The following is a 469,550-nucleotide window of genomic DNA, read 5'->3' as shown; positions in this document are numbered from 1 at the left end:
TTTATGGTCCTGTCCTGCCTGGCCCCCCTCTGGTCCTCCAAGAGTCCCATGGCCTCACTCCACGCTGGTCCTGCATTCTTCCTCTGATAACTACGTCCATTCCTCCCTATGATAACTAAGTCCATTTTCCCCAAGAAAAAAAGAATCTTCCCTCTTTTCTAATGAAGTAAAAAAGCTTGAGAGTTGAAAAAAGTCCATATAGTATAACCTCACCTGTGATTCCTTGTGCTACAGCTCTGGTTATATGAGCTTGGCTTCCTTCCAAGTTGCCTTTAAGACTGTAGCTTTCCTTTGTTTAAATCAAAAAGTATTGCTTGAATGTAAAGGAGAAATTAAGGTAGTTATATGAGCTTTGCTTCTTTTCAATCTGCCTTTATGACTGTAGCTTTCCTTTGTTTAAATCAAAAAGTATTGCTTGAATGTAAAGGAGAAATTAAGGTAGTTATATGAGCTTTGCTTCTTTTCAATCTGCCTTTATGACTGTAGCTTTCCTTTGTTATTTCTTTGATCAAAGCAAAGACTATTACTTCAAAGTAAAATGAGCCGGATGTGAAATTGTTCGGTGGGAAACGTGTTTCTGCCATTTAGTTCCGCAGTAAATTGGTATCAGATAAGATATTTAAATACATTTTCAATAATTAAATTGAACTGCATATTAAAATAGATCTGAATTAATTTTAATCTGGATCAAATCCTTAATATTGCAATATTTACCATATGTCAGTCTAATAATGACATGTTAGCTAAATAATGTACATTAAGGAACATTGATACAAATTTAAAATGCACACAAGTTAGCTGTAAGGGTCATTTTCATCAACAGTCCCTTTGCCAGATGTTAATTGACATCCTGCAGTAGCAAAAATCCTGTGCAAGAGTACATTATCTGCATTTGCATCACACTTGAAAAATCCCTGTTGGTCAAGGTCTACTTTAAGGCAACTTCAACCATGTCATCTTAATTTGAACTGTAAAAATGTTTATTTCATTGTACATATTTATTTATATGGTAATTTCTTGTGTTTGTATTGATTATACTTGTAACCTTTTTTAAGTGTGCATTTCACTATACCCTATTTGCTGCTGTACCACAATTAATAAATTCCCCCATGATACAAGGACTTATTTTGTCAATTAGTGTTTAATCAAATTATTAATCCAGACATGTTGGGGGACCCTCACATTCCAATTGTACCCAAAATCATAATGTCATTATGATGTCCTTATCGTTATCACCTTCTATGCAGTTTTTTTGGTGGCACTTTAATTCTTCAACATGTCATGTTGCCAAAAGTCAGGCTAATCATATCAATCCTTTTATGGCTATTGTGGTTTTAAAAAAAAAGGGACAACAGAAGATATTTATGTAATCTTTTATTCACAGTTGTCAGTCATTGTGCTTCTTAAGAAATTTGCAATCATGTACAGTAAAATGATTTTAAAAAAGCACTTCTACCCATGGTAAAATCTGTCATCTCGGGTTCTCACGTTTAAATTCAAACAAGTATTTATGTAAAAAGATTCCAAATTAAATTGTGAACAGGGACATAGTAAAACTTTATTTGTCATTTACACTCCAATTTAAAAAAGGTTTCAAAATCAAATACTCAACAATTTACTCCAAGATTGATATAACAGTGTTTTTATTACTACCCTGATATAGTCCTGTCTCACTTTTCGGCGAATGTCTTCTCGTTACCGACCAAAACTTGTGGTTTGCAATTTAAAATAGGACTGGCTGCCATTTTATTTATTTATTTTCCCCCCTGCACCCTTTTGCACAGCATTCTCAAAAGCAAGACACCGCAGGGAATTGAACCCTGTCCTGACAGAGTCAGGAGTGCCACCACCGGGGTCTTTTGCTTTTTGTTGTTGCTGTAATAAGGGCAAAAGCAAAACCTGGAGGAACAAAACCAAGACTTTGTTCCCCCAGGAAAAGAAAACCCCTCAGCACCTGGCTGCTATATTATTCTGTCACCACATGGGGATTTCTCTTGGTCACGAGGCTGAAACTAGAAGAAAGAGACAACTGGTTTCCCCAATCCCCAGCATTCCCCACAATGACACTGAATTGGCATGACTGATTCAAAGATATCCTTTTATCCATATTAGCAAAGCCACGATACCAGCAACCTTGATTATATACAAAGCTGTTTTTCCATGTGAAATTCAGCAGGATTCAGGGATCAAGCGATCTGGTAAGGCTTTCTTGCCAAGTTTAACGCTGTAACGGAAAGAAGATAGACATTGTAAGTCTCCCCACCCCCTCCCACATGAACCCCACACTGAAATTCCAATGAGACAAATATAATCAGTGTAATTTTTCGTTTACCGCCAATGGCGTAGCACCCTTTACCACAGCTATCGTCCCTCCACGATGCACAATTCTTCAAAGCAATAAAGACCCTAGACGCTGGCTGTACCAACACATCCCATGACTCCCTGCAGAGGGGTAAGTCACCTGGCTCAGTCGCAAGTTAAGCTGAACAAGAAATCTGAAAAGAGAGAAAAGTGTTGCCCCCCCCCCCCCCAAGAAAAACCCTTGACTGAACACTACTGCAGTGTTTGACAACGACTTCATGAACATTACAAATAAAATGTTATGCAGAGCTGATGTGCATGCAACATGTTGAGTTACACATTTAAGCCATGGTGTGTTAAAGAAAAATCAAGGGAACCGAAATTACTTAACTTAGCACCCATGAGTCTGAAGTGATGCAGTATTAGCGAGACAAGCTTGCAGCTCTTGATCTTAATGTGACTGGATTCTCAGTGTTCCATCACAGGTTAGGCCATCCCAGATGACATACAAAGACAATTTGGGCAATTAAACCTGAGAAACCAAAGGGAAAAGAAAAAGGCACACACACAGACAGAGAGCGGGGCTTCTGCGAAGGACGTCAGGGATTCAGATTTAAGCTCAAGCGCACAGGGGGTTGGTACTTCATTCAGGGGCCACACTCATATTCGCTGACAGCTTCCACAGATGGTTTTGCATTCAGAGGCAGGCGAGATCGAGTGGACAGACGAAAATGATCTGAAACAAAGAGTGATCTACACAACACACCCACCACACAATACTCAAAGATTTGAGGTCAACTCATCTTTTGGTTTAAGATGCAAAGCAGTAGGGCCCTGTGGCCAAAGAGGAATGCTAGTAAAGCATTATTGTTACTAATGATTTGAGGTTAACATAAAGCCAGTTCCAAGATGTAATTCATCAACTACAACATTGCAGAAGTTCATTTTGAAAAGTTAAGCCAGCATCTTACTACATGCTCCAGGTTAGATGACTTCACTCGTGCTTGAACCAGTCTTGCACTCTTATTTCTGTGAAGAGAAGTGCAGGGATACACCCAACCAAAACCAATAGCAATATAAATTGCTGCAACACATTTGCACTGCATTTCAGACCAAATCAAAGCTGTACAATGCACAGCTTTCCTCAGCTACTGAGTTTTTTTTTTTTTTTTTACTTCACGCAGTTGCGCGATTTCAGAACTTCATATGAGAAACCTACCACTTGCACAGTTGCACAAGGGCTAGCAGCTGAGGGCTAATCACTTCAATCTATTGATCAAAAAGCAACCTGACTCCCATTGATCACACTGCATGTTGGTTGAGATGATTCCTGTGTTGTCTTAGGTAGACTGCATTCTTCCTGCGGACTGTTCTGCAAGATCAAACAAGAGGCAGACAAGAAAAACCCCCGTGCCCCCCAAGATAATCGTAGAACTGACCATTGTTATCCTTACCCAAATGCTTTACTGCAGATAATGTCAGAATCAATGAAGGTCCATCAAATCTTCCAGTTATCACAAGAAAGCACAGCAGTGCTATGTCTACAGTCAAGTATAGCAAGTTGCTTTCATTCCAAGAACAATGAGGGCAGTTGAGCCCATTAAAGATAAGTGATCCCCGCTAGGGTTGAGAATTTTTTTGCTTTCCAACATCAATATTTGATGGATTCCACTTATCTGCCTTCAATTTCCACTTTGAAAAGGATGTCATACGAGCCCAGGTCACATCCGTGCTCTACAAAGATCCAAGCTTTAGTCATACCTGAAAAAGCACAAGAAAAGCTCCCCCACACAAGCCCCCAAAAAGAACAAATGCATACCAAAACTGTATTCAATCACAACAAGCTATGCATTTATTATGCAATAAGAAAATCCTTTACAGATAGTTCACTCATTGTATTGTCAATACAGTAAGTATAGTAACTAATTGCAAAGGAATTGCAATGGAGGCATCTAGCCAGACAATGAATGTTAAGAGAAATGTGAATACATTTAGTGACCTTACGTGATACTTGATGTGCAAGGGAACTTGTACAAACAATGAGTTAGGAGAGTTCCTGGTGATCTTGGGTATTGGAAAGCGCACAGGACACAGCACACTGAAAAATGCAAAGGAAAAAGCCTCTCCCCATAATACCCTTCCCCAAATACAAGCAGTACAACACTACAAGACAATCACTGGTATTACAGTAAGTAAGTACAACTGCCTTCAGAGGAACAACTGTTTGACTATTAATACAATTCAAAGTGGAAACCTTTTTCCAGAAGAAGCTTTTAAATACCACAGGCCTGAACGCGAAGGATTCCTCCCTTATGAACCGTAGATGGAGACTTGAATGTAGATTTTTGAAGGGTGGGCCACCTAACTTAATCTGCAAGAGTCACAAATACACAGTCCCCTCCCAACCCAACAAAGCAACTTGAAGCCTGTACAGAATTACAATGACTTCTAGTAAAGAGACTTGTTACCACACTCCCTGGGAAAACAGAACGTCTTGCTACATCTGGAGACTAGTTCTGAAGCTGCTATCCTGCGAAGCAAAGTGTCCATCTTGTTGGGTGCACCTGGAAGTTTCCTATTCAAGCCCTTTGCCGGTAGCATGGAGCTGTGAAGTCTAGGGAGAGACTGATTAAGGACCCACACCCCACCCCCCCCATTACAAAGCAAAGCATGTGCATGATACCCCATTTATAACACTTTCCAGATAATGAGGAATAAAGAATCTAAAGGATTTATTGAAAAATACCAGATACCTTCCTACATTTCTGTAAACTGCAGGAGATGCACATGATCCCGATCCAAAGCACTATAGAAAATAAGATGAGCTCAACTTGTAGCAAGCGGATAGCGAGGGGGAATTCTTTCGATGATCAGCTTTAGGGGGCCGGGCCTGTGAAAAGAAGAACTCGAAACACGTTTTAAATACCCCCCCCTCTCCCCTTAACCCAATAACTATAATGGAAAAACCCTTCCAATGAAAAATTACTGTTTTCTACACAGCATAGGCAATTATGAGTTAATGTACAGGATAGTTACACCCACATGTACATTTCATGCATTAACTCACTGCTGGGTTAAGAGGTAGATGTAGCTGATCTGTACCAATGAGGCGCTGAAGAACTGAAGGGTTGTGGTATACACGCAATCGGCTGCACAGGAGACAATCCACTCTCACACTCCAATGCTGAAACTTCTCTCAGGAAGACCTATCGAACAACACGAGACCGCTTCCCTCTCCAGCTGGGGGAACTACTTCTGATCGCAGGGGGTTGAGAAGTCCAAAAAGATGTTCCTCTCGCCAGCACACTACCAAGGCATTCATCACAGCAGACACCACCACACTCATGTCAGCGCACAACAGGAGGGGTGACCACGGTACAAAACGACTTACACGGATTGCCTGAAAAGAGGAAGAGAGAGCTGTGCGAGAAATTGTGTTCTACAACAGCAGTTCTAAAAGTAATTGAAAATCTAAATGTCTGAGAATGTTAGAGAGATACCTCTACCCATTATACAAACCACCGCCTTGCTTTAAACGTGTGAAGCTAGAGGACTTGTGCGCCCTGTCCCACCCTCTCATCTCTGGCTCGCTTGCTCTGGAACTGCTGCTTCAGTGATGGTCACTCTGTGCTGCTACTCTGCCCTGTGCCTCTGGCTCCCTCTGGTGTACACTCGACGACAGCTGCTGCTGCTGCTTCCTGTTCTCTTGGACCCATCTGCTCCTCCCTCCATGCTTTATGGTCTTCCCTTGCCCCATGGTCCTGTCCTGCCTGGCTCCACTCTGGTCCTCCCTTGCCCCATGGTCCTGTCCTGCCTGGCTCCACTCTGGTCCTCCCCGAGTCCCATGGCCTCGCTCCACGCTGGTCCTGCGATCTTCCTCTAATAACTAAGTCCATTCCCCCCTGTGATAACTCAGTCCATTTTCCCCACAAAAAAAAAAAAAAAATCTTCTGTCCTCTCTAATCAATTCACGTTTGAGAACTTAAAAAAACGTCCATATAAAATAACCTCAGCTTGTGATTCCTTTTGCTACAGCTCTGGAGCTTTGCTTCTTTTCAAGCTGCCTTTCAGACTGTAGCTTTCCTTTGTCATTTCTTCAATCAATGCAAAGACTATTACTTGAAAACTAAACATTTATAAGCAAGATTGTAATGCTAATTTACTTGAGTAGAACTGTAAGAAATACAAAAAAAAATGCATCTCAAGTTGCCTGCTGAAACTGGTATTGACTGACGAGTTTAAGAGGGCCTAGTGTAACAAGTGTATACCTAGAAATGGATTTTCTTAACTGCATCTGTGGTATCTCGACTTGATTTTTGTTTAGAGTCGCAAGTCATCTCTCATAATTTACTCTGTTATGTAGCGTTTCAAAAGAATAAAAGATAACTGAATTGAAAAACAACTACATTAATAATCTTCATTTGTAGCTTGAAGCTATCTGAATTAACCCGGAACGTTTGAGTTCTTTTCTGCCATTACTTGATTTCAGTAATATTTATCGCATGTTGTATTCTGCGCGATAGCTATTTATGACAAAACCACTCTTCTCTGACTAGCAACCTCACTTCTAAGCTGTTAAACCTTATACGATCTGTTGGCGAAAATCAAATAAATACTTGCGGTTATTTGATGTAGCCTTGCAGCCATCGTTAGTCTCGTGGGCTGGAAAATTCCTTCTCAGCCTTTCCATCTTTGTCTACTTTACGTGATAAGAGGGGAAAACACGTAACACTCGGCCACGTAAGCGAGTTATTCAAATCGTCCAATAGCCAACAGGCTCCTACGTCACGGCTCCCATCTTGAGCCAACTGCCGTTCCGACCGTTACGAACGTCGACCTGGCGTTTAGTTATCAACATTATGTATAAACCCGTTCAGTTAGCGCCTGACAAATCCTATGTTTGGTTTATATTATGGCCATTGCCAAGACCTCGATGTTAAAGTCAAACACGTTACTCTATGTTAAGCTCACTTAGCCTGGCGTTAGCTAGATAGCTACGCAGTGTCGACAAAAGAAACGAAGGTTTGGTTTTGGTAACGGCTTTCACTGACATATGCCCACTAAAACATATCAATTACATAAAAAGCCTGACGACAAAGCGTCATACTGAGAAAAACATTTAATGGTAGAATGCTAATCTTGATATTGAAGCTATGTTTCCCCTCAAAGCGGGGCCTGGCACTCGGTTACTGCTGTCAGTAAATAGGTTTTTAAAAAACGATACTAATATAAAGTTAGGTAGAGCACATCGGCTCATCTTTGTGAGTATCGATGGTTTTAAAGTTTTAAAAAGGAAAGAAAAAAAAGACAAATACGGTTTGACCTGCGCCGCGCGTCGGATCTCTCTGAAAAGTGTCGTGGCAGTGTGAGCTACAGCAGCGTCACTGGCGGTATTTATACTGTTTGGGTGATTCGGTCGCGACAAGCCTCTCTGCTTTCTCCGCCGAGAAAGTAGTCACACTTTTATGTGACGAACCACACCGACACGTCTCGACTGGAGTTTTAAACAGACAACAGGGGTGCGGATGTGGCTTTGATTGTTGGATTAATCAAACGCGAGCTACTGAAAAACGAAACATTAAAGTAACTTCATATAAAACCGAGAAAATGGTGAAAACAGGTGACGTCACAGCGGACCGATCTTTGCTTGTGTGTAACAAGGCCCCACAAACCGGATCAAACTGGAATACAGTTGAATCACCGGATCTACTTCCCCTTTACTGCAGTGATATGCGGTTTGTGATAGACTAACAATAGAAAACAGCCAAGTCATCTCCCTTCATGTGGATGTTTGAACTGCTCTTTGATCTATCCAGGAACACAGATAGATAAACACGTCCTAAATGTCACTAAATAACACATTCTCTCTCTTTTGGTTTGGCAGTCACTGTAAAAAATGCTCTGCGGTGTCATGGCACAGTTTACAGGCCTTTGTGGTGTTACTGAACAAACTCCAATGCCCCATTCAACATGGGCTGATGGTCAGAAAGAGTTGAAGAGTGACTGAAGTGGAAATATCCAGAAACATCTAGAGCCAGGCTGCTGTGGCAGTGGAAAATTACCAGTTCTAAAAAGTCAGGAGTGAGAGATACTTTTTTTACACCACCAGGGGACGCAAATACTTGTCACGTCTTTTGAAACATGGAACCTGCCCATCCCTGGTGTTTCCATGTGCAGAACTGAATTTCATCATTGATCACAGTGGCTCGGACATGTCTGGGCAACCGCCTTTATGTAACTACTCTCATGCCATTGATCAGCAGCACCCCGGTGTGGATGAGTTTCAGCCCCTCCCGGGTTCCACAAATTGATCTCTTTTGTGCTTGTTTGGCAGGATATAGTCAGGGCCACAAACAAGGCCTCTCCTTTCATGTGATAATCATCACGCCACACATGGGCCTTTCACCTGATCAAGACCACTGCGCTAGACTTGCTAATCAAAGTCACACTGAATAACTCAAACAGAATCAGCTTTATTTAGTGCAACCTAACATATTAAAGGAGAGAATGTCAAAATATTAAAATGGAAAAACAGAATGATGTATGTAATTACAAAGGCCTTGGATGAATGACCACAGGAAACCTTATAAAATCAATGGGGCAGCTGTGGGCAGTTCAATATGCTTTGGCTCATGCTTTTGTATAATATTAACAATACTGACAAAAACAAAGTAAAAGAAAAGTCACACAAGTTTATAGGATATAAAGATGCAGTTGAAGCATGAGGCAGCACAAACACATGAGCAAACATCCCTTTTGCAGTAACCATGGGTTAAATGAAGCCTGTTATAGATCCTGTCCGCGGGGCTCGTTTCGATTGTGTCCTCTATGGGGACAAATGACCCGCTTTTTCAGCTGGTTCAGTGAGCACCCAGCTGTTACATCAGGCATGATGCAAAACCAAACCACCATCCAAGAGTTCATACATCCTCTGGTCATGAGTCGTGATTCCATTATTCTACAGCCAGACGCTGAGGGAGACAAACTCATTCAGAGGTATATGCAGTCCTGCAGCTGGATTCTTTACTGAAACACTTGTGGATTTATCTGCAGTAGAGACTTGCAAAAACTTTGAAGGCTTATCAACTAGCCTGGGACATTTTATATTGTTGTGGCCAGTATGACTGTAAACAGCAGTAGATAATTGTCAGGTCTGAAGTGATGGTCTTTGCAGCAGACAAAAATTTTATCAGAAAAAAATAATAGACTTCTGAGAAGAGGAAACAGCAGATTATTTAGACGGACCTCGATCATTGACGCTTGTATAGTAAAACCAACCAGTACGGCGTCGACAACCTAGCACCAGAAAGGAGACAGTGATGGACAAGTTTTTTAAGCCTGTTCACAACCCCTCTGACCCGGATGAGATCCAGCTACGGAGGCACCACCACCATCATCATCATCATTTTCCCCATCACCAAGACCCTCAGTCTCACAGGTAGGTTGGTTCATTAAATCCATGTAGGAGGTGATGTTTCACCCCTGTCTGTTTGTTTGTTTGCTGGTTAGTTGTATAGTTTGTTTGTTGTATACAACACTAATTAACTACTGGACAGATTACCACAAAAAAAATGACCACAAAACCTGATGGAAGGCATTGTCGTGGGTCAGGGAAAACCCCATTACATTTTTTGCGCAGATCCTGGATTTGGGATCTTTTTTCATCCTTTCCTTTTTGTGACCTTCTTTAACATTGTGAGATAGGGCATTTTTTAACTCTATTTTAGTTTACAGTTTTCCCCAGGAAATAATTCATAGACTTTGATAAAAGAAAAATCTGGCATATTTAAGGGACTGATTTCTATGAGTCTGTGCAGTGTAGTGCTTTTAACTTAAATTTAAGGGGACTGTTGTCAGCGCTATTATATTAAATTGTAATAAAATTTTAGCTTGAAAAGTTATTTATATTTGCCATCGTAATGAAGAGATTGTGAATTAATACATTGGTGTTTTATAATTGATCCTTCAAATAAACAGTGTACTGATTGGTGCAGTTGCATTATTGACTTTGTTCATTTTTTTTCCATTGCTGTAGGTACACAATGTTTGATGACTCAGACAGAAAAACAGATGAAAGCCACGGTCACCCCCATCACCATCATGGTCACTATCTCCATCACAGCCCGCATTACGATGCCCGCCATCGCCACCAAACACAGCGACTTCCCCTGAGCGAAGAGGATGAGATACTTTACAACCACCACACCCCTGTGACCCTCTCCAGGGCCTCATCCTCTTCCCTTTCTTCATCCTCTTCCTCCTCCTCTTCCTCCTGGTTCACAGAGGCGAGCACAAATGATCCCTTCTCTCTCCGTCATGCTGTGCGACCACAGCACTCCTTGTCCTGCTCTAACATCTTAGATGTGCGCAGAGGGTTTCAGGAAGACGACAGCAGTGAGCCCATCGTATTTGCCTCAATCAGACATGAGAAACAAGGAAGTGTTTGTGATGAGATACACGGAAGCTCACAGCAGAGAGGAAAGCATGGTTTTTCTTCTCTTGACCGAGGTCACAGCAGGAGTGAAGAGGGCCTTCTGCAGTGTAACGAAAGTGTTGTTGCAGGAGAACAATCCAGGGCATCACACATTAACTATGGGCCTCTGTATAAGACAGCCAGTTTGAACCGAAGTCTGGCTTTTAGTGAGGAGGACATTCTGCTTGGGGTCTCCAGGGGCCCAAAGAGAGCAGTTTCCTCCAGCCAGCTACCCAACAAAGGCATCCTCAAGAACAAGAAGCCTAACACTGACATTCGCAAGGCAAAGTCCATGGAGGTGCTGTCACCAAGAGTTTCCAAAGGACAAGATGCGACTGGACAAAAAGGTAAAGGGGTGACTCAAACTGAGATACAGCAAGCCAGGTCAAATTTTGTGCAAGGAAAGCTACAATTCTCAGCCTTTCTAGACGAGATTACAAAACAGGTTATAAGTCCATCAGATCTCACCAACTTGGGCGTGAACAAAAATAAATCTCCTGGGAAGACGGCTGCTTCAGCCCCCCAGACACCTCCTCCAGTCAAACCCCAGATCCCACCCAAGAAGCACAGAGAAAGCTCTGGAGAGGAGAGGGAGCAGCATCCCAAACAGCATAACAGACAGGAGAAGGCAGCTCGTAGCAGCTCCCGGAAATACTCAGACTGCTCTAATCCTGACAAGCTGATCTCATATGCAGCTAGGAACCATCACGGCAGCCCCCCGCCTCATCACCCCCGTCAATCTGCCAGCCACAATACTCACCACGGAAACATCCGTAAAGACAGGAGGCCGTCACCCACCGGAGGCTCTGTGTCAAGAGACAGATATGGCAGATGTGGCCCTCACTTTACTGATGGCACCAGCACCAGCCCTGAACCCAGCCAACCCAAACAACATCACCACCGTAAACAGCAGCCCACTGTCTCCCACTGTCCACAAACCCAGCAATTCCACCATAACCAGCCTCTGCAGGTACACCCAGACTCTGGTCACCAGGGACCCACCAGCTCACCTCCATCCTCGGCCCAGGTTGTAGGTGCAGGCCTAGGATCTGAGTCTTCATCTTCAAAATCAGATTCATCCAGGGCCAGAGACACAGCCTCCACAGTTACCAGTCACAGTTCAGAGAAGAGTGGCCAGCACCATTCGCAATATGTGGGGCACTCCAAACAACACAGGGTGAGTTTACTTTGATAGTGTGTTTGCTCTTTTTAATAATGTACAACACAGTGAGACAGGAAACAAAGGAGTTAAGAGGAGCTTCACAGTTTCACATCATTTGTTCAAGATTCAGTAACTTTATTGTCAGTGTACAAGCTCAATGAAATTATGAAAGGGTCCTTTCCAATCAAATTGTGCCTGCAATAAAGATTTACAAATGAAACAATACAAATATTCAGAAATAAGCAACTATACAATAAAATGGGAATATAAGCAGGACAAGAATAAAAAAAGTTAAACAATGCCAATAAAGTGACTGTTATAAGTATGATAAATAACATTAATAATATAAATATTGCACAGTGTATTTAAGTGGTATGTTAAATATGGTAGTTATTGCACTGTTTTAACATGATGAATATGATCATTAAGTATTGCCCATGATATATATGATAATATTGCACTGAGGAGATTTTATTCAAGAGAAAGCAAAGCCTCAGCATTAAAACACAAGTGGCCTTCAAATGGGGAATCTGTGAAAAAAAATATTTATGGTTATTTAATAATCAAGAGCACACTATCTAAAAACTAGCTTCAACACGAACTCTCCAGAATACCTATATTCTATACACACAGTATATATTGTATTTTGCTTTTATCATGAGTTACGTTCTTGAAAAATAAATCTGTTATACTGCATGAGTCTTGAGTCTAACTGTGAAATGATTCAGCTCCTGATGGCAAAGTGCTGCATTGAAGAGACAGTGTCGGTGTAGAAAGAACAGGACAAGCATAACAAGTGGAGGGCAGCTCTCCTGTTGCAGAGGCAGTGCAGCTGAGTCACAGGCTGTCTCAAACTACGCATTGCAAGCTGAGTCATTCTCCAGCAATGCAGCACATCCTGTACTTATAAGGGAAACTCGACTTGAAACTACCTGATACATCAATAATGACAATGATCATGATCATCATCATGATCATCATCATCATCATCATCATCATCATCATCATCATCATCATCATCATCACCATCATAATAATAAGACACAGGGTTGAAACATAGACAAAGCAAACACTGTCCTGCCCTTAGCTACTGCATGTGTGTAGCATGTTTACCAACACACCTCTTACATCCACTGAGACATGAAGTCACTAGCAGGCAGCACCAAGCAAAAATGCTTGTATCACGTTACTCTTATGCAACAATCCGCTTGGGCCTATCCAGCTATGTTGCCTACTAATAAACACACAACATTACATAACATGGCCTTTTTCCATGTTGCCGCTCTGCAGGGATGTGCCCCCCCCCACACACACATGCATATACATGATCTCACATACACAAAGCAGAAAATTCTGTGTACACTTTCCCTTCACAGAACTGATTGATTCTAACTCACTCCATTTCCGGGCTCAGGATAACTGAGGCCATAGCTCGATAAAAATCCATCAGTCAGTAGTCATGTAGTCAGTAGTGGAGTGGCAACCCACTGTGGGTGTAGTCAGATTGTTTGTACAATGCATACAACCTGACACTTAACAACAATCTGTGTGTTAAACAAGTAAGTAGATAGACAGATAAATGTTATGTATGTATTATTACTGTTTATCATTCTTTACATATCTGTGCCTTTTCACATAAAGGAATCAGTCCTGAACTATAATTTTACATATACTCTAGACATAGCTGTGCTGTACTTGGGCACTGACTTGTTTTTCATTGTGTTGGATTTCGTCCAGCTCGTTGGAATTCAAGTGAAACCATGACAACCAAGCCGGTTGCCCAGGGATTTTTCACATTCGTATTAATTTAGTAAAGAACAAGTTTTCTCCCATTTTACTCAACAGAGCCCACAAACTGTTTAAGTACAAACAATCTCACTGTAGGAAAATTCAGCTACACTTTGTTTTATATCGGACTAAATGCCTCTTGTATCTTATGAGGAACATTCACTTTTGTTTCTTCTTTTTCCAGGACACAATGTGTGATGCTGACCATCTCCAGTAAGTGTCTCTAATACTCATTGTCACATTTCACATGTGAGCACGGCCTTTCATACATTTCTCTCTATCTCTCTCGTGGTGGGTCAGTGGTTATTGATCTTATTTTAATGAGCACCCTCTCATCCTCCACTCCTGTTTCCACAGGGAGAGGTGAAGAGTTATGAAACTTATACACAACTTATTTATAAGTTTTATATTTATACTCTATCTTGTTAGGTAGGAAGAAATTAACAAAAACACCTAACCAAATGCTTAAACTTCTTATTTTTCATACCAAAATATTATTTGTTGTGTGGCATAAATGCACATGCCTCTCAAAGAATTTCCACCCAATTATTCCTCCATTATCACACATTATATTTTCAATACTATTATTAATATTATATTGTAATTTTAGTTTATATGCTTAAGTTCTGATTATCAGCCTTCTATCTAAAATTGTGCAGAGAGTCAAATTTTTTCACGAGGCACTTATATTGTTTGTGTAGAAATACAGTTTGATATCAACATTGCATAAAACATGGCACATACAAGGTACATCTCTTACCAAGGCCCAACCATCCCCTCATGAGACCACATTTAAATTCACTAGATCCATTATCCCGCTCCTTGGTGGAGGTCATAACACCATGCATGATCAGTAGATCTCTAAAATGGAGGTACATGGGAGAAGGCCTCATTGGTTTCACACCAACCATATATTTATGTTCTGTTCTGTTCTGCAACTATCAGTGTGAATGCAAAAAGGTGACGTCATTCTCCCGTCCTCCCTCTGCGTTCAGGGCTCTGCAGGAGGAGAATGCAGATCTTCACCAGAACTTGCTGCAGACAGTGGTTTGCATCGAGAGCCTGGAGGCGGAGCTGCAGAGGACCAGGGACGAGCTCAGTCACGTCAAGGAGAAATATAAAAGGTTTGGATTCTTGAACAGAGCTAATTTCAACAGCCACGATGAGTTAACAGCACTTTTACCCAATGACATACATGGGCAGGGAAACATCTCTTCCACTTGTAGCATGATGCAATGCAGTATATAAGGGTAACATGCCTCTATATGAGAGGGTATTGCTGTGATGTGTGACCACATATTGATCCTAGAGCCACTAGTAATCATTAAAAACAACCTATGGCTTTACATAACAGTTCTTATAGATTAATTGAACAGTGGACCATAATGGATGAGCAGCATAGACCATGTTTCCCCCTGTACATTTCTATCGCTGTTTTGATTTGGCAGTGTGCTTCCACAAGCAACACACACATATGGACATGAAGCATCTGTCCTTTCCCTTTATGCTTGCCAGTGACAGCTGTGTTGTGGCCTGGGTCCTGTCAGGCCTGTATTACATACCACACACTGTGCAACGGACTGGAGCAACTGGAGTGAAAGCTGTCTCAAACTGGGCTACAGTTTCCAAACTGTCAGTTGTTGCATATTCATCAGGGGAGTTTGTGGTGGACACTTGCCCTCTCTGAAAACCCCCATATCCCCCCTATCTTTATTACTATCATATGATAAGGTAGGGGATATGGAGTGAAAGGTATAGAAATAAGAAATTCTATGAAATCTTGTTAAAATTATCCAACAGGTTTCGTATCTTCCCTCTTGTGTTCTTTCAGCCTTCTGGAGACCCATTCAGGGACCAAACAGGCCAATAACCTGCTGGGTGAACACCTCCACATAGCGGTGAGAGAGCTGTATAGAGATAAGGATGGGTGGGATGCATTTACAACCCACAAGCTGTTTTCATGCAAATGTCATTTTACTCCCTGTCTTGTTACGTGCAGTCAGAGAGCCTGAGCAGTGAGAGGAAGTATCTGCTGAACCGCGTGTCCCAGCTGAGCTCCGAGTTGGAGGACACCCACAGGACCATTGCTGCACTGGAAAACATCAATGTGAGCATGGTGCCATCTAATGGACACCCATACACACTTCAACACATAGTGGATGTTTTTTACTGAATATGATAATAGGGTGGATTGGTTTTTAATTCTGTCTTGGAAGGGTCAATTCAGAATAAAAAATGTAGTATCACGAAACCACATCACCCACATCATGTTCCTAGTTTCAAACACAAAGGTATTTTTAGCAATTGCACATGCTCAGTATTACTGCTCTTATCTCAGTTTGATTCTCATCACACCAGAGTTACGATAATAAAGTAATAGACACCATGAAATCAATGTTCTGCACCCACAACTCTGGGAAAAGCATGATGAGATGATGCGTGACGAAGTACAATGGCACTAAATAGAGCGCATACCCCCACCAAGGCCCAACAAGCTCCCTAAATTCAATCAGGCTGCACAAAATTGTACACAATCATAGATACTAGTCCCCTAAATATGTCAGATTTTTTTCCTTACAAAGATACGTGCATTATTTTTTGAGAAATTAATGAAAGTTTTGAAAAGGTTCGTATCTTGAAATGCTTATTTTTTGTTGCAGACATACTGCTCTGATTCCTGCATATAATCAGTATGCACTATGTGGTTGGGACATGACAAGGCAATAGCTCAGTCTAAAATATATTTTATCAATGATACATCTGTGAGTCCAATGTTGAAATAGAACTTGTCTTCCTCCCCTAAAATTACAGTTTAATTAAAACATGTATTTCAAAAGAGTTGAGTTATTACAAGTGTATGATGTTTGGTGTAAACCCATTATGGTAAACCTTCAGGAGTGCTCAGACCATTCTATATTTTTTGCATGGATTGAATACAGAGTTATTGTTCGTGTTGGCTTGTCTACCTCAGGTGCCGTGCTTGATAAAGGATTTACTGGAGAAGCACTTTAACTCGTCTGAGGCCATCCAGAAGTTCCTGACAGCTTCAGCTCCAATCAGCCACCACGCCACCTCCCTGCCAGGAGATGGCCAATCACACGCTCCTAAAATGGAGGAGGCTGCACTTGATCGGTTGACAAAGTCAGAGGCAGGTCCGCAGAGGGTCACTGCTTTCGTGCCTTTTAAACAGGGGACGCCAACAACAGCAACTGAAGCCTGTCTCTCAAATCAACATGAGTTGAGCCACAGCCCACCTATCTCTGTAGCTGACATCAGCAGTGCTATATATAAGAAAATGGCAGCCAGTTATGCAGCCAGACCCCAACCTCTCTATTCCCAAAGCCAAAAGCAGCCTCCTCTGGGCACTGACCACATCGACACCCCTTTAGCCCCTCAGCAGGCCCATGTGGGGGGCGACAGCTGGGGTGGAAAGGGAGGGATAGAGGTAACGCTTTTGGAGCAGGACCTTGTGGATGTGACCTCCCTGTCAGCCCAGCAGATCCTGGATGAGTTCATGCAGCAGCTGCAGGCCCATAAGGAGGTGGGCGGAGGGACGGAGCCACAGGTCAGGCAGGAGTGGGTGGGAGGAGTGGAGCAAACAGGCAAAGTGGTGGAGTGAAATTTTATCTCAACAACAGGGCAGGATGAACGTACATTCTCACCTTATTGTATATAAATATATATTCATTTATATATGCCACTGATGTTTTAGTTTCTCCAAAATGATGAGGCTCACAGAATTGTCTGTTTGTTATTATTCTTATTTTAGCTTGTACTTCATTAATATAAATCCATAGATGGAAAATTACGTTTTTTGCATTATGTTTAAAAATAAGAATTAGAGTTATGACACAAGATATAATAGACTGGTACTTGAAATAAAAGGTAAAACGTCTACTGTTACAGGAGCTGCATGAATAAAACAGACAATGGTACAATTAAATGATAAAGTATTTTAAAAAGAAGGTGAAACTGCAATAATAGAATATATTCTATCATACAAAGCAATTTCAAATAGGATTTAAACGTGATATTTGCCATAATGTGTCATTTACTGTTTGTTCCCTTGTCATTTTCTCCCAAATGAACTGACAGCATGTAATTCACATTCAGTAAATACTTTGTGACATAAGCTACAGAACCAATAGTGAGTATCATCATGTGTTTGATATTTGTAGTGTAAAGAGATAAAGAGTTAATGTATTGAAACGTAGGAGCCCATGAGAAAATCTGTTAATTGTGTACATACAATGTGAATAACAGATCCAAGGTCAGCTCGCAGTATTCTGTTAACAACCTCTTGTCAGTTTTTTAAATGATTTTATGATAGAAAGCTGTGCTATCAATCCAATGGATGACTGGTGAACAAAGACAGGTTGAGCCAGTGTGCAGAGACTCACTTAGTCTCTTTTCAAACACTTCAATCTTTTCACAAAGAAATAATTTGTTGTGTGTTTCCTCACAATTGATCATTTCTAAGATTTGTGAAGAACAACTTTTGAACTTTACACAGCAGACTGGTAACAGACCGAAGAAAACTGCCCTCAAACAGTTAGGAAGTTATTCTATAACTCTAGATGTAACTGTTTGTTTTAATTTCCTTGGTGCATGAGCATATATATACATGTCTTTATATAAAAATGTTCAGTTAGGATATAAAAGTTGTAATTCTGAATATGTGTTGTGACAAAGTAGATAAGATAACATATTGATGTTGATATAATCTGTATAGACCTTCATTAATCGAATATGTAACTGTGCCCTTTCAGCTGTTCACCAATAAAAATAGTCACATTAAATTCATCAACACCTCAGATTTTCAGTATTTGTTATTTCTGTGTCTGGGGAATACTCCTCCCTTAAACAAACACCATCGACAAACGTCTCCAGTTTACCACTGACTGGACAAAAACACTGATGTCTGTTCTCAGTGTGCAAGAATAGAATGTTTTGGGGTGTCAGTATATTGATACTAAATGTCATAGCAATGTGGCTGATTATTGATAATATAATAAGATAATATTGGTGAATGGATTGACATTTCCCTCACAGCCACTAGAGGGACAAGCACATTTCCTCATTATGCCACTATGATCAAATTTCACATATGTACATGTGACTGATGTTGGTGTGGTAACTGAATAATAATAGATCATTTCTTGAGTGACATGTTGAGTGTTTGTCTTTTTTTCTCTGATTGGTGCGCTGTAAGAACTGGTACGCTGAGACTGGCTTCAACCAAGCTACAGCTCTGACTCGAACTGTCATAATGATTTATAATAATCCAATTGATCCATTCCCACCCCCACCTCTCCCAATCACACTCTATTCATAATCCCAAATGAGCATAACTCTACCCTCCATCGTCTTACTTTCACTTTACATGAACCAGCCTCAGTCTGACCGTCCTCCACAAATTCCCTCAGATCATTCTTGGGATAATATTCACTTAAAGTGGGCTGCATTAAAGGAGCAGTACGCAGTGTAGTCAATAAATAAATCATATAGCAGGGATACTTGAAAGCCATCATTGTATTGCCACCACGCAACGTAACACACAGTTTTTAAAATTTTGATGTTGTTGGTTTCGAGTAAATTAAGTGATTAGTTAATTGCCCAAAACTGGAGTAAATTGTGAGCTTAGTTTTCGCAGGGACTGCAACTGTAGTGTATTAAGTAAAGGCTGATATTTATATCCACCAAAGAGCTCATGATTTTATCTGTTCTTGTGCTGGTAATTAGCAGGATTACACAAAAACTACTTGTTTTAATTTCCATTAAACCTGGCGCGAGGACCCGTTATGGGTCAGGGAAGAAGCCAATAAATGGTTGCTGGAGATCTACACCTACAATAGTAGTTTTGATTGAGGTTGCCAAGAAATGCCCACATCTGTTCTGGGGTATTGGGGCCACATATGCAACTTTACAAGTGGGCTCACTTCCATTTTGTCCAGGGGACTGTTGGGCCTTAGCGGAAGGTATGTGCTCTACTGCATGGCCCTCTAGTTCTGGTCTGTTTACATCTTCCTCCTACAACTACCAACTATATTTCTCTTCTCATACAAATATAGTGATCGTGACATTAAACTAGTTTTGCACTCTCAGATATGATATTCAGCCTCAGTTTGCAGTCACGATTCTGTATTTTCTGTGTCCCTCGACAGTGCTGCAGGCTGCTGATTGGCTCCAAGTGAGTCCACCTTTCATAATAATCCATCAGGCCTTCCATAGCTGACTACTTGTCTATCAGAATAAGTTTGCTGATCAGACACTGGCCTACTTTCCCATTGGCCCCTGGACTTTAATAGGATCTCACGTACTCCGCTGGGGAGATTACGGCTCCAAACTCTCACATTTGGCCAGTCTCTGCGTCCTCCGACCATGGCTACAGCGGTTTAGGGGGGCACCGCACTCGCACAGACCCAGAGGGGCGCCACCAAAAGACAAGGTCATTTCAGGAGGAAGAAATCATTGGTTTCAGCTTGAAAGGGGGGGGGGCTACGGCAGAGTGACCGGTCAACTTGAGGAGAAAACTTGTTATCTCATGGAAAAGGAATATCTCTTTCTCCAAATTTTTTAATTAAACAATTTCTCACATTTCTCACAAGTTTCTACAAGACTGCATTGGATTAAACAAATCTTTTTGTAACAATTTTAGCATCCTGGTGAAATTTTTGGGATTATCCTCTGAGGTCGACTGTGCCCTTTACCATCAAAGGGATCTACCTGCTTATCCTCTCCACCTGGAACAACTTAGATGAGCTCAACCTGCTAATAACTCACCAAAGAACAAGTTCGAGGCTTGAATCGACGACTGCAGCAGCACTGAATCCACCTTTTGGACTGTTTAGTTTTCTACATGCAGCTTGCCACCTCTGGAATGCCAAAATATTTGACCAGAATTCGCTGATTCTCATCTCCCCTGCTCTCTTGCTCTCACTCTCTCACTCCTGTCATTGTATTGATTGGTGTGTGGTACTGGACCCTTGAAGATGTTGTTGAAGATGAAGTTCACCCAGCAGAGGCGGGTGCGTCTTGCACAGGGCCTCTGGCTGCTGTCATGGATGGCAGTGATGTGCGGCGCCTTCATCTTCTGTCTAGGGGTTTACCTTAAGACAGAGCTGCTACGCAGGGCCGAGGTAGAGAGGAGGAAGAACACACACACTCACACACAGTCATTCACTAATCAGAAGGTCGGCTCTTTCAGTCAGCTTGTCGAAGTGTCCTTGGGCGAGACACTGAAGCCCATAATGGCTGTGCCAGCAGCGTGTGTATGGGATGTATGATAGAGGAGCACTACATACAGGAGCCGTGAATGTGTGTGTGTGTGTGTGTGTGTGTGTGTGTGTGACTGTGAGAGCATTAGGTGGTTGATAAGACTAGAAAAGTGTGACATAAATGCAGACCATTCACCAGTGCAGTTCATATATTGCAATGTCAACATTTAGACTAAAGGACAAAAAGTTCGAGGGGCTGAAGTCTGAAAAACTGACATGATCTCAGTCAAAGTTACACAAACAGTGCTATATGTGCTCAGGGCTTCGCGTTTGCTTGTGGTTGTTTACCGAGTCTGTCGTGTTGTTGCTTATCAGTGATATTTATTTGAAATTAGCTGAACAGTTTAATCCACAAATACAAACGACAGCGCTCAAAACACTGGTGTAAACATGTACTCTGGAACACTCTGATACAATGAATGAATGTTAACCCATGAGGGTGGAGGATGCAGCAACAGGTGAAGGTCATGACCTCTACAAATTACTCACTGGGATTCATAGATCAGTGATTGATCAGGTGGAAGCATTGATATCCATTGAGCTGCAGTGGAAAGCTGCAGGGCTTGAATGCATGCTTTCAGATATTCATTGATCTACAAAGAGAGACTGTGATTCTCTAGTCTCTAAGTTGTATAGCAAAGTGGAATTGATTGAAAAACTTTACAAGAAACTCTTTTATTCTATTGACAATGGTGTCAGGAAACAAAGGATCTTGTGGAATGATTCAAAAGAGTATAACGTAATTTGTTATTTAAATATGTCATCTCAAATATATCACCTCATTCAGAAAGTTTGTTTAGCACCAGATGACAGATGTATGTATATGATCACATGTGGCTGCACTGATGTTAATTTGATTTTAGTCAGTTGCAGCGGATCTGGGATGAGTTTTTTTCAATGGTAATTGCCGAACAATGGGACAAATTAAAACAGATTTTCAAACACTCGGCGAGTAATAAACTCAGGCCTCAATCGACTTTCCTTGTAACCAGGACAAAGAATTAAATTTGCCATCTTATTACCATCCAGCATATCAGCAGCTGCCTGAATCTTTCAGCGGCCAAGGTACATTTTTTTATAGCACAGATAAGCCTAATTGAATGCAGGATTATTACCTGCTTAAGTGGGCAGAGGAAATGACAGTGTGACCTGGGTTTGGCTGCAGCTCTTACACATTTATATTTGACTGTGCTCTTCCTCTCTTGAGGTAATGGACAACACGGAGATCCATGTGGTGCCCAACATCCTCATGATGGTGGGCCTGGCCTCCATCGGCACCAACTGGCTCGCAAGCCGCGTGTGTCAGGACTCCTTGGATGCGAGCCGCTTCCCCCGCTGGAAGGTTCTCCTGCTGGCTTGGTTTGCTATGGCGGCGCTGCTCTGTTATATGCTCATTGCTGTTGTGGTGCTCAGCTACGCCCTGCAGGGAAGCCTGGAGGAGTCCCTGAAGGTAGGGGTCACTGGGTAATGATTGGGGGATGACTGGGGGTCAGCAGGCAGAATATGCGTCAGCATGGCCTTGTGGTTAAAAAGAGATAGAGAAAGTCTTATATCACAATGGTGTAGCTGTAAAATGTATGGTGTTAAGATCTCTCAGAGGAGGGCTACTACTACTACTACTACTACAAATAATAAAAAAATATTTCAAAACCAATACATATCACAAAAATGATGTGCAAATTGGCCTCATAGAGGAGTGCTGTCCCATATTTCTGAAAATTGAGCAATGGGCAACAAGAATGATAAGGGATAGATGGATTAAAACAGCTGCATTTTTGACAATAGGCACATGTACAGCATTCTCGAGGTACAAACAAAAAAAATAAAATAATACCCCCTTCTTTCTCTCTCACTTTTCTTTCCACTGTCAGGTTGGCCTCAGGAATGGAATTCGTTTCTACAAGGACACGGACGTGCCGGGCCGCTGTTTCCAGAAAGAGACCATTGATCGTCTGCAGATGGAGTTTCGCTGCTGCGGAAACAACAATTTTAAGGATTGGTTCGAGGTTCAGTGGGTCAGCAACCGATACCTAGACTTCACCTCCAAAGATGTCAAGGAGTGAGTGAATCACAGTACAGCAATCTGAAAATAATGAGGCACAGGGAGGTGAGATGGTGAAGTATAAAGAGAGGGAAATAGCTGATAAGGGATATAAGGATAATGGAGAGGAAATGGAGGTCTAGATGAGTGACAGATAAGTAGATTTTAACTCTAAAAAAAGTCCAAGAATACGATATAATGGAAAGATGAAGAGATGCTGGGAGAAAAAGAATGATGTGAGGACAGAGGAGGAGTGAATTAAAAATAGATCTAGCCTTTAGTTTCGAAACGAGCAGCAGAAGTGGATGGAAAGGTTGGTGGTGAGGCGAGCAGAGAAAGGCTGATCAAAGATTAAATAAAAAAAGTATGTGTAAACAGAACAGACATGATGACACCTGTACAGAGGTACTGCTCATTTCTCCCTTATGTGGTGTGTTCTTTGAGTGAGAGTGAGACATTTAACTTGACTGACATTTTCTCTAGCTACTATTACATCAATTCACTGTCTTGTCCTTCTTTCCGTCCTCTCACGTTCCTCCTCTGTCTCCAGTCGTATCCGGAGTAATGTGGATGGCCGTTACCTGTTGGATGGCGTTCCCTTCAGCTGCTGTAACCCGGCGTCCCCTCGCCCCTGCATGCGGTACCACCTGACTGACAACAGCGCCCACTACAGATACGAGTACCAAGCCGAGGAGCTCAACCTGTACAGCCGTGGCTGTAGGCAAGCTCTGATTGACTACTACATGGGCTTATTGAATTCAACTGGTCCTGGTGTGATTTCCGTCATCTTAATACAGGTGGGGAACCAAAGCAGTGCTTCACTTAGTCTGTAACACACAGACACTTGTCTAAACGTAACCATCACAACTAATTGCCTAACCCTAACCTAAGTTTGAGTTTGTGAGGACCAGCCAAAATTTCCTCACAAAGTCAAAATGTCCTCACAATGATGGTATTGAACCTAAATCACCCCCCATAACTATAGATAGAAATACAAACACACAAACACCAAATGTCCAAAAAAGTGTTGATGATAATGATAAAACATTTTCCTTGATCTGCCCACCCCTCTAAAACTCAATGGGTTCATCCCTTGGTGTTAATAATATGGTGCCTGTGGAAACAGATTTAGATCCCTAAAAAATGAGCTCACCACACCACACACAAAGACTTCTACTGACACACACACTTACATGATGACTGACACAAAAAAACCTGTAAAACCAAACTGACAAACATTGATTTCAAACATTGGACGCCAGAATATCAAAATCTTATTCATTTCAAATAACCAACACACAACCTCAGAACCCAAACCCCAAATGCAGAGCACAGACTCACAAACAGTCAATCCACCAGATGCTCAAACGTGTGTTAAACAAAGCATCATTCTAATCGATGACGCTATGTTTTTAAATGCAGCAGCTCAGTTTTGTGTTTATTCAAAGGCAGATGAATGACACGTGAGCAGATAAAAAGGCCAGATGAGGAGATGCACCTGTTTCATTTTCAACTCCAAACCCTGCTTTGAATCATGTTACAAAAGTTCAAACTGAAGCACGAAGAGAAAACATTAAATTAAATGTGTAAAATGTGTGGTAGAGTACTAACTTTGTCACAATGAACATTTATTAAAGTAAAGTTAGAACTGGTACATCATTATAAATATTTTATTTGAAATTTGCTTTTTTTGTTTGTTTGGTTAACATAATATGATACCATTTATATAAGCATACATCAACATCATTTATATCTTCTTTAGACCTAGACTTCAGACTTATAAATGTACCCACAACACTTAAACTTAACATTAAACTTTAATATGTTAATAGAATAATGGCCTTCCCTATTTTAACATTTGATTTCTTAAATTAATAATTAATCCACAGGGTGAAATCAAATATATAGTATTAATGGTCCAAAAAACTCAGAGCTCTACCAAGAATAATGAATGAAAATACATGATCTCCCCCCTTTTCAGTTCCAAAAGTCATTATTCCATCAAAGTGTGAACATTCTTTGCACTCCTACCCACACATGGTCATTATTAATGATTGTTGTAATGATCATGTTGATTCCTCCATGGTCAAACATGGAAGTTGTACTAACACATGCTGAATAAAAACACTCAGATTGGATTAAAACTTTATGTCTTCATAAGTGAGTAAAGAAGTGCAGAGAGTAAAAAAGAGGAAAGCATGTACAGGGAAAGTCAGACTAAAAATGTGTGCATCTCAGATGAATGGCAGTAGGAATGAATGAGTTTTGGAATGTTTGTGACAAGAAAGGAGCAAGAATTGTTCCATAACCTGATGGAAAAAGTTCTTGTTTACCATTTTGCCTTTTGATTTGGTGACAAATTCTGCCTGCTGACACAAATATTAGATGCAGCCTCTTCATTGCCTCTCTCTGTCTGTGTCAGATGTCAGTGCTGCTGAGCCTGCGGTACCTGCAGACGGCTGTGGAAGGGGCCATGGCTCTGGAGGACCCAGAGGGCGACAGTGAGGGTTATCTCCTGGAGAAGGGAGTGAAAGAAACCATTGAGGATGTCAAAGTCAAGGTCCTCACCATGCTTAAGTTTGGGCAGGTTGACCCCAGCGCCGACGAAGAGACCCCTGTGGATATGGAGAAGTCGGCCTCCCCTACTCCTGCCAGCTAGAGAGAGGGAGAAAAACAAACATCAAATAAGAGTTGAGGAGGAAAGGATGCCAGGGTGTGGGTGGGGGGTGTCTGAGGCTCTTGGTGAGTGTGAGTTTGGCTGGTGGCGGGTAGAACACCTGTTGGGTTTTGACACTTTAGACTTGATTTATGCTCCACTGATGCAGCAGCCGCAGCTCCCTCACACATGGCCAAGACAAGGCGACACATGGGGAATCTTATCAGGCCCTGCACAGACACCACAACAAACACCTCCTCTGTGCAGGAATTCATGAATGTGTAACCACCAGAGAACCTGCTCAGGAGATGTATAGTACTTTTTGTCGTAAACTAGAAGAGAGTACAGATGCAGCGTACACAAAGAGACACATACTTTAAATGTTTTTGACTTAAATTTGGCTAAGTCACAATCCTGTGATGCTAACGTTGATACCATGTGCAATGTATTATTCATTTCACAGCTGTAGAGTTTGTACTAAACTGCAATAAAATGCTTAGAAACCTTAAAATGTCAACGCATCTGAATGATACATTAAAGGTAGAAGTTTTTAACTGCTTTGTAGTGTCGTCTTCCTTTTGTACATGTAACCTCATAGAGGGTTGTATAAACAGACAACGGGTTATCTGAGTTTAACAAGGAGAGATGGATTAAGTGTGTGTTGTGTGTGCTGCATATGTGTATGTGAGTGAGGTGCCCTATATGAAGCTGTCATCTTGTCTATTCTAGCAGCTCTGAAACAATCTGATAATCCCGGTGTAGTTAATCCCAGAACTGCTGCACAAGCGGTATCAGCACACATTGACAGCACGCAGGAACACACTCCATCACAGACAGACAGCAGCAGCATGCACACACACAATGAAAGTGGTTTTATAAAGCAAAACAGTTGTTAAATGCTTTTTATATGCAAAGAATATACCGTGGTGATCTGTCCTGCAGATACAGGCATGTCCGATGTGTGCTCATTCTTTTTAAATAAAACTCTATCACAGAATGAGGTCACTGAATGTTTTATTCTACTCACAAAAAGCAGGTACATTTCTTTGGCAGAAACATTCTTCAAAAACACAAGCAGATGATGAAGCAGTGTCATTGAAAGTTTGACCTTTAGATATAATTCAGTTGTCGTTTCTTCTTCAATGGTTACACCAGATTAACCTTATATACTGATATATAAAAATGAATTGATTAGTATGCAAGCAACATTGGCAAGCGTTTTTCATTGTGAATTCTTGCAAATTTAAGATTCCCTGTATTTAAATGAAATACTTGATGTTTACACAAACAAGAGCCTACTGTTGTACACACATAGAACATGGAAATCAATCTATACATCTAGATACTCAGAGTTTTATATGGCAACAAATCTTGATTGCAAATAAGATCAGTCAGTGCAAAAGAAAAAAAAAAGTATTGTTCTGCTGGTACAGAGCCAGTGTCTTAAAACAGTGTTCTCTGTGCAGGAAGTGCCGTGCATAAATAAAAACAGGGCTGCTGCTTGGTTACACGTCCCCCAGTGACTGTGATGGAAATAGTGATGAAATCCACAAACTGAGCAGATGGGGACTTTGATTGTGAACCATTAGGGGGCGCTATTGCACTGGGCTAGAAGAAGTCTTGACTTCTAAGGACTTGGGAGGAACAAGGTAACCACAACAGCTCTGACAACTTGTTGGTGGTGAACTGAAAGCCTGGTACAGGATCTATCTATCTATCTATCTATCTATCTATCTATCTATCTATCTATCTATCTATCTATCTATCTATCTATCTATCTATTAATTTACCCATTATATAATAGCCCTTTTTAGTTGTATAGTATCTGGGAAAGTTGTTGCTTTGTAGGTTATTTGGCTACAACAATAACTATAACTATTTTTAGCTAGTTACAACTTGTAGTAGTATTACTACTTGTACTAGTTACTTGTATACTTGTATACACATACACATAAAATATAGAATACATTTAAAATTCTATTTTTGTAATATATATATATATACATTTACATATATTATGGTAAACAATGTTATATTTAAAGCACATATAGCCCATGTATTTACCTTTATAAATATAGTTATTATAAATATAGAGTATTCTCAGTCATATAGATTCAGTTGAGGTTGGCTCTGTGTTGTTATGCCTTTGAGTGGAGGGCAAATCTGTCAGGTTCAAAAAACACCCTCAACATGTGAGTTGTGACAGTTCCGGTGTGATTTTGGTTTTGCAATGAAACAGAGAGAGGAAGAGACAGAGAGGTGGAGGAAGGGAAGGGCCACATGAAATGTCAGAGTACTTCACTTGAGGCGCGATGGCTTCTGTCTCTCTTTCTCTGTTTCATTCATTACTCGCGCTGTCTGTAATGTTTTTGAATTAGATATATTCTGTAGTGTTTCACTGCTCTTCTCACACAACAATGGACGCGGAGATTACGGAGATAATAGAGGAATTCATGGAAAGTGCGTTGGCGCAATGGGTACGTCATTTATCATTTATCACTGTCAGCTGGAGGAAAGGTCATCGTTTCTATTGGTGAAGAGAGGAGGATAATAAAACAGTGAAGCACTTTTACAGTGGCTATTTGTGGAGTAAATCCTAAATTATTTTGAGTCACAGATACTCATGACTCGGTGTGTTTAACAGCAGCCTTCTATTCTTCCAGATAAATGTATAAATATGAGTTAAATAAACAGCAGAAAATAGCCTAGTTACAGTGTTTTTACTTTTGAGCACAACAAAACTAACTGCACTTCTGCTTTTGGCAGCTTCCTTTGCCTCTTAATAACCAGTTTTTTTCTGCTCCTAGCCATGATACTTCCTTGTATCTGGTGCACATTCTTTTTCGACATACAAAGTTATCCACTGTGTGTTCAAGAGAATTTATAGTCCCTCTGAAATCAGCTGAGGGGTTGTTGCATGTATAGTGAATCTTCAGCTGGGTTTTCCACATGGGGAACCAATCGGCCCAGGGGGATTTCTTCCCCTGCTGCACAATGAACAGTATTTATGTAGTGTGATACCCTGCGTAACCTCGTAAAGATACTCTTTTTTTATGGTGGGCCTCTTTCAAAGCGGAGGTCAGAGGTCAGGTTCAACGGAATGGCCTGCATCTGGCAGAGGGACAGCATTTGCTCAAGGGCACTTCAGCTTATACACTGAGTGTTTCCTCCTCTGCTTCACATACAGTATGTTGAAGGACATCCTCTGCTTCCCTGTCGCACAGGGTCACTATGCCTCAGCTCATCAGCTGAAACAACCCAAGCTTGTGTTTACCCAAAATGCAGTTTTTAGAAGGTGCAGGTGGGAATAAACCTCATTATATTACAGTTTGCATTGGCACAGCTCTTTTTTAGCAAAGAGAGAAAGACCTTGGCTACAGTCCTGCTTGGCTGCCTGTCACTGTGAAGTGTTTCCCAGTGGGAGAGCACAGCTCCCACCTGTATAGACAGGTGCACCGACTCAAGTGGCTTCCTGTGTGAAAATGTTTATGCCTCTCCATCTCTTTCTCTCTCTCTGCAGTCTGCACTTATTTTTTCCTCCTGTCTGTGTCCACCTCCTGGTCCACTCTCATGGCTATCTCCTCACATTCAACATAACCCTCCCCCCGTCTCTCACAGGTTCAGCTGTTCGAGAAGATGGTTGAAAGGGAGGACGGCATCCTCTACAGCCTGGAAGTGAACTCAATTTCCCAGAGTACCCGAGATCGCTACCTCAGGCTGACCAATGGGATTTTTCTCAATGAGGTCATGAGGGTCATGTAAGATTGATTTAAATTGTCTTGCCATACATTTTTTATTGTCTCGCTGCACGACACTTGCTGGAGGTAACGACCATGGAGACATTGATGATGGGGACATTTTCCTGTGAGACACTAATGTTAGAAGAGCATTTAAATTTTTAATGACAATTAAGCCTTAAGTGCTCATTTTGAACCATTTGTGTGGAAATTCATGTTAAGAAATCTTTAAAAAAGCTACTATAACCTTAAGCAAAAAATTGGTCATGGCTTTTATTAATATATTAAAAACAGGAAAACAAGTCATTTATAATTTAACTTCAAAGCAATTTCTAGAGTGACAAACAAAAAAGTGACATAAAACATTTTAAAAGCATTAAATAATAAAATGAGACAGACAACAAAGAAGTAAACGTGACTAGTTTCTAAACATGTTAGTGTTATGGTCTTAATGCGTGTCCTCCTCAAGATGAACTGTGATCTCTGTGCTGATCCATTCCTTCCTTCACACTTAACCTTGTGTAGTTCATCATTTCATGGCCAAAAACTACTGACATCACCATGATGTTAATTGCTAAAGTTAGCATGCTAACACACTACACCATGGACTGTATATAAAATGGACATAGCGTCTCAAATTCCTCCCGTTGTACAAAAAATTGGACAAACATATTTGGGCGACGACATTTTTCAATTTGGAGCTAGACATTAAAGTTTTGTGTTTGTTAATGTTGATTGAGGAGCTGAAGTATCGACCAATCATGAGTCAGGCTCAGCTGTTGATTATGTTGTTTCACCCCGTTTTTATAGCATCAAATAATTAAAACCAAACTCATGAGAAATATGAGCACCTGCACAAACATCAGTGTGATAAGAACGACCCTAAACTGATAGAAACGATCTTTGAGCAAAAACAGTATTTGTGAACATTGACTTTTTAATTTGGCCCATTTACCCTCCACTAACATGGAGAAGGTGGGGTGAATTAAAAAATACACTGCAGCCAGCCACCAGGGGGCGAGCAAGATGATTTGGTCTCACTTTTGAGAAGATGGCTTGTTGTAAACTAAGATGGTGAACGTAGTAAACATTAAACCTCATTAGCATTAGCTTGTTAGCGTTGAATGTAAGCATGCTAATGCTCAGTCCAGCCTGACAGAGTTGTTAGCATGGTTGTACACACTCAGCCTATTTCTTGCACAAATTTGACAGAACCTTGATCACGTATCTGTTTTTATACTCATATTGTTCGGCAGCCAGTGTAAAACGAAGGCATAAATGTGTGACCCACTCGCATTTGCCACAAATTTCCAGTGAATCATGGAATGAGGGTCTGCATAAGTGCCACCCAGTTAGTCGACTCTGCTGAATTTGTTATCTCCAAGTTCAAATTTCAGCAGAATAAAACCTTTTCTCTCTGAGCTGCCGAGGCCAGATCCTCGTCAGTATTTGCCGAACAGCTGATTAATTTTGCCTGACCTCAGCCACACCATTCAACAAATAATTGCATGAGGATTCTCACTGCCTGCTTCTCAGTCTCATTAAAATTTTATTCACTCTCTGCTTAAATGCACTGTTGCATAAGGATTTCTCATCTGGAGAGATGTGGAGCGGGGCTGTTTGATCAAGCTGCAGTAAATACACCGCCTTGTCTTTTCTGTGTTCATCCCAGAGACCCAAACCCCAAAATGGAGCAGCTTTACGACAGTGGGAGAGATGACCACATGCTGAGAGTGCAGAACTTTTCTATTTTAAATCGACACCTCAGAGCCTTCTACCAGGTAGGGGAGGGTCACGGGAGGGACAAGAGTGAGGTCGAGGAGTTAGATCAGATCATCAGGAGGGAAATCAGGAGAGATGTGCTAAGAATCAACAGAACAGGCTCAGGATCCTCAAATGGGGGACACCCATTGAATGTACAAGTTTAAGCATTGCAGGGTATTTTGACTCTGAAATGCAATTTGTAAGAGTTGGCAATGGAAGTAATGACAAATTTTCCTTCTTCTACTAACTGCATCTTTCTACTGCACTAACTGCACTTTAAAAACAATATTTTATGATTTTAATGTCTCAAGTAGGCCTACATTCAACATTTAAAGGTTCAGTTTGTAAAATTTAGGGGAAAGGGATTTTTGGCAGAAGTTGAATATAAAATAATCCTAGTGATGTTTTCACTGGTCAATTTCATCTAAATTGTCATCCAAACTCGACACACTAAAACATTTTGAGTTTTTATGACAACTGAAGTTCCGACAGGTTCTATTTCATGTTGGGAAGGGGAGGGGGAAATAAGGAGTATTTAGCTGCATTATGCAACTTCACATCTAGATATCACTTAATTCTACATACTGAACCTTTAATTTAAATCAAGTACCGATGACTCGACATGTTCTGATTCCATTTTTCCCTTCCTGATTCCGAATCCACCACCTGGAATTTGCATAACGGAGCACCGATCCAATACCAGTGCATTTACAAAATCAAAACAAAAAGCAACTTATATAAGGTATTCTAATGCTTGTATACTACTAACCTGCAAATTGAGGATATTCCTCTTAGCCTCTATGAATGAATTGTTGTCCAGATGTGCTTGGTTTGTTGGGTGAATGCAAGATCATTCAAATGCATTGTTTGTTTTTACTGTGACAGGGCCTACAAATATTGTTGATCAACAGATATTTACTGAGACAGCATGAATTGTTCAATGCATGACGTCCACCATATTGGACACTTTGTTAATTTCAACTTGCTGCTGGTGGAAAATATTTAGATGTTACTTGTTATCACCATTTTCACCTGCTGGAGTCTTTCTCTGACAGACTTTGGCAAATATTTCTGACATGCTCAGATGTTTGGATGTTTTTTTTAGCAGCACCCCTTTGCAACTAGGTGGCTGCTTATTCTGTTTTCAAGGATTGTCCACTCTAGTGACTGATATATAGTGAGACCATCAAACCCAGGCATATACAGGACAATGTCTTTTGAGTAGTTGCCTGTGGTTGTGACATCTATGCAGAAATTGGTCCATACGGTCCCATTTTGTGTTTCTGGCAGACCAAACAGCAAGGCAGGTTTGGTTTGTGGAAAACAAAAATCAGGAGATGAGATAAGCCAACAAAACTGAGTAAAACCCAGGGATGTTAGTGGATGAACTGACAGAGGAGAATGAGGAGCAAGATAACTGAACTCAGCTGTGACACATTAGAGCAGGTTTTATCATAATAAAAACCATATGAGCAACATTTCAGTTGTTAATGTGCCTGAGCACAAGCCACAACGTGTCATTTTACATTTAATTTTCAGAAAACAAGTTATTTAATTGGCTGCCAACTCTAACTTGTATTTATTCTACAGAAATGAGAGTGATATTAATCATCTCTTTTAACTCTCTGCAAGAAAGAAACTGAGTATTTTCAGAAGTTTCTATTCCTTGGAGTGTTTTTTATTGGAGCTATATCTCAGTGTAAGTAAAACCTCAACAAAGCTTAAACAGGATATTTTGATACCATGTCAAACTCCTCTGACCTCCATTGATAACTTCTCAGAGAAGTAATACTGAGGCAAACCTGTTACATGGGGATAGGGACTACACAATCGTTTAGAAATGGTCTGACTCTGGAATGAGCTCCATCTGATCTGTTTTACAGAGACATTTTTAAAAGGCCTATTCACTTTATGAAGCGTTTCTCCCTGAAGTTCTCCAAAAACACCAGTGTAATAGCTTTTTTTGTGGCTGTACTGAAACGACTCCTAGTTTATTATAAATAGACAGGTGCTGTTGCTGAAAAATCCCTCTCAAACATAACTCAGGGCCACACCAAATGGCAGGGGAGAGGGGGTGATCGGAGGAAGGCTGGAGAGGCAGTTGTGTAGCTGTGAGGCAGTAAAAACACAGGACAAGATGAAGCTCTGTGATTTGTCTCAGCGGTCAAATATTGTGCCAAAGAAAATTGTATAAAGTTTGAAGGGAGTGGAGTGGGTGACAGAGCCCTTGCACGAAAGACAAGATGAAACACTCAATATTTCCATCCACAGTAGACGTGTCCCTACTTATTAACAGGCAAATGTAGTGGGGGAGAGTGGCCAGCTGAATCTTTTATGGTTAGGGGGGCGTGCTGAGGAAGGAAAGAGAATAAAAAAATATATCAAACATACTCTCAGTATCATGCTTTTAAATGTGCGTTGTAGGGGCCTTTGGCATTTGAGGAAATGACACAATTCTTTTACCCAGAGGAGGAGAGGCCTCTCTTCTCCGCAAAGAACGCCTCCTCGAGCACCGGTCGAGGGGAGTGAACGTGCGCTGCTTAGGTCATCACACAACACAAGTCTACAAGGTTTCACTTCCCTGTACTTGACGCACTGACATGAGTTGAAAGCTCGAAGTAACAAAAGACACGCGAGAAGCTCATATCAGGATAGTGATTCAGTAGAATTTCACCTGTAAGTTCCATTGTTCCTGTGGACGGTTATTTCCACACTGGCCGTGTTTTTACTTCTCCCTTGTTTGTTTTAATGCGGTTTTCATGCTGTGTATACCGTATGTGTGGTAGAGTGTGGTGTGCAGCTTCGCACGGCTCGATTTTCTCTGCTGTGACTTCAGCTTCTCTAATGCACTGACTGAGCAATTTGTGTCCATCAAATTTAATATATCTGAGTTAAAATGCCTCCATACTGCTCCTGTGGTGTCATCCAAGTGTCCAGAAGCGCAGACATTCAAATTAAACTCGAAACTAGACAATTTACACCATGTTTTCTACCTAAATGTCCACTGTGAACTCAAACACTTCACCCACCCCTCCATCGGCATAGTGGTAAGTAGATCATAAGTGAATTAAAATTTTTGGTTGAACTATCCCTTTAACATAGAAAAAACTAAAGATGAAATTTGTTTTACTTATGTGTAAAAAAAAAAAAGGAGAAGTGAGTCTAGCCTTGTGATCATTTCGTTATGATAAAGATGACAGCAGGAGCCAAATAACAAAATCCTCTGGAGCCCCAGTGGAGCCCCAACATATGAAACTATAATGGCTCTCAGTAGAACATATGCCTCCACCGAGCCCTAACAGTCACACTTTAAATGACACTTAAGTGACCTTGATTGGGATTTTTTAATCAAGATCCATGAATGATTCTCTGAGAAATCAATGAAAATGTCGTCTGGTAGTTTGCGTAATCCTGCAAACTAACAGACAAACAAACAGACAAAAATATACCAATATACCGAAATTCATATGATCACAATGTCAGAGATTGACTGTGGAGGCCTGCACATGTTAGGGACTATTTCCACAGATTGTATATAATTATAGCTGGACTGGATGATATGGCCAAAATTAAATCTGTTGATATCAATAGTTATCATGATAAATGTTTATTTCTTTATGTTCTAAAACTTTAGACTAAATATGTTTGAATGAAAGAATGAAAAAACTTAGATAAACAACAAAATATTTTACAAATCTGAGGTGGATAAGTTATAAATAATGTATTACACCTCCTCACTGGGCTTACTCAATGCATAAGCAATATAAATATTTAAACATATGTTGTTATATTGCTATTAAATAAAGTTATATGGTGATAATTATTGATATTATTTTATAGCACAGCACTAATTACAACATTAAATATTATAAATGTTACACATACTCCTGCTTTATAATTGACATTTTTACAAGAGGGCCCACAGAAGAACTGGAAATCAAAACAGGAGTTATGGATGAAGATTATGGTATAGATGGATTTTAACTCCCTTCATCACTTCAGCCAGCAAGTTGATCAAAAATCTTTAGTTACAACAGCAGATTATTTTCATTGAAAGATTCACTGAGAGACGTTATCAAGGAAACCTTATTCATTGTTTTTATCTTGATGTGGTTGGAAAATAACCTGCAACATGTGTTACTCATTTCATAAATCTCTTACCTAAGCAGGGCATAATATTTTACAAAATGATAATATATAAAATGTCGTGAAGGAGGGATTTAAGATAATACACCCCAGTGTGTTTCTTGGCTGTGTGATGCTTAAGAGGGAACTCTTCATTAACATGCCAACAACAAGAAGCCGCTTCTATTCAATTTCCAGTCTGGTTAACCTCCAGCTGAAGTCTGTGTTTGGCTTCATGAACCAAACGACAATGACCGACACGGCGCCGCAGTGGCTGATGCCCCACATGCCCTGAAGGGGCAGAAACTTCAGGTCGACTGCACATGCCTCTGATGCCAAGCTTGCACAACATGGAGCTGCTGAAGGGAGTGACTGTCTCTCGGTACAATGCTTTTCTCACTGTATGGTTAACAAATTACATATAGCAAGCAGAGCGATAGGGAGCTGTAATCGTAACTTGCCTCTGTGCTGTTGTGATTGGAGAGATGATTCATGGGAAAGATGGGAACAGGCTCTGAAAGCAGCTGGGAAAAGATCGAGCCAACGTCAGCGTGTGGCGGGTCGACAGAAACCTTTGTTCTGATCTTTTCTGAGTTAAAGACCAGTTCGATAAAGGAGTAAAGTAACAGTCTCATGACCATTGGTGCTACACAAGATACCAATGTAAGAGGACCAAAGCACTGCAGGCCCCCCACAAATTATTTTGTTGCAAGAAAACAAAACAGGATGGGGGATGTCTGAGGCACCATTAAAAATCTGCCAAGAGATCTGTCCAAGATCTGAAAGCAGAAATTACAGCTTTGTGAAACAAGCTGACCACATTGTCACAGTAAAACATGTTATAAATTCTGTCTAGCTCAGGACAAGAAAACATCCACATTCAAAAGCTTTTCTTTCCCGGTCCAGAGAAAAGACTCAAAGATTTGCTCATTGCTATTTAACTGAGGGGGCGTGTGTCTACTTGTTTTTGAGATTCTGGTACATATACAAAAATGCCCTGTCAAATGTAAATTTTGCTCAAAAAAGCAAGTATGGCTGCCAGTGCAATAAATTAATTTCACTTGATAACATGTCCAACAATTGCAATCATATTGAACTGCTGCAATAATTGTCTTTTTGGTTTTATTAATAGCGATCTATCAATTTATGTGTTGTATTATTCATTTATATTCACTTTGGATATAATCTCTGTCTTAGACAATTTAGCCTGTTTCATTTTAATAAATTGTGAGTGGGTGTTTGTGGTCTATTATTAGGGTGTGAGTGGGTGTATAGCTTCTGTTCCGATGAAGCTGATTATGATGCTAATTACAGAAATGAGAATATATTGATTATATTCCAATATTTATAGACCTGTCTCAAGTTAAAATCAGCCAATAATAATGCTCATGATAATGTACCAGTCATGACCTTGTAAGTAGCTTGTTTGCAGTAGTTGTCTTTGGTTTGTTGTTAGTAAACGGTTCAGGTTGGGTTTGACGTCTCTTGTGATCTTTGTGACTCTGCACGTTGTTAATGTGCCGTGTCTGCATCACCCACATTACCCTGATCTTTAAAGCACAAGGGCAACAATGGAAAAGCTGCATTGATTTAATCATTATTCATTCATCAGATCAGCTTCTATGTTTCTATTACCTTGAGATAATCCTGAGATTAAGCGACATTGAAATATATTTAACCTGATCAGTGCAAAGCCACCCTGATTCTAAAGAGCAGAAACAACATACTCTTATCGGATATCAGCTGTTTGTTTGCACCACAAACTGCAGCCGACTGGTGGAACGTTTTGTTGTTTATTCAGTCACACTGTGGGCAGACCTGCTGAACACGAACAGTTTTTATTTTTTCACTTAACTCATCACATTTATTCTTTTCTTCAGGAAGACCTACAACAGTTGATACTGATGTCCCTCCCGAATGTCGCCATCCTGGGGCAGGACCCCCTAACAGGTACAAGATAGCAACAAAATCCTATCAGCGCCATGTCTGTCAGCAGTGAGAAAGTAATTATACTTTATATACGAGTCCATATCTCAGCTATCTGTGAAACACATTAAGGGGATAATCATAGGAAGGGTGGTGGTGGGGGCTGAGGATGATGGCGATGATAATGATGATGACAGTTATTTCTGTGTCCTCAGAGGCAGCGGTAGAAGAACTCAGGCGACTTCTGCTCCTGTTATTGGGTTGTTCCGTGCAGGTGATCACACACTCACATGATCATCACACCTTTTTAAAAGTCGATAATGACGCCAGTGTTATTCTGCTGAGCCTTTGGAAAACCACTGTTTATATTTGTGTTCAGTATTTGACATCTTTAGCCAGTAGCCTACTAGTGGTCAGTCTGTCGACCCTGGGGCCTGATCCTCTGCCCCTGAGTAAAATAATTACTGGATGGATTATCTTGAAATCTGACACAGAAGTTTTTGGTCCCCAAATAGTAAATAATAATGACTCAACTGATGCCCACACTTTTTGGTAAGGCCCAGATTTGTACATGTCCAATGTTTCATGGCAGGATACCCCATCTTTCAAATGAATCCCATGGCAAAACTGAACTTGATAGTATTTAAAAAACAGAAACCAGGGGAAAGGTAAAGGGTCTGTATCTATGTAGCACATTTCTAGTCTTGATAACCACTCAAAGTGCTTCACATTACAGTTTTGCCATTCACCCAATCAAACACACATTCATATGCGCAGAACTTTCTCTGCCAACACAGCCATCAGTGGCAAGTTGGGAGTCTGTGTCTTGCCCAAGGACACTTCAGCATGTGGGATGGGGACACTGGGATCAACCCTGTGAATAGTGGATAAGGAACTATAGCTCCTGAACCCCTGCTGACCGATTGGCTTGTTGAACGTGGGCAGAAAGACAATCAGTCAACTATAGTGCTGTAGGATTTTGAAGTTTGGGAAAGCTGAAGTGATGGAGACAAACACATTATGTTTATTCAGTATCGAGGAAAAACCTTCAACATGAGCACATTGTTCTAAGAGCCTCATTGAATCAGCTGTGATGTTGTAAGAGGGGATTGAATATTTTTCATTGGTACTGTACATATTGAATATTACCACTGATAATGTATTTTCAAGGGGTACAGCATAGACAATCTTTAAACTAAATTAGATGAATTACATAAAAATGTGTTTAATTAGCAAATATTTGATTAGCTGATAATTGAACAGCTGCAATTAATGATTATTTTATTTTTGATTACTCCCTTGATTGTATTCTTGATTGGTCAATGACTTGTTTAGAATGTCAGAAATCGTAACAACAAATGCCCATCATCACTTTTGAGATACAGTTTAAAAATGGACCAGCAGCCCAAACCCAAAGAAATTCAGTTTACAATCCTATTATAAATCAGAGAAAAGCTCCTCAATGTTTGACAGCTTTGATTGAAATCACAGAAATGTTGAAATGTATATATTTTGATCTACACACACACCCTCTGTGTCCGCAGTGTGAGAATAAGGAGACATTCATTCAGCAGATTCAGTCTCTGGACATAGAGACTCAGGCGGCCATTGCCAGCTGTATTCAGCAGGTACGTTCATTTCAGATGTATAAGACATTCACCTGCTGATCATCAGGATGAGGAGATACTGTCCAGAGGAGACACTTCTAAAATGATTTTTATTCATAAATATGATTTAGTAAAGAATTGCATCACGGTCTGGCCTGAAGGCTGACAGTGTGGAACTATTAACTCTTCTGCTCTGGGTAAGTGTGAGCTGCCTGTCACTGTGCTGGCTCCCTCTTTAAGACCTCTGGCTGCCACTTGTGACTGCAGAATGGCTCCTGCACCACTCTTTACCTCCACCATTTATTTTCTGTCATTCACAGCTGTCCTCTCCAATAAGGCATGAATGCCAAATTGCGCTCCTTTAAAAATACCCCCTGTGGATAATTTCCAGTTTTACAAAAAGAGTAGGTTGCATACCAGTGTGTCTGAATTACAGTAACAGCATGTTTCCACCATCGTTTTCTTTGCCAGCCTCATAAATCACCGAAGTGAGAGGTGTCCTTCCTGCGAAGGTGGATTCATCCCCTGCTTGCTGTTCACATGCCTTCCACCTGAGGACATTTTAAACCTGTTTACATGATTATTAGTATTGCATTCATTAGTCAGGCATTTTTGGACACACTTCACAGATAGAAATATGAAGATGTTTTTTTTCCAATTGCACACAGATGCATTTCTGCTTAGTATTCACACAACCTTCATACCACCTGGATAATTTGTCTCAAGATCAGCCATTCTGTGTCAAGTTTTCCCAGACGCACATTGATCTTATCGCAAACACGAGACCCTGTCCTTGCTGCAGGTGACTCAGGATCCACGCATGGTGCTGCCGCTGCAGTGGGAGGAGCTGGTGGAGGTGGAAGGTGCAGACTTACAGCCGGTGTTCAGCTCCATGGCCAAACAGATTCAAAGCCTGATGGCACAGAGAGACACTCACCTGGAGGTATGCATGTCCACACTCAAAGGAAATTTTGACATTTTGGAAGATATACTATTTCCTCTCTTGTCCACAGATAGATTCATACCCGTCTCATGTCTGCATGGTAAATGTGAGGGTGCAGCCAGAAGCCAGTTAGCTTAGGTCAGCTTAGCATAACGACTGGAAAAAAGGGGAATTAGCTGTGTGGGCTCTGTCGAAAGGTATCAAGATGCGCTGCTAAAAGTATTTTAATCCCCGCCCAGGGATGGAGTAGATTAGTCAAAGTTGGTGATGCTGAGAAAAAGGCTATATAATAAATCATATTAAACAGAGTGAATCAGCACAACATATTTAATTTTTCCTTTATTTACTTAATTATTTTACTTTAAAACATACTGCAAACTTAAACACCATCTTGCTGAATGTCAAATATTCATACCATACCAATATTGATTTATCATAATTAGCAACTGACGAAATACAGCCCAGTTATACATTTATGACTCAGATATGCTTCTGTAGAAAAGCCTGTAAAATCACAACATTTCAATTTTATACTTAGTTGTGTTTGAAGTAATTGAACAAGACATTATGAACTAATTAGCGAGAGGCTTTTGAAGGGCTGATTGGTAGATTTTTTCCCCCTTGAAAAGAGCCCGGCTTGCACTTACCAATAGACTGTAATTAAGGATGAACGACACGTCTCCACATCCTCCCACCATCTACAAATGAAACCAACGTACCCCAGATACGAATGTCGCCATCTTGTGCATTTAGAGCCAGAGTCTATGGAATAGCGTTTAGGGGATGGCAGGGTAGTGAGGTCCTGTTGATACAAGCACTCGACTAGTTAGTTAGTCTGAGCTGTCAATCGTTTCATGTATTTGTATAAAATCAAATAACTGATTAAGACTAAACTTACTGGAAGAATGCACATTTGAACGTACAACAGTGTGATACGAACTACCCTAAGTTTTTAGTTTAGTTCATGTCTCATCAATTAACTTATACTGCAGACAGCCACCAGGTGGTGATCAAGACTCTTGACTCTTGCTTAAGGTTTGAGGAACCGTCATTTCATCCATTTTTATAAACTAGGATCTTCAGCCATGTATCCAGTCCTCATGGTAAGCTAAGCTAACTATCTACAGATGGTAGCTTCATGTTTACCATATAGAGACATGAGAGTGATATAGATCTTTTAATCTAAATACAAGTTAATTCCAATAATGTCAAACAATCCTTTAATATTATGTATCACATAATTTATAGACAATGTGAGAGAACCACTAGAACAGACGCCAGACACGCTGTGATGATATCTGACATAGTCATAAAATCATTTCAAAATAAATCTTGTGGGGCTTTGTGGTGAAAGATGAAAACACATTATATAAGAACAATATCTCCCGGTGTTTCCTCTCTACCTCTGCAGAAAAATATCAAATAAAAACAAAAGACCAAATCCTAAAAATATGCTTGATGTTTATCCTCTGAGACCTGTACGATGATTTCATCCACACCAGCATGATAATGAGAACATTTCTTTTTATGAAGTAATAAATTTGGATTAACTGAAAATTAAAGCATGCATAAGTAACTACAGCACTTTTCATTGTGCCATATATTTGATCAACATTTTATTCCTTATCCCACTCGGATCGCAATAATTCTGACGTTATTGTTATAATTGTATTCAAGATGAGTGGGCGGTGGGAGAGATTAAAATTCAGTATACTGTGGAATATTAAGATGAAAATTAAAATGCAGTGGACTGAGGTGCTCTCCTGCACTGTCAAAAAAATTATATTGCAACAAAAGACTGAGATATATTATGTACTAAGAGCAAGATCATTTTTGCTCTGAGACGCAGACCATAATAATTACTCAATATATGATGTTTTAGTTTGAAGTTTGACTGGGATCTGTTTCTAGTTTTTGTATAAAAAACATTTTTAAAGGGTTTATTTCAGTGTTGACCAGTTAATAAGACAATTTTTGGTAACACTTTATATTAGGGAACACACAAAGTGAACATATCCAAGCACTTGATTGTAATTCATGTACAACTTCCTTACTTACCATCAATAAGCAGTAATTAGGAGGTTATTAAGGGAAAACTGTTAATCAACGGAATAGTTGCAGAATAAGGTCATTAAGAATAAGGCATTAATACATGCTTTATAATGACTAATAAAGAGCCAATATGCCTCTAATATCCATGCTAATAAGAAACTAGTTAATGGTTGATATGTGTTCCCTAATATAAAGTGTTACCCAATTTTTATTTTATGGATACTTATTTATGGATTACTTATGAGAAAAGGTAACAAACTGACTCAAATAAGGTCTCCTTGTTGTTTGTTATTTGAACTGTGTAACCACATGAAAATGGAATTTGATTTTCTTCTGCTGTAATGTCATATAAAATCTCAAATAGACCACAGAGGGACAATGACAATAAAATATTTATTTGAAATTCATTTTGAACAGGCATCATCACTTGCATTTAACATTATGAGTATAACCCTTCCAATAACCTTTTCATCATTCCTGTGAGTCTTTCTTATTTTTTTTTGCATGTCTCCTTCTGTCTCCAAATCTTTTCCTCCAACCTCTTTGTTCTCTGCCTCATCTATCGACCCATCTCCGACTCCCTCACTCTCCCAGAGGATAGCGGAGCTTTGTCGGGAGCGGGAGGCCCAGGCTGACTCAACCACGGTGCCCCTGGGTGGTCAAAGCGACGAGCCACCCCACGGTCTGGCACTCCAGCTGGCAGATAGCAAGGCCAAACTCCGCCGCCTTAAACAACAACTGTGAGTGAGCGTGTGTGTGTGTGTGTGTGTGTGTGTTTTTACTTGTACTTATACATTTATGGGTAACATTTTGAGCATAGACCTTGATTTTTTTTCTGGACCTTTAGGGTTAGAATTAGGTTTAGGTCAGGATTAAGCATATCGTTGGGTTGGTTTAGGTACGGGTAAGGGGCTGGCAAATGCATTATGCAGTGTCCTCACTAAGATAGAAGTTCAAGAATGTGTGTGTGTGTGAGATGGAAACTCAAGAGAGCCTTTAGAAAAGTTGTGATAAAGGTCAACATAAAAAATTAGCAAATGATTAAGTCACACTTAACAATACACAAAACTGTGAGTTGTTACTCCACAGGGAACAAATCAGGGGCTAACTGCTCTAATCCAATTCCCACAATGGATTCAATGTAGACTATATCATAATGTCACTGTTGGCCAATTATAATTTTGGACATGTTTTTTGCAAATATAACCTGTCATAATATAATGTTATTTACAAGTAAAGATATCACAGACAAGTCTCAATGAAGAAAACCGCAATCAGGAAAATGCTATTAAGAACATTTTGTTTGTGTTGTCCCTCTGCTTTCTTGTGAACTCGATAGCTCAAGAACGCCTTCTTCAAATTTGGTACAAACCTCACAAACCTTATTTGGCCTTGAGAATGGTTTATCTGAATAATGCATCAAGAGAATTATTTCAAATAGGGTTCACAGACTCATGGATGAACTGATACGATTTTGGTGGTCAAGGTCACGGTGGCCTCACAAAACATGTTTTCAGCCTCTGGAGCATATCTCAGGTTTGACTTGAGGGGGTTTCTTCAATTTTGACCAGTTGTCAATTGAACTCAAAGATGAAGTGATTAGATCTCAGAGGTTAAAGTTCATGGTGACATCATATGAATCTAGAAAAGACATATGTAGTCTGAGGCAGTCCATAGCGACTTGGCTTGGGAACCGGAGGGTGGCCGGTTCAAGTCCAGCATGGACGGAAGTTAGAGAGGTGCCAGGTCACCTCCTGGGCACTGCCGAGGTGCCCTTGAGCAAGGCACCGAACCCCCGAATTGCTCCCCGGGCACCTTCATGGCTGCCCACTGTTCTGTGTGTGGTCACTGTGTGGATTGTGTTCCGTGTGTTCCATGTGTGCTCTGTCACAGGGATGGGTTAAATACCTAGGTCAAATTTCCCCATGTTTGCATGCTGCATGCTGTGTGGGACCATAAAGAGGAATCTTAATCTTGAGATTGCATTGGTTGGTACAGCCATACAACCACAGAGCAACAACTCTAGTTGAGTAATGATGGTTTTATGTTTGACTATTTCCAGGGAAGACAAAGGGGATCAGATATTGGATTATAAGCAGGAGATCCAAACCACGGAGGAGCAGCTGAAGAAACTTCAGAAAGAGGTACAGACAGTCTGCAGTGAACCTGACCCAGCTTAGCCCGACTTGTACTGCCAAATCGGAGATATTATGTTTCTGTTTTTAACAAGCTTTGGACGGACACACAGGAAGAATTTATCACACATAAAACTTAACTAATATGGCAATGGCTATAATTCACTGTATTTTAGGCTCAAAAAGGACAAAGCACAGCCAACGGCACAGAGCACAGCTGTCTTTTTATATCCAGTAAGTTGATTCCTCTTAGGTCATGTATTTAGCAGCAATTACACTGCAGCCAACTACAGTGTTGTCCAGAGGAACACTGCTGTTCAGCTTCTGTCCCAGCTGAACCTGACAGGTTGAGAAATATTCAGAACAAAACTAGATGCATGATCCTGGGTCATATAAGGTCACGATGTTCCTTCCCCAAATCATTTAATTGTATTATTCCAGTAGAAGTAATATTACTAACAATCTAAGGTTTTGTACTTGCAGCATTATTTCATACTACAACATTTGGGCTACTGTAAAAAACATGTTGACCTCTGTAGAGAGGGTAAAGAAAACAACTATTGGTACAATTTAGATGAAACACACTAGTGAAAATATCACTAGGATTATTTTATATCCAATTTCTGCCAATAGATTCCTTTCACATAAATCTCCCTTTTCAGACTGAACCTTTGAATTACTTCCTCATTTTTTTCATCACTATGTTATTATTTCCTTAATCTAAACCTGGCCCAGGTTTTTTATCTCCTTATCTTTTTGTGAGGATATTTCATTGCTTCTAAGCACACACACACACACACACACACACACACACACACACACACACACACACACACTATTCCTTCTCTCTGTATCAGACTTTGTCAACATTTGTTCTGCTGCATATCCCATATCTGTATACAACCTTTTTTGACCTCATTCCCACTGGTGTTTGAATATGTGTGTACGTGTGTGTGCATTTTTGTTTGTGTGTGTGTGTCTGCAGAACCGCACTCTACAGGGTGAGGTGAGGGGCATGCGTGCACTGCGGGATGAGCTGGACTGCGCCAGAGAGCGAGCTACACGGGCCGAGCATCTCCAGACTGAGCTTCAAAGTTGTAAACACAGATTGCGTAGCCTGGACCTCACGCGCACTCAGCTGAAGGTACACACACACACATACTCGAACCCTTTTGAATAAGCATTGAACAAGCAGCGCATCTACCTCTACACCATGAAATACATACAAAATTGTTGTGTCAGTACGTTACATATAGACATCAGCATGAAACATATTCACATTTTATATTTTATATTGCCATTTTATACATATACACACAAAAAGCGGCCAAGACAAAGAGAGTTCCTCATAGAAACATTACCAGTGAAGGTCGTATAAAAAAGATCCCCCTTTGAAAGTGATCCCTGAGTAGCTTTTTTTTTTTAAAAGATGTACTCTCAGAAGCCATTTATTCCATCTGTGAGCTTTTCAATCAGGAGTGAGTATGAACAAAGTCAGAGAACGAGGTTCTATTGTATGATGTCATCGGGATTTACAGCTCGGAGCTGCTTCATTGACAGAGAACAGGAGTATGGCTTCAGTTATTGGAACTTTTATACCCAAATGAGATTTATTCTGTGGTAGTAGAACTGTTCTGAGGCGGCAAATGTGCTCATATCCTTGTAAAACACCTCAGTGACCTCACTGTCACCTTCTTTTTTGGATTTATTCTGCGTCCCTGTGACAGCCCAAATTAAATGGTGGGATCAATTTTTCTTGTGTTTGGATTCATAATTAATTTTGACACTGTGAAGTTTAGCAGAAGAGCGGACATTAAATGTTTATATGCATTCCACTGCTGGAAAACTCAAGATTCTAACAGTTCAGATCTTATTTTCACAGTTTCAGGCCTTGATAATGGAGCATGCACCAAGTAAAGTGTTGACAAACTCAGTGACATCTCTAATAATAAGTCACAGGGAAGAATCACAAATGTTCAGATCTTTAAAGGCTCGTTTTGATTTCCCCTCAAAAATCGAGTGGTTCATATCATCATGTTGCCTTGTTTAGCATCTGTTTGTCTGAACAATTGTGTATATTACCCTGTCACACATTATTTTAGTGGTAGAGTTTATAGATCTCAGTAATTACTCTGCGGAGGCTGCTACCACACCCAACCGACACAAAGTCGATAAGAAGAGAATTACACTTTAAACACAGTTTAACATGCACTGATGATAACTGTTATAATTCTGAGCCCAATTTGTTGCCGGGAGCTCTAATTTTTCTTCTTTCTGAAGAATTATGGAGTGATATTTTCTTTCAAGAGGAGGAGATTCTTCCACCTCCTGTGAAAACTGGCTCAAAAGATAAGAATGAAAAGCAGCTACAAGTAATGCCAGGCTTTTGTTGCTGGATACATTTGAATTTTAACCTTGTTTGAGGAATGTAAGCAGGCTTTTCTCAAACAGGTTTTCATTTCACAAACTCTGAATTCTCATGGTGTCAGTATTTAATTGTGACAAACAGCTGGATAAGAACTTTAATATCATGAAAAGATTAATAAGATTTTATCACATTACATAATAAGCATAGAACAATTTTCTATCTTCTACAGACACACACATATTATCTTCCATACTGGGGGACCTTGATGCACCATTCCCTTCCATTCCTTATCACCCCCTGTCTGTATCTTGATCATAACTATCCTAATTGAGGTTAAAGCCTATGCAGGACTATAGGCCTATATTACTGCTCTCAACATGTATAACTATAGAAGAAATTACTGGCCAAATTCTTTACAATGTAAGAATAACTGTGGCAGTTATAGATGTCGGTAAATTAGACGACGTGGTTGCAATGTAAATTACAATTACAATTTCACAACATATCATCTTGTGTGCTGTTGCAGACAAGTGTGGGACAAAGACCAAAAAGCTTTGATGAGCAACAATGAAAAATTAGAGCCAGACCAAGGTTTTGGTTGATCAATAAAAATTGGTATTGGCATTTATGTTTACCAATATGAAACCTTTATTATACATAATAAACAATGTAGAAAGGCTTTCTCATAAGAATTTTAAGAATTTTTATATTTTACACAAAATATTGTGTTTATTTCTTTGATTAAAGTTCTATATATTTGGTTGAATTTATATTTTCTTTTTATGTATAGTTTATAATAAAGTTTATAGGTAAACTGAAAATGTTCAAACCTCAATTACATTTCTTTGTCATGTGGGTTAATTATGTATATAAACATCGGTCGATGTATCATATCTGACATATTTTACTCCCTAATATCAGGGTTGGCATTGACTTCGCAAAATCCATATCCGTTGGGTTCTAGAAATAATGTGTACAAATATTTGTTCTGAATGTCCACTTAATGTCCAGTTGACGTAATGATGACTCCACTTTATCAATCAGAATTCCATGTTTTCCCATCCTGTCTGCAGGAGCAGCAGCAGCTGTGTGCGGCGCTACAGGAGACCAAAGCTCTCCTAGAAGAACAGCTGACGGGCGCTCGGGCACGTTGCTCTTCGTTAAGGGAGCTGGAGAGGGACAATCTTCTGTTGCGAAATAAAATCATGGATCTGGAAGCGGTGGGTGGAGCCATGATGTTTAACTTTGTGTTTGTGATCATACAGTTTTATACTCACTAACTTTTTTTAAATTGTAGAGTATGTTTGTATGTGCACTTGTTGGACATAGTAGTGTATGTGATGGTTCTCTATGTACATACGTGTGTGTTGTAGTTTAATATGTAAGGAAATAACCAGTCTTTCTTAAAAACCTTGTATGTCATAAATGTAGCAAATATCTCTGTATGTTGTGTGTGTGTGTGTGTGTGTAGGAGCGGGACACTGAGAGGCAGCGAGTTGACGAGCTGCTGGAGATGAACATGAGCCTTGAGGCAGACCTGAGGCACAGCAGCAGTGACGGAGGTGGCAGCGTTCATGCTCCAGTCGCTGCGATTCACCAAAGTTTCCACCAATCAGATCTGGAGTCTGACGAGGAGCTGAGCGAACTGATTGGTCAGCGCAGTTGCCTCTTTGCACCTTGTCATTTAAGACATTTTATTTAACTGATTAGAGGAAATATGTTGAAGGGAATACTGGCCCACAGGTTATCAATCAGCAATAATCAAGTTCAATCTCTTTTCCTGCGTTTTATTTTTATGCCTCTCCTCTTTTTTATGCTTTATTCTTTATTTATCCCTTCCTTTGTCTCAGATCAGAAGCCATTGAGCGTGGAGGTTGGTGAGGCCTCAACGCTGATGCTACTGGGAGCAGAGCAGGAGAACGCAGAGCTAAAGAGACGACTGGAGGAGCTTCAGGCCCAGCAAGAGGTTAGAGCATCAAAGGTTACAACTCTTAGAATAATATATAACAGTTTACCTCTCCCCTGCTACAGATCTGAGGTCAAAGCATAGATTGGGTCAAAGCAGATTATAATCAAAATAAAGATAATTAAAGATCATTGGAGGGATCAGTGGTTAGAGGGAGGAGACAGAAGAGAGATGATAGAGCTTTAGAAGCACATGTCCAACTCCATAATATGTGAAGCAGAGCGTTTACTGTGTTTGCCCTTATGTTTTATAATTGATATGATCATCAGAAAGAAGTACGTTGGTGTGTTTAATGAAAACACTTGTAGACTTAGCATCTCTAAGTGTCTGAGCTGTTAAAGATTCAAGTGAATCTGGATAAACAGGAAGCAACAGTTGGAGGAATTAACTGATCTACTGTCGCTGCAGGCGGATTCTCCAGATACAAAGGATGAGCTGGCTTGTCTGGAGATGGAGCATCAGAGCACACTCACAGAGGTGAGCAGAGAGACACCTGAGGGTTACTCTAGGTTGTTACAGACCCAAATTCAATATAATGGAATTGTGTTTTTTAATAATGTCTATATTTGTCTAACAGTGCAATTTCTTACGTATAGAAGTAATATAATGCAATAGTATTGTCTAAACATGTATAAATTAAAACTTATAATATTAATAACACGTTTTATGTATAGGCGCCTTTCACATCACTCAAGGTTACTCAGGGCAGAGATTAAAACAGAATTATGTTATTATTTATTGATTGGTATTTGCCTGATCAGTTAGTCAAAAGAAACTTAATTATTTTTATAAATTCTTTTTTGTAAATTCAGATCATTGGAACTGAACATTTGTGGGAATATTTTAACTCAATAAGAAAGTAGCATACACCACATTGTGCTACAATACCTGTAACGAACCATTGTCGATATATTGATATTATTAAGATGAAATGATTACGCATAAAATTTGCAATCAATATGCCCCATACACGTCTAACAATATGATAAAAAATAGCACAGAACTTGCTGTTTGAATTACCGGCTGATAATCTAAAGCGCTGCCAATGAACATGAACAACAGCTGCTTATCAATCATCGATCAACTTGTATCAAATCCACAGATCAATTAAAACACAGATAGGTTTGCAATGGTTTATCTCTTCACATGTAGAAATGCTCTATATATGATGTATTTGAGAGTGTATAAGCATATTCTCTGAATCTTACAATTATCTGTGATAGCTGTGACCTCATGTTCTTTTAATTCTCAGTTGCCTCTGTTTATATATGTAGAGCAGTTGGTATTCATCCTCCTTCCATCCTTTCTTACTTCTTTCATGCTTCTTTGAATCGATCCTGGTTGCATTTTAAGAAAGAAAAAGAGGTGAGGTCAGTCTTTTTGCTGACAATGCATTCAAGTTAATTCGTGTTCGATACATGGAGGCACCAAAAGAAAAGAAAGCGAACAAAGACGAAGCAAAAATGCAGGAAATTCAAAGCTCTGAAAAGCACAGACATTTCTCTCCCATTATACTTTTCAGTTCCAAAACTTGAAGAATGAAAATGCCACATTGAAGCAGCACCTAGAACAGCTTGTTACCAAACTGCAACACCAAGAAGACCAGATGAAGGAAAAAGAAATGAAGAAGCCTTGCAGACAGGAGGAGGAGAGGAGAGATAGGGGAGTCCAGGGCTCTGAATCCTGCCGGGGAGAGGGGGAAGGAGGGGTAAAGATGATGGAGGGGAGGGAGAGACGAGGGGAAACCATTGGGACCCAGAGGGAAGCAGGCGTGGGTGAGGAGGTTCTCTGCATTATAGGGGGAACAGGTGAACCATGTGATGAGGAGATTGAGCTCAAAAGGAGGGGAGAGGCAGAGGGAGGGCAGAAAGAAAGGGAGAGACAGGAGAGAGAAAGTGGACTAAAGAAAGAGCAGCTTGAAGTAAAAACAACCTCAGAGGTCCAGAAGCATCCAAAAGGTATAAAAGATAACGCCGACAGCACAGCTGCAGAGCAGACTGTGTGCTGCTTGCCTGCTGCTGATGTGGAGCTTCTGACAACCCAACTCCTGGAGGCCCAGGAGGAGGCTGACAGACAGGCAAGTGTGTCCCAGGATCTGTACTCAAAGCTGGGACAGCAGAGCAAGAAAGCCTGGGAGGCTGAGCAGAGGCTGGTGGTCTTAGAGGCTGAGCTGCAGCGCCTGAAGAAAACCGCTGGAAGTCTAGGAGAAGCTCGCAGGCAGATAGAGGTATGTATGTATGTATGTATGTATGTATGTATGTATGGATGGGTGGGTGGGTGGACTGATATAATATTTAGTGTAACAAGAAATATCCACCATTACTTTGAGTATCCAAGAAGTGGTTATCCTCTGTATCAATAAGTTTAACAACATATTCTTAATATAATTTAAAAACATAGTCTATATTGAAACAGCTTTGGAAGCAGTTTTGAACCAATATGAGAAATATACTGAGGAAGATGCTCTCCACAGAGAATGTAATTTTGGTACAATAATAATTATATATATATATAATACAATTGTACTTACTTGAGGTATTTATCCAAACACTTTTTTCTAAGGTGCTTCAGTCGGACGGTCTGACCATGGAGGAGGAGCTGTGCCGCCTGCGGAGCCAAGCAGAGCTTCACAGTATGCAGACCACAGTCATCGCCACCCTGGAGGGTGAGCGGGCTGCACTGGAGAGAGACAAGGAAGCGTTACGCAGCACGGTGGACGCCATGCGCACCGCCCAACGCAAGGTTGGCGAGCACACAAACACACATACTTGACATTTTTATGACTACAGTGGAGGTTACTTAATTTCAGCGAAAGTGGACAGAGGATACAAAAGAGAAAATACACATATAAATGTAACAAAATCCTCCATTCAATAATGACTGGATTACATTAAATGGATGACATTACATAGAGATCCTACTTGCCAAATATATTGATCTGAAAACTAATCATTAAACAGAGACATTCTTCAGCTGGAGGTGAACTTGACTTGATTCAAGCTGTAAAACAACATGTCTTCATATAACCAGTATTGAGAAAGTTTTGAAGCTGAGATTCACATATTGACAAAAATCTCATTGACACTCAGACCAATGATCACAGGCTGAAGATGTAATACGACTTATTCAGTGCAGTTCCCAGATGAAAGTTCAGTGAAAACCAAACTGAATCTCTTTTTTCAGACTCTCCACTGCAGGTTGTGAGTCTGTAAATACTGTGTTTAATGTGCTAAGTGCAGCGAGTAATCGGAAAAATTACAAGCTGGGTAAAAGAGCAGAGCTAAGTTAGCATTTAATAATTACTATGAAACAATTACATTTCTCCCATTCACAGAGATGTTGTAATATTCCACTGCATTACCAACCATTTTTATGTCCATCAAGGCGGCTATTTTTTCACCTGTGTCTGTTAGTGGTTTGTTGGGTTATTTATTTGTAGGATTAAGCAAAAACTAAATGGATTTCCATCAAACCTGATGAAGGATAGGGCCTGGGTCTAGGAAGAACCCATTCAATATTGTAGTGGATGTGAATTAACTGGCAGATCCAGTATTTCCTTTTTCACTTTTGATCGTGTTTTATGGACACAGACGGAGGGTTGATTACCTGGCTGAGGGAGCCTGTTGTGAGCTTAGAACACTGATGATGTGTTTTGTGCAGGTTTGAAGAACTAAAAGAGCCAATTTCCTTTTTTATTTTACATTTATACTTTAAGAACTAGATGACCATGTAGGATTGTTCAGATGTAGTGGATGTGTGAGCTCGACTGAGTGCCATTCTAGTTTTATAAAGAGAGAACATGGGTATCATATCTACACTGAATATCTACTAACCCAAACATTACTGTACATATATTTTCAATACACTTATGATCCATCCATTATCTATACCAGTTGCTGGATGGTCAATCCCAATTGACTTTGGGCGAGACAGGCAACCATGTGCAGGAACAACATACAAGAACCATTCACGTCTACATCACCCTCATTCCCGTGTTCATGTGTTTGGACTATGGGATGAAGCAAGAGAAAAACCATGTCCATGTAATTAGAATGGTAGTTTTAGTTCTTTTTGATATTTAGCATTTTAGTTCTGACTTTTAGAGGTATCACATGACATTTTAGGGATAATTTATGCACTTATTGTTTGTATCCCTGTTGTTCTGTTCACTTTGTGTTTGTGTTTCCTGTTCCTGTCAGATCAGTTGTCTTTACACAGTGTCAAATAATAATAAAAAAATAATACCCCTTACCAAGCACTTGGAAACAGTGATGAGAAAAAACTTCCATTTAACAGGATGTAACCTCGGGGGGGTGGGAGGTTATGGTGTACAGGACTCAGACTCCGGACAAGGCAGATGCAGGATAGAAGAGTGAATAAATAAAAAGGCTTACAGTCTCTGGTGAGCGGGCAGGTAGGCAGACGGACAGAAATTCCAAATAACAAACAAAGAACAAAGTAGAGACATGAGGGATAACCGGGGGGGTAAAACAGAAGACCTAAACTTGAGCGGTTGGAAAAACAGAAGAGAAACACAGCTGAACAAAACAGAAGCAGGAGGCTTGACTGACTGAGACAAACTAGAGCACAAGCTAAACCTGGGACATGAACAGACAAACTGGGAGCAGAGAGACTAAACACACAGGGGACAAACCAGGGATAATTGGACACTCAAAAATAATTCACTTCAATGAAACTTCACAGTTATGTTGAATCGCTTAGTGAACTGGTTCCTTTGATATTAGGGGTTTAATTAACTTTTCTGTATGTGTGCACGCACCACTAGGCAATGCATTGCAGTGCTCCTCACAGAGCAGGAGGGTCAGAGGGGGACAGAATAATAATATTCACAGATATTTTCATACATTTAGTATATCTCAGTTGGTCGGAACATGTGAATAGTGACTCAGTGGTTGTCGGTTCAAGACAAAGTGAGAGTCCATCTTGCCTCTAAAAGGCTGGATTTTCAAAATAAAAGCCCCTTGATAGTTACAGGATGTTACCAGGAAACCAGAAAGGAGGCTGGATTTTCAAAATAAAAGCCTGCAGGTAGTTACAGGATGTTACCAGGAAGCATGAATAGGTTCTTTTTTTTAAAATGCAAAGACAGTAAGAGGACAGAAACCTAATGCACTGCACAGGGTGCAGCAATCAGTGAGTGAGTTTCCATGGCAACGTGATACACACTCAGAGCCGGATGGATACAGCTGAAATGATTAAAATAACAACTGTCACAGCTATTTACCAACTTTTTGGTCTAGTTTAGTAGGTAGTTCACATGTACAATGATTCAATGATTGTGGGATCAAAACCGACTCAGAAACACACTGGGTCCTCTCTCTCTCTCCCTCTGTCTCTCTCTCTCTATGTCTCTTTTCTCTCTCTCTAACCTGGATCATGATGAAGTGGTAGAGCTTGATTGACATGCGAGAGGTTAAATAAAAGCCTCTCTCTCTCTGTCTGTCTGTCTGTCTCTCACTCTGTCTCTCTCCTTTACTCTCTTTCTCAATTTCTCGAAAAAGCACAGTCTCTCTCGCACTCTCTCTCTTAAACCAGCCAGTCTGTCTCTCTCTGTCTCAAACTGAAACAGTCTCTGGACCCGGCAGCAAGCACTAGGCACACATTAAAAATTACTCTGGAGGAATTTTCTTGTTTATTTCTGTAGTCCCATGGCAATAAGTTTGACTCGGCCAAAGCAGGTTGTGTTTCTGGGGTAAAAATTCAAATATACATCATTTAGGTAGTAAAATGGTGCCTTTTGATATACAATATTTTTTATTTTCAAACTCAAATTATTTTTTTTATATTTTGTAATTATCTTTCTGTATTTGGATAAATAAATGAACTTTAATGATTCTGTTATAATGATTCCAACTTTTGTCTGCCAAATATTTCCTCTTCCTTTCTGACCTAATTATTTCACAGCAAGAGATTCTCATCTAACCAAACACAATATATGTAGATGAAAAACTGTGGAATACTGTGTCAACTATAAAACAACAAACCACTCTCTCAATATTATAGCAGAGGAAATACTCTGCTATCAATTCGGTGTTGGAATAATATAACCCATTTGTTTATCAGCACCCAATTAAAATGTTACATTTCATAAAACAAAGCAATTTATTATTATATTTAACGTTGACTTCAATTTCTGAGCACAGAACAAGAATTACAGTCTGAATTCATTATAACACTGTGTGTTAAATGAAACATGACTCTACCTCTTTTTTCAGCTGTAGTGATGAATTAAACCCAAATAGAAAATGAAAAATCATCTCACATCATCCACTGAATTACAACCAAACACAACCTTTGTGTTGATTTGCTAATATTAAAATATTAGAATAGAAAATGTGTTTTTCAATATATTTTGATAGCATTTGTGGGGAATTCTTCAGGTCTTCTTTTATATACAGTTTAATTTCATGATTGTGGCCTTAATTATTGATCCTATTTTTAGCTGTGTCACTTATTGTTAAAATTGTATTTATTTTAATTTTATATTAAACTAAAATCTTCTTGGAACATCTGTTAGTTTTTGTGTTATTGTAAATACCATCATGTCCATCATATTATGTCTGTTTGTTTGTGTTGTTTGTCTCATCCATTTTCCCTCTTTAACCAGAGTGACCAGTTGGAGCTCACCACCCAGACTCTCAAAACAGAGCTGGAACGCCAGGGACGCAGTTTAGAGACTTCTCGCCGTCGGGAGGAGGAGCTGGAGGCAGAGCTGCGGGAGGCCACCCTGGAGGCTGAATCGCTGGCCAGGGCACGAGACCAGGCGCTGCTGGAGGCCTCGCGGCTGGAGCAGGAGAAGGAGGTGTGTCAGTTGGAGCTGGATGGCCAGCGGAAGGAGGGGAGGCAGAGAGAGAGGGAGGCAGCAAGACTGAGGCAGCAGCTGGAGAGTACGACCCTGGCCCTGGAGCACAGCAACCAGAGAGCGAGGGCTCTGGATGCAGAGCACAGGTGCAAACACACTTTCCTATAGACACACTTAACCCTGATCAAGAGCTGAGGCACGCACTTAACTCTACAAGGCTTCTGACAGAGCTACTGGCTGCACCGTGCATTTACCTATAATGTCAACTCTTTCTTCACTTGACCCTCTGTCTGGCCTGTGTTGCCTCTGGTGTGTGTGTTTCTGTTCGCAGACATGTGTGTCAGCAGCTGTCTGAGTCCATGGAGCTCTGCACTCGGTTGCAAGACCTGGAGAAAGACCTGAGCACTCGATTAACCAGCATGGAGGAGGGTAAACAGCAGCTGCAGGAGCAATACACAGACGCTCAGGCAAAGATTAGCTCACTGTCCCAGGTGTGTGTGTGGTTGTGCATGTGTGTATCTGTGTTGTGTGGTACTATAGTCACTGACAGTAATCACTGCTGCAGGACTGTAATGGAGGCTAAACTCAGTGTCTACCTTTATCCAGACAGCAGGAATTACTTCTTTAAACTGAGAAACTGAGATTTTTTTTATGACATAAATTCATAGTAATAGAAGTCCGTTATATATGGTATCTATCTCTGCACTGTGCATTTTTCCTTGTTATGTTTTTTTTCTGTATCATAAGGTCTATAGGTCACACAAGCTGCACATCAATTCAGTCTGTTCATACTGAAAAGGCAATAAACGTCTGCATTCAAAGAAAAAGTGCAGTTTGCATAACACAGTTTCTGGATTTTCACCGTTCATTATCACACAATGCAATGCAGTGTGTGATGAAGGTGGAAAAACTTAAAACATCCACAGGAACCCAACATTATAACTAAGATCACACCCTGTTAAGCACACAGTGCACAGTGTTGATTACCACTAGCTAAGGTGTCACGAAGTGTGAATCTTCTGCTCTGTGTTGTACAATCAAAATCTTTCTTATAACAATCCCGAAATGCAATGCTTCATTCTTTAAACGTGCAACAATGACCGTTCTGCTGCTCTATAGCTGCCAGCAATGACACTAAATGATGATGATAAACTTGAGTCATTCAATCAAAACAAACAACAAACTATTATGTCTCTGTTCTTCTTTAATTGGCTGCAGCCAAAGTCACAGTCTGATTGATGGCTGTCAAGCCAGTAAATCAATTCATGGCTGTGCAGATTAATTTCTGGTCAGTGAACATTACTGCATGTAATTAGTATGCAGCATGGAGCTCAGTCATAAATTAAATGATAATATGAACATTGGTCCATTTTAAAACTTAAAAACAAGCACAATTCTATGAAAACATGTTTTCTTAGATTTTGGTCGTCTTTTAAATGAGTCAGTTAAGTAGATTTTCATCGGCAGTGGTGAAGAAGACAACAACTCCCATCATTCCATTCTGCTTCATGATGTCATGAAACAAGGTCTTTTGTATGATTTGATGGAGAAACCCATAGCAGCAATATGTAATAAGTTACATATTGTACTTTTAATATTCTGCCTCATATGTTTTGTTATTTATCCTTCTCTGTCCATAAAGAAGAGTTTAGAACCACAACCTTCACTCAGGAGCAAAAATCAGTCTTTAAACTACAAAGAAATAATAATGTGACATTTATCGTGATTTATCACCCAGATTTGTGTTTTTCTATTTTCCACAGATTCTAAACTTTGAACAACGTATTGTGTCATATTTCTCTCTCTTACCAGGACCTTTCCAATGAGCACGCACATTTTCAGGAACTGTCCACTGAAGTTGATCGTCTGAGCCAGAAACTACAAAAAACCGAAGCTGAACAAAAGGCGGCTACGGAATCTCTCAGCCAATCACAGACGAGAATAGAGTCGCTCTCCCGGTGCCTTAAGGAGAGCGAGTCTCTTCTCCAGGTGGAAAAGCAAAGAAGAAGTATGGATGTGGACACTACGTTTAATTCAAATGCAGACTCGTCAAACAAGACCCACCTTTGTCAGACACTCGCCCAGGAGACGTCAGCTCTGGATCAATCCCATGGAGCCAGCAAAGGTCATGACCTTTCTGTGACTCATGATTCTGCCACAGGAGAAACAGAGCGGCAGCTGAGTGAGAGGTTGACAGAGCTGGAAAAAGAGGTGTGTATCTGCGATTGAATGTAAGTCTGTGAGTAAGATTTGTGTGCTGGTGTCGGACTTTGAATCAAATTTACAGGCTGTCAATGTGGATCAGTCCAACTGCTGCGCATGGAAAATGATCTATATTATGTTGAAATTCTTGCTCTGGGGATGTTTGATGACTATCAGCTCAAAGTACACTCCCACAAGTGCAGCACTTTATTTCCAAAGCTACTGCTTTATCTCTGCTCATCAGTTTTTATAATGTCACATCGGCTACGGTTAATCTTCCTTATCTCCGCTCCTGCTCTCTTGCTTCTACTCTCTTACTATGTCTTTCTTTCTTTCTCCTTCACAGACACACACACACACACACACACACACACACACACACACACACACAAACATCTAGCCATAACATCCATTGCCAAGGTCAGGAATTTCATTCAATGCTTTGCTCATCTGGTATTATGCTGCATTAAATTAGTCAGGATTTAAAGGTTTACATCAGGACATATGATGCAAAGCTGTCACCTTGAGGGTTCAATTCCTGGCTCCACCCACAACAAAGTGTAGGTACACATGTCTATATAGGAATGCTCAAAGTGCCACTGCAACAACTATGAATTAATTTTTTTCAGATATGTTTTCTTACTTTTCACCAGTATTGACAGGATAGTAAGCATGAAATTGGGGGAAACACACCAGCAGCATCTGGTTGACCTTCCTCTGCTTGTTGCCCCTCTTTGTTTGTCTCCTCGTCTCTTGTAGTAGCTGTACGGTTGGGAGTGAGTCTTCATGTTTAGCAAGGCATGTGCAATGTTGCCAGACTTTCAAGCCTTTTGTCTGTGAAAAAAAAAGTTCAGTGGACATTTCACATGGCGCAGTTGCCCTATAAGATTGCATTGTAGCCACTGGATCCACTGGACCAATTCCCAAATACTATTCGTTTACACACCCACATTTAAAATCATATAGGACCCAGAAAAATGACAGAATTCCCCTTTGATGGTGACAACAGGACTTTTTGTGTGGCATCACAAGCTAAATATCTCAAACTACTGGTTTAATCCTCAACAAAGTAGAGTCATTTATAATGCAGAACAATAAATGTAAAATCTTAAACTCTGTAATAGTTAATAAATGTAGCTTCCAGATGAAAGCAGCAGAATTAAAGTACAATATTTCCCTCTAAAACGCAGCATCAAATGGAAATAAAAATGAAACTAAAAAGAGAGTAAAACTTTGATCACTAAATAAAAGTAGAGATCCCCTGTGAAGCTGCATGATTGGGCCAGGTGCTGGTGGAAAATATGACAAACTCCAAAGTGAATAAAGAGCTATGACACACATAGCTGAGCTGCAGACTCTGGGGACAATGGATGCATGAAGCGTGTTGTCGCTCTGCCAGTACTAAAAATATTCACATTAATTGTGCTGTGTGCTGTGCTGCAAGTTCACTCCGAGTTTGGATAAACAGCAGGTTCCATACCTTCAGCAAGTTTACAAAATTCAACTTCCAATCTGTCTCATCTCATGTTTTGCTTTTTATTGAATTGAGTCTTCTATTTATTAATGTCTGTTTGCGTCTATTGTTATTATAGCTTTTAAAATCAATTTTATATATATAATGTAATTGTCAGCATTTTATTTGTTTTGTCTTATGTTTGGCTCGTCAGTTACTTGTGAAGCACTTTGATCTGCACTAACCTGCATGAAAGGTGCTGTAGAAACGAAATTTGATTGATTGATTATAGCTGTGAGCCCTGTGTGTTACGCCAAAGGTAGCAGAGCCTTATACACAGCTGCTGTTGAACATGGCTGTGAACAAAAGGGATTTTTCTCTCCCACAGAAAGCAGTGGCGCTTGCAGGACAGGAGGCCTTGATGTCGCGTCTGTCCCAGTCCCAGGAGACATGTGAGCACCTTAAGGAGCAGCTGGAGGCTCTGCACCGGCACTCGCTCAGCCTGCAGGAGTCCTGCACCCGACTGCAGACACTCAACACCCAGCTGCAGGTTAGACAGACAGATACTCTCTGTCTGATTATGTCTGAACTTGGAAACAGAACATATTGAAATTTTTACCCACATTATTTTTGTCTAAATTGAAGCACAGCTACTTTTTGTGTTAAATTTAGACTGTTGAAGGATTGGAGAGGCAACATTTATAATGTAATTATAATGTATGCAATGTAAAGAGGCATTTGAAGACAGCAGCAAGTTAGCTTAGCATAAAGACTGGTAACAGGGAGAAACCATAAACTGCATATAAAGATGGACAATGCATCTCTACTTCCACCCACTATCCAGAAATGAAGCCAAAATATCTCAGACCCAAACACTGACATCTTGTTATTTGCAGTCGGAGTCTGCATTTTAGCAATCTGTGTACAGTGCTGCAGTAGCGATGTCTCGCTGATTCACTCGCTGCACCAATAATGAGTCAGTCTCTCTGACATTTCACCCCAAGCATCAAATAACAAAAACTTATGGGGAAGATTTAGATAAGTGTAATAACAACTCACTTAAACGAAAGAAACAATCTGTGAGAAAGATTTAATTGATGTGTACTTTAACTTTATAGTTTGGTCTATGTCCCATCCATTAACATGGAGAAGGCAGAGTTTATGAACTATATTACAGCCAGATACCAGGTGGCTATCGAGAAGCTTTGGCTTCACTTTTGGGGAGTGGTTGTGTCGTCCATCTTTATATGCAGTCTAAAGAAGAAAGAGGTTTGCCCCAAAGGAAATAAAAGCCAATTACTAACACCCGGAAAATGTAATGTATATAACAGTGGGTAATAGAAGGTCAATTAACCTAAAGTTAAACATCTATGGGTTGTTGACTTTCTGTTAAGCCTTTAATTGTCACAACTACAGACATGCTTTCTCTGTTTTGTACTACATACAAAAAAACCTAGATGGACCAAGCATCAGTGAGCTCCCAGCATTCAGCTTTGCTTGCATGCTGCAGTGAGGGCGAGGCCCGGAGTGCGACCCTGGAGGCCGAGTCTAAGGTGTGGGCGCGTGAGCGGGAGGAGATGGTGGCGAGGATGGAGGCTCTGAGGCGGGACCATGAGCGGATGACGGCGCTGCAGCAGCGGCAGGAGGTGGAGCTGGAGGAGCTGCTGGACAAGCACTCTCAACTGAGGAGCAATAACCGCAACCTAGAGGCCCAGCACAGGGAGCTGGAGGCCAGGTACAAACACACACTGGCTGCATTAAATTAGACTCTTGTGAAACACATTCAATTCTCACTGCAGCAGAGATTTGAGTATTATTTGTGAGGAACCGAGACCAGAGAAACACAAAGGAGCAACACACAAATCCACTGACACAAAAAACCCTAAAATATACAGAGTCTCTTTCTTTCATAAAGTCATGTTTTTTTGTTGGGGGTGAATGTTGTCTTTACAATCCCTAGGAACAAGGAATTCTTGGACGGTAAAACCCAGATGGAGGAGAGAGAGCGGGAGATGAAGATGGAGCGAGAGAAGATGGAGGCAGAGGCCCAGAGGAGACTGGAGGGAAAACGAGAGCTGGAAAGGCTGAGAGAAGACAACGTGAGGTAAGGAATTCAGTCGCTCCTGCATCATATTCATGAGATCGGATCATTCTTTCTTGCCACTCACTCTCACTCTCACGTTCATTTGAATACAGGGAACAGCAGCATTAACCCGTCTACTATATATGAATTATGATAAGCAACACAGGCATCGGTTTGAATGCAAATATACAGATAGGAATATAGAGAGGCTTTCGATGCTGAGGATCCACAGTGAACAAAACAAACAAAACAGAGACAGAGGAGCCACAATTAAAAGCAAAACTAAAATTACCACACTGCAGTTGTATGATTCTGCCAACCCATGCAGTTTCTGTGTACATATTGCTACATACTTTTTTTCGTATAAAGGTCCCTTGACCTTTAACCACTACACACCAAAATCGAATCAGTTCATCTTTGAGTTCAAGTGAAGCTTTGTACCAAATGTGAAATGATTCCTTGATGGTGTTCCAGAGATATCTCATTCACAAGGTCACTGTGACCTTGAACTTTGGCCTTTGACCACCAAAATCTAATCACTTCATCCTTGAGTAGAAGTGAATATTTGTACCAAATTTGATGACCTTCCATCAAGGCATTGAGATATGGCGTTCATGTATGTACAGACAGAAGTGCAGACAACTAAAAACAAAAAGCAAATTCTTTCTCCATCCTCTGGCTGTCGCTGGCGTGGAGGCATAAAAAAGGTTTTTAGGAATAATTTTCTAAAATATTCTATTGCACAACACTGAAGACCTCTGTATACCACACATTCATTTCAGATGAGTGAATATTGTTGTATTGTATATATGGTAATAAACATTTTCTATTTAAGTATCAGACGTGAAAACAGTTACAAGTGCTTCTGATTTACATTTCATCTGCCTCAGGAAGGAGAGAGCAAAAATGCTAAAGTTGCTAAAGCTAAAATTGAGAGAGAATATTGCACCTACACTCATTAGGCATCCAATAACATGTCTCCAACTGAATGACATTCTTGCTTCTTCTCTCCTGGAAGAGTAAATGTGCATCTGATTGTTGAGAACATTATAGATTCATTTATGTCAGTGTAATGTTTAGTTGTTGTTTCTGCTGCCTTCAAGTGGACAGAGATTGACAAAACAACCCAACAACAAATAGTTCTAGCCTCTCTTATGTGAATAATCTGCTTTATAACAAGACTTTTGAAGACATCACCCATTTTATTGACCATACTCTTTAAAACAACATTATCTAACTGTTATTGAGCAGCAGCGCCCTCTGCAGCCACATGTGGAGATTGATTCTGTTGAGCTCTATGTCCGTTAAAAGTGTTTAAAACACAATCCACATTGGAAAACAAAATTAATTACTTAATATTAATTAATTTCCCCTACAGTGATCATGAAGAGTCTCATCCCATTACAAAATAAAACTAGGTGATTACTTACCTTTACCATGTCACTGTTTTGTCAGCACGGATTGATGCTCCACAATGTGTTCAATTATTTTGTCTGAAATGATGTCAAATGTATCTGTTGGTTTTTAGCAGGTCGTCCAGTTATCAGATTGTCGATGGTTCGATCCCTGGCTCCTCCATTATGCTTTTGAAGTGTCCTTGGGCAAGACACTGTAACCAAACTCCCCCTCAGTGTGCTGTATGAATGTGTTACAGGTTGAACGTGACTCATCGCATGAAGCTACTTGAAATTCCGTTAGCATAACAGTGACAGTGGTAATTGAAAGTCCACTGTGTGTGGGTGTTGCAGGCTGCAGGCCCACCAGAAGGAGTGGCTGGCAATGCAGGTGGAGCTGTTGGCTCAGGGCTCAGTGCTGAGAGTGGAGCTGAGCACCTCCCAGCTGGAGCGGACTCGACTGGAGGGTGAGCTCAGCGCCCTCAGGGAAACCAACCAGAGCCTGGACCTCAGCAACGCCCGCCTCACCAGCCAGTACCAGGTATTAACCAGACACAGACACAGACACAGACACACAGACACAGACACACACACACACACACACACACACACACACACACACACACACACACACACACACACACACACACACACACACACACACACACACACACACACAGGAACGCCATTACACACCTGCAGATACACACCAGTGTTTTGCATTCATGCTGCACATTGACTATTTACATGCAAAAAAGGGATTTATTACTTCACAGTGGAAACATTCACATACATTAACATCTTGAAACAATTTATTTTAAGTGTTATTGGGCAGTTCGATTCTTTATTAGGATTTCATTGCAGTTTTTACAGACAGTATTTTACATAGATAAAATACATCACATCATCAGTGGGGAACAGAGACTGATTTCAAACATTTCATACAAACCCAATTTCAGCTCGACATATCAGAAAAAATGATGTATTGGTCCAAACAGAAAATGAATACCAAGTAGCTAATAAGGAGCAGGGACGTCTTTTGCCTTCAGAGTAGAATCTACTCATCCATGTAATGCTGTCAAACAAGCACTGAATATTGAAAACATCTTTTAAGGAAACTCACCGGAGTGTTTGAGGGATGAAACAGTTAGAGAGTGACTTCCAGTAAAAGGGTTCAAGAAGTCAAGCAGCAGATGTTTTGTTCTGCTGCTTCATCCAGCTGCCTGTGAAACCACTGCTGCTGTTAAATGCTGGTGAAGGACGTTTGGACTGTTGACGTGTGTAGAAATTGATTATATGTAAGAAAAGGCAGAGGCACAAAATGATCCCACAATTCAAGGCACAAACCAAACAGACTCTTTGTATGCTTCCAAGCCAGTGGCTGTTTCCTCAAATTTGGTACAAACATTTAGTCGACTCAAGGATGAACTGAATAGATTGGTGACCTCACAAAACCCTTATTTGCTTTTTGAATATGTCATCATAAGAACACCTCAGGAGGATCCTTTCAAATTCTGCAACACCTGGAACCAAAGATCACCGGATCAGATTTCAGTGGTCAAAGGTCAAAGGTCAGATGTATGTAGACTGAAATTGCACTGGTTGTTAGAGGCATCAACCACAGGATGGTAATTTTAGTTTGTTTGGATTTTTTGGATTACTGTCACTTGGTGGAAACAACACAACTTTAATTTAGGACAATACCAACCCATCCATCCACCCACCCATCCATCCATCTATCTGTCCATCCGTCCATCCATCCACCGTCCATCCATCCATCCATCTGTCCACTCACCTATCCATCCATCTATCCATCTGTCTGTCCACCCATCTGTCCATCCAGCCATCCACCCCTCCACCCACCCATTCATCCATATATACATCGGTCTGTCCACTCGTCTGTCCATCCATCCACCCCTCCATCCATCGATCCATCCATCCTTACACTCCAGCATGGAGTCAATCCCAGCTGACATTGGGCGAGAGGCGGGCTACATGCTGAACATCGCAGGGCCAACATAGAGAGACAAACATTAACACCTGCGACAAGTTACAGTCTTCAGTTAACCTAAACCCAGTTTGCATGTCTTTGGAGTGTGGGAGGAAGCCACAGTGCTCAGAGAAAACCCAAACAGACACAGGGAGAGCAGTGAAACTCCCCCAGGAATCGGACTAAGAACCGTCTTATTGCGATGCACCCCCTGTACCACCGTGCTGCCCACAATACTGACCTAAGGGAATTGTTATTCTTCTACTTTCTTTCTTTCCAAGAATTACATAAGAATTGATACCACACTCATGTCTGTATGGTAAATATGTACCGTAGCAGGTGAGCCAAAGGTAACAAAGTCCACCCACCTGCACCTCCACAGCTCATTATCATGTTATCATTGTGTTATTTGGCTCGGAGCAGTTGTGTGAGAACCAGAAGAGACCCCATCAAGTTACTGCACCTGGCCAAGAAATAGCTCAGCTCATAATTCACCAGAAAACCACAACTACTCATTTTTACACTCATGGATTAAACAAATACAAAATGTTAAATTGTGAACTTCTAGTAGGTGGATTTCCTTACCTTCAAACAGAGTCAGGTTAATTGTGTCGCCCTGATCCCTGAGCTAAGCTAACAAGCTGCTGCCTGTAGCTTCAAATTTACTGTGCAGAGGGGGGGGTATTAGTTTTCATCTCATCCAACTGGAAGCAGATTAATGCAGGAAAAATAAGAAGCACATAGAAACAGATTCCCCTGTTAAGATGGTTTAATCATTTTTTTAAATATAATTTTAGTTTCTTTAAACAATTAAATGTACACTAGTGGAATTAATATATGCAATCTCAGTCCTGCTATTGCTTGGTATTAGGTTGAAACAAAATTGTATGATATCACCCAGCACTAACTAAAAATATTTAAGTATCAGCATCCCTGTGTGTTTCAATGGAAGATTTAGTGTTGGTAGTTTATTTTGGGCCCTGAAAATCAGACAGCTTGGACTGTAATTATACTGTTTGCAGGGGGGACATGTAGAAGTAGAAAGGTGGCAATTAAAAAGAAAAAGATCAACATGGAGTGTGTGTAAGATCACAATTAACCTCTTGAAGCTGCTGACAGACAGACTCGACCGGACTGAGTGTTGGAAAAATATTTGGAAACAGATTCACAAATGAAGATGTGGCCGTACTTTCGAGGGGGAGTTTAATAATAATCCTCAGATTTCAGAGGCTTGTGCTTTTAAGGAATTCTTGGGGTGTTTTCTAAGCTCAAACATCCCTAAAGATGAGAAAGGATTAAAGAGCATCTTTTACTTTTCCCTCTGATTATACTGTACATACCTTCAGTAAAAGTACAAATAAATAGGCAAAAATATACTCAAGTGAGGTAAAAGTACCACTTTTCGTCTTGAGTGAAAGTAAATACTTGCTTTTAAAGATACGTAAAGTCTTAAAAGTAATGCAACTGTTTACTACATCACTATGGCTGACTGTTGGCAGTGGCCTCTTCCAAATCCATTTCAAGTGTTTCTTCTTCATCAGTGATGCTGCTGCTGCAGGAGGCGGGTTCTAATCTTCTTGGATCAGTGGACCAATTCCTCACTTGTTATTGGTTACTTACTAAAAAACGTGAAGAAAAACATGTGACACAATGCATTGTAAAGATGTAGAGGAGTAGAAAGTATTTCTATATATTTTCTGATTAATGTAATGGCATAAAAGGGAAAAGTATCTGAAATTAGAACTACTGAAGTAAAGTACACATGAACAGTATTGAAGTAAATGTACTTTGTAGCATTTCACCACCGGTGAGCACGCCGCTCCTTGTTTTTGTCAGTTTTGACCAATGCTCCCATTGATACAGATGACATCTAGTGAGTCTTTGTTCCTGTTTCTGTGGCTTTGACAGTAACATGAGAGTCACACTTCTAACTGCTTCTCTGTTAGCGATGATTCACTAGAGAGTTAGAGAGATCCTTGTTCTTCCACTGTTTTTTCTATGTCATTTTTCACATTCTTCTCTTGTCTGCTTTGCTTTCTGTCAATGTAGGTGTGTACTAGCGAACACAGAAACACACACTATCTTGAGGATTCATTCATGATTTGATTTGGTTTTCCATGTGCAGCTGTTGACCCAGCTGAAGGGGAACATGGAGGAGGAGAACCGACAGTTAGCAGAGCAGAACCAGGGTCTGCTGAAGGAGAACCGGGCCTTACTGGAGCAGAGCCTGGAGCGTCGTGACCAGCACTATTGCCAGCAGAAGGAGTACCAGTCAGTACACACACACACACACACACACACACACACACACACACACACACACACACACACACTAGATGATTCTGTTTCGCTGAGAATTTCTGCTGTGAAAATTGCAGCAGATTGAAGAGGGAATCGCTTTTACAACAAAGTATCTGAAATGTGTTGCTTAAATTGTAGCAACATGGAGGAGCATTTCATGTAGCTGTGTTAGAGAAATCTCATTTTTTTACCATTTGAAACTCAGTAGAACATTGTCTGAGCTCCTGTTATGTTCATAAAATCACACTTATGTAAAGACAATTTCACAGTACAACAGCACTCAGCAGCCGTGCTTTTAAATGACTAATAGCAGCTAATAGCAGATTAATCCAGAACTAGAGGTGAATGTGCAGAGCTGCTTCCTCCTTTCAAATCTTATGAGTCAGATGTCACACAAATTAAATCTTTTCATTTTTGGAAAGAACATTTTTTGTCTTCACTCAAATGTCACAATAATATTCCATATTTCAGTGTTTAAAGACAAAGTTTGGTTCTGCACATTAAGGGGTCTGTAGCCTCCCACACCAGAAACACTAATAAAATCCAAGTGCTATCTAAATCTAAAATACCACCGAATTGTTCAGACCTACAAAATCAAGGTTCATTTTCAGTCTATATCAGCACACCAGTATAAAAAAGACAGAAGATACACAGGGTTACACAAAATGTATAAACTAATGTATATGGTTAGAGGTTTTCATGTGGTAATGGTGCACTCCTATGAAATATCATGATATCCTGAGACTGGTTGACGATTGGTCAAGTGCATGTATCAGTGGGATCTCGCAAAAATGGCCCCATCCCATGACTGCGACTGTGCTGACTCCAAATGCACACGATGGCAGTGTTTGTATCCAGGATATTTTCGCTTCCTTCGTGCATAGCTTGAGGAAGTGGAGACACGTTGTCCCATCTTCATATACAGTCTATTTTTTATAGCTTGCTGTGTGGCCCCCTGGTGGCCAGAACAATGGGTGCAAACGCAAGATGCAACTTGTTTTTACGTACTTTTGCCAAGAGCTAGAATGGAGCATTTCAAAGAGGTGAAAAGAGGTACTGCAGTAATTGGGAAATAATGCATATTTTTAGTACTACAGTATGCGCACAAATACAGTTATTAACCTGTACATGGCCAAAATCTTTGTATTCAGAGTCAGGAGAAAAATCCAGCAATGGTAAACAGGTTTAATGCATTGTTTGAAGAGCTTTTAACAAAACCTTACCAGATTCTCTGATCAGTAATTTTCTTCTGAAATTTCTGATAAGGTATTATTAAACCAACACCTGAAGTCCAGGAAGAATAGCATACAGTTCATTTAAGAGCACATTATTCGAACTGGAGTGTTCATTCCTGCAGTTCAACATATTTGAGTAGGAAATGCATGTCTCTGTCCTGAGCCAATAAACTGCAGTGTGGTTCATTAGGTGTGAGGATGTTAACCAAACCAGTCCAAATAGGATGTGGGGGTTAGAAGGGGGCAGATGTTATTATCTCAAAGCCAGCTTGCTGAGAAAAACAGGAATTGAAAATTAAGCGAAGGTGAATCATAGACTGAACAGAGGCTGATGTTCAGCTTCTTTTTGTGTTTGGCATTGGAATCATGGAAAGATAAGATTGCAGTTGCAGTGTAATGACGGTGTTACTTATGAATCCATGTGATGCTTAATTAGATGTAAATAAATACAATACAATCAATCAAATATTACATGTCCTGCATGATTCAGATTAGAAGTAGAATGACCACCATGCAGCTGTATGCCTTTGACAAAGTTTCTGCCTACATACATTTTTTTCGAGACTCATGTCTGAGTGACATTTGACTTCCAAAATCTAATCAGCTCATCCTTGTCTTCAACTAAATGTTAAACCCAAGTTTGAAAAAAATCCCCCAAGGCTTTCTCGAGATATTGTGTTCACAGTAATGGGATGGATAGACAGACAACATGAACACTGCACTGGTGCAGAAGTATAAAGGTATATGTGTAGTTGTATGTACATTTCAGATAAGATGCCTCACAAACATTACACTTTCATCAGGTGAGGCACATCACAGGCATCGTGGCTCCTTTGCATCTGTGCAGTTTCTTGTATTTTTACGTCTCTGCTTCAGTGACAGCTGTGGCCTGAGGCATTATGTTTAGTGGTTGTCCATCCGTCCACCCCACTCTTGAACATTGAACATTATACATCAGGAACTCCTCGGCCGAATTTCTTCAAATTTGGCACAAATGTTCTTCGACTTGAGGTTAAACTAATTAGATTTTGTTGTGCCAAAGGTCAGAGTCATTAAGACTCCCAAAGACACCAATTACATTATATAGTTATACTTGAATACTTTCACCACGTATTTGAGTCAGGACAGCAAGAAGGTAATTTTAGTTTTTGTCTGTTGAAATATTTATTCATTTGGTGCAATAGACTTTGGAAGAATTGTTGTGAATCCAGTGAGCAAACATGTGGCGGCATCATAAGTTTTCATATAATGAATCAAACCTGCCTTCAAGGGCGCTTGATTAAATTCTGATGTCATTCTTATTTCATAAAAATGATACTGATCTCCTACAATCTGATCACTTGGTTTAGTTGATGTTGATACCTAAAAGGAGGATTTTAAAGAGGCGATACTGCACAGATCTGAGCACAGAAATAACCAGAGCTGATAGTATTGAATTAGAAAACATGTTATAAGATGGATTTGCCATTTCCTAAATGTGAAAACAAGGCCCACAGCAGTGACTGCAGCTCTGTGAGGCTGGAGTGTGGAAGTTTGAGCTGAATGCTAAAGTCAGCATGCTAATATACTAATGCTAAAGAGGTATTTTTTTTACCATGTTCACAAAGTACAGCTGAGCCTGCTGATAAGCTCTTAAGTATAAAATCGACAATTTTCAAGGCAAATTATGTTAATGAGACATTTTATTGAAAACCTCACAGTGGCGCTAGAGGAAACTTTCCTGATTTTAGAGCCTCTTATCTTTGGTATTAACAACAAATAACAGTTAATCTAAACTGCACCAAATGATACATGTGTGTTATTAAAAAAAAAACATGTGCTAGGACGACAGTTTCCTTTCAAGATAAGCCAATTTGCACAACCAGACTTTGCATCTATTTTCTCTTCTACAAAAGCATTTTCTTGAAATCTATCCAATAGTTGAGAAGTTCAAGTCTGGACCAAAGTCTTGGACGGATCCAACATTGCCATCCTTAAAACCAGGCTGTTAGCGTGGCTCAAAATGTACCAAGACCTTGATATTAACCGAAACATTTTATTTTCTATTCGTGACCTTTGCTTTGCCGATGATACATCCCTGATCTTTTCTACCCACAACGTTTCAGTAACCAACGGTCAGCTTGACAGTCACAGACTTTGTGTGCTGAACCTGCAGACGATTTCTCATCAGTGTCTTGCTCCACTTTTATCTATACCACAGATGGAACTCTGAACCCTTGTATGACCATTAACATCCACATGCAGCCTCTTTTCTGATCTGATCATAGGATCCAGATCAAACAGCACAGCAGGCTCTATTTCACAGCAGCCAGTTTATAGGCATGGACTAAATCACACACCATCAGCCATGTTAAACACTGAATCTACTCACACTGATAATAAATGCATGAAATGAATCAAACAGACTGTCCTACAAATTTTTTTTCTTTATGCTCGTCTCAGCTGATTTATTCTGATGCTTCACATGTTTTCCCTCAGGGAGAAGTTGAGCGAGCTCCGTCGGGAGAAGCAGAAGCTGGTGGAGAAGATTATGGATCAGTACAGAGTCCTTGAGCCAAGCATGCATCCTCCAACCACTAAGGCCAAGTACTGTATAAGTATTTTATATATATCTATATCTATATACAGTATATATAGAGAGAGCGAGACAGAGAGAGAGAGAGGATCAGAGAGAGCAGAGAGAGTTTAATCCAACTTCAGTCAAGTTAAAAATCCAGCTGATGACTGACGTATATCCCTGAAGTGAGAACTATACCATAGCTGTTGTCAGTGAATAAGCTCTTTACAACTACTGTACCTCATTTTCTCAACAGAAACACACAGTTAGCGTAGTGGTGGAACATTTAGCAGCTACGGTTAATGGCTGGATATTATCCTCAGGTGTTGATAGTGACCAAAAACTGAGCAAAAAGTCAATATGTGACATACATTCATCAGATGGACACAAACCTCTGCTGGATAAATAAACTAAAAGGCGTCATATGTCAATGTTATTTGCTGCTACCAAGTGGCCAGAAAATGAGTTATAATAATAAAAAAAACAAAAAACAATTCAAGTGAAAGAGGGATAATGATGGTGGAATTTAGTTTTTTACATCATTTGCACTTTTGTGAGGTTTATCTATCTCTTGTAATTTAAGTATTATCGCATAATTTAAGTGGAATTTAATTTGGATATTTCTGTCAAAGAGGAGGTAATTGAACTCAGGCATTCCTAATATTACTATGTACACTCTATAGGGATGGGTATTAATCCAGGAACACTCCTCTGAGTCTTGAAACAACAACAGATACTAAAAAATGATGGTATTTTACACTTTTGTCATTGTGATGACAATTGGCAAGCACTGACATAACTGCACTCAAAAAAACAATATTGATATTTCAGCCCTCAGTTTAACATTTGATTTTTCTCCTGAATCTTTTGTTGGGCTGGAACAAGTATCTCTGCAGGTAGCTATACAAAAATAATTAAATGATGATTAAATAATTTTCCATTCAAATGAATTCTATTGTTTCCAGACTGTGAATGAAAGCTGTTATTTTTTGTTATTTTTCATTTTGGTTTTGTCAACCTACCTTGTAATCTAAATGTGTTCAGGTTCAAGTCATAGTTTCTTAGGGCCTTAAACTCAGGTCATTTGACAACATACAAGAATTTGATGTTTGATTAAATTCAATTCAATCTTACTGTGAGGACAGTCTCTTTCTATTCCTCTACAATGAGTCTAGTAGTGCTCTATAATAGGAGGAGGATTTATCTCTGCTCTCACAAAGATGTTCGTCAGAATAAGAATGTCAGAATAAGAAAGTAAAATGGTGAGCTGAGGTTACAGCCTTTGTGTGTTCTGAGTACAGCGCTCTCGGTTCACTCAGTGGAAGCTTGTCTGTGTCTCATTTGACAGTTGACAAGTATTTTGTGCCATAAATGTTACATGTAGTGATTAGTATTGTTGTGAACAAATTGTTCAGCTGTCACGAAAGTGCATTCTGTCCTTGGTGCTACCATTTAATATGGTAATGACTTTTTAATTATATCATTTACAAATTGATTTCCTTGATGCCATGTTTAATGTGCTTTGTTTAGCATGATAAATGACAGTTGGTAACTTAAAGTGAATTTCTGTATCAAGCAACAAACTCTGCATGATGCCCAATTTATCACTGTGAACAAGATGCAACTAGTGACACTTGGTATCCTCCTCTTGCTTCCTGAAAACCAGGGGGGGCGCGCGCGGGCACACACACACACACACACACACACACACACACACACACACACACACACACACACACACACACACACACACACACACACACACACACACACACACACACACAATCACAGACTTTCTTAGTTTACCTCATCCCTCTTTGCAAATGGTCCCTGTCCTCTGTGTCCTCATAGGAAATCTAACTGGATTGCAGACAGGATGAAGAAGCTAATCAAACCGCGTGCAGGAGGAAGAGAGGGACGTGCCCTCTTCACCGCCTTGGGCAGCGTGGAAAACCTGGCCGACAACACTGAATTTACATCAGACACACACACACCTCAGTCTGGTGAGACCACACATAAATACCAACCCTCTTTCTCTCTCTCACACACAAACACAAGCCCATTGGTTTTCACAAAGATATGCTCTCATCCTCAACCCATCACACAAGGCTACAGGCATGCATACAAATCATCTCATGACTACAAAGTGTGGTCGGCATTGACACCACACTCTTCCCCTCAGATCTTCCCCCGTAGAGCGCCAAGACTCACTGAGGCTGGCGTTCTCTGCTAACCACATGTTGAACGGAGAAAACTCGAGCCACAGACACAGAGAGGGAAAAAAAGGAAAACCCTCTGCAGATGTTTTCGAAGCCCTAACCTGCTTATCAACATGCTTATCTCTCTTTTTGACACACTGTTAGTGCCCATTTAAATGTTATTCTTCCCCCTCTTTTCATTGGTCCCCTCCTCCTCCCTGCTGGCTCTCTGTTCCTTGAGGTCTCAAAATTGTCTCTCAAGTGAATGAAGCTGAAAATCGCCACAAAATGTATTTGAACCGTTGTATTTGAAAGATGATGAGGAAACACGACAAGTACGAGTTAAAGAATTCAAATTCTAGTTTAACTGCGCTGAATAAACAAGAGAATTTAAGATTTTTTTTTAAACAGAGAGAGAAATAGTTTGAGCCCTAAACAATTCCAACGAAAAATCCACTCCTCTCTATTCACTATGTTGTGGTGACCATTCACATAGCACCTGCATTTAACCCTGAAACTAACCTGCTCTATAGCCTGTCAAAGTGACATTAACCACTGGTCTCAGGGCAGTTTTTATGCTCCAGCTGGTCGAGATTTAAATATCAGTTGCCAGTCCAAATTTGAAGGAACATTAAAAACGGACGCATTTTAAACAGTATTTTTGCAATTCACATTATTTTTCAGTATCATCTCTATTATTATCACAATTTTTTTTGTCAAATATAATTCTACATTCAAATGTAATACTCTGTCAGAGAAAAAGATGAGCTCCTGCACACGGTCAGTAGATTTATTGAAAAGCAACAATAAAGCCAATGAACTTATTCAAAAGATGCTGTTATATGAGTTTTAAAATGTTGCTTTTTTTCACTCTTTTCTTTGTTCTCATGTGTTCTTTCTTGTGCATCGACCAAATGTGCATTAGACATTATTTTTCTTAATTTGCCATTGAGGCAAAGGGAATTTAACTTAGTTTGCTACATAACATTTTGCACAGTTATGGATTTCAGAACAAATTCCACGGTTACTATTTACAATTAAAAGGATGAACACTTATGTGCTTAACTACACTACATGAATGCGGGTTGCGGACCATGAACTTTCACTTGTTTATATACTTGCAGTATAAAAGGTTTTAAAAAAGGTGCTTGACAATTCTTCTGGTTAATCCATACACTCACAGACGCGGCTGCTTGGCCATCAGCAGTGGTTGTCAGGATTACAATGTGCTGCTCAAGGACATTTGACATGTGGTCAGGAGGAGCCAGGATTCAAATTACTAACCCTGTGATTAATGGAAGATGAGCTCCACCACCTGAGTCACAGTTACACACATTTACTTGATTCATTTCTGCACCTGCCACCATCAGAGTCACTGAAACTGAAAGAAAAGTTCTTATGTACTTATTTTCTGCTAAAAGGCACAGATGATTAGCTAAGGTCAAAATGTCGACGTATAGATTTTAACCTTTAGTGTTAGATCACTACCTCAGTACAACCATGGGATTTAAGTGATAATAACCATTTGTGAACCCCTGACTTCCTTTCAAACTGTTTCCAGATCCCCGCAGTGCTCCAGTCTCTCCCTCTCCCTTGAGAAAAGCTCCATCCGAGACAGAACCAGACATTTCAGTCCCCGGGACTCCAGCCTCGCGCTTAGGCTCTGGGGGCCGTCGTAAACTGGGATCTCGTCATGGCTGGGGGCTGGGCTTGGTCCGAGGAGGCTCTGGAGTTTCCCAATCGTTCAGTCCTGGTGACAACAAGACACATCCCCGCCAGCGGCTACGCTCCAGCCAGAACACGTCCACCATCCTCTGGGAAAAAGAGAGGGGCGAAACAAGTGCACCTCAGACAGCAGATGCAAGGTTGACCAATCAGGAGAGTGTCGAGGAGAACGAAGGGAAAGGTAAGCAAGAGAAAGTACAGCGATGACTAGGGATTTTATGTCTGTGCACTTAAGAGATGTCTGAGCAGATTTTCACTTGTCTGATTGTTTATCGCATTAAATGACAGGGTATAAAGTGATATAGTGCCTTTTGATACTGTGGGTTTAATTTATCTTTTTTTTCTGTAATTCCATGGCATTAACTTTGACTTGGACAAATTGAGATTATTTTCTGTTTTAAGAAAATAAGGAGTTTTTCAAGGAACATAAAAATGTTAATCAGGTAGTGACGTGATAACATTTGATATTTTTATTTTAGTTTAATTCTATTTAGTAAATCAATTCTGATTTGTGTGTGTGTGTGTGTGTGTGTGTGTGTGTGTTCTTTATCACTGAGAGAAATGTTACCACTTCATGTAACTGTGATAGCACCAAATGTCATCTCATGAAGACTCTCATTTAAAGAGAGTCACTCACAATACAGATTATACTTTTTTAATTAAAACGTGCGTGTGCATATTACTCTGTGATCCTCTCTGCCTTCCAGACAATCAACAGTCCAGTGACAACATGGCGACAGCCTGAGAAGGACCTGCAGTCGAGCCTCCACTAAAAAGACAAATGTTTTATATTGTGCTTCAAGAAAACGGTTTTGATACAGCTCTTTGTATGTCTGACTAGTTTAGGTATAAGATCCTTGTAGTATTTTGGAATATTTTTGAATGAATAAATAATTTACCAGGGTTGCTGAGTTGGGAATGAATTAACCACCTGTCTATAGTGTGAAGCTTTAAATCTGACAATAAATCATTATTCAAACTTTAGAATAATATCAGAAATAATAGAGAAACTGAGCGTGTTATTTTTACAATCTGTATATATCTTTAACCGGCTCATTTATATTAAACTCACTAAGTTCCTACTTGTTTGGTCTTAACACACATTTACTCATATATTTCATGAAAACATTTCTTTTGACATAAAACTTAATAAAGGGTAATTTTAGCCCAAATCATAACCTTTCTCTTTGTATCTAAATCTAACTGTAACGCAACACTCAAGGTGTCACATTAGAAAACACTGTATTTAGTTTAATTTCAAGGCTTGTTGGTAACATCTTCAGAATAATTAAGGACACACTGAGCACCATCCAACCATCTCTGCTAATAATAGTTATTCAGCTAATTCTAACTTTCGTCATGAATCTACAGCAGCCAGTCGACCCAGTGTTAATCATCCACATACTATATGCTCTAGTAGCATCTCTGTATCAAAAGATACTTGGAACTTGACAAACACGCTGCTTATTATCTTAATCCTCAAATGAAACATGAAACATCAACTGAAAAAACTTTCTACAGTTATTTGTTGATGTTTTCAGCTCTTCAGCCTTATCCTTTGTCAGTTTAGTGCTGTATATATACATTGTGTAAATACGAAGATGAAAATATCCAGAGTGTGTAAAGAAACAATTAAAGACACTCAGAGAAGAAATCAGGATTATCAAAGTAAAGTTTAAAGTATTCTACAATATGGGAAAAGGGCTTTCTTGGTTTGAATCTCACATCACACTTTTCAAATGTGTCATGCAAATATACATACAGTATATCTTCTCAATGGGATGGGGAAGGTTTGGTGTTAAATCCCTTTTCCATTGTACATTTTTTCCTTATGTCCAGTAATCCACTTGCATGGCGTCTCACAGTCTTGGCATGAGTCTCTGCTGGTTTGTCAGGGATGAAGGATCATCACCTTCAACAGGACCTTCAACCTGGACCCTTCATCCTTCACACAAACCATGCACGCAAAAATGAAAAAAAAAGAAAGCAAATATCTGATCTTGAAAAAAGCTCCAGAATGTGATGCCACATCTGGTTTAGGATCTCCCAAAAAGGCCATGTCACTGCGCTGCTCATCAACTTCCACAGATTAGCCATGTCCAGGTGCAAACAGTTCTCAAGAGTATTATCTTGCATTGTCAATCCTTCCACACAAGGCAATCACAGTCCAGACTGTGCATGCTTGTGGCTCTCTGATGGTGGAACGAGCCACGAAATGCTATCAGAGCAGGTTCGTCCTTTTCTAACATCAAAAACCTCCTGAAGACTCATCTTTTCTAAGGGGACCTCCTCATCTAACACATCTAACACCCTGCTACAACCACCACTTTGCACTTTCTGTTTACCTGATCCTCTACACTTAGTCTTATTGAACAAATGTAGCACGTTGTTCTTTCTCCATCTCCCTCACTGTACTGAAGCTTCACTGTTGTCTCTCAATCATAAGTTGCTTTACATTAAAGTGTCTCTCAGATGAGTAAATCTAAATGTAGTTCAGCAGTGGATGAAATAAACGAGTGGGGCAGAGCAGGTAGAAGAAAAGCCCTCATATGCTGACTTTACTTCAAATTCAGTGCTAGAAGCGTCTCATCTCGTCTTTCATAAACCTTCATAGGATTAACTATGAAATGTTCAGTGTTCCTGCTGTTTCCTCTGATCACCTCTTCCTCCAGTTGGCTCATTCAAAGTAAAAAAGTATGACTTTTAAGTTCTGATCACATACTTTGCGAGACATGCTTCAAGGTAAAAAGGAGATGCTTTTAGGTACCAGGTACTCATGTTGAATATTAGCTCTGAAACAAGGTCAACCAAAAGCATATCTCTGGAATCAACATATCAGACAAATGTGCCACAGAAATTGATTTGAGATTAATATTAAAGTAAAGAATTGAGACTAAATTATAAATAAACCTGCAATCGATTTTTGAGGCATCTCTTTGAAGGTCGCATTTATGCAGTGAGCCGCATAAATACGTACCTAATAATAAACCCCCAGATCTGATCAGTGAACAATGGGATGAGAGAAACTCGACCATCTGGCTCAAATATGGTTAAAAAATCCATTTCATTTTAGGATTCCAGAGTAAATCGAGTATTGATCTAATGGAAAAATGAAATGCGCTTTAATGAGAATCCTCCCTAACTCCTATCGCTGTTGCACCAAATGGTGTCATTGTGGAGCTGGCCAGGCCTCTGTCAACAGACAGACGGACAGATGGATGAAGAGAAGACTATTAGCGTGAAGCTGTCTGAATAAGCAGGCCTGAGAGATCATCGTGAAGCTGAAAGGGTCCACTTATAAGACAGGCAGCTTCCAAAGAGCCTCTGCTTCGGAGTAGGATGAGGACATGTCAGCGTTTCTGGTCAGGGTTGTGTTTTCTGAGTGCGCGTGCTGCAGAAGATGACACTAAGGATAATGGCAGGCTGTAGCTCTTTCTCTCCAGCCAGCCCTCTCCAAACACACATCCCAAATTACGCAAATGACAAATGGACCGCTAATACAATTCATGAATTATGTAGTTGTCATGGTGACATTAATCAAAAAGCAGGCCCCTCTCTCGGCTCCGAACATTGTGTTTGTGGAATTGAGATGCACAATGAGGGCTGCACACCGAGCCGCCTGAGTGAGCGCAGGGCAAAGCGATAGCAAGATATTGGTTCTGCCAGTCACTCAGTGGTTTATTATGAGTGCAATGCAACAATCACATGCCCTCAGGCACACAGAGAGACAGTGCCTACAGACAGACAATGAAGGGTAAAGCTTTAAATTCTCAGCGGAGGAGCCTTGCGGTTGTCCACACAGTGAATGCATTCATGAGCTCATTTTCTCCATTTATGAACCTCTGCACATAATCAAGGAATTCTTAAAGAGGAACACTTGAAAAGAAGAATGAATAAAAAAAGCACTAATGTGATTCATTTCCTAAATGACCCTTGTTTATTCAGCACGATCTCCGGCTGCGTTCTGAAGGAGGGCAATGTCCCCGCGAGCATACGAAGCAGCAGTAACATAAAATCAGTCCCAAAAAAAGCCTTGAAGGGATCAGCAAAGTAGTGAGAGAAAAGTATTGGTTCAAAGTGAGTGATTAAATGTCATCTCCACTCCTGATTCCAGAAGCGATGAATGATGGATGGCTGCCTCATCTGACATCACGCTTGGATCTCCAGAGTCTGCTCAGCTGCATAGTTATTGAGCACCTGAGGGGCATCGAACTATCTACGAAAAACACTTTTTAATCTTATGTTTTAGCCTTCGTCCCCTTGTAAAGCTCCTTTTCTTCTCTCTCTTCCTGTTTCTCAGTGAACGTTTGTCCCTTTGTTTTTCCATCCAAGCAGATGCTCTCCACCTCTTTGGCCTTGTATATCTTTCTTCATCAGCCGCACCCCCCCCTGCCCGTTTACCTCCATTCCTTGCCTGAGCCATCAAATTTTAATGACTGTCTTACTAAAGAGCCTCCAGCGACCAAAAACCTCACTTAAACCACTTAGCGGGCTAACTGAACAGGTTGGGCATCCGAAATATGAAGACGACGTGCACTCGATTTTTGTTCTGGTGACTGCATCTGTGCAAATATCAAGTGAATCCAAATCAGGCTGTTTTCAACTCCTACTGGCTCGTCTCTGCAGTCTGGCTGATTTAGAATCAGCGCACGCCACGAAATTTCACTTTGGTTTGATAAAAAGTTGTAATTCATTGATTGTTGTTGAGCATTTCCCCCCGCAGAGGCCCCTCGGTGGGGCAGGCACAGAGACTAGAGAGCGGCGAGGTGATCTTTGATCGAGAAGTGGTCGTGTAATTCAATTAATTATATTTTGCTCTGGGCAACAGAATCAGTGAGGGGATCACTGAGAGGGAACACAATACAAGTAGGTGGAAAAATAACAAGTGGAGTGTGTGTGTGTGTGTATGTGTCTGCATGTGTGTGTGTCTGACCCTGCAACCTCGCCTCCTCACAAAACTGTCAAATTCTCTGTGCTTTCAGCGAGCTTTTACTCAATGAGGTTAGCCCAAAGGTGAGTGTGTTCATCTATAACTTCCCCCCCAGCCTCCATCCATCTCTCCCTTCTCTCCTCTGTTTCATCATCCTCTTCTTTCTCTCTCTCTCTCTCTCTGCTTCGTTCAGGATCGCTCCTCTCATAACAGTTTGTCCCTGCAGCTCCCGTCGTGCCTCCTCCTCCCTCCTCCTCCCTCATGCACTCCCTTTCTCTCCCCCAGTGTATTAAGGGGCTTTGACGCTCTCAGTAAAAGCTGATTTATTCTCTGGGTGGTATCGATCGGTTTCTGCATTAAAGATCATAATTCATTACCCCAGCCCCTTTTAATACATTAAACACTCAAAATAAAAATAAAATAACCCCCCACCCCGCCCACCCAGACTCTCTGTGTCCTGAGGGTGCGGGAAAACACTCTTGTCGAGACGCCCGGCCTGTCGCCCTGCGCCCCAGAGCTCCCTCCACCTGTGTCTGTGTGAGTGTGTGTGTGACTGACTCAGACAGAGATACAGCAACACACTCCTCTCTGTATTCACACACTCACACAGTCTGATACAGGGGAGACACATCGCATACAGACACACAACGAGGAATCACAATTCAATAGATGAACAATAAATAGTCTGAGGCAACAAGTATTAAGAAAACAAGTCGCCTTAGTGACCTATGAGGACGAGAATAAAAAACCCTGTGGATAAATAATCCTGAAAACTTTGATTAGCTCCCGACTGTTAGTAAGTAAAAGCAGCAGCAGCAGCAGGTTGAGACAAAGCTACTGGATAAATCAACATGAAATGTGAGACAGACATTCATGGTCCCCTGAGGATGAACTGTAAGAACCTTCATGATCCCTAAGGTGCCATCAAGTTCAAAATTCAAATGGAATGGATGGATGTTCCTTCCTTCCTGTTTGTTTGTTCCTCCCTCCCATGTTCCTTGATCTTTAGTTTGCTCCATCCTTCCTTCCTCCCTTCCTTTTTCCTTTCTCCTTTGTCCCACCACCCCGCCTTCCTTCCTTCCATCCAGATCAAGTTAAGGATTTGTGTGTTGCCTACATCCTCCCCTCTGTTAGTCAATACAGATCTCCTCTGTGGGATAGTAAGGATTTAAGAGGCACCATGTGTCCCCTATTGATTTTACCCAAAAAGGCTGCACCAATTCCCTGCTCAAAACAAGGCTGCCCTTCCCCGTCACCTCGACAGATTGATTTTGTATCTCAGCCGTGAGGACTTGAGGGGCAATCCCTCTGATTCTGCCTCCTCGCACTGTCACTCTGACGGACAATTTCCCTCTTCATCCCTACCGCACCCCGTCTCTCCTCTTTCTCCTTCCATTAAAGGACTCTTCTACCTCTACACTCTAACTTCTCTCTGTCCAGCCTCCCCCCTCCACCCCCCCTCCTCTGCCTCTCTTTCGCTCTGACAGGCTTTCAGACAGTAAATCAGAGACATTGATCCAGCGCAGAGCCCAAGTGTCCTGGATTCTGCTAAAGAGCCATTTTCATTTCACAAGCAGTTTACTGGCCTCGCTGCCCCCCCACCCGTAAACATCACCCTCCTCCCTCTTCTCTCGCTCTCTCCGTCATGGCCTCATCCATACACATCACCCGACTTACCTAACTGCCAGATCCTCATCTCCTCTGAGTGCCGCCCGCTATTTTCTTCCCACTTTTTGCTGCCGACACTCGATTATCTTTCGCAGAGAATTTGAAAGGCTTGCAACATTTCACTAATACACACTGATTGCGCACACATGCCTGCAAACTGCACCTACACTCTACCACAACCATTACAATGTATTTACATATAAATGTGACATGGCAGTGGTAGCACGGCCGCTGTGTTAAATAAGCCTGTGAGAGATTTCAAACTTAAGCCACTGTTTCTCTTTGTGTTGGTTGCATCTTGACATAAAAATAGACTTATTGTGCTGCTCATAAAACTCCTATCCCACTTTATAGTTCATGACATTCAGCTTAACGTGAGCTACCTTTGTTTGCCCTAATCCACATTTTACAATGTGATTTAATGCATTTTAAATAACAAACATGTGGCTGGTACAACACCTTATAAAGCAGTTGATTCAAAACCTCATTTTCATTATCCATCTTAACTGAGTGAGAACATGAAGGAGTTACTTTATATGAATGACTTCCATGTTCTGTTGCTGTCTGTAAGAATGGAAGGGATCAGGAATGTTGGTTAAAGTTAATTTCTTTTAAATAGAGGTTTGCTCACATTATTCCTAGATGTTATATTTGTAGTTCAATTAGGCTGAATGATTTTCTTCTGTTTGCAGTGAATTGTTACAATTAAACAAACTAGCTCCTTTGAATAAGCTGAATTGATTGTATTAGTGTAACAATGGATTTTGTGTAGCTGGGCAGAAACTGTGGGAGGTTCTGTTTTTCCTTTTCACCGAGTAGGAAACATTGTAGCAGTGTGAACTGTCCTCATGATGGTGACTTGGGATAAAAACTACAAATCTTACACGTGGTTAGAATATTACAACATGAATGAGGAATATATGTGTGTTCACTGCTGTGATGAGAAACTGTACAGTTTAGTTGCTGCTGACATTTATTCTTAAGTGGCAGCCACACAGCAAAGTGATATTTGCGTGTCCATGTTGTGTTATTGAAGAGGGACAACATAGATGTCAGAGCTAACAAGGTTCCTGACAGTCACTCAACAAACTCATCATCTCAATAGCTTGGCCTGTTCGCTAACAGACAGTAAGTTCTCACTTTTTATTGAAAAAGAAAATCTACTCATCTTCATAACCACTGCTCTGCTGTGAAAGAGCTTTTACTCCAACAGAGGGGGTTAAATAAAAGTGAATGGTGTAAGTGAGTTGACAGGATTAAGCAAAAACTACTGATTTTCATGATATTTTGTGGGGGGGTGGGGTACAACCCAAAGAATATTGCATTACATTTTCTGGATCATGGAGCGGATCCAAGAATTGTTTTTCACTTTCTTAAACATTGCGAGATAGGACTTGACAATATTTATAAAAATTAATGGAGCTTTAACAGGTTTGGGCATATAAAGGGAGTGTTTGTAATTTGCTGCAGATCCCAAAAAAGACTAGTAAATAGTAAATTTATTTTAAAAAATTAAGGGGACTGTTCTACAATCCACTGTGGAATTATCAAAGTCAACTTTAATGTCAATTCTGCCAAATGTGCAGGACATAGAGGGAATTGAAATACCATTTCTCTCTGAATCCCTGGTGCAAACATATAGGTAGAGTGAAAAGAAACTATAAGTTTATATAAGTATGCAACATATTAAGTATTCTAAACATAGTACACATTACAACATAGTAGGGTAATGCAGGCATGAGGGTGTATAGGATGAGAGTAGTGCAAAGGAAATAGTGTAAAAATGGAATTATCAGCAGTAAACAGAAAAGAAAGAGAAAGGAACAAAAACACATCATCAACACTGTTTCATTTAAAGTAAAAATCTCACTGCGGACACTTAATCAAATGAAAATGTAAACACAGCAAACGTAGACAGTGATTTCAGCTCTTAAGAGGACAAGCTGTGCCAAAACATTGATCTTTAAAATAAAAAGGCTGCATCTGAATTATTATTATTATGTGCAGCTCTCCGCTCTTTTATTTTCGCCCCTAAATTTTGTCCAACGACAAGAGATGAGAGAGTGACAATCCTCCAACACTAAGTGATTACAACTGCTGCTGTCAGGTAGCACCACATTTTCATTATGAAGAAAAACCCACATATAGAAATCTTTATTTATCCAGCACATGCACTCAGAGAGATATGTGTCACGTTATGTGATGCACATCACAAAACCTGCATATAAACAAATTGGCTTATCACACTGTGATTAACTGCACTTTCCAGGCTTTTACAACAACACAACCGGAGACAGAATAATGAACCACACATCTGGAGGGCTTAGCACAATAAACCTGCTTTTGCAATTTTAATAAAGAGTTAAAATTGCAAAAGCAGAAAATCTCCCTCATTTTATATGTAGGAGCATCTTAGCCACACCAGAAAATTACAGGATGTGAATAAGAGCCACTTAGAATAAAATGCCAAATAAAGTAAAGTAAAGGACAGACTTACAAAGTTTATTCCACATCTTCCCTGCAGGAAGAAACTCAAGCAGAACAACAACAATTATGTTTAAGTGCCAAGAAAACGTTGACAACGCAGTAACCTGTTAAACTGCAGAGAACAAAGTCAGCAACATCAACCTGAAATAAATTGTTCATCAAACACCAGAGAGTTCACCCCCTTCACATGCTGTTAACTGAACAAGCAGCTGACATTTTTCAACACACACTTCTACCCTGTCCCTCACAAACACTTCCACAGCCGTTTGCACACAGCATTTTTTGCCATCGACGGTATTATGAGGTGCACACACACATTCCCTCGAACGCACACGGGTGTGTTGGCGGGCTGTGAGCGGCGAGTAATTTCCAGGGCCAACAGGATTATCAGTGTATGTTCAGGAAGATGGCAGGGAATCAGCCTTCAAGTTAACTAAACCGTTAGCGTAATTGGTCTTCATCTGTCATCTCAAACAGAGCTGTGGACTGTTTTAGAGAGGAGGAAAGAGGGAGGGAGGGAGGGAGAGATTACTGATGGGACAGTGATGAAAACTGGTCGGAGGATAATGAGTCTCGTTGTCTTTTCATCCTCTCATCCTCTGTCTCTCTCCCCCCATCTCTCTCATTATTCAGAGTGAATCGTCAGAGTAGCTTCACAGTCTGCTGCTTATTAAAAAACCCACAGTGCCTTTAGATGAGTTCATCAGGCTCCCCATCCCTCTTTTTCCCTCCATCCCTTCATCCTCCCGCCAGCTCTGCATCCTCTCATCCCCACCTTTTCTCTCCTCTTCCCCTCTCTCAGTTTGAACATCCTACCTCTCTCTCTGTATCCCTCTCTCTTCCATCTGTTTATTTTTTTCCACTGTTCCTGTCATGTAAAAAAGCAAGAAATAGACATGAGGAGTGGGAGGAGGAAGAGGAGGAGGAAGAGGGGGAGGGAGAAGAAAACAGACATGGAGAGAATCAAAGAGCTCAGGAGAGGAAAAGACAATCCCCTTTGTGACAGATGAAGCTTTTATACAAAAAAGGAGGCTTCTCCCAATTTCCTGTTGATATTCTTTGTAGTTTGTTTTCCCCCCCGACCACCCCTCTCCTTCCTGCGGCCTAGCTCTCCACCTCCCTCCTCCCTGTGCGTCTGCGCCACCGTGGCAGATTGTTTGGAATCAATAAAGATGGCTGTTGGCAGATGAAAGTCATGGGGCGGGAAGGTGGCTCGCTAAACACTCATTTCGCTTCACACAAATCACCGCCTGCATCCCGCCGACATGTGACGGCTACATCCTGCAACAAACAATTAAAAAGTCATACAGATGCGCTGTGGGGAGAAGCATGATAGCGGCTGCATAAACACACATATGGTGTGTTGTGACAAGCAGAAAGGCAGCCGGAGTGGATGGGATTTGGACAGCATGCAGACAATAAGGATATAGAGGAGGAAAAAAGAGGGAGAAGGGGGAGGATTGATGGCGGTTGTTAAAAATGAACAGGTGCTGCAGTCATCCCAAAAATAAAGTGAAGCTATCAAAGTGAAAGACTGTAAAATGATATTCCTGCAGGAGAAGTGTTCAGATCCTTAACTCAAGTGATAGTAGTACCACTAATACTATTATCTGCATTCACATTATTACTTAATATCAGTCAATTATATTTAGAGGATATAAACAGTAACAGTGCATCAAACGACAATGTGAAAACCTGGGACACACTTTAGAATTATCGCCTCAATCTGCAGCTCACCTCGGCTTTACAGAGAATTATAGTGAGTTTTTCATTTCATCCTGTCCAATTACAAATTCACCGTGTGGCCTCACGTCATTATTTACTCAATATACTCTACACAGGCAGCTGTTTTTAGCGAGAACACTTGAACAAACGTGCTGTAAACAACCTGCTCAGGACCAAACAGCAGACAGACAGTGACCAGCTGGTGAACATAGTGGAGCATTTAGCAGCTAAAGAGCCGGAGATCTCCCTGAAGGCTACGGACCAAAATCAAAAGCTAATACAGAGAGAGGACTGGACTGTTAGAGCTGTTAGATGTAATCATAAGCAGCAAACTGCAAGTCTGCCACAACAACTTAAATCAGAGAGACTTGGCATTAAGAGATTAGGAACCTTTCTTTCTGCATTTAAAAACAAGCATACATATAAATGGTAAAAGAATACATAATATAAATATATATAATATATAACATAATATAAAAGTATATTTGTCACCAAAGTATAGACCTAAATAGACCCAGTCTTACTGATGCTAACACTGGGTATTATTTGCAGAAGCATATGTTTTGTGTGTAAAATCTCAATCTTCAAAGTAAATAGTACCTATAGTGGTCAGGTAGATACAATCCTCCAAATTATAAGTAGAAGTATAAGAGAAGCATAAAATAGAAATAAAATTGTACTGAATTATAATCAGTCCTGGATTAAATGTGCTTTTTCACCCCTGCTGACAGAAAATCACAGTCTTTCTTTCCCCTTCACATACAGACATGAAGAAACAAGGAAGGAAATCTTCATGTGAAGTTTTCCCTTGTGACGTTCAGCTCAGTGATTCATACATCATGCATCTCGAGAAATAATCAATTCTCACACACCAGAAGCCAGTGGAATTCATTTTAATAAGCTTTTGTCAGATGCACTCACAGTGAAATCCCAATATTCAAAAAGCAAACATGGCATAGGACTCAGCTTGTAAACCTGCTGCAAAGCAACTGGTCACAGAGAATAAGGGTCAAGTTAAGAGTTCAGCTGAGGGAACACAGTCCCACTCATCAGCATCATTTCAAACCTCTCATTTCGACACTACCTGAAGCATTAGTGGAAAAAAACTGAATCAACATCTGCAGAGAGGCTGATGTGCACTTAACACGGTGACATTAAGCTTCAAAATCAACAATCAACCATTTAGCAGTTGTCTTCCAGCTGAGGAAGGTCTTGAAATGCGTCAACAGCGAGGAAGAGGAATCTGGATGTCGAGCGTAGCGGTGTGTATCCACGGCAACAAAATCTGACAAATCCACTCTCAGAGTTTACTCTTGACAGAGGCTTCTGTGGGAGCTGAGAGAGAGAGAGAGGATGAAAAGTAAAAAACAAGGGGAGAGAGCATTTCACCTTGGTTAATAACAGTCTGGCTACTGGAGCACCTGGTTGCTTCAGAGGGATCTGTTAGTGAGGAATAGTCACCCCCAGTCCAATATGGCTGAAGACACTTTTCAAAACATGCAAAAACACGCACGCACACACACACACATCAATCCGTCAGCCAGTGTAGTGTAGTGCCAGGTGTTGGAGACACAGAAGGTTTATAGCGGCGACTTGGAGGCCCGCCTGCAGCAGCTCTGTCACACAGACAGACAGTTCCGGTCCATCTACCAGCCAAGCACCGCTACTGCTCACTCACTGCTGCTACAAAATCTGCTGCACGTCCATTAGACGAGAAAGACACCGTGAGCTAGCATCGACTTTTGGTTTTTAAAGTGACACACCTGCTTCTGTGGAAAACAATCTCTTATTAGTCAAATAACCCAGTGCAGAGATTAAAAGTGCTGATTCATGCTTGCACATGACACTTTGTAAGAAAACTGACCAACCACCTCTAACGCTGGGTGGTTCATTGTTATTTATGACATAAAATAACTTCACAAACTGAGCATGAAATCAAGCTAATGTTATGCATGAGCCTGAACAGCAGCATTAGTTGAATATTATAGCTTTGAGAAACAAGCTGTAAACACAAACTGATTTATTATGACCTCATAAAGTCATTGTGGCAAACATGGAAGAAAACAACATCAACTCTTCTTTAGAATCTGGTTTTCAAGTGTAATTCTCACTTTGTTTCTCAACAAACTCATGAGAGAAATATCACTTAAGCTGAAACATCAGCAAGTTGCCAACTTTGCCTCAGCTTTTTTCCATTTAGTTCCACTGCTACAGTGGATTTATCAGTGGGTTTTTTTCTTTGTCTAGTCAGTATGCAGACCACAGTGTACGACTTAATATCAGGGCCACTTAAATGGAAAAAAAAAATGATATTTTAAGAATAAAGTCGCACCAAGGCCCAACAGTCCACTTCAGTTCAATCAAGCTGCACCAAATTTCTCACACTGATAGACATCACTTCCCTTGAAGTGTCTGATAATTATCCGGGAGACTGGAGGAAATGTAAAAGAAAGTGAAAAGTTAGGATTGCACAAAAATGTTATCTCTTTTTTCCTGACCCATACCACATCCTTCCACCAAGTTTTATGGTAATCCATTCATAACCTGCTTGGCTTAGGTAATAAGATCTTTATATTACGAGAATAAAGTCATAAAAGTTTGAGAATAATATCATAATATCAGAAATAAGTGTGTCATTTTACAGGGGGGAAGTCTTAAGTTAAAATGAGGAATGTTGAGCATCTTGTTGAATAATACTTTCTTATCATTTCACAATTAACACTTCATCTGTTGGCTCATCAGCACCAAAACATGTGAAGGAAGAACACACAGACCTGGAGGAGCTGCCTCTTTAGTGGAGATTGTGTGGTGATGGTCGACAGCGAGGCTATCGGCTGGATTCAGAGGGAGGAACTCCAGCGAGCACAGGTTCTCGCTGCTGCTTATGTCGTAAATATTGTTTATAAGAAATTTTCTGATTAAATCACAATATCATTATTGTAATATCATGTACACGCATGTAAATCATTGCATCTCTAAGTGATGAAGATCTTAACGTTTGTCTAACTTCTGGCATTCTGTTTTTTTCACCTCTCAGTGAGATCATATTTTGGGGACTGGATCGATGGCAGACTTTTTAAACTACATCCTTCAGACAATCACACATTTTACATTACATTGAAACTATCTCTTCTTTGAAGCTAAATAAAAATCTTTACTTGTATGTGAATGTTAATTTACTTTTCCAAACACTGAGGTTCTGTGTAAAACAGTTTGTTGCAAACTGTTGAACTCAGACTCACAGTTGCACATTCTACTGTGTGTTACTGTGGGTTGGTGCTTTCTCTTCATCCTTGTTTCATTGTAATCAACAAAACCCGTCCCATTAATCTCCCTACATACTGTATTTAAATTATAAGGGCATCACAGTTTGAGATGCTGTTAGTGTTAGCGACTGATCTTGCCTGAGGCCTGCATTGAAATAAGACAGAATTCCTTCCTAAATCCCCAAAAAGATAAAAATATCAAGACTCGTACCCCAGTGAGTTTAAAGCTCATGCGAGAGATACGGCTTCAAAGTTGTTTGGATTCTGCTCTTATTTTTAACATGAAGCTCCTCTTCTCTGTCTCACTCTTCTCCAACTCCTCGTCTGTTTCATGTAAGTGAAATATTTTTGATTCTCAGTTTATGGTTTGTTTTTGTCTTATATGTTTTACCGTGTGAAACTGTCTGCTGCTGCTGCTTTATACTGCTTCTTTATATATGTATCTGTTGAGCAGCATGCATATTAATTTTGTTCTGAGTGATATATTCTAGCCCTGGGGGCATCTCTCTGTTGTATTGACTTTACTGCCACTGAGCCCATGAAATTTCTCCTTCCATTTAAAATTAAACACCACGCTCCTTCCTTTGGTTTCCGGCTCAACCCTGCTTCACTGTGATCACTTCTGTTGTTGTTGTTGTTGTTGTCGTCAGTAGAGCGAATTAAGGTTTGTCTGTTTTCATCTTTGTTCAAAATATTTTTTTCTCATTTCATGAATGTATTATTTAATGCTGGAGACTGGAGTTACTAAAACTAAGCCTGATCATTGTAACCAGGAGGCGATTTGATCATTTTTACCAAGGTGGGGAATGGTGTGTGTGTGTGTGTAAAATAATAATGCAGGGATGGAATTTCGAATTTCAGATGACTAACTTTTGGAGCTGATCTGGGACAACACTCCTGCAGGAGAGAACTGAATGCTTGTTGCATGAACGTGCACAGTGAAAGTGGTATTTACTTAGTTTATGCTAAATCCTGTCTGCCTGCCGAAGATGGTAAAATCTTTTTAACGACCAACGACACAGGTAGAAATTCTACCAGCGCTGCTGATGGTCAATTAAAAATCAAAAATACCATCCCCTGGTTGTTTAAGGGGATGGTATTTTTGGTTGAGGACGGGGAGGCATCATACAAATTGCTCGATGGTTGCATGGTACAGTCATTAGAACTGACAGAGGCAGGTGGTAAAGGCACTTATTCTAGTCTAAATGAAATGTAATTTTCTGATCAAATGAGATGCAGCCACACAAAACTAAGCATTTGTCAGATTTCTCCTCAGCAGCTTTCTGAACATTTATTTCTGCAGCAGCAGATGAAAAGCAGTTCTATGAAAGCAGAAAGCTGCTTGAGATGCCATCTCTCAAACTGTTCTGAGGCGAGAGGTGAGTTTGATTTATAGCAGTGGTAAAGCGAGACATTAGAGGTTATGGTCTGCAGTTGTAATACCAATGCTTAATTTGAATAATTGAGTGAATGACTGATCAGGCTCAGGAGCCCAGACTGCTTAGCATTATAACACTATCAATCACCAATGTAATCAAAACAAATGGGTGAAGTCATCATGTCACAGCTCAAGCCAACATTAAAATTTACGTATTTACCAAACTTCATTTAACCACACAGATCAATCTGCAATGATGGCACACTACTTTCACTTTAGTCCATTTTGAGAAGTAGGTGAGACAAGACGCACAGATGGAGCCAAGACGCTGTGAGGCTTTACATTTTGGCTGTCACTTATTTTCCCAATTTAAACCAGAAACTTTTCAACCTCAGAGGAAAAAGATTTGAAAATTTTCATCCACAGCAGAAGTTTGTGAACTAGCTTGAGGCCAATGGTGTCCATTTAGAATGCACAGAATGCAAAAAAGGTTTTTAATTTTTTTTCCCCCATAATGTTTCAGAGTTTCTCTCTGTGACGCCTTTATATTTCACACAGGAGTTAAGCTGTCCATCTACTATCAGACTAAATGTAGTTATTTCTCTCAATCAATCAATCAATCAATCAATCAATCAATCAGTTACCTGAACAATAAGCTGCTGCCCTTGGTCAGGCTGAAGGGTGGACACAGAAACGAAAGCAAAACACAGATGACTGGTCAGAATCAATTTTTCAACTTGAAAATAAAGCAAACGGCTGATGCTTAATAAAAGGTCCAGACAGAGTCATTCAGAGTCATTTTCAGACATGAAAATGCAGCAGAAGATTGTCTGACACATTCACAACAGCAGGGAAATGTGGCGTCTGAGTAGAAAATGCAGGAGGCAGGACATGATGTGGGAATTCAGCCGTGGAAATCACATGTTCTTGTTTACCGGTAAAAGCTCTCGAATCATGTGGTCGTTCCAAGTTGACACCTTTGCTGTCATCTTCTATGTGTATGGCACCTCCTCTGCATCCTGAGATATTTGTATTTTTCCAGTTTTACGTTCGCTGTGCATTAGAAACGCCATCAACACACCTACTCACTCGCTGTGGATTTTCTGTATATTTTCCTGCTGTATTCTCACATGGGCTCATGCAAACATTTAATAGGGTGCTGGTAGGAAAAGTCTGCGGTAACAGACGGCCCATCGATCATTTCAGGAAAATGTCCACACTTCAGTGCATGTCTGAAAACGTACAGTTTACAGTAAAGAATAGTTCAGTGTCTTGGGAAACATTTTTCTTGCCTTAGTCCCGAGAGTGAGGTGATAAGGAAAACAGCTGAGTGTGGTGACTGTGTGCAGATTCCCTCAGTTTGCTCCACGCAGTTTTTACATTTTTCCCATCAGGTGTCTGATATACTGATAAAATCCAGCTGTAATGTCATTTACACTGAGCCACATATGTTCAGTATACACTGATGAGCCAAAACATTAAGACCACCTGCCTAATATGCTGCTGGTCCTCTATGTGCTGCCAGAACAGCTTCGACCTGCCAAGGCATGGACTCAGCTACACCTCTGAAGGTTGAAGGTGCTGTGTTGTATCTGGCATGAGGATGTTAGCAACTACATCCTACAAGTCCTGTAATATGTGAGGTGTCAGAGTCGCTCAGGTCTTTACACCTGCCCATCTCTTCTGCATCCAACACAGACTGTAAGAACTGATCATTCACTTACAGTCTAATATTTCCCAGACTATGCAACGTTGTTACAAGATACCCACCGTTATTTACTTCATCTGAGAGTGAGGGCCATACACTTACAAGGATAGACAACACATTTCCTCCAACTATCCAGAAATGAAGCCAAAATATGCCTGATACAAATGCTGCCATCTTGCAACAATGATATCAGAGCGAGGGATGGAGCCACAGAATAGAGGTCCTGCTGACTCAGCTGCCAGTCATGTTTCACTCCTTACTAATTAAACCCAAACTTACCAGAAAAATGAGCCCTGGATGACCAAGATAGTTTTGGTTCACTTTTGTTGAGCCCCCACGTCATCCACCTTAATATACAGTGTCTGGGGCGAGACTTCTTCTTTTTGGCTCATCTGTGTACATCTCTCTTTTTGCCAGACCACAAATCTGATTGCATCCATGTTGGTTTACAAAGGCTACATGTAAATCAGAGTTGGTCCCACTGGTAACAAAAGTTATTTAATGAGTAGTAAAAGGTGCAGACAGATTTTTTAATCTAGACTATCAATATACTGCACCCAGCTCTTAACTGAACTGACATGAGTTTGCTTACATATAATATGATAATAATAACAAATAAATGTTTAGATCACAAACAGACGACTGTATATAATGAATATTTTATCATTATTATTTAATTTTTTTAAGTCCCTTCAGCTGCATGTGGATATACTTTTTTTGCACACCCTAATTGGGAATTCCTGTAAATGTCAGAGAAGACGGGTAAGAAATAATACATTTTAGTGGTGCAATAACTCAAAAAAGATAGAAATAGATTTGTAGATTATTTCCTGTATGTCTCTGAATGAAACATTCCACAGCATAATTTACATGAGCTAGTGTGTGTGGCGCAGATTTACATTTGTCATCGTGTGTTAACTCACAAGAACAAATGTTTGACTCAAAGACATATTAATCACTGCAATCTGTGCTCTGAAGAATTAAACTGACTGAATGAACAAATAAATAATAAAATATAATAATTCATGATTGAAGTAATGAGGCCGTTTCTCAGATTGTCAGCTAAGGGAGAGACCATTCCAGTAAACAGCAAATATGCATCACATGTACTGTATGTCAATGTTGTATCTCTAAATCACGTGTGTGTGCATTTGTGTATTTGTGTATATATTTGTACATATGTGTATTATATTTGGTAAGACCTTGTACCCTTTGTGCATGTTTGTGAATGGGTCTCTATAAGTGTGTGCAGTGAAATTGAGCTGGGCTTGGCTGAGCTGTTCTCACTGTATATGGGTGTGTGTGTGTGTGTGTGTGTGTGTATTTGTGTGTGTATCCCATAGTGCATGTGTGCGAGAGAGAGAAAGAAAACTCACCAGCAGGGAAGTAGAGCGGGAGGTTCTTCAGATACAGCTCCTTATCCGTCGGCAAAAACACACAGAAGATGACTCTGTCCAGCTGAACACAGACACACACATACGCACAAACACACACACACAGAGTGACACTTTACTACAAGGAAACAACAATGTAAAAGTGACATTGTGTGGCAGTGATACCAGGACGATGCAGCTAATGCATCAGTCCATTGCTCCCCTATTAGCTCCCTATTATAATCATGCAACAAGACAGTGTTTACTACACTGAGCGCTGGGGACAGAGAGCTGTAGGGTGTATTTGTGTGTGAGGGTGAGAGAAAGAGAGGTGGGGGTGGACAAAATGAATAAGAGATTAGAGAAAGGAAGGAGTTCAGTGTAGATCTATAAGTACTTGCACTGTATTAGAGTGTGTGTCAATGGATGTGTGTCATGCCATTTGTGTGCATTTGGCACAAGGTCCTCAATCTATTTCATTAGTGTGTGAGAAACAAACAGGAGTTGACTCAATCCAGAGCCATGGCATCAAACCCTGTCCACCACTGTGAACACACACGCTCACACGCACGCTCACACGCACGCTCACACGCACACTCGCACGCTCACACGCACAAACACACACACTTGACACTGGTCGAGTGAGTGCAGCTACTTTATGACAATAAACAATCTTTATGCTCTTGTGTTCTTTAGATCCTGGCTCTCTAGTCTATAATATTTACATTATGCTCTGTATATGTGGACATTCAGTACAGTACATAACAATATATGTCAGATGATTAAAGCTACAGCAGCTACAGTAAAATAATGCATCCAGGGACATAAGCTCCAACATGTTCTCTTATTTCTCAGACTCTGACAAACATTATTACCACCATGATGTCTCTACAAAGATTTTCCGTTCTGGGCAAGGTAGTACAATTTATAACCAGGCTGTTTCTATTACTTTCTGCCTGGCGTGGGAGTTAAGGTCTCATTGCTTTCAAAGACATTTCAGCAGCCTGCTTGCCCGCAGCCCGGGTTTTTCAGTCCCAGCTTGTTGCACAATTACGATCACTTGCCAGGATTTGAAGGGAGGCTAAAAGGGAAGATATGGAAATGTGCAGTAAGTAACTGCATCCCCTCGGCTATGGTTTGGAATTTCTAACCCCCACAGCAACTTGCCCCCATTTGTGCCATTTTGCAGCCTTCCTCATTCAAATTAAGGGAAATGCTTATGAGGGAAGATGCAAAATGGCCCCCAGAAAATGGCAGCAGCAGGGAGCTCATTTTGACACTGTTGCAACATGGACCCTGGAGATGGTAAATCTAGTAACAACCTCAAGTGAATGTAATGTGCTCCCCCACGACTGGCTGTCTTTACGTGAATGCACAGAGGCTGTAAATATTCCTGTCTCTTACAGAAATTACTGACCAAGAGTTTTGGAGGTAGTGCCAAATTTTTGTGATGTATGTTTAATGCAACAGTGTGTTCATTACAGAGCTGAAGAAGCTTGCATGAACACCTCATAGACTCCATATAAAGATGGACGACAGAACATCTCTCCAAAAGTGAAGCCAAAACATCTTAATTGCCCCCTGGTGGCTGGTGGCAGTAGAGGTCATAAACCAGGCCTCATCCATGTTGGTGGAGGGGACATGGACCAAACACTCATGTGTGTTTCTTGTTTATCTATCCGATAAGTTGGGTTTCAATTAGTTATTTGATGCTATAAAGAGAGGTGAGACTGACTCCTGATTGGTCGAGCGTAGGTATCGGCATGACCTCGCTACTACAGGGTCATCCCTGATCACTACAATGCAGACACTGGCTCCAAATGAAGTCATTGCCACAAGGTGGCAGCATTCAAATGAAGGTTATTTGGCTCCACTTCTGGATAGTGGGATGAAGTAGAGAAGCGTTGTTCATCATTATATACGGTTTATAGTACAGCTACGGTACAAACTGAGCATTGGGATTTTATTTAATGTGAAACTGTTTTCTAAAATCTCAAACATCCTATTTCTGGTCAACTCTGACTCCAATATGAAAAATATACCTTTGAATCTCTTGGAGCTGTCTTGGTTATTACTTTCTTGCAGCCTTTTGTAACAGCCTTGTTTGTGTTTTATGAATAAATGATTGTGTTTTTATTCCACTTGATGGAGCTTGTTGGCACATTGCCCCTCCTTCAGTCCATTTTGTGCCTTAGTGTTTCTGCCATTTTCAATTTCATTTTCTACATTACAGCTCTCCAAGCCAGAGCGAGCCCAACAAAACACATTGTTAAAAAAATTGTAAAACTGAAGCAGTTCAATTCAAGTGCAAACGCAATTTCCTCTGGTGAACAGTCTTATTATATATGCATGCAAATGAAGTAGGTCTCACAATCTCATTTGTTTACAATAAAACTTTTTCCCCAATAAAGAAAACACACAGTGGAGCTATTTCTGAGCCGAACGTAAATAAACGTCTCGTTGATTTGGCATTCTTGTCTTATTTTCAGTCGTTTAAGGCTTGTTGACTGTTGTACTCTATGGTAAATTATGTAATGTTTAATGTTCGTTTATTGAGCTCAGAGATTGCATCAGTCAACTGGCATCGCTGCAGAAGCTCTGGAGACGCCAGCGTTAACAATAACATCGTCAACACCCTCTCTGGTGATAGAGCCCGGTGCTTACAGAGAGAGAGAAAGATTGAAAAGAGCAGTGGGAGGAGACCTCAGACGAGAGGGAGGAGAGTTTAGAGCATGTAAACGACTGATTGGAAACTTTCTTCTTTGTTCCAATCTCCCATCAGCCCCCTCCTTCCCCTCTGTCCCTCCCCTCCAGTCATCTATTCCATCATTTTGTCTTTTCTTTGCTCGCCGTTTCTCCAGAGAGAAAGTGTGTGCGTGTGTGTGTGTGTTTGTCCCGCAAGGAGCTAATTAAAACGCAGACTTTGCCATGAGCATGAGAGACAGAACTTGGGAGTGTGTGTTTAAATGTATGTTTAGGTGTGTCTGTGTGTGTCACTGCATCTCTCAATTCATCCTTCTCCTTGCCCTCACCAGAAAACAAAAACAACAGCTGTGAAAAGAAAAATACCTGGAGGAAATGGTAGGGAAAATTTACCAATCATGCAGACACAAGCACACAGACGCGCACACACACACGTGTACGCACCTTGTCATGATGTGCATCCAGGTACTCCCTCACAGTTGCTAACGCCTCGTGCACAGCCTGTTCGGGTGGATATCCTACAGGGACACACACACAACATCAAAATATACACACGATGGAACAGATGCAGTGACAGATCCGTCTGTTTGCATTCGGTCTTATGCACTGTTTTCTTTTTCCATACAGGTCTCAGTTCTTCCTTTCATTATTCTAACACTTGTGTTTTCTCGCTTCCTTTCATCTCAACTTGCCTATTCGGGCAAGATGCAGACATAACACACTTGTTGGTTACGAGCAGACAGATGGAGAAAAACTACAGTGTTTCCTCATTAATTCACTCAGCTGAGGAGACCTTTCGCTGCTAGAAAATGATCCCTACTGTTGGAAAAGCAACACAACACAAAGGCAGAGAAAATTCATCATCTGGTGCAAAGTGTTCGGCCTTAACAAACACGCTGGGGGATTATACAGTAATTATTCCATACATCAAAACAGAGGGTTCAACATCAGAACACAGAGGAATACACAGGGGTGAGAACTTGCACTGAACAGTGTATCGTTTATGTGTAAACACATGTACTTTTCACGCTACACGAGATTTGGGAAGGTTGATGCAGAAAAAAGTTTGTCTTTCTGTGATTTATATTTCAACCAATAAAGTTTGCTTGAACAATAAGTACTAGAATTTGTGAATTTTTCCACTAACTACATTCATTGACTTTCAACAACAGCAACAACATCAACTCTTCATAAGAACATAATAAGGAAATGTTCTAAAGAAATGAATTTGTAAACTTGATAAATTCCAATATTGTGTAATGCATCATCATATTTCATTTTGTTTTACTACAATATCCACAACTGGCTGCTAAAGTAAGTTGTGTGGTTTTTATGTTCAGTTAGTTCAAATCACCTGCTAGTTAAGGAAAGATCATGGTCTTCTTTTAATATTAAAAAGTCAACAGTGACTCCAGGCATGAGACAGGACATATTTACTTTTTAAATATTTGATCAAAACCATGATCTTTACTCAGTTTTAACCAAACAGTTTTAATGATCCATGTGTAACACAACTGCAAATTGTACTCACACCATCCACACTGATCATCTACAATGACATGAACACATTTTTTCTAGTTTGGTATCAAAACATATTTGCAATTGGATCTGGAACCTTTAAATTATTATTTTTTTATTTTCCAAGGGTTGTCATTAATGCTCACAGAACAAGATTAATGAATCTGTGATGTAGCACACACGGACATTGTAAATTAACATTAGATAATTGGTAACAATTGGTACAACCAGGTCAGATGGTTTCCAGGCTCAAACTTATAAATATCAAAATAAAAGTTTCTACTGAAAGTAGTCAGAAATTAAATCCGTACCAATACACATTAACTGTTTAGTTGAGTAAATTAAATTAAGTGACCTCATATAATTCCCATCCAATGTCTGCCCACTAAACTATAACAAGGTCTAATAAGCTGGAAGGAATGTAATTGCCTCTGTGGCTGTAAATCCTTAACTTGAACTTTTCTTATTGTTCTAGACATTGGATGGATGACTGGATGTCTGTGAAGTGGGAAATGCTGGTGAAATATTTTTTCTCTCGTAACGTTTAAATTTGTTCAAAACACATTTGGGTTTTCAGTGATTCAAATCCAATTTAAATACAACAGGTCGTCTGTAGCATTATTCAAAAACTACCACTGCGACTGGCTGGAAGCCTTTTTGGCACCACAGATTCCTTTTTTCTCAATTTCATCACATCCCAAAGCAGGTGAAACTGTGATGAGCACAGCTGCAGACACATTCTGTATAACTTACATCTGATGCAGAAAGCTGCCGCTCATATTTTAACCAACACCAAGCTTGGGGCCCATAACTTAATTCATTAGTTGCCAGTTAAATTTAGAATTGATTCTAAGATTCTTTGAATAACTTTTGAAGATCAGCCAGTTCAGGCCCCCTGTTATTTTATAGAGCTCTTAGCTCCTGATATGCTTCAAGCCGTAATTTAAGATCGTCCAACCAACACTTGCTTGTAGGTCCTAAATCAAAGCTGTAACTAAAGGTGACCATAATGTCGCCATCAGGACCTGAGGCTCTGAAACTCTGGAGAAGATTTCCTGACTTAGCCTGCTTTAAAAATCATTGTTCAAAACATATTTTTATAGGAAAGCCTTTCAATACATGATTTTTAACTGGTCTTAACGGATGTTGTTTGTTTTAACATTTTATTTTTATGTTATTTTTCTTATTTTTGTTTTGTCTTGTTCCGTTAGGTGGTGTAGTCACATGAGCTTTGTTAAGTAGTTTTTATTGATTTTAAATGAGATAACCTTTTGTTACGCTCTAATTTTTCTTACCGCAACAAAACACTCCAGAGGAAAGAAAGAGAAATTCACAGTTACAACAGGAAGACATAGGAAACTCACTGAGTCGATAACAACTTTGGCCTTTTCCTGTTTCAAGCTGTGGAAGAGTGTGTCGTCAACAGGCCCACCCTGGGGAGTGCTTAAGCATCATTCTTAATTCTCTCTCCTGCCAGTGTGAAGGGGGATTACAGTCAATCTGACACTATCTCTGGTCTAATCTATCTTAATCTGCCAGTCTTAATCCAGGGCCTTAATCAGAGAACCACCTCTGGGCTGCAGGAGATAACGTGACAAGTAGCACCGGGCGGCTCAGCACTCTGGCTAAACAGAAACACTGATACTGGAAAGAAGCACTCAACGGAAAACACAGCCAGTGTGAACAGCGCATAAACACAGACACACAGATATACTGTTGTTTGACCAAAATTGATTTTCTGTGTCACACAAAAAACTCAAGTTTGAGTTTAAAGCCCTGAGTGACCAATAAGCACACACTCATACACACTAGATGAAAATGTCATTTATTGCATTGCATTTGTTCTGGTCTGAGGATGAGACACACATTTAAACATGCATGCACGCACAAACACACACACACACACACACACACACACACACACACACACACACACTGACCGTAGATTCCAGTGGAGATGCAGGGGAAGGCCTGCAGAGAAAAGATGGCAAACAAAGTGGTTAGAGTCTGTTGCTGATTACATAACCGCCCTCCCTCCCTCCCTCCCTCACTCCCTCCCTCACTCACACACACACACACACACACACACACACACAGCCATACACACATACACACACACATACACACCCATACACACATACACACACACCCACCCACCAAGAGAGAGAGAGAGAGAGAGAGAGAGAGAGAAATCACACTGCTGGATCTTTGATGATGTCCTGACTGACATCTTCTGATTTTCACATGAACTTAGAGTCCAAATTGTTGGTTATCCTGTTCCCATGCTGACTAACATAGAGGAAACAATCACTTATTGACTGTATGTTAGTATATTTTAGTAACAAATAGGTCAAGCTGTAATCTTTACGTTTATATCTATGCTATTTCTTCCACCAAGAAAGTTGTATTTTCACCTATTTTTTCCATTTGTCTGTCAGGAACTACTGACAGGATTTCCATGAAATGTGGCACATGGGTTAAGAAACAACCCATTACATTTTAATGTGGACCTGGACAAAAGGATGCATCAAGGATTTTTCTTCAACATTAGATTTCAGAAGTAACAGGTGAGTGTGTTTTCAAAATAACAGTGTCTTTAGTTCCAGTTGTTTTTGTTACTATCGGCAGAGTCAGCAGGAACAACAGTACATATAGAAATAACTTTCTCAAAGAGCATAAGGGGATTATCTAGAAGAAAAAATGAATCTATCCTTTAGTCTGAAGCAGCAGCAGGAGTGATGTTCAGTTTGCATTAGCAGTAACTTAAGACCCCTCTGATACTGTCCAGGGGAGCCATCAGGAGATTAGGAGGTTTGGATCAATTACATAAAATTCCAAACAGTAACACTTAAGTACAGACATGAATGGTTTCCTGTGAATCCCGTGTGTGTGGTGGTAATTTAAACCCTGCTCAGGAAAGACAGTACAACAGTAACAATAAAAACAACCAAATAGAGAGGCAGTTACAGAATGTAAACAGACACAACGGATTAACAGCATCAACATGAGCATTTGAATAATATAAATCTAACAACTGTAACTTTAAGTCATTGAAATCCATATCAGGCAGGTTCATGCCACATCCCTGGCAAAGAGTTGAGTCATGCAACCAGGAGTCTTCAAAATAAATCAAGTCTGGCAGATTCTCAACCTGCTGTCAAACATGGGAGGATGTGAGCAGATGCCAGGATGCTCTCTGTGTTTCAAGAACTGTTCTTTTGACCAGAATGTGAAGCTGGCATGTCAGGGTGAGAGCAGATATGACTCACAAGTTCTTCAATAAGAGAAGGTAAACTTAGAAATCGATAGAGGTGAACCAGTAACAAAAGGCTTGAGGGGGTTATTATAAAAAAACAAACACAACAGTGTTGCTGGGTTAAATAAGGGAAAATATATCAAGATGTTTGGCTGACGTGTCTGTTTGCCTTCAGCACAATGAATGTCTTATTTCTCCTGTTATTTAATAATGTACAATATAAATAAATCCGATATGAGCCGACTTTATTTGCTCGTACGGTTGCAGTTTTGATTTTAATCGACAGTAACATCTGTTTCTAAAATCTTGTGCAGTGCTCATTCCTGCCAGTTTGGAATGGGCTGTTGCTTGGTCTGTGGTGCTGCTGGTTCCAGCTCTCTTTCTAAAACTGTAAAAATGACCTGCAGTAATTGAGCTGCAACAAGTCTCTGCAGAACCATTAAGCTTCTCCACCGCTGCAGCACAAAGAGCTGTTCAGCGGCAAAGTTCAGTGAAACTCGATCTGTGAGCAGAACCCCGAACTGGGGTTACCCATTGTCGTGATCGCGCCTGTTGTCGTGAACTGATCGACGTCACAGCTGCTGCTGCTACATAGCGCTGGGTGGCTGTTTGCTTAAAGTTAATTAATATTGAACATAATCACATTTTTAAAGCAGGCCCTTAACAATACACATGCCAAGTGTGAAGCTGATGAGACAAATGGTTCTTGAGATATGTATTTCACATACATACATATATACAGACAGACAGAATTATTGGAATAATCTGGAAATATTAGATAGATAGAGCAATGATGATATCACAGTATTGTCAGCATGCCTCTTGATACATTGTTCCAAAATCTATAATATTATAAGAAGGCAAAAATTAGGAATGTACAAGAACTTTACGTTAACTTGTTGCAAAAATACTAATTGTTTGCAATTAGTAAACATTAAATTTTGCTTTGAATTCTGCTGTTGATGTGAGAACATTGAATTATTCATTCTCTCTCTTCCCACATACTGTATTAGTCCTTTCTTCTTCCACACCCCTGAAGTTATTTTCGCGTTGCTATAGTGTTTGTCTTTGACTTTAACACTCTGCTGTGAAACCTCATGCGTGATGCGTTTCATAAAACTTCAGACGAGTTAACACAGTTTGTGTGTAGTTAGAAAAATCTTGACTCTTCCTTCTCAGCTCTCAGATTTCTGTTAAAACTGTAGGATCTTGTCACACTGTCCTTGTCCCCTGTCTTCACCAGTGTCCGTCCTTCTCTTTTTAAAGTAATCTCTCAGGTTTCTGCTCTCACTCATTGTCACTCTGTCATCCCTTCATCTCATCCTGCCTTTCTTACCAAAGAACGTGCACCATTTTCAGTGGCTGTTTCCAGGCTGTTCTTGTAGCATGACCTCAGAGCTTTCCTCTCCTCCTCTCCAACTCCTCCTTGAGCAATCGGCCCCACAGTGTGGATCACATCTGCAGAGAGAGAGAGAGATGATAAATTAAGTGAAATATACTGTAACCTGAGTTTATACAGTCAGTCAAGCATTTATTCAGTATTTGTTACAGCAACCTTGTTAATTGTTGTCCCCCCTTTTAATTAACTAGTACAACTAAACATAGCTCATACCTCCGCCAAGGCCAAACACTTCATGAATGTCTAGTTCATAGTAGCCAGATAATCTCTCTCATATTCAGGTTCAACATTTTAATTTGGGTTCTTACTTTAAAGGTTTACATGTTAACATTTACATCACTTTCTTCATATTGTTCTTGATTGTTGCAGCTCCTCTATTTAGCCTCTGTCCTTTGCTTGGACTGCATTCTTTGATTCTTTCAGACCTTTAACATATAGAAAAAACCTATAACAAACAAGAGGAAACAACTGAAATAATGTCCCCTTAATTCATATCTGCAGTGAAATCTAATAGGCTATGTCCTTTCACCGAGTCTGTTGAAAATTAGTTTTGTGGTTTTTAAAAAAAATACATTTTAACCCTGAACCCAATAGAGTGCATCAATAGATGACGCTTGCCTACCATGTTTTAAATCTCCTGAAAGCTTTGCAGACAGGTCACCTTCTCATGAACATCACATGTTCTTTGCCCGAAAAATCACAAGTGCACAAGGTTTCATAAAGAATTTAGGCTCCTGCACTTTTGTACACTTATGTTGCCATTTTTGCTTTTACTCCACAAACATGTTTTTAGGTTAATAAAAGAATAACTTTCTTTCAGAAATTTGATTCATTACTTTGTAGAAGCCTCTTTCACAGCAGTTACAGCTCAGATTCGTCTTGGTTAAGTCTCAAGAAGCTTTGCACACCTGGATTTGTACAGTTTATCCCATTGTTCCTGCCAAATCCTCTCAAGCTCTGTTAGATTGAATAGTGAGTGCCTGAGCTGCCATGCCAGGACTCTTCACAGTTAGGTTATGAGGTTTAAGTCTTGAGCTCTCTTGACCTCTCAAGAACAGTCAGAGATTTGTCCAGAAGCCAATCCGGCATTGTCTTGGCCGTATGCTTTGTGTTATTGTTGTGTTGCAAAGCGTGAGCCATCACTCCAGTCTCAGGTCAACTCTGTGGGAGAGTTTCTTTAAAGATCTCTGAGTGCATTCATACTTCCATAAATTTGGACATCTTCCCCTTGTCTGTGCCACTGAGAAGCACGATGCTGCCACCTCTATCCTGCAGAGTAGGGTGATATAAGCCAGGTGATGAGCAGACTCTGATGTTCGCCAGACAGACTGCTTGGATTTCCAGATGGTCGTCTTTCTAACAGGTTCTCGGTTATTCAGTTTGGCTGTAAGCCTGACTCTAGAATGAGTCCTGTTGCTTCCAAACTTCTTCCATTTCACAAATATAAAGGCCACTGTGCTCTTGGGAACACTCAAAGCTTTTTATATCATGGCTCTGATCAATGCCTCACCACAACTTCAACATTGAGGTCTGAAGAAAGTTTCTTGGACTCGATGGAGAGTTTTCTTTTCTGACATGCAGTTTGAATTGTGAGACCCTATACACAGATTTGTGCCTTTCTAAAAAGAAAGGTCTGATAAATTCAATTTAGCACAGATGGACTTGGACCAGGTTGTAGATACACCTCAGAGTGGTTTAAGGAAACTCAATGCTTGATCACAATTTAAAGTGCCACAAGAAACAACCTGGATCCTTTACTCAATAAGAGATTTCAGTGTTGGAAGTATGTTAATAGTCAAAAATGGGCCCCTCACAGGACAATGACTTTGCATGTTCTCTCTGTGTCTGCGTGTAATTTCTCTGGGTACTTTTTCTTTATACCTTCTCCCACTGTACAAAGACACAGATTGGGGCTAAGTTAATTGAAGACTCTAAATTGACTGTATGTGAGAACGTGTGTGAAAACTGCCAAAACATTGGTATGGTTTATTAGGTTGTGTAAGGGGACACAGTAGGGGATAGACTTGACATCAATGCAACTCATCTGGTGGGAGTAGAGGAATTCTTCATTCACTGGTATTAATAAATGTCTCATTTTAACAGCACGTGTACTGCAGACATAAATGCACCACTGCACTGGTTGGAATACTGTGTGCCAATAATATTTTTCAAATCTATATCTGGGAATAAACCCTGAATGTCTGGGGTGTTTGTCATTAATTATAAAGTTAACTGTCCAAAAAAGTAGATTTGTGTCCAAATTGGGAAATCTGCTGGTTTGTTTGGAGCTGTGAGCCAATTAGCCTTATGACCTCCGGCTTGGCTGCCAGAGAATGTATCAGGACACCAAAGACGCTCTCTCGACTTGCTCTTTAAAAAAGAATCTCACAGAAATGCTTTAAGAGTGTGTCTATTACTGCACAAAATGAAAGAGTTTTCTTTGTGTCTCTCAGCAGCTTTACAGCTAAGATGTCTCTCAAGGTTACTAATTGCTTTGTGCATTATTATATTATCTATGTCTTTCTGTCAGCACATGAAACATTAATTTCTACTGTGCATCTTTGTTAAGTCAATAACTATTTTCTGTCTGAAAACAGTCGGACTAACTGAATAAATAAAGTATAAATGAACTTAGTGCATTAAACTGGAGGCAGAGAGGGAGAGAAAGAGGGGGACAGAAAACCTAACAAAGAGAAAGTGAGTGTGGACGTTTTAGCTGCAGTCGAGAGGGGGTTTAACCAACCTCTTCACGAATAAGCCAACACCACCACACATTCTGATGAAGCTCTGCGTGTTGCTCTCAGCGTGAATCCCAACGGTGTGATAAAAACCTAGCTGGACCACTGCCTCAAAACACACAGAAAAATTCCACCAAAACATTTAATCTTGTATTGAGACTTTTCTTTCCAACAGGATCTCAAGGTGTGAACCTTTTCTTGGTTTAAGAGTCAGATTTGCGAAGCTTCTGGACTGAGAGGTTTTTGACTGACAAATAATCTCACTGAAGTCTGGAAATTTTCTGAATTTTTCGAGAGGGGCTGTGTGTGAGAACACAAATGTTCAAGTCTGTTGCTTCAAACATTTCTGGACTATTCTCTGCCACCCCTCTTGTAAAATGTCTGGGAAACGTCTTAGTGAGCCCATGAATTTCCAGTAAAGTCATGGCTGCTTTGATGAACTTTCAAACATGCAACGGACAAGAAACTGGAAGAATTCAAATATCTCAGGGAAGGGCTTTCTCTGTCTGACCTCCAATGAAAATCCTAAAATGAACAGAATCAGAGTTAGGGCATACCATCCTGGGCAAGATTTCTCTTTCACAATTCAAAACAATATGAGTCTCATTATTGATTGTATTAAGATGAACTTTAAATAAGCAGCCCGTCCCTCCATCTCTCTCTCTCTCACACTCACACACGTGCACATTCGCACACACAATTAATAAGCTGCAGATTGCACAGCAGAAGGTGGCCAGAGGAAGTTCTTTAATCCACCCCTTGGAGGATCGGAGACCATTAGGCAGAAAGATTTAACTCAGATTTTGAGACTTTTTCAAACACAATCTGGTGATCCTGTTCACAATTCATGACAAAACCATGAAACCTGCTCACGCGTCCAGTAGACGTCCCAAAACCCTTTACAGGCTTGTTTGTTGAAGCTGTAGCCACTGACAAGGAAATCCTGTCGCCTAACCACAATCAATGGAAGATATTTGGTTAGCGTTGCAAGATCTGCTCATTACGCCCAGCCAGTGAACCAGAGCTCCTGCTGCCAGAAAACTGTTGTACTGTGTTTTTTTCTGTATAACAAAGTGTTTGAGATACAAAGCTGGAAGAGAGGGAACTCTTGGGGAAAAAAGGAAACATGGTTTCAGCTTCAATCAAAATAAAAATTGTTATTAAATCTCCTTAAAGATGAATGTGGTAAGAAATATTCTGATAATGTTTTATAATGTTTAACACATCACTTTCTTTGATACATTTTTTTAAAAACTTATTCACACAATGACAAACAATAACCTGAGTTAGCAATACAATTCAGCACTCAATAAAATGTTTTATTCAATTCAAATGGATTTTCATGCCTATAAAAATGACAAATAAGTGTTGGGGCTCTTTTATGATTGTTTATCTTGGGTATATGTTTGGATCCACTCTACAAACTGAAAAAACAGTACAGCCTCAATTGACACCAATCACAAAGGGCAACTTGCTCAAAAATTATCCAGAGACTGAAATGCAAGAACAAGCAGGGAATCTGATTTTAATACAACAGTTATCACCCTACACACCAGTCGGCAGGTAGTGAACAGTGGAAGATTTTTTTTCTCTAAAACATCTGCATGCTATTGTTGAAGACAACAACGATGAGAGCTGTGAGAGTGAGCTGGACAATAAAATACAGTTATTATTATAAAATGCAATGGTGATGGACTGTATTTATACAGTGATTTTCCCTTCCTATCCTCCACTCAAAGACCTTTACAGTACAAGTCACCTTCCCCCATGCACACACACATTCATACAACAGCACTCTATCCTATCACACAGCATTCATACACTGTCAGCAGGTTCACTATCTCACTAAGCAACACTTCAAGAGCAGGTGATCAAACCATCGACATTCTGGGTACTGGACCAGCCACAGCCACCCAGATTAATTTATCAAAAACCAAATGATGTGATGCTTCAGCATCAAACTAAGCTTAAAAAGTGAAGGGATGAAAGTCTGCGCCACCAACCGGTAAGAGAAAGTTCTCTGAACCTTTGAATAATCTGACAATCCATCTTCAAGATGCTCGCTGATGAAGGAGAGTGCAGTCCCTGAGAAATCACTTAGTCTGAGAGCATTAACCCACAAAGAAAGAAAAGTCAGGGTTCTAATCAAAGCCTGCAAATTGACAAGGCTATTAAACAATAATATTCTCCTATTGCATAGATCATCAAATGTTTATTCTAAATCATTTCTTTCATATCCCATGAAACAGGAGCAGGATCCACAAAAAGAGCAGAACATGTCCAACTTTGTGATTGGTTTAGACTATTCCCTGGGTCCTCCAAGTGAATTGTTAATATTAATTGTACATTCAAGTATTTTTCTAGATTGTGTGGGAAGTTTGACATGAATTATATGTCTGCTTCCTAGAAGTGTTTTGGGAACAAATAACACATATCTTTGATCGACTTCTCTCCAGAAATGTTTGCTCTTGAATGATGATTCCAGGCAGAATCACATAAATGTGTGAGCTGCTTGAGTCAAAATGATCAACAAAACATTTAGTTTTTTTTCAATCTCAAAAGACCAATAAAATCAGCTATTTTAGATGCTGGAGGCTGTTGTTTTTTAAGACAATTTATCAAAACACTTGCAGAAACTATGAATTTTGTTAGTTTTTAATGACAGCTTGCTCAGGATGATTAAGCAATAAGATCATTTTATTCGGCTGAAAGGATAAAGTATAACACATGTTTACTTCATGAACATTTGATTTCTTTTGACGATTTTTCTTGAGATTTTTTTATTATTAAAATCTTTTGATGCAAAAATCAATCTGAATCTTCAACACAAACACTGGTCAAAAACAAAACAACTTCATACCACCTTAAAATACCCTGAATCTGAATTCTGAAGCTGCTGAGAGAGCCTGAGGAAACCCTCTATTAGGCTGCCAATCAGGAAAAAAACAAGGGGTTTAAAACTGCAAATTTAAGAGCCTCCATGGGACTGGCTATAGAATGAATCACTATTGTGATTCATCACTTGGTGAGCAGCAACATTTTTATTTATAGTGTCTGAGGATGCTGCAGATGACTCTTTAAATAGCAGCGGAGGCAGATTAGAAGATGTGAATTAGTTAAAACACGGAGCAGATAAAACACTTGCGGACACATGAGCTTAATTACTGTAGTCAAATGTGCAGTCAAGCATGGAAGGACATTAAGGAAAGGACAGCATGAATGGAGCACATTGTGGTCATAGTATTACAGCTCGGCACATATTTGCTGTCCACTTGTTTGTGTGTGAGTTGTGTGATCATTTACTTTGTTGTGTATGTGTGTGTGTGTGTTAACTCTACACCAATAACTCCAGTAAAGTCGAGTAGCCCAAAGCGAGTGTGTGCTCTCCGGTCAGCCGTGCCAACGCATCCGCGGTGCACTCAGCGGTGGCCGGGTTCACAACTCAGTCATGTGTGTGTGTACGTGTGCATGTGTTTGTGTGGGTGCACAGTGCTGTGTGTCTTGTGCTGGTTCGGTTCAACAGTGGGTCACTTGGTGGTCATTCATCTACATGTCATCTGCTAAATGTCACTGCCACACACACACACACACACACACACACACACACACACACACACACACACACAAATATATACATGGTTTCTGGTAAAATTGAATTGTAATCTATAATTGCCATGGTGATTTGTCCTCATTGCTGAACCAGTCATCTGTTTTTCTGCCCTCGGTTTTCTGTTTACCAGGGCCATTTCCTCTTTTCCATGTTCTCTCCATTTTTCCTCATCTCCTCTCCCCTCCATCCCTCCATATCTTCCTTTCTCTCACTCCATCTTTGGCTCACTCTCTCTGTTCGTAATCACTCTCTTCCCTCCCTCCCTCCATCACCATTACCTCATCCAGCCATCCCACCTCTCCTCCCGCCCCCATTACCCTCTCCTCCACTTTGTTTCCGTCCCTTCTTTCATTCGCTTATTCCTCCTTCTCCTTCTTTTTTCCCTTTTCTATTTGTCCCTCTCTCTTCTACTTTGTCCCTCTCATCCCTCCATTATCTGTGCACCCCTGCATTGTTGTCTCTCTCTCCCTCCTTTCCTCCCTTCCCCCTAATAGATATTTCCCTCACCCTCCTCCTCCTCCTCTCTCTCTCTCCGTCACCTGAGGTAGACAGTTCTGTCAGGAGTCGGACCTTATTTACCGCGTCTCTTTGCTCCTGTTTACATTATCGATCGGCAGGGTTGCTTTAGTTCCACCATACATCAACACCCCCTCCTCCGCTCCACCCCAATGTTACGGTTGCTGGCTCATATTACCCTGACACACAGAGGGGTGGGGTGGGGTTTTCGATTGGGAGATGGAAAGCTAGCGGAGCATGTTGGGATGTATGAGGGATTTATGTGTGAAGGTGGATGTTGTGGTTAATGTGCTATGGAGCCTGTGTGAGCAGCAGTATTAAAGGGTGAGAACAGATTCTGAACATGTGTGTGAAACTGAGTATGAATGTGTGTTTTTTCACTGCCAGACGTGACAACCTAACAGGCAGTGGGGCTCTGGCACCGTGTAGTTCCTACAACATGATCACCCTGTGTGGTCGCATGAGGCGGTTATGAAATGACGGATCCTCTCTTTGAATATTTAAATGTACATATAGTTTAAACTACATGGTCAAATTGTGTGGACACTCATGACATTTTACCTTTATGTGAATATAGAACATTTTCCAATGGATGTCAGTGGATGTTTCATTACATCTCAAAGCAGTTTTAATGACGTTGAGGTCAGGGCTCTAAACAGACATACATTTCTCCAAACTCAGAACATGCTTTTCTGTGGAGAAGGCTTTTTGTATAGGGTTTGGTTCTTCTAGCTTTTCTTTTTGTTGAAGGAGCCAATCTGTTTCATCTGTGTCTTGCACAAATTGATGCTGAGACCTGATCCCTGTAATAGATTGTATCAGTCTCTTTTTGTGCATGCTTTGTTAGTTGGGACGAAAGGGTGGCAAGGCTCTGCTACCCTCACCTCTGAGTAAGTGTGCTATGCTTTTGGGACATGATCCAATCAATGGTGAGAAGAACCTAGTCTCACTCCAGACTCAAGGAACTCAGAGAACGTTTTACAAAACATAAGCTTGGATGATAGCTACAAACTTCAGTGAAATCCTTCAAGCGCTAAGCCTTAACTAGAACAGGTTGAACACAATGCAGTTGACCGCATACTTTTGTCCTCATAGTCTACATGTGTGCGGATGTGTACATATACATTTCCGGATACGTACCTAAAGGTAAAGGGTCCTCAAATAGAATGAAATAAAATTGTGCACCGTTTACATATAGATGACACTTACAGATGTTAATACATATGATAATAAATACCTTTTCTCTTCAACAGGCTTTATCCTACATATCATTTCAGAAATCTGCTTTTTTGTCCTTCATTTATGCCAATGACCCCTCATCTGTTTGTTGCTGAGGATCCTGGGCACTGCTGTGTCCTCTGTGTAGTTTTTTACGAGTGGTTCACGAGATCTCAACCCAAACCCTCCATTTATTTTAAACTGGACTTTTGTGATATCGCAGTTAGCACTCGTCAGTCCAACTTGCACTTCTCAGAATGCTCGTCAACAAATCCACCAAGTTTGAAGTAGACCAAATGAAGCAAATGATGGACAGAAAGACAGATTATTGAGGCCCAACTTTTTGAAACCATCTAAATAAAATTTGTTGGACATGCATGCACCGATCAAATTGCATCTACCTCATCATAGCAGGTGTCCAGAAATCACTGTGGTGGCCTTTTCCTGTGTTTTTCAGTCCCTGCCTGTTTGTTGATTAATGAGGCAGAAACTTAACAGACCAGCTCGTTCATGCTGATATTGCACAAGCATTTTTTTTTTCCAACAAGCAGTTTTCGACCCAACAGCAGCTATCATTGATGCACACGGTGCAAAAATGTGGATGTAATGGCCAAATTTTATCATCCTGCTGGAGGTTAAATATTTTCAAATTGTCATTTTATTAACATGTGCACATGTTGAGTGCCTAAGCCATTAGTGTAAGGTATGCAGAGAGGACATTTCAAACTGCCTGCAGATGAACATTAGTGTGCAGTATGAATTAATGGCTGTTATTACCCTGTGACTGTGCATTTCAGTGAGGCAGTGTCTTTGCTTCTGTGGGGCTGAAAAGGTCGAACATCCACACAGAGGAGGGAATCATGACCTATTGTTGAACAGATGTGAGGCCTTTGGTTTTTGCCCTGCAGACTGTTTTTCCAAAACCTCTGAATAACAAGCTTCAGTGAATCATAATAGGAAATTCTATGTAATGAACTGACTGTGGCCAAATGTCACATAATCTATCTATGCAGCTCTCTCTCTGGATGTCTGATTGTTTATTCCGGCCTCTTTTGTTTTGCTTACAGGCTTGCTTAAAGCAGCAGATCTTTCAAGCTCAAACCAAGTTTGGATGAATTCTGCCCTTTCTTTCAATTTAGAAAGCACTTAGCACAGCTACTTGCACAATCAACATCGACATGTCTGTGTGTCAGTTATGGGTATGTGTCCTGTGTAAAGTTCTGCAGCTCAGTTTGATAATTTTTGTAATGTTTTTATCATATTATTATACTTTTAGTATAATATTTGACACTTAAAATGCCAGTTCCCTAGTAAAACCTCTAGAAAATGTCAGAGTGGGCTCATGTGAGAGTACAGCGGGAAAATGTCAGGAGAATTAACAGTGAGTGAGTGGGCGTGTTGATGGCGTTTACTACACTAAACTGACATAAAATAAAAAAAATAATAAAAAAACTCAGTAAATATCTCAGTGTTGAGGAATTTTTGACCATCCTCACACGTGCCTGTATATTCTACTATATATTATGAATATAATGTACATTACACATTATATCTGTACACCATTATGAGAATAGTGCCTGTCTCATTCCACAGATCCTTCCTTCTAGCAGTGCACAAGGTCAGGTTATAGATAAAGGACCAACCAACAGTTCATTGTAGTGTTTACTCTTAGGGACTTTCATATCTGACTCAGATGCCCCAGACAGAGAGGCACCAACTTCTACTCTTTTTGCATATTTCACCAGTGGCAAGACGTAAGGACACAATGTGATTTAGGAATGCATATTTAGACTTAACTATCCAACAGGATGCAAACATCTACATGTAACATATAGAGTGACTTGTCCCCAGTGAATTAGATCAAACATTTATTTGTATGTACAGCAAAAGAAAAACGTTATATCTCCAAAGTATCCACAGTGGCCAGAGAAATGTAGTAGAGTAAAGATGTGATCGAGAACATGAAGTACAAAGTAACAACACTGAACTAATTTGTTCTTTAAACAATGAGACTGTCTAGTTCCATCAGTCTCATCTAGTATATTTTTTATGGCAGTTGTTCTCACTTAAGCTGTTTTCAGATGTGAATGCAGCAGGAGTCACATTCACAGCAACAGAAACATTTCCAAAAGATTCAGGTGAGAGAGCATGAAGGAGGCAGGACAAATATTCCAGTGCAGGGATCAGGTTTCTATCACACTGACACCGGTGTCGGCCAAAAGCTCTTGAATCTGGTTGTCTTTCCAAGTTCACATATTTGTTGGCAACTTCTACATGTATGACACCTAAAGATATTTATAGTGTACTATCTCATTTTCTAAAATGTTCCAGCTGTACTCTGGGGCTCACTTGGACATTTTACAAGGGGCCTGGCAGGAAAAGATCCAGAACATGTCTGGATCAAAAGACTGAGACATTAGTGTTCTCACCTACAACCCCTCTGGACAATTACAGGGACATCTAAAGAGTGCAGTTCAGCCTCCTCACAAACTGCTTTGGTTTTACTCATCAGATAGATTAGAGTCACATCACTGTGTAAAAGAACACAGATCAGTCTGATTAAACTCCTATCATGGCACTTTTATACAGCTCTGGATACTCTGATCTACTGATCATTGTTGTCCAATATTTGTAGTCTGATCAGTGCTCTAAAAAGGCCTTTCAGATGATACAAAACTTGCAAGAGCAGCCAAATTTAATCTGAGGTGAGAAAATTCCATACATTCCTCTTCCTATGTGTGTGTGTTTGAGAGAGGAAGCAGCTGTGTTACTCTCAGGACGAATTAAAGAGCTGGCAAGAAAGCAAATGACTATTGAAAATGTTCCAATTCAGAATTGATAAATTGAAACGTTGATATTTTTTGACAACTCCAGTGGCTCCAGAGTTCGTATTGCATGCATATATGACTCTGGCCTAAATGATTGGTAAATGGAGCTATTGCTTAAAGGTAATGTTGGTAAGTTATTTCTGAAACACTTTTTTTTTAATCTTAATTGGTAAAATACTTTCCCCATCCTGATTAATACACAATAACTTAAATCATCTGAATAGAAAAAGAGAAAAGCTATTGTCTGTTTACATTTTGAGTACAGGTATGCTATGAAGCCAGGTTCATAACTAATCAAAACAAAAGTTTAGCATGACCTATAAAATGCATTAAGAGTATTGTGAGAAAATATAATACATTATATTTCTCACTTTTTCTTTGCAATTCGAAATCTTTAAAAATGCTTAAACTAACTGACTTGAACTACCCCCCCCCCCCCCCCCCCCCCCCCCCCCCACGATAGAGCCTGCTAGAATAAATTATACAGTTTAACATGTCAGGTCCCCATCACAGGTGTGTCTTTCTTGTATGTGTGAGCGTGTGTGTGTGTTCTCTCAGAAGTGGGCGTTACACTGGCATGACCCTAAAGGGAACTTGACAGAATGCCATCCGGTGACACACCACCCAGTCTTTTCTTTTTCGTTTTTGCCATTCCAGCTTTTTTTTTCTGCTTATTGTCAACACTCCTCTTTTTTTGACTCAGTTTTTTTGGCCCCCTTCCTCCCTTTCTTTCCTCTCTCTCACCATTCTTACCTGGGAGGCCACGAGTCGGTGCCCCTGCTTTTCAAACTCGACAGCCCACCGTCCGTCCACCCATCCTCTCCCCTCCCCTTTCTCTGTTTCTTCTCATACCTCCATCTGTTCCTCCTTTTTCTTTATCTGCCTTTAAAGCAGGAGGCAGGAAAAAGGCTAGCTGCTCCTTTGTGTGCCGGGCCTCAGTTTATGCTCAGCCAAGCGGACACAGCTCTTAAATCCAGGGCCCAGGCTTTGGCACAAAAGGAGTGCTCGGGTCTTGTAAAGGGCTCTATGGCTCTCCCTATCTTTCCACCTTTCTCTGAAAAAGACAGAGGGAAAGTTATTCTAAACAGAAGGACAACAGTGGACGGAGACAGGAGGAGCGAGATGCTGAAGCTAAAAAGAGCAGACATTATTCTCTGCATCCAAGAGCAGCAGCACCGAAGTCGTTCTGTACTCGCTCTCGCTCCGGCTCTCCAACTCTTTTTCCCTGAGCCAAGCAACACTGGAGCTTTTTTTATTTGATCCCTTTTTTCTCCTTCAAGGCAAATGAATTAACTGAATGAATTAACACCAGGGCTGCTGCTGCTATGATCATCATCATCATCACCACCACGCTCCTCCTCATCAGCAGCAGCAGCTTTGATGAAGCTTTTTAACACCTAGTAGGATCACACTGCTGACGCCGAGGTAAAGACGTCGACAACCTTGTAAAAAATTTTAAAAAATAAAACACTTCTCCAACTCACAAGGTATCACAGTCTGAGTGCTACAGTCTTTAGCCCAAAGCCTTGTCAAGTCTCTTGGCACTACTAAAGAAACCTTACTGCTGATGATGGTAGGAACACGGGGGGAGGACGTGAGATCCTGAGGGGGGGGGGTGATACTAGTGATGGAGAAAGCAGAAACCAAATGTGGGAGTGAGGAACGAGGGACAAAAAAGAGAGAGGGTGAAGATACATAGGGTGAACAGGCGGCTGAGGGGAACAGGAAGAAATGAGGTGTTTAAGTTGCTGATCGCGACAGGCAGAAACAACACGTCTTCAAAGAAAGAGAAACAGAAAGGAGCGAGCGTCAGGGTGGCAGGCGGAGCAGGGAGACGGAGGTCTTGGAGGAGAGAAAAGGGGGGAGTGCAGTGAGGATTTTAATTAGTGGTAATTGGCCACCGAGGGAACTGAAACTGAGAGATGGGAGGCAGGGAGGGGAGAGAGGGGAGAGAGGGGAGAGAGGGGAGAGCATAGCAGACAGTTTTTGACAAGAGTGATATCTCTCTTGCTTTGTACCGCTCATTTTTTTTTCTACACAGGCCTTTCCAGCCCCATCTTGTTTTCCCTCCATCTTTTTGTACCTCAGACTGAGCTACTCCCACTCCCTGCCAGTTTGCCCCTAAATACAGTAGACTGCAAATACACTATACGGTATTTGACAAGCAAGACGATATAAACATGCAATTGAGCTGTAAAGGTGTGGAATTTGTATCTGTTGCAACTTTACAGCAGGGATTAGCTCACTGTTTCGGTTTTTCCAGACAAAATTTTACCGTTTTGGTTCATCCTCACTGCATCAAACAGCAGATGAACAGTTTGTGACTGGGGAACGCAGGTTGCTTCACTACGTGGGTTGCCTCTGCTGAAATGTGTCCCCTTTGTGTTGACTGTACTGAAATGACTGTGAAAACTAATTTCCCTCAGGGGACAATAAAGTCCAAAGTCTTAAGTAGTGGAGGGTTTAAAGTGTTATGACTCCTGAGCTGTTTTCAGACATGAACTCCAGAGGATGTCCTCACAATGGGGTCTGGACTTTTAGGAACGTAGCAGGAGATTCTCTTTCTATTTAGGAGCGTTCAGATCAGGTTAACAGCACTGGCGTCGGCCCGAATCACCAAAAACTCTCAAATGTGTGTTGTGTGTTGAAACATCATCAACATGCCCACTCGCTCGCGGTGATTCCTGCGGAGAATCTCCTGCCGTATTGCTCACACTGACATTATCCAAAGCTTTTACTTGAGGGTCCGCAGGAAAAGCATGTCCAAAGACACTGACAGAGACATTTGCATTCTCACATTCAGGAGATTTCAGTGCATGTCTCAGAGCAGGAAAAGAGAATGAATGTGTTGCTCTGTGTCTGCTGTGTAAATAATGGGGCTGCTGTTTTCTAGTAAGTTTGAAAATAACAACAAGGAAGGTGATAATATGTCCCAGTTCACAGTTTGTTAACAGTTGCAGTTACAAGTTCTTGAACTCGGCTAAAGTCTGTGACTGTGCTGAAAATGGGTCGACAGCAAACAAATGTGAGCAGTCAGACAATTATTCGTCTCACACACGCTGGAGGTTTTAGCCAATTGATCCAGCCCTTTATATGCGGGCAAAACTAAAAGTAAACACTTCCCTGATACGATCATTGAACACTCGCAGCAACAAAAGAGGTGTGAGGGTGCAACTACTGTAAGTGTGCTGTGCTGTAAAGGATGTTTGCAGACAGTAATAGTTGTACTCTACCACAGATCCAAATAGGTCAATGCACCTTTAAACAAAATAAGTGCAGCTCCCAGACAATAATATATCCATATTATATCCATGGGAAACTATTACAATGTAACAATACACTGCCTGTTGAACTGTAAGACTTGCTTTTTTGCTTTTATGTTTGTGTAAAGTTGTGATGAATTCAGAAATCAGCTGATCTCTACAAGAAGAGCAGAAGGTCTTTGCACATCACATGTATTTTTTAAATCACGTTGTTAATTGGAGTTTTTAATATTTTTCAAATCTGTGTCCAGTCAATCCAATATTTCACGTCAATGATGGAATTTCACTGAGCAATATTGACACTTTATTTTTCTGGACCCAGGTTGTTTCACTTCTGACATGTACACATGGATATGATGTGGCCGACTTGAAGCTAGATTCAAGCAGCAGTTTACCCAACTCCTGTCCAAGAAAATGAATGAACCACATGTGAATAGCTCGGACTGTTGACAAACAAAGCAGAACCTCTTCAAATTAAATTCTAAAGAAAAAAACCCATGTTCTTGGTGCCAGTTGTTCTTCAAACTGTCCAACAGACATCATGAAATAGGTCCTGAAGTGGCTGAGGTGCAGTTTAAGCTCCTGAACCAGTGAAACTCAGAGTTCTCCTCTCCTTCATCAATAACCCTGATATTTCATATTTCTTTTCTCTCACTTAGTTAAAGGAGCACCTGGTCATCAACGATGTCATCAAAGCAGAGTGCGCCCTTTAACATACGTGAATAGTGACTGAGTTCTGACCTCATGTTGTCAATCTCTCTCACCCTCTGTAGTCTCACCGCCGGCTCCTTCCCTCCCCAGTGTGTCACAATGTCATATCCTGGTGGGTATGGCAGGGGAGCCAGGGGTGACTGGAGAACAGGTTTGCTGTGTTTATCGGTACACAGGTGAGCTCTGGGGCGCTGAGTCGTCTGGACAACACACTCTGCCTGCGTTCCCTTGTCTGACAACCGCAAAACACACACAAACACACACCCCGACATGTGCACATGGATGTTACTGCACGCACGTGCCTCACAAGCGAACAACACACTAATCTTATGCACACGCAAACAGACGGCTCCTAATCAGAGCCTCATTTACAACAGCTCATATGCTCCAAAGCTGACAGATTGCTGATTTAACTGCCTTTAAGTTTCAGTTAATATGTGAATTTATGCAGGGCCTGCTTGAAAATTTCCAGCTGTCATTTGCCAACATCCCAAATTGCATGTGACTCTTTGCTAAACAGCAGCAGTAGTGTGCCATGTGCTCTGCGTGTTGCTAGGTTACGGTACTGGAATGCTGCTGGCTAAGTGGCTGCGGGATCATCGATGGACACTCTGCATGAAGGACTGACAGCAGGTCCTCTGGACCATTTGGCAACTTGTGAGTCAGACTCTCTTGAAATCTCACATCTGGTGGCGAGCCCATACAAATCAAGATCAAAGTGCTGGCTTAGAGAGTGGACCTGTCTGTCAACCTCTCAGCCTTGCTCCTGTCGACTTCCATTTTCATATGTCGACTTATCCAAATGTTTCCACACAGTCCTCCTCTTGCTTTGCTATCTCTCCTTTGCGTTCCCCTCTGTTATTGCTGTCTCGCCTCCCCGTCCCTCCTGCTGAGAGGTAATCAAGTCCTGTTGCGAGTGTTTAAGCACTGGAGCAGATGCATGTGGAATTATTATTGGGACTAAATATTTTGTCTGGGGAGAAGAGAACCAGTCTCCTATCCTCATGCTGGGTAATGACAACGCACACGTGAATGTGTGGACTCAGGCATAAACAGACACGGTTTGTCAGTCAGTGAGTCACAATGACACTCAGTCAAACAGATATCATGCTGACAGATACTTACAGGTAAGAGAGTGATAGGACCTGACAGGCACCATGAACTGTGTGCACTGATACACTCAGTGCAACACAGACACAGGTAAACACAGTAACCCTCAGAACAGTACAGTATGCATGTGCACAGTATCAAACACACACAACATGCACACATAAGGACACACATAGTGACAAGCAGCAGCATCCACTCACACACAAACATTACAGCAGAGATCATCCAAGTTAAACAACTGGACCAACAAAGGAGAGCAGACAACGTGAGAACTCATCTCCTTCTTATTCCCTCCTCTCATCAGCTCCCGTCGCATCCGTCCCCTCCCCCACGCAGCGTCGTTTTTATTTTCATTCTTTTCTACCACTCTCCCACTCCTTCCTTATCTATCTCTTCTACTCCTTCTCTCCATTCTGCCTTGAGCTTGTCTTTGTTATCGACTCTCCCTCCATTTTTCTCCTCTGTTCCTCTGTGAACTTAAACTCTCCACGGAAACATAAGCTGATATCATACACACTCAGTTAGCCCTTAAATTTCTGTCACATACGAACGCACACCTGGGTGGTCATTATAATGTTCGAAGCTACTACATTACAAAGAAAACAGTTTATGCATATATATTCTTATAAAGTATAAATTGCTGCGCACCAACTGTCATATTTTTGTGAATATATGGAACTCTGTGATGAGAGACTTTGCAAGTTTGTAAGAAACTACAGGCGTCTCGATAATGTGACTTCCCCTGGTCACAGGGACAGTTTACAACATGGCCACTTTTGACTTCGTCGTTCATTGTCATAACCTCCTCCTCTATCTTGGAGGATATGTCTGTTGTCAGAATCTCTGCACTGCCGATGAAATGAATGCAGAGTACGGACAGAAGGCTCGATCCGTTTTTGTATCTAAGGTTGAGCATTAATGAGCCATTCGTGTCCAGTCTGTAAATTGTCCTCGGAAAGAAGCAGAACAGCTGTGAAAACATTCCTGTTTTTTAGACATTTTGAAGATGAGCAAAATAGGATAACATATCTGTACATGCATGAGTTATGGAACTTACCCAATGACCTCACCCTTTATGTCCTCAGGCATTTCAGAAATATAAAGAAACTGTCTGTACTTTTAATTTCATAGTTTCAGAGTTTAGTTTAATTGGATTCATGGTCAGGAGTTTTGACCTAATGTCTGTTTTGACCTCTCAGAAACACAATGTACTTAGTGCTGCTCAGTTCCACTCATTAATGGCTATCTTGAGTACTGATAACCTCACCCTAACCTTACTCCCACCCTCCATCCAAAATCACATGTTGTGTTACAGATGTCAGGAAAGCTGGAGCAACTTTTTTTTTTTTTTTTAAGTAAAACACCTAGAAAACCTTTTTCTGTCATGTTGAATCTTATGCTGCCAAGGAGTGCCACTTAATAATTGAGTGCCATTTACTTTGCTATAAATGGAAAGCAGTAACTGATAAAATGATGGATACCTAAATGGGTTCCTGCTGGTTGAGAGAGTTTGGGCTGAAAAGGAAAAACCTTATTGCAAAAATAAAATGCGTCATTCATGAGGCTGTTTATCTTAGATTTACCCTTCTTGAGAAACTCAACTGTGCAGCTTGCTCTTTTCCAGTGAAACACTCATCGCTGTGACACTTCCCCCACACATTCACACCTGGAAACAGTCCAGCACAACCACAGGGAGCAGTCTCGCTGGAGATGCTGGAAGTTCTGCAAACACATACACTTTATACTCACACTTTGCTGGCAGGCCATAGCCACAGGTGATCTTGGCCTCTCCAGTCTCACAGCCATGGAGGGAAGCACACTCCTTCTTCAGCAGAGGACCTGCAGCACGGTGGATCGCTCCGTCCACTGCAGAAGAGACGACATGAGATTCAGAGAGTTGGCCTACTTATGTGAATCTCCTGCATGCTGACTACTTAGAGGGAGTCAAATGTTGTTTGAAGTCAAGCGCACATATTTATAGGTGTCAAAGATTAGTGTTGGAAGACCCAGATAATGACTCAGTAATAGTGCTGAACGTTTGAATTTCCTGTCTTCGGCAGGTTGCAAACTTTTCCTAAATCCTGTTTTTTCCCCTTTTTCTTCCAGAGCTTCTTCTCTCTGTACGTCACTCAATTTAATGGATTTTAAGGCCACTGCAGTAGTTAATTGCTCGATTTAATGTATTAAGGACTCGGCTGACTCTGGCTTTTTGGTCAATTAGTCTTTATTAATTACATTTTCATAAATCTACATAGTATTCAGAAATGTGTATCCATCTTTGATTCGCACCACATCTAAAGACTGTGACTATGTTCATTTCCAGAAGGGCAGTGATGCAGGGAAAAGCAATTTTACAGCTGTGCCAATTACAGTTTCAGTCAGAATCTTTGCACCCCTCCAAGTTCAACACATTTCCTCAAAGTTAATATTTATGCAATCTTAATTTCAACAGCTTTATTACTATGACTCTCAGCACTTGGGCCAAAGAAAGCAGCTTTTCAAATAAACTCAGTTCGAGACAAAAAGAAAGATGTAAGACCAACTGCAACAAATAAACAACAAAATAATTTGTCCACACTGAATGAGTGATGAAAATATGTTCATGTTTTTCACAGAAGACAGTTTTTCCACTTAAATACGATGGAAAAAATTAAAGGCCTCCACCAAGGAGGTTTGTTTGTTTGAAAGCAAGATGACAAAAAAACAACTGAATGCATTTCCACATAATTTGGTAAATTGATGTGGTTTTGGTCAGGGAAGAACCCATGACATTTTGGTGTGGATCCAGTTCAGCGGCCAGATCCAGGATTTTTTTTCCTCTTCATCTTCATACTTTACAGATGTTAATGAAAAAATCTCACGCATTAAGGAGACTGAATTCTATGAGTGTGTGAATTATTGGGCATTGGCAGAGGTATGCGATCTGAGTGCTATAGTTTATCATGAAGTGATTAAAAATTACAAAGAATTAAAACAACACAACAGCCTTTTCGTTTAAATTCTATAAATCAATGTTTTGGTCAATCTAAAAAAAACTGTTCATCAATAAAACTGTAGAATTGTATTTTATGAAAAGACTAACAGGCAGCCAACGAGGAGTTTTAAGGTTCATGGTCCTCGCCCCTAAACAAAGCACTGGGTGGTTGTGTTTTTGATGATAGTTTGTACACCTACTGCTGCCTCTGACTACCTCCCTCCAACTTTAATGCTGTTTATAATTGTAGCGCTCCCTATATTTGCAAAAAAAAAATTTCCTCTTAGCATAATCTGACAACATTAGTTTTCCCTTTGACGTACAATTTAGAACACAATATGAGTAACTGCTTGAGAATGATAGTTTTTTTCTGGTTATCACTCAGCACTTGCCCAAGGTTCAGGAAAGATCATCCTCTTGGTTTAATAATCAAAATGTCTACACTGTTTTGAAGCACAGAAGAGGATTGATATTTTCACTTAATTAGCATCTCGTCAAAATCACAATCTTTCCCAACGACAGCACTTTAAGCAATTAATGAAACCTGACACAGGACTTGGAATGGGAACATCATGCTCTGGTGTCCTGGTGGTACGCCCACTGTTGTACCTGACCGCCTCCCTATGACAGATTTATAACTGTAGTGCTTCCTTCATTTGAAAATAACATTGCCACTAAACACTTATGTATCCATCCAAATGTCATTGTGAAAACAAATTAGCGTGCACTGCAGTATAAATGCCATTTCCAGAAGAGAGGGTTGACAGACTGTATAGATTTGAATATCCTGGCTCAACACTGCTTTTGTTTTAAAAGATAACTGAGGTCTAATGTTAGAGTCTGGCATGAACAATTCATAATTAACCCAGAATAAAACACATCTATCAGGAATGAGTTTGTCACTGCACTGTGGGACTTGTCAGCACTTGGTGAAAATAGTACAATAACACCCATCCATATGTCACAGCTCAGCGTGTCGGCCTGTGGCTCTGATCTGTGTTTGCATACAGACCAGCTGTTGCAGCGGTGCGTTTCAGGTTCAGACAGGGCTCTGGTGTTATTGTGTAAAGTTGGCATATCACATGCCGTGCTGAGCTGTAGTGTGCCATGTCATGCTGTGCCATGTTGAACTGGGTTGCACTGTGAGCTAAGTACGAGAATGAGGATGTGAAAAGCAAGCAATGTACACAAGCTGCTTCCTCAGCCTGCACAGAAACAGAAGCTCCGACACAGAACTCTATGTGTCCATTTCTGTAGTTGCGGGGACACATTTTAGTTCTAAAGCATCATAGTAAAGGTCACTGGACCTAACACATTCAAAAGAGGTTTTTGAGATTCAAGACTTGATTTTAAGGTTTCAAGTCTTATACCCCATTTACATCTGTAATGCATTTTTGGTGATCAGGCTGCAATTAGATATCACTTGACCACATGAAAGTATGGGTGTAATTGCACCAATGAGGCATTGAGGAACAAGATGGATGGAAATAATCATTGCAAACAACTGTTACAAACCAATGAGGTAGCAGCAGCTAGGCAGCCGTTAGCCAATTACATCAGTCTTCTCAACTTAATCAAGACACAGTGTGAAGTCGAGACTCATTGAAAAAGCAAACACAATAAAATACTGTCACTGATGGCTATCATCTTCTATTCTGGTTGTTTTATTTGTTGTTGTAACATGAGCTGTACAGATCGCTGTTGCATCTCAATGTGGACACTGGAGACACATATTAGTATTAGGTGTAAATGTAATCAGGTTAAAATCAAATCTAGATGCAATCTGGATACAAAATGCATTTCAATACCAGATGTTAATGGAGTCTGAAGGCAGATAAGGCTCAGGCATCAAAAACAGAAACGAAAAACTGAGCTGAAACATAAACCAACAATATATGTTGTTTTGTTTCTCGCTTCATGAATGTGTATGTGTGTGCAAGGTGTGTTTGTGCATGTGTGTTTATAATGGTGAGAAGAGTCAAAGTATTAATGTGTGGACAGCACAGCCTTGAGCTACAGCAATGCTTTTTGACCCAAGAGTCCCACACAAACAGACCAGCTAATGTGTGCTTGCAAATACAGCTGCAATACAAACATAATGATGCTTCCAAATGTACACAACCGCACACATTATAAGTGTGTGTTCATGTACAGCAAATTCAACAAAATATCCAGATTAAGTAACATGTGTCCAAGGAAAGAAAAAGCTTGTGACTATAAACATGTCTAACATCTAATCTCTGGATGTTAACATAAACCTCAGAAACCACATCAATGCTTTGTTGGTGCAGACGTCCCCTTTGTGAGGCATCACTGGGGGCAGCTAGAGGGAAGGCTTGGAGCTGTACCGACCACCCCAAGATAGTAGCAAGTTTGGCCTATCAGTGTCTTTGACTGATCCCTGAATACACCTACTGGATACAGACCCAGGAACCTGGATAAGAGCCTATGTATTTCTTAACAGAGAAATTACCAAAAACTAAAATTTAACAAAGAAATGCTAAACAACAACATAAACCTGTTCGGCATTCATGTTCCTTACACAGATAAGGTGATGACAGTCTACTGAGAATTTTTAGGTAAGTACTTTCCCTGCTGTGTGCACAAACCCCTGGGGGAGGTGGTCAGATTCTTTTTTTGCTTCGGGTTTCGTGTCCATGGTACTCGAAGTATGAGGAAGGACCATAGACTACAAATAAAGAAGGAAGACATTAACGTTCACCAAAAGTGATGCCAAAGCATTTCGCCCCCTGGTAGTTTGCTGCAGTACAGAGCATCTGCCACCTCCATGTTAGTGGATAGGAGGTAGACCAAAGTCAAAGTTCATGTCAAATAAAATTTCCTCAATGATGCTTTCCGTCATTTTTAGCAAAACCATGCAGCTTGATTGGCATTTGCCAGAGAACACCAGAATTGGCAGGTCCGCCATTTGCGCCCTGTTCTCTTTACAGATGAGAGCTGGTTCACACTGAGCACATGTGACAGGCGTGAAAGAGTCTGGTGAACATCAAGCTGCCTGTAACATCATCTAGCATGACTGGTTTGGCGTTGAGTCAGTGATGGTCTGGGGAGGCATATCCTTGGAGGGTCACACAGACCTCTGTGTTATAGCCAACGGTACCTTGACTGCTGTTAAGTACTGGGATGAAATCCTCAGAGATTGTCAGACCTTACACTAGTGCAGTGGACCCTGGATTCCTCCTGGTGGCCACAGTGTGTAGGCAGTTCCTTTATGAGGAAGGCATTGATGCCATTGACTGGCCCTCACGTTCCCCTGAACTAATTTCAATTGAGCACCTATGGGACATTATGTATCTTGCATCCAACGCCGCCAAGTACGGCCACAGACTGTGCAGGAGCTCACTGCTGTGATACAGGTCTGGGAGGAGATCCCGATATCTGCCGACTCATCAGGAGCATGCCCAGATGTTGTTGGGTGTGCATACAGGCACGTGGGGGCCATACACAGTGCTGAGTAGCATTATGAGTCACGTTGGATCACATTATGATTTCAGTTTTTTTCTTTGATTTTCGATATGATTTTCAATTCAGCCATCAATGGGTTAACAATTTTGATTTCCATTGAATGTTGTTACATCATTTTATTCTGATTTAATTGTTCCCTTAATTTTTTTGAGCAGTATATATTCTATAGGAAGGACGGATGTTGGTGGGCCTGCTTAACTATGCCAAACTGCATTTGTTATCACCATGTCAAATGTTGTTGGAGAAACCTGGAATCAACAAAGCGGTGACTTCAGTGTCCCTGTTTTGAACAATTCCAGACTGCAGCTCACACATCCTGTCCTTTTAGCTGCAAATAATGTCATTTGGACGACACACTTCACCGCGTTCGCTTTCACATGAACCACGCTTTGTGCATTCAGATGAAGAAGGCTTTGATGTTCTCATGTTTAAGTTAGATTGCTCCTTGTCAAATGGAGATTAGGATAGCAGAGACAGAATGGAGCGCTCCCTCTCTCTCTTTGGACACAGCCTAAACCTTCTGAGCAGGGCTAATAAATATCCATGTATCTATTCAGTCTCTCGGTGACTCCCACCTCTCTAACGTAGAGTTGTGCCTCTATCTACATTCACTAAAGACAGACTGTGTTAGCTTTCTTTCAGACTGTGGTAACTTCTGACTCTGTGGGAGCCGGTGTAATAGCTCAGCATGAGCACCACACGCTACTGAGTAGATTCAGACACTATTCTGTCACTTCAATGCAGTCCGAAATATGAAGGGGGAATTCATGAGCCGAGGGGAGTGCGAGTGAAAGATGTGTTTGAAGGAAAGCTTCTTCAGCGCCGACACATGTGCGGGTGTATTAGTGCTTAAGGACAGCAAGTGACTGAGGGTATAAATATATAAATATGATCTGTTACAGAACAATATTAGGAGTCCATCCGCTCACAATGCGAAGGGCAAAATGAATGAATTAAAACTGCACCATTAAATATTTATCTTTCTGTAATACATTTTTTAAAAAGGGAAAAGTAAAGATTTCTCTGCATTGATTGTCACACATACTGTTGGTGCCCGTTTTGTAGATGGAGACGCTACTTAGTCTATTTTGATTTTCCTGTAATATGCAACTGGTTCAGTTCGGGTAAATGTTTCATGTGATGTGCTTGTGTCTTGTCTTTTAACCCAAACTACCGAAATGGCTCTACAGATGGCAAAATTGGTCGGAAGCGTGGTCATCCCTCAGAATGAATTGCCATAATTTTGGCAGTGCCGTCTTCACACGAAAATAAAATTTCCACTCTTTCCATCAGCTGTCATTGTGTTAAGACCTTTGTTATAATTCTAACATGTAAAACTTAGACGGTGAACATTACAAACATTATAATCATGTTGATGATGATGTAAGCATATCAAAAGGCAGTGACCTGGGTCTGAAGTGACTCCGTCTTGTCACTACCTAAAAAGAAATAATTTCCATGATTTAATACAATACTTAATGTATCCTTCATTCAGAGTGGGAAGCCCTCACCAAATTGGCATCACTGCAGTGTCAAAGGATACTTGTTGTTCATACTCCATTGACTTTGTCTCATGCTAACTGCTCCACAATCAGCCATAATTGGCTGCACCTAATGACACCAACGCACATTAACAGATTATAATGAATTAGTCATGAACATTTATACAGCTAAAAATATTTTAATAAGTGTCAAACACTGATTAACATATTTTTAAAAACAGCGTTCATTATATAGCCTTCATTACCATTCGAAATAATATGTTGGGACTGACATATAAAAACATAATGGAGAGAAAGAGAGACACAGACTGAGGGGATTGAAGAAGAGAAGAGAGGGAGGGAGACAAAAGGGGATGAGGTGAATGTTAAGCAGGGGTTCAGGGAGGAGAAAGGATAAAAAGGATGCAGTGGACGGATGAGTGCAGGAAAGGGAGTAGAAATTAGTGTTTTGGCCTCTTTAGGCCAGTCACCAGCCAGTCTAAGCAGGCAGCTGACCAGTTTAGGTGTTATCATGACTCCCTCACAGGCTCTATATTGACCGACTCTGGGGGAAAGCAGGAGGGAGGGAGCCAGAGAAGTGGGGGGACTGGGAGGTGATAATTGGCGATATGCTTACCTGGCGAGGAGCCTGCAACCCCCAGCAGGCCACACAAACACACAATGACGCACACACCTGCCTGCAATCTTATATGCCAGGACAAGCTTTAACTCCCACAAACCCCCACCTACACTGCACAGACAAACACACACACACACACACACACACACACACACAGACACACACAGGTAGATTGACATTAGAGTAAAACCAATCCGGAGGTCTCTCCTATGGAATACTAATATGGCTGCCCTTGCCAGCTGACCTCTTATAGGCCAAACAGGCTGTCCGTCAAACTAATGGGGCGGAACGCTGGCATATTGCTTTCCCACAATCCCTCAGCAGAGCTAGGACACTCATTTACTTCAGTCAGCTTGTTGCCAAGGCAACATTTAGGATGGGTCTGGTGGTGGATGCACTCACACACATGCACACTGCTTCACACTCAGTTTTATATGCAGACACACCTGTATGCACAGACATAACACGTATGCACACAGACATGCAGCAAACTGTTAAATCCTACAACTATCAACTTATCCACAAACACACATTGTCAACAGTGTGAAACAGGTGAATTTATGTATGCTGCTGAGACACTGACAGTATTGCTGTGTATGGAAGGTACACTAAGTGCTCTTTGCTGCTCCTCTCATCTCCGAGCCCCAAAACCAATCTTCTGCTCTCTCCCTTCATTCACAATACATGCTCCATTGTTCATTTGTTTTGAAAGGCAAGTAGACAAGCCTATCCTGCGCCTGTATTTTTCTCCTCATCCAGACAAGGAGAGAGCAGAGAGAGAGAGAGAGAGAGAGAGGTGCAGACACACGGGGACAACAGCCGAGAGAGTGCAGGGCATCAAACCCCATCCTTGCTCTGGAGGATTGATTATAGATGTCAGCACACACAAATTCATCCTGGCTTTTTCAGCTCTGCAAGAAATCCAGTGCGGGAGGATTTTGTTCTTTTTTTATCCCCCATCCAAAAAAAAAAAAGAAGTGGATGAAATTTTAATTGGGATTGTGCTCATCTATTGTGTGCTGGATATGGATGTCTTGCGACACCTAAACCAATCAAATGCCTGCAGTGTTTTCATGGCTGGTTCACATCCTGTGCACTCTGTCCCCACAGACCCCCGAGCACAGTCTCTGATACCAGCTGCCTGTTCCTCTCTGTTTGCAACCGTGTGGCTACGTTTGATCGTGAACTTGTTATTATTCAATTGCAGCACTTCGCAGCAGGTGAGGGCTTTGAATAGATGATTCCATTTGCTGCAAATATGACTCGAGATGTGATGCTGAAAAGACATTTGACTTTTTAATCTTAATCAGAATACAAAACCTGCGTGCCAGATATTAGCATTAAAACAGTTATTGTCTGCTTTATTCTTTCCTAAATCAACTAAATCATCAACCATACAACTGTCACAGTATTACCCCAAAACCTCAAGCTGTGTCTCATGTCAGTGGAGATTGTACTGCAAACTTAGCTGCAGTCACCAATGTAACAGATAATGCATGAGCACAAACACAAGCATGACAGAGCCTGATCATGAATAATACACTTGTCTAGACAGGTGCAATACAATTCAATGGGTAAAATCCAACACTGAACAACAAATAAAAATGGTTTGGATATCTATAAGACAACACTCTTGTTAATCCCTTGCATTATGTATAAATCCAACTTGAACTCTTACATTTATTCAAACTTTCCCTGAGAAATGGGAAAACAGATTTATCATAGATACAGAATTTGCTAAAATAGGAACATGAGACTCTGATAAGCAAAAGTCTAAGGATTGCTGTCTTGTAGTGGATTCAGAAGACAAGTAGATGTTTCTAAACAACTTTTCTGTACAGGACAAAAAGGTTAAATACTTGCGGTTGTGGGTGGACTTAAATGTACCAGCATTTCACAGTGGATGAAAAAAAAAGTCCTATTTACTGATGAATCCAAGTTTTCGTTAAGTAACGTGAGGGTGTATGTAAGGAGACGAATAAAGTCTGGAGGGGTTTTGTTGGACAACTGCACTGAACTGAGTCCACCCTGACCGAGGAGAAATTGTGCTCTAATCTTCAGAGATATCCTGGTTTGTAATTGTGTTGAGGAGGATTCAAACTAAAGCTGGATAATAACCATGAACGCAGCTCAGAGCTTCACAAGAACCACTTGAAGACCAGTGAAGACAGATGGGTCCATACACTTATTTGTTGCGTTTAGACATGCACTGAACTCTAAACAGTCTGCTGAAATTATCCAGAGGGGCTGTGTGAGATTGTCTGTGTCTGTTGCCACGGAGAATTTACAGCCCCCTAGAAAATTATCCGGGGTTTGTCAGATTAAGCCCAAGTGAGAAATGGCAGGATAATGTCCGCAGAATTCATAGCAAGCAAATACAAATATCTCGGCCGTACACGTAGAAGATGGCACAGAGGAAGTCAATTTTGAAAGACCATGAGATTCAAGAGCTTTTGGTGATAAGACCTGAATGCTCCAGACATTTTACTGTGGATGTGAACAAATCTGACTCTGACATTCTCCTGCTGCATTATTGATATTTGAATGGCAAAGTCCGGAGTATATGCATACCCAATCATCTGGAGTTCAAGTCTGTAAAAGGCTATAGTACAGTCTTTTCAGACAAGAACTCTAGATGACCGAGGTGAGGCGACTGGAGACTTTACTCCAGTCGCCTCACCTCGATCCCATTGGAAATATATGGAGGCGGCTAAAGACTGAGAAAGACATGAATTCTGTGACATCACAAGCTCTTTGGTACATTGTCAAATCATGGTGGGATAACAGGGGTCAGAGAGTCCATGCCAGATAATGTGCGTGCTATCATTGAAGCAAAAGGAGGACAAACCACACACTTTGATATTCTGAAATTCAAATAAAGACTCAACATTTGCAATGAAATCATTTGTATTAGGTTTGAAACCAATACAAAATAGAAACATGTGTTTAAGTGGTCTCAAGTTCATATAGCTGTCTGCCTGACTAGAACGGACTGTCTCACTGACCCCCAATCATCATCATGGGCTTGCGTTCCCATTTGGAAAATCAATCATAGCAGTGAAACATTGAAATGGCAGATAAGCTCTGGAATAAATGAGCAACTGCAGCCAGTGGACATAAAAAAACGTTAATTTCCTGCCCTTGAGTTCGCTGTTGATGCGCTGCCTGAGCCTGGTCCTCCTCTAGTTTGAAGTGAGAAAACAATGTCGGCAGGTGAGCGTTTGATCTCACTGAATGACATTTACCCAGGTACCCTTGAGACTGAGTAGTAAAGCACTGTAAAGACCTTTTGTTGCCTCTTGTCTGATGAAAAAACACACTGAATGAACACTTGGTTATTCAACACACTCTGATGTATTGCACTGATTTTTGTGTGCGTTTTCCCCCACTTAACGCTCTAAGACCTTCAGTGCAGTTTCTTTCTTTTTCTTCTTCTTGCTCTCACCATCATCTCCCTCTCATCTCTCTTGTTTATTCTATTCTTCTCCCTATCTCTACGCTTACGTCTCTCTCTAATTAACACCTACTGCAGGCTCTGCCTTAGCAAACCCCTGAGGACAGAGCTGGAAAGAGACACAGAGAGTAAATACATGAAGAGACAGATGAGAGGAGTCAACTGCGCAAGAGAGAAATATGCAGAGGGTGACAGAGAAATAAAAGAGATGAAAAAAAACAAACAGATGCAGATGGTGGTTGGTCGACAGGTAGCCTCCTGCAGTCATTTAGTGGACATTTTTAAAATGAAAACAGATGTTGATTTAACGCAATAAAATAAATGAAAAAAAGAATTAAAATAGCAAAACCAATGCAAACAACATAATGTTTGTGTGTGTGTTATTGCTCTAGTGTTGTTATTGTACATAGACACACACAGTCTGATGACACACATTCACAGCCTCTCTAGAAACCATCTGTCTTTGTAGAACCATCAGAGACTTCAGGACAACATCAAACGATGCTGCAGATCTCGAGGTGCTTCACTACATAAACACTGTATGTGTGTGTGTGTGTGTGTGTGTGTGTGTGTGTGTGTGTGTGTGTGCGTGTGTGTCTGACTCTGAGTATGAGGCCACAGGACACAAGGGTGTGCAGTCCATTTTTATGGCTTAAGGCTCAGCTGGTGTATATCAGTGGATAAGGGTGGAGCTCGAGTAAATGTGTGTGCGTGCGTGTGTGTGTGTGTGTGTGTGTGTGTGTGTGTGTGTGTGTGTGTGTGTGTGTGGATGCCAAGGACTTGATTGCTTCAACATAACACTTGATACAAGCAAATATAATGCTATGAATTGACATATGGATGCACACACATATACATACAAGCACACAGACAGTGGAAGGTTAAAAATGGCAGTGCAAATGTGATGGTCTGAAAGAGGAAAGCTGTTTGTTCAAATGAAGAGAAAGAAAACAACCACAGGCAAATACACCAGCACCGAGATTTGCAACCATCAACCATGTGTGTGTGTGTGTGTGTGCATGTGTGTGTGTATGTATGTTTGAGCAAATGTGGCTGCTGCATTAGTAGTACAGATTTATTACAAGTATCGATTAACCACGGACGTCCAACATCACACGCACGAGGCAAAGCACTGAGTCAACAATACACTGAAAAATGACTGTTTATATCCACAGCACTCCGCGCCCATAAATTATGAACTATCGACTTTGCACCTGCTCGTATACACACACACACACACACACACACACACACACACACACACGGCCAGACAGACACACTGTGCAGCATGCAAACGCACTTTGAACACCTGCCACAACAAAGAGCTACCTGCTACCGAACACAAAGAATAAACAGACAGACACACAATATGTACAAACACACACACACCCTTTGGCTAGCACATTGCACTGCATCATCTGATTAAAAGAAGTACGACATTTCCAATTATTTAGTGCCCAGACTGGAGTATTTGCACCACAAAGCTGCAAAAACAGCTGAGGCCTACGAGTGTCTTGGCAGGCACAGGCGCACACAACAAATGGACCAGGCAGGTTGAGACTTACCTCCACCTCCGCCTAGAAGAGTCTTGTTGGCTGAAAGAAAAAAAAGACACAGGAAATATATTAATGATAAAAACATTTCAAAAATATTTTACACTTCATTTCAATAGACAGACAAATCATTCAAACAATGAATCATCTTGTGGATGGCCAAAGCATTAGTTGCTCAGTCGACCTAAATGTGGCTTTACAGAAGCTCTGACACTCTCTGGTTCTAGTATTTTACATTCATTAAGATGAGAAACATATGGTTTCAATTTCAATCAAATTAATTTAATATATTTTAAATTAATTCAATAAATGGTAAAAATTAATCAATAGGGAAAAACACAAAATGTTATGCTAATATTAGTAAGGTTTTATTGTTTTTAATTCTTCTTCTGCAACAGAATATATCTTTGTCGCTCCATTAAATCTGTTTAAAACCTAATTCATTCATTAACTAATCAGCTGATCATCAGAAAATTAACTGGCAATTATTTTGCTAATCAACAATTCATTTTGTTTATCAAGCAAAGAATGCATCTGGATTTTCTACTTTCATATTTTATCATTGTTAATTTTATATATTTGAGGTTTTCAACATTTGATATTGAGATCATTTTTGAGGACGTTTTTTAAATTAATTATTCATCAAGAGATTCATTGATAATGAATAGAATCATTCATTAAAGGATGTGTAACAAACCACAGCTGAATTCACTTTGGTAGTTTTACTTGCTTGCAACAGAGGATTTCCACTTCTGTTTTTCATGGTCGCACTTGACCTTAGTGTTAAAATCATTACTGTATTTATTAGATGAACATTTCCTAATTTGCACTGTGTGCCTGTGTGTGTGTTTGCTGGTCTGAAAATAACTTTTAGCTTTTGCTCCACGTTTGTCCTTCACAACATCATTTTGTTTTTGGCGTCAGCGTTTCTCATTGAAAGCTGCTCTCAGTCCAAGTCCTCGGGACTCGCGCCACCGCTGGTTTCGCCAACCAGCAAGTAAATTGCATTCACCTGACATGGCAGGTGTAACTCAGTCCCTGTCAGATGGACAGAATGGAAACCAGTTGGCTTCAGGTCCCTTCACTGGGGACTGATAAGAGCCGCGCAATAGGAATAAAAAGCCTCACTGGCGGCAAAGCTAATGAATATACTCATGCTTATACTACAGTCCAAAGGAAAATGAACAATTGAGTGATAAGAAAGTGACAAGGGCAATATGGTTCAATTCGTCTTTTAATTATTAAAAAAGTCAATCATACAGGAATTTTCCACCTGGATAACAAGCAGGTGATTGAACCTTATGTACAAAAACAATATAATGAGATCTTTTTCCAGTCAAAGAAATATTGAATTAATTCTGCTAGCCTGGCTACTGTGCGCCAGATCATTATACATTCCCAGTTTGAATCAAGCCACAGCACATGTTTAAAGAGTGTAAATTGCTGGCTGGGTGACAAGGCTTGCTGCGGCTGACATATGCGATATCCGAGAGTTGTTCCTCTCCCGCATATCCATAAACACAGCAGAGTCTGCAGCGCTAGCCCAAGGACACCGCTGTGCGTTCAGAAAACTGAAACCTGACGACAGAGTCATAAAAAAAATCCTGTTTTTTTATTCTTTCTCTGCACGTGAATCTGATATTTAGTTTGCTGTGACCGTGTTCTGCAAGGGACCGTTACAGTGTTGAGTCAGAACTCACAGGGGACGTCTCTCATATTCATTTAGCTTTTTTCAGTGGGAAATTTGCCAAATGGGAACATGCTCACATAATGTATCAGCCAAGTTCTTTTTAAAAAGAAGAGAGAGAGTGTAAATCCCATAGCTGCCTCTCTCTCTCAAGAATCCTCACTCTTCAACATTTTCACAATCCCCCATCGCCTCATTATTGGTGAATCTCACTTAATTTCAGCCTTTAAACACACTATACTTCTCCATATATGTGTGAACCACAGTTTCATTAACATCTCCCAATGTGAATATCTCCACTCTTTCAGTTTGAAAATGTGCAGCTCAGTACGGCGTGAATTTATTTAATGTGACAGTGTGAGACTGTACCATGTGCACAGCTTGTTTAAGAGCTGATAGATCTTATGATGAACTGAAATAAAATTCATTCAAGTGTAAAAGAGCAGACAAATAAAATGTCTCCATTACAGTAAGGTTCCCATTCACCCATTTGCTGATGAGCTGCAGGCTGTACATAGACTAATATCAGACGCTGGGCCCTTTTAATACTGGTCCACGCTGACTACCGAGCCCCAGGCCATGTGAAATACATCTAGAACCTGAGTGATGAAAGCTTTTCTTATTAAGAAAAGACACTGCACTGAAACCACGCTTTATTACAATGTGATCGGTGGAGTGAACCAGTGAGGTCGCCTGATACACCAGGACTGAGCTGCAGCTACAGACATCACATCAGCTGTGTTTCAATTCAGGGGGCTGCATCCCTCTGAGGCTGCATGTGAAGACCGATTGCATCGCAGCGGCAGGAATAGACTGTGCCATTTCAAAGGATCCTTCAAATGCACCTGGCAAATGCGTCCTTCCAAATGAAGGCTCCAACAGGTGGATCCTTACCGGCCCAATATATGACTAATTGTGCTTTATGGACAAACCTTTTTCAAATATTTGAGTTTCACTTCTACTCAACCGGAGAGCAAACAGTACATATGTAAAAAAAAACAAAACAAGGGGTGTTAAAACTTTCTTAACAGCAATAAGGGATGAGCTGGTGACGCCAATCACAAATCTCATTTCAGTTCAGGCAAGAACCTGAACCCCTGACAGCTGTGCTGGCAGTGTTTAAATGGTGTGTGATAGAAAAGCTGCTGTGTGTAACAATGCTGTATGAATATGTGTGTGAATGGGTGGATGCATCATGTACTGTAAAGTGCTTTGAGTGGACTAGAAAAGCTCTATATGAATACAGTGCATTTGCCATATTGTTCACTTTTTATTCGTGATAGATTCTCTGGACTATCCATGGCACTAACTATATCAGAACAAAGCAGACTTACATCAGGCGACCCCCTTTTTGCCTTTTCTGCAAATAATGTTAAACTACCAGGAATGAAACCTGAGACTGCCTTTAGGATTTGCAGCCATCTCTTTTAGAGAGGCTTTTAGTGAGAAAAAAGAAGTTTTGTTGACAGTAACATAACATCCATCAGCAGAAAGGCAAAGAATAATTTACTGGAATTAATTGTAGTGTGAAAAAATTAAACACAGAAACAGAGCATTAGAGGGGTAACTGCTTTTGTTCTAACTGATTTACTGTTGTGCTGGTAGCATAGTTAATAAACTACAAACAAAGGCAATACTTAGTTTTATTTTACTGTATATCTGCATTAATGGAGAAATATGTGTTTTTCAGGGTTAATATGATTCATTGAGTTTATAGAGTAGGATGTATTACATTGTGCTTAACTACATGACTATTTGGCCATTTAGGCTAGTGTTACTGGGATTTATAAAATTGAGATGTGAAAAAAAATCTAATTTTAAATATTCCCATTTCACATTATTTGCATTTTGCTGTTAGTTAGCAGGATTACGCAAAAACTACTGGCCAGATTACCATTCTGTAACTTGGTGGAAGGATTTGGTACCAGTGATGAAAGAACCCGTTCAACATTATTTAACATTGAGAGATGTTTTTGAAGTTGATTTCTCAGAGAATAATTCATTAATCTCAATTTAAAAACAACAGGCATGTTTAGGGGACTGACATTTGTGTTGGGTCACACAGACAATGAAAATGATTAAAGAATGAAAACTTTTTTTTTAAATTTAATAACGGAGCCATTTAATTATTGACATTGTGTATTTGTCAACAACGTCAGGTAAGTAAACTTTGTAGTGGAATAATTTGACTGATGTGTTATGAAACTAGCGACTGTCTCACTCTAAAAGGCTGTCAACAACTATCTGGACCATGTGGATAAATCCTGCCCATATATTAAAAACCCCACTAAGGCTTTACCTTTACTGCAGTTCACTGCCTGATGCTTATACTGTTGTTTATCTATTTATGATGTTTAATGCATTTCAGGTCTTATCTTGTGATGCAGAGTTTTTTTTCTTTTCTTTTTGCTTTCCTTCTACCTGCCCTGTCTACATCTATGCCAGTTGATTTCCCAAAATGTCATCTCAATAAAACCCGGAGAACACACTCAGAGTTATAGTGAATTTCTCCAGTGAAGAAAAAAAGGGCTCTCGTGTTACTCATAACGCAACATGTTTTATAGCTGCATCACCCTCTGGATTTTCAATGTTGCCATCAGTGTAGAAATTTGTATCTCTGGCTCCTCAGCAATGGATTCCCCCATTAAAACTGATGAGCGCCTGCTTCAAAATGGTGTGTAAAAAGAAGCCCCTCTCTTTCCTTCTGAGAGACATTTAAGACAGTTAATCTTTTTTCTACAATCACTTCTCCATTGTAGCTGCTGGAAATGCCCCAGTGAGAGATGGCAATTTCTGTGTTTGGAAAGTTATAATCAGAAACAAGTAAAATATAATTCCAAATAATAACAAAACTGCCCCAGAATTGCAGCGTTTATGATTATGCAGCATATTATGTATGAATTTGCATGAGCTGAACATTTCCACACTCATCTATCTACTAATACCAGAAATCTCTGTCTGTCTGTGTATCTGTCTGAATGTGGAGGGCATATCTCGAGAACCATTTGTCTGATTTGGCTTCACACTTGGTATGTGTATTGTTAAAAGCCCAAGGAAGTGCAGTGTCGAATTTGGTGCAATTTGGACATGAAACTTTCACTATTAATAGCCTTTGAATAGACAGGTGACTATATCGCTCTGTAACAGAGGCAGTGAGGACTCATCAACTTAAGGGATGTCAATCACAACAGCAAAGACAAGGTTCTGTGTACTGAGTCAAGCTTCCATGAACTTTGAATAAACAGATGAAGAGCTCTTTGTGCAGCAGCAGTGGTGAGTGGTCTCTGCAGTCCTGCAGCTGGTCTTTACTTTTACATGGCTCAGTTAGGTCACATTTAAAGTTTCAAAAAGAAAGCTGCAACCAGCATCATGACATGTTTAGATATGGGAGCGTAAGAGTTTACCCAATTAGACAAATATGATATGAATAAGAGCAACATCCAGAACATGTCAGGCTATACCGTAAGGGCCTTTGTATGTAAAAACGCATTGCTTGTTGTATTATCTAAGTGGCTATTCAGATTGAAATCAGCTCTACACAAAATAAATTATAATAATTGAATTTCTGTATTGGCTTTGATGCTTCAGGTAATGGTGAGAAGTTCAGTAAAGATGAAAGTGATGTTAATGATTTTAAGAGTGTATCATTGCCAAAACACGAGCCATGATTTAAAATATTACAAGAAAAGGTTTCAATGTGACAACTATGTAAAAAGTAAATACAACTCATCCACCAGAAAGGTGTAGATTTACTTGATCAAGCCAAGCAGCACCTTTTTAGTATAAAGTTGAAAAGTTGAGTGAGATTCAAATGTTTTACCAGGGCCCTCTGATGTGTATTTTGACTTTTTATTTTAGTCCATGTCCCATCCACTAACGTGGAGGAGGTAGGGTTTATAACCTGTACTGCAGATAGTCTCCAGAGGGGCAATCAAGACACTTTGGCTTTACTTTTGGGAGCCTTCATGTCATCAGTTTTTATGGGCTCAACATGGTCAACATGACACCGCTGTGTCCTCACGCCTTTCTGACTTCAGCTTCAGGGGCCTGTGTCTAACACCCTCATCGTGTTTACAGCCGAGGATACACCAGAAAAACCTTTGAAGAGACACTGTCTCACAACACCTGTATCCCCACTTGTACAACCTAATGAATCACGACACAGACATGCAGCAGACACTTTGTTCTTCGAGACAGAGGAGAGAGGCAGTGCCATCCAGCCAGGAGGAGGCTATGAAAGCCAGCTAAATTCCCTACCTTTGTGTGTGGAGCCTCTAAACAGGTGTAAACACCTCCACCTTCAGACGAGGTCAGACAACACGTGTTCCATCCTGGTTTGTTTCTAGGATACTAAACAAACCAATGCTTTTCTCTATTTTTCTGCTGTGCGACAATTACTGATGAGCATATAATCACATACTGCGGCTGCCATGGGGAAAAGTTATATTCGCACAAGCTATTTTCATTTATTTGGCTTTTCAGAAGAGGAGAGTCAAGATCAAATTAAAGTTGTGGCAAGGAGTGTAACAAGGAATTAACTTTGATATTATTCTAAAGTCCTGTTGCTAGTCATCTTAAATCATGGGATTGCATGATTATCAAGATGGTCTCATGTATGGTGCAATCAACATGTACCCATGTAACAACTCTCTTCGAGACTGCAAGCCCGGTGGGGAAACAAAGGCATCAAAGCAACCAAAATACTCATGTGGATGCACAATCACGCAGTCGCAGAGATGTAGACACACACACACATATACACAAAAACATACAAGTGTATGCATAAGCACACACACACAAGCACACAGGAGGGTGTCCGAACAGATACAGCTACACCATGGCAGCAGCAGGCTCACGTACACACTCATACAAATGCAGAAAGAGGCGTTTTGGTGTTTGGGTAACCATGGCAACAGAACGGCCCAAAGGTTTGTTACTGAAACCTAGTTAATTAGAGAGAGAGAAAGAGAGAGAGAGAGTCATGTCAATACTCAAGGGAAGTTGTTTCACCATCTGTTAAAACCCATATGTATCCTCTACCCGGTCAAGTGTGAAGGGAGTGTAACTGCGGGTGTGTGTTTGACGCGTGCGCACGTGCACTGGCCACAGTTGCTGTAGAGGCAAAAACAAACACACACACTCTCCCAAGGCGCTCAATACACAGAAGCTAACAGTTTCTTTTTTCTTATTGGTATTAGATGACTAATTGTTATAGCTAATACCGAAAAGCTAAATAAAGCCAGCTAGCATCTGCCGCCGAGACACACCAATTATCAGAGTGGAGCAGGGATCAGGGTGATAAGTTATACAACTACACACACAGAGTGAGAGTGGGGGGAAGGAGGGAGGGACGGAGGGTAAGTTGACAGGGAGGAAGTGGAGGAGGAGGAGAGTGCTAGGTGTCGGGGGACAAGGGAAGGGCTCGGGGAGAGAGAGGGACACCAAGGGAGGGAGGGAGGGAGGGGTGACAGAGAGTGAGTGAGAGAGACAGAGACGGAGTGAAAAGAGAGTTGAGGCAGGAGAAGGGAGACGCAGGACTAAATTTGCCGGGAACATAAAACAACAAGATGGAGTGTACTACTACTTTCTTGGGAGGTAAGTAATCATACTGAGGGGGGAGAGAGACACATGGAGAGACAGAGGGGGGAGGGGGGGGGGGGGGGGGGGTTGGATAGATTGATGCATCAGTGAAGGACAAGAGCTAAAAGCTTAAAACCTGGCCAAACAGAGGAGCAGGAGGAAGAAGAAGTTGGCTGTGATAGAGAGATTACCAAGAGGGCGAAAGCACTCATCTGCTCAAGATGATAAGATAAAGGTGTGTGTCTGTGTATTATAAATAATAAGGAAAGGAGTGGTGATGATGAACAGGAGCAAATCTCCTTTATGTGAAGCTCTGACTTAAAACAGTCTTGTGTGTTTGCTTTCTGTGGCCCTCCATCTTATTTTTCTTACACTCCACTCTCTCTCCCTCTTATTCCCCAGGCCCCAGTGCAACCTGTTTGTGTATTCCTCCCTCTCCTGCCTCCCTCTACACCCCTCTCTCTCTATCTCTGCCCACTGGTGCTAACCACCATTACACCTCTTTCAGTCTTTTAATTTCTTGCTATGATTTAGTTGGTCCACTTGAGAATGCCAATCAATTTGCTGGTGTCCTCAAGGAAAAGGAGACAAGGCTGCACTGATACGGTGCATGCAGGATGAGTGCAGGCACAGTTCTGCACCTTTATCTGAGATCAAATTAGAAGATTGGAGGAATAAGTGGATTTTTTTTCAGCAGAGGAAGGTTGAGGGATTAAAAGAAGAAAGTGAACATACAACAGAGAAGAAAAATACCAAGAGAAATGCGTTTGCTTTCAATAGCAAACCCTCCTGTTGCCGATCAGGTTTGTAATGATGGGGGATTCACTAATGGCTGCCCCACCCTGAAGTAAATACACAGTGTAGCTGGGCAAGTGCAGTGCTGCATAATTAATCGATGATTGTACAAAAATATATACTAGCCTGTTTTCATTTTGAAAAGAAATCAGTCTTATTGTAGTTCCTTTCTTTTGAAGCTCACTTTGAACGTGTTTTTTAAGCTTCTTGTATTCTTATTCACACCTTGATATAAAGGACCTGGATTTCACCTCATGGTTAGATGCAGTGAACAGTGTTTCATCTTTTTAACACAAACAAATCATCATATTCAAATTTTTTATGACGCTGCCCTCCACAAATCTACAGTTGACAAAAAACGCTGCAGGAAAAGTTTGTATTTGCTTGTTTGAAGTAAATTTATAAAGAGACATGAGCTAAAGTTAGCTAGTTACTGATTTATTTTTACCACGTGTAGTAAAAGCAATTTCATATTCTTTTTATTGAAGATTGCATTGTATAAAAGGCCATTTACATTTAGTGATGCAAAAGTGATTTGTGCACAGTATCAATTAAGATTTTTGGTTTTGATTACTGGTTCGTTTTTGAGTTGGTGAGAACATGCAAATAATTTAACAACATAAATATTTAGTCTTTGCTGATTTGCGATTGGCATTTAACATTATTTTCAACATTTTTCAATTAAAAATTTGACATTTTAATTTAATGAACAGTTGTACCCCGAGCTCTAAAGTTGGTTGTCAATATATTTACAGTTTCCTGTTTTTGTTCCAGCATTTTCTTTAATTCCTCTACTATAGGTTGTTTATCAGCTTGACTCCTAATGTGTCCTAATATGAGTCACTTCCAGATGTTTGACAACACTGACTAATCTTCATTATATAATCCTACAAATAAAAAGGAGGTAACTCATTTCATTCAGCGATTCTCAAAGATATAAAGATCCTTCTGCCGCTCTGTGGTGTTTAAAGGTGGAGTCTTTGCATCCATGTCATCCATAAAGCTCTGCCCCTCTACCTGTGAACAAAGGCCTGGGAGATCTTTTAAAGACATTAAATTATATGATTAAAGTAGTATGTGATTCTGTGTGATCCTAATCCTAATATTCCAGAACAGTTTGTCTTTGCTTTCACAAGCATAGACATAAAAGACACTTAAGAATATGACCAACATGCAGAGCACTGAGCATGATGACAGATTGGAGATAAACGTTTGATTTTGCCTTCTCTGGTCCAATTAGAGGTTAACATCTAGTCAGTGTTTGATGAAGAATTTAACTGTGTTAAACTTACAAATATCAGTGCATAACATCTACAGTTTAACAGAGTGAATCAAATAACTGAACCTTATGTCCAATCATGAGTAAATCTCATCAATATCAAAATCATATTTGATCAGTTGTGCCCTTCAGAGTCAAATGGTTCTGCCTACAACAGTTCTATTCTCACTCTCATTAGTTCATCAGCCATTAAACTATTGTCTTTTTGGTTGTTGTTTATACGAATGGGTTTTTTGGAATTTAAAGGGGTTGTGCAGCTTACATAGTTTAACCTACTTTTACTCAAGACGATAATTGCCTGTACAGGGCAATTAAACTGATACCATGTGGGACAAGTAGACTACAAATTACAGTAATTTACTGCATGTGTACTAATAGTTCCTGCAGGACTATGGCTGCTATTTTTTATGGAAAAAAACTGTAAAGCAATATTTATAAAAACTTATACCCCATACCCCATTCAAACTCATCCTGCTTCTGCATGATGAGCAACAACAATATGCAAACAGCAGCACTATCAATAAATTTAAAGGCATGTATCTCTGGAGAGATGAATAAAAACTTCCTCGATATGACCATAACAAATACTGACTATTTATTAGTATTTGCATTATGAATATGATTTGCATTATACTGTATTATTCAGGTGTTCACTTTAGTGTGTCCACCCTCATTACCCATTACAAAATAAAACTGGTCACATAGCACATTAATATGTAAGGGGTTTCTATAAACATTTTTAGAAGCTGAAGGGTAAATTTTACCTAAGGGCATCGTATCAGTGTCCATACACATGAATGTCAACTTAGTAACAATAAACTGCAGTACAGACATGCAAGATACTATATGTTTGTGTTTATTTAGAAACAGTGTTTGCTCACAGCGTACTTTTATTTTGAACTATAGAATTTCAGCCTTATATCTTGATCACAAGTCAATCTTTACGTTTGTTCGAGTGTTTGTTCATGTTATGTGCTGCTGTAAAAATGATTCCAGCTCATCATTCAGTTTTTAAATTCTCAATACTGATGTCAGTGCTTGCTGTTGGGAGTAATACAGTCTCTTTTTAAATGTGACAGTTTGACTTTGGGATTCACTTGAATTGAATTAGACTAAATCTTGGGAAGCGATCTCTGGCAGAGCGCCAGAGGGTGCTGGTGGTGCAGCTGCACCCGCACCCAGGGCCCCAAGTGGCCCACACCGGGGCTACAGATGCTCTGTGTGCTGATGAGCAGTGCACATAAAGTTGTGTATGAGTGGGTGTTTGGACAGGGTTGGGGTTTTGTCGGCATTTTGTAGGTCTGCAATGTTCTCCCAGCGAAAGCTTAATATTGCTGTGTATGCTATGCAGCAGCCAGAGGGCTAATCGTGGTCAGTCTTTTGTGACAGAACAGCTCAAAGGTAGTAAATGCTAATTAATTGTGAGGTTTGCCTTCAAGGCAAATAAAAGTTATTGGTCACAAAGTCTGAATTAAAACACACAATAACAATTAAACCAGTGTCATTAGCTAAGAACACACTCTCAGGAACCTTAGCCTTCAGTGTCACACTGGTCTGTGTGCTTTAAACTCAGAAGTCAGAACCAGGCTTACTCTTTACATTACTGTCACATGTGAGAATCTTTTTTTTTTTAAAACCTTTTCTAGTGAAAACACTGACCTTTCCAGTAGAAAACATGGGAACCAAAGCCTGGTCCTAAATGGTTTGGGTAAGTTCGGATAGGGTAAGGGACAAGGAAATGCATTATGCCAATAAGTGTCCTCAGAAGCACAAGAATGTAAGTGTGTGTGCGTGTGTGTGCGTCCTTGTACAGATTTCTATATGAGAACCATTTTGAGGCTACGGAGTGAGGACATTTTGGAAAAGTCTTCACTTTTTGACCCACCATCAAAAGGTTGTTCCAGGGTTAAGATTTAGTTTTTGGGTTTGAGAGAGAATGACATTTAGGTTAGAGTGAGGATAAGGGTTAATAGACATTTAGATAATTCCAAGGGCCCATCACAGACAGTGGCCCTCAGAGAACACTATTGATAATATAATTCAAATGATATTTTCATCTATTAGCAGGTTATCATTTTTTGGTAAAATCATTAGGAAAGCCTTTCTATTTCACCCCTCTCTATGTGCATTGCATGGTTCAGTCTTGCTAACTTTCCAGTAGGTGCTATAGGCAGAACAGAAAGTGAACTGTCAGGCCTTGGACACAGTGGCTGCGGGTGCGCCGCAGGAAGGCTGCGTGTTTTCGAGCTCTGGGTATTTTTCTTCTTTTGTCTTCACAATACATTTTGTGTCATCAGTGAATATTTCAGAATAAAAGCTGAAATGAATCAATGGATTTGGGGAACAGAAAGGCTGGAGAGCTTTTATTTTGAAACAGGTAAAGGGAGTGTTGCAAACATTTGTGTTTGGCTTTGAAAATGTACATCATTAGCACAACAGCTGGGAGAAAAAAGTTAGGAGCTGAAAATGTGAGCAATGTAATTTAACTGATCTTTAAAAGATAATAATAATGACAAAATAACACCCCATCAAAATTTGGATGCCTTAACTACCATTTTCTAATTTGTATGCATCCATCTCCAGGCAGCATGTTATGTCTCATTAGTTCATGAAAAAAAACAGTTTTATATACACTGTCCATTTCTCTTGCACAACAAAGTCCATAAATCAAATGTATGGAGTGGTTGTCTATCATTTGGGGCTGTTGAAGAGCTTTAAGGGGTCCAGTATTATATTCTTTCAAGGGGCCCAACATGTCTAGCCGCGCCCCTGGCTTTGAGTAAGGGGCTGCAGGGAATGCATTATGTCTATGAGTGTCCTCACTGAGACAGAGCTACCAGAGTGTTTGTGTGTGCGTGGGCGCGTGGGAGCCTGTGTGCGTGCTCACCTGTCAGTCTAATTCTCGGTGAGTTGTGGGTAATTGCTGGACCGTGGCGACCCGCTGAACCCCTGTAACTGAGCTCAAAGAGCCGATGTAAAGAGTACACCCCCCATCACCACACACGCGCTCACACGCACGCACGAAATCACACACACACACAGAGGGGAGAGAAAGAGAATTAACCCCGCGCGCAGTCCCGGCGCAAGAAGAGGAGGAAGAGGAGGACAGAGCGCGCGCTGGAGGCGACACCTGTCAGTCCGTTTCCAAACAACAATCGGTTTGTTTAAAGAAAAAGAGAAAAAACCTGAGACCACCCGAGGACCCGCGGGATTAACCGAGGTGGAGATAGAGGCTGGTCGCACATATCGCCGCTGTTTGACGCTCGGGGGAGACGGACACGGAGTGAAAACAGGAGTGTGGGTCGGTAACGTTATGACAAGACGTGCCCGAGTCAAAGTGGCGGAGTTGGCGCAGGTTAGATGTCGAGTGACTGACGGAGAGAGAGAGAAAGAACGGGACTTTATCTGAGGTTAGTCTCCCTCACACACACACACACACACACACAGTACAGAGCGCACAGTGGATCAACGGGGTGGGAGATAACTCGTGCGCATCGCGGAGCTTTCGGTGCGGACACACCGGGCATCCTCCCGTTCCATCGCTGCCACGCAGGGGCTACTGCCCGGGACTTAACACACCTGCACGCGTATCTGTTAACTTCCCAGGATGATTTGACGAGGGTGACGGGGGGGAGGCGAGCGGCAGAGAGGAAGGGGGTGGATGACAAAGGTATGAAAGATGTGGTTCTGTTGACTGTGCTTTGACTGGACTCACAGATGGCACGTTCATCCTAACAGGTTTTTTTTACTCATGTGTGCAGCTTGTTTATATGTACGTGTGTGCATGTGTGCAGTCATACCTGCTGGACCAGCTCCACACTGTAAAACGGAACAAAAAGAGTCAGAGATTCTAAACAGCAGGGCCTTAAGGGAGTTACTGGCAGAGGGAGATTAAAGTGAGAGATTATACTTTTTTAAGAGATAGAATTCCCATTTGCACGTTTTCTCTCTCCCATCTTTCTTCCCCAGCTCCCTCCCTGCATCCCTCATGAGAGGAATGTATGTGCGTGTGTTTTCGTAGACTACATGTGAATAATTGCATGCCTGCACCCTCCACCTCAATACACACACACGCACACAAGCACACACACACGCAAAGGCCTATGTGTTTTGAACCTACATGCAGTGTAAGACTAGAAACACACAAACAAATGTTGCGTCATTCCACTCATCTCAGCAAAACTGCCTCACATCTCTCACTGGATGTAAACAAACACACATCCACATACTGGTAGATATACAGGATTAGTGGTCATACACGGCCATATTGAGACAGCAGATTAGAATGAGATTCTCGGGGTCAAAGCCGTACAGAACTCGGGATTAAAGAAGAAAGGCAGAGATGGACGGATGAAGTGATGGACAGCGAGCAGGGGCAAAGAGAGCGAGTGGCAAAGGGACCAAAAGGGGAGCATGAGAGAAAAGAGATGGAGAGAGAGCAGCAAAGAACATGGGATTAAAGTGTAATGTCCTAGAGAGGCAGAGAGCAAGAGTGAATCCAGGGCAAGTCATGCAGTTACAGGGAATAGCTTATTGGCAGAATGTGGCGAGAATAAAGAAAAAGAAAAGGCAGCAGACACTCTTTCTGTATCGCCTCCCTTTTCATCTCCTCTTATTCATCCATCCAACAGAAGCAGCGGAGCGCCGCTTACATAACTCTCCATTTGAAACACAATAAACCAAGGAGGGGTTTAAAAAAAACACATCTTGCAGAATGTTAAAATTACCACAAAAAAAAATCTGTGAACAAACAATGCATCGTCACCATGTAACGGAATGGTTATATTTTTATATTTCTGAATTCTGTCACATTCATCCTTCATCCTGTCACATTCATCCTTCATCCTGTCACATTCATCCTTCATCCTGTTAACGTGCCTGTTTAAAATCCTCAGTACCTGTGTGAGGCTCAGTCGACTGAGCTTCCGCTAAGTTTTTAACAGCACATGTGTTTTAGTGCCGGCGTGTCTGGCACAGCATGTGTCGGCTGTTAACACGTTTGTAGACCCTGGCTGTGTGGTCTTTATTTAACCTCCACAAATGATTTCTGACAGATTCATCTCTTCTTTAGAGCAGCTTTTTGTCATTTTGTGTCAGGATTGTTGACTTGGCTCTGCACTCAGGACGCTGATGCAAACACCAGGCTAATAAAGTATGATCCACGAGCTGGATTTTCTGCCTTTTATTTTCAAAATGACAAAAAAGGTATTAGATCTCCGTCATCAGAGTATAATCTTCCAAAGTGATAGACACACTGAATGCAGCTCTGAAGAAAGAGTCATAGAGCATGCTCTCAATGTGGACTTTATGTAACTCAGGCTCATTAGAGTCTGCGCTGACACTGAAAGGAGGCATGGTTGGCTGAAGCTCAGTACATTTACTGGGAAAAACTTAATTCAACATCACATTTAAATTATCCTTGTTGAATTGTTTGATATTCTGGTAATTGCTTAACATGCATGAAACATGTATTTTGGCCATTTAGAGGCAGAGCAACAAGCTGGAACATAACATCAACCTATTTGTTTGGAGTTGCATTTCTGCCAAAGAGACAAATCCAGGTCTAATAATCATTCTCCTTTTAGCTCTGATTTGATCTCCACACTCTCCTGAGATAAATATCAGACACCCTAGTTGCTAAATGTTCCTTTATGTTCCACCAGTTTTTCATTTGTCTGTCTGTGGGTTTATCCGCTGCTGAAAATACTAGTTGTGGGCCATAAAACGCTCCATATAGCTGAGGGAGAACTGCAGAGTCATGTGATCATTTTCTTTGGTTTGCTTCCAGTAGCGGGAAGTGAGGGCAGTTTTCCCTGGAGGCAGTTTGTTCAGTGGTGAGCAGTGTTCAAGACTCTGGGTCAGCGCCCTGTGGCAGAAAGAGCAGGTGTCAAGAGGAAGAGATGACTCTCTGTGCTTCATGTGACTAAGCGGTATATCTGCTATCCTGAGGCGAGTTTACCTTGTTATCTAATGTGCCTACCTGAAGGATTTCTAGCTCTATTCATCAATTTATTCATTATTTCACAAAATCCACCTTCCTCATCCAATTAATCTCATAATGTATCTTACATAGATTAGAAGTTGGGTACGGCTTTGCAACACAATACTGTGCTCTGGTATATTTTCATGCCATAACCATGACATTCAGTATAAATATTTCACTGCAAAACGTAAATAATTGAGCAGTATGAAACCAGGACTGGACTGTTACTGAGCATATCACTGCTCATCAACTTTGGCATGCTCTTAATATTTCCTTTCATCAATGATTCAATATTGGAAATGTTACTTGTCCAAATCAATATCTAATTGTAACAAGTGGATGATGTCTATGCTCTTCTCGATTGGGTTGTTTTTTAAAAAAAGTTTGTATTTTGTCAGGGAAAGAATTGGATAAATCCACTGATCAGTCAGATGAACAAAATCTTCATTATTGATCAAAATGAAAATGAAATGATATTGTCATCTTCATCATAATGCCATAAAAAGGGAAACCACATAGTATACAGAGCTCAATAATAATTCAGAACTAAAAAAAGAAAGAACCAACCTGCTAGAATGGCACTCAAGCCCATATCTCCACCAAGACCGAACAATCCTACACCTAATAGTTTAGTTCCCACACTTGAAATGTCGAAGAAAACCTAAAGTGGTCCAATAGCCTAAATTATTTATTTGTCATAAAATATAGTTGTAGTGTGAAAAACACCTGATTCTGATACTTTGTAGTTTTTGCGTAATCCTGCCATCAAATAAAGCAACAAACAAACCAACAGACATTGCTGAAAACATAACCTCATTGGAGGTAATGAGTAGAGTGCCTGCTAAATACAGTATATGGGTCTTCAAATATACCCGCTGCGCATTAATGTTTCCGGACACCCCGCCCTATTAAAGCATGTGTGGGAAACACTGCACTTGTTGCCAGATTTGGAGTTCAACCCACCCCCGAGACAATGATGTCATAACCGTGTCCTGAACGCCTTTACAGAAACACAGACTGAGACATCTCGCAGGATGATTAACTGAGGATCTTCAAATCTTTTAAGATGAACTCAAACTGACAACGACTGAATCTATAGTTAGAGTTTAGTTCACAGTTTCTGTCATGCCACAAACAACATGTTTGAAGATTTGCACTGTCACATGAGACTCTAAAGAAGAATAAAAAGAAGCAGTTCTATCCTTTATACTGAAAATCATAATGTTACTACAATGGCATTCAGAGGACATAGCTCCATCAAGGCCATTTAAATCTACTAGATCTGAATTCTTACATCCAAATTCCACTCACACATAAATATCAGTCCCCTTAACATGCTTGATTAATTTTATTAAGATACGTGCATTCATCTATGGGGAAATCAGTAAAAACACATTATCTTGCAATTTTAGAGAAAGTGAAAAAAAAAATCCTGGACCCTTTGTTTAGATAGGTACTAAAATTGAATGGGGCTTTCCTTTGCACGTGTCCCAACACAAGTTTCAATAAAATCAGTTGTGTAGTTTTTGTGTAATCCTGCAAACAGTTAGACAAACAACAGTGACAACATCGCCTCCTTATTGGCAGAAGTAAATATACGGGCCTGCAGGCTGAGGCAGAGACTGTGAGCTGTTAATACGTGATGTGAACTTTATTCATCTCTCATTTCAGTTTCTCTTCATTATATCAACAAAAACAAAAAAAACTGAAAATGTGTGAAAGAAACAATCCGCTCTGAAAACAGACTAAAAGCCACAGGCCCCATCTACACCTGTTTCTGTCACATGATCCACATCCAGATAATCACATCTACTCCATATGACTTTGCACTCACACCTGGTATTAATAAGTGTGCTTGTTATCTCAGTTCTTCCCGCGCTGTGATTGGATCTTAATCTGGAAATGTGTTTGACTGGGATGCTGAACAACAAACATAACACAACCCAGGCAAAAGAAAGGTAATGCCATGGATGCCGCTGCTGGTAGCTGTTGCCAGACTTGCTTAAGCAACAACTAAGAGGCAGAGTTTGCTAATATTTCAATTTGCTGGGTGATGTTTCACTTTAAATGGCAATATCTGTAGTTAAACTTATTAATAATGCATATAATGACATTTTGAAAGTGATTGCTTGTAGTATTGAACTCACAGAGACTCATCACCTGAATTTAAAGCTCCCCTCGGCTTTATGAAGTTTGTGAGCTCTTACTGCTCACATGGCATCATTTTTGGGGGGCTGTTATACCTACAATGTTTGGTCCAGACGTGTGGACTTTTCAGTTTGCCCTGAACCAAAATCACATGTGAAAGGTGCCTCATCAGACCTGGAAGCAACATTTAGCTCACCAATAACTTAAACTTAGCCATTTCAGATCATTTGAAGTTTGAAAATGTTTTTTTTTGGACAGTCCGGACTTTTGGATCAAACATGAAGTTGAGAAAGCATTAAACAACAGAAGAAGAAAAAGAAGCATTAGCAGCTTGTATGATTGCTTGTAGCCTTTGCTTCCAGTGACGTAATAAGAATGTTCGTTTTGCTGGTAGTAATATAATACTGATATTACAGTGGTGATGACTAACAAATTCATCTTTTTATTCATTTTCTCCAATGAAATGGAAAGAAAACTTTTCTTCTATGCACTATATTTCGAAAACGTTAGTGAATGCAATAGCCGAACTGACAACACACCGACATCAGACACACGCTTGTATAAAAACAAGTCCGAGACTAAAAGCAATACAGAGAAGCCAGAGAAAACAAGTGGGTTATAACCTTAAATATGTCTTTGAAATGGAAACACATAATTGTAAATGTTAAGGTGTCGAAAAACCTTGGAGAGGCTACAGTAAACGCATGAATGACTTCAACCTCGACCAAAGGGAAGCTGGGAGCAGCTGGTCAGAGGATGTAAGACATTTGGGAGTGGAAAAGGGGGAAGAGAAACAGAGATGTATTTTGAGGCCAGGCCATTTAATGCTTTAAAGCCAAATAAAAGAAACCTGCACTGAATGCTTGACCGGGAGCCAATGCAGGCCAATGTAGGTGTGTTGCTGTCTCTCTCTTCCTGGTAGCAGTTAGCAGTCTAGTGGTAGCATTCTGCACCAGCTGCAAATGGGACAGGGATGGCTGGCTAATGTCCAAATAGAGGACGTTGCAGTAATCCAGCTGTGATTAAACGAAGGCATTTAAAACAATCTTCAGGTCATTAAAAGTGAGGAAGGGTGGCAACATTAGCCAGGTGGCCAGACATACAACTCCAAATGAGTGATAATATTGCATGCACAGCTTGCAATAACATACATTCACATTATCCAGATACATCTAGTATGTGACATGTTGTATATTAGTACCAGGTGCAATTGTGCAAATACACTCAGCTTATACCTTCTGGACGGCCTAGAAACAATAAGGTGAACCAGCACATAATTTATATAGTTAATTTGATATACATGACATTGTCTATTTAGCTTTAAATGAAAATATAAGACAAATACTGCCTGTTTGTTAAAGAGTGAAATCCACTTTTCTCTTTTGTTTTTCCGCTTTGTTTGAAAAGGCGAACAATTTGTAGAGCTCGAGATAAGAGACCAACAGATGTATTCAGAAATTACTAAATGGATTCTATGTAGGTCTTAGATTATGTCTTATGCAATCTATTGTAGGAGGCATATAACGCTGAAACAAAATTGAGGTTATGCCATGTTTTGGCTGAGACTGTCCCGAAAAGAAAAAATAAATACAGTATCAGAAAAATCTGAAATAAATATATTACACACTAGATGCCAGATAAGAGAGATGCATTACACAAAGAAAGGTTTTTAGAATTAAGGACATAAAGGCGTATATAGATAAGCACACACAATAGAGACCAATGGCCTTGCATTAGGCTGCGTTACTTACATGGCTTTATATATAGTATATTTGTGTGTCAGTCCATTTGCAGGAGCAGAGAAATAGTGTGGCAGATGCAGGTCAGATCGTAGGAGTCACACAGAGACAAGTTCAGAGATGAGCTGTTGTTTGAGCAGCAGAGACGACTTCACAGTGCCTGTTCGCTTCCTTTACCTAAACCAGCCCCGCACGCCTCCACGAACACTGGCACCTTTGATTAACTAGAGCCAGTAAAAACAAGCTAAATAACTGTAAAAACAAGAAACTAACCAGTTTTGTAATCATTTCACTAATGCAAAAAGAGACTGTGGTGCAGGCACAAGATAGACCCAGAATGGTTGTATTCAAAACAGTAATAGTTATGTTTTCGTAAAGACAAATATAAGAGTTGTTACAAAGGGGTTTTCAGAAATGCAAATAATGACCTCCGATACAGTCATGTGTTTATTTATAAAGTGTGTAATATTTTAACTATAATAGCAAAATATGCTAAAAGCAAGATTAAGGTTTGGTTGTAGACTAGAAATAATTTCCTCCACGACATTAATGTGTAAAAAGTTAGGGAAATCATAATTCAGGATTAATCAGCCACTTTTTTTCCCATCAATCAATTACTCATTTAATCTACAGTTTGACAGAAAATAGTTAAATATGCCCGTTGCCAATAACAATCTCCTAGAGCTCAAGGTGACATCATCAAATTGTTCTGTTATCTATAATATGCAGCAAAGACCCACAGCGAATCCTCACATTTCAGCCTGAAAAATTACTAAATTAATTTACTGATCATCAGAATAGTTGCTGATAGTTGATCAACTAATTTATGAACCAACTATCCATTTAACCTTTAGGAAGGATATACACAGTTTGGTTGTCACTATTAAACATTTGTAACACTATCACTAATGCCTCACACTCAAGAAAAACAAACTGTTGTCATGAAGCATTTATGCTGCAGGATAACGAAAAATAATTACGAATTATCTCATTTTTACCTGCTGCTGTCGGCAGTTAAAATAACAGACGTGCTGGTGGTGCCAGTCTCAGCTTCAGTTAATTATCCTGATGACGGGTCTAAATTAAACATGGGTGTAGTGTGTTTGTGTGCTCTCTGCACGCCAACGAGAGAAAGAAACGCCACTCTGTAACACCACCGTGCAAGTGTTTCTGCAGGTTTCCACAAATCCAACAGAGTGAGACATCATCTCACTGTCGGACATTGCATTCTCTTTCTCATTGTTTCAATGATTATCTCATCAAATAAATTGAGCTCATAGATTTTAGGTCCTTACTTTCAGCAAGAAGTTCATAACAAATATGTGTGGGACTAGTTAACTAGTTAGTTAAGTGACAAATTAAGTATAAGACTCATTAATGGAAGGTACTCAATATAAAAAAATATAAAACAGCTAGACTGAGTCAAAATAACTTGATCGAGATACATCTCATAATAACTCACATAACAACAAAATAAGAGTATATTAACAAGGTGCAACCAGCTATTCAGGGACTGCCCAACCCTAGTCCTATCATTGACAGCTCAGATTTCTCACATATTGCTGTTCTTACGATGGAGACAGACAAAAAAGATAAAAGAATGAACGAAACATGTGATTGTTTGGACGAGGAGTTCATCTGAGGAAAATAATGATTTTGTTTTGATCCTTCTCGGATCAAAGGCTGAGTAAACTAATGAAGTGGGACAAGTATTAAAGTATTAATGCATAAATCAAGCACCTATGGCCAGAGGCTAGTGATTATTTGGGGAATAAAAAGCCATTCATCATCTTATTTATGAACATGAACTTTTTATACCGTGTTTGCACTTATTTATAGTTTGTGTCATGACTCGAACATAAAATATAAAAAGATAAAGACATAAAAGTCCTTGTTTCAGGAATTCAGTCTTTGTTAAGAACTGTATTTGATTTGCAAAATCATAACCAATAACTAAAAAAGGACAATAATTAGGTTTGGGAAATAAAACAATATCAATATTTATTTAATGTAATTTTCATCAATAGCAATGTAATAAAAATCCAATATACTTTAAAATAATACTTATTAATTCTGTAAGTACAGTGAGGTGGTATAACACATAATTGATCTACCTCAGATTTTAAAAATATTTAGCTGTTTAGCAAGTGTTTCTTATTTTCTGCTCATAAAGAAGAGTTCAAAACTCGGTCTTCAAACTAAACACACATAATAACATGACAATTGTTGTGATAATCATCTGATTCTAATAATATCAAAATAGTTTGTTTAAGCTTAATTTAAGTCTCTGATATTTGCACATAATGCAGAACATTTTCATGGCATCAATGTGAGTGCTGCCATAGTGAAAAGTAAACACAGCCACGCTATCTTATCTGATGAAAGAACAAAGTAAACGTTAAAAAAAGCCATTTAGTGTGAAGTGTTTAGAAAGTGCTGCACTCTCAATCAAAGCACGACAAGATGGAGCTTTATTGTGAGGGTGACTGGGATGAATACCCATTTGACCTGATGAATTGAATTGCAATGGATCTCGCAGGTATGCAGGGCTCGTGCCTGACTCTATGCTTGAATAAGCTTTGATAATCACCTTACTGCCTTTTCTGGAGCGAGCTCATTGTCTCTTTTTAATGAGGAACAAAGGTAAACACAGCAAAAATGGAACGACGGCTGAATGACAGACTGCCGGGAGTTGCATCGTTTCCTTTTTTTTTTTTAGTTCCTTCATAATTCACACCGACGTTCTTCTTTTTCTTTTGAAAATGTTTAGCTCCAGTGAAATCTTTTTTTTCATCCCTAGATAATAATGAAATGGAGAGTGACAGGAAATAATAAGGAGCGAGAGATAAAGTGTTGGCTGATAAAAGATAACAAAGCCCGTCAGCTGGATTTGAACCTTCAGAAAGGTGCCACAGTCTGCCACCAGGAGAACACGTGAACTTCATGTCTTATTGGATTTAAAATAACTTGTTAACACACACGCAGACGCGCAAACAACTCCAGGGATTCTTTTGCAAAGGCATAAGTGCTGAGTTCAACCTAGCAAGGGTTATTGTATCCTATCTAAGAGTGCCTTCTGGTGGACTATTTTGCATGTGTGTGTGCGTATGTGCATATGTGCGTGTGTGTTTAAGTGTGTGTGAGGGTGTCCGGTCCGTAAATTTCCTGTCTGTTGATACTTCCTGTGTATACCTCATTCCGAGTGAGACAGAGAGAGAAAAGAGAAGGAGGGAGAGTGCAAATGCTTTGAGCCGGAAAAACCCTCCATCATATTTAATGGGATTATTTATTCACATACTGTCATGAGACAATGTGTATGCATGCTGGGCCTTGTGTGGAAGTGCGTGTTTTGCTGAGAGATGGGGTATATCAGAGCATCTCCTGGCACATAATATTGCAGGCAGATGACTGTGTTTGTTTGTTTTCTTTTGCAGATAAAGTTAATGAATTCTTTCCAGTGTTAGACTGATATAATAAACCAATATTAAAGTTCTTTATAGCTGCTTTCAGAAATGCACTGAACTCTGAATAATCTCCTGAAATTACCTGGAGGGGCTGTGTGTGAGAACGCAAATGTCCGTTCATTCTGACGAGTTTTTCCAGCCAGCCCCGTCATAAAAACTCTAGAGAATCTCAGAGCAAGTCCATGTGAGGATACAGAAGCATCATGTCTGTAGATTTTTAAAGTTGTCCACTAAGACAACAAAATCTGAGAGCTTTTATTGTTAAGGGCCGACAATAGTGTCAACATACTGGAAACAAAAACAACTGATTTCCAAAGGCAAATTTATACATCATGTCCTGCGCCTACCCAGACGTCACCCCTCGTCTGAATGCTACCAACGTTTCCTGTTGTTGTGGACATGTCTGACCCCAACAGTCTCCTGCTGGGTTCTTCATATTTGAAAGGCAAACTCAGGAAAATGTCCAAGTGTGCAGACATCCTCCAGAGTTTACAGCGACTCACGTTTCATTCAGACACTGGCCTCTTCACGTCGTCTGCTGATGGCCCCTCTCATGCTTTTATAAATATTGTTCCTCTATTGCAGATGGTTAAGCAGAGAAATCATATGTGCATGGTGTGGGAGGATTTTTACTCACAGCTTCAGGGGTGACAGTCTGTAAAACCTGCACTGAAACTCTGCCTCAAGGAGCTGCCAACACGACCTCAAAGCTTTCATCTGTTAGAGTATTACTGGCTTTTCACCGTCCCATGGTGTAATTGCAGACGGCTTTTCTATCCTGTCAAGACTAACATGCTGTGAGAAACAGGGCATCATTTCAAATGAGAGTCTCTGTTTGCCATTAAAATGCACAACTTTTAATTGAAAGACGGGGAACTTTTGGTTAGCCGCTGCTTCAGTCAGAAAATGTGTACACTTGTCATTATGCCTGCATATTTGTCCAACACTGTTGGAGGACAGTAGTGGTTGAAGTAGCTGGACTGGAGCTCACAGCGCTGTGAATATGTTGTCAGCACCTAAGGCTCCAGCACTCAGAGATAATACAGTTTATTTACCGCTTATGAATAAAAATCTGTGTGCTGTCTCTGTAGCCCACAGTGTGAGATCTGACTATTTTAATTACTAGCTGCTGTGGTTAAAATAAAGCCGTCAGCATTTTCATTATTCACTGCATTTTTTTGCAAAGCACCTAAGTGTGTGTGTGTGTGTGTGTGTGTGTGTGTGTGTGTGTGTGTCTTTCCTTCTCCTGGTTACTTCTTTCTCTCACATCTCTACTGCTGCCCTCCCTCCTCACCTCCTCACTCCAGACTGTCCCTACCTCCTCCTCTCCTCCTCTGTTTTCCTCTCTCTCCAGCAGCGCTCTCTCTCTCAAAGTCTCGTTTACTCCCTCCTCTGCTGTTCACTCCCTCTTCGGAAACCAGCTTCCTCCAGGGCAGAAACTCTGCAGCTCACTTTGTCTCCCTGTCCGCCTCCATCTATGCTTCCCTCCTTCTATTTTTCTTCTTTATCCTCTCTCTTTCACCCCTTTTCACTTCTTTTATCATCTTCTCTCTCCCTCTGACAATAGGTCTCAGGACCCATCTATTGAAAATTCCCATTTGCACTGCTTGCCTCTCAGTAGCTTGCTCTCATCTTATCACTGCTGGAGTTTGTGTCCCGGCTTTACTGTTCAGAGGATGTGGAGGGAAAGAAAGGAGAGAAGGTATAGTCACAGTGAGGAACACTCCCAACACACACAGATAAGGGAGCAGGAAAGGATTTAATGTAAAAGCTTATCTTTTTTTTTTTTTTTTGTTGCTTTGCAACGTTTTCCTCCAATAAATGAACTGAAATAAACTGAAGCTACATGTAAATGTTAGGACTGAGTAGTGATGATGATAAAATTATATAACCCTGACAGCGCTAGAAAATTTCTACAGCAAGAAAGTTCTTATTTTTGTATTATCCTTTGACACAGTCAATAACTTGCATTGCTTAACAAAAAATCTGAAGTTGAATCTTTGGACAGGTGAGACGACCTCAGCCTCTGAGGAAACCTTTTCAAGTCGGCACACTGGTGACAGATCAACAGTTCCAGCAGCTGCAATGTAAAGAGCTGTTGTGGAGAAACAAGATGTGTGGGGGGGTGACAATACTTTGGCTGGTTAAAGTGGACGAGACAGTCCCAGATTGGACTGGGCTGACTTTACTTAAAGTCTGACACAAAACACACGTTTACTGAGCTGAAAAGCTTTTCCAACGACAAGGAGAAAAAGAGCCCAAAAAGTGAAGGTGACCTGACGCTGCAAGTGCTTGAGATCTCTACAGTAATTAGAACCAACCGCAGGCACATGGAGCAATGAAAAATACTCACATCTCACTGTCACATGACAGTGTGCCGTCACCTCTTTAGTACATCTGATGCTGTTTTTTAAGAGCAGGACATGGGGTTGAGAGGTTGAGTTAAAAATGAAGGATTAAAATTGATAATGTAACTTAAGGTTTGAGATCTCTTGCTGTAAATATAAAGATTTGGACTTTTCAATTTTGTCCAATTTATTTAATATTATTAAGTAGTTTTCCTGTTTGCAGTTCAGATTCTGAATCTCCTACTGGAAGTGTGTGTGATTATTTTTAAGATTCACAATTTATATTGTGATGAATAAATAAATAATAAATTATTCTTGTATAATGTAATAATGAGAGAAAGGTCAGAAGAAAGAGAATCCGACATGAATAAAGATAGATAATAAAACAAAGATTCCAAGAAGAAAGAGAAAGAAAAGTAGAAGGGCTGGCAGGCAGAGGACGATAGCAAAACAGACAGAACAGACAGAACAGAATGAAAATCGAAAAAGAAGAACAGTGAACAGGGCGAGGAGGTGTTGGGCGTTGACGGCCGACTGTAATAGCAATTCAGAGATAATTGACCTCAACACTCTTGTGAGTGAGCTGAGAAAGACAGAAGCAGAGACTGTACCATGGTGTGAACTGCTCTATAAGTGGGAGGTAGTGTTGTCACAGTGCATAATGCTGTTGCTATCATTATCACTGGCTAAAAGAACAAAGAACAGTGTGTGTGTGTGTGTGTGTGTGTGTGTGTGTGTGTGTGTGTGTGTGTGTGTGTGTGTGTGTGTGTGTGTGTGTCTGCGTGTGTGTCGGTGACGAAGACAGAAAGTCATCGCAAGTTCACGGGTCAAAGGAGCTAGAAAGAGTGTGTGCGTGTGTGAGTTCACATAAGAGAAACGATGAGTGTGTCGCTGTGTATTTCTGTTTGGAAAAGATTTGCAGAACTTTGCATGTGTGTGTATTTGTGTGTGTGAGGCATCCATTTTAGAGGAGCAGCTGCTGATCGAGCCTGGTGGCGCACAAACCACTGAGGCAGAGATCTGCGTGAAATGTTACAGACAGTGTTAACCCTCTCATACATGAATTATGAAAACCTCACTCGCATTTCAAACATTTCACGTGGTTATATTCGTCTTTAGGCTGGAAAAAAATTTGGCTTTCACTTTTTTGACAAGAGCTTTCCACATATCCATGCACTCAAGTGGACAACAGGCATTTGAGTTTTAATCTTTAGAAATTAAACCAATTAATAAAATGATATATGTGAAAACTATAAAAAAAAAAAAATGCTTCTTATGCTGTTTACCTATAGAATTCACATATTTTAACGTATTAGAATTTTTTTTAAAGCAATGTAAAATTTGCTTCGGACTATTCTGTCTACTCTTCCCTCATTCAGCTCCTCGACTCTCTCTGCCTCCCCCTATTGAACTGTCCATTTATTTTCTATTCATTCTACCAAATCAAAACAAGGACCTTCCTCTGATGCCCAATCCATTCTTGATTTTATTAAACCAATTTTATACCATTTTATTTCCCACGAATTTCTTCTTTTGTCAAGGCCAGATTTTCTTTTCAATTCTGGAGTGCATACGAGTTTGTATTGCGCACCACCTCATTTATCAGATAAATTGTAGGAAATATTGTGATAAAGAAATCTATTGGTTCTGTTCCCTTAATATTCACTTTCCAGTCAAACAAGAAAAAAAGGCAGGTCGCCCTCAAACTGTTCAGTCGTCTTTTGGCTTTCCAGACAGTTCTGCTTTTTGTCCTTGAGCGCTGTTGGGTGGTGCTTCTTCTCCTCCCCCAGCTCCACTGTCTCTACTACTAGTATTTGTTAATGCTTCTTTCGCTGGCAGCCATTCATCATCACTGTCACTTGCATCATCCTCACTTATCTCGGGTGGTATTTCATCCTCTATTCTTTTGCCCTTTTTGTCACGTACCTGCACCCGAGCTCCACAAAACATTAAGACACAAACAGTTTTTTATAAAATGGTTCAGCATTTTAGGCCCTCCATCAGCCATATTGGTATGCATCATAAATCCTGCCTCCTCCATGTTAATGGATGGGAGATTGACCAAACTAAAAAAGTCAAAGTACACATATTTTTGTAATCTGATTCAATGATTCTGATTATATGAAAACATTTACCTTAGCTGTAAATGGTAGAAAAAAAACACTAGAGAAGAATAACATTTCACTGTGGATTATTTTTACCACCACAATAAAACCTAAAGAAAACAAGGTTTTGTCGCCTCAAATGGATGAAATGCGAGAAGATCATGAACATTGATACATCACTGCAACTTAAAAGTTACTTTACTGCTGTGCTAAAACACTGAATACATTTCTGAGCGAGTGTCTGAGCATTAGGAGCAGATTAATGCTCAATCTACTGAAGGAGTGTTGTAAAGCCTGTTGTGCATGATTTCTTTTTTTTTGGGCTTCAAATCTGGATGAAGCAGTAAGCAGCTCCAGTGTAGGCAGGATGAGTGTCCACATGTCATCCTTTAAATGATCTGAGACAGCACCTGCAGCAAATCATCAATTTCAAATGCCATGTTTTTCAGAGGAAGCTATTGCTGAGCTGGGAGCAGGAATAAGTTAGGAGAAGACACTTTGATGTGTTTATGGTCACAAATGTTTTCTTTTATTACAAAGACAAATGAGATATTTCAGTTTTTGTCTTTGACATACAGGCGGCACACAGTTAATCAGTCTGACGGCTCACAGCAGGTGACTTGGTGCATTCGGACTCTACCTCTGATTGGCTATTGTTACCTCCACCAAGAGTGCTCTGTTTTCATCTGCAAAGTTTTTCCAGCCGTTTGTGACAAAATGCTGTGTTTTAACTTCTGTGCTGCAGAAGAAGCGACACCCTGTTTACCCAGGAACATATTCATCAGGTTTTTATAAAGATCAGTTCTAGGTGTGAGTAATAAAAAAGGGCAGAGGAGTTGAATGTCTTGTTGACCGGCGCTGAGTGAAGCGCCTCATGCGTGGGTGGGGGGGGGTGTCATTAATTCTAATCGAGGTAAAAGTTTGAAATAATCGTAATATTGATTTAAAGTCATATAGCCCTTTATCTTAGTGGGAAAAAACTCAGGCATGGTTAGGGACTGATATTTATGAGTGTGTGCAAATTAGTGCCAAATGAAAATCTGAATCTAGTGAATTTAAATGTGTTTTAATAAGGGGGGGTTGGGCCTTGGCGGAGATATGCACTCAATCCTCCTTCATTCTTTGGTTAAAGTTATGTCAAATGATAGAGTAGCCGGTCTTCACAGAATATCTGGGTGGACAGAAACAGCAGTAGAGCTTCTCTGGATAGTTTTAAATAATATTTTGGTACAAACATTTTCCAACATTATTTTTGCTACATTGGAAAATATGCTCGCATTTGGCACTTGGAGGACAATTAGGTCCATGTCTTGGTGACAGACACTAGTTTATTTTTTCTAGTGTGACACATACACTGTCCTGCTGCCTTAAAAACTCACAAGTTCAAATGTATATTAATGCCTGAAAATAACCCCAAATAAATCTACTATTTACTCCGGTTTGAGCAACGTTTCTAAAAAATTACAGTGGCCAGCTGTTTAATGACATAAGTGACAAATGGGCTTTGAATTGAGAGATGGGTTAGAAAGGTCAAAAGTATTGAGTCCCATTGTTGAAATTAATTTACCAAAAAAAAAGAAAAATAACCCAGTAGCCATTTTTTTAACTGTGAAAATTACCAGAAAAACCAACCCCCAGTGTGTGTGTGTGTGTGTGTGTGTGTGTGTGTGTGTGTGTGTGTCGTACAGCCCACTGTCAAAGTGATGCTGAAAGTGATTGAAAAAAACACGGTATCGAGCCTTTCTCTCCCTTCAGATCTCTGCTGATTATCCCTGCTCTGTCGCTTTCCTCATCTCTCCGTCTCTTCACCTCCCTCTCATGCTAAATGGAAGCTGTGTGTAGCTGTGTTAGAAAGCTAGTCACATCCTCCCCCTCTTCTTTTTAGCCCCTCTTTCCAGTCTCACCCTCTCTTTTTCATTTCCCACCTCTACCTTTCTCTCTGTGTATCCTTGACACTCTCTCTCTGTCTTTTTCTCTCCCATTTCTGCTATCCCCTCCTTCCCCCACCCTCCATCCTCTGTCCACGCCAACACCCGCAACTGATTCTGCCGGAGTCATGGCCTTCAGAGCCTGACAAGAATTCAGTGCCTGCACCCATGTGTGTGCGCAAGCGTGCGCATGCGTGTGTGTGTGTGTGTGTGTGTGTGTGTATCTGTGTCTTCAAGCATAGATGAAATATGAGCTGTTAAATATGAATGCTGGGTTATGTTCTTATGCCAAGTACTCACGTCACTCATGCATGGAGCACTAAAAATGTGTGGGTGCACACACACATACATGGAAGTGTTCAGTGTGTATGACAAGTAACTGCAGAGCTTCAGTGGCATTATCCTGCATCACATTTGCTTTCCATTTGTCTGTGATACTTGCCACACAGACACAAAACGTGCACATAGAGGCAGGCCCTGGATTCAGGCTTCACTGACTTTAAACCTTGCTCAGCCTGACAGTAATTTCTGCCTCCAAATTACATTCCAATGGCTTCATAAATCTGCTGCCTCCTCCTCCGCCTCTTTCTGCAACCCCCCACCCCTGCCTTTGCCTCTCTATCTTTCCCTCCTCTCTGCCGTCTCTCCTCTCTCTCCTTTTACTCCAACCTCACTTCATTTTTCCTGTATAAACCTCCATCTCCCTCTCTCTCTCTCTCTCTCTCTCGTTTTCTTGTTTCCCCACACTCCTTCTCTCTGGCTCTGGCTCAGTAAATGAGAAACAGGGAGGCAGAGATGGGGAGGTTACGTGTGCGGGGTAGTTAAACAGTCACACTCAGAAACACACACGCATAAATCCATACAGATACATATGCACGTCCACACAAACACAGATGTGCACACACACACTGAGTCACAGATGTGCCCACATACATTACACAAAGAAATGTGTAAATACACACATCCTCAAGCACACATCCACAGTCAAACATCATGAACAGCACATTACGCTTTGATTGAAAGACAAGCGTTTGTGCTGCCATATATTTGCTGGGCCTCTAAATTGACCTATGTATGTGTGCCCCCTCCGCTCAAACACACATTCACACTCGTGTGTGTGTTCACACTCCTTGCGATTTTAATGAGAGTGTTCATTTTACAGATAGTGCCTCTCTGTGAAATAATTGCCAATGTTTTGCCCTGATGTCGGGTCCAAGTGTTCTCAGGCCAGTTGTCTTTATGGGCCATGGTGGGCCGCAAAACACACCCCTCATCTCCCTCACTGCCACTATAACTGCTGCTCTGCTGCAGCCGACACACACATGTGATGAAGACACAGGCATAATATGCATAAGCACACAATGTAGACCAACTTACGCCTTAATACTAAACACACACATACACGCGCACCGAGGTAAAGGCCAGCGGAGAACAATAGGGCCGTCTGACAATGGGGCTCGGAGGAACGCTCTGCTCCATATTAATATTCAGCAGAGTGGATGCAGGGAGAGTGTGTGTCAGCAGGGACGCATGCTCATCAACCTCACTAACACTGGGGTTAGGCAGCCACATGATTACAAAGTAGTCAGACTTTGGTCCCCAGCCCCACAACTATTAATCCCTAGCTCCTACTCCCTCACTTCCTAGCTCCTAGCTCCCTACAGTGCACAGAGTGAGTGCGCTGCCAAATATCACAGCTGTCACTTTTCTGTGCTTTTCCATTTTGTGAATTATTCTGAAACAGCTTGATGGAGCAAAGGGTTGGGATGGCAATGGAAATGTGTCAATGTCCTGCCATCACCCTTCTAAAGGATTTTAAATTTGTGAAGCAGATAGAAGGTCAGCTGGAGGAGACTTTGGAAGAACAAAAGATTACATTTCTCCCTCTTTCTCACTCTTGATGAAATTGGCAGAAACACTCAAGTATTCACTCAAAGATGGTACTTAGTCTCATTCCCATCATTTCCTTCTTTCAGAGCAAAGATGAATGCATGTGTAGTACTAGAGTCTCCTCAGAGTATCTTTCTTTCATCTGTAAACTCCTGACATGCTATGATCACCTTTCTGTACATATGTTACCTCCATCTGTAAATCTGTAAGTACAACACGTGTTTCCACATCTGTACACATCACACATTTGGGTTATTACTATGATGCAATCTTTTGTAGCTCAGATTTGGCTACATGTTTGTAGCTGTGTATTTCTTCTAATATTCTCGGTTTATTCAGTTCTATAACTATCATGGACTGTAATAAAAAAATGTTGAACATTTAATTGATATTGTACAACAGCAAGAGGAAAACAAAACAGTGAGAGCATTAGGAGCGGCACTGAAGCCAAAGTGAAAGTCACATTCTGTCGTGTGCCTGCAGGATGCACAGTTGTCATTGACTGGCTGACAAGAACAGAGTGATTTCTTTCCCCTGAAGGAATGAGATGCTCCCTGCGCTCCCTGTTATGCAGAAAAAAATAAGTACACAGAAAAGACTCACAGTGGAGGGTCAGTCAGAAATGTTTTTGACCGCAACACTGCATGGGTCATCTGCCAATAGTGTGGGAACTGCTCTCTTTAATACCGCTTCTCCTCCTCACTAACGGTGTGAAAGAGTTGTAAAAGAGCAGTAAGTGATAGTAAGAAGACACTAGAACGGCACACAGAGTGCATACCTCCGCATTTATAGAAATCAGTCTCCTAAATGTGCCTGATTTCTTTTATCAAGATCCAATAATTATTATTGTTATGAAAAACACCCCAACCTCACAATTATTAAAGAAAGTAAAATTAACGGACGGAAGTGAAAACATAATGTCCTTGGCAGAGGTGAAGCTAGAATTGTTGGAAATGTTTTACCAAATTAAAACAAAATATTGAGATATTTTACCTTAATAAACTTTTAATGTCCTAATGTTAGCTCAGGGCAGTTACTCAACTATTACTTGTGTGGCTCTGTAATTGTCCTACAGAATATATTGAGACCTGCATTAATGAAACACATTTCAACATTAGATCCAAATAAAAATCTGAATCTAGTGAATTTAAATGTGGCTTCATAAGGGGACTGTTAGGCCTTGGTGGAAGTATGCGCTCCATTGAGAGCCATTATAGTTTTACTCTATGTTTTAGCTCTAGTGTTTTCTCATCACTTGCCTTAGACTTAATTTTTGATTATGTGGTCTTATAGTTTTATAATTTTGGAGCCTTAATGCCTAACTTTACAACATATTCTAATAAATATGCTTTTAAAAACGGCACCTTTTTAACATCAGATGGTTGTAAGTTTTTCTAAAAGATGCAATAACTTCAGAGCTCTCAAAGCTCTTTGTGATCCAGTGAAAGACATCTGTGTCAAGGTTCACAGGTAAGTTAAGGGGTTTGATAAACATTGCTTCTTCATAAGGGAGATATTTGCTTTGAGAAGTGATAAAACTGCTGCAACAATGAGCTGAAATTCATTATGGCTAAAAGGAGCCAGTAACCTTCCTTAAAACTGCGACAAACATGCTTTTCAGTCATTACCTTCTTCTAAATCCCTGTTCTGAAACTCACTTCCATAATGCTGCCTATTTCCTTCTCCTTGCCACACTCCCCCTAGCAAGGCTTGCTTCTGAAAAATCCATCAGAAAACATTTTAAGGACAGCCACAACACTCGGCAGATAGAGCTTCACATATTGATGACTAATGGGCAATGGCAGCGAGCTGTGGAAATGCTGCTGATGTTCAATATTCACATCTTGTCCGACGCAGGCAGACATTTTGCCTGCGGTATATAAAGATTAGTGGCGAGTGTAGAGAGTCTTTTTTGGATCAAACATTGCAACCAATTAAGGGGGCATGTTTTAAAACGACAGCTACTGTTATTAAAGGCGACATCTACTGTTAATACATGACTGATGTCGTCCAATTAAAAATCTTCATTTGAATTATGATTTGAATGCGAAGCCACTTAAAAGCTTTGGCCTCCAAAATACTCACACAAGAGGCTTTAATCGTTTTGAAGTATTAGACATCAATCAGTGGATTACAAATGAATGGAATGGTTTAGCACTTTATAATGTTACTCTGGCAGCAAACATAAAGCTTTCGATGCATCAACACTGTCCTTGAGCGGACCATTATCTAATTTCTCCTGAATCGTCAGTCATAATGTCGACACACTGTGCAAACAATGTCTGTTTAGCATTCTGTCCTCCATGTGGAGCTGTTTTCATTACGCATGTTAGCCGCACTCTGCACTTATAAATCAGTTTACTATGCCACAAACTGGATATCAGTCTGGAGCCGTTTTTTTGAAAAGGACAATTTATCTCAACACACGCTGCCAACTTCAACCCACAGCAACCACATACCTTCCCCTCTAAACTGCATCCACTTTAACAGAGCCCCGTCCATTTGTGGAACCAGTTAAAACACCTCAAACAATCACACACAAACACAAACACACACTTCACTCTACATTTAGGATGTTTGGTGAACAATTTACAACCTTTTTAAATACCCTTCAACGATGCACACGAGCTCTTCCTCCTCTTGCTACAGCATGTGTTCTTTGAAAATGAAAATGAGGACAGCTTTATTTGTCTCTATTTGTGTTTAAGCAAACTGCATGATAATTTCCCAGTTGGCTATGTACTCTACTTACTCTGGGATGAAATGAACAGACGAATGTGAGCAGCGGTGCAGTTAATGGTCTTGATGAATCTGTCTCTGTACACTCAGTATGCCTGATGAAAACCTTATATTTCAAAAGCCAGCGTACACTAGGGGGTTAGAATCTGCAACAAGACACAGGCACTTAGCGCGTAGTGGTTAATGAAAGCTCCAAAGCTTTGTGTGAGTAAAAAAAACAAAAAAAACACACACACAGATATAAAACATGGAGTCACCTTAATGGGAGGTTTGTATCCGTTGGGAGCTTAGTGGTGCGCATATGCAGCACTGACCTTCAGGAATATTTACACGAGGTACTTAATTTTAAACGGTATAACAATTCTGATGGGGATAATTATTTAGCCTGTGCCTTTTAGTATTCCATATTGTATCAATGTTGAAGCCCAAGATTGCGTTTTGGTGCCATTTAAAGAAAGCTGGTGTTAACAAGAACTGACACATGACATTTATACCGACACTTAAAAGTTGACATTTATCTATCTTAATATTAAACACTTGTCAGCTGCTGAGACAGTTTTTTAAAATGTTTTTGCAGTAAAAAAACATGTTGATGGTGTGAGGTAATCATCCACAGATATGTTCGATTTTCTGAACTATTCAGGTATTTTTACATTTCTCCAAACCTCTACAAATTGGCTCTTAATGAAGTTTTTTTAAAAGCATTTTGGTACTCGAGCAAAAACTTTTCTTGGACTATTTGACAATTTGGTTCAACAACTTCATTAGGTCAATAATAAAAACCATATCATTAGTGTTAATCAGGGACACAAATAAGAAAACTTAATTCTAGAAACAAGGACATTTCCATTCTATACAGATTATTCCTTCACTATTTAACTCGACTCAGCACCATTGTGAGATCAATGGGGGTGTCATAATTAATCGGGGGAAAAGCTCGTCACAAGCACTTATATAGAGAAATTTTAATTGTAGTTGTTTACAGTTAAGTTTTGTAGGTAAGGATCAGTGCTATGAAAGACCATTCTTGATTTAAAGGTTTATTACACTGTATGACTTATTTAGCCGGCGATGCAGGAACACCAGTGGGTGGTGATGAGCTCACAGTGACACATGACTCCTCTGACAGCTTCACTCTGATCCTCACCTACACTGCAGAAGTAAATAAAATGACCCAACACAGACACATTGGATAATTTAATTCCTCTTCATCATGCACCTCTGTAACTCTAACTCACGTTAGAAATGCGTTCCAAATCCTGAATGACAAATCTAAGTCTGTACTCGTCTGCTCTCTTTTTTCCAGGTTGGTACTTGGTGACACTCGTCCAGCTTTCCTGCTGAAGCAAACACCACTGACGTCCACCTTCAGGATAACAGACAGCAGCCCGCTTCACTAATCTGTTGGCGAACTTTTCACATCGAGCCACGTGACCGACCCTCATCACAGCGCATCTGTGGACTACAGACTGTAAACACTCATCTGGCTTCGCTGCATCACAAGTCGGTGAAAAAGAAGCGATCAAACATTTAATAGAGGAAAAGAGAGGCTGAAACTGAGAGGGAGCCCAACTCTCACAGCCTGTATTCAGCATCAGGTTGACCTGTCAATCACAGCCTCCAAACTTACTCATTACCATCTCCAAACTGTGAAATTTAGGCTGTCATAATTGTCACAATAAAACCAATAATAACGGATCAAATTTTCCAAAAGACCTTTTTACTGGATTTTTGTGAGCAGTGGAAATCCCACGTACTGTCATCCCACTGCTCATTAATTAAGGCCAGGACCTGACACAGTCCTATTTTTGCATGACCCACTGATTGCATGAATATCCAGGATTACTTTTGACTTCCAAGAAGGACCCTTGAGGCCCCAACCATCTTCTGACTGTCTGCCAGACTGTTGCATTTGGGTGTGGAGGAGTTGTTTCAGAATTAGGCCTCTGGACACTCATTGAAGATGACTTGAGTTGGCAGGCCTAAAAAATCCCTTACCAAAAAAGAAAAAAAGAATTTCCCAGAGAGAGAGGAAGCTTGGCAGCAGGACACACAAAACACAAATGTGGGTGCCGAGACGGCTTTGAGCCATGCTGGTGTCGCTGCTCGCGGAGCCCTGGAGTACAGGCTATCATCATCCCTATCATCATTCACCCAAGCTGAGGAAGATTCAACGCCCCGAAGGAACTAGGCGACACTTCTGAACAATTCAAAGAATCTGAGTTTACACACAGAGATCCAGAGCGACGTCCTCAATCTCACATACAGACTCACTCACGCTACTCTCCACAAATCCTTGATTCAGAAAAAAACAAAACTGCAGCGGCGGACGTGAAAGGCACAGAGACTGAGAAGGTTAGCAAGCCCTCGGCAATCCACCTTTTAAACACGCACTACAATACACTACACACATTACACACATCACCTGCATTCACTGCATTGAAGAAAACCACACTTACACTTTGCTGTCAGCTACACAATGGAAAAAAAACCCAAACACACACACCCTATTCTCTAACAAAGCCTTTTATTTCAGAGCATGATTGAAATGTTTGGGGGGGGAGACGACGACCATGAATGGGAGAGAAAGGGGAATGCAGAGGCAAGAACACGGAGGCCAAGAGGGAGTGCTAGGTAAAAAAGAGAGGTGGGGTGGAGAGGGGGGTCTGCTGCAACTAAATGAAAAGGGGAGAGAAAGGGGGAGAGAAAAGGAGAGGAGGACTGAACCAGGGCTGATTGATCCAATCTCACTGTGTAGGAGTCAATGAACGACTTGAGAGAAAATCAGAAGATTAAAAAATAGGTAGAGACGGGGAGGAGAAGAGGACGATGACGACTACACAGAAGCTTCTGTAAGCAAACCTGAGAGTGGATATAATAAAAGATGATTAAAGGATGGAGGTGAGAGTAGGCGGATGTGGCGAGGTAGATGGCATCAAAAATAAAGGTGCAGCAAGAGGAGCGTTAGAGAGCGAGAACGAATGAGAGAACGAGCCAGGCAGCGGAGAAGACAGGATCATTAAGAGACGTGTTGATAGGAAACTTTGGCATGTAGGCAAAAACACACATAAAGGGTTGTGCCAAGAGGATATTTATGAAAGGAAACCAGGGATACTGTGGCACAGAAGCATATGCTAGTTGATATTCAAAGAGTATTTCCCAATATGGTCTCTGCTCCTACCTTGACACTCCCTCTTGTGTGCATATGTTCCTCCCCCTCACTTTTTCTGTCTCTCAAAAGCTGGGACTGCTTAAAATAGTCATATCTAAGCTAAAAAAAATACCATAAAGAAAACAGAGAAATATTCTAGGTCCATGCCATATTGTGTGGCACCCTCTTTCTCCCCCATATCAAACATTGCCTGTGTCAAGCTGAGACAGGAGCTGGTGGCTGTTGATACAGATCTTGTTTCACATACGCACACACAGCTACGCACAGGTATAGAAAGTGTAGCTATTTTTACACCTATCTTACGGAAAAAAAACGACACCCGACCAATCTTTGGAACCATTTTTCTTTTTGCAGCAAACTCAGCTGATACTGACTTGAGCCTTCATTGCCAGTAACCCATTTCCTCTCTCCTCCTCTGACGGACTGTCCAACACTCCATCTGTCTCCTCGCCACCATCCCTCCCTCTCCTCCGCCCCCCTCCCTCCATCTCTTCTATTGTTGCCATCTCTTATTTTGCTTTGCATGGATTTTGACTACAGCCAAGGGGTGATTTTGCATCTAGCACTGAGTGCACATATGAACTCACACACACACACGCCTGCATGTACAGAGGGGGAGAAAAAAATACTTGCCTTTAGAGGATTTGTTTATCAAATGTGCTGTCAAATCATGTCAGGCATTTCATGTCAGGGCACATTTTCCTGCCTCAGGCGACTCAGAAGAAAGGATTCAAACAAGAGTGTGCCACAATGTAAATTCCACAACTTTCACCACTGTATATTATTCATATTCTATAAATAATGTTCAGTGTATGTGAGTGCACAGAGATCATTTTATCTGAATTGTAAATTTCTGTCATTGATGTTGGTGTCAGAAATTTGCTGGGAGACAAGTCACAAAACATCGACAGAGGAACATATTAATGTTGCAGAAAAATGCTTCTCTGTAAAACATCTCGCTAAAACATTTCTGGGGATTTCAGGACCACTTCTGTGAATAATTTATAAAAATTTCACGAACAATAACAACCGAGACAAAACATGTATTATACATGTCAGCTTGTACTGAGACTGTTCTGTATGAGAAAGGTTTGTGCTCTGTATATTTACTGATTTGTGTGTGCATTTCTGTGTGTGTGTTCTTTGGTCATAACCAAATATATGTACAATCAGTTACTTTTCTTTTTCTCCTTTCACATTACTTATGTTTTATATTAATTTCATGGTTAACAAAGTCTAGAGTTTCTGTTGTCTTTGACGTTATCAACAGCACTGTCGGCAATTAATCTGATTTCTTTCCCTCCGATCTCCCCTTCATTTTATTTTCATGTCACTCACTCAATTTCAGTTAATCTCTAGATTAAAAAAAAAATCTTCCTCACTTATTTTTACTCTCTGCAACTGTCACTGTCCAATTTTCTCCATCTCTGTTGTCCGTTTGCCTCCTCTCATTCTTGTAATCTTTCTTGCCCACTCACTTCACCCCTCATCGCACTCTGCCTTGATATGTCCATTTGTCTTCTGCTTGGTCGCTCTGACCCATATAATAGTGGACAGGCTAAATTACATCTGATTTTTCAATCCACAAATCTCCTAGATTTAAGAGATAAAAAATAACTTTACTTTTAACAGCAGGTCAAAAAAACAGCACTTTAGCCCATAAGTAAAATAAGGGTTAACTGCGTGTTTCGTCTAAATCATCGTTTTACCAGCTATTTCTACTTTCTCTGTTGAATTTAGAGATGCTTCTTTGAGTTACATCCTTTGCACCGTTTATAATCAAGTTTCTGATTTCTTCTCTTTCAATCAGGAGCTGTGTACCAACATGGCAGCTGAGAGTCTTGCTGAGCTCCGCGACTGGCTTTTTCTGCTTCTCCTGTGCCTCACCTTATTGGCTGAGGTGCTGGAACTGGCGGCGGCGGCAATTGCCATGGAGACGGGTGAGGGAGATGAGGGCATTGTTTGTCCCTCAGTGTGCCGCTGTGATGAGGGTTTTGTCTACTGCAACGACCGTGGCCTCAGCCTAATTCCTCCGCTACCTTTAACAGCTGCCATCCTCTACTTGCAGAGCAACCGGCTAAGTAATGCTGGGCTGCCTCCCTCACTGGAACGTAGTAATTCCATACGAGTGATTTACCTGTACGCTAACCAACTAGATGAATTCCCTATACACCTCCCGCCTTCATTACGAGAGCTCCATTTGCAGGATAATAATATACGAACGTTACCGCGGTCAAGTTTGGCCAAATTACCGTTGCTAGAACGTTTACACCTGGATGATAACTCTATATCTACGGTTAGCATCCAGGAGAGAGCTTTTTCGGGGACTCCACGGCTTCGACTGCTGTTCCTGTCTCGAAACCACCTGTCAAGCATTCCTGCGGGTTTGCCAGCTTCCTTGGAAGAGTTGCGACTTGATGACAACAGAATAAGCACCATCCCCACACACGCCTTCCGGGGGCTCTCCTCACTCCGACGCTTAGTACTGGATGGAAACCTGTTGGCCAACACACGCATTGCAGATGACACCTTTTCCCGTCTCTCCAACCTGACTGAGCTGTCGCTGGTCAGGAATGCACTGCAGTCCCCACCTGTCAAACTGCCTTCCGCTCACCTGATAAGACTTCATTTGCAAGACAATGGAATGACCCACATACCAAGGGGGGCACTTGATGGGATGAGGCGGCTACAGAGGTTGGACCTGTCAGGAAACAATCTGACCAGTCTCCCCAGAGGACTTCTGAAGGACACAGAAAGCCTGGAGATGCTACTATTGCGAGGAAACCCTTGGTACTGTGGGTGCAACCTTCGCTGGCTACATGCCTGGCTGCACAGCCGGGGGGCAGGAGTGACAGTCAGAGGTCTGACCTGTCAAGGGCCTGAGTCTGTAAGGGGCCAGATCTTGAGAGACCTAACCGACCTGATGGAGCAGTGTGAAGGCCCCGCTGTTGGTCCCAGCACTGGAGTCGGGGTAAACCCAGCAGAAAAAGATGGAGGAAGTGAAGATGGTGTTGGAGGGGGCCAAGCAGTGGCTTCAGTTCCACATGGCAGCACTACCACTTCCTCTCTGTTGGTCTCCACACAAGGTTCACTCTTTACCCTGCGAGCCAAGCGGCCGGGCATTGTTATGCCTCTGCCACCCAGTGAAGGAGGACAGATATCTGGAGAGGCCTTGGAGCTGACTGTAAAACCTCTCACTTCAGACAGTGTACTGGTCAGTTGGCTGTGCCCACAGCCGGTACCCTCCTTCCGCTTGTCGTGGCTGAGGTTGGGTAGCAGTGCAGCTCTTGGTTCAATAACGGAGACTTTGGTTCCTGGGGAGAGGACACAGTACCTCCTTACCCAGCTCACCCCACACTCACATTACCTCATCTGCCTGCTGCCACTACGTCAGGAGCACTCCTATGGGGGTTCTAGCATGGGTTCATCTCGAGCTGGCAGCATGGACACGGACAGTAAAGACTCAGCCCCTGCCTGTGCTCAAATAGAGACTGGAGAAGCTCTGATAAGCTCAGGAGGGGAGGGGTCAGATAAAGAGGGCCACGACTCAGAGATAACAGCCCTGCCATTAGCTGGGATCATAGGGGGTGCTACAGCATTGGTAAGCCTGTTGTTGATATTTGGCATATTCTGCTGGTATGGACAGAGGGCAGGTTACATGTCCGGGGACTCGGGCTCATACAGCAGGGGCCGGGGTGGAAAACCTTATGATGACTATGTAGAATCGGGCACCAAGAAAGACACTTCCATTTTAGAGATCAGGGCCCCCCCTGCAGGGTTTCAGATGACAACTATGGCCCATCAGCCACTGCAGCCGAAGCTGGAGGATGTTACTTATATCCACACTATTTTCCCCTCCTCTTCTTCTTCCTCCCAAGCTAACGGGACCTACCGGAGCACCCACGGGGTTGGCAGCCTAAATGGCACCATCCTCAGCCAAACCAGTCACCATCATGTCACTTATGGCACCAACCGTGGCTACAGAGATGGTGGTATTCCCGACATAGATTATGCCTACACGTGATGATACAGGGACACTGTCCCTAAGCCATGTATGCCAGAGGTCCCATTTAGGATGAAGACCCTTGGCTAGTGGCCATTTTGTTCTTGGTTTCCAAAGTACCCTCTGTGCCTCTGCTGGTTCAATTCTGATTGGTTTGTTAAGTAGAAAAGCCTGATTTTAGCAATGCTGATTGGGCATTGCTATTGAGTGACAGAAGTTACAGTCCTGCTATACTCTGCTACTGTATACAACATTATACAGTAGGCCTTTTCAGCTCTACTTATAGTTATGAATGGTTACGTTTTCTCTTTTGGATATCTCAGTGTCATTCATAATATTACACGGTAACTTATTTGAGGTTGATATAGTAGGCTTAGCTGATTTAGCAGGAGATATATTTATTATATGAGGAAAAGGCACTTGATGTGTATAGAGATAGCGCTTGTATCTTCCTACTGACTGTAAGCTCTGTGCTGTATAGATAAAAAGGATGACAGAGGGAGAAATCAATGGTTGTTATAACCCACAGATGACAATGCATCATGGTTGACATGAAAAGATGTGTTCCTAGCCCCAACCGTTCCCCTGTTTTAGTCCCCTGCTTTTTAATTTTTTTCTTCTTTCCGCCTCTTTTATTTGGCTGAGATTCTTTCCTTTTATTTCTCTCATGTCTGCCGTTAGCAGAGGACGACTTTGTTCTCACCAAGGGAGCTGACAGCAGTGATAACAGTCCTGACAGAGACTGGAGACACAAACCACAGCATGGGGAGACTAATGAGAGAGGGAGAGGGAGAGAGAGAGAGAGAGAGAGAGAGAGTGGGGGTGATAGATAGATGGATGGAAGGAAGGATGGGGGGAGAACATGAAAGACGACAAGGGGGGAAAGAGAAGGGTGCCGTTTTGGGCTGAGAGACGTTCAGAAAGGTGTGTTGGCTCATGGCAGAGAGTGAGGATAGAAAAGTGGAGAAAAAGGTAGATAAGTAAAAAGCAGAGTGTGTGACAAATGCAGCGGCAGGAGGTAAAAAAGCACACAAAAGGAAAAGAGGATGGGGGATCGAGAAGCGTGCGGGCGGGGTAAAGCAAAGGGGTGACAACTGGAGTAATGTAACATCATCATCCCAAAAAAATGGCTCAAGTTCTACCCACAGTGTATCCACGACTGCACTCAGTAAAAAATAGTGATAACAGGCTGCACACTTCTTTTCAAGAATGATGTTCCAGCTGCCAGTGAGTGATCATTATCATTACAAGTCAAAGACTCAAAGGATTACACCTGAGCGTTCACCTTATGTAACATGTTTCATCATCAAAACATGGACATTTACACAAAAATGAAGCCATGGCAGGAAAATCAGAGCAAAACACAAAAAAATGTCAAAACCGTAGAAAAAGGGGTGGCTGTTAAAGAGCTCCCTCTCAGAATTTTAAAAAGGTTCAGCATGTTCCCAGTTTCTCTTGTGGACTGGTCTCATTATTAAATTACATTTGCAAATGAAGAGAGAGAAATAAAAAGTCTTATAATAGTAACCCATTATCATCTAGAGGCTGGCTAGATTTTCTGAATAAAATTTAGAGGAAACATTTTAGCAGCTAATAATTTCTTGGTGGAAATCAGATCTGTGGTCTTTTAGCTGAGAATTACACATACAAATAATTAATTTCAATGTTATTGAAAAAATCTTTACCATTCTTTTGGTATTAGAAAGAAATTTCAATATACAAGAGGGTGTATATGTATATACCAGATTACTGGACTTTGACATCATCAAATGATTAACTGATTCTAGCTAAAATGACCATGAAGCTTTTGGAGAGAATTAAAGACCATATGACACATTTTATAACTTCATCACAATGATGTAAAAAGAAGTTTAAACTCCTGTGTTGTCATCGAGTAGTTTTGCTTGTTTATTTTGAATTGATATAAATTAAATCTGCAACAATCATTTTCTCTAAGCAAAATGCAAACACGTGTATTAATTGAGAGTATTTTCTACTTTTCTTGTGAATAAGAAAATGTTTTATCCATCATTTAGATTAAAGTCATTACCTGGGGCAAGAAATTGTTATATTTTAAATTGTGAACTTCACAATTAAAAGATAAAATTATTAATTGCAGTTCCACAAAGTTCTCATTTTATCCAATCTCAAAAGATGGTATTTTAATTCTCAATGATAGTAACAATTGACATTTCAGACTTGATGTGGTGCATTCTCGGAGATTAATTACTTTGGTTGACTGTGGTCATCCAGTTAGGTCTTGGCACAGCATCAATACCGTTGTATTTTAAGGGATCACAGCCTGACCGCTTCACTGTGCAGTTCAATATAAACACACTACCCAGCTACACTGCACTTCCTTTCACTGACCCTGTGAATATACTGTAAAGGGAGGAGGAACTTCAAAAGACAACGCTGACAAAAAGTGAGAGATTTAAAGAGGAGAAGGTGGAGAGAGAAAAATAAAGAGTGAGGCTGTGGAGTGGAGGATGGGGGAGGCTTAGATAGAGCCTGTAAGTGTTGAAGCCCTTTCTTGCTTTCGTTAGCTTTCTTCCTCTTTTCAAGCCTGTGCAACTGTGCAGGAGTAATATTGGAAGAGCTTAGATGTGAGGTTTGTTTTTTTATGTCTGCATTTGTTTTTCTTTTTTACAGAGCACTGAAGAACCCTTTCATTCTGTGTAGAAATCCTTTTTCCTTTAAAAAATGTGATAATGAAAACACTCTTATGTATAAACATAGACATGGGTGCAAAACGCTATTCCATTTATTGGTCTGTCGTCTTTTTTCTATGCAGAAGAATAAAGACTTGAGGAAAAGCAGTTTTTTGTGACTTCTCTTTGTGTCCGTCTGCGCGGGGTTCATTAATGGCTGTAGATTTAAATAATACACTGGGATGTCTTAAACAAAAATAAAAATCAATGAGAGGCTCAGATTATTAATATGATTTCTGACAAGATGGAGCGGACCTCATTAAATCACACACACTCGATGAATACATCAGCTGCTGCACGCTCCGTTTGGAAGAATCTGCCAGGACGATTGTGTTTTTATCCTGAGATATTAGTGTGTTAGTTTGTTTGTGTGTGTGTCTGTGAGCATTTGTATGGATGTGTTTGGGTGAAGACATGCCTCTCATTCTAAGTGAGTGCTAATGCTTGTGTAAGCATGGATCAATATAACGAACGGGGGAGTGTATAAGTGTCCATCTTCAAGTAACTGCTTGTGATGGGCATTTGTTAAGAAGAAATACACTGTATCAGTGGCAGCTGGTGATAAAATTTATTGGGGGGGGGGGGCGCGCAATGTCGGGGGGACAAACAATCTGTAGCCAGACTCACGGAAACTGCACAATAAGCCAATCCTGTAGCCTTCATGGAGTTGCTGGTGGAAATCAGAACTTTGATGTGGCAACTTTCATTCAATTTGCATTTTTCATTGAGATGTTTTATGTCTCGTACACACACACATCATTGTCCACAGTACCTCTGTGCCGACACTTTGAAACAGTAAGCAGGGGAAGCAGTAAAATGCATTACTTACACTACATCTAGTTGGCCAACTCTGTTTCTCATAACAAGAGCCGGAGAAGCCCCGGGTGTAAACTCATCCTCATCACTTGCCGGCTGCTGAATCTGTAAATCGGAATGGTCCTGAACAAGCTCCCTTTTTTCCATCGAGTGCCACAGTTCCACCTTAAGCAGTAGTAACTCAGTGATGGTGGAGGTACCTTAAGACAGCGTAGAGGGTCGACTAACATGAGATCAAATAATCGTCAATCAACACCTATTCACTGTAAATAAAAATGGGAGTGTCTGGGGCGTGGAGAGCTGCATCCTGTGGAAAATCTGCAACAACCAAATACAACTTCAAAACAATTTGTACTGTAGATGAAAGCAGTTCATTTTACAATGAGTCCTTCTTTGTCTTGAGACTGAGAACTGACTTTTTATTGATATTTCACTTAAAGGATGCATGATGATATTTCTGTGTATGCATGTGTGTATACTGTAAATGTATACATTATACAAATGTTATATAAACAACAGTGGAGTCAGTATGGAGGTCTTTCACTATTACAGTCCTTTATCTAACATCTAACCCTGCATCCTGATTATATTTGCTCACATTACACCCAAGCAGAGTCATGTACATGTCTGCTGAGTCAGTAAGTTACTTTTGCTCAGTGACAAAAGTTATTTATTCAAGTAAATGTTTTAATTAGTTGTTTGATGCTATAAAAATGGGGGGAAACGTCAGCTGACAGTGATTTGTAATTGTAACAGGACTTCTCAACAGCAGCTCCATCCCGTTATTGCTAATGCACAGACTCTGGCTCCACATGGCAGGGTTTGTATCCAGGATATTTTGGCTTCATTTCTGGATACTGGGAGGACGTGAATCTTTACAGAGACAGTCTCTTGTTCAAGGCATCAAGCAGATGTTGCATAAAGGCAAAACATATACCTTGGAGAGTCAATGTCTTTTGTTTTAATGCCTCTTTTAATTCAGTGCGTTATTGAAGACTTGGCCTGTATGTCTTACAACAAATAAGCTCAACCCGCACACACAATAAAACGGTCAGCTGCATTATGAACTTCATGCTGAGTAGTTTCTTCACCACAGCGCTGTGAACAATGATGTGAAGCTGCATCGCGTGGTAAAGTGTTTTCCAGTGTTTGCTTGCATTATAAGCTCCCTTAGCTAAAGGTCAATGTATTCCTGTAAATTCATGCATTTGGCAGGATTTATGTATGCATGCATATACCGTCTCTCCCAACAACAAATATATTTTAACAACACACCATTTTGTGACACTTGTTTTGGTTACAAATGTTCCCACAAATGTTCAGGTATTCACTTAAGACAAGTTAGAAATTAGATATTAGATAGCTGCCTCAGAACTGATCCTGAGTTCATGTTACTTTTCAGACGCAGATTGAACTCAGCAGTCAAGGGAACAGTGGAGCGAAAATATAAACAGCTAAAATACACAGACATGTGAGCTCAGGGACTGACTCCCTTGAAAGTACATGTACTTTGCACATAAACATCAACCCATGTACAAGCAGCCAAAAAAGCTGCACGAGCAAAGCACTGCTAAATTTGAAATAATAATTCACATACAAACATTTACCAACCTGTAACCCCAATCCTCACTTCGGTTGTAAACTAAACTCAAGAGAAATACATGATTTTTAAAATTAATTCCAACAGTCATTGCAGTTTGACTCACAACTGTGCACCTTAGAGCGATGCGGGACTCTTGGCGGTCCCTTAGGAGCTGGACGGAGCTGGATAACAAGCACCGACACAAACACACCGCAAGAAACTGGTGAAATACCTCAGAGATATGAAGTGATCCAACAACAACAACAGGGTTCCTTTGTAACGAAGGATGGAGAGGACTTCACTGGAATAAACAAGGCAGAGAGAAAACTAAGACAGCCTCCGGGGGATTATAACAATACCAACTGTATGAATTAGGCTGTCTATCAGAGAGCGAGAGCCACTTTGGTGAGACTGCGAAATGTCTCTAGTGAGGAGGTAAAAAAAATCCTTCCAAAAGAACATAGCCATAACCATATTGAGAGCATGTAAAAAAATCTTACTAAATTGCCCTTGTACTGCAATCGTCCTCCATTCCATTTCCAAAGCTTTTTGTGTTTCATCCTTAAATTTGCTTAATTATGAGCCTGTATACCTACAGACGTTTTGGGAACTTTGCTATCAGGAAAAATAGAGCATCTAAAAAGAAGACAATTGAAGGCAATTATAACCTTAAGTAGTCTTTGTGCTGTTTGCCTCATTATCTGTCTTAACCTGACAAAGTGAATAATGGATAGATTCCTTTCTGTCCATCAGGCATTCAGTTTCATCTGCTGCCAACATGAGCAAACTGGAGAGAAACGACTGGCCGAGGAGCGCTTCGGGCGGCTGGTTTCTGTTGCATGTGGTCTTCCAGAGCTCTCAGCCTTCACTCATGGTCGGCTTGCTGCCCACCTCTCCGGGGCTACACTCTGGACCTCAGCACTTGTAGTTATGGCAACTTGTGATTTCTCTAGAGTACCGACTCACAGCCTTTCTTCAGCACAGGCAGACACATCACAGCCAAAAAATAAATGAATTCCAGGAGCACAGTAAATTATTCATTACTTAGTTGAAAATGCCACTGAGTGGATTATGATCATACAAATCCAGCAAGCACACAATGAGCTGCTGGGCAACAGGGTAAAAAAAACAGGAACTAACAAATGTTAAGGAAGAAATGTTTAGCAGTAATGGAATCACATCATTAATCACAGCTATTAATCTTCTGTATATTAACAAGAAAACTATTTAACTGCTCCCTCATCAGTTTATAAGACTTTAAAAATTATGAGGCAGGTGATATTTTACAGACGGAAAACTCACTCGGAACGTCTCCTACAAATAAGTATCCTCTGTGTGGCAAAAGCCTGTTTTGTCTTATTTCTCTGTAGATCTCCGCTGTCGTCAAAAATCTTTTAAATAAACGATAAATCAGAGCACCCTGGTGGTTAAGGTCAGACCACATCATGACAGAAACAATAAGATGAAGCACATATTAGTCAACTGAGAGAAAAATCATTTGCAACTTAGGAAATGATTTCCTTCAATTCTCTGTATCAACACTGTGATGCTGAGCTCGGGGCTCTTTTTCATAGCTAAAAAAAAAAAGAATCTAGAACCTGGTTTGAATCTGGGCTTGGAACTTTTATGGGATGTAATTTCCAGTCATATCCCTCCTGTGAACCTGGTAATAGACACAAAACACATCCAATAATATGAATGTAATAAAAAAGGAACTAAAAACAATATATTGGCCAATATAATGTTACTTGAGCAATACCGCAGACAAAAAGTACCAGGTAAAAACTGCCATAAAGAAAAGCCAAAAATACCAAATAGTTGAGGTATTGAGTATTCAGGTGTTTAATGATTTGTCCACCAGTACTGTGGTGTACTAACCAGCAATGGAAACTTAATTGTTCAGCGGTTTCAGGTATGTAAACTCTAATATATCATCACCAGTATTAGCCTTAGAAATACTGCACATATTCTTGTTATTTTTTCATTATTTGTATTCTCTTGTGACATTCTTCGGCAGCTAAGGACTAACACATATTTGGTGTCATTTTTGGGCAGAATATCTTTCATTTTAATCTCTGAAACTGACCACAGGAATATCTTTCAAATCTCTCTCCTCTGAACTTTCATCGTCATAGAAACTGTGTAGGACATTTGACATTCTCATTATCTTAACCTTCTGATTTATGAAATCTCACAATACACAACTCTGCACAGCTAAATCCACTGGCTCATGTTCCACTCAAGCAAACATCCTACTGTACAAGATGACACAGTTCTAACAGCTCTAACCAGGGTGACCACTTACACCCGTGGACAATGGCAACAACAGGATAAGTGGATAAATAGCTCCTATAAATAGCCCTGTCATTTCCTAAGCTCTGATAATGCAGCGGGGCCGACAGGATGCACATCGGGCACCACTTCACAACAACGCCTGCGAGAAAATTACAAGATTGCTATTATGTGCAGTGTGTGTAGTGTGTTCTCCTTGTACTCCCTCTGTGTGTCCGTGTGTGATAATGTGACAAAATCAGCATCTGTGATGGGGACACGTGAGCCAAAAATGAGGGCCCCTTGTATTTGCTAGAGGAGACGGTAGGGAGAGGACTCAGGTTAGCTTAAAGGGTTACAATGATACATCCTTTGTACTTTGTACACTAAGCTGTGATTACAAAGAAGAGAGAAAATGAAGGCTCATTGTCAGCCTGCATTATACTTTATTATTCAAATAGCACTGCCAACAATGTGGATAATCTTCCCCAATGTGCTTTTAATTTCCATATTATAATTTTATTCTTATTTCGTTTTGTGTCTCAGGTCTCTTCAGAATTATTTGCACAGCTGGTTCAGTGAAACTGGGTTGAACTGAAATGCTAAAACTCTAAATAAAAAGCATCAATCATCAATCTTCAGGGGTTGATAAACTCATTAAAAAGGCTATTTATCAGGCGATTCAGGCCGCACTTAATGTGTGTGTGTTTATTTTTTTATAACTGCACAAGTATTCGACCTGAGCGGCCAAGGAGAAGGGGACTTTGGATGCAGAGCCAAAGCCCTGATGCTGGACTGATTACTTGTCTGGCACTAAAACCAATATTTGAAAAAAAGGGCAGGCGGCACGCTATTATTGTCATAAAGAACTGCAGATGCAAATGATTACAGCTATACGAAGGAGTGCATTAAGTGAGGTTCCACAGAAAATTGAACTCTGCCCTACACAAGGGAAGGCACACAGGTTTGGCAGCTGGCTGCTTTACAAGTCACACATTATTATCACACTGGCAGAACCTCAGAAGACTTTATGCAATATCAATAGCCCCTGTCACATTTAGTCAGCCATTTTGAATGAGAAATAGCCTCAGAAGTGTTCAAACAAAAAGCTCAACAGATCAACGTTTAGCATCTGAAATACCCTGATTTGAAGATTCTTTGGTTTTTAAAGGACTTAATGGACTAACACCAGCTTCCATTTATGATCTGCATGGATTAATTACTCATTGCCATCAACATTCCCAGTCAGAGTCATAAACTGTATATAAAGATGGACAATCTGTCTCAACTTCCTCCCACTCTCCAGAATTGAAGCCAAAATATCCCGGATATGAACAATGCCATCTGATGCTGATGACATCATTTGGAACCAGAGTCTGCACAGTAGCATTTGGGGGATGAAGCCGTGGTATCCAGATCCAGCCAACACACACAAGTTAGTGTCGGTTTTCAGTGTGATAAAATCTACTGACAACGACAGAAATCATCTATGAGAAAATTTATTTGACGTGCACTTTGAATTGTTATGTCCCCTCCATTAAGCTGAAGGAGGCAGGTTTTATAACCTATACTGCAGCCAGCCACCATGGGGAGATCTTTATATACAGTGTATAGTCCTCTCCATTGCCACTACCAAACTGTAGAATATTTTATCCATCACATCAACCAACACTTTCTGTTCTTGGACACATCTTTTGAGTTTGAGGCCCCTCCGTCATCGACATGACAACACAAATGATTTAATGTTGCTCTCTGAGTAACGCTACTTGTTTTTAAATGTGCTGAACAAGTTGACTGGCCGAGTATTCAGGAGTGAAAGTCAGACTTGTAGATCATCTCTGAAATTTCTTTCATCTTTCACTCAACCACTTCCATCACTTCTCTTGTGTATATCAAAGGCAGACTATCCCAAAATGTATGTTTTGTATCAAGACAACAAGGTCATGCAAAAGCCACAGGACCTTCTGGTCAAGCACAGATGTGACGCATTCCACAAAACATATGTACCAACTGCTGTATTAATTGAAAAGACACAGCAGACATGAGAGTATTTGCAAGGTGTGCATCTCCCCTCATTGCATATGCATGTATGGAAGGCTCACGTAAACAACAGATCCATGTTAACAGAAGCTGATCATGTATCCTGCTGGATTTACTGTGCTCGTGCAACTCTCAGTCTTGCAGGGAAGATTTCTCTGCTTTTTAAGACTTTGGACTGGATTTACATGAGAGACGAGAGCTGCTGTAGTGGAGAAAATAAACCCAAAAGGAAACATTAAGAAATTAGACTATTACTAATTGATCAGTGGTCTTTGTTCATCGAACTTTAATTGAAATGAGTTTGTTGCCTGCTACTGTATTAAAATTAGATATAATCTTAATATTATTATATGATAATAAATATTTTTAATAATAATATCTCCAGTTTAGTCAAATCAGAGTAAATGCTTTACAATCAAGAATCATGTTATTATTTATTTTCTGAGCCTCTTGGTCTCATGGAGATCCACCACTGAACTGCACTCATGAGCTCTTCTTCTCCTGCATTGTTTATCCTGGAGCTCAGCGCCGTGTGCAGTTCAGGAGCTGTGCTAAAAATCCAAACAACAAGATTTTCTTCATAAATCTGTCCCAACAAATTTTTGGACCGAAGTCGGCCATGCAGGATGGGATTCCATCGACTGTGGCCGTGAAGAACCGCGAGGTGTACACACTTAAGCTTTTAGATGTGGTCAGTGCCTTGCAGCTCGCTCCATCAAGTGCAATGCCCATAAATGCCTGGAGCTTCTATCGCTCTCTGTCCTCTCTTATGCCTCCTCCAATAACAGGGCTCTTTTTCTTTTGCCAAGATCAGAGTTTCAACGACCGTCATTTTCGTTACCTGGGGAAAGCCACTGATATCTACCAGGGAAAACATCTTCTTTCTGTTTTGGTTGCACAGTGCCAGAATATCTGGGGAAAAAAACACTTGCATCTCATAAAAAAAAAAGTTTGAAAAGAGGAGAAGATCTAAGGATTTAATTTGACATAGTGTAGATCTTTTCCTCTCTTCTAACTTCTGCACAGAGCCAGACACACTTCCTCTGTGTCGAGGCTTAATATTTCTGTGAAGTACTTGGCCCAGCCGCATTAATGATTGTGTCGTGACAGTGAGGATTATGGTAAAAACATCGATGGTCATTCATTTGTCATTACACATTATTCAATCAACATTCAATTCATAAACATGAGTTAAAGCACAATACTAAAGCCCCATTACCTTTATCACTAACTTTATCAATGGCTTCCCCCTCAACCCAGGAGCCATCAGAGGATCATCTCCGAACCCACCACGAGTCACCACTCTGCGCAACAAATCAACACATTTGAACGCATCACCTTGATGACAGACACTCTGATGGGCCAAGTGCTGATGATCAAGCTGACTACTTTTCTCTTTTACTCCCTCATTCCCTCCATCTCTTTCCATCTCCCACATCGGCCCAATCAGACTAATGAGGCTCGCACTTCCTCCATCTCTTCCTGCTCCACTAAAGTGGCGATTGATTGGAGGGGTGGGGAAGCTTTTAACAAGGGAGGGGTGGGAGAGAAATAATTAGCACAAATGAGCTTTTCTGCAAACTCCTTCAGTTTGGCCTTTCGTTTTCCATTTATTTACTGACTCGGACAACATTAGGGATTAACTCTCCAAGGGTATGTTAACTTCTCAGTGTCAGGGCGTAAATCAATCTGAAGCTGTAAACTGAGGACATTTGTCTAATGCCAGTGTCTCGCTTCTCTCAGGTCACAGCCTTGATGTGATGATGTCTAAATGGAAAGGGAAAGTGAGATGACAAAACTCTGGAGATGCACAATCCAGCAGTTAAGCTCGTCTTCCGTCTTCCTACTCAAATTGAGACACAAAGTGGACATCGAAGCATGCCGTGGAAACTCAGGGCACTGAACCCTGAAAGCTCCAAATTTTCAGTGCACAGCAAGCATTAATGTCGCTGCCCAAATGACCAGCACAGAGGTCTTTCTGACAGTTGTACCGTAATTAACTCGGACAGATCTGGACTGGGAAACTAGAGCAGCGGCACTGTCAAAATTAATACATTTGAATTCACGCAATTCAAGCAAAGACACAGATAAAAGACGACAGAGTGGACACGACAACACAACTTCAGTGCTGTGATTCAAAGTATGAGATATAAGTGTCTGGATTTAAGCTAAGAAAAGACAAGGGTCAAAATGAGACTGATTTTTAAAAAACTGCTGAAATGTATGGCTGCACGTAAAACAAATGTCAGTCACCTTTTAAAGTGAATTTGAAGCATTTAGAGTCTGATTCCTCACAGTGGCGGAGCTCATCATATAAAGCCTTAAAGATATGAAAAACGCCTGCAGCTTTTACAATCAAAAATGAACCACTTCAAGAGGCTGTGCTAATGTAAGTTCTTAAACTGAAGTCATACAATAAGTATTTTTAAATCATAAGGAATATTTATTTTAAATCCTCAAAAAGATGCTTAGAGAAACCACTACAGCTTAAATGGGAGCTCTCTCCAGAAGCAATATAACTGTTCAGGGACCACGGTGATAACAGAAATCAAGTTTCCTTGGTGCTACAATACTAACATTTAAGATCCACGTTTTAATTTTAATTTCACACCAAACTATTCAATAAAAAACCTTTTAATATCGACAACTTCTATAAAGTCCACTTTCCGCTTGTTTGCCTTCCTCTTTCAGAAGAAAAATATGCTGTATAAAAACATGGATATTTGAGATTGTAGCTACTGTGTTTACAAATGTAATCCACTAATTTAAAGGTGTACAGATGTACACCTGTCACTGCTCTCTGTGGCTGTGAATCAAATAGGCTCTGCACTCATGCTTGAACACCAGCCTAGAACACGCTGACAAGAGCAACTACAGGACACGTATAAAGCAAGTCTTGGTCATTTAAGTTTTCATTCGTTTGACTACAAATTCAGAAGCAGCAATTTTAATAACTGATAATAATGCAAGTTTATTTGAAAGTAGAAATTGCTTAACGTTGAGTGGTTACTGTTTTTCTTTGTCTGGTATGTAACCAGTGAGAAGTCTAATTCAGCACCAAACAGCTGATCCATCAACAAAACAAAGACTATTTGCTCAAACAGTAAAACGTGATTTTGTCAAATAAAATAGCCAGAGAATTCACCATGAGCAAATGCATTGATTTTAAAACACATCTCAAACGCAAAATTGTTAAAAAACCTGAAAAATGATACAAACATCAAGATGAAAAAAGAGTCGTCATTCATGTAGACGACGAAGACGAAGATGTCAACTTGGAAACACAACGAGATTCAAGAGCTGTGATAGTGGCCGACGCTGGTTTGGATGTGCTGCTAAAAAAATACTGTGGAATTTATATGTCAGGTCCTGCCTCCTGCAAGCTTTACCCAGGCACGACCCCTCAACTGAATATTGCAGACACTCTCCTGCTGTTGTGAACACATCTGACTCAGACCATCTCCTGCTACGTTCCTCCCAGAATATCCTGACCACACTGTCCAGATATTTTCCACTCTTCATGTCTGATAACAGCTATATATCTGAACATGGCCCAGCCTTTGACACTGCCAATCACTTCCCCTGCTTACTGTTAACCTCACTGATTTAAATCCGCACAGACCACATTTACTCAGGTGGATATTACCCTCTTACTCATTGTATTCTTCCCAGTAAAAAAGCATGGTTTAATGTTTCCATTAGTCACACTCTGTTTGATGCTCAACACAGTCATTTTGTCTTGGTTTAGTTGCTGGTAGATCGAGTGGAGAGGTGGTCATGATGGAGCAAAGTTTTGACAGCACATCTTATTTACTCTGAAACGAGAGCAGAATCAGCGATGCCAATTTGCCTCTGTGAGTGCTTGAGTGTACCGACAGTTGACAGGCATACTGTGAGAATATGTCCATTAGGGCTGCTTCACAAAACACAAAGTCAGCGCGGTGCGGATGCTGCTATAGAAACTACAGTTAAGGAAGTGAGTCCAGTTACTATGGCGGGGAGACAAAGTGCAGATCATGAGGGATCTGTAAACTGCTCTGCTTCATAACAGCGCAGGTACTAATTTTATGTTTGAGTAAACGATACAACTCTGGCTAAATTACTTTTTTTATTTACTGAAGATAAAAGGTATGAGGAAGAAAACTATTTTAATTTGATCTTATTTTAATCTAAGCACTGCAAAAAAACACAAATATACTCAGGCCAGTTTTATAATATCTATTTTGAGGCTTTCTTAGAACACACACACACACACACACACACACACACACACTTAAAATATTTGTCTGCGACTCAAACTTGGTGTGACATTTTGCATCTTGTAATATGAGCCTGTGCTAAGAGGAGCTGACAAGAGCTGTGGGGGAGATGTATGGTAACTGCAGCAGAGGGAGAGACAGAGAGCACACAGTGTGGAGCCTGTGGGACCTCGGCAGCACGAGAAGTCTCTGTTCTGGGCTTTTTGGTCACCTCCTCGGGCTCCTGGTACTACCAGAGAGGGTGGGTAGACAACTTCAGATAAGCAACCCAATGACAGAGGCCCTGCTCATAACCTTTAATCACAACCCGACAGCTCTAAGTGCGTCACTTCACACCTGGCATTAGAATGCTTCTCCATGTGCGTCTCGAGTGACCACTAGTGATCACATCAAATTTCTTGTCCTGAACGCGTACACCATTTTGTTTGCAAACGCACTGTTGTTTTTAACTAGCAGGAATGCACCGCCCATACAAAGTCTGCTGGAAAATAAAATGAGAAGAGATCGAAACAATGCACACTGGGTAAATTCCCTGGCATGTTCCAAGAAAACATGTTTGAATGACTCATTATGTTATTGTGTTACATTTCAGACGGCATATTTCGTGTGTAATTCATCGTTGAGAAAATCAGTTTTCCATTTTTGTTTTTGCTGCCTGCATTTGCAATAATAAAACACCATTGGCACGTTGTTTTGTTAACCCGAGTTTACAGATGTGTCCGATGTCACTGTGTTTGTGTGTCGTCGTTTTCACCAAAGTGAACCGAGTTCGAGTGCTGGTTCTTAGCTGGTTCAACTGCTTTTCTACGGGCAGGGGTAGCAGAGCAACGTCATTGCGTCACTGTCTACATCTCTGATTTCCCAACAACAATTGTGCCGACTTCAAGCACAGTGTCAACAATGGAGGTCCACAGCTTCTGTTTTCAACCTGATACGTTTCGTTTCTTATTAACACTGAAAGTAAGATGTTAACCTCAGTCCCAGCCTGAGCCTTCAGCTACCACCTACACTGTTAATTCGTGCATCCTCAGTGTGTCTTGGATGCATTCACACTTCAGCGTGAAGCCCTTCACTTGTGATCAGCTCAACCGAGATGCATGTTAATACAAGCAGTGAATGCGTCCAAGTGACTTTGTTGTCTACGGATGAAATGCTGCCTTGAAAACATTAATTTGGAAGCAGAAGAAAATTCAACACAACTTGATAATAATCCGATAACTGCTACATGATGTAAATACTTCAAATGAACAGATTCAACAGCTTAAGCAACTGGAGAAAATACTGTAGCATTAATCCTTGGCTTGATGTTGTAAAATCCCTTCTAAAGTGGTTAAGTAAGCAAATATTGCCACTGTATGTCCTCTATTACTCCATTCAAGTAGGAAAATTGTAGCTCAAGTTAAATCTGAGAAATAATTTTAGCTGCTCTGAAGCAATTTAGAACAACAAGTCAGGCCTGACAATCTGCCATATCCACTGTAGCAGTGTGGCGAAAGCAGGGACGTCTGCCAGGCTGATTTTGGCGCCGAGCACAGCGCTAAGCCCCGTTGACAAAGCCAGCTGAGAATCAGTGAAGCCTTGCAGAAGGAGTATGACGCCATGCCACTGTAAGGTAAAGCTCATGTAAGGGGCTCTACCTGCAGAGCCAAGGGTCCACCTATTTTATCCTCCTGAAATCACCAAACAGGATCACTGAGCACAGCCCTCTCGCCCTTCTGCTCCAGCTGTTCAAGTCGATGCCCTGCTGCTTGTTTGCTTGTCTGTCTAGGACCAGTCATCCATGTCTTCTGAAAACCCCCATCTCTTCATGTTCTATAACCCCCCCCCCCAGCCTGCCCCACTACAGCTATCGGCCATCATCAACCATGGACTCCACTGGAATCAATAAAAGATGCTCCACCGCTGGGTCGAATTTATATTGCAGCCGACGGAAGCATCCAAGCTCAAAAAACACTGATGTTGAATTATTGATGACTACCCCATGCATCCATCCTCATATAGAGCATTGTTATAATGAAAAATTAAGCTGATATTGGAAAGTTACTTTACTGATGTACCTGATACAAGATGACACATATTTTCCAATGTAAGTTTTTTCACATCAGTTTAACATAAGTGCTTTAAGGAGCACATAGGCTTACATATTACATACACAGTGCAGTTAAAGACTACCACCTCTTACAAAAGAGACCACCTCCACTAAAATGATAAAACTAAAAACAGATCATGTTTCTCATTTTTGCTTTAAAAAGACAAACATTCAAAAATAGCTGCAGGTTAATTTTATGTTTAATTGTTGCAGCGCGAACAAAAAACAGTGAAGGAATAAATTATTATGTTTCTTAAGGAAAAGCAGACGAACTATTTCACAGCAAACACTATGTTCATAAAGGACCTGACTGTTGTTTTTGCCATTGTCTGCCTCTTGCATTGATCACAGGACAAGCAGCTTGATTTGTCACACTTGATACCGTCATGTGACTTTGAGCCGAGTCTGCGTCTGACCTTTTCAACAAATACACGTTCAAACCTTTTTTATTTCTATTTTATTATTGTTCCAGATGAGTCAAGCTTCAGGCTTTGATTAGCGTCTCAGGTTAACTCTGTAAATATCCCTGGACTTTTCAAGCCTGCCATTAGTCATAACAGGCTTGTTTGTGCCTGACATTTTCAGACTTCTCTGAGGAAACGCTCGACCCTCTGGCCCACCACATTCCTTTTTAAAAAACGTACGTCACACTGATGCCATGCTGAAGGTAACATGATGTATTTTGTGGAATTTGCAGCCGAGACATTAAGTGTTGTTGCCCTTCACCAGCTTCCTGACCCTTATCCCTCCTTGTCTGTCAACTTACTGTCCTTGCAATCCATCTCCTCATCCATCCATCAGTGCTTCCTTTACAGGTTTCTTATCTGTGAGGAAGTTACAGTGTAGTGTATAGATGCTCTTTCTCTCTCTCTAATTCTGCCTGTCACCTGCAGGCCAGGAAAACTATTGGATATAATCTTGTATCTCTCAGCTGTTGCCACAGTGAGTGTGTTTCCAGTGCCAACCAACAGCTTTATCTCTGACCTGCAGAAGAAAACCTAGGAGACCCTATCTCATGCACACGCACATGATACCTGCAGAGTGCACACAAAATACACACACCACTCATGCACCAGACATTATACGGCACACACAAATCCATAGAGCCGGGATTATGGGCACTGGGTCAGGCACAAGCAGGTGCAGCTGATGCACAGGTGCGCACATGCAGACATACATGTATGTGATCTTGTCAATACATCCAAGCACAACTGCACAGGTGCAACATACACACACAGTCCTGTATATACACACACAAGCAGACACACACTCCCAGAGACTCCCAGCAAGCAAAAATTGTGACGATGACAAGTGGTTCAGCTGTAAAGACTGAGACATGAGCAGAACATTCTCTATCATTTGACAGTGCACAGCTTAATTTTAGGGAGGTTTTTTTTTTTTTTTTTTTATAGTCGAGCCTGAAAGATTTATCAGCCTACTCTCACACACTGTTAGCACCACTGGAAAAAAGGACATTAAGCAAGAATACCAGGAGGTTTTACCGGTCCAGTTTTTAAATATTTTTCTATTAAACTTTGGTTCCATGCTGAGAAATGGGAAGGCCAAAATAAGTAGCAATTAATGTCACGCACAGTAAACAGTGCACGCCTGCTGAAAGTACAGTAAGTGATAGAATGGAAATGAGGAATAAAACTTTTTGCGAGTGAAAATGCAGCTCAGTAGAGCTAAGCAAATTTGCATTTAATCAATTTGGAAAAAGGTTTTAATGCAAAGTTAGCTGCTGAGATGTTGTACACACACACACACTCTCTCACACATGCACACACACTCCAAGATCTCATCAGTCCGACGACATTTCATTGTGCAATCCATCTTAATCAGCTAGCCCATCAGAGACAATATATCCTCCCCTCCATCTCGCTCTCCTTCTCCGGCCGGAGTGATTGAGGGGTGTAAAGAGGAGGATGTTTCTGGCCCTCCCCCCTACACCCTCCTCCCCTCCCTCCCGCCTCCCCCTCTCCTCACCAGGACGGCTCTTAAGTGCTTGTGGGTTTTTACGTTTATAGTGTTTTATAGGAGTGGGCAGGAGCCAGGGGCTGTAAAAGTGTGGAGGGAGAGTGGGAGAGTGGGAGTGGAGGGGCAGGAGGAGAAGTGGAGGATAAGGAGGAGGAGTGGAGAGTTACTGTAAATCCAATCTTTATTGAGAGCGACACAAACGGCAAACAGCGACCGCCCGGCCTCCCTGCAACGCCCCGCTCACCTGATCAATGAGTTCTGACTGTGGAGGAAGCAGGCGGGAGCAGCAAATAACCAAGTTCCCACCTGTTAATCCACAGCTGCTTCTGTATCTGTGTATCTGCATCGATCCACACAGGGTCTGCGTGGGCGTCTCTGTATGCATCCATATGTTTGTGTTTTTGTGTGTGTAGAGTCCACTGCTCACCACTAGCCAGGCCTGGAAGCCCCCCACCCACCCTCCCAACCTGCCGACCAGTCTGTCAGTATAGCATATAATTGGCCACAGTTGGCTTCAATTGAATGTTTGCTGCCTTAGGGGCTAAATGATGCTTCAAGGCCTTTCAGAGCAGCCAGAAAAGTGTTCTGCACACATGTCAAAAACCACAGGCGCAGGGTGGCTGCTCTGTAATGCTGGAGCTCTGCTGTTCAACCTGCAACAGGAGAATATGAGTCATTTTCTAAACGAGCGTGACTAACCTTCACTTTTATAATTGTTCTCTTTCCCCTCGATGTCTCTTTGCTGCTGCCTTGTTTTTTTAATGTCTTATCTCTTTAACTGCGACTCTATGGGCCTCTTAGTCACTCAGTAAGTTCAGTTAGTCATTGAATGAAAAGGTCAGCCACTTAGTCAACAAAATGACCACACAGAATCAGTCACACAGAAAATGATGAACTGGCTATGCTGCCCAAAAGTCCTTTGAGGGTACCCTGTACCTGCTTGTTGCCATGGCAATACAGTCCGAGATTTAAATACAAGCCTTTGTCCTCCCCCCGCCTCTCTTTTATCTTCTTTTCACTCCTCCAGACTCTGCATGCTTTTTGTCAGCTGGTGTGTGCTGACTGTCTCTCAGTCATGTTTCCTCTGGCACTGTTGTTTTTCACTCTCCCTCCCTCACCTTGCCTCGTCCTCTCTCTACTAAACGACACTTTACTGGCAGTTTCCTCTTGTTAATTCCATGCTACTTTGCATTGTGCGACTCTGTAAAAGCTCCAGTAAAACACAAGACAAAGTCGCCTCTTCAGCCACTCAGAGACAAATTACAATCGCCTGCTGCACGTACACTCATAATTACTTAAAAATTTGTAGGCAGATGCATTAATGAACGCTTGCCAACACACGCACAAGCAGTAATGTCATAAATGAGAGTCAACGATCAAAACATTCACTGGATGCTGGCACAGCATGCACCTGCTGACAGTCAGCTGCCATTGAAAATCTATCATTTTCTGCTACAGTCTAATCATCAAGCATCATTTAGGCGTGCTGGCCTGCCTCACTCCCCCCCCATACTAGTCTGTGCCAAGACACCGATTAAATTTCTCCCGAATGTCCAAAGGGCCTTGTGGGAAAAGGTCTTTCAGTGCATGATTGGGTTTGTTGCCCCATCTAGTGGCCAAAAGAAAGACCATAATCTTTCTTGAAGCTGCTGGTGAAAGAAACTACTAATGGGGGGTAAACACTATCATTCTGAAAAAAAACCTTTTAACAAGAAGAAAATGGTTACTGGGATTAAATGACTCCTTTAATCAAGCTGTAGGCTCAGACTACTAAGTAGCACTTGCCATTATTAGCTTTTAGTGTTGGCTATAAATTGCATTTGTTATTCAACTGTTACAATGACTAAAGTTAGTTTGTGTGCTATTTAATTACTCTGTATGACATTGGTCTGTCTATGAAAAGCCCAAATTAATCAGAGCTCAGCATTTGTAAATATCTTCCCTGTGTAACAATTCCTGATATTTTTGTTTCTATTGGCCTGTTTCATGCAGTACTTGTATGTAGTTTTTCGACATAGTAACAAGGAGGCTCCACATTAAAATTGATCAATAAAACTGAAAAATGAATGACTTTCATGATTTGACACAAAATTAATCTACAACAAAATTGATAATCCTTCCATCGCTGGAGTTGCTTAATCGTGCAAACGCACACGTTAGTTCCAGCTTCTCATAAGTCTGGTGACTTGTTGTTTTTAGGTGTAAGGGTGTTTTATTTAATTGAATACCTTTGGGGTGTTGACTCTTTCTTCTGAAAACTTCTAATGGGAAAATTTTGGCTACTTTTTGACATTTAATTGACTACAACAATAAATTCATTAATTGAAAAAAGAAATCAACAAGTTAATTGATAATTAAATTAACTGAACGTTGCAGCGCTAGCTAGTTAATGGTTTCTTTGCAATAAAAGAAGTAGTATCCCAGGACAAATGACTAGAGGAAACTACATAAACAAAACAAAAACAAACTAAGAAAATGAGTTTGATGGGACCATCAACGCCCTTCGAGGATATATGCACTAGTAAAGATTATCTTCAAACCATTGCTATAATAGGATAGTAAGTTAAATCTGATGCGGTACCCGAGTAAAATATATGATCAGCTTTGTTCATTGACACTTGACTTTCATAGTTATACCCCCAAAACACCAGCAGCTATCACTCGACTGAATCTACAGAGTTTCATTAACATTTATCCGTTTCAATGGAGTTGGCACGTAATCTTGATGAGATTTCTCATCAACGCTTTGTGTGGCTTTGCCTGCTTTAGATTTTTTCCAGAGAGTCTGTCAGCAGTCCCTCTGATTCTCAACCATTCTGTTGTTCTTATATTCTTCTGTACTATACACTAGTTTAAAGCAAACTTCCCAGTATGTTGGTAACCACATAAAAGCTTGTATCTTTCCCTCCCACACACACAGATAACCTCACCCATAATCACAGCACAAACCGCCCTCTCAGGTGTTTTGTGCTATATTTATGTACAGTACATGCACATCACTGCACAAAAGGGACCAGAGGCTCCGCTCAGTTTAGCACCAAGCTTTTAAATCCCTAATCCTTTCTCATATTTCCAACTGGATGGCTTTCTTCTGCATATTATTCTTCTGCATGAGTTTCTCTTTTCCCCAATGAACACTTTTACAGCAAATAGTGGAAATAAAAATGAAAGAAAATCGTGCTTTATGCCATTTTACATTTTTATTTTAAAATGTGTAGAAATAGCTCCTTGTTGGATGACAAACCCGCTCACTGAATCAACTAAGAACATTCACCTACACACACACACCTACCTGCATTAACAATAGCATCAATCTCCAGCTTGGTGATGTCACCGCTGTAGAGGGAAATCTTCTTGTCAAACTTCTCATTCCTCTGATAGCGGCTTGGCTCAGAACCACCTGATAATGAGACACAGAAATACAGTATGAACATATCAGTCTGACGATCAGTCATTTTTTATCCGGTAAATTTGCACAAGGGAAATGTGTTGGTGGTTTGTTCCCATACTTAACATCAGAATAACAAAATGAAAGTCACTGGACACCTATAGTCCACCCACACAAGTGATTTGTGATTAAACCTCTTATGTGGGTGTGGACAAATTGGGTTTGACTGGCAGCTAAACTCTCCTCTTGAATATTAATAACTGTTATTCTTATTTTTAACATAACCAACTCTACTCAGCCAGTTTCATTTCTCAAAAAAAAAGTGCACTATACACTATTTCTGCATTAACATTTATATTACATATTTAACAAAAGGTTTCTTCAAAGTCTCTGTGTTGATCATAATTTCTTGAGAAGCTCTAAGTGTAGAATTTTAAAAGTTATTTGATGTAATGAGGCCAAATGTCAAATAACACTTGTATTCACCACCACAGCTCTCCAATCCTCAATAAACATGACGGTGACTTGGACTGATGGGTTTCTGACCTGCAGTGGGGGTCCACACTGGGATTTCATCCAATGGCACAAAGTCACGCGTCCTGTAGTGCTGACGCCGGTCCTTCAGCAACAGAGACAGCAAGACGTCTGAGGGATATAACGGAGATAGAGATCAGGAGTAATGAGGTAGCGAGATATAAAATGAATATTGGTTACCCTGTGCTCTGACATAGCCACAAGCTGGGGGTGTTACTTTTACCCCTGTGAGTGTGTGTGCACCTGTGTCTTTGTGTTTCTACAAAACTCAGCAATACATGCAAATACTTTCACCCATCTCGGGACATACAAAAGCTGGACCTAGCAGGTTAATGCTGAATTCTGCCTGCCAGTTGAGGACAGCAAAAACCTTCTGGATCTTTAAACAGGACATAGACACGAGGGGATTACTCCACGTGCTGCCAATAGACTGTCTGTCATAGACAAGTCAATGTATTTGTGAATTCACAACCAATATTCCTCAAACTCCACTTTTTAACACAACAGAATGTTATAAAAATACTGTCAAATGTATTGATATGTTGGCATGTTTTCATCTTTTAACCTTAAAGGTCCAGTGTGCAAGATTTTGGTGAAAGGGATCTGAAACTGAACATAAAATAATTCTTGTGATGCTTGCACTAGTGTGTTTCATGTAAATTTTACAAATTGTTGTTTTCTTTAGCCTAGAATAGGCCCTTTATATTTAAATACTTTATATATACATCGGGAGCGGGTCCTCTATTCGGAGGCCGCCATGTTTTTTTACAGTGGCACACTAAAACCTTTTTTATGACAACTGAAGGCTGCCACAGGTTCTCTTTCATTTTTGGAAGGAGATGGAGAGGTGAGGGGTTTTCAGCTGAAATGTGAAATTAACCACTAGATGTCACTAATTTCTACACACTGAACCTTTAAGCCAAACTAGCATTTCAAAATGTTGTGACACTGTAAATGATCATGACAGTAAAGTGTCCCGACGGTAAATAATATGAAAGTGTGCAGTATGTCGTGAACTCTGATGCATGAATTACAGAGGACAAAGTATTAAACTAATTCTACGGGTTCTGGTGACATGTTTGATAATTGTACTCATCATCATCATCATCATTCACTTCACATGCATGGGGCTGGTAGTGTGAGTTTAATTTAAACTGTGTATGTCTATCAACCAGCGGCAGGTGCAGCTCTGTTAAATGTGAATCTTCTCGGGTTTCGTGGCTCAGTCTCACCCTTGGTCTTCTTCCAGTCTCCCTCCGCGGAGTTCAGGCTAACTTTGACGGGCATGGCGGACAGGGTCCCGGTGTGGAGAGAGTGGACCAGCGCGACTGTGCTCACTCCAATGGCCGCACCGAGGGCTACTTTACCCAGCCAGCCTCTCCTCCCCCCGTGGCCCGGACTGGACTTCCAAAGAGTCGCTGCAGTTGTTGTGGAGAACTTCTCTGTTCGGACGGCAGCGTTAATATGGCCGCGGGGAGGACTTGTTGCTGGCTTCCATCCCGGCCGGGGGCTTCCTGGAGCCGCTGTGTGTTTGAACTTGACCGCGGCTCTCTGGAAGTCGGCACGGACACGGGGCACAGAGCCGAGGGAGCGGGAGAGGGCTCTGACATGTGAAAGTAGAGCTGATATTTGCAGCGCCATGTTAGACACCGGGGTGGCTAACGTGTCGAGTTACTGAAGCTTCCCCGGAGATTAATGTCAACCTCACGGTTAAGTTTCGTTTTCGGTACGAGCCAAGCACCAGACGTTTCACTTCACGTCTGACAGCGTCCATGTGCCATTTTTGTTTGGGACGCAAAACGTGTGGAATGTACCATTTACACGAGGGAGTGGGGGGTGCCAGTTAACCTTTCACTCAAACTACTCATTTTAAAACGTATAAATAGGCGTTAACATTTTGTATAATGATGTTTTTATACGTTTATATTATTACGAGAGAAAATAATAAATGTAACAGTGAGACCAATACTACTTTTATTTTTAGCTTCACACAGTCCGTCCCCTCGGTCAGATGACATGGGAGAGCCGAGGCCAACGAAACAACCCTGAGGCCTCTTTCAAAAATCATGGAAATATTATAATTATGGCCAAAAGTGTTAAATATAATTATTTTACCGAGGTAAAAAAGGTTTCTTAACCTTTATATAAAATGTCTCTTGTTATTTTATTGAAGTATCATTTGCAGCATAGTTATAGGGAAGGAAGCAGGGCTTTAACAAAAGTTAAAATAAATATACGCATTTTCTCGTTTAGTTATTTTTTCAGTTTAAAATAATTACATGACAGAACGATCTGTTTAAGGAGTTTCACATATCATATTGTAGTAGGATGCAGTTGTATAGTTGTCTCCTCACACTGTTTTACTGTGTTTCTCTCCTTCAATCTGCACACTGTAAAAAAAGGCCCCTGAAGGTAACATTATCTGTTGCTTATTAATCTCAATTTTGTCGCCCCCTAGCGGAACGTAAAACCGAATATCAGACTGTTCCCATGTTTGAAAATGTAATAGGCTCTTCCCCGACCCCTGCCACAACCTTCCTTCAGGTTTCATGGTAATCTGACCCACAGTTTTTGCATAATCCTGCTAAAAAACAAACAAACATACAAAGAAATGCAGATGAAAATATAACACAGGGAATAATACATATCCTACGAATACTTATTGCTAATCTTGCAAAAGCCCAAATGTGATCTGCGGTCTACCATGAGTTGGTTGTGTGCTTGCTTTCTGAGACAAATGGAAGAGAGTGATACTGTGTATTGTCGGTCGTTTAACATCTCCTCCACATATTCTGTAGGAATATGCACATGCACATTGCCTGATATGCGTAACTCGCACCGCCTGTCAGTCAAAAATTTAGCTTATTTCACATTTCCGCCTGGCGGAAACTGACAAAAAAAAAGGAACAAGGCTGTCTTGACAGAAGTGACAAAGGCAACCACGGATATAGCTGCACAGACCTCAACCCACCCAACCCGAGAGAGGCGAAAACTCTTGCACAAAACTTTCAACGAAAACGTGGGGAGCTTCTTCAGAGATCTGGCAGAGGCACAGGGGTCCCTCCGCTTTCCTCCTCTCCAAACCTTGAACAGAGGAGACTGAAGGTAATGTTTTTTTACTGTGTGGTTGCGTGTCTGACAGCATGAGTGACAGAGAACGTTAGGATGGGGTGTGTACATGTGGGGCTTTTGTATTACATATGTCTTTTACAAGGTCACATCGCTTTATATAATATAATGAAATTGGTTCACTAGTCACACATCGGAGCCCACTCAGATAAATGTAAAGTATAAGCCTCCAATAGAGGGGAGGAATGGTGCAGGCCTGTCATTTATTCATTGTCATGGCATTGTTAGTGATAGTAATGTTTGAAAATACAATAACAAGAGGAACGAGCTCATATCAAATGTAATATCTTTAAATCAGACTAATTCTCACACACATGCAATAAGTAACTGTTTTAGCTCTGTGTGAACATCACACTGCGGGTGCCTCAGAAAGCGGAAGTGTGCATACATGGCAATAGTTTGAAGCAGAAAAAGGAAGTGCTCTTTAAACTGGACATGCCAGTATAAGGTCATCCAGTATTTGTATGTGTGTGTTTGTGTTACTCCCTATCATGTGACATTGAACCCTGTAATATGATTGACAGGTTTAATATCTTTAACATTTAGTTCTCTCGTGCTTTTGTTACAGGCTGTGTAATTCACCTTTTCACAGCAGTTTTATCCTCTTTGTCATTTTTGACATACAATGTTATTATCATTTTTTTCATACTTCAAACATGATAACAATTTGTTCACAGATTTCTAACTACTGACATTCATTATAGGACTGTACATTAATAATGATTCAAATATTACATTTTCTATGAAGAAACATCTGACAGATTTTAATACCTGACCTGAAGAGATGGTGTTGGGGGTTAAATAGATGTTTTATTTTGATATCATTCAATAAGATCTGTCATGTTCATCTTATTTACATAAATCACATTTATCAAACATTTAAAAAGCATTTTCTGACCAACAACTTGTTTTCAGTTTGACTAAATCTAGTGCTTCTTTCTTTTCAAATTTGTCTCTGCTGCTATCCTCTCTTGGTATCTGTCTACTCCGCTCTGTCAGACCTGTCTCCTTCATTCCTCACTCTCTTTCTCATCCTCTTTCTTCCTCTCTTTCTCTCTCAGTATGGCAGCCTGGGACCTGTTAGTCACAGTGGAGGACCTGGGGCCTGATGCCCCACCTGTCAACCTCAGTGTGACCTCTGAACTCCACGTCGGAGGGGTCATCCTCAAGCTGGTGGAAAAGACACGTAGGTCACTGTCTGTCTGACGCTGATTGTCTCAGTCTTTCTCTCAGTCACACACTGAAAATAGTATTTTCTGAGCCCCTGATCGAAATTTATATTGCTTTGCACATAGGCTCCTGTTAATTTGGTGGCATTTAAATGAATAAATGAAGTTACTGACTGATGATCCAACAAGAATTAAATAATCAAAAAATCATAGTGAGGTTATAATGATTAGGAATTAATGACACATCCTACATGCATTAAATCATCATGCAACTCATGCATTAGTTAAAACCATCCATTACAAAACTGCAAAAATAAGTAGTATGTGTTATAAATAAAACTACTTGTTATGCAGAAAAGGAGGTGTATGTTTAAGTATTATAACAGTAGAGACTGCTCAGCTGTTATATGTGATATAATTATATTATACCATGATAGTCTTATACTATATTTTACATTCACATAGCAAATATGTTATTTATAAAGTTAGTTTATTGTTATTTCTAATTATCATACAATTTATTTTATTTAGTGAATCATAATTTTAAATTTTTTGGGATTGAAGTTAGGTGGTTGCTATGAAACTGAAACATCCCTTTTGAGATTTCCTCTGAGAAAATTAGGGCAAAAGAAAAGGCGAGCAAGGAGCTCAGCAACTCTGCATTTCATGGACGCATTTAAATGCATTTACCTCAGATGTCTGATTTATTCTAATCATCGATCGGTTGACGATCAATTGTCTGTCATTTTAATCTTCACTCAATTTCTTGTGCGTGGTGCATCAAAGCCAGAAACTCACATAATAATGTTCTACACCAAGTCCATAGAAAACTCATGGGTCATTGAGAGAATGTGACCCTGACGTGATTTGAACACGCAACCTTCTGATCTGGAGTCAGACGCGCTACCGTTGCGCCACAGAGTCTCTGGTGGAGGCCATTGTTGCAACTGTTAAAATCCAGTGTTGCTGAACGTCCTTCACAGCAGCCATTTTCACATAAAACAGAAGCTAATATTAATTTAAGAATTGATGGCCGAACTGTTCTGGGTTGTTCCTAATGAAGTGAACAGTAACACTAGGCTACATAGAACAGATACGATATAAATGAATCATTTTCCCCTCATTGTCACTTTAATGTTGTGAGTGCTTGAAACAAATGGATGTTAGCTCAGCCTCGGCCTTTAGTGACATTTGTTTTGTGTGTGTCCTCTGCAGAGATCCAGCAGGATTGGTCGGACCATGTCCTGTGGTGGGAGCAGAAGCAGCGGTGGCTGCTGCGGACGTCCTGGACTCTGGAGAAATATGGCATTCATGCTGATGCTCGGCTGATTTTCATGCCTCAGCACAAGCCCCTGAAGCTGGGTCTGCCCAACGGCATCACCCTGAGGCTGAAGGCCTGCTTCTCTAGCCCCGTCTTCCAGACCGTGATGGGCATCTGCAAGATGCTCAGTGAGTCCATTCATTCTTTCTTTGTGTCTCAGTTTGTTTGCTTGTTTGTTTCATTCCTTCCTTTAACTGTAATGTGATATAGTAATGGAACCATTCCCTCAGTTCTTCTTCATTCTGTTTCTACTCAGAAGCTGTTCATGACCTAATTATGCAAGATGTGTAAATGTGTCTCATTTATATGTTGCAGTCTAATTTGACTATAACAACACACACACACACACACACACATACACATCATTTTCAGGCCCCCACCATCTGCTTCATGCTTTCATTTATTCTAATTGTGGCACCTCTTGGTCTCAATTCCTCACCAGAAATCCCCTGGAGGTGGCAACTGACTGCAAAGGTTTTTGAAAAGCAGCAGACTGAGGGGAACTAATGAAATCTGTCAGTAGAAAAGCAGCTTAGAGGGAGCTGAGGTACAGTTTAAGAAAGCTCGGATTTCTATCGAATTCCCGAACACTGAGAGGAGGAACAGACACAGAAATAGATCTCTATTAACTCTCTTTGTGTGTAAAAACAAAGGATGGGCTTCCGCTGCAGAGCAAAATGAAATATAACTCAACACTTAAAGACTGAATCTGCCTAATATTTACAATGGTTTTAATCCATTACTGTCAGTGGCTGCCTTTTGATTATGACACTTGAATCTAATTGTTCTGCTCAACAAAGCATAGACACGATAACCATGATGTGAAACAGTATCAAACGGCTTGTGGCACCTGTTAGTTTAAATAATATGTATCCTGACCCTGACGTGATTTGAACACGCAACCTTCTGATCTGGAGTCAGACGCGCTACCGTTGCGCCACAGAGTCTTGTCATACATTGAACAAACTTCAGATCTGGAGTTAGACACAGTCGACCCACAGAACTGAAGAGTAACCACTCCTTCACCTCCATCACTGAATAACAACTAAGCATTGAGACAATGACCCAAATTTAATCGTTTTATTAGAGCACAATGTATCATCTTAGATAAGATAATGGAGTTTTGGATCCCTAGTGTGAACATGCTACCTTCTGATCTGAAGTCAGACTCGCTACCACTCGCTTCTATCTATTGAAATATGAAAAATCATGGTCTAAATTTCTGTGCCTCAACTATGAAGTGTGACCAATCCCAAAATAATTCCAGGACATTGTTGCACTGAATAGGAATCTTATGACCGAGCAGATTTATCTGTTTGAACAAGCTACTTTCTCATCTGAATTCACAGATGCATGTCAGGCTCTTAAATACCACTCAGATACATCCGATCCTTAGAAATCAGTTGTGTAATTTGTAAACAATTGTAAAATGAGAATAATCTGAGCAGCAGAGCAATTCTGAGATTTTGAGTTTCATACTTGGCAGGTTTCGCTAACCTTTGTGTCATAGGTCTTTGTGTCTGTACCACAGTGTTGTACAGATGTGTTCCCTGCTTAGTTTAACACACACACACATTCTTCAGACCCGGAATCAGACACACTACCATTGTATTACAGCTGAGACAAACTCTGCTTAATGAAACAAATCTCTATTTCCTCTCTGTTACCTCTACAGACATCCGTCACCCTGAGGAGCTCTCCCTCCTTCGGCCTGTAGAGGAGAAAAAGAAGAAGAAAGACAAAAACTCAACAGAGGAGATCTACGACCTGAGCGAGGTGCCCCTCTCCTCAGGTACACACTTCATACACTCACACACATATGAGAAGTTGTGTCTCTGAGCCAATATATGTAAAGAAATGTCAAAAATGTTTGATGTACCATATGCACAATATGTCAAAACTAATTTCAAAAGATCAAAGATTGATTTACTACCACCAATTTCATTTTTACGTTATTGTTCTTGGACCTTTCTTAAAGGGATTCCTCCCTTTGTTGTTGTGCAATAAAGAAAATATTAAAAATAACCTTTCAACATATGAGCAGCACATAAGGTTATAACAATGATCACTGAAAGATTTTAATTTGAGTGTGTTTTGCCTCTAAGAAGACACTGAGGTATGCTCAAGGATGAGATTTAGCCTCAGGAGCTTTTATACAAACAGTCACATTATGCTCCTGTAAATGAAGGTAAACATGAAGCACAGGGGAAAAGATTCAGATGAATCATGGAGTTTATAATGTGTATGGTATATATAATCTATTCATTCATCCATTATCTGCCGCTGGAAAATGTTAAACTGTTTTATATGTCTGTTAAATGTATTAGTACATGTTTTCATGCCATCTTACTAAATTTGATGAAATATGCATCATGGGACCTGTCTGAAAGGTTCCATACAAATAAAGTTTGATTGATGGTTTTATCAGTTTCTTGTACGTTTTGCAGTAAAAACTGAGACAACTATCGAGCTCAGACTTTATCCGTTCAATTTTTAGTCACTTAATTCCCTTGAAGTTAACTCCCTATTAAAAAAAGAGGTGTAACCTTTCACTTCTCATTTGCAGTGTCCCGGCCTTGTCTGTACAACGGCATGCCAGCTCACTTTGCTGACTCACCTCAGGTGGAGGCTATCTACAAGATGCTTTCAGTTACTCAGCCTCCCCCCGCCCCAGAAGTCATAGCCAAGCAGTACCGCCCAGCCAGCGTGGTAGACAAGGCCCATATCAATGGCAGGTATGTCCATATACATACACGTGTGCTAAAACCAACGAGTGACGAGCTGTGGCTTTTGAGAACAAGCAGAGTTAAAGCTTGACAGCCCCACAGTTTTATACTACATATTCTGCAAGGTTATAAACAAAGTTTAGCTTCAGGCCTCCTGTTTCTCAAAGAGTCTGAATCTAAAGAGTCACACTTCTGACTCGTAATATTTATGTATATATATATACTGTATATATGTATAATTACAATTTTGTTTTCTCAGGTGGTTGGACTCATCCCATTGTCTTCTGCAGCAGGGCATCCAAGAAAATGATCGACTCTGGCTTCGCTTCAAATACTTTGCCTTCCATGACATAGAACCCAAGGTGTGTGTGTGTGTGTGTGTGTGTGTTTGTGTAAATGTTAATACAGTACATTTTTGTGCACAGTACAGTGGCAGTGTAACCATTCTTTCACCTCCACCCTCTTATTCCTCTTGTGTGTCCCTGCAGTACGATGCTGTGCGTCTGACCCAACTTTATGAGCAGGCTCGCTGGAACCTCCTGCTGGAGGACATCGACTGCACAGAGGAGGAGATGATGCTGTTTGGAGCTCTGCAGGTAGAAACTGCTGTGGAGGGAGAAATGGGTGCATCAACCGAAATAGAAACATTATTTTCAAAATGCTCTATAGGAAGTGAACGGTTCCCCTATTTAGCTCTGAAGTGTTTTACAGGAATTCAAAAGTTCAATTTTCATTTTGACACTAGTAAGGATCCAGACTAAAGCCATATATCGCCATATTTTGTCAATATATGTCAAACTACATTACTGGATTAAAAATTACACCCAATTTGTATTTCCAATAACAGATTTAAGGTTGCACTAAGGTTAAAGGTAGAACTAGTTGTAAAAGTTCTGTCTCTCTTGAAGACAAGTTACAAGAGATTGCCCTTTATAAACTGATGTTAGAATCCACATAAAATAGGAAGCTACAACACAGTCTCTTTTCACATCTCGTACATTTGACTTTGTCACTCTCCTGTCTTCTATTGAAACTCATGTAGTACCACATCAGTAAGGTGTCTCAGTCCGAGCCCCAGATGTTGAGCTCCAGTGCAGCCATGGATGACCTGGAATCAGCCCTGCAGTGTCTAGAAGTCAAGATGGATGGAGACAGCAGCTCTGCATCCGATCTGCTGGTCAGACATATTGGACTCACTTTATTATATATTATATTATTATATTATTTCTTTGTTTGAAGTACGAGTTTAAAGGGAGATTTCAAAGAATAATCATTTCTATGTTGTTCTTCACGGAAACAAGATAGTGAGATGTGAATCATTTATCCATTCCTCCAGGAAAACATGACTGCACCAGAACTCAATGACTATCTGAAGATATTCAGGTGAGATTCCTTTTCCAACCTCTCAGGTCTACATGAACTGATCTTGACTGATGACATAAACATAAATAAACATCTACTATTTAACAAATGTTTTACTTTTGAACCACTGACAAAAACTTAAACTGTATTTTCAATTTTTTTTTCATTTTCTGTTATACATGAATAGACAACAGTGGAAGTGATTTGGTGAAATCTATCTATCTATCTAATGTGACTGTGTTTCAGGCCAAAGAGGTTGACGCTGAAGGGATACAAACAATACTGGTTCAAGTTCCAGGATACATCCATCTCTTATTTCAAGAGCAAAGAGGAGAGCATCGGAGAGCCCATCCAACAGATAAACCTCAAAGGTACTGAATAAACTATCATACTTTTTTATTAGTATTACATTTCCTGCTAAGTCAGGTCACCATTCGTGTCCTCAGTTATTGAACCATAAGTATGAATCAATTAGTTAGATGAACTGGCAGTCATAGTTTAGTATCCTGTTAATTTAGATCAGTGAAACATCACTGCTCAGAAATGATCACATACAGTACTACAGCATTAAGTGATGCTTCCAAGTAAATCCCGACACACACACAAGTTCAGGCAGGTATTCTTATTAGGATTTGCATTGATTTCCATATTGTGGATAGCCTAACCAAAATTTTGACACTTAACAAAAAATAAAACACAAATACGCACATGTCATCAAGACAGAAGAGAACAGGAAGTGTGATTAGACCATCATTTACACAAGACATTAGTGTTTGTTTCTCTCCTCTGTATGTCCCAACAACATTTCATCTCCAGGTCTGAGTTTTCTGATACTTTGATAATGACTCTGCACACAGGGTGTGAAGTGGCTCCAGACGTTAACATGGCCGCACAAAAGTTCCAGATCAGACTCCTGATACCAGCGCCTGAGGGCATGAACGAGGTCTATCTGCGCTGTGAAAACGTGAGGTCACACGCACACATCTCTTGTTTCTGTATGTGACATCCTCTCATTTCCATCACCTCTCTTTCGACACCTCATGTTACTGTTTGTCTCACGATCTCACACCTCTGACCCCAGCTCCACCTCTCCTCTCTCTCTCTTTCTCTATCTACACTGTGTCTTTGTCTCTCGCCCTCCAGAAGCAGCAGTATGCTCAGTGGATGGCTGCATGTCGACTGGCCTCCAAATGCATGAGTCTCGCAGACAGCAGTTTCCAGAGTGAAATACAGAGCATCCACACTTTCCTGGAAATGCAGCAAACCAACACTGGTTCCAACAGTAACGCACCTGCCAACGATGAAAGCATCAATACCCACAGTCTGGTATCACCACGCTACCACAAGAAGTACAAAACAAAACAGGTACAACAGCCACACAGGAGGAGGAATGAAAAATGACACAAAATGATAAGAAAGTTTAGAGGCAAGGTTTCATATTTGTATTAGACATCTGCAGCAGTACAGGGATGGATATTGACTTTATAAGTTTGTGCAGCAAATATATGATCACATCTGATCTCTACCCTCTACCTGTTCCTCCAGCTGACCCCTCGTATCCTGGACGCATACCAGAACGTGGCTCAGCTCTCGCTGAATGATGCAGTGATGCGCTTCCTGCAGATCTGGCAGGCTCTTCCTGACTTTGGTCTCTCATACTTCGTTGTCAGGTTACGTTTACAGTTTACTTTGAAGCTTTTTCAGAATTCATCAATTTAATCCCATTGGTCCCAAACTAGAACTTTGATAGTTACATTTTTCTTCCTATTACGTAAAATGTCAATACATATTTACTCATACACAGCATAAATACATAAATGACTGTTATAGTTGTATTTTTAAAAAAGAACAGTAAAGAATTTAAGGCCAAACAATAAAAATATCTGAGGCACAGTTCAGTTGATGAATGTTGAAACTGTCAAACATTCATTCATCAGTTCCTGCTCCTGACGCAGTAGTGGTATAAACATGAGTGTTGATAAAAGTGATGGCATCCAAAGCAAGATTTTAACAACAGGACACTGAAAGACATTTGTTTGACCAACAGGTTCAAAGGTAGCCGAAAAGACGAGGTAATGGGCATCGCCCCAAACCGCCTAATCCGCATTGACCTGGGAGTGGGTGATGTGGTCAAGACGTGGCGTTACAACAACATGAAGCAGTGGAACGTCAACTGGGACATACGACAGGTCAGACTCTGTAATCAGGCTTTTGTCTGGGAGAACAGTTTGCAAGATGTGTGCGCTGGTGAATTAGCTCGTTTTGGTTTTCTGAGCGGTCATGGGTTGTGGAAAATCTTATGTCACTAAGCCATTTGTCTAAATGTCAGTCTGAGTGAATTTGCGACTTTAGAAACCTTAAATAAAACATTAGTTAAGCTACACACAGAGAGAAACCTCCAGTTATGATGGAGGTTTGATCAGCAGTAAAACGGGAATACAGGAAGTGACCTCATTAACACTGACTATAAAACCAGAGGACTTCTGGTTCTTACAGGGATGAGTTTATTTTTTCGCTGTGTCTAATTATCATTCCTAATATTATGCATTTATCTTAGCTAACATTTGTTTCTTCGTGTGTGTGTCTGTGTCTCTGACCCCTCCAGATGGCCATCGAGTTTGAAGGCAACGTCAACATTGCGTTCAGCTGCGTGACTGCCGACTGTAAAATCGTTCATGAGTTTATTGGAGGCTACATTTTCATGTCAACACGCAGTCGTGAGAAGAGCGACACGCTCAATGAGGAACTCTTTCACAAGCTGACCGGAGGCCATGAAGCTCTCTGAGACTAAATCACACAGTGAATTTTATGTTACATTTAGTCAGTCACAAAAAGTTTTTCTAGTGTTAGATTCACATGCACTGTTTCTGAGGAGGGAGGAGTCCACATGAGTTCAAGTCAAGTGGTCCTCCTGCTGACTTCCACTTTCCTTCAGGATGAAGTAACATCTGGTTCATCATCACTAAGACAAAATAATTTCATGGAGTCGTAACAACACCTCTTGGATAAGCCACCAGCTGCTTTTCTTTTTCACCCTTTAGTATTCAGACTTGTAATCAGTATTATTCAGGATGCAAAGCTAAACTTTGTCCACTGCTGCAGTCGTATTATCACTTTCATCACATTATTATTAGAGCCAACAATTAAAAATACAATCTTTTCCACATAAACATGTGGATAAGAAAAAAATCTAATTACAGAAGTCACTTTTAATAATCTTTACTCCTGGTAGTCGTGACATATGGTGGTAACTTCTGTTGTTTATTACTCAGGAAGCTTAAGATGAATTATCTCCTCTCCCATGCTGTGTGGCCATATCTTGCAAGACACAGTAAAGGCAGTCCGTTAACTAAAAACCAGTTCCTGCATCCTCTGCTTTCCTTGAGTCACATGACTAACCACACATGCAAATGTTTGTTAGCTTGTTAGTTGCAGCAGGCAGTGTGTGTGTGTATTTGTGACCAGTGTTATATATTTTATAACTTTTTATTCAGATTGACCTATGTGGGCCATAGTTTAGTTAGCACTAACAATACAATGAGAAAATTAGATTAGATATACTTTATTCATCCCACAACGGGGAAATTTACTGAAATGTAAAAGGTGACATTCGCTAGTATAAGTTGGTTAATTTGTCATATACAAATAAAGATGCTTCCCTACTGTAATCCTGATTCTGTCAATGACAACTTTTCCAATTTAGTTTAATTTAGGATTAACTCTGAATGGACTCTCCTTTTCCAGAGGATGCTCCTGCCAAAGTACCAAGTGTTACCAAGGGAACTGTTATAAGCATCAACCCACCACAGGATGCTAGCACAGGTGATCCTTCCAGCAACCACAGATGAATTAGTATCCCCACACTGATAGAATTTCTATGACGCTCGATCACAGCCAACACTGACGGGAATGGTCAAGTGCTGTCTAATCAGAGCAAAAGAGAAAACACAGGAACATATTTAGAACTACATAAACATGCATGTCTGATACTGTAAACTCTAAATAAACACGTATGTAATGCACATATTCACACTAAAAACTGTTGTACACTCATGGACGCACACCTATTCAGTATCAACACAGTAAAGATTCCATCTATCAAAGCTTTAATCACACCTTGCTAACTATTCTTAATTTTTTTTTATTACTGACATGACCAATTAAAAATGTTCTAATTCAAAAATGGACCAATTCAAAAATCTATCTTTTCCTACAGCACTTTTATTTTATTTATTTTCCAGATTGTTATCACAGTTTCAGTTCAAATATTGCAGCGGTGATTCAGCATGTTCGCTGGAAACAGACGGGAACAACTGGGAAGTTGTGGTGTGATATTACATGGTATAACATAACAAACAATATAACATGTTAAGTGGTGATATTTGAAGGTGCTGGGAGGATTTGTTACCTAAATATTGACAGAACCAGGCTGACAGCAGAAACCTGTCGTTAAACTAAGCAGCTGCTTTGTATTTACTGTACAGATGTAAAGGAGAGTCTCAACTAACTCTCAATTTTTAAATATATATATAATAATTTAATGTATATTATTGAATTAGTTGTAAGAGAAAAAAATATTTTCTTTATGTCCTTCTATATGTTCTTTCCTTCAGATGAAAGTGGAAGTTTATTTTGTTATTGTCATCTTGTATTTTGCTGTTCTAACAAATATTAGTAGAAATGACACTGGCTGGCTGCTTTAAATCATCACGCACTACAGTATCATCACCACTGTTTTAAACCCACCTAACTCAATCAATCAAAACATTGGTTCCTCCCACTGGCAGTCTTGGTTGGAGCAGTCTTCCAGGACGCCTGACGTGAGGCCACAGTTTTTACCCCTTCAGCGGCTGCTCACTGCTCAGGGTGGGGCAGGAGGGAGAAAGCGGCAGGGGAGAGGTGTGTGTCCCCCCGGTTACACACAGGTGACGCAGGCTGCCTCTACTGCAGTGGCAGGATGCTCCCTGAAACACAGGACAAGAGTGACCTCAGTGATCATGAATCCTTCAAAACAAAATCTAAAAAACTCCATGTGATAGCTTTTCTTACGTGTGGGTCTCAGTCTTAAGGCTCGGCTAAAGTATTTTGGGAGAAGTTTTCCCTCTGCGTCACCTGCAGTCAGCAACACACCGTTTTCTGACCAGAAGAACTCAATACCATCTGTACAGTCACAAATACATTAAAAACAGATATGAGACAGATTGTTGGATAAACAAGTGGACTCAATTGGGAAACAGTCAAAAGGCTAAACTGACCAGCCAGAGCCTTTGTGACGTTGATGAACACGGCAAGATCACAGTCACTTCTCATTCCTGGAGGGAAAATGAAATGACTCTGTAGGACCAGTTATTTGAATGTCCCAGAAGACACGCGTGTGTGTCTCCTTTTCTGTCACACACACCTGACATGACACCATCCTCCCCTGGGAGTCCTGATGCCAGGTGGATGTGCATCCTCTTCATGCGGCTCAGACCCTGCTGCTGGATAGAGCTCCATTTGCTGAGGTAGGAGCCATGAATGGCCTCAGCTGGATAGTCTGAAGAACCAGTCAGGACCGGTTTCAGCTCCAAATCCCTCACCTGACAACAGCAAAGGAACCAGGGAGAAGTTTGATGGACTAGATTACCATTACAGTTTTGTTAAACTTTGCTTCATTAGTTGTAAAAATCTATAGTGATAGTCAGGTCAACTACTGTTTGGGGAAAATCTGGAGAAAACACTGACTGGATAGGATCAAAATTATGGGACAATTTAAGATGTGACTAAACCACATAGATTCAACATGTTAGTCCACAAGGAGGAAAACTGATCCATCTAAAAGCAGTTTTGGTGCACATTAAATAAACAGCACAAATATAACATACATATCAACATATCCCCAAACATCCTGGCATGCTGGTTTGCTGATGAAACCAATTTTCTTCCTCTCTGTGCCATCCACAGATGTCCATGTGTCTCTGTTCAGGAATACAAACAATCCTAGAACTCATTGCTCTGTATACCTGCACTGAATGGCCCTGGTTGGCTCGAATCTCCAGGCGTCCATCCTCTGGGTGTGAACGGAGCTTGAAGCGCTGCTTGTCATTTGTGACCACGACTCTCTCGATGTCTTCCAATGAGTAAGAGCGAAACTGCGGGTGAGCCAAGAGCTCTTCCACAAACAAGAAGCCATCTGTGAGGAATCATAGCTGTTATAACTCTGATCACAGTTCCATTTTTCACTCACCTCTGTGCACTGCATGCTGCCCTGGAATACATTTACAGTCCACAAGCATTCCGTGAAACTAAGAGCACAGGGGGTGGGGTTATACCCTGATTGTATTGAGTGCTTTGACTATGGTTCATAATATGAGTGACTCAGTCCATCAGATGAAGAGGCTGTGATTGAAGCACAGATCTCCAAATAATATGCTTTAATTAAACAATTGTGTTTAGTGAGCCAATTGGTCACATTAAAATGAAATAGACCGATATATGAAAATAATACAGCATTACAACTCTTACATTTACTCAACTCTTACATTTACAAGACAAAAAATAAACCCACAACATAATAATGATAATAATAACTAAAACACTTTATTTGTATAGCCCTTATCTAAACAAGGTTGCAAAGTGATTCACAAAATCCATGGCAAAATTTGGATAAATATATATAAAACTATTATTAATATTATTATTCATCATATTACAAAAGTCCAATATATATTGTGTGTAAGCATGGTGAGGAAATAAATCAGATTTCATTTGAGTGCACTACCTCAGATTTGTAAAATAGTGTTTGTCATAAAGAAACGTTTAAAACCACAACCGTCACTCAGGAGCGAAATTCTGTCAATGAACTTAAAATAAACAACAATGTGATGTTTATCATGATCATCGTTGATTACGGAGTGATATGAAAAGATGTCCTGGAAGCTTCATACTTCAAAACCTCTGACAGAGACTGTGACAGTATCAGTGAAGGCTCTTTTGTTTTATCTAGATCAGCTCACCTGCTCCCATTTGAAGACCCATCTGGTTGGCTCCATGGCGAAGAGCATAAGACATGGATTTGGACAGGCGGACATCTCTGTCCTGGTCAGGGAGGACAGATTGAGTGTCTCTGTCAGCTCTAAATATAGCTATGGTTTAAAAAAAGAGCCCAGACTTTACTATTACAAACAGCCCATGCTGCCTGCCTTAATAGTAACATGTCACAGACATGTCATGAGTTAGAAATCCGTTTTTGGGAGCTTTTATAAAATGGGCACAATCTCATTCTGTGGAGCTACAATCTCTCACCTCTCCACCACGGTTTCTCCTTCTTCCTCTTCCTCCTCTACCTCCTCTGTCACTGTCCATGTCAATGCAGGAAGCTCTATCATTCAGATCATGATCTGAAGCTGCTGGATGATGTAATGTGTAAATCTGTGGGTACGTTTCAGAGCAAACCTCCACGACACAACAAACATGCTCCCACTTCCTGTCTGTCCCCTCCACCCGCCTGTAGGTGGCGGTGTGGCAGGTGGAGTGTGGCTGTCGTAACCTAAGCACCACAGAGGAAAATTAGCATTTTGTCTGGGAAGGAAACAAACAAGCATCATCAGCCGCGGGTGAGAAAACTTTCCCCGCTTCGCTAAACACACGAGTTACCCAGAGCAGGACCGCTGCTCTCTGTGTCAGGCGAACTCAATGCTAATGGATGCTAGCAGATGACGGGTCGTGGCGCTCTGGGATTGTACTTGGCTAACAGATGTTAGCACGGGTGATCAGGAGCTGCATCTCTGTCTGGAAGAAGATCATCATTTGACGTTGTCGGCTGTGTGTCCTCCTCACCTGCTCGTCGTTGACGGTGTTGTTTGTGTGTAGTGTCACATGCGATGGTGAAACTGCGCTGAGGGATTTGCTCAGATCGCCATGACGGCTCTCCGAAGACTCAACTGTCAATAACGGTGTTTAAAAAGACACACGGGCCACACTCGCGGTGAGTATCCTGCTTTTTCAAAAGTTACTTTTACTGTTGATGTCACAGAGTCATTTTTTAGTCGCCACCATGGACTGTGTTTAAAGAGGTCGCTACATGTTGATGTTACTGTTCTTAATGCTAACACTGTAATGGAATTCTTATGTACGGTGGCCCACAAGTGTCGAACAGAGTGTTATGAATATTGCGTTCGCTCTTCTTTATTTTAAGAGAACCTCATTAATTATAATAGTAATACAGTGGTTTTTGTAATTTGCATGCAGTGACCCTTTATGTATTTTGTTTTGCCAAAAGAGATGACCCAATGTTTAATTTGTGCATGTCATTATCTGAAGAAATCATAACTTTTTCTTCTCGATATTTATGCAGCTGACCCCAGAGCTGTCTGTAATGATTTATCGTCTCTCTTGCTAAGGTGATGGAGTTCCCCCAGCATTCCCAGCAGCTCCTGACCGCTCTGCGTTCCCAGCGTCAGCGGGGCTTCCTCTGTGACTGCACTGTCGTGGTGGGATCATCCTGCTTCCTGGCTCATCGTGCTGTTTTGGCCTCCTGCTCGCCTTTCTTCCACATGTTTTACTCGGATTCCCCAGGCAGCAATGGTGGAAACAGCTCTGTCACACTGGACAGTGACATTGTCACGGCTGCTGCTTTTGGCTTGCTCTTGGACTTTGTCTATGAAGGTGTGCTGCAGCTGGAGGAGTCTCCACCAGTGGAGGACGTATTGGCGGCTGCGAGCTTTCTGCACATGAATGAGGTGGTCAGAGTGTGCAAAAGACGACTGCAGAGACGAGGGCCTCTGGCTGAGGCAGACAGCACTCGCTCCGAAGAGAGTGCTGGTGTGAGGAAGGCAGTAGAGATAGGAAGAGATGGTGGGGGTGGAGCTGAGCCTGTGGTGGCCATGGCAGGAGATCACTTGAATTCAGTCGCAATGGCCGTGCGACTCTCACCAGTGGCGGTGAGGAGGCAGTTGGAGTCTGTGAAGTCTGAGCGGAGGACTGGTGGGGGGTCATTAGAGGCACGGATTCACACTCCTCTGAGCCCTGATCTTGCGGATACCACTCAGCCAGGTATGGATGCCCCTCCTTTGCCCCCAGGCAGAGAGCAGGTGCAGGGCCTCATCACTGGTCAATCTGTCCCCGCCTCTGGAGGTCACACGAGGATGGTGATTGGAGGTCAGGGGGAGGGGTCGGCACTCGGGAGCCCCTGCAGCACCACAGAGATGTACAGGTATAAAACTGTTGTAAATGTATCGACTAAAATAGATATAAAATAATTTACATAATATTCAGAGACAAGTGGAATTCAACTGGTAGTTCCAGTAAAATGTACAGGGCATGCACTTAATTGTTGGGCATTCTTACTATTTATTGTTTTATCCTCATTTCTTTCTTTCTTTCATGTGCCGCAGCAGCAACCAGCAGCCCTCTTCGTCGTCTTCTTCCTCCCTGATCCCAGTGAGTTTGGCTGGTGGGCGGTCAGGGGTTGCTCTGTCAGAATCCAGTCTCTCCCCTAGACTTCATCAGGACGTACCACGACTTCCCCGTGACAATGATGTTCGGAAACCCTTGGAGACTGACCACAGAGGCACATCAGACGGAGGACAACAGAGGGTCATGTTAATCCAACCGTCAGCATCCAACTCACACTTACAGTCCAATCCAACACAATCACCAATTCAGCGTGCACCTCCCCAAATCCGAATCCAGAACACTTTGTCAGTTCAAAGCCAAAGCTCAGACTTTCACATTCATTGTCAGACACAAACCCTTGGGGGGCCTGAGGGGGATACCAGAGCCTCACACCCCATAAGAAGTGTAGGCAGAGTGCATACAGACAGCAGTGACGAGAAGAATGTCAAAGTCAAAGTAGAGGCCATAGTTATATCTGATGAAGAGCTGGAGGAGGAGAACAGAGAGAGAGAACCAGTGATGGAACTGGACAATGATTTTGAAGATGACATCCAGGAAGAGGAGCTGAACAGTCCTCAGTTTCTCCACTCCCACCCGCAGGCCCTACTACAGATGACGTCCCATTCAAATGACTACTCCTTCCCCCTCTCTCCGTCCTCCTCCTCTTCTGGTGCCGGCCCTTCCTCCCAGGAAAACTCTTTTGCCGCCTCCCTCATTCCTCCGTCCACAGCTCAGCAGCATTTAGACCCTGCAGCGTATTTCCAGGACTCTATGGGTAACTTCATGGAGGACGTCCCCACTTGTGGCGTCTGTGGAAAGACATTCTCATGCACGTACACGCTAAGGCGCCACGCCATTGTGCACACACGCGAGCGCCCTTACGAGTGCCGCTACTGCTATCGGAGCTACACACAGTCCGGCGACCTGTACAGACACATTCGCAAAGCTCATGACCACACGCTGCCGGCCAAGCGCAGCAAGGCAGACATGGATCCCTCCCTGCCCCCACAAGCACCACCAGATCTCAGTTAACACACACTGTTGTATTTCAATACTTATTCACACCCACACCAAAACTTTAATATGATACACTGACTGAAATAATGCCTTCAACCCTATAATGAGTTAGCGATTACTTTTTTAAATCAATTGATGAATTGTGTTGACTGAAAATCTCTATCACAATGTCCCAACACCCAAATAGTTTCTTGTTATTTTCTTATTTTATCCAATCAACAGTTGAGACTGAAACATTTTATAACACTTCAATAATCGAAATATTCACGTTTGAGAGGCTAAATTATTTTTTCGTATTAAATATAAAAGCCAATCTGCTTTCAAAATCTTACATTTTCAGAAATAAACACTAATCTGTTTATTTCTATCGCTGCTTTATTTTCTTTCTTTCATACTTAATACTACATCGTCACATTTGACACTACCCTGAAACAACAAAGCGTACCTGATAGATTTTTTAAATTTATATGACAATAATGTTTATAACATTTCTAAAAGCACTCTTCCCATTCCCTTAGTTGTGCTGCCTCTCAACCTGCAACCAAAAAAGTTCCTTCTCATTTTATTCAAATATCTCAAAATATTTTTATCTTTGTAAACACCCTGGACTGAAGTCCCCGTCTGTCTATTCTAGTGAGGACGTTTCCACATGAATACTGAAATACAATAATTCATACTGAGAGTAAATGTTTGGGTATTAAATGTTATTAGAAAGAATAAATCATGTATGAAAATGTTTGAAAAAGTCATTTGACATTCTCCACTCAAATCATCAGTTTATGTCAAAGCAACACTATGTAGCTTTTACTGAACAGCAGCGCCCTCTGCAGCCACACATGGGGATTAATTATGTTTGACCACCTCTGAGCAATGAATTGGTTTTCATCAGGAGAAAAACATCTATCCATGTGTTGCGTAGTCCCACTCACTGCACTAAAACACAACTGAGCGGTGGATATAATCCCATGGTCCCCGGCTTCCTGAACCAGAAGCTGCTCTCTGTTCAAGGAGTCCAAACCAAAGCAGCATCATTCTCTGGAATTCAAGTGAGTTAATCTTCGAAACTCAATTCGAAGCTGCTATTTTAAGGTTGAAAAGTTGCTTACTGTTGCTGATTTATAAAATTGTCTTTCCGGTGTGACTGTGTCCTGACAGAGATCGACCTATGTCCTTCCATGATTTACTGTTTGGTGTTATTTACAGGATGAAACTATGTGTTCTTTATGTGGCAGCACATATCTGCAGAAATGATATAATTAGAAACTGATCGTGCAGTTTATATCTTATGAAACTTACTTTGCCTTTTCTCATCAGTGCAGCAACGTTACAAACAGACTGAATTCTCAAAATCATTCCTTTAAATTAAATATTTAAATGACAAACAATACGCTGTAAATTTAGCCGGATTCTCTCAGCACTGTGCCTTATTATGTCCTGCCTTGCAACAGACTCATGACATTTACCATCAGCATCTAATAAAAGATGTTAGGAATGAAAAACAAGTTAAACTATGTGAACCTACATTCCCTGGTAGGGTATTAGAGTAGAGGTGAGGAAGCAGTTATTATCTTTTGTCTTTGCTTATTCTGTATTTTTTCCTGTCGTAGAAGACTGCATGTACAGTGTGAACACATGGTGACACAAGCAGAAAACATGCCTCCTGTTGAAATCTAAAACTGTAAATGTGCCTCAATGACTGTTTGACACTGTGGAATTTGTTCTTCTTCTGCACCGTTTCAAATGTTTTGGGAGCTGGTGGAATGAAATTTGTTTGTATTAGCGTTGCCATAGAAACCTAAGTTATTTGGAGTCACAAGGGAAAGTGAATCAGTGGTTCTTTAGAGTTGTATGGTAGAACGTGTTGAAAATCTAAATGTTACCTTGTTGTGAATTAATGTGTAAATATTAATGTTTCAGTGACTCACAAAATGCACAGGTTGGTCAGTCCACATTTTTAAAATTTCACAACAAGAGAACATGTACAAAAATATAAATGTTATACCTGTCTGCAACAGTAACACTACACAGGTTAGCAAGTCTTTTCACTGGCCGGTAACCAGCAGTTACTGGACATTTCATTCCAAACACGTGGAGGTGACATCCACCAGCATTTTCTTAGCAAGAGGTTCGTCTCTATCTTCAGTCTTCGACCGGCCCGTGGATCTGTGAGGAGACAAAATATCAGTGTCCACCTACAAATCTGTCTGCCTCTGTGTCCTTGTCTTTCCAAACAATGATATTCTAATTAAATACAGCTGTCGATAAAGTGTTTTTTGTATTTTTTTTTATTGAAGAGAAACAAAGACCAGTGCCACAACACTGTTCCAATATCAACCCAGCGATCCACTTTTAATTGAACCATTTGTATCTACGCTTCATATTTTTTAGCTGCATGTTGACTGAAAGATTCAAAGTTTTTAGGCTGTAAAAGTCATTTTAATAGTATATATGCTTATGTGACAAAAACAAATGTGTGATTAAAATTATTGTTTGATAGTTTGCTCTGTCAGTAAACAAAGTGAACTTCCTGCGGAAAATGTGTAAAGCTGCAGCTTTATTTGACTTACATTCTTAAAGCCATGCTTGTGATTAAGGGTTAAACTTACTAAAATATACCCATCTCAAACCACAGTCTAGATAAGTTAGTAGTAGATGACACAGGTAAAGTCTTAAACCAGCCTTTTAAGTAAAAATAAAAACCTAACAAACAACTTACAGCATCAGCAAGCTCTGGCCAATCCATTGCCATCACAACAGTGTCGTCAGAATTCGGAGATGTCTCCAGGTTCCAGTAAGTCAGCTTGTCAAACACAGAGGACACCTTCACTGTCCTGTCCTGGACACACACACAAATTATTATTATTATTATTATTTAGCATCATGTATTCATTCAGTTGTTTGCAAAGCTTTTGGCAACTATGGCCAAACTGCATATTTGTTTTTTTAGGTGAAAAGAAGTCAATTAAAACCCCAGCAAAGAAAAACAAATGAGTGTTGCTCAGATTGTTTTTCTTTGTTTTAAAGAATAAGGGGTTTGTGACCCTGCTTTTGGCAGATATCACTTTTTGTAGCGACCCAAGTCTTTCTATTCTGGATTCAGTCATTATTACCCACTCTCCACCCACATCACTGCTAATCTGATTTGTTGCCTCATGCATTCAACACTATGCCTCATGTGGATTGATCCAGACAGTTTGAGTGGTGTTTACCTCCTGGTCAGAGCCGGGCTTGTTGATCTCTTTCAGCACCAGGCCAGTGTAGCCCTGCGGACAGCTGAGCTCCTGCCCCTTCAAGCCACGCCCTCTGAATGACACCGTCTTCTCTGTAAAGGGAGACATACACACCAGTGAGTCTGAGCCTTAGTGTGTCTTTCTTTTATTTGAACTGCAGCTTATCTTTACTTTGCAAAAGTAAAAATCTGACAGAGAATAAACACACTGTGTGTGTACCATATTTTCGGTCTTTAGTGGTCGCTGTGAGGTACTGTGAGACCTGGGCCGGCCCGTTGTGTTCGATCTCACAGGGCAGGAGATGGACTGGAGCTCTCTGTGCCTGGTCCACTGACGACACATGGACACGGGTCACACTGGTGTTACAGGACATCCTGCAACCAGAAGACAGGAGAGGACAAACATAACAATTCATCTTCACTCTACTATTTTACTGACACCGAGTGTTCAGCCGGAGCAACCTTCACTATGATTATAAAAGCAGGTCGCCTGCTTTACTTTACTTCACATTTAAAATGGTTCTGTCCTCTTTTATCGATTTTACTTGTCACTGGATTTTATGTAATTTTTAAATCTGTTTTACTGATTTCATTGCTACATTTTATTTCTTGTCAACATTAGTATTTTATTGCTTTAGTAATTACATTTGTACCGTCTTCGCTCGTCAGCACACAAAGCACTTTGAATTGCACTTAACAGTTTGATAGATTGATTTCCCTTCTGTGTCCATGTGATATAAAGAACTCCAGCAAATAGACGATTCATCAAGTTAGTTCACCAATAAATAATCGGCATCTGTTTCGGATAAACTGCTTTTCTCTGTTTTGTAGTATGACGAACAGAGCATGCACAGTTTAGATAAATAAGTATTCAGACATTTGATTTTAATATTTGAAGACGTATTAATACCTAATGAAGTTGTGGAAACTGCACAACAACAACTTTATTTAACGTTGGTCAAATGAATGTTATTTCGAGAGGAATCATTTGTGTCTGTTTCTGTCAATGACCACAAACACTGAACACTTCCGCTAAAATAAACAGCACGTCTCCTCCACCACAGACTCTAAAGTGTTTTAACGATGAAACATTAAGAAACAAACCTGCTGTTTAGAATGTCTTTAAACGATCAGCGAGACTTCACCTTCTTTTACTTTTTCCTTTAGCGCCAGTCTCTGTGTGACGGCGGAAGTTTCTTCTTCTTCAACGCTCGATGATGTTTTACCGGGTCTCTTCGACCAGGAGCTGCCGCCCCCTGTCGGTGAGAGGTGATTTTACTGATGCAGGATGTGGGATGGACTCAACCCTGTCGTCCAATGAGAGCTTCTTACAGAGCCAAAGCCAAGTTAGTGTTTCTGTGCTCACAACTCTTCAGGGGACAGTGTCATGCTGTGGACCAACACAAGGAGAAGTCGTCCCTCACAGTTTGGAGGCCAACTGAAAGCAGAGGTGAGGATTTTTTTTTTTTGCATGCTAAAGTCAAATGACTGTTGCAGGCATGTTTATATATATTCTATATACTCTAGCTATATTGCACATACTTTCATATAGTACAGATTGTTTTACATTCGTACTTTCATTTTTATATATTCATATAGCTTCTTTAATTATTGTTCGTGTGTTTTAGGTTCCTGTCTTTATTTTTCTCTCCCTGAAGTTACAGTGCTCGCCTCTTACTTTTGTTACACCAAAGCAAATTCCTTGTGTGTCGTAAACCTACTTGGCGATAAACACGATTCTGACAATGATGGATGGCAAGATATGCGTGTGAGTGAGTTTGGATACATGCAGCTTCTCCTAAACGCAGCAGCCAGGCTTCACACTAAAACCATTATTAGAGATCACATTATTCCCATTTTCTACATTCTCCTTGTAAATTCCAGAATTTATTCTCAGATTTTCTTGTTGATCTTGAAGGCCTGTTCTAGACCTTCAGCAAAAGGCCTTGTTAGTTATTTCTCAATCCCAAATCCCTTTTTCTGTTCAGGCCCACACTATCAAAAAATCTCCCCGAGATGTGTCTGACAAGCTCCTTATCCTAGTTTAAATCTCTCTTATAGATAAATATCTAACTAATCTTAACTTTTTCCATGTAAAATGTTTTTTTTAATGCAGGCTCTGATCTTACCGAATATTTTAATATTTTCCGATTTGTTTTTGTCACACTCTTCTCACCCCATAAGATTTCTAACCTTATTCTTCTGCCCTAATGTTTTCTAACTCATCAAAACAAGCTGTTTGCCTTCAAATCTTAATTTTTCAATTTGTATAGAAAGCTGCTACGTGAATTAACTCTATACTTATATTTGTGTTCAATAAATAGATATGATTACAACTTTAATTATCTGAAACAAGAAAATAATCAGCTTACATTTATATTTGATGTTTAGTGAAGCGTTTCCTCCTCCAGCATCTGCTACAGTTTATATCAAAGATACAAACAGCTTGATTGTTGCATGTATTAAAGTGAAAGTTGCAGTCAACCATTGACACAGTTCTGAGTCATATGATGTGCGAGGCCTCTGCTTGTGATGGAGATTGGACTCGGTGGTTTTTCTCTCACCAGTGTAATGAATGTACTGACCTGTGTTTTCAACTTCAGTACATGAAAATATCCATCCATATCCAACCATGTACAATTACCATGTCTCTTTTTTCAGTAAAATAGGGATCAAATCAAATAACACATTCAGTCTCAGTGAAGCCAGTATGCTTCTTTTAATCCATCCGTACATTTCCCTTGTATAACATGCCTATGACATAGTTCATTGACCTTTCTGGGTATTTTGTATGCCTTGTTCTGCAGCTATCTTGAATCTGTTTTTTTCACTTTCATTTTCTTCATCCTCTCTTGGATTTTCAGATATTAATGGATCAGGAAAGTCACTCGCGTACAGGGGAACTGTCAGTCCCCATTGGTCGGGCTCTCCTGAGGCTGCGGGATGCTGTCACCCTGATAATGTCAAGTGCCCAACAGAGAGTCATACAGAGCTTTGTTGTGTTCTTTGTCATCTCGCTGCTCCTGTGCCTCGCTGCCTTTTTATACGGGAGCTTCTACTACTCGTACATGCCCTTGGCGTCTTTTTCCACACCTGTGCACTATTACTACAGGTGTGTATGTGAAGTGCTGAGGGCCACACTGCAAATACTGTGTGTTTTATGCTATGGTTTATGTCTTAGTGTTACTTACTTATTAACCTTTTTTTGTTTAGGTCAGACTGTGAATCTCCCACCTCTTTTCTGTGTGCTTATCCAGTGGCCAACATCTCTCTGATGAAGAACAAGAAACATGTATGTATGAGTGTGTGTGTTTGTGTGTGTGTGTGTGTGTGTGTGTGTGTGTGTGTGTGTGTGTGTGTGTGTGTGTGTGTTTAATTTCCTGTGTTTGTACTACTAGTAGAAGGTGTCCTCTTCTAATTGTTTATTCAGGTGCTGTCGTTTGGCCAGGCCTATCAGATCTCTTTGACCCTGGAGATGCCTGAGTCTCCAACCAATCAGGAGCTGGGGATGTTCATGATCAGGACGACCTGTTTCTCTCAGGAGGGAGGCCAGGTCGCCTCCTCTGCTCGCAGTGTGAGTTGCACAGAGATTTGCTCAACTCCCCTAGGCAGTCTCATTTGAACTTACAACCAACTGCTTTATTATTATAGTTCCTTCAGACTCCAATGACTCACTGGTGCATGTTTGCTTTTGCTGTGTGTTTCTCAGGCAAAACAACTGCTGTCTGCCTCCAGCACTCGCTTCGTAAGTACAGCGCTGACGCACAATAACCTCCTAATCACACAACCTTGGCAGAGCCAGATTAGAGCTGCTTATACGCTTGCTGCAGAGCTCCACTTCTACACAGGCAGTGTTCAGCTCATTGAGATGATGGAGTGAACATGTGAAATAATGACTGGAACAGAGACATGATCAAGGCAGATGCTGTCATTGAATGTGATCACTTTAATACCATGTGATCAGAAAACAGAAACCCAATCTATCCATTATCTATACCACCTATCTATCTGACATTGGGCAAGAGGCAACATATAGAGACAAACATTCACAGCTCATTCTCACCTACAGTTAATTTAGAGTCTCCAATTAACCTAACCCCAATCTGAATGTCTTCTGACAGTGGGTGGTGCCAGGAGAAAACCCACACGCGAGGACAACATGCCAACTCCACACAGAAAGGCACAACCAGGGTATCAAACCAATAACCCTTCTGTGAGGCGATACCACTGTGTGGCCCTAGAAACCTTCTGACACTATCAGAGAGGGGTGGATCATGGTTCATTGAGATCAGCTTTCATTAAACAAAATAAACAACCCAGTCACCGAGTCGTACACAAGATAAAAAATCTGTGTCAACATCAATCTTCCTAAATGTTCATCAAGCCACCACTGAAAACCCTTTTTGTTAGTTGGGGTATCCCACATTAGAGGGTTGAGGATTGAATAAAGTAATTTCTGGTAAAGTGTTGTTAGGGTGACTGTGTGGTCATGTTGTGGTCAGAGCATGCTGCGATACCGCTCAGAGCTGCTGAGGACGCTGGGAACGCTGCTGTTCTTTCCTGCCTTCTTGACCGGAGCCACTGAGCAGAAACAAGTGCTGGAGGTGGAGCTCTTCTCTGACTACACAGACGACCCTGTGAGTAGTGGTGCACTCCTTTGTGAGTGTGCGTGTGTTAAGTCTGCTTGAAGAATGAAAAAGTATTTCGCTTTAAGACTAACCAGTAAATTGTATCTTCATGTTCAGTATGCCCCCTCCGTCACAGCTGTCATTGAGATCCTGTCCACCAAGGTGCAGATCTACTCATCTGAGCTCTACGTTCATGCTCATTTCAACGGAATTAGGTGAGAGTCACTTACAAAATTGAACTTGAATCTGTATCATAGAGCTGATAGTTGCTGTAACATCATAAAGAAAACTATGAAATTAAAAATGTTCAATCTCATGGCAGTGATTTTGAGTTTTTCTGCCTGTCCGCCCCTCCCATTCTTGTTAACACAATATCTCAACCACAATTTGAGGGAATTTCTTCAGATTTTGTGCAAACATTCAGTTGAACTGAAAGATGATCTGATTAGATTTTGGTGGTCACAGGTCAAAGGTCAAAGTCCCTGTGACCTGACAAAACATGTTTTAAGTCTTGTGAACGAAACATCTTAGGAACACCTTGGGGGAATTTCTTCATATTTGGCAAAATAGTTGACTTTGACTTGAAGATGAAGTGTCTAGTTTTTGGTGGTCACAGGTCAAAAGTCGTGTTGACCATTAACGTATTATCTTAAGAACGCCTCAAGAGAATACTTGTTTTAGCAATCTTGTAACTCATCGTACGACAACAGATGTGGTGCCATAATGAATTTCTTTGTTTTTCTGTGTCCTTTCATCAGATACTTGTTGTTCTACTTCCCTGTCATATCGGCCCTGGTGGGCGTGTCCAGTAACTTCATCTTCCTCAGCATCCTCTTCGTCTTCAGCTACGTGAGGCTGCTGATGAGAGTGGAGTGGAAAGTGGAGCAGGCGAGAGGACAAGAACAGCAGCCAACAGTGAACTTACCACACACAGACCCTTCTATTTAGCTGCACTTCACGAGTTTGTGCTTGAGCAGAGTGTGAATTGTTGCCAAAAATCCTCTCAGGTGTTGTGGCTCGGACTGGGTGGCCTCTGAGCGCTTGTTCTCCTTGTCATTTACAGCTCAGAACAGATGGACCTGAGTCAGAGAGGGAAAAGAACAACAACCAGCAAGAGGATGAAAAAGATGTTGCTGCGGGTACAAAGAAATGACACAGACACACTTGCAAAGGCACACAGAAATGTATTGTTATTTTGAGATATTAGCATCAGTCACTAGGCACTGACAAAGTGAGTGTGCTGTGGCATGTTTGACTGCAGAAACCAATTTTTTGACAGGTACGGCAGAGCTGCTGGAACCCCTCCGGGTAACCCCCACAAATCAGAGTTGGAAGAGGCCCGATTCGCACTTTGGTGACAGCACAGAGCAGCAGAACATAGATACACTTGGTCAGGATGAAATAAATGGACTAGAGGCAGCCCGAGGACATTAGAGAAGAAGAGAAAAGAAGAACAGAAAGCAAGATGTAATGATAAAGATTCAAGAGCGATGTGTGGTTGAAAATTACTCCGAAAGAGCAAATCTAATACTGACTGATACGCTAAGGGATGACCTTTACCTTCAAATGTTGTCAACATATTTTAAGTTGATTGAATTTTATGCCAAAATGCTTCTCTTGTGCTTTCTAGAATCTACTCTGTTCACCTGATCCAATAAACCCTTTTGAAAACCTCGAGACTATTTGTTTATTCTTTTGTGTTGTCAGAAAACACAACCCGATACAGTAAACTCACAGAGTACACACTCATTCAGTGTGAGGACACCTGCTATCAGGCGGGTGTCATTCCTGGATGTCCTGTTGATGTGGGACACAGCTGGCAAACTTCCAGCGGCTGAGGCTTTGGAAACGTAGTAACGTCACTGCATGCAAAATATGGCTCCAGCAGAGAGAACATGTGAGAGAGAGAGATGTAACTCACCGACAGGCACAGAGCTTTCAGTCACTGAAAACTAACACCAGGAAGATACAGGTAATTTCATTTAAACATGCTGGACTCATGTGGAGATTCTCCATCGGCCTCCTCCAGGGATACAAAGATGGACACAGATGATAAGCACATGGAGGGAATGAAGATGGAACGAGAAATTAAACAAACAATGGGTAATGACGTCTCTGACGAGATGAACCAACCCCTTACGCTGGGTGAAGGACCATCCAGCTGGAGGAGAGTCGGAGAGAGATCAAGACCCAATCTCCAGTGGACAAAGAGCTTCCCCCCTTACAGTCAGTGCATAGGTGGACTCGGAGACTGGGACAGTGAGCTCGATTCGGATACAAGCATCCCTCACCAGCAACCTCTTACCCATGATGAGATGATGAAGAAAGACTGGACAGAGGGTTTTAAAGGCACAGAAAGAAAAGATGATGTTCAAGTGAATCCGAGATGTGCAAGGGATGAAGTGAGGGCAAAATCAAGGGCGAGGAGGTCAGGTGGGAGCTATGAAGACGACACAGGCAGATGGGAGAGAGGAAGGTGGGGTGGGAAGAGAAGAGTGGAAGGGAATGGCAGAGAAAGGGGCTGTGATGATGTGGAAAGGGTAGGGGGCACAAAGAGAGAGTGGAAACACAGGAGAAGTACAAATTCCAGTTCTGAAATAGAAGAGAGGGATGAAGAGAGGAGGAGATTTTCCGTTTCAGTCAAAGATGGAGAGAAGGAGAGTGTTGAAAACCTTGAAGAAGAGGCTGAGGAGCTGCCAGGAACAAGAGGAGGCTCCACGACACATCAGTGGTCCTCCCCACGTCCAATCCTATCCAAGCTGTTACACTCCTCGTCCTCCACCTCCTCCTGCTCCATCAATCTCTCCTCAGTGGAGGACGAGGTCTTCAGTGAAGGAGAGGATGATGGCAAAAAGAAGACAATTAGGAAGGTGAGAAAAAAACTATACCTTTACTACACTATAAGCACTGGTTGTTCTGTTTGTCCATGGAAGGTTTAACATTATATTTCTCATCTGTTCTTTGCACCTGTGGTCCTGTGGATTTGCATCGGATTGAATGAGGACTTTGACAGGGTCAGATTTGAATGGTGTTTGCATGTCCGTCTGCTGCTGCTGCTGTAGATAGAAGAAGATTAGAGAGGAAATGCTGTTTTCTCTCAGTGTATGTTGTGAAGTAGTAAGTAGTCAACAGTGACTAATCATATGTGACTATTTGTATCTGAATTCAATCAGCAGGAAATTGGTGATCAAAACAGTACAATGTAGGAAGCAAACATCTGCAATTTGAAGGATGAAGTCTAAATGGCAATTTTTGCATGATCAGTCTTTACTGAGCATGCTCAGATGCACTTGTGCTACCCATGTTTTTTCAGTTTAGATTTGTCTGTTTAGTCGTAGATTTTTTTATGTATATACAAACAGCTGATACAAACAGCTCAGTTTGTTTTCTACACTCAAGACAAGAGTTAATATTGTAATATTGTGCCCTGACAAGCTTCTGTCAATCTCAGATATAATGTCAAAAGGTGAAGGGTCTTTGTGGTGTTTTATCAGGGGTTTCTCAAAGAGAGAAATTAAATTGGTGGACACTTTTGTCTGAAGAAACGTACAAATAAAAGGATCCAAAGAAACCAATCCACAAGATGAAACTAAGGATGAACATGCAGCCTTGTTTTGGATCTCACATTGTTTTGTACCCTGATTCAGCCGTACTTACAGGGTGAGGCCTTTCCAATAAAAGGCATGTAGACATTCAGGTTCAGTTGAATTGGGATTTCTGATCAGCCTGCAGGTTAATATGGTTGGTATTATTCTTAAGCTTGATCGCAATCCAACTTGCTGGGATAGGCTCCACTCCCTGTACACGATATGCATGCCTTATACAATATGCATAATGGGGAACTACTTCACATACGACTCTGTCTCAGCATCTGTGCGGTGTGAAGACAACAACATAACCTGCTCTGCTCTTGTGCCTCAGTGTCATTCCTGGAAAACCTACCTGACCATAATGCACTGGTCGCTGCGGCGGCAGAGCTCCTGGGTCCAGCTGGCTGGACATCAAGGCATGTGTAACAGTTCATCCAAAACAGACACTTACAAAAACTCAGAGACCACACTTATGTGATAAAGTCTGCAAATCACTTCTATTTGTTTTTGAAAATAGATCTCAGGGGGGACATTTCTTGATGGAATATTTACACTTGAGGAAGCGATTATATGAACCATGATAATTTGATCTTTTGTGTCTGGTTGCTGGTGCCACCAGGTAACTTCCAGCTGAGTGAGGAAGGGGAGGTGCTGAAACTGCACAATGAAGAGGAGGCGAAGTGTCTCGAAAGCCTGATGAAGGACCCACTGAGACCCTTTGTCCCACAGTTTCACGGCACGGTCACCAGGGGGGAGCACTGCTACATCCGGCTCGAGGACCTGCTGAGCGGCCTGAGGAAACCAGTGATCATGGACTGCAAGATGGGAGTCAGGTAGAGTTTAGTCCTCTAGAGGTGATGTGTCTGGACTGGATTGTGGAGAGTGGTATACGCTCAGCTTGGTCGTTTTCATTTACAACTTTTGAAATTTGATTTTTACGTTAGGGTAGAGTAGGCCTTATGCTATTTAAATGATGATTGAGAGTCTCTTTGAGCATCTCCAACCATCTCTGATCACCACTGGTCTTCACTGATTCACAAATTAATTGTTGATTTTAAATCTAAAATCTGCTTTCCTGCAGTTTTTGGTCATATTGAATTCTATTTATCTGTCAGCGACCAAGACAATCTCCCCTCAAGGTCCATAAAGCCGATTCTGAATTTCTGAAAACTAAGACTTTGACATTATATCCTAATTTTTAACCACCATCACATCCCCAATTTTTTAAGTAATAAGTGATTTTGTAATATAGCAATTAATTCACATACAAAGCAAATCTTTTCATTTTAATTGGGTTCACTTTTTCACTGATTATCATCTGTATTTGACAAGTGATGATTGAAGTGGCTTGTGTATGTATAGATCTGATATGCCTCTGGTGTGGCTGGATATATTAATACAGGAAATGCCGGTTTTTCCATGTAACAGTTTATTTTTCAACACAATGTACAATATGGGAGTTCCCCTGTTAGGACATACCAGGAGGAGGAGTTGGCCAAAGCTCAGACCAAAGCCACCCTGCGGAGTGACATGTACCAGAGGATGGTGAAAATAGATCCGTCCGCTCCGTCAGCAGAGGAACACACAGAGAAAGGTGTGACCAAGTGGCGCTACCTTAAGTGGAGGGATACAACCACTTCTACATCCACACTAGGCCTCAGAATAGAGGGCATCGTGGTAGGTGCTTTGAGAGGCTACTAAAATCACTGTTCAACTCATACTACCCAAACGTATCTACCTGTCTGACCCCTGTCTGTGCTGGTGTGTTTTTGTCTTTGTGAGTCAGATGGAGGACGGCAGTGTCCAACGGGACTTCCGAAAAATTAAGACTTTAGCTCAGGTCACAGAGGCATTGCTGTACTTCACTAGGAACAAGCTGGACGTCCTGGTCAGTTCTGCCTATCCCACAAATACCAGTTACATTACTCTGCTCTCATCTTTAAAAACTGTCCATGTAAACAAATGCATTGAAATAGCAACCAAAGAAATGCATAACATGTATGAAGATATTATACATCATACAGAAACCATAAAATGTATTTATTTTAAACTAGCGATTCAACTTGTTACAGTGAAACAGTTTAAGTTTCAGTCTCCCCTGTCTCTCCCCCTCTGTTCTCAGAAAGCCTATCACTCCAGACTACTGGCCCTGAGCGATGCACTGATGAATTCACCATTTTTCAGAAGTCATGAGGTCGGTTTAGACACAATGCTTCTCTTTTTTTATTAGATTCTAGCTGAAGTGAAAAATGAAGATATGAAATATAAGCTAATGCAATAAAGGATAAACAACTCACCAGGAGATCTCTTGGCTGATCCAGTTTATTTTCACCTCACTCACCAAAATCCATCTTTGTTTCATAATGATTTGTAATATCTTTGATCGGATCAGGTGATCGGCAGCTCGCTCCTCTTTGTCCACGACCATAGCAGCAAGGCCAGCGTGTGGATGATAGACTTTGGGAAGACGACCCCCGTGCAGGACGCGTTCAAGCTCCGACACAACATCCCGTGGGTCGAGGGGAGCAGGGAGGATGGCTACCTCATTGGCCTGACCTCCCTCATCACGTCTTTGAGCCAGGCCATCAGTGTGGCCTCCTGTCAGGAGGACAGCAGCAGAGAGGAGGGGAGCATTTTAATGAAGCAGACTGAGGAATGTGGTTGAGATAACCCTAAGACGACACTCTAATTCACCATTGGATGGACAATGCTTGTGCGATTACCGCCATTGAACTGTTACTTCATTTCATTCACGGAAAGGGACAACAGGGGAAGATTTGTTTTACGGGAAATTGGTCCTCCCTGTTTTATTTCCTTTGTGAAGGACCAAAATCCCCAAATGCATGTTTCTACCACCGATGCTTTCTTACTACAATGTTGAAAAAAACCCTCAGGTTCTAGCAGTTCTAAGTAAGTCTCATATAGACTAAAGATACTTTAAAGATTAATATATAATGATAAAACACATGTTGCAATATCACTATTGAGGATTTTATATTTTATATATATTCACCATGGTATGATGCATCTGGAAAGTGTTATACTGGTGAAAATGGGAAATAAACAATGAATAGCCGGTCGTCTTATATCACAAGTAGGGTTTGACAAACACAATAAGTTGAACCAACCAAGTGTAATTAGAAGCAAACTTCTTAGCAGGAGGAAATAATCAAAGAAATGAAATATTGTAAAAGTTACAGTAAAATAAAGCGTTACAAATAATATGTAGTGGAATAAGATACTGAAGTAAAGTACAATTACCTCAAAACTGCATTTAAGTATTGAAGTTACAGCCCAGGTCTGAATACTGAAACACAAATCGGCTCATCAGGACGCTCGTTGAGATGGAGTGATGTGTTTGGGTGTGTTTCTTGAAGCAGTCCAGACGCAGTATCTCGTGTTACACAGTGCTCCAGTCCACCGTCCACTGGGCGTCGCCGTGATTTTTCCTGGCACATTGCAGCAGAGTGGCGCGGGACAGAGCGACTGACACCGCCCGAGGCATCAGACAGGTGCGTGATTTATCATCGCAAAACATCCACAGATTACTGCGAAACACAAAATTAATCGGTCGACTCGGGGAATATTGTCGGAGTGTGTCTGTGAATCCTGAAGCGTGCTCCGCCATGTTGATGCTAACTGTTAGCTAAAGTTAGCTAACACTAATTAACTGCGCACCAGACTGACGCGAAGCAACAAAAAGTTCAAATTTGCATTTCTAATCCGGCTCCGTGTTTTTTCTATACGACACCGTAAAGTCCGGATAGTTTCCCTGAAGGCTGAGCGAGTTTGAAGAGGTTTCCTGGATGAACCACTGGAGCTTGTTTCGGAGAGATTACCCCAACCTGGTGGTGACACGTGCTTTGACTGCCGGTGAGTCTGATCCAGTCACATCCATGTGTTTAAAATGTTCCGTTTAAAATGTGCCCATCATTCATTTTTTTATTAGTTTGATTTAAAGATGTAAAACTAATTTGGAAGTATCCTGAGGGTAGTGTTACAGTACATGTTGGATAAATTATGAAGGAATGGAATACATATTTTAAAAGATGAGTAAAAAATAATTCCAAAAAATAATCTTGTGCGATCGTTTTTTGATAATTCCTCAAATTTGTTATGTGTTTTCAATGATAAGACTCGATGTGAATTCCACATTCAAACATTAATATTAACCTATATTTGAAGTTGTTTTTTGAAATTATATGGAATGTTAAATCCAAAATATATTCAAAAATGGCTCTGTCAGTGTTAATACATTTTTTCAGCTGAATTTTCTGCAGGTTCATCTCATCAAAACGACCTGATGTTTCTTTTTGTTCCTTTTTTTAACTTTGCTAGTTTATTTGGGTAGATCCATAAAGAGCAACTGTAAAGAGTTGGTCTCATTATTGTGAAAACATAAATACATTCAATATACCACGCTGCGTGTATGTTAAGCTTTACGTTGGAAATGCATTCTTCTTTTTAAATTGTTTTACATGGTAACTATATTTTTTTTAATTGGCCGCGCTATTTCGTGACCCCGGAAGTTGAAGGTATAAGAAGTACTTCCTCCTTCCATCATCACGCAATCGGAGCTAACAGCTAATAGCTAACAGCAAGTTAAAGAGATTGCGATCAGATCGCCGTCGTGTTTGTCCTCTCGTCCTCTCTTCCGCAGTCTCAGCCTCTGTGTTGTATGAAATAGAGAACACGCTTTTATTAACCACACGAGTTGCGGTGTTTTGTTTTTGGCGATCAATATTCGAGAACTATGGCGGACAGCGGACATTACTACAACGGTAAGAAACCATTTTCACTACCGCATGAGTCTCACACGTTCTGCACCTTGTACAATTATTTTCAGACCATGGGAACTTAATGGCGAGAGATGTCAGGAGAGCTGATCTCATGGTCGAAGAAGGTAAAACCAGACATACATGAAGATACCCGAGGATCTAATCATGGCAATTTATCGGAACATGCATTTATACACTGCCTTATCATTTCAACCGTTTTCTTTTTATTGATTACCGAGCTATGGACTCCAGTCTAAACAAAGACTACATCTTTAGCAGTTATTGCTGCGGTTAAAAAGAGCTGGTCTGTCCTGTACCATGTTTATTCCCTCTGTTTGAGTATAGTGTATATATATCATTATTGTGATCAAATAAATATCAATGTATCATAAATAAAATATACCGCTTGTAGTGAATATTATTTTTCACATGGTCAGAAACTTGATATTCTATATTTAGATGTATTTGATACATTACAACTTCTCGGATGTATGTGTTGACATAATTGCCAAACTTGCTAAGTAACTCTTGAATTCTTATTCTTTGTCAGAGCACGATGATAGAACTGCACCACAATTTCGTAATCGCAAAGGCCGAGGCGCTCACAAGGGACGGTCGTATGACAGATCTCGCAGAGACCGCCAGCGGGGAGGCCATCAGGGTGGCTTTGGAGGTCCAGGACCACGGTCTAGGCTTGAAGACACTGATGGAGATGTAACTATGGGTGAAGGCTCTCAAGACAACGGCTCCCAACACAGATTGTAAGTGTGCCTGATGGGATAAGTCACTGTTTGTCATCAAAAAATAAAAAGCATTTTTGTAGGGGAGAAATATTTACAACAGTACAAAAAGGATTACTGTCAGGACTTTTTTTCAGGAAATTTAGAAAAGCCAAAGGAAACTCTGCTTCAGTTCATCCTGGCTTGTTGGAAAATATCTCCGCACAGCAAGAGCATGCAGACACTGGCTGAAGGAGAGTTGATTAAATCTCTGTTTTGTTCTCTAGCAACCCATATGGGAAACCTTTCCGAAAAGGAGAAGGACGATTTGACAGAGACAGGCGACAAGGGAGAGGAGGAGGTGGTAGAGGTGGTGGCTTCAGAGGAGGAGACCGAGGCGGAGGAAGCGGCAATGGAGGAGGAGGAAAGAACCAGTCAGGCTGGTCTAAAGTAACAGTGAGTATTATTAACATTCAAATGAGAAAAGACAGATTAGCTTGTAATGTGTTGAAGAACATCACATTTTCCTTTGTCTGTTTGACAGATACCACATGGGAGAAAATATGACAAGAAATGGTTACTGACCGCTCTTCAGAACATTTGTTCAATTCCCTTCACAGCTGTACAGGTGAGGTTAAGTCATTTCTGCTCTATTTACATGTTTACTAATCACCAAACTAATTTGGTACTCATAGATTTTGAAAATGGCTTTAGCATAGTTCTTATTTTTGTACAAATTAAAAGGTCTTCTATGAGCAAATGTTTCGAATGATATGCGTGAGCTTCCAGTCCAGTGCTTTGATTTATAATTGCAGCATGGATAGAGCATTTTAATCCATTAAGAGTGCTTTGAGTGTCGATAAGATAAATGTTTTTACTTTGACAGCCCAGATTTTTTGCACAATGTCTTTGTGTAGATGGATCTTGATTGTTTTTCTCTCTCCCCAAATCCTCCAGTACCATGTGGACCACGACAGAGCCCATTTCTACGTGGATGATCCCTCTGCTTCTATCGCTTTACGCAAATGTTCTCACAAGATCACAGACACAGATGGTTATAAGGTATGTTGGAGCTTTTAGATCATTGTTACATTAAATTGCTATTTTAGTCATCCCTACTTCTTTTCCTGGGTATTTTGACACACACATTTCATCTAAAACTCAATGTCTACCTTGTATCTTTATTTACTAACCTCTCTCACCTGATGTTTGTTCTCTAAAGGTTGAGGTACACGTAAACTCCCACTCTCCACCATCCTTCCTCCTCGCTGACCTGAAGCCTGAACACTTAGAGCACCTGAAGGTGAGCTAGATTCAATTTCATTTGGCCGTTGCCCCTAATTTTGTGATTTATTTTTTTTTGCGGTGCAGATCTGACTTCTCATGTCTGCTGTTATCTTTCACAGCAATGTATGGCAAAACGTTTTGATGGCTCCCAGCAAGCACTTGACCTGAATAACATCCGCACAGACCCAGGTAATTAGACTCTTTCTGTGATCAAAGTAGACCGTGGTGTTTTTGTACATTTAGTATTCAATAGAGTGTAAAATGATTTTCTAATTCTAGGTTTTTATTTTAGATGATTTAATTTTTTCTTAATTTGTAACAGACCTGGTGTCCCACAAAGTTGAAGTCACCTTGAATCGGAAGACGCACATGGAAGCTGTCATTACCATTATTGAAGAAAACATTCCAGAGGTAAGATTAAAACATGTGACACATGATTATTCATTGTTAATGCTAAGAAAAGGGTCAAACTGAAGGTACTTGTTTCTTATCTGACTGTTGCCAGCTGACTTGCTTGAACCTGAGCAACAACCGTATCCACAAACTGGATGAACTCTCTGAATTGGTTTCCAAGGTGCCTAATCTGAAGACGCTCAACCTTTCCCACAATGAGGTAAGACAGGCTGCTCTTTTAATCTCAACTAATAACCGCACGTATTTGAAATCCTCCTCACACCATGTTGTTCGGTTTCTGTGGGGTTTAGCTCAAGTCTGATCGGGAACTGGACAAGGTGAAAGGCCTGAAGCTGGTGGAGCTGTGGCTGAACAGGAACCCTCTGTGTCTGTACTTCAAGGACCAGGCCTCATACATCAGGTCAGTCAGCGAGTTTGGGGGATGAGGGGTGACGTCACTATGGAAGGGACACAGTGGTGTGACTGCTTGTGTGCAAATAGGGGTGTCTCTGTAGCGAGAGTAATCAGCATTGTGCTGCAAATAGGGTTGGGTGATATGGGAAAACATCTTATCACGATAATTTTTTTCATATCAGTTGATATCATTATATATCGTGATAAAAATCAAATCAGCGCCACTGCACTGAGACGCATTAACCTGCGCAGTTCAGTGTTGTGCATGATAGTTCAATAAACAGCGTTCATATTTTTGGTGAACGCTGAATGAATGAGTTTACCTATGATAAAACGTGAGAGGGAACACCATGTTTGACCACACGCTGCATGACGTCTCCACAGACACGGCCCAGGTGTTAGCGGTACAGACGCATCTATTACTGCGACACACAGTCTTAGGACCTGATCACATGAAGTTTACTTGGTGTTTGTTTGATTCGCTCTAGATTTTATCAGGCTGCATTTAAACATGAAAAATGAGTCAGTACAACATGAGACGTGATGCATACAGCCAGGACTGGAGGATTCATGATCTGACACCATCGATTAATAACTAAATATATGATCTTAAGTTTGTCATCTAAATCATAACCATCCCAATAAAAAAGCGGAACATATGAGCGAGCAGGTCAACAAGTGACTCTGCTCCTCTGATGTTTTCTAATCACTCTCAGGTAGAACTGATGTTTATCAGGAAGTAGCTTCTTCTGCAACAATAAAGTAAAAACACCGCTTTGAGTCAGAACCTTTGGGAAGAATTCATCTTCTGTCTACAAGAGTGTGTGTGTGTCCTCACAGGAACTGATAATCATATATTCCTCATCTAGTCCTATATTCTGAAATAGTTATTAATCGATTTAACCCTGATGTCCTGACGTCTCGTGTTGTGTTGCAGGTTTAAACATGTGTATCATAAACTCGAGCGGATCAAACAGCAAGTTGCCTGTGTGATAACTAAACTGTTTCCCTAACAGTAAAGGATGATCTCAAGGAGCCAGCCGACATTCAATTTTAACTCCCTGTCTTTGTCTATTTTGTGTTTTTGTTGTGTGGAAACATATTTAAATATATAAACAATATAAAACGCATATTGTATACATTGCACCAAAGTAGAAATGAATGAATTTATCTGCAGTTACTTCAAATAATTTCTTTCTACTTGATAATTAATGTTTCCTTTTTTCAACATTCTTTTAACAAACACTTCCTAACTTAAAGTTTCTGAGGATCATCTAACCGAGATGTGCTTCCACATTGTTTTCCTTTCAGCTTGCTTTAACTTTCCAGTTTGAACAGCTGCCTGCAGTTATTCACCTTTTATGAGGGACATCCTATCATGCTTTGGTCTCTGTTATGGTGCTCAGTGTTGCTGTACCCAGCACTCCTCTGCTGATATCCTAGTTAGTTTTCCATTACCTGCAGTAAAAATGCCACCACTTAACGGCTTATATTAAAAACCCTTGATAAGACACTTTAAAGGAGACCGTCAGCATGACAGTCCTCCTACATGATCTACTGCTTTTAAAGTATCAATCCAACACAATCTTGAGCATTATTATCTCACAGCGTAGTTTTGTTTATTGAAGAGAGGGCAATCCACAGGTGTCTTGACAAATGTTTGGATGAAACAAAAGAAAACCCACAGCCAATGATTCCGATCCCTTTGTAGCATCCTTGGCAACTGGGATCCCTGTATCAGGCGAGTATGGAAGGCTGGATAGCCTATGACGGGTAAGATCCCACCTCAAAAACATGGGACAACCTAAGGCAGGCACAGTCACGATTACTCCGCCTCAGTCCCCATGAGCTCTGGCTCACTAAGAATGTGACGGGAAGAAATTGAGAAGACGGGACTCCACAGGAGAAGCCGTTGGGCTGAAGTAAAGTGGATACGTGTCATTAATGACCAATGATGAGCCAAAGAGAAAACACTGTTTGTCTCTTCCACTAACTTGGTTCTATCTGGCCTGAAACAGGCCACCTTTACTAACTTCTGAGGGAAGTGATTTCTGAACTCCCAAGTTCACTTTTGCCCCGAAATAAGTCAACATAAGTGAGAACACACTCTTCCAGTTTCTGACGGCTGTGACGAGTAGATAAAGCTCAAATATTCAGCAGAGATCATAAATGTCTAATATCCCAGTCCGTCTGTAACCAGAGGGTTGAGGTCTGAAGGAAAACAGTCCATCTACTATTAGTGCATGAAGACCCATCTGTTCAGAAGTGATGGTAACTATGCGACAGTGATTACTGTTTTGCTTGTGCAGTAGAGGAAGACTATAGGATGAGTGGTGGGACTGTTGGGTCCAGCTCACTTTGAGGCCACCTGTCCTTTTTGTTGAGCTCTGTTCTCGGGTTGTCTTTCTTTGCTGATAATCATGGGCGCACACACTGGGAAAATCCCTCACATGATGTTTAGCAATTGTCTCTGTCTTCTGAATGATAGACGACTTGTGTTGGTGTCTGTGTGCATTTTACTTTACATATTCTTTTTACCCAGACCCTGTTTGATTTTGTCGTGATGTAGATTCATCTGCTCCCCCACATCTGGGCCAGAGTTTGGGGGGAGTTGACACCAGACTCCTGGCCACCTCTCTCCCAGTATTTTACTAATAAACATGGATGTGTTTGCTGGTTTCCAGTGCAGTCGTGGGTCTCTGCATGTTTGTATGTGTGCGCTCTTAGAATCAGTGTGCTTATGTTGCTTCCCTATGTCATATCTGTGTAGAGACCCATATTGGGGAAGAGGGTGAGTACCTGCTGGTAAGTAAAATTTGGGGTGGGAGAAGAGCCAAAGAGTACAGCATGAAACTGAAGGAAGGATGACAGTGTGTACAAGACACCATTTGTTGTTGAAAAATAAGTCCTTTGAGACACTGGATGTGGTTACACAATTTCCATGTATCTGTACATGTCTGTATTCTCCTAAATTTTCTTGCAAACCTTACAGCATAAAATGACAACAACTGAGGGGAATAAAAAAAACATTAAGGGGGTCTGTGAGTGTGATTGTCTGTGGCATTATAGTTTTGAACATCACACACATTACAGCTGTGTGGGTATGTGGTCTTTTGTGATAACTTTCCTGCTCTTGATTTTTGTTCCTGTACCAGTGCTGTGCGGCAGAGGTTTCCTCGGCTTCTCAAACTGGTGAGTCTACACGTTTATCTCGCCTCATCATTTATCATTAGCCTCTGTTCTTTCAATACATATACGAAGTTGGTTGCAATTGAACCACACTGAGTAAGGACGTAATGAGAAACTCTGGGTTTTCTGGCACCCTCTTATTAATATAACAATAAACATCTGATAGCTTTTATGTCATTTTACAGTGTGGCTGCATTTCCTCCATCTTTATGAGCTTATTGTAGATTTGTATTTCTATCTGTTAAAGCTGGTCATGAGTACTATCAGCATCTCAAGTCTGTGACATCTTTAAAGAACTGCTAATATGTCTTGTTTTTTTTAAGGATGGTCATGATCTCCCCCCACCCATTGGATTTGATGTGGAAACACCCACCACCATCCCACCGTGCAAGGTTACTTGTTTTATCATGTGATTGATACATCAATTTTGAAACATTGTATTCTTGTCTTTCACTACATGTGTAAGTTTAAGATGCACTGTCCTCCATGTGAAACTATTTTTTAACAACATTTTTTTCTCAATTTGATAATCCAGGGCAGCTGTTTTGGAACTGATGAAATCAAGGCTCTCATTCTTCGCTTTCTACAACAGTGAGTGTCTATATAAATAGTCTGTTAATTACTGGCCATTTTCCAAGGTTAATACTCTGGTTATATTACCCCAACTAGTGGCTTTTTAATTAGCGCTGCTTTAAAACACCTTCATTTCACCTTCAAAAAGGTTTGTGTGCAAGTTATAATCTCAGGAACACAAGAAAAGTGTTGCATGTGATTGTGTTGCAGGTACTACAGCATATACGACTCTGGGGACAGACAGCCGCTTCTTGATGCTTACCATGATGGAGCTTCGTTATCCATGACAACTCCTTATTCTACCCAGAACCCCTCCAGGTAAGAACATGCTCAAAGACACTGGGAATGTGATGCACTAATTCATCTTTGTGGAGCTCCAGCCATCATGGGCTGCTGTTATCTCGGAGCCCACTCCTCCTTATCCAAGCTACATCCACAGCTGTCCATCTTAGTTTTAAAGACATCTGTTTTGCAACAATTATGACTGGCATCCGCACTATGTTTAGTACCTCAATGGAGACTTTTGAAAAAGCTGCTGGTCCTTTTTTGGTTTGAAAACTCAGGGGTTGTGTTTTAGTAAGGACAGATGGATTATTGAGAAAAAGAAGATGCAGTCACCCACATTTGCGTCCTGATTTGGTCTTAATAGTAACTACTGGACTAACAGGTAAGTCCAAGCAAAGAAAAAAACTAGGCACTTATTTTTTACTGTAGCTGTTTTGTTTATATCATTTTCTGCAACCTAACAACCTTATGCAAATAGACAGTTTGCTTTAGAGCTAGAATGCTCATCTGGACGGAGATGGTCTGAGTTTTAAATCCCTGTTTTAAGATAAAATCATCAGTGTGGCGGTAGCCTGAGTCTGAGCTGTATTCTCATTGATTCTGTCTTTCCTGGCATTTAGGAGCAGTCTGGGAGAATATCACAAAGACACTCGAAACCTGAAAAGGATCAAAGATTCAAGTGAGTTTACCTTTCAAAATCTTTCACTGATGGGGAAGTGGCAGTGCTGCCATCGGTCTGCTATAAACAATAAGAAATAAGCAGCACATGATTCAGTGAATGACTGTGATTACCATAACCTGCATAGGAATAATATCAATGAAACATTCTAATATAGGTTAAATATGAACTGACTATGACAGCAGCCTGACATATCTAGCAAGACTTTATATTATATTTGTGTCGCATTAGTAATCATCAATTATTGTTCAAAAGGGAAACAACATCAGAAATGTATATTTGTATATACTGTGTATATTTGTATATGCTTCAGCATCCTCTGTGGAGGAAAGAAAAAAAACTGCCACTCAGTGAGTAGGTGGGTTTTGTGGTTAGGTCTACATGGGCTGTAGACTAGTTACTACATGGCAACCATCATCGCATCTGAATAGTTGACACTGAATATTTTTGTAATGTGAGTTTTTTCCCTCTTTGGATCTCTCCCTCTTTAGCTATGAGGTTTCGACTACTGAAGCACACGCGGCTGAACGTGGTTGCTTTCATCAACGAGTTGCCCAAAACTCAGCACGACATCGCCTCCTTTACTGTCGATGTAAACACTTACACAGTGAGTTCATGTTTGTTATTTTGGCCTGTACTTGAGGCAACATCGTCTCACTGTGGATCATTTCCATTAACTCCTTAAAAACCTTTGTCTACAGAACACGCTGCTGTCATTCACTGTGAGTGGTGTCTTCAAAGAAGGTGAGTAATGATTTTAAATGTGGTTCCCACTCACTGTAAAGATTAAACAATGCTTACTTTTATGACTAATTTATGTCCCGTCTGTTGTTTACAGTTGCTGTTGACGGTAAATCCCGAGACTCTACCATGGCCTTCTCTCGAGTTTTCATCACAGTCCCAGCAGGGGGTTCTGGGTACGTTTAGGGAGCTCCCAATGGTTTCTATGGTCTTCCTGTTGTCCATCTTGATTTCCCTGTAGAAAGTGCCTGTTTCCAAATACAAACAATAGGAACAGCAGTTGTGGGTCACCAAGAAAATACCATCCTTGTCTTCTGCACTTTAAACATCATGAATATTAACAAAATAAGACAGTCTCACTTACATAACTGTTGGGATTTGTTTGATTTTTCCCCAATATAAAAAAATTATATTTCTAGCCTAATTTTCCCCCAAAAATTGTTCTGACAAATATTTTAATTGTGTTTATTTTTATTTATTTAACAGTCACCAAAAGTATCTAAGTATCTCAAAGCCTTTTATTAGCGAATTAAGACGACCACCAACACTTTTCAGAGGAGTAAGTCCACCACCTCCTGAAGCGTTGAAACTTAAATCTGTCTGTTTCTTCTGTGTTGTAGTTTGTGCATCGTGAACGACCAGCTTTTTATCCGAATGGCCACAACAGAGGAGATCCGCCGCGCCTTTGTAGCTCCCGCCCCAACTCCTTCTTCCAGCCCTGTTCCCACCCTCACCGCACCGCAGCAGGAGATGCTCACTGCCTTCTCACAGAAGTCTGGCATGAACCTGGAATGGTCCCAAAAGTAAGGCTTTTATCCCCATGTTGTGTTTCAGTGCGATAGACATTCATTTAGATAACTCAAAATATCTGAACACTTGTTCTGTGTTACAGGTGTCTGCAAGACAACGAATGGGATTTCAACAGAGCGGCACAAATCTTCACTCAGTTAAAGGTAACTTGATTTGCAGTCATTCATTTGTGTGATCGTTTTCATAGCAATGCTCTAAAACACTTTTCTCTCTTTCCAGGCGGATGGCCATATTCCTGATGTTGCATTCATTAAATGAAGAGTTGAATCATACTGAAATCTGCAGTTATTTTATTTATGCCTTTTGTTTAATTTTTACTGTTGGCTTCTTTTGTTTGTTTTTAAAAAATGATCAAGGTCACTTTACTTTGATTATTGCTTTGTTTTAGCAGCCAAATGTCAACAGTTTGACCAAACAACTGATGTTAAGATCCAAGCTATTACAGTAATCTTAGTGTTTGGTTTGTATAGACGTTCACTACATGTTTTCATAGGAATAAAGACTGATGGCTGGACTTGTATTGTGTTCAACAATAAAAATATTTTCTCACAACTGATACATTTCACTTTGACAATAATATTTTATTTATATATTTGAGTATCAAAGTTAAACCTTTAAATTTGGATATACTCAGGAAAACATGGAAAAATCTTAACTCAAAGATCCAGTTTTTGCTTTTTTTCTGGAGATTTGAGAACTTCTCTCAGTCTCCTTATATATAGCACGTTAAAATAGTTGTCTTAAAGACGACTGAGCAGGCTCCTCAAGAGTTAGCTAATATATGGACACAACTACGGCTCTAACAACTTCAATATTAAACCAAAAAACTGGGACGGACAAATACATCAGTATTGGGATGTAAAAAGATTTCAACATTTGCTGATAAATACATTATGTTCATTTGAAGTGGAGATGATGGTGTCTCCAGTGTTAAACTTGTCCAAGCTGCTAAACATGGCACAAATCCTCTTTCTCTCTTTTATAACTATTTATATACTTTGTACTTAATATATTTAAGTGTTTGCAAATTATTAGTTGACTTTCCACTCTATTGAAGATCACTTCTATTTATAAAACATTATCTAGATCTGAGCTAAGTACGTGATGTGGATCTTCATTGATATAAGTATATATGAAATAACTAATTCCATATTCACCTTCAATGTTTCCCAAGCTCTAAATTCAAAATGTGTTAACACAGTTTACTTTCTTGTCAGTAGCTTATTTTTTTTCAGTGGAGACATTATCTTATATTATGACTTACTGTTTACTTATATTGAATAATTAGAAAAGGTGAAGGTGGTTATCAATCATTGTGAAAGCACTTAAGGACAATGGCATGTTTTGCTGTATCCAACATTCACTATATGGACAAAGGTATCGGGACACATGCACCTTACACCTACAGGAGAGCCTTTGTGAGGACAGACCATAGACTGTATATAAAGAGGGACAGACACTGATGCTGGACGAGGGGACCTGGCTGCAATCTCACTTCTAGTTCATCCCAAAGGTGTTTGAGTTCTTCCACACCAGACTCACCCAGTCGTGCCTTCGTGGACCTTGCTTTGTGCACTGGGGCAGAGTCATGCTGGAACAGAGGCCTTCTCCGACAACGTGTTCATATTTTAGAGTTATATTGAAAGAAATTGCCCAAACTTCCTTTATTTGACCTTACAAAGATGGCGCCGGAGTCGAGACTGGAATCGATCGTCTCTTTTCCGGGTTTCGACGTGATGACGCACGTACGTTAGCCATACCATCAGTCAGCGTATGATAACAATAAACAACCCTGAAACAAGAGATACGCACTGACGGGACCTGTCGCTCCGAATCAAGTCAAACTTAGCGAAAACATGAGCTGACAGAGCCGCGGACAGTTGGAGTAAAGTAACGCGGGAGCCTCGTCCGTCCTGACACCAAGTATTTTCAGTTTTTTGTGTCAGACCTCGGGGAGAAGTAGAGTTGCGGTTCGACCCTTCCTTAGCCCCTCGTAGCTAGCTGTGGCTCATTCCTTGTTCTTTGCACACTTCGTGTTCGCCTGTTATGCAGTTGCCAGAGGACTGTAGCCGCACTCGTTCTCCTCCGCCACCTCTTCGCTCCCTCTCCCCGCTCTCTCTGGCCCTATGTCTCGCTGGCTCTTCCCCTGGTCGGGCTCTATCAAGAAGCGGGCCTGTCGGTACCTCTTGCAGCACTACCTCGGCCACTTTCTGCAGGAGAGACTGAGCCTGGACCAGCTGGGATTGGACCTGTACAACGGCAGCGGTGTCATCAAGGAAATCAACCTCGATGTCTGGGTGAGTTACTGGAGGTTGTGTTTTGTTTGGAGCTGGTGTCTGTCTCCGACCACAGCACCTCACTGTGTGTTTTTGTTGGACTCGTGCTCCCCAGACTGTTTCGCAACTGCTCTCGGAGTTCAACAACAATCTCCAGCGTCATGCTCTCAGCCGAGCTCGCATTTCTTCGAAGAAATGCACTCACAGGAAAGAGGCATCATCAGGCCACCAGATTAGCTGCATCTGTCATTACTGTCTAAACACTCCCTCTCCTGCTAACGATGCACTTCCCGAGACAAATATGAAACAAGTTACTCTCATTTCTTTGGCTTTTACACTCATCTCTCACTCTTCCCTGTTTACTCCAGGCGGTCAACGAGCTGTTGGAGTCTCTGGGAGCTCCCCTGGAGATAGTGGATGGTTTTGTGTGCAGCATAGTGGTGACCATCCCCTGGCAAGCTCTCCTGACTGATCACTGCACCTTAGAAGTTTCTGGTCTTCAGATAACATGTCGACCAAAGTACCGGACCAGTAAGTTTACCAAAAAACAACTTCTCCAGTCCACCTGTGGGGTTTTCTTGACATCACTTAGCCTCAGGATGAGTAAGGGGATCCCCGCAAGTTTCTATTTTACTGTATGACCGAAATTATTAATTTGCATGTTGTCTCTGCTAAAGCACAGAGACAAAATGAGTGTAAATAGTCAATGCAAGGCTGTTTTTTAATCTTCAGTAATAAAGCATTTACACAGCAGCCCTGAAGTACAGACATGACTGAATCCAATGTTGTTTTGTTTGCATTCAGGCGGGGGCTGGGACTCACAGGGCTGGTCATCCAGCATGACCTCCAGCATGCAGCTGGCTCAGGAGTGCCTGAAAGACCCCCCAGAGGCGTCAGAAGAGCCGCCTGCCCCACTGGAGGGGCTTGAGATGTTTGCACAAACCATTGAGACGGGTAAGTCAAGGATGTGTGTGAGTGTGTGTCCTGTCTTTGTAAACAAATCACACAGTCAACATTAGACAAGCAAACTTTCCCTAAGTAAACTTTGTACACTCTGACTATATTAGTGAGATTACGTTTATTTTCATACAAAGTACAAGTATATAAACTTATTTGTGTTGTGTTAAATTGTTACATTTCTCTGGTTATGTTGCGTTTCACTCTTTGACACATACAGGTAACGAGCCAATGCTTGTTATGTAGCGCTCTCTGTGGGCTATGTATCAGGCAACAGCAGTTGAGCAGAGTGACACCTCTGGCTGTAATATAATTCAAACTCATTATGTGTTTGTCAGATCTTAATGAAGATCTATTGTTAATATGTGTTGGGCTGTCTGTCCGTATGCTCGTCCCTCAGAGAATATATTAAACTTATTTCACCTGTGGCGTTTTTCCCATGACTCTCTGTATTCAGTAAGGCGTCTGTGATCTTGTTTTTATGATATTAGTTGGAGTAGTTGTCCACTTAGATGAATACTTGCGTCACAACCAAGAAAAGATATTCTGAAACATCAGTACTAATGATGCTTTGCATGTCTCTCATCTCCTCTGTGTGTCTGCGCAGTCCTTCGTCGCATTAAAGTCACCTTTATAGACACTATCGTTCGCATCGAGCACCAGCCCCAGGACCTGGAAACAGGCATTGCCTTAGAAATGCACATTAAACGGTAGGTTTGATTTAATGTTTTTGTTGTTTAAGGCCTTTTGAGTTTTGCCCCTCCCTCTTGTTTTTTTTATTTATTTTGTTGATATGTTAATTTCTTTGTTAATACCACAGTAAATGTAGGATTTATATTGTATATGAATAATTCATAGTTAGTTAATTTTCATCACATTTTGAAATACTAATGAAAACATTCTAAAATATAGAAATAAATAATAGTGGTATTATTACTGAAATGTCACAGCAAGAGTGTAACACAATATTTGGGCCTCAATTGTCAGTACACACATGAGCAAGTTCTGATAAATGGACCAGTGTCCTAAACACATAAAAACTATGAAGCACTTCAGGTGACAAAATTTAAAAACATTTATCCAATTTTTTGACTAACAGCTTCTTGGTTGCTGTATTCCACTTATTATCACTCACATCTCTTATATTACTGCTAGTGTTGAGGGAAATGGAAGCCTGGAATTAAATTTCTCTCCCGTCCTCAGCAGATAAAGAGAAGAAGCTCCTGCTCTGTTATGAACTTGTCCTTGTACACTTCAGTGTAAATCCCATTTAAAACAGTGTCATTATTGAAGAGGTCCTTTCTCATTATTAGGGTTATATATACTATACATACACATGCCACTGCAGGCTGCACTTAAGTTGTTATCAATATGTGATGTCAGGGAGTAGTAAAGCTTTACATTGATGGCTGATTGGCTATAGATAACCAGATAGATTTACTGCTTGTATCACTATGGATAAAATAGTAATCACAACACGTACAATAATTATTTAATGATGTTCTCTATAATTTAAATTGTTATCCATTGGTATTTTATTCTGACACTGTTGAACCCTTTTTTTTTCCTAACTTATTGACAAATCTTCTCGGTATGCTCGGGATGATCTGGGTTCAGTGACCAGGAGGCTCTATCATTTCAACAACAGCCTGATTTTTAACGGAACAAATGATCTGAGTTCCATGAAGCACATTACAGTGGTAGTGTTTATCAAACCAGCAGTTTGTTGTTTCTCTGATCATCTGTTCTGAAGAGATCAATGTACTTGTGATGTCCCTGTACTTCACAGGGTCAGACCACAATTTTAAGTACTACTTGTACTGATGATGTCATTTAGTGGGATACTGTTTTTAAAACCACGGTATATTAAAATAATTGGCTTGCTGTCACAGTTCAGGTATGGATACTTCTTCATTTTCTCTGGTGGAATAGCAGACCCCTTTTTTTCAGCCTAATATCTACACCTTTTCCTACAGTGTGAATACATTTTTAGTTATGGCACTAAATAATGTTGTTTGTATGGTGTTGCTCTAGGCTGGAATACTTTGACGAGGCGGTGCGAGATCCAGCCAGCCAGACTGCTGTGCCTGTCGACATCCACCAGCCACCTGCCTTCCTTCACAAGATCCTCCAGCTGAGCGCTGTTCAGCTGTTTTATGACAGCATCGGCACAGTGCAGGTGATAAACACCACAGTGACTTACTAAGCAAACCTTTTTCCAAATAGTTATCTACCCTCATTAATATGTTGATGCGCTGTCTAATCTGTTAGATTGACTTACTTGCTCACGTGCCATAGTCTTATTATTAAATCTGAGGAAGTCTCAGCCTCTTTCAAACAGAGATAAGTTAATTTGGTCATCCTGCAGTGATGACCGCATTTTATGCAAGTTAAGAAGGCAGAAACTTTCACTAAGCTCTCCTTTTGTATGTGAATAAATGGCAGCAATTGCTTTTTGTGAACAAGGAAATGTTCCACAATATCTTTATTCGTCCTGACAAAAAGCCCAGAGTAATATTTTAGGTATCAACAATCTATAATAAGAAATGTTCAAAGATTTGACATTTTTCAGGGTTTTCCTGAGGAAGAACACCCAGATTCAGCGCCAGCAAGTGAAGGAGAGGAGGAGGAGGAGGAGGGTGAAGAAGATGATGAGGAAGAGCCAAAGCCGCTGGCTGTCCCTCCCTGTCCGACATCTCAGCCACTGCTCATAGGAAGCTGCTCTGGTTTCATCGAGACCACCTTCAAGATCAAAAAGAATGACATGTTGCCTGGACCAAAGGTGTGTTGGCGTGTTCATGTGTGGTCATACTGAAGGTTTAGTAAACACAGCTGTTCTCTCATACTGACTTGTGTATCCTGACTCTTTCTCTATATTCATTAGTTGGAGTTGGATGGGAAGGTGGGCTGTGTCCACATGCTGCTGACTCCAGATCAAATAACCCATCTGACAGACCTGCTGGCAGCTCTCTGCATAGACACTGGTACACTCACTAAAACAATGATAAACTAAACTAATGTAAAGGCAAAGACTGCTCTGTGGACATAATAATAATCAAATGGAAATTAGATAATTTTCTTTATTCCACATACAATTGATATTCAATATGAGAGAAAGGACAAATACTAATTTCTCCATCCTTAGTGTTTATGATGAGTAAAAGGTTTCTTACACAACAACACACAAAATACGACCATAAATTCACTACTTATTCATTTCTTCTTAGTGTTTAGAAACTAGTGCCCACTGAGACACAGAACAATAATCCTGAAAAACCTGCTCTGTTTCCTCAGTAGCTCAGAGCAACACATCTACAAATTCCTCATAAACAAGATTTAACACACTCTCTGTCTGGTTCCCTTCCACGCATAATATGAATTCATTTGTTTGTCCTCTGTCTCACTCAGAGCAAGATACCAAGTGTGGTGGAGTGCACAGCCGCCCGTTAGACTCAGACGACCTGCGTATGATTGAAGAAGATCTCAGTAAACAGCTTGGTTCCAGTCCCAGGGACAGGGAGTGGGATGCAGAACTTGACCTGGAGCCCTATGTCACTGGCCTGGAGAATGGAGGTACACAGAGCAGCAAACATTCACTTGTAATGAATCTGTCTGAGATGCAACACAACTTTAGTAGACCTGAGACTGAAGGCATGGAGTTTGTAATCACACCAGAAACGGGCAATTTTATTCTTAATCTATATATGAATAGCCTCATTCCAAAGTGAGGAATGTTTTTACTTTAACTAGACAGACATCAAGTTAACTTCATGGTAATGCAGCTCCAGCCAATCAAGGACCGGCAAGACAGGGCACACACACACATATACAGGACCAATAATATTAGCTCTGATTTGAAAACAACATTGTGGTATTTAATGCTGTGTAAACTTTAAATGGTATTTGTGTGTGTGATCCTACAGAAATGTTTTTCTCTATGGGTCCTACTGGGATGAGCAGTAGCGTGACGTCTGTACGCTCCGGCAGTGAGCTGTCAGACAGCGATATGGAGTCCTCTACACACAGTCTAGCCAGCTTCACACAGCCTGCAGCACTTTCTGGACAGGTACTGTGTGTGTGTATGTGTGTGTATGTGTGTGTGTGTGCGTGCGTGCGTGTGTGAGCAGATGACTGTTGTTCCAAGACTGAAAACCAGCAGAAAGTGGAAGATAATATCCTTTATTTCTTTTTCCTTTATTAGCACAATAAGCTTTGATTAGCAGCCAATATAAGTATTTCTTTGTATTCGTATTTTCCAAGACTAATAAAGTATTAGTATTTTTACCAGACTAACAGAGAACAACAAACAAAGAACTGGAACTTTTGACTTGTAAATGTACTTGTAAATTCAAAAGCAATCTTATTTCCACTTTGATTTTCCCGGCCAGGGCATGATGAACTGTCCCAGGAGGTATCCTGTAGCTGGCTGTCTGTCGAATCTACCGCAGGCCAGCACTCGCACCAGAGGTAGAATCAGCAAACTAAATATTAAAAATACAATCACAGTCAGACTTTAAGTTGTTCTTTAACATAATTACACCTTAAGCTTCCTTACTGACTTTCTCTTACTTTTCAGTCTTTTCTGAACAAAGTATGATGACTTAAATCAGAACTCTCGTCCTCTTCCTTGCAGGACGCTCACACAGTGGCCAATCAGAGCAGCTGAAGCCTGAAGCTTTGTTGCGTCTGACGCTTGGCGGGCTCACCCTAACTCTGCTGCAGGAGGACCCGCCCACGAGCCTTGACAGAGCCTCATCATTGGCCCAGGTGTCTCAGGTGTTCTTTCGGGAGCTGGCGTTCTTCAGAGACAGCATGTTCAGTGAGAGAGACTTCCATCATCTGAGAAGTGGCTTTTCCAAAGCCTGTCCACACTCTCATCTAAGGTAGAAAAACACATATTTTGTCCTTGCACAGTTACATTTTATTGGACATATCTTTCCGTTAAATGTCTTATTGTAGAATGGGTTTTAAGTACTTATTTAGGACTTTCAGCACTTAAGAAATATATGAACATTATGTAAATTGCCAAATGCCATAGTCCAAATAATAATTTGAAATTTGGAAAAAAAAATTCTCTTCACTTAGAGTGACAAATTTTTCTCTGTGTCCTCTTTCCCAGACTGACAGGAGCAGCAGTGCAGGTTGCTTGTGAGACGCGAAGCGGGAGGCGCCACAGCCGAGCCGTAACCTCTGACCTTTCCTTCAGCAGGCTTGAGCTGTTAGAGTGCCTCTGGGAGGACGGAAAGCCTCAGTACAATGAGGTAGAACTTTAAAACTGTAACTCTTAAATTACAGCTTTGTCACATTAGGTCATTGTATTTTCATTGAAGCCATTATTGAAGAAGAAGGGCGCTCGGTGAGTGCATCTGCCCATTCTACTGGATCCACTACAAAATTTAATGGGCCCTTCCTTGGGTCATGACATACTTCACTAAATTTCATGGAAATCAATTCAATCGTTTTTGATTAAACCTGCTGACAGACAGATGGCAATGAAAACATATCCTCCTTGGTGGAGGTAATAAGTGATCACATAAGTCATTGTAAAGTGTACATTTTAATGAGTGAACACTGCTACCACAGCTGTTCTTCATTTCTATTTTGTAACAGAACAGTGTCTTATGTTTGACTGAGAGCATGGAAACATGATAATCGGTAGGTGTATAGATGGAAAAAATGGAAGGTGACCCAAATCGAAGCTGATCCTTTTAGATGGTAATTTTTTTCACCTCTTGTCTGAAGGTAGTTTATGCTTGTTTCTCTGTTGTTGAGCCAATGATGATGAATTTAAATTACAAAGTGTCTTTGTCTCTTTCCAGCTGCTTCAGTTCCAGAAATCTGGTCTGTTCACAATTGGAGCTGCAGCCAGACCATGTGCCCAATTACACTACAGCCTCAGTGAAAGACACCTGCGGAAGGTACACATTTAAATACACACACACCTTGTTCCTTCTATTTCAATGTACACAATAAACTGTATAATGTTTGATAGTTAAGTAGTTAGATTTAAATGCTTCAGTGTTAAAAACAAATCTGACAAAAACTGCTGTTTGAGGAAGGCCTGTAAGAGTTAACAAGTTATTAAAGAAGACAGGAAAACATACTCAAATTAAACATTATTACATGTTAAGCTACTTGAAATAGTAAAGCAGCAATTCATTGCAGCAACAGCAATTGTTCCCTCATGGTTGGTTTGTAGCAAGAAAATGATGTGTGTCATGTCCCTGGAGGATGGCAGGATAACAGATGAGAAAAACTTCACCCTATCAGTCTTGAACATGTGTTTGTGTTTCTCAGGGTAAACAGCGGGTGGTGCGTCGGGACAGTGTGGTGCGGGTGGAGCTGGCGGAGCTTTGTGCCGAGCTGGACCTGGACATCCTGAGTCGCCTGGGGAACCTGAGCAAAGCCTTCAGCCACTGCCCCACACAGAGAGCCGGACCTGGACTTATACAGGTTGGAGCCCACAGACATTTATTCCATCATCAAGTATGTTATGGAATGTTAGATTTGCCTGATACAAATGGAGAATCCTAATTTGGGACAGATAAAGTATCCCACCATGTCTGACCAATCATATTTGATATGAAAGTAAATAAGCTCATTCTCAGTTTTCAAGGTCTCCACTAAAGCTCCTCAGTTGCTAAACACTAACTACAGGAGTAACTATCTGTAAAATCCATGTTCATCTAACTATGTGTCTCATTTTCTTTTCTCTCAGACCCAGAGCAGTGAGCTGTACTCCTCCTTCACCCTCATCTCCCCACACGCTGTCCTCAGGCTGCGTTTCCCCATACCTGACCTGCGCCCCCTCCCTAAGCGTCGGCCTCCAACTCAGAGGGCAGTGCGGCAGGAGATCTTGGTGCTGGAACTAACGGAGCTGGAACTGAAGCACCAGGAGGCCCCGGACCTCCAGGGCAGCCAGACCGCGCCGGGACAGCCGTGGGCTCCCTGCCTCACCCAGCTGCTGGAGGCGTCCTTCACTGACCTGCACGGTGGGGAGACTGCATTTGTCACTGAAGTTGTACGACAGATGATCTATGAAAACAGCAACTAAAGCTTGTCTCACTGTCTTTGTTAAAGCAGGAAGGTCTGGGCACATATGTTAAAAACAAGCAATAAATAAGACAATTAATGCCATGGTCAGGCTGCATGATATCAGACTGATTATAGTCCGACTCTGAAGACGTATGGTGTCAAATGGAGCCTGGGGTTTAAATATATTAAAAATCACTACATAATGAAAATATGTCTCATAGAAGTGTTAAATGCTGACAAATACTGCTGAACATTTATTAAATATTCATGTTTTGGATTTAAATAATAAATCAGGAGACTTCAGTGTGAATTACTGATGTGATGTGTCTCACCAGGGTCATATGAGGACTGGGAGGGCGGCTCTTTCCCCTGTATCAGAGTGAAGAAGAACCATGACTCTCTCCCCAGGTCAGTTGTGATAATCTAAAAAAGAATAAAATAGCAATCAATATTAATACTCTCTGAGAAAAAGTTCTTCTTCTAAAATGACTTATGACCTCTCGTCAAATCAGACAGATACTGTTAAAATGTATTCTACCAGAAACCAGTATCACCTTTGAAAATGGATCTTTCGTCATGAACAGGTTATCAGTGCATGTGCGTGGAGGTGAGGCTCAAGGCCCGGCAGCAGGTCTGAGTGGGACCAACCTCATCAGGGACCTGGGGGCCGCCTTCTTTGAAAGTCACTGTGAACTCAATGACAAAACCAGCTCTCCGTTCTCTTCAAACCGCACCATGTTTGAGACTGAGGAGGTGTGGTGACGCACACAAAAATGACATGTCTCTTTCATCTGCCATTTTATTAACGTTCCCCGATTTAAATCTTGTTCTCTCCTCCATAATTATTTTAGATGGTGATTCCAGCCGACCCAGAGGAGATGCGTCAGTTTCAGACGCAGTGTGTTGCTCAGTGTCAGTGTGCCGTGGACATCAGCTTGCCACTGGCCTACATTCTTCTGCCTAGTAAACAGGCTTTCCAGAGCATCTACAACAGGTATTTAGAGACTTGCGTGAAAGTGATTGTTTTCATCCAAGCTCAGATCATCCAGGTAGCACATCAAAAGTTGGAAAATGCTATAAATTATCTTGAACAGAACATCTTCAATGAATAATAGATTCTTATTTGTTCACAAGATTTTGTTGTTCTTCAGGTTCACTCAAAATTAAGTGTTACAAGATGCATTTACGCAATCTGCCTTTAAACATCGTTTTATTCACCTAATATCCTGCTATGCTTCTATGTTGGACATGAATTAGAAGTACCAAGGCTTTTCTCTTTCTGCCTCTTTCACCAAAAGGATCAACAATGACCTGTTGATGTGGGAGCCTCCTCCCCCTCCTCCCCCCTCTGGCAACAGCCCCAACCACAGCCGCCATCGTCATGACGAGTTCCAGCTCTGCAAGTCGGCCTTCAGACTGGGTGAGTTTGACACGTAGTTCCATGCCTGCCCAAACTTCTTTTTATTAATCAAGCAGGTTTAGTGTTGTATTTTGATATGTATGATGTTTGATCCTCCTTTGTTGAATGACAGTAATCAGTATAAAATTCATCTCTTTTCTCTCACAGACTCTGATTCAGAGGAGGATGAGCCTCCATTCTACTTGGCCAGTGAATCAGCTGGAAAGTCAGGTCCCCGCCCCAACCACAACCTGAGCCTCCTCTCGCTCACTGTGATTATCGGCAAAGGACGGCTTGAAGCCAGAACTGACAGAAAGGTTAGGCTGATGACTGCTCATCATATTATTAGAAGGACATTGAACATCATGTTGGCACTGATGTGTTACACTGCATCAGGTCTTAAATATTTACTCTGTTCATTTGTTTTGTTTGGTGGTGTTACAAATCTAAAATTCATGTATTTTTTACATAAAATTTCTGTATTTAACCCTCCGTATTTCATTTTGTTGATTCAGGAGGACCAGAGTCATGGGGAGATTGTACTCGACCTGGAGGGAGGGAAGATTTTCAGTGTGGCGCAGCACCAGAATGACCCTAATCTCAATTTCCTGTGTCTGGAGAGCAGACGAGTGGAGCTGTACCACAAAGGTTCACATTGTCACGTTGTCTGCAAACTTATACTCAATTTATATACAACATAATTAACATTTTCCTATGTAAATTATGTCAAAGTATATTTAATACTGAGTATAAAATGTATATTCTTCAAGCCCCTTTTATTATCCTTCATGTCACTGCAGCGGTGGTAAAAGACACCCCTATCCCACAACGGTTGGAAATGCCGAGCTTCACTCCCCCAAAACACTTGGACCCTACCATCTACCCCACAGAGGTGGGTGTGAGCAGCGTGAGCGGCAGGGAGGGGGAGCTACAGATGTTATCCACCGCCATCAAAATCACACTGGACCTCCAGAGGAATGTTAAGGTACGTCCTCATCACGCACCTGAGTTTGGTGTCGCTACATGTTTGAAATGGATTAATGTTTGTTCCCGTGTCTCCTTGTAGGAGTTCCTAGTTGCCCTTCGACTTCAAGGGGCCACCATGAGACATTACATGACGCAGACCAATCAGAGCTGGCATGAACAGGTGAGAAGCCTTACAGATCATGTTTCTTCTGTGTTTCAATAAAGGCCTTGAAAGGAAAATAAGAACAGATACTGGTAATATAATGAATAGTTCTTGGTATTTCTTATTTCATACTTTATTTGCCTTTTGAGCAATTTTCATTTATTTTACAGGGAAATAACAGGTTGGGGGTTTAGTTAGTAAAACATAAAAAATCCACAGTGTCACAGATATATATTTGGAGAATGTAGAGTACAGAAGGAGGTAGGGGGAGGTAACAATTTCTCCTGTAGTCAGGGCCAGAGTGCTTTGGAGTCCATCTATTGTCTTGAATAAAAGGCTTAGCTGTTCATTTCTTTACTACAGAATCTCCTCTATTCAAGCATCTTCTGGGGTCACAGAAAAAAGATGAAAAACAGTTAATGATATATTACAGACAGAGCAACTAATGATGTTTTCATGGAGACAGCAACAAAAATAAAAACCGAGAGAACTGGCACACAGATGACTTGACCAGGAACAACATCTTGTCTCTGCTGATACCTGTTTACTCACAGGTCCTACCAGTAGTGTAGAAAGAGTAAATATATGCTATTACATCTTCAGCTTCATCAGCTAATGAAGGATGATTTAATACCAGAAACAGAAAAAACAAACAGACTATAGAACCATGCTGTTATTACACCAAATGCCATTTGTTCGGTTTTATTATCTAGTTAAATTGTTCCTGTTTGGAATGTTGAAATCAATAATTAAATCTAATCCTGAATGTTTGTTTACAGCTGGTTGAGTTCCTGGATGTCATTGATGATCCCATTCTGGGATACACAGCACCTGCTGTCATCACTGTCCTCCACACACACCTCGCTACCTGTGCTGTCGACTACAGGTTTGTAAATTAAAAGGTGGTTTACATTTAAAATGGAAGCGTAAATTAAGCCCTTTGACTTTTTCCACCGTCATCATCTGCCTCTCTGTTCGACAGACCTCTTTATCTGCCACTGCGAGTGTTGTTCACTGCAGAGTCCTTCTCTCTGTCCAGTAACATTATCGTCGACACCGCCACCTTCCACCTCAGGTATAGAATCCTGTAAAACAGCACAGTAGATGTTTTTAAATGTTGTTGTTAGTGGGTAGCACATATATATATATATATGTATATTACCTGGTTACACATGCTGTAAGATATTTCTGTCTTTTGCTACGTTGTGTTCAGATTCATCCTGGATGACTCTGCTCTTTACCTCTCTGACAAATGTGAGACTGACACTGTTGACTTGAGGAGAGGTAAGACACATGATGTATAGTGGTAAAAAATGTTACTGAAACAATAAAACCGCCGCGCCCCCTGGTTAATGCTGATTCTCTTTTAATTAATACAATAAAACATTTTCAAGCCCGCTTGACTAATGATGTATCTGCCATTTTTGTCTTTCACAAAATTTCTCAAGGACTTGTAGCACTGTCGAGTACAAAGTGGACGAAAAAACAAGAAGACAAAACATCCAAGACTAAAACTAAAATAATACAATAAAATTTGAAATCAGAGACAACTAATTATATCATAGAAAATCTAAAATCAAAGACAACAAATTAGATGATTCAACATCATTTAACAGTAATGACAAGCGGGGAGAATAAAGCAAACACAAATAATAAACATTTGAGAAAAAGCACATTTTAAGAGACAGTGTTGTTCACAAAGAGTCTTAACTTCGTCATCAGGCACAAACACACCAACAGTTTTTGAATCATCTTATATTTTTGGACCTGGATATGAAATATGTGTGTTTATGTATGTTTGTACACTCTTATGAAAACCACCACGTGTTTGTGTGTCTCACAGATTATGTGTGTGTCCTGGACATCGACCTGCTGGAGCTGGCCATCACCACATGGAAAGGCAGAGATACAGGCAAATTGGTGAGTGCTCACCATCTGTTTATATACCTGTTTCCTTCACTTACACACAATCATGATGCACCGCAAAAAAAACATTATAATTTCCTTCACAGACCACTAACAAGCAGAGCCCTGTTTATAAATATTTATTTTCAACATAATGAAGCTCCTCTGAAAGAATAGCTCCAGACTTAATTCATGACGAGGATCACTTTTAAGTCAGAAATGAAACAAAAACTTACAAGGTGCAGTAAACATGACGTCTGTCAACGATGACGCAGCCGTCCTTTTAGCAGTAACAATGTGAATAAATGTGTGAAAGGTCAGTTTGAAGTCTGTTATTTAACAGCGAAATATATTTTGTAGGTTTGATTTAATTTGTCCAGTCTAGTCAATTTTAAGTTAATAGTCTGCAGGTGTATTCTTATTATCAATTGTTTTCATTTAAAATGTTTGTCTTTCTTGACATTGATTTACATGTCTGTTATTTATCTACACCTCCCTTTGAATTTCAGCAACAGGATGGATCTGATCTGAAAGACACAAAATTATGACAAGTGCAGATGACAACAATATTAATTATTTTTCACTTCTCTTACTCACTATTGTAAGATTCTACTACTCAGGGAAATGAATGTAAACATTAGATGAATAATTTACAGATTTTGTCAGAATATAATGAGCAACTGATATGTTGAATGACAAAAGAAGAAAATAAGTCAACAAATGTAAAAAAAAAAAAAAAAAAAAAAAGATACCAACAGTAGATACATGATTTGATTTTACGCTGAAAAAAAATCATATTGAATTTGTCTGTTGTGTTTTTCGTGATCTTATTATCTGAATTTTCGTCACCTCCAGACTCAGCCTCTCTTCGAGCTCCGTTGCTCCAACAACGTGGTCCACCTGCACACCTGTGCCGATTCCTGTGCCGCCCTCGTCAATCTGCTGCAGTACCTGGTCGCCCAGGGGGACCTGCACCCCCCGCTGCGACACGCCTCACCCACTGAGATCGCTGGCCAGAAACTACCAGTAAGGAATGCGTTTGCGTTGGAGAATAAATATGATAAATGGATAAGAATTTTAAATAGATTTTGTGCTCGATGTTTGTCACCTGTACTTCAACTCAGAGAGCAGTATTTCATGAATGTTGACAAGTCCTATAAAAAGGCCATGAAGTTAAAGTCTGTGTGATCTTCTGTCTTGTCAGCTGTCGGAGAGTCCTGCCTTTGTGCTGCCCTGCCCTCCAGCTGAAACCGCTGAGATCAACCAGTACGATCTGGCTGATGCCTTAATAGACACAGAAAAGAGCCACAGAGAAGACAGTTCAGATCCAGGTACTGCATTGTTTCTCACCTTTTTTGCTTCACTTTTCAGGATACAGTTCACTACAATAGAACTTTTGTGAGTCTTGACAGATAGTGTGTATTGTCACTTTTTGACTGAATAACCTGAGTTTAAGAAAAACCCTACCTCCTGGTTTCCCAGATTGTTCTTTATTAACACAATTTATACATTGTCAACACTTCATCAGGCAAAATTAATACAAACAGCACAATGAATGTTCCTCATATGTAAAAATAAATGCATTTCTTAGAATAGTTAACATACATTATGAAATAGTCACATATTACACAATGTAGCCTATAGACCTTTTATAACTTTACATGTATGTTGTGTTTAAGTGATGCACAGTGATTGAGCTGTTTTACTTTTCTTTTCAAACCACTACAACACAACCACAGCTCTTTGCATAATATTGGACTTTGTTGGAATTTGCAGGCTCTCCCTCAATGCGGAGAGGCTCACCTGTCTCGGTTTACCTTTTCCCTGGTGAAGCCTCGAAGCACGGCCCCTCTGTCCTGCAGGGGGAGGACTCTGAGCTTGATGGAATGGTTGCTACAGCAACAGAGGCTCAGGTAGATATGATGTCAGATGAAGGCTCAGATGGCTCCACAGACAACGACGACTTCTGCATCCTGGAGGCTCCTGGCATGGGCATTCCTGTGAGTCTCAACTAACTTTTATTTTTTTCTTTTGTTTTATAAACTCATAGCATGACATATAATTTATTTTACTTTTACCTGTCCTTGCAGCCCAGGGATGGGGAGCCCGTGGTGACGGTGCTAGCCCAGGGGCCCGTCAGGGTGAAAGACAGTCACTTCTCGAGGCCTCGTGGCAGCTCCGATCTGCTCCGAGCCCCCAGTCGCTTTCCAGTGCCCCAGAGCAGGGTGGTGCTGCGGGAGATCTCTGTGGTCTGGCATCTATACGGGGGGAAAGACTTCGGCAGCAAGCCCATGTCTATACATGCCCAGCAGGCAAACAGGTAACTCACACACACAGACACATGAAGGTAGATTTACTTTTATATAACTTATTATACGAGGTACAAACTTTTTTTTCTCCCTCCAGAGGGCGTTCGGCCCCTGCTGGTGTTCGTGGGTCCCCCTCTCGCTCCGTTGCTTCCTCTCGTCCCCAGAACTCCTGGCGGTGGGCGGGAGGCAGCGGCCGTCAGCACACGCTCCTGATGGAGATCCAGCTCACCAAGGTACAGTTTTAACTCTGATGTTTAAAAAAATAATGTATTGTACTTGATTCTTGCTGTTCTGGGTTTGAACCCTCATGGTGGAATGCACTTATTGTAAGTCGCTTTGGATGAAAGCATCAGCTAAATGATATGTAATGTAATGTAATGTTAGAATGAAGGAACCCTTAGTCAGGTGCTACATTTACTTTAAGTACAATTCTGAGGTGCATGTTAATTACTTCCATTTTATTTGAACTCATACTTTGAACTTCGCTAAATAAAAAAATGAAAATGTAGTACTATTTTTTCTATTTGTATCACTTTACCTATTAGACGTTTTTAATGCATTTTTACAAAACAGTACCTCTTCTGGCTTTGTCCTCCAGGTGTCCTTCCAGCATGAGTCCTATCCACTGGCAGTAGCAGGGCAGGATGGGGAGGGGTCAGTGGCAGCCATGATCGCAGCCGGTCCTGTCATCGAGCAGCCCCTCTCCAGACAGGTGTTCATCGTCCAGGAGCTGGAAGTTCGAGACCGACTGGCCTCCTCACAAATCAACAAATTCCTCTACCTCTACACCAGCGAGAGCATGCCCCGCCGAGCCCACTCCAACATGGTGAGACCACACAGAGGCCGGGGAGGGCGAGGCAGGCAGACGGAGGGAGTGTGTGATTTATAAAAACTGACATGACAGACGTGATGAGGTTTCTGTGATTGGAATTAACTGGGAGTGAACCAACCTGATGCAGCTTAGAGGATTCTTGTTCAGGGAGGGAGGGAGAACTGAATTGAAATCTGTCAGCAGCCTTGTACTTTTATTAAGTATTGATTATGTGATATGCAATAAAAGATATTGATTGTGTGTTTTCTTTTCATAGCTGACAGTGAAGGCCCTGCAGGTGTGTCCAGAGTCTGGCCTTGGTGGTCCAGAGTGCTGTCTTCGGGTCAGTCTGCTGCCACTACGACTGAACATCGATCAGGTAACTCCAGCACCTGAAACTGAATGTTGACAGCACTGTGTCATCTTCTGGATCCAAACCGAGTCTCAGAGTAATGATGCTTGAATGTGGCTGAGTAGAGCCCTTCAGATCTGCACTGAAATTATAATAAAGTTCTTCTACATATCACATAAATGTTTTTGGGGTTTTGATGAGTTGGTACCATTTAATGTGACAGGGCTCCTCATCTAACCAGCCTGTTTTTTTTTTCTTTCCCTGTCCAGGATGCACTTTTCTTCCTTAAGGACTTTTTCAGTAATCTAGCTTCATATGTTAACCCTTACCTGCCTGTGGACCCTGCAACTGAAGGTTAGCTTGAAACTAGTTCTTTGTTATACATTTTTCCAAAAAGATTCATCATGCAGGCTTTGCTATGCTGCTTTTTATGAAATTATAAATTGAAGTACTATGTATTCATGCAAAACATAAATATTTAAATATGTATGCAAATATATATTTGTCTTTTTCAGTGAAGGCAGACCCGTCCCAGAAGTTGTCTGAGGAGGCAGAGGCAGCTCCTGGTCTGGGACCTGACCTTACAGCATCTGTTGAAACCACCTACAGTGAGCAGAGCTCCTCCTCTGCAGGCTCCACTTCCTCCTCTGACCAGCCAATCTACTTCCGGTATGTAGACACTGATCCACCAGGAGACACGATCACAGGAGAAAGAGGATTGTTAGACTCAACCAGTTCAAATGTGTCAAATCTGTAAACTGAAGGGTAATAACGAAGAACATGGCTTCACTCTGCCAGCTTGTCTACAATTAAGTTAAATTAATGATGAATAATTTTTCTATTACTCCTTTTGTTCAGGGAGTTTCGTTTCACCTCTGAAGTGCCTATCTGGCTGGATTATCATGGCAAACACGTTGTCATTGAACAGGTGAGACTCTTGATCTTTCAGCTGTTGTGAGCCTCAGCTTATTGTAAAGAAATCTGTAGGATTCATCTGCATTGATCAGGAAGTAATTTTCCCTGTTATGAACTCTTCTGTTCTGCTCTTCTCTATCACAGGGAACGTTTGCAGGGATCCTGATTGGCCTGGCTCAGTTAAACTGTTCAGAGCTGAAGCTGAAGAGGCTCTGCTGCAGACATGGGTATGAATACACACCTCTCTGCCAAAACAAACCTCTTCTTTGTTGTCCTATGACAGTGTCTCTCTAATTTGCAACTGACCCAAATCTGTTCCCAAGTGTCTTTGGGTGTAAGTGTCTTTGTCTTTCTTCTGCAACCAATTCTAGTCTCCTTGGTGTCGACAAAGTGATCCAGTACGCCGTTACAGAGTGGCTGACAGACATCAGGAAGAACCAGCTGCCAGGACTTCTGGGAGGTGTTGGCCCTATGCACTCAGTTGTCCAGCTTTGTGAGTTAAAACTGCTTTGTCTTAAAGCACATCATCAGCTTAACATTTACATGTTCTTTATCCTGTTTCATCTACTCGTTTTTATCCCCTCTTCTCCATCTCTCTGTGTTTCTCCAGTCCACGGAGTGAGGGATCTGTTCTGGTTGCCCATAGAGCAGTACAGGAAAGATGGACGCATTATCCGAGGTCTCCAGAGGGGTGCAGCATCCTTTGGTACCTCAACAGCATCAGCCGCTCTGGAGCTCAGCAATAGACTGGTGCAGGCCATACAGGTACTTGGTCTGTACAGACAAGAGAGCAGTGACTGTGAATTAAGCAATCTAACCCAGTGATGATATAAAATGCTGTGTTTAATTGTGTAAATAATGTGTAAATATTTTAGCCTCAAGTATTTTTTTTATATAAGTAGTTTAAAATAATACATTTGTCACAGATTTTTTACACTCTATATCACATAATCTATTAGATTAATCTACTAGATTAAAATTTATTAGTGGTTTCTGTCTGCTCATTTTCAAAGGCCACCGCAGAGACGGTTTACGACATCCTTTCGCCAACACCACCTCTGAATCGCTTCGCCATCACTGAGGGCCGAGCCCCCTCCAGCCGACCTCGCAGAGCCGCCCAGCCTGCTGACCTCAGAGAGGGTGTGGCCAAAGCCTATGACACAGTCAGAGAGGTATGTCCCCTTCATCAGTAACTGTGTTGTTGACTCCCTGCAGTAATCTGATTTTAGGTGAAGCTCAGTGTAAATAATCAGGGTGGAAAATCCGGCCGTATATTTGACCAAATTTCCAACTCGTTCCTTCTCTTTGCTCCTCCAGGGAGTGATTGACACGGCTCAGACTCTGTGCGATGTAGCATCCCGCGGCCACGAACAAAAGGGTCTGCCTGGTGCTGTGGGCGGTGTCCTGCGGCAGATCCCACCCACTGTGGTTCGACCTTTGATAGTGGCGTCCGAAGCCACCTCCAATCTGCTCGGTGGCATGAGGAACCAGATAAAACCAGACGCCCGGAAGGAGGATTTCCTGAAGTGGCGCACGGAGGATGGTCAAGAATGATGGCGGCTTTTTGTTTATGTGTGAGAGAGAATGACTGTGTGTATGTGTGCACATGTGTGAGAGAGATTATTGAAATTATGATTTAGGAAAGTCTGATCGAAAAGAGTGAATCCAGAGTTTGAATGTGTATTTGCATGTGTGTATGGTCTAAAGAGAATCAGCCTGTGCTCCAATGCAAAAACAAAGCAAAGACTAATTACTACTGCAGTTACTAACAGCCAGTGTTGTATGTGGCTCCATCATACATGGACACAGCAGATTTAATTGTTGGCTCTCCTCATATCCCTCCTCTCAGTTATACACTAGTCTGCAGATGTTCCTTTGCAAACATATCACCGTCACACTGATTTTCAATCCAACAAAGGGCAGGAAGGATCATCACTCTCAAGGTTTGTATTGCTTGTAAGGAAGACACTGATGGAGGGCACTTCAAGTGCTTTAAACTCTTTATATTCTGATTAAAAGTAGTGGCACAACTTTACCTTCCTCCCGTGGAAGCAGAATAGTTTCATGGGCATCAAAACTCCAGCAGCACTTGTGAAGCTCATAGCAGAGACAGAGAGGAAAGAGTCAAGGAATTGCCTTTTTCTAACACGCTCCAGATGTTGGCAGATGGTTTTCACCCTGACTTCACAACACCACACCGTGTGACTGGTACAGCTTCAGCCCCACTACGCACCCACTTCTCTCAGTGCTGTTATTTGTGCCATAAACCTTGCAGAGTGCCCTTTTTGATGAGTTTGTTTTGCCTTCCTCAATCCTGTTCTTTCCCTTTCACACATATACTGATACACACCTGACTGAACAAAATCACCTGATCACATGAAGTATCTAAACTCTGTAGTGCATTGGATTTTGTTAAAACTTCTCAAAGTCAAGTTGGACTTAAGTTGTTAATTGTTTTACAAAGTGATGCCAGTCGAAGTCCCTGCATTACAGCTCGTTTGTGCTTGTTTCCATGAGGAGTTTAGAGCCTGGGGCCCTGAATAAACCGACAGTAACTGCTTTGCCCACTTCTTTAGATGCCTTCCTGCATTTTTTTCTCTATGTGTTTTTTATTTTGTCAAAATATAAGTATTGTCGTACTCATTTTCAAAATAAGAGTTGAAAGGATGTGAATCTGGTGACTATGGAGGAAGAAGAATTAGGGGTTTTGTGATTTAAAAAAAAAAAGTTTTACATTTTTATCGTTTTTGTTATTTAGCGTAAGGGATATGTGCGTGTGTGTATGTGTGTGTTTAAGTGCGCGCATGATGCATGTCTGTGATGGTGACAGGCTGAAGCCTGTTACGTCTCTTGTGTGTAATTACTATTTACTATATCATAAACTGTATGAATGACCTGTATAATACAAAGACAAGGAGTAGACAAAATTAATACAAAAAATAAAAAATTTGAGTATAAAAATGAACATCACGTCTTTGTCTGCTAACTAACACAATCGAGCATATTTTGTCATTGTAGGTGGTGGAATTTAGCAAAACACACCAACTAAAACACTGTTTAAATATGCCCTTGTACTTAACTTGAGTATTTCAAGCGAGTATTATGTTACTTCAAACTTCTACACTTCATTTCAAAAGCAGATGTTTTTTTTACTTCATACATTTATTTAAGAGCTATAGTTCTAAATGTTTTAGGAAGTTATCTATTAAAAATACATAAATGATTATTGACTAATAAGATACAATCCATCATTTAATGTAAAATACAAAAAAAGTCATGTATGGTATAATAGCCAGCACTGGGTTACACTGTTATAAGTTCCCTGTGAAAGATTTTGCTTGTGCACCTTGTAGTTTAATTGAAAACCACATTACTACTCTACAAGACAGGGGCTCAGATAATAATAATAATAATAATAATAATAATAATATTGACAGCTCTTCAATTAAGAACCCCTCAGAAAATCTAATTATAACAGATCTCTGTTCAACGTTAATAAATTTTAGCTATAAACTACATCCACCAATATAATATACCAAATCAAATATGTAATTCTTGATTACTGGTTAATGTTAATATTACTTAACATGCTGTAACAATATATATCATTGGTCCAGACTGGATTTCAGAGTTAACTCAATTTAATCATTTATTTACATTATTAAACTCCAGAAGTGACCTAGGAACTAACAGCGCTGAAGCCAAGGTCCCGGGGAACCTTTTCTGTGACGCAACTCTTCCGGTCCACATGTAAACGCCGCAGCGTGAATCACAGGTCGAAAAGCCTCAGAGTGTGTGTGTGTGTGTTGGTAGGAAATAAATCCTCATTGTGTTTAAACATGAAGCTGCTCACACACAACATGCTGACGTCTCACGTGAAGGGGGTCACTAAAGGATACCCGCTGCTCATCAAGGTAACTCCTCACATCTGCTTAGCATCGCTGCTAACGATGCTAACACTGTAACAACACATCCCATTAGCTTCACGCGGCGTGTTGTATCTTCAGCAGGGAGCTGGACTGCTGTCATCATGAGGCACGAGTGATTGAGCTGCATCAGGATCTGACAGAGGACACATGTACAGTGTTATTACATCGAACTGGGCAGTTTATTGTTATTCCTTTAATAACTCTACTTTAATTCCATCTGACAGATGTTTATATTGTTCAGTTTCGGTTGACATGTGTAAATGAAATACTGAAGTCATAGTGACAAGTCTTATTTGGATGTACTTCACTATTTACAAAACAAACAAATACTAATGACTGATAATAATTAAAACATCTAGGGCAGAGAAATTAAAGCACATATGTGTTAGATTTTACAGGTGTACCTAATAAAGTGACCATTGAGTTTATATCCTGCTAAACTGCCCATCTTGTGTTTCGTGAATCTCAAACTAACCGAATAAAATCACAGGTTTAAACAATAATCCACATTTTACATATACTAAATTAATTGAGCATGATTTTTTTGTCTGTCCTTTTTACACGCAAGAGGAAATAATAATATTGAACACATATCTAAATTAAAACCTCTTCTGAAAGTGTTGACAAAAAGTGTCACATTGAATCAGTCACATGGAAAAGGTAGGTAGGTGTAAGTGCACTGAGTGTGTTAAAGGTTTTACAGGGACGCTCCAGTAGTTTGTTATTGTATCTTTCAGTAAAGATCAGGCTCTTAACCTCACACAGTCCTCCTGGTGGCAGGGGTTTCTGTTTGATGGCTTCTCCCCTGCAGCCGTACACACAGCCGTAGATGTAGACATTTTTCAAACCTCGTTTGTTTACATAAATGTCTGAGGACTGGCTGCTGTTTTGCGACTCTGCGTGTTAATGCTCACAAGTTGTTTTTTCTGTCTGGTTGTTTTTGTGTGAAGGCAACTGAGGTGAAGGTGAATGAGGTGGAGTTCAACCCTCAGTTCGTCACCCGGATGATTCCCAAACTGGAGTGGAGCGCTCTGGTCCAGGCTGCAGAGGAGGTGAGTCCGTCCATGCTTTTGAATTTTAGTCACTGTCAGTCTTCATAGGACAAGACTTATCTGTGTTTCATCAGCACTTATGTGTTTGAACATAGGAGAAATGTTTACGAGACGTCTGCCCACGGCCACACAGGCTTCATGTTGAATCTAAGAATAAAGCAGACTGCTCTGTAGTAGACAAAACGAAAACCAAAAAATCTGACAACAAACATCCACTACTCATCACTGAGATTCTGGGTTTCAGATCACTGCGGTCCTTTTTCCTCATCACAGATATTGACTTTGTATTTTTAAATCAAATATTCCAGCCAGTAACTTCCACTCGTGAGGCTCATGTTCATCGATGAGTTTGCACCAGTTTGAGTTCTCACTGCTGTTTGTTCCTCTCTATAGCTGGGCCATCGGCAAGACCTGCCGGGTGAGCTGGTGTCAGAGTACGAGAAAGATGAAGAGTTCCTGAAGAAAGTGCACAGAGCGCTGTTAGAGGTAAAAGTTCAGTCATCAACAATCTGCCCTTTGTTATATCAATAATTCATTTTCTTTTTCAAAATGTCCAGAAATAATGAAAAATGTCGCTCACATTGTCCCAGTGACTTTTATGATGCCATCAAATGTCTTATTTTGTGTTTAAGAATCTAATATAAAAGATATTGAGTTTCCTGTGATAGAAAACAGAGACGATCAGGAAGAAGCTGGAACTTTTACAGTTTTGCTTAAAAATGACTTGAACATTGGCAGAAAAGAACCAAGTAACTTTAAATTTACATCTGTACTTCTTTACAAAGAGCTCTTTTTCTAATTTAATGTTACAAATAGTTTTTGCTCTTTGATTTTTAATTTTTGTTAAACCAACTCAAAGACAATCTTTTCATTATTGATGTGTGTTTCTTATCCTTGTTTCCCTAAGTATGCTCATAATGTGATATCTATGTGTTGGACACTTTTTGTATAAAACTAAAACAGCTTAAAATATGAATTCTCACATGGAAGCATACAAAGGTACTTGTTTCTATATCAGGCAACAACAATTAACATCTAAGCTTAAATTAAATTTAAAGGTGACCTGTGGAATATGATTGCAAACAAACATAATGTTCATGCTAAATATTTCCACATCATGCTGAATACTGAAAAGGTGCTCAAGTAACCTGTCCATTGTTACCATAGTTACTTAAAATGTACTTTAATAGAAAACCAATATATTGTAGTTGTTGTGAGCGTGAGGATGAGTGAAACTGCACCAAGACAATAACTGCAAAAAAAGTAGGATTTTAGTTTATAGAATTATTATTAAACCCGACCCAGGGTTTGGAAACCACTGGTCATAAATATCATCACAAGCTGGAGCAATAAAATCTCCCTTAACTGGAACCAAGGGGCCGAGGCCAAACCAAACAAACCAGAACCAAACCAAAAGTATGACAACAGGAGTGTCCATATACTTTTGGCTGTATGTGTATTTTTGCACTATGATGACATCTAGTGGTGGCCTCATATTGTTGACTGTGTGTGTGTGAGACAGGTGGAGGTGATCGAGGGCTGTCTCCAGTGTCCCGAGTCAGGACGAGAGTTCCCCATCTCCAGAGGAATCCCCAACATGCTGCTGAATGAAGACGAGGCGTAAACACCCACTCAACATTTCCTGTTACACAACCTCACCCATAACTGTCACTCAGATGGGATTGTGGGTATTCAGAAGGAGAGAGAGAGAAGAGAAATGTCTGACTCTGGTTTGAGTTGGTGCACAGCACTGTTTGGTTCATTGTAGTTTTGACATTTAAGTGGCCAATTCTATCAATGGAGGGAGAAGATTGGAAAAGTAACAAATGGAAATGATTCCCTGAGAGAAACCCCCAGTGGTTTTATCTGTATTTATTTTTGTAACTGTTCACTCTTTCATTTTCAATAAAACTGTCCTTATTTCCATGACAGCCAAAAGTCTCGAAGGTTTTTGTGGAAAATATGGATTCAGTTATATTACAGACATGCTCAAGTAAAACTCCACTTGTGTGTGTCTGTGTGTGTGTGTGTCTGTGTGTGTGTGTGTCTGTGTGTGTGTGTGTGTGTGTGGACTGAGGCTCTGAACCCCAACTCGCCCTCTCAGTTTCTGAAAGTGCTGAGGACCAGATGACGTGGCAGTGGTTGCTCTATATTTGGTTCTGCGTTAAAGAGGAAGAAAAGGAAGGCAGGCAAGAAGTTGTTTTTGAGGAAGTCTTTCTTTCTTTTTTTTCTTCTCAGCCACACATTAAAACAGACACATACATATATCAGCCCACCTGGGTGGGCTCCTGCCAGGACCCCACAGTGTGTCTGACCTTTTTAAAGAGAATTTTTAAAAGAAAGAGATGAGGTCCACAGAAACAAATGAAGTGTCTTGTTTTCACTTAGACGTTGCAGCGCTCGTGTTGAAACAGGAGCACGTTTGTTCTCAGGCAGTGTTATATTTTAGAAACGCTGCCAGGACAGATGATGAAGGAGGGGGTTCGCCCTGACCAGAAGCCTCGAGGCAGCCTGAGTCTCTCCTACCTTTCCCTTCTACTTACAGCAATTACAGGCCTGTGCCCGCAACTATAATAACGGTATAATGGGATGGCAGCAGAGCAGCAATAAAAACCACCCCTGACAGATTAACAGTCCTCTCCGAGTCCTCAACTGTAATTAACAATGAGACCCAAGAGGAAGAGAGAGGGAAGAAAGGAGCTAGATTGAAAGGCTGAAAAGATAAAGATAAAAAGGGATGGGCTCTCTGTGGAGGATTTTAATAAAATTCAGATAAGCCTTTAAGTGTCGGCATGAATGGGTTTAAACTTGAAATCACACTGAGAGTCAGACTAAAGCTGCATTTTGAAATTAGTGGCTTTGAGTAATGCATCACATTTCTCAATCTTCCACTTCAACTTTGTCTGTTTCGCAGCACTGCACTGATCTGTGCATAAATATGAAGCTGCAACAGAGTCTGAGAGATTAATGTAACGAAAAGCTTGAGTAAGTATCTGAATATAAATAGTCACCACAGGGGGCGTTGTTGCCACATTCATGTATTTGATCGAGAAAGATTCTGGTGTTTACGCTCACACCTTCTGACACCTCACGTCAGTTTGCTGTGATCACAGAGACGCTCGTGTGAGAGATAAACAAATTGTGTGCAGACAATTAAAAGCTGCATTCACACAAATGTCAGAGGAATAGAAAGAAATGGAAAAACACTGGATAACACAGTGTTAATGCATATTTCTGAGGTAGTTAGCCTGAGTGCTAAGTCTGCTAACTGTGTAGGAATACAGTCTAACAAGTGAAACCAGATACAAGTCTACAGCTCTCAATAAAATGAATTGTCTAGATTAGTGTTACTATTTATTTTGTGACTTCCAGTAGTGATGCGTTCACAGCCATCTTCCACCAAATGTTTGACTCATCTGTAGTTCTTTTCAAAGTGTAAGATGTTGTCAGTGCCAAAAGTGATTTAGAAAAAAGCCCCCCATTGGCTGCAGGTTAATATAATTTAGACAATAGGACAACTCCTCTCAACTAAGCAAAAATACAATATATCACACTATATATATAACTAATTCAGTATAACAATAAAATAAAGAAATATGTACAATGTAAACCAAATACAGACAGTAAAACAATATTATGCAGGATGACAAAAAAAACAACTGTATGGATTCAGACTTGGTGGACGGAGGCAGTATGGATCAGAAAAGATCCAATTCAAGTTTGGTGTGGATCTGGGAATTTTATCACCACTTTAATTTACATTGTAAGATAAAATGTTGTTCACCATTTTCTTTTGATTGTCACATTTAGGAAACTGATGATCTATGAGTGTGAAATTTGATCCAGCTTGATGAAATTGAAATGGACTGTTTGATTCATTACTCTCCTGGTCTCTGTAAAGAGAGAGGACTGAATCTGATTTCACTTGAACTTGATTAGAGACTTGATTCACATCAATAGCAACGACCACTTATTCAAAACAAAGTTCTCAGCTGTCTTCATAGTTATCATTCTGACACGAGAGTGGAAAGTGATCCAGTCGGACTCGTGCTATTCTCTGTAATAAAACGAATAAGCAGTCGTGAAAATGCAAAACCGGTCCTTTCAGTCTGATGTGGCCTCATGCGATGTTTACCTGCGGACAGAGGGTGATTCAGGCATTTTTGTGGAGGGAAGAAATTGTGTGTGTGTGTGTGTGTGTGTGTGTGTGTGTGTGTGTGTGTGTGTGTCTGTGCTTTAGAGAGAAGGAAGATGGCTCTTGCCTACATAATCACACACTGGCTTCACTTTGGTGGCAACCCGCCCCACCTCCTCCTCCTCCTCCACCACCACCTCTCTCTGCATCCAGTCCCTCCCTCCCAGACTCCCTCTGTCTGGACCTCTCTGCTTTTCTCCCACACAGGATCTGCAGAATAATGGAGTCACATCACACAGCAGCTCTCAGTGTTTTCAGCACAGCAGACATCACACTGGAGCTCATTTAAACCCGGGATGTATAATTTACTGTAAAGTTTTCTCTTCTTTTTTTTGAATTCACAGCACAAGGACTTCTTTCATACGTTTTTCTGCGTCATGTATTTTTATGTCGTCTGACTTTTTCCGTGTTTTTATGTTTATCTGAGGGGGATTAACAGACCCACCATGGTCTCTCCTACATAAATCAACACATTTTTCCCCTATAACTGCAGGCTTCTCTCTGTTTACCTATATCAAGGGATGGGAGGATCTCACTGGGTCTTGCAGAAGGCTGTAAGTAGATTTTGTGGAAGCGGGCATGGGCCAGTGTTGTGCTCCGTGCACAGATGGGTGTTGTGGAGGTAAAAGCAGCCTGGGATGAAGTGAGCAGCTCAGGTTTTTCTGTTTGCAGGCTGTGCGTCATGGGCTGAGCTCCTGCGATGACTCTTTTCTCCTGGAAGCTGTTTTGAATTATCCGAGGATGGACGACGGAGACGGATAAAGACTCATAGGACAGACTCGAGTTAAAATATCTTCACCTTTTCATGCGGAAACTGCGCGCGCACTGGCACGGAGGCGCACCGGAGCTTTGGAGCGCACCAGACTGGAGCTGGAGCGTCAGATTTCCAGTCTCTCAATCTGAGGTTTTTACAGTGGAGTTTGGTTGTTAGGTGGTGATATTAAGTTTAAAGGTAGTTCTCTCCAAGAAGTGGATTTATGAAGACATTTCCCTTTAGATTTATTAAATTCAATGAGTCTAAATAATACACGACCATGCGTCTTTGTGTGCCTAGAGTTAAAATAGACGGTCGCGTGATTGAACATTGTTGCAGAATGACTTCAGCAAAATAAATGATGTGGTTTTAGTTGTTTTGACCAGGACACACTGTTAGAGTTGGATATTTGGTTTGGGGTTCATTGGTTTAACCCTCAGGTTTAAATGTTAAATCCTTTTACGCACGCTTCTATTCGTGTTTGGCTTTGAGGCTCCGCTCAGTTTCCCTCCACCCCAGTCACCCTCGTCTCCTCCGCCCTCTCACCGGACCATGTGGCTCCCGCGCCTCGCTCTGCTGCTGCTGCTCCGGTTCTCCGGTGTGTCGCCGGTGGACGGACTCAACACGTGTCAGACCATCAACCTGGACGCGCAGAAGTCGCGGCGCATCGAGGCCGTGCGCGGACAGATCCTCAGCAAGCTCCGCATCCGCAGCCCGCCGGACGAGGACGAGCAGCCGCCGCCGCGCCCGGTGCCACCGGAGGTCATGCTGCTGTACAACAGCACGCGGGAGCTGCTCAAGGAGCGCGCGCGCCTGGCCGAGTCCGCGTGCGAGCGCGAGAGCAGCGAGGAGGATTATTACGCCAAAGAGGTTCAGAGGATCGACATGATGCCTCCACATATTACTGACACAAGTGAGTCCCTGTGGGAGCGGTGGGAGGGTCTCAGTGTGTGGTCACAAAATGAACCTGGTAACTATATGATCCAAATGAAATGATATAAGAAATGATCCACAACCTTTAAGATTAAACCCTGAGGACAACCATTGCATGGCTATATCAAATCTATGAGGAGATGAAAGTATCCACTTGGTCACGAGCAAATATTGGAGGAATGTTGAAGACTCTTCATAATTGTATTTATCACCAACCTTCTTCTCATCATTCGAATCATCTCGTGACCCTCAGACACATGTTGGGACCACATTGGTGTCATGAGCCCCATGTTGGAAACCACTGACATTATTCTAGTCGTGATCATTTATCATTCTAATGAATCACATGATAGATTGAGGTGAATTAATCATAGACTTCACCTCCATCAGTCCTGCTGTGTTCAAAGTGTTCAGTGGGGACAGACTGTACTTAACTAAATAACTCAGTAAATATATACAGTATTTGTTTAGGAGTAAAAAAAAACATGTTTGAAATCTCCCTCATATAATGAAACAAAGAAACTTATTTGTTAAAAATGAAACTTGGCCATGCATAGGCATTAGATTAATATTGGCTCTTGGTCCATTCTGTAGAATGCACTATATTTCAAATGGTTAATATGTTTGATGACACTTCACTAAAAATCACCAATATTTAGCATTTAAACGCAGCTTATTTTGATACCTGGCTTTAACATGTTCTAATTTAATTGTAAGCAACAGTATGGACATTTTATCATTAATGTTGTTTGTCAATTTTATACAATTTTATACAAATTTTACTGAATTATCATTTGTTGTTGATTATTAATGTACTTCCAGTTAGAGTGTCCCCAGGCATTTCAGTTGTTGACACATATATGAATGAAATGTATACAACTACACAATAGTGTATTATGAACATGCATGTATGTGATGTTTATGAATGCTAAATAGGGAAACTAAAAAAAAGTCAAACTGTAGTGGTGTAAAAACTATATAATTTCATTTTGAAAATGGTAATTTTAAAATAAAGTAGCACTATTTTAGAAGTTTATGTAATTACAGTATTTTTATATGTGGCTGTCATTGCCTCATCAAACAGGAGTGATAGTGGAGCTGCATCCCTAACAGAAGGGTGGGTGTTTGGAACAATGAGTGATGGGTGGAGAAATGAAGTTATAATGTATTAGCGTGCCCCAGACCTGCAACAGTTCAACCTCTAAATTCAGACTGTGTAAGTGACAGCTGATGTTTCATACAGTAAAACCCATGTATCCAACAGATGCCCATGTATTAAACATAAGAACAGACACATTTACTCACAAGGCTTAAACATATCATTTACTTTGAAGACGCTCATCAGCAGCAATTATGTCTGAGACAATGCATCAGTACCTCAGCTCTGTTTTAACCAATAACTCTAATACAACATTGTTTTAGAAGTTGCGTGATGTTGTTGGAGCTTCAGTCATCCGTGTGTTTTCTTTTTTTTACCGTGCAGACGCAGTGCAGCCAGTAGCACCCAGCCCCCACCACAGAGTCGTCCACTTCGATGTCAGTGGAGTCGACCTGACCAACAGCACCCTGGTTATGGCTGAGTTCAGGATCTTCAGAGCTCCCAACCCGCAGGCCCGGGCCTCAGAGCAGAGAGTGGAGATTTATCAGGTAAAGAGCAGTGAGTCATCATAGAGCACGACCATGAGGCACCAGCATGAATATCAGTTAGAGAGAGAGACATTTTTTAAGCTTTCACATCCAAATAAACCCCTTTTCTTTCTAATGGAGCAGATTCTAAAGCACGCAGAGGAATCAGGTGTAAGTGTATACTGTATAGGAATATGTTTGTATAAGTATGTATGTATCAAACCACAGAGAAATCTTTCCCACTCTTTCTCTATGTAAAATAATGTTCATGTGCGTGATACCATTTAAATTGTCTTTTAGATTTTCAGCTTCAAGCCAACAAGACTATTATGATAATAAATCTTTGTCAGTTAAGATGAATTTACATGTTGGCTTGAAGGAGACACTTTACACCTCTCAGAGAAAAATGTTGGCCCCAGGATGTCTGATTAACGTTCTGCAGGTTATTATGGGTTTTTATAATGACACAATGTTATGATCTAAGCTTTTCATGTGTTATATAAAATGTATGGAGGATAAACTCACTGCCCCCTGAACCACAGTGGAAACCATGATATCTCCTGTCAGGAGGAGGAGAAGATGTTCTTTACATCAGCTCCATCACTGTCTTCTGTTTTCTGTGTCAGCTGCTGAAGCCAGACGAGGAGAGCACCTCCACTCAACGTTACATCGACTCCCGCACCGTTCAGCCGAGGGCAAAGGGATCCTGGATCTCTGTGGACGTCACAGAGACCGTTAAGGACTGGTTGTCAGATTCAGGTCAGCCTCAGCACCAGGAATCTGTTTCCCATAATGATCCATAGAAGCTATGGTTGTATATTTCATCATCCTGCCTATTCTTCTTGCTTCAGAGAACAATCTTGGCCTGAAGCTGGGCGTCCATTGTCCCTGCTGCACCTTCGTCCCGTCCACCAACAACATCGTTCCCAACAAGAGTGAGGAGCTGGAGGCCCTGTTTGCAGGTTTGTTGCAGTCTAACTTACATGTGTATATTTTTATTTCTGTATGATGCCGATGCATTTGGTCCATCCCTTTGGATTACAAAGCATTACTTACTGCACATCTATATAGTGTTAATGACCACTCCATAGCTGTGGCATTCATCCTTTCACACACACATTCATACATCTATGTGCAGCCCTTTCTCTATCACACTTCAATCACACACTAGTAGCACACACAGTCATCAGGGGCAAGTTGGGGTTTAGTATTTTGCCCAAGGACACTTTGCACGCAGATTCATGGAGAGTGGAATCAAACCGCTGACCCTCTGATTAGTGGACGACCCGCTCTATCTCCTGAGCCACAGCCACCTCTGATTTACAAAGATACACATCCTCCTCAAGTATTATATATACAAAATATTTTGTAATAAGAAAAGCAAAAGTGAAAACACATGGCATTTGCCAAATCTTGGTTTACTGTTCATGTATAGTAAATGATTCAAGTGGTTTTCTGTGGCTTGGATTACCCCCCCAGCGACAATAAATCTTAAAGTGCACTTACATTTTTAGCTTGAGGGAAGATTTTGACACCACTCAAACCAGGAGAGCGAGTTCACTGGGTTTCACTAAGAAGCTGTTTGACGTCACAGAGACATTTAACATCAGAAGGAAGACTTGAGATTTAAATCTTTCCTGTCTGAAGAGGTTGTTTGTTTCCAGATGTCTGGTCAACAAAGATCAGCCGTTAAACTGAACACGACACAAAAACAAATGAATCAATAAACATGACAGGCAGTGAGCCACAACACTGACACTGCAGTATCGATCAGACAGAAGGTCACAGACGGTCTCATCCCAGCAGCCCTGAAGATGAGAAATGTGTCTTTCACAGGTTCGGTTGTAAATGGCTTTGTTAGGACATTAAAAGCACTTGTTGAAGATTTATCTGCACATTAATAATCCTTCAGGTCACAGAATGTGAAGATAAAGTGCACATTCATCTGGAAGACGCCTCGAGTGAGTCACTCGTAGAAAAGGAATCAAAGAGAAACCTCTCTTCTACACACTGTGACACTACAGAATACCAGACTGTCTGCCTTTCTTCATTTAGGCCCCAAATTATGGCACTTTTCTCTGGATTTGAACTCAGCTGAGTCAAGTCAGGGTTTTTTTCCACACCTAAGTTTTAATACAGTTACACAAGCAAGAGCTTGTTTTGAGCTCAGGTACAAACAGTCAGCCCCTCGCTCCTGGCCTCGGAAACAACATCATGTTCTAATCCATGCATTGAAATATTTTGTCAAAATGTTATTTGTAGAATCTGGGAGTTTGTGGTTATGACTGTATATGAAGTGCTTCTTTTTCCATGCATTCAAATTATGCAAACCACAGGAATTCAAAAATACAAACCATGCTATTAATACACTGGCTCCAAATCAGACAGCATTGTCACAGGTTGCATGAATCAGTTGAACTAATGATTGATGTTGTCTCCGTTTCATGTGAATAGTTTAAAGTCCTGCAGTCAACATTTAATCAATTCATTGGATATCGTTGTATAATTAATCTCAATCTGCAGTGGAAATTGTTATCAAATATCTGGAAGTAATGATATATTATTTCTGAGATGTGGTAATGTAAAGTATTATCAGAGAAATATTGGAGTAAAGTACCTCTACTTCAGTGCATTACTTGAATTATGCTGTAACTCTCCACCCTGTTTTCTGTAGGTGTTGACGACGAGCAGCTTCGTCAGTTCAGAAAACCCGGTCAGGTCAAAGGTCAGGCGGATTTCAGCTCCAAGACGCCACACCTCATCCTCACCCTGCTGCCCAGCGACAGAGTCGACAACCCGACCAAGAAGAACCGCAAGAAGAGGGCGGCTGCCACAGACACCACAACCTGCTCCCGGTAGGCCGCCAGGCAGCTACTTGTGTGTGGTTGTGACTGACAGCACTGACACTGTTTCCAAGATTCGTAGTTATATAATTCTGAGATCTGGATTTCAGTTTTTTCCTCAGATTATTGTGGGGCAGCAGTAACAATGCTGACCCTGTGTTTAGACTGCAGGCCAGCAGGCATGCAGTGTTTTATTTAGTCTACCTCACACTGCAGGGGAAAACTCTGGCAACACTGCACACTCATTACCTTGTGTTGGCTGCTTCTTCAATGGTGACCCACGGTCATTTTCCCATGACCCAACCTTGGGCCCTTGCCCCAGACGTTGAAGAGCAGGATTGGAGCTGAAATGTGTTTGTGTGTCTGTCTGTGTGTCTCAGTGGCTCAGACCAGGGCTGCTGTTTGCGCTCGCTCTACATCGACTTCAGGCGTGACCTGAACTGGAAGTGGATCCATGAGCCCAAAGGTTACAAAGCGAACTTCTGTGCCGGAAACTGTCCTTATCTTTGGAGTGCCAACAACCACTACAACATGGTGAGTGGGCATTTATATATAATCAGACCTGAACATTCATTTCTTATAGAGACTGAAACATGTCTGTAGTACCCAGTATAAGTTCATGGCACTTAATGCCTAATTAGTAACTTGGCTAATTAATTTCTTATGGTTTATTTCACGCTTTGTTTCCTTTTATTAAATGGAGAAAGGTGCTATTAAGAAAAAGATCATTTTAAAAGCGGTAGTTTTGTTTATTTTGTTTCTTACCAAAAGTTAAATTAGAAGATTGAAACCACTGTCATACCTGTTTGCCTCAGTAAGAATTCAGAGTCAGGGAACGATTAGCTTAGCTTAGCAAAAAGCCTGGCATCTCTAAATTCACTAATTAACATAACATAATTATGTCATGTTTGTCTTCCTGTGTCTGTCTGAGAAATAGCTTCAGTAAACATCGCTCCATGATACCACAACCTGTTGTTGTAGGAGTGAAACAAACAAGGCTTTTTCTTAAATGCTGAACTATTCCTTTAAAGTGATGTAGAGAAAAAAGTCAAAACTCTTATTCAGACATTCTTATCCAGCCCTGTACTTTATGACCTGGTTCAGGCACAAATATGTTCTTATGTTTGTTAATTTAGTATCCGGCTCGCCGCTGAGAAACACAACATCACAAAAATGTATAAATAAACTAAACCAACAAAAACACGTGCAAAATTATATTTAGCTTGATAATTTGGATGGACACAGAGACAGAGACACAATCAAACGTATAAACAGAAATCCTCCGCTTCAAACAAAAACAACTTCTGAAACGTCAGAATAATCGACGTAGCTCCTCAAGCTCTGTGGTGGAAATACCGCGGTTTGGCCCAAACTGAAGTTCAGACTGTAATGTACAGAATCTTAAACTGTGGCAGACGTTTGCTCTTAAATGAGCTTCGTAGGGATTGTTTGTCGTAGTGAAACACCATGGTTAACCCTGCCGTCGTAAGTGGGCTGTCACCTCGAAGACGCCTGCAGCTGAACATAAAGTGTTACACAACATGGCCTGTTTGTCTTGTAGCTCATTGGCCTGAAATCATTCTGGTTTATTCATATTTATCTGACACTTCAGCTTGCTGCAGAAAGGCCACTGTGACTTTTCCCGACTTTGATGTTAACATACATGTAGAAGTTTGTGAAAAAGAAATATGAAAACAAACTGTCATACAAGGGTCAGTGGTTATAACGCCACTGGTTTAACTTGATTTCGCCGTTATTGGTGAACGGGTTTTAGTATTTTTATCATTATTACGCAAAATGTTTGGAGGAAACATTCCTGGGCGTTTTTTTCATGGAGAGGTCAACTCAGGACTGTGTTTGTGTGGTTTGATCAAAGACAGAGTCATTTTAGGAAACAGGTTTATTTATTGACTGAGTTAAAAAACAAGATCTGAACAGTGAATATGAGGCTGAACCACCAGCAGCTGGTTAGCCTGGCTTAGCACAAAAACACAAATCATGTGAAACTGGCGCAGGGCATCTATCCACCAAGGCCCAATCTACTTAAAGAAATGATGACCAGAAACATGCATGAGTTTACCATCAAGATCCAATGATGAATCATGCATTGAGAAAAAACGCTATCTCACAATCTTAAAGAAAGTGATACGAAATTCCTGGATTTACCTCCTGAACATTTAAATGTCCAGTGTGTAAGATTTAGGTGAAAGGGAACTATTGGCAGAAATTTAATGCAGAATAATCCTCATGATGTTTTCACTAGTTCATTTCATCTAAATTGTATAAATTGTAGTTTTTCTTTACCCCAGAAAATGTCCTTTATATTTAAATACTTTATATTTACATCGAGAGGACCCTCTCTACGGAGGCCGCCATATTTTTTTACATTACTAAACACCTTTTGAGTTTTTATGACAATTAAAGGCTACCACAGGTTCTTTTTCATGTTTGGAATGAGAGGATGAGGTGAGGGGTGTTCAGCTGCAACATGCAACTTCAACACTAGATATCACAACACTCTACACACTGTACCTTTAATGTGTTCCTCCCTGACCCATAACACATCCCTCCACCAAGTTTCGCAATAATTTGTCCTGTAGTTTTTGCCTGATCCTGCTTACAAGCAGACAATGGTGAAAACATAAAAGTTGTATTATGAGGCGAAAAATATGTGTCCAGGTCCTTTAACTCTCCTTTATCTTTCTGTCCCCTCCTCAGATCCTGCCCCTGTACAACAAGCTGAACCCTGAGGCCTCCGCCTCGCCCTGCTGCGTCCCTCAGGACCTGGAGCCGCTCACCATCATGTACTTCATCGGCCGCACACCTCGTGTTGAGCAACTCTCCAACATGGTCGTCAAGTCCTGCAAGTGCCGCTGAGGGAGGAGAGTTCAAAAATAGAGGTCGGGGGGGGGGGGCAGAGAGTATAGGAATGATTACTGGACAAAACTAAACAAACTGCTACGCTCGGGGGGAGAATAACAGACGAGGACAGACGGATGGATCCTGTGTTCATTAATCTAGTTTGATCGATTTTAGACTCTTCCGCTGTTGTTTTTTTTTTTTTTTTCCAAATATCAGGATTTTTTTCTCCCTTTCTTTTCAAGCTTGAGAAAGTATCAGATGATTTTTCTTCATTTTCAGGAACTTTCCATCTGATATAGGACACTGTAAATATGACACATAGCTGCATTAAACCTGTATTTGGACATCAAAAACAGGCTGTGTGTGATTTGGCCACATTTGCTGCTGCATAAGAAGGATTCTTTTCATCAGGATTTTGATTCCACCTCGGTTGTGTTGCTGCGGCCGTGGGCAGCCAGACGTGTGCTTATTTGCTTTAGGTTTCAAGGTGTTGATTGGGAGGAGGCGTCGTGGAAAGGTTTTGCAGACGGAGATCTTTAGGAGCGAGGGAGGCAGGCATCAGATAGAAAAGAGAGAGAGGAGCTGTGTCCAGGCAGAGGCCCTGCCAGCCCTTTGCGGTCCCGGGCTGAAATCTGCCCGGCGTAAACAGGATGTGAAAGGTTTCCAGACACCGAGCCGACCACTCACGGAACGCTACATTTAAATGCTCCCCTCATCTTCTCTGTCTCTCACTCCCTCTCTCTCTCGCTGCTGCTCGAGGTTCTGGGATTTGTGGTGGGAGGAGAGACAGAGAAAAGAGAGGCTTTGAAAATGAGACGTGGGATGATAGGGCTGCATTTGGAATGGCTACAAGTTTGGAAGGTGGTATTTTGCAGCCTTAGCAAATTTGTAACTGTTTGGGTCAGGCTCAAAAATTCTGTAATCACACACTTTGCTCATTTTCTGAATGTATGTTTATTATCTTATTGTAAAAAGCTGTTGACTCGTCACTCCTTTGCTATAATTATAATCTGTCATACCTATGTTTATCATCAGTCTCACTGATACACACACACACACACACACACACACACACACACACACACACACACCCAAGTATCCACATTAACCACTTTGATAGAATGTCTAAATGCTGAAAATAAAAAACATCCCCAGGGCTCATTTTAAATATAGACCCTCTGGTATGCAAGTGGTTTGTGTGCGCGTGTGTACAGTATGTGTATTTGAGTCTGTGTGTGTGTGTGTGTGTGTGTGTGTGTGTGTGTGTGTGTGGCTGGTGAGGTCATGCATGATAGCACACAAAATAACCCCTGTATTTTATTGTGTTGTGTGTGAAAAACATCTGTCAGCTGATGTTACCCTGCTGAAAGTGAGATCTAGGTATTTTAAATCTAGAGGAGTGACTGTGTGTGTGTGTGTGTGTGTGTGTGTGTGTGTGTGTGTGTGTGTGTGTGCGTGTGTGTGTGTCTTTGTGAGGACCATTTTGAGCATAGATCTTACAGAGAGGACATTTTGACTTTTCAAAGAGCGGTTTGACTTGGTTTGACAATGAGAATGAGGTTTAGGTCGGTGATGCTTAAGGTAACTGTAGGGGGCTATAGGGAATGCATTATGTCAATGAGTGTCCTCACTAAGATAGAAGACAAATAAAAGAATGTGTGTGTGGTCCAGGTATTACTCATGTTGTGGGGACCTAAATCTGTTTGGACACATTATGGGGACTTGTCTTCCTTAAGGGGACAGAAATCAAGTCTGCATAATATAAATTATTAGATCTTAAGCTGAAGATACGTTTTTAGGTTAAGGTTTAAATTTAGGTAAAGATTCAGGTTTAGGGATAGGCAAGTAGTAACTCTGAAGATGAGATTAAGTCAATATGAAACTCAACTCTCTCTCTCTCGCTACCTGTGTGTGTGTGTGTGTGTGTGTGTGTGTGTGTGTGTGTGTGTGTGTGTGTGTGTGTGTGTGTGTGTGTGTGTGTGTGCGTGTGTGTGTGTGTGTGTGTGTGCGTGTGTGTGTGGACAGTGAACTTTTAGCCGAAAAGGAAGCAATCCAGTCTGACCAATATGTGGTCGTCACAGCAGCGTCCAGTCGTGGATGTATTAACAGATTCTGTGGTTTTCATGCAATTACTCAAATTATTGCACAGCCACATGAAATACTGGCTTCTGATTGGCTGGCAAGAGCTTGTTAAAGTAACACTATAACTGGACGGTTGGTTCGCATATTTTCTCATTTACCTCTGATAACATAATGATGGTTTGTTTCATATTCAGTGGAGGTAAATGAGATTTAATTTTTAACTTGTGACGCTCACAGCAGTGACAATGACTTTTTAATGAATTTTTATTTTTCATACATTCTTGTAACAGTGTCAATTAAAAGTGTTATAGTTAGATATTTAAATCATGTTTCTGCAGAGACTCCTGCAATTTCTCAGTTATGTTAAAAACAACAAACAAAGTTACATTCATCCCTTTTTCCTGTGAAAATCTGGGCATATAAAAACCCAAACTGTTTTGCCAGACCGACCACTGAGGGTGAAGAAACACAAAGTGGAGTTTTTATAATCTGGATCAACAGGGCCCTTAAATGGTCCATCACCATAGCAACAGTGCTCCTGCAGTGGTATAGTGGTGAAACTGACAACACTGTCTGAAGCAGCTGAGGACTTAAACAGCAGCTGTTATTCGACTGTGGAATGTGTCATGGTCGTGGTTTAGAGGTGATAATGCTCCAGAGTTTCATGCAAAACTAATTAGTCAACAGGAAGCAGCAGTGGTGCACAGTAAAAGTACATTCACTCCAATACTATGTGAAAATTACTAGTATTTTCATTTTATGCCACTTTCTACTTCTACTACAAAAATACTTTTCCTGCATTTCCTCTAAGCTGTAGCTGTAGTGACTGGTTCATTTATTTAAGATTTTAAATACATAACACATTGAATTATGAGCCCAAAATATGATGCATTGTCATAAATAAAACTATCAAACTGTAATTGAATCATAATATAATTCAGTGATGCGGATTAAATGATTAAATCATATTATTGTGGAATTATTATTGTTTTTTTCTTATTAAGTTTGTAAAATGAATTTGAACTTCTTTTTAACAATATTTTTATCAACGCAAAAATAACACTGACAATGCCAACAACATACAAAGATCCCAACAACTGACCATTTACCTATAATCCATGATTTATAAATCAATAATAATGATAATATACTGTATATTCTAAGTATATATACAAATGGGAAAATATCTACGGTACGCCTATATCTTTACCTTGATCAGCTACACTGTTAAAACAGGTAACTGGCTTTAATTCGAATCTTAAAACCACTTTTGGCCACAGATAAAACAAATGTATTGCACTTTTAAGTACCTGCCAGTACCTTTGTATTTTTACTTCACTAGGATTCTGTATTTCTACATTCTTGTATTTGTATAGGCTACTTGTACCTGAATAAAGGATCTGAATATTTCGTCTACCTCTGAGGAGCAGTTAGTTTTGATCTGTTAGGTCATTTGGTGCAACAGGTTCCGTCTCTGCCTCGTCTGGTAAATAATGAAATCAGGACACACACACACACACACACAAGCACACACACACACACACACACACATTTACCTCCGTTCATTGAGGAAACTACTTAATGACCTGTTTGGCCAATTCAGTCACTAAAATTAATAATTAGAGTAAAACATAAAAAGGACTTCAATGATACGTTTGTGGACCACAATTCAAAACCAGTTCACCTCCCTTGTGTTAAATATTAAAGATGGATGTAAAATAAATGTAGGTGTTATTTTGTTCGTCATTCATTTTGGTGAACTGAACCTTTAATATCTTTAATATCTGACTTCAGTCATTGCTAAAGATGCGTCTGTCTGAACTGAGGAGAGTCAGCTTTTTATCCGAGCTGCTGCTGCTGTTAAAATAGGTTAAAGAGATACAAACTGTTCTCCAGCCATTGCCGTAAAAATTGTTTTTTCTAAGCCACAGTGAGAATCCTGTGTGTGAGAGTGCATGTGTGCGTGCGTGTGTTTGTGTCAGAGTGCTAGTGCTTGAGCTGTGGTGAGGCTCCCTCCCCCCTGAGTAAACTTGCCCCAGCATCTGTTAGTCTTTTACACTTAACTACCCCTTGCTATATCCAACCTGTACTTATCCCACAGCACAGCCCTGCTCTGTCTCACACTGGGTCCCACTGTCCTTGGGAGGGGAGTCTGCTGCGGCTGTCGACCCCCGCTCTCTCACACACACATACACACACACACACAGATCCGATTGTATGTATAGAGAGATACATTATGATTTATGACTCTTGTTCCTGACACACACACCCCTCAGTCACCAACATGTAAAATAGAGCCTTTGATTAAGGTTGTAAAAAAACTATTCTCTCCCACACACACCTCCTGGTTCTTCTGAATCAGCCAGATTGAAATCATTCCTTGATTTTTCTGAAAGTCACATTGAAATCCTGCTGTCAGGGCAACAAAACACCAGGAACGAGCAGCATCTTCTGTTTACTTTACCAGTGAGCAGGAGATACTGATCTGTGCCCACAGCCTTATTGAAACCATACCCTCCAGGCAGTTCATCTGGAGAGCAGAGCGGTGTTTGAGGGCCTGCGGGGACCAAACCCTCAGAGGCCTGGCTGTTCTCTTGTTAAACAGATGAGGGCGACATCCTGCGGGTGTCCTGCTGTCAGGCTCACGTTTTTGGATTCAAGGTAAAAGCTGTATTTACTGACTCACTGCTCAAACCTAGCTCTACATTGAAATTACCAATGAATTAGAAAAAAAGTTTTGTTTATTGACAATTCAGTCCGTCCACATATGAAACAAGTTAGACAATGACTGTGAGGAATAGATAGAATTTCAGCATTTGTGTCATTTAATCTGCTTTTCGGAGCACAATTTAATGAAAGATTTGCAAATTAAATTAGTTGTATGTAAATAAGTATATATTAATTATAATGTAACATTTTTGTTTAGGATATTTTCATTGTTTATTAATCTTCTGATTATTTTGTGACATCTTCACCTTGTTTGTTTTGACCAAAACCTCAAGTCAGAACCTCAAAGTGATTTAAATTAAAATTGTTAAAACCAACAAATGTTGTAAGTTGTTTCTTCACATTTGGAAAGTGACATAAAATAATTACCAGTTAATTTTCTGCCGAGCGTCTGATTAGTGCATCTTGTTTTTTGAATTTGTATTTTAATTTATAAGGAAACATCATATTTTATAAACTCTATATATGTTTTGCAGCAGAAAATAGAGTTCAATGCCATATATTTAGTCTGAGAATGATGAAAACTTGAGTCACCAGTGAGACACAATTCAAACATCCTGACTCTCCACTTTCTTTTTTATTGCATATAAAGAAAAACAGAGAAAGAGGAAAAACCTCCTCCACAGGTCAGGAGTCAGACTCATAATGAAAATGATGGTCAGCAGAGTATGTGAATATCTTTCTCCTTCGAGCCTACTGTAAACAAATTACAAAATATGTGGGAGCCTGAATATGAGTGTGGATACTTTGTGTTACTTATTTTGGCTCTGGCAGACGACACGTTGCCACAAGAGCCTCGTGTCGTAGCTCCTGGTCCTGAGTAAGCAGGAAGAGATCCCACATCCACAGAGAGACGAGTTCATTCAGGACTTTCAGGGTTCAGGTCATTTCACGTCCACTGCTCCTCCAGGGGACAGAGGACAACACACTTATTCTGCAACTCTGTGTACCACAGAGTTTCTGTTGGTTTTAACAAGGTCACATTTAAGCTTTTTAAGACCATAATGGATGAAATTGAAGCTCTATCAAAGTACAACAGATGGGAATAGTCCTAGAATTACTGATGCTTCTCTATATTGAAGATAAGGTGAAGAACCCCAGTGGAGAATAACCACTCAAACTACAGGCAGAGACAGTGGGTATCCAGAGTTGTCGTTTTATTACAGTGTGCAAGTAAAACAAGTGTGCTGTATCACTGATAACAACACACAGACATAACAAACTGTTTGCCATCAAAAATTTATCTTAGAAAATGTTCTAAAGCATGATGAAAGCAGTGAACATTATCACAACTAAGACCTGCCTAAAACTATTTAAGAACTACTCAGTATTTCAACATATTTAAGACTTTTAAAAGCCGAAATTTCTAATTATTAAATTTCACTCTTGTTTTTTTTACTTTTTAAGACCCTGCAGAAACCCTGACAGTAGCACAGTAAACTAAATGTTACTCCTACACAGTTAGTTGAAAATAAATTTCATTTACATTCAAAATTCAATGTGCTATAAAAGATAGATCAATTAAAATGTATTTTAATTAACTAACCCTCTTGCTACTTTATTTGTTTTCCAAGACGTTTCTAGATCTCTTCATTTATAATATGAACTATTTTGAGTGTTCAGAATTTTGTCACCTTTCCAACATGAACACACTCAGATAAAGTTTAGAAATAGTAAGTAGTATATTCACACTTTTTCAACTTTAGGTTTTTGTTTACATTCACTGTAAGTCTTTGGGTGCATCCCTGAAGTCCAACAAACCATCCTCGTAAAGAGGTTAATCAGAAAGCTTTTATTTTCTTAAATCTCTGAAAGCTGCAGTGTGAACATCTACGTATGTTTACGAGCCTGACGTGTGCGATGAGCTGTGATCGTTTGATCAGTGGAACAGTGTAAAGCCTTTGGCTGGAGGTGTGATGTGTCATCAACGTGCACTTGAATGAGTAAGAAGTAAAAAAAAAAAGAAAATAAAGCTCTATTCTGTCACAATAATATAAAAAATCATAAAGGCATCTGCACAGACAAGTCATGTTAGTGTCAAATAACAGAATGTGTTAATGAAGCTCTGATAATCAATAATCATTTGAAATGTTTCGCTGGAAGATAATACGAGGCAGCTCACAGAGTTCAGCCGACCACAAATACCAAGTTGATGGGCACTCGATAGCACAATTGGTAAACACCACAAAATTAGAAATAACCTTGCTTGAGTATCACTCTGATCACTTATACCTCAGGCGAACACAAAGTTGCGTATCATTTTGTAAAGCAGCACTAACATCTGAAGACAAAGCAGTGGACACAAACAGAACAAGTTAAAACATTCAAGAGTCATATCATGAACCAGCAGATTAAATATATATTTTATCCTTCAAACTTCTTGACAGTCTCAACGTTGAAGGCTTTAATGGATCAGGACTTGTTTGATGGTATCACACAGACGACAGACGCTGGTGTGAGCGTGAACACTGACGTACTGTTGTTGTGGTTCAGTTCCTCGACCCACCGCAGGGTTTTCCCACAGGATTTTTGAAATATGAGGTGGAAGGACACCCATGAAGAACTTGACGCACTGTGTCTTGTGTTTATCTTCATTTGCAGATGGAGGCCTAAACAGCATTCATTTAATATATCGCACGTGCCGTGTAAAATCCTTCCTCTGTTTTCTTTCCCTTTTAATTTTTTATTTTGTAACCTAATGTTTATGTTTGTGGAAGTGGCCTCCACCTCAGCCGTAAAGCACTGAATTTGAGGCTGTAAATCACTCGTCAAACGTTAGCCTCACAAATCCACCTCACATCTGACACTTAGTGAAGAATCTTTCGGAGCAGCATCGACTGAGCTCAGCGGCTGAAAGTCAGATCAACTTAGCGGATAATTACGTGTAATGATGTCTGGATAATGATGTGACTCATTGCCTCCTGAAACCTTGAGTATTCCCGGCTAAGTATTTACTGCAGGTGTGGTCCATTTTAAAGTCAAATATAATTCCCTCATTCCAAAGACCTATTTGTCTCTTTAGATTATTTTTAGAGTTTCTTTCAGGAGGAAAACAGCCAAAAAACATGTATTGTTGAGTCTGTTTAAAGAGATTTCTGCCACATCACAAAGTAACAAAGCAAAGTTCATGGGCTGACTTTGCGAGGTTAACCATAAATAGCTGTGATTACCTCATGTCATGTTGTGGCTGAGGTGGTCATCAGAGGGCGGGGGCTGAATCTGTCTGCTACTTCGATGAGGGCAGGTCTGACAGAGAAGAGTCTGGGGGTGGTGTAGGGGGATTTGATGGTGGCTGCATGTCACTGTTGGGCTTCCTCACCTGCAGGGGGCTCCACCTTTGTGGCAGTTGCCTCCTCATGCTCCTCCTCTTCGGCTTTCGCGGCCGTTTCTTCCTTGACTCGCACGCTGCCGGCTGGGTGCGGTCACTCAGCGTGTCCGAGGACTCGTCGATGTATGCTAAGTTCTCCCCGAAGAAATCCAGCAGCTGGCAACTGGCCGAGGAGGCCGTGTTGAGAGGAGGTGAGGGAAGGATAATTGGTGGTGGAGAAGGAGGTAAAAAGGGGGGAGGAGGGAAGGAGTGTGGGTGATAGGCACGGGTATGTGTTTGTTTGTAGGTATTGTTTGCTACAGATCCACATTTGTCTGCTGGAAGCAGTTTGTCTTTCTCTTGTACTGCGTCCATGTCTGCGGCTCTCGCTCCTCCCTTCTCCAGTGTGCTGATGGTGCAGCAGGGCTGGAACTGGTGGAGCGCCAGGAAGGACAAGGAGACCGAGGAGCCATCTGATCTGGAGTCATACAGAGACTCAGATCCAGACAGAGACTCTCCCTGCATGGCTGCAACTGCCGCGTTCAGCCTAGAGGTGGAGCAGGCCACTGGGACGGAAAACGAGCGGGTCAACAGGTGAGGAAACGACCTTCGCTCCACCTGCAGACCCACAGGGGGGTCGACCCTCAGCCCAGGCCCTGCTCTCGGGACAGTTGCCCCTCCAACAGCCCTGACCCGTGGCCTGGATTTCGCCACCACCGCCCTCTCGATAGATGAATGGGCCTCCAGCTGGCTCATGGAATTAGAGAGGCCGCCCCAGCGGTTTGGCAGGTATCCATTCTGAGATCCCCCTTGATCCCAGTATCCCAGAGTGCCCTCGGCTCCCCGACGGATGTGACGGCGCTCACTGCGTTTCCAGCGTCGGCGCTGCAGAAGGAAGGGGTCCTTGAACTCCAGAGGGTTTGGGATGCGGAAGTCCATGGACATGTTCTGGATGTTCTGGGTCCAGTCTGTGGCATGGGCTCTCAACTCCTCCATCTGAGCGAGGGAGAGAGATGTGATCAGCAGAATAAAACAAGATAAGTGCAACTCTTCCTCTATTGGTAGATGTTCCTTCACCATACTTCTCTTACCTCAGCGCGAGTCCTCTTCGACAGCACCCTCAACCAGTTGCCGATCATGGTGAGGATGGAGGCAAAGTAGGCAAGACCAAAAACTATCCACAACCACACCAGAGGCTTGAAGAACAGGCCATCCTCACGACCACCACCTGGACACAAACTCACATTACTGCATGAAAACAGCTTTTGACCACAACAGTCCAAAAGCCAGAGTCCTGTTGCTATTCTGTCAGTACCTGGTACATAGTCTCCGAAGCCGACAGTGGTGAGAGTGATGACGACAAAGTAGAGAGACTCCAGAAACGACCAGTCCTCCACTCTCTGAAACACGACCGTCGGCACGGCGAGGAAGATCAGACAACCAATCAGGATGGAGAGAACTGCCGAGATCACACGCACGGTGGTCGGCCTGACCATACGTTTCTAAGAAAGAAAATGGAAAATACAAGAGGCTGAGTGAATAATGATTCATTGAGTCTGTTGTGATAATCACAAATTTCAAAATGAAAAAAAAGGAGACAGGAAGAAGAACTGGATTAAACGAAACAACTAAACAATTAGATTTAAAAGTTTAGTGTTCTGTTTGACCACACATCATTATTATCTGTTTCATTCTCTGCACTGTTTTACAAGGAAGGTGCTAGTGCAGTTTAGAGGTGCATCCTGCAGGACTTTCTTTAATCACATAATCTCTAGATTTTTAATTCAAACCAACAAGTTTTATTTATTTATTTATCTTATTTGAAAGGGAGCATGCAGTTAAAACATACATTTAGTTGATAAATATCAATTAAAAAGGATCTTCGTCTTCTCTTCTGAACAAACTTCATTTGCTGATGAGATACAAGTGGACTTTCACATGTCAGCTTCATAATCGAGCTGTTTAAATGTGTGTGTTTGTTGTTTGAGGATCCCTTTTCTCCACAATGTCTAATGCAGACTGATAACAACCACACACTGTTTAAATAGTTTGCGTTTGTATATTAACCTCTGAAGTAATTGATCCTCTACTTCAAGACTGCACAAACTTGAACATGTCTCCACAATAATAACTAACAATCGGTTCCAATAAATGAGATGAAATACTTTTATTCTGATGACTGGAAATGAACAACATTTTTCAGAGCTGAGACAATGAAAAAAGAGGAGCAAAGCTGTGACTCAGACGGGTATAAACCCAAATGGGATTTGGTGTTCAGGTCAGGACAGACCAATCTCACCAGAAAGAGGGTTTCAATCTTGGCCACAGCTCTCCGCAGCACGGTGCCCATGTGATCGCTCACTCCAGCCAGCAGGATGCCAAACATGGGGATGCCCACCAGGGCGTAGCACACGCAGAACAGCTGGCCGTACCATGTCCGAGGAGACAGGTTCCCAAAGCCTGTTACAAAAACAACAACACTGAGACCTCTAGCTAATTATATAAGTTGATATCTATGTGTAAGAAGTTATTTTAATCAGGGGTTTTAAACAGTACACATAAGCTGTGACCCTTTAGTTTTCTGTAGTTTTTTAAACCAACTTCCTTTTACAACAGACCACAAATTGATTCTCAAACAGGAGAGGTCACGTCGAGTTCTTATATTCATACAAATATGAGGGTCCAGTGTCTCATCAGATCAACAAAATGTAAATCATAATAAATTGCAAAGCAAACAAGTGCAAAGTAAACAAAAGCATGCAATTAAAGTTGTTAAATATCAAGTCAGCTCATCTACAATTTGAAACACTGGAGTTGATAACTTTTATGACTCTGCACCACTGTGGAAAAATACTGTTGCCAGCACTGATGAAACTTCCCAGCGGCATGCCGTTAAATCGTCACAAACAAATAAATAAATTTTCCATCGTGTGAAGAAAGTGAGTTTAAAGAAAAGATCCTTTGTAAACGTGGCCGCAGGGCTCAGACGCACATCTGCTGAATATTACAGAAGCTCACTGTGGACAATTGTTCTCCTATTAATCTTTTCCACAACATATCAGGTATGTATTCTTTACAGAGGTGAAGCATTTTATATTTGGAGGATCTTCAAGTTTCTCCTGAGGGGACGTCCCGACACCTACCTATGGTGGTGATGATGGAACCACAGAAGAAGAAAGCGGAGGGTCCGTCCCACCGACTGGTGAAGTTGTCAGACAGTCTGCTCACATCCAGGCCGGCGTCCACCGCAGACACCACTCCCTGCAGGGGAGGGATGGAAGTTGGTTAGGTCAAAGTTATATGATGTAACCTTAATATAATATATAATTATAAAATTAAAAATTGTAACTGTTTCATATTGTCAACCTTCAATTTTTCATTTTAACTTGTAAACACCTTGAAACTGTTTTGAAGGTGCTATATAAAACTAGTTAGAAGTCTATTTTGTGTGTATTGTCAATGTTCAATCAAAAACAGTATATTTTGTGTTATTTAAATGATGAGGAGTTCTTTAAAGAGATAATACCTTTATCAGCTTGTGGAAGTCCAGCTCAGTGACACAGGAGTTATTATCCAGGAAGGTTTGCTTGGTTCTCAGCAGGTCTTCGTATGACGAGCTCTCCTTGGGGGCCTCAAGGGTGCGGAAAACAAGCGCCCCCATCCCCAGGTACAGCATGACCCCAGTCAGCAGGGCCAAGAGGGTGGTGTACCGCATTTTCTTCCTGCCGCCCCCCCCGGCCCTCCGGGGTTAGAGGTCAGAGCTCAGAGGCCAGGATCTGGTCGGGCTCTCAGTCAGGATACAGTGGGGCACAGCTGGCCATAAACAGGAAGTTCCTTTACTGTGTGTGAGCAGAGAAACATGTAAACAGGTAACAAGAGTTCCTGGAAGGCTGACAGATATTAACAACCTTTATTTATAAATCTGTGCGTCAGTGCTTGACGAGGATTATGTAAAGAAACAGTCACTGAGAGGAAAAGTGAAAAGTTAAGAGCTACTTTGAAAAATAAAATAATTCGAACTGTACCATCTGGTGAGAGAATACAGTAGGAATACGTTTGGGAGCCACATCGAAGAATAGGTTCCAATTCCAGTCTGTCCTACGACAATGTTGTAATCTGTTATATTGTAATTTACATTGTAAGGACAATGTAAAAAATATTATTTGCTGCAGTTTTTATTCCTGTCCATATTTTAAAGAAGAATATTTTATAATGTGATTCAATAGTTATTAAGGGACTTCTTTAGAAATGATCTGTCTTCACATTAAAAACAGTAACAGCACAAGAAGATGATTGATAACAGGGTGATGGAGCTCAGTATCTTTAAACATGGTACAGGACAGTATCTACAGTCCTAATGTGCTGCAAAAACACAGTTAAGAAAAAGCTCATAAGAGGCTGAGTTTATCAAATCAAGTGGTCAATCATGAACATGTATCAATCACGTCTTGTTAATGCATTTCTGCACAGAACAAGGACTGTGGCTTTTCTACCCGACGCTTAACCTGTTACCAAACAGTTCCACGTCAGTGCACATTATGCAGCCAAGATAATCAGGTTACTGTTCTCCAAACCTTTTGATGACAGTCATAACTCAGCTCTCCGTAGAAGGAGAACTTTTTAAAGACAACCAGAGATACTGAACCAAAGTTACAGAAGCACAGACATTTCTTTCCTCAATGGGAATGTAAAGCCTGTAGTTGTGTCTCATATGCAGAAAAAAACTTTGTCATGACCACAGCTATAGTAGAGCTACCAAGTGTCCCATAGGTGGAATGATGTGTTTCAAAGGGCTAAGGCTGAAGTTAGGCGTTGCAATTTAGAAAGATAATATACTTGTGGGTCTCAGAATCACAGGAGACGTGACCTTTTTTCTCAGGCTGAGTAGAACCAGTGATCGAGTCTAAACTGAACTTGTCTAAAATTGATTCTTAAAGCCACCAGGTAAACAAATACAGTTACAGCTGTTTGTTTCCTCTGCGTCGCTCTGAAGTCGTGTAAGATGCTGGGAAAATGGCGCTCTGCGATCAAACCGAACAGAAGGTGCAGTGTGTTGAAAAGAGCGTCCAGTGTGATCCCAGCCAAATGCAGCTTTTATTGTAATATTGAAAGGAACTATTCTTCACTTTGAAATGTTTTCTGTGGTTTCTTTTACGCCAGCTGTTAGAATAGAGAGATAAAGAATGTTTTATAAGTGAGCAGACGATAATGAAAGTACCTTCAGCCGCTGATGTCAGGAGCTCATCCCATGTTAAAGCTCCAATGATCAGGTGACGGACAAATCCTTGACTTTTTCTTTCCTCTGCTTGTTCTCTGCTTCGCTCGTGTCCTCTGTGTTCAGGAGTGGGATTGTTCCATTACTTTCTTCTCTGGGGACTAAAATGAAAATAAAAATACAGATGCCTTGATTTAGTGTACATGCACGTTGGCACAGTTGCGCTTCTCTCTCTGTTTTAATAGGTTATGAGCGGAATTGTTGAGTGTTCACGTTCACAAATGAGCGTTCACGTAGTTGGGACTTCGTCATAATAACCAGGGAGGGACTGACACACACCAGGCCGCCCTGCCAGCCGCCTCACAACGATTAGACTCTGCCAGAAGTCCAAACATACATCTTGACATTAATCGAAAACATGTTTATCCCTTATCTTCATTTGGATTCTATTATTTCTTTGAACCGTGTTTACCTTTGAGACACACACACACACAGATGATGAAACACACAGACAGACACACACAGGCATAGAGACACACACACACACACACAAACCCAGAATGTACACACAGAAGGACAGATGGACACACAGAGATGACACATACAGACAGACACAGACACACACAGGAGCTTCTCTTTCTGCTCATCTCCACATGGACCGTGACAATGTTCTGAGATTTCCCAGAGTTCCACCAACTGTTAGCATTCTGCGCTAATGGACCGCTGGCTCCGCTTTGTGAGGACAGTCTCTCTGCTCTGACAGATATTATTAGTTATCATTGTCTAAACCTAAGCTGGCATATTTTGATATTTTGCTAAGATATTGAGCGAGGGGCTTAGAGAGAGCAGGGCTGTGATCTTATCTGAAGTTAAACAGAGGGGCAGGTGGGGGGGGGCAATAAATCATGAGGTGATCTGTTTGAAAAGAAGCACAAGGCTGGAAGAAGATGTTCATGAGCTATTCTTAGCTTTTACATTTAAGGCAGGTGTGTCATACAAATCGGACCAAACTGAGCGCAACGGCAGGAACTAAATAAAACTACAACAGCTGCAAACATCAGACTCAAAGACATTTGTAACTAGTCTCTCCCTCACGTTGTGTTTGTGTTCCCGGGGACTAAAAAAACTATACTGTAATCCACCGTCCAATCAAAAATGCCTCTGGCTCAGTTCCTTCACATTGAACTGCTGTGCAGAACTGTGCATGTTTTAGTTTTGAGTCAATCACAGCTTAATATGAAACAAAACAGATTTTCACTGAGAACCTCCTGTATCCAGCAGTTTAACTTTGGAAATTATACTTATTTCATGAGATCAGTGTTTTGCACAATGGAAAAACCAAAAAAACCTTAGAAATCCATAATTGAATGTGTGATATTGTGATGATATTGTGATTCATACGAGGTGAGACATGGAGTTAAACCACTCTGACCACAAACATAAGTCGCATCATTATGTAAGATAATATGCAACATGCAAACAAAAGGAGCATGACATAGTTGTTATAGAGGTACAAATATATATCAACAAACAGTCATTATAACAGTGATTTATCATCATTGTATTAAAGGGAGGGATCACCACCTCAGTATATGTAAATACAGTCTTTAGTATTATTATATAAACACATACTGCTGTGGATCAATGAGGAAACAAAGGGTTAGAGACAAAGGTTAGAGACTCACATCACTGGATTTTAGTGACTGATGTGCTCCTACTCTGTCAGGTAACAGAAGGAGGCCTGTTTATAAAAGTGACTCTGCCACAGCCTCTGAATCAAACATCTCCGTCCCAGCCCTTCATTTGTGCCCACGAGCTGACAAAACCTCCAGAGATGAATGAGTCGGTCTGCAGATGAGGGTGAAGTCATTTAGAGGTTTACAGCGCTGAGGGAAAATAAAGCTCCTTTAGATGTAATTACGTCCAAAAGTATTTGTCTCCATTCCTCAGTGAGCCAACGCTGACGTCAGAGCGAGATCACAGGTTTACAACTCTGCGTCTCCGGTTTTGCACACTGGGAAAGACTGAGGCTCAAAAATAATGATGGGAAAAGAAGTAGCTTAGAAAATCATAAACTGGCTGACAAAAAATAAAAAAAATAACATCCGAACAATAAAATACTTATCAAATGCAAAAGCTGAATGCATGAATTTTTAAATACATGGGTTTAAACTTGTGTAGTTAAGAGAATTTATATGGGAAGGAATGTTAGAGCAGGGGACTGATCGGTGTGACTGTTTTTCCTTTACTTGGTAAACTTTAATTAAATGAGAAAAGACCACACATGCAGACTGAATATAAAACCAAGTATCATGCATCATTTAAAAAATCTAAGTATGAAGAGAAAAATCAGTCTCTTATACTTCTTGAGAAAAAAAATAATTTTTCATGTCTTACCTTCAGTTTGGAGAAGTGTTGGTTAGGTCTTATGCAGCATGTGCTGTTCTCTCACCATTCAGCGAAGAAATGTGTGTGTGTGTGTGTGTGTGTGTGTGTGTGTGTGTGTGTGTGTGTTGTGAAAGTGCATGTGTTTTCTCCTTGGAAGGTGTTTCCCCATTCTTGTGACCCTTCATCACTCTGACAGAGGAGAGCAGATTGGAGGAGGAGGAGGGGGAGAAGAAAGGGACGAGGAGGGGGAGAAGAAAGGGACGAGGCATGAGTGCATGTGAAGTCCATCGCCGCACAGCGAGTGTGATTTACTGCCTTCAACGCAGAGGAAGAGCAGAGGGCCCAGAGTTTCCTGAGCTGGACGTGGGGGGGCTCGGCTCTCTAAATCCTTCGCCTTTCCAACCCGTGTCTTTTTGGGAAGTAAAAAGAGACACTTGTTTCTTTAAAGTCAAAGTTATGCTCCAAACAATTTCTCTTGCGTTGAGGAGTAATTGCAACATGAAATAAACCAGGCTCTGAAAGTTGGAGAGCCCAACTCGTCCATTCACCCTCTAATTCTCCGCTGCTTGAAATTTTTCAGTAGCTTCTCAACAATGTGAGCATGACCAAGAGGCAGACGAGAGGACTTTGGTAATTGAGGAAATACTTATGTGATTTCACCAAGATATTCCACTTAAACACTTTGAGGCTCTCGTCATTGAACCATGGAACTCATTTAGGCTAAATTGTACGCCAGCAGTAAAAAAAAAAAAAAAACCTCACACACACACTAACAGCGGACCAAACAGACCTACCATGACAACGACAGACACAGCCAAACTCCGCTGACAGATAAAGGAAACAATGGATAAATTAAAATCAAGCCTTTTATTCTAGTCAAAAACACAACACAGATACATTCACATCAAAGTGTTCAAAACAAGGCAACAAGATACACAGTGAACCTCCCTGCTCAGTCCGTCCTCACCTCTCTGCCAAAAAACTACAGATCTGAGATATGAAGGCAGCTAGAAGGGAGGGAGTGTGTGTATGTTTGTGTGTGTGTGATTGGTGTCAGCATGGCAGATGAACAGCGACGGTTCTGAATCGTAAAACGTCCAATGTTCTGAGTTAACAAGACCAGGAAGTAACAACTCCACCTCAACATAAAATGTAAACATAAAAAAAAAAACTAAATCAATTCACACTTTTAACACTAATGTGTCAACAAACCTTCAGCCTAAATTATTTCAAGTAACACTGAAAGACAGCACAGCAGGGTTTTAAAGGACAGGTTCACATTTACTCTTTAAAGCAACACCAACACGCGTATCTGTAAAATGAAAGAATGAACGGTTGTATTGATTCTGAATTGTTTATATTGGTGGCAGGAGAAACTTTATTAAATCTGTGTCAGTGTGACAAAGGGGGACAAAGTCACATGAATAAAGAAAACATTAAAAAAAATATTTCTACATTTCATTGGAGTCCCTGTGATTGGTGGATCGTCTCACGGTGGAGAAGTAAATAAGAAGAGATGCATCTGTGCAAATCTTTCTAGTCATGTTTTAATTCACAGGTAGTTAATGGGACAAATGTGTCTTTGGCACAAACTGTGTGAAGCTACTGTCCCTACCTTCAAGAACAAAATGGTTTACAATGATGAACTAAAAAGTAAAAAGAAAAGTAGCAGAAAGGAAACAATTAATTATCCAGGAGCTGTTGAGACTGACTGGTAGTAAACATTTCCAACTCGCCCTGCCAGTATCATCACCAAACTTCCACTGCTGTTACCAGGCTCCTTAATCAGACTATTAAAGTTTTCTGCTTAACTTTAGCATGTATTTCTATAACGAACACAGACTCTGGATTTTCTCCTCCATCTTTCTTCCATCAAGGATCTTTGCAGCCAGGAGACGGCCAAGAGTAGACTTCACAATGTACCTATGAGCATGTGAGTATAATTTTAAAGGTCCAGTGTGTAAGATTTAGATGAAAGGGAATTTAATGTAGAATAATTTTCATGATGTTTTCTCTAGTTCGTTTCATCTTAATTATATGAATTTCTCTTTATATTTAAATACTTTATATTGACATGGAGGGGACCCTCTCTACCGAGGCCGCCATGTTTTTTACATTAATCCTTTTGAGTTTTTATGACAACTGAAGGTTTCCACAGGTTCTTTTTCAAGTTTGGAAGTGGAGGGTGAGGTGAGGGGTGTTCAGCTGCAACATGCAACTTCAACACTAGATATGACAAAGTTCTACACACTGAACCTTTAAGAATAGAACTTGGAGTAATTCGAACCTGTCCTTTCACTAACAAGTGAAATCTTGGAAGCAAGCCAAGTGGTGATTATCCTCTGGTATAATGCAAACTGTACATGAATCAAATCATTTACAAAATCAACACTTTACATACATGGGGGCTACTGATGTCTATGATGCAGTAACAAATGTGCAATCCATCAAATTAGTCAAATAAATAATCTCTGATAAACCAGCTTAAGTAAACACATGTTTAGATTTTGGTCAGTTCATCACACAGTTACTGACTAATGAGTTCTCATTAGAAGGAGACGCAAAGCAGCAAAGGGAGGAGAGAGGGAGCACAGTGTGCATCTCCATACATGGAGCGGAAACCACTGCACTGAGTCATAGACATGTGCTCGGCCCTCTCTCTCCCACACACACACACACACAGGGGGTGCGTATACAAACAGTAACATCCAGGGGACACACATGTTTTATTCACAGCTAATGTCACACACGTTTTAACTTAAGTTTAAGTTTTGTAAACACTTGTCCTCCACTGAAACACATTCAAGTGTCCATAAATAAGCCACCTCAGGATTCAAAAAAGAAAAAATATATATCAAATTTTCACAAGAGGCAATTCTTGGCTTTACCCTTTTGGAAAAACAAGTCAAACTTATCTTGACAAGTGCTTATTTAGAAAAGCATCAGCGAGGCACTGTTTCATTCAAAGTAGCCCGAAGCTGGACTCATACCTTAATTCTGAGCGACTGAAAAACTAAACAGTCCCTTTGTTATGTTGGTTCACTTCAAGAAAAATCAACAAACATCACTAAATCACTCAGCACCTGAATAAACAGGCGGGTGTAACGTGACTGCAACACGCTGGACAATTATGTCTCCTCACAGCAGTTAGAGGATAAACTAGTGACCATTAAGACATTTCAGATCCACAGTGGAGGAGTTCATTCTGCCACTGCAGGACCTGTTACCTGCTAACACTTGTTTAGAAGTCCAAGGTGAATGCATCATTTTTAAAACTGGTTCTGTGTTGGCTTGAAGAAGGAAGTGCTTCATGTTGCTGGTGACTGGAGTGTCCTTGCAGAGCTGCTGTAGTTCATCACTGAGGTTTCAAAGTGAGTCATTATGATTCGTGATCAGTTCATTTCCAACAGACCTGAAGACAACCAGCATGAAAATCGTTGATTATCTTTGAGTCCCGGACTGGGTCAAAACCAACACAGTGTAGTTTAGGGTCTTTGTCTGGAGGTTACCTGTGGCTGTGTTTTAATCCGTCTCCTCCTCCTGTCCCAGGTCTTTCTGCAGGACAGGTACAACAGACGTCCCCAGCAAACCTCTTCTCACGATGTAGGGACACGAGGGACCACTGGGGATGTCGGCAAAACCTGCAGGATGGAAAGAAGGGGAGATGGAGAGATGAAAAGAAGATTTAGGACAGTAGATGAAGGACAGAGTGTGACAGCAGAGAGAGACCAGCGTAAAAAGCTGGAACCTTTGTTTCTTGTGCTTCTGTAAATTGGCATAGTGTATGTACTTGTGTAGGCCACTGATGTATATGTATGGAGAAAGTCTAAATTAATCAAAAGTTGAAAAATCTCCCTTCCAATCACAAGCTTGTTTGAGGACACTTTGAAAACAAGACATTTGTCTGAAGTATGTTCCTTTAAGCAGTTAGCCAATACAGGACATGTTTTCACTTCAAATATATGAGAAAAGTAAGACCATTAAGGTTTTGTATTTAATGTATTTCCACAATTTTTCACACAACGTAAAATTATTCAAGACAGTTTAGATTATCAGTGTTTACGCTGGTGGAGTTACCTTTCATGACGACCTCTGGCAGCCCATACGGTTCATACTCTGTGTCGTCAAAGGCAGCCGACAGCTGCGTCCTGTTGCGGCGGATTCTTTCAGCTAGACGGGCCGGGTCAGCCGGGATGGGGAAGGAACCTGAAAACAACATCTTGTCTCCTGACTTTGCCCCCTTTGATGATGGGATAGGAGATACAGGAGGTGATTCCACGAATTCATCCTCCTCCTCCTCCTCCTCCTCCTCTTCAGTCTGTGTGTAAGCACAGTGAAGTTCAGATGCTGCTGGAGCGCTGCGAGGATACAAGCTGTCCTCTGTTTGACTGCTGACACTCTTCATGTCTGTCCTGGCTGCTCTCTCTGAGGAGTCATTGGTTGTGTTTATTTCATTGGTTGTTCTGGAAGGGTTTGGTTTGGCTGCCGGATTCTCCGCGGGACACTCTGCTGTTTTGGTTTTAGTTGGTCCTTTGGCAACTTGTTGACCTGTTTTGTCTGATGACATTTGGATGACTTCAGTGTCTCTCTTGTCTTTGTGCTGTGATGGACACGTATCTGACCACTGGACAATGTTTTCTTTCTCAGATTCCTGCATCAAAGCACAAAATACAGCAATTAAATGCCTGAAGGAAATATGTGGACAAAACTGTACATGCATAACTGTAAACAGTAAAATTTAAAGGTGCTTTAACTTCTGATGCAGTCCAATAAATTGTTATTTAGGTCATCATATACTTTGAAGTTTCCCGGAAATATAATAATAATAATAATGCGTCTCATGCTTCCCTGTAGACAGATTTTACATTTTGCCATATTTAGCTTGGTGAAATCTCACTTGGCTACACTTCCAATGAATTTAGTTTTTACCCCATCTTTTATTTTCTGTATAATTACACAGCCCGTTTATAGCAACTTCCTGGGAAATTATGTGGAAAACTATGCTTGAGTGGAAAAACTCAGACGTAAAACTCAGATGTAAAATTCAGACGTCACTCCTTCTGAAAGTTAAAAAAAAAAAAAAGGAAATCACCTTGTCAGGGTCCTGGTTGTATTCCTGAAGAGCTGCAGTCTGTTTAAATTGAAGGCAACTCTTTGGTTCAGGAAGGTTGCTGTGCTGCAGTCTTGGTGTAAAAGGAGAAAAAATGTGTTTATTCTAAAAATACACAGTAAGACAACATACAGTACATTCATCAAACCGTGCAAATATACCCAAATGTATTTAACTTGAGTGCCTCTAATCTAAGTCATTTCCACATTTTCCATTGCTTCTCGCGATCGTGCGAGTTGGTTACCTGGAGAACAACATGCGGCCCGGCAGTTTGTTGGAGGAGCAGGAGAGGAATAACTCATCCTCTCTGATGACTGTCACATTACTGTTGCTCTCCTGAACCTGAGCAGTCGGAGCCTGGCTCTTGGTCCCTGGTGGGATGTGGGTCATCTCATCAGTCTGTAGCTGCTGTGACTGGGATTGTCTGACAGCAGAGTTTTGGTCCTGGTTGTCTTTGTCGGGAAGGTTTTGGTCAAATGTTGGAGCTGGGTGTGAGGCCAGTCTCCACAGAGTGAGCTCCTCGGTCTGCTGCTGGGTCTCCACAGATAGAGCCCGAATCTTCATCTGCAGTGCCACCACCTGGACAGGACAGTAAGTACAAGACTGAATGAAACGGACATTCTTAATAAAACTCAACAAAGTGATAAATAAGTTGATCTTTGTGTTTGTAACAACAGAAAAAATGTCTGGAGCATTTCAGGTGAGGGGAGGTGCCTGGGTAGAGCAGGACATAATGTTAGATTCCAATATGAAAATAACATGTTTCAGTTTACAGCACATTAACACTGGCGTGGGCCTTATTGCCACAAGCTTTTGAATCAAATTGTGTTTCCCAGTTGACATCTTCGTTGGCGTCCTCTACGTGCATCAGTTTCATTTCCACTCACTCACTGTGAGTTCTCCTGACATTTTCCTGTAACATTCTCACATGGGCTCACTCTGACATTTTCCTAGCATTGTTCTATGGTGGTGCCAGGAAAGGATCTAGAGAATATCCAGAGCAACACAAACGTCCCTCTGGATGATTTATGGAAAGTGTCAGACTGTCTAAAAAAACACAGCACAATGTCACTACCTGTTCCTCCAGAAGGTTGATCTCAAGACAAGACACTTCCTCCAGCTGTTCTTCTTCTTTCCTTTTTATTTTGTTATCTTTCATACTAGGTGGCCTCTGTTCTGTCAAGCAGGGGAGAGCAGCATCTCCTGTGTTATGGCTTTGTGTGATTGGGTCTTGGTTTTCACGGTCTGTCTGTAAATCCAGGTTCCTGGTCTCTGACATGGTCCAGCCTTCTATTCTTTGTTTCAGCGGCTGATTCTCCTGTCGCAGAGCAAACAGCTCTGACACCATGTCTGCTCTTCCTCCATCTTGACTGCTCTCAGTCTCCTCCATCACACAAGCAGAATCAAGATAACTATCAGTCTTGTCTGAGTCAAAGGAACCTGGATGTTGTTCACTTAATGCACTTTCCCCTTCCCTGCTAACAGGTGTTGGTGTTTCTGCATCAGTCTTAGTTTGGTCTTCATCTCTCTGTGTAGTAGAATCTCCATCAGCCAGTGATCGTGTAGTGTGAGATATGACAGCTAAGTCCTTTTTCTTGTTTGGTTGTAGCTCTGTGGTCTCCATCGATGTCTCATCTCTACTTTCTTCTCTTTGATCGTCATTCAAAATCGTTTTAACTTCTTGTTCAGCCTTGAAAGCCTGCAGCTCTTGCTTGCATCGTTGCAGTTCCTCTCCCTGGCTGAGGAGGGCACCCTCCTTCTCCTGTAGCTCAGCTAGAAGGCCTGAGATGTGCTGACTCTGCTTTTCAAAGGCCATGGTCAGCTGCTGTGTCTGACGTGTCACCTGAGAAGAAAGAAATATAAGAACAGTGGAAGAGAGAAGAACAAATAATACAACTACACCCTGTTCACCTATATCTGATCATTTCAATCTAAAAACCAAAAATATCAATTTCATAATAAATATTATTCTTCTGCATCACAATACCATCCCTCTGTTCATCCATCTGCTTTCTTCCACCCATCAATCACACATGTGCAGCATGAAGGTGTTGTATAAACAATAATTTCTTTGTAATCCAACTACTCACAGTCCAAGTGTTATGATCTAGTACATAAAATATTTTCTTTGTATTATATAAATATAAGTCGTTTTTCCGTGGCTGGATAAATGAAGTATACCAATGTATTATTTACCTGGCTCTGCAGGGCCTCCAGTTTAACCTGGCTCTGTTGTGCACGTTGTGTTTCCTTAGCTTTCTCCTTGTTCAGGCGATTCACCTCTTTTTCCAAATCTGGGGAGGTAGACCCACATTTCTGGAGGTGAGAAAGTTCTCCTCTCTGGTCTGACCGAGAAGACTCTGCCAGATAGTCGTCCGAATCAGAGGCCACTTGACCCATTTGTCCCTCATCTGACAGAGGCAAGTGTTCGGGGTCTATCACTGTTTGTTCTTCGGGAATGAGATTGGCTGTTGCCTGAGATACCAGCATGTTGAGTTGGTTAGTGGACTGACAGAAGAGAAGGTGCTGCTCTGGAGAAGGGAGGAATTTGTTGTCACAGTGAACAATGTTGGAATTGAGCTCATCACCATGGAGAGTCAGGTACTTCAGCGGGCTGTTAGTAATCAATAGCTTCTCCTCTCCTTCTCTCTCATCTTTTTCTCTGCTGCACTTTAGTTCTTCCAATTCAGCCTTAAGTTCTGCAAGTTGTGTGCTTAGCTCCTTTTTTTCATCTGTGACCATGTTGGTTATTTGGTTCCTCTCCTCTTCCTCTCTCTTTCTCTCCTCATGTTCTAAAGCCAGCTGGGCTTTTACCTCTGCTAGCTGCTTCTTCAGCTGCATATTAAGTTCTATCATTTCACTCTCTCTGTTTTCTAACGCTTTGTTTTTCTCCTCCTGCTCCTCTCTCTCGTTCTTTTTACTCTCTTCCTTTCTGCTCTCCACCTCTGTCTCCAAAGCAGCCACAGCTTTCCTCAACCTTTCTGTCTCAGCCCTCTCATTCTCCAGCTGAGTCCTCCATTCCTTTTCCTGCTCCTCCTTCTCCAAAGCCTGGCTGGAATGTTTGCGGCTAAGCTGTTTGAGCCGGGTCCTGGCCTCTGCCTCAGCCCTTCGTTGGGCTTCCAGGTCCTCCAGTCTTTTCCGGAGTTCTTCACGAACATCATTTATCTCTGAACGCAGCATGGTGTTCTGCCTCTGGAGATCTTCAGAGGCCTTGGCCTGCTCTGGCTTTTCAGAAACATCCATAGAAGTGTTGGTGGGCATACAGAGTACAGGATCAAAGCCAGAGTGCTTCTGTGTTCCAGAGCCGTCACACTCTATCGCCTTATTTCTCCTCATGTTCTCTTCCTCCTTACTTGTCCTCCTGATTCCTTCCCTCTGTAAACCCTCAGACTCTGAGGAGATGGCAGCACAGATGTGTTCAGAGTCGATGCCTTCTCCTGGCTCTCTGTCAGAGGGGTAAGATGCTGTAATCTCTGGTGTTATCTCATCCATGCTCTCCTCCTCCTCCTTCTGTTTGGCTCGCATGGTATCGGTTGTCCTCTTGTGATTGTGAGTTAACATTCGAGAATGAAGAGGGTAAGAGGGCTGAGGGGAGAAACTCTGTCCAACCGGGCAAAACTGCACAGTTTGTGGAGGAGGTGCTGGTGCAGCTTTTTGCTCTGGAGTTTAAAGGAAATAAAAATAGACAGAAGAAAAAAATTACAATTTGTAATAAGCCACACATGAACTGAGAAATATAAATATGCCTTTTGAATAAAATGAATGCATCACTAGATTAGTTGATGGTATTTTGAGAAAATGATAATGTGTCATGAACCAGCAGGAGGCAGCACTGAGGTCAGAGACTGATGTATTAGTGGAGAATTAACATAGCATGAACTGTACACAAGTGAATGTCAAACATTCACACTTAGTCATTACAACTAACTCACTTAAATTATGAATGTCCATCTTTTTTGTGTGTACTCACTAAATTTATCAACAGGGAGTCGACCAGAGTCCTGGTTCAAACCTGTGTTAGCAATTATTTTCCCAAGACAGTGAAAATTATCTAAAATGTGTCTCTTTCAATAATGTGTAAAATTAGCAGTAGCATTATCAGTTTGCATCGCATGCTTGATGGATTTGTCTTCTCTCCTCACCCTGCAGGTCTTTGAGGAGACGCAGGGCGTCGGCTTTCTCCTCTGCCAGTCTCCTCCCCTCCTCCTCCAGACCTCTTTCTCTCTTTCTGCTCTGCTCCAGGCTCACCGCCACACCCTCCGCCTCACGCAACGCATCCTAATGAAAGGGGGGGAAAGTTTGGTGGATTAAGCACAATCAAAATTGGAGTTTTGACTGTTTAGCTTCCTCTGCAGTGTGTTGGTAATGAGTTTTGGTCTTTTAAATCAATTTAAGCATTTCAGACTTTCTAACGTGTAAGGTCACAAGTTTTCTTTATGTGCACGTTCATCCAGATTCAGCATTTAAGTACAGTCGGATATGAAGTGTTGTCAAAGTGACTGCTGGGGGAAATAAGCTTTCCTGGTTTTCTCTCAATGCTACGTCTTTAATAAAACAAAGCAGCTGGATACTCAAATAAGCAACAATTTACTATATTTATAGGCCACTTATTGTCTCAGACTGACATATGACACATCACAGTGTTTTTAAAAATGTACAGAGTTCATTATAAACCCACTGCCCAGATTATGAATAATTGATGCGTGCAGAAAGGACCATCACTAGTGTGCGTGTCTGTGTGTGTGTGTGTGTGTGTGTGTGTGTGTGTGTGTGTGTGTGTATGTGTGTATTACCGTTAGCTTGGCTTGTGTCTGTGCCTCTTTCCTCTGGCTCTCTAGCAGCTGTCCCTCCGTCCACTTCAGTTTTTCTTTCAGCGTCTCCAACTCTTTGTCCAGTGCTTGTTTCTGTAGAGACAGCTGATGGAGAAAATAATAAATCGGCAGCTGCTAGAAAACAGGAAAAATTAAACCCAAAGATAACTGGAGGGAAAGGACGTGAGAAAAAAAAGTCGAGGGAAAAGGGGAAAAAAACACTGAACAGCTGCTGTTGCAGGTGTAGGAATCACCACCAGCAAAGGGAATGGGAGGCAGGAGAGCAATCAGTGATTACCGGCGTCCAATGTATTGTCTACGTCTTTGGGGAATCTACTGAAGACTTAAGCTGATCGGCTTCTCACCAGTGCTGATATTAAGTGCAATCAATTTAAGCTCTCACATTATAATTACTAATCCAACAAACGCGTTGTTACTCTCATGCTTCTTTCACGTCATAAATAACAACAAACACAGTCCAGTGTATTTAACAGGGAGCAAGATATTGCATAAAGCTCATAGTGGAAACTCACTGCTGTAAACATTAGGTAATGTTTTTGTGATGGTTATAATCAACATTCGTAGATTGCAGGATGTTAATTATCCAAATAATTCTAAGAAAGCCCAGAACAGCCAATTTGGAAATTAACCCAATTTTAATGTCATAAATAGTTTAACTTACTAATTTCTTCAGACATGAAAGTAATTTTTACAGAGAGAAATAGCAGGAACTGTGTATTTTTTTTTAAACTTATTTTGCAGAGATTGTATTAAATTATTGAGATTGTATGGGTTACTCACTGAAACTACATGCATGAGGAAAGAGTAAAATACACTCCATAAAACGGCAGAGTAAAATATTCACACGAGTTGAATTAAATGTACTATCAGAAGCAACAATTAGATTAAACCCAAACTGTGCCTCTATTGTGTGTTTACTCTGTGTCACCTTATCAGCTATAACAAGATAACATCTGTGTGGTTTACAAAGGGCTTACAGTGAGGTTTTAATGGATACTGTGGGTAGAATGAAAGGTCATTGCTAAGAATTTTTACACCATGTCTAAAAGTGTAGGAATTCGTGGTAGGAGGCTTACCCTTGTGCAGAGATTAAAATCTATATTATTGTTCTGCTGATTAATAAAACCAAATTCCACCAGGTAAAAGAAATCCAAATAAGAAAATGGAAAAAACACTGTCTTTAACCATAAACACACTCCTCCTCTACATTCATGCAACTCGACTCAAACACACACCTTTGCACAAATGCTCAAACCCTCTTCACCCTCATCCCATAGCCATGCCTTCACGCCTCACTCGATGAGAACGGATTATTCCTCACACACAAGTTACGAGTTATGAGTTTATTTTCATGCTTCACTGACCAAAGCATTCTGCATCGTCAAACACAGTCACACTGTCATTACCTTCGCCGCTCAACCTTTCCACTGGCGAGAAACCGAGGGAGAGGAGGGCGGAGAAAAGAGCAGGTGGGGGAGAAAAAAAGAAACACAGAGAGCAAGAGAGTGAAACAAAGAGTGAGAGAAAACAACAAGGGCAAGAAGGAAGCGTGTGAGAAGAAGTCAGAGACGTTATTATTACTGACGTTTGGTACAAATAATACAAGTCCCAGGAGAAAGGAATTGAGGAGAGGGGATGGCGACAGAGAGTAGGAAAGAGAAACAGGAAATAGCTGAAAAAACAGAGCAGAGATAAAAACTAAAATATCAACAATATAAGCACAACATAATGGTGGTGCTAAATTCACAGTGTTTACACAAATGGGATTTAAAAATCCTCTTATCTTATCTTGGTAAATCCATTAGTATGAAAATATATACTAGAAGGATTGTTTGCCAAGTCCATGTGTTTGATTGAGGTGTCTGATAATTTACCTTGTCATTCTGAGCCTGCAGGGCATTGTGAAGCGTCCTGGCCTGCTGCAGCTCCTGGTTGAGCTTATTCAGCTCCTGCTGATGCTGCTTTTCGAGCAACTGCCTCTCTTTCTGGAGCTCCAACGTATCCTGAAGGCAACACACAAGCATCTCTGATGTAAGCTCCTATCTTCAACTGTAATGTGGAACAAGGCTGAACTCAAACTTAGTAACCAGATGTTTTCCCTCGCTTCCTTCAGTTTCTCCATGTGTCTATCGTCCATCTGTCCCTGTCTCACCCTCTGATGTTGTTTCTCCATCTCCTTGGTGCGCTGTTGGTGTTGCAGTCGGCTGCTCTCTGCATTTTGCCTTTGACACCGAAGCTCCTCTTGTAACTGCTTCAGCCTTTGCTCAGCTCCTGATGTCTGCAACACACAAAAAAACAAAAAACTAAGAAATTTGTCATATATTCAACTACTCTGAGGCTGTTGTTGTGAAATGTTAAAATTTGAGACACTGCTTCTAAACTAATCTGCCAAAGTGTTATAACTAGTTAGTGGTTTTATGTGGTGGTGATGTGTTTCACTGTTTCTAACTTTGTGTAACTTGTATATCAGGAAAGCATAAACATTTTAAGAGCTGATTGTAGCTAATAATAAGAGAGTTATTGGTAGAAATGCATCCTCTCTCCACATCTCCACAGCATTCTAGACTGTTCGCTAAAACAAAATATTTGCTTGATTGTTTTACACCACAAAACACACAAGGTTTCACATGTTCAATTGTGATAATAACAGAGTCACACGTAAAGTAATACAAACATGTTTGTCATTTTAAGGGAGGTCAAAAAACAATGTTTTGACAAGGCCAATGCCCATTTTATGATAAAAACAGCAAAGCCTCAGGAATATGCACCAGCATGAAACATATTTGTTTTCAGTATCAGTAGCACCAGTTCTGTGTTTTTTACCCGTTCGCTCTCCTGGGTGATGCGTGTGTGTGCCAGACTGAGCTCATCTCGAGCTTTCTGCAGGCTGATCTCCCTGGAAGTGACATCTTTCTTGCTTTGCACCAGGTCGTTCTGAATGGACTTCAACGTCCTGGTCTTTACAGACAGCTCCTCCTCCAGACAAGACACACGATTCTTTATCTCTGATAAAGATACTGGTGTATGGAGCAAACACACAGACATAGTAGTAAATAAGCTGATAAAAAATTATTAACCACAAAAACCCTTTTAAATACACCACTGAGACAATTAATAAAACCCAAATAATACAATTGAAAAGAAATATAGTTTGAAACCATCAATGGAGGGCTAAGGAGGGAGGTTAGGAAAAAAACAAGACATTCATTCTCGAGGGACATGATTATTACGTTGGAAGACATTGCACCTGCACAGTTTTTAATGACAATCCTATATTTGCATAAAACAAGAGTCATCAGTAGATGACAGATCCCCTGCAATGTCCTGATGATAACTATTTCAGCCCATGGGTGAAAGGCAATGGAGAGGAAACAGTTAATAAAACTAACACTGATATTATCAGCTAGAGTTGGTTGATTTCTTACAGCTGACCTCCAACAGCAGCACAGCAGCAACACACAGTTGGGAGCCATGTCAAATAAGGTCAATCCATACAGACTGACTCACTGACAGCTGTCGATTACAAAGCAAGGGATGAAATCAATTTCCTGACTGTCCAATATGTTGGGTTTTTTTGCCCCATACAGAACTTATGCAAGGCCAACTTGTAAATGTACTGCTTTTTTTCCGATGTGTTAACAGATTTATTTTGATCTTTTCCAGGTTTTTTTTTATATTTACCATAAAATCCTATTAAGATGAAATGTGAAAAAAAGCACAACTAAAGACACACACACACACACACACTGCAGCTGACTAAGTATTAGGTGTAGGAAGAGCCACTCTACAGTGGCGCCAGCAGGAGTCTCCAGCTGAGCCAGTGATTTCTACACAGCCTGTTATGTAACAAGTGCTGTTGACGTTATACAAAGTACACGACATTCAGGGTGATTACATTGCTTTACTTAAGCTGACTTTAGTGCTGTGGCCTCACCTAGAACTGGAGACTAAATTAAAACAGATGAAATGTCATCATTATTTTGGCTCTTATTGCTCAAAGCAAGAACACAACAAAAACTGCACTCCAGTGAAATTACTCAATGACTGTCAGTGTCTAGTCCTAATCGAGAAACATACGTCCAGCTGCTTTTTGTAAAAAGGAAGTAAAATCAGCTTTGGCTAAAAGGCAATGGTCATCAACAAATTATTCTAACTAGAACTTGCTGGTCATCTATAAATAAGAATTTAAGACCATCTGTGATTGAGCCTTTCCTGCTTTGACTCAGACTCTGGAACAACACTCCTATTGATACAAGGTTGGTCAACAATGTTAATTGTTTTTAACAGAATCTTTTGTACTGATAGTCTTTTAATTGGCATCTGTAAAATGCCGCATTTGAGCTATAACAAACATCCTACATTTAAGTCTAAATTATAAAATCAAACCAGAATTACTGAGGTAAATTGATAGCAAGGGCTGCAAATAATGATTAATTTCATTGCCAAATATTCTGCATATTAATTATAATTCATTATTTAATTAATTACACATGAAAAATAAAAAATGTCCATTAAAATATCCAAGAACATGTAGGATGTCTTACAATATTTCGTTTTGTTACATTTTTTAATATTATATTTACTGTAACTGAAAGACCAAGAAAAGCCGCAAATTATCATATTTGAGAACATTGAGCCATTGAATAGCATATTTCCTATTTAATCCTGATGTAAGATTCAAGCTGCCAGGCTGAGCTGTGTGTGTTTATTTTCAAACTGCAGATGGGCAAAACCCATTGGTGCACTGTAACCAAGGTGTCATCATGTGGCATCCACACTCACTGTCTCCCTCTGTCCTGTGGTCCTTCTCTTTCCCACAAAGCCCCACTGCCAACTGGCCTTGACTGATGACATCAGCGCAGGGTGTCTCCGGAGAGGTTGGGGACTGTCTCCTGTTTGTTGGCCTGGTGTCATCCCGTTCCCACGGAAACCCAGCCAAGGGAGTGGAGAAGGACTCTGATTGGTCAGACGGGTGGCGGTGGGGTGTGCTCCTGTGCTGTTGTCTTGGCAGTGAAGTTGTGGCCATGTCTGAGAACTGGAGCCGTTGCTGAAAGGAGGAGAGAAGAATTAGATAAAAAAAAGGAAGGTGTGAGTCTGAACATTTTAGCAAATTTACAAGAGGGATCCAGGACTCAAGCTCTTTGTTTTTTTATTACTTAAAAAAAAGATTTTATTGAAGAATGACTCACTCCTGTTGTTTTTATGATTCAAGAGTAAACACTATAAAAATCTGTTGAGCAGGGATGGGGAACGTCTGACCTCTGGACCATATACGGACCAAGAGACAATTCGATTCAGCCAGTGAGACAACTCAAAATACATAGAACAAATAAGCAAAAGCATAACGAAAAAAGAAAGTAAGTTTATCTTGAGGAACTCAGATTACTTGTCGAAAGATACCTAAAAAAACTTTGATGAACACTCCAACAAACTTTCAGTTTTTCCTGTATGGCCAGCAATGAAACATCAGACATGACAAATACCACTCAAACAGTGTTTTTCTGTTTGTGGAATTGCTGTCTTTGCAAGCCATGGCACTAACATAGGTGAGGAAATGTTGATTTATATTCTGGCACTTACCCGGGTGTGCTTGCTCTGTGCTTCCTCTCGACGCCCCAGCTTCTCCTCCTCCTTCCTGCTTCCTACAGGCCAACAACACAACATATGGATTGGACCTACAATACCAATCACCAACACTAAACAGAAACATCAGCAGCAAATAACCGAAGTGGTTTACTGACATGTGAGAAACACAACAGTCCCCAGAGAGTGAACAGCTGGGAAAGGATAGGGGATGAGGGAGTTTATTTACAGCACATATGTTCCCTGGGGAGTCTTGTGGTTTTATGTTTAATTTTCCAAACTATGCAGAGCCTTAATGATAAGATAAAGACAAATGGATATGGGAGAGTAAACATGGGAGTCATAAAGTTACAGGGCCGTACCATTATGTTCCCAGGGTGAGGATGTATTCCAGCAGGGAGTTGAAAACAGAGTGGTATCCGCCAACCTGCTGCTGTTCTGCAGCTTCTCAAGCTCGGCCTCCAACCTGCCAGAAAGACAAACATTGGTCCAATGAAAGAGATGAAGGATTTGTCTTTTAATATGCCACAATAAACCTTTACTAACAACTGAGAATGATATCAGTTTCATGTTATCTGAAAAAGTAGGCAAGGAAATAACAAAGAAACAATGGGCCTATTATATTTTCATTCTGCAAACAGTAGCCTTTATTTAGCATTAACTATTCTTTACATTAGGAACCGACTAATCTTAGTTTCACACTAATCATGCCAATTCACAATGCTAATCGGATCTGTTCCTTTCACTGCTCTATTATAATAGTTTGGGATTTACTGGACATCATCAATTGGTTTGATGTTGTCAATATTGTTAATGTTATCCATTTGCCTTTTGCAGGGAATTCATATTATTTTTCAGATGTATGAAACAAGGCAGATACCAATACCAATCATATTTACTGCTAATCTAAATTCTAAACTCTTCTGAATGAGAATGCAAAATGCATTAAATGAGACACACCAGAGAGAAGCCCATTGTTTTAGATGATTTCCTGTGGTGCTAACCTTTTGACTTCCTGGGTGAGTTTGTTGTTGAGGGTGCGGGCAGCATCTAGCTGACCCTCAAAAGAGCAGACTTGTGCCTGCTTGGTCTGCAGCTCCTGGGCCAGGCACTCACTGCTGATCACAGCTGTTTTGGCCTCCTCACGAACATTCTGGAGCTCTCTATGCACAGAGTGGAGCTCCGTGCGCACCTCGTCATACTAAAGAGGAGAGGGGAGGTCTATAAGTTAGGAAAGCAAAAACTGAAAACAACAAATCCTATGAGAGATGACTGACTATGACAGTGTATGGCAGAATCATACATGTCAGGTACAACTGATTTACTTATTAAAGACTTGTTATCACTCAATGCTCATACACTTGTTACCATCTTTTAATGGACAGATATAAAACAGACAAATATAACTAAGTGTCACACTAAGTTACATTCGGTTTTTATATTGAAACCAGGGTGTGGCTGACTGAGGAGCACTATACTTTAGTAGTATGCAACATAATGTTTTAATAGACACATGATCCAACCACACTTTATCTGGCTTGACAAGAATATAAACTTTGATGAGAGAAATATGAGAAATAGCCCAACCACACACTAACAAACCAACTCTGAAGCATTATATCCAGATGAATTAGTTACTTATGAACTAAACTTCCATACTTCTGTCTAAATCATGAACTGTATATAAAGATGGATGACATGTCTTCAGTTTCTCCCACTATCCAGACATGAAGCCAAAATAATTCAGATAAAGCTGCCACCTTGTCCCCATTAAGTTATATGGACCCAGCGCAGTAGCATTCAAGGGATGGAGTAGTGAGGTCCCGCCTATACAAGCAGTCGACCAATATAAGAGCTACATAATGACAAAACACATCTTTGAGAAAAACAATTTTGACGCGACTTCTTCATTTGGTCCATGTCCCACCCACTAACATGGGGGAGCCAGGTTTATGACCTAAATTGCAGCCAGCCGACATAAGACCCTTTGGCTTCAGTCATCCATCTTTATATACAGTCTATGTTCAAAATCAATCACACTCTTGATGTCAGCACCTCTGTATATTTCAGCTCATATGTCACAATAATACATTTAGCAGAAAACAGTGAAAGGTAAAATGGTTCCCAACACTTGACCTGATATAACCAACAAGACTGATTTTACCTTTAAAGTCTGTTTTTCGAGGCTAGTCTGGATGTTGTCCAACTGCAGCTGTTTCTGCTTGGTCTCTCTTGACAGTCGCTCGTGTTGAACCTGCAGCTCCTTCACCTTTTGCAGGACCCGTCCAGACAGGCCCACTGTCCAGTCCTCCTCAGCCCAACTCATCTCTCTCTGTCTGGGTTTGACAAGATTGGGAGACAACATCAGCACAAAAAAACTCAAATACGATTTTTTTTTTACTTCTAATTTTGATATATAAAACAATCTGGGGAAAGTATTTTCTTTCTAATCTAAACTTCTAATCTAGGAAACAAGCCAGCTGACCTGTCCTATTGCTGTTTGACATATTCAGAATCAGCCATGGGAGGCAGTGGGTGGAGTGAAGAAACCAGCGACTCACAGTCTGAAACAAAGACGAAGTACAGGCCTGATAAATAAGGAGCAGGACTGCAGGTAGGTTGATCCAATCCATAACACACTTATTCAAACATGTTTCATCTGTGCCTGTGGCTGTGTGTCCTGTCTTGAATATGTTACGCTGCTAAGGCTTTGATCCCTTGAGGAGACGCTGGTTGTCACCGCTGGGCAGCTTTGACTCAGTTTTCCAACACAAGTCATCTGCAATGTTCCAACGGCTCTTCACGTTGAACATAAATCCCTTCTCTCTCTCTCTCTCTCTCTCTCAAAGTCCTGCAATAACAGCTACATGTTCACATAAAACCAAAAGTTTTTACTCAAAATGTCACATCTGACTACTGCCTGCAAACACTGCATTTACCAGCTCTTTGTATAATGCAGGTAAACAATGTATATACTATATCCACACACATACTCTATAAGCAGTGGTAGGAGGGAGAGTGTCAGTGTTATGAAAAGTATGATTGAAAATGTCTGGCCAAACCTGTACAGTTTGATTCTGAACCCTGTTTTGACTTGCATTCCAGTGTCAAGGCTATTTACAGCCTCCAGTCAGACAGTTTCCACCATAGCTCACAGGTTGTGTCACTTCGTTTACCTGCCACTGAAAACAACAGGCACAGATATTAACCTGAACTGACAAAAGTATTAGTGAAATATACAACACAGACCTGGGGTGCACAAAAAGTTTTTTTTATTGGAGGGATTTCATGAAGCTGACATGTTAAGCCTTGTATTCATGAGAACCAGAACCTAAAAGCAACATTTGGTTTTATATAGGCTGCAACAATCAATTGTTTTCAATAATCTATCCATAATTCTCATCATCCATAAGCTGTAGTTTAATGTGAAAAAATCAATTTCTCTGCAGAGTCCAAGGTAACATCTCAAATTTGGTTATGTTGTCCGGGTAACAGTCTAAAACACACAACTATTAAATTATCGATGGTGCAACAAAGAGAAAAGTAGTAAATCCTCACATTAATGAGAAGGATGGGGCAAATTATTTTGGGAATTTTTCTTAGATAACCAACTTTGAAATCAACCAATGACCAAAACTGTTTCTAGGTAATTTTCTGTCCTCAACTAATCATTTCAGTTCAATTTTGCATCATTGATCAGCCCTCATTCGAACAACCTCCTGTATCTGTTAACATGACTGTCCACGATGGTTTCACAGTCAACAGCCGTTTGTCAAGCTGGAGACATGTTGGTTGCTTCTCTGACCTTGTGGTCTAGACACATTTTGTGTACTTGCAACATCAGTGGTTTGACTCCAGCTGGAGACCTATGTTGAATGTCATCCCCCCTGCAGCTCTCACCCTGTGTTTCCTATTTATATCTTCTATTAAATGTCCTTTGACAAAGTTGGAGACAGACACGTGTGACCAAAGTCCCAAAATGAATCATATGCAACAAATAGTGTTTGCTCCAAGAAGCAGACAACGGACACCCAAAATAACCACATCATAAATGAAAAAACAGCAGTACGACATTGCTCAATATACAAACAACAAAATAGGTCTCAGCAACTAAACAATCTGGATAATTATCACAGGTGTTTGTGATTCTCTGCTCATAAAAAACACACTACCACCAAAACCTTCACTCGGGAGCAAAAATGTCACATTTAACATGACAATTATCAATATTAACCGATCAGAACATTTAGATCTTATTATCACTTTGATCCATATTGTCCAGCGCTACCAAGACCTAGAAGCAGACAAAGAAGAGGGTTTTATAGACACCTACAATAACCACATCATAAACCACAACAGCTGTGTGACATTGCTCAATGTGTAAACATTAAAAGAGGGCTGAGCAATACAACAGTCTCAATAATCAATTATCACAAAATCCTTTTCATCAATAGCAGTATATCTGTATATTGCTGATGCATTGAACAAGCACAAAGAGGACACATAATTGTTCTACCTCGAAAAATGTTTTGCTGTTAATCAAGTGTTGTTCTCTGCTCAAAAAGAAGAATTCAAACCCACAACCTTCACTCAGGAGCATTAATCAATCTTTAAAATTCAAAAAAATAACAACACCTGTATCATGATTATTATTTATATCGCCTGATTTAGACTTTTTTTTATATTGATAAAGTTTGGCCATGACATCCAGCCCAACTACGACCTAAAAATAGATAAATGCATCTTACAAGTAATAAATGTTTGTTTGTTCCGACAAGGTAGAAGGATTTTCAGACACCACAATAACCACATGCTAAACAACAGCTGTGTGACATTGCTCAACAACATGATCAGAACACATGAAACAACATGTCAGTGTGTGCACACTGTGTGAAGAGCTATCTGATAGCTCAGTCTCGTTTGACACCTCCATGAATGAAGGGAGCAGCTTATCTTCCACAGATACATCGATGAGTTGATCGATCCAGTGGATCCAGAGGTTGGCCGCTGGCCAGTGTTCAGTGTGATCACGAGGTTCAAACAAAACAAAAGACAACTCACATCATCCACAGAACAGACGTGTCAGTTAAACATCCCCGTGGACAGTGTCAGAGCCACAGCAGCTGCCTGGCCGTCCCCCCTCTGTCTGTGGGCAGCGTTTGGTCCATCAGAGACTAAGTGACAACTAACTTAGCCGTGTAGCTACACGCTAACCCAGAAGCCACTTGGAGCTAACCCAGCTCTAAAGCTACTTACCGACGCTGAGAGGCGGTTACAAAGAGCCGCCAACAGCCGGGCGGGAGCCCGCAGGCGGACAGCGGGAACGGAGCTCTGATACCGCGGGTTAAACCTCCAGCACTGACCCGGTGTTCACTACCGACAGAGTGAGTTTGAGCAGAACCGACATTGTGACTGACGTTAACTGACACTGTCTCATTTCTGACCTGTTTCTGACCGTGTGTCTTTGGCACGAGGCGGGGCGGGGGCTGGTGACGTAGCGCGCTGTTTTGGGCTGGGCTGAGGTTGGAGGAGCGCGCGACGAACCGCGGATGACCTCTAGTGACAAATCCAACTAACACACACCTCACTAGTTTCACTGCTCATCAGAGACACCACTGCACTTCACTTCACTTCACTTCACTTTACTTTGCTTTACTTAACTTTACTTTACTTTACTTTACTTTACTTTACTTTACTTTACTTTGCTTTGCTTTGTTTAACTTAACTTAACTTAACTTAACTTTGCTTTGCTTTACCCTACTTTAATAAACTCTACTTTACTTTATCAAACGTTCCTTAACTTAAAGGTACAGTGTGTATAAGTGATATCCAGTGTTGAAGTTGCATGTTGCAGCTGAACACCCCTCACCTCACCCTCTCCTTCCAAACATGAAAAAGAACCTGTGGTAGCTTCAGTTGTCATAAAAACTCAAAAGGTGTTTAGTTTGTTCAGTCTGGACTAATGTAGAAAAACATGGCGGCCTCAGTAGAGAGGACCCCCTCCATGTAAATATAAAGTATTTTAATATAAAGGACCTTTTCTGGGGTAAAGAAAACTACTATTTGTACAATTTAGATGAAACAAACTTGTGAAAACATCATGAGGATTATTCTACATTCAATGTCTGCCAATAGTTCCCTTTCACCTAAATCTTACACACTGGACCTTTAACGTTATTTTACTTTATTATTTTATTTTACTTAGTTACGTTTTGTCATTTAGAATTATAGGATTATTATCATCATTATCATCATCATTGCCATATTATAGTAATAATAATAATGATTAGTGGTAGTAGTAGTAGTAGTCGTAGAAGTAGTAGTAGAAGTAGCACAACAACAATTATTTGTTTATAGTCTGTAGTCTATAGTGTCAGAATAATTTCGATTCACCACCTACTTAAACCCAATGGTCAGTACTTGAGTAAGTTTTGATTTTGACAAGGTTTTTTGGAGAAATCCAACAGAATTTGATCTCCAAACCCTTTTCCCAAATAACATTATATAAAATTATGATTGAAAGCGACAGAAACATGTAGTAAAAGTGTTATATGATTTTTAAAGATACTGTTTAAAAACTGCACTAAAATATATAAAATATTCTTAAACTAAATCCAACTATGATTCTGACAATGAAATATTAACATATTTCACACTTCACAGGGTCTATATATTTTGTGTCTTTAGAATGTATATGACTTAATGTTCTCTGCTAATGTATACACACACAAACACACACACACATACACATATATATATTTATATATATATATCAGTATAAAGATATAGATTAGTAGTAATAGCTCCTCGGCACCTTGTCTCTTGAATTATATGATGAGAGAAGCTTGGAAAATGTAATCATTGTCCCTCTGACAGTTTGTGACTGTGTTTGACTGGTGTTATGTTGTGTCTCTGATGTTGGAGGAAAACAGCGGAAGGATTTTTTTTTTGGCTTTATTGTACCTGGTACTTGTAGCAACAGCCATGATGAAAGTAAAAAAAAAACACTATTCAAACCACACTGGTTAAAATGTCACAGCCATTCCCATTACAGCAGTAACAGCACCCACTGTAGGCAACTGTAATTAGATTATAATCATTTTCCAGGTAGCCTCTGGATTTGGTTGTAATCTGGGATTTGATTGCTAAGTGCTGAGTGGTGCGGAATCCCAGGAACTAGTCTGTGGTTACTTTACGATACCATGTGTATGCATACACCATATGCAAGAGAAACACACTGCTAACACCTGAGAGTTTATAAGTGTGAGAAGTAGAGATTATGTGGGTGGTCATGTAATCTTAATGCATGACCATAACAGTTTGGTAATTACAGGTGTACGAAGGATTATCGTCTGCAGAGTATTTTTCAGTATGTAATTTTAAAGGATTGAGCTGGGTGTGATAGCAGCAGCCCAACAGACTGAAACCAGAAAGAATGCTGATTAAAATTGAATGAAGGCCCAGTCGGGTCTCTGTCAATGGAAGTGGTTTGAGGTATCTTTGAGCAAGTAAGTATGAGCTGAATAGCTTTAACAGACTTATAAAAAGAAGGCTAACCTAGAAAACACATGCAAAAGAAATTCAAGGGTTTAAATGAAACATAAACAGCTTTATTATCCATGCATTATGCCATTATGTAAGCCACCCCCTATGAATTTCACACACACACACACGGGGTATGCTCATGCCATGAGATAAGCTCATCCCGTCACTCACTCTTTATTAGCACAGGATTACATTTATTCTCAATCCCAAACTCACACAGACACTCAGTATAATACATACACTGTCTGCCAGGGACCATCAAGGGTAGCCAGGCAGTCAGGTCGCTTTTGGATTGTCTCATGTTAATGGAGGCCTGTTGTTCATTTGGCTGCTAACAGAGGTTTTTACCCAGAGACAGGTGGATTTCTGTCAGACAAGAGTAAACCACAGCTTTGTGAATTCAGTTTCATGAAGGTAAGACAATGATCGAACTTGTTTGACCAGACAACAGGTGATCTGTACTGATCAGTGAGCTATTTGTATTCACTCAGTTATATGTAATATGATTACAGATGAAATTAACCTGCAGTGGAGTTTGTAAAGTATATCAGAGATTTCTGTCTGCATATGAAACCTTAAATGTATTTACAGTAATTTATTTGCATCTAAAATGTACATGCAATGGTCTGAACTGTTTTTTATCTAACAATGTAATTCAGAAATACAATACAACCACATCCAGATATAAAGGATGTCCATCTTCCCCAGATGTTTCCTTGGTCTGCGGTTTTCTCCCTTGAGCCTAAAGTCCCTGGTCAGCGCACCGCTGAGGAGCTGGTAACCAATACTCTGATGTTGGAGCTGGGGGCCATGGTGAAACGCACCGAACGCATCCGTTTAGAAAGGATGGCAGAGGGCCGCCGCCGTCGCAGCTCCTCCACTACAGCCGACTACAGCTGGCTGGCCAACACCCCCACCCCACAGCCCTATGAGCTGACCCCCAGTGACCTGCTGGAGCTGCAGGACCTCTGTGCCAAGATCCCTCCGGCACAGTGTGGCCCTTTGATCGTCAGGTGAGGAAGAAAAATAGGGAGACATAGTAGTATAAGAGAGAGAGAAAGATGTGACATGCAGACAAGTACATGTGGAAAGATACAAAGAACTAGGAGAAGGAGAGCCAAAGGCAATCACAGAGACTGAAAGAGAGACGGGCAGAAAGGAACGCAGCATGAAGAAGAAGCAGATGAGGAGAGAGCTGCAGGGTTTCAACCTAATCCCTGTAGAACCCTTCACTAACCCAGAAAGTGAGCTGATACTTTCATAACCTAATTCTTTCCTAAGAGACAATAGTACTTGCATGACATCTTATAAATGAACATATGCAGGGACTAACACGTTAGGCAAAGCAGGCTTGACTTCTAACTGTTATTAAGTAATTCCCATTAAGTTATGTTTAATTTTCTACGTATTGAACATTATTTTTATCTTTTCCACCTTCCGGTACAATTTAATATAATTAGGCCTCTATCCTACCACAGGCGTTTTTAGAGATTTTGGACTTCTTTAATAACTGCCCTTTAGTCTACACATATCTATCTTTGTCATCAGCTTTGCTATTCTGACCTCATTCTGGTCGTGCTTTGAGGTGATTCATTCTAAAGCTTGGTAAATGTATGTGTTGAGTGATCCTGTTGGTCCTCATCATCACCATTCCTTATTCCTCCTGCTGCAGGTTCAGGAGGCTGGTGTCGCAGATGGAGCCTGAGGTTCAGGAGGTGGCCCGGCTTTTTCGCTCAGTACTGCGCGACTGCGTGGACGAGATGAATGGAAACGAATACATTCAGACACAGGATAATGTGTTTGAGAAGCAGCAGCGCAGCAAGAGCCTCTCCTTCGTAACTTTCCGTACAAAGTTTCGCTCGGGGTACTTCTTCAAGGGCGGAGGCCTGAGGGGCTCCAGGGGGAACCTGCAGCAGCAGGTGGACTGGTACAACGAGGAGGAGGAGGAGGAAGAGGATGGAGCAGAGGAGGAGGCCATCAGGGCCAGGGCAAGGAAAGGAAGGAGCAACAGCATGCCAGAGATTACCCCTATGGAGCAAAGTGCCCTGGGTTGAGAGGAAGGAGGGAGAGTGAGGTCAATCCAGAAGGGGTCTTGGAAGGATAACAGAGGGCCAACATAAATCAGGGGGAAGGAGTGACAGGATAAATATTTTAAAAAAAGGTTCACTAGATTTCCTCTTATCTGGCCACTTTTGAAATATCAAAAGAGAGAGGAGGCCAAAAAAAGTACACTGTACAATAGCTGATGAACTTTAGTCTGTCACAAGAAGCTTTATTGGTCTCATTTCAACATGTGTGAAGAAGAGTGGTAAACATTTTGTTTTGTTTTGCTGATGACCATCCAAATAAAATACAAATGTGAACCTCATGGTGGCGCTAGAAGAAATGTAAGAGGGTCACTTTAACCCAGAAACTGATGGATGCTGACATCCCTAGAGGTGAGACGCTAATGTAGATTAAAATCTAAAATGTGCTGCATGGGATTTTCTTGAGTGAAATCTCTTGACTGATTAACCTTCGTATGCTTCAGGTCTCTCTAAAACCCTTTAACTGATGCTCGCCAAACCACAGTTCCTGATCATATGCACATCATGTTACCATCCCTTTAAAAACATATAGTACAACAGAGCAGCTGTCGGCATAGATTTCAGGGAAGTTCAGCTCAGGCCTCTCATGTGGACATTCAACAGTTTGAATCAGTGAGCAGGTGCTCACATAATGTATCCATTAAGCAAGTCCTCATCATGTCAGTCATTTGTAAATTATTTTTTATTGTGGATATAAAATTTATTTGGAGAAATTAACATAAATGTGATTAAAACATTAGTTTTTTCACAAATATATCTGTGTTTTTTGGATTAAAATACAGTTGAGAAACATTTTAGACTAAAGTAATTTTGGCAACGAGTCACTGTTAAGTTTACACTAAAGGGACACATGATATATGGATGTTTTGCCATTTGTGTCTGACAAGGTAAAAATATTAATATGCATATCTACCTCGGACTGTACCGTAATAAATGAAAGGAAGAGAAAATAAAAACCATACGACTGTGGTGAAATGTTTGGAATATAAACTGTAGCATGGCTCTATTTAGCACCTCTCTGTTGGTGAGTCTCAGCATGGCTAATTATATCCCTGCTGACTAATCCTATTATCTCAAGAAAATCTCATCCATAAATGCCAACACCCCATTATTCTTTTATTAATATGCACTTTCTTATCAATACATCATTATCACTATTTGCACTTTGTACACTGAAGTCAAGGCATTTGGCTAAAAAAAACAAAAAAACAAGAGGAAAATTAGGAAGAATGTTTTCCTCCTTCTTAAAAAGCTGTGGTCATTTAAATACCTGCCTGTACATTAGACGAAGGAGGGAAACAACTACAACAGTGATATCCAACCAGACACTTCCAGGGTATCTGGCTGAATGAGTCACTTCATTAGTCGTCCTTAGAAAACCAACGCAACCCTGTCAGAAGCACTGATGTCAAACCCGGCTCCTGTTCAGACACTTGTAGGCTGTCGTCTTCATGCGGCACCGAATGTGGAAGGTATACACTTTTCCAACAATTCCACATGCTTCCCGGTTGCAACCAATTTAATTTAAAACAGTTTTCTTACATAGCTTAACATGTCATACAGCTCGTTCCTGAATGATACTAACAAAGTCTCCTTTATTAACTGGCTCTGTCTTCTTGTGCCTTGAGGAGACTAAATGCCAGCCCACAGAGAATGTCTTCGTATTGTGTCACAGTTCATTTAGATTATTCGTTTGGCAAAACGACATTGAAAGAAAAACAGAGGGAAATGGATAAAAAATATTCCACGTCATAACTGAATGGTGTAAAGTGAATAATTGCTGATAAGTGAGACACTCTTCAATAAAAAGCAGGTAAACTAAGAAGCAAAATAATCTGAGCATAAACTCCAGTTCTGCTGTTTGGCTTAGAAATAATGATAATAACAGATGACATGTGGCAAGGGAGGGAAAACAAGGAAAATAAACTAAATTAAAAAGATAGTTTGCAGAATCAAACCATTAAATTATAGCCACTTTGATTAAATGTTTATGAATAGTTGGTCAAAGTACAAGAGCAGTTTTCGGCTCTCTCTCTATACAAAGCAGGGATTTTAGATAATTTATTCTTTTTTGTTTGGAGAGAGTTCATCATCTTCTTTCTTCACTGAATCTTTGATTTAAGATAGAGTCTGTTGCTTGGGAATAACCAACAAGTCTGTATTAATCTGAGTGGATCCCAAGCCTCCATCAAACTGTCACTTTGACAGAGGAGCCTGTCCTTCAAACTGAAAGTCTGGATGTGTTGTCTCAGTCCAGCTTTAGTTTTAACGTCCGCTTCCCCTCGTTCGCTTATCCTCCTTCCTTTAGCCGGTCCTCCTTTCTTTAGGCAAAGAAGACGACAAAGACGATGAAGAACACGACGAGGACGAGAAAGATCTTGATCATCAGCCAACGGTTGGAAGAGACCGACTGGAAGTATTTGAGGATCTCTGTGTGGGCGGCCTCCACGTTCAGCTGAGTGTCCTCCACGTTTGCATCGATCCTGTAAATATGCGACAGGCAAATGGTTCAGTGCAACTGAGCTTTGAAAGACAGAATCAAATCACATAACTGCTAATTCATTTAATCTGATATTTGACATTTTATCAACTAGGATTTATTATTCAATACTTTATGTTCAAGATTCCTATTGCTCACATACTAGCGTGCACTTATTTCTCCTTGTTTCTTTTTCCAATTACAGAATCTTGCTTGCAAAATTTTTTTTATGTCCTTGGTTTCTGAGAGACGTCAGTCCTTGATACTCCATCTGCTTCCATCTCACCTCTGAATAGTTTCCTCTTGCTCTTTGACCATGTGCGCCAGCTGCTGGAATATAGAGCCCAGTTCCACAATGGTGCTCTCAATGTTCTGCATGGTGTCTGCACGGCTCTGGATGTACGAGTCCTGCAATGTCACAGTGAGCAGGATTTCAAATAGGGGCCTCATTAGGGGACCTAAATGCACAGTTTTCATATTTGGTCAAAGTTTTAATGCAAAGATTTGATTCTACCTGCTCATCAATAAGTTGGAGTTGCAAGGGATTGGTCTGAGAGTCCATATCGATGGCCACATCCCCCAGACTCCGGGACTCATCCTGCATCAGGACTGAGCTCTCTGAAGGGAGACAACAAGCAAAACACAAACACATTTTCAACCAGACCAGATGGAAATGCTAAATGGTAGAGGGGAAAAGCAGTGAGAACAGCGGGCAGATACAGTAGCTAGTTAAACCCACTGGGAGAGTCAAGCATTCCAGGGAAATACCTTTTAAATTTGAGGTTGTATAGCCCTGGTAGTCATTGCGTGGCTCACGAGCTGCATGCGGCTCCTGGGCCCCTTTTTTGCGGCTCCCTAAAATATTTTTTAATTTTTGCATTATAGATGACCAAATACAGTTTAAATCATTCACAAGGACTTCGAGCAGTTCCCTATTACAGAAGCTGGTTGTTCTGAGAAATACACTGGCAGTTAAAATTTCTGTTCAACCTGAATTCATTTCAAGCAATATGCTCATTGTAGACACCGTATAATTCAAAATGTGAAGGAATAGGTGTAAAGAAAAACATTATAATACTAATTGATAATGTTTGTTTTCACTATGCCCTGAGGAAACATTTGAAAACTGTGAGAGTTCCAAATATCTTTGTATTTCTGTTTAGGTAGCTTTTTGTGAAAAAGCATATTAACGACGATGGGTAAAATGATACAAGTTTTAAAGTCAGAATCACTGGATGTTAAAGTGAGTCTCAATAGCATAAGTCTCAAATGTCAAGACTTATGATCTAATGTTATGTTCGTGAGTTTATATGCATCTATAACTTTCAAGGTATTTAGAATAAACACTTTGCTTGAAATATAGCCAAGAACACCTGAACACTACAGGCTGCACATGAACCTTCCACTGACAGTGTAAATGCCTGCATGGGAAGCTCCCAGAGTTAATGAGAGGATCTCTGGTTAGAAGCCAGTTTAATTATTTCCTTGGCTCCTCCTCAGTTCACATTTTGCCAGATATGTTGATTTTCCCCTTAAGCCAAAATCAAGATTAAATAAAGGTGTGTTCACTCTATTACACTTGGAACTGCCAGCACAGTTTTCGTGAATTAGATGAAGGTTTCTTTAGGAAAGACTGATTTGTAAATTATGAGAAGGGTAGGATCCTTTGTGAGGGTAGATTTGGGCTGAATATATATTTATCAGTCTGTGACCATGACCAACCAGAGACCAGAATGTGATAATGAAATCTTGAAATTTCCTTTGACCCAAGAGATTTTTTCTCTCACCTGAATCAGACTGAAGACAGCTCCTCTGTCATACTGACAAAGTTCAATTCTAATGAAGGATTTTAATCAACACAAAATGTGTCAGAGACTAAACTTTCCTACCGATGATATCATAGAGTGAACACTCCCTTAAGAAGCTACAACAGCATGCATTGTTTACCTGTTGCTGCCATTACTTTAATGCGAGACCGTTGTCAAGAAAAATCAGTGAGCATCTACAAGCATGAAGCTACAGTGTGGGCGGACTTACTGAAATTGTTTGCCATCAGAGGAGAAGACGAGACGGGAGGCTGCGAGAACTGCTCTCTCCTGCTGCGCTGCTGCTTCAGGTTCTGCAGGTAAACAAACGATGGAGACGGTGAACATGATGAATGACTGTGTCTGATTCAAAACGTTGTGGTGTTTTCTGACTTTGAATGATAAAGTATAGAAAATGTTAAGTATGGCTCACCTCTGTTCTTACTTCTAGGACTGATTTGAAGTCATTGGACATTGAAGCCAGTTTGGACTGTGGATAAAAAAAGTCATAGTAAAGTTACAAATAACAAAGTAAAGCTTAATTTAGCTGTGAACATTTGTTACAGACCTCTACTGTGTGAACAACATTTTTTCTGATGTCTGCAAAACTACTTCCATAAAATGTCACACTTAATTTCATTGCATATTAACAAAACTAGAACTGAATTAAAAATTTCAGCAAAACGATAATATTAACATGTTTTCAATTGGCAAAGAACACTAAAAGCCTATATATTTGACGAAAATCGAAATCATTCCAGAGCAGACACACAATTAATTGTGAATTGAACCTTGTTGAATATACCTGTAATGACACCACTATAGTGTTAGAGTGGGTTTGGATATGCCGACCACCCGGAGCTCCACGAGACCTCACCAAGTCCTGCAGTTGTGCTATCTGTTTATTTAGACTGTTGATGTCCTAAAACATAAACACAGGAGATGTAGAAATGTATTTACAGGATTGTAGATAACTGCTCTATTCACAGATAATGTAGAGTATATTTATAAAAGCACATTTTATGGGACATTAAAAATGTACTCACTTGTTTTATGATGTACGTTAGCTCCTCAATCTCCACCGCCTTGTCGTCAAATAGAGATTTTCTCTTTGCCACTAAAGCATCAAAATGACAACATGTAGAATCAGAGACTTCACGAACAAAGTCAAGATTTTTATACAAATGAAAAAGATGCTAGAATGACACTGATGGAACACTTACAGATAGTGAGCTTTTCAAGTTTGGCAAATGTATTGCTCAGGTCTTTCCCAATTCTCCTGCAAGGAAACAAACAAAAATGTGGCTGTGAAATATGCTTGGTTGGATTCTTACCAGGAGTTAGATAAGATGATTAAATCAACTTAATCTTCTTCTGCGCCTCTCTGCTAACAGTCTATAAGATAAGCTTGGCAAAACAAATATTATGCAATAAGAATGGAGAGGATAATAATGTGTGAATACAAATAGTTGAACACACAAAATCAACATCGAAGAACAAATATTCATTAGCTGTTGAAACACAACAAAAAACAGTGTGTGGGGGAACTTACTTGGCCATAACTGTGAAGTCACTGCGCTGCCTGAGAGCGCTGAGAGCTGGTTTACTGGGCTGCACTCCATTCTGCCAAAGGAGGTAAGAAGAACGATATGAGATAAGAGTATTTATGACAGGCAACTGTGAACAACATTGATTCATAGATGGGTCAAGTGGTAGGCAATTCACTGATTCCATTTCTGTTGACCAACTAAACATTACAGTCAATTATTACATTTAAAATACATGGATTTTCTGATATATGTTGGCCACATGCTTCCTTCTGATATCGATCAGTTCTAAGGGCTTTTAGGTTGTTGGTCAAACTATGTGAACATGTTTGTGGTGTCACTGAAAAATGAGCGCTGACATCTTGTGAATATATTCAATCTGCTGTGATGTGTGACTACACTGTTTGATAAGGATCCTCCAGAAAAAAAGGGACCAATGGTCAGCATATTGGCATTGCTGACTCCCATTGACCATAATCATTTGTGTATAATAGAGTATAATAGACATCTTACCAGCGCTGTAGAAGTTAAATAAAACACCAATGTGTGCTTAATGTTAAATTTGCAGGTAAGAGTAGGCTAAGGATGGTTTTGATCTGCACATCATCAGGTATTAATAAGCCCCATAAAGCCCTGTGTTCAGCTATCTGGTCTTTCTAAACACCATGTTATTATTTTATTATACTTCTGTCTGTCTTTAATATCTTTCAACAGCATCCTATGACTTTCAAACATGAAATATCAACAGTGCCTTCATACAGAGGCTGAGACTAATACACGTGTCCAGCTTCTGTCAACAGGAGCAAGAATCTACTTTGAAGACATGTACATTTCAACACACTTGAGTGGTTTATGAATAATTTAAGGTTTGCACACTGGACAAACCCCTGTTTTTTAATACGTGTCTGCCTTGAGAAATTAAATTAATAAGTTAAACAGGCCTCCATCGATACGACACTAAATATATTAGACAACTTGAAGCCAAAGTGAAACCAACCGGAGAGAAACATAAAAAGGAACCAAAAGCAAAAGCTGCCAGGGCCTGGACATAGATGGAGTCACACTTGTATTATTGAGCTGTGGTGTTGGATGAACTGTCCCAACATACCTGTCTGCCCTGGAGAGATTTACAGGCTGACTGGAACTCAACGGTCCGGTCACGGCACGTCATCCTGCTGCCGGGAGAGCGTCACCAGCCCGCTGAAGACTTCAAGCCGCCCGGGGAGCGTCGGTGTCCTCCTCCGCTGTGAGTGATGGGTGAACGCGAAGACCTCCGGCTCTGTGGACGAGCTCACGTCTACGGTGGTGTGTTGTTCACGGACACATGCACACACATGTCTGAAAACAAGGGACGGTCCATGACAACGATTAGGGTCGAACACGCTCACTGTTCGTCACGGTTGTTTTGAATAAAGCTCGGTTTGGTTTCAGGCACCGTTAGCTCACAGATCACTTCACCCCGACTGAGCTACACAACAACAGCCAGGCGATAAGTGGGTTATAACGCCCACGACTCGTAAATAAAGCCACAGCCGAGCTAAACATACACATTGTTAGGTAAGAATGATTATCCAGAGACGGTGTGGAGCGGTCCGGTGTGAGAGTGAAGGCCGCCCATCAAGGCTCAGCTGATCGCGGCCTCACCGGCTAGCCACATGCTAACGTTAGCTCCAGAAAGCTAACCGAGGGTTTTCATACGGTCGCTCCCGCTCTAACCTCCGGTGTGTTCGAGCGAAACCAACCCCGCGGTGTTGAACCACATTCGGAAGACGATTGGAATCATTCGACGGGACTTACTTGAGTCGAGATTAGATCATATTTCGAGAGCCCCCGATGATTCTGGTGAAAACTAAATAACGCAGGAGTTTAAAGTTCCGATCCGGGTCATTTCCGGCATTGACGTCACTGCCACGTCTACTTTACCGAGGCGGAAAATCCCTGCAGGTGCAACTCTCCTCCACCAGAGGTCGCCCTGTGTCCTGTTCACACTGGAGTGGGATTATCACTGATGATTATTTACTGGAATGACTGAGTGTTGCAGAGGGAAAAGTCTCAATCTAAGCAAAGTCAAAATACCTAAAACACATTGCACTATAGTGAAAATAAAGTAAAGTGGTGAGAAAAACAAATAAACAAAGTCAGTATTCAGTGTAAACAGCACCAATTCTCCTCTTGCTGTATTCAAGGTGTTACACATAGGTTGTTCCAAACGTCTTAAAGAACGGGCCTCAGTTCTTCTGTCTCTTCACATGATCCAACACTGACTCCTTGATCCGGGCTCTGTGAGGGCCCACACCATCTGCCAGGACCACTCAGACACCTCCCCCCAATGGTATTCTGTGATGGATAAGAATCTGAACATGTGAAGTGCCTCAACTTTTCAACAGGACTGGATTTCCATTGTGGTCGACAATGTAAAGAAAGTAAAGATCCAGGTGTATAGATGCACACCCTCTCACCAAGAAACAAGCCTCAGTTACTCAATAGCTAGCTATTTAGAAATTGTAGGGTCTGTATGATTCCCCATAAAGGTGCATTTTCCATGTCCTGTCCATGCCTGGATTAACCCACTATGAGGCCCCAGAGGCAAAGATAAGGTGGTGGGCCCCATTAAACCCCTTGTTGCCCCTACAATGAATGCAAAGTGCATTCTGGTCTGGCGCCAGGTTTTCTTCACGGTAATTTGATGCAACAAAAGTGATCAAATTAAAAGAGTTTGACTCAGCGACCCAGCTTATCCTTTTAACTGATATTGTGTTATCATGGTGCATATATGTATATATATATATTTATAAACATAAACCAGTTCATATTTGGCAAATGATGACCAATATACTGTATGTCTCTCAATATTGTACACTATATTCACAGTGGTGATGATATTGAGAAAGTTGGGATCACTGCTTTCCTTACATTTACTACTACCACTACAATAGTGGAGTTCAAGTGAACTTACTGTGATACAGATAGTATAATAAATACAATCAGTGTATTGTGAAGCATTTTGACATTCATTCTTCTCAGGAGAAATTTGAGCCAGTTGGTGCGTCATGGTTGCATTTACATTGTCAACGTGTAAGAAAGAACGATTATAGACATCAAACCTAAATTATCAACAGATAATGAACAGTATGAACCCTTTAAGTTTGAGGGTGCAGCAGAGGAATGAGCAGACAGACAGCGGCAGACTGTGATTGGCTACTGCCTCAGATGAGTCGACCTGCAGGTACCGTAAGGTATGGTGGGGGGGAGATAACATCCAGGAGGCTCTCTGATCTCCTCTCACTCCTACTGGTACCCTCATCCCCCACCTGACAGGACCGAGCATGTCAAACCACAGCTATGCCCTCACCTATTTACCTGCGAGACCCACAACCGCAGACACCCTCTCCTCCAGCCTTCCACTCTCCCCTATGCCCCCCCCCCCCCCCCCCCCCCCCCCCCCCCACTCACCTCCACTCCACTTCACATTTTATACCCCACTTTAACTCACCCAACACATCTCACTCCTCTTCATACTGTCACACGTTGTTTGATGCTTTAATCTGATGTAGAAAATTACCCACATCAGTTTCACAGAGAGGTTTGCCCTGCTCTGTTTGATTTTGCTTTTAGTATTATTTTACATTCAATTGTTGAGGTGATGTTTGTGTGTTAGTTGGTTTGCTTGCTTGTGTCCAAGATTATGGATTTCCGTGAACCTTAATGGAAGGATGCTGTATGGGCTACGAAAGAACCCGTTAAATTTAGGTGCGTATCTTTAACATCTTGAGATCATTTTTCAACATTTTCACTGATTTCCTAGGAAATAATTCATAGATATTGATGAAAAACTAATTTAGGCACATTTAGGGGACTGGTAACTGAGTGTGTGAAATTTGGTGCAGCTTTATTGAATTTAAGGGGACTGTTGGTCCTTGGTGCAGGTACATGCTCCATTGACATTATATTTTTCATATTGTTCATATTTAGTCATACCAGAAGAAGGGCTGTTTGGTCCAATACTTTGACTATGACTAAATATCTTAACAAGTAGTAAATGGATGACCATGACTTTGGATGGATCTTATAGACCTTGAGGATCGTTTCACTTTTCATACAGTGTATGTCAGTGAAATACTGTAAATCCATTTTTACAATCTGAATCACTACACTCATGTCATAAACACTGAAAAACAAGTTTTGATAAAACTGGACTTCATTGTCAAATGGAAAAAAACATTTGGATTTTGACTTTTCTTTTCAAAATTAGGGGAATAAAACCTTTTCTTAAATGCTGTGAAATCTCAGGCTGACTTCACCGATGCTGTTTCCCATGTGGTGAAAATGAAGAGTAAATCTTTCATCAAGGTTGGCGTCCTTCAGTGGACCGAGACAGATGAGGCCTGTGGATCCATGTTTCTGTCGGAGATAACACTGCTTGTTTGTTCTGTAAAATAAAGTAAAGTTCTCTGTGTTCACAAGAGACGTTGAAAAATATTCACTTTCCTGTCAGCAAACACACACAACTGGTCCTTACCCTGCACATTTTGAACTCAGGCTCTCTCTCTTTCTGTCTCACTTTTTCATTTCATCCCTCTCTCTCTCACACACACACACACAATTGCTGATACCATCTAACAACACACTCTTGCAGACCAGATAGCATACAGTACCTGCTTCAACACAGCTGCTGCTACAAAAGCAGGGAGGAAACCATGGCTGGAGTCATTAGAAAAACACGACTGTGAACGCAGAGAAAGCAAGGTGGAAAAATACAGGAAGTCCTGATACATAGACTGAGCGAGGCAGAGGGAGAGACGGATGATGAAGCGAGGGGTGCAGAGGGATGGATGGAGGCAGGCGAAGACAGAGAGAGACGTGAGATGCTAGTTGGAAACATAGGAAGTCAAATTGATGGACAAATGGTCAAAGAGCCTATGGAAAGAGTCAGTGCTTCTGTCTCTCCATTGTTCATCATGTGTTATGACACATTTCTGAGAAGCTCAGAGCTTTAAAAAGCAGATTTTAGAGTAAAGGTATCTTTTCTGTAACATGATGCATGAGTCACTATGTCCTCTTCTCTTTCTCTCCTCCTCTGTTTCCCTAATCTTGCAGCTATATTTAGTACTGGCATTATGCCCTTCCAGAGAGATAGGTTGGCAGCAGCATCCGCTCCTCTCTTTTTTCCCTCTCCTCTCCTTTCATCTCCCCTCTTTTACTCATCGCTCCCCAACTTTCCTCTCCTCTCTTCTCCTTTTGTTTTTTAACTTTCCTTTCTTCTCCCCCTTTTTGTCTTCCCTCTCCTTGCCTCTTCCTAAAACCCTCACACAATGTCAGTATGTATTTAGTTGGTATTTAAATTGCTGTCAATACAGAGCGTCATCAGCCACCATTGATAATTCTGTCGGTCATACATTTAAAACTGTGACAGAAATATGCTGCTATTAACATAATCACCCAGACGTCAGTCCACGTTCTGCTCTGAGGACACAAATGTGAGGGCAGGACTTCATCTATCCATCATCACCGTGATCGTCATCATCAGCGTCATCATTATGATCATTACTGACGCCAGGGGGAGGAAAGGCCTGGTACTCAGCAGCATCAGTGCAGACACACGGTTTCACACTGTAACCTTTGTAGAACAGCAACCACTGAGGCCATAATTGATCATTTGTGGCAAAAAAGCAACAAACTCGCTTGATTTGAAACTTTCACTCAGGTAAAAGTGCAGATTATCAGCAAAACATGCTAAACAACTGTAAATGTGAAAATAAACGTGATGAGCTAGAACGGCCCCTGCTGCTGAATCATCATTATAATTATTATTACCACTACAGATGCATTCATCTGGAACCAGCTTGTTCATATTGTAGCTGGTTGAAGAGGAGACGATTTTAATTCACCACAGCTAGTTTGAGAGGCATCATATTTAATGTGATGGGGGTGTTGTTCTAACCACAGACAGTCATGCTGGATGATATCGCCTGGATGTACTCCAGGGTTTAATGTTGTCTCCAAAAGGAAATTGTCTAACACGAGCTGGGTTTTAGTATTTGATTTAAATCATTTTTCAAAGCTGTATAAAAGCTGCTGTAGCCTCGATTAGCAGAGAAGCCTCTGACTATAATATCTGTGACTTCATGTGTGAGAGCAAACTTTAAATCACAGTTGGCAATTTAAAATGATACAGTAGTTTGATTTATCTAAGTAGTACCTTGTTGCAAGTGGACAAGAAAGCTGAAGTAGAAACAAATAGATACAATGTTTTCCCCTCATCCTTCAGACACATAGACTGCAGTTTATCTTATTGTATAAAGTCTGTGACTATTATTAACAATTACATAAAAAGGAATAGATTCATAAATACACTCCCCTGAAATGTGTTGGACAGGAGGTATAAAGTAACACGAAACTGCAAGTACAGCGCCAGTACTTCATCACTGTACATGAGTAAATGAGTAATTTTCCACACAAAGGAGCGACACACCTTTGTACTCGTTGAGCCACTGACTCAGCAGAACAGACAAGAGGAGGAGAGGTAACAATATTATGTCTCATAACACCACGTCACAACAGGGTGGCACTGTAATCAAAAATGCCTGTTTGCCTTTCATTACTGTCAAATGAAGGATTAAAACAAAAGAAACAGGGGGGGGGGGGGATGTGAGACACCGGGACAGCAGCATGGATTAACAGCCACGGGAAGAAAATGAGAAGTTTATATGAAAAATAAGACATTTCCTTTATTAACATCTGTAACATCACGGTTGTATCCTGGTATCATTTTCAGTATATTTGACGATGCATTATACACTTTCGTGTGGACATTGAATTGATTAATTGGCATTTATACTAAGACGACAAGAAACTGCATTGTTTCCTACAGAGACATAATAAAAGGGCACAAATGGTGTAGCAGCAAAAAAAGAGTGTACGTTTTTCTTTATACATTTAGGCTACAGTAGTACAACGTGTTTGCAGAGAAGGGATTCATTGCAGCTGGAATGAAGTTACAAATACATTTCTAACATTTGCTGTACGTCATACACAAAGTCATGGCTGAGTATTAGAGATTACAAAATGTGACATGGTTAGTAAGGGGTCTCTAGGCTACTAAGACACTGGAGGCGAGAACAGGGCTACCTTTACAGTACAATGTAGACTGTGCGGATACAAAGCACAGATGTTAAATACTCACACGATCAGGACATTTGAGTACAGTACTAATGTGTCCAAGCTGTATATTTGAAAGAGTTGTGCTGCAGAATAAGAACTTTAAAACAAGAAGATTCGATGCCACAACTCCTTTGGTGGAATGTTATCAACATATAAGGCATGTCTGCATGAATGGAGCTTTTCAGTCTGAGTCTTCCATCAGCAGAATTTCTTTTTTTTCCTTATTGTTGTTCCCCCGAACTGACTAATATATATAACATGTGCTTTGCAATCTCCAACACAAGTGCACTCTGCACTGAGGTTCAAGGTTTCCCAAATACTTTTGCCTGCTTGTTTACAAAATGCAATATTAGTATTAAGAAATGAAGGTTGGAAAATGTGTCTTTTTACACAAATAACAAATGCATCAGCATAAAAAAGTTGCAAGTGAGTTAGACAAACTTATAAGAATAGTTTGGAAATTTGGGAAATACACTTTTGTCATTCTCCAACATGTTAAGACATGTCAATAAAAAAAAATTGAAATCTTTTAGTGTATGATAAATATTTAGCTAAGCCAACAGCTTGTCAAGAGCTATTTGAAGGAAACAAAATCCCTAAGCGCTGTGATTTATTTGTCATATTTCACTTGTTAGTTCTGCGTAAAAACGAATTATAATTAACCGGGGGGTCATGAGAGGGACAATGTCTTGGCCATGAGTAGTGACTTCCTGGCATTTTTGCAAATAGCAAATGTAAAAACCTAGCAAACGTTTCTGAACATAACTGTGACTTTTCATTTTCTCATTTATGCAGGTTAAAAAATAGTGATTCACATTTTAACAAATACCTTTTAGCGCTGCAACGTGGATTTTGTGTCGATGCTATGTGTTTCCCACTGTGTTCAATCTTTATGCAAAGTTCAGCTAACTGACTGCTAGCCTCTGTTTCATTTTTACTGAAAACATTTTAACCCTTTCATTTAACTTAAAGTGTATTTCCCAAAATATGAAACCATTACTTAAAAAGCCCAGAATGGTCACCATTAGTTTTAGGCTACAAATGCTTTGGGAAACAATCTACTGTTCCACACAGTGTCTGGTCTGCACTCAGAGGTCCAGCTCATCTCTCCATCTTTTAAAAAGCGTTTCCTTTCAGATTACTAAGACACACTCAGAAATCCTCTGTAGGTTCCTCCACACCAGTATTATCACTACATATAATCTGCTGCTTATTGCTGCATGTAAATAAAAACATTATCTTTGAAGAGGTCTGAAATAACACAGAGAAAGTAACAACAATGCTCTAATACTTGGTCATTAATATGATATGATATAGAGGTAGTGATTGAAGCATTGATTGACAGTTATAACAAACAGTGAACAATGAATGTGAGCGTGGAAAAAAATAATCTCATCTCAGGAGAGAATAAATACAGAGCTTATCACACCGACCGCTGAAACAAAGTTCTTAAGCTTCAAGGCCATAACACAAATAATTCAGACTCTGGACTGCAATCTGTCTCCAGGTGACTGTTCAATAATCAGCAAGGTGGCGTGAATCCTCGGGGAGAGTGCGGACATGAATCACAGAGTTTAACAGCTACTCCTCCTCATGGAGCTAAGACATCGATAATAAGATTTACTCTGAATGAGTGTCACAAATGGATTTCAACTCTCTGACCAGCCACCGTGGGTCCTCGTCATGGCAGCAGAGCTCTGGCTTTAGCTTGTCATGCTGACTAGCACGCTGCTCGAGACCTCATCCTTTCTGGACCAGACACAGCTCAACAAACTCAGTTCCCACCCAGCAGCCAAGCAGCCATGAGCGATCATGGAGTTAAACCAAGAGATTCAGTCAGAATATAAACAAGTCATGTTCCAAATGAATAATACTCTTTCCATCCTGGCTCGAGCATGTTACAACAACAGCCATGTTTTCCTTTCACAGCACTGGGAACGGCTATTTGCTTGGTTTCTGAGTGCCGCGGACAACGCTGCCCCACTGATTGTTTGAAATAAACATTATTATGTATATAGTCTCCCATTCGTGGCCTGTGTGAGCCGTCTCTGTTTAAATTCAATACATTTGGGTATCGGTTTGGATGCTGAGTGTGTTCATAGCAGGCCACCCAGAGCGACTCTTTATAAGGGTGGATTAAGGATGAACAAAAACAAAACAAAGACACATTCTGCAATATAGAATAACTCTTCAATCATCTTTACAGAATTATAATAGAAATATAAACCAAAGGCGTATAATACAATATGAAGAATAAGACAGCAAGAGGACTTAACATTAAATTGCAAATATAAACATCAGATATTTATTTGCACACTTGGTGTGGCATGAACAAAAGCTTATGGCTACCTGCATTCATTTCACGTTGTGTGAGTGTGTGAGCGTGTGTGTGTGTGTTTGTGTGTGTATTTGTGGGTGTGTGTGTGTGCCTTCTACAGCACAAAGAGAATGTGTTTCTGCATTTGCAGTGTTGTCTGTGTTCCTGGTATTATAAGTGTGAATGTTTGTGTGTGAAGTAGTGGACAGCCGCCAGGTCCTCATTATTGTCATTCTCCTCACTGCCTCAAAGCGAGGCAAAGGGAGGCAAAGCGGCTGCTTTCAATCGAGGTGCCGAGAAAAAGATGGAGACAAAAGGCCAAATTAAACAAATGCCAGAAAGCGGCTTGGAGAGCCAGCCCGTGGTCATACGCTTTGAATGAGAGAGAACGGCTGCAGGGATAACCCATCTGGGTCTTTCAGAGGGAGACCACACAGATACACTCCATCCCTGCATTCAGCTTCACTATAGGTCCTCGCACACTGGGGTGCCAGTTCATATGCACGTCCTGTGTTCTCCTGGTATGTCTGAGCGTATGTGTCCACCAATTATCTGTTTTTTAAATCGTCTGCACAAACATTAGCATTGATTTAACGTCCCCATGTGTAGTTTCCCTGTGAGCAAAATGTCACAACTTCCACTGCAGCATCAACACGTCTGACGCCTGCGTAGGTCCACTTCATCTCTATTCTTCTCGTTCGGTTTGATCGTTCCTGTTCCATCCTTCTACTCATGGGATGAGTTTAGTGACTCTGCACATCTGTGCATACATGTACATGTGGACTGATGGAAGCTTTTCCACAGAAGCAAGCAGGTGGTAAGATGTCTGGCTGCACATAGACAACACAAACACGCACATACTCTATGTAGCTCTACTGTGAATTGAAGCTGTGATGCTACACGTGTTGCTTGACTAGGGCGCTACTACGGGTTCTGATGTGCTTACGATGATATTTCCTTCAGTCTGAGATAGTGGATGTCCAAGTGTCTGTTTGCTCCATGGCAGTGATGCTGAGTGTGGATGATGAATCAGCAGGAGGATGCAGAGAGGAGGAGGTGAAAAGAAAGTGGATGGACAAGTCAAGTCCTCATGGCTTCACACCTGCAACAATAGATAATGAAGTGTAGACAGTTTTAGATTGAAATTGTTTTGACAACCATGGAAATTTTGCAGAATATGAGTCTGGAGATAATGTGAGCATGTCAGCGTATACCTTTTTTTCCCTGATCAAATATACCCACACTGTTTGGAGTTCAGTGAACATACAGCTTCAATTTCTATGATGCAGTTCAACTTCCTTCACAGATTGCATTTTTCTAAAGTTTAACTAGTTCAACTCAGTGTGTTTTAGTAGTTGTTTTTTTCAGTGTGAACTGACCTGCAGCGGTGAGGGTTGAGCCTACGGCCTTTCCGGCTGCAGCTCTCAGCTTTAATGGTGCAGCGGCACTCACATGTCATCACATCCAGTGCCCACTTCCTCCCTTTGCACGGGCGACAACAAGGTGTCGGTGAGGGCGACGGTGAGGGAGCAGGAGAGGAAGAGAGGGTGGTGGGAGGTGGTGTTGTAGGAGGAGGAGGGGATGGGGGAGGAAGAGTCAGGGGGGGATGAGTCCTGGATGGAAAAGGGGTGTAAAAAGAGTGAGGGTGGGCAAAATGTATTTATTCACACTTTAAAGCACAGCAGAGGCTGATGGTTTTGCAGGTTTTTGGTTATTGGGTATTGGACAAATGAAAAATTGTGATGAATCATACAACACTGCTGCATAAACCACCATCTGGGACCAACACAGGCTCTAAAAGAAGTAGCTATTTTGCAATTCAAGGTCACTGGCATGGCTAAAAATGAGATGCACACTTGTTTGAACCTGCACAGTGTTTGTCTGAATCACACCCACATGATGCAGTGAGTGGGAGATGCATGACAAATGTGCGATATTGTTTCTTTAGCTGTCGACAAACTCTCTGCTCTTTCAGTCCGTCTGTCTCTGTGTCCGTTACCATGGCTATAGTCACTTGTCTGTACTGGCTATAGTCAGTTGCCTGTGAGGCCTTCAGTTTCTCTTCCAGACATTCTGTACTTTCTGTGAGTCTGAGAAAGTTGCCTGTGTCAGTTGGTCCATTAACTGGAGCTGGTTCTGCCCACGTCTTCCCGGGAGGCTGGCGGCCCTAATGAAGTTACTTAATGAGGCAGAGAGAGGCCATCTTTGTTCACATCCTGATGACCACGCCTGCCGCTGGCATGGACAGAGGAGGTGGCATTCGGGGGTAAATTACCCAGATTTCACCCTTGCCAGAGTCTGAATAAAGCATGTTTTCAGTGATGGATGGGTGCTGAGAGACATCACACCCATACCCAGCCACCTCTGGCCCCCAGGGGACAGAAATGACTGACAGCAAAGTGAAGGGGAAGCAGAAGAAAACAAAAGTTGTGGGGAAAAAGAGCACTAAACCATTTGTCCTTCAGTGGACTGAAACATTGGAATCATGGCACGTAGCTGCACCTCCCTCAGATCACAGTGTAACAGGTTAATAGTTTCAGGATGTTTTCACATTCCGTGAATGTTTCCAACCGACCTTCTGAACAGCCTGAGCTGAGAATTATTTACTATCAAGTTATGTTCTCACCTTTTTTTGTTCTTTTTTGTTTGTTGGCAGGATTACGCAACAAGTCCTGAACTGATCTGCACCTAACTTGGTGTATGGGCCACAGTATCTCACAGAGGTGACTCTTTGAAGTAAGCTTTGTGTGTGCATGTTTGTGTGTGTGTGTGTGTGTGTGTGTGTCCTTGACTGGTGCTGCTGTAAAACAAATTGTCCTTCAGTTATAATGTAGACCAGATAACCTAGTTTTGTTCCTAATCAAAACATTCTCACTGAGGCTGACAGTATTTGTTCTGAACTTAAGTCAAAAGTTAAACTCAAGGCTAAACAGTGATTTGTGTTCAACATACGCAGCTCTGATGTCTCCACTCATCTTCTGTCTGGACTTTCCTTTTTCCCTTTTCTTGTCTTTTCTTGTCGGCTTCAGATGTGGCCTGAGAAACACAAAATGTGGCACAAATAAAATCAAATGGAGATCATTTTCTATTTTTTAAACACCTACATTAAAAGTAGTATCCATGTATCTAGTAGTGTCACTAAGGTGAATATGTTGACTGATATGACCCTAACGTACTCGATCACTTCATTCAATGTAATGTAAGGTTTACATTACTTGATCAGACCAAGGTTATTATAGTTTTGAAATTTTCAATAGTTTTTATTTTTATTTAGTTTTTCAGTTTGCTTTTTTATTTCAGTTTAGTTTTAGTTAGTTCAACAAGTGATTTTGTAGTTTTAATTTAGTTTTTATTTTGAGGAATCGACTAGTTTCAATTTAGTTTTTATTTAGTTTTAGTTTTTCCCAGGTATTAAGAGAAAGCCTTGACTTGTAGAAGCTGAAAAAGGATGAAACAATGTGTGACACCAAATATGGTTTATCAAGTCCTTTAATTTCATTCTTTAACCATCACCTGCAGGACAGGCAGTAATCGAGGGAGAAAACGAAACGACAACGCAAAACAAAGCTGAATTTATCTGCAATTCAGTTTAGTTTTAGTTAGTTTTGCATTGTTCATTGTAGTTTTTATTTAGTTTTAGTTTTTTTGTAATTGTCGTTTTTATTTTTATTTCAGTTAACTAAATTATTTTGTCATTGCTAGTTTTAGTTTTAGTTTTCTACTATAATAACCCTGGATCAGACATATTTTATTTTACTCATAACTAGTTTACAACTGTTAGACAACATGTACTGTTCGATATGTTTGCATAAAAACATTGTCACGATGAAGGCTTCTTAATTTGAATTTAGCTATACTTATTGCATCTTAAGTTAAAATGTAATTAAATAGTATAGATACAGATTCTTCAGTGGGTTTACTCTTCTGTAGTGTGACACACACAATCAGTTTTTGCTGTTTGTATTTATTTTTGTAACAGTTTCTTGGCCAGCTTTTTAATCTCAAAACCAATTGTTTTGAATGAAAAAAAATTAAAGAAATAAAGGGCATTAGTGCTGAAAGTCAGATTAGCCCTGTGGCAAACTTTTAAGCCTTGAAAAAACCATCATAAATCTCTTTTTCAAACTCAAACAACTCAGGGAAACAGTCAGGGTTTAGTGGATTTCAAGTCAAAATAAATAGAAGTAAATGTTTTTTTAATTTCTCATTTATCAAACTCTGTCGTAGCCGCTCAAGTTGAGTTTCTAACATTGTTTTGAGGTGAGGTTAATGTGCTTTACAATGAGTAACATTTAATGACATTTATCTGACAGCTTGAATAAAAAGTTAAAATACTGCTATACAATAAATTCATTACTTGAGAGAGTGGGAGTGGGAGAGAGAGTCAAACACTTCTGAGCTTTGTATTTTTGGTCCTTGTTCATTCTGTCTGTCCTTTATTCGTATTTGTCAGTTCATGTCCTCTTCATCCCGACAGTGGCCAGTGTCTTTACTAGGTTGACTCTGTTTTATAATTATAATTATAATTTAATATGTACTGGTGTCCTGAGAGCAAAGAGCATCTGCCCGCTGCTCAGGTTTAACATTTGCCAGTTTTCATTTCTCTATCTCACGCTTGTCGAATCCCATGGGCTGTAAACTGTATTGAACTTTTACAGTTTGTGTGGACACTGTTTACCAGCTTAGCCCTGACATTATCAACCAAGTCTGTTGCTGCTCCTGTTGTCTTTGTGGCTCTAATTTACTATCATGGATGCGTGACTCTGCTCCATCGGTCTGTGAGAGAGCACATGGCAGGGGAGATAAAATCATCGCTATGGTGACAACAGGATGAGAGCCGTCCCAGGGGATGCTGGGAGAGAGTCACACAGATGCTGCTTACTCGCTGATAGAACAAACACACAAATTTGCACATACCACACAGAAACAAATATTAGCACACATAATAACTCCGTCAAACATTTATACTGCTACAAAGCGTAGTACCACATATACAGTATATAGAGTCTGACAGGATCACATACACATGAGCCCTGACTGACTTTAAAAAAGCAAAAATCTACACACGCATACATTGGAATCCTTTATTTATGTCCACATCCTAACAGGAAGCAGGGGGACATAAACATTAAAGATGCAATCATGTGATTGTGTGGTGGGACCTGCCTGTATGAGGCACACAAACAAACATCAGGGACTCAGTGTCCATTTCACAGTGTGCAGCTGTCAGTTCTGACTGACACTCAACAAAACAACTGGCTCCTCAACCAAAAGGCTTCATATTAATAGTTGCATGAATTTATGAAACTAATTTCCCAGATCTTTAACGTATCACAACTGTTTCTACGATGTTTTAGTCCATGTCTTTGCATTTGAAGCCGCACAAACAACTTGCATGAGACAGATAAATCATCCCACTGAAATATTTGTCACATCCAACATTTTTATTTGTCAATCTTATTACTATTCTGCATCATGGTGAGCCAGATCGGTGGCTTATTCTGTGTCTGGTTTGATTCCACCATTGTGTCATGTTTCCTGCTAACTGTATTGATGATGAAAGAAACTACACAGTTGGCTGCAGAAGAGCATATTAAACTGAAATCAGAGACCTGGCTGTTCAGATGCATCAATCAGACAAGTGGTGTTTGCATATATTCTTATTGATTCCTCTATGTTTAACTGTTGATTCACTTAACATTATGTCATAAGCAAACACTGACATGTTTCATGGAGTGACAGACAACAGAGCATGTGTATTTTGTAAGTTCTAGTATTTAAAAAAGTGAAATACTGGACAGACTGAGACATTTGAAGCAAGGGTAGCATTTCCAAAATGGTAAATTCAACCCACAAAATAAAATGACTGATCTATTAAGGCATGCTGGCCCTGGATAATAAATAACTAGTAGCTAATAAGTGCTACTTCAATTCAACACTGTTACGTCCGTTATAGTTACTTAAGTTTAATCAGGAAGTGCAGTTTATGGCTGAAATACTCCTCTGAATATCTCCTCCTCATTAGAAGCATCATCAGCAGAATCAAACTGGCATCATTAGTGCAGTGCTTGGACATTAGATGATAGACGCGGTTTGAAAACTGAAGATCTAACAAACCGCTGTATTAAAATACTATTTAAGACAAACATCAAGACAAAGATCAGAATTCAGAAAGACAGAGAGAATGAAAATGAGAGTTTGTTACCTAGTTGTTGGTGTTGGCTGGAATTCTTCTTTTAATCTACACAGATAAAACAGACAGTGTCAGAGCAGAGGTGCAGTGAGGTCATTGAACAGCAGGTGCATCATGAATCTCTATCTTTGTGCACAGACAATAAAAGTGTTTTCATTACCTGCACTCACACTGGCTGTGCTCGACAAAGGGCAGCTCAATGAGCTCATGTTTCATGAAGGACATCCTCATCAGCTGCACACGGGTTAGAAAATGTCACATTAAACCACAGACACATCTCACTGTTTCACTTCTGGGGATTTAGTGTGTGAATTTGCATGGATACCTCCATGGTGAGCGTATGCGTGAGCGAGGGCACACACTCCAGGGCCTCGTCGGTACAGCAGCCGCCACATCGCCTCACCGACACACAGGACGGGACAAAGAGGTGGTGGGTCTCCCCCGGCAACTCCCGCCAAACCTCCACCAGAGTGTCCCGAGGCTCACACCCGCTCCTTGAATACACCTCCAACCACCTTCGCACTGGTGGACCAATAAAGAAAAATAATGTGTGTTACGTGAACTCTTTCAGATCTATGAATGAAGATGGCTTCTTTGTAGGAGAAGGGGAAATACCTTCTCGACCCTCTCTGGATTTGGGCGAGTCTGCCGGCCGCCAGTGAGCAAGCTGCAGGGAGAAATAAAGATATTGAGAAAGTTAATGAGAAAAATCACTATTTAACTAAGTTTAACGTGTCAACATCAAGTTGACCTGTTAGTACTTTGGAGTCATGATGACTGGTTTAATTTCAGTTGAGCAAAACCTTGAAACATGTGTTTTAGAAATGAATCAGTCAAAAAGCAGATAAACTAGTTCGCTTACGACTTAGTTATGTCTCCAAAAGATGCAATAATTAAAGAAAAACAACTATTCTTTACAGATAATATTGTTATTATATATCCTCAATGTTTTTGATGCAGACACCCATGATTTACATCATGAATTTAATACCTATATTATCAAATCAACCTAAAAACCAAACTAGTCAAATTCAAGTAGTATCTTATTCAAACACAGCAACCTGCTGTTGGAAATTATTTAAAAAGAATAAAGCTTTTCTGTTCACAAACTCTACCATATAAATATATTTATGAAAAGGTCAACTGTACATGGTGGTAAGTGACAGGAAGAAAGTGACAACCTGAGCTTTGATACACATGCAGGAGGGTAGGAGCAGGTCCACAGTAACGTAAGAGCTAAATTAAACATAACTGTCTTCAGGCTGTGTTATGAAATATTCACCACACAGTTGTGGTCCATTTTAACATGTATCTAAAAATGTTTCTGTTCACAACCAAAATCCAACAATATTCTCAATTGCATGAAAGTCTGAGGGGGGGAGCTTTTTGAGCAGCTTGTATCTGCTACCTTTGCTCTGGAGTCTATCACCTGATTATAGAGTTTGAAACACCTTCAGCAGCCCCACAGAGAACGATAGTATTCTATCTATCCAACATTTTGTTGAGCTTCTACACATATTTCTATTTCATCTCATGTTACCCAGATGCAGTTAACTCTATCCAGTTATGTGTGCACTGCTGCCTGGGTGAGAAAAGTCCTAGTGGTGGAAAGTACTGTTACTCATTACTGAAGTACTTAATTACATAAGTACAACCTTTAGGTGTTTGTCTTGTTCTGCTACTCAATTACATTCCAGTTATGTCCCTTTACTGCATTACATTTATCTTATAGGTGCTTGTTACAGATTTTACATTCATAAAACGTATATGTTCATAAAACATGATATATTTGCTTTGTGACTCCTCTTGACTCCTCTCTGAAGCCCAAACAGCTCAAATTGACAAATATTTCACCAATAAAAGCAAAGATTTGATAAAAGTCCAAAAATGTCAAAGATTTGTGAAGCAGAAGAATCTTGTCTCCCCGTTGGAATTAACTGGGCTTAATTTTCAAATTGTAAGTAAAGAAGCCAAAAATGTCAAATATTATGATACTGTGTACCAAGCTTCTGAATGCAGGACCATTACATCATTGTAACATGACTGAAAAAACACAAAAAGAGAAACTGCATTTTACAGCCCTCTGTTTCATTCTTCCTAACACACACACACACACACACACACACACAGCCGTTATTTGACTTATGAGTGTTTAGACCAAGGCCACTTGTGAGGGAATGTAGACTTTGTCCAGTTGCCCCCTTTAACTGCTCCACCCCCTTCTCCCCATTCTCCCCCCACCACCACACACACACACACACACACACACACACACACACACACACACACACACAGGTTTGGCCCACAACGATTCTGAGTTAAACTGGGACTGAGGCCATTTTGTGACTGGTAGGATGGGAGCTTAAGTAAGTGTGTCTTTTCTGGATCAGTCTTTGGGATGGGGCTAAGATTACCTCCTTTTGGCAGCCTCATGTGCGAGGAGCTCTCTCTTTTCTCTCTCTCTCTCTCTCACACACACACACACACACACATACACACACATGCGCACTAACACTTCTGAGTGGCCGCCCAGTGCCATCTGCACTGGTATTGCTGTCTGCCTACTGTCTAACACATCAGACTCTGAGCCACTCCCCGAGCACCCTGTACAGATGGGCCAAGTGTGTGTATGTGTGTGTGAATGAGACCTTGCCCTGCAGCTATACACCAACTCTCCCACACCCACCCCAAGCTTCATCGCAACAGGAGGAAGAGGATGACCCCCTTTTTCAAATAAGCAGCCTGAGAAGCAGACGGCACGAGTTGAGCAGAGCGTCTCGGGTGTGAGACAGCAGCTGTGAGCTGGTGAAGAGGCTCCTCTGTGCACGTTGACGTGTGCCATGTAGTGTCTAGGATGACGAACCACTAAAACATATACAGCAGCACAGTCAGAGCTGGATCCCACATAGCACTGCTTGTTCCTTGTCTCCAGACATAAATAAAAAGAGAGCACATTCAGGTCCCTCCATGTATGTGCCACTGTGTGTGTGTGTGTGTGTGTGTGTTGTGTGTGTGTGTGTGTGTGTGTGTGTGTGTGTGTGTGTGTGTGTGTGTGTGTGTGTGTATCTAGAGCATAACTTCAACCAGGAAGTATGTGGATACCACTGTCTAATGAGGCACCCATTATAAACATTATAAAGGTAGCTAGAGGCTTTAGTACAGAAACAATTTGTCTATAAATCCATTAATCAGCTGACAGACAATTATATAGTAGTAGTCTTGAATAGTCATACATCTTCTCCACTGTTATTTTCTATCTCTGCTAAATGAAAATCTTTGATTGTTGGTCAAACATGAAAAGAAATGGGAGCTGGAAAAATGCAAGGTTTTGTTTCTGTACTTTATGTTCATGTCATTTCACAAACTAACTAATCTATTAAACTAATCCACAGATCAATACATAATGAAAAATAAATGTTTGGTGCAGCTGTGAAGTAATGAATGCTTTATAGATCAGTTATATCTAAGTAATAAAGAATAACTTTTGGGTTGCCAGGTTGGAAGCTGAAGTATGCTTTTGCGGAACACTTGTCAGTTTCGCTAAGAAGCTCATTGATTCTACAGGACTATTTCTAAAAATTGAATGGCAATAGACTGATACATTTAATTCAATGAATGAACTTCATCACTCTCTGATCAGAACATTTGAGCCACTTTATCACCTGTACAGTCATTGTGAAGCTGCAGCTAGCGGTCAGTTAGCTTAGCTCTGGCTCTGTCCATCTGTTCAAAAGACTTTCAATACCTTAAAAGCTCCCTAAAAAAATTCACTGTAGTGTGCACTCATCATGTCCTAGCCTAAAAACATAAACATTTAATGTCTAGTCTAATTACTAGTATACATTAAACGAACGATATTAAACTGTTTATTTTAGGCCAGGCGAACTGTCTCTCCCTGCTTCGACTCTTTATGCTAAGCTAAGCTAACTGCAGTGTTTAATTGTTAAAAACTCGAATATAAAATTAACTGTTAAACTAATATATTATTGCCATGTTGCTAAAGGCAGGATGCCCTGACGCTTTTTACTTAATACCAAAGGAACATGGAATATTTCAGGATGTCAAATGCTGAGGGAGGATTTTTCACAACCTGGCAACCCTGAAGTATGATCTTACCACTGGCTCGTGATCTGCAAAGCTTCAGTGGTTTTATTTATTACGTCTTATAACGAAGAACGAAGCAGTGAATGAGTTTATGACAGGAGACAATAAATACCACAAAGTGCCTGTAAAGTAATCACTCAACACTGTTACAGCCCAGAGAGTTCTCCTGTCACAGGGCCAGCAGTGACAAGTGTCATTGACCTGGGGGATAACTTCCACAAAAGCCCCGCATGATCTCCACCAGACCACACAAATAAAGAAGCATTCATTTCAGTGGCTCTAAATATGAAGTAACCTGACAGGCTGGCCACCGCAGCCCTGCAGTCTATTCGGGTCAAACCATACATTCATACCTTGGCGTGAGACGCGGGTATTCTGGTGAGCAGCAGGAACTGAAACATTCCTAGAATAACTTGAAGCATAATCCCCATTGTGCAGGAGTCCAAGGGGCACGCAAAAATATTTTTGGACCAATCCAAAAAAAAAATAAAATAAAATAACCCACACAAAAAAAAAAACAGGAAAGAAATGAAGGTGCGCGTCAGACTGTCTCCAAATCAGCTCAGTGTCCAGAAATGCAGTGTCCCGGCCTCCTCCCGGGGTGGCATCCTCACAGCTGGAATACAAACTTTGACACCAAATGATCTACAGCAGGAGACACTTTCCAGCCTGGATTCCAGTTTCTTTATTGGACTCAGGAGCAGGCTGCGCGGTGGCTGCAACACTCATCCATCCCGGGCACATGAAACGCGCCTGTCTCAAGTCATCACTGCACATCTGACACTAAAATCCGCGTATTTCTGGTGACACTTGCGTAAACTTTAAAAAGACGCGTCCTTATGTATTCAGGACACCGACAGTGTCCTGGTCCTGATCCCGGGGAGCTGCTGCGTGAGGTCCGGGGTGGCCTGACTCATTCCCGCTGAAACGTGCTGCTCTCAAAAAAGCCCGAGTCGCTGGAAATGAAGAGAACAAATCACATCCTCCAGCCACAGCACGTTGATCCGGGGATGATCCGACGCTTCGGGCCGACAGTGCCGCATATTCCTCTCCCCGGCTCGGTCACAGTCTCTCCACACTGTCGCTCCTTCTGAAAATGTGACGTTTCCCCTCCAGGCGCATCTTCCCTTTTTTTTTTATCCCCTTATAAATAAACCTAATATAACAGCATGCACTGACATGGCAGCAGAGCTACAGCACAGCAGCACAGACACACACACAGACAGGTCTGGAAATGTGGCAGTGTTCATTTCTTGTTGTGATCGGTTTCCTCATTTCCTTTGCCCTTGAGACGCACGCAGCGTAACCATTGCGCTGCCAACTTTTTCCAAACGGGACAGGCGCACTGAATACAGGTGCGGCGTCTCTGTTGGTCCTGAGGGGGGGCTCCAGGGGCCCCTCCCAAGTGGGGGACATGGCTGTAGGTGTCCCCGGGGTTTTATTCCTGATATTTGGGTGTTTCAGTGGGTTGAGTCTTCAATTTAGGCATTTCATATACTGATTCTTGTATTCAGCTGTGTATAATGAGCTGTAACTTGTCATTAGTGATTGGTGAATTGACAAAAAAATGATGAATCTGCAACTGTTTTGATTAAAGGTTGATTCTGGATTTCAGTAAATTGAATGACATTTCGTGCATTTTTTTCAGAATCAATAAAGTATCCATCCATCCATCTTCTGCAATTTTTGGATCCATATAGTATCTCTCTCTCTCTCCATCTGTAAATTGATTATCTGAGAAAATAATCAATAGATGAAAGTAATGATATATTTAAATTCAACAACTTTCTGCCAAAACAAAACAACAGAAGACTCCTGAATGATTTTCTGGCCGTGTCAACAAGAACTCAACTGTGTCTCTACAGGTCTTATTCCGTGCTGACAGTTTAAATTATAGTACGAGTGATAATAATAGGAGTAACTAACATGACTGATGGCTGTTAGTTTCAAGTGTCCCAGTGAGACATGACACATTGACACCAATGTGAGTGAACATGCAAAACACCTTTCACCCCCAAAAGTTATTTGAAATCCAGGTGGTGTGAAAGTCTGAGAGTCAATCTGTCATTATTCAAGTCAATGGTTTATTTTTCTGCTCTGTATCAGTCTTGTTTTCCAAATAATAAATCAGAGGGCGTCAGACACACGGATATGTCTCCGCAGGATTTGACACTTTGCTTCTGCAGCTCTGATAAAAATCAATGTATGTCGTCTCTAAAAATGGGTTTTATTTTGTAGTAGCTCCCTTACCCATAAGCCTTGTCTTCAATCTGTGTCTGTGTGTGTGTGTGTGTGTGTGTGTGTGTGTGTAGGCATGCTGACACCAGAATCAGTCATTATGGTGTGTTTGGGTTATGACAGGGCACTCACACGCCACATAAGGGTGAGGGTGTCTGTATGCTATGCGGGGATAAGTTATCTCCTGCTGACGTCTCAGGACAGGAGCCGCTGGTGACAAGAAGACAAGACTCACACCAAGAAGAAGAAGAAGAAGAAAAAGGCGATATGGTTTCCTGAAAAAGAATTCACATACAATTCTAGGATTCCATAAGTTCAGTCCATGCATGTGCAAGTATTCTTGAAAAGAAAACACTGGAAAGTGAAGGATTTTTTTTCCATCATGTCAATTCACATGGAAGATTTATGAACCGTTTCACAGCCAAAACGAAACAGAACTTCCATGGTAATGTAAACATGCAAATAAAAAATATATGTACTGGAAGTGCAGAGTCACATATCAGCCAATCACATCTGCATTTGTTCCAAATGGGAGTCCAGAGGTTGAGAAAGAGCTGTGGAAATTTACTTTCACAAACGATGGCCTCTGAGATCATGGAAAATACTTTTGAATCTTAGAGCAAAGCAGATAAATAATTATCTCTTCGGTGTGGTTCCTCATTAAATAAACAGTCGACAAATGCATATCAAAGCCTCTTGTTATTTTGTTTCACTGTATAAAAATGCTCAAAGACGTTTTCTTTAATTCTTTTCTCTTTGGAGGGAAATAAGAAAAGCTGGAGGCAGACTGTTCCGTCTCACAGAAGCAAAGTGTGTGAGAATGAGAGACAAAACGAGCAACAATGATTGATGAGGAAGAGTTGATCTTTTAATCATTCCTCGCTGACATGCCTGCAGGGAACAGACGAGGCAGTCGAAAACCAAAAAAAAAACCAAACCAAAAGGCAAAATGGTAAAATGGTTCATAAAATAACCAGTGTACTTTCCATTCTATTCGCACATTTTCATAGTCTCAATATCATTAGGATTAACATTGTTTTACCAAAGCGTCACTCCTTAAGTCATTAAAGATCATTTACAGTTTCAGTCTGAAACAAATGTATGTTGTTCACTTTGGTTTGTTGAAAATAAGATGAAGAGCTAAGCAGCAATGTCCTGAAAAAATGCCTTGTAGTGATTCATGTTTCCACTACACAAACTGGGGGGGGGGGGAGATTAATGTTGAGATTAATACTTTGCACTGTCAAACCTCAAAAGACTGAGGCCTTTAAAACAAACAGTAAAAACATTCAACTCTCTCTTCTTATTTGCAACCAGAGACATGACCTTAATCAACATCAGTTAATACCAGGAAAGGGTATCAGCATTCCATGACTTAATCATCTGGTGGCGTGTGCCATTAATTCACTGTCATCTGTGGTCCCTGTATGTTGTGCACCACTGACACGGAAAACAGGCCGAGGACGATAACTAACATGTTCCTGAGAGGTTTGTCTTTGTTCATTTCAGGTCCGTCTGACAAAAAGAGGAAAAGGTCAGAGAACGATCCTCTGAATGTGCACCTGATGCAAAGATGCTGCCCACTGCAAACGCTTCAGTCTAATATAAAACTCAGCTCGGTCAGAAAATCAGACTGTAGAGAACCAAATGAAAATCCTTTCACATCACAACCTGATTCCTGTGTTCCTTCAGTTTCTTCCCGAGGATCAACGCTGTCTTTTTTCTTTTTACTTCCAACATATTTAAATACACCAGAAATATTTTAAAATCCTAAAACTAGCACCACATTCCATCTGCCACCTTCCACCTGCTGAGACTTCAAACTCCACCATCACAGCAGGAGATCCTCCTACTTGGCGTCTCCGCTATTAGGGTTTCTGCATTTCTCCACGAACTCCGCGTGCTTCTGCCGGAGGATTTCTGTCTGTTTCTTAAAACCGTTGACCCTGAGGAAGAGAACGGAAAACACCTTCAGTCTCAGCTTCATATTCAAGCATCACAAAACAAGTGTTAGCAGCCAAATGTGACTTTACTGAGAAGGACTCACCTTGCTCGCTCTTTGGAATCATTATAGATCTCTGTGATCACTCTATCTTTCTCGTCCATGAAGTTAGTGTGAACGTCTTCCAATTTGCTGAAAAAGACGGAGAAACAGTTGCAAAGATCTTAAAACCGAATAAACTTTGCTCAAGCAAAAGAAGCCCAGAGCTCAGCAGGCGCTTCGTGTGCTCGGCCGCATTTACGAGTTTGTTCAGCTGTTAGAGCAGCTCTTCTGACCACAGAGAGGTGAATCTCCACAAACAGAAGCGGCACCGAGTCAGTGTGTGAAAACAAATACGGCAACACAAGCCCAGAGGTTGTGTCCAGACACATGGCACAGAGTCATGTCCACAAACAATCTCATTCAACTGGGTGTGAATTCACAGCCAAGAGAACTCGAGAGGGCAAAGAGAGGAAAACATAAATTAAGGAAACTGGATGAAGAGACAGCGGAAAGACACGATAGAGCAGCTTTCCCCTAAATACATCCAAATATATGCAATGGAGACACATGTAATGACAATGAATATAGCAATTCATGCTTCCACAGAGCGAGGAGTGGACTGGGGCTGCTAACAATGAAGGCGACTCTACCACACAGACACCCACACTGAGGCGAATGCATTTACATCGCAGAGCATCCTCTTCCATGCACCCCTCTAACACCTGCACATATCACATTAGTTCCTCCGGTTGAACGCCTGATTAAACAGAAGTCATGACAGTGTACTGAGTCACTGACGCCTGGAAGGAATGTTACAAAACCATGTGCAAACACAGGACATCCGTGACATCAGCAGCCCATGAGACCAGTTAGTCATTTGTTTGTAGATACAAAATAAGTGTTGTGCCATTTTTGATTTGTTAAAGATTAATAATTGAGGCACGAACCTGTTCTTTCAGGATCCTATCAACACCCAAATGACTGAATGGGTGGACGGTCCCTCAGTTGTTAACATAATGCATTTAGCTGATGTGTAAAAAATGAGTGAGTTGAGAAACTCTGTCCTTCGACATTCATTATAACAGAGATCAGAGCCTGCAGAGCCCTTCAAGTGTCAAAAGATCTCGATAAATTCATTTTCACAATATATAATGAATCTAAGGTCATTGAATCTGTTTCTGTGGCTCTGGTGTCCCACGCTCACGGACACAGTCACAACAGCAGAACTGTTTTAAAAAGAAATCCTTGGGGAAACACTGGTACAGTATTTAACAGCCTTTCAAAGTGAAAACAGCTCATTCAAGGACAGGTATTTCACACTGTACTGTTGTAATAGTTCTGCTGACTGGTCATTTTCATTCTTCTACTTTCTGACATTCATTGTTGAAATGCTTCCAATTGAATAAGTGATGAAAACATGGCGAGTATCGCATCCTGTGTGCTTTTTACCTGAAGAAGACTATGTGAGCTCCTATGCTGAGCACCATAGTGAGGACGCAGTAGCCCACCAGACGAAAGTTCCTGCTCCTCCTCTTCTGCCGCTCCTCTGACGACATCTCAGCGGAATGAGACCGATGAAACTGCTCCCAGTAATAACTGTCGTCCTGAGCGTTCGTACTGGGGGCGAAGTGGTTGAAGAGAGATCATGATGGTGACATTTAACACAGAGGAGAGTCAGAGCGTACCAAAGGTGAAAACAAAGAAATCTTATGGCAAGCCAGACAGACTTAAATGTACTTTCCACTGCATATCTGTATCTAGGTCTATATTTTGCATATGGTTTTCCAAAGCACTGCAATGGACAAATTACTTCTTCTGATTGTTTCATTTTACTGCTGAAAAACTCACCGATGTTCTTGTTTTCATTAAAAACGACACATCAGGGTAACAAACGATCTGCAGCAGAGTGGTGCGAACAAAATGTCGATAGTTTCTAGATTTGTGCACAAGGTTGAATAAAACCTGAAACATGAAACTACACAGCACTTTCACTGAGAATCTAAAAATGTCTGGCCCATTGCTGAACAGATAATTGTTTCTTCTTTCGGTGTCACTGCAGAGGTGGAGGTGTCAGGTGTGTAGTCATCACAATACTTGTGTGTGTTGCAGCAAGTAAACACAGGCCACATGGATTTAGTCTTGAAATTAATTATGCATAATCTGCATTTGTTCATGAGTGTTGGAGTGTGAACAAAGGTTAGAATAAAAAGCACTGGCTGACAGGTTGTGTGTATCTTCACCTGGCTCTGTACGTGGTGTGATTTGAGGTGGATGTAAAGGCCTTGCCCCCAGTGTATCTGTGTCTGATTTTGAAGTCGTACTCCTTCCTGCTCAGCTCTTTGCTCAGAACATGGTAAGCCTCATTCAACTCCACAAACTGGCCGTGCAGCTCTGGGTTCAACGGGTCCCTGTCTGGGTGCAGCTGCAGATACATGGGAGGAATGGAGCAGGGATAATCAGGTGTAGAAAAAAAACTCATCCAACCACGAGATTAAGGTGCAGACCGAGCTTATACAACACAAAAACTTCTTTGTCTGTGTTTAACAGATGCATGAACATTTACTGTCACAAACGGGCTTTTTTCTCTGAAGGGAGAGTTGCCTCATCCCTCAGTTATTCCACAATCACAATGTAAATACACAGGTCCATCCTTATTTACACTGCAAGCTACTCCGTGAAAACAAACAGTCAAGAAGCCCACTGTGGGAAAAGCTAACAAGCAGAAACCTGGCTGTGAGAGGCTGCCATCAAGTGGCCAGAGATATTTTTTTATTACATGCACATCTCATTAATGAACCTGGACCAGGATCCTACCTTCTTAGATTTGTCAAAAAATGCATTTTTGATTTCCTCCAAGGAGGCATCAGATTTGATTCCAAGGATATCGTAGTAGTCCAGAGATTTTCTGTGGTGAGAAAATCAAATAACCCAAAATGAAATAAAGGTATTCAGACCTGAACAAAGCAGTGTACAATAAATTCACATCACTTTATTTATCCATTCGTTACTTCATTAGTGTAAAAGCAACAGTGTGTATCATACACATACATCTCAACAACAATCGACTGTGGTATGTGCAGCTTTAAAGTAAAAAGAAGTTCATAAATAGTGTCATATAATATTTAATGAATAGATCACCCATTCAGGAGTCTGATGGATATGAGCACAAAGCTTGGCATGGCTCTCTCTCCCCATTGTGAGTGATCTGTGGCTTCAGTCTGAGGTTTATTGACTGTATTGGCTGAATAATGTGTGTGTTGTTTCGACAGTTGCATCCCTTCACAAACACATTAAGAAAACGACTCTAATTAAATCCAACACTCCCACGTGCACTGAGTCTACCTGTGTGCGTAGCTCTGAGAAAGCAGGCGCAGTCCACTCTTGCAGAACCACACGCAACTCTGACACAGTCTCAGCTGGGCCTCCAGCTGCATGATGGGAGGATTTCAACGCAGATGACCTGTGTGTGACATTTTGACATCAGCAAGGAAACAACAAATGAGCAGGAGAAGCATAAAAGCCTTTGAGTGTTTATATATCAACGATGAAGTTTGCAGACTCCAGACTCACCAAGACTCAAACAGAAGGTGTTTATGTTGCACTTTGAGAACACACAGAAACATCTCCCTTGTCTTTTTCAGCTGGAGGGTTTGATCTGATGGGTTTAACTCACCTGTAACTCACTGTAACATGCGGTTCTGTTGCAGGGGGAGCGTTGACCATTTATAATATAAGTTACTTTAACGCAATCTGGATTTAAAAATTACTCTGATAGGCTGCATCACCACTCACACACACACTACTGGCTTTGTTCACATGTCCACCCACAGTGTGTAAAGTTAGAAGCCGGAGAACCACCTTGTTTTCTAAGAGGAACACTTTGTTCTGCTGCCTCAACAATGGCTGGGCTGCTAGCTGGCGTTAGCTTGAAGTCGTCCCGTGCTACTGTTAGCGTGCTAATGCTAAGCAGTGTTGTGGTAAACATGAATTGGCGAACGTGAAAGCGTGAATAAAGAAGTAGAATGAAGGAGGGAAAGTGACAAACCTGCAGCACTTTGATTCATAACACTGAAGCGGTGCTGACTGTTGCATAAACACAGCAGTGATGCTAGCTGGGGCAAACCCGGAAAAGGAGAAGCTCTCTTTCAAAATACAACCACCAATGTTTAAATATACTATAAACTGTAATTTCCAACGATTCATACGTGAGTGTAGATTCAGTTTTACTATCACTGCTATTTTACTTCGTTTGATTACAGTATTTGTTAAGGACAATTGTATGCAAAAGTTTGAGCATGCCTGGTGATGCATTAAGGCTTTTATTTGTATTCTCACCGGAAGTTGTTGGGGACGGACAAAACAAAAACACGCCCCTGCACGTGTTCGCTCATCGGAGTCTCCAACACATGAAGGTGAAATAACTGGATTCAATCAATGTCCCCAAAACACGTCCTGAATGCAACATAACACATTCACAGACATTAGACCGCGTGCAGTCATTTACAGTTTACACACCATGTGAGGAATCCGAGGTATTCTTAGGTTACACGAGAATGAATTTGATTCTACTTTAAAGTTTGACTTAATATTTGACTTTAGCTATCACACTACATTTATCTGACAGCTTACTTTACGAATTAAGGTTTACATAAACGAATTAACTAAATATTGCTTCATAATTGATACAAGTAAAGCTGAAACAATCTGTTGATTTGTGTAAAAAATCTTCTAAAGCTTCTAAATTGTTAATATTTTCAATTCTCATAATTATAGTTGTTAAGTTGCTGGTTGGACAAAAGAAGTATTGTGAAGGTGTCGCAGGTTTGGTCTCCCGATCCAAACCAAACAACCAATCAAGAAAATGATCATAGATGCAGATTATATACAAATATAATCATTAGTTGCAGACCTTTTAAAAATAGTTCCACTTCAGCCAAATAACAAGGGTACAATGCTGCTTTCACAGTCATTCATTAGTAACTATGACATAATAAAATGCTGTGTCAGGTAAATATACATTTGAAGATGAAGTATACTTCCAGTATATTCTCTTCTCATTACATTAAAGTACTGTAACCCAGCGAAGATGTCAGTACTCGACATGTACTTGTAATGGAGTATTTTATCGTGGGATTACTTTTATTTGAGTATGTGATCTGTGTACTACCTCCTTGCCCACAGTTACGTCTATTAGTCACTAGGTGGTGATAATGCGCCCATTGTACAATCTGTCAAAAATAGAGGAAGAAAGTACTTGGATGTTTGCGGATGTTTGTAAAGAAGAAGGTAAGAAAACCTCTCATGTTCATTTATGTGGATTCATCACATTAACACAGATTCACGGTACCGTCATAACTTTACACTCCAATAACCTGTGGGGACACTTTCACATGAGAAGCTGTGATCTTCATCTCGTGCGCAGCTTCAGGGTGAGTGGAAAGTTTAGACTCAGTCCCATGTTGTGACCGTGTCCACTAAAGAAAGAGTAAACCACGTTATCCTGCGGCTGCTGCTCTTCGGGTTGAAATGTCCAGTGGAGGGTTTTTATCACTGCAGCTTTTAATTTCTTTCTTTCTGCCTCTATCTACACAACCTGGAACATACTGTGCAAAACAAATAAGAAAGGAAATCCACATCAAACACAGTCAAACACAGAAACATAGATTAATAAATACAGCAGAGCAAATGTCTTTGTGTCCATGACATATTTATCAAAATGCTATGTGTCCAGCTCCTTTCACGAGGAGTGGGATATTTATTCTTATCTAATATTTAAATTCTTAATTTCATTAGTCACTTTTTTCCCTAGGCTAGTTTGTGCTTGTCTCTACTTCTGGCAGCTGTGCCATTGAAAAACTATTACTTGCATGCATGTACGCATGTTGTGTAAATATGTGAATAAGTCATGGTTGTTAATGCTTAACTGACAAACACAGTTCCAATCATCATATTTTTACAGATTCTGCTTGATGCATGTTTAGTTGATTAAAATCAATTCTTAGATTTCCTGTGTGTGATTTTCATAAGAGAACATCCAGAGGGGATGTGACAGAACTGCAATGCTGTGAGTGAAAAGATAAGCGAACACTTGGATGATGATCCAGAGTGAGGGATGATGGACCCTGACGTGTCGGTGCTGCTGCACTGTGCTGACTGGAGCGGGCTGCTGGAGTCTCAAGTACGAGTGGAGCTCTCGGAAAGGTAGGGACGTAAAGCGAGGACTCGTATCTGCTGGTGATGTAACAAACCTGTGGGGTAGATACTGAAGGGACAAAAAGAAGTGCAACCTATTGACCCATTGTGTTGTGTACATGTGCTCAGAGCTGGAGAAGTACTCAAAAATTACACATTAACTTTTCTACTTGAGAAAAAGAAAGTTCTTGCTTTTAAAGAAACATAAAGTATTAAAAGTAACAGTACTTGTCAAGTGTAGTCTATTCCCTAATGCAGTCTACTACATCATTAACTGTGCCTAGTGTATATTTTGTTAGATACAGACTATTATATTGATGATTGTTGATAATATAAAGAATACTACAGTGAGCGAGTTAAGTGCAGATACATGAAAAATGTACTTAAGTACATCCCACCACTTTAGGTAGTTACACTGAAGTGTGGGGATCTGCAAAACGTATATGCATGATACAGTTGTCAGTTGAAGGCATGTACTTGTAGTGACAATGTTTTGTTGACTTCCTCTTTCCTCTCCCCAGATATAACAGGCGGACCGATGCAGCTCTAGAGCGCCACATAGAGGAGCTGTGGACTGAGCGCGTGTCCAAGGAGCCGTGGCTTTTCAACGGGGCCAAATTCAGACTGCACTCTTTTTGCCTGGCCTCCCCTCAGTGTCCATCATCATCCTGTGATTCCTCAAAACCTCAACCCTGCACTCATTCATCTTTTGTAACCTCCTTAGACTGCGTGGAGGATCAGGAAGACAAATCACAGAGCAGGCAAACACAAAAGGGCTTGTGTGACACTGATCCTCTGCATGATGTTACTCAGAATAGTTTGGACCGAAGAAACAGGCCTGTAAATCACACAGAAAATGTCGAGGGTGCCATCCAACAGACGACTAGTTCACTGGACCAAGATTTCTCGACTTGTAGAAAAGCTGAACTTTCTCCACACGCCGTTAAAATCACAGATGATCGAGACACTGGGCCGCTCCTCACTCTGAGACTCGGCCTGACGTGCTACAAGGACTACCTGGGAACCAACTGGTCGTCTCGGGTGGCGGAGCTCCGTCAACGTGGAGGTGCAGAGTTCAGCGATGCTCTGGCGCTGCTGGCTCAGCCTCTGGGTGTGGGCGCTGTCCTGTGCACAGGTGACAGACAGGTGGTGTTGATCAGGAGGAGTCAGCGGGTGGCAGAGGCGGGGGGGCTCCTGGACATCCCCGGAGGTCACCCAGAGCCTCAGGTGAGGTGGAATGATAAATGAATGCATATCATTAATGTGCTGGAAGCGTTAATTACACTGCCTCTGCTCTGTGCAGGTGGTGTGTGAGCGTCTGGGCCAGACAGCGGGGGAGGTGGTCAGTATGGTCACGATGCAGCAGAGGCCGGAGGCCGTCGTCTCTGAGCTGTTTGCGTCGGTTTGCGCTGAGATCAGAGACGAAGTGGGTTTGTCTGCATACGCTCTCAATAATTTACTGTTTACTTGTTTATCAATGTCTAATTGATATTTCATTCAACAGAAAAAAAATAAAATAATGACATGGCTGTTGTGTACATTGACAATGAATCCTCACTTCCTTCATCCCGTCTTTTCCGTCTCCAGGTGAACGTTCCTCTGAGCTGCCTCGGAGACCCAGTCCTGATGGGAGTCGCTCTGAATCACACCAGCGCTGGAAGACCAAGTGCGGAGTTCTACGTCAGGTACTCGTGTTCCTAATTTTAATCCCGATCACAAACAGTTTTCTCTTGAAAGTCCAGTGTGTAAGATTTAAGTGAAAGGGAACTATTGGCAGAAAGTGAATATAAAATAATCCTAGTGATGTTTTTAGAAGTGTGTAATCATCTAAATTGTACAATACTTAAATAATTTAGATTTAGATCTGGAGTGGGTCCTCTCTATGGAGGCTGCCATGTTTTTTACAATAGCCGAAACTGGACAAACTAAACGCTTTTTGAATTTTTGTGACAACTGACGCTACCACAGGTTCTCTTTCATTTTTGGGAAGAGTAGGGTGAGGTGAGGGGTATTCAGCTGCAACATACAACTTCACCACTAGATGTCACTAAATCCTACACACTGAACCTTTGAAGCAAAGGTCTCTCAAAGTGGAGCCATGAAAAGTTATTCAGATAAACAAAGAATAAAACTGTAAATCCAGTTAATTGAATTCAGAGATAATTTTTATATGACAGAAAATTATTTATGCATAATGATATAGGAAATCAAATAATTTTAACCTCACCTAGAGGCCTGAGTTTGTTCTTTTTCAAATCTCTTATTTGAAATAAGTTTTAAAAAGTGCAAATATAGCCAAAAGGAGGCAGCTAATAAAAGAATACATGATCTGATGAAGACTCATTTGTCTGTTTGTCCTCAGGTGTTCACTGACATCTGATGAAGTCAGAAAGTTGTACTGGAAAGGAGGAGCAGAGGCACACGAGTCCACAGACATCGTCTTCCTCAGCAGAACAGTGAGTATACTGAAGTTTCAGATGTGAATTGTTCTGGCAGCTGTGTTTGGCGGAAAGTTCAGTTCATGACAGGATGTGGATACAAAAGATTAGTTTTCCAAACAAAGTTGAGGTGAAGGAAATTCGACAATGGTGATATTTGACATTTTGTTTTTTAAAGGAAGTGTTGCAGCTGGACGGGAGCAGCCCTCTGTGGTCGGAGCTGTGTCCTTCAGCTAAAGGAGCCGTGCTGCTCTATCGGACAGTGGAACCTGACAGAGAGTGAGACCAGAGAACACGACCGCACACTCAGGTGATGATCATACCAGCTGGACCCAGATGATCCAATGAACAAACCAAACGCTTTCATCAAAATTTTATTAACTCTTTGACTTTAAGCACTCTGAACAATACTGGTGTTAAAATGTGCAAAATACTGTTTTTATCATTTGTAAACTGTACAGTAAAAACAATTCATAAACGTTTTTTCAAATTTTGAATTAAAATGATAAAGTGACCTGGTTCTTCTTGTCAAAATTCTGAAAATACTAAAACACTGATTTACATTGACTGACTGAAGCAGGAAGTGCGATATTCAAACTGTAGTTCTCCACGATTTAGTCACCTCCTTTTTTTTTAAATTAAAAGACTGATCACTGTCCTTGTAAACACCTTGTTAATATGTTGTAACGAAGCAGCATTGGTGTCTTCAATAATCCTCATATCTGAGTGAAGTCTCTGCCGTAGTTGTACCTCTGGTCCCGATAAGACACGTTCCACTAAAATATAAATGACACAAAAGGACAATGTGACTTTATGTACATTGTGAAATCAACTCGAGCTGGCTGTTGTAACACTTAGTGTTTGACAAGCTGAGCTGAGGGTTGAACAAGATTAAATAAACCAAACCTTTAGCCTTTGAGATAGCGGATATGAGCTAAATATCCTGCTCTGTTAAAACAACCCGAACTACAGCACAACCAGATGTAACTACGTGTAGCTAATAAACTGGCAAATAAGTGTGTGATAAAGACAAAATGGTAATGAACATAATGAATCAGTCTATTTAAACTGATTGATATATCTAATGGTCAATCCTCAGAGTAAAAGTTAAGTTTTGTTGAATTCTGTTTAATGAGGAAAGAGGCTGTTAAGACCTCTCCTAACAAATGCCTCTGGTGTTTATCGATAATTAAGCTTGTGGTAATTGATATTCTAATAGTTGTAATAAAGTAGTGCTAGTAAAATGGTTTGATAAGACCTGAGTAAAAGTTACTTTGGATAATCTAATTTATTGTTTTTGCCTATTTTATGTTTTATTTATGAGACTATTTATCTTTAGTTTTATCAACAACCTCGCAGGCTTCACTGTTTGATGATAAATTGTTCTTCTGTAATTGATTGTAACATTTGTCACCTGCAGAACAACACAGGTTATGTAAAACTGTAAAACATTAGTCTCCAGGGAGAGATTGTACCACTGTGAGGTTTGGTTTGTGGTAAAGGTCGTGTAGGATTCCACAGCTGCATGACACTCACATATCTTGGGTGCTGACTCCATGGCTGCATGTTGATTCTCGGGTCGTTCCACGCTACGAAGACAGAAATTTTAAAAAATCAAATCGTCTTAAAGAGTCTCAAGTCTCCCAAAATATTGTCCACTGTTTTTCCTGCTCACCATTCATCCCAGTCCACTGGATCCTGTGTGATGGTGGAGGGCCATGAGTGTGGGGTCTTTTCCTGTGAATTCTGGGTTTCTTCTTCTCCTGTTTGGGGACTGGGGGCAGCAGTCTGCGAGCGCAGTCTTTGTACTCCTGCAGGAGCGTCTGCGCCTGCTCCTCCAGCAGGTCGACATATTGCAGCTCCTCCAGCAGGTCCGTCTGCCGCTCTGGAAGACTGCAACTCACTGGAATCAAAGTAACAGAGGTGTTACTTAGATTGTCTTTGTTATCAGAGGCTGTGGTGCAGTTCCTTACACTGCTGCCCACATGAGTATTGGGATTAGATTATAATAATCATAATAACTAACGATAAATTAAGTGAAACCAGAATTAAACGAAGCTCTGATCATATTTGAAGACAAATATATAAATAAATGTAGGTCATTCCAAATACAACCTGGATCCAGATCACTATCGGAAAAATTGATAGATGAACCAAGTACAAACTATTAAGTCATCTATGTCACGCTTATTATGAAAGGATAAGCATAGTGACAGTGATCGCTGTGGGGCAGTGGGGATAATAAAATGTACACGTCAGACCTTGGAGTTTAAGCAGGGCTGTCTCTGGGATCTGGTTCTCCTCGCTCGTCTGCTGCAGCGACAGTCGTCTTCTCCACTCGTCTGCAGGTGGAAAAACTACCACCACCCGCCTCCTGAAGCCTGAGAACAGCTGCAGTTTGTGACGGCGTGCCGAGAAGAGGACGTTGCACTGGAAACAGAGAGATGACAAAGAGAAGAAGATAAAAGATGCAGAGGTCAGTGTGTGATTGACCCAGAAAGTGAGCACAGTTTGAGCTTTTCTCGAAGTTGTAGATCTATGGTTCACATCATAGTATGAGCATTTCTGCTTTTATACTTGGTTAGATACAAACTAGTAAATTCACAGTTTCACAAGTCTACATCATCCATTTTCTGACTTAAGCAGACACATGTTTAGAAGTAAGGGTTCACCTGGTCCAAAATGTAGTTGCCCAGAGTCTGAGCAGCTATTTTAAGTAAATCAGTCAGACACTGAGCGGCCTGTCGCAGCCTGCTGTCCCTCCGTTCGCCCCTCTGCACTCAAACACACACACACAAAGTATTTGGATGAGATAGTCAAAAGTTGCACATCAACTTAAAATGTGAAACATGAGGATTAATAAAGCAGGTTTGACTGACAATCATACATGTGAGCAGCTCCTCTGTGCCCAGCAGCCTGTAGCGTTTCTCTGGATGCTGCTTCATGTGAGTCCGGGCCCAGTGGCTCTTCCCAGAACCAGGAAATCCCATCATCAGCAAAACCTGGAGGGGGGAAGAGAAGAATGAAATCGAATAAGTGTGATAAATGTTTACTCTTACTTGACAAATGACTTTTCAGTGTAGCACGTACCTATTTTGTTTCTTTTACATTACAGACCTTGTTCGATTACAGTTTCCTTGTTTCACTATCATAAATTCTGATTCTCAGATGATCCCTTGGAGCTCATTCACAACAAATCTAACCTATTAATCTCATCTATCTGCTGAACTCTTCACAAGTTATCTCTTAAAACAGCTAATTATTTAAATTATTACAAAATTGTTGTTTTGTTTAAAGTTGAAAATGGTGAACTGGGGGCAAGAATTTACATTTAAATTGAATTTGTAGATGAACACCCAGCCACAAACCCTGTCTCTCACCTCACACTGTGCTCTGGAAGAAGGGCCCAGTGTCGAGCGCACCCTCTGCCCAGCAGGGAGCGCTGCCAGTGGAGTAAAACCTGGAGGGCTGGGGTACCAGGGAGGAGCTGTGGGGTCCAGGAGGATTCTGACCGAGCAACTCTTACAGAGGATGTGAGGGAACAGAGGTCGACCCTGCAGCACAGAGGCCCCCAGGGAAAAGGCCACACCTATGAAACAACCGTTCTTATGGAAAGAGAGCTGAACGGCACCGTCTGTGAAGAAAGACTGAGAGTGTAAAATAAACATGGTTGAGATTAGTAAAAACTCTCCTGAATCCCAAAGTATTAAAGAGGAGAAAAAGAGGAAAGTATAACTCACAGCATAACAGCCGATGATATCCCCCTCTGAGAAAGATTCTCCAAACTCCTCTTCCTTTCCACTTGAGACTTTTTTACTGCGTCCATCATAAGCAAAAGAGAGCTCATCTTCACCTGGTATATACGATAGATTTAGAATCAGAGGGTGTTAGACGTGTTATCAACTCTTTAAAAAGCCACTCTGTCCAGAAATGATGAAGAAGCCCATCCTTACCCAGCAGCAGAGAGGTGTGAGCCACTGACCAGCCTACTCTCACACCACAGGGCTCCTCCTCCTCTTGTTCCTCCTGCCATGTAGTCAACAACTTCTTCTCCAGCCTCACCTCATAACCCACCCTGCCTTGCAGCACCCCATGGGTGAGCCTGCAGCCCGACCACAGCGAGGGGAACTGAGCCCAAAACCGTGGCTGCCCCCAAGATCCGTCAGCGCCCACCTCAAAGTGGAGGTGACCGTCATCTGCGGTAAGAACAAAGAAAGATTTTAAAATTTCAAGAAACTTCATCTTCTTGTTAACTTGAAATCTCAACTGAATGAACTCATTAGAGCTCACTGTAACCAGTGCCACGTGAGTTTCCTTGTTTCTCCACCAGACTCACAAAGATCCAGGCTGACTTTATCTTCATCCTTTTCCTCTGCCTCGTCACTGTCCACTGGAGGTTGTGGTGACTTCACTCTTGTTGAGAAGAGATACATAAAGACACTTATTAATATATATATATATATATATATATATATATATATTCTGATAGATTACCCCCCACAGGGTCTCTACAGCACTGGGTTTACATGAAGAGACAGAAGACAAGTTCTCCAAGATGCTTAGAAAACTTGCTTACAAGAGGATTAGTGAGGCCTTTTAATAGTAAATGGTGTTCATAGGATTGCACTTAGTTATTTTAATACTTGACTTTAATCACTGACTGACACTGCACTGACATTATTTCTGGAATCATTTCTGTGTGTGTGTATAAATACCTTTTGTATCGTATCTCCTCTTTAAACTCGTAGAAAGCTCTCCCTCTGTTCGTCTCCTCAGAGGACGGATCTCTCCTCTCCTCCCCGGGACCCTCCACCTCTCCTCCCTCAGCCTGGTTCCTCCTCGCGGGCTCCGACACAAACTCAGAGCCGTGTTGTGGTGCAGCCACTCCGGCCTCGGGCTCAGTCTGCGTCCCGCTGTCCGTAAACTCTCTGGTGCTGTCCGGACAACATGGCGCGGCGATACACGCTTCTGCAGCCGGCGGCGAGGAGGAGGACGGAGCGGGGACCTCCGCTGCGTCTGTCGGCGCTGCTGGTGTCGGTGAGTCGTCATGTTGTGGTTTCACCAGAGTCTCCTCGCCTCTCGGGCTGAGTCCCGAGTCCAAAGCAGACCACAGCCTGACCACCAGCTCAGCCTTCAGTCCTCTGCCGTCCAACCCAACTTCTCTCAGTCTGGACCGCAGCTCCGCCACCTTTAACTTTTTGATTTCCGTCAGCTTCATTGTCTCCTTGTGAGGACAGTTTCCGCTGTTGTCTTATTTAAACTGTGGCTGCTTTTATTAAGAACACAAACAAACCCACAAGTCAACAGAAGTAAGAAGCAGAGGTCTGGATCAAAACAATTCAATATGGTGCCCTAGTTTGTGATTGGCTCTTTGCTTCCTCGCTCTTGTCACTACTGTAGCATTAAACACTCGTAGGGCTCTACACTGCCCCCAGCGACGAGAAGGGATTCTTTACCGGAAGTTTGGTGATGCGCGTCCGTAGTTCTTGAGGCAAAGTATATTTAGACATATTTCTATTGTAAAAAAAGATACTGTATTGGTCATAAATCATGCCTCCTCCATGTTAAGAGATGGGACATGGACTAAACTAAAATGTCAAAGTAAGGTAAGTTTGGTTTTAGTTATTTGATCATTTAAAAACAGGGAATAACCTCATGGTTGACAGCTGATACTGACTTGTGATTAGTCGAACAGATGTAACAGGTGTATATTTTCTTTTTTTACTGTTATTTATATTATTACAATGTCACCTTAGACTTTGGGAGCTTTACTTTTTCACAATTTTCTGACATTTGATTTCAGTTAAGACAACATTCTTTCATACTGAGAAGCGTTTTAATCAGTAAACAAGACAAGTGCAAAAAACATGAATATGAATAAGCACAAACACGTACAAGAGGTAAAACGCGAGACCATCGTCAGTTATAATTCAAAAGGTTACATTTGATTTCAAGTCACAACGCTGTCTCGTCTCTGTGTACTTCAGATTTCTTGCTCCGCTGTCTGTGTTTCATTACAACCACTTCAGTCAAAGAGAGAGAAATTTTAAAACAGCTAAGAATAATTTCTTTATAAAAATTCAGCATTTTAGTTTCTTCACTGAGCCTTTGGGCTCAACACAAATCTCTGTCTCGAGGAAATTCTCTCAGATCCTTGAAAGTTAAATTTGTAATCATCCTTGACAGACTTCACTGAAAATCACTAGAGGAGATTTGGCTGATTCTTTAACTGAGAGCGGCCGTGTCCACACAAACAGCATCATAATAGAAATCTTCACAAGAGGAGAGAGTCGGCAGCCATTTTTCTGTTACACAACAGAACATTGAGGTCATGCTCACACAGTGAGCCCGTTTCACGTACACAGTGGCTCAGTCACATTCTTACCACATGCTTCAAAATAAAAGCGCCTCAGTGCTACATCTGAACTATACACTTGGAACAAGTAAACAAAACAAAAACAACAAAACAAGAACGTATTCTCCCTGATGAGGATCCAACTGTGCAAACTGACTCAAGCAGAACTGTAAACAACCATGCATCCTGAGTATACTGAAAAAAATATTGTTAATGGTGTCATCAGTGACGTGAATCCACCCTAAGAGTCATTATGAGGTGATGGGTGCTTGAGTTAGACAGTGCAGTTATGTGAGTGGTGTTGGCCCTGCTCAAACATCATATGATTATATAATAAAGCCTGGAGGATCTTGTATTTTTTACTGTGGGTGGTACCAAAATCAATTTAACAGATTTTCTTTTAAATCAGCCAACGACAAATTAATAATTTGTCGCAAACAAACACCATACAAAACATTTAGTTTAAAGATCCATTAAATTTGGTTATCAAAGTATTTTGACCTGCAGGGGAAACATAAACGTGTACCATAATGTTTCAGCTGAGTTATACTCCAGTATTATTTTACTGGGGGCTCTATGCTAAATTATATAGAAACATAAAGAAACCTTAAACATTATGAACCAAGCCGTACTCAAAATATTCATAACCTACATGCTGTGAAGAACTGTATGAATTTAGATAGTGGGGTTAAGGGTAACACCTTAGAGCACTACTTCATTTACTCTGAGTCAGACTAAGATGGTGGGTGTCGCTGGGGCATAGGGAGGTGAGGGGGAGCTGCCACTTTCAGATGGACTGTATCCCAGGAGGAGTTCCTTCTCTCGGTGAAGACACGGTCCGCTGATGTTCTGGCTGTGGGAGTGGTAGAGCCGCAGGAAAGCCAGGATAGACTGAGCCAGCCACAGAGACGTCACACCCCACAGAGAAGCCTGAGGGCACAGGGTCAGTCTTAAAAAAGAAGCTTCAATATGTCCTGAATAGCCACAAGTGCCTAAAGATATTTCCAGAGATTTCACATAGGTCTGCTTTGTTCTGATCAGATGTAGTTTTGCTGGTTTGGTTTAGTCTGATTATCAGACTGTGTGTGAGGGAAATAGCAGGTTGAAAAACAGACACAAGGTTTGTAACCACTAACATTACATTGCTTTTGTTAAAACGGATGTACATAGAAAAGCCAGAATAGGTAATGACCTGTCAAATACTATAAAAGTAAAATAAATTAAATAATGATATAAAGATGGAAAAGCTCATGTCTTATAATTTTAGATCTATATACAACAGAAAACATCACAAATACATAGTCTGGTTATGGCAACTACAAAAGAGAATGAGACATTGACTGTGTTTGTGTGCTGCTGTTAACGCTCGTACCTGAGCCAGATTGAGCTCTGTGTAGAAAGAGGAGGTGTCCACATCCAGATACATTGGAACAGACTGGGACTCTGCACAGCTAAACACAAGCAAACATGAGAGGATGAGAAAAAATTCACAGTTTCCACAGCATGGTGATAAATATCAACAGAATAAACAGCTGAAAATACAAAGGGACTATTTGTCTGTATCAGTCTTCTACCAGAGGTAACTCAATATGTTTGTGTTTTGGGCTGATTGTTTAATAAAAAAGTCACTTTAGGGAATTTGGATTTATATTTTCAAGGTTTTCTGACACATTATTCATCAAATGAAAATAATTGATCAACAAAAAAAGTAATTGTTAGTTTTAGCCCTGGAGTAGTTCTTAATTACATATAGATTTGTGTTAATATATAATAACTTGTCACACAACTGTATGAAACTAGACATGTGTTGCAAACCAAACTAATTACCAGACTGCAATTGTATGCCTCTGCCAACCAGTGCAGTTTCCCATTCATATGAGGTCACTCAAGAAAAACATTAACATATTTTGTGAATCCTTTAGTCCAAATGAATATTTGTCACAAATTTGAAGAAATTCCCTCAAGACATTCTTGAGATATTGTGTTCACGGGTATGTGACGTTCATACAAATGGAGGGCCAACCCAAAAACATAATGCCTCCAGCCACTGGCATAAAGGCATAAAAACAACAATTAAACAATTAAATGCATCATGCAAAAATGACCATTTAGTTATTAGATATATGCAGAAATTTCCACAAAAAGACTTCTTACCTGTATGGTCGTGTGTTGTTGTCAGTCACAGTGTCGCACCACGAGACCAGACCCAGAGACAAGAGGACACTGGCCCCTCCAGACAGGAAGAGAACGCACACACTCAGCAGAACAGTCAGGAATGATGAAAACAGGGTGCTGAGCAGAAACAGAACAGGACAGACATTACACATACTGCGCATACTTTGCAATAAATAACGATGATTATTTCCATCATCAGTTAGCCTGTTGATCAGTTTCTCTGCTCTGAAAACAAACAAATACAGAAGGAGCATCCCTGGTTTAAGGAGTCAGAGGTGAAATGAGATAAAACTTAGGAATGGTGATGACAAACAATTTCAAATAATAATCAATTATCGTCTTAGCTTGATTAATTTCTGAAATACTGAATTACTTTAACTCTATGACTGATAATCAACTAAAACAACATAATGGAATTGAATTGTGGTGGAGCTTTTTGTCTTAAAGTTGTGACAAAAATGTCCTCAAACAGACACAAGCTCAAATACACTGCATTCATCTTTGATAATGTGTTATTACTTTTTACTTACTATCACTGTGAAAGTAACCAGTGAATACACGTTATGTAATATTGTAAGATGTACATCATTTCCTTATAAACCTAGTGGAGTATGCAGTTATATAACATGGAAGCAGTGATATAAGTGTATTTAAACCCAGTACTTCAGTAGATGTACTCAGCTGTGTGTGTACTCTTGTGTCAGTGGACTCACTCGTCATGTCGTCCATGCAGGTAGAAGAGACACCTCCAGCCCTGCGCTGCCCCGTACAGCACCGAGAAGATACCCACGAAAGTGGCGAACTGGCAGGCGGCGAGCGGCCCCCACTGCTGCACCACCAGCTGGGAGACGTCTCCCGGCTGCTCCGGCGCCTCGGCCCGACTCTCGGTCCTCCAGTAGCCGGTGGAGAAGAGGGCGCAGCGGCCTTTGAAAGCGGATCCGTTGAGAGCCATGGGCACGACCACCAGCAGCCCCGCCGCGATCGACAGGGCGTGGACCGTGCAGTGGGCCAGCAGCAGCCGCCGGTCCAGCTCCATGCTCCCCGTAAACAAAACCACAAAACAACAGAACCGGCGGAGAATTCACGATTGAAGCCAACAGCCGCCCGTCTGTGTCCCGAGTGACGGTTCACCGTGCTCTCGGGTATTTACAGCCTGAAGTGTGGGACCCACCCGACCCTCCGCATTCCAGCACAACGCACGAGCAGCGGACACCGACAGACGTATCACTCCGCCACATTCTCCAGGAACCAGCAAGAAAGAAGAGCAGTCGTCATCATTGTCGTCATCGTTACGCAACAATAAAACGTCTCATTAGCAGCAGATAGAGAGTTGAACCACTGACTACAGGATACTGGTCGTTATTGCTTCACATAAATATCTTCAATTTTAGCTCAATTATACTCTTACTTTACAGGATTCAGATCATTAATCAGTGGTGGGAAAGTACATATGTTATTCTAGTATAAGTTATAATACACAGTTTATTGTAAATACTCAAAATTTGTCTAAGCACTAGGATGAAACTATCTAGATCATGTATATATTAATCCCAATTTTAATTAGAATTAGAATTTGCAATGCAACCAAATAATAGAAATATGAAATACATTAAAGTACTGTGTTTCAGACTTTCAGTATCAGAAAACAGACATACTCCAGTCAAGTACATACACCTAATACTGTATTTATGTGCAGTACTATTTTAAGTAAATATACTGCTGTCACTTTCCACTCCTGTCATTAAAAAGTATCATCCAAATATATTCTATGATGCATTAGTATATCTGGCAGTAAACAACGTTGTTCAGTCATGGGAGCAGGACCGCTTCCTTTTGTAGACCGAGTGGGGATTGTGGACCAGAGTGATACATCTGTTCACACCAACGATCGTTAGGACTACAAATTCCCCCATCTGTGACGTATGACGGTGACCTCTTGTCTGTTTTCAGCAGTTGACCTGGTTTCTTGAAATCCTCCTGCAGACTGACACACTAATGACTAATGTGAGGGTCTGATCAGTGATCAGCACAATCAGCACTCAACACAGGAACATTATTATGAGTAGTAGTTGTAGTATTACGAGTAGTATTTATTATCTTAATGAATAAACTTTAAAGTAACCCAGCTTTTGGATACAACTACAACCACGAATTGTTAACTTTCACATTTAAGTTGTGACCTCATCAGTTGGATTTTTGTTGCTTGCTGCTTGTGTTGATGTTGCATTTTACCAGAGCAACATTTTACTGCGTCACCAAATGAGTCGAATACACTGCAGCTAAAACAAAGGCCAGGACTGATGAGATCAGCATATTTACAATGTCTTTTACATTGGCCCAGTGCGGGGGGGGGGGGGACACTTTGGATGCCACAGTTTGGTCGTGACTCATGTGGGCTGGAGTTGGGGGTGGAATTCCTCTCTGTTGGAAAAACATTGTTGTCCACCCACTAACCCCCCATCCTACTGACACACCAAAGTCAACAAGTGAAGCTCTGGCACATATCTAAATACAGCAGCTCAAAATATGTAGAGAAAAAGACTTTTGTCAGAAAGTAAATCAAACTAAAATAAATTAAATCAAGAGACACACTGGTCAGAAAAGATATATAAAACAAGGAAAATCCCCACTTCTGTGAAGAATCAGTCAAGTTTTATAACATTTACAAATACAGGGCATTTTCTCTGGAGTGTTTGTGCATACGAATAAATACAACAAATTAAAAACAGGGGAGAGTATAAAATAATAAAAACACTGGGAAAAAATGATGTGCTGTATGAACATCAGATGTGTACAGATTTATTTTTACTGAGTTCTCCCCGTTTGACAAAATGCCGAAACCCGGGATCGAACCAGGGACCTTTAGATCTTCAGTCTAACGCTCTCCCAACTGAGCTATTTCGGCGGTGACATCATTTAGCCTCACATGCAAATATTATAGATAAGTACATATTACTACGTGATTACTAGGTTTATCAACGATGGTATAGCTCTGGGCGACTGCTAGTTTAAGTCAAAGTCAAAGTAGCTTTATTGTCAACTATTTCACATGTAAACATACAAAGCAGTCGAAAGAACGTTTCCCACTCTCCCCACAGTGAAACATATAAAGTGCACAGGCACAACAGATAAACAACAGATAAACATTACTTGGAGCTAAGTAATATACAGTATACAGACAAGACATTACGTAACTTACCATAACATATCACTAAATAGAACATATATAGATAAAAGTATTAGCAGTGCAAGTTAAACGAGGTATAAAAAGTGATATGTTAACTCTGTGTTCTCGTGACTGTGATCCACGGGCGAATGTGGCTCCAGAGGAGGTTTAACATTTTATTTTTTTCTGTACCTTTTTTTTGGTTTTTAATAATCGGTCCCCATCTACTTCCATTGTTTAGATTTGACTGCAACACTGTTTACTCCTGAGACTCCGGAAGTGTTTTGTGCACTCAAACACTTCACGCACCCCTCCATCGACATAGTGGTGAGTAGAGGGAGCCATTTTTGGGGCGAACTATTCTTTTAAACTTGATCACCGTTATTTGTGAGAATGGTCTTTGTGGCGTGGACCGAACCTTCTTCCAATCAATGTTGCTCCAGGAACAGAAACATGTGGTTCTGAAGTAAAGCGAGTTTCCTGCAGATCGCAACACTCTGGTCGTCTCGGCAGCACGTTACTTCCGTGGTGACGTAACTTCACTCCCACATCCAGCGCAGGGGCTGCTGGGAAGAAAAGGTCAAGAATCGCAGGCTGTTGAACGCACGGACCTGCGGCTGCTGCAAAGATGATCTAACGAACAACAAAGGGAACAACGAGCCTGTGGTTTGAGATGAGAGCCGCACGGGTGGTTTTCCATGACACAGAAGAACCTGCTCCACGCTATCGCCCCGTTTTCCTGCTGCTCAGCCTCCTTCAGTCTGGCTAGCTAACGTTAGCCGGCTAGCTGCTGCATTGTTATTGTTTTCGCTTGTTTGGCGGCGGCCATATAAACGCTACTCCCCCCTCGAGGTTCTCCGGCCGAGGCAGGGGTCCGGACTGCCTGAGGGATGTGTTTCTGTTCCTCCCGGGAAGATGGATGAGAAATCCAGCGGCAGCCATCACCGGCTCCTGATCGTCCTGCTCATGTCGTTGCTCTTTAGCGTCATTATGGTCCAGTACGTGTGCCCGAGCAGGTCGGAGTGCCGCATGCTGCACCAGCTGGGGTCCTGGCTGAAAGTCGGCGGTGCAACTGGTTCCCGGAGCACAGGTAATGGAGCTCAAGATGGGCCTCAGAAGGATCCGTACATCGCAGAAGACGGCGCCCTGGTTCGCTTTGTCCCTCGGTTCAACTTCACCAAAGCTGATTTAAACCGCGTTGTAGACTTTAACATCAAAGGGGATGACGTTATAGTGTTTCTGCACATTCAGAAAACTGGGGGCACCACCTTTGGTCGGCACTTAGTGCGGAATATTCAGCTGGAGAGGCCGTGCGAGTGCCACGCAGGCCAGAAGAAGTGCACCTGTTACCGGCCAGGTAAAAAAGAAACCTGGCTCTTCTCCCGCTTCTCCACCGGCTGGAGCTGCGGGCTTCATGCGGACTGGACCGAGCTCACCAAGTGTGTCCCGTCACGCATGGACACAAAAGAGGTTCCACAGAACCTGCTCAGGTTAGTGAAGGCGGAGAGGAACACCATCACTTCACATTTCTCAGATTCTCTCAATCACTGCAAGCGACACAGCAATGAAACATTTGGCAAGATACTCTTAGTTTGTGTCTTTACACAATAAATACGAGACCAGTCTGCAGATGTTATATTTGTTCATTTGATGACGCTTTCACTTGTATCTTAAGTGTGAATTTGATCCTTGGAGGAACTTAAAATACCACAAGGAAGAGGTCTTAATGTGATTTTTAAATATGTACAGATAGATCAATAAGTACTTATTTAGTAGCTAAGCTTTTACATTATTGCAGGACGGCTTTTTGTCCAATCAGAATAAGGCAGTTTGAATTTGCTTATTGTATATCTAATGTCCTTTTCTCTTTCTAGGAGAAACTATTATTACATAACCATCCTAAGAGACCCAGTATCACGCTACTTGAGTGAGTGGCGTCACGTGCAGCGAGGTGCCACGTGGAAAGCCTCCTTACATGTATGTGAAGGACGTTCACCGACGTTGTCTGAGCTGCCTAGCTGCTACTCCGGAGACGACTGGTCGGGTTGCTCCCTGCAGGAGTTTATGGACTGCCCCTACAACCTCGCCAACAATCGACAGACCCGCATGCTGGCTGACCTCAGCCTGGTGGGGTGCTACAACGTCTCTGCCATGAGTGAGGAAGAGCGATGGGCAGTGCTGCTGCAGAGTGCTAAACGTAACCTACGGGGCATGGCCTTCTTTGGGCTGACCGAGTACCAGCGTAAGACCCAGTACCTGTTCGAGCGAACCTTCAACTTGGAGTTCATCGCACCATTCACGCAGCTCAACGGCACGCGCGCGTCCACGGTTGACGTTCCTTCTGAGACGCAGCACAGAATCCGCCAACTCAACCGATGGGATGTGGAGCTGTACGAGTACGGCCGTGACCTTTTCCTGCAGCGTTTCCAGGTGGCGAGGCAGCAGGAGCGCAGGCAGGCCAGACAAAGGCGTCAGCAGGAGAGGAGGCGGCTCCGTGGAAGGCTCGCAAAGCAAGGGAGGCAGCTGAAGCCCACAGACACCACCCATCAGCCTGACAGCCACTCTGTAGTAACTGAGGAGCAGCAGAGGGAGAAGGCTGTTGAAGACAACATAGAGTCAGAGGTGCTCCTCCCAGAATGGTGGGATCTGGATGAGAATAGCACCATGGAGGACTACATGGACAATGTGGAACAGTGGTAGCGACGGGAACATGGAGTTGGGTCTTAACACTTAGTGTGCCATGTTCTGTAATGAATCCAAGTTATTTTAATATATGCCTCCCACTACATGTTTATCACCATGTACTGTTTCAACTGACACATTTATTTATTGATACTGATTGTATTTCTTTGCATCAACTGACAGTCATAATAGAAAATGGAGGAATTTCTCGACACAAAGGGAAGCTGCTCTAACTACCTGTAATCCTATCCTGTTCACACAAGCCTTTTTGACTCTTCTTTTGGCTCTTGAACACAGCTGAACTCTTGTGACGTAGCTTGGAGCAAGTGGAAATTCATAATTTCTTTGTCAAAAGAAACTATGTGATACCTGTTTCTGTTTTAAAAAACATCTGCTATTGTTTGTGATTAACAATCTACATGTTTGCCAGATTGTTCTCTGCTATGAACTTTATACATTTTAAAATGTACCTGTGTTTTTAAGTTTGTCTTACCTGACAGAAAAGAAGAATGGGATTTTCATAGATACCTCAATGTGTTGCATTAACTGCTAATGTTGTAAAATAACTGAATGTGTCCCAAGTCTTGATTTTTATATAAAATAATCATTTTACATCTACTGAACTTTTGGTCTATTCTTACCACGTAGATATATCCTGGCACGTGCACACATAGACATCTAAGTGTGCATGACCCTCTGCCCTTTTTCTTCCTAGAGAGAAGTGCCCCTTTTCTGGGTTGCTTTAAAAACATTTTCTTATTATATTCCTGTTTGCACATAGCTTCCCTGTCAAACAAATATATGGATTGGATAAAAAATCTAAATATCAGGGCCGTAGATTAGACTTTGTGTCTACCCTAACTCCACGTCTCCTGCACGGTGGTGAGCACACAGTCATCACAGTCACGTCAGACAGGCAGCACCCCCTCAGCTCCTGTCTCCGGTTTTTCCCACCACAGACAAAAAACAAATACAGTTGTGTCTTGCTAATGTACACGCATGAGCTAATTGATAATGTGATGAGTTTGGGCATACAGGCTAATGTACTGTACGTAAGGGGAGACACTACAGGGGAATACAGTCAAACATATCTAATGATGTCATCACAATCATCATCTTGATATTCAAATTAGATGTTAACTAATGACAATGCTTTTATTTGCATACATTTGCCAATTGGCCCGCCAGGTGAATAGGATTAAACATATCAGTACAGAAATTCCCAAGTTAATGATTCAAGTCAAGACTATTTTCCCCTGAACTATTATTATTATTGCTGATTAGCTTGTTTGGTGAATTTCAGAGAAATCTATAGATGCAAACAGACAGACTCAAAATTGACCAGTACATGAAGTACATTATTTTGCCTGTAGTGTCCTGCCTTGAACAGTAACTGCATCATTTTAATGGTAGGCTCTTCATCTAATAACTGTTCATTTTACTAGATTGTTGTCCGCTGATAGATCTTTATCAATACATGATACAGTCAGCTCTCCCTCAAATGTGAGAGGAGGGAATTGTAGGTACACTGAATCTAAGTCCTTGTCCCCATCAGTAAGTAGTAAGTATACATTTTGAATGTGTGCCCAATGCTTATTGCAAGATTGAGAGAGAGAGGTGAGCAGAGGAGTCAGTGTGTGCATGCGTGTGTGTTTGTATCAGATGCTTGGTGCCTATAGTCAATTCCCATGTACAGTAGTATTCATTCTTTGTGACAGTCTTTATTTTTGTGTAATGCAATAAGTGTACCACACCATCCAGCAATGTCTCCTACAACGTCTCTGCCATGAGTGAGGAAGAGTGATGGACAGCGCTGCTGCAAAGTGTTAATTCAGAATCAGCTTTATTGCCAAGTAGGTTAACACGTACATGGAATTTGCTGTGGTGTGTTTGTGCAATATAAATATATAAATAGGAAAAATGAAATAGAAAATACTATCGGCAAATAAAAAATATACAATAAGCGGAAGGTATTGTGGAAAATGTACAGTAATCCACAGTTAAACATAACTTACACCTCCAGTGTTGACATATCTGTGTTATCCATTAGGCTAAATAAGTGTGCTCTTAATTTGACCGTTTATATCAATCATTTAACCCAAATTGTTTGCATGTCCTCTATTGTTACTCTATTGTTTGTCAGACTAAACAACAGGTTACACAACCAGTTGCAGTTGATCCATGTGGTGAAGAACAATGGAGCACAGCACACAATATTTACATCTGCATAATTGTGTGTCCAATTTAATTCCAATTGTTAGTTTTAGCAAATTACCTTATATTTGTAGTTTTATCACTGACCACCATGGAAGTGTTATGAATCTATTCAATTCAATTCAATTTTATTTGTATAGCACCAAATACAATTCTAGAATCTAAATGTCCTGCATCTTAACTTTTGTTCATTTGGAAGGTTTCTAATCTGAAAATTAAAATGATGTGTTGCGTATTCTATTTTATTTTATATCCCCAGTTTTCAGGAAATACTTCTATAATCTATTTTAATCTTTATTAATCCTGACAGAGATTACAACAATATCAGTGTACAAATCAAGTCAAGTCAACTTTATTATCAATAATGCCATATGTGCAGGACATACAGAGAACTGAAATTGCGTTTCCCTCTTATCCCCGGTGCAAACAGCATTAAACATGAAATATAAAATATAAACTGTAAGTAAATCTAGACAATATAAAGAGTATAAATATGGCGGGATGAGCAGAATTAACGGTATAAATATAAACAGAATTATCAGTGGAATATAAATATAAATATGGCAATATGGCAGTATTAACAGAATTACAGTATAAATATAAATATGTCAGATGAGTATAACGATAAAATTGCCAATAAGTAAAAAAATACGGAAGCCGAGAACGGCCATCGATTTTTTATTTTTATTATCTCGTTATCACGGGAAAACGGGTGGAATCAAATGTATGTATGTATGACCCTTTAGGGCTTCCGTACAGTTTGTTGTCATTGTTTTTGATTCATTTACTTTAGATTCGTTTTATACAGTCATACAAGTCATATGGTTTTTTTCTTATTTTCTAGATTTTGCTGTTTGACAAATGTGTTTTCTTGGTGTCTTGGAATGTTGTGATTATTTTTCGGTTCTAGGTAATGGTGTAAATGAGGTCTGAACCCCAATGTAGTTCAAATAGATGTTGAATGAATGAAAATAAAGAGGATATAGAATAACTTATACAATGAAAACGCTTCTCTCAGGTGGACTATATAATCTAATCTAATACCAAACCTCAGCACAGAGTGTTAGAGAGCAGTACATTCATTCAGACGTGGACATCCTGTAGAACATCTGTAGTCCCGGCTGAAAGAATCAAGTCCACATGTCCCAGAGTGCTCCGCGGCACGTTCACCTCCTCATAGCTTTTGCATCCGGGTTTGAACTTCCTTTTCCTCTGTGCCCAGATGCGATGAGGACCTAAGTATTTTCGGACCTCTGAAAAATCCGAATCCATCCTCGTCAAAGGCACCGCCGAACCTCGCCAAAATGACCGAGCAGATGACAGTGAGAGGGACCCTGAAGGGGCACAGCGGATGGGTCACCCAGATCGCCACGACGCCCCAGTATCCCGACATGATTCTGTCGGCGTCCCGAGGTGAGGCGTCCTCCCCGCCGGCTCCGCCAACATGGCTCCCATAGCACTAGAGCTAGCCGGTTGGCTGCAATAACGTAAGACGAACAACTTTACCAAAGTACGTGGAACATGTCGTGTATACTAATTAAGCCACTAAGTCACGTCGTGTGGTCGTTTGCGGGTTTTATATCGAGACCGTGAGCGCCCACCGGAGAGAAAGATACCGGTTAGCCGTGCTAGCTAGTAGCAGCAGGCGTCATCTGCTGTTCGGCTGTAGATACTCACTTCTGTACTGTGTAGTAGACTACAGTGGTGTGACCACAGGTATAACATTCCACACGACTGCGATTCAAAGTACCACGTCGCGTTGAAGTATAACTGGCAATGTAACAAGTTTAACTTAAAATGTATCTGCAAGTACAATTCATAAGTGCAAATAAAAGTATATTTAAACAAGTGAGAGAAATGTACCATTAGATACCAGTGTACCTGGCAACACAACAAGATATACTATATAGAGAATATAGCTAAGATATGATACATGTACCTTAGCTGGTGTAACAGGTGTACACATGTATAACCACACATATCACATACACAGTAGTAAGGTACATCCAGAAATGTGTGGATGTAGAAATAACCTCTTTTTGATATATTGTCTGTTTCCTGTTAGACAATTTTCCGTGAACATTCACTTGCCCACTAAATATCTGCTTTTAATTGAGCCTATTTGACTTGTGGGATGTTTTCCTGTTTTTCAGACAAGTCTATCATCATGTGGAAGCTGACCCGTGATGAAACCAACTATGGCATCCCCCAGCGCTCCTTGAAGGGCCACTCTCACTTCGTGAGCGATGTTGTCATCTCCTCAGATGGACAGTTCGCCCTGTCCGGCGCCTGGGACAGTACCCTCCGCCTGTGGGATCTCACCACGTAAGTGCCTGGATCGGACATGTCTTCAGTTACGCGTTTGTTGTGTGACAGACTTTTTTTTAATGATACACATCAATGACTACATTTCTCTGGTCATGTTTTGGCACCTGAATGAGGGCAAACACATCCTAGACGGTGGTGACACAATCAATGCCCTCAGCCACAACCATTAATGGCATCAACATGTGCATAAAAGACTTAACCTTGAGTACGTCATGACCACTATGTGAAGCATTGAAACTAAAGTGTAAAGGGCAGTGATGAAACTCAAATACCATCTGTATTCTATGATGATAAAGAGGCTGTTTCTGAGCTCTAACAAAGAACCATTTGTTTGTTTGATCTTTTGCTATAATTGAATAGTAGGATCTACTTCATTTCAAGTAGGATCCACACAGGTCGACAGAAAACCCATATCGATACTGTTGTTTCAGATCTAAGACAAACTCCCTCCTAGTTTGTGGCCAGTGACATAGTTTGACAACCAAAAAGATGTATAGATGGACTCAATCAATGATGCATCAATGATTGTATTTCTCTTGAAATGTTTCGTGTCAATCTTAGTTAAGCAGTTTAAAATGATACCACCAGATTAACAGACCTGTCACAACCCTGTCACATGAAGCTTTTTAAATTAAAATTATCTGAGGATTCAGACTAATTGGAGTTGAGATCAGGTTGTTCTAATTCATCTGATGATACTCTTACATTAAACCTGCTTTCACTCAGTTACCACTTTCTTATGGTCACAAGTACTAGGCAGAATAAAGCCTTAATATCTTACTTGCTGGTAAGAAATAATTAATGTGCATCTATAAACACAGAAAATTAGTATAAGATGACTTGTCTTAACTCTTGAATGTGTTTGTGATGTTTCCCCAGTGGCGTCACCACTCGCCAGTTTGTTGGACACACAAAGGATGTTTTGAGTGTCGCCTTCTCTGCTGATAACCGCCAGATTGTGTCTGGATCCCGGGACAAGACCATCAAGCTATGGAACACTCTCGGAGTCTGCAAATACACCATCCAGGTGAGCTGTGTTATTGTCTCATGGGATCAGTCTTTCTGACGGTGAAAATAGAGTTTAATGGTTTTAAATGCAACACTATGACAGTGATTGAACAACAGCTTGATGTCTTAAGAGAAGGAGCTGCAGGTCTTCAGTAGACCTGCTCATTTTCATGACTTACCAGCCAACAAAAAATATTAAATGTACGTTTTTCAACTTAGCTTACCCCGATCAAAAATGCTGATGATTTAATTTGAAACAGGAATCGTTAGTGTGGAATTTAAAAAAAAAAAAAATGCTTCATTGTACCTCTTCAATTTGCAGGATGAGGGCCACTCTGAGTGGGCGTCCTGTGTGCGCTTCTCCCCCAACAGCAGCAACCCCATCATTGTCTCCTGTGGCTGGGACAAGCTGGTCAAGGTAACATTTTAATTTTTAACTCCCTTAAGCTTTTACTTAGTTCTTGTACCTGTGACCGACTATAAAAAGAAGGCGAATGAGACTTGATCCTAAATTTGCACAATGATGTGAAAAGCTGGCATGTATTACCTGATTCGACATGTCTGAAACCAAATATGGTGGTTTAAATGCAAATTTTGTGTCCTTTGCTCTAAGGTGTGGAACCTGGCCAACTGCAAGCTGAAGACCAACCACATTGGCCACACTGGTTTCCTGAACACAGTGACTGTCTCTCCTGATGGCTCCCTGTGTGCATCTGGTGGAAAGGTATGATATAAACTTTATATTATTGTAGAAGTACCTGTTTGAATAGTGTTGCTAAAGAATCTTGAAGTGCTGATAGATTTCTAAACATTTTAGTGTAGGTGCTTCTGATTAGTGATGTTTATGCCTCTAAAGCCCAGCTGTGAGCTCTCTGGCATTATGTAAATATCCTAGATAATAGCTGTACGTTTTGCTTAGACATTTTATTAAAGGATACCTTTTGTCTCTTTGTCCAGGACGGCCAGGCCATGCTGTGGGACCTGAATGAGGGAAAGCACCTGTACACCCTGGATAGTGGTGACATGATCAGTGCCCTCTGCTTCAGCCCCAACCGTTACTGGCTGTGTGCCGCCACTGGCCCAAGCATCAAGATCTGGGTAAAATACTTAATCCTGAATATTTTATGACCAGTATGTAAAGAATAGAAGCAATGGTGTTAAGGGCGGTGATGAAACTTCAAAACCAACTGTATTCTTTGATGATAAAGAGGCTGTTTCTGAGCTCTGTTGTGGACCAATATGTTTGTTTTTGATGCATTAGTTTCTGAGATTGACCCATAGCTGCAGTTGTGTTATTGATCGCCCCTGTTGTTTTCCTTCTCTTGTAGGATTTGGAGGGCAAGATCATTGTGGATGAGCTCAGACAGGAAGTGATCAGCACAAACAGCAAGGCTGAACCCCCACAGTGTACTTCCCTGGCATGGTCTGCTGATGGACAGGTACAACACACCTTTCAGTATTTATGTCTTGCAATTCTACAAATGTGTGTTACCCCCAGTGATTATACCCATTCACTTAAAATTCTGATGTAAACTGGTGACAGTCCTGCAAATATGAGGGGAAACGAGAAATGCACTTTAAAAGCTAACAAACTTTGAAAAAGAGAAGTAATTGAGTCTTCTGTGTTAATGTCCGTTCCTCTGTTTCTTTTCAGACCCTGTTTGCTGGCTACACTGACAACCTGATCAGAGTGTGGCAAGTCACAATTGGAACTCGATAAGATGTATAAGTTGAAGTCAGTTTGAATAAAAGACTTGTTTGAAATGAACGTGTGCTCTCTTGGTTTCAACTCTAACTGTATGATATCAGTGATTTATATCACGGGAATTTCAAAGAATATGTGCTCCTACGGGTTTATTAAAGATTGGATATGTTGAAGAAGCTAATTTGGACATGAAAACTTTTGGTAGCTTTTGTCTAATCTATTTTTCCTCTCTGGAAAATGTACTGTTTTATTCATAAACAAAATGTGTAATAGTCTTACACCCTAAAATCTGAGGTGAGGGTATCTAAGAACTCGGGAGGTAAAGTGAAGTCGCTAAAAAATAAGGTGAAGTTGTGTGAGGCCAGAGAATCAAGTTGAACACATGAAATGGATTGTCCTGCATGGCTTGCCGTAGAGGGTAGTGGTATCTTAGCAACAGGAACATAGACATTAGGTGTTTAGCACATGAAAGGAAATTGGGGACATAGACATTAGGACCACAGGCAGTTTAAAGTCTTTGGTCCTTCACCACCTGTTCCCCACTGTAGTTGTATAACTTTACCTTTACCCTTATCTTGAACTTAATTGTTAAAGATGGAGCCTGACTCATATCATCGCATTTACGTGGAGAGAACCCTGGCTCTCATTAAACCAGACGCCATCCACAGAAGTGAGGAGATTGAAGACGTTATCCTCAAAGCGGGATTCGCTGTGTTGCAGGTTGGTTTGTCTTTAACATTTGTGCCGGACCTTATTACATGGTGGTACGTCTGTAGCTACAGTTTCAGATGCTCTTGCGTGAACGGGTCAGCGGCTTCTCAAAATGTACGTGAAGTCTCACTGACGGGTAGTTGAGCAGATAAACACTTAAATCGTTGCATAGTTTGTCCGCCAGGGAGCGCTGACAGCACATATACTGGTCACACTTCAAAAATACAAGCACCCTAAAATTAAAATAAATTGATTAGGAGCAGTACTTTCTTATGAAGCATCATTCTCCACTGCGTTTACCCCTCGAGGAGGTTTGAATTTCTAGATTTATTCTAATGCACAAAATTTGATTCTGTGAAATGTTCAATATCTCATGTCTAATGCAGAACCGGAAGCTGCAGCTAAGTCCAGAGCAATGCAGTGACTTCTACGCAGACCAGTATGGAAAGTACTTCTTTCCCAACTTGACGGCCTTCATGAGCTCTGGCCCCATCATCGCCCTGACCCTGGCCCGCAGCAATGCTATTGCACACTGGAAGTCCCTCATGGGGCCTGTCAACAGCACCAAGGCTCGGGAAACTCACCCAGAATGGTCAGTTTGTTAACTTATAAGGTGTCGATTCAGACTTTTGTTCTGTTGTCGGGCCTTTTATGCATAAAATGTACCACGATGAACCACATGCTGAATAAATGAACAAGCAAAGTTGATCCATCTAAACAGCAGTAAATGTTTGCTCAGAAACAAAGGCTGCGACAACAAAAATAGGCCGTCACTATACTTCGGGGAATTAGACACTATTATTTCAACTATCAAGACAAGTTCAGTACTTACATTATATGACTATCTCAGCAAATATTGTAGTGACACAACACTTGAATACTCCTGTGACGGAACATAGTTAACCATGTCTTATTAATGTTATTATTTTTTGATTTGGTATAATTGTGGTCCTTTAAGTTGAAAGGTAACAGTTTGTGCTCATGACAACTTAAGCAGAGGTGTGCATATAAATGTGGGTTTTTTCCCCCTCCAGCCTTAGAGCAAAGTATGGCACTACTGACCTGAAGAACGCGCTCCACGGCAGTGAGTCATTTGATGCAGCTGAGAGGGAGATCAAATTCATGTTTCCAAACTGTAAGTAAAACACACAACACACAAACTGTTGCTAATATGGAAATGTGGTATTGAGCCCACATGATTTTGTTTTTCTCTCTGCAGCTGTTATTGAGCCCCTTCCTTCAAGAGAAGAAACTGAAGAATACCTGAGCAAGCATGTGAACCCAACTCTGGTTCGAGGGCTCACTGAGCTCTGCAAGCACAAGCCTCTCAACCCCTGTGTAAGTTTTTAGTGTACAGTATTTTTGAGGTATACAGATGGATAGATTTATTCATTAGCCATTTATTATTGTTGATATCATTGTTTACAATAGGTTTGGCTAGCTCACTGGCTGATGAAAAACTGTCCCAACATGCCTCAAATCGTTGTGGAAGAGGCAGAAGACAAGAAGTAAGAAAGGAATACATAACATCTGAATGGGTACATTCTAACAAATGTCTTCAGTCCTTCGATAAAAAAATAAAATATATTTTCAACACAAATAAACTGTTAAGTTTGTTTTCTATGGAAAAAATATAACAGGGGTGTGACTTGACTCATAATGAGATTTCAGATTCAGCAGATTTACATAAATGGTTCTACTTCTTTCAATAAATTACAGAACTCAAATTGTCACTTTGTCAACCAGAGTGTAGGTGTTTTGTGTGTTTTCGTGGTTTGTGTGTTTGTACTATCCTGGCTACAAATAAATTTCCCTGAAAGACACAATAAAGACACTTGTGAATATATTGTAATGGTATATAGTATATCTATTTCTATTCTTTCTACATTCCCCCCTGTGTTACTGTGTCAATAGTGAATTTCCTCTTTGGAGGATCAATAAAAGTACTTCTTATTATATCCTAATTACAGTAACAATACATTGCAGCACAACACAGCCAAATGTGATTCATTACTTCTTGAATCAGCAACTCTTTGATACACTCAATTAAAGTACATACTAACAAACCAAATAGCGTTTAGTGTGGACCTGTACTACATAATGTACTTCTTTTCATTATTATATGGTTTGTGTTTCTTTGTTCAACCCTTGTTCAGTATGTTTTATAAATCTATACTTTAGTTACAGGATAACATATACATAAAGGGCAATCAGAATTTATCAATATTGTCCAAATATGATAATAATCTACATTTCGGACATCTTCCATACCACGACCGTGATCTCTCCACACATGAGTGGACTGTACTTGTGTTGAGTGTTGCTGCAGATTCGTCAGATCCAGAGCGGCCTGAGATCCGAGTCAGTCAAACGCAGAGAGAAACATTATTCGACGCAACAGCGGCGGACGAATCATTTGGATCCGAGGCAGAAAATGTGCTGCGAGTCGCTTCCTGTGTGAGGAGGGGCGTGAACAGCTCCTGCGTAAAAAAAAAAAAGAAAGCAGCGCGCGCAATTGGCCGCCGCCGTGAGCGACAGCCGCGATCATCCAATCAGACGCCGCCTCCGCAGAAAAGTGTTTTTTTTTTCTGCCGGTTCTAGAAAACCAACCACGAGTTGTCGTCGAGTGGGAGAATCCATCTTGAAGAGAGCTCTCCGGTTGTGTGACCAGTAAGCTGCTTTCCCTTCTTCTTTAGCCTCGGTTTGTTTCACTGTGTTGTCGTAAGTACCCGCGCGGCCGCGGCCCTTTGCTCTATCGTTGTTCATGGCGCCGGTACGTTAGATGTGTGTAAACAGCACAAGTAGCGGCCCTGGAGTGCGGCTGCTCGGCCTCTGCATTACGTAACCGCGATTTTGAGTTGCACAGTGTGGGTTCGGTTTATCAGTGTGGTACACACGCTGGGCGTTTTTCTAACCTGTGTCTCCAGTAGAAATGTATTTAGGATGATGGGGGGGCCACCATGTTGAGTTTGTAGACGGGTACTCCGGTGCCATTTGCCGGCACGCAGATGAGGCAATCTGTGGATACATGGAGCGCGATTGTGCCGGTCAAAATGGTGGGAAATGCATGCATTGGCACCATGTAAATGGCGAAGCATGGACGGCCCGACTGGTTATGTAACCACCGGGATTTTAGATAACCGGGCGCGTTTTGTCTTTGTCCTCCAGGTTTAATAGTTCAAACATGTCTGAGACGGAGCAGCAGTACATGGAAACATCGGAAAACGGCCACGAAGTCGACGATGATTTCAACGGAGCCGGCCTCGGCGAGGAGGGGAACGACGACAGCGCCGTGAATGAGTGCGAGGAGGCTGCGGGGCCCGACGCGGACGGGGACTCGCAGAACGGCGGCAACGAGGGCGGACAGATCGACGCCAGTAAGGGCGAGGAGGATGCCGGGTGAGTGCTGAACGCCATGACGCGAACCTATCATGTATCCGACGATCGTTAAGCGCAGTCGTGGTGTGCCATGTTTCTTTGTTCAGCCGGCCTTTGTTGGCGCCATGTGCAGAGTGGAGGGGGGATGGGCGCGTGAGGAAGAAATCTAATGTATTGGCTAATGGGGAAATGTGCACATTGCCCGTACAGCAATTTTCATCGTATTTCATTAATGTTGTAAATTAGCCACAAGCTACTGTAATTGTTGCATACCTTCCCACGTCATGGGGTCAACAGATGTTCTGGAACAGTGTGTACATTTACACCCCCTCCGGCCAGCAACCACCCCACCCCCCACAGCCATATATAAAGTTGGAGGATCGGTGCTGCCAGTTACACTAAATGTGTCCCCTTCCTTATTTGTGTGTTTAGGAAAATGTTTGTTGGTGGTCTCAGCTGGGACACGAGCAAGAAGGATCTTAAAGATTACTTCTCCAAGTTTGGTGAAGTGACGGACTGCACCATAAAGATGGACCAGCAGACAGGCCGGTCAAGAGGCTTCGGCTTCATTCTCTTCAAAGATTCAGTCAGTGTAGATAAGGTGAGAAACAAAGCGATTTGAGTCGGCGCTTAATGATTGCTGGTGTATACAGGATGGGCAGTTTTCAATGCGCTCTTGTCTTGTTTTCTCCTTTAAGGTCCTGGAACAGAAGGAGCACAGGTTAGATGGCCGACAGATTGACCCGAAGAAAGCAATGGCCATGAAGAAGGACCCGATCAAGAAAATCTTTGTGGGAGGCCTCAACCCTGATACTTCAAAGGAAGTCATCCAGGAGTACTTTGGAACCTTTGGAGAGGTAAGAAATTCACTGTTAGTCTGTGAATCATGTATCTGAACAGGTTTCATGATATCAGCCCCTTTACATTGTTTGTTTTCTTGTTTAGATTGAGACCATTGAGCTTCCCCAAGATCCAAAGACAGACAAGAGGAGGGGATTCGTGTTCATCACATACAAGGAAGAGGCTCCCCTCAAAGTTATGGAGAAGAAATACCATAATGTTGGTGGAAGCAAGGTAAAAAAATGACACACATTTTGCACACTGATGAAATTTAATTAAAATATACTCTTTCAAAAAGCTCCTCTTGCTTTTTTGTTGTTCCAGTGCGAAGTTAAAGTAGCCCAGCCCAAAGAGGTGTACCAGCAGCAGCAGTACGGTTCTCGTGGATATGGTGGACGTGGCAGGCCCCGTGGAGGTAAGTGCCTATATGTACATACCACCAAAGACTTCTTACTCACCCACATTCAGTGGTAGAATCACATTTGTGTGAATTAGTTTTCTGGTATTCTTTAGAGTTGTGACAATGGCTTCATCTGTCATTTCTAGGCCAGGGCCACAACTGGAATCAAGGCTACAATAACTACTGGAACCAGGGATACAACCAGAACTATGGTTATGGACAGCAAGGCTACGGATATGGCGGCTATGACTACTCTGCTGGTTATTACGGCTATGGGGGTGGCTACGATTACAGTAAGCGATAAGTGCCCCCAGGGAACGAAAAAGAAACTTTATTTTCTTGGTCCTCCTTGTTGTACAGAAGAACTCAGTCCCTTTTTCTCTTGTCCTCCAGACCAGGGCAATACAAGCTATGGGAAAACTCCAAGACGTGGAGGCCACCAGAGTAGCTACAAGCCATACTGATCACACGTAGTGCAGGTATGCATTTTTGCATCATCCGTGGTAGTATGAGAACATAGATGTAACCATTGGTGCCTTTTTGATCCCAAAGATCTCCATCTACTCTAAATCCATTCGAGCATTGTGGTGGGGTTAGGGTAGGCCGTGTTGTGGGGTCTGTGATCATTAAAGATGGATTCATTCCACCTGTCAGCCATCTTAAGATGCATCTCTACAAACACTACTTGATCACTAAGGGTTGAGTTGGTGGTGGTTGAGAAACAGAAATAAGGACCGTTTCACCTTTTCCACATGGTGCTTCATGTAATAGTTAGCGGTCGTGTCCCCTCCCCCCCCCAAGTGTGTGTTCATTCACTGACTTGTCAAACTCATTCATGCACCTGTCTGTCTTTGTGTAACAGCATGCCATATTTGGTTTATTCTCAGTAACGTTAAGCACCATGTTTTTCTCTTAAGGTCTAAAGTAAATAAGAAAAAGAGATCCATGGTCTGACCACAGCGAACATGGGCTCTGGCTTTTCCTTTGGAGTTGGCAGAAATTTGGACTCATGCTCCATTTGTACAGATCAAGTGAGGAACTGGGGAAGCAAATGTCACTTTTCCACTTTTTATTTTATATTGTTTTGTGTCCATTTACATTTCCAGTGATGGAAGTGTTATTTTTACTGTACTTTTTGGTACCCTTTTGAATCTAATGTATTGTATGGTTGTATTTTTACATGTCTACTGGATTTACAGATGAGCAGGAGCAAGAGCTTTTAAAGCTCACAAATAAAACAATTTTGCTTTTTTTTTTTTTTTTGGTGTTTCTAGATCTTTAGTTACTTTCTCCCGTGCTGAGTGTCTGATGCGAGTTGCATGGCTTCATATGTGGGGTGAGGTAAAATAAGGGATTTAAACTAATCAAAGGGTTCATTGTCAAGTGAATGTTTGCAGATGGCATAGTAGACGAAGACAACCAGCATCTTTTTTTTCTTTTTTTTTTGGCTTTTAAGGAGATTCTTCCCCCATCATGTCTGCAATTTTAAGTGGCTTTACTAGTGTTATTCAACTGAACGCAAGCCTGTTAATGTAAGAGGGTATTCCCTCTCTCACTGGAAACTCATTCCTCTAGTGTCTTGGGCAAATTGGTAGAAATAAACTTTTGGTTTCTATTACACTCGGATCTTTTTGTTATTATTTGTAAAGTTAATGTTAAATGTTTTGTACTGTTTTAAATGGCTTGCTTGTTTTGTCTTGAGTAATGTTAATGACACTGCGGATGCCTCTTTGAGAAGCTGTGGGAGAGGGCGTCACTACCTGCAGGATAACTGGCTGAGTTTTAATACCCACCCCACTAGATGAGAAACTGCGATACTTGAGCATTTTTGTGAATGTGTCCAGGAGTTAAAGATAGTGGTCTGGTAAGTGATTATATCAACCATATTGTGTATTGAGAACATGTTGCTGATCAGTCAAATAAGCTGGGACTATTTTTAAATATGACTGGGTAAAAGAATATAGAGAAAGTAGAGGAAAATTAAATTATTTATTGATCTCTTGAAAAAAGAGAATGAAGTTCATTAGTGTCAAGTTAGAATCTTATATATGAAATATCTCCCAGGTGGTGTTGATGTGTCACATCTAGCCTCATTTTAAAGATGACTACCTCCAGTTGGCTGGGTTTTGTGAAATGACCTGTCCTCATTCAACCAATGTCCAAACCATAAATCGGCATCGAAGACCTGCTGGAGAAAAAGAATTCAATTTAATATTGTAGAGCAGTTCTTCAGTATTAAAATTTATCACCTGTCTCTTTTATATTGCAAGATTGAACCTTTTGATATAAAAAAAAAATGCTGTAAGAAGATTGTTGCATCTGAAGACTTCAGTGATATGTTTAAAGAACAAAGTGATCTAGTCCCTACAATGGTCTGTGAGTGTGAGGCAGCAACATGTTCTGTGAAGTGACTGAACTTGTTTGATCTACTGGAATCCCAAACATTCATATCTCTACCTCTGAACTTTATGAATGTGACCATCTGACGATGTCTGATGCAATTAAAAGTTTTTCTACAGGTTTAACAAACCTTAGATGTCTTCCTTTTCCAGTTTAAGGTCGTTGGCCTTGATGTCTGTGAGAACAAGCACATTTCATGGGTTATTCTGCACATGTTTGACTGCTAATGAGTTAAGAAGATAAAATGCGTAGAATCTGTTGAATGGTGGTGTTTGTGTAAGTAACCTGTGAGGATGCGGTCAATGCATCGCACCACCAGCTCTGCATCCTCCATACAGAAGCACATCGGGGGTTTGAACTTAACCACATTCTCCCAGGGGCCATCTGTACTAACACAGATCTGATCCTCTTCCTTCAACCTACAACACATGATAGAGACCGTGTATAAATGAGACACATAGGATGTATTCCTTGTTCCTAGAAGGTTAAATCTGCAACATGAAATCAAGTATTGTGATGAACAGATACCTCTTAACCACCAGCGCTGCTGTTTGTGTGGCAGGAGTCTTCTGCTCTCTGTCAGTGACCAGCTCCAGTCCCACAAACAGCCCCACACCTCTGTTACAACATAAGCATCATTTTTCATTAGACTCAATTTGGTCAGTTGGAGGTTTTAATGTTTAACCTCAGCCAAGGATCCCATATTACATAGAAAATATTCTGTGGACCCCTCATATATGTATATGTCCAATGGAATAACTTGTAGCTTTTTTAAACACTTCTACATAGTTATGTGACATGACAACACAAGAGAACTCTACTAAAGCAATAGGAAACATGTATTAAAAATATTCCCACTGTCTCAACACATTATACTAGCGTCACATTTTAGTGGGTTAATCTGGAAACAGTGACCCCCAATCAGGAACCACTTTACCATAGTAGTGAAAGGAGATAAATACACATGCACATGGCCATGGGAAATATCAAGAATCCAAACACCGTAATTTTTATTGTGTTGCAGCCTTAGGCTGATTTGCTTATCCTTCTCATCAATTGAAACTCGAAATCCCATAATTCCAAAGCAAAAAACAGGTCCTTGAGTGAGTCCACCTGTGGATCAATTAAGTGATTTGACATGATTAGTAAAGGTACAGGAATTTTTAATTTTCAGTGGCAGGGTTGAGTAAATCATTGTCATGATTTTCATCTGATAAGTGGGACTTGCACTGTTAATGTTATTCCCAATATCTATGCCCTACTTGTAGGACTGATGCACACACACTACAAAAAACAAATCAGTTACATGGCTCAACCTTCAGAGGCTCTATGTATCCACATGTGTTTTCAGGGGTGCACTTTTGTTTTCCTTCACAAAAGGAAATTATGTTTTCCCTCCTGAGCTTTTTGCAACCAAGATTACAAAAAACGTCTTGCTTACAGGGGGGCATTCTGGTTTAAGTTGAGTTAATGTCTAATGTTAGCTGACCTAAATGTCCATGTATCCTAGATATTTAGTGTATGCTACATGTTAGCTTCTTCAGAATATCTTAGATCTTAAAAATCAGATTTAGTGATTCACTATGTAGGATACATTCAGTTTTCTTTGCAATGCTGGCATTGGAAGTTTTGACATTTTCATGGTTCTCAGGTATGATTCATGGACCATTATCAAAATCTATGTGCAATTTGGTGCATCATGCTGTGTATCTTTTTATTTATGTGCACATGCATAATTTTCTATTTGTGGAGCACATTTCCACATTTTCTTAGTAGCTATTTCAAAGCCCCCCTGCATGAAAAATTAGCACTTATCACTATTAGTCACTATCGATATTATAATCTCTTCCCCCTCATAAAATGCCACAAAAACACTACCTGTTCCCACTGGATGTCTAATCAGTCAAGATACTGTTAGTGGGAACTTCGAGGAGGACAAATCCAAGGGACTGTAAGTGAAAGCATTAGACTGATGTTAAAGAGCCAGGGGGCACTAGAAACATCATCCTTACCTGACATCACCAATTATTTGATGTCGGGTTTGCAGCTTTGTGAGCAGCTCTGTTAGGTGTGCTCCCACTCTCATGGCATTTCCTCTAAGGTCCTCCTCCTCTATCACATCAAGGACTGCCAGGCCAATAGCACACGACACTGGGTTACCTCCAAACTGCATTAAGTTAGACAGAAACCTCTTATCTCATGCAGATGTATTCATATTTTCTGTTGAAACTGAATCAAGTGAATATTTCACATTTGAGGGGGAAAAATATAACTTTGCCTTACTACTTTGAAATCATTAATATTAATAATCATCATGCAACCGGCATCAAAATAGAAAATTCAGAAGAGCAGGTCATGTGGTGTTATCATGTGAAGGTGAAATATTTTCCTCAGTGATAAAGACCACAAATACATCAAATAGATCAACCGATAGATATATTTTATATCATATCGTTTGAGAATAATTCTGTAATTCAGTGCCAATGGTAACAAATCCTGAGGTGAGTGAGGTATAATATCTTTCTGGTGCTTGTTGGTTAAAAGGTCTGAGATGAGCGGATACTGTCAATGTGGCCAAGTCAAATGCATTGCCATAAAAATACAGACACCTGTAATACAAAAAGGAACCGCAAGTACATGGGTAACTTTACTGTAGAGTTTTACCTACGTTCAATGTGGCCAATGAGTTCACTGCATAGTTACCGTATTGAAGTACTCCACTCCGTTGGCTGTGAAAGCTCCAGCTATCTCTACAGTGGTTGCCACACATGCCAATGGATGCCCATTTCCCATCGGTTTCCCCATCGTCACAATATCAGGACAGAAGCCCTCTCCCTGCAGCTGGAAAGCCCAGAAGTGACTCCCCACACGTCCAAAACCTGTCTGGACTTCATCTGCCACAAACACTCCACCGGCTGAACGCACGTATCTGCGGAGCGTACGAGGGAGGCATAGCTCGTCACCATTATTGTACATGTGGCTAAAAAAGATGAGAACTTCAAAATAAGTTTGCTTCCTCTTACTCTGCAACTTTAGCTGAGTATCCTTGGGGCAAGATGATTTGTCCTCCAACACTTGGCAGTGATTCAGCAAAGAAGGCACAGATCTATGGGAAAATGTAGCAAATAACGAATGTTTACATAAAGAATGCATTCAATACAGCCTTTTCTAAATGTCTTTGTATAATGTGTTCTAAATTAGAGTCTGGTCAATGTGAATATTTGGGAGCCGTTAACTTTTCTAAAAAACAGCTTTAAGAATCCACCCTATCACAAAGACATGTAATTGAGGCTTGTTTCACAATCAATACATACAACTTTATTATAATAACTATGAATAAAAAGAACAACTCAAATTAAGAAAATCAATATATTCTCTACATAAAATAGAAACATAAACACAGATACCTGCCAACATCGGCCAATAAATCAGTCTGGCTCTGTTTTGAATTACTTTTGTCATTCAGTCTCTATGGAAATGTGTTAAATTGTACCTTACGGCCTTTCCTGTGCACGTCCTCTATTAGGTCTTTCACTGTATCAGCGTAAGCTTGGCCTGGGCTGGGGTGATTCTCCCTGTATTTGCCTCTGTAGGTGTCTGGTAACGGTGCCTACATGCAGATAAAAACAAATGTTCTCAGATTGGCAGCAGTTCACTCTTGGTCATCAGTTTGTGTAATGCTGCTCATATAAATGTACACACCACATGAACCCATTCTTTCTGTCCTGCCAGTTTCCGGAACTTGTAAGGGCTAATGTCGATGAGGGACATGAGATGCCCATGGTATGCACTGGTGTAGAAGAAGAGGTCATTGCAATACATAAGCAAGTGCATTGTCAGAGGGTGAGTCTGTTACATTAGAACACAGTACTTACTGGTCGAGCACGATGACGTCCTTGTGTTGGGTGTACTGCTGTGCCAGGCGAAGGGCGAGATCATTGGCTTCTGATCTGTTGGAAAAGTAGATGTAAAAAGCAATGGGTGTGGGCTTCAGGTTTTTTAGGAACATAGGACAAGTACATGATCACAAGACACCCTCGTCTAAGGCAGGCCCAGCAAAGGCTGATCAGACCTGGGTCAGACCTGGGTCCCTAACATCTTGGGACCCAGAAAGAGGTGGCAGGAGTGTGGGTCCCTTAAACCACTGGTGCTCGTGGAAGGGAATAAGTGTCCAAAAATTAGAGGAACACTTATGTCCAAAAATTATGGCATTAAGAATCAAGGTCCAGGCACTGTAAAAGGCCTTTATTTCACTGGGCTTGACGCATTAAAATACACCAACGTGTATCGGCTTATGCCCTTATCAGGTTGTACTGACACACAAAGACACAGTCACACAGTGTATTTCACTGCTTCAAGCCCATTGAAATAAAGGCCTTTTACAGTGCCTGGACCTTGATTCCTAATGCCATAATTTTTTTATCTTGGCATCCAGTTGGGATCTTTCCTCCTGATCCAGAGCCACTGGCTGCGTACTATCTTGTAGGATCTTGGGTCAAATTAAGACACATGACTTACCCAGAGTTAACAAAGTAGAAGACACACAGTTTCTCAGGCAGAGTGGCAGCCAGGCGGTCTGCATACATGACTATGTTGTCATGCAGGAATCTGGAGTTTGTGTTCAGGAGCTCCATCTGTGCAGCTGCAGCCTTTGTAACACTGGGGTGACAGTGGCCAACTATTGTGGGGGGGGGGGGGGGGGGGGTAAATCACACAAGTTAGTCAGTGGAGGAAACTTTCTCATGAATCAGAAAGCATGCACAGTGTTTTACCATGATGCACGTTACTGATGCAGTCCAGGAAGCGCTTGTCATTTTCATCGAACAGATACTGTCCTCTTGCTCGGACTATTTTCACTGGGTCGTCTGAGTAGAAGAGTCTGCACGACTGTCTGTCATGAGGTGGACGAATACGTGTCAGTGTCACATGTGCAGTCAACATGTAAATCTGCAAACAGCGTGAAAAATCTCTGTGTCACTTCAACGTACCCGATCAATCTCTTCCTCAGGGCGAGGGTTTCTTCTTTCTTGAGTTTGTGGAGCGCCATGACTCACAGAGCCGCTGCAGTAAGAAATGGTAAGGACTTACTCGTAGCTCCCTCTCGGGCTTTCTGAAACGATGTGTTTATTACCTCAGAATTCCGACGGACGTTTACAGAAATACAAATAATCTACCTCTGTTTTACTGAATCGATAAACAATGAAACAGTTTTTCCTGAACGGACTGGTCAGATGTCGCAGAGACAACAGGTGGACTCGGATTACAATGGAGAGAACTTTATCTGTGTCATTTATTGGATTGTTTTCATGAATCGCTTTGCGGGCTCTTCCTGACACCCAACGCGCATGCGCCAAGAAGAGACCTCGGTTGACTTTTACTTGCACCACGCTCCATTTTTTGTTCTCGTGGCAATGCTATGGTAGAGTTAGCATTAGCATTAGATTTATTAAGTATGAACATATCAGAAAAAACATCCCGCTGACGTTTGATCCGTTTTGATTTCATGCTGTCACTTTATTCAGAAGAGTCTAACTGTGGGACCGATAGCGGGGCTGCAACGTGCAAAACAACATAAAACAGACATTGCTAAACAAAATGTTCCGGTTGAAAAAAAAAGTACGAACGCTATATTAGAAATGTAGGTGCCAAGCAAGTATTGTCGCCTTTCCTCCACTTGGCTAAAATATTGAAATAAACCCCTCTGTAGTGGTATCGTCCAAAGGCTATAAATACCCCGCTGGCCTGCTCCCTGGCTGCTCCGCTGAGTGCAGCTACGGTTGCTAAGGAACCACTGAAAGCAGGTAATGCACCAGGACAGCTGCAGCATGCTAGCGTGCAGAGAGGCTGCGTAACCGAGCTAAAGCTACAGCTGACTCACACATACATGATCGATCCAGCCTCTACGTGCTCTGTCGCCCCTTTACGTGTTTTAGCCGATCGACCGGTGGCCTCAGCCGGCTGCAGTGACAAGCTATTCCCTGCTAGCAAACAGACCGAGTGCTCCTACAGTTGGTTAAGGCACTTGTTATCAGCTAGCTAACACAACCGGCTAATAACTCGGTGCTCCGCTGGCTGCATCGTGTCGCTGAGCTAGCTTACTTTATATGTCCACCAGTCAAAGTCGCTATCCGATTTAGCTACTAAATCTAGCCTCATGTTTAATAGTCTCGCATGGCCAATGACAAACAGTTGTCCTGCAGCTAGCGTTGGGAGTAATGCTATAGATTTAATTTGCTAACAGGCGTCGTGGGCTTTAGTTTTGAATGAGAGTAACAAACTTGCTTGTTGGTTTGCACTCCAGATATCCTTAGGTTAAGTCAGAACAACTTTACTAGCCTAGCACATGAGCCTTAATCGGTATTGTTTTGTGCTATGTGCTGTTGTGTTTTGAGGATCATGAGTTTGTATTGATCTGGTTAAGTTTCTGGTTGAACAGTGTTTTTTAAAGTTTGCAATGATTTGATGGTTGACAGCACTGCTCTTGTCTGTCTGTGAGGAGGGGACAGCTTCTCTTTCACCAGGGACCGCTGCCACATGATGAGGTTCAGCCTGTGGCCCCTGGCCCGGTGAAGTAGCTTGTCTTGTGGCATGTGGAATTAGGCTAACAGTGTAGCACCGTGTTCGCCACAAGGAGGAAGGCCCGGAAAGCCACATCTGACTGCCAACACCGTCGAGATTCAGATTGAGACGCGTAGTTTGAAGTTGATGCTGTTTTTGTGTTGATATCCACTTTGTCAGCATTCAATACAGGTTTGAGTTGAGTTCCTCCGCACATGTGAAGAGTTACAAAGACTAAAAGGTCATGTCACATGTTATTACATCAGATTTTTGATTAACGTTTGTCCTTGTGGTTTACTTTCAATTGGATTCCTGGGTTTTCTTCCAGGTTAATCCTCAGATGTCTATAGATTCACTAACTGTTAGATGTTAACATGTTAAAGGAACGTGTGTTTATGAAATGCACATGCAGGCTGTATGGTGGTCCTGCTCCACACCATTTTGGCTTTTCCTTGGTAACCTAAGCCCTTGAGACCTGCTCACTGTTCTTTTGTCCCTCTTGCAAAGATACTATGGCATGCTTCCAACCTCTATCCCCATTCATTTTTCACACACACTTCCCCCATCTTTTCCCCTTTCGTCTCTCCCTCCCCCTTCCATTCTCTTCCAGCTCACAACTCTTGTCATTTGTTTTTATTGGACCCAACTCACTTTGATTGCCATGGTATTGCCCCAAAGGTTTTCACTTGCTCCATACTCAGCATTTACTTTTAAATAACCCCAGTATGTTTGTAGTCCCAGTAAGAAATGCCCATGTGCTTGATGGAATTTTAAGTGTTTCTTTGTTCTGCGTCTCCTCACATCCATGTGTTCTCTCTGCCTTTTGTGAACATGAACTTCTGCCTCTGCCTTTTTATGTGAGAATGAGGTGGGTCTCAGTTATATGTGGCCACTCTGATCCTTTTTCTGTGGGCTTTTCCACACAGCAGTAACAACATGTGGCTGGAAAGTCCCCATTAGCACATTTTACACTTGAATCTGAGGTTGTGTGCATCTGTCTGGCAAATGTTTAGGCTTCTTTTCACTTAAATACTTTATGTGCAATGTCTGTGTCCCTTATTTGTCTCTTTAGGTGGAATAACAATGACGGTGGCATAGTGAGCAAAGCGGGTCAGTCTGGCTGGTTGAGGTGTGGAGGGGACACCACAAAACCACGCCAGGTTTCTGACAAATACAATTTCCACTGCCCTCAATAAACCTCTGCATCATCCATGTCTATACCTGGATAATAGCTTCAACTATGGTGACACTTATCACAGAGCAGCTCCGTAAGCAGAGTCTGGAAGAGCCTTATCAAAAGGCTTTCTCATTCAATGTGAATGTGGTGAGTTGGACAGAAAAATAAATCTTGTCCCCTTTATTAAAATACTGTGCTTCATTGACCGCCTGTTTTCTCATGTTTCTCTTTCAGTCATTACCTGCAGTGGGCTCCAGTCCCACTGTCTCGTGGAGCACTGGTCGATCAAGACAAGGCAAGTTTATTCATTTAAGTCCAGCATTTGCAACCTATCTGTTTGGAAATCTGTCTCATGTCAGTCTTTTTGCCCTTTCAGAAACCCGCTCAACAACACACCCATCATCCAAAGCCAACTTTCTAGATGAATCCTGTGGACTTGACTCCATATGGCTTCCATCACACTCTGGAGAGCATCACCAGAGAATGGAGGTTTCTTCCTTCACAGAAAAGGCTTTACAAAACTCACCACCGCCACCACCTCCAAAACGCCACTGTCGGTCCCTCTCTGTTCCAGAGGACCTGTTTCGGTGCCGCTCCACCTGGCATCCTAGTGCATCCAAGGTTTGGACCCCAGTCAAACGTGGCTGCCCAAGTGGAGGAGCATCTAGTTCTGGCTCTGGAGCCAGCTCTTTGCTACTTTGTGGTCCCAGTTCCTCTTCCTCTGTACACTCATCTTCTAGCCCTACCTTCTTTAGCTTAGCACTCTCCTCTGACTCCCCACTGCCATGGAGCTTCCCATGGGACCCCTGTGACACTCTGAAAGGAGCCTGCTCTGCCTCCTTTGCTACTCCATCCTCCTGCTCCTCTTCACCGGCCCCCCGGATTTCCCACTCAATGCTGCGGCGCCGCTTCTCCCTCTCCCCTGTGCACATTCAGGACGCCTCTGTTGCACTCCTGCCGCCCCAGCCCTCCCCAGCCTCTGCTCTAACATATGGCTGTTCAGGCATAGAGCACCCAGCCCTGTCTCCATCTCCCACTTCAGCCTGCAGTACACCATCCTCCTGTAGGCGTGACCTGCATCCAGCGCTGCCACGGTGCCACTCACAGCCCTGTGACATGCGCAAACCACGCTTAAAGAGGCGCCATGATGCAGATGTTCTCCCCTACCCCAGGCCAGGCCTTAACTTTAGCAAGATGACACAGGTGAGACATCGCAATCGGTTGTCATGGTAGGTAGTTTCTATCAGTTCTTGTTACAGGCAGAGTTGCTGCTATCAGACACGCACTGGATTCTGCAGTTCCTCTGTATTTTCTCCAGATGTGGTGAGTGTGTGAATGCAAATGTCAGAGTGAAACTCTTCAGATTCTACAGAAAGTCTGTTGAAATGTCGATGTGTGAACACAGCTGGGGATCCCCCCTAGATTCACTTGAGAGCGTGTGGGGGGTGCAAGAAAAACTCCCAATGAGTTGTGCATATGTGAAAGGAAGGCTCTCGGTAAACTCTGAAGCCAATTCTACAGACTTTACCCAGAGGTCATATCTGAAAACGGCTTAAAGGAGAAGTTGTTTTTTTTTCAACCTGGTCCTTATTTCCAGCATATGGTATGTAGATCTACTCACCCATAAAGGTTTGGAGTAACTTGGAGTCCTTCGGACGCTTTTAGATCCACACGCGATCAGCGTATATCCATACAAGGCAAGTGATTGGGGCATCCACAATACAGCGTCTAAATAACGCATTATCTGCCACCAAACTCTTTATTTACTATGAATCGCCAGCACTAGTCCCCTGTGAGTCCAAGTTGCTTTGTTTACATCCCGGGCTTTCACTAGGGTGACGTCACCGAGGTGCGCAGCCGCAGCACAGCTTACGATCAGCTGTGTTTGTTTACACAGAGTTTGCTGCTGCTAGTTTTGCGCAACATGGCAGATTCACCCGGTTTGTTGATTAAACAGGAAGACAACTCGCTCTCGGTTCGCTAAGCTAACCCTAGTTCAGAGGCTGCTCGTTAGCCTGCTGAAGTTAGCTAGCCTTTAACCGGGTAAATACGCCTGAGCACCAGGACACAGCTGCTTTAAAAAAAAATATTGTACTGTAAAGCACCTGATAAGTATTCTGCCATGTTGCGCAAAACTAGCAGCAGCAAACTCTGTGTAAACAAACACAGCTGATCGTAAGCTGTGCTGCAGCTGCGCGCCTCTGTGACGTCACCCCAGTGAAAGCCCGGGATGTAAACAAAGCAATTTGGACTCACAGGGGACTAGTGCTGGCGATTCATAGTAAATAAAGAGTTTGGCGGCAGATAATGCGTTATTTAGAGGCTGTATTGTGGATGCCCCAATCACTTGCCTTGTATGGATAAACGCCGATCGTGTGTGGATCTAAAAGCGTCCGAAGGACTCCAAGTTACTCCAAACATGTATGGGTGAGTAGGTCTACATAACATATGCTGGAAATAAGGACCAGGTTGAAAAAAAACAAACTTCTCCTTTAACTAATCCACAGGACTTGGTTAATTCTTTTTCTGGCTGCACCTTATCTCCCACAACTCTGGCTCAGCACAGTTAAACTATGCCATTATCTCTTCCTATTTCAGAGTGTTGGAATCATTACTGAGATCTCTATCTATATAAAATTAAGTTTATTGGTAGAATTGTCACATGATACTCATGATGCTTCTTTCTCCTATGTAGATTGGTAATCGTGAGAGCCTTGCATGTGCTACAGATGGCTGTGTAATTCCAGTGTCTTCCCAGGCAGAGCAGTGCTCAGCCTTCTCCCCTGCAGAGTTCCTGGGTCGAGGCAGCATCGGACCACTAAGTGAAAGTGAAGAAGATGAGGAGGAGGAAGAAGAGGATAAAAGAAAAAGGACTTTAATAGATGGAGGACAAACGATTGTTTTTGAGAGGGACTGCACAGAACTGGATTTGAACCTTATAGAAGAAAACTGACCACTTGTTGGTTCTCCTAGTGTAATTAGAGCCTCCATAACCATGTTAAGCACACCAGTAGGCTTTGCGTGCTCTTTGGGCAGAATCCTTGGGAACGTGCTGACCTCATAAGGCTTTCATCCAGAGTTTGAACCAAGCAATTAGCGTCATTTAATATCCAATTACAATGTAATGATTGTAACACTTGGAACTAATTCACTGTTAAACATTTCACATAAGTGTCAGTGCCTGCCTTTTCAACACTCCATAGGGAAATGTGCATGAACAAATAAGTGAGTTTTCATGCTTACAGGCTTTTGGCTAATATTTCATATTGATACAAGTCTTAAATTAGCATTAACTGTTGGTAAGCATCTTGATATCCTTACATATCCTTATCGAAGAACATATTGCGTTAAGCACAACATTCTTGGGCCAGATTAGTTGGGATTGTTTTTGAGCATTGCTCAGTCAGCAGATGCTTCTTAAGTGTGCGGGTCTCTGAAATTGGACATAAAGTAAAGCAGAACCTAATGCTACCGTGTGTAGCTAAAAATAAAATGCAACTAGGCCAAATATAGGAATTATGTCCATATACAAATGCTCTCTGGTAGGTTGAACAGGATATATTCCAAGATTTTGCTGCAGTCCCTTAAATCTGTCATAGACCCTGGAAACAAAATCTGCTTTTACTGCTGTTCTGTCATTGATTTGTCCTTTTGAAGCAACTCTACATCATCAAAGGGAAGGTTTTCTTCTGATAGGAGAAAGGATGCCTCTCTTTGTTTTTCCTATATACATTATGAGTTTGTTTGGACATTAGCACAATGTCAGCAGTCATACTGATGATACTGTAAACTGAACATTGCCTTAAGCTTAAAACAAGAGTTCTTGGGGCTCTGGTCTTCTCTTTCACAACGAGACATTTTTGCAAACTCCATTTGCGCTAATTCAGATATTTTTGAACTGGTGGTACATGCACTATAATCGCTTTTTGAAAAACTGGATTGATGCTGCAGCTGGACTTAAATAGGGCACAATGAAATGTACTGTACAGTGGTTAGAGTGAGAACACATGTCGAGCTACTTCTGAGTGAATGTGACAAAGGTGGGAGTGATGCAAATGACTTGGTGGCCTTTCAGAAATGATCTTTCTTGTGTTTTCAGATGGAAATATTACTGTTGCACAATTTATGTACAAATAAACTTTAATAGAGAATGATATTTTTTTCCCAAAAATTGTGTCGTCCTTCATTTATTATAGCAAATAATGTGAAACTAGTGAAATGAAAATGCAAAGCAGGACTCAATGGGATTGTTATATTCTTGTATGACCTCTAGTGGCTGAGTCCAGTCCTGCACTGAGTTAAATTAGATAATATTCAATCCGTTCTAATTTGAAGTTCAACTATTTATGTGAAGATTGTTTCATTTTTATGTTTAATATAAAATGATTCTCTCTCCTGCTTATTAACCTTAGTAATATCTGTCTGCATCAGAGGAATTCTGTTAAATAGTTGGATCCTTGGATAAGATGAATAGCGAGTAAAGTTACAGAAAAGTTTTTCATGATCGCACTTGCGGGTTTGGAAAAAGTTTCGTGGGTAAACCAGCATCCACGTCGAAGTGAGATAACCGTTCCGCCGTGGGAGATGAGGGCGCTCCTTCCAGGTCAGCGATGCTCTTACACAGGCCGCCTACCCCCCCACCACCACCACCGACGAGCCACTTCCTCTTTTGTCTAATTTCATGGCGATCGGGAGAAGGGGAACACCACCGACGCACGCACACTGTCTCGGCACTCTTGAAAGAGTTGATTCGGGGTAAATAATCGACTATTTCTCGCATGATTCGCTCACTGGCTTTCAAAGCGGCGCCGTTCGGATGCGGCCACGCGGGCGATTCGCCGCCCCCCGCTGAATTAATCCAAACACGCTCAGGATCAGATAGTTCACATTGTAGCGCCACTCGCTGATAACAAATCGGACGGAATGGGCTCCCCCTCCGCCCGCATCTCTCCCCCACACACACGGCGGCACGCTACTTAACGGCGCTGGCTAGCTAGCGTTAGCAACACTGCAAACGCCTGATATGTGGAGCTGTGCAGATGGTTTATTTTGACCCACCTCGCAAGTTAGCGGCAGTCAATCAACGACGAAAACTGTGTATGTGCGAGGGTTGGTAATATTTAGCGCTTCCATCTTAACGTTAGCTACTTAAAGTCCTCAAATGTTTGTTTGGGTTAGCTAGCCAACATCGGCTAGCTAGCTGTCGTGCTATGGACTTAGTTAGCATTAGCCCGGATCGCGATTGAGCAGCTAGCATTATCTATCTATACATCGGAGCGAGCGGATTACGTGTGTTGGATGTGCTAACCGGCGTGAACTACTTAAGGAGTGTTTGAATTGAGGAGATAACTGTCCGCCATTCATTACAAGACTCCCGGCTATTCTCGGTAGCTTAGAAAAGGGCTAGCTAGCACCTCGGGCTAGTTAGTTAACGGTAAGTGGGCTTAGCGAGGGGCTCTGGGATGATTCCACCGCGAAGTTGTCGTTCAAGACAAACTCATACTCAACTTTAAGTGTGTGTGTGTGTGTGTGTGTGTTTCTTCTAAGCTAACGAGCTAATGCAACACAGCCTGGAAAGGTAAACAAAAAACCATAGTGGTCAACAACATAGCTCGCTAAATAGAAAATAACATTAAAGTAACGAAGCGTCGGGTAACTTTGAACCAGCGATTCGCTCCAATGACCTTTTTCACATTCTATCGACACTTTTGTGTTTGAAATCGTTGTCAGATATGCAAACATGGAGTTAACGTGCTGCTGAAACCACCTGCAGTGATACTAACTTCATGACATTAACACATGTCTACCTTTTCTCTGCTTACAGTGTAAACTAAGTTGTCAACCGGACGGGCACAAGGAAGATTAATCTTAAGGTGAGTGTCTCTGTTGATTCCCTGTCACAAATATCTGAATTTGATAATATCTATATATTAGTGTCAGTGGGGATCAATGGTTCACGTTCAGTCTGGAATTTTGAAATTCTTGCAATTATATCTTTGTTTTTATTTTCACACCTAAAACCAACCACATCTATTTGTGCCAGGTAAACTGCAAAACGTCCATGTTAAAATGGAACACCTTAAATTTAATTTTCGGGTCTAATTATATAAAATAAATTTCCCCCTACAGTTCGTAATTCAACAGCAAATGAAGTCCTTCAGTTCAGTTTCTTTTTTTTATTACTGACTTTTCCCATTTGTGTGCAGGTGAATCTAAGCGGTCGTCACTTGAGGGGCCCCATCGCACTTGGATCAGTTCTCTGTCCCAGGTTCAGACTGCGTAGTCTATGGCGCTGATGGACAAACACAAACAAGTCAAGCGGCAGAGACTTGACCGCATTTGTGAGGGTGAGATTTCTTAATTACCCTTGAATAAAGTCAATTTGAATATGTAGGAGCTTGTGTTTTTGGCGTGTATTTCATTACACTGATGTTAAGTATGATTTATTGTATAAAGGCTATCCATACTCTCAGAAGTCAAATTGTAAGGTCCTGTACAAATAGAAGATAATATGACACATGAAAGCCACTGCATTTTTGCAGCTCTCCTTTCGAGCATGTTACTTTCCAACTATGATCTGCATGGCAAAGACAGACATTTAAACTTGAGAGACAATCAAAGTTTGTGCCAGATTCTGATAGGATAATGCTTTTTTCTTTCATTATTGCTTTTAACACATTATCCCAGTCCCCTAGGAATGTTTGATAATTTCTCGCTGTTTTGGGTCATGAAATGCTCATGAAATGCTACTGCTTAATAAACTTGTCTGGGTTTTTCTTCACGTTATGTCATGTGTAGTGACTGGCTTCAATGCAGCTGTGTATTTCTTGCTTCCTCTCAGCCTGTTTGAGATCCAAGAAGATTTATTCTTTTTGAATTTGAGATCAATTTGCATGCAGGGAATGTTCAATTGGAACAATCACATCTTCAACATCTTTAATTGTGAAGATAACAATTGAACTTAATTTTGCCAAGAGCATGTGCAATCTTGGCAGGCACACAAGATTTCTCAGAGGGGAAATTATTGTGAGCTGCAGTAGAGGGTAGAAAAGACAGATCAGACATAATGGTGCGCTAAAATGGAGGGAACCGTCTGGGAGCGTCTCGGGAGACGGGTGAGAGGACAAGGTGAAGGGTCGCGGGGCAGGGAAGCGGCCCAGCTGTCTCTTTAAAAAACGACAACAGCCCAAAACGACCTCGGCGTCAGCCTCGGCTATGCTAATGAGGTTAGTGCTGGTTGGCTGGCCCGCGGCGGAGCTGCATGCGATTGGAGGCTGCCCGTGGGGGAGGGGCTGGGCGTGGATGACAGCTGGGATCCAGCCAGCCAAGAGCAGGCTGACAGAGAGAGAGGGGCGAAAAAAAGCGATAGAGGGAGAGCGAGGCGAGAGAGAGAGAGGAAGACAGGCTGGCAGACTTCATAATGCAAGGTTAGGCCCGGTGCTCATGGCTTTTCTATTTTGGCATGTTGTTTTTGAAATTTGTGAGCTGTGGAGGGGGGGGACCTAAGATTTGGGTGTGGTGCAGCGGCGTGCGGGCAGTTTCTCTTTTACGTTCGGCGCGTATTGGTCTTGTAGCAGCGATAAAGAAGGAACTGAATAACCAAGTGTGTGTGTGTGTGCGTGTGTATGTGTGTGTGTTTGAGTGAGTGTGTATGTGTGTGTGTGTGTGTGTAGCTGCTTCTGGGTGGAGTACTGCCGCTTGCTGCATTATCATCGCTCGCTGCCCCTCCCCCCACACCTCTTATTCCTCCAACTGTGGCCAGAGGGAGAGAGAAGAGGAGGAGGGAGTGAGGGGAAAGAAAGGGAGGAGGGGGGAGAATGAATGAATCACTGAATGAATTGTATTGTGTGTGCCGCCATGCTTGTGCTTTGTAGGCCCTGGTTATGCCAGTGTTCTTTACTCAAATTGCTCTGTGTGTAGGCCTGCTTGTATATTTCCATAAGTCCTTTTTCAGAGAGGGTCTTTGTGATGAACCCCTTTTGGTTTGTCTCCATACTCAGCGTCTCTTTGTGCGTTCAGCGTGTTGCAGTAGGCCTGCTAACAATCTTGAGCCATTTGGAGTGAATGTGATGCACACTGCTAAACTGCTGGCTGTGGATTGTTCGTTTTAATTCATGTATCGGACTGAATGTTTTCTTATATTGCCCGTGTGCATTTAATGCACGCGTTGGGAAATGCGCCGACGTCAGGGGAGTGTTCGCAAATATTTGTTTTCCACCCAAAGCTACTAGCTCCCTTTCCTCCTCTGCAGTCTCACCATTACCCACTGTCCATGGAAATGTTCCAGCAAGACACACTCCCCCACCCCGGAGACATAACACACACCTGTCACGCAGCAGGGACAAGATAGTGTGTACTGGTGCATGTGTGTGGTTGGTCCATGCCAAAATCTGCTGAGAGGGAGAGAAGGGGAGAGGTGTGAAAGGCAGCACTAATATAACCATTAGTGTTGATTTATTTTTGAGTATCCCAGGATATAAAACTGTTTTGGCAGAGATCTGACATGATTTGTAATCATTTGCATCATTTCTTTTGTTGGCAAAATGGTAAATGACAATAATGCCCTTCAGCCAAATGTGCAGATTTTCCCCCAAAGGTGTTATCAGTGAGATCTGTATGTGTTTAAAGGTGGAGGATCAGAAAATGGGAAGGAGGGACTGTTCCAGACAGAATTTAGGTCATGACTCAGACCCCACCATGAACCCCCACCACCTCCTTTCCAAGACCCTACAGTTTTCTCCACCCCTCCCCCAGCCGCCACACTCCATCACCTCTCCCGTCCAAGCCCCCCCTCCTCTATGTGTGTGCTCTGCTCATACAGTAGGCCGGTCAAGTTCCCAGAGTAAAAACTTGGATCAAAAGATCTTTGCCTCATTAACCAGAATCTAACGTTCACTTTTTGTGGAGACTCAGGAGAACTGGGATGGATTGATGAAGACTTGACAGTGCATATTGGTTCCACACATTCTTAAACAGAGCAGCAGTTCAACAACGAATAGGCCAGGATGCTGGACACCCTCCATGCCCCATCACAGATTTAGTTACACATTACTTTTGTAACCAAAGAACATATCTCTTCAGTGGGAAAGCACGCATACACACCACACATCATGGTAGTTTCCTTATGCAGCTGCTGGAGGTGGATGCGTTGGTGGGGGGGCAACCATAAAAGTCTGAGTTATTATTGTCTAAAAAAGTGTGTCAGTTAGCCCCATTAAGTTAACTGTAGTCATGTGTGAAGGGGGATTTTGTGTGAGGGTATGATGACTTGCATCACGTGGTGTAGTCCAGACATGGAAAATGCAGACTGTCGAGTCACTAACCTCTAGCTTAATTTAAATGGTTCTGAATTACAAGTGGCTGTTGCTGTATACACCAAGTGTCATCAGCTAACTGTGTCGCTGCAGTAAGAATGATCCCTATCAGACCGGTTTTAAGTGTCCATTTGCCTGTGATGTGCTTTAGGTTCCTGTATTTATAAGCATTTTTTGGTCTTGGATTTGCAGCTGTCAGGAAATATTAAACCACTTATGTATATTGCTCACATGCAACAACAAGACTCTTTTTCCCCCCTCTGGACTCAGGTATCCGACCCCCCATCCTGAACGGGCCAATGCACCCACGGCCCCTGGTAGCCCTTCTGGATGGACGTGACTGCACTGTGGAAATGCCCATCCTCAAAGATGTGGCCACAGTGGCCTTCTGTGATGCCCAGTCCACACAAGAGATTCATGAGAAGGTAGAGAAGAGGCATCTGCACACTTACTCACACTTACAATCCACAGTCCATGAGGACCAAACATAGAGATTACATCTTGTACCTAGACATTTTTACTATTTTTACCATACTGATTAAGATTCTGATACCTGGATTGTATGGACAGGAACGTAGCACAGATTTGATTGACAATCGATGAATCTGTCGATTGCTTTTTCGATTCATCGATTATTAATCGGATAAAAAGACAAAAGCTACATTTGACCCTTTCCAACATTCGATTCAAAAAATCAAACTCATTGTCCAATGCTGTTTTAATATTTATTATAGACATATGCAACTTAATCATGATGATAACTTCAAATTCAGATAACTAGAATTTAATTCTGACTATTCACAACCCAAGTTCAAGATATCTTTAATTCGCCTCAATTTAAGATACCTCAAATTAAGTTTGAACTAGTTAGTGTGGTGTTGTAGAGGTCATGAACATGAATTACGAATAGTCAGAATTAAATTGTAGATGTCTACAACTGGAATATAATATATCAACTAAATTGTCGGTATCTGTAATGAGAAATCACTCATATGAATGACAAAAGTAGTTTATATCTTCCCATGTAATTACAGATGTAGAAAATTTGAGTTTTTAGTACTTAAAACAGAATAACTTATATTGTTTTGACAAGTCAGAATGATGTTATATGTATTTTGCATACAAATCATTTCTAGTCAAAACAATGTTATTGATATGTTAATTGTTAATTCTGGGTAGTCAAACTTGGTAAATAAAAGTTAAAATGGCTGAGTTGTCTGTGTTACTGGTTTTACTGTTACTCACAGCAGAGAAGCTGCAGTGGGCTGAATTCATGTCTGTATTTACATAAAACTTAGCAATGAAAGATCTTCCAGCAGGTTGTTTTTGTGCTTTACAACATAACCGCTGTGAAACATTCAGAAACTGACGGGTTTGTTTCACTGCTTTGTGTTTGCTATCAGCGCTCCCTCTCTTCATTCAGCCTTTCAGGCTCTCGACCACTGCTGCTCAATCTCTCTCTCCTCACTGAGTGTGGAAAGCAACAGTTGTTAAAAGTGTGTAACATTTTACGTTTGACCTTAAAGAAAATTTGTGCAAAGCTGATTTCACATGACACAGCAACAAAACGTCACAGTGGTATGAACCTGTGGTCAGTAAACTAAGAGACCACAGTGATGTTCTGCTGCTGTTCCATGTGAGGTCTCCTTTGCACAGTTAGCAGCTACAATCTCTGAAGGCTTTAACGGAAAGTGTTCCCACCTTTTTTCCGCTGTGTCGAGAGCGATGTTTGACTGCCATTTCTCAAATATTTAGTCCAGAGAGTAGACATCACTTGAGCTAAACAAGGCACAGGATTGGCTGGTTTACTTCCCCCACTTCAGGCGATGCTGCCACAGTGTGTGCATTATAACAGACCGGACGAATCGATTACTAAATTAGTTGCAAGCTGTTTTTATAATCGATTTAATAAATTAGTTGTTGCAGCCCTAATTTATTGATGCGTAACAACTTGTATTGCATATTTGAGCAGCATGCTACTAACCTTGTAAGAAAGTGATGATTTGTATATTTTTTGTGTGGCATGGCTCAGGTTAAATCATTTGAAAAACAAATACTTACAGTCATTGACAGTCATTACTCAAATATAATACAGATAAATCTATGAACACACACAACATCCCTTGAAACGGAAGTCTTACATATTGAACCTGTCATCGTTTTACTTATGGGATTGTCCAGTGTAATATATTGCCAAATTACTGACATGTTAGCTAGCTTGGGCTAATGTTACTCTACTACAAATCACTTCTTCACCTCTCTAAGTGATGCCCAGCTGTTTTATCTGGGGAAAAACGAATACTCTTTAAAGACATGGTATCAGATCGGATCATAGATTTGTGTCCTTGCCATTGCTCGATCCAACATGTTCTGCATCTCTGATGCTGATATCGGAACAGCGCCACCTGGAGTATGACAGTAGTCATCATCATAATAATAATAGTAGTAATCATGATAATATCGGCACGTTACCTAAAATATTTGTTTTCTTCATTCAGATCAGTGTTCACCAACAGTTTGATTATAAATGACTAATATTAAGTGAATCTATGTGAAGTGTATTTTTACTGTGATGAATATTTAAATCACTCAATGCATTTGTCTTCTATAGGTGCTAAATGAGGCAGTGGCCGCTTTGCTATACCATACCATCACTCTATCCAGAGATGATTTGGAAAAGTTTAAAGGCCTGCGTGTAATTGTCAGGATTGGCTCAGGCTTCGACAATGTTGACATCAAAGCAGCTGCTGAGCTAGGTGAGCTCACATTAACACACTAATTACTTCAATGTATTCCTCAATGTATTATGACAGGTGCTGTTCTCTTTGATGCTCATCTTTTTCACCTGTCATTGCAGGCATTGCTGTCTGCAACGTGCCAGCTTCCTCAGTGGAGGAGACGGCCGATACTTCACTATGTCTGATCCTAAACCTGTACAGGCGAGTCACCTGGATGCACCAGGCCCTCAGGGAGGGAACCCGTGCCTCGAGTGTGGAGCAGATCAGAGAGGTGGCTGGTGGTGCTGCTCGTATCCGAGGCGAGACACTGGGCATTATTGGCCTGGGTGAGTAAAGAGCATGGACAAAGGTGGCTACATTAGTTGGGGAGTATTATTGCCACATATTCCAGTGTAGCCTTTGATTTAAGATTGTGCTAGTCTTTGTTGAGTTATGATCGAAAAATTTTGTGCTGAAGCTCTTCAGGGGATCAGTTTAATCCAAGCTGACAGTTGATGGTCAGACAAACAGTATGCTGTGGGAGCTGTTGGTATTTATGATTTCTATTTTGGTTCCAACCAGGGCACCACAGTGGCTGTTTATAACCTTAGTGTGTCTTTTTGTCTTGCAGGGCGCGTTGGCCAAGCAGTGGCTCTGCGGGCCAAGGCCTTTGGCTTTGGCGTGATATTCTATGACCCCTACCTGCCTGATGGCGTGGAGCGTTCACTAGGCCTGCAACGCATGGCCACCCTGCAGGACCTGCTCATCCACTCGGACTGTGTATCCCTGCACTGCAGCCTCAACGAGCACAACCACCACCTCATTAATGACTTCACCATCAAACAGGTGAGTAGAATACAAAGAACTCAATACTTATCCTTCCCTTATGACAAGGAGGTATTTACCAGACTCAGCCTATTGGTAAACTTATGTTCGCCTGGTTGAAAATAAGACTGAACATTATCATCAGATGGATCTGAACGTTGTTTTGCATGAGTGTTGGTGTTCAGTTTTATTAAATGCATCTAATTTGGAATCATTTATCAAGTTCCAATTCATCAGTCATTCACATCAATAATTTCAAATTGATCAAATTGGAAATGAGATTCTGGCTTTTTTTTTTCTTCTTGCGTTGTGTTTACTCACTCAGAGGTTTAGCTGCATTAGCAGTGGAATACATATAATAAATAATATGAATATCATGTGATAATTTCGCTGGCATCAGCTAAGGCTTCATCCATATTACTATGTTTTCCTTTGAAAACACATCAACTCTGCTATTAATTCATCTGGCGTCCACACAGTTTTATAGCGTCTAAAAGTTTGGAAACGCTGCTGGCTCGGTTTTACTTTGACTCTAGGGGAGTGTTTTAGTCTGGACGAGCAGAAACTGAGATGTTGGGAAGCGATGACGTAGACACTCAGTCTCTTACTGATTGGGTCTTTTCTGTCACGACTTAACCTTCACCGATTCATTGGCCTTCTAACACAAGACTCAGAAATAAATAAACTGGCATTAACCGCTGCTACCAGTGTAGAGCCCAACATTGATAATCAATTACAAGCTTTGGTGACTATTTTGCCGCAGATGCGTCAGGGAGCCTTCCTGGTGAACACGTCAAGAGGCGGTCTGGTTGATGAGAAAGCCCTGACGCAGGCCCTGAAAGAGGGCCGGATACGAGGGGCCGCTCTGGATGTCCACGAGACAGAACCCTTCAGGTAGCCATGATTTACCACGTATGGTCACTGATTTCCATGATAACACAACCTCAGCACTCCTCTAAACTAGCCTTTCCCCTTCTTAACAGTTTTTCAACAGGGCCTCTGAAGGATGCTCCCAACCTGATCTGTACCCCGCACACATCCTGGTACAGTGAGCAGGCCTCTGTGGAGGCTCGCGAGGAGGCAGCCAGGGAAGTTCGGCGCGCCATCACTGGTAAAGCACACACACCTTTCACTGAGCGGAAGAAAGCCTATTGATTCACTGAAATGAACTGATTAGTATCAGTATTTTCAGTATAGACAGGTACATTTATTTTTTTCAGGGTTTCTTCAGGGTCTTAAAGTCTACAATTTAATAATCAGAATTGTAGAATAGAAGCCCTGTTTTTGTAGCAGGAGCCATTCAAGAAAAATGACTGAGAGTAGAGACTTTGAAGATGCATAGATGAACCCAACGTAACTGATGAGTACATGATGCTCCGCAACAACCTCATTATACAAAATAAAGATCATGATTAAAGTTTTGTATGTTCACATTGACTAATCTGCACATGAACTCTTGTATGCAAATACTGTTAAACCATAAATTGATCAGTTTGTCCACAGCAGGATGCTGTCGGTGAGTGGCATGTTTTTCTCCAGTTCTATGAGGTAATAATGGTCTGTTGCTCCTCCTCCAGGGCGCATCCCTGACAGTCTAAAGAACTGTGTGAATAAGGAATACCTGATGGCAGCCTCTCAGTGGCCCAGTATGGAGGCAGCCGCTGTCCACCCAGAGCTTAATGGAGCCGGTTACAGGTGAGTGGATGTAGAAGATGAGTGGAAAAGGGATTAGACACCAGACAAAGGTTATGAGGTTGAACATGGGTCTAGAAGCAGTAAGAATCAGTCATATAATATAATTCATATAATTCTTTGATTTCTCTCTCTGTGTTTCAGATTTCCTTCAATTCTGACCAATGTTGCAGCAGCTGGGGGTCTCCCTGGAGCTGGCACAGGGGTCGAAAGCCTGGTTTCAGGAACCCTGCCGCATGGCATCGCCCCTGTCTCTCACCCTCCTCATGCCCCCTCCCCGGGGCAGCCTACTAAGGTCGAAGCCGACAGAGACATCCCCTCTGACCAATAGCCCCTCCTGCCACCGCCAGCACATTCCGTCACCTCTGGAAACCACCCTCACCCCCCAACATCAGACACAGCCCACGACCCTTGGATACATCGGACAGCACCATTTTGACCTGACGTGGATCAACACAGTCTTGTTTCTCAGATCACATAACCAGCCCAGGAGTGACCCATCCCCAGCTACCCGCATCCCACTCACGTCCCTCCAGAACACACACATCCCTCCATCCAAGTCCTCATGTCATCCACTGACCCACCATCACCTCCTCCCTCCACCTCCCCACAACGTCAGCAATAACTCTGTTCTCAAGGATTCAAGGATTGGATTATTTCCTTAGTTGGCTGTTGTTTTAATGAAAAGTTGTTCTGTTGTGGTTCTAGGTGTTAATGTTTTTGTTCGTTAAAAAAAACAAAACAAAAAAAAAAGCATTTCTGACATGAGGCTTTTACAGTCTCCAGTCCCTCTCTGACCAGTAGAGGCAGAGGCAGAAAGTTTGAAGACCCCCCCCCCCCCCTTTGTACATTAATGGCTCATGTTACTGCTCTCACTTCCTTGTTTTCTTTTTTCTCTCTCCCCCTCTACGTTTCTTGACATGGGGGAAAATTTGTACTTAAGTAAACCAGACAGAATCACAACCAGTACATCCTGTCTCTCCCCATCAGGCATCAAGCCACCCAGCTTTACCCTGAGTTCTTCCCCTGGCACCGGTTGGTCATCAGGGGGGATTCATAATTCTGTCAGAGCAGAGCACTCCCAGAACTTTAAAGTATTTCATCTGCTCAGCTAATGTTTTTTTTTTTAATAGCCTTGATGTAGTGAGATACAAGATCACCTGTCATGGTTTTCTTGTTCAATTTTCAGACAGTCAGCCTTGTATTTAAAGGTTTGTCCCCCACGGATTGTGCTGTCTTGACACAATGGCTTAAAGACTCATATCAAAAAGCACCAAGGCATGAATTTCTATCTCATGTCAGCAGCCACAGCTGTGTGCTGGGTCTTTACAGTATCAAATGCAGCAGCTTTTCCTGCTGCAAAAAATGGAATCAGGGCAGGGGCCTCACCAGCAGAGGGCACTGTCTAACCGCCCAGAGCTCATCCCAAACAGACAGATGGACAGTTCCAAGTTAGCTTTAGTGATGATCACACACTGCCGACATTTAGAACACAGGATGGGTGACCGGGGATTGACTACCGCCTTATTCTTTGTAAAGATCTCACTGCACCACACCACCTCCACCACTCTGCAATCATCCACCCACCCACCCTCCACTCTTCTCCCACTGTCATCACTGACTCCACACATCTGCTCATCAACCAGTATGCATCCACCAATTCCTTTAAGCGGGAGGGAACAGTCAAGATTAGATTCCCTGTAGGAGCAAGGGGACAGCGATTCTTGCATGCTGGCTTTATTGATGACAGTGGCGTGCGCGCATGTGTGTGCGTGTGTTTGCGTGCCTGCCGGTGGTTTTGTGTGAGTGTTTGTATGTTCCCTCACCCTGCTATGATAACAAGCTGTTGTCTTTCCAAAGGAATAGTCCCTAGGAGTAACTCTTTAACGCTGTTGCCCTGGTGTCAAGGGAACACCTTTCTAGTACCTCAGTAACAGATATTGAATGTACCGTGCATACCCTTTTATTTTTTTGTACAGATTTTCTAGATACTTCTTTATTGTTCTTCACCAGAAGGGTTGTGAAATTGTAGCAGTAATGATACAATAAATAAAAACATTGCCCCGTGAAATAAATTGACAAAATCTTTGTCGGTTCGCTATAGGTCACTGAATACTCAGGCTTCAAAACCAGTGTGTGTCTATTTCCCTTTAGCTTTATTTCCTCATTGCGGAAAATTCAGCACAACGCTTTCACATCTTTAGACTTCAGACTGTAGTTGCTGTGTTTCAACATCCATCTTCTGGCAAATGAAAAATGAGGAAAGAGAAAAAAACAAAAGGCAGTCAGCGTGGTCTGCTAGTCCTTATTAGAACAGTAGTTGTAGATGCTGTTTTGTTTTGTTTAGCCCCCCCTCTTTATTGTCCAGCTGCTCTATCTTTAGTGCATGTGAGGTCATTTTTTTAGGGGAAATCCTATTGGCTTAAAAAATTGGTGTCATCATGCTGTTTCCCCTCTGCTCCTCGGCCTTCTCCCCCTTCAGAGTGTTTCAACTCGAGTTGCCATTTTTGTCGTGTCAGTTTCCAGTGATGTACAGTTTTTCCCTCAGAGTCTGAGAGACATGGAGCATGTCCTTGTCCTGAGATGCTAGGCTCCTCTGTCATGTGATGAGTATATATTTTTAAAAAAGATAACCCCCATAGTTTGGATTATGAGCATTATAGTAATCTTAAATTTTGCTGTTGATGATGATGATTATATATATTTTTTTCAGTTCAGCAGTGCACTGTTATGAAAACCATTCTGTTTTTATTGTAGGATTTTGTTTTTATGGATATGCTGTCTGTGTTCTACATGTTGTACTGAGACATTTCAGAGAAAACAAGAGATCCCTCTCCTGGTGATTTAAAAAAATTATATATATATATAAATTGTCTTATCCCAACTGTCCTTTCCAGCTGATCTCCTCTGGGCCTTACTTATTCTCTCCCTGTTAAAGTAGCTGTTATAGAAAGTCGCCATGGAACCACTCACTGCCTTAATACAGTTGACCACAGCAGGTGAAGTCAGGAGACGCACCCAGTCAAAAGTACGGGCCACGATCACGGCCGCTCCGCAAAAAGCTCTTCAGACCCCGTCAGGCCTAAATCCGCAGCACCTTGCATTTCTTTTTAGTAATGAACCACATTAAGCCTTGTTTTGACCATTTTCGGATCATAACTCCAGTGTGAATTCTTAATGTGCATTCAGGTTATTATTATTTTTTGTCTCCGAGCTTTTACTAGTTAAGTCAGCCCGGTAGTGTACATGCACAGGCTAAAAGATAAGCACAGTGTGTATGCTCACAAAGCCTCAGCTGATATTTCACTCTAGGGTGTGAGAATGCCCCTCCCTACTCACACACACACCACCACCTCTCTGTGGCACTTTTAGTGTCTTTCACAGTGCTGCCATAGTGGGAGGGCATCGCGGACACTGGTGTGGTCTTTCAAAGAAAATAAAGAAAGGAAAAGGAAAAAAAAAAAAAACAGAAAATTCCGGTGAGAATCGGTCACTATTTCTCTCAGGGTTCAAATGCACACATATCCTCCAGCAGTCGCCCTCTGTCTCGTGTCCCTCTTCCCAAGTTTTCTGCCCTCAGAATGTAGAACAGCCTCCTGCGTTTTTTTGGTGTATTTTTTGGAAACTCCTCACCCTCTCAATCCCCCTTCGTGCACAGGTCTGAACTTTTTTTTCTGTTTTGCTTTCTTTTAGCACTGACATCTAACCATCTAACAAGGAATGAATGAATGAATGTTTGAAAGTGACTGTGTGTAATGTTAAAATTGGGAAATGTATTTTTACAACATGTGAACATTTTTTTTTCCACTCACTCTCATTGTGATTTTTTTTTTTCTTTCACCAGACTGCAAAAACAAAAAGAAAAAACAAACAATGAAAAAAAGGTCTCCTGTAACTAGGCTCTTAAGCTTTATTTTTGTTTTGTTTACTTTTTTATTAGAAACAATCATGTTTGTGATGGTAACTTCCGATGGTAAACTCCACACCGTATTTTAATAAAATCTAAAAAATTAAACGTTTGCTGTTGTTTTTAACTTTTCAGATAGCGCTCTCTCTTCTGGTACTAAGAATCATTTTTGTGTTGTGAAATCTGCCTCTGCTCATTTCATTTGAAGGAGTATCTGTGCTTGATTATAGCGGTCAGCGACTTGATCGCAATTAATGCCAGTTTTCAGTAAGTAGTTCCCAGTAATTGCGCTCAGCAGCTTGAGGACATGAGCTATGTTTACTGTGCTTTTGCCATTAACAAAATAGTTTGCCACCACAGATTGTCAGCTCTCTGTTATGCCAATGAGGGGTTGTGCTGTGCCATAACAGGCACGACTTTACAAGTGGGAGGACGCGGTGGGGAGTGCGGGAAAGAGGGTTTCCACCCACAGGGCAGAGGAGGGCGGAGTATTATCAGCCCCAAAATTGCTACCACATGCGTGAAACCAGCAGTCTGCTGTTAAAATGGAGTGGAGGGGCTGAGGGCTGAGGTCCACTCACTGGATTGAGCTGGTGCAGCCCTGGCTGAAGCTGGGACCCTCAGGTCCGGCGTGTGATTATTTTCAGTCCTGTAACTTGCACTGATGTCAATATTTTGTTTTACGGAAAATTAAAATGAGCAAAATTGATGCAGCCGAACAAGGGATATTGTCTTTATTGAGGATAATGTTTCAAACTGAGAAAAGAATACTTAAAATATACTTTGATTAATACAAAAATGTCTTAATTTTGTTCAATATAGTTGGACAGTAATACCATTGATTTGAAAACAACTTAATTTATTTGTGTGTCACCAATCAATGTATATTCTTTAAGTTGGGGAAAAAAATCTGTCAGTACAAGTACCAAAATAAAATTTTGAATTTTGCCAAATTTCATGACAATATTTATTTGAATCATTTTCTCTAAACCACAAGTATTCAAGATCATTGTGTGCAAGATATATGTATATAAATCAGAGGGCTCATCCTCTGGAGATCAACAGTAGTTGTATTTCAGTCTAGAGACCATTGTCAGAACTAATAAGACGGAGAGATCAGGTGACAAAAGAACAAATCACCAAACATACTACTCCATGTTGTTCTAGCCAGTTTCAAAGTGAGGGACAGTCGACATTCAGTATTGCATAACAGCGTGTGTAGAACTGTGTGGAGTTGAAGGAGGCCCAGGATGTGAGCAGTATTTAACAAACCTGATTCACACACACTTCAAACACATTTCCACCCGTTTCTTCCCAGGACCGATTCAGGAATGTGCTACGTCGAGCAGGGGAGCATCATCCACCTCTCCCGCTGCCACAGTCCCGTCAGCCTCCATGCTGTGCAGCCTCATTTCTTTTATATGTTTGTTTAGTTCAAGAAGAGAAAGATGTGCTGGGCTCAAAACACTCACAGATTTCATAAATTCTGGGAAGACAGTGGTCAAACCATTAAAATGAGAGCACTGGTTCCTGCACTGCTGCTGGGTCAGTAATCGCCATCATCCTGCGTCAGTTACTCATACTGGCTTAAGTAGATGGGTGCAGAAAGAGGGAGAAAACAGCTCTAAGTGGGTCAAAGGTTGTGTAAGATCATTAAATAGGCCCAGAACATCAACATAATAAAACTATCTTGAGTCCCGGTAGGGAGAGGGAACAGTCTGACAGATCAGGATGTGTGTGTATGTGATGAATTATTCCCCAGACAGATGACCTGTCCCACTCAGAGGGGTTGGACTGCCAGCCCCAAAGCTGAGTGGGTAAATATTTGTCTTTAGTTGTCTTCAGAATGATTAAATATTATTCCAGCCATTGGAATTGGCTCAGAGGCACAATTTTCGCAGAGGGGCCAATTTTATCTCCAGCATCCGTGCACTATACCAGTAAGGTGCACAGTTAAGTCATTAATGTTTACTGTCAGCTTCATAGCTCTTAGAAAATAACTATTCTTCATAGATTGTTCTTTATTAGTTTGTATAGTACTGACAGAATAGCGGCTCTTGGATCTGCCCCTGGTCATATTGACCTATATCACATATGCCACCACCGAGTGTGTGGACTGGTGTATATTAATGGAGTTTGAGTAAAGATATCAGATGGATAAGATAGATGCACTGACACTTGATTTTGGTCTTTTTTCCATGATGTTTTTGACAATCCAAAAAAAATGATACTCTTGCCTCATACAGGAAAAAACAACTTACAAAACGCTACCAAACCGTCTGTGTATTTTTTCCATTCTCCTTTCTAATATTGGATCACTGGTTCACTGTCAATATTATCCATCTGTTCCTCTGCTCTTTCCTCTTCTCCGTCCGTCTGTCTGTCTTAAAGGGTCTACAGAGAAACCGAGACACCGGAGCTGGCACAGCCTCGGCCAAACTATCTGTGATTAGCTCATTGTTTTCCTCTCATTGCTTCACTCACCTGGCTCGAGTAACACACTGACATGAGCGTGTGATTGACAGGAAGAAATCGTTCGACTATCTTGGAGATTTGCTTCAGTCAAGCAACCTGTAGCTATTCTGCTGCTGTATCTGGTGACCTTAATACGTGTGTGTGTGTGTGTGTGTGTGTGTGTGTGTGCGCACTGCAGAGTGTGGTATAATAGCATGTGCAATCAAAGTAATAATTGATTCCTGGTTTGCAGGCACATGTGTGTAAGTTCACATTTGGAGAGATTTTTTGCTCACACGCACGCACGCACGCACGCACGCACGCACGCACACGCACACACACACACACGCACGCACGCACACACGCACACACACACACACACACAAACAGGGTATTTGACAGTGTGTTAGTGGTGTACTGAGATCACTGTCATCAATCAGCAGGCAAGTCTGCTTTTCTGTAACCTACTTTACAACTAGTTCAACAGACAGACAGACAGACAGACACACAGACAGATAGACAGATAGACAGATAGATAAACAGGAAAGAGGATATAATTGTTTATTTGATTGTCTATGACTGCAGGAGACAAACAACAAATTGTTACCTGATCCACACTTAACTCTTCTTCTCCTCTTCCTCCTTTCCCCCTCTCCTCTTCATCTCCACTCATTCCTTGAAGGTGCATGGCCGAGCCACACAGTGACGTGGCCGAGGCGCTTTAAAGGTCTACACTTCTCCAGTTGCAGAGTCGTCTGTCGAGGTCTGGCTGATGTCAGCCAGGTTGAGTTGATGGTGAGTGTTTGATGAAATATAGGCTGACTGCTTCCCTGCGTCATAGCCATGGATAATAATCAGGAAAGTAACTAAATTTCCTGTCACACACACACACACACACACACACACACACACACACACACACACACACACACACTCATACGCACAGGAAAACACTGCTTCATTTAGGCTAAGCCTTGACACGTTGATAAGTGAGTTGCGGCCGGTAACAGAAACCTCCCTGGTTGTCCATGTGTGTACCAGCTGTGGGAACTGGTGGTCACACATCTCCGACACACACACACACACACACACACACACACACACGCACACGCACACACTCTGACCTGAAGAGAAGGGGTTCCTCAGCTGAGATCACAGCTGGATCTGCCACAGTAGAACTATTTGAAGGGGGGGGGATTTAAATCTCTTTGATTTGTCTTCATTGTCAAATCAGTAAATTAACCACAGAAATAAAAAAGCCTTTCCCTCTGCCCAGACTCCACCGCGTGCGTAAAAGCCCTATTCCTCATTTCTCCCTGTATTTTACGACCATTACTCTGCAACTCTACACCAGACCACCACACTAAAGAACAGGGGCCAGAAAATACACAATGATGAGCTGCACGTGCTAATGAAGGCCAATGTGGTGTTGATAACTTGGTCAACAATGGTGCTGCTGAGTTTACACAGCCACTGAAAGACTTGGGAGAGAAAGACATGAGGGAGAGAGGAGAGGGGACAGTGGAGGAGAGGAGAGAGGCAGCTCACCGCCTTTCCATACAAGGAGAGGTAGGGGGAGAAAAGAGAAGGAGGGGGAGGAGAAAGCGAGAGAAAGAGAGAGGAGGGTAATATGAGGAGATACAATGAGAGAGTGAGAAGGGAGGAGGAGGAGAGAAAAAGACAGAGATAAAGACAGAGGATAGAGGGATAAAGGCTGATAAGGCTGCACCGGACAGCTGCTGAAAGTCGAGAGGAAGAGAGGAGTGAGCGGATCTGTATCCTCTGCTGCGGCTTCTCTCGCTCACTGACTGATCCAACACAGGTAGGACTCACACTCTCTCACACTGAGCCTCCATTCATTCTTTGCACTGCCGGCCTCTCGCTGGCTGACTTCTTTTAGCATCACAAGACCCAGCTCAGTTTCTTTGATCTTGTTTTTTTGAGTAAAAGCAGTGCAGTGCTAGTAGAAGTAGAACAGTTTAGAATACTACAAGTCAAAGTTGTGCATTAAAGTTTGAGTGAAAGTATGTGATAGAATTAAAAATATACTTATGTGAAACCTGAAGTAAAATGAATATGAATTATGTTGTAAAGTGATATATTCTTATATGTTTTACACTACGGGATTATTATGACTAATATTAACTAAGTATTAACATGTAAACATATATTTAATGTTGCAGCAGTTCAGTTTTAACTCCATGTAGACTTCACGTGCTTAAGACTGGTTTCATCTATAACTCACATAAATATTAGTGGTAATTGAATTCTGCAAGTTAATCATGACTAACTACAGGTGTTTATGTTGAGCCTTGAGAAGTATAAAGCAGCATCAACTGTGCAAGTCCAGGACCACAAAACTGTTCTGTTAATTTTGTTTCCATACGATAGTAAAAATAATGTACACATGACTGCACATGCACCGTCCTCACCTCTCTCTCTGTCTGAGGTGCTGCTGCCTGCACTGCTCATGATTTCCACTCCACCAGTCATGTATCTGGACTCCTGTTGTAATGCATGCCTGACCAAATGTGTCCAGTCTGTCTGAGCATGAAAGAGAAATGGTACAGTTCGATGCCCATTGCTCAGGGGAGTGTAAAAAAATAAAAAACGTTAATTAAACAAAACTAACTCCAGAATCCACCACCACACCCCAACAAAAGATTTTACAGAAGAATCTTTGCCAATACAGCAAATTACCTCCCTGCTATCCCCTTGTTAAAATGAACATCCCCCCCTCTGTGTGCACAAATCTGTGTTTGTGCGTACATACCTGCATGCCTATGTATATGAGCTGAAGCTAATGTGAGCATTATCTCTGCATGAGGCTGCTGTAATTGCACAGTGAAGTTGCCCATGGGGCGGCAGCGGGTACATTTGGCCCAACGCCACATCCCCTGGTTTTATTGTGTCATGTGCCTGACAGAAAAAAAAACTGCAGCGTGTGTCTGTCTGAGCTGACTGACGAGAACAGGTCTGTGGAGTGAGTGTAAACTTCATGTCGAACGAGTCTGCCTCTGTATGACTCAATAAATACCATATGGCCTGTTATTATTATTATTGCTGCATGTGTTTCCAGCAGCACACATCAGCTGGCTGCATGGTCTCTGTGCTGGCTGAAAACGCTCAGTGTGTCAGTGTGGGAATTCAAGAAATGTCTCTTAAGTGTGTTATTGTGTCAGTGTGGCAAGTTCAGAGGGAAGGTCGAAGGATCTGCTGAGCTAAATCTCTGTGTGATTAATGGCTGTTACAGCAACAGAGATTGTATGACAACCAGGAACACGCCTGCCTTACAATATAACTGAAAATCACTTACTGCTGAGTTGCATGCTGTGAATTTCCAGTTATAAACGTTGATCTTCTTTGTCTGGAATGTGTTCCGTGTGTGTATGCGTGCGTGCGTGAGTGCGTGCGTGCGTGCGTGCGTGCGTGTGTCTATGTGTGTGTGTGTGTGTGAAAGAGACAGAAAAACAACTGTATCTTTACAGCAGCCTGTGACGGGGCTGACCTCCTTTTCTATACTGAACATAGTGGACGGAGCAGACGGGACAGTAGTAGTTAACATCACACACTGATGTAAAAAATCTCAAGCTCCAGCTGGTCAGCTCCCATTAACCTGTGTCTGTTCCTGACCACAAGAGCAGAGTCCAAGAATGAGAATAATATCATGATGTCATTTTTATGAAAGAAAGTTAGTTTTGGAGCAAGTCTGATCCTGGAGCTTCGTCTGCCTCCTGCAAAGCAGCCAGCGAGATGATCAGATGACCGAGCAGTGAAGTTATAGCTTGGCGCTGTGTGTCTCCATACTTGAGGTATTTTTATGGCTGTGAGACTGTGCAGTCGTTAATATACATTTAATGGAGAGAGTGAATTAGTAAAACACTCGGTGACATATATGGCCGTGGACAGAAAAGTGTCAGAGTTGGAGTTTTGCAGCTATATTGGCAGAGTAATACTATCTGACCTCTGGAAATAGATTTCAGGGACAATGTGCAGCTGGACATGAGTGTTATGTGCGTTGGTGTGTCTGTGTGAGTGTGTGTGCATACCCATGTTCGTTTATGTGTGTGTGTGTGTGTGTGTGTTGGTCGACCAAATTTAACTGTCTGCATTCAGCAGCTGCTTTGAGGTTTAGTTATAGTATAGTAACCCGTTGAATCGCCACACAAGGCCGTGAAACATTACTCTCCCTTTCTGTAACACAGAAAAATCCATCTGTCATCAGGTCATAAACTGTCATCTCCAAGTTAAAACATCTGCCATTAAAACACGACTTGAGTGAAATAACATTCTTTGCAGGGCAATTTTGTCCAAAGTACTTTGAGGTTTTTCTTTAACTACACTGAGGGGAAGACATGTCACTTGCACGTATCACATCATCTGTATGCAAGTTTTTTTTAGAAGCTGTGTCACCTCAGTAGCAACCTTCTCTTAGTGGTTTATGAGCACACATCTAAAAACTCTTAAAAAGCTAATTTCATCTTAAGATGGAGTTTTTGTGACAGACGCACAAACTGACACAGACACAGACACAGACACAGACACAGACACACTACTGTAGGAACCAGACACAGAAAATCGTTGGGTAGGAGAGCAGAGGTGGGATGAGAATACGAATGGAAAAGGTGGAGAGGAGGATGAGATGGAAGGAAGTGTTTGGGAGGGGATGAGTGCAGAGGGAAGACAGAGCAGGAAGACAAACGGCAAACCCTTGATTTACTCTCATGTCCGTGGGCACTGTAAAACACACACACACACACACACACTACAACACAAAGTAAAGCCTCAGGTGCAAATAAACGAGGATGCAAAAGCACAAGTGGTTTCTCTCTCTTCATGTCAGGCTGAAATGTGTTTTGAGCAGTTAACATGCACGTGCCATGGACAGAATCTGTCTCTCTGAATAGAGGGTGAGTGTGACTCAGCAGCCAGCGGTCAGTGGATGGTCAGTCGGTGAGGTCAGTAGAGCAGCAGAGCAGACGGGACTTGCATCTACCCTCAGAGATGTCAGACGCGTTGTTTTATTTCGGGGCCGACTTCTGCGGCAGACGTTACAATGACAGCGATGAATGTTAACTGCTTTACTGTGTGGCCACCGACTGGCTCTGCACCAAAACATGCTCGGGTCGGCCCAGAAGATTAGTAGGCATATTTTTTTAAATGAAAGGTTTGTGGGTCGATGGGTTCAAAGAGCTTTGCTCCATGATAAAATAAAAGTGTTGTGATATGAGGTCACGGGTGTGGAATTTCCCCTCTTGTACTGATTTTCCAGGATTGTCTGGGTTTGGTTTCCCTAAATGTACACGTTAGGATCCTTTCATTTGTTTGCCGAAGATTACTTGCCAAGGTACTTTTGATTTTAAAATGCACCACACATTTCATGGTGTTTTTCACACAGCCCTTCTTCATTTCTCCATGTCTTCCAGATGATGTCATCGGAGCACCTGACCTGTGGTTGGCTGCAGCAGCTGCTGGTCGTACTTCTGAAGCTGTGCCTCGCTCTCGCTGGGCCTTCGAGATCACCTGATGGGACCGAATGCACAGCCAAGGGTCCTGCTTCCTACATCCTGGTCTTTACAGGTCACTGGAGCCCACAGGCCTTCCCCAAACAGTATCCACTGTTCCGTCCCCCTGCACAGTGGTCCAAGCTCATAGGTGAGAGACTCAGGGGGACAGAGAAATTGGTCATTGGAACATTTTGCCTCTAATGTCTGATATATAATAGCTGAATATAACTGAATTTGGAACAGCAAGGACTCAGGCATTATTAGTTTCCATGCGAAAGTGGAGCTGATCGAAGGATAGGGATGGGACACTGACTCTGTCCATGCTTCAACTTAAGACCTTTGTCTCTTGCCATGTGTCAGAGGTTTAGATCCTTGTCATCAGTGTACACACACACACACACACACACAGACACACACGCAGGGGTGAGAGATGTTAATGAGTAAAGCAGCGAGAGGCAGAGAGAAATCAGAGAGACAGTTTAAATGCTACCAGATGGGGTTTTCTCTCTGTTTGTCTAACTCCTGTCTCGTGGTATCTTTAATATTTCTCTGTTGCTTCAACTCAGTCCTTCGCTCTCTCCCACATTTCCGCTGGTGCACCACGGCATTGGCAGCAAAGACTGGACTCGAGGTTTCGGGGGTTACGTGGGTGATGATAGTCGGGGTGTCGTGGGGTCAGACCGCTTACCTCAGAGAGAAGAAGAACAAGAAGACATTCAGGCCTCCTCTATTCTGTCTTAGAGAATGAACTGGATGGCAGATCCGCTGCCAGTGTGCCTGCAACGGGTTTGTGTTGCTTAATTCTGTGGAGTTGAAGTACCAAGGACACTGCCCGGGGGAAGGGGGAATGGAGTTTGTCATGGCCAAAGAAAAATCCCATGCAATTTAAGAAGGGCGGGACAAGGACGTTAACGTCTTGGTGGGGCTTAAACGTGACGTGTTATCGAGTTTCAAGGTCTTGATGCTTGTGGGAAATTTGTTAGGATGGAAATGTAATTAAGTGCATAAGTAATGGCAGTTTGGGGAGAAACTAGATAGTGTGTGAAGTGTGCTGCGCGCGTTGTGTGTGTGGCTCGGTGCGGTGTGTGTGTTAATACATGTGTCAGGAGCGTTTAAGTGTAAATGAGAGGTTGTGTATGTGGCTCTGAAAAGTGAGGTAAGGCAGAATCATCAGAGCATTTGTCAGCGTGTTTCTGGCTAACCTTACTCTGCCCTTAAAACCACTGGTGCAGGCCAGTGACTCTGTGGGTTTCAGTACTGAGCTCCAGAACCTGTGGTACAAGTTTAACCTAAATCGGCCTCTTGATTCTTAACAGATTTCATAGATAACCAGAACTGAATATGAGAATGTGAATCAAATGGTTCTGTTGGACTGAAGTGAAAGAAAATCATTTGTTCTGAAGTTTCATTATGTTTTTTGTCCTCTGTCTGGCGGCCAACTCAGAGAGCTTGACCTCCTCCTGGCTGCTCCACTCTGTGTTGTGGGATTTTTCAGTGATAAATAGAGATATAGAAAAAACTATAACTGTGCAATAATGCCAAAGACACACATGTTGGCAATTCCTTCAGAATTATCGGTGCAAGAAGTAAAATACAGGCTCTGTGGTGGAAATGATCTCACCGTCTGGCTGAGGCTCTGTGGTACCTCACTGACATTGATATGAATTCCAGTGAATAAGTATCTTACTCCTGTCTTCTTCTCTTTTTTTGTGTTTCTTTTCTCCCCATAGCGGTCAGCCACACTCGTCATTTTCGGCTGTGGGAGGAGGGCGCCCCAGCCAGTGCAGGGGTTCAGATCTTTGCTGAACTTGGGCTGACGGTGGAGCTGATGAAGGCGGCCAAGGAAGCCAGGAAAAGACGCACAGTTGGCGCCATGTACAGAACGGCCGGTATCCCTGACGGCATTGGGCACAGCTCCACGGAGTTGCTCATGCAGCCCCGGAGCTCACTGGTAGGCACGAATAAAAATTAAGTAGATGAAATTCACACAAGTGCTCAGACACAGTTAGTCACACAAACCATCTGTTTGACTGAATCTACTCAGTCTTGTGGTGACCTCCCCGTAACGACCAAACACTTCACCTCGTCTTTCCACCATCCAGTCAGACTATGTTTAGCTCAAGTGCTGAAGCCCTGCAGCCAGAAAAGCCCACATCCATCCTGCACCAGTCTGCGCTCTGTCTGCTGCCTGTCACACTGAACTCTGCACACTCAGGATGATTTTCACTTTAAAGAATCATTTGAGAATTTGTGAAATATGCTTATTCCCCTTCGTCTCTGAGAGCTGGAGGAGAAGATTGATTCTGTATGGTGAACATGAAGTTGGAGCCAGCAGCATGTTAGCTTAGCTTCATGCATGAAGACTGCAAACTAACCACAAACTAGGCTCTGTCTGGACCTGTTGTAGTGACCTCCTGGAGTCTTGTGTCATCTGACATAACCAAATCCCCCAGTAAAAACAAAGACTTTTGGTTATTACACTTCACTGTTTATGTGGATCAAACAAAAGACACAAGGACTCGCTGGTGGACAGATCCTGGCTAATTCCTCAATCCAATCTTTATGCTAACCAACTGATGGCTCGAGACCCATATTTAACATAGAGATGGGAAAATAATATTGAATTTCTCATGTAAATCTGAGTAAGCAAATATTCCCCCTAGTTTCTTATTATTCCTTCAAATCTTATTCAAGGGACTTTGCAGAGCCAAAGGCAAAAGGGACCCACGGGGCCCAACAATAAAACCGAATAACACAGAACTGCTTAATTACAATATTTAAACTATTCTTTTAGAATCCAAACTATAAACAAAGTGCAACATTTGCTTTGGAAATGTGCAGTGAGTTATTGGCTGCTGTAATATAACTACACTGGCCTTGACGTGCTGCCTTTCTTGCCGGAGAGTGTTACTGCAGCTCTGCATGGAAACATTCCTCCAGGAAACACAAAAAGGAAATGCTGCACTAAAACAACAAAATGCGGAATATTCCCACTGAATATAGTAAATTTAAACTGCTCAAGTCCCATAAGACCCCGTATTCAAGGTCAGTAAATAGGTTGATACATTTGGACTGTGTTGGGCGTGCAGGCTCCGTGTCCGACTGGGTTGTAACCTTGCTGGTCGCCGGACTACAGTGTACCACTGGTGCAGAATGTTCAGTGAGTTTGGGAGCCAAGGTCATGGCTGGAGGCATGGATCCTGAAACAAAGGCAAAGTATTTGAGTATGGCTCTGTGGAAAAATGTGTTGCACCATTCACTGAGTTAAATCTAGAAATAAAGTATTCCTTTATGTGTAAAGCATATGCAGCTGATAAATGAGAGGGGAAGAGGAAGGGGGCGATATTTACTGGAGCTCTAAGAAATTGGTGGGTTCCTGCCTGAAAGTCTGTTGACCTATATTTATTTATTAGTTATTCCACTGCCTGAACCCGAAGGTCCTTAAATATCATAAACAAGCCTGTCAGAGGGCATCTTTGTTAAGCGCTCGTCATGGGCAGCTGCTTAAAGCTTGTCGTCTGGTTACAGGATGTCTGCGTCTGCTTTAAAATGACTCCGTCTGTTTTAGATTAGTGGACAACATGGCAAAAAAAAACCTATTAAAAAAAAAGTCAACACACGACATGATTATTGTGCGTTTGTGTTGAATGTCACCGGCCAAATGATCTGTTGACAGCTATGTCTGACGTCCTGCTTTCCTGTCTGTCTGTTTGTCTCTCACACTCTCTTTTATAAATACCATCCCATCTTTCCTGCCCACAAACCAAAACATTCATACGCAATGCTCCAAAAATCCCAAACACATATGATTTTTATCTCCATAATTCATCAGCCTCCTGCTATTGCTGTTAAGTGTGTAATTCAAAACAGACAGATAACACCAAACAAGTACCATTAAATAAGTACCATTTGGGATCCAGCTGGCATTGTTGTGGAAGATCCTGCGCTCTGTATGATCTCCGGCACCACAGAAAATGGGACGCCGTCAACAGAGCATTAAGGTGCTTGTGCCACAAGACTTTGCTGCGTGTTTTCTTGATCGACTCATTCTCTCCAGGGCTCCTCTAAAGATTTGCTGTGATGAAGAAAAAGTGAGTGGGATCATGGGAGCTTTGAGTAACTGTCTGTGCTCCAGAAACACTTCCTGGCCTGTGTACTGCAAACCACCACGGACAGATTGGGCCAGTGACGAGGGATACCCCAGAGTTGACATCCGTGCTGAGTGGCCCAATGGATATAGCAGGATGGCTTCTTGGAAGAGACATTGGTTCAGGGCAAGAGGGACAAGAGGAGGGAGCAAAGTTAGTGAGGGAGGAATGAAAGGAAGGAAGGGATCAGCGGAGGATTTAAAACGCAACGGAACTGTGTCTTATTTGGCTTCTCTGTTTCCTGCCGTGCACCACTTTTAAGAAACAGACCCTATGTGTGTCATGCTGAACACAACCTGACTCCTACCACCAGTGGCCTGCTTTGCCTGGCGAGCTGGTTTGATGTCTGTTCCTGCACTCTTTCATCCAGCGCTCTATTCGACTCCAGGCCAGCCTTTCCCACACATCCAAAGATGTCCAGACCCACCCATCCTACCCTGAGCGCAGCCCAGGTCCTCGAGTGTCGGGCCACAAGTGTGGAGGCGTTTTCAGCTGTGGTGTTCACTGGGTGTCTGCCACCTCAGCGTGTGCTGACCCGTAGGCCACTTCCTGTATGAGGTCACCAGCTCTCGGAAAACATCCATCACACAGGAGACACTGTGTAACCCTGCACAGGAAACGGACTGGGTGCATGTGAGCACACACATGCAGTCCCCAGGCCCTGCTGTAATAAATGTTTGAGTTTATAAATCCTGAAACAACAGTGTGTGTGTGTGGTAAATGGTCAAAACACCACATCTGTGTTCCAATTTTCTATCAACCACACACTGATGGAGCAACATCTGGAGCAGTTAGGGGTTCAACCTCTTCCACATGCTTTCTACCTATATTACTATGTTTTATTTAACGTATTATCTTCAGCACAACATATATCAATAGACAAGGGGCAATGCAACACTTCTTTTTCTTTTCTCCTCAAAAGAAGACGCGAACAGCTCGTCCTCATCCAAACTGCTGCAGCTCGACTTTTGACTGGAACCATGAAAATAATCACAGATGTGATTTAGTCTCCTGTGGGATTGATTATAACTTTACTTCTTTGGAATTTCTGTGTAGTTTCATTTGCAGTTACAAATTGACAAAATAAAAAGGAACATGTAATCACATTCAGGACATGCAAATGCAGGAAGTACAAATGTAAACTTAGGCGAATAACAATACGTGAGCCGCCAATGTTATGATTTTTAAGATGATGTAGAAGAAAGAAAGAAATCAGTTTTCAGCAAATGTACTGTTTAGATGTAGTATTATTCATCCTGATGGGGACAGTGGTGTGCAGTTACTGAGATATTTCAGTCTCGACCCAACACAGACAGACTGGCATTGGCTGCAAAGACCCTCTTCTTCATTTTAAACCCTCCCACTCTTAGTCATGCTTTCATTCATAAATCTCTGAGTAGGCTGATTTATATATAACTTATTTCATCAAGTTAATTTGATCCATGTCGATTTTTGCTTTTAATGCTCCCTCTATTATTTATTTTCACTGTGAACTAGATCTACCACTGGCAGAAGTGCACTTTAAACTAATAGCACTTTGTGTCTCTGTTCATCAGTTGTCTCTGATGGTGAAGCTGATCCCCAGCCCTGACTGGTTCGTCGGTGTGGACAGTATAAACCTTTGCGAGGGCAGCCAGTGGAAACAGGAAGTGACCATTGACCTCCAGCCGTATGATGCAGGGACGGACAGCGGATTCACTTTCTCCTCTCCTAACTTTCCCAGCAGCCCCCCAGAAAACATCACAATGGTGAGCTCCTGCACCGTTCACCAGCATGCATTCACATGCTAACTCAATCATTTACTAATCACTGAAATGATTGGTTGGTGGCCCTGATGCCTGACCTAAAGTGATTTGACTTAAAATGGCCTCTATTACATCATACACCATTTATCCTATTGCATACGTTTCACAGTGAGCTATTGTGTTATTTAAATGTGCGATGACAGGCTGCTGGCTCTCCTGAAGAATCGCACCACACTGTTTTACTTATTTATCTTTTTTGCCGACTTGCTCAGATCACATCTCAGATGCCAAACCACCCGGCCAACTCCTTCTACTATCCGCGCTTAAAGGAGCTTCCACCAATCGCCAGCATAAGGATCACTCGACAGAGCGGATCACCTGACCGCCAATCCTCAATGTCCAATCACATTCTGCCCAACTCTATCAATCCCCAGCGCTTCTCAGGTGAGACCTACATGAGTGGTACCCATACCTTTTATACGGGCGGTCCAATGTTGATGATTAAAGCAATATCCACTCAGGCGTTCAAAATGCTAAACCAGCAGAAATCAGTGATACTTGTGATGACTCACACATATTTCTCCCTCTCTCTCCTCCACACAGTGACACCACTGGACTGTGAAGTGTCTCTCTGGTCATCCTGGGGTTGGTGTCTGGGTCCCTGCTCTAGAGGTGGTGTTCGCCACCGCACCCGCTACATCCTTTTGCGGCCGGCCAATGCTGGGACCCCCTGCCCTGAGCTGGAGGAACAGGCTGAGTGTGTACCACACAGCTGTATGAAACTCCAGTAACCTGCAGAGTGCACTGTCACAGACGCTGCCAGTATTCAACACTGACTCTCATGTTATCACTGCTGGACTGAGAAACGTTGCTGCATCTCGAGCATCTTCTTGAAAATGCAGAGGATTGTTTTGTCTTTGTTACAGCCAAGTTGGGGGAAATTAAAGACTTGCTGCATCGTCTATGGAGCACATTATCTTTAAGAGTGTACGCTCCTCTAGGTGAATTTTAATGACAATAACAGGGGATTTTTAAGCCATTGTTACACATTGCCCTGGAAGGAGAATAGAGTTACTCACAGGGAGACACACGGCCTGCGTTTTCTCAAAAGCTTTTACACCTATCATTGTTTGTTCATTTCCCACAACATATGTATTTAAAGTGCACATGGATGGTGGCTCACCAGAGTCAAAAATGTGTATGTGCACACAGAAATGTGCACACAAAGGTCCTTGAACATACTGCACACTTACAGGCATTAGTTCACATAGGTAACACATCCATGCTTGACACATGCAGCTCAAAAATAACCTCACACCCTGATTTTTAAATATCATCTACAAAAATGAAAAATGAATAGCTGACTTGAAGCATAGAGCCAGCATGAAGACCCAATTTGTAACAAGATGCAGGTTTTTATTAAAAAGTAAGGATAAATATTTGTTTTGTCATCTCTTTTGATATTTTAATGTTGATATTTTGTATATACTGTATAATGTATCTTATCTTGTATAACTGATGAATAAATATGGTGGTGTTTTTCAGTCGGAAGACATCTGTGCTAATGTGTTACCCCGAATGGCTTTTGATTTGCAGTATGTTTGGTGCAAAAGCAAAGTTTGAATGTAGAACTCTTGTAAGGCCAAATGACATTTACGATTTGCACCGTTCCAGTTATACAATTCAACTTGTATTGACCTCTCTTTATTTAAACTCTCTCAGCCTGAGAGCAGAAAGTACACAGCTGTAAATATCACAGTATGAAAAGGTTATGTTGCCTTGCACTCACCAAAATAGAAGTTACTTATTTATAGATGAAAATTATATGTATTCTCCTCCCTGTCCTGCGACTTGGTAGCCCAGTGCTTCATGCTTTAATCGTGGTGTGTGACGGGTCATTAAACTAGACGAACATCCCCTCAGTGCTCAAGTTTGTGTCAGTATAGCACCGTCTAGTGGTCATGATCAACATCTCCAGTACCACTACTGTCACGACAATTACCACTACTACTATAGATGACGACATCAACAACAATAATAATAATAACAATGATAATTATAATGGTAATGATTATGACTATGATTGTTATAAGTTTTATTATTACTATTATTATTTCACTATAGGCGGGCTATGTCACTTTTAATTACGTTAGAATAATTTTTTTTACCTGCTTCATTATACTTTGTAGTTTGTATTTTCTGTTACGGTGTTGTTTAAATGTTTAAACTATAAAATGTTTTAAAATCTGGAACAGGAGACTGATTTCCACCGGAAAGGTGTGCAGGAGAGGTGGCGAGCCTCCCAAACTGAGGGACATTTCAACTTGTGATTAATTTAACTAAGCAGTAGCTACACAGACTGCAAACGTGGAGTGAGAAATACCTATTTAGAAAATAAAAAGGACGTTTAAGATGGAAATCTGACATAAGCTTATTCGACATAAACCAGTGTATAAATGAACGTGCAGTGTGCAAATTAGTCGATTTTAAACTCCAATTGTGAGAATACAATTATGAAGAAAACCCTCATGTGCTGAGGCAAAAATAGAAAAGAACGCCAGCTCTGTTCAGATCTTCAAAACAAGTGTATCGATGGTGACACCGTTGAACTTTTCCTCTCAGAGACGAGAGTTCCGCCTCTGCTGCGGAAAATCCTGCAGAAAAAACCCCAACAAAACAAAGCGTCCCACAGCGGTGAGGCCGCGCTGCTCGGGCCCGTCACTAGAGGTCGCTGTCGCCGCGCACACTCGCTGTGTGCCTCCGCAGTGCTGCCTGTCGACGAGGAGTGCGTTTGATTGTTGCAGCGCTCAATGGCGGACAGAGCAGGAGAGTTGCGTTAGCACGGAGGACAATAACATCTCGACTACGTGACCTCCTGGCGTGGCTCGGTCCGCCGCTTCGTGCCCGCGGATGCACCGGGTGAGACGACCCCTCTCGCGCTAACGTCGGATTGGAAGTCGCCGCCGTTTTCTGCTCGTCTTGTTCCGCTCTTGAGTTCCCATCCCGGGCGGAGAAGTTCCACTGTTTGACGGTAGCTCGCGGAGGGCAGCTAGCTTGCGAGCAAACCATGGGGGACTCCCTCGAACTGATAGGGAAGCGTCTGCTCTTGCTCCTCGACGACGGCACGCCCGCGAGTGGACCCGAGCCGGAGCAAGCTGCCTGGCTCCGGGGGACGGTGCGGGCAGTGAGCGTTATCGGCCTGGCCGCCCCGGAGGTTAGCGAAGCGGAGGCGACAACAACAAGCTCTGCTGCAGGACTGACGGTCAGTGTTTACATACAAACGATGCCGCACTTCATGGTGAAATACTCGATTACAACTATTCAAACTGTGCGCTAGACATTCAGTATGTCTTTCCGCCGCATTGAGTTCAATTTTGCGCCGCTGCTGTCGGTGGGTTTATCGGCTGGTAACGTTAGCTCGTACATAAATCAGCTAGTTACAAGTCGCAGGCAGTGAGGCGAAGCTAAAATCGAGGCCGAGGATTTTGTGGCCTTTGCTTTGTTAGCTCTTTTGCCTCTTGACGAATGACATTCAGCTCCAGCAACATGAATCATCGCCCCGTAGCGATAAATGCTGGAGTCCACACGTGTTAGAGGAAATGTAGCCGTCACAACATTGTTATAAATCGGTGGAAAGCAGCAGCGAAGATCAGCGTTAGCTTGTCAGTCGAGTTAAAGGCCGCACACGTTCATATGAAGGGAAACTAGCAATTTGTTCGACTTAACTTTCGGGTGCAGGTCGTCAGATGTTCAGACTAACGCTAAACTTTCTGATTCAACTCAAACTTTAAATCATCAAACATTTTACCCTCATTCAAGCTTTGTGTAGTTTGGAGTGCAGGGAGATTTGCCTAAAATGGGGCGGTGATTGACCCATAGAGAGGCTGTCACTGAACAGCTACAATGCAGGTTACTAGATTGATAATAATAAATCACGCATGCTAGATTTATCCGTGACTTAAATGAATAAAATCACGGGATTTAAAGGCAGCTCCAGCAGAACAATCTGATGGTCCTGTGAGTTTTTGCAGAATTGAACCCCACTGTTAAAATCAAGCATAACTATCCCACTTCAAAGGCAGGAAGGTGAACATCTGACTGGTTCTCTGTTGAGCCTTCAACAAAATAGATATTTGCTGATGATCCGTCAGTGATATAAACATTGGGGCAGAGGATTAAACATGTCTTGTTGTTGGACCAATTGGTTCTTGTGTTCTGCTGACATTTTGAACCCTGATACAGTCATACCGAGGTCTTTGATCCTCAGGTGGGGAGGTACAGTGACAAATGGACAGAGTTAAAAACAGGCTTTGTCTTCTACTCACAAACCAATTTTCACTATTACAAACAAAATAAAGACACGTAAGACTATTTCAAGTTTTTTGGGCTGTTTTTACATCGTATATAGAGTCATCTTTACTCATTCCAGTTTTGGATGAAGAAAATGAAGATGGATTATACGTCTACATGACCTCCCTTTTCCCACCACTCTCCCGAATGTGACCTGCTCTCAACCTGCCAAGTGGAATGTGTAGAGTGAAACCCTCAAAAGTAGTGAATGTCTTGATTTTTAAAGACGACTTATTGGGAATCTAGATTCTGTGGTTTATGAAGAGAATAGTAATGTGGATGTAATACTTTGGCCAATCAGCTTTGGTGGAAGTGTGCGCTGTCAGAGTGTCCTTCTAGTTAACCTGTTTATTTCCAGCTGCTGGCACACCAATACAATAATAGTAGTATAAATAACTATACTGAAGAAATATGTAAATAATAGCTATTATTGAAGACCCAGTTCGCAGAACGTGATATTGATGTACATTTTTTTTCTAGAAAAGTATTTTCTCAGAGCTGTCTTCACCATAAAAAGAAATGTATTTATAACATTTTATTAGGTTGTAGACAGAAGATCTGTAAACAACTATATGCATAGTTACATAGACACTAGAGGTAAGAAAGTCCCTTTGAATTGTGGGAAAAAGGAGAAAATCCGTACCTGAAGGTTCAGCAGTTGGCTTGATGATACCTCTGCAAAGAGGTTAATGTTCATGCCCCTGCTCGTTTGTTGTTTATTTTTTGCAGCAGGATTATGTAAAAACTACTGAACTGAACTAAATTTTGGCCTAGATCTGGACTAAGGGGCAATTCTAAAATGTTCTTATTTTCACTTTTGTTAATGTTGCATTTTTGGACAATTTGACCAAATTCTAAAGGAATAATTCATGGACTTTGATTAAGGTATTTATATATGATGAAGGTATATATATTTATATATATATTTATATATACAATAGGGAACTGCTGTGTGACATTTGTTGCAACTTGATTGAATTAAGAGGACAGTTGGGTCTTGGTGGTGGCATGTGCACTACAGACCTCTGTTCAACCATTTCTCTGGAACCTTTCGCTTTTAGCACAAGTAACCAGCGGAACATTCATTAACCCAACTTTCTGCATAGATTTATGTTCTCTCTCGGACTCACTCCACAGCTCCTTTTCCTCTTTCCTTTTGAATCTAGGCAGGTGGGTAATTGGCTAGTTAGCTACATCAGTTGTGTTAATCAATAACACTCCATGAAATTCTCCACCCTGACTCTAAAAAAATAGGATTTATCCAGAAGCAGCGACCGGGAGGGAGTCAGGCACTGTGATAGCAGCCCGGTCTGTTTCTCATAGCTTGTCTCACATTCACATTGAACAGCTGCCGTCAATATCCTCTGCACTGTCTGTGGTGTTTTACTTCACTGAAGTCCACAAAGTGATACACCTCCACAATCAACTTTACAACACAGACAAATGGGAGGTGTCTTTGGATTGTGTGAGGACGTCAGTGGTACAAATGTCACACAGTGCGTGAGAGGAGGAGGGAAGTGAAGTTTACCATGTGCATTTCATTGTGTTTGGAAACATTGGCAAATTAGTTTTATTGTTCAGTCGGCTCATACATTGGTAATTGATGCAGTTTTATTGGGGTTTTTTTGTCACAGAAAAGATCATGAATAAGAAAAGCATCTTCCATAGGGAGACAGGGTTATAGATAAATCATGGAGAATGATTATGAAAAATTACAATTATAAAAACAAAGATACCTCCAACTGAGACATTTCCATTCACGATTACGTAGAGCTTCCCTAGTGTGTGCATATGATATATCACAGTGAACGTATTCTTTTATTTCACCAAGTCAGCAACAATGTATTCTGTGTTTGATGCCATGATTTGAGTGTTGGCTTTTTTAAATAGCCATTTTAGCCCATTTAATCATCAACTTTTTCTTCTCCAAAGTATCTAGACAATTAATGATTAACAGGCACTCCTTCCTTGTAATCCTACCAGAGGGCCTGGTAATGTGAGTCTGTCTGTCACATCCAGCTCTTATAAAGATGAAGTGTGTTTTACGCTTGCTCTGCAGGGCTACTCTGAAGTCTGATTTGTAATAAATGTGCACAAGTAGAAGAAAAGTTTACAGAGAAAATAGAGATTTACATAATGAAATATTTGGATACTTTTCTATTATTGTCATTTTAAAAAAGTGAGTGCTAAACAAGTATTATCATTGTTTTGAAATGCCGTCTCTGAGGGGCTGTTGCTACACACAAGCAATACTGTGATAGTTGACCCGTACAATTACAACAATTCTCTCAAGTTTTTTTTGTTTAAGAAAAGTGTCTCATGTTACCCGGATAATGCTGCACATATTTCCACCATGTACTATATTTTTTTAAATGATTTTATTTGCTAGAGTTACTTGAATGTGAACTCCACTACAGCAGTTGTCTATAAAATATCTATGTTGACGTTCTGTTCTCTCTGTGTTTCTGACTGTAGGTATTCGTGGAGTTTGAGAATGCTTCGCAGCGGTGTTCCTGGGTGCAGGTGTATGATGAAGGGGTGAAAGGTGTGTTGGTAGAAGACTCTGTCGTTTGGGCCAATCGGAGTGACGGCAGTGGGACTACTGGAGCCCCAGCATCATCCGCTGCCTGGCCTGCTCTGGTGAGTAAACAGTTAGACAGTGGATGGGAGCAAGAATGTCTGCGTCATACACAAAGTGTGTACCAGTTGTTGAAGTGGGGTGTCAGCACAAGACCAACCACTGCTGTCAGGAAAAAGCACTTTTTTTTTTACTCCCCTGAACTTGCTGATCGAGGCCAGTCGAAGGCAACTGTACATCCCCCTGACAAGGAAAATAAAATTGAAGATAGACCTGTGAAACATGTCACAAAAAATTGCATTTGCATTCTGATATTTTAATGCATATTGGATGATAATTATATGTTGGGGGAAAAAATCTAAAAAACTGCGGATGAATTGAATACACAAATTTGAATTTCCAGGTCATTGAGATTTCTTTCAAAATGAAATTTCACATGGAATTTTCCCACTTTGTGCCAGACCCCAATGTTGGTGAAAGACGCCTTTCACTTCTCAGGCCTTCCAAACCGAGTCTGGGCTCACAATGCTTCAGTTAATGTATTCATATTGGTATTATGAGCAGAAGGAAAAGATTACTGAGTCCAAAACAGATATTAAGTGTTGGAGCTGAATATCACTTTGAGCAATTATTTGACAGATGTTGCACTTGTTTTTCTGAGGGACAATTTTAGTGAGAATTTCTGAATTAAGCTTTTGCTGGACATTTTTTTAATGATCATGTGTGGCCATATTGTGATTTTGATAATATTTCGAGGGAAAAAAAATAAAATTCAGCCCTGTTGAGTATTTTTCTACATGTTCAGAGAATTAAATGGTGTTGTATTTTTCCTCAGGTCTTCCGCTCACTTGTGGATAGAGTGGGTTTAGGTTCATTGGTTCCTGTGGAGTATTTTGGAAACAAGAATTTTGAGTTCCTCCCCGATAACAAAACTATCCAGAGGTTTGAGGTGTGTATGTTTCTCTTAGTGCTTTAACTTTTAGTAATTTTAAACCAGCTAGTTGATTCACAGATATTATACTGAACATTTGACATAACTCTTGATATGATAAATCTGTCATTGAAAATCTATTAAATATTAACAACAGTGTCTGTTAGTTCTCTCATGCTATACTCTAGTGTGAAGTTTTCATTCCAGATTATTGCTGTGTAGTGAGCACTGTGTCCTTGTACAGGTTGATAAAGACATAAGACACCCTTTACTGTTGGAGCAGCCCTCACTGCAGGCTGCCATCTCCAGCTGGCGCACTGACTTTGAACTGCAGGAGATCTTCAGGAAGGGTAAGACGCCACATTCAGCCAGTGTTTATGTTGTTTTCTTTTTCTACCTTTGTGCCTCTCTTAAGTGTCTTGTCTTAAAGGGATATTTCACAGAAAAATTTAAATTCTCAGGGGTAAACAGAGTTGCAGCCAAATCCAATACAATTCAAGTAACTGGAGATCGATTCTTGAAACGTAAAAAACAACAGGAAAAAACATTAAATGCCTCTATGCTGCTCCTGTGGTGTCATCCCGTACTTTTGGTCTGGACTTTTGGCTTAAAACACAGTGTTATTGACGCAGATACTGATTTTAATACCAAATATTTATAAATTTTCAGTATTCTAAATCTTTAAACAAAGTAAATTAAAATCTTTAAACACTTATCAATAACTGAAACATGTGACAAGGTTGCACATACCAAAGCAGCCTGTTGCAGTAGGTGTCTCATTGGGCAATGGACTAGATGCTGTCTTTAAGCAAAACTAATCACCCCTAATTGAAATATCATCTAGTGTACCATCTGTTGTACATACCCTGCATCTGTTTTGATTAAGTGTGAATGTAACTTGTACCTTTTGTCACTGTTGCTCAGGTTCATACACTATTCAAGGACGCAGGGTTCTTGTGTACCAGCCAGAGTTTGAGGAGTGCTGGGCCTCAGGACTTGTCTCACAGCACGACCCTATTTCACACATTATGGAGATTACCTTGGATAAGGTAAATGACTCATATGTTTTGAGTGAGCACATCTTTGTCACAGTGTGAGAGGATGCCACTAAAATCAAACTTATTTTGCCATAGGGAAAAGAGAATCAGATTGTAGATCCTCGTGTGATCCATGTCATGCTGGCAGAGGGGGAAGTAAGTTTGTCATAAATCAGACTATACTGTTTACACTCTCCTGAATATTTGTTAAAATTGTTTGAGTATTTTCACCTTAAACTGTTTAAAAATCTATTTATGGAATTTCTTCTTAAATGTTCTTCCCTTTTAGCTTGGTAAGAATGGTCGGCGAAGGAAGGACAGTGAAACAATAAAGGGTGATAGTGGACGTAGACGTAGGACTGCCTCCGAAGGTGAGGATGACTTGAACTTGAAACGTTTTAAAGGAGCTGGCGACGCGGGAGCTAACGCACAAAACTGTGTCGATTCCAACAAAACCCCCGCGGAAGCGATGGGGATCTGGGTTGGGGACTCTGGTGAAAGAGTCAGCAGCACAACCAAAAACGGGGGCTCTTCAGACGGAACCTTCGCTCAGGGCAGGGTGTCATCCCCCAATACAAGTTCCCCACCTGAGATGGACCAATCAAATGCTACCCCTCCTCGATATCCAGCCCACGTCAAAGAAAACGGCCGCTCACTAACCACACAAGGGGCAGCAGACTCCACCACCACTGTTTCTCACACCCCCACTCCTCCCCCCCTCAAACCAGCCCCCTCTCCCTTCTCCACCACATCTTTCCCTTCATTAGGTCAGATGCCAAGCCTGGTCCCTGGTGCTCCTGCCCCCAAGGCCTCCCCATCCCCCCAGCCAGACCGAGAGGAGGCCTCCCAGTCACCCTTTTCCAAAACAGCTGCTCTTGTTTCCCCGGGCCCTGTCACCATTTCTTGGTCACATGACAGTGGCCCTAGTGTGGCACTTTCTGCCTCTGTTGGTTTTAGTTCTAAAGCTCCCGCCTGGGGAAGCCTGACTGAGGTAAGACAATCAGTGATCAGTACTGTCAGCATCATTATTTGATGTCGTTATTTCTGTAATTAATAAATGTTGACTTATTGTTTTGTTACTTAGGGGTCGAAAACGGCTGTGGGTTTTCGTTTGCCCCAGGCTGCTCCAGCTGCTCCTGTATTTGGAGATGCTACCTCTCAGACCAATGGAGCTCCGACCCCTACCACAACCCCCCAGGACACTTCCAGACCCTTTGGTTTTGGCTTTGGTGGTGCAAAGAATGAGACTCAGTCCCAGCAAGACCAAAACTTGTTTTTCCAGTGCATGACCCAGAATTCTGGCTCTGGCCAGAGCCTAACGTCTGGTCAGACCCAATCCAAGGACACCAATTACTTCACCACAGTGTCGGAGAGCCTGAGTAAAGAGCCCCCAAGCCTTTTCAAGCCTGCAACCTCCACCGAAGGGCTGAAAAATTCCAACCCGCCCAAAGTGCCTGAGACCCATCCAACAGGAAATGGTGTACTCAACAAACCGTCATCAGCCTTCCAGGGCGTCAGCGGCTCTTCAGGAGGAAGAGGCTCTAGTATAAGTATTGGTGGTCTGACGGCAGCCCCTGGAGCCCAAAGTGCTTCTAAGAAGAGCAGTAATAATGGAACTTCCACGGGGGGTTTAGGCCTGCAGTCCAGTTTTACTTCTTCTGATAGCCACCAGAACCTTTTTCTGCAAGCCTCCAAAGAGCCCACCAATCCATTCCTGGCATATGGAGACAAAACCTCCCACATACCGTTTGCTGGACTCAGTGGGGCTGAGCCCCAGACCCTGGGTCCTGCCTTGGACAGCAAGCCGAACCTGTTCACTATGGCAGAGCCACCTAAGGGGATTCTGTCTTCCTCTTTCCCATCACTCTCGGCAGCTGCTTCACCCAGCTCTTCCTCCACTCAAGCGCCAGCCTCATCTCAGAAGTCACATAGTGAAGGGGCTTTGACCAAGGAGGAGCAAGAGGCTGCGGAGATGCCTTCATCCACCTCAGGCTGCCGAATGTTTGGAAGCATCCCCGGTGGAATGGAAGAAGAGCCTGTGTCGTTTGAACAGAGCCAGTCTCAGAAGTTTACCCTGGAGGAAAGAGGCCAAGCATCGAAACGTGACTCTGATTCCAGCAGCAACAGTGACCTGTCAGATCTGAGTGAGAATGAGGATGGCCCAGAGAAAGGCCAAGTCCCACCACTCCCCACCAAGGATGTTGCCATGATGCAGAAAACTAAAGTCCAAGGGGCTTCTAAGAGCCGTCCACGTAACAAGCCTTTCAAAGGTAAGACCTGTCCACTCTTGAGGACCTTTGTATTCTTTGGTACAAACTGAGCATCTGAACTAACACTAAATTGTGTCCTTCAGTGGGCCAGTCTGTGTTAAAAGACCAGAGTAAGGTGCGTCGCCTGAAGCAGTCTGGTGAGTCCTTTCTCCAGGATGGTTCGTGCATCAATGTAGCCCCTCACTTGCACAAATGCCGTGAGTGCCGCCTGGAGCGTTACCGTAAATATCGGAATACGGATGAAGATAGCGATGATGATGATGACCCAAATGTAGCTTGTCGTTTCTTCCACTTCAGAAGGTGTGTAGTATTTTTTTTTTGTGTCATGAAAGAAAGTTATGAGAATAGAGGATGTTCTAATTTCAAAAATAGATCTGTTTACCAAATTTTTTTTTTAAACCTGTGTCTAGGTTGGCTTTCACTCGTAAAGGTGTGCTGCGCGTGGAAGGCTTCCTGAGCCCTCAGCAGAGTGATTCCATGGCTATGAGTTTGTGGCTACCTGCACCAGCTGTTCAAGAGGGACTGGACCTTGATACCTCCAAGTACATCCTGGCCAATGTGGGAGACCAGTTCTGCCAGTTGGTCATGTCTGAGAAGGAGGCGATGATGATGGTGGAACCTCACCGTAAGTATATAGGCATCAATCTGCTCTTTGTGGTCACATTCAATCTTTTTGTCTCAACACTCAACCTCTCAGATGTATGTAATTGTTTTTTTGTCTTTTCCTACCCTTCAGAGAAAGTGGCATGGAAACGAGCTGTGCGAGGCGTCAGAGAAATGTGTGATGTGTGTGAGACCACCCTCTTTAACATCCACTGGGTGTGCCGCAAGTGTGGCTTTGGAGTTTGTCTGGACTGCTATCGGCTTCGCAGGAACAGGCCAAGGGAGGGTGAGTTAATACAGTGACACTTGGAGATCTTTATCCAGTTCCCTACATTATTGCTGTGTTAAATGAACATGTTTCATTCAGCCCACCCAATTGGCCAACTTTATTCTGTGTCATTTGAATCTGCCAATCACGTTTATTTCATCCCCCCCCCTCAGAATGTCCAGATTTCTAAATTGGACACAAGGCTGTGTTAATAAAAAAACATTTCTTTGATTTAAAATGATCTCCATTTGAATGATTTGATATCGATTCATAAAAAGAACTGATCAATCACACAAAATACGTTTTTTTGGTATAAGTTTTTGGTGCTGCCTTCAGATGCTGAGGACAACCAAGCCAATCCTCAGTGTTGCGTTTGTCCGTTCACAGCTTCCTTGCTGGAACTCATCACCTGCATGTGTGCAAGTCTGTGCGTGGCACGTGTAAAAACAAATAATGAAATCATATTACTATAATACCACTGCTTGGTTGAATATAATTTTGTGATGTGTTCTTTAAAACTCTCAACACTAAGTCCACTGTGTGAAAAGGTGCCCACCTCAAATTTCAACCCCCCCCCCCCAGTTTGAACTGTCTAGCATTGACTAGCTTGGTACTTGCTGTAATGTTTTGAGGTTTGGTCATTGGAAACACATGTCGATATTTTCTTTCCTTTAGATGTGGATGAAGTTCCAGAGGACGAGGTTTTCTCTTGGTTGAAATGTGCTAAAGGTCAACCTCATGAGCCACAGAACCTCATGCCTACGCAGATTATACCTGGGACAGGTAACATTTACTTTATGAAAGAATCATAAATCCTGAGCATCAAGTATTTAATATGAAATGGAGCTGCAATGATTGATTTAATTGTCATTCTCTTTTAGCTCTATACAACATAGGGGACATGGTGCATTCAGCAAGAGGCAAGTGGGGTATTAAGGCCAATTGTCCATGTACCAGTCGACACACCAAGCCTCTTGTGCGCCCTTTTGCTCCCAATGGGGTTTCACAGGTACTGTTGTGCCACAGAATCTTTTTTCTTAGTTTTTATGTCTCCATCAAACAGGCTTTAACATTTTCTTGTGCTTGTCTCTGCAGTCTACAACGAGTAGTGGTGGTGGCGGCGGCAGCGGCGGCGGCGGCCTTATAGCTGCAGCTTCTGGTATTGGCACCACTCCAAAATCAGAGGGAGAAGCGTCAGCGATCAAAACAGAAACTACACAAACAGCAGCACCATCAGACAGTGGGGGTGGGGAAAGTGTGGGCAGTACTAGTAACTCCACCAGTGGTACATCCTCCCCCTGTAACCTCGCACAGTCCTCTGCCAAGGAGTCACGCTCATCGGGAGAGGGCAACAGCTCTGCTCTGCACTGGCTGGCAGACTTGGCCACACAGAAAGCCAAGGATGACACCAAGGGTAAGTAGGAAAAAGGCAATAAAGAGTCAGTGTAATCTGAGCACATCAAAATCTTTATCAAAGTTGCATCACCATTTTCTTCCAGAATCTGGTTCACTTCGGGCCATGATGAGTCGAGACAGCCGGCCTCCCTTTGGTTTGGACTCACTCAGTGCCCTGTCAAAGCCATCTGCTTCTAGCCCTAAGCTATTTAACAGCCTGCTACTGGGCTCAAGCATGGCCCAGTCCAAACCTGAGGGGTCCAGTCTACGGGATCTGCTCAACTCTGGACCAGGAAAACTTCCCCAGGGTCCTGGAGAGAGTGGCGTACCATTCCCCTCCGTCTTTACCACAGCAGGCGTAAGTATAACATGTATTATTCCATTCAGTCTTTAACCCTATTTGTGTTTATCTTATATTTTTGATCTATTTTATGAAGTTTTATTTATTTTAAATGTCTAGATTTACTAGAAATTTCTCGGTCCTAGTGCTGTAGACCTTTTCAAGCCACTTTATAACATTGTTTTTTAGTACTGTATAATTAAAGTTATTATTATTTATAATATTATTACAACTGTGGGAAAATACAGCAGGATTAGTTATAACTGAACAGAATACAATTTGTGTTACTGCCATCTACTGGGGTTGTATTTAACCAAATTGTTTAATTTGAATATGCCAGAGTAGAAATATTTCTACCTTTACTTTAAATTACTCAAGTGTAAATACAAGTACACAGCTGAGTAACAAAAGCCCCTCTTGTGTCTCTTAGAGTGACAAGCTGAAGAGCAGCCTCCCAAACTTCCTCGATCACATCATTGCCTCGGTTGTGGAGACCAAAAAGGCAGAAGGCCGTCGCACTGGGGCCTCTGAAGGTGGCGAGCTTTCTACGATGGGGGGCCGCAAAGATGGTGTAATGGGCCTTAGTGTTTTAGAACCACATACCTCGCACTCCTGGCTCTGCGATGGACGACTCCTCTGCCTACAAGATCCTAGCAACGGCAACAACTGGAAGATCTTCAGAGAGTGCTGGAAGCAGGGACAAGTAAGAATGACACAAGGATGATGGTTGGCTGTTGCAAAAACTTTGGTTGAAACTTACCTGTGTTGACTTCTGTTGCTCTGTCTGCTCTCTAATCTCTTCTCCCATGTGTCCAGCCTGTGTTGGTGTCAGGGATACATAAACGTCTGAAGTCTAATTTGTGGCGACCTGAAGCCTTCAGTGAAGAGTTTGGAGATCAGGATGTAGACCTGGTCAACTGTAGAAATTGTGCCATCATCTCTGATGTGAAGGTGCGAGACTTCTGGGATGGTTTCCAGGTCATCAAAAGTGAGGCCCCAATATATTTACATACATTTAAAGAAATGTAATTGTTTGACTTGATCTGCCTGTGACTGTTATCTTAATGCCCATTTCTCTCTGATGTCAGTCATAACTAATTTGTGTTTTGCTTTGTGTGAATGTAGAGCGACTGCAAGATAATGAAGGTCAACCCATGGTGTTGAAGTTAAAGGACTGGCCTCCAGGTGAAGACTTTAGGGACATGATGCCCACAAGGTGAGGGACCCAGAAATAGGTTTTTCATATAATATGTCATCCTTAGAAGGTAGGGCTGGGCGATAAAACAATAAAGATAATTATCAGAGATTACACACAAAAAAGTTTTTGTGTTTAAACAAAGACATTAATCCTGAGTTTTGCTTCAGGATTTTTTTAACTTGTCTCCAAAACACATTTGTTAATCCTACTTCAATCAAATTGTATTTGTATAGCCCCTTTACTACTCAGTTTGTTTCATAGGGCTTAGTTGTAGAGTAATTTATTTGATTTATTCGTCATACTTCCCCAGGTTTGATGATCTGATGGATAACCTCCCCTTGCCTGAGTACACAAAAAGAGACGGTCGTCTAAACCTTGCTGCCCGTCTGCCCAACTTTTTTGTGCGGCCTGACCTCGGGCCTAAGATGTACAACGCCTATGGTAAGAAGGATTGGCTGAATTTTTCATCCAGTGTCAGCTCACCTCAATGTCTCACCTCTTTCTCACTCTTCCTCCATTGTATACTCTATTTGTCTTCATCTTCTCTCTCTCTCACTGCCTTGCCTTCCCCCAGGCTTAATCTCCAGTGAAGACAGAAAGGTGGGAACCACTAACCTTCATCTGGATGTATCTGATGCTGTCAACGTCATGGTGTATGTTGGCATCCCTCAAGGAGATGCTGACCAGGAGCAAGGTCAGTAAACACAACCTCTCTTTCTCTTCCTCTCTCTTTTTCTCTGACACAAATACATTAATTGAGCCACTAAATGTGATCAAATCACACTACTTGCATCCCAAGAGACAAGTTTTTTTTTTTTTTTTTTTTTTACAATACAACGTGCAAATGATTTGATTTATTTTCTCATACCAAACACATTCTGTATAATATAGAATAAAAAATTTAAAACATTTCAAGCATTGGATAACACTCACTCGACCTTCGTCTATCTCTCTCTCGTAAACAATCATGCAGAACATTATCAGAGCTGTTTTCCATCATGCTTGTACTGTTTTAGTTGCTCCAGGCTTGATTGGCTTGGATAGGATCCTGAGTACACCCTCCAGTGGGTCTCACGCATTTACATTGTGGCAACATTTCTCATTCACAGAGGCAGATCTGTCTGGACACAAAGGTCTGTAGACTTTCAATTGTATCACTTCAGCAGCATGCCCTTCTTCTTGACTAACTCCCCACCCAAACTCCTCCACCCTATCCTTATGTTATTATCTGCACAGTAGGGGCCAAAGCACAGGGACCCATCTGTTGTGGCATATTTTATTTATCCCATTCTCTATTTCTATTTAAGGATTTAATTTGTTAACACCTAAGTTGATTAACGGATACCATTGGAATTTCTATTGTTTGCCTTTGGAGATCCACTCTTGGAGTAAAATGTGCGTAGCTGTCGGGTTCGGTTAGTGCAGTAATGTGAATTCTTTGAATCGACATAGATCACCCAGGATCTCATAGTATATATATATATATATAGCAGCGCGAGTATCTTCAGTTCCTGCCAGCTTAGGGTCAGCTGTGCTCTCTTCTAAGGGCATTTTTGGCATCCGCAATGGCTTCCCCTCACTCATTACAGTGACACGGAGTCTGAGCATAGGCATGCTGTTGACGTACACCCCCCTAACCCACCACCACCACCACACACCCACACACCCCACCACCACCCACACACACACCCCCCCACCCCCTTTTTATAAATATGTTCTCATTTAACTTTCCTATAGTTTGGAGCAGTACAATCATCACAAATAGCAATATCTCAATCCAGCCACCTCCCACAAAGTGTATGAGAGAATGGTAACGGTAAAGAGTGGAATAAAAACATATATATTCGTCAAACTTTCAGGTTGGGGTTTGAAACTGACAGAGTAACATTTAATGTAACGGTGTGGTGGACATTATGATGCAAGTCATAATCATGCTCTGTAAAATATAAAAAGGAATATGAATGGAATATTCTATTAGCACATTATGTAAACATCATAACTGAAATAATGTCTTATTCTGAATAAGCTCAATAGTGGGAATATTGCTGTCCATGTAAACATAGTCACTGTTAACGTCTGGTATCTCTTTGCACATAAACAACGATAGTGAAGAGAATCACTGAGAATAAATCACATTTGGCTGCTGAAAGACAAAGGTTACTGAAAGTACACACATGTCATTAATGTGTTTGCTTCCACTCATAATCTTTCTGAATAACTTGTATTTTAGTACACAAGTAGTTAGTACTCCTTCAGTCAGTAGTGTGACAGTAGCTCCTCTGTTTGATCAACCTGTGGATGTGATTGTTGTGTCAGTAAATGTAATTGTGTAGTCTGTAAATTGTCCTTTTCTTCGCACTAGTGGTTATCAACTGGTCCGGCTACAGGATCCATATATTTTTATCACAACCCTAACAGCATTTAAAATTTGAACTATCTCAAAAAGTATAGCTCTGTAATAGCTCTATAGAAACACAAGTCCTGCCAATGTTTCTAACGACTAAGTTCACTGTTTAAAAGAAATGTAAATTTTGTCTAAAACTAAGAAAACAGTTAAAGTATAGCACGATGTGTTTGCTGAGTGTGACTAACGTCAGCAGTGCTGGCACCAGTAGCCATTCTTCCTCGCAGGTTTGGCCATTTCCCTCTGAATGTTGAATGTGGTTACACATCCGCACAGTGTTAATTTAATTGAATTTCACGCAGTCCACTTACACTCAACCTGCGGCCTATTACAGAGCCGTGAGCCACCAGTTGAGAACAACTGTTGCTCCACCAGTATAATTCATTTAGTCAGCCATGGAACTTAAATGATGAGATGACCGTAGTTAGTTTATGCTGAAACAGCAGCTACAGTGATGATGTGAAGCTCAAAAGCTACTTAATGAGGCCTCTGTAAAATCCTGTCATCAAAGAGACATGGCCAGTGACCCCATTGCTCCCCTTTATATGTGCGTTGTTGTTTATGTTTTGTCCTCCAGAGGTCATGACCACCATCGAGGAGGGTGATGTGGATGACATGACGAAGCGGAGGGTGTACGAGGGGAAAGAGAAACCTGGAGCGCTCTGGCACATCTACGCTGCCAAAGATGCTGAAAAGATCAGAGAACTGCTCCGCAAGGTCAGCAGACACACGTCTTTTCAAAACAACGTCTCATCTCTTAAGCTGCACCGTCACTACAGCATTTGAACAGTGCATTACCTGCGTCATCATGTCAACACATATCAATTACAAGGCACAAACAGAAATCAGAGAGATCAGCTGCTTTCCAGTTGTATGGTTCATGTGGATTACCTGCATAATGCCGTTGTTAATCTATATCTGTGTCAGGTGGGAGAGGAGCAGGGTCAAGAAAACCCTCCAGATCATGACCCCATTCACGACCAGAGCTGGTACCTGGACCAGGTCCTCCGCCGCAGGCTCTATGAAGAATATGGCGTCCAGGGCTGGGCCATTGTACAGTTCTTAGGAGATGCTGTATTCATTCCTGCTGGAGCACCACACCAGGTCAGTATGAGAGAACTGTCTTTACTTATAAATGCTTAATTCAAGGTCCATGTTCATGTTTTCTTCTCTTCTCAACATATTTTACATTCTCTTCTCTTCCCTCCCAGGTGCACAACCTGTACAGCTGTATCAAGGTGGCTGAGGACTTTGTTTCTCCTGAGCATGTGAGGCACTGTTTCAGACTGACCCAGGAGTTCAGACACCTGTCCACTACTCATACAAACCACGAAGACAAGCTACAGGTTGGTCTGCTTCATTCATTTCATTTCAGTTTCTCAAGCCAATTTTGTTTTTGAAAAAAATTATGTAATCCTCATTAAATCATCGACCAATATGATGCCAGTCAGTCACATGTCACTGTTGTGACTCACCCATACCTACGACTCCCTGAAGTTGACTTAACGGCCACCAGTGTCATTAATAACAAGGTTCTTCGGAACGTAACATATAGTACCTTTAAATAAGAAATAGAATTGTAGAAAATAAAAAATTAAAATGATGTTAAATTAAGTCACACACAGTGTTTTGTTTACATTTGTATTGAAAGAGTGAAGTCGGCCCCCAGCCTGAGTGAATGTGAGTTATTGCTGTTTCCACGTCTGTCATCGTTTTAACAGACTTTTCCTGTCATCTTCCTCAGGTGAAGAACATCATCTATCACGCAGTGAAGGACGCTGTTGGGACTATGAAGGCCCATGAACCTAAACTAGCCCGCCCTTAGTTCCTCTCACATAACGCTGTCCCAAGACAACCACCTTCTGAAGACTACATCACTACACACACACACACACACGCACACACACACACGCACACACACAGTAAACATTACATACCTACATATACACAAGCTACAGAGTACAGGATAGAGTGTAGCGTTTTTTTGGGCAGTAAAGTTTTGATTTTGCAGAAAGAGAACATTTGATCTGGAGGGTTTAGACCGGGAGGGGTTAGTCAATGTTCGCTGTTGCACAGTATGCTCAAACTTGTCTAGTTGTTTTCTTTTTTTTCTGATTAACTTCGTATTTAAGGTCAGTGTGTTTGTTCTGTTGTTCTCATTGTATATCTATGATGTGAGAGTAAGGGAGGTTAAAGCTGACGTGCCTTTGGAGCAGAGGTTCAGCTACTATATAAGCGACTGACAAAATGTGAGTACTGGGCTAACTTTCCTATTTTGATGACGTTGATATTATTTTTCTTCAATAGGAGCAAGGTTAACCTGTTTTTGTAGATTTTTTTCGTCGTTGGAGTTTTTAAACAGCTGTTTCCTTCTGCCCTCTGTGACTGAAATGAATTTGGGAAGCAGCCAGTGAAGAGAAGCAGACCAAAGTTTTGTATTTTAGTTTTCTTATTTCAGTTTTAGAAAAAGAAGTCTTTTCTTTGTATACACCACGAGATAATGATCAGGACTTCAGAGAGGGCCGTTTTTTTAAGTCATAGGTTTGGTCACCTATCTTTGTCCATGGACTGAATGAACGGAAGATCACCAACAACATTGTTCAAAAATCCCAATTGCAGCTGAACAGAACTACTGGCCATTAACATTGTATCAATATATATTGATCTTAGCAGTCTGTTTGATTTTTCACAATAAAAGTTACAAAAATTACTGTTTTCTTCATGTGTATCTTTACTGACTAAACCTGTTTGCTTATGATCCCAGGGTGGCTACTAGTCATATTAAAATGTCTCAATTACGGGTTCCACTGTTATTTCTACTATCAATTAATCTGTCGATAATTGTCAGTTCAAAGCCTGATGTCATGTCAGAATGCTTGTTTTCAACAACATCATCCCAGTGAGTGTGACGCACATATTTTTAAATTTGAGGGAATGCCATTCACTTTGACTCATAGATGAACTGAACATTTTGGTCACATGGCATTGTGTTGTTTTGAACTCAATACATCAGGAATGCCCTAAGGGAATTTCATCACATCTGGCACAAACATGCACATAGGACTGAAGGATGACTTGAAAAGAATGTGTTGGCAAAAGGTCAAGGTCACTGTGACCCCACAAAGCAAAAATATTCTATGAATGCATTATCTCTGAAACGACTTGAGGGAATTATTTCACTTTTGGCACAAACATTCACTTGAGCTTGGATTTCATCTTGGTAATCAAAGGTCAAGGTCACAGTGGCCTCACAAAGTTAAATATGTTTTTCTTGACCATGATATCTCAAGATCAGCTTGAGGGAATGTATTCAGAAGAACATGTTTCTGTGTTTCAGTTGTCAAAGGTAAAGGTTTTAGTGACCTTTTATATGGGGAAAAAAAAAGAGTATGTAGAAACATGTACACAGAACTGCAACTTGAGTCTGATTTGTGTCGATTGCTTAACAGACTTCTCACATAGCTGATATGCAATGTATGACAAATAATACCAGCTAAATAAATTATTAAAATATGTATATGAGCCATAAATGTGAACACTAGTAAAACAAATTAGGTTTCATTTAGGAAAAACACTGACTATAAAATCTTCATTGCAGATAAACCAGGTACGATGAACACAATGTTGTGTAACTTCACTCTGCATCCTAGATTGAATACAAAAATCTGTGCACACAAACAATAAAAAGTGACAGCATATTGTAGAACTGTCTGAGGAGGGCTCACTAATGACAAGGAATAATTCTGAAGGAGCTCCGGAGCATTAACACAGCCCAAGAAAACAGCCTATTCCACACAGACACGTTTAGAGTGAGGCGGGTTTTATGAAAAACACTCAGCATAAAATCTTTTGTGAAGATACACCAGGTAGGATGAGCGCAGAGTTTTCTCACTTCACTCTGCACCAGCCCACACCATCAGTGCAGTTTGATTAAAGCTGACTCTTCTCCTGAGGACTTCTCTTGAAGGGTGAACAGGATGAAATAAGATGAAATATTTGGAAATGAAGCTCTTAAGCTTTCGGAGGTAAAGTGTCGGAGGCCCGTCACAGCGTGCTCTGGCCCTTTAAGTGTTCCAGCCACACACTGCAGCAGATCCTCCGCAGCTGTGGGTCCACCTGACACCCAGCGCAGCGGACCAGAGGCGGACAGACAGCCGGCTTCACGTCACCGCAGACCGCGTCCTGGAGGGGCATGGGGGGCACCTCGCCCGCTAGCTAACCCGAAGACATTTCCTCGAAGCGGAAGGCTCACGGTCCCCCATCATGGTGTCGTGGATCATTTCGAGGATAGTCGTGTGAGTATGCGGGGCTGGGCTGCATCTGCCGTCGTGTTTGAACGGCTCCGTGCATCAGCTGTCTGGATGCTGAGCGCCGCACCGCCACGACTAGCTAGCCCGGGCTCCATGCCCTGTCCCCGGGTGGTTGAAGTGTTAGATAGTCGTGAACCACACGAACCGTCCTGACCGTTGCTTCGAGTCTTTTAACGGCCACGACGATGCGGCACAGTCCGCTCCCTGGCGCTTGCTAGCTGCTGGCGGCTAACGTATGCTGGCTACAGCGCCTGTGCCCACCTGGCAGGGAAACGTGTTGTTGGCTGGACGCTTTAACTACAGTGAAAGCTACTTCATTCATATTCCAGCCTCGCTCCAAACGGCCTGCAAGCTGCCTGCCAGGGCTTTTCAAAACACCCCGGCCTGAGCGATGCTGCTGTGCTGACTGAGCATCCCACCATCTGCTTACATGATGGCAGCAGCCCGGTCAGGGACGTCCATCCATCCATCCACCTCATGGCTGTTCTGGGTCTTTTAATATACAGTCTAAGGTCTGGGCCCATGTTCTGTGGATGACTTGTGTGTATTTATCTACTAACCAGAAGTACAAACTTTATACATCGACTCCTTTTTGTGTTCAGATGAGCAGTATCAACAGTCTCAGGCCTCGGCTTGCACCTGAACACACCACATCTTCAGTGTGTGTGGATGACTCAACTAAAGCCATCATCCTGATCACTGCTTTAATCCTGGATCTGAGTTTTTAAACAGGACATCCTGTGGCGTGACCATCAGGTGTACCTGTTTGACACAGACGCTGTCAGGTTTTTACGTTAAAACCAGATGAAACTGTTTCCGCTGTTTGAACAACTGATTACATGAACATGAGCTGAAAAGGTTGGGAACCAATGATCTATTGGGCGCTTGGCGAGCAATAATCCAAAACATGTTAACTACCTGGTTCTGTCAATCCTCCTGATTGCAAAATGATTCAAAGTTCGTATGATCACTCCCAGGTTTTGTCATGGTTTCGATTTGTGTCGACAAATTTTCCTTCAGTTCAATGTCGATACTATGTCAACACAGTCCAGGCTTGAGTTTTAAAACATCAGCTCCCAGCTGGGAGAGAAGTTGAAGATTTGGTGGTATTATATAAAGAAATCGTGAATATCTTTTAAATGAGATGATAAGAAAATGTGGATGACTTGCATATATTTACTTACAAGTATACAACTTATCACATCGATCTCTTTTTTGTGTATAACTGTGACGAGCAGTATTAGGCCTCGGCTTCCACCTGAACACACCACATCCTCCGGAGTGGGGATGACTCAACGAAAGCCGTCATCCCCATCACTTATGAGGCTGCTTTAATCCTGACATTTTTAAGCAGGACATATGACCACTGGGTGAAACTGTTTGACACCAACACTGTCAGATTCAAGTGTTTCATAATGATACATAGCTGTGGTTGTTGCTTTGAAAAGGCCCAGTTGTGTAGTAATGCCACTGTTGTTTTTATTCCTATGAATATTCTGCCTGTTCAGATTACATAAGAAGAAGATAACGTCGACAAAATGTTACTTTTAATGGCTTCCAGCTGGCTCTTGCACTTCACTGCTTCTCAGGTTGTCATGCGTCAATAGGGAGACAAACAGTGTGACTGGATATGCATCGTAATGGTTGCGCACAGCTAACACACGAGATCAGTCATTTTTCACCCCTTTATTCTGCTTTAAACATGCAGCTACTTGAGTCTAAGCAAGAGGAGAGGCAGCCCTTAAACCCAAAGAAGTGAACCTGAGATGGGGACACAAAGAGACACAGGGTGTCTGCTGAGGGAGTCAACTGGCCTGGAGGCCTGCTTTGAATCCCCTCAGCTTACTGTACAAAGCCGAGAGGCACTGCACACATGACTGAGCAGCTCAGATAAATACTGGGACAGAGGAACGACTTAAATGCTGAGATATGCTACGGTAGATATGCTCCGAGCCAGGAGCACAAGCTTCACTAGGAGACTTTGTTTGATACATTTTAAAGTGTTTGAAGTCACTGGATTAAACCGCAGCATACAGACAAACATGTGACTTTCTGAACTGTATTCTCCCTGCCGTCCCCTCACTCAGCCACATCAGCACAAATCAACACAGTGGCACAGGATGCGACCAAAGGCACATCAGAAACTCCGCTCCGTGAGCACGAGGACACGCACATGTTGACCCACCCCTGGCAGACTTTAGTGTGTTTTTCCGCTCTATCTTCCGTCTGCCGTCTTCCTGACTCTGTGATTATCAGGCCGGTGTGTTTGGACAAGGCCCTGCCCATCACCTCTCTATTGTGATCGTCATCATTCAGATCAAGCTATGTAGAAACTGACTGTTAAAGTATAAGTAGCCCAGTACAGAAAGCCACTTGTATTTACATAAGCTATGAGTAAACATAGCTAACCTGCTTTTTTAAGGAGTAACGTGTTCTGTGAGGTGTCAGCATCTACACCCAGAGGCTGTGTTCTCAAACTGAATCACTCCTCTGAGCCAGTCTCTCTCTGCTCTTTTCAGCCTTGCCTTTGGGACGCTCTACCCAGCATACTCCTCATACAAGGCTGTCAAAACGAAGAATGTGAAGGAATATGTGAGTATCACCAAAGCAGACCATTCTTCTGACCCCTGCCTGCTCTATTTGACTTTGGGATATTTGGTCCTGGGCTGCTCTCAGCTATATTTACATCAATGTTTACAGATGTAAATGTGTGTTATGAAAGTTATACAAATGCCAAATGTAGAATTTTTCAGGTCAGACAAACCCATGACATTGTTTTGTCAGAGGACACAGATTCATTATCTGGTGTAATTTCAGTATTTTCGATCACTGTCACTTTTAGACTGACTTCTGAATGATCTAGATCTGAAAGACAAGGTCATAAGCATGGCAGGGCAGTAAATGTGGGACACACCCACCAAATCATGGAAAGGGGGATGCTATGGCACTAGAATGACACTGAAAAATGATATAAGTCCTGCATATCTCTGTCAATCCTAATTCATTAATTCTACATGGACATGGCATTGTTTTAAAAGGAGACTGTAGTGTGTGGGTTTTCTTTTGAAACAGTCCAAAACCAATAATGTAGTGGGCACTTGGCCAGAGGCAAACTCCCAAAACATGTTAACTGCCTGAAGTTATCCACCCGCTGGTGCAAAATTATTCATCTGACAAATTCCCCAAATTTCTCTTGGTTCAATGTTATGACTCAACACTTGAATTTTAAAAACATCAGCTCCGAGCTGGTGGAGTTAAAAAAGAGAAAGACTGTTAATAAAAATGGGGTCCTCCCTGTTTACCTCATCACTACAAGGGATGAGAGAAAGGGGATCTGGGAGGAGGCGGAGGACATGGCAGCATTCTGGGCCTCCGCCTAGATCTGTGCTGGAGAACTGTCTCCTCCTGGTTGGTTTCTATGGTAACCTCCCCTCTCAGTTGCTGCTCAAGCAGACGGCCACGGAAGGAGGGATGGGGTTAGCAAGGAGAGAGGAGGACGCCATTTTTAGAACCAATGTTTTCATTCCCGTCTCCTCATGTTTGACCTGTTTCTAATGATTGAAGTGATTCAGCACTGTGTGTTTATACGGCTGCGTGCCTGTTGATGCCTCTAAACACACATTACTGTCCAGTCTTGAATTGTGTAACATTTGATGAAGCTATATGCTAATTATTGCTGTGCATTTCCTTTATATCTCAAGCTAATTTGCCCTTTGGTGCCTAGGTTACTGCATATTTAGTCGATGCCCCACATTTCCTTTGTCTCCAGAGATTAACCATGCTCACTGATGTGATGTGATATGACTGGAGCATATGTTGGGTTTCTGTGTCTGTGTGTAGCTTCTGTTTATCGCCACGTGTCGCTGCACATGTGCACTGGATGCTGTGGGTTTTTATGTGCTATTTTTGTTACGTTCTCACCCCTCACCAATCTGTGTGTGTGTGTGTGTGTGTCTCCAGGTGAAGTGGATGATGTACTGGATAGTGTTTGCCTTGTTCACCACAGCAGAGACAGCCACAGACCTGCTCCTATCATGGTGAGTCGGGAGCTGCTCATGATCGTTACCCTCACACCCAACTAGCTTGTCATAAATAAACAGCTTATGTCACTTCAATGAGTTCATGTCTGCTTGATATTTTTAGTACAAGTTGCTCTAATTAAAGTATCTTTTTTCACTTTCACGCATTATATAATGAAACTCTTTCCTGTCATTGCTGATCGTTTATAACTCTGTTTCATTGCCCAGGTTTCCATTTTACTTTGAGCTAAAGATCGCCTTTGTGATCTGGCTCCTGTCTCCATACACCAAAGGCTCCAGTGTCCTCTATCGCAAGTTTGTCCACCCAACCCTGTCCAACAAAGAGAAGGTGGGAACATGACCTTTTTAAGTCCCTTTCCAAGATCTTAACTGGTATTCACTCTGGATGTACATTGTGAATTTTTTTCCAACAGACAACCAACTGCTTGTCAACTGATTATTTACCGCAGATGAAAATGTTATGTAATGGAAGAGTATCTGAGTCATTACCTAGGCAATGTCTTTTTACTAAGGCAAATGTGCAAATAGCAGCATGAACAGGAGAAAATGAAGATTCACTCATCACACACCTGCAGCGCTGTTGTGCTCTCTGTCATACACACACACACACACACACACACACACAGCCGCTTCGGTGACCCAGGCTTTAGTGTCGTAGGCAGGCAGACGTCGACGCAACTTACCGCTTTAGCTGTGCACCTTCCTTCAGCCACGATAGGCACAGAGTCACTGCGATGTGCACGGGAGCAAACTGCGTACATGTTCAGTGGGCTGTCACAATAATGAACCCACAATAAACAGGCCAAGCCGACTCAGTCCTCAGCAGACTCAGCCTTTCTACTGGGTTTTATTCAGAAATTGTAACATGTCCACATGCTGTGGGGTCAATCTGGTGTAGAGCCTATTAACTGTGAGATCCACAGCAGAGAATACCTGCTCAGATTTTACAGAAGTGCAAAGATTTTGAACCAATAATATAAATCCATCAAAAATATTCTTGTCATTTAACTTGGTTAAATGGTTAAGGATGAAAATCCCTGTTGTGCACGATGAAAGACTCAGATGTTTCTTTTCTCATTGTACTGATTGCTCTCTCTTCCTCCTTCACTGTCCTCTTGTGCTATAGGAGATTGATGAGTACATAGCACAGGCCAAAGACAGGAGTTATGAGACCATGATGAGGTTTGGAAAACGGGGTCTCAACCTGGCTGCTAATGCTGCCGTCACTGCAGCTACCAAGGTGAGCTGTGTGACCTGGTCACTGAATGCCATCAAATTCAGTAATGTTTGATGTTCACATGAATGTTTTGGCTGTTTTAAAGTCTTCACTGTAGATGGTGTATTAAGATCTTCTTGACATGCTGTTTTTCAAATGATTGAATAATCCTTTTGTCCAAAACATGTCCAAAACTAGCCGTAAAATATCCATCAAAAAAGGCTTTAAATGTTTTCTTCTATCTGTCTTAAATTATTTTTGTAAGTGGATGTATAGATGACTGCTCCAAATCTAACTTGCCTGTGTTTGTTTTTGCTACAATGCTCAGGGGCAGGGTGTGCTGTCAGACAAGCTGAGGAGTTTCAGCATGCAGGACCTGACTCTCATCAATGCTGAAGATGATCTGGCTCTGCACACATCAGATGCCCGCATGAGACGGGACACCATGGACGAGATGAGCTCAGGGGCCAGCACGCTGCCCCGGGCCAAGAGCACTGCGGCACGGCAGAGTAAGGCTGCATAATGTGCACATCCCACACATCTGCATTATTACATACATAGTTTGTTGATTGGAGTCGGGAGTGTCATCCAAAGAACTTCCTTTATTTAGCTTTCATCAGAGAAGGACTGGGGCATGTCGAGCCCAGTGGAGTCATGTGATGGTGGATGGGAGGGAAGGGCAGGAGATGTGGGGAACAACACAAAGAGGGGAGGGGAGGGGGGCAGAGCATGTGATTCCAGTGGGAGGAGAGCCCTGGAAGGAGCACCCTCTCTCACTGGTGGCTGGCTGCCTGTGCGGACCTGACGAGCTGTGAACCGAATACAGACACAGTGAAACAATGAACGCAAAGAGGGCAAAGAAGGCATTTTAAATTTATACTGGCAACAGATCCATGTGCAAGTTCAAAAACCAGGTGTACAGAGAAATGGAGCACATCTAGAATAGCCCTCAGTGAAGTGCATACCTCTGCCAAGGCCCAACAGACCCCATATGAAAATATATATTAAATCAAGGTCCAAAAATTCAACAAAAATGTCCAAAAAAATGTTGACGATGGATGTTGCTGAATAATTTGTCAGAGCTAAATGTACGACTGCCGATCTTGGTGCAAGAGGGTTTATTGTGAATTGTTGCTGCGTCACCAGAGTTTCTTTGGAAAAGGAGGTGCTGTCTGCTGCTCACGTAGCATTAGGTGCTATAATGGTAGTTGGGCAGAGAACAGTCCTCTTTGGTTTAACTGTGATTATAGAACCAACATCAAACTTCAACACTGGTGGAATCAAAAAGTGTGTTTTGAAATCTGGCCACTGGATGGTGTGAGAGGCTGTGACTGCACTGCAAATGTGGCCTTTTTAACAGCTGCTTCCGCTGTCTTCAATAAATCTTGTTGAGATGTTAATGCATTGTTGATTTTAATGTTGTTTAAAAAAAAAACAATCCTATCGGTCCAGAGGCAATAAAATGCAGGTGAAGGCTGGTGACAGAGTTAGGTTTGGACCCTGTCGTGTATCTGGTGAATCATCTGGGGTGCGCTCAAAAAGCTTAGCTAAATAAAATGACCTGGAAGAATTTTAGCGGCCGCCATAATTAGAGTTGTTGGAGTTGTCTAAAATATTTAGGAAAGGAGCATTAATGCTTTCTAACTCTGGACCATCCTTCATGAAATGAAAGGAGAAAATGCATCTTTGTGGCAGCAACATTTAATGCAACGCTACCTGGACAGACCCACAATAAATCTAAAAAAACACAGAGCAGCTATTTAATCATTGTGACATGATCCAGAACCGATGCAATTCCTTACATTTTTCTGAGCTCCCGGTGTCTTCTGTCACAACAACAAGCATATTGAACTTATAGTTCACAATATACAACTACAAATTTAAAGGTAATTTCAATACCTGATTGTAGAGCACACACACAAAATAAATCTCCACTTATATAAGGTTTAATTTATACATATTCCTCACAACATTGTATTATTTCAGTCCTGTTTTGTGTTATTTTCCTTTTTAATCAAATCTGTTTTGTTGTTTCTTCCTATTATTAACTGAAGGTTAAATGTTCCCTCCATATAAATTGAAAACCTCTTTTCTCAGGATGTGTCATTCTATTTTTGACAGGAAACTTTACTATAACTGTCAGAGCACAGAGTACATACAGTCTGTCTGTGTATTTTCCGTTATAAATACAATTGTTGTTTTAAAAAAAACCGCTGATTGAATGTGGAGTTGGATTTTCTCTGCACCCTGGTTCTCCTTTCCTAACTCCTCACGACTTCTCCATCACTCTTTCGTGACCAGATGAAAAATGTCACAAGCTCAAGGAATAGGGGTTAGAAAAGGAGATTATTGGACTTTCCAACTGCAGCCCTGGCTTTGGTTTCACTCATTTGTCTTTACACCTGTCTGATCCATAAACTCTTACTGAGCGACCACCTTATTTTTTTCTCCCCCCCCTGCAGCTCGCTCTTTGGCAGCCACGGCTCTTGCTGATGACACGTTATCCCAACACAGCTCCGACCAATCAGACACAAGGACTGAGCACTCTGATGAAGATGTGGGAGACAAAGCCCTGAAACGAGGGACCAGCGTCAAGGCGACCAAGAAACCTGCTGCTGCTAAGACAGAGGTAGAGCCAGTAAACACACACACACACAAAGAAAGGCATGCGTCTCAAGAGCATATGCATGATTCCATTCTTATCATGTAGATGGTACAATAGAGCATCGTCACAGTTATTATATTATTTTCTTTTTGCCCAAATTCTCTTAAGTAACTTTGTCACATTTTTGTAACTATATTCATTCAATTTCTAATAAGAGGGAGACATTTTCTTTCTTTATTTTGATAAAGTGAAAACATACAGCCTCCATTTATTACACACTGACTGTCCCACTTTTCCTTTTTTTAATTTCATATGAACGTCCATCCAATTGAATAATTGTCTGAGCCTGGCATTCAAATGCGTCCTACATGTGTTTCCTCTGACCTCTTGTGAGCAGATCTCACCTCCCCACTCTATATGCAAATAATCACGACTGTCATTTGTGTTCGTGGAGACCAAATGATGTTGTTTTTACTTTTAATTTATTGATGTGTCCCATGACAATGTTTGTGTGTGTGTCGGTATGAGCGAGATGTGAGCAGGATGAGTGGATGAATGAATGCCCAGCTTTAATATGAAAAAAGATTAACCAATTAAGAAAGGTATCAATCATTATGTGGTGATCAGTGTAAATATTATGGCCATAAACAAATCAAGGCATTGGCACTGAGAAGCGTTGCATTGTGATGTGTCATGTGGCCCGGGACACATTCAGCCCCCAACTTAACTCTGGCCATTTGTGATTGGATCACTCAGGATGGATGATAATACCAGGTCTGAATGGGGCTCTAGTCCTTGCGTCTCTGCAGGAATTTCCCTGAGTGGATTTTACACAGCAGTTCTTCTTAGATCCTTCCACTCATCTTGATATAGATTTTCAGCTAGAGGGGAACGTTTTTTATTTATACATTCTTGTCATAGTTTCATGTTGGGCAAAAAGAGTAACTCTTTGTTTTTTTGTTTAATCACTTTTTAGATGCAACATTAGAATACTCCAAAACTTGCTCAGTGTGATACAGTGAAGACTACTAGCGATGCCATCATGCTGAGATCTATGCGGCTACAACAGACTGACATTTTGACCAAATGATGGCGCTGGAGAGAAAGTTTATATTTTCATTCTGAAAGGAACATGAAGTTTTTTGGCAGTTCATCCACAAATATCACTCATATTGTAAAACGTATCAAACATCCCTTGTTCAATCATCTCTATAGCTCTTCTCCACTTTACTATATCAATGTTGTTTCTGTTCATTTCCTTGTGTCGTCAGATTAATTAGTCTTTACTTTCTTCTCCCTCCTGTCGTTCCCCTCCCTCTGCAAGACTCAAAGTAAGATGGTGAAGAAACCGACAAAGAAAAAGACCACAACCAATATTGCAGAGACGCCACCATGAGGCCTGCTGTGCATATCCAGCGGCCTACACTCTCCACCCACAGCCTGCAGGCTCTTCTTCTGTTTTCGTCTCCACACGAACACATACCCACCATATGTATGTATAATATCAATCAACAAAATTGCGTTGCTCTTGCTGGTTTTTAGAGCAAAATACAGATTTAGTTTTTATCCATATGTGGCCATCTTTATGTGGGAATGGTTCTTTTACTGGGTTGTTGCATTTTTTCTCACTCAGATTTACCAGTCGGAAATTTCTCAGACATATTTTTCTTTTTTTCTTTTTGGAGATTATTAGTAAATCTAATCATCAAGGCTAACGTTTCCCTTTTTAACCTGTAGGCATCTATTTTCATCCCTGTAATAATTGACAATATGAGCTGGCCACTTGCAGTTTTTCAGTCTCTTTTTCATGTTACTGGTTCATGTTGTGTGCCGACATTCTGGATTGAAGCTGTCTTTTGTTGAAGCATGTCAAGTAAAATGTTACGTTCTTCACTCCTTCTTCCCTTGTTTTGGTTTGGGTCTCCTCTGTGACCTCTGGTAACTGATTCCAGTTGAGGAGCAAATCAACAAATGTTGACCACACCATGAAGGTAGAAATCCACAGAAACATCTTGTCGTTTAACCAGGTTTGATTTTAAGACCCTGAATTGACCAATGGTTGAAGACATCCTTATTATTAATACTGTCTGAGACCTTATCATTCACACTTTTGACTATCGCTTAGGTCATAGTAGCTCCAGATCAGCAACTGCCATGTCCTATCATGAAATAGTCTAGTTATACAGGATTATTTATGATCAAACGCGTCTTGGCTTTCTCTTTTTAATTTTTTTTTAGCAGTTTTAATTTGAACATTTTTTACCTTAGGCCTGACATCTTGTGTTAGCATTTTAAGTTCAGTAAACCTCTGAGTGAGCTCTGTTATGTTCACGTCTCACTTGTGTGTCAACTTTCTTCCTCACTGCTGATGGCTTTCATGTCATGCTCAGTGCTGGTCATGGGAGTAGTTTGCTTAGTGTTGGCTTAGTTATCCTTCATCTAGACATCCAACTCTTGGGTTGTATTCACTCATGATCATTTATTTGTTATACTTCTGTTCTATCCACTTCTGTGTATCGGGTAGTATCGGCAATGGATATAATAAGCTGTGCATATTCGGGCTTTTTGTGGTGATGCTTTAACTGAGTGATGATGGCGCTCTCTCCCGAGTTGTCGGTGTTTGAGAGGTAACATATCTGCTCTCCGTGGCGTCTCTAATATTGTTGTGTGGTGACACTTTACCTCATATAAAAGCAGGATAAAGCAAAGCATTATAGAGATAATTCAAACAAAAGCAACATCTAGAGACTTTAAGAATGATTTTCTTCTTCCCATGCTGTTTCAGATGTGTGTGTGTGTGAGTTTCTGAACACCATGAACTTTAGTTCTGTTATGAGCTCTTTCGGTCACCAGCCTCTACATTGACCTTGGTTTCTTGTCAGTGCTCTGGAATACAAGATTTAAAAAGCATGAGACCACCACTTCTGCACTTGTTACTGCTGTCTGCAGGGGGACTCTAGTAAGAACCAATAGGGGGAGACAAACTTCAAGTCAACTCTTGACTAAGTTACTTAACAAGATGTAAACACAATGTAAATAGGAAACGTAACTGTATATAGAGTCAGAGCTTGCTTGCCTTATGCGGGCTGACATCCATTTAATTTCTTCATATTTTGTGGGCTCTTGTTTAAAATTCTTAGTCTTAACAAATCGTATGTTCTGACACAAGAGAAAACTCGTACACATCTGGTGTTGGGTGTGATTGTTTCTCTTTTGTGTTTTTAAAATAAAGAAGTTCACTTTTCTTTTCACATGAAAGCACATGAACTCTTCTCCATCACAAAGTAGAGAATCTCCAGACTGAGTGTAAACTAAGGGTTGGTATGTTAACGTATTTTAAGGCCATAAGTTCTTAATTAAAATGTTGAAGCTCAATCAAAAGGAGTCTTTGCATTATGTCTTATCAAGATACCACTTCACATTTTTATCCTGTGTCACATTTGGATATTTATTGTTGATTTTTTTTTTTTAAATTTAAAATCAGTATTGTATACAGGGACGTTCATATATTGTTTGTGCCAATTCTCAAAGCTCCATGTCAAAAAGGACAACGGTATGTGTGCTGGGACAAGGGTTTAACAAGGTCATGTATCAGTACTAAAACTACTAATAAAGGAAATTAAATCTGTGTTATTGCCTGGTGCATAGTTTATCTTCTGGAGGTTCACACTTTATCTTCGTTTCGTTCACTGGTGGATTCTGTTCTTTGTGTATTAACGCAGCATTTCTCTTTGTCCTCACATACTGATGCTTCCTGTTTATGTCCACACACAGCTAAAGAGCTTCTTAGAGCTTAACCAGACTGTCACAGTTTGAGGATCATCAGCAAAAAAAAGCACACACAGCCTCAATGTTAATGGTTTTAGTCAAGGCTGCTCAGAACAGAGCAGATAACAAAACACTATTGAGTGCACACATGTATATTAGATTAGATTCAACTTTATTGTCATTGCACATGTCACAAGTACAAAGCAACGAAATGCAGTTAATATATGACATACTTTTCAGTAGACTGACATTTCTGTATTAAAAATCTTTGTTTTATTGGTCTTATGTAATATTCTCTCAAATATGTTGGACTTTTTTCATTTTTTTTATATTAACATAACAACAATTAAACAAAACAACAACAACACTCAGTACAACATTGGTCTAGACAGTCTATACATACTTTTTAAGGTATTAGAGATTATAGGGTTATTTTTACAATGGCTCCTGGCTGACTTTAAGTCCTTGAAGGCCAAAAGGCCTAACAGGGAGCCTGAGGTCTGTGACTTTTCTAAACTCAGCAAATCAGAAGTATGTTCCTCCTTGACCCATTATGCTATACATCTTAAATGGGATGCCAGCTGATACCATCTGATGTTGGGAAGATCTAGACCACCCTTCCAACTGGGAAGTTGTAGTTTTGCTACTTTTAGCCTGGGCTTTCTCTTGTTCCAAATCAATCAATCAAATTTATTTATATAGCACGGTATCACAACAAACAGTTTTCTCAGGGTGCTGCACAAAAGTCCAAGATCTTAAGAAACACAAAATCCAACTAGTTCCACACCGAGCAAGCATGAGCAACAGTGGGGAGGAAAAACTCCCAGGTGGAAGAAACCTCCGGCAGAACCGGGCTCGGTGTGGACGGCCTCTGCCAGGACCGGTTGGGGTGATGGATAAAGAACAAGTAATATAGGGGAACAAAAGAAAATAGGGGTGGGGTGAGTCACAGTGTCTGGTCGAGTGCTTGAATCCAGCCCGGGAATCTCCACATGGACGTTAGCATGGTCTTCCAAGGGTGCGGTGGTCCCCCGGGCACTCCAAGGTGCCCTTGAGCAAGGCACTGAACCCCCCAATTGCTCCCCGGGCGCCTTCATGGCTGCCCACTGTTCCGCCATGTGTTCCGCCGTGTGTTCCCTGTTCACACGGATGGGTTAAATACAGAGGTGCGGTGGTCCCCCCGGACACTCCTGCCTCCCTCATGGTCCAACATGCGCAGTAGTAGGACCCATGGCTCCAAAGGTGGGAAGTCCTCAGGTGAGAGTGCTGGTGGCTGCGTGACCCTCCATGTCAGCCCTGCGACAGACCTGCGACCTCACTATGTCCATCCCTCATCAGGACCCGAGCCAGGACGGGCTCCGGAGAGCCGCACAGTGAGGACCAAGGAGGGAAGGAGAAGACCCAAGGAGTTAGAGATATGTAATAAGATATAACAAAATAGACCAGGCAGAGGGTGAAGAAGAGAGAATAAGATAGAAGGTGCTGGTTTCTGGTGCCTGATGGGTGATCCCCCAGCAGTGTAGGCCTATAGCAGCATAGCTATGGATGACTATGGTTCAGGGTTGAGCTAAAAGCTTTATCAAAAAGGAAGGTTTTAAGTCTAGCCTTACATGTAGAGACCGTGTCTGTCAAATGAAGTCACTCAGCCAGCCATTAAGCAGCTTCATCTGTAGGGGGTATAATAATCTTGGCAAAATATTCATTTTAATGATAGAAACTCTACCAAGCAATGACAAGGGGAGTAGAGCCCATCTGTCCAGGTCCTTCCTTATAGGAGGGGGTTAAAATTTGCCTTAAACATTCCCTGAAACAAAGGTGTGATATGAATACCCAAGTAGACAAAACCTGTTATGGACCATTTAAATGGGAATGAGGGTAGTGTGTCAATTATATCTCTAAGGTTTTCCCATTGGCATAGCTAAAGATTTTGAGAAATTAATTTTGTAACCCGAAAAACATCCAAACAAAGTGATTACATCAACAAGACGTGAAACAGAAGTTTCAGGCTCCAGCACATAAAGCAAAACGTTGTCTGCGTAAAGAGACATTTTATGTTGTAACCCACCCACATTTATGCCAATTATAAGAATAGAATAGAATAAGAATCTAATAAGAAAAGGTAGATGTGGAGAGCACCTTCACCTGCACCACAGAGCATCAGTCAGCACAGGTGAGATCTGTTAGCTGATTGATCCTCATGCTTGAAAAGGCAGCAGCAGAGCTGATGTCCTGATTCAGAAGAGCAATAGGCCTGTATCCTGAACATTCCTCTGGGGACTTTCCTTTTTTAAAAATTAAGGTGATATCGGCTTCTCTTAGTGTCTGGGGGAGGCTACCAGTGATGAAGGAATGTTCCAACATTTCCAAGAAGGGGTCTATAAGCACATCTTGAAATTCTCGATAAAATTCACTGCTCAGGCCATCAGGCCCTGGTGCCTTGCCTGACTGGAGGCCTTTAAGTGCTAACCTGGTGCTCCCTGGAGATGGGAGCATTTAATTCACGTTTTTGAGAATCAGAGATGGTTGGAAGGGTTAGTCTCCCTAAAAAGGATTCCATCCTATCCGAGACTCCCTGTGGTTGATCCGATTCATACAACCTAGTGTTGAATTGCCTGAAAGTGTTATTAATGTTTTTGTTATCAAAGTGGCGGCTGCCATTCCCATCTAAAATTGAAGGAATAACCTTATGTAATATTCGAATTTTCTGAGATACTGACTTTGGGGTTTTCATAAGCTGTAAGCCATAATCATCAAAATTAAAAGACAACACATATTTCACTCTCTGTGTAATGAATCTATATAATATATAAGTTTCATTTTTTTAATTGAATTATCAAAATAAACAAACTTTTCCTTGATATTCAAATTTATTGAAATGCAGTGTGGGAATCGGAGGGTGGCCGGTTCAATTCCAGCATGGACGGAAGTTGGAGAGGTGCCAGTTATGCCAGTTCCTGGGCACTGCCGAGGTGCCCTTGAGCACCCAGTGTTCCGTGTGTTCCATGTGTTCTCCAGTCACGATGTTCTCCGTTCACAATGGGTTAAATAGAGAGGTCAAATTTCCCCATGTTTGCTCGTGCATGCCGTGTGTGGGACCATGAAGAGGAATCTTAATCTTAGTTTGTCCAGTCTGGACTAATGTAAAAAACATGGAGGCCTCTGTAGAGAGGGTCTCCGCGATGTAAATATAAAGTATTTAAATATAAAGTATTTAAATATAAAGGGCCTTATCTGGGGTAAAGAAAACTACAATTCATACAATTTAGATGAAACGAACTAGTGAAAACTTCATGAGGATTATTCTACATGATATTTTTGCCAATAGATCCCTTTCACCTAAATCTTACACACTGGACCTTTCAGATCAATCAATAAATCAATCAATCAATTAGTTAATCCATCAATCGGATCGATCTGACAAAATTGTATCGGGCTCCTCTCCCCTAAAATGGACTCAAGATTTTGGAGAAAATTCTTAACAATGGCAGAGTTGCAATTTTTTGTTATTTCTGCTCTATTATGTTCCTCTGAACAGCTTTCTAGCATTTTGGACCAAACACTTAAAAATGTTTGTTTTATTTTTCTTCTGGCTTGTTGACTTTGAATTGTGAGATGTTTGGGCAATTCTTTCTTTGCCTTGATCAAATGTTTTTTAAATGAGAAAGATTCTTTTTCTTTTGCCAGTTCCATAAGAGCCGTCTTTAATCCTTTTATATTAACACTTAATATATTTTTATCTTTGTCTGGAACCATGGAATGGAATTGTTTTTCATTAATTTCTTTCAACCTTTCCCATAGTTGATTACGGGTCAGCTGGATGGGAAAGTTACAGTTTTTTGTAAATTTATGAAGAATACCATAATCTTTAAAAATATTTGATCCAATTGGTCCCCAAAACTCTGTGAACAAAAACATTGTAGGTATTTTAAATCTACTGTACCATTGCTTTGCTTTTACTAAAAGCTGAAACATGCATGGATCTTTAGTATTATTTTCTCTCTTCATACATGGGCTGTTGGATGAATACATAACAATATTTCCTCCTTTAGGTATTTTGCTCTGAAATTTTTGCTCTAAATACTCATCAATTTGTTTGATTAAAATCTCCTCTGTGTGAATTGTTAATTCAGTGGAGTTTTTCTCAGGATAATGTGGCTTCGGAACAAAAAACGTTTCTTTATATCCTTCTCCAAAAATACTACAAAATAAATGTTGATGATTTTTCTTTTCTTTACATTCGTTATTGTAATCCTTTGTGAAATCCTGGAACTGTGTATGAGTAATACATACATTTTCCCTTTGTTGAAAATAATTTTGGAAATTTAAATTAATTTTTAAATTGAAAGATTGTATATCAAAGTGGGGAGCATCTTGTTGATGGTCCCCATCCCTGGAAAAAAAAAAGTTGGGGTTAATTAAATCCACAGGTAAAAATCATTTGTTAAACATTAATTTAGAACATAGAACTAGATGAAGAATATCCCTTGTATGTTCTACCGCCCTGATTAAGATGCCTAACACCAGTTGATGTTAGGGACCATCAGAAGATGTTATGGGACATAACCACTTGTGAACCTTATTGTCATCGGTCTTTCAATCACAAGACACCCTCTTCTAAGGCTTTTAATCACAACAGTGTTCCAGGCCGAACCTGAGGGTACGCTGAGGCTAAAGGTAAATCTGACTGGCTGCTGGCCTGAATGACAGTACCATGAAAGTCATGTGGCCCGCTCAGTAGATCAGACATCATTTCCTCTACACCTTTTTAAACTGAACACCTACTGTCACAGGCAACCGAGTCAAAAGCTGCCCCAGTTTAGAACAGGACAAGATGGAGAATATCCCTTGTTTATTCTACTCTGTTTTATATCCAGTCTATGGTTTTACCACATAGGTCGCTCTAAGCAGGAAGCTGATCCTGCTTGTATCCATTTCCTGCAGGGCCTTCCAGCTGATCTGCCTTTTCTCTATGCCCTCCCATTTCATATATTATATTATTTAATTATCCATCCATTGTCAGCCAGTGTACAGCCAATGCATAACTTAAATTAAATATGAATGCACTTGGAGGTGTGTTGGATTACATCTTATTGAAACAACATTAACTTCCTCAAAGACACTGTGGCACGGCTGTTGTTATGAATCACACTGGATTGTTGACCTGTTTCTAATAAACTGGTGACTGCTTGTAAAATGAATGCTATGTCTATTCAATGCGTCTTCAAAAATAATCAGCATTTAGACACTGCTTGTTACCTTATCCCTCTTCTTCGGCTCTTGAGGGTGAGAATCAAAAGGTGGTCGTCTGGATCTTTTTGGATCTTAATGAAGTAGTTGAGGATATGAGGCTGTCCAGGGAAGGAGTCAGTGAAACTGCACAGAAATATTTGTCAAATATTAACATGTGTGGTGTTGTATTAATGTTAGTCGACATATTTCACAGTGCATGTTTGTGACAACCTGAATGAAGACTTATCCAAGTCAGTGAAAGAAATAACGAGAATGTATTAATCAAAATTTTGTTCGGCTTCGCCAAGTATAACCGAATTTTATTAGATGAAGTGTGTTAAAAATAATATATATCATTATTATTACCAGTAAATACATTATTCAAAATGACACGATAGTTTTGGATTTGCTTAAAACCATTTTTCCACATTTTTTTATTCCCATTTTTTATGGGAGCAGCAGACGTTCACTCACGTACCTTTGGGGTAAGAGCAGTGGCTTCTTAATTTAGAACATAGAACTAGATGGAGAATATCCCTTGTTTATTCTACTCTCTTTTATATCCAGTCTATGGTTTTACTTCATAGGTCGCTCTAAGCAGGAAGCTGATCCTGCTTGTATCCATTTCCTGCAGGTCCTTCCAGCTGATCTGCCTTTTCTCTATGCCCTCCCATTTCATATATTATATTATTTAATTATCCATCCATTGTCAGCCAGTGTACAGCCAATGCATAACTTAAATTAAATATGAATGCACTTGGAGGTGTGTTGGATTACATTTTATTGAAACAACATTAGCTTCCTCAAAGACACTGTGGCACAGCTGTTGTTATGAATCACACTGGATTGTTGATCTGTTTCTAATAAACTGGTGACTGCTTGTAAAATGAATGCTATGTCTATTCAATGCGTCTTCAAAAATAATCAGCATTTAGACACTGCTTGTTACCTTATCCCTCTTCTTCGGCTCTTGAGGGTGAAAATCAAAAGGTGGTCGTCTGGATCTTTTGGGGTCTTAATGGAGTAGTTGAGGATATGAGGCTGTCCAGGGAAGGAGTCAGTGAAACTGCACAGAAATATTTGTCAAATATTAACATGTGTGGTGTTGTATTAATGTTAGTCGACATATTTCACAGTGCATGTTTGTGACAACCTGAATGAAGACTTATCCAAGTCAGTGAAAGAAATAACGAGAATGTATTAATCAAAATTTTGTTCGGCTTCGCCAAGTATAACCGAATTTTATTAGATGAAGTGTGTTAAAAATAATATATATCATTATTATTACCAGTAAATACATTATTCAAAATGACACGATAGTTTTGTATTTGCTTAAAACCATTTTTCCACATTTTTTTATTCCCATTTTTTATGGGAGCAGCAGACGTTCACTCACGTACCTTTGGGGTAAGAGCAGTGGCTTCAACGAGATGGTCGATGACATTTCTTCTCCCCTCTCTGGAACTTGTCTGCTACTGTCCGTCTTAGTGAGGGCAACAAAAGTATAAGCAGATGAACAAACTGTAAGCTCCCGGAGACTTCGAGCTTGGTTGTCCTCTGTGTAGTGATTCATTTTGTTGACAACACCTGAAGGCAGCACCAATTAAAATAAGTTTCATTTTTGGTGCCGTCTTCAGGTGGTTCAATCATCACTATACCTCTTCTCCACTTTACTATATCACTGTTGTTTCTGTTCATTTCCTTCTGTCGTCAGATTAATTAGTCTTTACTTTCTTCTCCCTCCTGTCGTTCCCCTCCCTTTCGATTTGTTGACACTGAAGGCAGCACCAAGGAAAATAAGTTTCGTTTTTGGAGGCAGCACCAAGGAAAATAAGTTTCGTTTTTGGAGGCAGCACCAAGGAAAATAAGTTTCGTTTTTGGAGGCAAAACCAAGGAAAATAAGTTTCGTTTTTGGAGGCAGCACCAAGGAAAGTAAGTTTCGTTTTTGGAGGCAGCACCAAGGAAAATAAGTTTCGTTTTTGGAGGCAGCACCAAGGAAAGTAAGTTTCGTTTTTGGAGGCAGCACCAAGGAAAATAAGTTTCGTTTTTGGAGGCAGCACCAAGGAAAATAAGTTTGGTAAAATAAGTGTCGATTTTGGTGCTGTCTTCAGGTGGTGTCAACTAAACAAAACACCACAGAGTTGTCTGACAGAACTTTCTTTTGGTAGGCCCTGGGACAATTTCCATAGATTCTTAAAAAATAGATTAGTTTGAACATTTCTTATCTTTGATCTACTCTTATTTTTCCTCTATAGCATTTCCATCATCTGGACATGGAGGCAAATGGTAATTGGTTAAAATTAAAGATTAAGTAAATTAAAGACATATATATATATGAACACTAGGGCAACAACGCTAACTGGAGTCAGGAGTTATAAAACCAGTCAGAGTCCAGCCAATGAAACAAGGCTGGAGGTATGTCTTAGATCCACTGTGATAAAACACACTGATATTTTCTGAAGAACGACAGGAAGCATTTGCTGTGAACCACATCTCAAAAAGCCTGGTTCACAACTCATGACAAAAGTCTTAATTAAAATGATGCACAATGAATAATTGGAACAGTTGACTCCAAGGACGTTTGAAGGATTGATGGATGGCTTGGTCTGACATGTGACTGGTTTAACTCGCTAACAAGAGTGACCATTCTCTTGTGTAAACTGCCACCTTGTGGATCAGTCTCTCCATACAATGAGCTGCCCTTCAGGGGCTGGCTGCTCCACCAGGTGGGAGCAAAGACAAGCGAGAGCTCAACGACTCCAGAGCTGCTTTCACTTGCTCCCTTGCATTAACTCTCAGACTACAATATGGTATAGAAATACATCATTTGACCACATAAGAGTGAAAGTTTCATGCGAAATAAGGCAAAATGCAAGTTGCCATGTTCACCATGCAGAACAGATGTACCGCAAGCCCTGAGCACATGGTGGCGCTGTCTACCCAACAAAGACAGACAGAGAAGAGCGGATGATGAGTTATCATCTGTGTGGTGACAAATGTTTGAGCGGAAGGGGGCAGCCACACCCAGCGGACGAGTGTGGGTTTAAAATGAGACCTGTTCTGATTGACAGTAGACAAAAATCGACCAGAGGTTTGTAGGCTATTGATATATTTACTTTTAATAAGTATCCATTCATATTTATTTCTACGTACGAACGCAGTGAGAGTCGGTTTGACAACACACAGTTTATCCTCCAACCTGCTATCACAAGTACATTGTCTTTTCATCCAAACATGAACCAATGAACTGGCCTGTCAGAGGCTGCTCGGCCACATCTCCGCTGAGGTGTATGGAGGCTACTGTTCCCACTATGCTCTACCTTCTGAGATGTATAGTTTTCGACAGCTTATGTAACACATCAGCTAAACAGAGGAGACATTTCTGTGGGTGCGCATGTGCACACGTGGGTTTCAGGGTGTGCAATATCGGTGTTTTAGAGGGTTGAAGGTGTTGGCAGGGGCAAGTCGCCAGGTCAGAATGCCACGACCTATCTTTGTGTGCGTGATGTGGAAGATGTCTGTGTTTGTGTTGTGACGTGCATGAATTCCGGGTGTGCAGGTGTGCCTGTGGTTGCTGTAGCCAGGGTCAGTGTGTCACATCCTTTAGAGGGGTCTCCCTGAGAGGCGACCACTGGTTAACGGAGCTCGACAGGTGAGAAATGTGGTTGATGACTCAAACTGTAGAAATTTACAAGGCAATAATGGACATGTGATGCTGTCCTTATTTTCTTATACTGGGACTCATTATAGCTTGCTTATGTTGCCTTCTGTCTCTAAGAAGAGATCTGTACTTTATAGTCAAGTTTTAATGCTGATATGTTTGCTTTGTGTCTGATTTGTAGTTTTTCTTTTCATCTGTCATTCCTAGACAGCAAGAGTTTGTTGTTAAAGTGAGTCTCTCCACAATGTGGCCGACATGCACAGAACCAACCAACCATCCTCTCTGAACTAAGCACTGTTCCCACTTCCTTTGTGGGGCTTTTGTTTGCTTTCTCCCCGTTCCTTGTCTCTACTCTTGTTATTTCCTCTCATCTCTTGTATCTATTTCTATCTTCTTTGATTCTGTTTTTCCAGCACAGTGGAAGAAAGGATCGTAGGTATCCATAGCAACATGTTTGTGTGTGTGTTTTGCGAGTTGAGTGTGTGTGTGTGATATGTGTGTGTAGCCTCTTGTCCGAGACACAATGTGGTAATTACCCGAGCTTACCTCTGCGCTAATTAACCGTCGCCGTGGTAATTGGAAGGGTCAAGTGAGCAGGACGATTGGCTCACCTTCCTGCATCCTCCACCACCCTCCTCTACCATCCAGAGCTCCTTTTCTCCTCTGCTGACAACTTCGCTACTCCACCTTCACCCCTGTATTTCCCCCCTCCTCTTCCCCTCCTCTTCCATCACCTCCCCTCTTTTGCCATTTCTCTTTTTCACACCTTCCTCTCAGCCTCCTCGCACTCACTTTATTACAAAAAACTCCCAAAAACATTGCTCTCGTCTCTCTGTGAGTTTTCTTTATTTTGGTGTTGTTTTGGGAGGGAGCATAATCACAAGATCCTTGGCTACCAGCCCTTAAAAGCCCCCCACGCCTGCCCGCCTCCTCCTTCACTCGCTCCACCTGATTGGGCCGACTGACAGCTGGCTGCCAACCAGAGGTGGAGCTTTTGACCTTCACAGCCTCCAGGAGTCCACAGCAGTACATGATTGACTTACCTGGAAATGTTCACAGTCACCTAGAAGGTGTAGCTGGCGGTGAGTGTTTGCTCTCTTATTTTAAGGACATTGTGTGCATGTTTCTGCCATCAAATTAAACAAACATTTAAACCATATTTTTTCAAGATAAATTTGATACTGGATGGACTTTGACATTTGTACATCCACCTTTACCTGCTGTAAAGCTTTATGATGCTTTACGCCCTCACTACCTGCTCAGCAACAAATAGCAGAGCAAAGATAGTGCTGTGTCCAGTGTTGTGTTATGAAGAAAAGGCCCAGACCCTGGATCTTTGGAGGCGATCTCCAATTACTCTGACAGAAAGATCCATATATCAAAATCCTCCAGTTAGTTGTTTACATAAATGAAGCCCCTACACAAATACAATAACAGAAATATGTTACCATACTACACAATAACCTTAAGCTAGTGAGCAAACTTTAAAATGTAATAACAGAGACGTTAAAAGGCGGTACAAGCACAATGTCAAGTACCTCTCCCATGGAGAACAACAACAAAAAAGGGAAAGTTGAAGCAACATTTGTCACAAATGTTCCACATGTTGACTTTAGAGGCTTCGACATGTCAGATAATCACTACTTACACAGGTTATGTGTAAATATAACATTAAGTAGTACAAATGTTTATTGTCACACTATAAATGGCATTGTTACACAAGTAAACACATTGAAGCATTTAACAGCCGATGATGATCTCCTATGCCTTTAAGTTGAAAGAAAAGTGCTAGTTTATCGTAGACTTAAGTCATATGGATAAATAGGTTGCGAGGAAACAACTGTATTACCATTTAATTTAAATGAATCAACCAATGTATAACTTTGTTTTATAAACAGACTGCATACAAAGAGAACGTATTCCAGAGTTGCATCACACAGTTTACAATGAGTTGGAAATGTAGCTATATATTATATCTGTATGATTTATATTAGTTAATATAGCTACTCTAATGGATGCTTTTTATCTAGTGATTAGAGCTCTTTAAATTTTGCTGCAAATGCGGATGAAGAGGTGGAGGATTTTGTTTAAAAATGTCTTTAACTATGT

General features: G+C 41.3%; 34 protein-coding genes, 4 long non-coding RNA genes and 3 other non-coding genes across 77 annotated transcripts; 23 read left to right on the top strand and 18 right to left on the bottom strand.

Moving 5' to 3' along the window:
- The first annotated feature begins 9,471 nt into the window (after positions 1 to 9,471).
- Positions 9,472 to 17,538, top strand: LOC138411350 (uncharacterized). Of its 2 annotated transcripts, XM_069531155.1 has the most exons (8): positions 9,472 to 9,739; positions 10,337 to 11,121; positions 11,236 to 11,951; positions 13,909 to 13,937; positions 14,720 to 14,848; positions 15,556 to 15,622; positions 15,724 to 15,831; positions 16,696 to 17,538. In XM_069531155.1, the coding sequence occupies exons 1-8, from the start codon at positions 9,621 to 9,623 to the stop codon at positions 17,341 to 17,343; spliced, it is 2,601 nt and encodes an 866-aa protein (XP_069387256.1). In that variant the 5' UTR covers positions 9,472 to 9,620; the 3' UTR covers positions 17,344 to 17,538. The 2 variants fall into 2 exon arrangements, with proteins under 2 accessions (XP_069387256.1, XP_069387255.1); XM_069531154.1 differs by having other exon boundaries at positions 10,337 to 11,951.
- Positions 17,539 to 20,065: 2,527 nt separating this feature from the next.
- On the top strand, positions 20,066 to 26,256 carry rom1b (retinal outer segment membrane protein 1b). The gene is made up of 5 exons (XM_020098937.2): positions 20,066 to 20,863; positions 22,209 to 22,451; positions 22,873 to 23,060; positions 23,593 to 23,839; positions 25,465 to 26,256. The coding sequence occupies exons 1-5, from the start codon at positions 20,717 to 20,719 to the stop codon at positions 25,699 to 25,701; spliced, it is 1,062 nt and encodes a 353-aa protein (XP_019954496.2). The 5' UTR covers positions 20,066 to 20,716; the 3' UTR covers positions 25,702 to 26,256.
- Positions 21,717 to 22,973, bottom strand: LOC138411479 (uncharacterized). Its single transcript, XR_011244114.1, has 2 exons — positions 22,855 to 22,973; positions 21,717 to 22,519 (listed from the first exon to the last, which is right to left on the bottom strand). It is a non-coding gene; the product is annotated as an uncharacterized lncRNA (long non-coding RNA).
- A 1,652-nt stretch (positions 26,257 to 27,908) lies between the features above and the next one.
- ccdc88b (coiled-coil domain containing 88B) lies at positions 27,909 to 75,185 on the top strand. Of its 4 annotated transcripts, none has more exons than XM_069531149.1 (28): positions 27,909 to 28,175; positions 29,317 to 29,456; positions 31,108 to 31,216; positions 37,205 to 37,274; positions 37,466 to 37,524; positions 38,795 to 38,878; positions 39,660 to 39,800; positions 42,447 to 42,592; positions 43,915 to 43,996; positions 44,973 to 45,131; positions 47,429 to 47,575; positions 47,827 to 48,007; positions 48,206 to 48,321; positions 48,730 to 48,798; positions 49,844 to 50,548; positions 50,884 to 51,063; positions 54,950 to 55,290; positions 55,476 to 55,635; positions 56,957 to 57,355; positions 59,188 to 59,349; positions 60,257 to 60,534; positions 60,760 to 60,903; positions 62,631 to 62,817; positions 66,392 to 66,537; positions 70,281 to 70,388; positions 72,211 to 72,362; positions 74,119 to 74,463; positions 74,990 to 75,185. In XM_069531149.1, the coding sequence occupies exons 1-28, from the start codon at positions 28,116 to 28,118 to the stop codon at positions 75,025 to 75,027; spliced, it is 4,908 nt and encodes a 1,635-aa protein (XP_069387250.1). In that variant the 5' UTR covers positions 27,909 to 28,115; the 3' UTR covers positions 75,028 to 75,185. The 4 variants fall into 4 exon arrangements, with proteins under 4 accessions (XP_069387250.1, XP_019945556.2, XP_069387253.1 ...); XM_020089997.2 differs by having other exon boundaries at positions 27,912 to 28,175; positions 48,206 to 48,336; XM_069531152.1 differs by lacking the exon at positions 31,108 to 31,216 and having other exon boundaries at positions 27,935 to 28,175.
- Positions 75,186 to 85,969: 10,784 nt separating this feature from the next.
- Positions 85,970 to 195,762, bottom strand: macrod1 (mono-ADP ribosylhydrolase 1). 3 transcript variants are annotated; one of them, XM_020085899.2, is made up of 11 exons: positions 195,035 to 195,762; positions 193,815 to 193,913; positions 193,173 to 193,280; positions 131,288 to 131,317; positions 119,437 to 119,553; positions 101,631 to 101,752; positions 98,979 to 99,009; positions 95,965 to 96,038; positions 92,821 to 92,902; positions 90,381 to 90,410; positions 85,970 to 86,427 (listed from the first exon to the last, which is right to left on the bottom strand). In XM_020085899.2, the coding sequence occupies exons 1-10, from the start codon at positions 195,441 to 195,443 to the stop codon at positions 90,406 to 90,408; spliced, it is 1,077 nt and encodes a 358-aa protein (XP_019941458.2). In that variant the 5' UTR covers positions 195,444 to 195,762; the 3' UTR covers positions 85,970 to 86,427; positions 90,381 to 90,405. The 3 variants fall into 3 exon arrangements, with proteins under 3 accessions (XP_019941458.2, XP_019941450.2, XP_069387249.1); XM_020085891.2 differs by lacking the exon at positions 90,381 to 90,410; XM_069531148.1 differs by lacking the exons at positions 90,381 to 90,410; positions 119,437 to 119,553.
- flrt1b (fibronectin leucine rich transmembrane protein 1b) lies at positions 166,947 to 172,361 on the top strand. The gene is made up of 2 exons (XM_020085875.2): positions 166,947 to 167,315; positions 169,943 to 172,361. The coding sequence occupies exon 2, from the start codon at positions 169,958 to 169,960 to the stop codon at positions 172,154 to 172,156; it is 2,199 nt and encodes a 732-aa protein (XP_019941434.1). The 5' UTR covers positions 166,947 to 167,315; positions 169,943 to 169,957; the 3' UTR covers positions 172,157 to 172,361.
- An 884-nt stretch (positions 195,763 to 196,646) lies between the features above and the next one.
- Positions 196,647 to 207,177, top strand: fermt3b (FERM domain containing kindlin 3b). Of its 2 annotated transcripts, none has more exons than XM_020104133.2 (15): positions 196,647 to 196,907; positions 197,993 to 198,117; positions 199,316 to 199,549; positions 201,097 to 201,213; positions 201,988 to 202,156; positions 202,407 to 202,509; positions 202,636 to 202,743; positions 203,190 to 203,324; positions 203,484 to 203,530; positions 203,756 to 203,880; positions 204,367 to 204,473; positions 204,653 to 204,874; positions 205,055 to 205,179; positions 205,557 to 205,698; positions 206,115 to 207,177. In XM_020104133.2, exons 2-15 carry the CDS (start codon positions 197,994 to 197,996, stop codon positions 206,292 to 206,294), a joined length of 1,938 nt encoding a protein of 645 aa, XP_019959692.2. In that variant the 5' UTR covers positions 196,647 to 196,907; position 197,993; the 3' UTR covers positions 206,295 to 207,177. The 2 variants fall into 2 exon arrangements, with proteins under 2 accessions (XP_019959692.2, XP_019959770.2); XM_020104211.2 differs by having other exon boundaries at positions 196,652 to 196,907; positions 197,931 to 198,117.
- On the bottom strand, positions 198,953 to 199,024 carry trnaw-cca (transfer RNA tryptophan (anticodon CCA)). The gene has a single exon. It is a non-coding gene; the product is annotated as a tRNA-Trp (tRNA).
- trnaw-cca (transfer RNA tryptophan (anticodon CCA)) lies at positions 200,297 to 200,368 on the bottom strand. The gene has a single exon. It is a non-coding gene; the product is annotated as a tRNA-Trp (tRNA).
- A 533-nt stretch (positions 207,178 to 207,710) lies between the features above and the next one.
- Positions 207,711 to 211,465, bottom strand: trpt1 (tRNA phosphotransferase 1). 2 transcript variants are annotated; one of them, XM_020109903.2, is made up of 8 exons: positions 211,328 to 211,465; positions 210,794 to 211,037; positions 210,505 to 210,586; positions 209,512 to 209,681; positions 208,911 to 209,088; positions 208,765 to 208,821; positions 208,559 to 208,669; positions 207,711 to 208,473 (listed from the first exon to the last, which is right to left on the bottom strand). In XM_020109903.2, exons 2-8 carry the CDS (start codon positions 210,851 to 210,853, stop codon positions 208,451 to 208,453), a joined length of 681 nt encoding a protein of 226 aa, XP_019965462.2. In that variant the 5' UTR covers positions 210,854 to 211,037; positions 211,328 to 211,465; the 3' UTR covers positions 207,711 to 208,450. The 2 variants fall into 2 exon arrangements, with proteins under 2 accessions (XP_019965462.2, XP_019965538.2); XM_020109979.2 differs by lacking the exon at positions 211,328 to 211,465 and having other exon boundaries at positions 208,559 to 208,621; positions 210,794 to 210,995.
- Positions 211,339 to 216,167, top strand: zbtb3 (zinc finger and BTB domain containing 3). Of its 2 annotated transcripts, none has more exons than XM_020104538.2 (3): positions 211,339 to 211,475; positions 211,891 to 212,702; positions 212,887 to 216,167. In XM_020104538.2, exons 2-3 carry the CDS (start codon positions 211,894 to 211,896, stop codon positions 213,914 to 213,916), a joined length of 1,839 nt encoding a protein of 612 aa, XP_019960097.2. In that variant the 5' UTR covers positions 211,339 to 211,475; positions 211,891 to 211,893; the 3' UTR covers positions 213,917 to 216,167. The 2 variants fall into 2 exon arrangements, with proteins under 2 accessions (XP_019960097.2, XP_019960015.2); XM_020104456.2 differs by having other exon boundaries at positions 212,884 to 216,167.
- rnaseh2c (ribonuclease H2, subunit C) lies at positions 215,842 to 218,419 on the bottom strand. Its single transcript, XM_020111256.2, has 5 exons — positions 218,235 to 218,419; positions 217,351 to 217,505; positions 217,111 to 217,223; positions 216,618 to 216,737; positions 215,842 to 216,064 (listed from the first exon to the last, which is right to left on the bottom strand). The coding sequence occupies exons 2-5, from the start codon at positions 217,502 to 217,504 to the stop codon at positions 216,041 to 216,043; spliced, it is 411 nt and encodes a 136-aa protein (XP_019966815.1). The 5' UTR covers position 217,505; positions 218,235 to 218,419; the 3' UTR covers positions 215,842 to 216,040.
- Positions 218,420 to 218,424: 5 nt separating this feature from the next.
- Positions 218,425 to 223,435, top strand: LOC109642822 (seipin-like). Of its 2 annotated transcripts, none has more exons than XM_020107798.2 (10): positions 218,425 to 218,580; positions 219,995 to 220,242; positions 220,344 to 220,422; positions 220,561 to 220,704; positions 220,840 to 220,875; positions 221,633 to 221,767; positions 221,876 to 221,973; positions 222,517 to 222,673; positions 222,822 to 222,897; positions 223,038 to 223,435. In XM_020107798.2, exons 1-10 carry the CDS (start codon positions 218,518 to 218,520, stop codon positions 223,190 to 223,192), a joined length of 1,191 nt encoding a protein of 396 aa, XP_019963357.2. In that variant the 5' UTR covers positions 218,425 to 218,517; the 3' UTR covers positions 223,193 to 223,435. The 2 variants fall into 2 exon arrangements, with proteins under 2 accessions (XP_019963357.2, XP_019963424.2); XM_020107865.2 differs by having other exon boundaries at positions 222,822 to 222,942; positions 223,038 to 223,185.
- A 253-nt stretch (positions 223,436 to 223,688) lies between these two features.
- On the top strand, positions 223,689 to 228,201 carry LOC109636960 (inositol-trisphosphate 3-kinase A-like). Of its 2 annotated transcripts, XM_069531434.1 has the most exons (7): positions 223,689 to 224,628; positions 225,680 to 225,764; positions 225,968 to 226,181; positions 226,821 to 227,025; positions 227,135 to 227,236; positions 227,471 to 227,542; positions 227,741 to 228,201. In XM_069531434.1, exons 1-7 carry the CDS (start codon positions 223,747 to 223,749, stop codon positions 228,011 to 228,013), a joined length of 1,833 nt encoding a protein of 610 aa, XP_069387535.1. In that variant the 5' UTR covers positions 223,689 to 223,746; the 3' UTR covers positions 228,014 to 228,201. The 2 variants fall into 2 exon arrangements, with proteins under 2 accessions (XP_069387535.1, XP_069387534.1); XM_069531433.1 differs by having other exon boundaries at positions 227,135 to 227,542.
- Positions 228,202 to 228,717: 516 nt separating this feature from the next.
- Positions 228,718 to 239,772, top strand: nxf1a (nuclear RNA export factor 1a). Of its 3 annotated transcripts, XM_020103851.2 has the most exons (23): positions 228,718 to 228,860; positions 229,107 to 229,221; positions 230,195 to 230,251; positions 230,677 to 230,887; positions 231,133 to 231,301; positions 231,390 to 231,473; positions 231,803 to 231,907; positions 232,068 to 232,148; positions 232,252 to 232,321; positions 232,455 to 232,543; positions 232,638 to 232,745; positions 232,837 to 232,946; positions 236,095 to 236,131; positions 236,452 to 236,520; positions 236,664 to 236,719; positions 236,912 to 237,019; positions 237,607 to 237,665; positions 238,157 to 238,272; positions 238,367 to 238,409; positions 238,504 to 238,582; positions 239,027 to 239,209; positions 239,299 to 239,359; positions 239,436 to 239,772. In XM_020103851.2, exons 2-23 carry the CDS (start codon positions 229,155 to 229,157, stop codon positions 239,472 to 239,474), a joined length of 2,001 nt encoding a protein of 666 aa, XP_019959410.1. In that variant the 5' UTR covers positions 228,718 to 228,860; positions 229,107 to 229,154; the 3' UTR covers positions 239,475 to 239,772. The 3 variants fall into 3 exon arrangements, with proteins under 3 accessions (XP_019959410.1, XP_019959493.1, XP_019959572.1); XM_020103934.2 differs by lacking the exon at positions 228,718 to 228,860 and having other exon boundaries at positions 229,024 to 229,221; XM_020104013.2 differs by lacking the exons at positions 228,718 to 228,860; positions 229,107 to 229,221; positions 230,195 to 230,251 and adding an exon at positions 229,888 to 230,129.
- On the bottom strand, positions 237,656 to 240,897 carry LOC138411381 (uncharacterized). The gene is made up of 2 exons (XR_011244020.1): positions 240,759 to 240,897; positions 237,656 to 238,654 (listed from the first exon to the last, which is right to left on the bottom strand). It is a non-coding gene; the product is annotated as an uncharacterized lncRNA (long non-coding RNA).
- An 86-nt stretch (positions 240,898 to 240,983) lies between these two features.
- Positions 240,984 to 261,269, top strand: atg2a (autophagy related 2A). The gene is made up of 42 exons (XM_020102335.2): positions 240,984 to 241,513; positions 241,861 to 242,023; positions 242,297 to 242,446; positions 243,057 to 243,159; positions 244,484 to 244,628; positions 245,022 to 245,231; positions 245,334 to 245,433; positions 245,858 to 246,022; positions 246,373 to 246,515; positions 246,838 to 246,916; positions 247,083 to 247,332; positions 247,569 to 247,710; positions 248,269 to 248,367; positions 248,747 to 248,902; positions 249,168 to 249,441; positions 249,820 to 249,892; positions 250,069 to 250,237; positions 250,336 to 250,478; positions 250,783 to 250,904; positions 251,052 to 251,200; positions 251,399 to 251,531; positions 251,684 to 251,868; positions 251,950 to 252,030; positions 252,792 to 252,898; positions 252,995 to 253,087; positions 253,226 to 253,296; positions 253,856 to 253,932; positions 254,773 to 254,943; positions 255,122 to 255,248; positions 255,694 to 255,917; positions 256,008 to 256,237; positions 256,324 to 256,459; positions 256,825 to 257,052; positions 257,315 to 257,416; positions 257,659 to 257,743; positions 257,905 to 258,058; positions 258,248 to 258,317; positions 258,449 to 258,531; positions 258,676 to 258,797; positions 258,915 to 259,069; positions 259,318 to 259,476; positions 259,622 to 261,269. Exons 1-42 carry the CDS (start codon positions 241,343 to 241,345, stop codon positions 259,856 to 259,858), a joined length of 6,036 nt encoding a protein of 2,011 aa, XP_019957894.2. The 5' UTR covers positions 240,984 to 241,342; the 3' UTR covers positions 259,859 to 261,269.
- Positions 261,270 to 262,020: 751 nt separating this feature from the next.
- Positions 262,021 to 265,216, top strand: trmt112 (tRNA methyltransferase activator subunit 11-2). The gene is made up of 4 exons (XM_020111595.2): positions 262,021 to 262,218; positions 263,184 to 263,285; positions 263,679 to 263,771; positions 264,808 to 265,216. Exons 1-4 carry the CDS (start codon positions 262,144 to 262,146, stop codon positions 264,907 to 264,909), a joined length of 372 nt encoding a protein of 123 aa, XP_019967154.1. The 5' UTR covers positions 262,021 to 262,143; the 3' UTR covers positions 264,910 to 265,216.
- Positions 265,217 to 268,638: 3,422 nt separating this feature from the next.
- On the top strand, positions 268,639 to 276,654 carry tgfb5 (transforming growth factor, beta 5). Its single transcript, XM_020107263.2, has 7 exons — positions 268,639 to 269,147; positions 270,651 to 270,814; positions 271,420 to 271,552; positions 271,645 to 271,755; positions 273,468 to 273,648; positions 274,017 to 274,170; positions 276,355 to 276,654. Exons 1-7 carry the CDS (start codon positions 268,787 to 268,789, stop codon positions 276,511 to 276,513), a joined length of 1,263 nt encoding a protein of 420 aa, XP_019962822.2. The 5' UTR covers positions 268,639 to 268,786; the 3' UTR covers positions 276,514 to 276,654.
- A 5,793-nt stretch (positions 276,655 to 282,447) lies between these two features.
- kcnk4a (potassium channel, subfamily K, member 4a) lies at positions 282,448 to 290,083 on the bottom strand. Of its 2 annotated transcripts, XM_069531115.1 has the most exons (7): positions 289,833 to 290,083; positions 288,141 to 288,453; positions 287,758 to 287,875; positions 286,914 to 287,074; positions 285,930 to 286,116; positions 285,706 to 285,842; positions 282,448 to 285,610 (listed from the first exon to the last, which is right to left on the bottom strand). In XM_069531115.1, the coding sequence occupies exons 2-7, from the start codon at positions 288,327 to 288,329 to the stop codon at positions 284,534 to 284,536; spliced, it is 1,869 nt and encodes a 622-aa protein (XP_069387216.1). In that variant the 5' UTR covers positions 288,330 to 288,453; positions 289,833 to 290,083; the 3' UTR covers positions 282,448 to 284,533. The 2 variants fall into 2 exon arrangements, with proteins under 2 accessions (XP_069387216.1, XP_069387215.1); XM_069531114.1 differs by lacking the exon at positions 289,833 to 290,083 and having other exon boundaries at positions 285,706 to 286,116; positions 288,141 to 288,449.
- A 2,982-nt stretch (positions 290,084 to 293,065) lies between these two features.
- On the bottom strand, positions 293,066 to 313,138 carry LOC109639459 (centromere protein F). 3 transcript variants are annotated; one of them, XM_069531112.1, is made up of 19 exons: positions 312,999 to 313,138; positions 310,228 to 310,306; positions 309,907 to 310,078; positions 308,747 to 308,943; positions 308,105 to 308,208; positions 307,740 to 307,801; positions 306,942 to 307,206; positions 304,983 to 305,176; positions 304,312 to 304,437; positions 304,034 to 304,162; positions 302,121 to 302,243; positions 301,470 to 301,605; positions 299,524 to 300,986; positions 298,403 to 299,170; positions 297,572 to 297,906; positions 297,310 to 297,400; positions 296,295 to 296,868; positions 295,727 to 295,858; positions 293,066 to 295,629 (listed from the first exon to the last, which is right to left on the bottom strand). In XM_069531112.1, the coding sequence occupies exons 3-18, from the start codon at positions 310,066 to 310,068 to the stop codon at positions 295,740 to 295,742; spliced, it is 4,848 nt and encodes a 1,615-aa protein (XP_069387213.1). In that variant the 5' UTR covers positions 310,069 to 310,078; positions 310,228 to 310,306; positions 312,999 to 313,138; the 3' UTR covers positions 293,066 to 295,629; positions 295,727 to 295,739. The 3 variants fall into 3 exon arrangements, with proteins under 3 accessions (XP_069387213.1, XP_069387214.1, XP_069387212.1); XM_069531113.1 differs by lacking the exon at positions 312,999 to 313,138 and adding an exon at positions 312,804 to 312,822; XM_069531111.1 differs by lacking the exons at positions 310,228 to 310,306; positions 312,999 to 313,138 and adding an exon at positions 312,804 to 312,924.
- Positions 312,988 to 317,437, top strand: LOC109645140 (protein RD3). 2 transcript variants are annotated; one of them, XM_020110700.2, is made up of 3 exons: positions 312,988 to 313,126; positions 315,996 to 316,300; positions 316,960 to 317,437. In XM_020110700.2, exons 2-3 carry the CDS (start codon positions 315,996 to 315,998, stop codon positions 317,339 to 317,341), a joined length of 687 nt encoding a protein of 228 aa, XP_019966259.1. In that variant the 5' UTR covers positions 312,988 to 313,126; the 3' UTR covers positions 317,342 to 317,437. The 2 variants fall into 2 exon arrangements, with proteins under 2 accessions (XP_019966259.1, XP_069387217.1); XM_069531116.1 differs by lacking the exon at positions 312,988 to 313,126 and adding an exon at positions 315,559 to 315,701.
- Positions 317,438 to 318,469: 1,032 nt separating this feature from the next.
- stx5a (syntaxin 5A) lies at positions 318,470 to 325,135 on the bottom strand. 2 transcript variants are annotated; one of them, XM_020108243.2, is made up of 12 exons: positions 325,003 to 325,135; positions 324,314 to 324,543; positions 323,211 to 323,281; positions 322,882 to 322,937; positions 322,705 to 322,775; positions 322,464 to 322,580; positions 322,092 to 322,148; positions 321,891 to 321,972; positions 320,622 to 320,708; positions 320,368 to 320,471; positions 320,140 to 320,261; positions 318,470 to 319,857 (listed from the first exon to the last, which is right to left on the bottom strand). In XM_020108243.2, the coding sequence occupies exons 2-12, from the start codon at positions 324,374 to 324,376 to the stop codon at positions 319,698 to 319,700; spliced, it is 990 nt and encodes a 329-aa protein (XP_019963802.1). In that variant the 5' UTR covers positions 324,377 to 324,543; positions 325,003 to 325,135; the 3' UTR covers positions 318,470 to 319,697. The 2 variants fall into 2 exon arrangements, with proteins under 2 accessions (XP_019963802.1, XP_019963876.1); XM_020108317.2 differs by lacking the exon at positions 320,622 to 320,708.
- A 4,779-nt stretch (positions 325,136 to 329,914) lies between these two features.
- vegfba (vascular endothelial growth factor Ba) lies at positions 329,915 to 344,216 on the bottom strand. 2 transcript variants are annotated; one of them, XM_020110094.2, is made up of 8 exons: positions 343,334 to 344,216; positions 339,492 to 339,543; positions 339,202 to 339,398; positions 339,037 to 339,110; positions 338,889 to 338,924; positions 335,636 to 335,719; positions 334,063 to 334,296; positions 329,915 to 333,785 (listed from the first exon to the last, which is right to left on the bottom strand). In XM_020110094.2, exons 1-8 carry the CDS (start codon positions 343,409 to 343,411, stop codon positions 333,764 to 333,766), a joined length of 777 nt encoding a protein of 258 aa, XP_019965653.2. In that variant the 5' UTR covers positions 343,412 to 344,216; the 3' UTR covers positions 329,915 to 333,763. The 2 variants fall into 2 exon arrangements, with proteins under 2 accessions (XP_019965653.2, XP_069387913.1); XM_069531812.1 differs by lacking the exon at positions 335,636 to 335,719 and having other exon boundaries at positions 333,623 to 333,785; positions 343,334 to 344,207.
- A 1,848-nt stretch (positions 344,217 to 346,064) lies between these two features.
- dnajc4 (DnaJ (Hsp40) homolog, subfamily C, member 4) lies at positions 346,065 to 351,388 on the bottom strand. 3 transcript variants are annotated; one of them, XM_020110318.2, is made up of 7 exons: positions 351,248 to 351,388; positions 350,545 to 350,662; positions 350,017 to 350,107; positions 349,443 to 349,624; positions 348,652 to 348,819; positions 347,266 to 347,352; positions 346,065 to 347,164 (listed from the first exon to the last, which is right to left on the bottom strand). In XM_020110318.2, the coding sequence occupies exons 2-7, from the start codon at positions 350,634 to 350,636 to the stop codon at positions 347,068 to 347,070; spliced, it is 717 nt and encodes a 238-aa protein (XP_019965877.1). In that variant the 5' UTR covers positions 350,637 to 350,662; positions 351,248 to 351,388; the 3' UTR covers positions 346,065 to 347,067. The 3 variants fall into 3 exon arrangements, with proteins under 3 accessions (XP_019965877.1, XP_019966027.1, XP_069388210.1); XM_020110468.2 differs by having other exon boundaries at positions 350,773 to 351,280; XM_069532109.1 differs by lacking the exon at positions 351,248 to 351,388 and adding an exon at positions 350,876 to 351,001.
- Positions 351,389 to 352,389: 1,001 nt separating this feature from the next.
- Positions 352,390 to 356,346, top strand: nudt22 (nudix (nucleoside diphosphate linked moiety X)-type motif 22). 3 transcript variants are annotated; one of them, XR_011244152.1, is made up of 7 exons: positions 352,390 to 352,488; positions 353,230 to 353,403; positions 353,916 to 354,621; positions 354,698 to 354,824; positions 354,982 to 355,079; positions 355,757 to 355,850; positions 356,011 to 356,346. XR_011244152.1 is itself a non-coding variant. In XM_069532107.1 (7 exons), exons 2-7 carry the CDS (start codon positions 353,315 to 353,317, stop codon positions 356,113 to 356,115), a joined length of 1,215 nt encoding a protein of 404 aa, XP_069388208.1. In that variant the 5' UTR covers positions 352,390 to 352,488; positions 353,230 to 353,314; the 3' UTR covers positions 356,116 to 356,346. The 3 variants fall into 3 exon arrangements, 2 of the variants coding, with proteins under 2 accessions (XP_069388208.1, XP_069388209.1); XM_069532107.1 differs by having other exon boundaries at positions 354,698 to 354,820; XM_069532108.1 differs by having other exon boundaries at positions 352,472 to 352,631; positions 354,698 to 354,820.
- On the bottom strand, positions 356,190 to 361,228 carry LOC109640354 (heterogeneous nuclear ribonucleoprotein U-like protein 2). The gene is made up of 11 exons (XM_020104338.2): positions 360,548 to 361,228; positions 360,169 to 360,245; positions 359,786 to 360,028; positions 359,573 to 359,685; positions 359,213 to 359,479; positions 358,712 to 358,834; positions 358,505 to 358,606; positions 358,094 to 358,262; positions 357,508 to 357,735; positions 357,369 to 357,421; positions 356,190 to 356,608 (listed from the first exon to the last, which is right to left on the bottom strand). Exons 1-11 carry the CDS (start codon positions 361,048 to 361,050, stop codon positions 356,549 to 356,551), a joined length of 1,938 nt encoding a protein of 645 aa, XP_019959897.2. The 5' UTR covers positions 361,051 to 361,228; the 3' UTR covers positions 356,190 to 356,548.
- A 418-nt stretch (positions 361,229 to 361,646) lies between these two features.
- LOC109644725 (transmembrane protein 179) lies at positions 361,647 to 365,645 on the bottom strand. Its single transcript, XM_020110204.2, has 4 exons — positions 365,076 to 365,645; positions 364,342 to 364,479; positions 363,560 to 363,638; positions 361,647 to 363,117 (listed from the first exon to the last, which is right to left on the bottom strand). The coding sequence occupies exons 1-4, from the start codon at positions 365,396 to 365,398 to the stop codon at positions 362,917 to 362,919; spliced, it is 741 nt and encodes a 246-aa protein (XP_019965763.1). The 5' UTR covers positions 365,399 to 365,645; the 3' UTR covers positions 361,647 to 362,916.
- Positions 365,646 to 367,194: 1,549 nt separating this feature from the next.
- Positions 367,195 to 367,267, bottom strand: trnaf-gaa (transfer RNA phenylalanine (anticodon GAA)). The gene has a single exon. It is a non-coding gene; the product is annotated as a tRNA-Phe (tRNA).
- Positions 367,268 to 367,803: 536 nt separating this feature from the next.
- On the top strand, positions 367,804 to 370,833 carry hs6st2 (heparan sulfate 6-O-sulfotransferase 2). Its single transcript, XM_020105219.2, has 2 exons — positions 367,804 to 369,018; positions 369,403 to 370,833. Exons 1-2 carry the CDS (start codon positions 368,444 to 368,446, stop codon positions 370,226 to 370,228), a joined length of 1,401 nt encoding a protein of 466 aa, XP_019960778.2. The 5' UTR covers positions 367,804 to 368,443; the 3' UTR covers positions 370,229 to 370,833.
- Positions 370,834 to 373,538: 2,705 nt separating this feature from the next.
- Positions 373,539 to 377,524, top strand: rack1 (receptor for activated C kinase 1). The gene is made up of 8 exons (XM_020108897.2): positions 373,539 to 373,837; positions 374,578 to 374,749; positions 375,632 to 375,779; positions 376,083 to 376,178; positions 376,374 to 376,484; positions 376,718 to 376,858; positions 377,089 to 377,199; positions 377,415 to 377,524. The coding sequence occupies exons 1-8, from the start codon at positions 373,729 to 373,731 to the stop codon at positions 377,478 to 377,480; spliced, it is 954 nt and encodes a 317-aa protein (XP_019964456.1). The 5' UTR covers positions 373,539 to 373,728; the 3' UTR covers positions 377,481 to 377,524.
- On the bottom strand, positions 376,048 to 376,441 carry LOC138411527 (uncharacterized). Its single transcript, XR_011244151.1, has 2 exons — positions 376,308 to 376,441; positions 376,048 to 376,237 (listed from the first exon to the last, which is right to left on the bottom strand). It is a non-coding gene; the product is annotated as an uncharacterized lncRNA (long non-coding RNA).
- Positions 377,525 to 377,923: 399 nt separating the features above from the next.
- nme5 (NME/NM23 family member 5) lies at positions 377,924 to 379,776 on the top strand. The gene is made up of 5 exons (XM_020110924.2): positions 377,924 to 378,185; positions 378,563 to 378,768; positions 379,211 to 379,311; positions 379,396 to 379,514; positions 379,608 to 379,776. Exons 1-5 carry the CDS (start codon positions 378,060 to 378,062, stop codon positions 379,686 to 379,688), a joined length of 633 nt encoding a protein of 210 aa, XP_019966483.2. The 5' UTR covers positions 377,924 to 378,059; the 3' UTR covers positions 379,689 to 379,776.
- A 913-nt stretch (positions 379,777 to 380,689) lies between these two features.
- Positions 380,690 to 384,412, top strand: hnrnpaba (heterogeneous nuclear ribonucleoprotein A/Ba). 3 transcript variants are annotated; one of them, XM_020108436.2, is made up of 9 exons: positions 380,690 to 380,846; positions 381,345 to 381,575; positions 381,987 to 382,155; positions 382,253 to 382,411; positions 382,500 to 382,628; positions 382,719 to 382,809; positions 382,941 to 383,087; positions 383,188 to 383,273; positions 383,712 to 384,412. In XM_020108436.2, exons 2-8 carry the CDS (start codon positions 381,361 to 381,363, stop codon positions 383,256 to 383,258), a joined length of 981 nt encoding a protein of 326 aa, XP_019963995.1. In that variant the 5' UTR covers positions 380,690 to 380,846; positions 381,345 to 381,360; the 3' UTR covers positions 383,259 to 383,273; positions 383,712 to 384,412. The 3 variants fall into 3 exon arrangements, with proteins under 3 accessions (XP_019963995.1, XP_019964152.1, XP_019964073.1); XM_020108593.2 differs by having other exon boundaries at positions 380,809 to 380,897; XM_020108514.2 differs by having other exon boundaries at positions 380,846 to 381,232.
- Positions 384,413 to 384,764: 352 nt separating this feature from the next.
- phykpl (5-phosphohydroxy-L-lysine phospho-lyase) lies at positions 384,765 to 390,979 on the bottom strand. 6 transcript variants are annotated; one of them, XR_011244149.1, is made up of 14 exons: positions 390,183 to 390,535; positions 389,967 to 390,085; positions 389,713 to 389,872; positions 389,070 to 389,144; positions 388,897 to 388,984; positions 388,688 to 388,804; positions 388,218 to 388,300; positions 387,898 to 388,123; positions 387,207 to 387,361; positions 386,197 to 386,307; positions 385,723 to 385,812; positions 385,480 to 385,613; positions 385,325 to 385,369; positions 384,765 to 384,982 (listed from the first exon to the last, which is right to left on the bottom strand). XR_011244149.1 is itself a non-coding variant. In XM_069532104.1 (14 exons), exons 2-13 carry the CDS (start codon positions 390,239 to 390,241, stop codon positions 385,326 to 385,328), a joined length of 1,350 nt encoding a protein of 449 aa, XP_069388205.1. In that variant the 5' UTR covers positions 390,242 to 390,255; positions 390,928 to 390,979; the 3' UTR covers positions 384,765 to 384,982; position 385,325. The 6 variants fall into 6 exon arrangements, 4 of the variants coding, with proteins under 4 accessions (XP_069388205.1, XP_019961364.1, XP_019961286.1 ...); XR_011244150.1 differs by having other exon boundaries at positions 384,765 to 384,979; XM_069532104.1 differs by lacking the exon at positions 386,197 to 386,307 and adding an exon at positions 390,928 to 390,979 and having other exon boundaries at positions 390,183 to 390,255.
- LOC109642574 (protein FAM53C-like) lies at positions 390,862 to 397,100 on the top strand. 2 transcript variants are annotated; one of them, XM_020107528.2, is made up of 5 exons: positions 390,862 to 390,995; positions 392,825 to 393,076; positions 393,164 to 393,224; positions 393,306 to 394,132; positions 395,688 to 397,100. In XM_020107528.2, exons 2-5 carry the CDS (start codon positions 392,993 to 392,995, stop codon positions 395,880 to 395,882), a joined length of 1,167 nt encoding a protein of 388 aa, XP_019963087.2. In that variant the 5' UTR covers positions 390,862 to 390,995; positions 392,825 to 392,992; the 3' UTR covers positions 395,883 to 397,100. The 2 variants fall into 2 exon arrangements, with proteins under 2 accessions (XP_019963087.2, XP_019963003.2); XM_020107444.2 differs by having other exon boundaries at positions 395,625 to 397,100.
- A 391-nt stretch (positions 397,101 to 397,491) lies between these two features.
- LOC109641479 (C-terminal binding protein 1) lies at positions 397,492 to 411,492 on the top strand. 3 transcript variants are annotated; one of them, XM_020106067.2, is made up of 11 exons: positions 397,492 to 397,684; positions 398,754 to 398,802; positions 399,136 to 399,276; positions 402,514 to 402,668; positions 404,855 to 404,999; positions 405,101 to 405,307; positions 405,592 to 405,806; positions 406,549 to 406,679; positions 406,769 to 406,896; positions 407,363 to 407,480; positions 407,622 to 411,492. In XM_020106067.2, exons 3-11 carry the CDS (start codon positions 399,216 to 399,218, stop codon positions 407,806 to 407,808), a joined length of 1,347 nt encoding a protein of 448 aa, XP_019961626.1. In that variant the 5' UTR covers positions 397,492 to 397,684; positions 398,754 to 398,802; positions 399,136 to 399,215; the 3' UTR covers positions 407,809 to 411,492. The 3 variants fall into 3 exon arrangements, with proteins under 3 accessions (XP_019961626.1, XP_019961552.1, XP_019961848.1); XM_020105993.2 differs by having other exon boundaries at positions 397,662 to 398,038; XM_020106289.2 differs by lacking the exon at positions 397,492 to 397,684 and adding an exon at positions 397,886 to 398,026.
- Positions 411,493 to 414,545: 3,053 nt separating this feature from the next.
- spon2a (spondin 2a, extracellular matrix protein) lies at positions 414,546 to 426,178 on the top strand. Of its 2 annotated transcripts, none has more exons than XM_069531432.1 (6): positions 414,546 to 414,633; positions 419,265 to 419,493; positions 421,076 to 421,296; positions 425,050 to 425,241; positions 425,511 to 425,682; positions 425,842 to 426,178. In XM_069531432.1, exons 1-6 carry the CDS (start codon positions 414,631 to 414,633, stop codon positions 426,027 to 426,029), a joined length of 1,005 nt encoding a protein of 334 aa, XP_069387533.1. In that variant the 5' UTR covers positions 414,546 to 414,630; the 3' UTR covers positions 426,030 to 426,178. The 2 variants fall into 2 exon arrangements, with proteins under 2 accessions (XP_069387533.1, XP_019963689.1); XM_020108130.2 differs by lacking the exon at positions 414,546 to 414,633 and adding an exon at positions 415,499 to 415,660.
- A 1,797-nt stretch (positions 426,179 to 427,975) lies between these two features.
- On the top strand, positions 427,976 to 445,322 carry kdm3b (lysine (K)-specific demethylase 3B). Of its 2 annotated transcripts, XM_020102455.2 has the most exons (25): positions 427,976 to 428,500; positions 432,064 to 432,228; positions 433,002 to 433,115; positions 433,342 to 433,447; positions 434,022 to 434,146; positions 434,231 to 434,290; positions 434,424 to 435,125; positions 435,219 to 436,404; positions 436,488 to 436,704; positions 436,815 to 437,029; positions 437,141 to 437,293; positions 437,951 to 438,058; positions 438,157 to 438,284; positions 438,371 to 438,689; positions 438,775 to 439,028; positions 439,441 to 439,713; positions 439,827 to 439,998; positions 440,136 to 440,226; positions 440,519 to 440,649; positions 440,783 to 440,902; positions 441,318 to 441,341; positions 443,190 to 443,329; positions 443,540 to 443,716; positions 443,824 to 443,958; positions 444,357 to 445,322. In XM_020102455.2, the coding sequence occupies exons 1-25, from the start codon at positions 428,306 to 428,308 to the stop codon at positions 444,435 to 444,437; spliced, it is 5,391 nt and encodes a 1,796-aa protein (XP_019958014.2). In that variant the 5' UTR covers positions 427,976 to 428,305; the 3' UTR covers positions 444,438 to 445,322. The 2 variants fall into 2 exon arrangements, with proteins under 2 accessions (XP_019958014.2, XP_019958141.2); XM_020102582.2 differs by lacking the exon at positions 441,318 to 441,341 and having other exon boundaries at positions 427,988 to 428,500.
- A 1,370-nt stretch (positions 445,323 to 446,692) lies between these two features.
- reep2 (receptor accessory protein 2) lies at positions 446,693 to 458,411 on the top strand. 2 transcript variants are annotated; one of them, XM_020109537.2, is made up of 8 exons: positions 446,693 to 446,907; positions 449,442 to 449,514; positions 450,883 to 450,959; positions 451,170 to 451,290; positions 452,089 to 452,202; positions 452,507 to 452,687; positions 454,641 to 454,807; positions 456,108 to 458,411. In XM_020109537.2, exons 1-8 carry the CDS (start codon positions 446,876 to 446,878, stop codon positions 456,177 to 456,179), a joined length of 837 nt encoding a protein of 278 aa, XP_019965096.2. In that variant the 5' UTR covers positions 446,693 to 446,875; the 3' UTR covers positions 456,180 to 458,411. The 2 variants fall into 2 exon arrangements, with proteins under 2 accessions (XP_019965096.2, XP_019965173.2); XM_020109614.2 differs by lacking the exon at positions 456,108 to 458,411 and adding an exon at positions 455,760 to 455,890 and having other exon boundaries at positions 446,732 to 446,907.
- A 295-nt stretch (positions 458,412 to 458,706) lies between these two features.
- On the bottom strand, positions 458,707 to 465,597 carry LOC109643759 (uncharacterized). The gene is made up of 5 exons (XR_011244019.1): positions 465,439 to 465,597; positions 465,181 to 465,263; positions 464,730 to 464,846; positions 463,808 to 463,924; positions 458,707 to 462,941 (listed from the first exon to the last, which is right to left on the bottom strand). It is a non-coding gene; the product is annotated as an uncharacterized lncRNA (long non-coding RNA).
- Positions 465,598 to 469,550: the final 3,953 nt, after the last annotated feature.

This window comes from Paralichthys olivaceus, chromosome 9, assembly GCF_024713975.1.
Source record: "Paralichthys olivaceus isolate ysfri-2021 chromosome 9, ASM2471397v2, whole genome shotgun sequence".
Classification (NCBI taxonomy): domain Eukaryota; kingdom Metazoa; phylum Chordata; class Actinopteri; order Pleuronectiformes; family Paralichthyidae; genus Paralichthys; species Paralichthys olivaceus.
Note: the sequence above shows the minus strand (reverse complement) of the source record. Positions and strands in the feature narration are given on the sequence as shown.

Coding starts and splice junctions, on each gene's coding strand:
- LOC109644725 (XM_020110204.2), bottom strand. CDS start 365,398: ATGGAGCTGGACCGGCGGCTGCTGCTGGCCCACTGCACGGTCCACGCC. Junction 364,480..365,075: donor CTGCATGGACGACATGACGA/GTGAGTCCACTG, acceptor GTTTCTGCTCAG/CACCCTGTTTTCATCATTCC. Junction 363,118..363,559: donor CAGAGCTCAATCTGGCTCAG/GTACGAGCGTTA, acceptor CTGTGCCCTCAG/GCTTCTCTGTGGGGTGTGAC.
- LOC109641479 (XM_020106067.2), top strand. CDS start 399,216: ATGGCGCTGATGGACAAACACAAACAAGTCAAGCGGCAGAGACTTGAC. Junction 406,680..406,768: donor CACGAGACAGAACCCTTCAG/GTAGCCATGATT, acceptor CCTTCTTAACAG/TTTTTCAACAGGGCCTCTGA. Junction 406,897..407,362: donor AGTTCGGCGCGCCATCACTG/GTAAAGCACACA, acceptor CTCCTCCTCCAG/GGCGCATCCCTGACAGTCTA.
- rnaseh2c (XM_020111256.2), bottom strand. CDS start 217,504: ATGTCCTGTAACACCAGTGTGACCCGTGTCCATGTGTCGTCAGTGGAC. Junction 217,224..217,350: donor CACTAAAGACCGAAAATATG/GTACACACACAG, acceptor CTCCCTTTACAG/AGAAGACGGTGTCATTCAGA. Junction 216,738..217,110: donor AGCCCGGCTCTGACCAGGAG/GTAAACACCACT, acceptor GTGTGTGTCCAG/GACAGGACAGTGAAGGTGTC.
- flrt1b (XM_020085875.2), top strand. CDS start 169,958: ATGGCAGCTGAGAGTCTTGCTGAGCTCCGCGACTGGCTTTTTCTGCTT.
- reep2 (XM_020109537.2), top strand. CDS start 446,876: ATGGTGTCGTGGATCATTTCGAGGATAGTCGT. Junction 452,688..454,640: donor GAGCACTGCGGCACGGCAGA/GTAAGGCTGCAT, acceptor CCCCCCCTGCAG/CTCGCTCTTTGGCAGCCACG. Junction 454,808..456,107: donor CTGCTGCTGCTAAGACAGAG/GTAGAGCCAGTA, acceptor TCCCTCTGCAAG/ACTCAAAGTAAGATGGTGAA.
- LOC109642822 (XM_020107798.2), top strand. CDS start 218,518: ATGCTGTGGACCAACACAAGGAGAAGTCGTCCCTCACAGTTTGGAGGC. Junction 221,768..221,875: donor CTGACTACACAGACGACCCT/GTGAGTAGTGGT, acceptor CTTCATGTTCAG/TATGCCCCCTCCGTCACAGC. Junction 221,974..222,516: donor GCTCATTTCAACGGAATTAG/GTGAGAGTCACT, acceptor TCCTTTCATCAG/ATACTTGTTGTTCTACTTCC.
- phykpl (XM_069532104.1), bottom strand. CDS start 390,241: ATGGCGCTCCACAAACTCAAGAAAGAAGAAACCCTCGCCCTGAGGAAG. Junction 389,873..389,966: donor CATCAGTAACGTGCATCATG/GTAAAACACTGT, acceptor CCCCCACAATAG/TTGGCCACTGTCACCCCAGT. Junction 385,813..387,206: donor CAAATAATTGGTGATGTCAG/GTAAGGATGATG, acceptor ATGTTGTAACAG/AGGTGTGGGGCTGTTTGTGG.
- stx5a (XM_020108243.2), bottom strand. CDS start 324,376: ATGACGTGCCGTGACCGGACCGTTGAGTTCCAGTCAGCCTGTAAATCT. Junction 322,149..322,463: donor CTATAGTGGTGTCATTACAG/GTATATTCAACA, acceptor TTTTATCCACAG/TCCAAACTGGCTTCAATGTC. Junction 320,472..320,621: donor TACAACCTCAAATTTAAAAG/GTATTTCCCTGG, acceptor GTCTCCCTTCAG/AGAGCTCAGTCCTGATGCAG.
- macrod1 (XM_020085891.2), bottom strand. CDS start 195,443: ATGGCGCTGCAAATATCAGCTCTACTTTCACATGTCAGAGCCCTCTCC. Junction 193,914..195,034: donor AGACTGGAAGAAGACCAAGG/GTGAGACTGAGC, acceptor TATATCCCTCAG/ACGTCTTGCTGTCTCTGTTG. Junction 96,039..98,978: donor CATCTCCACTGGAATCTACG/GTCAGTGTGTGT, acceptor GTGTCCCTGTAG/GATATCCACCCGAACAGGCT.
- LOC138411350 (XM_069531154.1), top strand. CDS start 9,621: ATGGACAAGTTTTTTAAGCCTGTTCACAACCCCTCTGACCCGGATGAG. Junction 11,952..13,908: donor GGCACTCCAAACAACACAGG/GTGAGTTTACTT, acceptor TTCTTTTTCCAG/GACACAATGTGTGATGCTGA. Junction 13,938..14,719: donor TGTGATGCTGACCATCTCCA/GTAAGTGTCTCT, acceptor CTCTGCGTTCAG/GGCTCTGCAGGAGGAGAATG.
- LOC109639459 (XM_069531111.1), bottom strand. Junction 302,244..304,033: donor TGCAGGCTCAGAATGACAAG/GTAAATTATCAG, acceptor TTTCTCCATCAG/CTGTCTCTACAGAAACAAGC. Junction 296,869..297,309: donor ACAACCAGGACCCTGACAAG/GTGATTTCCTTT, acceptor GCTTTGATGCAG/GAATCTGAGAAAGAAAACAT.
- trpt1 (XM_020109903.2), bottom strand. CDS start 210,853: ATGGACAGTGACAGAGGAGGTAGAGGAGGAAGAGGAAGAAGGAGAAAC. Junction 210,587..210,793: donor GGAGAAACCGTGGTGGAGAG/GTGAGAGATTGT, acceptor CTCCCTGACCAG/GACAGAGATGTCCGCCTGTC. Junction 208,474..208,558: donor CTTAAGACTGAGACCCACAC/GTAAGAAAAGCT, acceptor CCTGTGTTTCAG/GGAGCATCCTGCCACTGCAG.
- rom1b (XM_020098937.2), top strand. CDS start 20,717: ATGTTGTTGAAGATGAAGTTCACCCAGCAGAGGCGGGTGCGTCTTGCA. Junction 22,452..22,872: donor GCCTGGAGGAGTCCCTGAAG/GTAGGGGTCACT, acceptor TTCCACTGTCAG/GTTGGCCTCAGGAATGGAAT. Junction 23,061..23,592: donor ACCTCCAAAGATGTCAAGGA/GTGAGTGAATCA, acceptor CTCTGTCTCCAG/TCGTATCCGGAGTAATGTGG.
- vegfba (XM_020110094.2), bottom strand. CDS start 343,411: ATGGGGATTATGCTTCAAGTTATTCTAGGAATGTTTCAGTTCCTGCTG. Junction 339,399..339,491: donor ATCCAGAGAGGGTCGAGAAG/GTATTTCCCCTT, acceptor TTGGTCCACCAG/TGCGAAGGTGGTTGGAGGTG. Junction 335,720..338,888: donor CAGCCAACACCAACAACTAG/GTAACAAACTCT, acceptor TGTGTTTCTCAG/GCCACATCTGAAGCCGACAA.
- kcnk4a (XM_069531114.1), bottom strand. CDS start 288,329: ATGCGGTACACCACCCTCTTGGCCCTGCTGACTGGGGTCATGCTGTAC. Junction 286,117..286,913: donor AGATTGAAACCCTCTTTCTG/GTGAGATTGGTC, acceptor TTTCTTTCTTAG/AAACGTATGGTCAGGCCGAC. Junction 285,611..285,705: donor CGAAGAGGACTCGCGCTGAG/GTAAGAGAAGTA, acceptor TCCCTCGCTCAG/ATGGAGGAGTTGAGAGCCCA.
- LOC109645140 (XM_069531116.1), top strand. Junction 316,301..316,959: donor TGTGGCCCTTTGATCGTCAG/GTGAGGAAGAAA, acceptor CTCCTGCTGCAG/GTTCAGGAGGCTGGTGTCGC.
- atg2a (XM_020102335.2), top strand. CDS start 241,343: ATGTCTCGCTGGCTCTTCCCCTGGTCGGGCTCTATCAAGAAGCGGGCC. Junction 253,297..253,855: donor CACTGTTGACTTGAGGAGAG/GTAAGACACATG, acceptor TGTGTCTCACAG/ATTATGTGTGTGTCCTGGAC. Junction 258,798..258,914: donor GCACTCAGTTGTCCAGCTTT/GTGAGTTAAAAC, acceptor GTGTTTCTCCAG/TCCACGGAGTGAGGGATCTG.
- ccdc88b (XM_020089997.2), top strand. CDS start 28,116: ATGGACGCGGAGATTACGGAGATAATAGAGGAATTCATGGAAAGTGCG. Junction 51,064..54,949: donor TGCGCACCGCCCAACGCAAG/GTTGGCGAGCAC, acceptor CTCTTTAACCAG/AGTGACCAGTTGGAGCTCAC. Junction 70,389..72,210: donor CCTCCAACCACTAAGGCCAA/GTACTGTATAAG, acceptor GTGTCCTCATAG/GAAATCTAACTGGATTGCAG.
- LOC109642574 (XM_020107444.2), top strand. CDS start 392,993: ATGGTGACACTTATCACAGAGCAGCTCCGTAAGCAGAGTCTGGAAGAG. Junction 393,077..393,163: donor TCTCATTCAATGTGAATGTG/GTGAGTTGGACA, acceptor TTTCTCTTTCAG/TCATTACCTGCAGTGGGCTC. Junction 393,225..393,305: donor CACTGGTCGATCAAGACAAG/GCAAGTTTATTC, acceptor TTGCCCTTTCAG/AAACCCGCTCAACAACACAC.
- spon2a (XM_069531432.1), top strand. Junction 419,494..421,075: donor ACAGTGGTCCAAGCTCATAG/GTGAGAGACTCA, acceptor TTCTCCCCATAG/CGGTCAGCCACACTCGTCAT. Junction 421,297..425,049: donor TGCAGCCCCGGAGCTCACTG/GTAGGCACGAAT, acceptor TCTGTTCATCAG/TTGTCTCTGATGGTGAAGCT.
- fermt3b (XM_020104133.2), top strand. CDS start 197,994: ATGGCAGCCTGGGACCTGTTAGTCACAGTGGAGGACCTGGGGCCTGAT. Junction 202,744..203,189: donor TGCTGTTTGGAGCTCTGCAG/GTAGAAACTGCT, acceptor AAACTCATGTAG/TACCACATCAGTAAGGTGTC. Junction 203,881..204,366: donor CCAACAGATAAACCTCAAAG/GTACTGAATAAA, acceptor CTCTGCACACAG/GGTGTGAAGTGGCTCCAGAC.
- nxf1a (XM_020103851.2), top strand. CDS start 229,155: ATGAACCACTGGAGCTTGTTTCGGAGAGATTACCCCAACCTGGTGGTG. Junction 238,273..238,366: donor TCGATGTAAACACTTACACA/GTGAGTTCATGT, acceptor CTTTGTCTACAG/AACACGCTGCTGTCATTCAC. Junction 238,410..238,503: donor GAGTGGTGTCTTCAAAGAAG/GTGAGTAATGAT, acceptor TGTTGTTTACAG/TTGCTGTTGACGGTAAATCC.
- zbtb3 (XM_020104456.2), top strand. CDS start 211,894: ATGGAGTTCCCCCAGCATTCCCAGCAGCTCCTGACCGCTCTGCGTTCC. Junction 212,703..212,883: donor AGCACCACAGAGATGTACAG/GTATAAAACTGT, acceptor CATGTGCCGCAG/CAGCAACCAGCAGCCCTCTT.
- trmt112 (XM_020111595.2), top strand. CDS start 262,144: ATGAAGCTGCTCACACACAACATGCTGACGTCTCACGTGAAGGGGGTC. Junction 262,219..263,183: donor GATACCCGCTGCTCATCAAG/GTAACTCCTCAC, acceptor TTTTGTGTGAAG/GCAACTGAGGTGAAGGTGAA. Junction 263,286..263,678: donor TGGTCCAGGCTGCAGAGGAG/GTGAGTCCGTCC, acceptor TCCTCTCTATAG/CTGGGCCATCGGCAAGACCT.
- dnajc4 (XM_020110318.2), bottom strand. CDS start 350,636: ATGCAGCTGGAGGCCCAGCTGAGACTGTGTCAGAGTTGCGTGTGGTTC. Junction 348,820..349,442: donor CACACCACGTACAGAGCCAG/GTGAAGATACAC, acceptor CTTCGCCCCCAG/TACGAACGCTCAGGACGACA. Junction 347,353..348,651: donor GCTCACATAGTCTTCTTCAG/GTAAAAAGCACA, acceptor CGTCTTTTTCAG/CAAATTGGAAGACGTTCACA.
- LOC109636960 (XM_069531433.1), top strand. CDS start 223,747: ATGCTGGACTCATGTGGAGATTCTCCATCGGCCTCCTCCAGGGATACA. Junction 227,026..227,134: donor TCAGAATAGAGGGCATCGTG/GTAGGTGCTTTG, acceptor TTTGTGAGTCAG/ATGGAGGACGGCAGTGTCCA. Junction 227,543..227,740: donor CATTTTTCAGAAGTCATGAG/GTCGGTTTAGAC, acceptor TGATCGGATCAG/GTGATCGGCAGCTCGCTCCT.
- rack1 (XM_020108897.2), top strand. CDS start 373,729: ATGACCGAGCAGATGACAGTGAGAGGGACCCTGAAGGGGCACAGCGGA. Junction 374,750..375,631: donor CGCCTGTGGGATCTCACCAC/GTAAGTGCCTGG, acceptor ATGTTTCCCCAG/TGGCGTCACCACTCGCCAGT. Junction 377,200..377,414: donor CATGGTCTGCTGATGGACAG/GTACAACACACC, acceptor GTTTCTTTTCAG/ACCCTGTTTGCTGGCTACAC.
- hnrnpaba (XM_020108436.2), top strand. CDS start 381,361: ATGTCTGAGACGGAGCAGCAGTACATGGAAACATCGGAAAACGGCCAC. Junction 382,156..382,252: donor ATTCAGTCAGTGTAGATAAG/GTGAGAAACAAA, acceptor TTCTCCTTTAAG/GTCCTGGAACAGAAGGAGCA. Junction 383,088..383,187: donor TGGGGGTGGCTACGATTACA/GTAAGCGATAAG, acceptor CTTGTCCTCCAG/ACCAGGGCAATACAAGCTAT.
- nudt22 (XM_069532107.1), top strand. CDS start 353,315: ATGATGGACCCTGACGTGTCGGTGCTGCTGCACTGTGCTGACTGGAGC. Junction 355,080..355,756: donor AGTGCGGAGTTCTACGTCAG/GTACTCGTGTTC, acceptor GTTTGTCCTCAG/GTGTTCACTGACATCTGATG. Junction 355,851..356,010: donor TCGTCTTCCTCAGCAGAACA/GTGAGTATACTG, acceptor TGTTTTTTAAAG/GAAGTGTTGCAGCTGGACGG.
- nme5 (XM_020110924.2), top strand. CDS start 378,060: ATGGAGCCTGACTCATATCATCGCATTTACGTGGAGAGAACCCTGGCT. Junction 378,186..378,562: donor CGGGATTCGCTGTGTTGCAG/GTTGGTTTGTCT, acceptor TGTCTAATGCAG/AACCGGAAGCTGCAGCTAAG. Junction 379,515..379,607: donor ACAAGCCTCTCAACCCCTGT/GTAAGTTTTTAG, acceptor TGTTTACAATAG/GTTTGGCTAGCTCACTGGCT.
- tgfb5 (XM_020107263.2), top strand. CDS start 268,787: ATGTGGCTCCCGCGCCTCGCTCTGCTGCTGCTGCTCCGGTTCTCCGGT. Junction 269,148..270,650: donor TCCACATATTACTGACACAA/GTGAGTCCCTGT, acceptor TTTACCGTGCAG/ACGCAGTGCAGCCAGTAGCA. Junction 274,171..276,354: donor CCAACAACCACTACAACATG/GTGAGTGGGCAT, acceptor TCCCCTCCTCAG/ATCCTGCCCCTGTACAACAA.
- LOC109640354 (XM_020104338.2), bottom strand. CDS start 361,050: ATGAAGCTGACGGAAATCAAAAAGTTAAAGGTGGCGGAGCTGCGGTCC. Junction 358,607..358,711: donor AGCTGCTCACATGTATGATT/GTCAGTCAAACC, acceptor GTTTGAGTGCAG/AGGGGCGAACGGAGGGACAG. Junction 358,263..358,504: donor GCAACTACATTTTGGACCAG/GTGAACCCTTAC, acceptor CTCTGTTTCCAG/TGCAACGTCCTCTTCTCGGC.
- kdm3b (XM_020102455.2), top strand. CDS start 428,306: ATGGGGGACTCCCTCGAACTGATAGGGAAGCGTCTGCTCTTGCTCCTC. Junction 432,229..433,001: donor CCGCTGCCTGGCCTGCTCTG/GTGAGTAAACAG, acceptor ATTTTTCCTCAG/GTCTTCCGCTCACTTGTGGA. Junction 440,650..440,782: donor TAAGATGTACAACGCCTATG/GTAAGAAGGATT, acceptor GCCTTCCCCCAG/GCTTAATCTCCAGTGAAGAC.
- hs6st2 (XM_020105219.2), top strand. CDS start 368,444: ATGGATGAGAAATCCAGCGGCAGCCATCACCGGCTCCTGATCGTCCTG. Junction 369,019..369,402: donor GTTCCACAGAACCTGCTCAG/GTTAGTGAAGGC, acceptor TTCTCTTTCTAG/GAGAAACTATTATTACATAA.